General features: G+C 42.7%; 3 protein-coding genes across 9 annotated transcripts; 2 read left to right on the top strand and 1 right to left on the bottom strand.

Moving 5' to 3' along the window:
* Positions 1-11940: 11940 nt before the first annotated feature.
* Positions 11941-23395, top strand: TIMM22 (translocase of inner mitochondrial membrane 22). Its single transcript, XM_063444239.1, has 5 exons — positions 11941-11956; positions 12046-12336; positions 16529-16725; positions 21202-21274; positions 22829-23395. Coding segments are annotated over exons 1-5 (639 nt in total). The 5' UTR covers positions 11941-11955; the 3' UTR covers positions 22906-23395.
* A 55146-nt stretch (positions 23396-78541) lies between these two features.
* Positions 78542-407114, bottom strand: ABR (ABR activator of RhoGEF and GTPase). 6 transcript variants are annotated; one of them, XM_063450023.1, is made up of 23 exons: positions 406232-407114; positions 272497-272681; positions 223026-223130; positions 217924-218109; positions 209876-209983; positions 206719-206779; positions 172441-172493; positions 170120-170260; positions 167502-167623; positions 153378-153546; positions 152822-152944; positions 150650-150725; positions 148498-148602; positions 143677-143751; positions 141116-141213; positions 140870-141001; positions 88924-88983; positions 88294-88403; positions 87960-88099; positions 87328-87462; positions 86483-86588; positions 80215-80362; positions 78542-79544 (listed from the first exon to the last, which is right to left on the bottom strand). In XM_063450023.1, the coding sequence occupies exons 1-23, from the start codon at positions 406962-406964 to the stop codon at positions 79455-79457; spliced, it is 3261 nt and encodes a 1086-aa protein (XP_063306093.1). In that variant the 5' UTR covers positions 406965-407114; the 3' UTR covers positions 78542-79454. The 6 variants fall into 6 exon arrangements, with proteins under 6 accessions (XP_063306093.1, XP_063306094.1, XP_063306095.1 ...); XM_063450024.1 differs by lacking the exon at positions 406232-407114 and adding an exon at positions 334490-335141; XM_063450025.1 differs by lacking the exon at positions 406232-407114 and adding an exon at positions 287175-287442.
* A 90672-nt stretch (positions 407115-497786) lies between these two features.
* LOC134587923 (uncharacterized) lies at positions 497787-533064 on the top strand. 2 transcript variants are annotated; one of them, XM_063444237.1, is made up of 4 exons: positions 497787-498162; positions 514077-514181; positions 516814-516883; positions 532378-533064. In XM_063444237.1, exons 1-4 carry the CDS (start codon positions 497860-497862, stop codon positions 532674-532676), a joined length of 777 nt encoding a protein of 258 aa, XP_063300307.1. In that variant the 5' UTR covers positions 497787-497859; the 3' UTR covers positions 532677-533064. The 2 variants fall into 2 exon arrangements, with proteins under 2 accessions (XP_063300307.1, XP_063300308.1); XM_063444238.1 differs by lacking the exon at positions 532378-533064 and adding an exon at positions 525063-525163.
* The last annotated feature ends 32802 nt before the right edge of the window (positions 533065-565866 follow it).

The following is a 565866-nucleotide window of genomic DNA, read 5'->3' as shown; positions in this document are numbered from 1 at the left end:
TCCCCAGCGGCAGGCTGAGTTACAGGGGGCAGAGGTAGTTGGTCCTACCCCCCAGCAGCAGAGTGATATGCCGGGAAGGCAGTGTGAAGTGCAGGGAGAGGAGAGCAGCGTCCTCCCTCCCCAGCGGAAGGCTGAGTTACAGGGGGCAGAGGTAGTTGGTCCTACCCCCCAGCAGCAGCGTGATTTTTTGGGAATAGAGAGCCCAGTCTCTATTCCCCAGCAGCAGGACACTGAATTGGGAGGAGAGACAGTCGGTCTCCCTCCACAAAGACTGAAAGTAGGCATGGGAGAGGAGATTGTTACCTCCTCTCCCCAGCAGCAGATCATCAATGGGCAGAGTGTTCTAATGGGAGAGGAGATTGTTACCACCTCTCCCCAGCGGCAGATCATCAATGGGCAGAGTGTTCTAATGGGAGAGGAGCTGGTTACCACCTCTCCCCAGCGGCAGCTTAATGTACCAAGGGGAGACTGTAAGCCCCACACCTGTGCAGATGGGACCGTGGTCTCTGCACTTCCAGCACAGGGGGTAGGGACGGTCGGTCCTGCCCCCCCACAACAGGGCTGTTTAGCCAAAGGGGAGACAGTCGGTCTCCAGCAACCAGGCTCCAACCAGACTACTCCTGTAGTAGTGCTGGCACCAGGGCAGAGTACCGCTGGTCTCTGCCCACTCAGCAACCCACCAAAACAGCCTACCAGTCCCCCACACAGCCGGGGTGAGGCACCTGGACCTGGACAAGTTTTTCCATTACTCAGGTGTAGTAACCATTTATTGTGGGTGGGCTGTACTGCTGTTTCTGTTTTGTGGGTGGGCTGCTGGACTAACAAGGGCACTGACCGGCAAGAGGTCAGGTACCCTGTTAGTCTGTTTGGAAAAGGGGAGAAATGTGGCGAAACCAACCTCGCCACTGGGCCCTGGAGAAGCCTGTTTGCTAGCCTCCTACCTACTGACTATGGCCCCTGGGTTATTTGGGGCATATTGTACTGTATATTGCTGCTACTGGCCCTTTTAACAGCATCTATGGACATATTGGGACTTTTGGGACTACTGGCCCTTTAAGATTGTGAAGCATATTCAAGTGTAATGCCTGTAATATTATATATGTATTTATAGATGTGTTAAGTTTATCCTGGGTGATTTGTATGCAGCATTCTGATTGTTCGGTAGAATCACTCCATTCAGTATATTGAGTGAAACTACCGAACAACCAGACCACCCAGGAATGAGTGTGCCTCCAATTACCGTTTGCAACAATGTTGCAAACAGGTAATTGGCAATCAGTGCAGTGTGGTCTTTGTCCTCTGGGTGGCCGCCATTCGGGAAACAAACACGTGGCGGCGGCCATCTTAAACTACCGAACAGCGGTGTTTTGCCGTCGAGTGTCTGGAACTAAAATCGGACACTTGACTAGGCAAACACCGCTGAGACCTCCATACTTCCAGAAATTCGTATGGAAACTACCGAATGACCCGCCGTTCGGTAGAAAGAGCCCCATAAACAAGGGAATTCATTCAAACCCTCTCCAGGCTCTATAACACAGGCAATTCGCCTGTTTTCATTCCCTTGTTTGTGACCGACCGCAGGGCCAAAATGCATGGAACTGTTTTCGGATACTTTACCCATGCGGTCGGTCAAATCTTTGGAACCCCATATCTCACGAACCATTCATCCGAATTACTTGAATTTTGAATATGTTGTCCCCCTGAATAAGGGCTATCCAGCGATGCTGGATTTAAAGGTGTACCCCCGGGTTTTGGGGTACATCCAGAACTTGGCTGAAAAAGTGTACCGGATAATTGAGTTTAATGTTATCTGAGGGGAGGGGATGTGTGGGCTGAACCATGTATGTGATTGGTTATTTTATGCCTCCCCCTGGGTGTGGCCTGTATGTGGATTAGTGTAATAAAAGCCAGGCTGGATGAGCCAGTCCAGAGTTCCTGTTTTACCCTCAAAGTGATGTGTCGTCTCATTATTGGGGGGAAGGATTTATTGTATGCTGTTCCAGTTGACTGCTAGGAGTACAAGCCTATTCGTATGGTTCCTATTCAATGGTCTACAGCATTCATATGCTTGGGAGAATTTAAAGGTTTCTCGGATTCGGTGATTGTGGTGTCTGCCAGAGTGCTTGGAGTCCTCAGGAAGCACTAGGAGCATCCATTAACGGAGGTACCCAGTCGGGGTGCCAGGTGATCCGTTACAGACTCCACCTACCACTGCCTTAAGCCCTCCAAACCACTCATACCAGCTACCGAACCAACTACTTGGATTATACCCTTTCCATACCTGAGTAGGCACATGCGCTAGTTTAACCATATGGCTAGTAAGCTCAGCTATCGCTTGCCCTTCGTCATCTATTTGAAGACAGCAATTGCTCAGGTTAAACTTCCCACATACACCTCCCTCTACTGCCAAAAGGTAATCCAAGGCTAATCTATTTTGGTAGACTGCCGTCCTCATCCTGGTGTTATGCTTCGCTAGAAGATTGAGCGCTTGTGATGTCTCGTTGGTGATAATCTCAACCACCGCCTGTAATCTTATAATACGGTTGAGCATATATATAGGGGTTCTGTAACCAAAGGTACCATCCTCAGCCCACGTGGCTGGCCCATAATAATCTATAATACGCTGGGGAGGCCATTCATTATCTTCCCAGGTGCCTATCTCTATGGGTCCCCTTTTCTTCCTATGATTCACATCATACACTTTAACACCTAAAGTCTCACCTGTTTCAATCGGTAACAAGAAGAAGGATGGTTTGAGCATACCCAACACACATGCCCCTTCCCAGTCCTGTGGCAACTCCGAATAGGCTTTCTTACCACAGATCCAGTACAAATTTGCTGGGGCTCTCCAGGTAGATGTGATGGATAGATCAAACCACACATCCTTTAAATTGGCGTATCTAGCAAACGGGTTAGATGGTTCTGAGACATTTGAAGCCGACCACCAAGTTGTATTCTTTGTATCATCATCATAAGCTTTTTGCCCTAGACAAGTTAATTCTCCTACAGAAGTATTATACATTATTCCTTTCCTTGCTATGCAAACATAACCTATGATGGAGGTCTTTAATCTCCACTCAGATTTACCTCTAACACTCATATGATAATCGGCTTGTGTAGATATTAGTTGGTCAACTGCCTCAGAACCGGACATTACCTCCTTTGCTTCCCAAGGCCATTGGTCTCCCATGTTAGTACCTCCACACACATAGCAGTTGGTAACATTAAGACTACCGGCAATACTTTCGGCTAAATCGATGAACAGGTTTTTAGCATTATGGGGGATCTTATTATCTATACTCATCTCTTCATAAAAGGAATGGTATACTTGATGAGTTTGGGAGGATACCGTATCAGTCTCTATCCCTATAAACAATAATGTCCCAGGATCTAAACCCGTCCCGTATATCTGAAACCCAAATAAATTGCCATATTTGTCTAAGAACTTATCGGGGTTATTTATAAGTATATGGATGGGATTACATTCCATAGACTTACAATATGGGCTAGTCGGCAACTTAGTCACTATCATGTCTTTATCTACTGTCTGTCCCCAAGTCGCCCACCCCACACAAGACCAATATGGGCAAAAGTTATAGTCTTTATTTGGGCATCTAGGACTCACATATTTATTTTTACTACTGGGACATATATACTTATCATTAGACCCATACGTCCTCTCCCATCTAAGATCCCCACATACATTCCACGGCTTTCTACCACTCGATATCGCTTTACACGCATCAAATAGCAGAACACCCGAAGAATGTACGGATTCTAACACCGTCTTATTAATTAGGGTCCCCTGAGGATCTCCATTCCTGAGAGTCAACCAAATTGTACGAGGTTGATACTCTGGACTGAAGCACTTAGGTTCTCCTACTCCTAAATGGCACACACTATAGTCTATATTTAAGTATCTACATCTCGATACATCTCCTTTACACTCGTATTGTGAATGCCAAATTAGGGTTTGGGAAATATGGTTACCTGTTCTCGTAGTCTTAATGCATACCTCACAGCTAGGAGTGTCGGTACCTCTACCTTCCTGAATATAAAAACACATATAAATAAACACTATCAAAAGCACATCTTTCGCCGTCATCCTCAGTCTTCGTCCGTGCGAAGGCACCTCAGCTTCCAGGATGTGAGGGCTGCAGGGAATGGAGTTCTGCTCGTCTTCACAGGTGTCCCTTCGAGACTTTTCCTGGCTTATATACTATGTGTTGGTAAGCGGACAGGCTTTATTATGGCCTTCTCACTCACGCACCAAATCCCTGTAACAATAAAATTTGTAATCCACACGATTCCTCGTTACTCCGACTGAGTAGTGCGTTTTAACCGGATCTTGCAGGGATTCTCTGGATCTGCTGTAACTTGCCAAGAATCGACTGCTGCTGGTTTAACCCTGGAGTGATGTATCCACGGAGTCACTTCGGCTACTTTTATCGCTGTAGGGGTAGACAAAAGAACAACATAAGGACCTCTCCACTTGGGCCCTAACGGTACATTATTCCACTCTTTAATCCACACTTGATCTCCTGGATGATAACTATGAACAGGGGGATAAATATTCACAGGTAATCTATCTTGTACCCATTTCTGTACCTCCTCCATAGTCTTACCCAACTCTACAACCTGCTGCCGGGTAATTCCTTCTCCCAACTGACTCAAATCCCCCCTTAAGTTACCAAGTACGGGAGGTGGTCGCCCATACATAATTTCAAAAGGAGAGAGGCCCATCCTTCTGGTAGGGGTACTGCGGATTCGCAATAAAGCTATGGGTAAGAGAACGTTCCACTTAAGTTGGGTTTCCTGACACATTTTAGCCAACTGGTTCTTAATAGTTCTATTCATTCTCTCTACCTTACCAGAACTCTGGGGTCTATATGCAGTATGAAGCCTCCACTTTATACCAAGCATATGAGTCAGTTGTTGTAGGCACTGATGAACAAAAGCTGGACCATTGTCCGATCCTATATAACAGGGTAGTCCATATCGGGGTATTATTTCTCGTAGCAGGAATCTCACAATTTCTCCTGCTTTCTCTGTACGAGTAGGACATGCTTCTACCCAGCCTGAATAGGTGCACACAATTACCAACAGGTAACGATGTCCACCCGATTTAGGCATCACTGTAAAGTCTATTTGTAGATCGGACATGGGGAGTCCCCCCATAAACTGGACTCCTGGTGGCTTTACTGGTCCTTGTCTTGCATTATTTTTAGCACACGTTACACATCTTCGTACAATGGCCTGAGTCAAGTTGGACAATCTTGGTATGTAGAAATGTTTTCTGAGAGATTCTTCAGTACTGTCTCTCCCAGAATGTGTCCCGTTATGATAATTTTGGACAATTTCTACCGCTAGTGATGCTGGTATGACTATTCTTCCATCTTCTAGCTGATACCACTTGTTCTCCAAATACTTTCCTGGTTCAGTCTTTAACCACTCCTCTTCTTGAGCTGTATAAACTGGAGTCCATTGGGACAGTGGAGTTGGTATAAGAGCAGCTATATGCCCCACATACTCCTGTCTTCCTGATTCAGCAGCACGCTTAGCTGCACTATCTGCCATCCGATTTCCCTTGGTTACATCACCATCTCCTCTCAGATGCGCTCGACAATGTATGATACCGACTTCTTTCGGCTCCCACACTGCTTCCAATAGTTGTAGGATTTCAGCTGCATACTTGATTTCTTTGCCTTCTGAATTCAGTAGTCCTCTTTCTTTATACAAAGCTCCATGGGCATGAGTGGTTAAAAACGCATACTTAGAGTCCGTATAGATATTCACTCTTAAACCTTCAGCCAATTGTAACGCTCGTGTTAGTGCTATTAATTCTGCCTTTTGTGCTGATGTTCCTTTCGCCAGTGGCCGAGCTTCTATCACCTTGTCTATTGTTGTTACTGCATATCCTGCATAGCGGATCCCTTCTTTCACATAACTACTGCCGTCGGTATAATATTGAACATCGGGGTTCTGGATGGGAAAATCACGAAGATCTGGTCTACTTGAGAATACTTCATCCATTACTTCCAAACAATCATGTTGACTTTCAGTAGGTTGTGGCAAAAGGGTAGCTGGATTTAAGGTGTTTACAGTCTCTAAATGCACTCTTGGGTTTTCACACAACATTGCTTGATACTTGGTCATACGGCTGTTACTAAACCAATGATTTCCTTTGTAATCCAACAACGTCTGTACTGCATGTGGGACTCGTACATAAAGTTCTTGACCCAGAGTGAGTTTATCGGCTTCAGCTACTAGCAGGGCGGCTGCAGCTACTGCTCTTAGACAAGGTGGAAGTCCGCTGGCCACTGCATCCAATTGCTTAGACATGTAGGCAACAGGTCTTTGCCATGATCCCAAGTACTGTGTCAATACTCCCACAGCCATTCTTCTTTGCTCGTGTACATACAGGTAGAATGGTCGTGTGTGATCAGGTAGACCTAATGCTGGGGCACTCATCAAAGCCTTCTTCACATCTTCAAATGCCGTTTGCTGTTCTTGGGTCCATAAGAAGGGGTCGTGCTCTGTACCTTTGATAGCTGCGTACAGAGGTTTTGCCAGTATCGCATAGCTGGGAATCCATATCCTACAGAAGCCTGCTGCCCCCAAGAATTCTCGCACTTGTCTTCTATTCCTGGGTATTGGTATTTGGCAGACAGCTTCTTTTCTCTCTGGCCCCATAATTCTTTGACCTTCAGAGATATGGAATCCCAGATATTTGACAGTTGGCAAACACAACTGAGCCTTCTTTCTAGACACCTTGTATCCTGCCTTCCAGAGAATGTGTAGTAGATCGTGCGTTGCTTGCTGACAGATTTCTTTTGTAACTGCTGCTATCAACAAGTCATCTACATATTGTAACAATACACACTCTCCTGGGATGGACTCGAAATCCAGTAGATCTTGACTTAGGGCTGAACCAAATAGGGTAGGTGAATTTTTAAACCCTTGGGGCAGTCTTGTCCAAGTCATCTGGCGTTTTGAGCCCGTTACAGCGTTCTCCCATTGGAAAGCGAAAATACATTGACTTTCTGCGGCAATTCGGAGGCAAAAGAAGGCATCTTTGAGATCTAAGACTGTGAAGTAAGTAGCCCCGCCCGGAATTAAAGCAAGCAGGTTATATGGATTGGGTACAACTGGATGTATACTAACAACCGCATCATTGACTGCTCTCAAGTCCTGCACAGGTCGATACTCATCTGTACCGGGCTTTTGAACAGGCAGCAATGGGGTGTTCCAGGGGGAAGTACAGAATTTTAGGATACCATACCGTATGAACTTATCCAGATAGGATTGGATGTTCTTCTTAGCCTTCTGCGGGATGTGGTATTGTCTTAGGCTCACTGGATAAACCCCAAGTTTTAGTTCAATTTTTATAGGTGGAATATTGCGGGCCAGTCCTGGTGGGTTGTTCTCTGCCCAAACTCCTGGTATGTTAAATAATGTCTCATCACTCCTAGGGTTTTGGCTAGTCAATACTGTATAAAGTCGCCACTCTTCTTCCTTTGGTACGGATAATGTCATGATACCTGAAGGTCCATTAAACTTTAAAGATGTTGTTCCATTTGGTAGGAACGTAATCTGCGCTTGTAATTTTGATAGCATATCACGTCCCAGCAATTGGACTGGACATTCAGGCATATAAAGGAATTGATGTTTTACTACGTGGCCTCCCAATGTACAGAGTCGACTTTTAAGAACCGGTTTTTCAGCACTTCTTCCAGTTGCTCCTATCACAGTAATAGTCCTTCCAGATGGGGGAGCAACTAGATTAGTCACCACTGAATGTTCAGCACCAGTGTCGATCATGAACGCACTCCTTTTCCCCCCTATTGATACATCGACCATAGGCTCCGCTCGACCAAGGGGGATGGAGCCCGGTCGGTATCAATAGTCCTCCATGACCGTGTCAGCCAATCCTACGAAGTCCCTGCCTTCTCTATCGCGGGACCTTTGCGCTGCTGGAATATACCTATCTTCCCTAACACTTCCTCTGTTCCCATTGCTCCCTCTATTACCATTACTCCCTCCGGGGCCTCCTCTACCTCTCGCTCTGCCTCTAAAGTTTCCGTAGCCTGCCCTGGGTTGGTCTCTCTCGTACTGCTCTCTTTGCGGACATTCGTTCCTCCAATGCCCTTCTTCCTTGCAATACGCGCATTGATTCCTACTCAAGGGCTCCCTACTCCATCTACTATCGCCTCTATCTGGGCCCCGTCTATCTACGCCTGCGATCGCTACCGCTAGCATATCAGCCTTTTTACGCATCTTGCGCTCTTCCTCTTTCTTACTTTCTGTTTCCCTATTCATATAAACCTTATTCGCTACCTCCATTAGTTGGGTGATTGACATACCTGCAAACCCTTCTAACTTTTGTAGCTTGCGCTTAATATCTCCGTAAGCTTGGCTGACAAAGGCGGAGTTTACCATTCGGGAATTATCTGCGTCTTCCGGATTAAAGGGGGTATACAAGCGGTATGCCTCCAATAATCAGTCATAAAAGACACTGGGCGCTTCATCGCTTTTCTGAATCACCTCAACTGTCTTCGACATGTTAATAGCTTTCTTTCCTCCGGCTTTCATGCCAGCAATTATAGCGTCTCTATAGGCTCTGAGTTGAACCATATCAGCACCATTTACATTCCAATCGGGATCGGTGTTGGGATAGTGTGTTGCGGCCCATGCTGATGGATTGGCTTGGTTTAAAGTACGGGCTTTATCCTCTAGTGCTTTAATGGCCGCTTGATTAATCCTTGTCCTTTCCTCATTGTTAAATAAAGTCATTAATAACTGCTGGCAATCAGCCCATGTCGGGTTATGTGTCTGTACTATTGAGGTGAACAGATCAGTCATAGCTTGTGGTTTCTCAGTATACGAGGAATTGTGGGTCTTCCAATTTAAAAGATCGGTTGTCGTGAATGGGACATATACAAAGACTGGGTCAGCATGTGCCATTTGGCCTGCGGCATCGATATAGGCTGGCCCAGGATTCAGACGAAGAGGCATCTGATAGTGTTTTAATTGTTGGGCACCGGTCAACTGTCGGGTCTGTATGGGGCTACGTGGAGGGGCGTCAGTCATAGGTTCCAGTCGGGGAGAAATAGGGTATGGGGATATGGGAGCTTGGTTCTGGGAAAAGGTTGTAAATAAAACACTTCGAGCCGAGCTAGATGAAGCTTGACCGGAAGTCTGAAGTGGCGCCAAATCAGGATATTCGTTTTTAATGGGGGTTGGTTCTGATTCCGGAAGGGGAGATTTAGTACGAGGGGGGGTGGATCCTGTACTGGAGGAGGAAGCGGAAGTGGATGGGGGTAATGAGGGGAGGGCTGCAGGACTTCCTGCATTTGCGTCACTTCCTCTTAACGGAAAGTAAGGGGGCGGCAAAGGGATCTCGGACTCAGGGGGCGTGTCCAAAATGGGCCTAACACCAGTCCTAGTGGACGAACAAGTCCTAGCTACCATGAGGCGACACTGCTCCTCGTGGCATGTCTGGAGCCATTTTGGCGAGTCATTTACGGCCTGTCTCCAACAATCAATATAAGGAAACTGGCCGTAAAGTTCAGGCCTACCCGATACAGCCACGTGTAAGCGCTGTACCAGAGTTGGATCCAAACTGCCACGTGGCGGCCATGCCGCAACCAAAGTAGGCCACTCCCTAGTACACAAAGTAACCAAACGTACAGGAGACATTTTAACCCCAAAATCACAAGTTTTAAATCCCTTTTTAAAATTCTTCACCATACAACCTAAGGGATCCGGAATCGTTGACTGCGACGCACCCATACTTAACAATGGAACGTCGTCGACAACGAATACTATACACGCGTACTATTCAACAGTCACACCCGTTTCCTCTGGCAACAGCACCACGTGGTACGGTTACCAAGTGAAACGTACACAATAACAATAAACACTCAGGGAATTCCCGTACACACACAGCTGTTACACCAGTCACTATATAATCAATATTATGCCCTTTGGCGTAACTATACAGTCACCCACACTATAATTCTCTATATACGAATTACCCGTCTATAACACACCCCAGTAACATCGTCTTTTACAAATAGCGGTTACAGTACGGTTAGCATAGGTCAAAGCACAAGTTAAGGTCACAATACAATTATTAGTGGTTATGGTGTTAAACATGCAATGGACGACAATGATTAGTACTTATATACAGTGTCAGTAAATATACAGGGTTATGGTACCGTGCACTATAATACAGCAACACACTATTAACACTCTCGCTAGACGGCTGAGCTCACGCTATCTAACAAGATATACACTTTACTAAACAATCGTTAACACATTTACAATTCCCAACTAAACTATTGGCCAGTACCTTGAATGGACTACCTAAAACTATATACACCCGTTTTGGTTAGCCACACTGCCCAATCACCACATATAGCGAGCTAGAGAACCGAATTTACACAGGCGCCTCTTAGTCGCACTATCAAAAGTCTAGTGGGTTCCAAATTTACACGCCTTCCCACTTAGCCCAGATAGGTTGAGAGCTAGCGAACCGAATTTACACAGGCGCCGCTTAGTCTCCCGGTCCCTCCGACCTAGCGAACGTAATATACACCCTAGAACGCTAGTCTAGACAAGACACCGGTGTCCGGCTAGGGCTATTTACACCAGGACCCCGCCTGACTAACAAAATCAAACGGTCTGACTAAAGAGCGTTCGATCGAGCGGTGCGCCTTCGCTCCTTCCCTCCGACAGAGGGGGCAGATACACAGATTCAAACCCCTTTGGGCCTACCGCACAATCGGTATACCCCTAGTGGGTCCTGCCGTCTAAAACAGCAGTTGTCTTACCTCCTCGTTCCTGAACCTGAGTTCACACTCATCGACGGGGACACCCCAGCACTTCTCACGTAGAGGCCGATGATCTCCTGGACAACAGACCAGTGGCGCCGAGACGAAGGGAGGTCCACGCAGAAGTTCAGGGGTGCAGCCGTAGAGAACGTGGGCAAAGATAGACCGTCTCACGCCTCTGCCTCTCAGCTACCGTTGAACGATGAGCTTCCCGGCCAATGCACCAAATGATACCGGAGAAACTGACGGAAGCCAAGCACAGAGAGATGGACACAGGTTTCTTCAGGAAGGAAGAGATTCTTTATTGGATCACCGATCGGGACTCAGAGGGACTAACGTCACCAAAATATAGCAAGTTCTGAGCCCCGGACAATAGTGCAGGCTCCTTATATAGGCACATAACTCCTCCCATATTAAGCTCCACCCGCACATTCTCTTAACCAATCAACACAAATAAGAATTAACTTCCTGTTTGACCGCATGGCTTGTCCAGCACAATGGAGGAGGGGGAATACTACATCCTGTATTCTTGCACATGCTCCGTACACTACTGAACGTATCTTGCCTCGTGCAACCAACTGATCGATACGTCAGCATATGCACGTACACATGCCACGTGGTAATCTCGGCCTACTAAATTTATTTTTACCGAGATTCCACCACACATGCACATATCAATATTATTAATATTATCATTGCCATTTATATAGCGCCAACAGATTCCATAGCGCTTTACAATATTATGAGAGGGGGGGATTTAACTGTAAATAGGACAATTACAAGAAAACTTACAGGAGGACCCTGCTCAAACACGCTTACAGACTATAGTATATACAAGGTGTATTGTGCACATGGCATTTGTGATTATGTAACACATCTTTTCTTTTTATATACTTTTTCCCTCCAATCAATCTGTCCTAGAAAATAACTTGGCATACCAGGACACACATTCCCACACTGAGCCTGTAAAACAGTCCCTCATTTCTACCCACACCTACCTAACCAGCTCTCTGGCTCACTTTGCTGAGCTCACCCAGTGACTGTTTGTCGAATCTGCCTCTCTGATCACCAGATCACCATTTACTTCAATAATAGCTTTAATAGGTGGATATTAAAATACAGTATAAATATTTTCTGTTGCTTTTTTATTTATTAATTGCGTTTTTTTTTTGTTTGTTTTTTAATTTACTAATGTGACTTTCTCCCTCAGTGTGGAAAGTGCCCTCCCTGCTCGATCACGTGACTGTCATGGCGGCGCCCGGTGGAAGCACTGTCCTTAGCCCTGACCATGCAGCCAGCGTTTCCCCTATGGCCCCCGGGGAGGGCGCGCTGCAGTACAGCCTGATCATGGAGCATCTGGTCGGCGATAAGAGGAGGCCTGTAGAAGTGATACCCGGGGGACTTGGGGGGATTCCGACCCCCATAAAACCCGATGAGCAGAAGATGATGGAGAGGGTGATGGAGAGCTGCGGGTTCAAGGCTGCCTTGGCATGTGTTGGGGGTGAGACTGTAACATTGCTCTAATGTAACCTCTGGCCACGATATTGGAAGGATTTATATAAATTAAAAAAAATATTAATAATAATCTGGAATGGTTATAAAAATGGAGGGTGCAGAGCTGTGATAAGAAAACAGTCTGAAGACTGCCTTTAGCAAATATATATTTACTTTATTGGAGGGGGGCTGCAGTTATTCATTATCAGCATAGCAGATGGCAGTGCAGTAGCTGTACTACAACTCCCATTATAACTATTTTATATTTGAAAGGAACACTCTAGGCACCGTAACAACTACAATGTTATCCTTATGTTCTCATTTGGTCTGATAAAGCGGTAGTTTGTACTTTAAAGGATCACTAACCCGTTTTCCTGACACTTTGTCCTCCTTGGGGGACCCTCACCCTGAGGGCCCGTGGCGCTGAAGGGGATAAAACCCCTTAAGCAGTTTACCTCAATCCAGCGCCGGGCTCCCTCCGCGCTGGTGACCTCTCCTCCCCGGCCGACGTCCGCTCCCGAGTGGAGCCGAATACACATGCGCGGAAAGTGCCTCATGCACATTCAAACAGTCCATAGGAAAGCATTTCTCAGTGCTTTCCTATGGACGTTCTGCACGCTGGATGCAAATTTTGCATCCAGCGTCGCAGAAGCACCTCTAGCAGCTGTCAGGAAGACAGCCACTAGAGGCTGGATTAACCCTGCTATGTAAACAGAAGTTTCTCTGAAACTGTTTACATGTGAAGGGTTAAAACCTGAGGGACCTGACACCCAGATCACTTCATTGAGCTGAAGTGGTCTGGGTGACTATAGTGTCCTTTAAACATTATTATATCAGGCTTGGACATTTTTCAATGGCTGAGAGTGTCCTCTGACAGCTGTCAGCCATTGAATACTGGCCAACGATGGTGTGAGTTGGCCTGATGATGCGGAAGTATGAACATTCGATTTATAAAACCTAAGGTAAATTGCACATTTAAGCACCAAATCCACTACAGCCTGTTACAGTTGGTGCAAAAAATATTTAGGAGCCACCCCCCAGTTATTTTAAAACAGTTTTATAGTGTTATGAGCTGTTGTGGTTATGGTGCTTAGAGAGCCTGTTTAGAGAGAATAGCAATCTAAATAGCTCAAGATCACTATAGAGGTCACATTAATGGCTTTCTGCTTTCACTACGTTAGGACATTTTATTTCTCATTATGTCCATGACATTTGCATGAGAAATGCTTGGATTGTGTTCACTTTAGAGGTTAATTGCAGGTCTCCTTTGTAATAATTCATGAGAAAATGTTTGTATTCCTGACATTAGTGTTCCTTTAATGAATTAGGTTTTGTTTATAGATCATGCCCCTGCAGTCTCACTGTTCAATCCCCCCCCCCCCCCTTTAAAAGTTGAATTGGCCACACTTCCCATGTTTCATTTGCAATCAGATCTTACAGTACAGTGTGTCTAGACGTTTTTGGCTCTGTTAATTGAATGTTAATAACTTTAATCACATACAGGCCGATATAGGTTCTAGCAGAGCAGGAGATAAGAACATCTAAATTACCGTATTTATCGGCGTATAACACGCACTCCCTGAAAATAGGGGGCAAATGATGTGTGCGTGTTATACGCCGATATACCGTATTTTTCGCTCCATAAGACGCACTTTTTTCCCCCTCAAAAGTGAGGGGAAATGTCTGTGCGTCTTATGGAGCGAATGTGAAGGTTTACTTACCTGTCTTGAAGCGTGGGGCGATGTTCAGCGCGCACCGCGGTACTGGAACTTCAATTTCAGGTTCCGGTTTCCGGCGGGACTGAAAGGAAGTGCGCACTCAGTGTGCACACTTCCTTTCAGTCCCGCCGGAAACCGGAACCTGAAATTGAAGTTCCTGTACAGCGGTGCGCGCTGTGAAGCAGGCCCACGCTTCAAGACAGGTAAGTAATTATGGGACATGGGGAGGGAAAGTGCACTATGGGACAAGGGGAGGGGGGGACACTATGGGAGAGGGTGGGGACACTATGGGAGAGGGTGGGGACACTATGGGAGAGGGTGGGGACACTATGGGATGAGGGGGGGAGAACACTATGGGATGAGGTGGGGGACACTATGGGAGGGGGTGGAGAATACTATGGGAGGGGGGGAAATTTCCTTCTTAAAATGAGGTGCGTGTTATGCGCCGGTGCGTGTTATACGCCGATAAATATGGTAAATACCCTGTGCTATAAAGGAAATTTTAAAATTGGACTTATTTTTTTAGAAGTGCATAAGGTCACAGCCAGAGGAAGTGGGACGATGGTTGCATAAACAGTGATTTAAAGGGACACTCCAGGCACCCAGACCACTTCTGCTCATTGGAGTGGTATGGGTGCCAACTCCCACTACTCGTAACCCTGCATGTGTAATTATTGCAGTATTTTATAAACTGCAATAATTACCTTGCAGGGTTAACTCCACCTCTAGTGGCTGTCTACTAGACAGCCACTAGAGGTCACTTCCTCTTTCATAGCACAGATTATCTGTGCTAGAGTGTCGCTGGACGTCCTCACGCTGTGTGAGGACCTCCAGCGTCGCTCATTTCCTCATAGGAAAGCATTGAAAATCTTTTTTTAATGCTTTCCTATGGGGAGCTCTAATGCATATTAGGTCTCCTCGGCCAGTGGGCGGGATCAGTCTCGCCCATCGGCCGACGGAGACAGTAGGAGGAGACAGCGACGAGGGACGTCGTTGCTGCCTCAGGTAAGTGACTGAAGGGATTTTCACCCCTTCAGTAACCGGGGATTGGGGGGTGGGAGGGAGAGGGTACCTCCAGTTCATTTAACTCCACCAAGGAATTGAGCATTGAGACTGCAGTGGCACAATCTATACACCATAACCACTTTATTAGGCTAAAGGTGTTTTGGTGCTTAGTGTTCTTTTAAGGGCTTTTTAAAGTGTTACTTCAACGATCTGTAAATTATTTTGAGCATTACTAAATAGCCTTAAAAGGACACTATAGTCACCACAACAACTACAGCTTAATGTAGTTGTTCTAGTGAGTATAATCATCATTTTCATGGAAAAGGCAGTGTTTATATTGCCCCTAGGGACACCTCCAAGTGGCCACTGGAGGTGCTTCCTGGCTCAGTGCTGCACAGTAAGCAGCACTGCCGTTCAGCGCCTCCACGCTCTGCATGGCGACACTGGATTTTCCTCATAGAGATGCATTGATTCAATGTATCTCTATGAAGAAGTGCTAATTGGCCAAAATTACATTTGTTACCGCCCCATCCCGCCTCTTTGCCTATTTTAGCAGCTAAAAATCGGCAATTCGGATGTCATCGAGGCAGATCGGGGGCCGGACCAGCGCCGGCTGACCCGTGTGGCGCTGGAAATTCTTTTTAAGGGGGCTGAGGGGGAGGAGGGGGGGGCAAGCCACCTAAATGGTGGGTTTAACACTATAGGGTCAGGCATTGTGTTTCTGACCCCATAGTGTTCCTTTAAAGCGTGCACATACGCTCACACATCTAGCTGTGAGTGATATTACGTTTAAAGAAAACTGCAAGCACCATAACCATCTACAGCACACCACAGTGCCCACATGGCAATCCCATCCCCTCCTCAATGCTAGTAGTGAAAACATTCTAGAATAGTTTGACTTCTTACCTGGGGTCCTCCTGGTGCTGCTCCATGCCTTCACAACAGCTTCCTCTTTAGCCGTAAGCTCTCTGTGGAAACCTATATCTCCCCATTTGACATTTGTATGTATGATTTAATAAAAAATAAATAAAACTATAGTGGTCTTCCTGAACCTCAACATTTGTTTGGCTCACTGCATAAATGAATTGTATAGCACTGCATTACAAATGGATTTCACAATTTTTTTTTCACTGTGGTAAAAGGCAAAAGATCCTTAGGACATTTCTGTGCTGTCAAGTGATGCTGCAGTTCCACCTCTTTATGCTTGAACTCAATACATTCACTGGAGGTGTGCAGAGGTATCTGATTTCCCATGTCCTACAGATTCCCTTTATAATTAATGTCTCCGATCTGTCATTTCCCAGGCTGTCTTTTGTAATCTTCACATATCCTTACTCGTAACACCCACAGGAGAACAAAGCCACATTTCATGTACATCTCTTGCATTCCCATGCTTTATAAACAAGAATTGATATACCCTTCTAAAATGGTAATTTATCACGTATCTATAAAAATATTTTTTTTTTCCTTCTTTAGGTTTTGTCCTTGGGGGAGCATTTGGTGTGTTCACTGCTGGCATTGATACCAATGTTGGCTTTGATCCTAAAGATCCTTACCGGACTCCAAGTGCAAGAGAGGTCCTAAAAGACATGGGTCAGAGAGGAATGTCTTATGCCAAAAACTTTGCAATTGTGGGTGCCATGTTCTCTTGCACTGAATGTCTTGTGGAATCGGTAAGCATGGTAGCTGGTCTTTATATTTAATATGTACTGAGCATGTTCAGCAGGGATTTAGGAATATGTAGTTCATTTCTCTTCAGTAGTTTAAATTATGAACAGAAATAAGGGACACTCCAGTCCTCCAAAGCACATCAGCTTGCTGAAGTTCTTTAGGCGTTAACTGCATGTCCCACTAACCCCTTAAGGACCAAACTTCTGGAATAAAAGGGAATCATGACGTGTCAGACATGTCATGTGTCCTTAAGGGGTTAAGGACCAAACTTCTGGAATAAAAGGGAATCATGACATGTCACACATGTCATGTGTCCTTAAGGGGTTAACTTTATTTTATAAAGCTTCCATGTTGCACTCCCTGGATGTCTGATTGCTGTAGCAGAAAGTAGTGCTTCATAGAGAAGCATTGAAGTTCATGCCTCCCAATGCTTCTATATGAGAAGTCTTCTGTTGGCTGGGAGATCATCTTTCGTAATCTAGATTGATAGCTTGTAAATTCTCATGGGAATAGGGCCCTAAGCCCCTCCTGTTCTTGTTTGTCAAATTTTGTATTTGGTTTCAAGGTAAGTAATTGTTTTTAGAAATTCCCTGTATTTCACGAACAACCAAGTGCTAACTGAATAGAGATGAATGGATCCCTGATATTTTCAAATATACCTTATTTCTGAAGTGAGATTTATTTAAAAGTAGCTCAACCAAATCCAACTGATTTGGAGCCAAATTGTAATAGAATTTTCCTGCTGCAATTAAAATGCTGCTAATGTAAGTCTTCATTTTGCAGGATATAGGGACAAAGGAACCCTCCGGGCACCATAACAACTTAATCGGAATAGAGTTATGCTGCAAAGTGGTCACTGAGTGAATGCTTACCTCAAAGGGTTAAACCATTCACAAAATGGAGTGAGAAATGTACAGATTTTTCTCACTTCGTTTTTAGGCTCCCAGTCTGAGACTTGTCTGTTTTCAAGGCAACAAATTAAAGGGACACTCCAGGCACCCAGACCACTTCTGCCCATTGGAGTGGTCTGGGTGCCAACTCCCACTACCCTTAACCCTGCAAGTGTAATTATTGCAGTTTTTTTTATAAACTCCAATAATTACCTTGCAGGGTTAACTCTACCTCTAGTGGCTGTCTACTAGACAGTCACTAGAGGGCACATCCATGTTTATAGCACAGGTTTTCTATGCTAGAGCGTTGCTGGACGTCCTCGCACTGTGTGAGGACCTCCAGCGTCGCTCAATTCCCCATAGGAAAGCATTTTTAATGCTTTTCTATGGAGAGCTCTAATGCGCGTGCGTGGCAGGGATCAGTCTCGCCCACTGGCTGACGTAAGGAAGGGGAGGAGCAGCGGCGACCTGAAACCACCGCCGAGGGACATCGGTGGGGGTCTCAGGTAAGTGACTGAAGGGGTTTTCACCCCTTCAGCAACCGGGGATGGGAGGTGGGAGGGAGAAGGGGGACCTGCAGTGCCAGGAAAATGGATTGTTTTCCTGGCACTGAAGTGTCCCTTTAAGTATCTGGGCAGAACAAACGGGTGCCAGATTTAAGACTGGGGTTAAGCGGTCTATTAACAGTTCAACCTTTAAGATAAGCTGCCACTGGGGGAGGACCTCACACCATAACAACTTAATTCCAATTTTAAGGAGGATTTGGTTTAGGATTAGGGAACCTAAAAGTTTTTTACCTTGGTCTGTATTGGGAACAATCAAATGTAGGCTATGCAGTTTAAATTCTGTTTGTTTGTGAATAGGCGAATCACGGGTGCTATATGGAGCTTGAGCTGATATTAACAGGCAACCAAACTGCAGCCTACATGAAGAGCAGATTCCGTTTAAATAACCAAATGTGCCTTTGTGAGTAGCCAAATAGGTTATAAATTGTAACAACTGAAAAGCATTTGGCTGCTGAAGGCAATTAGTGAGTAGACCCCATAATATATGTACAGCTAAATATCAAACTCCTGATAATCTATGACCAAACAAACTGATCCAGACAGATTGATTCATTCGGGCGTAGATTAACAGGATACAACCATAAACAATTTTGAAGTGGAGCACCTATTTAGATATAGTATACTTGTGAATCACACTAAAAACATGTACTTATCTGAAATAAATCTTGCTGTGTAGCATCACTTTAAACAACAAAATCATATGTACAACCATCATAGTGTAGTATGTACTACATCAGTGACTGTATATACAAGTTTAACTACTCACATTAATTAGAGCTAACAAGCTAGCTCTGTAGCAGCCTCTCGGCCTGTTTCAGTAACCACCATATGAGCTGTAATATCCAAGAATGTTCTTCAATATTTAGAGTATCTCAATCAAATAATTAACCCTTTTGACGAAACTCTATGCACTCACATGATTCAGAGCATATACACTATGGCTCAAATTTCTTGGTGTGTGTGGGTAAGTCAACACTGACCATACCAACAACTGGATGACTCCTCCAAAATAAGGATAGAACTTGAGTGTAAATCTAACAGGCTTTATTATGTTAAAAACAAACCATAAATTTGCAGAAACGGGTTTTACCTAGCGAGCCAGGTTTCCTCAGCCTGCTATAAAATCCACCCAAGTCTTTTATATCCTCGACGTCTTATCAGATCCAGATCAGAAGGGCATATGTAGGGTTTCAGGTTTTCTCTAAATGTTCTAAGGGAATTCTGATTGGTTTTGGAACCGTGAAACAAATGCTATTTTACCCCAAAGCTTTCTCTTTGAAGCCAGGGTACTAATGCAGAACTTCCATGAGGTAGTGATGATCTGGTAATCCTTGTAGATGATGGAATGAAGCAATGATGGAATTTTACTAGGAGCATTAGTACATTTAGATAACTTAGAAAGCAGTATAATATTAAGTAGATTTATGCGACCCATGGAAAATCTTTCTCTCTATATACTTTTTGTATTTAATCTTTTTTTTTTAATTTTTTTTTTATAAGAAACATTCTGCTAACCACGCACCAAGCGCACTCTATTGGTACCCCCTCATTGTACGTAATCTTTCCTGGGTCTTACTGCCTCCTCTACAGCTCAGTGAGAGCCAGAAGCTCCTGTGCAGGCTGAGCTTAGCTGATTGCTCTCAGCCAATGACCTAGCCCCGCTGAGCTCAAACAGAGATTGTATTGCTCTTTGAATGCTGTAAGTGGAGGCAGTGAGCAGTGGACTCCAGGTAAGAAGTCAAACCATTCTAAACCTATTTGACTAATTAAAGGAACACTATAGTCACCTAAATTACTTTAGCTAAATAAAGCAGTTTTAGTGTATAGATCGTTCCCCTGCAATTTCACTGCTCAATTCACTGTCATTTAGGAGTTAAATCACTTTGTTTCTGTTTATGCAGCCCTAGCCACACCTCCCCTGGCTATGATTGACAGAGCCTGCATGAAAAAACAAACTGGTTTCACTTTCAAACCGATGTAATTTACCTTAAATAATTGTATCTCAATCTCTAAATTGAACTTTAATCACATACAGGAGGCTCTTGCAGGGTCTAGCAAGCTATTAACATAGTAGGGGATAAGAAAATCTTAATTAAACAGAACTTGCAATAAAGAAAGCCTAAATAGGGCTCTCTTTACAGGAAGTGTTGTTAGGGAAGGCTGTGCAAGTCACATGTGGGGAGGTGTGACTAGGGTTCATAAACAAAGGGATTTAACTCCTAAATGGCAGAGGATTGAGCAGTGAGGCTGCAGGGGCATGTTCTATACACCAAAACTGCTTCATTAAGCTAAAGTTGTTCAGGTGACTATAGTGTCCCTTTAAAGTGAAGGGACATTATGGCACTCCTGACTCCATTACCAGTGTGCTGTAGTAGTTATTGTGCTTGCAATGTTCCTTTAAGTTATTTGAATATGTTCTAGGCTTCCCCCCATGCTTTTATTAAGCAAGTATGTATTTTTTCTTTTTTTGAAGTTCCTTATTTCTGTGACATGTTTTCCATGTAGTCAAGAAATCTATTTTAATTTACTGACATTCAAATGAAACCTTTTAAAAAAGATTTCTGTCTTAACCTTCTATAAATCCAAATATAACAGAACATGAGTTTTGGATCTGTTATTCTTTGTCAGACTAGAGGTGTGAGCTCAGTTTGTGCTATACATGTGAATGATGATAAATTGAAAAGATTTCTATTTGTAAGGAGCGCGCCCACACATTCTGGCACAGGAAGCATAGATAAACCTGCTTGCTTGTCAGCAGGAGGAGGTGACACGCCAACTAAAGGTAGAAACTGCAATTGATCCTCTCATGGGGTTTTTATTTTGAAATGAATGCAGTGAAGACGTTTAATTAATGTTCCAGAACATTTCTTTTCCTGAAATGTCACTCACAGTACTCTGGCTTATTATCAAACCTATCTGCTGGCTGCTTTGACATCAGGACATAGAACCAGTACAACAAAGTGTAGTATTATTATTTTTATTATTATTATTTCATTTTCTATTTCTCTTTCCTTTTTTCAAGTATCGAGGAAAATCAGACTGGAAGAACAGTGTGATAAGTGGATGTATAACAGGTGGAGCTATTGGATTTAGAGGTTGGTGATTTGTTTTTGGTTTTCTTTCTATGTTACATGCCTTTTATCTTTCATTCAAAAAGACATGGTGCTTGCTAAACAAACCAAAATGTAATCATTGGCTAGATTCGCTTCAACAGAGTATTTCTAATTATGTGTTTGGAATATGTTTCTATGTCTTAAAGCAGACCTGCACAACATATGGCATGCTGCCCACCACAGGATTACGGGTAGCTCGCGAGGACAAGGCCAGTGCTACCATAAGGCGGCACAGGCAGCCACCTTAAGGCGCACTGGGCCAAGGGGCACAAGATTAGTTTGACTGTCAGGAAGGGAGCACAGAGCACACAGTGCTCCCTTCCTGCCAGTAACAGCATGTAGTGTCACCAAGCCACATGTTGTGGTAGAGGAACTTATGTTACTTCTACCCTGTCTGACAGGAAGTGCTCACTGAAAGCAACAAACCCCTTCCTGTCCGGCCGGACAGAAGCTCCTTGTTTGCAGCTTGGCCACGATACACAAGAGGGAGGTCAGCTGGCATGGGGGAAGAGAAACCAAATTTGGGGGATGCAAAAGAGATACGGAGGGGGTGTGGAGGGGGCAAAAGAGAAAGACAGGGGCTGAGGGGAGACACCCAGAGGGGCTGACTAGACACAAAGATTATTAATAAAGCCTATTTTGGCCTACCTACTTAAAAATAGTGAATGAGCAAACTTTGGAGGCTTAAGATGTAGGTGTGCTCTATTTTGCATTGTATTTACCTGGTTAGGCAATGGAGGAGGTGGCTACCCACAGGCATGTAAATACTTATTTTTATTTTATTTTATTTTAAATCTCGTTTTCCTGGCACTATAGATTAAAAATCACTTCTGTCACATACCTGGGTCCAGCACCAGTCCACCTTCACACCTCCACCGCCGACATCAGCCGGTGGTGGAGACCTAATGCGCATGTGCGGCAATGGCCGAGCTCGCATTAGGATTTCCCCATAGGAAAGCATTATACAATGCTTTCCCATGGGGATTACGGTGACGCTGGAAGTCCTCATGCAGAGCGTGAGGATCTTCAGCATCAGTTAGGTGACCAAGTCCCTCTAGTTGCTGTCTGGTAGACAAACACTAGAGGTAGAGTTAACTCATAAAGGTAATTATTGCAGTCTAGAAAACACTGCAATAATTACATTTGCAGAGTTAAGGGGACTGCAACACTGCACCCAGACCACTTCAATGAGCTGAAGTGGTCTGGATGCCTATAGTGTTCCTTTAAACAAATTAGTATTCTGGCTGCACTGTACTAAAACTTATGCCAAAATAGTGCAGTCCTTTTAAAATAAAACAATTGAAAATTAAAATAGAAACACAAATGTAGTTTCCTATGAAGTATTTTTAAATATAATTGCAAGCCACAGGTCTTCTTTAATCAACTGTTTGGTGGGTAGACGGACATCGCCTAGTCTCCATGTGCCGGAATTATTGAATGAAACATAGATAATACTGTTTGTATTTTTTTATTTATATGTGGTTGCTGTCCTGTAAAACAGTGTTGTAATAATTAATGTGTCCTATTCTCTTCTAGCTGGCGTGAAAGCTGGAGCTATTGGCTGTGGAGGTTTTGCAGCGTTTTCTGCTGTCATTGACTATTACCTGCGATGATAGGTTTGTGCAGCCTGGTGGCGCTATCTGTTCATGAACAATCTGCAAAATAAATCTACACACTAAAGTCATCTGCAGCAACTTTCCTCCAGATGTGCTGTGAACCCTTGCTGCCATGGGAATCAGTCTTTTTTTTTTTTTTTTTTTGCCAGCTTTAAAGTTTCCATCTTTTTAAGAGATTTTTTTTAAAGTGGCAGATACATGGCATCCTTTTAAATTGTGAAGTCACAGCAATCCCAAAGAGACAAGTCTGCTAACAAGAACAGCTCTATCTACAGAGTAAAGGCATGCTGTTTACCTTGATGGCCAAATCGATCACTATGGTGTTTTACCTTTTCTAGCCGATCCCCCTTACATGAAAATTGTACAGACATTATATTATTCTTTGTTTCTGGACAAATCTAGTGAATCTCTATGTAAAAAAAAAAAAAAATGGAATATTTATTAGCTCATGAGTTTTTATTTGTTTATAGAGTTGATCAGGCCTACTTATGAGTCAATTTAATAAAATAAATATAATCTATAATATTTTAGCAGTGGAAGGTTTCTGTACATTACTACAGGGAGTGCAGAATTATTAGGCAAGTTGTATTTTTGAGGATTAATTTTATTATTGAACAACAACCATGTTCTCAATGAACCCAAAAAACTCAATATCAAAGCTGAATATTTTTGGAAGTAATTTTTAGTTTGTTTTTAGTTTTAGCTATTTTAGGGGGGATATCTGTGTGGGCAGGTGACTATTACTGTGCATAATTATTAGGCAACTTAACAAAAAACAAATATATACCCATTTCAATTATTTATTTTTACCAGTGAAACCAATATAACATCTCAACATTCACAAATATACATTTCTGACATTCAAAAACAAAACAAAAACAAATCAGTGACCAATATAGCCACCTTTCTTTGCAAGGACACTCAAAAGCCTGCCATCCATGGATTCTGTCAGTGTTTTGATCTGTTCACATCAACATTGCGTGCAGAAGCAACCACAGCCTCCCAGACACTGTTCAGAGAGGTGTACTGTTTTCCCTCCTTGTAAATCTCACATTTGATGATGGACCACAGGTTCTCAATGGGGTTCAGATCAGGTGAACAAGGAGGCCATGTCATTAGATTTTCTTCTTTTATACCCTTTCTTGCCAGCCACGCTGTGGAGTACTTGGACGCGTGTGATGGAGCATTGTCCTGCATGAAAATCATGTTTTTCTTAAAGGATGCAGACTTCTTCCTGTACCACTGCTTGAAGAAGGTGTCTTCCAGAAACTGGCAGTAGGACTGGGAGTTGAGCTTGACTCCATCCTCAACCCGAAAAGGCCCCACAAGCTCATCTTTGATGATACCAGCCCAAACCAGTACTCCACCTCCACCTTGCTGGCGTCTGAGTCGGACTGGAGCTCTCTGCCCTTTACCAATCCAGCCACGGGCCCATCCATCTGGCCCATCAAGACTCGCTCTCATTTCATCAGTCCATAAAACCTTAGAAAAATCAGTCTTGAGATATTTCTTGGCCCAGTCTTGACGTTTCAGCTTGTGTGTCTTGTTCAGTGGTGGTCGTCTTTCAGCCTTTCTTACCTTGGCCATGTCTCTGAGTATTGCACACCTTGTGCTTTTGGGCACTCCGGTGATGTTGCAGCTCTGAAATATGGCCAAACTGGTGGCAAGTGGCATCTTGGCAGCTGCACGCTTGACTTTTCTCAGTTCATGGGCAGTTATTTTGCGCCTTGGTTTTTCCACACGCTTCTTGCGACCCTGTTGACTATTTTGAATGAAACGCTTGATTGTTCGATGATCACGCTTCAGAAGCTTTGCAATTTTAAGAGTGCTGCATCCCTCTGCAAGATATCTCACTATTTTTGACTTTTCTGAGCCTGTTAAGTCCTTCTTTTGCCTAATAATTATGCACACCTGATATAGGGTGTTGATGTCATTAGACCACACCCTTCTCATTACAGAGATGCACATCACCTAATATGCTTAATTGGTAGTAGGCTTTCGAGCCTATACAGCTTGGAGTAAGACAACATGCATAAAGAGGATGATGTGGTCAAAATACTCATTTGCCTAATAATTCTGCACTCCCTGTATAAGGCTATAGTAGTAGACTAGTCCCATCGTTGTCGGATCTTTAATGTTTTTATCAGAAGCACCATTCTACTCCTTGGTCATGTCGCCATCAAGGTCAAGTCGGGAAGGTAACTCCCAGGTTGCATCTTGTGTTTAATTCCATATTGTATATTATTTTATTGTAAAAAGAAGCCACACATTGTGGCCTAAAAAACTGTTGTATGTTGAAGTGACAAAATTCTTACATTCTGCAATCTCAGCACAGATTTAGGGGATTGAACAGTTCTTAAAGATATTATTTGGGGCGATAAATTAATAATATTTATTTCCCAGTAAGGGATTGGTTGATTTATTTCTTCTGATGAAATAAAATTACATGAACGAATACAAGAACATGAACTTAATGCAAACAAGTTACTGTTCTAAATACATTTCCGGCATATTTTCATCTCACGTTATTGAAACACTATACTTGGATTAGTGTGGATCTATTATTCTCACCCTCCCCTCCAACGTTGGTGGATAAAAACAGTTATCCTATAGCTATTAAGTGCTTTTCATTAAAAAAAGAGATATTAAACATAATATTTATTGGAAACGTGGAGTGCATAGCTAGCACATTACATGAGTTCATTTTTAGATTTCCACTTCGAGATACATAAAAATGGTTACTTAGAAATAGCAAAACAGCATATTTGACCATTTCTATTCATTCATTTTTTGTGACATCTACTGTATGTAACCAAAAGACTTTGCTGCTTCTCTATGAATATACTAGACCCTGTCTAAAATATTGCTGATGGAGGGGGCGGGGCCCAACCGCAGAGCCAAGCAGACGCGTTGCTATGCAGCTCCGACACCATGTGACTAATTAAGCCGGTTAACTGCAGGTGGAAGCAGAGAAACAACAAATACTTTTTCCATCAAGTCAGGCGAACTTGAGACCTGCCTTGGGGATACCACTCATGTGGCCCAACTGGACGGCTCCTCCATACCAGTGATGTGGAATTATCAAAAAATTATTATTGTACTTGTATTGAATTATTGTACTAACTCCATTTTAACCTTATATTGTGACAATCCTCCATTTTGTCCTCCTAACCTGACTTCTTCAAATCCTCCATTTTGTCCTCATGACTTAACTTGTTCATTTTAAACTATATTACGTGACTGAACTTCTCAACCCAATTAATATAGTAGACAAAGACTGTGTTTTCCTACAAGGACAAATGCCAGGAGGTGCTGGGTACTCCTTAAGACTTGCTGGCTACTCCTTAGAACTTGTAAGATAGTATAGTTTGAAGGCCACAGAACACAGTAGTAATGAAATGTTCTATTCATAAGAGACCTTGCACCTGGACATGAAGTCTGATATCATTGACCGTGTAAAATGACGCTTAGGACCCCCTTATCCCCCCCGTGTCCAGAATAATCCCACCTCTGATGGGTGGGCACGGGACTAACCTCTTAATTTTACGAACCAATAGGTAAGACACTAACCCCGTCACTTAACAATTAATCCAATTGATGATGTTTATTTACTGATATTCTAATAATCAATGATGACGCAAAATGCCTCTTAAAAGGGCCTGCGCGCCCGCTTTTTCTTCACTTGCCAATAAACTTTCTCGAAGTTATTTTAACCTGAACCTTGCGTGTCAGACTTAATTACTTCAGCGTATATACGCAATTTAATTTTATTGATTTGGACAGGAACAGATAGACTTTGAACATTTTGGTTTACTTTCAAAAAGTACCATAACAACTTGGCGCCCAACGTGGGGCATCGGGCTATGTCCGGCCGGTGAGCCGTCCTAAGGAAGACAAGGGTGGACGGAGGAATCCAGGGGGAAGGAAGGGAGATTGATCACCTCCAGATACACGGTAGAGACTTCTGCAGAGCCACCGGTACGTTCCGGCCCCTTTGATTGACCCGTCCACGTGTCTGTGACTGCTTCCCGGGAGGACATCAAAGACAGGTAATATCTTGCCCGGTGTCTCGTTACTCACTTGTTTACCTGCATTTTAGTCTATCTGTTGCCTGGGTGTGTTTGAATTGTGTTTGAATTGTTTGCCTGTTTCCCCATTTTGAGATAAAGGGGGGGTGGACCTGCGGGGGATTTGCCTGGGGTTCTGTCTTGCTTGTTTTCCCCTTTTTGGGATAAAGGGGGGTGGACCTGAGGGGATTTGCCTGGGTCTTCAGTGTGTCTGTCTATCTGTTTGTATTTTACCCCTTTTGGGATAAAGGGGGGTGGACCTGTGGATTCGTTCCTGGGGGTCTTCTGTTGCCTGTTTTACCCCTTTTAGGAACCACGGTGCTGTGGTTGTAGGGAAAAAGGGGGGTTGACCTGTGGATGTGTTCCTGGGGGTCATCTTTTCCTGTTTAACTCTTTTAGGAGCCTCGTGGCTGGGGCTGTAGGGAAAAAGAGGTGTGTTGGATCTGTGGAGATTGTGTAGACTCATAGTTTCCTGGGGATCCTTCTTGTGTCACTTTGATAGCCTAGCTAGCTTCTCTGTGCACGTTACTCTGCTTGCAGAGTGGTGGTACCCTCCAGCTTTGAGCGCTGAGCTGGAGCCATTCCAATTTTTATTTGGTGGTGTGTGAATTCGGGCAGGCATTGCTGTCTTCATCACCACGGAGTAGTGGGACTTATAAAGTGGGTCTTTATAGGGGCACTACAAGGGTGAGGGTAGCGCAGACACTACGAGTGGGCTGCTGTGACGAGGGAGGCATATGGATTTCGGACCGGTGTTAGCTGTTATCCTTGGCCGTTGGTAGTAAGATACTACGGGATTGAGGGAGGTGACTTTGGAGTAAGCACACGAGTAAAGGAAAGGAATTACTGTTGATTTCATTTGAACTGTGATGCATGCACTGTATTTCAACTGTATTGTTGTCTTGTTTGTTTAAAAGGAGTCTCATGAACTCCTGTGTCTGTCTCTAAGGATTTTCCTTACCTTTCATCTTTTCTGTACTTCCTATATTATTATACTATCCACTCCCATTCCTCTTAAAGGAGAAGTGATTGGTCACACACTTCTCACCTCGCTCCAATCCGTGTCTACCACCCCGGGTAGGCGGATTCAGTGACTAGTCTACGTTTTGGGAAGACGCACCTGAAAAAGCCTTACGGTTCTCGGGTGGCAGTCGAGCATTGTAGACGTTCTTGTTCCGTTTTCCTTCTCTCTCTATATCTAGGACGCTGGTATAGGGGTAAAGGGATTATGGGGCAGGATCTAAGCAAGCCCAATAAGGGCTGGTTAGCATGTGATTTGGTAGAAAACAGAGAGGGTGAGGAGATGGTTAAAGGTGTTGAAAAAATTGCAAAAGTATGTAGAATTACTGTACCAACGGGTGGAAGATTGCAACCAGAAAGTTGGCGCAAGTTACTGGCAGAAATGAAAGGCAAGCTTACAGATAATGGTTTATTAAAGACTGCTGAAGCATGGTACAGAGTAGCGAAGGCTATTCAGCTAGAAGGTTGGGTTGAGGAAGAGATAAATCACAAAGGTGTGAAATTGTTTGTGTATCATAATAACTGTGTTGCTGGGGTTTACCCTCAGCCAGCGCCCCAAAGTGGCGCCCAGGGGACGTCTATCCCCAAGGTTCAGTCAGCAGTAGGTGATAGCCAGCTGACTATGTTCCCCACTCCCAATCCTCCTAACACCCATCCCGTCACCTCCCCTGTCTGCCCGGTCCTGAATTCTGATGGATCTTTCTTTTCCCCCTCCCCGTCTCTAACATTCCCATCATCCTCATCCATCCCTACGCTACCTGCTGTACCTCCCCCTAAAATTTCACCTGCCATTCCTTCCCTACACTCTCTCTCCGTTAATGATCCCCTCCCCTCTTCCTCCGCCCAACTAACCACCTCCTCCACCCTTGCCCCGGCTCCTCCCTCTACACCCACCCCTACCAATCCCTCTCCGTTCCCTCCCATCTCCACCCCAGTTCAATACCCCACCTCCTTCCCCTCCCCAGCCTGGCCCTACCCCTTCCCATATCCCATGGCCCTGCCCTATCCCGGATATCCACTACCCATTCCCCAAGCCACTCCCCAGGTTCCGGTCATGCCCAGTCCGGCACAGTCTGCCCCGGATGTGCCCTCATCCAACATGGCCGCCGCTTCTTCCCTTAACCCTAATGTAGTACCTTCTCCGGCCACCAATATGGCGGCCCCCAGTTCGGCCCTGATGCCGGTAATCCCCGGTGACTACCTATCCCCAGGTTATGACTCGCTAGCCACCCCTGCATCTGGGGCTCGTTCCCAACCACCGATCCTTTCACCTCATGCGGGCCCTGCACCACGCAAAAGAGCCAATATCATAGAATTCGATGATGACGAGATGGACAGGGTGTCCCATGTCTCATCGGAGCTTGCCGCGGGAGCCCCAACTCATCGTTCTATCGATGACCCCTTTGGCCACAAGGGTCGGGGAGAACAGGCCCCTCCTAAATATGTTGCTTTCAACCCCACTCAAGCTAGTGCTCTAATGAAATCACTCCCTGACCCAGAAAAACAGCCTATGCCCTTCTACCGAGGGATAGTTCAAATTCAAAAGACTTATTCCGCCGCATGGCGTGATTTGCTGAGCATTTGTGCTATTAAAGCAGGGGATGCATACTGGCCGAGCATGGCCCGTCACCTCAGTACAGATCTGCTTTCCAGCGATGTTGATTACCCTTCCGGGGTAACCTTTTGCACCCAATTAAGAGAATGGGCTAAGGATAAACTTGCAGATCAGGCTGCTGGCCTTACTGATGTTATTCAAGATAAAGGAGAATCAGTGGAAAGGTTTCATGCAAGACTGTATCAAATGTTCACAGACTTGGGATTTGATCTTACTGACAAAATTCATTCACAAATGCTGTCAGGTGCGTTTGTCCAAGGCGTTAAAGACTCTATACGCAAGGGAATCATTGCCGCACGCCCTGAATATAAGGTTGTTCCCCTGGATACCCTGCTTCTAGTCGCTAGGGGCCTAGAATCTGCTCAGACCCCCAGAAGGCCAAGCTCTGCTCCTCTTATGGTATCACGCAGTGTCCCTGTTCCCAGGGGCACCAGACCAGAGGATGGTTTCTGCTTTAATTGCAAGGCTAAAGGTCATTTTAAAAGTGATTGCCCGGAACCCAAAAGAGAGCCAAGAAAGCCATTTAGGCCTGCCCCGGCCACTAAGGCCGAAAAAGGGGTCCCAATAGTTGAGGAACCCGATGAATAGGAAATTGGCAAGCCTGTGTCTGTGACCCCTGTCATGGCAGTGTCTACAGGGGATAAAGGGGGGCCACTTGCCACAGTGACTTTGCCCATTGAAGGCCACCCTACCACATTTCTTGTTGACACAGGTGCAGCCCGTAGTGTTCTGCGAGAACAAGACCTGCCAGACCCATCTTTTCTGTCAAATATTGATGTTTCTTGTGTTGGAGTGGATGGCCAGCCAAGACATAGCCCTTTAACAACTCCACTACGAGTTGGCTCTAGCCTGCTTGCTCGCTTTGTGGTATCCTCCACATGCCCAATTAACCTATTAGGTGCTGATGTCCTCTCACGCCTGCAAGCATCCATCACCTTCACCCCAGACGGGCAAGTAGAAATGTTCACACCTCTATCTGTATCAGATACCTCAGCCCTGTGCTCCTTGCCTCTGATGCTGCATTTAGAAAAGCCCCGTGAGGAAGCAGCAGAATTAAGGTCCAATTTCCCAGAGGAATTAAAAACACAGGTGCCCGCCAAGTTATGGTCCTCAGGCCCAGAGGACATAGGTCACCTAAATGTTCCCCCTGTGGTGGTAAAGCTTATTCCAGGAGCTAAGTTACCAAGAAAGCCACAATATCCATTAAAACCAGCACAGTCTGCTGCTATTTCTGTCCACATCAAGGCACTCTTGGAGAAGGGTGCCCTGGTGAAATGTAAATCTGAATGCAACACCCCATTATTTCCTGTGAAAAAGAAAACTCCAAAGGGTGAGCCAGAGAAGTACAGGATGGTTCAGGATCTCCGTGCTGTTAATGAAGCTACCGTCCTGGACACCCCTCTTGTACCAAATCCCCATACTCTGCTCTCTGGAGTCCCACCATCTGCAAAATTCTTCACAGTTATTGACCTGGCCAATGCCTTTTTCAGTGTCCCACTGGACCCATCCTGTCAATACCTGTTTGCTTTCACTCATGAGATGCAACAATATACCTGGACTGTTATGCCCCAAGGGGCACAAAATTCTCCAAGTCAATTTGCAAAGGCCATGGGTACCATCCTTGACCCATGGCAAGCTGAACACCCAGAAGTTGTCCTGCTTCAGTATGTGGATGATCTACTGCTGTGTGGAGATGATATTCCCACTACTGAAAGGTGTTCAATCAGTCTTCTTTCCTATTTGGCAGAGCATGGATCCCAGAAGCCTCTCTGCTTATGCAACCTCTCTATGATGCTCTTAAATCTGACCCGTTCTGTCTGACCAATGAAGCTCTGGACAATTTCAATGCTCTAAAACGTGCCATTGCTTCTGCTCCTGCCTTGGGCCTACCTGACTACTCCAAACCTTTCAAATTATTTGTCTCTGAAAGACAAGGCCATGCAACAGGAGTTCTCACCCAAACTAATGACTTAAGAGGCCGTCAGAGGCCTATTGGATATTTCTCATGTCAACTGGACATTGTGGCCAGAGGGACCCCTTCCTGTCTCAGGGCTGTTTTTGCTGCCAGAGAGCTCATAGAAAGAACCTCGGACCTGGTCCTTGGCCACCCTCTGGTTGTTCTAGCCCCTCATGACATTTCTGCTATTATCAACCAAGTCCAGCTCAAGCACGTGTCTCCGGCCAGACACCTGCGCCTACAGTGTCATCTTCTTTTGCCTGACAACATTTCTATCCAAAGATGTCAAGTGCTTAATCCATCCACTCTTCTTCCACTCCCTGAGGGGGGTATCTATTATGGATTTATCACAGATGAAACCTACATTTATCTGCTCTGTGGATGTATCAAGAAAGTCATGCATCCACATTTGACATTTTATGAAGATGAGACACCTCTTTGTGAAGGCCCGGATTACGCCTTCTGTACCATGTGGTACAAGCCAAACATTACTCCCGAACCTTGCTATGAAGATGAGCTTTACCACTGGACCGATGTAAAGCTCACTGCACAAGACTTCTATTGTGACTCTGAAGGTAATAGCATGGTCTTGGTCCAGCTACCTCAACAACTCAACTACCTCTACCGCCATTGGGATACCGCTATCCCACATATTCCTGTTACCAAGTTTAAGACAAGGTCATGGAATGATCTTGGGCCCATGGCAAAACTATGGGCCACCATGAATGAAGAACAGCTACAGGAAAATGGTATTGCCAAACACCCAACAACTGACCTCCTAGAAGCATGGCCACGCCATTTCCTGGAAAAAGAATTTCAAGACCTGGTCATAAAGAATGATTATGACCCAGAAACACCTCATGACTGCTTTGAACAGATGAAAATGGAAACAGTGCACCTACCAACTGTGCATGAGAATCCATTACCAGATCCGGATTTTACCCTGTTTGTGGACGGATCAAGATATGCCGATGAAGGAGGAACATACCACACAGGATATGCCGTAACCACAACAGACGAAGTCATCAAATCATCATCCTTACCGCCAGCAATGTCTGCGCAAGAAGCTGAATTACAGGCTCTGACTTCAGCATGCAAAATTTCCGAAGGAAAACGTGCCAACATCTATACAGATTCAAGATATGCTCTGGGTGTGGCACATGACTTCGGCCTAATTTGGAAGACAAGAGGATTTCTTACCACCGCTGGTACACCAGTCAAACACAGCACTGCAATCAAGGAGCTAATGGATGCCCTCCTACTTCCCAAAGAAGTGGCCGTTTTGAAAGTTAAGGCCCATGGGAAATTGGATACAGATGAAGCAAGAGGCAACCATTTGGCTGATCAGGCTGCTAAGCTAGCGGCCAGGGATCTGCAGGAAGTGGATGAAGAAGTGTCCGGACAAGAAGAAGAAGAAGTCCCTATTTTTGCTCTGCAAACTCTTCCTACTGATTTGCGAATTTTACAAGAACAACAAGCTGCAGTCACTCCTGAAGAAATCCAGAAATGGAAAAAGAAAGGAGCTGTCCAAAAGGACGGAATATATTACAACAACCTCAAATTTTGCCTTCCCAGAAATTTGTATCCAGCAGTTGTCCAATGGGCACATGGGCCTGCACACCTGTCAAAAGAATTGATGGCCGCCCTCATACAGAAGTATTATGAAGCACCTGGAATCACAACATTGATCAATAGCTTTTGCAAGGCCTGTGTCATTTGTGCAAAATGCAATCCAGGAAGACCAATTAAGGTGCCTGCGAAACACCTGGCAAAGCCCATGTACCCCTTCCAGCGAATTCAAATTGACCACATCCAAATGCCCAAGAGTGGGCCCCATGAATATGCACTAGTAATAGTGGACATGTTCTCAGGCTGGCCAGAAGCCTACCCAGTGGCCAATATCACTGCAAAAACAACCGCAAAGCGCCTACTTACAGATATTGTATGTAGATTCGGACTCCCAGAAGTTATTGAGAGTGATCAAGGCCCAGCCTTTACAGCAACTGTGACTAAAGAAATTTGGACTGCTCTAGGGGTGACTCTAGCCTTCCATACCCCTTACCACCCACAAAGTAGTGGTAAAGTGGAGCGCATGAATGGCACTCTAAAAACCAGAATGTTAAAAATGTCACAAGAAACAAAGATGCCCTGGCCAGAAAGCCTACCAATAGCTCTATTTAGTGTTAGGCACACACCTAGAGGGAAGCATTCACTGTCCCCATATGAGGTTCTATTTGGGACAGCACCCAGACTAGGTTGTTATTATCCGCAGCAGTTGCAACTCCAATCAGATGTTTTAGTAGACTATGTAACTGAACTTGCAAATGTCCTAAACAAAATACATGCCCAAGTTTTCTCTTCAATTCCAGATCCCGAATTGGATACAGGTTCCCATAACCTACTTCCCGGAGATTGGGTCCTGGTCAAGAAGTTTGTGCGGAAAAATACCCTGGAACCAAGATTTGACGGTCCATTCCAAGTTCTCCTGATTACCGCAACCTCCGTCAAATTGGCCGGTAGGCCAAATTGGATCCACGCTTCCCACTGCAAGAAATCTCCTGCCCCAGAGGAAGCGAATATCGCACAAACATGTATCTCTGGTACATCTTCTCCTTAATTAGCCTTATGAAGGCCCAGCAAGTAGCCATTACCAAAGACATTAGTGGGTACACCTTCTGGTATAATTCATCATGCACCCAGGTGGCTACTTATACCTTTGACTACTGTGATATTGTAGAATGCCCATTTCCCACACCACAAATCCAGAGCATCTATAGAGATATCCCTCATTCGAAAGACCCATATGTTTGTGTAGTTGACAAACAATGGGGGCACAATTGTGATCATTGGGGGGCGGCGGGATGGAATGCCGGGCCTGCCTGGGGTTACAAACCAAAAAGTGCCGTATCTAAAGTAGCTGATCATGGTAGATCCCTCCTCCAGAGGATGACTTTGAGAAAGCCTGGGGGGAGTACACCAATGAAATTAATTCTTAATATTGAGCATCCAAGCCCAACAGATGCAGACCAGTATGTGATGGGAATGTATTGGAAAAAGGGTTCCTATAAAAAGTTAGGGCATTTCTACCTTAAAGATATGTGCAACTCTTCTGAGTGGCAAGGGGCCACCCATATGGTCCCTAACCCATTAAAACCTCATATCCAGACCTTTCAAGACATGATGGCCATTGCTAACCCCACTTTTGAAGATACCATGGCCGCTGAAACAGGTTTTAATGATGTAAATTTATGGTTAGAATGGATGAAATATAATGCCAATAAGCATAATAGAACCGCATGTTATGTGTGTGGCGGTGCCCGGCCTCACCTGGGTACCGTGCCTTTAATCCTACCAGTAGATATAGAAGAATGTGTTTTAAGCCTTTTTGCCTATCACTATAATTTTAACAGGTCCATATGTATTGCATGGACAAAGGAGTATCCTCTCCTAACCCAGGATGTCAAACCCCCTGATGGTATTACCGTATATAAAGGTAATTACACTTGCTATGCCATGTACGATGGTATTGGTAAATTTGTAGGTAACTTTTCCAAAGGTTATTGTGCTACATACAGAACTGTCCCTGTACGTTTACTGCAGCATCACACTAGGTCATTAGGAGATATTTACTGGTTGTGTGGGGATTTACAGTTAAGATCCAGAATGGACACAGCGTGGTGGGGGGAGTGTACGTTGACTAAGGCCATTATGCCTATACACATTATCTCTGACACACACCTCAACACCCATGGGCCCAGCCACACTAAGGTTAAACGTGAAGCCCCAGTAAAAGGAAGTTTTGACCCTCACATTTACATTGATGCCATTGGGGTGCCTAGGGGGGTACCCAATGAGTTTAAAGCAAGAGATGAGGTTGCTGCAGGATTTGAATCAATTTTTACCATAGTTACTGCAAACAAGAATTTAAACTGGATAAATTACATTTATTACAACCAACAGCGTTTCGTTAATTACACCAGAGACGCCCTCCAGGGGTTGGCCGAACAGCTGCAGGCCACATCCCAAATGACTTTTCAGAATAGAATGGCCCTAGATATGATCTTAGCAGAGAAAGGAGGGGTTTGTAAAATTTTGCCCGACACTATGACATGTTGTACATATATCCCAGAAAATACAGGCCCTAATGGTAAAGTTACATTAGCCATAGAAAAATTAAATGATCTGTCTGAAGAGTTAAAAAGGAATTCTGGGATAAAAGATCCTTGGGAAAGATGGTTTGGTTGGATGACAGGATGGCAAAAGGCTTTAATGCAGATTGGTATGGCTATACTAATTTTTCTTTTTATTTTTGCTCTTCTCTTTTGTTGTGTCCTCCCATGTCTGAGAAAATCCCTCATGAAGACTGTTGACCAAACGGCACCCACTTTCACCCATCTCGAAGTTGATGACCACGACTTCCAAGACGTCAACTCACCCTGTCTGCCGCTGCAAACAATCCCTTTCGTTGATAAAGTGCAGGAATTCTAGGAAGGGACTAGCTTAGGGACAGCATCTGTCAGTGAATGGTAAAGGCCCCGTGCGGAGAAGTGGTGGGTTAGCTGCCATGGGATACCCATGGGTGTGAAGTGTTCGAGAGCCATACTGATGGATGAGTTAGCCTATTAGGGTCAGTTCTAGGGACAGACTTGCACTTTGCATTAACACCTAGCTAGCGGCCACGGGGTTTCTGTGCCTTTGGGTTAACACGTCTTCTGATACTAACCTAATAAAGTTTTATCTCTTAGAATCTAACATTTCATAGGGGGGACTGATGTGGAATTATCAAAAAATTATTATTGTACTTGTATTGAATTATTGTACTAACTCCATTTTAACCTTATATTGTGACAATCCTCCATTTTGTCCTCCTAACCTGACTTCTTCAAATCCTCCATTTTGTCCTCATGACTTAACTTGTTCATTTTAAACTATATTACGTGACTGAACTTCTCAACCCAATTAATATAGTAGACAAAGACTGTGTTTTCCTACAAGGACAAATGCCAGGAGGTGCTGGGTACTCCTTAAGACTTGCTGGCTACTCCTTAGAACTTGTAAGATAGTATAGTTTGAAGGCCACAGAACACAGTAGTAATGAAATGTTCTATTCATAAGAGACCTTGCACCTGGACATGAAGTCTGATATCATTGACCGTGTAAAATGACGCTTAGGACCCCCTTATCCCCCCCGTGTCCAGAATAATCCCACCTCTGATGGGTGGGCACGGGACTAACCTCTTAATTTTACGAACCAATAGGTAAGACACTAACCCCGTCACTTAACAATTAATCCAATTGATGATGTTTATTTACTGATATTCTAATAATCAATGATGACGCAAAATGCCTCTTAAAAGGGCCTGCGCGCCCGCTTTTTCTTCACTTGCCAATAAACTTTCTCGAAGTTATTTTAACCTGAACCTTGCGTGTCAGACTTAATTACTTCAGCGTATATACGCAATTTAATTTTATTGATTTGGACAGGAACAGATAGACTTTGAACATTTTGGTTTACTTTCAAAAAGTACCATAACACCAGTTCCTGCGGCCTACACACATGGCTAGGGTGGGGTAGCCTGCTGGTAATAGGCACATCCAGGTGGAGCATTATCATGTGCAACTAGACACAATACTCCAACGCTTTTGGGACAGTCTGGAGCAACGCAGCACGCGTGTACAACCAGCTCATTAGAAAGGTGGAAAGGATGGAGGAGCGGAGTCAGAAGGGGCCTCTCTTGGGCGCACCATGCAGAGCTGCAAACACTACTCATCCTAAAAGCCATCCTGGGCCGAAGGCCAAACTGAGAACACCTCCACGGCACCGACCACTTTGCCAGAAGCCCAACAGCCACAGGCGGCGTCAGAACACCTGGGCCTTCCATGGCGCCCGAAAAGGGGAAGACCCGGCCTCAAAGAGCTCCTGAGTCTATGGCCCACAGGTGCTGGCCTTTCTAATGGCCTGGGACTGGAGGGCTGCCTCCCAACACCTGCAGCTTACCGTCCATCTGGGGATGCTTTGGGCTCAAGGTACCTCGTTACCCTGCATGGGTATCGGCTGAATGTGGACTCTTCGGTCCGCAGGACCTGCTCGCAGACGCTCCCGGTAGTGAGCTTCAGTACCCAAATGGGACACCACTCGAACTGTCCATGTTGCTATCTACAAATAAAACCACATGGTTATCATTTGCCTGCTCTCACTTTGCTTTCCCCTGGTGGCCTGATCTCACATATCTCCTTTTATAATGCATAACATGCCTGACGTTTCATCCTGCCTGTATTGATTCACTAAGTGCATTATAATACCAATTCACAGTACATAGTGCATGCAATCACATAGCCTACCTTGTCATTTAACTTGTACTCTGTAAGGCTCACTCTTTTAATTTACACTCTAAACTGCGCTGAACTGCCTTTTGTTTTGTTAAGCATTACTATATAGTATAGCCTGTTGTGCTACTTGTGACTAGCATGATTAATTTACATTAAACAAAAACCGAGACGGATCATCCAGAAGTATATATGCCAATTGTGATTTTACCATCTTACCGTATGCGTTAACTTCTTTACTTTCATGCATTCTGTACTGTACTACGCATTGTCTCAATAAAAGAAAGATTTACAAAAAAAAAATATTACTGATGAAGGATGCAAGTTAGTATTTAAAATGTTTTATTCCAACCAATAGTTCTGTAAATGATGACAAATTAAAAAAATAAAATGCGTATATTGACATGATGGTGTATATTTTAAGAGAAGTTTATGCATTTTATATACATTGTCAGAAATATATAGAGGGTATGTAAATACATATGGCTTATGGTCTCTTCTGTAGTGTCCACAACCATGGTGTAAAAGAATGCCTAAATAATAAAAGCTTGTAAGCCTGCATCTAAATCTCAGGGCTAACAAATGGTCACACTAATTTGTGAGGGGAAAATTTAGCCCATGCAAGCTCCCCCTCATGTTGCTGCATGCACCTGTCTCCCTGCCCTCTTGCTTAGGATGAAGGCAATCGAACAATACTATCGACTTACACAGAATGTCCCGCGGGAGGGCATTCTATAAAGAGGAAGCAACCCAGGAGAAGTCCTTTAGGCAAGAGTCTGGGGTACTGAGAACGGGACAATAACTAGCTGGGTTTGAGGATATGTGCTATGTGGGAGGAGATACCAGCAGTGCAGTTATGGAGAGCTTTGTCAGTAAGCACAAAAAATTAGAACCAAATCCTGAATGAAACCGGAAGTGTGGAGATTGACAGAGAGGTGTTAGAATTTTTGAACACGAGGTAAGCGAGTCTGGCAGTGGTGTTCATTATGGACTGTAGAAGGCAATCTGGGAACTTTTTATTCTAACAAGCAGAGGGTTACTATAATCAAAGTGAGCAACAACAAGAGCATGAGACAGGGGTAAACACGAGAGATGTTTTGACGTTGACCTTCAATTGGCTCGGTCAACTTAAACTTACCTTTCTCCTATTGTTTGCTCTTCTCTTCCTCTTTCAGAATCTGTTCTAAATTTTTGATCTATTTATTTTTATAAAACTAGAGAAAGTATTGTAAGATGTTAAAAATGTTATTTTCTATTTAATGTATGGACATATGCTTTTATGAAGGTTTGGTGTGTAATAAACCTAAGATAAGCTATCTAGTTTTACAATGGAATGTCATTTACATATCAAAAGAGGTTGTCATCAAAAGGCACATCATAGATGACAAGCCTTTCCACTGTCACAGATATGTAAGAAATAATGTGTTCATCTTTATACTGAAAGGAGTCGTGTTATCAGATCATCAGAACATCGGAGTAATTGACATCTAGGTGTAACCATACAAATATGTGTTTTCCAAAGCCATCCTGTCTCTAAAGCTGTCCAGGCCTGCTTCCAACCTACCCAGATACCACCTTAACTGGCCACTTCTTACAGAATGTTCTAGTTTAGCTGGAAGGGAGAGATCAAAGGGGAAAAACCTAAAGACAAAACTCTAGAAAAAAGGGTTGGATAAACGACTTTTGGGAGGGAAAGAAGTCTGGGATATCTGGTTAAAGACTGCAAGAATTAGTGTTATCTTGGGGAGAAGAGCGTAGCAAGCAGAAGTGCCATGGTGAACTGAGATACACTGTCCCAAGATGAAATCACAAGGAGAAAATATTCATTTAAATGTTTAAGTATTGCCCTTTTTCTATGTGTATATTGGTTATGGACTTTGGCATATTCAATTGCACAATTTTCATTTTATAAACTTGGTTACCGTTTCTAGTTTGTCTCCGCGTGAGGAATGTCATCAATCCAAGTCTAAAAGACATGCATACATTTCTATGTCATAGTGGTTTAGTTACAGCATTAAGTACGACAGTACTAGTATGACATCGATTTAGGTGTAAGTGTCTGCTGAAGTAGGTAGGCATGCTCACATATCCATGGCATGTCAGCTTAAGTAAAGCATAGAATGTAACTATTCTAGTGTGTCTTCGAGTCGGGAAGGATTAGCAGTGTTGAGACAATACATGCATAGATTTCTATGGTTTCTTAGCATACTTGAACATGATCTGGTTATAGTAAGATGAGCCATGTTAGATGTAACTGCGTTTGCCCTAAGTTCAGTGTCAATGGCGGTTGTGTGAGTCCTTCACCCTAGAAGTCCCCATATCGCCTCACAAGAATTCTCTGTGCGGGTGGCCCATGAGCGAGGCCCAGGTCCTGGTTGTGTAGGTTCGCTGTGCGTGTACCGAGTAGATGTTGGTATGTCTGCCAATGTCCTCTGGAGCTTTCTGCGCCTTTTATGAATGTGGCCCCGTCCTTCTGTGTATCTGCGGGCTGGGTGCATCGTGGTTCCAGGGCTGCTGGGCAGGAGGCTCCTTACAGTGAGTAGAGGGAGGGTGCATTTTTGCTCTGAGTGTCGGCTCCCAGGATCCCTGTGCGGGCAGGCAACTTCGGGCTGGTCGCCGGTGACAGGTGCTGTGGTGCCGCCGCTTGCTTAGTGTTTCTCCACCTCCGCCCGCCTCGGGAGGCAAGTATCTCGTGGAGGCCCTGTATTGTTGTCTTGGCTGCGGGTTGATGTCAGGTCAGCAGGAGCCGTCGGGCTACTCCAGGCTCTGCCAGTCAGTTATTTCTCACATGGTCTCCGCCATCTTAAGTCTGGGCCCTGGGCCTGTGTAATGGCATGGCGTTGTTGCCGGATCTTAGCTGCCACGCTGTGGGGCGAGGACCGGGATCACCCCCCCGGTCCAGAGGGGGGGAACAGGGGCGGGTCCACGGAGATTGAGAGTGCTGTTCAGGCTCCGTTAGGCAGGATAGTGGGGCGGCGGCCGTCCACCCCACTCACCGACGGCTAAGTTCCCGCTTAGGATCGCGGAGATCTCACCTCCGAGGGACTAAAACTACAGGAGCGAGCCTCTCCTCGGATCCGGTAGCCTTTGTACGTCGTGGGTCGCAGTGGTAGGTAGTTGGATTCGTTGAGAAGCTTAAATTACTGGCTTAATGGGTTGTAGTTTGCAGGAGCTGAGCTTTCCTGCGACCATCCATTTTGGCGGTCCGGCCCCGCCCCCCGACTGGATGTGTTTTTAATGTGTAGTGTGTGTATATTCCTTTAAAATCTGTAACTGTATCCTAAGTCAATATTAATAATAATTTGTATTATACACTTATATTTGTCACACATTCCCTAAAGAATAACCTTGTAAGAGTGTCAGGATCTCTTACAGTATGAACTACTTTATCTGATATATTTTGCCTGCGCTTGACAAAGGGTGGAGCTTAAGGCAAGCTCCCCTTCAGGGCCGTTTGAAGGAATTTGGGGGCCCCAAGCAAAACGGACATGGAGGCCCCCCCAAACTCCAACCCCCCCCCCCCACCCCCCACATGCACGCAAGGCCTACAGGAACCACAACATAGCCATACAGTTTAAGTTCACCCACACTTTATATCAATAAAAAATTTTACAGTGCAAATACTGCTTAGAGCTCTGCACTGCCCCTTAGTGGTCTTTCATCTCCCCCCTCCCTCCCCTACCAGTCTCTTATCACGCCCCCCATATTCTCCTCACCCCGCCCTCCCTGTGTTCTCATCATCTCCGCTTCACCTCACCCCCCTCCTTGTGTTCTCCTCATCTCTGCTTCTGCTCACCTCCCCCTTCCCTGTGTTTTCCTCATCTCCTCACCCTGTGTTCTTCTTACTCCTTCCCCCTATGTTCTTCTTACTCCCCTCCTACCCTCCCTGTGTCCTTCATACTCCCCCTCCCCCTCCCTGTATCCTTCTTACTCCCCTCCCCCTCCCTGTGTCCTTCTTACTCCCTCCTCCTCCTCCCTGTGTCCTTCTTACTTCCCCATCCCCCTCCATGTGTCCTTCTTACTCCCTCCTCCCCCTCCATGTGTACTTCTTACTCCCTTCTCCTCCTCCCTGTGTCCTTCTTACTTCCCCCTCCCCCTCCATGTGTCCTTCTTACTCCCCTCCCCCTTCCCTGCATCCTTCTTACTCCCTCCTCCCCCTCCCTGTGTCCTTCATACTCCCCTCCCCCCTCCCTGTGTCCTTCTTACTCCCCCTCCCTGTGTCCTTCTTACTCCCTCCTCCCCCTCCATGTGTCCTTCTTACTCCCTCCTCCCCCTCCATATGTCCTTCTTACTCCCTCCTCCTCCTCCCTGTGTCCTTCTTACTTCCCCCTCCCCCTCCATGTGTCCTTCATACTCCCCTCCCCCTCCCTGTGTCCTTCTTACTCCCCCTCCCTGTGTCCTTCATACTCCCCTCCCTATGTTCTTTTTACTCCCCCCTCCCTATGTTCTTTTTACTCCCCCCCTCCCCCTCCCTATGTTCTTTTTACTCCCTCCCCCTCCCTATGTTCTTTTTACTCCCCCCCTCCCTATGTTCTTTTTACTCCCACCCCCTCCCTATGTTCTTTTTACTCCCCCCTCCCTATGTTCTTTTTACTCCCCCCCTCCCTATGTTCTTTTTACTCCCATTTCCTCCCTCCCCCTCCCTATGTTCTTTTTACTCTCCCCTCCCTATGTTCATTTTACTCCCACCCCCTCCCTCCCCCTCCCTATGTTCTTTTTACTCCCCCCCTCCCTCCCCCTCCCTATGTTCTTTTTACTCCCACCCCCTCCCTCCCCCCTCCCTATGTTCTTTTTACTCCCTCCCCCCTCCCTATGTTCTTTTTACTCCCTCCCCCTCCCTATGTTCTTTTTACTCCACCCCTCCCTATGTTCTTTTTACTCCCACCCCCCTCCCTATGTTCTTTTTACTCCCACCCCCTCCCTCCCTCCCTATGTTCTTCTCACCTCCCCTTCTCTGGCTGTAGCATTGCGGAGCTCCTCTTCCTCCTGTCAGTCCGGCCGGGTACCGTGTGGTAACAGGAGATTCAGTTTCCTGTTCCCGGCCGGACTGACAGGAAGTGAGCACTGCTGCAGCCGCCTGAGGCTCTCTATAGAGCGCTCAGGCGGCTGCAGCCTTATAGTAAGTACCGGCTCTGCTTGGGGCCCCGGGCCAGCTGGCCCCAAGCAGTTGCTTGGTTTGCCTGTCCGGTAGCGACGGGCCTGCTCCCCTTCCTTTGTTAACTTGGTTTCATCTTATGTTTTAAAGAGAAATAGAGCAGATATTTCAGAAAAGAACAGATTCTGAAAGAGAAAGGGAAGGAAAAAAAGTATATTTGAGGTGATAGAGCCACGTTAAGGGAAACAGGCACAGACGTAGTCCTAGCTGGAGGAAAGAGAAGGAGTTTGTTTTTGGAATCCTGAAGTCATCTCGTAAGAAACAGGGAATAGGTAGTTGATGACGCGATCCAGCCGTCGGGTAGAAGAGTCAGGCGAGAAGAGGTAAAGCGTTCAGGTGATATTGAAAACCATAGGATGACATCAGATCACCAAAATAGGCAGTGTAAATTGAGCTTCATGCTAGCAATTGGCAAGAGTGAGTAGCTTGTTCAATGTTGACAAATAACCGTTACTACTAAATAGTAGCATTAGATTAGACATTTTGAGCAGTGTAAATATAATCTGAAAATTGTAAAATATTAATCTGCTTTGGGAGTTAAAGGAACACTATAGAGTCAGGAATACAAACTTGTTCACGATCCTGTAGTTTTAAAAACAATATTTAGGTTGCTTCCCTCCCCCCCCCCCCTTAAATAGAGTAAAATGTAACCTTTATTCCAGTGCTGCATGAGTCTGCAGCACCTACTCCGCCCCTGATCCACTTCCTTGGCGGAGGTCATCAGAATTGATGATCTCAGCCAATCCAACGCTATCCTATAATAAAGCATTGGGAGGCTAATGCGCATGCGCAGCAAAATGCCACGATGCGCCGATCAGCATTTTCTCATAGAGATGCATTGAATCTGAGTCTGAGTGACAGCCACTGGAGGTGTCCCTAGGCAGCAATGAAAGCACTGCCTTTTTCTCAGAAAACACAGTGTTTATGTGAAAATAACTGCAGGGAGAGGCTATAGGCAGGCACCAGAAAAACTACATTAAGCTGTAAGTGTCCTGGTGACTAAAGTGTCCCTTTACGTTCCAAGTTGAGTGTAAGTTTCCTGGATAAATCTCGGTATCACTGTTTCACACCTCTCTGCAAACATTCTCTGTGTCCCGGAAATGACAAGATACCAGACTCACACGTTGGTGGGGAATAGGTTAATATCGCTGCAAAAGGTTGGGTACAGAGGTGAGGACCAGTACAAGGGGAAAAATCCCCTCCTGAGATCTGCAGCAGTTCTTGAATTTCATTTAAATATACATTAAATGGGAAAATAATCAGGAAGATGAGAGGAACACATTTTGGTAAATATGTTTAAGGGCAGACAGAGTGCCAAACACAATATAATGAAATATCTCTGGATAGAGGAATTACATCACGATAATTGTCTTACTTAACAGCTGTAGTAAATATTTGGATTTTATGCAGGGGATACTTGTTGCCTAGTTCTTTTACATAGTTTGTATTTACCAAATTCACCAAACTGGGGGAAAACAAGAGCAATGCCCTTCTCAATTGTGCACAGTTTCTGGTACAAATGAATATGCTTGAATGAAGTGAGCCTTTTTCATATTAAAAATATCTACTCCCTGCTCAGGGCTTTATGTTCTCCATCTTATTCTCAGAGTGGAGCAGAGTGCTGTCACTGAGTAAATATACAGACATGTGAGATGTTCGTTTTCACAAGGAGATTTTGATGTGACCAGTGTGATGGGTCCCAGATGAGTAAACTGAGCTGTCTGCCAAAAATTCTACATAAAAAGTGCCCGATCTAGAGACAACTTCTCTACATTTTCTCATTGAAACTATTGAGAGATTATCGTCCGACCAGCAGAATTATTAACAACATTGTGAAATGTCTTGAAATCGAATTGAATACCACATCTTAGGCCTAAATAGTAAAATTGGAAAAATTCTCCAAATCAGTACTGTTTTCAGTTTATAAGTTTTGGCTTAAAATTTGAAATTCGCTTTGAATTCCCGACAACAGACATTTTAGTGGATAACCTGTGCAAGTATCTATTTAGCTGTAGTCTTCAGCTTCTGTTCCAAAGTTTACTTATGTAATATAGTGTTCACCTAAATCTATCTAGAATGTTACTTAAAGGGACACTATAGTCACCCAGACAACTTCAGCTCAATGAAGTGGTCTGGGTGCCAGGTCCCTCAGGTTTTAACCCCTAAGAGAAACTGCTATGTTTACATTGCAGGGTTAATCCAACCTCTAGTGGCTGTCTTCCTGACAGCTGCTAGAGGCGCATCTGCGAGGCTGGATGCAAAATTTGCATCCAGCGTGCAGAATGTCTGGACTGTTAAAATGCGCGCGCGGCACATGCCGCGCATGCACATTCCGCTCCACTCGGGAGTTGACATCGGCGGGGGAGGAGAGGTCACCAGTGCCGAGGGAGCACAGCACTGGGTTAAGGTAAATGCTGAAGGGGTATTAACCCCTTCAGTGTCAAGGGAGGGGGACCCTGAGGGTGGGGGCACCCTTAGGGCACTATAGTGTCAGGAAAACGGGTTTGTTTTGCTGACACTATAGTGATCCTTTAAATGGAGTTTGGATCTATTTGAGAGAAGTTTCAGAAAAGCTAAGCCAGAGCTAAAGTGAGCCTGTCTGGATGAACACTTTCACCTTCTGTAAACATTTCAGCAATAGCTGTAGTGATGCACATCTTGTCTCCTACATGCTTTGAGATAGTTCCTGGGTTTTTTTTGTAAGATCTTTATCAAAACACTATGCATATTGAATGGACCCTGGAAAGAAATAGGATTCCAGAAGTAGCCTTGACAAAGTAGTTCCTGTTTGTGTTATATATTCTGTGCGACAACGTCTTCCAAATACTAATTCCTTTCACTGCGTGTTTCTTAACCTCAAAGTAAACTGTTTTGTCCTAAAAAGCTTTTGCTTACTTTGGCCAAACTCCAACCTCCCCTATTAGTTAAGTTCTATGAACACCTGCAAGAGCAGAAATGTGTCCCAGCCTCTCTTTTACTTAGTTCAGAGGTATTTTAGCCATTCACTGGCCAAAAGGGATAACCCTACAGGAAATCCAGAGAATTCGAATGGACAAATAGAACAGCTAATCTAATAGAGAATTCCAGGACTGGAGTCAATATAAAAAAATAAAAAAATAACAAGGTGATGGTCGACCTCCATATATTTATGAGCCACATCAACAGTCAAAAAGTTGCCAATAATTTGTGACTCTGTTACCAGTCTGTCCTGGAATGTTCTGAATGACAATGTTAGAGATAATGAAGAGTAAGTCCTTTTGATTAGCTGTTGCGATGAGAGCAGGTGTATAACATCCCATAGCATGGAGCCAAATATAAAGAGCAATTCTGAGCCATGTGGAGCAACTGATATAATCATTCTAATCATTAAAAGCTTCATGCTCTGCGCAGAATATTTTGCAAAATAATCTTTAACTTAATGGCTAGTTACTAGCCTGGTATGTAGAAACAAACTACTTAATCACCCAATTGATTGAGTGCTGAAGGACCACCTTCAGTAAACTGATAATACGTTGGTGGTCCTTGAGGATAAGGTGAAAAAAACTCGTCTATATATCATAGTAGATTAGAGATTGTTATTTATAGTAATTATTACCATTAGTCATCAATTATTGTATACAATGTTCTAACGTCTTGGTCTTTAGACATAACGTTGGACATTAACATTTTGTCGTTTAGCATTACGAGGGATGTATAGAGCAGCTGAAGGTAATATGCACGATACTTGGTCATTAATGCAACATAATCACTACTGCTGAGGTCTGTGGCTTTGCTGCCAAGAGTTTTCAAAACGAGTGGTCTTTGGGTGCTGAGAAGATACCTGGTTATGCCAAATTGTTGGGATAATTGGAGGAATGGCTATTTCATGGATCTGTATGGGTTATGTTGGTTAGAGTGTGAACCATATTGTGATGACTGCATGGCTTGTCTTGGACCTTTAAGTGGGTACCTTTGGATCACCAGCCTAATCTGGAGAGGGATAGATATTAGTCAATTTGAACAGAAACCTTCTATTCCCAACTTGTCTGCTGATTTTGACATTTATTTTTAACACAGACTATACTAAATTTCAAGTGCTCTGAATGTATGCATCTAATGAATAAATGTATTCAGTCTCTTTGCACGTTCTCGGCAAAAAATAGGAATTTGTAACAAAACCTCACTATTCAGAAAATGCGAAGGACAGATTTTCCACAGATGTTACAAGGTTTAAATATTTCACATTTAGAAATAACGTGACTTTCCATTTTTACTTCTGTATGTAGTTTAGTTTCAGTGCAGCCATCCAGAAGGCAAGCTGAAATAATAGGATTATGGAACTGTTTCAGGTTTTTATTATGTGGCACTGTGGACTGCTTTGGTGGAATGCGTTGCCACAGTCACCGTTTTGCCCTAATCTTTGTTTTCTTAATGTAGCACTGTCTATTGATGTATCTTAAAATAATTAACACTGACTGAGTCAATTGTTCAGTGGTTTATCTTTTTTGCAATGCTTTGGATTGATCCTTGGCAGTCCGATGGAAAGGTCTTGAGACGATATCAAGGAAGAAGAGGTAATTACTAGTTAACATATCCGACAGGACAGCCATGACACAAAAAGAACGAACTACCGGTATGTTTTTTTTTATAATAAGTTTGCATAGAAGAGTACTATGTTAACACAGCCATAAGTTATGGGCACAGATGATTCTCGATACTCCTCCCGATGCCAAAATACACACCAATGCAACGAATCAAAAAGCAAAAACCTTTATTCCCTCAAATAAAATGACATACCGTACATATCAGTACTAGACAAAGAACTATTAGAGAGCTAAATAAAATATCCACAGCAATTATAATTCAAACAAATAACCTATCAGAGCCAGACACACATCATAAAACTCCCAATGTTTTGGCACACATGGGTGACTATGGCCGGGCCTGCAAATTCACAAGGACAACTGGTGCAGGCTTCCTAAACACAGAATCCTGCAAAGGAGCATTATCACCCCTGCCCCTTCCTACCCTCCTCTAGCCCATTTCACTCTGAGCGCTCCCTCTCCATGCCGCTAAACAGTTCTAGAACCATCTGGCCGCGGAGGCTGGGAATACACCTATTGTTCTTTGTTATGAAACCCTGCTGCCATTGTCCCCATATATATCTGCCTGGTGACAATAAAGGTTGTTATTCTGCCCTTCACTAAGTGTCATCTAGTGCTTGGGGAAGTGGGCTATAATCACTACAGTGGAATTTCTTCCACGCTGAGAGGACTTTAGCAGAGATACTCGCTAGGAGTATTGGAGCTTCACTACAGTGATTTTTGTCAAGGAACAGCAAACCTCGGTTCTCCACAGTTTGTGTGTGCGGTCGTAGGAGAAGGTTGATATTAGTGTTTTTTAAATTATTTTTAAAAATGTTTAATCAGGCAACAGCTTATTGATGCAGCCATCTATTATCAAAATTGAGATTAGTATTATGGTACTCCACTAGGCAACTTAAGGGGAGGGGGTGATACCCCCAGGTGACTTTCAGGAAGGAATGCTGGTGAACAGAACTTTACTGAACACCCACCTATGAGGTAGGTAGTATCGTGGAATGGCATTGAAAACCTAACTCTGCAGACTGAGCTTGTGTCTGGCAAGGTTTTCATTGAGATCCCAGAGAGCATCAGTGTGACGGACCACCTGGCACCCCGACTGGGTACCTCCGCCAATCGATGTTTCCTAGCTGACGCTGAGGACCATAAGCACAGCATCGGACACCATAAGCACCGTAGACCCCACGAACCGTCGCAGCTTGTTTGGGGTCTCGCCGTCCCTTCCCGTCCTGGACCAAACTCCTGGATCCAGAGATTCAGTGGGAAGGCCTCTCCTCCAGAGAGTATAGCTGTGAAGCTCTTACAAGAGCTTGTGATATAGCTGTGAAGCAGATTCCCAACAAGCACGAGACGAGGCTACGTCTTGAGGGTTAAGCAGCACTGGTTTCACACTGGCCTTTTATGCAAGTCCCCAAGCAAGGGTGACACCCACATAGACCTTGTTCGGGACAGGGACATAAATGTATACACCAATCACCATAGAGTTACAATCTAAGGCACTCCCACACATAATACAATAACCCTTCCCCTTTACTTAGGAGATAATTGAGTCAAGCACTATACTAAACTCAATCTTATCTCCAAACACAAAATACACACATTTTTACAAAACCCCAAAAATACCTTCAAACACGTAAAACCTCCACAAATGTTACATCCCTGATAGGCATGGCCCCATACCCAAAACAGTTCCAGAGAATATGGATTGCGGTCAGTCTAGTTCGGTAGTTTTAAAATGAACAACCTACCGAACAGAGTCAATAGTCTTACCCTGGAGCTTGTTCCCTTCATCCAGATGAATGATCTCACCGAACAGTGCCCTTCTAAGCTGAATAGACATGAACGCAGGCGATGATGGAAGTCCAGCGGTGTTCTGGAGTTTCTGTATCCGATTTTAGTTCCAGGAGATTAATGCCCAAACACTGCTGCCTGCGTTCATGCGAACAACCTACCGAACAGAGTTAATAGTCTTACCCGGGAGCTTGTTCCCTTCATCCAGATGAATGATCTCACCGAACAGTGCCCTTCTAAGCTGAATAGAAATGAACGCAGACGATGATGGAAGCACAGCGGTGTTCGGGAGTTTCTGTATCCGATTTTAGTTCCAGAAGATTAATGCCCAAACACCGCTGCCTGCGTTCATGCGAACAAGATGGCCGCCACCTCGTGGTTGTCTATGGGAATTGCGGCCACCCAGACGAACAATTAGAACACTGCGGTGAGAAACGTTCCAAGTTGTTAATAGGTGTGAACAAGCTTCAGGGTAGTCTCCGGTTCATGCGGTTGTTCGGTAATTCGAAGTGCCGCTTCAAATTTCTTCGGGAATTCGAAGTGCTGCTTCATAAGTCCAAAAAGGCACAAACAGTGATTTAAACCCAGTTTTATCACAGGGGCCATAGTCAAAGGGAAAGAGGCTAGCAAGTATGCCCCTCCAAGAACCCGTGACAAGGTCCGGTTCATCACAGTCAGCAGCACAAAGTTCCTGGGTAGAGAGGAGCAGAAATAACATAGAAAGGCTGGGATATGTCATGACGTATGTCTGTCAGTGTAAGCATCACCAAAGTGTCACCTAACAGCATCACCTAACAGCACCCCTGGGTGCATTTTTCCCCTTAAAAATTAACAAGAACATACATTACATGCACTGCACCCTTGCAGGCACAACATTTAAAATATACTTTCTGGTTGTTTTCGTTGCCATTCTAATAAACATTGTATCCAATCTTCTGGATATAACATACATTAAATTGAATAAAACAAAAACCTTGTGGTTTAACCCCTAAGGGCCAAACTTCTGGAATAAAAGGGAATTATGACATGTCACACATGTCATGTGTCCTTAAGGGGTTAAACGTAAAGGTGCACGCTATAACCATACCCCTACTTTATATGGGACGAAAAGCCAGGCAGGTTTGTAACACGCTCTCCTGGCAGCTAAAACCCCATCCAACTGCTGTAACTGAGATAATAAAGAAGTGAGCATTAGCTGCCCAGTGGAAGACAGCGATAGGCAAAGAGTGCTGGTCGAAACCAATTCCGAGCATTGTCATGCTAACATTGTCAGCAAAAGTAGATAAGCTGAGTCGTGGTAGAGGAGTCAGGTTGTAGACACCAGGAGAGTTTTTGAAAAACGACATCAAAGTAATTTGATACAAACTAGTGAGACAGTGCCCACAGACTGTATTTTTACAACAGTTTTTGAGACGGAGGTAGTTAAATGTTTTTACCATTTTTTGGTCTATGAACACTGTCAGCTGCCAGGAATGACTGCTTTCAAAAACTTCAAGAAAACCTCAAAACCCTAAAAATATCTTGTATCTTTGGATGTATTCCTGTGTGCGTCTACCATGTGACCCTCGGCTTTTCTTAGCACAGTGTATTATAAACCATTTGTGATGGATATGATGCTCGTGGGAACTAACATGCTGCCAGGATTTTGATCCCAAGTCATATTTTGAAAAATGAAATGTAATATCATCGTTAGTTTCTAAATCCATGGTACAAGTGACAATTATGTCTATAGGGAAAAGCATTCCTCTGTAGCTTGAAAAATAACGTTGGCTAGTGATAGCTCACAAATAGCCATTGCTTGGATTAAATACGTAACATAGTGTATTTATGTGTTTCGCAATCTTCTGGCATAAGAAGGGTTAATTGTAAGATCCCAGTTAGCCCTAACAAGTGGCACAGTTCAGGTTAATGAATTGGTATATTTAAGAAAACTTTTTAAAAAAAATTCTAATGTAATAGTATATCTTGACTTTTGAGCTTGCCAGAATTCTAACAGTGCCTCCTTAGAGTGCCTGAAAAAATATATTTTGGATGGCTTTCTTACCTACTACGGGTCAGGAACTATGTTCCCTACTTGCTCTGTTCCATACTTTCTTTGGCCATATGGGAATTGTGTGCCCAATCAATTAGCATACATTATCTAGAAGACTCAAGGGATGTGCACGGGTGACAAATTTGTTTGTAAATTTTACAAACTTTTAGTAAATTGTCTAATTTTAGTTCATCCCAAATTCCAAATGACCAATTCGGGAACAAAATGTATTTCAGAATAAATTTCTGTTTGCTTCAAAAGTCTGGATGCCTATTATTCTCTACGGCAGTGCTGTTTAGCATATAGCACTCTAATTTGGTATCTTTAAAAAAATGGTAATACCACATAAGGGTACCAAATTAAAAAAAAAAACTGTTGTGTTTAGTAGATAACTCCTTAATTTGGTATCCTTGAAAATGGCAATCAAATATTAAGGTACCAAATTAGGGTTCTATCTACTAAACAGCTGATATAGAAAAAGTAAGAAAATAGTTTTTTTTTTAAATTTTGATCTTCCAGCTGTTTAGAAAATAGCTCCCTAATTTGCTACCCTTCATAGATCAGATACTCTCTATATACATACTGTATATTTGCTACATACACTATATACATGCAGAATATGCATTCTATATACATGCAACATATACATTCTGGGTAGACAAAGGGGCTCCATAGACTCACCAACTCTCCAGGGTTATAAGGGAGTGTTTCCTTAAATAAACGAGAATAGAATTTGAGTGTACAATGTTGCTACTGAGCAGGCTCTTTAGCCAAAATTTAAATCACCCGGATTTACGCTAACATCGGAGTTTGCAGAAACCAGTCTCCCTAGCTAAATGGAAACAACGTCATCTTCGTGCTTTTTCTGTAAACAGATACTTTTCATCAATGTGAGAAACACTATTAAAAGTTTGGACCTTAAAATATTTTTCCAGAAGATCTGTCATCGTGAGATCGTAATGCAATTGGTTTGTTTTTTGGACTCTGAACTCTGTTCTGCAAAGACCTGTTTTTCTCATAAAACCGGATACTTGAAGAGTTAGGTAGGTCACCAGAACTTGAATAAAGAAACATTATTTATTAAATAAATATACTGAAGAAATGCCAACTTCCTCAGCCCTATCAAAGGATGAATTTTAAACATTTAACGTGAATTAAAGAGGAACTATAATTTTCTCATACTGAATGTTCTTCTTATGGAAATTTAACAACAGTCTACATTAAAATGAGAACAATAATTTATTTATTTATGCAGAGCAACAATTAGAAAAGCTGAGGAGCACTCAGCAATAATGTGCAGACTGTGATACAGGACTTCCATAACATATCCGGAACAGGTACTGGAGGAATGCTGTGTTAATTTTGGCGGCAAATTTCAATTTAGCTTTAGTCATCCAGGAGCCACCTGGCACCATAACAACTTCTTTTAGATGAAGTTGTTTTGGTGCCTGGAGTGTCCCTTTAATGAAGGATACTCACCCTTGAAAAAGGCTTTACACCCGAAACGTCGGATGTTTGTTAAGTTATCCTTGTCACTTTCATAAGGTAACATTATAGGGAGATATATAGGCAGATACTATTTTGGAGTATAAATATTACAAGGATGAGATATGTATATTGATATTTACGCACATTATTTTTTGTACTATGGTTTGTAAAAATTGGATTAAGTGAAGATATACCTTTTATGAAAACTTGTCGTGCAGTGGGACTTTTCATGACAACCTGTTATATACATTTTGAAGTGACTACATTTATTCGTATTCTGAAAGCATGCTGTGTTTCTATGTATATTTTATGCACCTTGTTGATCTTTATTATAGCAACGTATGGCTTTCTAGCAGGCCTGCTCCGTACTTTATATAAATATAATGTGGGAAAAGCTATCTAATGTGGAGTCAGTAATGCTAAATATTTGTAAGGATCTGTAGCCAGGATATAATGGACCATAACAGACTTGGATAGCATTTAAATAAACTAGGAGTACCATCAGAAAATTACAAATAATACAAGTTCAGTAACTCCTTCTATTGTATATCTGTACATTCAGAGTGGAAGTTATTATAAGGAAATTTAGTTAATGAAATTTAATTGATTAGTGAGGGGATATATAATGCCATTGTTGGAAGCATGAAGATCTCTATAGCTGGAACTTGGTATTAGAGGGGTTAAAAGATGTCAAATGGATTCTATATTGTATGGAATACAAAGTTGTATCCCTTACACTATAGTGCCCTCTGGCCACACTCCTCTCCATCAGAGGAGAAGTTATTAAAAGGAAATTACTTAATGAAATGTAATTGATTAGTGAGGGGATAAATAATGCCATTGTTGGAAACATGAAGCTCAACCTCCCCTAATGGGGGCAAATGCACATTTGCAGCAAGCAGCGCAAGCGCATTAAGCCCCCCCTACAGGAAAGCGTTGCTTCAATACTTTCCTACAGGGATTTGACTGACTCTGGATGTCCTCATGCAGAGAGTGAGGACATCCAGCGTCAGTTAGGCGACCAATAGTCGCCTAACCACAATAAAGTGGCTCTGGTGGCTGTCTGATTGACAGCCACTAGATGCAGTCTTAGTCCTGCAATGTAATTATTGCAGTTTCTCTAAAACTAATGATTTGCATCGCAGGACTAAGGGGGCAGTGACGTAGAGTCAATGAGCTGCAGTGGTCTGGGCGCCTAGAGAGTCACTTTAAGCATCCTAAAACCAACAGATAAAGTGAAACCTATTCTATTAGCTAATAAATTATATTTCTGTGTATATGAAAAGCAGGAAATGCCTCCTAAGTGAAGTTATCAAAATCAGTTTAGACCAGGTGTCCAGCAGGAGTGCCAAGTGTTATGCTGTCCTATACTCATTTGCTTTTGGCTTCTATTCACATGCTGGAAGGCCATTTGGCCTGAATTTGTGGGAGGAGTTATGATCCTATATATACCCTACCCCCCTAATTACCTGTGTCTAGCAAGCTGTTTGTCATCTCCATAGTTACCTGCACTACCGGTTCGTCATTCCCGCGAAGTCCTGTCTCAAGCTGTTTCCAGCAAGCAGTCCGTCGCCAGCAGCTCCTGCCTCCGTCTTCCGTACCCGTCCACCGGCTTCTACCCAACTCCGCCACTTGCTACCCAGTTTCCGGTCACGAGACCGGCAAGTCCACGTAAGCATAAACGTGGGAAATGGCATTTGGCTATTTCCCACGTTCAGGCCTAAAAACGTGGGGATAGGCTCCCTTTATTACTTACCCATTCGTGCTTTTACACCATTCGTGTACTTCTGCCTTCGTGTGGCTAACAGCCGACCGCAGAGTACACACTCCTCTCGTTTATTTTCGTATAAGCTAACTACCGATCGCACTAAACGAACTTACGTTCGACTATTTCATCCGTTCGTTTGTTCGTTCATCTGACCACAGGTACAATTGGCTTTCATTTTAAAATCTGTTTTGTATGATCCATTTAGCTGAACGCAGGAGTTCTTTCTCGTTACAGTTCTCCTGTTCATTCGTTTACAGAACACAAGAGGCTACAGTGTTTAAATTCACTAATCTACTGTACTAGTACATAGTTATTCTTTCACGTATCCAAGCACTTGCATTATTTATCCTATATGTATTTTTGTGTTTTTATTATATGGCTCTTAAAGTTACCACTGGTTAAATAATATGTGTTTCTAATTTTCCGCTATGGTCACATAATTATGGGACACCTATCTTTTACAGGGTAAATCTTCTTAAAGGCACAGTTTGTCCACTTTCTCTTATCAGTTAAGTTATAAAGTACACCTCCAGGCATTATCATACCCTGCTGAGACTTAGTCTATTGTACTTTCCCTTATGTATTAGTCTTCTACGCAACTAAGGTCTCCGCTCATAGGTTAAGACTTACGGTCCTTTTTCACCAGGCTCATTACAGACCATTAGCACGATTTAAAAAAAACCTTTGTTCCTTTAAAAGTCCTTATATACTGGTACCTTACACTTAGTCTGCATATGTTTTTTAGGTTTTTTACTGTATCAGGTCAGAAGGTTTACCAGTTCTCTTTTCCCTCGAGGCCTCATTCAGCCTCCATGGCCTCATTCAGCCTCCCCACCTCCCAAAGTGGGTTCTAAACTTCAAACAGGCCAGATCTGTGTTTCCTCACTGTGATTATAACATCAATCACACAAACCTACACCACCTTGCTTTTACTTATACTTTTCTTCAAGCAAAGCTCCAAGAAGAGGTTCCTAGTATCCCGTATTTCGGTAACAGGTAAGAAGGTTTCCCATTTTACGTTTTCCCTTGAGGCCATTCTAAGAGACAAGCCCATCAGGCTAGAGAACTGGTGTTGAGGGTTAGGCGCTGGCCTTAGCTATCCTAAGTAATACTACGGTCCTGCGAGGTCTACACCCCCACCTCATACACGGAGGTTCAGCCCCACGACCAAATCATAGTTAGCTACCTCGCTCGCCCTTCCTTAGGGCTACAGTTAGGGCTTCCCAAGTCACAGCCACACGTTTTGAATCTCTTCCGGTCACGAGAGGCCGACACTCTGCCACCACATTCAAGTGGCCACAAAATTCCCTCGGCCCAAATCATAGGTAGAGCCTCTCTCCGCCACTTGGCACTAGCAGGGCCTCACCTGTCACTTGGTTCTAGAATTTTTTTCTCGCTTCGGCACTAGCTAGCAGGCCAGTTCTCCGAAGGTCTCATCCACACCTCTAAGACACATTACTTATCCAAATCATTATTTCTTTTTCAAAATGTCACGAGAATCCATCCCAATAATCGTTCTGCTGTTGGACGAAATACCCAGCACGCCAGTCAGGCCTGGGTCTCCATAGGAATCCCTCTCCCCTTCTACCCTCAGTTACCTGGGATACTGGTACATTCCAAAAATGTCAGCAGAGCTCAGTCACAGGAGTATCCCATCTCCAGCCACTACCAGTAAGGCAGGGCTACACAGGCTCAGGCCAACGTCCCCAGACCGGCTCTAGTTCACAAGGGCCATCAGCTTACTCCTCAGATTCCAATCAGGAGACCCTGGTCGCTATCCCGGCCAGCCTCCAAACGATCAGCAGGCTGATAAGTGGAATCAGCTATAGCCACACCAGGTGTCTCATTAAGCCCGGCAGGCCCTCTCCTGGCGATCTCGGTCATACAGTCTGACTTACCCCTCATTTCCCTCCACGTCCCCCACCATCCACTATCACTACTCCATACGTCTCACCGGCCCACTCTGTTCCAATCACATGGGCCTTATCGCCATTCCCACAAGTACACTCATATGCCCCAACCTATTATCTACATCCATTGACCCTCTTACGGTGGACCACCTTCTGTCCACAGCAATCATACGCTGGTTTCACGATCACCTCTTTTCCGGTCCTCACACTTCTCATCTTGCCGTACCATTCCCATCGAGGTAGCCACTCCCAATACCCTTTAATACGTCTGTTAATAGTCCCCTTCCGCACCGCACTCTACTTCCATTCCCAGCATCAAAACTCCTCATTTCCGTTAAGGAGTTCTCACTGCACTACGCAAATCAACCATGCCATACAAGCTATCACTTCAGCAAGTAGTAAGGCTTGGTTGAGCAAGTCAGACTTATCCAACGCCTTTAACCCCTTAAGGACACATGTCATGTGTGACATGTCATGGTTCCCCCTTTTATTCCAGAAGATTGGTCCTTAAGGGGTTAATCTAGTACATATTCCCCCTCCACAATGGCACCTTGTCTACGTTTGGCTCTAGGAGCAGCCCTAAGTATTCAACATCTTCGCACAAAAACTCTGCTGGCCGCTCCTAAAAATATTCAGGTCATCCACTATCTGGATGAATTTTTTGTTGATTTAGCAGGTTCACAAACACCCAACAGTGTTCACACCACCACAGCCTTCTTTTTCACAACACTCGGGGTCCCTCTGTCACCAGGCAACCTCGGTTTAGGGATGCCTGGCCCACTGTGACGGATGCCTTGCCTGCCTTTAGAGAGATTTCTTCTTTGTCAGAGATCTACCCCAACGTGGCGGCCACCCTCACATGGGGTCATCTTTGGACCGGCAAGGCAGTTAAATGCTGCTCTGACAACTCCGCAGCCTGCGATTTCATTAGCAAGGGCGGTCATACTCGCCGCTACTGTGGCTGATTCGCAGGCTGACTTGGCAGGTAGCAACCCCTCAGTTCTTTCTAGTCTACAATTTTATTCCTGGTGTCCACTACACAACTGCTGACACTTTGCACGCTCTCAATTTAAGGTTTTCTTTCAGGCACTCCCTACGATCCACTACATACCATCCAAGATACCACCATTCCATGAGCTAATCTTGGACTAAACACACAATTTCACCACGTACTGGTGTGCACGCTTCACACAGTTTCACGACTACTCTATCACTCACGTCAGGGCCTTGTATATTGTACATGTCACAATTAGAGTTGGCTTGAATCAAAACTTTTGCAGTTACAATATGTTTTTTTTTTTGCCTCTTTCTCCAAACCTACAAATCAAGCATCTTACTTAAACCTCCTATGCTACCACACCGCTTTATGTCTCCAAGGTCAACGATCAGTCCTAATCCACTACTCCACGTCTAAACCTTCCATTAAGGTGGAGATACATCATGGCTTCCTTCGCTGGTCTTTCTGTCACAAAGCGCTGCATCAGCAGCTTCAAGCTCTTACACTCTAGTCTACATCACTAAGTGATAAGGGGCCACGGATAATCCTCAGCGCAGTTACATATACACCTCAATCAGAGTAAAAGCTCCTTACAAGCTTTCAGTACCCACGCTGTATTTAAATCCTCTTTTGCCCTCTTTTACAGGCCTACTTGTACGTTGGTTTTGGCACACCTCAACCAACTTTGCTTCTCCTTCTTCATTCCATCACGTATTAGATAAATTCCGAGCACAAGTTGGAAGGCCATTTGGCCTGCATTTGTGGGAAGAGTTATGATCCTATATAAACCCTACACCCCTACTTACCTTTGTCGTGCAAGCTGTTTGTCCCCACCCACCTACACCCATCTATATTAACAATTCACCTTTGTGGGCCCTCTTTTACAGGCCTACTCGTACGTTGGTTTCGGCACACCTCAACCAACTTTGCTTCTCCTTCTACATTCCATTACGTATTAGATAAATTCCGAGCACAAATACATATACTCTCACTCTGTCCATCCACATTTCGTTCACACACTAACACTCAAATATACCTCTGCATTCATTCACCTTATCATAAGCAACATTTACACGCTGAATGCAGGGTAGAGTTCTATAGTATCATACACTAACATTACACTATTTAAGGAACTGGCCAGAGAATTTCAAATCGTTATCCACATGTTTTCCAATTCATCAGGCATGGCCTGAAATAGAACTTTCCCAATTAAATTCCATAGGTGCCAAAAGTCCTGAATTTAAAGGGACAGTAACCCATCATTTTGGGGTACAGCCCCAGCAAATTAAGGTCCTGAAATCTGATATTAAAATTGCATTGAAGCATACTGATACTGCTTAAGATGAATTATGTTACTATATATGGAAACACACACGTTTTACACAGCAAAATACAATGAAATAAACGTTAGAGATAACATTTCCTTAACTCATTGAGTCATGGGAAAAAGAAAGTCCACCCTCTTTGAATTTTATGGCTTTACATATCAACCCATAATAACGATCATCTGTACCTTAGCAGGTCTAAAAATTAGGTAAATATAACATCATATGAACAGCACAATGTGATATTACACTGTGTCATGATTTCTTTAACAAAAATAAAGCCAATATGGAAAAGCCATGTGTGAAAAACTCAGTACACCTTATGATACAATAGCTTGCAGAACTCTCTTTAGCAGCAATAACTTATCATATTCTGTATGACTGTATCAGTCTCTCACATCATTGTGGAAGAATTTTGGGCCACTCTTTTTGACAATGTTGCTTTAATTCATTAAGGTTTGCTGGCATTTGTTTATGCAAAGCTCCCATACGGTCCCACCACAGCATTTCAGTGGGTTGAGGTCTGGCCTCAAACTGGGCCATTGCAACACTTTGATTCTTTTCTTTTTCAGCCATTCTGTTGTAGATTTGCCTCCGTTGTAGATTTGCTTGGGATCCTTGTCCTGTTGCATGACCCAGTTTCGGTGAAGCTTGAGCTGTCGGACAGGTAGTCTCACATTTGACTCTAGAATACTTTGGCATACAGAGGAGTTCATGGTTGACTCAATGACTGCAAGGTTCCCAGGTACTGCGGCTGCAAAACAAGCACCTCCTCCCAGGGCCGGTGCAGGATTTTTGCCGCCCAAGGTAAACAAAAATTTGCCGCCTCCCCATATGTCCTGCCCATCACGTGACATCACAATGCCCCACCCATATGATCTGCCATATGGGCCAACGCCAGTTTTGCACAAAGTGTCTTTTATCTAAAAAGGCATTGTGTTTACATTAAAAAGCCTGGAGGGACAAGCTATAGACACCAGAACTACAAGAAGCTGTAGTGCTTCTGGTGACTATTGTGGCCCTTTCATATGAGGTAAATTAGAGATTAGTGCCACTAATAATATACTGGATTGCCTACTTACCACCAGATGAGGACAAGATGATGATGGGCTCAGGCTGCAGTCTGGCTCCACTGGTCTTGTGTAGAAAAGGCTCTCTGGAGACTGTTTGTAACAGTGCTCACAACAATTAACAGTAGGCAGCTCCATTTTTTGGGGCCCCTTACACAGTGAGTATGCCTACAAGGTCCACCCATAAATCCACCTACATGGCCCACCCATTAGTTCGCTCACAGGGAGTGGAGTGTATGTGTGTAGGGGATGTGTTATGTGTTATTGTAGAGGATGTAATGTGTGTGTTCTTATAGAATGTAGTGTATAGGAATACCAATTTGTGTAAGGGATGTAGTGTGTGTATAGGGGATGCAGTGTGTGTGTTTGTTAAGGAATGCATTGTATGTTTCTGGGTGGGTGTGTGTGTGTGTAAGGGATGCAAGGTGTGTTTCTGTGTATGTAATTTCATGCAGTGTGTGAGAGATTCATTTTGTTTCTTTGTGTGTAAGAGAAGCAGTGTGTATGTGTGTGTGTGTGCGTGTAAGGGATGCATTGTGTGTTTCGGTGTGTCTGTGTGTGAGTAGGAATGCATTGTGCGTTTCTGTGTATGTATAAGGATGCATTGTGTGTGTGTAGTGTAAAAGAGAGGGTTTGTGGGGTAGGATAGTGTCAGGGTACCTGTGGTCTCTACCTCCGAAAGAGGTAGAGACTTAGCTGTTCCTCCATCCAGACGGTCTGATGGCTCCCTTCCCCACGGTCTATCCGGTCATGCTAGGCCGGCCGCGAGGGAGTGACTGCCTTTTACAGCATCTAGGCAGGAAGTAGTCACCAGGACACTCCCCCGGAACAACCTGTCAGTCAATGGCTGCAGGACCAATCAGGACGCCTTGGAGGCGTGGTTACTGCTCTGAACAGGGTATTTAACAGAGCTTCTTTCATTAGCTCATTGCCCTGTCGTGGTTCTAGCTTGTTCTAGTCACTCAGTGCTTGTGTATTCTATTATCCCTTTTGGTTTTGACCCGGCTTGTTTACCTTACTCTGCTTATCTCTGTTACGCTTGATTCGGCTTGTCTCTCGCTTACCTGTCTTCTGTTACCCTCGACCTCGGCTTGTCTTTGACCATTCTATACTGTACTACTTACGTTAGTCCGGCCATTCTAAGGTCCGGTATACGTATCTAGCTACTGTTTGTACTCTGCGTGTTGGATCCCTGTCCCGATCCTGACATTACGACAGGGCCAATGGATCCTGCAAGTACAAACAGTCAGCTGGCTGCTCCTGATCCTAGGTTTGAAGCCATGGATCACAGAATGGATCAGATGGCGCTTGCGCTACAGGCTCTATTAGCTTGTGCCAATAACCCACCAGAGGAGATACGTAATACCCCTGTTTCTCCTGTCTGTTCAGGTCTAGAGGTAGCCACAGTGGGTGCTTCTTCTCGCATTACCCCCCCAGTACGCTATGGTGGGGCTCCTGAGAAGTGTTGTGGTTTTTTAAACCAAATTAGTATCCACTTTGAATTGCAACCTCGCTCTTATCCTACAGATAGGGCAAAAGTAGGATTTATTATCACCCTACTCATTGAGAAAGCTCTGAGATGGGCCAACCCACTATGGGAGAACGATAACCCATTAGTTTATAACTATAACGCATTTGTAGCTGCTTTTAGAAAAACATTTGACCCTCCAGGTAGAAAGGTTAATGCAGCCAGATTACTGTTGCGCCTGAGACAGGAGAACCAAACACTGGTGGATTATGCACTAGAGTTCAGGTCTCTGGCGGCAGAAATCAAGTGGAATGAGCAGGCGTATATGGATGTATTTTTGAATGGCCTATCTGATGTAATCCTTGATGAGGTTGGTACCAGAGAACTCCCTGAGAATTTAGAGGATTTAATTTCGTTCATCTCTCGTATAGATGAACGTCTAAGAGAGAGACAGAACACTCGAGAGAGGAACCAGAGACCTTCTTTTAGGTTAGCTCCTGCTTTTCCAAGTCCTGACTCCACGATATCTTTGCTTACTGAACCTATGCAGATAGGGTATACCCGCCTCTCTGAGGAGGAAAGACAGCACAGGCGAAGAGAGGGTTTGTGTATGTATTGTGGAGTCAAGGGTCATTTACTCTCGAACTGTTCTAACCGCCCGGGAAACGCTCGCACCTAAGTCCCTCTAGAGGACAGGCCTTGGGTGTTTCTATTTTGTCCTCTACTGCTAATTATAAGGATCACAGGCTTCTGCTACCAGTTTCCTTAACTTGGGGGAAGGAAGTAGTAAGGGCTATGGCATTGATAGATTCCGGTGCTGCTGAGAATTTTATCGACCAAGCCTTTGCTAGTAAGAACAATTTTCCATCCCAGCTAAGGGAGACACCTTTGGCCGTTGAGGCCATAGATGGTAGACCACTACTAGACCCTGTTATCTTTCGTGAGACCGTACCCATTGATTTAAATGTTGGTATCCTACACGTGGAGAATTTATCTCTTCTGCTCATTTCGTCTCCTTCCGTTCCCATAGTTCTGGGGTACCCATGGTTGAAAAAACATAACCCTATTATCGATTGGGAGTTAGGAGAGATACTCTCGTGGGGCCAGGGCTGCCAGGATCGGTGTTTGTGCAAGGTTTCTCCATTAGCTAATATTAACATACCGGAGAATCCTACTCAGTCCACAGAAAGACAAATACCAGACCTTTACCTAGACTTAAGGGCAGTGTTTGACAAGAAGAATGCCGATTCTTTGCCTCCACACAGGTCATTTGACTGTAAGATTAAGCTGCTACCCGGCACTATGCCTCCGAGGGGCCATGTATATCCTTTGTCTGTTCAGGAAAACTCGGTTCTAGAGGAGTATATTCAGGAGAATTTAGAAAAGGGATTCATCAGGAGGTCTTCTTCTCCGGCCGGGGCTGGGTTCTTTTTCATTAAGAAGAAGGATGGCACGCTGAGACCTTGTATCGATTACCGAGGCTTGAATAAAATAACTGTCAGAAATGCCTATCCTATCCCACTGATTACCGAGTTATTTGATCGTCTTAAGGGCTCCAAAATCTTCACCAAGTTAGATCTCAGAGGGGCTTACAATTTGGTGAGAATCCAGCAAGGTCACGAGTGGATGACGGCATTCAATACCCGGTATGGCCATTACGAATACACTGTTATGCCATTTGGACTATGCAATGCTCCTGCAGTATTTCAAGATTTGATTAATGAGGTACTTAGGGAGTTTCAGCATGATTGTGTTATTGTTTACCTGGACGACATACTAATACACTCTAAGGAGATTGAGACTCACCATAGACAGGTCAGAAAGGTATTACACAAGCTGCTGCAACATGGTCTATATTGCAAATTGGAAAAGTGCAGTTTTGATCAGTCTCAGGTAGACTTTCTTGGATACGTGATTTCTGGGGAGGGTTTTAAAATGGATCCTGTAAAACTCCAATCTATTTTAGACTGGCCCTTGCCCAAAGGACTCAAGGCTATCCAAAGGTTTATTGGTTTTTCCAACTACTATAGGCGCTTCATTAAAGGATACTCCTCTATCATTGCGCCTATTACCAATATGACCAAACAAGGGGCTGATACTAAGTTCTGGTCTAAGGAAGCTCTTGGTGCTTTCAAGACTCTCAAGGAACTTTTTGCCTCGGCTCCCATTCTAGTCCATCCTGATACGACTCTGCCTTTCTTGCTCGAGGTCGATGCCTCTGAGACAGCAGTTGGGGCTGTTCTGTCTCAAAGGTTAGGGGTGGATAAACCGTTACACCCTTGTGGTTTTTTCTCTAAGAAATTTTCTGGGCCTGGGAAAGGGAACTGTTAGCAGTCATTAAAGCCTTAAAGGAGTGGAGACATTTGTTGGAGGGGACCCTACACCCTATTACGATTTTGACGGACCACAAAAACTTGTCCTATATTGGGGAGGCTAAGCGCTTATCCTCTAGACAAGCTCGTTGGTCCTTATTCCTGACTCACTTCAATTATGTACTGACTTACAGACCTGGTTCTAAAAACTCTAAAGCCGATGCATTATCTCGCCAATATGAACCTTCTACTGTACCTGAACCAGTTCTTTCTTCTATAGTTCCGAAATGCAATATCATTGCTAATACGAATCTCAGGATTCATTCTCCATTACTGGCCGAGATCATTAAGTTGCAACATCTAGCACCTAAACAGACTCCTGCGGGCCGTCATTTCGTTCCTCCTGCTCTTCAACTGGAACTTTTACAGTGTTTACATAATAGCAAGATGGCGGGACATCCTGGTATTCGCAAAACTTACGCGTTGATCTCTAAGGACTTCTGGTGGCCTGCTTTACGGAGGGATATTGAGGAGTTCATCGCTGCATGTGAAGTTTGTACTAAAACCAAACAACCCCATACGCTTCCATGTGGATTCCTGCACCTCTTGGAGGTTCCAGAAAAACCATGGTCCTGTTTGGCCATGGACTTTATTGTCGATCTACCTATCTCTAAAAGACAGACTGTTATCCTCACCGTGGTTGACAGGTTTACTAAGATGGCACACTTCATTCCCCTGCCTAAACTCCCGTCTTCTCCCGAATTGGCAGAGATATTCGCTAAGGAGATTTTTCGCCTACATGGGATACCCTCTCAAATTGTATCGGACAGAGGCTCCCAATTTGTTTCCCGCTTTTGGAGGTCCTTCTGCTCTCAACTTGGTATTAAATTAAACTTTTCTTCTGCCTATCATCCTCAGTCTAACGGAGCTGCTGAACGTACCAACCAGAAAATCGAACAATATTTACGATGCTTTGTTTCTGAACACCAGGATGATTGGGTCGGTTTGATTCCTTGGGCGGAGTTTGCACACAACAATCTCGTTTGCGATTCTACTCATTCAAGCCCCTTCTTCATGAATTATGGTTTTCATCCGTCTATTCTTCCTTCGGATTCCCCTTCCCAGGGGGTGCCGTCGGTTGATGTTCATGTTGCCAATTTGAGGAAGTTGTGGGATCAAACTCGACAAATCCTTGTGCACAACTCTATGTTGGTCAAGAAACACGCTGATAAACGTAGAAGGGCGGCTCCGGTCTTTGTTCCAGGTGATAGGGTATGGCTGAGCACGAGGAACATCCGTTTAAAAATGCCCTCCATGAAGTTCGCTCCTCGTTATATTGGACCCTACAGGGTGCTGACCCGTATCAATCCAGTTGCGTATCGTTTAGCTCTTCCTAATACCTTACGCATCCCGAACTCGTTTCACGTTTCATTGCTGAAACCACTCATATGTAACAGATTTTCCTCCACAATAGCCCCTCCTCGCCCCGTTCAGGTGGAGGGTCAGGAGGAGTATGAGGTTAACTCTATCATTGATTCTCGAATCTCCTGGGGGAGAGTACAATATCTGGTTGATTGGAAGGGATATGGTCCTGAGGAGAGGAGTTGGGTACCTCAGGAGGATGTTCATGCTCCCCGTCTCCGCAGGGCGTATCACTCTCGCTTCCCATCTCGTCCCGGTTCATTCCGCCCGGTGGGCGTATCTGAGAGGGGGGGTACTGTCAGGGTACCTGTGGTCTCTACCTCCGAAAGAGGTAGAGACTTAGCTGTTCCTCCATCCAGACGGTCTGATGGCTCCCTTCCCCGCGGTCTATCCGGTCATGCTAGGCCGGCCGCGAGGGAGTGACTGCCTTTTACAGCATCTAGGCAGGAAGTAGTCATCAGGACACTCCCCCGGAACAACCTGTCAGTCAATGGCTGCAGGACCAATCAGGACGCCTTGGAGGCGTGGTTACTGCTCTGAACAGGGTATTTAACAGAGCTTCTTTCATTAGCTCATTGCCCTGTCGTGGTTCTAGCTTGTTCTAGTCACTCAGTGCTTGTGTATTCTATTATCCCTTTTGGTTTTGACCCGGCTTGTTTACCTTACTCTGCTTATCTCTGTTACCCTTGATTCGCTTGTCTCTCGCTTACCTGTCTTCTGTTACCCTCGACCTCGGCTTGTCTTTGACCATTCTATACTGTACTACTTACGTTAGTCCGGCCATTCTAAGGTCCGGTATACGTATCTAGCTACTGTTTGTACTCTGCGTGTTGGATCCCTGTCCCGATCCTGACAGATAGAGACTGAGAGGGGAGCAGCTCTTTATTTTTATATAGTGCTCTCCCCCCATGTCAATTAATGATCTCCCCTTCCCTCCGTTCCTCAGTGCTCTCTCCTCCCCTCCTGTCCCTTAGTGCTCTCCCTTGGCCCCCTGTCCCTCTTCAGTCGCCACTTGGTGGTCTTCTTACTCCCCACTCTCCCACCTTAGTGGTCTTCTCACTCCACCCTCTTCCCCCTTAGTGGTCCTGTCCCCCTCTCTTAGTAGTCCTCCACCCCCCTCACCCCCCCTTAGTGGTCCTTCCCCTCCTCCACCCCCTTACTGTTTAGCCTCCTACCTATGGTGGTCCTCCCTCCCTGTTTAGCCTCCTATCTATGTAGTGTGGCTGGGCGGCTCAGTGAGCACTTCCTGTCAGTCCGCCGGTGGCCGGGTAATGGAAACAGAAGTTCCTGTACCGTGGTCCACCCCGCCCGGCCATGCTACATTGAGTGACCGGCAGGAGGAAGCACCATGCGCTTCCCTCCTGCCGGTCACTGAAATCTGGCGCCCCCCGGACGCGCCGGCCCTGCCCCCTCCACCACCGTGCTTGACAGTTGGTATGAGTTATTTGTGCTGATATCCTGTTTTTGGTTTTTGCCATACGTAGCTCTGTGCATTACGGCCAAACATCTCCAGTATGGTCTCATCTGTCCAAAGGACATTGTTCCAGAAGTCTTGTGGTTTGTTCAGATGCAACTTTGCAAACCTAAACCTTGCTGCCATGTTCTTTTTAGAGAGAATAGGCTTTCTCCTGACAATCCTTGCAAACAAATACTTGTTCAGTCTTTTTCTTTTAAAATATAACATTGAGTCAAAAGGAAAACACAATATGCATAATCAGTTTCTTATGTTATTACAATCAAACTCAAGTGAAGTGGTGAAAATAAAGTATATCCAAAAAGGAAATATAGTAAAAGAATCATAAAGCATTAAGTAAATTGAAAAACATATAGATATATAAACCATTATGCAAATAGATATCTGAAATCAAATTTACACCAGAAAACCAATTAAGTAACACACTATAGTCGTGCGCACGGGGTATGCTTGGTGTGCCTGGCACACCCTAATCAAGCCTCAAATTGAGGCTCCGTGCTGAACTGCTGCAGGGGGGGCGCAAAAATTCCGATTTGCCTGCCCTTGGCTGGGGACTTGGATTTTTCACATTACCTGCTGTCTCCCTGCAGCCATACAGAACAGAGGAGCCAGAGAAGTCGGTCGGGCCCTGCTGATGATGACTTCCACTGCTCTTCTACAGACTCCAGTCCGCAGCAATCCGCAATCTGCACTCCGCTGGGGAGTCTGGGAGAAGAGCAGTGGAAGTCACGCCCCGTCCTCCTGACATCATCAGGTGAGGCCGGCCGACTCCACTGGCTGCTGTGTGCTGGCTGCAGGCTTCTGCTCCAGGCTCCTGTCCACCCCTCCCTGGCCTAAGGTAAAACCCAGAGGTGGGGGGATTTTTTTGGTCAGCCCCTACCCACCACCTCTCTAGCCCCACCTCAGCCCATGTTCCCGTTTCTATAGCCCCTGCCCCCTCTACAGCTCGTGTCCCCCCTCAGTCACTCCCTCTACAGCCCCTGTGTGTGTGTCCCTCTACAGTTCTGTGTGTCCCCCTCTACAGTTCCTCAGTGTGCGTCTCTCTACAGCCCCTGCCCCCCCACTGACCTTGCCCCCCTTGTACATACCCTATCCCCCACCACAGCCCCTGACCCCCATCTAGAGCTCCTGTGCCCCCATCTACAGCCCCTTTCCACCAGGAATAAAGTGGTCTCAAATCCTGCTTTTTTTGTATGTGTGGCTACTTTCCCTATTTAGCTAAATGTTTGTTTATATTGATATTTATATGAGTGCGGGAGAGAGAGAGTGTGTGTGTGTATACATATATATATATATATCATATTCACGCGGCGTGTGTGTTTGTGCTTTAGGGTGCACACCCTAATGCAATAGGCTGCGTACGCCTATGTAACACACATTATAGTCCAGAAAGAAACCACAATTGCTGCAGAACATCTTGGTTGCCTTAAAAGTCAATGTTGGAGAAAGTCAAACAAGTTAAAGTCAGTGTTTGCAACTTGGAATCAAATAGAATAAGGCATGTGAGTCATTACGGAAGCTTCAGGTCATAAAACACCTCACTCTGCTACAACACAAAAGTTCAGGAAAATCTTGCATAGTCTCTACACATACAGAAACAAGTCCACTTTCTTTTCAACCTTTCCCCTCTGTTTCTTGGAAGTAGAACCTGTAGGAGTATCTGTAATTGAGCATTTGTTCATTAATAATTCTCCTACCTCAGGGAAATTTAGTACAACATTTGTTCCTTCATGTCAGAGCAATAGCTTAGTGGGGAAACCCCATCTATATTTAACATTCCTGGACCGCACTTTCTCGGTAACAGAGGAGAATTTTCTTCTATTTAAAAGACTGGTAGGAGACAAGTCCGGGAAAAATTGTAATTGTAAGTTTTTTCCTGGCAAGATAAATCCTTGTCTCAATGTTGACATAAATTGTTGTTTAATATGCAAAAAATGAAATCTCACCAGAATGTTTATAGGCGCATTCGGAGGCGCATTCAGAGCCGAATTTGGTTTGAACAGTCTATGACATCTTTCCATTGAGAGTTTGACATCCACTGAATTTGAAAGAAAATAATTAATGATCTCCGAAATGTGTTTGGTGAGAGCATTCGGGGGGACACTTTCTGGAACATACCAAACCCGAATGTTATGCATTTGACTGTGATCTTCACGTTTGTTATTTTTATCTGTCAGAGACTGCATTCGTGATTTGAACGTTTGGACTTTCTTCCGAGTTCTTCTGTTCATTTAAGATCGTGTAGTGTAGTAGATCGAGTAGTGAAACACAAACGTCCATTTCTGCGACCTCCTGGCGAGTCTCTGCGATCTCTTGCAGTAGATCATATTCAGAGACCTCCCTGAGTAATTCGCTCCATCACACAAATTGTTAGTTGTGGCTCCGTTCGCGGCTTCGAATGTATTGGGGTGGCTGCCATTCGCGGTTAGGGAATCTCCCCCGGGTACTTTCACTGGTACATTCGCTGCTCTCCAATCCGCTAAAATAATCCTGCAAATCCAATACTCTATATAGACCTCCTTTGGTGTAATGCCATTGATGTAATGCCTGCTTGTTCTGAATCACTGGAACTCGAGCTGGAAGAGATCTTTGCTGTTTTCTCCACCTCCCATAACTTGCTAAGTGCAGGGACGGTTTAACTCACAAATGTTGATGCCAGTGGTAAATCCGGGAGGGGAAGAGGAGGCAATTTCCCCCTAGTGATGCACTATCTTTATGCAGCGTGCGGCTCCATAAGTATGTCAGCACGGCGCCGGCTCTCATCTTTTTTTTTTTTAATCTCTTTTAGAATTCTATTTATTGGGTACACCTTTCCATTTATTACCCTTGAATATATATAATGTATTGTCATTACCTTTGTGAATTATATGTAACATTTTATCCAGATCAAATTGTCATTGTCCTTTATAGATTACAGTAATTGATTGCCTATCCCCTTTTTTCTTTATACTTTTTTCCATTATAAGTAGGATAAGTCCTTTTTAACTTTCAAGAGCAGCAAGTACTTTTTCTCATTGGCATTTTGTTTCTGTTTTTTTAATTTGCATCTGCATTTATCCATTACAGGGACTTGAGGACTTCCGGGTATGTGACCGTTCCACACAAGATGCGTTCCACGCGATACCGGATATGATTTTCAAGGTACAGCTCCAAAGAGAGACTTGGAGCGCACTTGATGAGATCCAAGATTACAGGTGATTGGAACAACGAGGTCACATCCTGGTTGGATGCAGAAATGGCGGAAAATATAGTTTCTATACTTAAAAACGGACGGAGGAGACCGAGCTTCATACTTTCATTTGACAGCCCCTGACGAAGGTGCATTACAGAAAGCACCGAAACGCGCGTCGGGTTTCTCTTTCCTTTCACTTATTTTTTCACTAGGGCACTGTCACTATGTGTAGGTAACCAACATCTAACTATGGTTCTACACATTAGATCACTCTAATTTTCACTTTCTTTATTTTTCACCTCATCACACTGGACATGTTGCCTGGGAGCAGTTAACTATATTCTCTTAGACTTAGTACTACAGTCCTGCAAGCTGTTTCAATTCCCCTCCCCCCCCCCCGTTTTTTTTCACATAATATGGGTAAGATATACTGAGAGCCTTTGACATTACAAGTAGGTCTCATTACAGTTATCTAGCCCTCATATGTGTGGGTATGTTTGCAGTTTTTAACTGTTGATTATTTGCAAGACTACTTTTTAATCCTGTTGGCTCTATTTAGATAATTCCACAGACGCTAGCTGTGGCCTATAGAGCTTTGCAGACCAGTGTTTCTAGTCAATACTTTACTTAGCAACTTGGAGCTAAGCTTATCTGCTGTATGTAGCTATCAGAATTGACCTTCCATGATTAAAGTCTAATATCTGTAGCTTTCTTAAGACAAATCTATAAAGTACCCCATTGACCAAGATAGTTTGAGGTGAGCCATTGTGGCAAGATTTTTTTACCCAATTCGGGTATTTGACCACCTATTTTGTTATGTTTGCTAAAGACTCTTTACGGTCCTATCATTAATTGATTTGGTAATCCCATCTTTCCTACTCCAGTACTTACTATAGACCTCCGGATTTGGTATCCAGATGGTCTAAGTAAATTCTTTTACTTTCATTTGACCCCTGAGGAAGTCCTGTTCAGAACGAAATGCGTAGGGCGTAGAGACCAAGAAGGCACCTTCTTATTATTGTTATTTTTATTGTATTATTTTGTTTATTTAATTTTGTTTATTTTATTTGCTGAGTTTTTATTTTACATTCTTCTGGCCACTACAAAGCTCGCCCTTGGAACAGAAAGGACCGTGGTACTGGAAAGACTGAGTGTCTGATATGCTGGATTTTAAGTTCTATCTTGTGAGTGCAATCTAAAACAAAACGTTTATATTGGTGCACTATGTTTGCGTCTCTCCCGCTTAATCTTTTAATTAAGGTTGAAAAGGAAGAAAACTGAGCTGCTCCAATTTCTACAGATTCCTATATGCCTACAACTTACTATTATCTTGTGAGTGCAATTTGCCACAAGTGCATTTTTTTGGTGCTTCAATATACCACACCATTATTGGTTTCTGTGTGTTCTTATATTTCTAGATTGTATTGCTTGTATTTTATTAAGAAGACTTGAGGGATCTTACAATCTAATATAGTCATAAAAAGGGTCATTTTATTTTATATACTTTTTTTTTTTTTAATTCTTCTGCAAGGAATAACATACAGGCTTGTTATGCCACGACAACATTGACAAGCACATTATCTCACATTTTAGTTACAGTGTTATGGCATATGAGAGACTTTCATTTTTACAAAAAAATTTTTTATAAACAGGCTGAGCTAAATACACGGTGTGTTGATTGTGCATGTCTATCTAGCTACTAAACTGTACACAGGTCATTAGTTAACAGAGGAGACATGCTAAGCTAGGTAATATATGAATGAACATGCTGAACTACACTCATGCTAGATATGGTGAGCTTTAGAAGTATAACAAATGCATCGTGAAACTTTCTAACATTGTGAGATTAAAGAGTTGCGTGACAGGCTGAGTAGGACATGCGTGTGTTCAGGCTTGAGTGTGTTGGCTTAATTTTCGTATTGTAAACCGGCTTAATTTTTCTAGCATTTCCCAGAGGCAAAGAGTAGGGTGATAGCGTGTCTTGGTATTAAATATGCAGGCTGTGTGTCTAAGACTACGCTCAGTAGGAGAGGTAGTGATGCACGAGGGGCTAACATTCTGTACTAATGAGGTTGTCATGAACCCACAAGGGCGCTGGATATGAGTATGCTGACTGACTGATTATTGACAGTAACTTCCGATATTGTAAATAAAAGAGAAGAAAGGGAGAGAAACAATAAAGAGAAAAACTGTTGGTTTAGCAGGTACTATGGTTTAAGATGGTAGGAGTCATCCCTTGGGGTGATTGGGAAAGTCCCCCTTATGGTTCTGCTTTATCCAATGCCGCTTCTGAAGGGCCTCAAGTGTCTTGGGCATAAGTCCATCGTAATCTGGACCAGGTCGAGGACTAGGGTGTTGTGTGCCGGGTACCTTTCGGCGTGCCCTCCGCGTTGCAGCGTTGTCCTTTCGCCACGTGAGCGAGAGAGAGGAGACAGTGCGGCACTGGTGAGGTCCTTTGCTCGGCTTTCAATAGTTGCCGTTCGCGGCCGGGAGGTGGGTGCTGGACCTCTTGGTGAGCTGTTACGGGGTGCAGCTTGCTTGAGAGTGCAGGGCCCTCTGGTACGACACTGTCTGCCGGATGAGGCTATATGCTTGGGAGAGGAGCGGTGAAGAGATGGCCCTGGCGTAAGTTTCTGTTGTGGCTTTAGGTAACTCGCCAGAGGACTAGGATTAGGGTGCTGTAGCTTGTGAGTGACTTGTCTGGGCCATGCATGTGGGTGACCCGGTGGTGTTTTAGGTCTCAGCGTGGGCTGCGATCCGTGTCGGCGTCGGGTCCTTGGCTTCCCGAGAGGCCCCTCACCCCTCCTCGGTGCCGGTCGTTTGTCAGGGCGTTGCACTGCTAGCCGACTGTTTAGTCGCGGTTTCTGCTCAGTAAGGTTAGTGCTGTGTGGTGGGGTAGGTTGATGTAGCGTGCACTCCAGCTTCTTCCAGAATCTCTCAAAGAGCCTGTTCAACCTCACCAGAACGTTGTGTGCGGCGTCATTGGGGCTCTCGGGGCCTGCAGTTTTCGCCATCTTGGCTGAGACTCTGTACTCACTCTCTGCCCACGAGGTGGCCCTTAATGCCTCAGCTCGCCTGGGGTAGCCTCCGCTGAGTGGACCGGGATCTCCTCCACCGGTCCAAAGGGGGAGGGTAACGGGACTTGCATGCGTTATAGGCATCGTCCGAGTGCCTCTGGGTTGGGGGAGCAGCCACCTCTCCCGCCCGTCGTGCACTAGGCTGCACTGTTGGTTGCGTTGTCAGCGGGTCTCTCATCCCTCCACTGCACTCCCTCTGTCGTGGGGTGCTTATGAGTGTGTGGTACCGCTGTTTGTTTCGCCAGGTTCAGCCTTATGTCACTTGTTTTGTTATAGTTAAGTGGTCGCCATGATGGTTAGGCCCCGCCCCCATTTGATATACTTTTACCCACTGGGAAGCACGTGTTATATTACATCCGTTTTACTGCTTGATAAATTTATTTATTTTGTATAATACAAGCTCTAACTGTGCTCAGTATATTTTGAGAACCTGATTTTCTCCAATTCTAATTTACATAATATGTTGTGTAACTCATGCTCCCGTGCTGAAAAATATATCCCTAAATTTATATAGTCTTAACAGAACTGCAAGCTCAACGAAAAATTAAGTTGAGTTGCCTTTTTATTTTTGTGCGGTTTTCTTTTAGCAGACATCTGATTAATTTAGAGCAAACAAAGGTTTTATAAAGATCAGGTGATTTCTCTCCGCTGGCAAATAGCTGAGATCAGACAGAAGAGCAGGTGGCTATGGCGACTGGGCAAGTAATAATAGCAGCTGCACAATTCCGATGCAGAATGCATGTCGATAGTATATGTAACGCAATACAGTATATGTAAGACGTAAATTTTAGGGCAAAATAGGAGCAATGGAGATTTTTTTTAAATTCAGCTATTTTAATCCAAAATTTGTAATGCTGGTCAACTGATAGTTTAATTCAAAATAATAATAATAAATGCGTCCAAGGCCCCATTAATACCATAATATCTGCTCAATATGAGTAGGCGCGTATACTAAAAGGTCTATATACTAGAATGTGAACTGAGGTGAATTGGTAAGGATATTGCAATACAGATGCCAAGCTATTGTGCCTAGGTTTGGCAATTCCCATGCAAATTCACCACAATTGAGAATTAGGAACTCAAAATTAATTTCAAATTTAAGATCAAAAACTGTAAATATTCACCGAGTTGGCCTCCAGTTTGGCTACTTTTCAATTAAATTTGAAAATCACTTTATCACCACCAATGATGTGCACGCCTCTTCTAAAATGGGCACATCACACCAGTGAATACAGATCTCAATACAGTACACACGTGAGAACCACATCACAGGTCGCAAAGGGATATCCGTCTCAGACACCACATGCATAATAGTGTAAGAAACATAGGCCAATTCTCTGATGAAAGGCCAACACTTCTCCAGAGGTATTCCTACCCTTTTCCCTTTTTTTTTCTTAACAGAACACAAAAAGAAAACATTTCACTGTTCTACTGTTCGTTTCTATGTATTTTAAGAAGTATAAAGTTAAAACCTAATAGTAGGCAAACCAGCCAACAGCAGATTTACGAGGTGTTACATGCTCTAACAACACATTTCTTCCCTTCTGTAACCAATAAGTCATGATTACTGTAATTTGGCGTTTGCACACGCCTACAATACCATACAACTGCATAACTATCGATGCAAAAATAAAAGAATTTAAAAATAAAATGGGCACCTCAATTCAATGCCCCTCCTGGAATCTGTGTGTTGTAGTGTAGAGGATGGAGGTGTAGTATGGGATGGTAGGGTTGTAATGTAGGGGGGATGGAGGTATAGTATGGGTAGTAGGGTAGTAATGTAGGGGTGGAGGTGTAGTGTATGAAGTGGTAGGGCTGTAATGTAGGGGGATGGAGGTGTAGTATGGGTGGTAGGGCTGTAGTGTAAAGGATGGAGGTGTAGTGTATGGAGTGGTAGGACTGTAACGTAGGGGGATGGAGGTGTAGTGTATGAAGTGATAGGGCTGTAATGTAGGGGGATGGAGGTGTAGTGTATGAAGTGATAGGGCTGTAATGTAGGGGGATGGAGATGTAGTAAGGGTGGTAGGGCTGTAATGTAGGGGGATGGAGGTGTAGTGTATGAAGTGGTAGGGCTGTAATGTAGGGGGATGGAGGTGTAGTGTATGAAGTGGTAGGGCTGTAATGTAGGGGGATGGAGGTGTAGTGTATGAAGTGGTAGGGCTGTAGTGTAGAGGATGGAGGTGTAGTGTATGAAGTGGTAGGGCTGTAATGTAGGGGGGATGGAGGTGTAGTATGGGTGGTAGGGCTGTAGTGTAGAGGATGGAAGTGTAGTGTATGGAGTGGTAGGACTGTAACGTAGGGGGATGGAGGTGTAGTGTATGAAGTGATAGGGCTGTAATGTAGGGGGATGGAGGTGTAGTGTATGTGATGGTAGGGCTGTAATGTAGGGGGGTGGAGATGTAGTATGGGTGGTAGGGCTGTAATGTAGGGGGATGGAGGTGTAGTGTATGAAGTGGTAGGGCTGTAATGTAGGGGGATGGAGGTGTAGTGTATGTGGTGGTAGGGCTGTAGTGTAGAGGATGGAGGTGCAGTGTATGAAGTGGGAGGGCTGTTATGTAGAGGGGTGGAGGTGTAGTGTATGTGGTGGTAGGGCTGTGGTGTAGATAGAGGTGTAGTGTATGAGGTGGTAGGGCTGTAATGTAGGGGGATGGAAGTGTATGAAGTGTTAGGGCTGTAATGTAGGGGGATGGAGGTGTAGTGTATGAAGTGTTAGGGCTGTAATGTAGGGGGATGGAGGTGTAGTGTATGAAATGGTAGGGTTGTAATGCAGGGGGATGGAGGTGTAGTATGGGTGGTAGGGCTCTAATGTAGGGGGATGGAGGTGTAGTATATGTGGTGGTAGGGCTGTAATGTATGGGGATGGAGGCGTAGTGTATGGGTGGTAGGGCTGTAATGTAGGGGGATGGAGGTGTAGTATATGTGGTGGTAGGGCTGTAATGTAGGGGGATGGAGGCGTAGCGTATGGGTGGTAGGGCTGTAATGTAGGGGGATGGAGGTGTAGTATATGTGGTGGTAGGGCTGTAATGTAGGGGGATGGAGGCGTAGTGTATGGGTGGTAGGGCTGTAATGTAGGGGGATGGAGGTGTAGTGTATATGGTGGTAGGCCTGTAGTGTAGAGGATAGAGGTGTAGTGTAGGGGCATGAAGCTGTAATGTATGAAATGTAGGGCTGAAGTATAGCAGGATAAGGGTTGTGATATAGAGAAAGAAATAAGGGCTGTAGAGTAAGGGAGTATGGGCCAAGGATGGGATCCCCGGTGGTCACAGTATCTGGAACAGCTACTCTCTGAGGCTGGCGCTGGGTTAAGAATCAGAGCATTGCCATGGTAACCTGCAGTAACACTCTTATACACTACAGGTAGCTAAAGACATGCAAGCTTTTGCCTGAATGTCTCTGATGTCTGTACTGGCAATCTGTCTCTAATGCCTGCAGGGTGCCCCATGAGACTGGTGCCAGCTCCCATAGGAGTTTATTTGCTAAACACTGAACTGCAGTGAACTGAAAACTGAATTGCAAAATGTGTGCTAAAATAGCTGATCATGAAAAACTCTCCAGAACTGCTACAGGTCTTCTACTTTAGCCTGAATCATAAATATAAAAATTATAGAGGGCTTTCAATAAACCCCCTTGAGGTTTTATTCACTAAACAGCAGAACAGTATTGTGGTAACCAGGGCCGGTGCAAGGATTTTTCCGCCCCCTCAGGAATGCAACTACATTCCCTCAGAGGTTTATTCACTAAACTCTGAATTGCAGTGAAGAGACATTTAGGGAAAGAGACACACAGTAGACATTAAAGGGAAACTATAGTGGCAGGAAAACAAACTTGTTCTTCTGGCACTATAGCTTACCCCTCATTAAAGGATCACTATAGTGTCAGGAAAACAAAGCGGTTTTCCTGATACTATAGTGCCCTAGCTTACCTTATTCCAGCGCCGGGCTCCCTCGGCGCTGGTGACCTCTCCTCCCTCCGTGACGTCAGCTCCCTCTGCCGACGTTAGCGGAGCCGAATGCGCATGCGAGGCAAGTGCCGCGCGCACGCGCATTCAAAGTGTCCATAGGAAAGCAATTCTCAATGCTCGATTGAGCAGGGTCCTCTTTAACCTATTGTTCCTGTAAGTTTTTTTGTAATTGTCCTATTTATAGTTAAATCCCCCTCTCATAATATTGTAAAGCGCTACGGAATCTGTTGGCGCTATATAAATGGCAATAATAATAATAAGTCTTTTCCGAGGGTGGTATCCTGTTTAACTGTTGTATTATCGGTTTACTGTTCAGCATATTATATTTTATTTTCTTTAATTAGCATTGCGACTCGATATATACCGGTATATATACACATGATTAAGAGCTGTAGTTTCCTTAAGTGCAATTCTCAGTCAAATTAATATTCAAAATGTGCAGAACACTGTTTGACCCTATTTATACAGATACATTTAAGTGAACCCATTGCTCTCACCAAGGCTATTCTTTCTTTTGCTCTTTCAAATGCTGGTTTTATTGATATTTTATTGGTGAGAATTCTTATCTGCGGATGTCTTTGATGTGATCTAAACTTGTAAACTGCCATATTTGTTTATGCATCTGAATAACCAAAATATAAAATGTCAAAAACTTGAATGTTTTTAATTTTATTTAATTTGGAGAATACAATGTTTTAAAAAAGATTTTAAATCAATTTGAAGATCATATTTCAGAAACCATGCAGTTGCTTGAATGTAATGGTCTTCATAAATTGATCTCTGTCAAAATTGTATTTCTTAATACGGATGGATAGAGCAGAAAAACAAGGTCCAATTAGCAGCATCTCTAGAGAGAGATAGTATGTACGAGTCCCTGCCCACATATTTATCTCAATACATAGGGGATGGAAAGCAATAAAATGACCACGTGAATTGTTACCAGGCAAATCAAAGAGGGGCACATCATACAATGTATATAATGTACAATTCTAAAAACACTGAGCTATTCTATGCTGCACATTATTTCAAAGCACATTTTATCCTCATCCTTAGAAGTTCATTTTTAACTTTTGCTAACTTGACAGAAAGATGATGTGTAAGTGGGGTAACCATGGTATATTTTTACAGATTTATTTTTAAAATTTCCTACTGAGGCTGGTAAACAGAATCCATAGATCATGATTCTCCAGTGAAGCAACAATCTGGTACTCAGACTGAACATTAAAACGCTTTGGATATAAATAAAAAAAAAAAAAAATAAAGATTGTAAAGATCTGTAAAGCAGTGTTGCTGATTGGGACAGCCTGTTCGACACTGAAGCATGGAGATGTCATACTCATGATAAAATAGCATGCTTTTAAAAGAACTTTCGGTGCAAGAAGCCAAGGTTTAAAAAACAACAAAACAAACAAACAAACAAACAAAAAAAACACTATGCACTAGCCCAAAACACACACAAAAAACATTAATTTCATGTTAAGTTCTGCCATGGAAGTGAAAAAGTAAAACCTTTACTGCTAACTTTATATGTCAATTGGATATTAAAACATCAGATTTTATCTGTAGTAGCCTGTTAACTTTTGTTGAAAATTGTGAAGTGACTTAACTCTCTTAAAAAAAGGGAAAAAATTAATCAATACAAGACTAGTAGCCAACATCATTTTTAATGTACACAATTTTAAATTCTCAGCAGTTCTTTAGAGAGATTATTTTTGTTACCATTGTGACAACGGATTTCTTTTATTTACCGCATGATACAAAGCAGACTCCTCTATCCAAGTGCTGTACATCTGAGATGCTAGTCATTTTCCCAAGCCTGGCATATAAATAGAAACGTACCACCTCTCGTAAGCAGCAAATCACAAGTCACATGTCCACCAGAATAAAACATTATAATGAAAAGACCAGAAAGCACTGGGACTAATTTCAGTCACAATAGGTTGAAGAAAAGAGAATGTCATGGCATCTATTTATATTTAAAAATATTAGGACCGAAGGTCCACTCACATTGTGTGAGGCAAACTGTGTGGCAGTGCTGAGTATCTGTACGGTACGTTTGCTGTCAGTAAGGGCTAGCTAAAACCCCGAACTCTGCATCTTTGGCCCTCGTTGTCCTACAAGTGAAGAATTCTTTTCAAGCTACAATTCAGGTTGGAAATTCTAGCACAGAGTTCATGAATGTGGCAGATTGAGAGGCCGAAGGTGTGCAGCGTTTAAAGAGTTCCCATGGGGCTGTCACACAGAGCAACGTAACAGATCTTCGCAGGCCACGTCCACCTGTGTCTCTTGCTTCTACATAAAATAATGCCTGAACACCGATATACAAAATACAACTAGTTACATTGGGAGCACAGTGCTGGTTCATTCATTTCTGCTTCCACATTTCTAATTCTGTACAAAAGGATTCAAGAAACGCACGCAAGCAAGTTATGGGGGCGCTCCCAAGCCACCAGCTTTCTCTCAATTCTGTGCTCTCCTCTGCCCTTGGAATGTCTCTTGTGATATATACACAGGAGTTGAGCTGCCCTGATCGTCTCCCGGCTGGGGGAGATATGCTTTCACACGTCTGTAGAGTAGTACAGCGTGTTCCTCTTCAGCTCAGAGAAGCTGATTGGTTGATGCTGCATGTAGTACAGCAAAACCTGGACCTAAGGGGAGAGAAAAAGACAAAATATTGTAAATAAAACGTTAAACTACTTGAGGAAAAAAAAAATATAAAATCATTAATAATGGATTTTCTCAATACAAATGGAAAAAGAGTGAGTGGATATAACTGATCAGCTAAAATACATTGTTACTTGAGTAGTAGTTGGTTTGGTTTAGGAACTGCGCTGCCCTAGGCAGGTACAAACCTCCCCTGTAATTGGACGAATGCAGAAATAAATCAGCTGCCTTGTTTTTCACCGTCACTTCTCCCCTTGGCTGAACTACGTCTTCATTCTCTCCATTTTCCCTACAATTTTATTTAATCGGCACAAATCAGATGATTTGTCAAACTCCCCAGAAAACAGTCTTCTTCCTATCTTTCCTCTAGGTACAGTTTGGGAATGATAGGGAATAAAATGCAGGCTATATAGGACAGTCAGTACAAACAAATAGGTGGATCTAAATAATAATCACCCTTAAAGGATCCTAAAGATATTCACACCAGAGCCAGGTTCAGTACATGGCTCTATCCATGTGAGTGGCTCTTTCCATATTTAAAATGATGGCAAAAGCTGCACACCTGCTTTAGGGGAGTTAATGCCCTAGCCATACATTTTCCCACTGGTTTATTGTGTAATTTTGAAAGCATAGTATTTTAAGGAATAAAACTACCTGTGCCATCACATCGTGTGACCAGATGTCAGACGCCAAGTTCGTGTGACCTTTGCTCTCCACCTCGGAAGGTCTCAGTAATGTTGGGCCAAACACAGTTGCCAAATTATGGAGTGACATCTTGTTAATCGATTCTTTCTCTGAAACTCTGGAAAAGTGCAGAAAGGGATGTTAACTGTGAAAACTAAAAAGGTTGTTAATGAAATTACATAATGTATTGTCTTGTTTACATAGGCTGAAAAGAGACATGTGTCCATCAAGTTCAGCCTTCCTCACATCTGTTTTTTACCTGTTAATACAAAAGAAGGCAAAAACAAATCCAGTTTGAAGCACTTGCAATATTGCAACAAACTAGTAAAAAAAAAATTCTTCTTGACCCCAGAGTGGCAGTGAGATGTATGCTTGGATCAAGAAGCTATTACCCTATAGTTGAAAAATGATATCATTAAATATTCTGTTTTTTGCAAGTCTGCATCTAGTTGTTGTTTAAACATCTGTACAGACTCTGATAAAACCACTTCTTGTTGAACCAGATGTACACTGAAGAGAATGCAGGGCACCTAAACAAAAAGTGTCCCCTTTTAGATTAGAGAGGGTTATGACTCACATTCCACTTGCAGACAAAATTAGCAATACCTGGTAATTATGATGAAGTTCCTGCACTATTTAATATATGTACAAGAAGAGAGGTAGGACCAGTCAGAAAGGTTGGTTCAGATGTGTGAGGTTGAGCATCCGTGAGTCGATATAAGTGTTAAAGGGATAGAGACTGGTTAATGGTCCCAGAGGCATGTTTGCAATTTGTCAAACCTAGAGTCCAGAAAATAATTACTTAAAACTGTGCTTTAACCTTCCAATGCATTTCCCCTATTGTGCCTCCCTTAATGGAGACTTTAGGTTGCCCAGCTTTAAAGGGACACTATAGTCACCACAACAACTACAGCTTAATGTAGTTGTTCTGGTGAGTATAATCATTGACTTTTCAGAGAAAAGGCAGTGTTTACATTGTCCCTAGGAACACCTCCAAGTGGCCATGCCTCAGATGGCCACTGGAGGTGCTTCCTGGCTCAGGGCTGCACAGTAAGCAGCCCTGCAGTTCAGGAGACACTGCATGGAGACACTGAATTTCCTCACAGAGCTGCATTGATTCAATGCATCTCCATGAAGAAGTGCAGATTGGCCCAAAACAGTGTTTGGCTCCGTCCCCATACCACCTCCTTGCCGACTTTAGCCAATCTATTTCCTATGGCAAAGCATTGGTTTGGCTAAAAATCTGCAATTCTCATGATGTCATCAAGGTGGTGGATCGGGGGCGGGGACAGCGCAAGGTGAGTTTTAATTCCTTTTAAGGGGGTGAGGAGGGCAAGCCACTTAAATGGTGAGTTTAACACTATAGGGTCAGGAATACATGTTTGTGTTCCTGATCCTATAGTTTTCCTTTAATTCACATTTTCCCTACATCATGTCAAACCATATGTTTAGAGACAGGGTACTGGATTCTAGAAGCACAGTTTGCAGCAGAAGCTCATAGACCGAATGACAGTTTACTTGACCTCTCCAATCAGACTGTAATTTATACAATTGTTACAGACCTTTACATTATTATTATGATAATAGTATAAATCTAAACTTTACTAAACCAGTTTGTGTCATACTCTCCCTCCTCACATATTAAGCACTGTACAGAACATGGACATGCTATTTATTCATTAACTATTAAGCATATTATAAATACACCACCCTATATATGTGTATATACATAAATATATTATACATGTGATTGTATACAGTCTCCCCCCTCCAACTTTTCTCCCCCCTCCAACCAAGCTTTTAGTTTTGTCCACAATAGCATTTGGGGTATTCTTTTGCAAATGTTGTGTTGTTGTGACATGAAAATGTGTTGCTATCATTTGCACGGAGTTGAAAGACACTGCATGATTTTAGCCTAATTCCTTCGAAAAACAAACCGCTGTTTTTTAGGCTTGAATTCAGGATTAGTTCATTTGGCATAGTACCGCATTCTCTCTAATTTTGACAAGGCATGCAATCAATCTCCTGTGTGCACCGGCCAAAAGTATTTTATTTATTTACAAGACCGTCACTGAATCTGGCAGATGGCAGCTTTAAAGGAGAGTATTTTAATTCTGGAGACTCCTGCTGAGAGTAGCAGCTATATTACTATCCTAATCATCGTAACATCCACTAGTAACCAGAAGAGTCAAGTCATATAACTCTAACCTCTTTTACCAGGAGATGCATTACATTGGACTTAGGAACTCTAATTTCTGTAATATATGTTCCCTGTGTTTTTCAGAAAAGTAGTCCAGTTTGATATAAATCCACACAAGTTATATTATATACTGCACACAGAGAATAATTTACAGAATATTCTAGGAACTCCGCAATGCTGCCCAGGTGCTCACACTACTTATTGAGAGAATGTGCAGTGTTATTTGCCACAATAATGCCAGACATTCTCTGAATACAGGGTGTGTGGTAGTATGTCCATGCTTTCTCTATAACAAGTTATTTTCCCTGAACATATGTTGTCCCTTTAAAGTTATGCCACGCTTGAGATGTTGGTACAGAGCAGCTGCTGCTGGCTACACCACTCCCCTTGTCCTGCTTCTCCCAGAACTGGTCACCCTCCAAAGCAACAGATGTGGGGCTTGGCAAGTCCCCACAGCAAAGAAAACATGCAGAACTTCATTTTTAACTCCTAGCTAAACTTTGTTTTAGCTCTATATTTTTTCCGTTCTTTTTTAAATGCAATTTTACTGAGATCATTCCTTAAGGGAATGTTCAAGCTTACCTCCATCCCATCAAATTAAAAAATAAAATACCCATTAAATAAGATAATCCAGTGGTATTGTACAGTCAGATATACATGAGAATATAAATATATATGTGCATTCTTAAACCAGAGGAAAAAATTAAACATTTCACCCAAAATTGCTATGAAGTACAAATAATCTAAAACCCAATAAAATAAAGTAGTGATTACAGATCTACTCAAACAATATGCTGAACAGCATAAACATTAACCTAATTATAAGCCTGTACAAATAATAAATACACTATAAAAAACATAAGCATGCGGGGCGGGGCCTGACTGCAGAGCTGAGAGGATGCTAGCCTCAGCAGCTCCTGCAACAAACAACAAATAAAGCAGCTTCCAACAGCTAAAACCAAGATTAAACGTGACAAAATAGTCACTAAAGGTGGGGTGATACCACCATAGTCAATCTACAAGTATAATCCGCTTGGCAAAAGTCGAAGGCCTACCCACATGGCAGGCGCGGGAGGGACGGCCGCTTTCCCGGCGCCACACAAAGCCTACTCTGCAAACCTGGGTCTCTGTTCCCCCCCCCCCCCCCCGGACCGGTGGGGGTTATCCCGGTCTACCTCCACACAGAGAGCATTCACCTCCGAGACACTACAAGGCACAACATGAACCGTGCAGCACAAGGCCGAGTCAAGATGGCCGACCACACCGCAGCCCTGGCAGGCCAACAAAATGTAAGCGACTGGGCAAAGGCTTTTGAGGAAAAATTTTACGCCGTATGCAGGCGCTTCTGGGAGCGACTGGAAAACAAAAACTGGCCTCCTGCACCGACGCCAGACAAAACAAAACTCAGGTGTCTGGAACCCACTCACGTTCAGCTGGGACACCCGGCTACCCCCTCTCCACCACGGAAGCAGGGGAACTCCGAGAAGGGTAAATTACAGAGCCCTGACTCACCTCATGGAGCACCCCGCACACTCCCTATACGAGACAACACCAGTAAGCACAGCAGGGGGGAGACCTTCATCACAGTTGACACGCCAAGCCCCTGCAGCAATTCGGAGAAAATACCCGAGCCTATCCCACCGATATGTCAAGACCCAACGGAGGCCTAGACAATCAGATGGCGTAAGAAATAAACGGCGCAAAAAGGGGCTGAAGAACTCCTCCATGCCTACCTCCATGCAGACGGGCACAACCCTGAGGGCCCAGGGGAGCAAGGTACGCCAGCGATTGTCCCACTCCTACACCGCCCCAGCCAGCCACACTGGCCCACGCTAGGGCCACAACATCAGAGACTCTGGCACTCCTGGGTCGCTGACCCCCCACTTATGGGCATCGGCTAAAGTGACTCACAACAATGCGGATGGAATTTTACGGATGCTGCATTGTTTAGAAAGAAGCCCGGTTTTATATGTTGTTTATTTCCACTGACATTATTGACCCTAGACAGAAGGTATTTTACCTTTAGCCTTCTGAGCACAGTCCTAAGTCAATCACTATATTGTTAAAAGTTGAGCAGGCTCTACCTAAATACCCCATCTCTATGTCAGCCATCAGGTGACGTTTTACAAAGAATGCCTATACCTGACCTTAGCTAGCTAGGCGGCAATCAACTGGGCAGAAACCTAGATTAGTCACCAAGGGTATGCTTTAAATTCTACATACTTAGTCTCAGCACCCTTTCCAGCGACTTTTCTGACATATTACTCACTGGGCCCGGCAGAGTCGCTGCTTAGCCTGATATATACACAAGTTTCCTTGTGGGTCTCTGAGTATCTATAGCCCAGATGTTGTGCCAATATCGGATCGGTGAACCTTTAATCACTTGTTTCTTTAACTAGTATTAATCATTATCATGATTATCTGGAGGGTCCTCATGGTCCTCAAACGTATACTCGGACCGATAGCTTTAACGTGCATGTTTAACCTGATCCTTTGTTTTCCTTTACTCAACTTAAGTGCTTAAACAGTATACTTAGCGTGAGAAACCATTAAGAAATGTCTCTCTCGATATGCCAGTTTACCATGATGTTATCATTATAGTATAAAATAGTGCCTGTTTATTCTTGCCCACAATGTTCTACCACTCGAGTAACCAACTAATGGTCAATCGCTGTCGTGGCGTGACATACTTGTATGTTTATATGTGCACTGCAAAAATAAAGAATTAAAAAACAAAACAAAACAAAAAACATAAGCATGCCTATAATATGGTTTGCAACACATGGAGGCTGTGGATCTACAGCTGTAGTTTATGATCTATTTTTGGCCATCACAGTCTCCATTCTTTCTTTTCTCAAGGAACATGGCAATATTTCAATATATAGTTTTAGGATTCAACAGCAAAAACATTTAAAAAGTGGACTGGTGTTATATCTAGCACTGGCCACGGCAAAGAATGTCAAACGCATACTCAAAGTATTTAAGTGAGGAAAGAACAGCAAATCTGATTTCCAAATCTGTAATTCGATTCACCTGTCTGAGTTTATTTACGATCACTGGGGATCCATTAACATGAATTCACTGATAGGCACACATAGCTGTGAAAACCCAAACCATGAATCCGAAGACCTTCCTAATATTTGTATTATTTATGTACAAAGAAATGTTCTACATTAAAGGTTCTGTACTGCCAAAGCCATAGTGGATCTCCATGAAGACAGTCTATGACTGCTGGTAATGTACTTGTCTGTATGACATGATTACAACTGCCTTTTGAATTTAACTCTTGTATGATAAACTGTGCACTTTCCCTGTGTAAACACCAATTTCCTTATAGTATTATTTTCTTTATATCGTCGTGGTGTTCAGTCTTCAGTGTGTATACAGCATGTACTTCTATGCAGTTTTAAATATATTTTTTAAACGTTCTCATTCTCTATTATTAGATTCAATACTTTGCATTTAACACAATTGTTTTACTGGTTGTTCTGTGGCACTTCATGTTGAAGCTCAGGACTAGCAGGACATAACAGCATACAAGAATCATCTCGCCAATAAATCCACCCCACAATTGGAGATCCCATCCCTGTCAGAAGACACATCCAAATTCTCTGCAATTCCCAGCCCTGACATTCACAGTGTTTAACTTTGGTCGACTCTATGCCACCCAGGATATGCACTACTGAAAAAAACATTGGTGTGCATCCAGTAAAGTGTTAATTACATTTCTCCTAGCTATATAAAGGTCTCGGTGGTTTTTTGCTAGTTTGGATGCCCAGAGATGGGAGGTAAGAGTGAGTAATTCTCTTGTGTGAAAGGATTGCAGTGGGGGTGGGTGAGAGTGATTATAATCTGACCAAATCATACAACCAAAACATCTAATTTTCATGGTGTTTATACAGTGAGGCCAACTGCAGGATGAAGAGGGCAGTCCTTTTTTGTATTCACTAGACGGTAAGCATCACAATATACAGATATGGAATTTGAGCTGGTTAGCGCACAAGAACCCATTTTGCTTGCTAGAAATGCTATATTTACCTTTTTAAGTGCTGAAGCAGAAAGAGGAAAGTCATTAGATTAGGGTCGGGTAGAGATCGCAGAAGGTGCATCATACAGTTTTCCCTGGCTGCTGGGTCAGACAGAGCTGTTAAGTACAGGAAGAGAGGATTAAAAAGTGACACACATACATCATAAATAAAGAAAACATCAGCCTGTAAGTCTCTGTAAGCTGCCGTTTTTCCTAATCTCACAGAAACAAATACTGTCTGGTCTTAGACAGATTTACAAATATTAGTCATTTCAGTTTAGTTGGGACAATGTCATTGGGAGTTCAAGGTCACCATATACTGAATAGCAACAGAATGACACTCTTCGCCCACACAACATTCATTTATTGGCACGCTTTTATACAAGCACCCCACACACCTAAAGATTAAGGTAAAAAAAAAAAAAAAATATATATATATATATATATATATATTTTTTTTTTTAAAAACATTTACAAATTAGGAATAAACACAGTGTTTTGTGCAAACTAGACAAAAGAGCAGTTTAACAGAGTACCTACCCTCTTCTCAATTGCCTATTCACATTTATGAAATTAATTTAGTAACTAAGACACACGTGAAATAATACATCTTCGCCTGACATTCTAGGCAGCTTATTATTACGACCCCCTAGATTCTAGTATGAAGGGTAGAGGTTCTATGATTACCTCCGCAAGGCTCAATCTAAAAGGCAATCCGTAAAAGGTTACAGTCCGATTGTGGAAACTGCACAGTCCCCATCTCACTAAGCTAAAACATGGTAAAGTATATTGTATAGACAACAGTGATAAAAGCAGAGAACCCAGAGAAGATTTAAAATGTGAATAGAAAACTTACCTATTCCTTCAATAAAAGCAAGATAAAGCCTGTCTGTAAGGAGAGGTTCTGGCAGCTCACGGAAGTAAAGTTTTAATGTCCCTGCTATGGCATTGATGTCCATGTCACTCAGCATCATGAGAATGTCCTTATTATCTGGTAAAAATGAGTGAATACAAGTATTAGTTTGTAACCTTTCTCACCAATACTCTTGAAAAAATTAAAAGATGGAGATATTATAGTATCTATGTAACCATCACATGAGATTTACTACTGGTTATAAAATGTGCTTATATTTTGAATGTTTGTAAAACAACTTTCTTTTCCCACAGTTCTTCTCATATAATAAAATTGCTTCTCTGTGCACATTTTATAACGAGAATATAGCTTGTGAGCAAAGTTATGACATTTGGGTCAATGGCAGACTCCGCACAGTCAAAAAGTACACGAATGAGCCACACACCATTTTTTTATTCAAGAGGAACCCTTATCATTTTAAAAAAAAATAATTACGGCAATTTTTTTGTGTTGGATAAACTCTCCCCCAAATGGGACATTTGTGTGTTAAGTTCTAAATAAAAAAACAAATAAACAGTCAAACAGGTAAACAAAGAAATAGCAGTGAATGTCCCCAAGGAGAACCCGACACTCACTTGCATCAAATGCAGCTTTCAAAGCCTGAATATCCGTAGCCACTCCAGATATTCTATAAATTCCAACCTCCTCAATGCCCCGTTTCTCCACTTCCTCAATACATTGACGCACGATATATGGCACCTTGGATCTCTCCCGCCTGTGAAGATAACAATGAGGCTCATTTGATGATCACTAACAAGCTCAACTTGCGATCTCTGGGAAAGACAAACTGTAGAATGTCACAATGACTTCTGCACTAATTGGAGAAGGTCACCACAGAGTGACATTGTATTTAATGAATGCTTGAGGAATACGTGGATAAAGAATAAATACAAATGGTGGCTGACTTACTTTGTCACCACGCTGATTTTAACACCAAAAACCCCGGTTTGTTTTTTGGAGGGTGTTCTTTTCAAGCTCATATCCCGACTACTGAACTTCATGGAAAACTCAACTTTGATCTGGGGATAAATGAAAAAAAAAAAAAAAAGGTTATTTTATGATTTTGACATATTACTTGGTCATTATTATAAAATTAAATACAATTAACAAGTTTACTATATTCCAAACAGAATGTATTACACAGTAACACCCAGTATTACGTTACTTTTACTGTTCTAATACTCCAATGTGTCTGGACAAATGTGACAAATTACATATAAGCAATTTTTGTGCAGTGCTGCATAGAGGAATGCTCTTTAAATAATTCCCATTGATCAGTAAGGGCTTGATAATACAGATGTCAGCAGAAAATATTTTTTTCCGGCTTCTTTAGACCTGCTGAGCATCATGGAAACGAAAAAATCTTCATCACCAAGGTCATCACTTACAAGTGCAATAATGAAGGTTAGGTTACAGTTCGCTATCATTAATGGGTGGATTTTCTTAGTTTTTAATTACTCATCTTTTCTTTACTTCCTTTTTCCTAAACTGCAATAATACTGCACAGAAAAGCAACAACCTGTTTGAACTCCAACTTACCCCATTCATCTCGATCACATCCACGTGCCAGTTCTTGCTTTGTACACTCTGAGGATCCAACTGTAATACAAATCAGAAAAAGGATGAAGATTTCAATTGGTACAGATTACTATAATTTTAGGAGAATTGCCACTGACACTTTCTACTATTACTGAAAACAAAACATTAACCTCCCGGCTTGCTATTTCTACAAGGTGGAGGCCTGCGATTGCTTTTTTTTCCTATACACCTGTCAGAAAGACCATTAAAAGCCTGCCGTGGCAAATCTGTTTCCAGCTAATTAGTCTTGCATAAACAAAAACTCAGTATTAGAAAGTTCATGTTTACCAATTCAGTAACCAAACATATTTCCTGTTTATTTATAACCCATGGGAAAGGCATCCAGCAATTTCCTGTCATGGCCCTTTTTGCCCATGGTTTGGGAAAAGCATATCCACTACACAATAGCTTCGATACCATTGGTACTTTGATATTATTTCTTTGCATAAGTACTAGGGAGACTGAGAGCCATAAAGCTCAATTAACAAGGCAATAATATTTGACTGACCTGTCAAACAGGCAATACTCAAATGCTCACATTGCTGGATAACAATGTTTTTTTTGTTTTGTTTTTAATTACCTATATAGTAATTTTGTTTTCTACAATGATTACTTTGTCAGGGAGTACCCAACTGCATTTTTAAAAAGAAGGAAGAAACAAATTCAAATAAAACACATAGGTCTTGCCAAGAAAGAGCCTGGTTACATACCAACCTAGTATCCCTAGTTAGGTCTCAAATCTTATAGACCCTTTTTTTGTTATATTATCCAAAATCCAAATACAAAATGGTTTGTGTGTGTGAATGGGAGGATACAAACAAAACACACATAAAGCACACAAACCACAATAGAGTTGTTTATAAACTCTAGTATTGAAAAAATGGTATCACTTTTAAGTTCCAGTTGCATACATGCTTATCAATAGGTAGTGAGTCACCCTAATTATCCCAGCATAGCCCATACCCCCTGGTCACAGCTCCAGCCACACAGCCTGCAAAAAAATGGGGTGTGTTTTACCCCCTTACATAACATATACCAGTAAACCACATTCAAATAATTATAGAACTGCAAGCAACTCGTGCCGTGAAAAGCTCCTACGTGTCACATATGGTTAGGGCTAGTCTAGACATAAAAATAATATTTAATACTAAAAACATGTCCGACTGCGGATATTTCTACAATGTACTGCACCACAACAAAACTAATAAAATACATCAAACTAAGGAAACTAACAGGTCATTTGTAGACTGATCCAGCTAATATTTTCCAATCTTTTTACCATCTTGTTGAGATACTCGCAAGGACAAAACAAACCAAACATCAGAGAAGAAACACCAAAGAACAGAGAGCATAGGTCTATTTAAATGATTTACAGTGGGATAACGATCTAGAGAGAGCATAGGTCTATTTAAATGATTTACAGTGGGATAACGATCTAAACAAGACCAGTACAAGACAAACAGTTCTGGGTAGTATCTTTGTCCAGATGTGCAGCTAATCATTTTTCAGACAGAACAATGATAGATAATGGCAGGTCCCCTAGCTGGGAGGATGCAATGATCTGATTTCACTAATGCTTTGGGAAAGGACAGTAAGAAAGGTGAAATAAGCATTCCCAGTATGAAAAATTACATTCAAATAAAAAGTTAAACCGAAATAGAAAAGGACATGTATAATGTGATATGAAAAGGAAGATCTAATTTGGCAGTCCGGTGATATTGACATTACACGCACAATGATAACAAGTTTAACACATGACGCACAGTAGCAGATAATGAACTCACTATAGAACGACAATCGAGTTCAATTTAAACATGTGATGAAAAGGCCTGAAATACTTAATAACATTGCTCAGGTCTGTGCAGGTAAACAGCCATATTTGAGGGTCTCCTAGGTTACTTATAAGGGAGAATTTGACTATCTGGAATTCATACATCTGGTGAGGTTTCAGATTCTGTATTATTGATATCTCAAATAATTTAACATTTACTCACATAGGGAAAGGTGTATGTAACAGACATTTCTGCATACATTTATTTTCTAACATTTTTAAGGCAAATCTAATTATGCAGTGAAAGATGCAGTAGACACGACATTCAGAAGTCCACTAATCTACGTATAGAACAGGTGTTAATACAAAACAGATTTATTTTTGGGTCTATTCAGTGAACTGTGACAGGTGGTGAATTCATAATGGTCTTGCAAAAGTTAGGCAGAAAGCCGAGCGAGATGGTAAAAAAAAAAAAAACAGAAACAAATGGGCTGAACTCAAGATGTTTTTTTTCCCCATTTGGGCTGTTCCCGGTCTAGTTTCACCATATAAACACTCTGAGAGAATCAGCCATAATGAAAAGGGAAAATCAAGGAAAAACAGAAGAAGAAATATAATAAATAAATAAAAAGGAATATACAAATTCACTACCCCTAAAAATTATATAAAGTTTGAAGATAGATTTATAGTATGTTTTAGTTTTAGGGTGGTAGGGTTTCTTTGTTTCACACATCAATAGTTGAAGATTTGTCCTCATAGAAAAGTAAGAGTAAAAATATATAGCATAAGTATTAATACATAATGTGCTCCACAAATGACATTTCAACTGAAATTGTTCCAAAAGCGATGCTTTTAACGAATAATGGAGAGGTCCCTTAGAACGATGACTTTATAAAAACAGTACCATTGAAGATGGGACAATTACAGAAACATTCTATTCTTAAAATGTCTGAGACCACAGACTTCCTTCCCACGTCTGATCTTCTCTGGAGCACTGCTGTTCTATTTGTGCATATTTTACAGTCAGATTCTGGATAAGATAACATCAAGTTATGAAGAGCCAAGCAAGAAAGTAGTGACAGTTTTGGGAAATGATGACCACTTGGTCAAATGAGTAACAATAACAGAAATAAGAGCTCAAGATAATTTGGATGCTAGAAATACAACGAACGTGTGGGGAAGAAAATATCTAAAGGTGTACAATACATTATGTGCTGCAGTTTGTGTTTTGGGCGTATGATGGATGTGATTAATTAAATTGTGGTATGTGCCAATTTTTACTTTATTTGCACTAGATTGTATTAATTATATGATAGTTTGGTACATTTGTTTGCACATGGTATGATGGATTTACTTATATTTTTACTTGTATTGTGTCAGGTATTATTAGGCTGTTAAATATATTTTCTTTTAATGAAGAAGAGATTTTATTTCTTAGGTACTGGAGGTACTATATTAGGTAAGGCCTGCTAAAGCTTAGGCCAAGAGCACATTTTTTAATACAATATATTTTATCAGTCGCTACTGTATTTGTGATCAGAGGCCAACTGTGTTTCATTGTTCTTGTATGTACATTGTACAGTGATAAAGTTGAAATAAAAAAATAAAATAAAAAATAGGCAGGGTATGGAAGGTATCGCATGTAAATTAACTAAGCGATGAGGGCGCAAACATTAATATCCAACGCATCGCCATAACACTGATCTCACTTCACCTCGAATGGCAGTATGACATCAATGAGAAGCAGGATAACCCTGCAAACAAAAATTAGCCGTCTCTGCAGACCGGCAATGTTTTCATTTGCAGGGTTAAAACTGGGGCAGATGGCAACCAGACCACATCATTGAGATGACATGTTCTGGGTGCCTATAATGTTCCTTTAAATCAGGTCACAAATTTTAAACGGCACCCAATTATTTGACTAAACTTAATTAATTCTGGCAAGTTTATAAATGTCAGGTCACAAAGAAAATGTTACAAAGGGGAACAGCACCTACCCATAGGGTGCACGGGAACTTCAGTGTGTCTACAACTGATCTCTGTGTTCTTCATGAATTCTTATTTCTGGATGCTAATTCACTATAGAAGTATCTATTTTTAAACTCATTTAATGAGATTACATTACATGCCTCATTCCCCCCCCCCCCCCGCTATTAAACAGAATTAAAAATATCATGCCTTGCTTAAAGAACTACGTAAAAGTGCAGCATCTAATTATTCTTCTGTATTTCATCTGCTCTCTCTGGGGTTGTCCACCAGAAACCAATGGCTAAGATTCTCCATCTTCAGTGACTTCAAAGGAAAGCTTCCATTAGACTGTGGAGGTTTACATGCGCAAATAGCAAGCTCCAGTAGTTGCAATTTAGCTGAACCAAGGTCTTGAGTCAGCAGGTAGAGGCATCCTTTCAATGCTCTGACTAGCACCTCTTACCGAGGCTAGATGGAACAATGTGCATATTCACACTCTGTAGAAAGGATTCTTACAGCTAAATAACCAGCTGATGACATTTATTTATCTTAAGAAAAAAAGTTGGCCAATTATCAAATTCAGCAATGCACACTGATGGCATATTTATGGAGCTGTACACCTGGTTATTATATAAACCAAGACTGCCATATCTTTCATTATTATATATTTTTCTAAATCTGTGTTTTATTGTGCGTTTTCCGATAAGAATCAACACACAGTAGGAACAAAAATGACAAGAGTTAGTAGCGTCTCCACTATTATATGGCTAAAAACCTACTACTGATCTGAGCTTTTATAAAGAATTTGCACTGCAGAGCTAACTTAAATATTGCGCCATGCCTTCCTATCTCCATGAATAATTTTTATTGAGTTTTTTTATTGGATATAAAGTACACAAAGAAGGCATATATTTAAGTAGGTGTGAAGTACATTGACATACAATATCATACAGAACATTCCATAGCAACATTTAACCGTTTATTGACCTTAACATCCCAACATCTATAATTCTGTCATATGCACTTTACGGGAAGTGTAAAACCTTTTCCGAAACTGACCCTTTACCATAGAGTACTGCCCTGATTGAATGAGGGTGTCTTTTTGTATCCTTTTATAGTAACAAAGAACAGAAATAGGGGAAAAGTTGAACATGGGGAATGGGGAGGTGTAAAGTGGTGTATATCCTCAGTGCTGCTCCTGCGTCTGGTGTGCCCTGGCCAAGTACGTTGGCACTCTGGTGGTGGTCTTGTGTACCTTGGCTGGATGTCTGTTGTCTGACCCACTGCTATTGTACTGGTTCTCACTCGTTTGAAAGTAGTGAAGAAACTGTACGGTAGCATTAATTGGCTGGCTAATGCCGTGTGATGTCCATCTTAATCAGCGCCATGCCTTCCTTTCGAACTTGAATGAGGTTGCAGTGTTTTCTTTCCTTTGATCAATTTTTGATTTTATTTTGCAGCATGGAAAAACAGATCTTTTCTATAGCAACTCGAGGCAGGAAATGGATACCCGGTGCATGTTTCTAATTACGTGGAATTTCTGTTACCACCGAGAAGGAAATATAGTAAAATGATCTAAACTGTTGTGTGCAAATGCAATTTTGAAGTCACACAGTCCATATTGCAATTCGCAAATTTACGAGAAGGAGGAAATTATCTGTGTTTTAGGCCTGAACAGATGTAGCTCTTTTTTTTTCTGTATTACGTACGATCCAAAACATAAGTTTACAGAAAAGTTTAGGACGTACCAACACCACCACTTTTTAGGATTTCTTCCCATGAGCACAGGTGGCTTTTTACAATATGACATTTGTAGCACTAGTAAAGAAAAGGCGATCTCCAATTACATTGAGGGATTCTAAAAGTTAGCACTGCTGTTCAGCTTGGAGAGAACTGAAAAAAATATTTTGGAAGCTTCCCAACATGTTGAGGCTCAAAACTTAAGAAAAACAAAAACAAATGCTCTATTGGGACAATGACTTAGAACAGCTTGTCACCAAGTTCTTTCAAACCTCAAGTATATATCTACACTACCTCAACAGAGCAACTGCAGAATGGCAATGTTTTCAGTGGCAGGGTTAAAACTACAGGGACGTGGCACCCAGACCACTTCATTGAGATGACTACCATCTACCACGAGACTACCATGCCCACACTAAAGTTGATCCAACCTCAAATATGTGATGACAAGACCAGTATTAGACTAATTATAAATGAGAACGAAACAATGTGCTAGTTAAGCTACTAAGAAATTAATAAATTAAAGGTCATACATATTCATGCAGCTCAGTGCAAAAACCCTAGTCTAAGCTTCATACTTGCTTTGTTGCAATGGTAAATGCAGAATAGCAAAATCCGAGTGTCTGGGTACCCATCATTTTGGTATACCGCCTTTAACATATTGAACAGAAAGCATGCCCTTCAGAAACTATCCCACATGTAACATATTGTTGTAGCCGTAATATTTATTGCTGGTCACTAGTGATGTCACGAACGGCGAACTTTTGCAAATGTTCGCAAACGGGCGAACCGGGCAAACCGCCATAGACTTCAATGGGCAGGTCGTCCGTGGCGAACGCGAACATGCGATGTTCGCCAAGAACTATTCGCCTGCGAACCGTTCGGGACATCACTAATGGTCACTAAAGTAACTGGTGAATGTTTCACAGTCGTACAGACTATACCCAGACAGATCGTCTCACTCCCATAACACACATTACAGCTGTTGTTGTTAAAGCATACCTCCCAAGCGCTCCTATTCAGAAGGGACAGTCCCCATTTTGGCTCTCTCCTTTTTTAGGAGCTACATATTGTTGGTGTGTCTGTGTGTATAACATAGCTGGACATCAATAAAACCCACAGAAATGTCTCTTTAAACAACAATAAATGTGTTTGGAAATCAGTCTGTGTAAATAAGATACCTTGCTCTCATTTTAAATTACATTTAGCAAAAACTCATATTAAACATGTCACACCCAAACTCACACCCCTTAAATGAAATTAACACTTTATGCACTACAGTATAACCATTCCACCTCATACCCTGGCACAGACCCCCATGCAGAGTTAACACTATTTTTTTTTTTTATCAGTTTAACCCAGAATGAGGGTGTGTGACATATTAAAACATTAGAATAAAGATGAAGTTTAACAGACAAACAACCCCCAACAAACTACACTCCCATCACACAAAGACAGCCCCCATTCACAGAGCAGACATACAGGCCTCTTTACACATTATCTTTGAATATTATTTCACAGCTGACAGTGTCATAGACCTGGCATTGTATACACAAGTGAAACTGTTCTTGCACCCAAAAAAATAATAACAAATATGACGTTTAAAATTATATATATATATATATATATATATATATATATATATATATATATACGGTATATATCTAAATATATATTTTATGGAATTAAATAGTACTGTTCAAATTTGTACATTATGGCAGAACAATGATTTTCCAGCTGATGGCTGGAAAATATTTCTAAAGTGCCCAGGAAGAAGTTTTTTTTTTTTATAAATAAAATGTTTACCGTGGGAAGGAAAAGCATTGGGGAGACTGAAAACAGAGGCATGTCAAGAAATGGAACACTTTAAATTCAGCATCTGCACTGAATGTCAAATATTCCTTTAAGAGAAAGGTCATAAGAAAATTGCTTCCCCTAATTTACTGGGAAGCCACACTGTAATATAATATAGTTTCAAGTGGGTTACAGTTTATTTCGCACTTATTTGAAATATGTATAATTTGTGCCATTATAAAGCATTAAATGTCACCCCTCCCTCATGTTTATTTAACTCCTAAAATGTATTAAGCAGCCTGTCATGACTGTAGTAGTTAACAGTAAGGAATGCCGGCTGAGATGACATGGAAAGTACATTTTAAACTACATCTGGCCAACTAGAATTATTCTATGCCCTGGAAGCATTGGACGTGCTGCACTAAGAGTTGGCAAGCAGAAGGAAAACGTTGCTAAAGCATAGCCCAAATAATAAAAAGGCAGGCTTCAGCACTAAGCAGACTGTAAATATAAAACAAGAGCCAACTGGGTCCGTTTACATTTTAGCTGTGATTCATTAATGCTAGTAATCAATCCTAGACAGAGCAGACAGGTTGGAATGATTCATTCTAGTTTGACGGACCTTGATTTGTATTGTTTCCTTGCAAAATGATGTCACAGGTGACATCACATTCTCCGTAGTCACACCAACACCTGTTGACTCACAAAGTCTAGAGACAGACCTAATGTTATCATAGTCCAAGCATGCTTCTACTGAACTGTAACTTTTTTGTATAATAGTCTCTGTTGGACCAGATGAGGCCTGATGCTTACTGTGCCAACCATTAAAGGACAACCAAGCAATATACAAGCATGTTAGTCCATAGGATTACAAAGTATATGCTGAAGGAAACAATGATGTGAAAAATTAGGCCAAAAATAAACACAAATGAAACCTTTACTAAATAACGGAGTTGTGATCGGAGCAAATCTACATTCAGCGCTAGTGGCATTATCTAAACAATTCTACACGGAGTGTTTCGAAGTTTATTTTTTTCAAAGGAACAGCAAATTAACAGCAATAGAACACAAACAATTCACTTTAACATCTTTTATCAGTTATACGAATTGAAAAATAAGTGTAAGGGGTGTAAACAGTTGCTGGGCCAGTTGTGGGAACTTCCTGCATTATTGCTGAAGATGTGTGGACAAATCTCACTGAGAAACAGAGTAGTAAAAATAGAGGAACCCACTAGTTATTAGGTGATTTAGATCTCAGGGAATTGGTGAATGGGGACCTCAGGAAAACATTTTCACCATCAGCCAGCAGTAGCACAATAAGATAAAATTGCCTTGGGCATTAAAAAGTGAATTTTAGTCATGTCAAGGGAGCCTAGAGGTTAAAAACCTCCATAGCTTGGATCTCGTTAGGTTAAGGTCATGGGTATGTTGTGGACTACTTCTCCATAATACTCTTACAGCCATAATGCTGGTAAAATATCTTGGGAGATGTAGTCCACAATATCTGGAGTGCCGTAAGTTGTAAGTTTAGGTACTTGAGTCAGAGCAATAGTACCAATAGGTCATAATTGTATAAATACCTGGCTGCAATGAATGTGTTTTAGGCAATTTTTGTATTCTGTAAGTGACATTGGTGTGTGATCGATGAGCATGGATGCCAAGTTACATCATGAAGGATGGTCTACCATTCTCATCTAGCGACATTAAGGAGCATTCCCACCACCTGCGAAGTAGATGCCACAACTTTCCAAATGTCTACAATAAGCCCATCATCTCATGGAATGATAGTATGCAGAAACAAAAATGTTCTATATCACACCATGAGTGGTTTGCAGAGAGAGTAGCAATTGATAATAGTGCTATGATGTATATATTATAGAAGTCATTGTGAGTGAGAGTGAAATCACATTCTTGGTTCTATTTGGCCATGAATTTGAGCAGAGGACTTTAAGATTGTGGAATAAAAAGGTAATATAAAATAGGAGTGACATATTGTGGTGGCTCTAAGGAGAGACAAAAATCTTGAAATGAGTTGACTCATGATAGAGAAAGTGTTTCTGGGCAAAAAGGTACAAATGTCTCTCAGTGAAACTCTAGCTTTAAAGCCACCTTGCAACAAGTGGCATACAGATTAAGGGATTGGATTTTGTTATGTGGCTGTTGGTTACCGGGATTCAGTTAGTTTACAAAACCCAACATTTGAATGATAACTAGGGCCAACTTGTAAATAGTATGTCAAAGAATTACTAGAAAGAATCACAGGTTTTAGGCAGTGGCTTTAAAAAAAAAAAAAAATACAGGTATAAACCACCCAGGTGCAGTGTGTATACAAGGAATACAAACAGGTAATTACCTTTCTGGGTTTTAGGTATAACAAAGGATTCCTCTCAATCCCCAATACAAATAGTAAAAACAGGATATACTTAAGAACATGAACAGAGAAAGAAAGGCTCATATGGTAATAACGTTAATTGTAATAAACCCCAGTTTTCAAGGTTGCACTCACAGAGTAGCAGAAAATTCAGGCTCATCAATGATATGTAGAATCCCACAGATCCAGCAGTGTTCAGGTGTCCAATAATGCAGTGTTTCCCAACCCAGTCCTCAAGGTACACCTACCAGTCCAGGATTTAAGGATTACCCAGTTTTTTTCTAAACACCTTAGACAAAACTGGGTAATCCTTAAATCCTGGACTGGTAGGTGTGCCTTGAGGACTGGGTTGGGAAACACTGCAATAATGCATGTAAATAGATAAGAAACATAGTGCAACGCTGATATAAAATTAAATCACACAATTTAATGGTTACACTGTAGTGTGGAGTATAGGGGTCCTCACAGGTGTTGTAGGCAAAAATAACAGCATACAAAATAAAAAACAATAATTAAAAACCCACTACACGTTTCGTCTAATAAGTAGTACAAAAGATAAAGTGCAGCAGTCTATATTGAGACCGGAGCTTCATTTAAAAGTCCCTCTTTCATGAATCAGGTTGCTCTCGGCCAATCCGCCTTTCTCTTCCCATCTGTTTCGGATTAAATCAATCAGCTCTATCCATATATGGAGTTCCGGTAGTTGACTTTGGAATGCACATGCGTTCCACCAATCAGGAAATCATGGGTATTAGTCCGCGGGGGATGATGACATAGATGGTGTGTGTCAATGTGAGTGCAACCTTGAAAACTGGGGTTTATTACAATTAACGTTATTACCCTATGAGCCTTTCTTTCTCTGTTCGTGTTCTTAGGTATATTCTGTTTTTTCTTTTAGTCAGTGGCTTGTATTCAGGCAGTAATTTCTCCTTTGATCTACTGATGAGCTGCACCAAACTAAAAGTTGTAGAAGCGTCCAACTGGTGTGGATTCTTAAAGAAACTGAAATAACCCAGCAAATAAAGCAATCCATACAGCCTGATGTTTAATTGAAAACGTAAGATGCTGAAGGTTATATCTCAAAAGAGCAGCTCATAAAACAAAAAGATCAACTAAAGCGCATAAGGAAATAAATAAAAAATTCTTCTGGACATAATGATTAACTGAGCCAAGTTCCAACAGGAATAAAACGTATGTTTTCACGTGTGCAATGGCCACACACTATGTGCATCACTCTTATAGCAGCTGCACGTCTAGTATCCCATCCACAAAGCATTTCTCTTCTACAAATTCACAGTCCGGCATATGAATGAACCCGAGCAGAACACTTGCCATGTCACAGATTCTATTCTCGCAGCTGGACATTCCAAAAGGGTGATCACTCAGTGGCTGATTCCATAAGTTCTGAATAGAAATTCATTCAGCTCCAATATTTTTTCCCCTCTTTTTCGTGAACATAAAGTCATTATGGAGAACACCGCATTGTTGCATTTTTTAATGTTATGTTTTTTTATAGCATTTTCTAATAAGCAGTTACATTGAGGCAACACAGCAGAAAACACGTGCACTATTATTTCCTACTATTTTATATCATTCTAAAATAACACGTGAGCATCAGATTTAGACAGGTATATAGTTGAACGTAGACTGTGAAAACACAACTATGGCTTTAAAAAAATCTCAACATAATAGATATGATATGTACGCTTAAAAATGTAAGAAAATGATATGGAAATGCAATTAAAATTCACGTCTTGATTTCATGTATAATGCCTCCTCAAAAGCTGCAAGATTGGAAAGCACAATTAAGTTAAAGTGAACTTAAATCAGCTCTGTCACTTCTGAGTATTTCATAAATATATACGCTTTATGAAATAGTCATGCTCACTGTGCTAGAATTTCACTGAAATTCCAATGCAATCAATACGATAAGACAAAACGGGGACTAATTTGTCAAATGGGCAAACCTGATGTTGAGAAAACTTGGCATTATGAGGAGTTCCGCCATTAACTATTGCCCAATCCCACCAACCATCACAAGTGATGGCTGTGGAATTCAGGCATCACCTCAGTCGCAGGATCCTCCATAGATTACAGTGTTGTAATCTTGCGCATGTTCGCGATTACAGCACTGAGGCGGCTACTGGCAGATAAACCGCCAGTAGCCAAAGAAGGTCTGAGAAATGACAGACACTAGGTGCTGCTTCAGGTTAGTAAATCAACCTTCCACGACATACCTGCTTTTAAGAGATGCTCTAAGCATCATAATTACTACATCTTTTTGGAAGTAATTATGGTTTATGGCATTTCTGGGTGCTGTACCTCAGACCGGTCCCTCCCCCTATGCAGCCTGTGAGATAATAAGGCACTCTCTCATCACGGACATTCACATTTGTCTCGATAATGAGGAAGTGAAAGTTATTAGAAACAGTTTAGCACAAGAATGATGGACAACACCTTGTACTAGAAACACAATGTGTGATAGTGGTTAGAGCATCTCTAACAATTTGTGGTTGGCATTCATGGAAATAATAATCACTGTTGGGAATTTAAAAGAGAATTGTAAATTTTAGGCCAATATGTTTACAATATCTTTGGAGAAGAGCTTTGGAGTTGGTGAATTCCTCTGACATTGGCTAGTAAGGTCTAGTAATTTTGCTTAAAGTGACACTGTAACTGTCTGGGGACTTTGTATAATGACAATGATGGTGAAATTGCTGAGAATTCTATGGAGGCTCCTGCAAGACCCGGAATCCTCAAAAGACAGCTAATTTCCCTACAGCCATCGCTGGTGACGGTGGTAACTCCCCCAGTGTAAAGAATTGTCAGACGTAGGAAAAATAATGAGGCAGAGTAGAGGGATGCTTTAATCAAATAACCCCGTCAAATAATAATATAATATTAAAAGGAAGCAGTCACCTGTGAATTTTTTGCACAACCAAACAACGAATTAGTTGTGCCATGGTGCAGTGCATAGAAGTATGTTTTATTTCCTTCCCTCTGCTTCATTAGATATTCTAGTAAATTATTTTAGTATAGGTCACTGGGGTGACGGAAGGAGGAACTGTCCTTTCCAGACAAGCGACCGCTACATTTTGTGTGGCAGGTAAAACCCATAACTACAAGTTACTGTGGCCGTGAAAATATTAATAAATAACATGACCTCGACAATGTGCCGCTCCAGATGTAACCCACCATCAGCATTGTTTATATAAAGACTACAGTGTCATAAAAAATGTTGGTTAATTCAGCAATCTAATGATAGACCCACATTGATATATAGCCCTAGAGGGCTCAATCATCTCCAGGTGTACTGGTTGTTACTTGAATAAAACTGCTCTTTTTGTATGCCAGGCCTCTAGGGCAGCACTTTTGGCTTTTTATTGTTGGGTCTTTAGTTTTTATCCCCGCTATCACTCAATGAGTCAGAGATTCCATTTTATAACACAAAATTCAAGTGTGTGTGTGGCCCTAAAGCATACCTCCCAACATTTCAAATAGACCAAGAGGGATATTTGGCATTTAGAGGTGTGAGCAGGAATGTGACCAGGGGTGGGGCTGTTTTCTTTAGGTGTTCTAACAATTTATGGAACTAAACTGTAATTTAGAACAAGAACAATGTATCTCATTGACACATGATTACTAAACACATGTATACTAATTTAAAGACACATTACTTGGAGTGCTGTGAAGCTCTGTTACACAGGCACACCAACTATATGGAGCTCCTGGCAAATAGGGACATTAGGATAGAAAAGCGGGACAGAGGAATTTGGCCCTAAAATAGGAACTGATGCTCCTAAATTGGCACACTTGGGAGGTATGGTATTAAGCACCCAAAATGTAATGATAGAGGGCATAGCCAGCAGTTTTTAATCCAGACACAGAAGGATTACTATAACCTTGCACACCATACTAAACAACAAGCAATAAATTAAAGTGACCCTATAGACAATAGAACCACTACAGCTTAATGATAGCGGTTCTGGACAAAAGAGATTGCCCCTGCAGGCTCTGTAGTGTACACACTGCCTTTTCTGATAAAAGGCAATGTTCACAGTGCTGCCTAATGCTACCTCTAGTGGCTGTCACTCAGAGATTTTCTAGAGGAACTTCCTTGATGTGGTTCTGCAAAGACTGCACTGGACCAAAGTTCAGTGTCTCAACACTATGAGGAGATGCTGATTGACACAACACAGTGATTTTTGTGCGTGTGAACTAGTACCACCCAATGCTTCTCTACTAGGAAGCATTGGATTGGCTGGGGTCATTAGCATTGATGATCTAAGCTGGGAGAGGAGTGGCTAGAGTGCTCCTTCAATAATTTAAAGTGATAGGGAAAGCAACATATTGATAAAATCAGGAATGTTAAGTCTATAGCGCAACAAGGTAACATACAGTCATACGTTAGTCAGCAGTGGTGGTACTTTTTAGTTTTGCATCAGCTGGAGAGGCTTAAGATATAACCACACAAATACGCACAAAGAGCATGTTATTGCATTGATTCCAAGAAGGGGGAAAGAAACAAAAAAAACACAAACAAAACAGCACAACTCCCCGGTAAGCATCAGCCTGCATGTTACTGGTCCCTATGCAAAAGCAAATACACAAGGAAAGATTGATGGAACATTTGCATGTCTTACACACAAATCTCAGAAGGAGTTTAGTAAGAATTGAGAAAGAGGGAAAAGGGTATCCATGTAACTGGACTGGCTTAGAGGTGATTCATATTATTACCTCTAACAACCCACCACCAAAAAAAGGTAACCTACGATCACATGAAAACCAAACAAAGAAAAACACATCATTTTGTAGGTTGGTTTATGATCAAATTATTAAAGAATACAAAATTTATAGCCAAGAGTGCATGACCCAGTGACTCCATTCCTCCACAGTGGGCAGGAAGTAAATTGCAGATTCCATGTTACAATCATTGAATATATGAATAAGAAATTAAAGACATAAATTATACCCTTAAAGATCTGGTTTTGTTTTTCTCCATAACCTCCCCTCCCCCCCAAAAAAACAGAAAAACACACAAAAAAAACAAACCACAACAACGAAACAGCTTGACTAAGCCCACTGCATCTCATAATATACCACTTCATAAAATTAATAAGATATCGAAGGACAGGAAGTATGCTCTCGTAACCTGAATTACAATTTGATAAAACTTAATTCACTCAAATATGAGCCAATCCTAGACATTTGTGTGACAGATGGATGAGCCAGGTTGTGAAAACCCTCTGGCAATTTAAGAGCTAGAGTGCTTAATGAACATCTGTAGTTGAGAAAGAAATATTTTGGTCAAGTTAGTACTGGAGAAGTAAGACTCACAGTCTTTATATGGAGGAATTGCTAAATGAAACATTATCAACATGAGTTATAGAATCTGTACACATTTCTCCCAACTTAATACGTATGTGCCAAGCGGTTTTCTGTACAAATGTACCCTTAGCACAGTGCCAGCCCAGCTGCTATGGATTATAATTCCCATAATGGGAAACATATTTGGAATACCTGAACCCAATGACTTTTGCACAAAATAAAATTTGTTCAACAATTCCATTTCATTTATTACCTTTTGTCGCAGCAGCTTGTTCCGCACTCTGCCCCAAAGTCGGGCCCCTGTGTTAGAGGAGCGTTTGGCCCTTGGCTCCTGTAACCTGTCCAAGCAGCAATGTTCTAGGTGTTCACACACCGAGTTCAGATTGCAGTCTGTCTGCATTAAAACCTCTGTCATGTTCAGTGACGGCTTGTCCTGTAAGTACCAAATTCTCCTGGTCTGCAGCTAATAAATATTCCCAATCTGCAGGTGTTAAATATACCTGAATTCTAGCCACGGCTGATGCTTGAAATCCCCTTTGTCTGTGAATCAAACACTTTTACAAAAAAATCGCTGTTTCCTGTTTTCCACCCACCAGGTCACTGCTCCCTTTGTAACTGTCGCTCCTCATACCTAATGGACAGCTCAGTAATTCATTCTTGCACAACAATAACTGAATGGTGAGTTATTCCGGTCAAGGTGTATGGGAATCACAGCTCAGTTTCCTAATCAGAGAGTAAACAGAACACAGGCTCGCAGATAACAAAATCCAGGAGCTGACACAGCCTCTGCTATAACCTACAAGTAACTGAGAGGAGAGCCCCACAGTAAGGGATTCAAAAAGGCAGCCCTCTGCTTACTCCTCCCATCATCTTCACACACACTCTCCCCCCACCCTTTAAATATTTAACTCAAAAAGACCAGCAGAGACGTCAATGACTTGCAAATGAAATTCATTCTTCAATTCAGAGTAAGCCGACGGCATATGGCAGAAGAAAATCAATAATAATGAATATGGCAGACGATTTAAAGAATTCAGAAATTGAATACAATTTACCATTTACAAACGTTCATTTGTTTAAAAAATATATATAACTAAAAGAAGTTTATCAAAAGTAAATACATAATTAGAAACACACTTAAGATATAAAAAGTCAACGGTGTGATTTCATAATTTGCAGCATTATATAACAATAACAAAGTGTTACATTCAGATACTCTCTGGTTTCTAAGAACGTCCCAAATATTTGTCATTTTAATTAGACAATTAAAGGAAAGAAGGTTAACCTTGTATCTTATAGTCTTTCTTGCCGTCAAATATCACGCGGCTGCAAGGTAAGCAAGTAAAATAAAAATAGTTTCTAAATATTAAGGATATTTATATAAATCCATCTACACCATTTAGAGAGCATGATGTGTTATATAGAGGTAACATCATTTTCTGCTGCTGAATCAGTGTCCTCCTCATTCAGTGAAAGCTGGCATTTCAAGACCATGAAGGAAATATGAGCATCAGAGACACACGTTCCGAAAATGGCCTTGTAACAGCTAAAGGTTGGCTATTATGGAATGTTTTTTTTCAGGTTCAAGGTTGGCAATCCCTAGCTTACACCAACATTCCAAAACCTATTATCATATAGTAAATGATATTCTGCCATTGTAAGGACAGACTATTTTAAGCAACCGTTTCTACAGGGTTAACAGCAGTATTGGTATTACAAAGAATGATCGGTTCCTAGAGCCAAGAACATGCCAGCTGGCATCTGGTTGCATTAGAGCTGTTAAGGAAATCCCAGCCAGTCTTTGAATCCACAGCAAGTACTAAAATGAAAAAGGAGGTCACAGACTGAGCCATTACTTTCAACAGCAGTCTCCTTTCACAGCATATATCCTGGTTATACTGAATAAATTTCCACTTGGATTGAAGATAGTCTCCCCCCATTCACGCCATCCAATTAACCTACTTGGCAGACAGTAGATCAGGTGCGGATACAGTTTTAACTGAAGAGAACAAAGCTGCACACCTCATGTGCCTGATACAAGAGGGTGAATTTTTTTAATGATAATTTTAAATTGTTGTAAAAAAAGACCCTGATTTGTTTAACAGAATCTTACAGTAGAGGTATTTTTAATAACCTTTAGGGAGTAGTAGTGAGCATCCTGTTTTTTATTTTCTGTTTTGCATGGACCATTTCCAAGTTCTCTAAAGCTATTACCATGGCAAGAACAAGACAGTACCCCCTACCCCAGAATTAAGTTCCTGAAAATGAACCTGTTCATAAGGAAACTCTGCCATGATCATAAATGCATGTGTCTCACCAGGAATGCAAGTTCCTAGTGGTTTTTTCCCTCGTGGGTGGTTGGGTTCAGGAAAAAGGGTTTCTCAGAAACGTTCTCTAGAAATCTGTACAGTGAAAATGGAAGGAACATCTTTCTTTGAAATCCTTTCAGTTCATTTCAATTGGGATTTCTTATGGATATATAAAAGAAAATGCTACTATTGTAGGTTTAAGTGGTTGAATTTGTCATTCTTCTTCACTAAGCCACCATTCCTCATATGCTGATAGCCCTGTAAGTGTGAACACACAATACCTGTATTCCAATCACTTATTGTAAGGTAATTAAGTTGTTTAGAAAGAAAGACATTTTACAGCACTCAGGGTCAATTTGGGTCAAACGTGGGTCATTTGATGAAGACCTCAGCCTGTGGCTATGACATCTGGCTACCAACAAAGCTCTAAGATGCTCCTCTTCTGCCATTTAAAAACAAAAAAACCTTATCCCTCTTGAATATTCTGTTCACACCAGTTTGTTCTTTCGCAGTTTACATTGCAGGTCCTTACTAAACTAATTGCCATGTTCTACCCATTTACATGCACAACATTTCAATTCATTAGCTTTTGGCACACAAGGAAATTTATGGGGATTTACCAAGCAAGTTTATTCATTCTTCACTGACTTTTTTTTTTTAAAAGTAATAGTCAGTGTTTTTTTTTTATATCAAAATTGGTTCATGCAATATTATCGTCACATAGAGAAACTCTGTACTGCAATCTAAAAAAAGATAAAGAATAGAATTTAATAAATTAGTATCCATTTTTGTGGAGGTTTAAATTATAGCTGTTTTGCCCCAAACACCAGACTGTCTATTAAGCTAGAACTAACAATTAAAACTAAACATTTTTACAGCCAGTCAATCTATTCAACTATTACTTTCTTCCTAATAACTTTGAAGCCTTTGCGACCAATTCCATTAGTATGCTCTAACATTGTTCCTAGCATATCAAGCTTTTGCCTGACTTGATTGGACACCCTTGAATCTGAGCTGGCCTTTTGTACGTATAAATAAAAAAGCTATTTATTAAAGCACTCATTCAAGTGATGCTGCTTCAAATTATATTTGCAAAAATGCAATGACTGATATTCAGATTCTCTTCTTGTCACAACCCATTCAGAGGTAGACACCAGGAAAGTCCTGCAGGCTGTTGTTGAACTGTAAGGGTTTCAATGAAAAATCATCAAGCAGAGGTCAAATCAGAGGGAGTAAGAAAACCCACAAGCAGAGGGTATCACTTTCCAAAAGAGGAAACTTCAGCTTTGTCTTTTTATTTTTTTGGGAGACTGTACAACTCCTGGCCGTACAGAAATTAAAAGGTAACCTTCTTGTCACTTTAGAACTGGTATAATTTATACATTACCCAGACCTCATTGAAAGCATGGTCATATTACACAGTATCAGAGTGAGAGCCACACTGCAATGTCTGGATGTTTGTGCAATACTAGAAGACAGTAAAAAGGGGCTTGTCTGCACTTTTGTGATAATTATTACAAAGAATATGCTTACTACAGAGTTAAATAGAAACTTAAGGATATAAAAATAAACAAACAAAAAAAAAAAAGCACTTGGCCTCAGTGTGCAATGGGATATTTTGCAATTTAAGTGATATGGGGAAGTATAAGAAAACATCATAAAATCAAACATAATGAGGCACTTACATGAAACAGATAGCTACACTACTACCCCACGGGACTTTGTATTTGTTGTGAAACAATGTTTTATTATATTCCTTTTAAATACATTTCAATCCCTCTGTACAGAAATTATGGAACCGTTGTGGGTTCCTTTTAAATAAAATAAAAATAAAAAAAGCAAGCTGTTTAATACAAACTTTGCGGTTTTTATTTTGTATCCTTATTTCGCTCCTTTTATCCATAGTAGGAAATGAGCCATACGACTCATTTAAAAGTACTTGCGAAAGCATGCAAAAAATCATTTGATCTATACCTTGTAACATTAAGAGCACAATGCAACAAATCTTTATATGTTTGTTTTATTACATAACTGTAAATATGGATTGATGTATGTTTTGTGTACAATGTGGGATCACATGCAGAAAACAAGTCGCATTGAACATAACATTGCAATCTCTCTTGATCTATACATTTGTTTCCAATTCTGTAAGCACAATATATAGATTAGTTGATAAAACCTTTACATACCCACTACAGTCGTGACAACCCACCATTAGAGTACAAAGCAAGGTATTTTTCTTCCTAATAATAATCTGCAGTCCTAAATGCTTTGAGCGTCAGAGGTCATTATTACATCAATAAACTGTAAACTCACCCCTCCGGAAACTACAGGGTTAATGGCATATCGTACAATTTTGGCAGTAAATGGACCGTGGCAGGCTGAAAAAGTCGAGAATAAAAGGGGATTTTTAAACAGATCTTTAAAGTCCATAATTGACTCTTTGAAGTAGCAGAGCTATGATAGGATGTAAACATACTTAAATTAAAACCGGGTTTGCTGTTGGGGACGATTTTAAGATTGTGTCTCCTATGGCAACACAAAAAAAAATCCATAAAGAAAGAAAAATGTTTATTCATTTGTGTGCAAGTCAGAATGGCCAGCAGGCAGAAAGAAAAGATCATACCACCCCCCCCCCCCCCACCCCTTGCCCAATGGGGCAACAAGAGACATTTCTTATCATCGTGTACATTTATGCATACAGTTGGTGTCCCCATCTTCCTTTCCTGGAGAGGGGTTTTTCTGCCATTTATGAAATCAGCTCCTGACTGTAGCAGATAAGAACATTTATAATCAGACAAAGGCCGCTTGGTTCTACTGCTAAATACATATTCCTTCAAAATATGTGACTGAGTGAATTGCGGGGCTGCTCATGAAAAGAAAAGATAAATCTTATTTGTTCTGGGAGGCTGCTTAGTGAGGGTTGGAGTGGAGAAGTGCATTCATTTAAAAGGGGACTTTAGTTCCAGAAGGTTTGTGAACTATAAATGGACAGATCTGGCAATGGACACAAAAATTAACTAATTCAACACAAGCATTTTATATATCCGTTATTCAAAGTCAAAGTATCACGGCCACACTGAATGATCAGGAGTTTATATATCCTTCACAGTATCCCAGCAGGGATTTTACCATGATGTACTAGCACCATGATGTACTAGTAAGAAAATGACCAATTCAAAGGGTGAACAGGCTATAGTTTATAGATGCTTCTCCTTATGTGCATTTCAAACGTTGCATAAAATTGCAGCATGGAAAACATGCAACAGCTAGTAACATAAATGGGCTGCAGCGATGGGAGAAGGTTTCTAGGCTTCAATTGAAGCTCTTAAAGCAGCAGATGATAAGCAAATGTGCCTATATACTTCCGTATAAAAGTCAGGAAAATACTGTTATTTATCAGTATTTCATAAGGATATAATCTTTAGGAAATATGCATACTCATACTTATTTTCAGGAAAATTTCAACGCAATCCAAAGATATAAGACTTTGCCTTATGGGCAAGCCTGAGATCGACAAAGGCGGTGCTCTGCCGTCAACTTCAGTCCAAAACCAGAAGTCACTGCTAACTTATTCATGAAACATGATCTATGGTGGGGTCCCCATAAACCTCAGTGATGTACGTTTTCACTGGCACAACTCCCACTAGGACGTGAAATCTGTCATCACTGCACCCCATGGCTCCCAGACCCAAAGCAGAGATGTCGCTTTCAGAGGGGTCTTTGCAAAATATGACAGACCCACTTTAAGTGCAATTGCACAAAACACAAGACTGATCCTGGATTTGCTGAATGATTTTTAGATATGAGGAATTAAGTGGTGGATAACAAAGATTAAATAGTAATAGACTGCAATCTTTACTATGTGCTAGAGAAACCTCCACAAAATGTACAAAAAAATTTACACTACCAGAAGCTTGTTTCCAAGATGGCTGAAACAAGCAATGCACAGCTACTGACTAATACCAAATGAGCTGAAGATAAACATATTGAAATTCTATGATACTGCATTTTAGTAAAGTGTGGATACACTTTCTACTGTCTGTGAGCTTGTTCAGTTACGTTAATAATCGGAATGATTGGAATAATCATTCAGTTGAAAATCTGCGAATTACGAATGCTGGCTACGAATTCTCAATTTCTTTAGGGCAGCCATGATTTCACTAATGTATCCTTTAACCCCTTAAGGACACATGGCATGTGTGACATGTCATGATTCCCTTTTATTCCAGAAGTTTGGTCCTTAAGGGGTTAAATGCACACTGCTACTTAATTTTGTTTTTACGTGTTCACTCTATTTTATAAAAACATTAAATAGGCAATAAGAATGTACAAAAACAACAACAAAAAAATCTATATCCCTCTAAATTGTAAGCTCCTTTTTTGAGCAGAGTTCTTATGAACCTCATCAAAATGTCCCCCTTTATAATATGAGGAATAAGTTGGCAGTATATAAATCCTAATAATAATAATATCCCTACAAAAAGGGACATAGAAACTGTAAGCAGTCACTATGCACTGTAATGGAATATTCAGAATTAAATCAACATATAATGCTGCAAAATACCTAATCCACTCTTTGTTATCTGTTTTTGAATTACTGGAATTGCAATTGTTGTTACCAGTAATCGGTAAAAAATAAAATACAAATAGTTACACACCATTCAAACAACCATTCCAAATAAAACCTAATTTCGGAAGAAGTGTCAGTAAGCACAGAAACAAATATCACCAGATTCTACAGAGAATCCCAAGAGGGGACCAATGGCAGCTCTGAGACAGGGAAAGGGCCAAATTAAATCCACATTTAAAAAGAGCCATATTTTTTCCTTCAGTAGAAGAATTGCCCTTAAACTACATCTGCTTTCAATCTCAGACCCCAAATCCCATATGAACCAAAACCAGAAATGGCAGAAAATGGAGAGAAAAAGGACCTCTCGGCATGTCAGAGCACAAAACAACATGATCTCAGTGAGACCTGCACAGAACTGTCCCAATCATTTCTTTCAATGACGTAAGAGTCTTCATCCAGAGACCAATATCTTCATCATCAGAAAATAACATAAGCTAAAGCAATCTACATTGTTGCAATTATCTTTCATATTGCAAACCCATCTACGAGATAGATATACTGTATTATTTTATATTGTACATTATCTAGAAACTGCCAATAGATTCTGCAGCACTGCACATGGGTACAAGTTTATATCGATACAAAATTTGATAAACATATACAAGGGGAGTGGAGGGTCCTATTTCTGTAGGTACCTACAGTCTACTGTAAATGTATAAATTATGATCTTCTAATTTGCTGCTTTCAAAGAAAAGTATTAAAAAAACTGTGTAATTTCCCTTTTATATATAGTTTGGCATGTGTGCTTCGCATGCATTATACCTTTGGCACTCACTAAGTGTAGCTGTGAATGACAGACCAATTGGTTTTCCAATTAATTGATTGCATGTGATGCAGAATGGGGCCTAAAGGTGAAAGTGAAGGACATGACCTCTAATATAGTGATGTAAAGTAACTGAGAAATCTGTGTAGCTCTTGATGAACAAAGTCATATTATGTATGTATTAAAAATGAGAAAGTGTGAAAACCACTGCACAACAGCTGCTATAACAACTCAACCCTTCCTAGATCAGCAAGTACCTCTACCACTTGAGAGTCTCTCATTCTGTACAATTTGTATCTGTGGTAGGTTCTTCAATAGCCCACAAACCTCTGTCCAGCAGGGATTAATGAAATGTGAAGTTTAGCCTCCAACTGTAGGTACACTCACCTACTGAATAATCTGATAACAGCTATACTGTACACCGTTTTGTGAACCAGACTGTGTACAACAATGTTCCAAGACAGTAACTGTGTAAGGGATGGCCTAGGCTCACATGTTCTGAGAACTTGCAATGGATAGAAACCACTCTGAAAAGGGACAGAATGCAGGTTGTTCTCTGCATCATAATTGTAGAAATGAAGAAAAGTTATGGTGAAACACTGGATTATTAGAAATTCACAACTGATGCATTCATGCAGGCACAGTGTTAAGGTTTTCCTCTTTAGAAAAGAATTGACAAGTAATAAAAGTCATTGCGGAAGACAAAATAGTTCAATGGTGTGAAGAGGGAAGTCAAGCAGTGTTACATGAAGGACTATCATTATATTTATTCCTTTTCCCAGAAGTACATGCGGCATGGCCAAAAAAACGATTACATCACCGTTTTAACCACATAGACACTACATGCATTGTGGGAAGGCTGGGCAAGTGCTATAGAGCAGCATATGAACTAGAGTGGATATGGAGGTTACATTGTCCGGTCTCTCGTGATTTGCTGCATCTCCCAAAGGTTTTTCAGTAAAGTAATATTTTCTGGGCTTGAACTTTACTAATCAGCGTTACAGAATATGTCACTTGAAAAATAAACAAATAAAAATGAAAGTCTAATACAATTTAATGCACTACAAGCCCTTCTGTCGTCTCCCAAAGCTTAGTGTCTGTTTTTGGGGTAAATGTAGACTGGGATATAACATCTGTTTATTTTTGCTACACAAAATCCCATATACTGCTTTTCATTCAAGAGACAGAGGGGCTGCAAGTGACTGTTTGGTTAAATACATTTGTTTGACTGTGGAGAGAAATAATTAAACTGAAGCGAGCAAACAATCTAGATTGGAATGCCTTTTTCAGCTTTTCCTAAACCCTGCAAAGCATTAACATTCCATTGCAGGGGACCGGAAGGTCTGGGTAATCTGCCTACTATAATATCAATGAGAGAAAAAAAAGTTTAAAAAGAGAGCAATATGCCATTTCATTTCACCAATTAGGAAGCCATTAGGGAGGATTCCAGCCTGGAAGGAGTCATAAGGGTAAAGGTGGTTACAGCAAATCTTTTGTTACCTGTCCATTTGTGCTCTTGGAGAGAAAGCGCTAACAAGGAGCCGATGTCTTAACCAAAGCCAGCCATTAATGACAAACATGCCTTTTCACTAGCTGATGTGAGTGATTAAAAAGCCTTCGAGCTTGTTGCTCCCTTGGAGAGTTTTGTTTCAACTGCTCTCATTTTGGTTACCTTGTCCAACAGGAGAAACGGTTACAGGACTAACTCATACATTGAGTTAGAAAATCTACTTCCTTGAACATTCTTAAAACAGAATCAGTTTAGCTAAATAGTGCAATATGTGTTTAAGAAACAAGTATCTAGGGCAGAGTGACCAGAGATGTCCTTTTACTGAGACTGCATTGAAAGTACACACTGCAGAGGATCACTGAAATAAATACCGCCCTGCACAATGTATTTTAATCAAGACTGCACCATAAGTTAACATGCGAACACCATAACCTGAGATGGTTCATGAAATGGTAACATGCAAACAAGTAGTGCTTTTAGACAGTACTGGGGGAACACAACCTCTTTTATATTAAATCACATTCAAATTGCTGTGAAGCATTTAACTGTGGTTATCAAAATGTCCCAAGTTTTAATGAGATTGTAAGTCCCATGTGGATTCCTTGGGTACGCTTACAACAGCACATTTAAAGGGACAAGAACAAACATATTACGTATTGGTAAAGGTTTTAGAATATACGGTAAATAAGAGGTCTACAAATTCTCACAATAGACGGTGTAATGCAAACAAATAACTGTATTAAGATACAAATATACACATTGTACATAAATATTTGAACAGTGACAAAATTATATATATATATTAAATTTGAATTCTATGAATATATATATATTTGCTCAGTATAGCAGCAATGTAATGAATTCAGGTTGTTTCTTGACGAGAATCAGCAGGCCAGATGATGAGATGGAAGGGGAGGAATTGCTGCTGCCTGCAAGGACTGAGACGCAGTGCTGGAAAAAGGGAGTGTAAAACCCTTTATTTCCATACTTTTGATTACATTTTGGGAGGCCCTCTAATATAAATAAGGAATATAACACTACAGCGATAGGAAGAAATGTTTGCCTTCTTAACGCTATAGTGTTCTTTTAAGCCATTTACTTATAGTTTAACAGTGAACTAGGCTCCTGACACCTCCCTTTTCCACCTGGGCTAACCCTTCCAGTTTGATCTGAACGGTGATGGGCATAACACCAACATTTCAAAAGGACAAAGAGGGACATATTAATTTCAGGGGAGTGAGTGAGGGTGTGGCCAGGGCAGAGCTCCATCAAAAATATTTAGGTGGCTTTCTATTAACAGTTTTTGCAACTAATCTGTAATTTAGACAAAGAACAATGTATGTTATTTACACAGAGTGATTTCTAAACACATTCATTGTTGTGTACAGACATATTACTGTGTGTATTATTGCTGTGGAACTCTGTTATACATTCAAACATACCAACAATATGGAGCTCCTAAAAAAGAGAAGCAATGGGACACAAAAGAGGGATAGAGGAATTTGAGCCCAAAATAGGGACTGTCCATCCTAATTACACCTGGAAAGTATTGAGTTGCTGTGATAGGCTGAGAGCATCACATGAGCACTCTCAGCCTCCCACTGCCCTTACGAACTGGTATGGTAATCAATATAGTTCAGGGACTACCGATTGGATCATCAATAGCACGTGAGTTAAGGATAACATATTTCTGTTGATACTTTCTATTCCACCTCTCTTTTGAAACCTAAAAGACTTGAAAACACAAAATGTTCTTAAAAAATATTGCATCACTGCCTGGAAAAATATGCTTTTAAGTGCCCATATTTGTAATATTGAGACGGTTTATAAAGCGTCAAGACTTGAAATAAAAAATGTATAAAAATACCCCCCTCCCCCCTCATAAAACCCACAACAAAGCTTGGCTTTGTTGCATATTTAGTCCCAGTGGGGACATTTAAAACAAATAATTCCCATTGTACATATTGCTTGTTGTGATGTGGCTTTTCTAAAATGAGAGCTTACACTACTACATTTCATAATATCCTACCATAATTCCTCCCATATCACATCAATATCTCAGCAGCATAATATATCATAAACCCCTGGCCTCTCCCCTTCCCCCTCCCCCCCCACCCGCCCCCACCAAACCACCCATGTAGACATATTCTATCGCAGTCTTTCTCGCTTTAGCCATATTAAAGCCCTGGGAATAGGAGCACTTAGTCTAAACATGACTTTGAATGGCTGGGATAAAGGTCAGGACCTCAATATGTTAGTGTAACACTTGGAAGCCAAGAACAAGGGGGTTAGCTAGCTTGATAAACGTGTCATGAAGTAGACAGGATGCCTTTTCATTGGAGATGATCTTCTGTGATCGTCAGACACATGCTTCATATTCAGGCTACCAGGGCCGAAGGTCCCGGCTAATTAGCAAGGTGATTTCTTGTAAGAGCATCACTGGTGTGTCGAAATGACGTCAGGTGGCAGCAATGACTAGAATAATAAGAATTTCGCAAATACCACACCTTTACATTAAACTCAATTCATTTATTCACAAACAAGGTTAACATAAACCATAGTTCTGCCAGTGATGCATTGGGAAGAAAGTAGCCCTCACTCTCTGGCACTGAGCATTTTTAAGATAATGACAAGCACTCTCCAACTGTTGAGCACCTGAAGTTCCACTAATTCCAAGTAACCAATAAGAACATAATCTCTCAACATTCTTGGCAAACATTTGGAATTTAAGAAGGATGGCATTGCTACATACCCATGCCCCAATCGCTCACAGCCTCTGCAATGTATATAAATATCAAATAGATGCATACAATTTGTGTTCACTAAAGACGTTACAGACTCAAAATAATTCAATATATAAATATGCAAGTGAAAATGCTAAAGAAGGTTACAGTGGCTGAACATACATGTAACATTATGCAGGACCATTCTTCCGAGGACTGGCATGTAGGAGCAGCCAGGAATATCTGCAATTTGTGCTCCATTCCCCATTAACCTATAATTTATTGCTGTGTTTAATTAAAACATATTTACCATCTCATTCCCTCTTTCTGAAGGCCATCTAAGGCGCAATCAGAATGTTAAATACCCCACATTCTGGTGGTGCCACACTGTCTACGTTGCGTATTAGAGGACAACCGATGATGTTAGCTAACAGTAAAGTTACATATAAGATGATATGTGTAAAAAGAAAGAACTTAAAGGACTTCAAGTTAATATTTTAGAAGAACCTTTCTGAGCCTTTACAAAACAAAATAAATAAATAAATGCTCTGATATATAATTGTATCATGCTACAGAGTTACATTATGGGTATTTAGAATACAAACTGTCATTTTCAGTCAAAATATAAAAGTAACTGTGTCTGTATGAAATGTATGCATACATTGCCTACACATGCTAGGAAAAATTATAGGACAGTGAGTTGCTTTAGAAGATTTATTGCAGGCGGCTATTTCCCAATTAAATCCAAAGTAACTTTTATAGGCCACATTGCGTCCTGATGTATTCACAAGGAGCAGGGTAACGATACAGTTTGTTCCTCTGTGATCTTAAGGGAGCTGCTGATGTGTTAGCTTGAACAGCCCAACGTTACTTGCTTCCTTCCTAACGAGGTGCATGTGGCTTTGGACAAGCATGTAACAAAGGAAATGACACAAGGAGTTTTACTAATCTTTTCGTGTCAGGCGTTACTAGCCCTACCATTCATTCAGCAGCCCGGCTGCCTAGTGGACAGGAGAAAGGGAGATACAGAAAAACTAAGTGGAGGATGTGTAGCTTTCTGATACAAAAACATCAGAGCTAAATGACTTCTAGAAAGAGAAATAAAATAAAAAGACTGAGCAACCAGTCCCAATACAGGTCACCTGAAATATATCTCTGCATTAAAACGAGCAAAGAAACAGCCGATTGACTAGTTCATAAATGGTTCAGCAATTTTCTTTCTAATAATTTAAATAGAAAACAATTCCACAGTGCTGTTTACAGTAAAGGGACACAACAAACACCTACAGTGCTTTAGCTTGCTTTATGTGTGACAAATGTGTCCTCTTTTTAATTTTGGTCGGTGATCAGACAGCCACAGAAGGTCTGGGATGGGGAAGAAGAGAAGGGCTTGCAGCTGTTTTTCAGGCAGTGAATTGAGCAGTGAAACTTCAGAGGCACGATTTATACACAAAAACTGCTTCGTTCAGCTAAAGGTACTTTGGTGACTAGAATGTTCCTTTAAGACTTCCCTTCACTGAAAGTAAGGGGCCTAGCCAACCCCTGAAAAACAGCCCCAATACCATTATCCCTCCTCCACTAAATTTTACAGTTGGCAATCAGACATTCTCCTGGCATCCACTAAACCCAAACTCGCCCGTCAGACTGCCAAACAGAGAAGCGTGATTCATCACTTCACAGAACACTTTTCAAACTACTCCAGAATCCAGTGGCTGCGTGCTTTACATCACTGGATCCGACGCTTGGCATCGTACTTGGTGTTGTGAGGCTTGCATGCAGTTGCTTGGCCATGGAAACTCATTTAATGAAGCTCACACCGCACAGTTTTTGTGCTAATTTTAATGGCAGTGGAAGTTTGGAACTCTTCAGCTATGGAATCAGCAGAGTGTTGGCGACTTTTACGCACCATGACCCCGTGACCCCGCTCTGTGACTTTACATGGTCTCCCGCTTTGTGGCCGAGTTGCTGCTGTTCCTACACACTTCCACATTCTAATAATACTACAAATGACCGTGGAATATCTAACAGGGATGTAATTTCACAAACAGACTTATTTCAAAGATGGTATCCTACCATGCTTGAATTCCCTGAGCTCTTTAGAACAATACATTATTCCCCACAAGCATTTGCAAATGCAAACTGCATGGCTAGGTGCTTGATTTTATACACCTGTGGCAACGGGTCGGATTGAAACACCTGAATTCAATCATTTCAATATTTAAGAGGTGCATCCCAATAATTGTGTCCATATAGTGTGTATGGATAAGAATGTGTCAATTTTCAGGAGTACATTCACTCAGCACTAGAATGCGAGCAATATTAAACCGAATATTAGTACACTAGACCACTTAAAGCAATGTTTAAAGGCAATATATTTACGACCATTTGAGTGAATGATTTCCAAGAAATTTTCTTACAGAACTACAGCAGGGACTATAGTAAAGTACGTTTTATTGCATGAGTCAGACATATTGCATTCATTAAATATGAATTAAACTATCGCAGACTTTGTTCTACCTCACAAGTCCTGATCTATAGTTTGGGGTATTTGGGGGATAGAATCTACTCCATGCAGTGATAAAATGCTTACGATTTGCCATTATAACTGGTCACATGAGGCTAATCACATGACCACTTAGAAGCAAAGGCAAGACATGATATGACTGAATTTTAATGAAGCATCTTTCATAAAACTCCATATCCTTTAAAATGCCAGCTACCTATTTCTCCTCTCATATAAAATACTCCCAAAATATCCTTACTTGTGCTCACAATAGTACCGTGCCAGACTATCACTACAGTCTCCCACTACCTCTTCTAGGATTTCCTTACCTCTGTCGGGACCATTTACACCCATCTTTTGGTCTCCTAATTTGCTATAAAGATTATGAAGGTCAAGTGTCCTCCACTCCAGCCATCACAACTATTAAACAAGTAGTCCTTCTAGGTTGAAGTATCCTCCTCCAAGCAGTTCAATTACATTGTGTCTATATCCGTTTCCCTCTAATTTCTCTGGACTCACAATAGCAGGATCTGCAGCCCTTTCTGGATCACTAGATCCCGGCACACTGTGCATTAATGGAAACAAAACACTAATATTGCATGTGTCGCTTTACATCAACTGGTTTGTTATTCTGTTCTCTTGTACAGATCTATGGAATGTGATGGCAAGGATTTAATAGTAATCGAATCAGATATAAGCATCAGGGTGTATAACCTAATAATATAGGACATTTCTATTTCAATACTATATTCATATAAAATCTACATAACCATTCACGTTATAGCCATTCCGAATTGCCTTTTTTACATTTAATTCACTAAAAGTTCCTTCTATAAACAAACTATGGAAATATGTCAATGTGCCCCTAACACGAAATAGTGCACAGTTCTAAAAGTGGAGCAATTACCATGGGAACCAAAATAATGCTCCTGCTGATTTCCCTGGTTTCCTTGGTGATTGCTCCACTTTTCCACTTTTCCATTAGTGACACTATAATAAATTGCCTCAGTATACAGAGGCGAAACCACCCTGCTATGACTGCAAGAATTCCCAGCTTGTCATGAAGTGGGTTGAAGTGCCAACATGGAAATACGATATTTGGAATCAGAAAACGATACATTTAACCTCTGGAGTGAGCTTTGGAGAAAACATTCTGTGCTCAGTGTGATCTGCTGCTCTAGAACAGTTCACCTAATTGATTACCGGCCTCAGAGAAAAAACAGACCATCTGTGGGGTAAGCAGTTCTAGGAAGTGTGTAGGTTTGCTGTGTGTTCTATTGGAAATTCTGCCAAAGATATGTTTTGTACATTTAAGCCTTTATAAATACAGCACATTAGCATGCTGTTTAGTAAAACGACAGTTCTTTTTAACCCTTAGCTAGAAATCTCTTAAGGGGACACTATAGTCACCTGAACAACTTTAGCTTAATGAAGCAGTTTCGGTGTATGGAACATGCCCCTGCAGCCTCACTGCTCAATCCTCTGCCATTTAGGAGTTAAATCCCTTTGTTTATGAACCCTTGTCACACCTCCCTGCATGTGACTTGCACAGCCTTCCATAAACACTTCCTGTAAAGAGAGCCCTATTTTGGCTTTCTTTATTGCAAGTTCTGTTTAATTAAGATTTTCTTATCCCCTGCTATGTTAATAGCTTGCTAGACCCTGCAAGAGCCTCCTGTATGTGATTAAAGTTCAATTTAGAGATTGAGATACAATTATTTAAGGTAAATTACATCTGTTGAAATTGAAACCAGTTTTTTTTTTCATGCAGGCTCTGTCAATCATAGCCAGGGGAGGTGTGGCTAGGGCTGCATAAACAGAAACAACGTGATTTACCTCCTAAATGACAGTGAATTGAGCAGTGAAATTGCAGGGGAATGATCTATACACTAAAACTGCTTTATTTAGCTAAAGTAATTTAGGTGACTATAGTGTCCCTTTAACAGCGGCAAATATCCTAGATCCCGGCACACTGGAGGCAGCGCGCTGTACCAATGTTCAGGCAATGGGTAGCGAGAGTAGAAGACAGAGCTGTGGAGGAGAAGACAACACCCCTGCATGATAGGACAGACAGATTCTTTAAGATCTGGAGACATTGGCCGACATACGTGTCATCCTTGGCGGAGGAAGTGCTGGGACGCACAGTAATGGACGGGGTGTCTCTTGGGGTTCACCGGCAGCACTACAGCTTTCCAGATCATACCAGATAAATTTTTGGCTCCCCTCTAACTTTTCAACTATGTGTTTGAAATTTAATGTACCTGACAATAGGCTCTACAATATGCATTACAGTTGGAAATAAGCCTGCTACAAATGGGGAGGGATTAGAGGCGATTTATAGGGTGTGGGTGTGTATTTATTACTGTTATTTACAAGGCGTGTGGTTTTTTTTTTTAACTGGCATTTATAAAGCGCCAACATTTTCCGCAGTGCTGTACAATTTGGAAAAAGACAATGCAGTATAAACAGACGAATACAACAGGGCCCTGTCTGTGAGCTTACAATCTAAAGATATATATATTTCCTACCCCTTCTCTCTCTTTCTATTCTTTCCTTCTCATAATTCCTTGCTACACTTGGATCTTTAAAAACATTTTTATGGATGAACTGCAAAGAACTTAAAAAAGAAATACACTGTCATAACATATTGTAATATCAGATGACTTAAGGACATTGGTTTATGCGGAGTGTATAGAGTATGTTCTGCTGTTATACACATTTCATTCAGACTAAAATGTTTGCTGTTTGTACTTTGTTCTTTCCTTAAACCAACAATTTTTAAATAAAGATTGTAAAAAACATTTTTTAAAAAACCTAACCCTTTAAATTACAAAAAAAACTGCTATGCATTACACATAACTTCCGCACTCACAGGAATAAAATTAAAATATTCTTTATACCACTTGTCGGAAAAAAATATACAGTATGCCAGATTAGGACCAGCTTCTTAGCAATTCTGAGTGCAGCTGCCAATTCCCTGTATGCAAAACAGTCACATACCAAGTATCCTAACACCATCCACCAACTGTTTGGTGGCTACATTTATGTTACGTTACCTTATGTTGTATACTATGTGTTCCATGATTTCCACTCAACCCCCCTCCCCAAACAAAAAAACAAAACATTTAACACCTTGATACAATTGTCCCTTGACACCGTTACATATTACAGTTTCTAAATCACTTTGCAATCAGTTGATTTGAGTTTAGTTTAACCCCTTAAGGACCAAACTTCTGGAATAAAAGGGAATCACGACGTGTCAGACATGTCATGTGTCCTTAAGGGGTTAAACAGTTAAAGTTTTGCAAAATTTTTTTGCCACAAATGAAGCCATAATAGATATAATTTTGCATTTTTGCATTACCTACATACAGCCACATCAAAAGAAATTATATGTACTTTTAAAATAACAGTAGAAAAGAAATAATAAAAAAAGGTTTATAACCATTTTTAATGCCAGTGTTATTGCAATGTAACAGCTCTCTAAAAATCAAATGTAGAAATGTCCCTAAATAGAAAAACTTAATACAATCCCCAAAAGATATAGCAAAAGAGTTTTATAAAGACACTTCAAGATCAAAATCCTACAAAAGTTCCTTTGCACGGTAGATAAAGCAACCCTGATGGTACCAAGAATAGATACAGCCAAACCTCCCTAGCCCGAAAAGATTTTGCAGGGTTTCTGCTTCATGCAACCTAATCTAGAAATACAACTCTCAGGATTGTCAGGGAACCTTTTGCTTTCTAGCCATGGAAACCAGAATGTCAGATATTACCCATTCTGGTTTAGAGCTGCATACTCTCCACTACAAAAAATAGCCAGAGGAATAATTTCAATAAATAATAGACCTACTTTGATTTGGCTGAGTGAATTATGATATTACATGGTTTTACAGCCAGTTATCACGAATGCATCTTTTAAGAGACAAATATAACGGCAAGTGTAAAAAAAAAAATAATAATAATATCGTAAAAAAATATAATATATATATATATAAAAATATATATATATACTGTGTGCAATCTCTGACCGTAAGCGCTGCCTTTACCTTGCGCTGTAAAATGATGTGCGAGCATTGTGTTTATTGATTTCTTATCATTACTATTGCATCAGTACGATCACCTTTCCTTTTTCTTGGTTCACCCTGATACAGCAGAATGAGATAAAACAACACTGAATTTCCACAGACTGAAGCACTTGGTAAGCCAAATGATGATCTAAGCCAAATCGGTCTCTTCATCTTATTTTTAACTGGTATAAACCTTTGCATTACATATGGCGGGGTAAAGATCTGAGCTGCATTCTGATTACGTTTGGGGTTTTATACAGATAACAACTATAATACAAAATTCTAGAAGTGTAGCTACTGCCATTGAAACCCATGGCATGTTCCATCCAATTTGTCCACTTTATACAACGCTGTCTGAAGTTGGATCTTTATATACAACTTCATTTTCTCTAAGCTGAAAGTGACACTATAGGCACCAAAACAACTTTAGCTTAATTAAGCAGTTTTGGTGTACAGATCATGTTCCCGCAGTCTCACTGCTCAATTCTCTGCCATTTAGGAGTTAAATCACTCTGTTTATGCAGCCTTAGTCACACCACCCTGCTTGTAACATGCACAGACTTTCTAAACACTTACACTTCCTTTATTGCACACTTTACACTTTACACTTTATTGTCTGTGTAATTTAGAATGTATCTTCTGCACTGTTAATAGCTTGCTAGACCTTGCAGGAGATTCATGTGTGTGATTAAAGTTCAATTTATAAAGCAGGAGATAGAAACGTCATTTAATGTAATAATGGACATTGTGCCACTATGTGCTTGTACTATTGCAAACACTTTTTTTGCAGCAATTTACAGTTGACAATGTAAATACAACACCCGATAGGAGAAATGTTTATGTGGGTTATGTAAAAAAGTAAAAGGTCAAAGAGCAATAGTGTGAAGGTCAGAACTAACAAGAATAAAACATGCTGGTCTGGAAAGCCATGTTTAGGAAGCAGCTTGTGGCTACAGTGGGTAAAGCAATAGAGATTAAACTAAGCAGTACCCAATGAATCGTACCATAATTATTGCAGGCCTGCCACACTTTTCCGTGTTGCTGACATGAGCTTAATTAAAGCGAGATCCCCAGTCTGTGAACCTTTACTAGAAGATAATAAATCGATGCATAAAGGAACGCTGTAATTACAAACTGGCGGCCCAATGAAGGGGAAAGCAATAGGCAACAGCGTAATTCTTCTACGTCCTGTGTGAATTGAAACATGGCATGGCTTGTTATTGCGGACACTGCAATCCATTAATGAAGCTCTAGTCAATCAAACCAGTGTAACACACAGACTGTAACCTTGTCACGGCGTTCAGTATCTAGGCTTTGTTGGATCACGTGCAATTCGTTTGGACAAGATCTTGCAAACCTCTTAAGAAACCAGTGTGTGCATGGGGGTGGAGAGGGGGAGAGATTGTTCTATTTTAGGGGGAAGATTTATTTTTTTTTGGTCTGGGAACTTTATTTCAAGTTAACCAAGTTTCGCAAGACGCTTAACCATTTACATTTTAGTGGAAAATGTTACTGTAGTGTAGAGCAATTACCAAGGAAATCCTGCACACACAATATTTCTTGGATGTCATGTCACTGGGCTGAGAATGAAGTGAGTGATTTACCAAAACACAGGAAGCTGGGAATACATAGATGCTATATGAACTCAGATAACTGTATTTACTGCAACGTATTAAACTATCTCAGGAGAGAGGGTATTTCACTCTGGAAAAGCATGATCAGCAACACCATTAAAGGGCTACTCCAAGCACCATGAACACTTCAGTGGTTTGAAGTGATCATGGTGTCTGTATCTGCAGTTTTCGCTATGGAATGCTGCACATTAGGAGTTTAACATCATTGCTGAAGGAGGTGCAAATTTACCTCCGGCAGCGTCATTGGGGTATCATTAGCTAAACCCAAAACAAGATTTCTGGACTGGCTAATGTCGATTCTGTGCATCTTTATAGAATGTCATTCATTGGCTGACCATGATAATCTGACACTCTCAGCCATTGAAAGACTGGCAGGATTGGCATCGAGATTCTGCAGCTTTGCAGAATACGGATGTTGCTAACCTTAGCAGGCCTGGAACCTGCTGATAATCAGGTACTACGGAAAGGGCACACCTCACAATATAACCACTACAGCGGGCTGGTTATGATGCTTGGAGCAACCTTATAATAATAAACAAATAAAGTACAAACTAGGTGAGTTAAATGGCAGATTATGATTTCATTTAAAGCAATGGATTGATCGGTCATAACAATATCCATCACACAAAATCAAGCATTCCAATATGTTTGATGGGGAGTTCTAGATTTATTGCCAAGATATATGTACTTGTGTTCAAGAAAGGGGAAGAGTGGGTAAAAGTGAGGAAATAGCAACAGGGTTGAAGCTTAAATATTAAAGCAAAAGCAACTGATAAGAGTGAAAATGGAGGATAAAAATTAAAGAAAAAGACAAGGGTACCAAATGTCAAACAAATGGGGAGATATAGAATTTTGAGAGCAGTAAGTGACAGGAACCTCCAAGCACCATAACCACTCTAGCCTGCTCTAGTAGTTATGGTGTCAGGAGTGCCTCAGTACCCTACTACAGTAATTTATAAAACCATTTGAGCTAAACAGGGCTCATCTCAACGGCTGAGATTGCCAGCTCTGTGCTTTCAGTGTGGCCCTGTATCGGAAGTGCTTAGTCTGAGCAGAGACATCTGGCTGCTCCTGCCGGAGACTAGCAGAGGCGGGTAGGTGACTGGGTGAACATTCTAAAACGGTGTGACAAATTACACTACACCATAACCACTACAGCAGGCTGTAATGGTTATGGTACTTGGACTGGTAATTTAAGATAAAATAAGATTAAATTAGACTGAATGGGTGTGAAAGTAGAGAAGATATTGGCAAACGTGGAAACAAAATATAGGTGTAGGTAAAAGGGAAGTAATAGGTAAAGATGGAGGACACAAGCAATGTAGTGAGAGACTGGTGAACATGGAGGAGACCTAATAGGGTAGTCACAGGAAGTTGCTTACGACCAAGCAACAACCATCAAAAAAGAGGAAAGTAACGAAGACACAGAAGGCCAGTAGGATGTATGGAAATAATAAAGACAGAGGGAGATGGTAATTGAAAGTAATAGTAAGAAAAGTGAGGTTGGAGGAGAGATGGAAGGGGAGTGAGATGTGAGATGGAAGGGGAGTGAGATGTGAGAGGAAACAGGAGAGACCTATTTGAAGAAAGAAGATAGAAGCAAGAAAAAAAGTTGGTATGTGTGTTTTGGGGTCAATAAGGAATTTTTGTTGCAAAATTGGAAGCGCTTCAGACTGGGTTTTTTGCCTTATTTTGGATTAACAGCAAAAACATATGTGAGGAAGACTGAACTTGATGGACGCAAGTCTCTTTTCAGCTATGTAACTATGCGTTAATATAGAGGTCTGTTAAAGCTAGTGAGAGGTATGGAGTTGGAGTCAAGAAACCTTAAGAAGAGAAGAAACTACTGAGAATTGCGAGATAGGAGAGAAAAATACACACGTAAAAGGTATCTTACATTCTGATTAGCTACTTGTGTTTTTTACCGGTTATAAAAATAGGTAGAATTCCAATTATGGTCAGTGACCATAAAGGTTAGTGAAGGAGTGAACCTGGAGTTTAGAAATAAAATTAGTTAGAGGGGAAGTGTTGATGGAGAACAACAAATACATATCAGTGATTTTAAACACCTAATCTCTTCTGTTTGTCCAATACTGACGTCCTCGTTAGAGTGGAGGGAACACAGATTTCCAGAACATACAAGAAGGCCCCTGCAAAGTCTCTAAGGAGCAAGGTGCAAAAATGATGTTAAAAAACAACAATGCCAATAATGCATGCCGATGCTACATAAATAATTGTAATATACCAGCATACTACAACTTCCTATCTATAACATATGGGGAAAACACCTCCATGTCTTTTTTGGCAAAATTGAGGCTCAGATGTATGTGTGTGTCCGTGTTTTCCTTAACACTGGGTAACCTGCTCAAAAATATGTTTTACAAACTTATCATATTAAAACCTTCATTTCTAACTGAAACGGCTAGAGGTTCTGTCAAAAGAATATTGGTTTTGTGACACTCCACTTCCTATGAATAAAGTGTTATTAAAAATCACAGACAGTATTCAAAAAGACAGCCTGTCTGCTCCGGTTCATCAGACTCATGGGATTCCTTGGTTGTTACATGCTTTGTAATTATATGCTGCATTGTAGATTTAATTTATTCACGGACACTTTAAGGAAAAAGCACACTTTTTAAAACCTCTGCACTTCCATTTTTTATTTATTTGAAAAAAATTAAAACACAAATAATATTGCCAATTTACTATGTTTCTTCATTTTATGCACTCTGCTCTGTCACATTCAAAGTGCAGAAGTAAAACAAAGGATTAATTAAGGATACTTACTTTATTTTAAAATATATATATATATGTAAATGTATGTATTTATTTTGTTTTTGAATAAAAAATAAACCTCAAAAATCATCCTGTATCCCACCACATTTGTTTGTAAATATATTTCCCCATTCTGCTTTTGCTCTACGTCCCAAGAGCCAGGAGTTGAGGAGTTGAAAGAACATGGTTTATTTTCTCTGCAAAGTCACTGCCATTTTATCAGGAAATACCAGCAATTACAAGCTTTAAATGCATGATCCAGCAGACCTGCATCGGTGACATTTTGACACCACTTATTAAGAAACCACATCATGCTCTAGGTGCTACTTTAAAAAAAAAAAAACATCTGGGGAAAAGACCAAGGAAATTGCTTCTATGAGCATGTGGTTGGGTTAAACCTAATAAGAGTTAAACCAGTGTTATGTATTTATACTGCTTACCCTTTTTAACCCTTTACATGAGTGCCACAGACTGAAAAAGGAATACAGTCCCCTAAATAAAAAATTGTAAGGTACAGTCATGTCAAATGGTCAGTAGTTTATAATATAATCATAATAAAAGTCTAATAAAAACAAAAAAACAACAATTACAATATGTACCATTCAGCCGGTCCAGTGATGGGAAACCAATAAAATATTAGCTTGTAGTTTCTATTAAATAAGCAGGGAGAAATGTTATTCTCCTATACATTGCACATCTCTGACATGACCCCAGTTCAATGAGGAGAGTAACATAAGATAAAAGAGGCCTTGCAGAGGTGCCAGTACATTCCGGATTTTCCCCGAAGACTAACATTTAGAGCAGGAAGAAAAATTAAAATCCAAGGTTCCAAAGCACAAGTAAACATTCCTGCTCATTTCGCACATTACAATTCATTTTCCAGGCCCAGAGACCTAGCGTTAAGGTAAACTCTGAAAACGAGATGCACATTATGTAAGATAATCCAGGACGTCCTAGCACTTTGCACAGCACTAATACGATAGTATTTCATTAGCGCAGGTGGTAAAGGTAAGCAGAAATTGACCGGCAATAAATACTGCTGGTAACTAGCCAGTGAGACAGTATATTCAATTAGAGTGGTGCAAGTAGGGACAGTGTGTTAAAGTAGAGTCTGGGGGGGGGGGGGGGGGGGGGGGGGGGCAGAGTACTAGATTGAGGGGAGGGAGGGGAGGCAGTGTATAATATTAGATTGGGAGAGGGAGGGGGGCAGTGTATTACATTAGATTGGAGGAGGGAGGGGAGGCAGTGTATAATATTAGATTGGGGGAGGGGGCAGTGTATAATATTAGATTGGAGGAGGGAGGGGGCAGTGTATAATATTAGATTGGAGGAGGGAGGGGGGCAGTGTATAATATTAGATTGGGAGAGGGAGGGGGCAGTGTATTAAATTAGATTGGAGGAGGGAGGGGGGCAGTGTATAATATTAGATTGGGAGAGGGAGGGGGGCAGTGTATTACATTAGATTGGAGGAGGGAGGGGAGGCAGTGTATAATATTAGATTGGGGGAGGGGGCAGTGTATAATATTAGATTGGAGGAGGGAGGGGAGGCAGTGTATAATATTAGATTGGGGGAGGGGGGCAGTGTATAATATTAGATTGGAGGAGGGAGGGGGCAGTGTATAATATTAGATTGGAGGAGGGAGGGGAGGCAGTGTATAATATTAGATTGGGAGAGGGAGGGGGGCAGTGTATTACATTAGATTGGAGGAGGGAGGGGAGGCAGTGTATAATATTAGATTGGGGGAGGGGGCAGTGTATAATATTAGATTGGAGGAGGGAGGGGGCAGTGTATAATATTAGATTGGAGGAGGGAGGGGGGCAGTGTATAATATTAGATTGGGAGAGGGAGGGGGCAGTGTATTAAATTAGATTGGAGGAGGGAGGGGGGCAGTGTATAATATTAGATTGGGAGAGGGAGGGGGGCAGTGTATTACATTAGATTGGAGGAGGGAGGGGAGGCAGTGTATAATATTAGATTGGGGGAGGGGGCAGTGTATAATATTAGATTGGAGGAGGGAGGGGAGGCAGTGTATAATATTAGATTGGGGGAGGGGGGCAGTGTATAATATTAGATTGGAGGAGGGAGGGGGCAGTGTATAATATTAGATTGGAGGAGGGAGGGGAGGCAGTGTATAATATTAGATTGGGAGAGGGAGGCGGGCAGTGTATTAAATTAGATTGGAGGAGGGAGGGGGCAGTGTATAATATTAGATTTGGAGAGGGAGGGGGGGCAGTGTATTAAATTAGATTGGAGGAGGGAGGGGGGCAGTGTATAATATTAGATTGGGAGAGGGAGGGGGGCAGTGTATTACATTAGATTGGAGGAGGGAGGGGAGGCAGTGTATAATATTAGATTGGGGGAGGGGGCAGTGTATAATATTAGATTGGAGGAGGGAGGGGAGGCAGTGTATAATATTAGATTGGGGGAGGGGGGCAGTGTATAATATTAGATTGGAGGAGGGAGGGGGCAGTGTATAATATTAGATTGGAGGAGGGAGGGGAGGCAGTGTATAATATTAGATTGGGAGAGGGAGGGGGGGCAGTGTATTAAATTAGATTGGAGGAGGGAGGGGGGCAGTGTATTACATTAGATTGGAGGAGGGAGGGGAGGCAGTGTATAATATTAGATTGGGGGAGGGGGCAGTGTATAATATTAGATTGGAGGAGGGAGGGGGCAGTGTATAATATTAGATTGGAGGAGGGAGGGGGGCAGTGTATAATATTAGATTGGGAGAGGGAGGGGGCAGTGTATTAAATTAGATTGGAGGAGGGAGGGGGGCAGTGTATAATATTAGATTGGGAGAGGGAGGGGGGCAGTGTATTACATTAGATTGGAGGAGGGAGGGGAGGCAGTGTATAATATTAGATTGGGGGAGGGGGCAGTGTATAATATTAGATTGGAGGAGGGAGGGGAGGCAGTGTATAATATTAGATTGGGGGAGGGGGGCAGTGTATAATATTAGATTGGAGGAGGGAGGGGGCAGTGTATAATATTAGATTGGAGGAGGGAGGGGAGGCAGTGTATAATATTAGATTGGGAGAGGGAGGGGGGCAGTGTATTAAATTAGATTGGAGGAGGGAGGGGGCAGTGTATAATATTAGATTTGGAGAGGGAGGGGGGGGCAGTGTATTAAATTAGATTGGAGGAGGGAGGGGGGCAGTGTATAATATTAGATTGGGAGAGGGAGGGGGGCAGTGTATTACATTAGATTGGAGGAGGGAGGGGAGGCAGTGTATAATATTAGATTGGGGGAGGGGGCAGTGTATAATATTAGATTGGAGGAGGGAGGGGAGGCAGTGTATAATATTAGATTGGGGGAGGGGGGCAGTGTATAATATTAGATTGGAGGAGGGAGGGGGCAGTGTATAATATTAGATTGGAGGAGGGAGGGGAGGCAGTGTATAATATTAGATTGGGAGAGGGAGGGGGGGCAGTGTATTAAATTAGATTGGAGGAGGGAGGGGGCAGTGTATAATATTAGATTTGGAGAGGGAGGGGGGGGCAGTGTATTAAATTAGATTGGAGGAGGGAGGGGAGGCAGTGTATTAAATTAGATTGGAGGAGGGAGGGGGTGCAGTGTATAATATTAGATTGGGAGAGGGAGGGGGGCAGTGTATTAAATTAGATTGGAGGAGGCAGTGTATAATATTAGATTGGGGGAGGGGGGGCAGTGTATTAAATTAGATTGGAGGAGGGAGGGGGGCAGTGTATTAAATTAGATTGGGGGACTGGGGGCACAGTGTATTAGATTGGTGGGAGTGGGGGCAGTGAATTGGTGGAAGTGGGAGTAGTGAATTAGAGTGGGACCATGGGGCCGTGGGAGGTTGTGTTTTAGATTGGGGGGTGGGAGGTTGTGTTTTAGATTGGGGGGGGGGGAAGGGGGGTGAGCATAGTAAGAAACCTAAAGTGAAGCTTTTTATATCCATGTGCCCAGGATTAAATATTGTTTGCATGAGAATGATACAAGTAATTTTAGTTTGTATTGGTCTAAATCAAACTTTTCTTTTTTTTTTTTTGAGGCCCACATAAACCTAAACCTTGTTTATTTGGCCCGTGCTAGCCTTTGTGACATGCTTGTTATAGGTGGTAAAAAGACCAGGGGCTTCAACACAAGGGTAATTTTCATGGCCCCTCCTATATATATTGAATTAAGACTGTACTAAATTAGCCCTATATAGTAAATTGCACTGTGACATCAAATCTTTGATTGTATTCAGAGGATTACATGAACTTATACTTTTTAACAACATACTGTATTCAACCCTTCACTGTGCCACTTTAAAATTCTGCAAGCACAGCTATACCCCCACCACACTGTGCTGTATAATGGACTGCAAATATAGTACATTAAAATGGCACTGTCCCAATTTATATAACTGGAGGTGCTAATACTCTCTTATAGAACACTCAGGACTAACATTGAAATGGAGCCAAAATTAAAGGGACACTAGTGTCACCAGAACAACTACAGCTTATTGTATTTGTTCTGGTGAGTAGAATCATTCCCTTCAGGTTTTTTGCAGTAAACATCGTCGTTTCAGAGAAAATGCAGTGTTTACATTACAGCCTAGTGATAACTCCACTGGTCACTCCTCAGATGGCTGCTAATGGTGCTTCCTGAACTTTCCTCATAGAGATGCATTGATTCAATTCATCTCTATGAGGAGATGCTGATTTGCCAGTGCTGTTTCTTCCCTTGATCTGTCTCAGTGACAGACATTCCTATGGGGAACAAAGCAAGATATACCTATACCTAAAAAATACAAAAGAAAATACGCTCATAGGGGATTAACGTTGATATAATAAGATGCCCCTTATTTATATATCACACTCACAAGATTGAGGTTGTTTTCAAGCCCATCAAAATTATGTGGATTCTCTTGGATCCCTCGTTGTTAAAGGAATGGATATTACATGCAAGAGATGAAAGATGACATAGTGTAACACTGTTTTGAAAAAGTATAAATTGGCTTTAATGGTTGCACTTACAGCATAAAAGGTGTAAAAAGGCCCATCAATACAAATCTGTCGTCCAGACAATGCAGGGAACGAAATCCTTGTAGAGATCTCAGCCAGATAGACAAATATAAAATCAAATAAAATTAAATAAAAGTTCAAATAACTCTACGCGTTTCGTCTGTCTTAGCAGACTTCCTCAGGAGTGATGAAGTGCTTCAAATCTTCTGGGTACTTTGTCCTCCATTTATAGGTCCTCCCGCCGTTTTTTCGGATCAGAATCAGCTGTAACTCATCTGTTATATTTCGGTCCGTAATGGTTTCCCATATATGGAGTTCCGGAGCGTCTCTGTGGAACGCACGTGCGTTCCACCAACCCGGAAACGTCCACCTTCATGTCAGCTGGGCGGAAGTCATCGGCTATAGGACGCAATGCGTCTCACTGGAACGCACGTGCGTTCCATCTCGCCCCCACGAAGCAGTCATCATGAAATAAAATTAAACAAATACATGGTATTAGAAATTTGTTCAAATCATTGTCATTATTAGCCAATATAAAGGTATGTACTAAAACTACAGTTATACTCTAAAATATATTCTGAAGGAGTAAGGCACTCATAGCGTTTCGTGGTCTTAAAGTGGTATCAGTATTTATCACACATAGTGGTATCAATATTTATCACATATAATGATTCTGTACTCATTCTTCACATTCCTTGTTCACAATCTATTTGTGGGGAGTATCTTTTAGATGTAAAAAGATATCCAAGATTAAATCAAGTAGAACATCACAATACAGGAATTAGATACAAAAAAAATAAAGGTAGTAATAAAGTAGAAAAAATAGGATACAACAGCTGGAATACGTGCACGGTGGAGAAACAGAGAGAGGGATTCTGGACTACAAAATAAGCCTAATGGAAGTGAAAATAAAAGTGAAGATGCAAATACGAATAAAAATAAGAATACATATAAAAATAAAAATAAAATCAAATACCCGTAAAAAACATTATACTATTATAAAAAACAAACTAAATCAAAATCCACATTCAGCCCTAGGGGCTGAAGTGTTTGCAGCTTATGAATCCAGAATCCCTCCCTCTGTCTGAGTTTCATCATAATATCCCCTCCTCTTATGTCCAAATTCACCCGTTCGATAACAACCCAGGATAAATTATGGGTCTTAAATGCTGGGCATACATTGCAATGTGTGGGGACTGAGTGGTTCCCAACCCCCTTCTTTATGTTGTTTAGATGTTCTAGAAAACGTATTTTAGCCTTGCGTCCTGTTCTCCCCACATATTGCGCTCCACAGCCACAGCTAAGTAGATATACTACGTTGGTGGATAAGCATGTGGTATGACCCTTAATTTTGAATTCCTCTCCCGTTGTTGTACTTTTAAAGCCTGAGATATGACTTGGCATGAATCTACAAGCCTTACATTTTCCGCATGTATAAAAACCCTTTCTACTGTTCTTTTCCTCCTTAGTTTTGTTAGAAGGTTTAAATAGACTAGGTGTCAAGTGGGTTGAAAAATTTCTCCCTTTTCTATAAATAACTTTAGGGATGTCTGGTAGTTGACATCTCAGAAATTCGTCCTGTTGTAAGATGGACCAATGTTTTTTAAAGATCTTATTGATGTGGAATGCTTTCGAGTTATACTGTGTATTAAACGAGAACTCAAAGGGATTCTTTTTATTCGGTAATTTTTTATTCCTATCCACCAGGAGATCTCCCCTGTTGACATTTTTAATCTTTTGCACCTCGGTTTGTAATTGGTCTTTCTTATAACCCTTTTCTACGAATTTTCTAGTGAGGAACTCTGCCTGCTCTGTATATAGTTTTACGTCTGAACAGTTTCGTCTCAATCTGGTGTACTGGCTCTTCGGAACACCTGCAAGCCACTTGGGATGATGTCCACTATCCGATTGGATGAAACTGTTCATATCCGTAGGCTTGAAGTATGTTTTAGTTCTAATCTCCAGGTCTTCGATAAAGATCGTCAAGTCCAGGAAGTCTATAGTAGTATGGTTAAAGATGGGTGTGAATACCAATGAGAATGTGTTATCATTTAGATAAGAAAAGAAATTTATCAATTGTTCATCAGATCCTTTCCAGATTACAAGGATGTCATCGATGTACCGACGCCAGAGCACCAGGTTCGCCCCAAATGGACTATCGGCCCAAATGAAGGCTCTCTCCCAATAGTCCATAAATATGTTAGCGTAACTAGGGGCGAACCTGGTGCCCATGGCCGTACCCTTGATCTGTAGAAAAAATTCGTCATTGAACATAAAAAAATTATGTGTTAGAATAAACCCAATGGCCTCAAGTAAGAATGACCTAAAGTCAGAATCCACCGTGTCGTCCCCCTCTAAGTTCTCTCTCACTGCTTCCAATCCTTGTTTGTGATCTATCACTGAATATAGGGAACTCACATCTAGAGTAATCCAGATGTAGTCCTTCTGCCATTCGATGGATTCCAGTTCTTGTAAAAGATGTTTAGTATCTTTTAGGTAAGATTTGGCAGCTTGCGCATATTTTTGTAGTGAGTGATCTATAAATTGAGATAACTTGGATGTGAGAGAATCGATTCCACTGATTATGGGTCTTCCTGGTGGGTTTGCTTTGGACTTATGTACTTTCGGGAGAAAGTAAAATGTGGGGATCCTTGGATGTTCTTGAAAAAGGAACTTATAGATGTTAGTATTAATTGTGTTCTTGGTCAGAGCCTTGTCTAGTAAAGTTTTCAGTTCATCTTTAAAAGGTATGTTTGGATTGCTAGAAAGCTTTATATACGTTGTTCTATCACCTAGCAATCTATAGGCCTCTCCCAGGTAATATTCCGTGGACATCACCACTATGCCGCCCCCTTTGTCTGAATTCTTGATTATTATATCATCCCTTTTTTTCAAATTATTCAGAGTTTGTGTTTCTTTTTTAGTCATATTGTTACAAAACTCTTTTTTATTTGTCAGTTTCTCTAGATCCTTTGCTACCATTTTACCAAAAACTTCTATTTGACTGCCTTTATCATATGGGCAGAAGGTGGATCGGGGTCTAAATTCTTTTAGATGCTCTGTTTTGTATATAGATTCCATTTTTTGTCCTAGTGGGTCTTCTAGTTCCTTTTTAATGAAAAATCTCTTTATGCTAAGTTTTCTAACAAATTTCTGAAGGTCTATATAAACCTGAAATGGGTCTGGAGGGATATTGGGTGTATATTTAAGTCCCTTCTTTAAGATTAAGCATTCCTCATCTGTCTTAATCTTAAAGAAGGGACTTAAATATACACCCAATATCCCTCCAGACCCATTTCAGGTTTATATAGACCTTCAGAAATTTGTTAGAAAACTTAGCATAAAGAGATTTTTCATTAAAAAGGAACTAGAAGACCCACTAGGACAAAAAATGGAATCTATATACAAAACAGAGCATCTAAAAGAATTTAGACCCCGATCCACCTTCTGCCCATATGATAAAGGCAGTCAAATAGAAGTTTTTGGTAAAATGGTAGCAAAGGATCTAGAGAAACTGACAAATAAAAAAGAGTTTTGTAACAATATGACTAAAAAAGAAACACAAACTCTGAATAATTTGAAAAAAAGGGATGATATAATAATCAAGAATTCAGACAAAGGGGGCGGCATAGTGGTGATGTCCACGGAATATTACCTGGGAGAGGCCTATAGATTGCTAGGTGATAGAACAACGTATATAAAGCTTTCTAGCAATCCAAACATACCTTTTAAAGATGAACTGAAAACTTTACTAGACAAGGCTCTGACCAAGAACACAATTAATACTAACATCTATAAGTTCCTTTTTCAAGAACATCCAAGGATCCCCACATTTTACTTTCTCCCGAAAGTACATAAGTCCAAAACAAACCCACCAGGAAGACCCATAATCAGTGGAATCGATTCTCTCACATCCAAGTTATCTCAATTTATAGATCACTCACTACAAAAATATGCGCAAGCTGCCAAATCTTACCTAAAAGATACTAAACATCTTTTACAAGAACTGGAATCCATCGAATGGCAGAAGGACTACATCTGGATTACTCTAGATGTGAGTTCCCTATATTCAGTGATAGATCACAAACAAGGATTGGAAGCAGTGAGAGAGAACTTAGAGGGGGACGACACGGTGGATTCTGACTTTAGGTCATTCTTACTTGAGGCCATTGGGTTTATTCTAACACATAATTTTTTTATGTTCAATGACGAATTTTTTCTACAGATCAAGGGTACGGCCATGGGCACCAGGTTCGCCCCTAGTTACGCTAACATATTTATGGACTATTGGGAGAGAGCCTTCATTTGGGCCGATAGTCCATTTGGGGCGAACCTGGTGCTCTGGCGTCGGTACATCGATGACATCCTTGTAATCTGGAAAGGATCTGATGAACAATTGATAAATTTCTTTTCTTATCTAAATGATAACACATTCTCATTGGTATTCACACCCATCTTTAACCATACTACTATAGACTTCCTGGACTTGACGATCTTTATCGAAGACCTGGAGATTAGAACTAAAACATACTTCAAGCCTACGGATATGAACAGTTTCATCCAATCGGATAGTGGACATCATCCCAAGTGGCTTGCAGGTGTTCCGAAGAGCCAGTACACCAGATTGAGACGAAACTGTTCAGACGTAAAACTATATACAGAGCAGGCAGAGTTCCTCACTAGAAAATTCGTAGAAAAGGGTTATAAGAAAGACCAATTACAAACCGAGGTGCAAAAGATTAAAAATGTCAACAGGGGAGATCTCCTGGTGGATAGGAATAAAAAATTACCGAATAAAAAGAATCCCTTTGAGTTCTCGTTTAATACACAGTATAACTCGAAAGCATTCCACATCAATAAGATCTTTAAAAAACATTGGTCCATCTTACAACAGGACGAATTTCTGAGATGTCAACTACCAGACATCCCTAAAGTTATTTATAGAAAAGGGAGAAATTTTTCAACCCACTTGACACCTAGTCTATTTAAACCTTCTAACAAAACTAAGGAGGAAAAGAACAGTAGAAAGGGTTTTTATACATGCGGAAAATGTAAGGCTTGTAGATTCATGCCAAGTCATATCTCAGGCTTTAAAAGTACAACAACGGGAGAGGAATTCAAAATTAAGGGTCATACCACATGCTTATCCACCAACGTAGTATATCTACTTAGCTGTGGCTGTGGAGCGCAATATGTGGGGAGAACAGGACGCAAGGCTAAAATACGTTTTCTAGAACATCTAAACAACATAAAGAAGGGGGTTGGGAACCACTCAGTCCCCACACATTGCAATGTATGCCCAGCATTTAAGACCCATAATTTATCCTGGGTTGTTATCGAACGGGTGAATTTGGACATAAGAGGAGGGGATATTATGATGAAACTCAGACAGAGGGAGGGATTCTGGATTCATAAGCTGCAAACACTTCAGCCCCTAGGGCTGAATGTGGATTTTGATTTAGTTTGTTTTTTATAATAGTATAATGTTTTTTACGGGTATTTGATTTTATTTTTATTTTTATATGTATTCTTATTTTTATTCGTATTTGCATCTTCACTTTTATTTTCACTTCCATTAGGCTTATTTTGTAGTCCAGAATCCCTCTCTCTGTTTCTCCACCGTGCACGTATTCCAGCTGTTGTATCCTATTTTTTCTACTTTATTACTACCTTTATTTTTTTTGTATCTAATTCCTGTATTGTGATGTTCTACTTGATTTAATCTTGGATATCTTTTTACATCTAAAAGATACTCCCCACAAATAGATTGTGAACAAGGAATGTGAAGAATGAGTACAGAATCATTATATGTGATAAATATTGATACCACTATGTGTGATAAATACTGATACCACTTTAAGACCACGAAACGCTATGAGTGCCTTACTCCTTCAGAATATATTTTAGAGTATAACTGTAGTTTTAGTACATACCTTTATATTGGCTAATAATGACAATGATTTGAACAAATTTCTAATACCATGTATTTGTTTAATTTTATTTCATGATGACTGCTTCGTGGGGGCGAGATGGAACGCACGTGCGTTCCAGTGAGACGCATTGCGTCCTATAGCCGATGACTTCCGCCCAGCTGACATGAAGGTGGACGTTTCCGGGTTGGTGGAACGCACGTGCGTTCCACAGAGACGCTCCGGAACTCCATATATGGGAAACCATTACGGACCGAAATATAACAGATGAGTTACAGCTGATTCTGATCCGAAAAAACGGCGGGAGGACCTATAAATGGAGGACAAAGTACCCAGAAGATTTGAAGCACTTCATCACTCCTGAGGAAGTCTGCTAAGACAGACGAAACGCGTAGAGTTATTTGAACTTTTATTTAATTTTATTTGATTTTATATTTGTCTATCTGGCTGAGATCTCTACAAGGATTTCGTTCCCTGCATTGTCTGGACGACAGATTTGTATTGATGGGCCTTTTTACACCTTTTATGCTGTAAGTGCAACCATTAAAGCCAATTTATACTTTTTCAAAACAGTGTTACACTATGTCATCTTTCATCTCTTGCATGTAATATCCATTCCTTTAACAACGAGGGATCCAAGAGAATCCACATAATTTTGATGGGCTTGAAAACAACCTCAATCTTGTGAGTGTGATATATAAATAAGGGGCATCTTATTATATCAACGTTAATCCCCTATGAGCGTATTTTCTTTTGTATTTTTTAGGTATAGGTATATCTTGCTTTGTTTCTGTGTATTTTGAGGATTAAGAGGAATCCTTTTGCTATACCTTACCATACGAAGGGAAGTAATTATCCTTTTGCATATTTTTCACATACTGCACTTGGGTGGTCTAAAACTTGCATTCCTATGGGGAAGCATTGTGATTGGCTCAGACCACCACTTCTGATAATGTTAGAGCCAGAAGCTGCAGACTTGAATACAAGTAAGATTTTACTATATTTAGGGAGGCAAGAGAGGACCAGTGGGGCTAGATAGTGGTTTTAACATTTATACATGTTTGTGCTCCTGACCCTATAGTGTTCCTTTAACCCCTTAAGGACCAAACTTCTGGAATAAAAGGGAATCATGACATGTCACACATGTCATGTGTCCTTAAGGGGTTAAAACTGGGGCTTTCCAGGACCTCACTTGGGATTTGGAGCTCCAGACTCTTTTACCACTCCCTGTAGCCCCATCCCTTTTTTATAATGTAAAAAAATTAGTAGAAACTGCAATGTTTACATCAAGCATGTCAAACTCAAAGTCTAGCACAGGCCAAATAAACAAGGTTTAAGTTTATGTGGGCCGCAAATAACACCAAAACTTAAATTTTCCTAGAAACAGAGGTTTATTTTGAAAAGTACAGTATAAAAACACCAGCATCCCCCGCTACTAAACCACATCATCCCCCTCTACTTAATCCCAGTCCCCTGACCCCTATATACTATATCCTAGTCACCATCTCTAGCCAACAAGCAGACTCCACTCACATTGCCGCTGCCAGTATGCGACTCCGGCCTCTGGTATACCCCAAATAATGCCGTCCACACTCTATGCCAAAGCGGATCCACCTGCTACTTCTTGAAACCCTGTGAAGGTGGAGCACGTTGACGTCACGTCAGAATGTGACGTTGCATTGGATACCTCCGTGCACCTCCAGGTCCTCCACTATCCAGCTGCGGCCATCGCAACACAGACCGACACACACACACTCAATGACAGAGACACACTCACCGACAGACACACTCACTGACAGACAGACAGACACACACACATTCGTGCACACACTCACATCATTTTAGTTATTGCTCCCTATCTTTGGGAGCTGGTGTTGGGCCTCTCCCTGGGGTCCAGTTGGGATCTTATATCTGGAGATCTCCTTCCTGCTCCTCACGGCTCCCTCACACGCAGTTTAGTGATGTCGGGTGCCGGAATATGACGTCCTATTCCGGCACCCGGCATCACTACAGCCGGGCCACAAAGATGTTAATTGTGGGCCGCATGCGGCCCGTGAGTGTGACATGCTTGCTTTACATTGAAGGGTTACACACACCTCTAGTGGCTCTCTTCCAGGCAGCCACAAGAGGTGTTTTTCCTCTACAATGACAATGTGACCAAAAGTAGCGAATTGGAAAGCACTGAATTCAATTTCCTCATCATTTGTGTGCAGCCTTTAAATGCCAAACAACTTTTTCATGGTTAAATTAACCTTATAGAAGACTGAGTTAAAGAGGGTGAGGAGAATCAATACAAATAAATAAATAAATGATATATATAAAACATGAAGGTGAACTTTCACAAGTGTTGGATGGCGAACACATACAACAGCATAGATATAGACTGGAATCTAGCCAATCGAACATACATACAGCAAATTGAAGAGAGTAAAGCAGTGATGTCAGCATGTGATCAAACTTGATAGTAAAAACTATTTTGGTAAAGTCTAAAACATTATTACGTCATGAGCATCAATCCTGACAACTGGCAATCTGAAATGATCAGAACAGGAAACAAGGTAGACAGGTATTGAAAAGTAGCGATAAACTATGACTGTATGTTGTATTGTAAATACCATAGATATTTATGGATATATCCAGTCTGTGAACAGGGCAAGGCCTATTTCTTCTCCCTTGACGCTGTAGCATGAGCAGTCATTAAGGCAGCCACGAGAAGACTGTCAAGTATGATATATGCTCAGTTGAAGCTTTAGCAACAATACTGAAGGAATCTAGTGTGACTGGGCCAAAGGAATCTAGCGTGACGTGACTCAACTAAAGAAAGCTAGTGTGAGCTAGCCAACTTCCAGATGTGTCGTGTGTGTGTGTATATATATATATATATATATATATATATATATATATATATATTTATGATGCGGATTCACAAATAAACTTTTTTTCTCTCTGTTTTTAACAAAATTACTTTATTGTAACAAATGTCATTGAATTCTAAAGCACGATGATCCAGAAATTATTTTTTTTAAAATATATAACCATATATTCTTTTCTTTAGTAGGTGATTTTTGCCTCTATGTGCGTCTAGGAGGTGCTATCTGTGTCTTTACCTGGATTTGCCCCTTGCCCATGATCTTGTCCATAATCTCATTGTTATCTGTATTGCGCTTGCTCTTATCGTAGCACTTTTCATAACAGAGGATTCGCAGGTACTGAGACCCCTCAAGTTCAATTTCAAACTCCTGGGGATGAGGAAGAGACAGGACATAAGACAGATAAACTATTAACATCTTGTAAGATACATGTAAAGTATCTGAGCAAATTCAAAAACAAAATAATTTTTGGGGGTTTCATACCTCATTCCACTCGGGCTCTGTGGTGTCACGAAAGACTCTAGTTTTGGCTTTATTGACAAAATACCCAAATGAGTCCACTTCCAGTGTGCAGTAAAGATCTGATGGAAGATAAAAGTAGAATGCGAAGTGAAGTACACCATATCTCTTTCTGTACAGGAAACGTGGCGTACAGACAAGAAGAGAGAAGCTTTTTATCCATGTAATAACCTTGCGCAAAGAAAGGCTGAATTGCTAAACATTAAACAGGTATGAAAATATATAACTACATGGTGCCAAAGCCAGAAAGATTGCACTTTACCAGCAATATGCAGGTGTTAGACCTGACCCAGCTGTATAAATCTCAGCTAAAGCTTGGGCTAGCATGCTGCAGTAACAAAGAGCTAGCTATTTTCTGTGCAAGAGAACATAGGTGTTGGGGAATGGGCATGTTTAGACATCCAGTGCCAGACTGCAAGCAGTCAGGCTAGGTTTAAGTAAAATTATTACCAAAAAATGAGGATATAAGTCCAGCATTTTGTTAAATTGCTTAACGTTCAGGTGGCATTTCAAAGATATTCTTTACATGGTTATATATTGGGAAATTGTTTATAAAACGCTCCCCCATATGCATCATGGCCAAAGAATGTCATCAAAGAGTACATTTAGTACATTTTACTAAACATAAAATGTTAGTTTAATCAATGGAATGAGCCGAAGAGGAGAACACCACATTCACTTTAGCGACATGTCACATGCTGCTTTTTTGTTTGTCACTCTCTTTTCAGCTATGTAACTATGTAATGTAACTATGTAACTATAGTACATTTATTCAGCTTAATACGTTTGCATATGGAATAAAAGTGAAACAATATGTATTATTTAAGTTCAATAAATCATTTTATTTTTCAGTACAATGGTTTACCCAATTCTTTTCCAATGTGAAAATACTATCGCAGGACTGAATTGGACTTGCACAACGCATGCAGCTGAAACATGGCCCAAGGCTGAGACACCAGCTACATTTAGCAGCCTTAAACATCTAAAGCTGAAGTCCCATGTATCTAAACTAAACAAACATGCACCTCCACCATACAGTCAACATAAGATTAGTTGAAAGTCTGCTGGTGAACTTTGTGCGAGGTTCAGATTCTGAAACACATTTTGTTTTCTGTTGACTTGACAGAGTTAAATGTTGAGAACGCCAGCCAGGGAAACAAAATGGCCACTCTCCCCTGCTCCGCTCCCTCGGGCGCACAGCAGTGATGCTGGAGCCGGAATATGACGTCACTCCTGCTCCGGCATCACCAAGAGGCGCGCAAAGGAGCTGAGCAGGAAGACCACTGCTCCCATACCCCATGCCCGCACACCAGCCGCTCAGCAACCCCACTGGACCCCAGGGACCGCACGCCCAGATGCTCAGCAGCCCCAGTGGACCACAAGCCCAGCAGCCCCAGTGGACCACAGGGACCGCGCGCCCAGCCACTCAGCAGCCCCAGTGGACCACAGGGGCCGCGCGCCCAGCCACTCAGCAGCCCCACTGGACCCCAGGGACCGCAAGCCCAGCCACTCGGCAGCCCCACTGGACCACAGGGACAAAAAGGGGTAATCTAAGTACTATGTAAAAATGCATGGGCAGACCTCCCCCCCATTTTTGTTACCCCCTCATCTATATCAGGGGTATGGAGAATTTTTCACAGGAAAATGCCAGAAACAGTATTAAACTATATGGGATGGGATAAACTATATGTATGGAATTGGTTTGCCTCTTCCAGTCAATATATAACAGAATTTAATCTGAAGTTATCATTGACTCTTGTTGTCCGAGCTTTGAGGGAATTTAGTTTTATATCAACTGGAGAGACTCTGCTGAGCACCCCTAGCTTGGAACATTGAATGCAGATAATTACCATATCAGAACTTAACATTTCAAAATTTTTATTTTTTTATATCATAACTGTACACATTAAAAAAAAAAAAAACTATTTATAAATATAATACACATAAATAGAAAATGTCAACACTATTTTGACTACCATTTTCTGTGATGGCAGAATATATAAAATGTTTGATCACCGGTGAGATCATGTTAAGAAGAAAGAAGATTAAAGTAATATTGATTAGCTTCGAAGTTAAATGCCATGACAGTAAGAGGACTTGTTCTAGCATGCAGCTCTCTCTCTCTAAAACGTTTTATGGATGGCTTAGGTCATATCGACCCACAATAGCCGCTTTCAGACCACAAGTATATTTTCGTTATAACAACAAAATGGCTTGCTGCACGAAAGTGTTGTCAACCACTCAGCCCTGAAAAGAAATGGTCTTGAAAAATTGCTTATCAGCAAATATGAAATGGTAAATACTCAAAGGTAGGAATCTCATTTGATGCATTTGACCAGGATACATCGACCTTTAACACTTGCTCTGTTGAAGCAGGATTAAAAAAAAAAAAAATTAAAAAAAATCTACTGATCTGCAGCCAGCTTTTTCATGGGTTGCAAAATTTAGCTACGGTTTAATTGATCCTCCACTGTGTTACCAATCCTAAGTACCGCACATCTCACACCAGCAAAACAGTTACTTACCGGCAGAATGGTCAAATCCTTTGGCAGTGTGAACGATCACATGAAGAAACCCGTACAGTCCAGGAGATTCGTCATCTAGAACATAAATAAATTAAAAGGGTCACAATTCTCCACTATACAGGTTTTCAGTACGACAATGGGTTTAGCGGCCCAAGCTGTGAGCATCACAAAGAAAGGGTTTTCAGCGTGGAAGAAAAAGGCAAGTTGAAGTAAAGGAATTGGAGGTTGCTCAATGATGGCCTATGAATATGTTTAGCTAGTTACATGTCTAATTTGTTGCAATTTACTTTTAGATCGGTTGTAAAAGCATCAGGGAATAATGGACCCACTCATTTCACTGTCTGCAAACGTGTTAACAGTTTTCATGCATACATTTTGATCCAATATTGCTGGATAATATACTTCATAATATATTAATCTGCTCCTAAGAGTAAATGTATTAAATCCATTCTATGTAAGCAATAAAACTAGATTTAAATAAGATCAAAATAGGTCTGGGGGTTTAACAAGTTTTTGGCACTCTAATCTAAAAATACATTTATTTAAATTAAAAAAAACACACACGGCTGTAAACGGCAAAAACTGCGTATGCCAACAAAAAAGGTACACAAGCAAAGAGCATCTTGCGAAAGGCAATGGGCCAGGGATATCCAAAAAGTAGATCCCCAGTTACCCAGTTATCTGAGAACTACAACTGCCATAATGCACTGCCATTTCAAAGGCTGACAATGCATTGCAGGAATTGTAGTCCTACAACATTTGGGAATGTATATTGCGGGCACCCCTGCAGTTGAGCAATTCTAAATTAAAACATTATGGGATATTTTGTGCCATTTAAATTTCAATAAAGGCATATTTGCAAACAGCGTGCGCCTCATCATTTTCCATACTCCTTGTCAAAATACCCTCTGGATACTGCATAATAAATGTACATTTTGCTTATTTAAGCATGTGACACACTTCATCTGAATAGAGATTTATGGGATTCATTACTGCAAGCCAGTTTATTATTTATTTATTTTTGATCACTAAAAGCCATGCTATCATCTCAATATTCTGCTGCCGTCCACCGTCCCAACAGTCTCATAATACTGCTATTAACTGCAACAACTTTGAATTCTCAATGCCCTCCTTCTCTAGCATACACATTAACCTCATCAGGTGAAGACTCCTCAATTCGAACAACTTCTAAACATAAACCTGGGATCGAAATAGAATCTTTAAACACCCACGCCCTTCCTGGCATTTCATCATTACCTTTATACAAAGGTTTAACAGGAGATACATCCATATCATGTGAAGGGTAAACGTGTTTTAAACATGGTCATAGCTGTAAACATTTTCTGTAAGATATCTCAGTGATAGGCGACCTTTGCACTGCAGATATTTCTATGTCAAATTTCCCATGAAGCACACAAATAACTTCTGAACCAAGATCAGCCATTATTAGTACTTTACCGTTGACTCAATATCAATCAATGACCCAAATACAGCATCTGCTTTGCAGATATGACTACTAGAAATTTCATGCACATTCGGTATTATGTATGGTATTTAAATTTTCTGAAGCAACCTAACGTGCTACAGAATACAACCATACAGAAATTCTACAGATACCAAAATGTAATATATGCTCTATACGTAAAGAAAAAAAAAACTAAACAAAAATGTCATGCATTGAAAAGCATTTCACTTTTCTGAATGGCAAATTGTATTCTCTGTAGATCTAAAATGGAATGCACCCATATAAATCACTCCCTTAAAAATGATGTAGATAAGAACAGTTAAACATATTATAATTGTGTAAGGCATATTTCCTTTATTAAATCTATGCTCCCTGTCACAGCTGGAACCCCTGCACACTATTTCCGCCCCTACCTGGGAGAGGTCCTTGGGAATAACCTCACATTCCTGAGGCTTTTTCCAAGGAAGCCAGGCAAGGAGAGGGGGACGCTCAATTTCTCAATTGCTTGCAACATAAAAAGCACAGAATAAAAAGTGATTGTACAATTTAACCCCATTCATTGCCAGGGAATTTCCCAGCTAAAGGATATTAACCCAAGAGCACTGCAGGCTATTTTCAAGGATTTAAAAGTCTGAGAGTTTATAAAAAAATATCTAATACAAAGACATGTAAGTAATAATAATAATAAAAAAAAAAAATGTTTGTGTTTGTAAATAGATCTATGAGTCAAAAACAGATAACATTGTGTTTCAGTGTTTATGAGTTATATTTGAGTAGGTGAGTTTTGAAAGTCTGTTAAGTGGTTTTAGGATTAGAAATAGGTCCCTCGGGGGTCTGTCTGTGAGGGATTGCGTGTTTTGGTTTTTGGGCCATTGCCATAATATAAACACAAATTTTTTGGGGGAATGGTTTGTCAATAAACCATACAATGTCAGTGGTTGTGGGCAAGAAACCTCTATAATATCTAGTGTTGGTGCCTCTAAAAAATATGCCTATTTAGAAACAGGCAAATGGTGAAATGCATTGTTGGACATGCATTTGCCCGAGGAGAGAAGCGGCAAAAAGGCAGTTCCCCAGTTTTTTACAGAACTGGAACAGCCATGATGCTGTGAATGTCTTAAGGTAAACACAGCAAAATCGGAGGTGTAGTTCAATATATAGCAAGATACATCTTTTGGTCACCACTGCATTAGGGCTACGAATGCTTCACTTACTCAATGGCTGCGAAGGTTGTACATAATTGGATTAGGAGAATGCTTTACAGCTCATCCATAACAGTGATGCAGGGTTCTCTGCATTTGGAGGTCACTCTCACATGGAATGTATGCAGTCTCTCTGTGAGGTTGAGCATGCTGGGTTATTAGAACTTCCTGAAGAGAACATTTGTGTAGGGGTCCCAGGATTCTTTATAACCTCACAGGTAGGTGCACAGATCGTAAAGCAGTCATGTGCTAAATTCAAATTAGCATGTAAAGCATTAGTATGTATAACCCAATATGCCATAAGCAGAAACACAGGTGCATTCATTTCTAAAAATGTGTCTAAATAATAAGAAATAACTCCCAAGCAGTCCTTATCTTGGGACAAAATACTTCTATTCTTCTCTTCTACTCAATGTCCCTCTTTTAGGTCTGCTCCAAAACAGTAGTGTGTATATGTAAATAGCATATATAGAATGATTAAAACAATTCAGAGATTTAAGCAAAACGCAAGACGAGGAAACAAAAACACATTTCCAGCCAGCCTGGCAGCAAATGTTAAAGGAATATCATGTGCTAATCAGAACTGGTTAAAAAAAATATTAATTTCACTAGGACCGCTGGGTATACAATGGGAATTTGTATAAGATGACTGGGGATTCTGCAGTCTGCAACTGACTTTAGAAACAATTCCTACATCCAACAACTCCACAGTCCATAGGGGTCAATGGGGTAGTGAGAATTTTGCATCTCTCTCTCCAAAGCAAAAAGCGAGAGATCATGTTAATCACCGCACGTAGGTCAATTCACAAAACATAAAATAGTATTTGTGAGTACTGAATAGCTGTAGTATGGCTGCTACCAGTTCATTGATTGGTTGTACGTGATGAGTGGAATTGTGGCTGACAATAAACTACTTATCCCACGCTTGACAATATTTATTAGTACCTGCACAGAAGCTAACTTCATAATTCTTATTTTGCGTACAAAATGTGTACAATACTTCTAAACAGTAATACAAAAACTGTATTCTCGCGGAATCCTGACGATGTCATGATATCTTCAAAGATCACGCTGGAAGGAGAAGATGGAATATCACCGTATAGCTTGGTGAGTGTCTTAACACTTAAGGGCATGATACACTGAGAAAGGGTCACAGACATGAAATGTTTGTACACGTGCATGTCATTCAATAAAACTCGTGTGCAACACTGGTAAAAGTAACTTAAGCTGCAAAGAGAGTATTTTTTTTTTTTTTAATGGTTTCAGTACTGCACTATACTATTTTAGTTTGAAAAGCGTATCCAAAAATATTAAATTGAGGCCTCTGTGTCATATGAATACCATTCACTTGGGGATCTTGGGGATACGGTAACAAAGAAAGTAACTGGACCTTTAACATTCCTGTCGTTTTTGACATTAGGTGAGAGTATCCAGGAGGATAATTATCCAAAGTGGAGGAGAAAAGTGAAATTCAATACGTCTTTGGAAGTGGTTTCTCCTTAACAGTATTTGTGGTTTTTAGATATCCTGTAATGCTTAATTATTTTTTTGAATTACGTTTTCTCCCCTGACTGGTCATCCTACAGATTACATACTTACTCTCGTCACTTGTTGAGCGATTGACATTAATTTTGCCAATATACAAAACTAATTTACTGTACAAAGTAAATTATTCCTAACAAATTTCTCTAATTCAAGAAATAAAATAAAGTTGTGGTTTATTAACTAAACCTGGCATAGTGGTCAATTGATCAGGTTATTGCAAATTTTACACATAAACAGCAGAGCTGTTTTTTCCCCACACTCAGCTATTCTGACCTAAAATTTGCAATCCCCCCTTGTCGAATTTTTAAAACACGATAAAGCATTTTCACAGGTTTTGAAAAACTAGACCTAACATAATCATGTTATGGTTCCAGCTTTAATATATAGTAATATTAATTATAACAATCCAAAGCTCTGCTCTAATTTAAAAATAAAATAAAACGAAATGTATAAAATATTTAAATAGATGTGAATTAAGATCAGTTAAATATAGCAACTTGTTTCTTTTCCCATGATAAATATGCTAAGAAACACTGCTCATTTGTGGTGGCTAGCGCCACCATGTGGGTAAGCTGTTGTGTTGCAGGCTTGTGGTAACAATCAACTTACCATCCTTATGGCTGATAATGGGGAAATTGTGAACTGTTCGCAGTTTGAAACAGGACCCGGTAAGAACCTGAAGTTCAACAGAGCTGAGTGCAAAGGCTTGGAGATCTGCAAAGACAAATATGTAGAGCACACATCTCACTATTTCTTTCAAAACTGAAAATGTTCCATAGTAAGGGATTTTATTACTGCAGAGAGATGTACCAATTCAAGGAATCCCCGAATGACCAAAAGAAACATGTTAATTAGCCAAGTTGGTCTGACAATCCAGCTCGACTCAGAAGGCGTAAGCGTTTCCACCTTGAGCGGATTTCCAGAGAGCCAAATCACATGTAGGTTGCATTAACACGAGGCCACATTTAACCCTTCTAATGGATCAACCTACAAATAAAATTAATTTGGACGCCAAGTACTAATTACTGTATAGCAGTGTTATAGGAACACTCCAAGCACCATAACCACTACAGCTCGCCAAGTGTGATTATGGTTCCAAGGATGTATGGAATGAGGGGAGAATGAATTATGTGTAGGGTGACCAAATCCAGCATGTTTACAGGTACACAAGTTTCTCATATTTATGGAAATGCATGAAAAGGTTGCCCTGCACTGTGTAAAACGCTATTCTGAATTCTACACACTACAGGGCTACCCATTTCATCTGCTGCCCATCAATATGTATATGTAATATGTGTCTCACAAAACATGGTGGATCTAGTTCCCTTAATTATGTGGCTACTTGTGAACAGGGACATCATAATACATTATTCAATGCAGAGATATGATGCTAGTGGATCCAGGGGCGTATTAGCCACGAGGCAAACAAGGCATATGCCTTGGGCGGCAAAAAAGCCACCCCAAATGCCCAGGGCAAATGTCTTGTTAGCCTTGCGGCTAACAGACATGCTGGGCTGCCGGCGGGCTGCTGGGCGGTCGGGCAGCGCTGGTGGGCGGCTGGCGAGGGAGCACTTCCTCTGAGCTGTCTGCTCAGCTCCCTCGCGCGCCGCAGAGTGAGGCTGGGAGCCGGAATATGATGTCATATTCCGGCTCCCAGCCTCACTCTGAGGCGCGCGAAGGAGCTGAGCAGACAGCTCAGAGGAAGTGCTCCCTCGCCAGCCGCCCACCAGCGCCGCTCACCCAGCAGCCACTGGACCACCAGGGAGGAAGAGACCCCCCCCCCAGCATTTCCAAAGGTAAGGGGGGGGGGGGAAATAAATTTTAAAAAACGTGTTAATGTGGGTGAGTGTGTGTGTCTGTTAGTGTGTGTGTGTCTGTTAGTGTGTGTGTCTGCTAGTTTGTGTCTGCTAGTGAGTGTGTGTGTGTCTGTTAGTGTGTGTGTGTGTCTGTTAGTGTGTGTGTCTGCTAGTGAGTGAGTGTGTGTCTGTTAGTGTGTGTCTGTTAGTGTGTGTCTGTTAGTGTGTGTCTGTTAGTGTGTGTTTGTCTGTTAGTGTGTGTTTGTCTGTTAGTGTGTGTTTGTCTGTTAGTGTGTGTTTGTCTGTTAGTGTGTGTTTGTCTGTTAGTGTGTGTTTGTCTGTTAGTGAGTGTGAGTGTGTCTGTTACTGAGTGTGAGTGTGTCTGTTACTGAGTGTGAGTGTGTCTGTTACTGAGTGTGCGTGTGTCTGTTACTGAGTGTGAGTGTGTCTGTTACTGAGTGTGAGTGTGTCTGTTACTGAGTGTGCGTGTGTCTGTTACTGAGTGTGAGTGTGTCTGTTACTGAGTGTGTCTGTTAGTGTGTGTGTGTGTTTCTGTTAGCGAGTGTGTGTTTCTGTTAGCGAGTGTGTGTTTCTGTTAGCGAGTGTGTGTTTCTGTTAGCTAGTGTATGCGTATCTGTCAGTGAATGTGTGTGTGTGTATTTAGAATGCGGGGCGGGGGGAAAGGTTGGGTGGGGGTGGCGCGCGGGGGGGCGCCTGAGTTTTGTCCTGCCTAGGGCAGCACAAAACCAGGATACACCACTGAGTGGATCCAGAGTTTGTACAATAACAATGCAGGAGATGTTATTGGGTTGTGTGGCTGGAACTCTGGGATGTATATGCAGCACAGTGTGTGGGTCTTCTAGTTGGGACACTGTGATATATATCCAGCCCAGTTCAGAGGATATTGGTTAGTTCTGTGATATATCCAGCAAAGTGTTGGTGACTTCATAGCTCAATGCAGTTACCTTTCTTTTGAAGCTTCTGGATAGCTTCCCTCCATTCAGACCTCTCGTAATCAGATGACAGTAGGAAGAGGTAACTCTAGAAACAAATAGAACAGAACTTGTCATGTTTGTATTCACTGTTAACTGACTTGTTGCAAATAACAAAAAAATAAATCAACCCAGAAAATCAAACTATTTATATTAACAGAATATGAGAAGATACTGTATGGAGTTGGAGAGGAAAAGCAATGCCTTGGGGGATTCCTCAGATTTAAATCAGAAAGAGCTGATACGTAAAGGTAAGAGGGCAAATTACGGAATATAGTGTACACACAATTTTTGAAGCGGATATTTAGCTCCAAATATATGCGCATTTGTGGTACAATCCCCTCCTATAGATTTCCTTGATATCTAGTTCAAGATATTTTATTCTGTACCATTTACAGTATGAGAGGAGGATGGTCCACAGAGGCTGCACCCCCAGGTTTTGTTATAATAAAAAAAAAAAATTCAATCTTTAAGTGTGATAAGGACCTACAGTGTAATTTAAGTGAGAATCTGCACAACTAATTATGTCAAGATTTATGGATTTTTTTTTTTTTTATTTAAAAATTCTGCACTCCTCAGATAAGCTTAGTTTGCTCAAATGGAATTTCTAACATTGCTTATTTGCATTGGGCTGTACGATTACAGGCACCCTAAATGATAGGCCTGCATATTGTCCTTTGTTCTAGGGCTTTCATTGGGTAACTATATCTCTGATATCTTGTGTAGCTAATTTTAGAGGCTGGTCTTTTCCAGATATGTGCATCTATAGGTTTATGGTGTTGAACAGGGCATAACTTCTCAGTGGATCAAGGGTTGAGTACAAGGTATTAAAAAGGTAAAAACTAAAAAAAAAAGCATTGAGTACATACGAGCAGGAGAGTCTAGGATCCTACCATCTTTAAACATTCACTAGGTTCACAGGCAGGTATTTCATAATATTAAAAGATTCTATTCAACCCTGATCAATCTGACACAAAAATGACCATCTTGTAATAATGTATACCAAACCTAGTAGTTTAGATATTATTTCATATATATCACTAAAAATTGTTAATGGCGGTGCTCTGGACACACAACTAATACCCCCAATGTGTTTATAGATTCATTATTCCAAAGGTTTTAACACATTATCAGTCATGAATTCATCATCAATGTTTGTATTGTTTTATTTGGTAAAATCCAATACGTCAATGCACTGCATTTAAGATTCCACTGAAGATGGCATGATAATTGATGCTTAGTAATGCCTAAAGATAAATTAAAGTCCATCATACCTCCCAACATTTCAAATGGCCAAAGTGGAGTTGTGGCTGGAGGTGTGACCAGGAGTGGGGCTTTTATAGGACATCTTAGGTGACTTCATAACCTACTGATGACCATTTATGTAACAGTGTGAAATAAAAAACTTTGGACTTTAGAAATTAGTCTGAAAGTGTAATTTTGATAAACACAGGTATTATAAATGAAGATTACAACAAAGTATAGTGCTGTGAAGGTCTCTAAAAAGAGACATAGGGATTACACCTCCTAATTAGGGATAATTAAGAAGTATTAAACCTGTGTTACTAAGAACGGACCATAAAGCATATGCCGAGGCCCTATGTAATTATATGCCTATATATATATATGATCCCAGGTGATGCTCCTTCCAGCATCCACTACTTTAATGATTAAAGACACATCTTGTTTTTCATCTCTCTGGTTGGTGGTAAATCATTATCCTCTACATACTGCATGGAACCAAAACGCTGTCTAGAGCTGAAAAGCAATGTCTTTGAACATCCAGCTTTAAAGAAACGCATCCTTGTGATATGGACTCAAAAGGGAAAGATTGCGTAGAAAGCCAAATCAGTCAAACGTACTTATTTATTTCTTTAAAGTAAGGAGCTTGATCGGCTCCCACGCACTTGTTCCCCTGACAGAATTACTCATTTTCCACATCAGACACTGCAGAATTCCCCTTCTGGCAACATGATTTCCCTGTCTAAATGTTCAAAGCATGCAAATAACCACGGATCCCAAGTGTGCAGACCAAAGCCGATTCCTATTTGTTGCTTTTATACAATACTGAATTTCCCCCAGCAGGGGCGTTCCGGCTGCCAGCTTCACATAAAGTAGCTGGCAAAGCAATGATATGACACTCACCTTGCCATTCTTGTTATGGATTCGAAAGGGGATGGTAGGAGAGTAAAGGAGGAGCCAGGACTCATATTCATGCATTTTCTTCTTTAGTCTCTCGATTGCACGACTGGAACCTTTATTGGATTTCTGTTTTTAAAAAGTAAAATGTAAGAGTACTTTGAGCATTGACTAATTATGGGTATTTTGATTGGGTTTGTGATGTTTCATACACCATTGATTTTAAAAAGCAAAGCATAACCTATTCCACATGACTGTTGTGCATTTCTACGTCTTAAAGAAAACTCCAAGCAGGGAATGGAAAAATAAAGGGTACATTCACAGAGGACAGAGAAATAGCCCCAAATTAAAAGTTCTCAACAAGATGAGAACAAGATTAAAGTCCAAATTCCACTGATACTGGGGATGGAGAGGTCTGAAGCTTTAAGCAAAAGAAATAAGAGTTTGTAAATTGTTCCCTCTTAACATTTACTCTACTTAAGTCCAATGCAATAAACCCCATTCAATAGCTGAAATGAGAACAGAGACCCTTAAATATTACAAATCTGAGTTTCATACGGACCTTTTCTTTCTGTATCTCACTTTTCAGAACAGATATCTTTGCTTTCATCTCTTCGATCTCATGGTCAGGGGTAGCATGGAGCTGATGGATGGGCTCCGACTCCTCAGGGGAAGGGAACACCAGGTCTGCAAGAGGAATGTACCACTTGCAATCATACTGCTGATGCTTCCTGTGCATAAAAAGAGAAAAATGGGTTTACGGCAAGAGTTAAAAACAAGAGATGAAAACAGTGTTAAAAGGAACCCAGAACCTGAAACTAGGTTTACAGTTAAAGATATAAAGATACTTTGTTATTAAATTCCTTTACAGTCAATGCAAAGATTTGTCCCTGTCAGCATCTCCATCCCCTGAGTTTGAGCAGATTCTGTGAACCTAAAGCAGGAAGTGGCAAGGTTTACATTTTGCCTAAACCATGCCTTGCATCGCTGTAACACAGACCCCTACTAAAACCACTTTCTCCTTTCTCTCCCTCGATTTTCATAGGCCTTTACATATATGCTATACATTGGCTATTGTGGAATACATTTCCCATTGTTTGGTGTCTGAAAATGAGTGTAAACAGAGTCAGTTTTCCCGCAAGCTCACAGCCGCAGGTTGTCAGGCAGGAGAGGGACAGCACACCTGTGCACTCAGGGAGGACATGCAGGCTGTGCTATGGGCTCAGAGCTGGCTACTGAGCTCAGTGATGACATCACCCCATCTGCTATGTGACAGTGTTCTTATAGAACACTCCATTGATACAGTATGCAGGCAACTACCCTGGACAGCCTATATTTGAGGACAAGCAGTATGGAGGGCAGTATCAGATAGGTCATGTTGTATGGAAGGCAGTGATGGGTAACCTCTGCAGTGGATTCCTTGCTCGGATATTCACTGTTCATTAACATGTCTGCATTGTATTCATACATCCTGCACACAGCATTCACATATACTGCACACAGTATACCCAAAGGCATATAAAACAGATAATTCATATTCATTTTATTTAAAAGTTCTTACATAGCGCTCTTACAAATAGGGTGTAAACAGTTACACACACTGAAACAAAAGGAGAGAGAGATGAATATACACCTCACACAATATTCATACACTGTACACAGCAGGCATATACTGTACAAAGCATGCTTGCAATGCACACAGCAGATAATATTCATATACTGCACAGTGTTCATATATACTACACAAAGCCTTTATGCACGGCATACAGCTTACACACACACATCATTTAGAAACTACACAAGTTGGGGGGCTGCTTTGAGGTAACTGGCCTTGTGGCAGCGAGGAGGGCAAATCTAGCCCTGTGTAAATCAGTTTACAGCTGTAAGCGTTTCTTCCAATGTAAGAAGAAATACTTTTATTCAGGCAGCTTCAAGCTGGTTTGGGGACAATGTCACACAATTCTGGAGCAAGAACTGCTCTCCCCCTGCCTAAAAAGAACTGTTGCTAAACACAAAAGCTGTGTTTAAGCTTTTCGCTGTGCCCCTGTCTATTCTGTCCACCCACTCACTACAGTGAATACAAACAGTAGGAGGAAGATGGCAGCAAGTTCAAACATATTACAGAGTTGGCCGCAGCAGAGGTGTAAGAAATTTTAGACTCCTGCCGTTTACTTCACCACATGATAATGACTATGTCTTTTGGACATAATCAGATTTTACATGTACTGGAACATGTCGAAAATAAAACAGGACAAGTAGATAGACCGGAACAAGGAGAGGACATTCCACGAGAACATGAAAAAGGAAACTATATCTGTTATAGGTATAAGTCTATAAAAGTAATTACTTTCTGAAAATTCCTTACATAGGCTGAAAAGAAACATGTGTCTATCAAGTTCAGTCTCACATCTGCTTTTGCAGTTAATCCAAAAGAAAGCAAAAAAAAACCCCCAAAAAAGGTCTGAAGCGCTTCCAATTTTGCAACACACTAGGAAAAAAATCCTTCTTGACCCCACAGTGGCAGTCAGATCTCTCCTTGCTTCAAGAAGCTATTATCCCACAAATTAAAAATATATATCCCTGAATATTATGTGTGATGGTAGAGCAGAAGATAGACACTTTATATAGTCCCCTAAATTTTCCTTACGTTTTAATTACCCTATGCCCTTTATAGGTGCAGGGTGTGTATAATTTGTGTATTGTGAAATGTTTGTGCATTTTCCTGTCCTGCGGATTCTTTCAACCTACTAGGTGGAGTTGGCTGTGGAGCCTGTACAGCACCATCTGTTGGTTATAAGGATCTTGTAACATCTATATGCACTACCTGAATAGCAAGAATTGTTAATATGCAGAATCAGGTAGATTTACATATCATGATTTCTGCAGGCAGGTGATAGATTTCATATGAGTTATTGTCTTCCTCACCCCTTTATGAATATAACCACTTTCTGAATATGTTAATATGAGTTCCTCTGTGGTGGAATCTCGGTAAAAATAAATTTAGTAGGCCGAGATTACCACGTGGCATGTGTACGTGCATATGCTGACGTATCGATCAGTTGGTTGCACGTGGCAAGATACGATCAGTAGTGTACGGAGCATGTGCAAGAATACAGGATATAGTATTCCCCTCCTCCATTGTGCTGGACAGGCCATGCGGTCAAACAGGAAGTTAATTCTTATTTGTGTTGATTGGTTAAGAGAATGTGCGGGTGGAGCTTAATATGGGAGGAGTTATGTGCCTATATAAGGAGCCTGCACTATTGTCCGGGGCTCAGAACTTGCTGTATTTTGGTGACATTAGTCCCTCTGAGTCCCGATCGGTGATCCAATAAAGAATCTCTTCCTTCCTGAAGAAACCTGTGTCCATCTCTCTGTGCTTCGCTTCCGTCAGTTTCTCCGGTATCATTTGGTGCATTGGCCGGGAAGCTCATCGTTCAACGGTAGCTGAGAGGCAGAGGCGTGAGACGGTCTATCTTTGCCCATGTTCTCTACGGCTGCACCCCTGAACTTCTGCGTGGACCTCCCTTCGTCTCGGCGCCACTGGTCCGTTGTCCAGGAGATCATCGGCCTCTACGTGAGAAGTGCTGGGGTGTCCCCGTCGATGAGTGTGAACTCAGGTTCAGGAACGAGGAGGTAAGACAACTGCTGTTTTAGACGGCAGGACCCACTAGGGGTATACCGATTGTGCGGTAGGCCCAAAGGGGTTTTGAATCTGTGTATCTGCCCCCTCTGTCGGAGGGAAGGAGCGAAAGGCGCACCGCTCGATCGAACGCTCTTTAGTCAGACCGTTTGATTTTGTTAGTCAGGCGGGGTCCTGGTGTAAATAGCCCTAGCCGGACACCGGAGTCTTGTCTAGACTAGCGTTCTAGGGTGTATATTACGTTCGCTAGGTCGGAGGGACCGGGAAACTAAGCGGCGCCTGTATAAATTCGGTTCGCTAGCTCTCAACCTATCTGGGCTAAGTGGGAAGGCGTGTAAATTTGGAACCCACTAGACTTTTGATAGTGCGACTAAGAGGCGCCTGTGTAAATTCGGTTCTCTAGCTCGCTATATGTGGTGATTGGGCAGTGTGGCTAACCAAAACGGGTGTATATAGTTTTAGGTAGTCCATTCAAGGTATTGGCCAATAGTTTAGTTGGGAATTGTAAATGTGATGAAGATTGTTTAGTAAAGTGTATATCTTGTTAGATAGCGCGAGCTCAGCCGTCTAGCGAGAGTGTTAATAGTGTGTTGCTGTATTATAGTGCACGGTACCATAACCCTGTATATTTACTGACACTGTATATAAGTACTAATCATTGTCGTCCATTGCATGTTTTAACACCATAACCACTAATAATTGTATTGTGACCTTAACTTGTGCTTTGACCTATGCTAACCGTACTGTAACCGCTATTTGTAAAAGACGATGTTACTGGGGTGTGTTATAGACGGGTAATTCATATATAGAGAATTATAGCGTGGGTGACTGTATAGTTACGCCAAAGGGCATAATATTGATTATATAGTGACTGGTGTAACAGCTGTGTGTGTACGGGAATTCCCTGAGTGTTCATTGTTATTGTGTACGTTTCACTTGGTAACTGTACCACGTGGTGCTGTTGCCAGAGGAAACGGGTGTGACTGTTGAATAGTACGCGTGTATAGTATTCGTTGTCGACGACGTTCCATTGTTAAGTATGGGTGCGTCGCAGTCAACGATTCCGGATCCCTTAGGTTGTATGGTGAAGAATTTTAAAAAGGGATTCAAAACTTGTGATTTTGGGGTTAAAATGTCTCCTGTACGTTTGGTCACTTTGTGTACTAGGGAGTGGCCTACTTTGGTTGCGGCATGGCCGCCACGTGGCAGTTTGGATCCAACTCTGGTACAGCGCTTACACGTGGCTGTATCAGGTAGGCCTGAACTTTACGGCCAGTTTCCTTATATTGACTGCTGGAGACAGGCCGTAAATGACTCGCCAAAATGGCTTCAGACATGCCACGAGGAGCAGTGTCGTCTCATGGTAGCTAGGACTTGTTTGTCCACTAGGACTGGTGTTAGGCCCATTTTGGACACGCCCCCTGAGTCCGAGATCCCTTTGCCGCCCCCTTACTTTCCGTTAAGAGGAAGTGACGCAAATGCAGGAGGTCCTGCAACCCTCCTTTCATTACCCCCATCCACTTCCGCTTCCTCCTCCAGTACAGGATCCACCCCCCCTCGTACTAAATCTCCCCTTCCGGAATCAGAACCAACCCCCATTAAAAACGAATATCCTGATTTGGCGCCACTTCAGACTTCCGGTCAAGCTTCATCTAGCTCGACTCGAAGTGTTTTATTTACAACCTTTTCCCAAAACCAACTTCCCACATCCCCATACCCTATCTCTCCCCGACCGGAACCCATGACTGACGCCCCTTTACGTAGTCCCATACAAACCCGACAACTGACTGGTACCCAACAATTAAAGCACTATCAGATGCCTCTTCGCCTGAATCCCGGGTCAGCCTATATCGATGCCGCAGGTCAAATGGCACATGCTGACCCAGTCTTCGTATATGTCCCATTCACTACAACCGATCTTTTAAACTGGAAGACCCACAATTCCTCGTATACTGAGAAACCACAAGCTATGACTGATCTGTTCACCTCAATAGTACAGACGCATAATCCGACATGGGCTGATTGCCAGCAGTTATTAATGACTTTGTTTAACAATGAGGAAAGGACAAGAATTAATCAAGCAGCCATTAAAGCACTAGAGGATAGAGCCCGTGCTTTGAACCAAGCTAATCCAGCAGCATGGGCCGCAACACATTATCCCAACACCGATCCCGATTGGAACGTAAATGGTGCTGATATGGTTCAACTCAGAGCCTATAGAGACGCTATAATTGCTGGCATGAAAGCAGGAGGAAAGAAAGCTATTAACATGTCAAAAACAGTTGAGGTGATTCAGAAAAGCGATGAAGCGCCCAGTGTCTTTTATGACCGATTATTGGAGGCATACCGCTTGTATACCCCCTTTAATCCGGAAGACGCAGATAATTCCCGAATGGTGAACTCCGCCTTTGTCAGCCAAGCTTACGGAGATATTAAGCGCAAGCTACAAAAGTTAGAAGGGTTTGCAGGTATGTCCATCACCCAACTAATGGAGGTAGCGAATAAGGTTTATATGAATAGGGAAACAGAAAGTAAGAAAGAGGAAGAGCGCAAGATGCGTAAAAAGGCTGATATGCTAGCGGTAGCGATCGCAGGCGTAGATAGACGGGGCCCAGATAGAGGCGATAGTAGATGGAATAGGGAGCCTTTGAGTAGGAATCAGTGCGCGTATTGCAAGGAAGAAGGGCATTGGAGGAACGAATGTCCACAAAGAGAGCAGTACGAGAGAGACCTACCCAGGGCAGGTTACGGAAACTTTAGAGGCAGAGCGAGAGGTAGAGGAGGCCCCGGAGGGAGTAATGGTAATAGAGGGAGTAATGGGAACAGAGGAAGTGTTAGGGAAGACAGGTATATTCCAGCAGCGCAAAGGTCCCGCGATAGAGAAGGTAGGGACTTTGTAGGATTGGCTGACACGGTCATGGAGGACTATTGATACCGACCGGGCTCCATCCCCCTTGGTCGAGCGGAGCCTATGGTCGATGTATCAATAGGGGGAAAAAGGAGTGCGTTCATGATCGACACTGGTGCTGAACATTCAGTGGTGACTAATCTAGTTGCTCCTCCATCTGGAAGGACTATTACTGTGATAGGAGCAACTGGAAGAAGTGCTGAAAAACCGGTTCTTAAAAGTCGACTCTGTACATTGGGAGGCCACGTAGTAAAACATCAATTCCTTTATATGCCTGAATGTCCAGTCCAATTGCTGGGACGTGATATGCTATCAAAATTACAAGCGCAGATTACGTTCCTACCAAATGGAACAACATCTTTAAAGTTTAATGGACCTTCAGGTATTATGACTTTATCCGTACCAAAGGAAGAAGAGTGGCGACTTTATACAGTGTTGACTAGCCAAAACCCTAGGAGTGATGAGACATTATTTAACATACCAGGAGTTTGGGCAGAGAACAACCCACCAGGACTGGCCCGCAATATTCCACCTATTAAAATCGAACTAAAACTTGGGGTTTATCCAGTAAGCCTAAGACAATACCACATCCCGCAGAAGGCTAAGAAGAACATCCAATCTTATCTGGATAAGTTCATACGGTATGGTATCCTAAAATTCTGTACTTCCCCCTGGAACACCCCATTGCTGCCTGTTCAAAAGCCCGGTACAGATGAGTATCGACCTGTGCAGGACTTGAGAGCAGTCAATGATGCGGTTGTTAGTATACATCCAGTCGTGCCCAATCCATATAACCTGCTTGCTTTAATTCCGGGCGGGGCTACCTATTTTACAGTCTTAGACCTCAAAGATGCCTTCTTTTGCCTCCGAATTGCCGCAGAAAGTCAATGTATCTTCGCTTTCCAATGGGAGAACGCTGTAACGGGCTCAAAACGCCAAATGACCTGGACAAGACTGCCCCAAGGGTTTAAAAATTCACCTACCCTATTTGGTTCAGCTCTAAGTCAAGATCTATTGGATTTCGAGTCCATCCCAGGAGAGTGTGTATTGTTACAATATGTAGATGACTTGTTGATAGCAGCAGTTACAAAAGAAAAATGTCAGCAAGCAACGCACGATCTACTACACATTCTCTGGAAGGCAGGATACAAGGTGTCTAGAAAGAAGGCTCAGTTGTGTTTGCCAACTGTCAAATATCTGGGATTCCATATCTCTGAAGGTCAAAGAATTATGGGGCCAGAGAGAAAAGAAGCTGTCTGCCAAATACCGATACCCAAGAATAGAAGACAAGTGCGAGAATTCTTGGGGGCAGCAGGCTTCTGTAGGATATGGATTCCCAGCTACGCGATACTAGCAAAACCTCTGTATGCAGCTATCAAAGGTACAGAGCACGACCCCTTCTTATGGACTCAAGAACAGCAAACGGCATTTGAAGATGTGAAGAAGGCTTTGATGAGTGCCCCAGCATTAGGTCTACCTGATCACACACGACCATTCTACCTGTACGTACATGAGCAAAGAAGAATGGCTGTGGGAGTATTGACACAGTACTTGGGATCATGGCAAAGACCTGTTGCCTACATGTCTAAGCAACTGGATGCAGTGGCCAGCGGACTTCCACCTTGTCTAAGAGCCGTAGCTGCAGCCGCCCTGCTAGTAGCTGAAGCCGATAAACTCACTCTGGGTCAAGAACTTTATGTACGAGTCCCGCATGCAGTACAGACGTTGTTGGATTACAAAGGAAATCATTGGTTTAGTAACAGCCGTATGACCAAGTATCAAGCAATGTTGTGTGAAAACCCAAGAGTGCATTTAGAGACTGTAAACACCTTAAATCCAGCTACCCTTTTGCCACAGCCTACTGAAAGTCAACATGATTGTTTGGAAGTAATGGATGAAGTATTTTCAAGTAGACCAGATCTTCGTGATTTTCCCATCCAGAACCCCGATGTTCAATATTACACCGACGGCAGTAGTTATGTGAAAGAAGGGATCCGCTATGCAGGATATGCAGTGACAACAATAGACAAGGTGATAGAAGCTCGGCCACTGGCGAAAGGAACATCAGCACAAAAGGCAGAATTGATAGCACTGACACGAGCGTTACAATTGGCTGAAGGTTTAAGAGTGAACATCTATACGGACTCCAAGTATGCGTTTTTAACCACTCATGCCCACGGAGCTTTGTATAAAGAAAGAGGACTACTGAATTCAGAAGGCAAAGAAATCAAGTACGCAGCTGAAATCCTACAACTATTGGAAGCAGTGTGGGAGCCGAAAGAAGTCGGTATTATACATTGTCGAGCGCATCTGAGAGGAGATGGTGATGTAACCAAAGGAAATCGGATGGCAGACAATACAGCTAAGCGTGCCGCTGAATCAGGAAGACAGGAGTATGTGGGTCATATAGCTCCTCTAATACCAACCCCACTGTCTCAATGGACTCCAGTTTATACAGCTCAAGAAGAGGAGTGGTTAAAGACTGAACTGGGAAAGTATTTGGAGAACAAGTGGTATCAGCTAGAAGATGGAAGAATAGTCATACCAGCATCACTAGCGGTAGAAATTGTCCAAAACTATCATAACGGGACACATTCTGGGAGAGACAGTACAGAAGAATCTCTCAGAAAACATTTCTACATACCAAGACTGTCCAACTTGACTCAGGCCATTGTACGAAGATGTGTAACGTGTGCTAAAAATAATGCAAGACAAGGACCAGTAAAGCCACCAGGAGTCCAGTTTATGGGGGGACTCCCCATGTCCGATCTACAAATAGACTTTACAGTGATGCCTAAATCGGGTGGAAATCGTTACCTGTTGGTAATTGTGTGCACCTATTCAGGCTGGGTAGAAGCATGTCCTACTCGTACAGAGAAAGCAGGAGAAGTTGTGAGATTCCTGCTACGAGAAATAATACCCCGATATGGACTACCCTGTTCTATAGGATCGGACAATGGTCCAGCTTTTGTTCACCAGTGCCTACAACAACTGACTCATATGCTTGGTATAAAGTGGAGGCTTCATACTGCATATAGACCCCAGAGTTCTGGTAAGGTAGAGAGAATGAATAGAACTATTAAGAACCAGTTGGCAAAAATGTGTCAGGAAACCCAACTTAAGTGGAACGTTCTCTTACCCATAGCTCTATTGCGAATCCGCAGTACCCCTACCAGAAGGATGGGCTTCTCTCCTTTTGAAATCATGTATGGGCGACCACCTCCCGTACTTGGTAACTTAAGGGGGGATTTGAGTCAGTTGGGAGAAGGAATTACCCGGCAGCAGGTTGTAGAGTTGGGTAGGACTATGGAGGAGGTACAGAAATGGGTACAAGATAGATTACCTGTGAATATTTATCCCCCAGTTCATAGTTACCATCCAGGAGATCAAGTATGGATTAAAGAGTGGAATAATGTACCGTTAGGGCCCAAGTGGAGAGGTCCTTATGTTGTTCTTTTGTCTACCCCTACAGCGATAAAAGTAGCCGAAGTGACTCCGTGGATACATCACTCCAGGGTTAAACCAGCAGCAGTCGATTCTTGGCAAGTTACAGCAGATCCAGAGAATCCCTGCAAGATCCGGTTAAAACGCACGACTCAGTCGGAGTAACGAGGAATTATTGTGGATTACAAATTTTATTATTTTTGGGATTTGGTGCGTGAGTGAGAAGGCCATAATAAAGCCTGTCCGCTTACCAACACATAGTATATAAGCCAGGGAAAGTCTCGAAGGGACTCCTGTGAAGACGAGCAGAACTCCATTCCCTGCAGCCCTTACATCCTGGAAGCTGAGGTGCCTTCGCACGGACGAAGACTGAGGATGACGGCGAAAGATGTGTTTTTAATAGTGTTTATTTATATGTGTTTTTATATTCAGGAAGGTAGAGGTACCGACACTCCTAGCTGTGAGGTATGCATTAAGACTACGAGAACAGGTAACCATATTTCCCAAACCCTAATTTGGCATTCACAATACGAGTGTAAAGGAGATGTATCGAGATGTAGATACCTAAATATAGACTATAGTGTGTGTCATTTAGGAGTAGGAGAACCTAAGTGCTTCAGTCCAGAGTATCAACCCCGTACAATTTGGTTGACTCTCAGGAATGGAGATCCTCAGGGGACCCTAATTAATAAGACAGTGTTAGAATCCGTACATTCTTCGGGTGTTCTGCTATTTGATGCATGTAAGGCGATATCAAGTGGTAGAAAGCCGTGGAATGTATGTGGGGATCTTAGATGGGAGAGGACGTATGGGTCTAATGATAAATATATTTGTCCCAGTAGTAAAAATAAATATGTGAGTCCTAGATGCCCAAATAAAGACTATAACTTTTGCCCATATTGGTCTTGTGTGGGGTGGGCAACTTGGGGACAGACAGTAGACAAGGACATGATAGTGACTAAGTTGCCGACTAGCCCATATTGTAAGTCTATGGAATGCAACCCAGTCCATATACTTATAAATAACCCCGACAAGTTCTTAGATAAGTATGGCAATTTATTTGGGTTTCAGATATACGGGACGGGTTTAGATCCTGGGACAATATTGTTTATAGGGATAGAGACTGATACGGTATCCTCCCAGACTCATCAAGTATACCATTCCTTTTATGAAGAGATGAGTATAGATAATAAGATCCCCCATAATGCTAAAAACCTGTTCATTGACCTAGCTGAAAGTATTGCCGGTAGTCTTAATGTTACCAACTGCTATGTGTGTGGAGGTACTAACATGGGAGACCAATGGCCTTGGGAAGCAAAGGAGGTAATGTCCGGTTCTGAGGCAGTTGACCAACTAATATCGACTCAAGCCGATTATCATATGAGTGTTAGAGGTAAATCTGAGTGGAGATTAAAGACCTCCATCATAGGTTATGTTTGCATAGCAAGGAAAGGAATAATGTATAATACTTCTGTAGGAGAATTAACTTGTCTAGGGCAAAAAGCTTATGATGATGATACAAAGAATACAACTTGGTGGTCGGCTTCAAATGTCTCAGAACCATCTAACCCGTTTGCTAGATACGCCAATTTAAAGGATGTGTGGTTTGACCTATCTATCACATCTACCTGGAGAGCCCCAGCAAATTTGTACTGGATCTGTGGTAAGAAAGCCTATTCGGAGTTGCCACAGGACTGGGAAGGGGCATGTGTGTTGGGTATGCTCAAACCATCCTTCTTCTTGTTACCCATTGAAACAGGTGAGACTTTAGGTGTTAAAGTGTATGATGTGAATCATAGGAAGAAAAGGGGACCCATAGAGATAGGCGCCTGGGAAGATAATGAATGGCCTCCCCAGCGTATTATAGATTATTATGGGCCAGCCACGTGGGCAGAAGATGGTACCTTTGGTTATAGAACCCCTATTTATATGCTCAACCGCATTATAAGATTACAGGCGGTGGTTGAGATTATTACTAACGAAACATCACAAGCGCTCAATCTTCTAGCGAAGCATAATACCAGGATGAGGACAGCAGTGTACCAAAATAGATTAGCCTTGGATTACCTTTTGGCAGTAGAGGGAGGTGTATGTGGGAAGTTTAACCTAAGCAATTGCTGTCTTCAAATAGATGACGAAGGGCAAGCAATAGCTGAGCTTACTAGCCATATGGTTAAACTAGCGCATGTGCCTACTCAGGTATGGAAAGGGTATAATCCAAGTAGTTGGTTTGGTAGCTGGTATGAGTGGTTTGGAGGGCTTAAGGCAGTGGTAGGTGGAGTCCTACTGATTTTAATGTTGTGTCTACTCCTACCGTGTCTTATACCCTTAGTAGTTAGGTCTGTGCAAAGCCTGATAGAAAATATAGCAGAGAGGAAGGCTGCTGCACAGATAATGGCAATATATAAATATAAGGCTCTAGATCAGGGAGAACCAATGCAGGAAGATGAATGTTGAAGATTCACATCATAAGATAAGTCTGGTCTGGTTCAAGGTAACTTGCGGTGTATGCAAACTAAGGTTAAGTGATGCCTCAAGTAATTGTAAAATATCAAGAGGCATCAAAGGGGGGAATGTGGTGGAATCTCGGTAAAAATAAATTTAGTAGGCCGAGATTACCACGTGGCATGTGTACGTGCATATGCTGACGTATCGATCAGTTGGTTGCACGTGGCAAGATACGATCAGTAGTGTACGGAGCATGTGCAAGAATACAGGATATAGTATTCCCCTCCTCCATTGTGCTGGACAGGCCATGCGGTCAAACAGGAAGTTAATTCTTATTTGTGTTGATTGGTTAAGAGAATGTGCGGGTGGAGCTTAATATGGGAGGAGTTATGTGCCTATATAAGGAGCCTGCACTATTGTCCGGGGCTCAGAACTTGCTGTATTTTGGTGACATTAGTCCCTCTGAGTCCCGATCGGTGATCCAATAAAGAATCTCTTCCTTCCTGAAGAAACCTGTGTCCATCTCTCTGTGCTTCGCTTCCGTCAGTTTCTCCGGTATCACCTCTAGGTTTCCCCATATGATTTGGTTATTTGTATTTTATTGAGGTTGCCACCATAAGTTTAATAAACATATGGGCTGGCAAGGAGTAAAAAGCTGTAGGTATTAGTTATTTTGAAACTCTGTGTCCTGGTTGATTGGTTTAGGGATCCCAGTAATAGAGTTATCGTACTGGTTGGCTGGCTGCTTGGCCCATATAACCTGGGACAAGTAAAAGAGAGATAGGCCTGAGAGCCACAAGTGACTTTGTAAAGGCAGTGGCTGGTCACAGTACAGGCAGAGGTGTAGATACCTGCCTGAGACAGGAGCTGAAGAGCCAATAGCAGAGGGGACAATACCGGTCTGCCTGGACGAAGAGAGCTGCAGCCTAGGCGACTGGGGCTGAAGCGTTCCAGGGTCCCTGAAAAAGTCTAGGAAGGGGACTGGGCAGAGGTACTGAATTGGAGTAGGGGAGTTCCGTCACATTATAGTTTTGCAAATATTCATCCAGTTGTTGTTTAAAAATCTTTACAGACTCTGATAAAATCACATCTTCAGGCAAAAAAATTTACATCCCTAGCGTTCTTGCTGCAAAACATATCATTCAAACGCCAACACTACACACAAATACATTCAAACTTTAACAGTACATACAAACACACCACTGCATTCACACATTTAGGGGACTAAAAGTCGGTTAGCAACCAGGAAGGACCACTAATGGCTGTCTGATTGACAGCCACTAGAGGCAGTCTTAGAACTGCAAACTGCAATGTAAGTATTGCAGGTTCTCAAACTGAAATGATTTACGTTGCAGGACTAAGTGAGACGGGGACACTGCACCCAGACCACTTCAATGAGATGAAATAAGAAGTGGTCTGCGTGACTATAGTGCCCCTTTAAGATTTTTTCTTGTTGTTGTCCGGTTGTGCCCAGGAGTACAAAGAAAATATTCAAAACATGTCCTGTTTACCGATATGCAAAACTCTTACCTATAATGATTTGTTTAAGTTAATATAAAACAATACACTTTACTGTAGTGACTCAAACCACAACATTGTTCTTTACCATCCTCAGTAGAGCATTATCTTCAATGTTATCTAGAGATAAATTCTTTCCACAAGTATTAGCATTTTGCTGTTACCCAGCGTAAAAGCACATTTTATCCATACCTTATATTCACAAATGCAAATTCTAAAGTAAAATCAACCCATCAACTGAAAAAGTTACAATAGATACGATTTCTGCTTTATGTCATTAGTGTGATTGAAGATCAGGGTGCACAATTCTCACCAATGAATCTTAGCAATTGTCATTAGAAGTGTGATTGAGGATCAGGGTGCACAATTCTCACCAATGAATCTTAGCCATTGGCAAGTAGAAAATTAGCCGTGACGAGAAACAATTCACCCCTGGTGAGAATGCCACAGACTCCAAGAATTGCGGTGGCTAGTAACTTTTAAAATCTGTCTAGAAGCATAGATAGGATGTGGAATCTTAAGCCTGGATTGGGGAAATACATTTTTAACAAATTACTATTTATTTTCAGAATGTCTTGCTCTGACAACAATAATAATCATAACTAATTTGAAGGAATGCTGTGAAGGATTTAGCACAGTCAATCACTGCAATATACTGCTACTATACTGGTCTTAAAAACTACAAGAGGGTAAGTTCTAGCAAATAAAGGCCTCTCATCACATACCCCACAGCTGCCTTCTTGAGCTTGGCACAAAGGAGGAGGTCTGTAAACAGGAAGAGATGCCGTAGTTTGCGAGAGTTTTCGGATAACTCCACCATGAATCCATCTTTCACCAACTGTCGTGTCTGCGTGAAAGACAATTGTATATATTAATTAGTGCACGAGAGAACAATATCTGAAGCACAAAACTGAAAACATGTGATCAATTGTCAATGTTTTTGAATGTATGTCTTATGTTTGTCAGATACATTACTGAAAATCCATTTAGAGGGACACTATAGTCACCTGAACAACTTTAGCTTAATGAAGCAGTTTTGGTGTATAGAACATGAACCTTAGTCACACCTCCCTGCATGTGACTTGCACAGCCTTCCATAAACACTTCCTGTAAAGAGAGCCCTATTTAGGCTTTCTTTATTGCAAGTTCTGTTTAATTAAGATTTTCTTATCCCCTGCTATGTTAATAGCTTGCTAGACCCTGCAAGAGCCTCCTGTGTGTGATTAAAGTTCAATTTAGAGATTGAGATACAATTATTTAAGGTAAATTACATCGGTTTGAAAGTGAAACCAGTTTTTTTTCCCCATGCAGGCTCTGTCAATCATAGCCAGGGGAGGTGTGGCTAGGGCTGCATAAACAGAAACAAAGTGATTTAACTCCTAAATGACAGTGAATTGAGCAGTGAAATTGTAGGGAATGATCTATACACTAAAACTGCTTTATTTAGCTGAAGTAATTTAGGGGACTATAGTGTTCCTTTAAGCATTTCAGGTTATTCACTAAAGTGTAAACTGTCTGGAATTTAACGTAAATTCGTAAGGCATGAAAATAGCCTGACTTAACCTTGAAATCCTGACAGTTCACACTATAGTGAATAATCATAATAGTGTAAAAAAATAAATACCCAACACTCATGTTTCTAGATAACTACTTGTATAGAGAGGATTTCAGGATACGGATAAGAAGGATAAATGGGTTCCTGCTACATCAAAGCGGTTAACTTACAACCTGGCAAAATCATGGCTGTCCATTTTTGCATGTACACACACAATGACATGCATCAAACAAACACTGAAGAACAATGAATAGTATAACAGTATAAGCATATGGTTCTATCACCTTTAGTGCTTCAAAATACCATACGGACTAATGCTAATATTGCACATCTTTTCTGAGAGCAGCATTTTTCATTTTGGTTTTTAACACTCTTAACAGCACAACCATATGGTACTTTAAGAGGTCAGCACATTGTGGTAAACTTTCACAAACTAGGTAGATCTTACTTGCTTACTACGCAAAACATTGGAACATGTCGTATTGTTTCAGAACATGAAACTGAAATGAAAACAGAATTGCAAAAATATCCATACGGTGACTATAGACTAATTGGATAATGTTTTTACACCAACAATTTGGGGAAATGTGTGCAATTCAATGTCTTTAAAAAAAAAATATATATATATATATATATATATATATATATATATATATATATATATCTCACCTCACAGGGATACATTGTCAACAAGTATAAATGAAAGATTAGCCAACCATTAATGTTATCTTGATAGGTATGGCTGCCACACATTAACCCAAGCCAGAAGGGGTTAGTATGGCCCAGAATTATTGAATTCTCAGTACACACAAAAACATACATTATTATATAGGAAAAAAGAAAACAAATCACCACAGCAAAATATAAATTATATATATATATACACACCCACACACACAATAAAAATAATATAAATATTATATAAAATAATATATAAAGTAAATAAATTATAGAAAACTCATCTCCTCTAGAACTCAAACATGAACAAGTAACACATACTGTCGGAACACATGCTATCAGTTTGACGGTTACAATCTTGAGCTTATCATTTCCTCTGAAGAAATAAGCTGAGCTGAGCAAAGTACAGATCCATCAGAAAGTTAAAGGATTGATGTAATGAACCCAAAGATATACACTCAAATAAAGATACTCTCTATGATCTAAGTCTCTCCTTTTCAAAAACTGAAAGGGGTGCATTGTATGCAGCTGTCCAGGGTCAATCTGCTTTCTGCATGACGTTCTGCAAGCTTCTATAGTAATGATGTAATTCTAAGCAATGTAAGCAAAGGAACAATAAAGCTTTTGAGCTGCAATATTTTTAGCTTAATGGCTTTCTCTGGTGACTTTAATCTCTCAATGAACCAATCAATGACATGGCATGTGACGGATCTGGTGGATGTTTTTCAGAATTTTAGTATTCAAATTCACGATAGGCATGCGTAATTCAGAGCCTTAACCCAATTCTGCACCTCCAGGGGTAAATTACTATTAAAATACAGACGGAAGGAAACAAAAAGTTATATGCACAGTAAATGACAATTAGTTGCAGTCTACAGTCCAAAAGGGGAATTTACCATGAAGACAAACAAGCCTTTCAGATCGGAATCGCTCTAGAATATGTCACCACCTCCCAAAGAAACAAAGTATGAAGAAATGGCTTAATTAACACTTAAAGGACAAATAGAGAAATAAAAAGTAAAAAGTAAATGGACAAATAAAACATAAAATTGAAAATAAAATATAAACATAGAAAAAAACAACAACCCATCAGTGGTTTTGATCTCTTACCTCTCCCTTTGGTGTTGTGACAGCGGTCCTCCTGGGATCAATATCCTCATTGATACTAGACAGAAAGTTCTGGGAAATACGAAGTGCATCCTGGAGTAGGGGGTAGTCTGGGTGATCAGTGGGTGTGTGTTTAAGGAGATCCTGAATTAGAAAGAAAGAAAGAAACAGTCAGGATCTCCAAACAAAGCTAATTCAATATATTACATTTGAAATTAAATTATGGTGATGCTTTGTGACCGCACAGAAATACCTACATACACCTATTGATGCTCTACAATACCGAGTACTACAGAAATACAGCCACTGCAATACTAAGCAGCTATAGGTAAACAATTGCAAGCTGATGTTCTGCAAAACTAAACAGCAGTAATACAGTCACAATTGATAGCTGTATAATACCAAGCAACTCCAGGTATACAATCACTATTAGATACTCAGCAATACCAAGCAACTCCAGGTAAACAATCACTATTAGATACTCAGCAATACCAAGCAACTCCAGGTATACAATCACTATTAGATACTCAGCAATACCAAGCAACTCCAGGTAAACAATCACTATTAGATACTCAGCAATACCAAGCAACTCCAGGTAAACAATCACTATTAGATACTCAGCAATACCAAGCAACTCTAGGTATACAATCACTATTAGATACTCAGCAGTACCAAGCAACTCTAGGTATACAATCACTATTAGATACTCAGCAATACCAAGCAACTCCAGGTATACAATCACTATTAGATACTCAGCAATACCAAGCAACTCCAGGTAAACAATCACTATTAGATACTCAGCAATACCAAGCAACTCCAGGTAAACAATCACTATTAGATACTCAGCAATACCAAGCAACTCTAGGTATACAATCACTATTAGATACTCAGCAGTACCAAGCAACTCTAGGTATACAATCACTATTAGATACTCAGCAATACCAAGCAACTCCAGGTATACAATCACTATTAGATACTCAGCAATACCAAGCAACTCCAGGTAAACAATCACTATTAGATACTCAGCAATACCAAGCAACTCTAGGTATACAATCACTATTAGATACTCAGCAATACTAAGCAACTCCAGGTAAACAATCACTATTAGATACTCAGCAGTACTAAGCAACTCCAGGTATACAATCGTTATTGGATACTCAGCAATACCAAGCAACTCCAGGTAAACAATCACTATTAGATACTCAGCAATACCAAGCAACTCCAGGTATACAATCGTTATTGGATACTCAGCAATGCTAAGCAAATAAAACTCAGCAATATACATGTGGCACTATACTACTAAGTGGTTGCAGATCGCTATACATATTCTGGGTACTAATAAATTAGAGGAATACATTCCAAGCCTCACACTCTGATGTACTGGGACATCATAGACACAATGCAGTGGTTAAACAAAGCAACCCAATAAATGAATGCCGATGTTAGTTAGTGAGCATATCAATTCAAAATGGAAAAGCAGTGACAACATCTAGTATTTGCTATGTAAGCAATCCTAGAACTTGCAAAAACATCATAATTTTATCACAACTTTATTACTAGAAGTTACATAATGTATTCCTCGCTTCTGCTCCTTTGTCCCTTTCTTATCGGGATCTACATGTGAGGACATCATTTTTTGGATGTTTTTTTTACCTGTGTTGTATATTTGACTATCTTTAGAATTCTTGTTGAATTAAATGTAAACTCTGGACTTCACTATAGAGACTACTTTTGAATTTTTTCAAATTAAAGAGTATTGTGAGAATAGTCTAAGGTCAAGGTACAACATGGCTTTAAAGAACATTTATATCAGTAAACTAAATTAGCTTACACGTGTTTTAAAAGTGACATTGTTGTTTTTCATGTTTCCACCAGGGGGTGTTGCCCTGCAGTAAATTGGCATTTATCCTCACAAAACAATGGAAAGTAAAATTTGGATATTTATCAAATATTGAAATTAGCTTGATACCAAATAGAATACACAAAGATTTATATTCATTAACTGTGATAAGACCTGGTAAATGAAAAGGTCACTATTATATGGAAATATACAAGTCGGAGCTAAATTAGAGTTTGTTAGTTTGTTTTTAAGTGTACTCTACTATTTTTATTAAGTTAAGTTAGATTTTCTTTTTGTTTACAAAAATCTGAATGCTTTCAGAAAGGCATTATTAATACCAACAGAGTGCTTGAAATTGTTTGCCTTTTACACAAGGGCAGGCCAATTGCAGAGAAGAGGATCATGGGACTTGAAGTTCTGCATGGTGCCCCTGTACTAAAATATGAGTAATGTTATTTTTGTGGCTGATGACAGAGATACTCACATGGAGAACAAGTGTGCTACGGGTCACGCGATCTATTGGTTTGTACAGCAATGCTGGAATCAGAAAGAACAAAAAGATAAAGCATTAAAAAAAGACAAAGTGATTGCACAGCAAATCTAACTGTAAGAATAATACAATCTATGGTGGCAATAACAAAACAGAGGAGGAATGCAGAGAAGCTAAGCAGACAAGTGCCAACACGATATGTACATTTCTACAGCGCTTGAGTTTGCCAATTTTGATGAAAGATTTATGAATTAGAAAACCGGAAAACTACCATCTTAAATCTATGCAATGTAAGAAAATGAACGATCACCTGGAAACCAAACATCACTTCCTTAAATGCCAATGTGAATACATTCTATTTAGGCTCGGCTGTTTTCACACTGCCTGGCATCCAGAACAGGGAATTGGGTTTTATTTTGTACCATGTTAAAAGGACACTGTGGGCACTGTCTCATCTTCATTTTAGTGGTTATAGTGTCTATATTCCCTTGGCATCATCCTACCATTTTGCTTCAAACCTCTGTTAATGTTCTAATGCTAAACGAGTCCCAAAGAGATTACATCCCCGTGCTGCTTGGGCTAATGAGTAAACATTAGCATGAGTAACAAGAGACAGCTGTGATTGGCTGAGTGTCAGCTGACTACATTTAGCCTATCACAGCACCCATTGCTGGCATGAATTGGTATGGCTAGAAGGAAGCATGTAATCTTAAAGGATCACTATAGGGTCAGGCCCCCCACTTAGCCCCCTATAAAAGTTTAAAACACCTTATTTCCAGCGCCGTGCGGGTTGGCTGGCGCTGGCTCCGTCCCCCTTTGTGACATCATCAAAATGGCAAATTTTTAGCCAATCAATGCTTTCCCATAAGGAAAGCATTGGATTGGCTGAAATCGGCACGGGAAGGGGCCAAATGCCGTTTTGGCCATTCAGGACCTCCTTCATAGAGATACATTGAATCAATGCATCTCGGTGAGGAAAATTTAGCGTCTCCATGCAGAGCGTGGGGACGATGAACGGCAGTGCTGCTTACTGTGCAGCATTGAGCCAGGAAGCACCTCCAGTGACCATCTGAGGAGTGGCCACTTGGAGGTGTCCTTAGGGTCAATGTAAACACAGCCTTTTCTTTGAAAAGACAGTGTTTGCATAAAAATGCCTGAAGGCAACAACTACATTAAGCTATAGCTGTTCTGGTGACTATAGAGTCCCTTTAACCATAACTCCAGTAGGGGCATGGCTGTGGGTCATAGTATGTATATTTAGTGTTCTATTGCTTGAAAATAGTTTAACTCTGAATGGAGGGACAAAGCCAGGGTCCATGCACTATTAACAATTAAATGAGATGAAAGCGTTACAGTGCCTACAGTGTCCATTTAAACTGACCCCGGTGTTAAAAAAAAAAATAAAAAAAAAAATTGATCCCACATACATTGAATACAAATGTATTCAATGTAAAATATACCAAGCTCAGTGTATAGATCTAATCGTATGCTCGGTCTAATGACAAGTGCACTCTAACAGTACAACACACATGAGGTTCAATATAAAGTTTTAGTGCAGCAACATAAATGGTAGCAAGTTTTAAAAGTTATTACATAACATTAGTTAATGAGTAGAAGTATGCAAAAATCAGCTTGTCAGCTGTAGAGAACTGTATGTAGAGAATCAAAATGGGGAAAATAGAGTCAGTCACTCTGAAAGTAGTTAAGGAGCACATCGCCCACATGTGAAGGGTGGTACCAACATCTATCCTACATCGCCAGCACATTCTACCCAGCAGCAAGAGGGTACAAATCTCTGGGTGTGCAACCTAGAGCCTACTGAACCCTAGCTGCAAGAACAAATGGGTTAAGATGCACATTTCAAGCGTGAAAGAAATGTCTATGTTTCACGCCTGATTGGCCATATATCAGAGTGGGCTGGGTTGGCGCTATTGTTTCAGAGATGTGTAGATATGTAAAACGAAATGCTATGGTATATTTGGGTTAATCTTTGATACAATTGGGGATGGACAGACAGACAACAGTAGTTATGATAAAAACACCCACTTCCAGTCATTTTTATCCACTGTGTTTTCTTATACGTACTATTCTATACACCAGTCTACTGCCAAAAAATATACACAGGTTTAATAAGGTCATGGTTCTCCCACGATTTCATTTTAAGAAGTTTGCCTTTATAATTAAACATACATGAAAAATATCTTGCAGTTTCAAGAAATGTAAAACATGTTGCAGGCAGGTAGACAATTGTAATTCTTGTATATACGATCACGCCAATGTAAAACAATATGTTGTACCTGTTCTTTCATGATAGGTGTATACAAAGGTGAAATGCCGCACTATACCAGTCCTTTCAATCTGAGCTGAATTACCATCAAAAGTCAATGTGGAAATTGATTTGCAATAAGTTTTATCACTCAGAATTACTTAACATTTAAGTTTGCTATAAGCTCTTTGTCTCAGTATGCCTTTCGGAGTCTGCTATAATAATTGCTTCAAACAAATGTGGATAAAAATAGCAGTGATGTTGCCAGGCGCAGGGTGTGTTGGGGGGAGGGAAGCATTTATCATATCTCTAAGTGCTGTAATGCTTTATATGAAGATAATTTAACATTGGAACACTGATGTAAGGTAAGTGATGTAATATCCACCTCACCTGCCTGGCCCAGCATTTCACTCCTTTTTTGTCAGTGGGTTCTATTTCTTGCATTTATCTCTCCACCCTATCTTACAAAACATGATTGGGTTCTGATGTTTATAAAGGGGGAAGGGCAGAGACCTATTGCATTTCACACACACACACACAAAAAAATGCACCACATCTCAGGAAAATGACCAAACGTAATAACGTCAAACTAATGCAGCATTAAAAAAGAAAAGAAAAATTTATGCTAACCGATCCTTTATGGAGGTTAACTGCAAATAAAGAGAAAGTAGCTATATTGAGATTCTTAAGGACTTCTGATTCACATTCTTTTTGAGGAATGGGCATGCAGAACATTAGGGAATTTGTTAGTCAAAGAGCGTTAAGAAGAGGGCTTAATAGAAGGGTTACCATATCCACCATGTTTTTTTATTTTTTTTAGGGACACATATCACGTATACATATTGATGAAAAGGGTCGCACATGAAAACAGTTTTTATGTCGAAATCAAAAGTAGATGTACAAGATTAAATGTACACTCCATACCCCTGATGAAACCCCTGATGGAACCTCCTGATGAAAGTCCCAAACGTGGACTGAAACGTTGAAGCAGCTTTTTAAAGATTGAGCAATAAACGTATAACTTTTAAGCACCTTTTGGAATCCGTGAGTGCTGGTCATCTCTTCTATTGGTATATATATATTTGACAGTGGAGTGTCCCTTCACGAAATTAGACCATGAAGAATCCTGCACAATATGCATTATACATACTGCGGGGTAACCCTTTTGATGTATTTTCATAAATATTACATTTTGCGTGGGGTGAAGAGACAGAGCAGTGAGATACAACCCTTTTAGTTCTCACTAATAGTGTGATTATGGCATTAGAAGAGTTGTATCTATTTGTTCATCATCAGGAAGGAGAGACTCCATGTCAATATTGCATGAGGACATCCAGTCTTAAAAACACCCATAGAAAAGAACGGACTCAATGGTTTCCTATAGTGAAGGTCTAATGTGCGACAGGCAACTGAGGCACATGTGCATTAGGTTTACAGATCTCTCTGACACCGCCGAAAAATCAGGTAAGTGAAAAAAGGGTTTTTAATCCTCCACTGGCCAGGTGGAGTACATGTTTATTAAATAAAGGGATAAGCACATATAATATTAACAATCTTATCTAAAGGTTATTTTAAGAACCAAGAACTAATTCTCTCAGGGATCAAAAATGACTCAAAACAGAAACTATAGTGTAATTCAACGGTCTCACAAAAAGTTAATTTGTTATAAAAATGGTGTTAACGTATCTGTGAGCATAATGTTCTCTTGGTATCTGGATACAATCATGTGACAGATCTAAAATGAGTAAAATTTCTTCTGCTTTTAGTATTATTTCACAAATGAGATCATGTTATATGGCACTGTGACTTTACAATTTCCAAGCATGAATGCCTGTTACATCCACGTCTCTTAGTCCAAGGGGGGGCGAATAAGATACAGAAAATGTAAAGCAAAAAGTGAAAACAGGCTTTATACCCACCTCACAGGATTATGTTTGCCAGAAAAATATCTTTAAAAGGACACTTTGGACACTAAAAACCCAAAATAACTTTAGGGTTCCCAGCACCAATGCAGCTTAATGTAGTAATTCTCGTGTCTATAGCCTGTCCCTGCAGATTAAGCAATAAAAGGATAGTGCTTACATTGCTGCCTAGTAACACCTCTAGTGGCAGTCACTCCACGGCTACTAGTGGTGCTTTCTATTGCAGTGTAGCACTGTGCACAACACATACGTTCAGAGTCTACACTCTGTGCATGGAAATGCTGAACGCTCCCCATAGAAATGCATTGATTCAATGTATCACTATGAGAAGATGCTGATTGGCACAGCGCTGCATTTTGCCATAGATGTGCAATAGTCTCTCAATGCTTTCCTACAGGAAAAATAAAATCTTTGGTGATAAAATAAAATAATAAAATATACTCACAATATATAGGGCAGACTAACTGCTCTATGTAACAGCGTAGGTGGTATAATCCCCACCTAGGATTCTTTGGAGTATTATATCCAGGAAATAAAAAATAAAAGAAGTATCCGGTATAAAATATATGTAAAAGCCAGGTAGTAATAAAAGATGATGGTTTAGACGTAAAAAGGACCAAAATCTATTTTATTAACAGTATATAAAAACAGTAAAAATATTTTTACTGTTTTTATATACTGTTAATAAAATAGATTTTGGTCCTTTTTACGTCTAAACCATCATCTTTTATTACTACCTGGCTTTTATATATATTTTATACCGTATACTTCTTTTATTTTTTATTTCCTGGATATAATACTCCAAAGAATCCCAGGTGGGGATTATACCACCTACAGCCTCCTGTATGTGATTAAAGTTCAATTTACAGAGCAGGAGATAAAAATGTCTAAAGTGAGTTAACATCTAATTGAAAGTGAAACCATTTTTTTTCATGCAGGTTGTGTGAGTAACAGCCATGGGAAGTGCGGCTACGGCTGCATGGACAGAAGCAAGTGAGTTAAAGGAGCACTATAGGGCCAGTAATACAAACATGTATTCATGACCCTATAGGGTTAAAACCACCATCTAGCCCCCCTGTTCCCCTCATGCATCCCTAAATATAGTAAAATCTTGCTTGTATTCAAGTATGCAGCTGCTTACTTTGTTCCTGTTTCCTTTAGACCTGCCCACTGCCTGCTGACATCAGCAGAAGTGGTAGCCTGATCCAGTCACAATGCTTCCCCATAGAAGTGTCTGAGACTGACAAAGCGGCAGATCAGGGGCAGAGCCAGCACAATACAAACACAGCCCTGGCCAATCAGCACCTCCTCATAGAGATGAATTGAATCAATGCAGTGTCTGCATGCAGAGGGAGGAGACACTGAATGTTTGGATGCATTTTAGGCAGCCATGACACAGGAAGCTACCAGCCATCTAAGGAGTGGCCAGTGAAGTTATCACTAGGCTGTAATGTAAACACTGCATTTTCTCTGAAAAGACAGTGTTTACAGCAAAATGCCTGAAGGTAGTGATTCTATTCACCAGAACAAATTCAATAAGCTGTAGTTGTTCTGGTGACTATAGTGCCCCTTCTTGTGTGTGCAAGAATGTGAAAATTTAAGTGGGTTTTTTTTGCGGCCCACAAACTTAAACCTTGTTTATTTGGCCGGTGCTAGACTTTGAGTTTGACATGCTTGCTATATACAGCGGCTTACAGAAAAACAGGGCCACTGACGTAAGCAAAAATACCATAAAAACACTTTCTCCTCTTAAGAAAGACTAGAATTATTAATGAAGGACAACTTAAAAATAACTACATGAATATAGGATTTCATCATCATGTTACTGATATATCAGTACTGTTTTATTTATTATGCCTTCTGTAAATGTTATTCTCACAGAACTACATAAGAATGTTCTGCTTTTAGCCCGTGGACAGAAAACTGCGAGAAAGGAAAAACAGCGAATTAAGTAATATAAGAAGAAACATGCTTAATACAAATGGAAATATTGCAAATTTTCAACTCAAGCAGAATGGCACTGCAATTAAAAAGGTGGGATTTTGCACAAAATGTATAAGGATTGTAGGATATTGTATCACAAAGCCAATATATATGAACATCATTCAACCACAGAGAGAAACAAGTATAGAGTAATGATGCAAAATACTCTTTAGTCGACAAAAGTAGAGCTATTTAAAGGGATACTATAGTCACCAGAACAACTACAGCTTAAAGTCCTTGCAGGCTTTTTAAGAGAAAAGGCAGGGTTTACCTTACGGCCTAGGAACACCTCTGGTGGCAGTCACTCAGACGGACCTAGAGGTGATTCGTGGGGCAATGCTGAATACTGTGCAGCACTGACATTCAGCGTCTCCACACTCTCCATAGAGACACAAAACGTTCCCCATAGAGATACATTGATTCAATGCATGTCTATGAAGAGATACTGATTGGCGAGCTCGGCATTTTGCCATGTTTGCACATTAGCCTCCCACTGCTTTCTCATGGGAAAGCACTGGATAGTCTAAGATCTTAAAAACTGATGATTTCAGCCAAGGAGGCAGAGCATGGAGCACTGACAAGGCCCAGTGCGGCTGGGAAAAAGGTACATAAAATGAGGTAAGGGGCAGGACACCTAAACTGTGCTTTCAGACCTATAGTGTCAGGAATAGACATCTGTATTCCTGAGACAATAGTGGTCCTCTAAAGAGTGTGTTAACATTAATCAGTCAGTATGCCACAAAATGAACATTAAGGTCCGTTCACTTTACTCTCCACGGCTACATGCAGGATAAAATAGCTACACTGTGACTACATAGTAGAATCGACCGATGGCCCACAATGAATATCTTTGCAGCCCGGCGAACCGCGAGTTTGACATGTTAAGGCACAGTAGGCACCTGCTCTCCCCACATTGCAGGTGCCTAACTCTGCAAAAATGTACCCGGCTGGCAGCGAGGGAGCTCAGTCTTCCTGCTCCTCACTGCTCCTTCGCGCGCGTCAGTGTGCGTCAGTGAAAGTGCGTGTCAGTGTGCGTCAGAGAGAGTGCGTGTCAGTGTGCGTCAGAGAGAGTGCGTGTCAGTGTGCGTCAGAGAGAGTGCGTGTCAGTGTGCGTCAGAGAGAGAGAGTGCGTGTCAGTGTGCGTCAGAGAGAGAGAGTGCGTGTCAGTGTGCGTCAGAGAGAGAGAGTGCGTCAGAGAGAGAGAGTGCGTCAGTGTGCGTCAGAGAGAGAGAGAGTGCGTCAGTGTGCGTCAGAGAGAGAGAGAGTGCGTCAGTGTGCGTCAGAGAGAGAGAGTGCGTCAGAGAGAGAGAGCGCGTCAGTGTGCGTCAGAGAGAGAGAGCGCGTGTCCGTCAGAGAGAGAGAGCGCGTGTCCTTCAGAGAGAGAGAGCGCGTGTCCGTCAGAGAGAGAGAGAGCGCGTGTCCGTCAGAGAGAGAGAGAGCGCGTGTCCGTCAGAGAGAGAGAGAGCGCGTGTCCGTCAGAGAGAGAGAGAGAGCGCGTGTCCGTCAGAGAGAGAGAGAGAGCGCGTGTCCGTCAGAGAGAGAGAGAGAGCGCGTGTCCGTCAGAGAGAGAGAGCACGTGTCCGTCAGAGAGAGTGTGTGTGTAGAGAGAGAGAGAGTGTGTGTAGAGAGAGAGAGAGAGTGTGTGTAGAGAGAGAGAGAGAGTGTGTGTAGAGAGAGAGAGAGAGAGTGTGTGTAGAGAGAGAGAGAGAGAGTGTGTGTAGAGAGAGAGAGTGTGTGTAGAGAGAGAGAGAGAGAGTGTGTGTAGAGAGAGTGAGGGTGTAGAGAGAGAGAGAGTGAGGGTGTAGAGAGAGAGAGAGAGAGTGAGGGTGTAGAGAGAGAGAGAGAGAGAGTGAGGGTGTAGAGAGAGAGAGAGTGAGGGTGTAGAGAGAGAGAGTGAGGGTGTAGAGAGAGAGAGAGTGTGTGAGGGTGTAGAGAGAGAGAGAGTGAGGGTGTAGAGAGAGAGTGAGGGTGTAGAGAGAGAGAGAGAGTGAGGGTGTAGAGAGAGAGAGAGTGTAGAGAGAGAGAGAGAGAGTGAGGGTGTAGAGAGAGAGAGAGAGAGTGAGGGTGTAGAGAGAGAGAGAGAGAGTGAGGGTGTAGAGAGAGAGAGAGAGTGAGGGTGTAGAGAGAGAGAGGGTGTAGAGAGAGAGAGAGAGAGTGAGGGTGTAGAGAGAGAGAGAGAGAGTGAGGGTGTAGAGAGAGAGAGAGAGAGAGAGAGTGTGAGGGTGTAGAGAGAGAGAGAGAGTGAGGGTGTAGAGAGAGAGAGAGTGTGAGGGTGTAGAGAGAGAGAGAGTGAGGGAGTATATTCGAAGCTTGGGCTTGTCACCAGTGGGGTACCTCAGGGATCTGTACTTGGACCCATTCTCTTTAATATTTTTATTAGTGATATTGCAGAAGGTCTTGATGGTAAGGTGTGTCTTTTTGCGGATGATACTAAGATATGTAACAGGGTTGATGTTCCAGGAGGGATAAGCCAAATGGAAAAGGATTTAGGTAAACTAGAAAAATGGTCAGAGTTGTGGCAACTGACATTTAATGTGGATAAGTGCAAGATAATGCATCTTGGACGTAAAAACCCAAGGGCAGAGTACAGAATATTTGATAGAGTCCTAACCTCAACATCTGAGGAAAGGGATTTAGGGGTGATTATTTCTGATGACTTAAAGGTAGGCAGACAATGTAATAGAGCAGCAGGAAATGCTAGCAGAATGCTTGGTTGTATAGGGAGAGGTATTAGCAGTAGAAAGAGGGAAGTGCTCATGCCATTGTACAGAACACTGGTGAGACCTCACTTGGAGTACTGTACACAGTACTGGAGACCCTATCTTCAGAAGGATATTGATACCTTAGAGAGAGTTCAAAGAAGGGCTACTAAACTGGTTCATGGATTGCAGGATAAAACTTACCAGGAAAGGTTAAAGGATCTTAACATGTATAGCATGGAGGAAAGACGAGACAGGGGGGATATGATAGAAACATTTAAATACATAAAGGGAATCAACACAGTAAAGGAGGAGACTATATTTAAAAGAAGAAAAACTACCACAACAAGAGGACATAGTCTTAAATTAGAGGGACAAAGGTTTAAAAATAATATCAGGAAGTATTATTATGAGAGGGTAGTGGATGCATGGAATAGCCTTCCAGCTGAAGTGGTAGAGGTTAACACAGTAAAGGAGTTTAAGCATGCGTGGGATAGGCATAAGGCTATCCTAACTATAAGATAAGGCCAGGGACTAATGAAAGTATTTAGAAAACTGGGCAGACTAGATGGGCCGAATGGTTCTTATCTGCCGTCACATTCTATGTTTCTATGTTTCTATGTTTCTATGTGTAGAGGGTGAGGGTGTCTGTCTGTCACAGAGTGAGGGTGTCTGTCTGTCACAGAGTGAGGGTGTCTGTCTGTCACAGAGTGAGGGTGTCTGTCTGTCACAGAGTGAGGGTGTCTGTCTGTCACAGAGTGAGGGTGTCTGTCTGTCACAGAGTGAGGGTGTCTGTCTGTCACAGAGTGAGGGTGTCTGTCTGTCACAGAGTGAGGGTGTCTGTCTGTCACAGAGTGAGGGTGTCTGTCTGTCACAGAGTGAGGGTGTCTGTCTGTCACAGAGTGAGTGTGAGTGTGTGTCTGTCAGTGTTGCGATGGCCGTGGCTGGACAGTAGAGGACCTGGAGGTGCACGGAGGCACGAAATGCCACGTCACATTCCAACGGGACGTCAACGTGCTCCACCGTCACAGGTTTTCAAGGAGTAGTGGGAGGATCCGCTTTGGCACAGGGTGTGGACGGTGCCATTGGGGGTATACCAGAGGCTGGACTCTCATGTGGGCAGCGGCAACGTAAGTGGAGTCTGCTTGTTGGCTAATTTTTAATTTTTTTATTTTTTTTAAACAAGGGCCGTGATTTAGTAGGAGGGGGAGGGGGAGGGGGGGGGGAGGGGGCTGGGGTTTAGCAGAGGGGGATGCTGTACTTTTCAAAACAAACCTACGCTTCTATGAAAATTTACGTTTTGGTTTTTCTTTTTTGCTGCCAACCTAAACTTGTTTATTTGGCCCGTGCTAGCCTTTGAGTTTGACATGATTGGGGTAGATGGCGAATTTTGCCAAATCCGCTAATATTTGCCTACATTTTATCATAAGGATTTGCTACAATTCAGGGTTTAGTGGATAAACCCTTAAAGGAACACTATAGTTACCCTTGACCATTTCCTCTCAATTATGTGATCTGGGTGCAGTCACCTTGTCCTTATAACCATGCAATGTAAATCACTGCAGTTTTGTTTTTTTACCTCTAGTGGCTGTCAGTCTAGTTTGATGGCTGGTTGTTTTTATATATTGATTTTCTCTTGGTCCCTGAGGAAGTACCTTATTAGAATGAAAACACATAGGACCCATTTGTATTTTTTATTTATTTATTTAATAAAGCCAATTTCTACTATACTACCTATCCAAAGAAGTGCTGTGAGGAGTATTTTGTCCGCACCACCAATTCAGAGGAAGCATTGGATCCTTCTTTATTTTTTATTTTTTAACACATCTCTATCTTTTGAGTTTCCATTTGATCAAGCACATATATTTTAAATTAATTGATTTACTGTATTACACTATGTTATGTTTTATTTTGTTATAGGTTCAGCTGGTTCCCCATGTTTTTGGTAGAGACAAAAGTTTGTATATTTCTGTATGTACAGTGTTTCAAGCGGAAATGCTGCACATACAGATTCCTACCACCATGATCACTTCTAAAAGAAGAAGTGGTAATGGTGGTTGGAGTAACTCTTTGATACACATTAACCCCACTAGGACAGGGACACTATAATGTTAAATAAACAGGTTTGGATTCCTACTGCTACAGTGTTCCTTTAAACAAGAAATAATTACAAACAATCAAATGTGGAATGCAAATACAGTTAATGCATCAAGAAGAAAAAAGCTCTGGGGGGATGGGGTTCAGTTCAACAGCTTTTAAATTAGTAAGCCCACCTATTGCAGCGCCACTCCAAACAAGCACCTCGAGGAGGACCCGCCCCCAACCATGGCATACTAAATCAACGCGCTACCTGCAAAGATGCTCCCGTTGTGCTGAACGCTCCTGGAGGAAGTCCCGCACCCAGGCAGACTTTCTCCATTATAGATTCATATTGTGTTCATACAGTGCAGCCCTTGCCCTTGCCAAACAGTCCTATTTTTCCGCTCTCATTAGTTCATGTTCCCGCAACCCCAGGCGTCTCTTTCACACCTTTAATTCTCTTCTTCGCCCTGCTGTGGCCACCCCCAAAACTAACCTTACTGCTGATAACTTTGCATGTTACTTCACTGACAAGATTGAACAGCTAAGGAAAGAATTCTCCCCTCCTTGCCTTTCTGTTTCTCAAGCACACATAGATCATGCCTTTCCTACCCTTCAGACATTCTCTCCAGCTACTGACCAAGAGGTGGCTGCTCTTCTTTGCTCCTCTCGCCCCACCACTTGCCCGCTCGATCCTGTCCCATCTCACCTTATCAGATCTCTCTCCACTTGTCTCGTGCCTTCTCTAACACACATTTTCAACTGCTCGCTCTCTTCTGGCATCGTCCCTGCTGACCTTAAACATGCCACTGTAGTACCTATACTAAAAAAAACCATCCCTCGACCCATCCACCCCCTCTAACTACCGTCCCATATCCCTGCTCCCTTTTTCCTCAAAGCTTCTGGAAAGACTTGTCTTTACCCGTGTGTCTCATTTCCTCAATTCCAACTCTCTCCTTGACCCCCTTCAATCTGGCTTCCGCCCTCTCCACTCTACAGAGACTGCCCTTATCAAAGTTACTAACGACCTAATCGCAGCTAAATCCAAAGGCCACTACTCCATACTAATTCTTCTTGACCTCTCAGCGGCCTTTGACACCGTTGATCATGCTCTCCTTCTTCAAACTCTTCAATCGCTTGGTCTCTGTGACTCTGTCCTCTCATGGTTTTCCTCTTATCTCTCCCAACGCTCATTCAGTGTCTCCTTTTCTAATGATACCTCCTCCCCTTGCCCCGTCTCGGTTGGAGTTCCCCAAGGCTCCGTCCTTGGTCCCCTTCTATTTTCTCTTTATACCGCCTCTCTTGGCAAACTTATTACCTCTTTTGGATTTCACTACCACCTGTACGCTGATGACACCCAGCTATATCTCTCCTCCCCGGACCTCTCCCCTGCCGTCCTGCAACGTGTCCCTGCTTGCCTTTCTTCCATCTCTGACTGGATGTCATCCCGCTTTCTGAAACTCAATCTCTCAAAAACTGAGCTCCTTGTCTTTCCTCCTCTTAATACTGATCCTCCTCTTTCGCTCTCCCTCCAAGTTTGTGGTACCAACATCAGTCCATCCTTGCAAGCGCGCTGTCTTGGCGTCATACTTGACTCTGGTCTCACATTTGAGCCTCACATCCAGCATGTTGCCAAATCCTGTAGATTGCATCTTAAAAACATAGCCCGCATCCGCCCCTTTCTTGCACCAGATACTACCAAGGAGCTTGTCCATGCTCTAGTAATTTCCCGCATGGATTATTGTAACCCTCTCCTGATTGGTCTTCCCAATAGCCGTACTGCACCCTTACAGTCTGTAATGAATGCTGCTGCTAGATTGATTTTCCTCTCTAGTCGTTTCTCTCACACCTCACCCCTCTGCCAGTCCTTACATTGGCTTCCTGTATGCTATAGGAGTCAATTCAAGGTACTAACTCACACCTATAAAGCACTGAACAACTCTAGCCCCTCTTATATCTCCTCACAGATCCATAGGTATGTCCCTTCTCGGTCTCTCCGCTCTGCCCGTGACCACCTCCTGTCCGTTGTCCGCACTCGTACGGCCAACTCGCGCGCTTGCAGGACTTCTCACGGGCGGCTCCCTTCCTATGGAATAGCCTGCCTACCGCCATCAGACTCTCCCCTAGTCTTGCATCTTTTAAGAAGTGCCTTAAAACCCATCTCTTTAGGAAAGCTTATGGCCTCCAAGACTAACCCTTACCTCACATACCTGTCTCTCTTGCCCTCTCCTAAAGGGCAGCCCACCTTATTTGATTGTAAATTCCTGTCCTATTGTGTTTTACACCCTACCTCCTATAGAATGTAAGCTCGTTTGAGCAGGGTCCTCTTCAACCTACTGTTCCTGTAAGTTTATTTGTAATTGTCCTATTTATAGTTAAATCCCCTCTCATAATATTGTAAAGCGCTACGGAATCTGTTGGCGCTATATAAATGGCAATAATAAATAATAAATAAATTGAAAGAATGTAATCAAGGAGAGGTGGCTGGGGTTCCAGTGTCGGCAGAACGTCAGGGGGAAGCTGGGAGAGGGTGCAGCTATAGAAAGGCAGAATCCCTCCCCCATAACTCCAGGCATACTGCCTTTTTTTGTGGTCGGGGTTTAAACGCTGAGGCACACAAAGTTTGAGCCATACCAGTAGTAGCAAGTCGGTTGTGGTGTGCTGAAAACGACAAACGGAGTAGGTCTGGAAAAAGAGGGCAAAAAATATTTAAAAACGAACTAAACTTGTAACTTCAAACCAATTTATGACTAAGCTTACTTGTACCTTGACTGATACAGTAAGTGTGCATACCGTCGAAACTGCCCAGGTTGTTAGGAAGATTACATCAAGGATTTAAAGATTTAATTAATTAGTCAAATTGGGCAAAATTATACTGTAGTCCAGTGTGGAATGGAGAAAACAAGAAACTATGCTGGCACTAAGACAATGTATTGGTGGATGTGAGTGGTGCTCCATACCAGCTGCTTTAAGGAACTACTGAGTCTTCCCAAAGCTTGTGTCTCGAACTGAACCTGAAACTAATCAGCATGCTTATTGACCCCTTAATTCCCTGTTCGTTATCTCCTCCCCTCTGTCATTCCATGTGTTGTTGCGGCATTAATAACCACACCTGAAAGATAAAAATCGTTAGTGGGAGCAACTGTAACACCCAGGTACTGTCTGAACTATATTATTTCAAGTGCCGAAACAATTGGGCTAAATTGGTGACTTAGGAACCTAACTAGTTGTCAAGTGGTGATGAGAGGCTCTGCCTATTATTTGGGCCTTTGGATACGTTTGTCACTGAGTGTTAGGGCAGGTTTTTGGTCTCTCATTGATGAATAAAGAGACTCAAGATAGGTTGGCGGCGACAGGTGAGGCCATAACTGCTTTGCCAAGAGGATGGAGATGCGAAACACTAACTATGATTTGGGCTGAGGGGCGAAATACCTCCCTAGTTGAGGATGGGAGTTGGCCTCACGGACAGCTTTTGTAATGGCACAAGAAGCTGAAAAATACTACCTATGGCCACCTAGGGTACCTTAACCAGTAAGATAGGTAAAGTAAGATGAGCCTAGAACACTAAAATACTTCAGTAACCAAAACAAACCAAAGGAAATTAAATAGTATAATAAATGACCATATATGATTAAAAAAATAGTCCAATTTAATCAATGGCTGGCATGAAGTATAGCATGGCCGAACATAGGCTGAATTTACTGAACCACAGTGAATTTGCAGCGTGGCCAAACTAAGGCCAAAAATATGAACACACACACACACACACACACACACAAACAGATAGAGACGGGTATTTCTTCCACCAGAGTTTTCATTTTAGTTGCTATTGTGAATGATTAAGCAGTGTGAAACGCATGCTTAAAAAGATATGATAAAGTTGCTGATGTCCAACACTAGCCCACAAACTTCCTGCCTTGGCATGTTGACTCTAACCACACTTTTACTCCAAGCCTCCAATCTCTCACAATCCTGTCACTTTCCTCTTAAACAATAAAGTACATCCACGCATCCTTGTCAGTGCCAGACCCTTCAGGACGGTATCCTACAAAGCTCTCACAATAATAGAGATCATTGCTGTGTACCAATTTACAGCAAGAAATCTAAGAGGATGTGGCATCCAGGAGATGGAGACGATATTTAAATTTAATAAATAGTTCATTTATATATTCTTTAAGAAACATAGATTTTGGAACTTGGTATACACCATACATGTGAAATACTCTGATCTCCAATGACTTCTTTACTTTATGATTAAGGTATATAATATGACTATTTTTTACCAGAGGTCAAAAGATTACAAAATGAATAACATAATAAAAAATAATTACACTGTAGCAAATAATGAACAGGAATGTTTGTTTTTATGCAATATGTTCAGTTTAAGCTGTGTATCAAATATAAGCACTGTAATAACCATAACAGTAATCAAACCACTCCCCTGCAAAAAAATAAAACATACATACAATATGAGCAGGAAATAATGCTAATAGCAACAGCTAGATTATGAACAAATGGATACACTTACCAAATGTAGTTATATTTACTAATAAAGTAGATTATATAAAAGGGACAGTATAGTCACACAATAACATAATTACTTTAGCTTAACCCCTTAAGGACCGGACTGTTTTTGCGATGTTGTACATTTGCGACCAGGCATCTTTTTACACTTTTGTGGTGTTTGTGTTTAGCTGTAATTTTCCGCTCTCTCATTTACTGTTCCCATACAAATTATATATTGTTTTTTTCATGACAAAAGGGGCTTTCTTTACATACCATTATTTATATAATCTCATGTAATTAAATTTTAAAACAAATGAAAAAATATGATGAAAAATTGAAAAAAATACAGTTTTTTGACTTTTATGTGAAAAATCTTTTACTCATCTAAAAAAGCGAATGAAAAAAACTGCTAAATAGATTCAAAATTTTGTCCTGAGTCTAAAAATACCCAGTGTTTACATGCTTTTTGCTATTTTTTTGCATGTTATAGGGCTATAAGTACAAGTAGGATATTGCGGTTTCAAAACATACATTTTTAAAATGTATCAATAGTGACATTGTAACATTATTATCTGTCATAAATCGCTGAATAACACCCCACATGTACATATTTTTTTTAAAGTAGACAACCCAGGGTATTCAATATGGGGTATGTCCAGACTTTTTTAGTAGCCACTTAGTCGCAAACACTGGCCAAAGTTAGCGTTCACATTTGTTTGTGTGTGAAAAAAGTAAAAATCTAAATTGAACGCTAATTTTGGCCAGTGTTTGTGACTAAGTGGCTACTAAAAAAGACTGGACATACCCCATTTGCAATACCTTGGGTTGTCTTCTTTTGCAAATGGTATGCCATCATGGGGGTAATTCTCATTCCTGGGCTACCATACGCTCTCAAAGGCAACGTAACCAACCTGGCCATTTTCAATGTAAAAATATTTGACCCATATATTTGACCCTGTAACTTTCAAAAACGCTATAAAACCTGTACATGGGGGGTACTGTTATACTCAGGAGACTTTGCTGAACACAAATATTAGTGTTTCAAAACTGGAAAATGTATCACAACAATTATATCATCAGTAAAAGTGCTGTTTGTGTGTGAAAAATGCAAAAAATTCACTTTCACTGACAATATCATCGCTGTGATATGTTTTACTGTTTTGAATCACTAATATTTGTGTTCAGCGAAGTCTCCCGAGTAAAACAGTACCCCCCATGTACAGGTTTTAGGGTGTCGTAGAACGTTACAGGGTAAAATACAGTGATAGCAAATTAAATTCTCTGGACTTTCGACCTGGGTTTGCAGGCAGGTCCCTTAAATTGCAATCAATAAAATAACGTAATTATGTAAAAAATATTACATAAATACGCATGTAGAATTTAAATATATATGCATATTTATATATTTGAAGTCTACGTGTATATTTATATAATTATTTATGTAATTTTGTATATGGACATATGAATAGTTCGTATTCTTTTTATTTATTTATATATACATAGATATATATACAATTTCATTCTAAGTGTATTTTGATATAAATATATATATTAATATCAAAATACAGTTAGAATAAAATTTTGCATAGATATAATTTTTTTTACATTTGTATTATTATTTTTACATGTTTAATTTAATTTAAATTACGTATTATTTGTATTTTATAATATATACAATATATATAGTTATTATATATACACGTGTGTAATTTAATTATAAGTGTATTTTTATATTAATATATGTACATATTAATATAAAAATACACTTAGTATGACATTATATATATATGATATATAGACATATATTATAAGGGTATAATATATGTATTTATATCATATATATATATATATATATACATATATATATATACACACACACATATATAATTTTTTTTTTTATTAACTTTAACTTTTATTTTTTTTTCAGATTTTACACTGGCAGGGAGACTGCCTGTCAGCACAGACAGTCCCCCTGCAGGCAGACACATGGACACCTATTGTGACCATGTGGTCGCCCTGTTGGGCGATCACATGGCCCCAGCTCTCCTAATCTGCCATGGGGAGACTGTCTGGGCTGCAGGCAGTCTCCCCACAACAGGAGCACGGCCGATCGCCGCCGGGTGAACGACGGCGATCGGGTAAGTAAATCTTAAAGTTAGGACGGTTCAGGACTGTCAGCGGTCGGCAATGGAAAAATGCCGATGACGGTCCTGAACCGTCCTGCGTCCTTAAGGGGTTAATTAAGAAGTTGTTGTGTATAGATTATGCCCTTGCAGTCTCATTGCTCAATTATCTGCCATTTAGGAGTTAAATCGCATGGTTTATGCAGCCCTAGGCACTCCTCCCTGAATGTGACGTACACAGCATTCCTAAACACTTCATATAAAGAGTCATCTAATGTTTATACTTCCTTTATTGCAAATTCTGTTTAATGTATAATTTTGTATCTCCTGCTCTGTTAATAGCTTGCTAAACTCTACAGGAGCCTCCTGTTTAATTTACAGAGCAGAAGATACACATTTTTAAAGTTGATTGAAAGAGAATGGAGCAGTGAGACTGCAGGGGCATGATTTATACACTTAAACAGCTACATTAAGCCAAACTTGTTTTGGTTACTATAGTGTCCCTTTAATTGATTATATAATTTGCATCTATGGATCAAAGTATGGATATCGAGTAAACACTGCTCTTCAACAGCTGGACAGCTCTCCTTTGGGACACGTATGTGTCTGGAGTCTGTCATATTTGTGACACTTTATAAAAGTGCCGTTTCAATAAAAAGCTGCCGTTTTATAATTTGGAAAAGAAACACCCTCCTGGCTGTCAATCAGAAAAAATAGAAGTATGCAGGTGTGCTGTGCTAGCACGTGCCTGCACTACCTTCTTCGCACTGAGTCTGGGCTTGGGGATAAGGTGAGAGCTTGTCAAGGCCGAAGACAAGAGATTTGCAGCTTTTGCAAGGTGCAATTGAATACATACAAAACATAATTAATCATATACCCCAATTAAAAAAAAATGCATGAACGTCTTCATTGGGGGTATATGTACAAATGCGTGATTTTTTTTTAAATTTATTTTATTTTGTTTTTGGGCAGTGGAGTGATTCTTTACACATTTTTTTTTTTACAAAGAAAAATCTGGAAAGTATTAAATTCAACCTACATTTATTATGACTAAGTATGCCAGTTTCGTTTTAGGTACATATTTAATTAGCATTATACCCCTATTGGAATGCCATCTCTCTCCTGAGCCTTGAACTAGTTCTAAAATAATTCTGAAATTTTGAAAGTACAAAATGTGGCTGTTCAGAATAAATCATTCAGAAACTTAAAAGGACACTATAGTCACTCAGACCACTTCAGCTCAACGAAGTGGTCTGGGTGCCAGGTCCCTCAGGTTTTAACCCTTCAAATGTAAACATAACAGTTTCAGAGAAACTGCTATGTTTACATTTGGGGTTAATCCAGTCTCTAGTGGCTGTCTCACTGACAGCCACTAGAGGCGCATCTGCGACCCTGGAGGCGAATTTCATCTCCATCGCGCAGAGCGCATGCGCATTCTGCTCCAGTGACGTCGGACGGGGGAGCTGACGTCGGACGGGGAGGAGAGGTCACCAGCGCCGACGGAGCCCGGCGCTGGATTAAGGTAAGTGGCTGAAGGAGTTTTAACCCCTTTAGCGCCACGGGAGGGGAACCCTGAGGGTGGGGGCACTATAGTGTCAGGAAAACCGCTTTGTTTTCCTGACACTTTAGTGATCCTTTAATTCTAATGAGTACTTTAGGAATGGGAGAGTGAAAAACACAAGAGCACTAATACAAACAATTACCCAGTATGCATTTGGAGGAAAAAAGATTTTAGTTTTAATGATTTACTTGGCTTGATTGTATAAAAGAAGTCACTAGGCAAAACTATTAAACAACTAAGGGCTATGACATAGCAGGGAAGTATTGTGTAAACATTGATCACCAAAAACAGTGTAAGATACAGCCCGCTTCCAATAAATGTAATTAAATAACTTTTTTCTGCCCTGGTAAAACAGTGGTATTTTGTTTCTCTGTCCTGTAATTATTAAAAAACAAACAATCCCAAAAGACACCTATTAATAAAATTCTCTCTTCGGTTCATCTCCTGCTCACCCTTGCTCCATTGGGAAGAGGCAAAACTTATCTGACCAAAAATAATGCAGGTAAAGAAAATTGGTGCACATCATGTGCAAGTAACAGACATGTCAAAAACATACACTGCTTCAAACTGCTTTATAGTGAAATAACAATACATCCTACTTCCAAAGAGGAAATTGGTTGTTTACCAAATGTACACATTACAAAATTATGCAAGTTGCTATATTACATGTAGTCTTTTAATTAAATTTCCAATTATAAAAAGGATGACCGTTGTCCTTTAAAGCAGTATCCCCATTTGAACTTGCTCTACAGATAACCGTTGACCTTCAAATTAACACAGAAAATATGACCACACAGAATTCCAACAGTGGATTCTTCTAGAATTTTATGGCAAGACAGGAGGCTTCATATTTGCTTTATCTTTCTTTACTGAACCTCCCAGCAGCAAAGGAACAGTTAACAGTAATGTAAAAAGTTCAACCAATCAGATAGTATAACAGTATTATATGATGTCATCAAACTCCTCCCATATCCTCTTTCTTTGCTGCTTGCCTCCCAGGTGAGTCTACTCCAATTATATTGCTGTATCATTTAACCTTTAATACACTATTTCAATTAAAAAATGTATTACAATGGTCATATACCTTTAACACTTTATTCACTTATCACTTTAACAACACTTTCTGTGGAAACATTTATGCTCTATTTATTTTAATTTCATTCTATTCAATCTTGGACTACTTTGTCAATTTCCTATTAAACTTTATTTAGGTTTCCCCTTTAAATCGCAGGAGGTTTTTCCTCCTGCGACTCATTACTGCTTTTTACTATTCTCAGTTTCGCGCCCTCGCGTTACCCCGCCCGTTCGCATCAGCACTTAGCAAGTGCATTGTTTCCCGCCCTTTTGCTGGCGGCGGCCATTTTATTTGCATTCCAGTCACTAGAGCAGCGATCAACTCGCCTGACTTCGGATCTGGTAAGTACTATTTTCCTCTTCTGTTATAGCACCTTAAAGTGCTAATACCTGAATTTGTTTTAGTGATTTTTCCCCCCCTTTTATTTCCTTCTCAGGATTTTTTCCAACACCTGCTGTATTATCATTGTTGTTACTAAATAAAGGAAGGCTTTGTGGGTGACCCCCACCATTTTATTATCTGCCACTTCATTATATTGAGTGTCTTTAATATCAATTCTTAAGGTGTTTCAACACCAATATTACTGTTAAGGGTGACCCCCTTATACAAATACACTATAATTATAGTGATACAACACTTTAATATCAATTCTTAAGGTGTTTTAACACCAATATTACTGTTAAGGGTGACCCCCTTATACAAATGCACTATAATTAAAGTGATACAACACTTTAATATCAATTCTTAAGGTGTTTTAACACCAATATTACTGTTAAGGGTGATCCCCTTATACAAATGCACTATAATTAAAGTGATACAACACTTTAATATCAATTCTTAAGGTGTTTTAACACCAATATTACTGTTCAGGGTGACCCCCTTATACAAATGCACTATAATTAAAGTAATACAACACTTTAATATCAATTCTTAAGGTGTTTTAACACCAATATTACTGTTAAGGGTGATCCCCTTATACAAATGCACTATAATTAAAGTGATACAACACTTTAATATCAATTCTTACGGTGTTTTAACACCAATATTACTGTTAAGGGTGACCCCCTTATACAAATGCACTATAATTAAAGTGATACAACACTTTAATATCAATTCTTAAGGTGTTTTAACACCAATATTACTGTTCAGGGTGACCCCCTTATACAAATGCACTATAATTAAAGTGATACAACACTTTAATATCAATTCTTAAGGTGTTTTAACACCAATATTACTGTTAAGGGTGACCCCCTTATACAAATGCACTATAATTAAAGTGATACAACACTTTAATATCAATTCTTAAGGTGTTTTAACACCAATATTACTGTTAAGGGTGACCCCCTTATACAAATACACTATAATTAAGTGATACACAACACTTTATTACTACTCAGTGGTGAACCCCACTGTCTATGGTTATAATTAAGTGGTTAACCCCACTGTTTACTATCATAGTGGTACAACCCACTTGTGTATATTTTAGTGGACAACCCCACTAAATATTGAGTGCCGCCTACGTATTAAACTACACAAATATTTTGGGTGACCCCCATCTATACTCTGAAATAATTTTGGGTGAACCCCATTCAACTCCATTCTTTCAAATTAATATACTTAACTGTTTGGCAACCGCGCTAAGACATACCATGTCTGACAATAATGAGCCCGCTATATCCCAGGTACTCAGAGCCTGGTTGGTTTCAACCATTGCAGATTCCATCCCCAAGGCATTAGCAGCCTTTCATGAGAAACTTCGGCCGAAGTCACCCCTACTGCACGTCAACTCTCTGATTCCGAGGACTCTCAACCCTCGGATCAGGAGGTTACACGCAAACGCCCCTGGAAAGGGGAGAGTAGGTCTGCGGGCAAGGGCAAGGCTCCTGCCAAGTCCCAAAAATTGATTGCCACTCGCCCCGTTCAAGCTAACTTTACCCCTTAGAGGGTCTACATCCCACACGTTAGACGGGGTTGACGATTATTTCCTTGGATATTCTGGTGAGGACCCCTCGGCGAATGCGCTAGGGGATACCCCATCGGAATTTGTCAAGGAAACCTTTCTCACACATAAAGATCTAGATGCTATACTACCTAATCAAAAGGACCCGATTCAGACATCCTTCTGGATGCTTCGGGTGATCCTTTATTTGACCCCAGGGTCATCAGACACCCACGGTCGGCAGAATGGGCTCCACCAGAGCACATTTCCAACTTTTGTAAAATGTGGTTATGCAAACCACTGGACAAAGAAATTAGGGCAAAACTCAGAGCCGAGTGCCCTCGACCGACCATTCCAAACAAGGTAGCTCTCACGCCAGATTTGACCCAAACACAGTTAGAGAGTGGGCCCAGAGAGCCTTATGCTTACTAGGCAACGCTAATGTGGCCATGTCCACTGAGAGACGCTAGGCGGCACTGTACAAACTGGATGCAAAATTAGCCGATCTGAGCTCCCGAGAACTGGGACCAGAGGCAATGGATTACTGTTTGGGGACTCGTTCATGAAAGACCTTTCCAAACATGTAGCGGTGTTCACCACCCTAAATAAGGCCCAATCCTCCTTGCGCAGGGTTTTTCGTTCTCAGTCAGGCCGTTTTTCTGGGAGAGCTGGACGTTATAGAGGCCGAACGAACAGCAGAATCGCCTTCACAGGCTACAGGCCTCGCCCCTCTGAAAACTATTGGTAATCGGGACAACCCCGACCCTACCACAGGCAACTATTCACTAATAGAGGGTCTATCCGGGGACGTGGATCTGCCTTCCTACGCGGAAGAGCTGTTCCAGGTAATAAATCTCCCTTCTTTCAATGTACCTATAGCAGGTCGATTAACCAGTTTTTCCAACAGTGGGAATTACTTTCTCAGGATCTATGGATCCTACACACAGTCCAAGGGTTCAAATAGATTTCCTTTCCACCCCTTCCAGGACACCCCACCTACACCACTACAGATGTCTGCAGCAGACAACCTGACACTACAAACCGAACTGCGCAAGCTAGTAAAAAAAAAAAAAAAAAAAAAAAGAGCCAATAGAGAAATCCCCTTTCCCGCATACTTTTCTAAGCAACATTTTTTTTTGGCCACAAAAAACTGGAGACCTACGCCCAATTATCAACTTAAAAAAACCTGAATCACTTTGTCAGGTATCGCCACTTCAAGATGGAGGGCATCCATCTACTCAGGGACCTCCTTTGCGTGGGAGATTGGTTCTCCAGCTTCGATCTCAAAGACGCATACCTCACAGTTCCTATTGCTCGCAACCATCAAGCTTTCCTTCAATTCCTCTGGCAAGAGGAAATCTGGCAATTCATATGCCTCCCGTTCGGACTATGCTCCGCACCATGATGTTTCACGAAACTGATTAAACCAGTGATGGCGCTACTCCGATCACAGGGGATTCGATCCATCATATATTTGGATGACATCCTGATAATGGCACAAGACATTCGCAAATTGTTATCAACCCATCAGATTCGCTTACGCGATCTGGCCCATACTATAGGCCTACTGTCCGCCTCTATCCAAGCCATTTACCCAGGACCTTTACATGAATGGCAAAGCCATCTTCGGATCACAACCAGATTTAATTCTGGAATCCGATGCCAGTCTCCTGGGATGGGGCGCCACATGCGCCCAAGGGTCCACAGGGGGACTTTGGTCCCCATCCGAACAAGCACTGCACATCAATTGTTTGGAATTGATTACAGGATCTTTCGCAATTCACAGTTTAACGAAAGACTGTTTCAACTGTAGTACTGCGCATGGACAACGTCTCTGCAGTGCGCTATGTGAATCGGTTAGGAGGCTCCCGATCCAAGCTACTATACGATCTGACCAAAGATCTTTACCAATTCTGTCTAGAACGGAACTTATCTATCAGAGCGGAATATCTTCCGGGCACGGACAACCTAGTCGCGGATTGGTTCTCTCGCCATTGGAGGGATGTAAGCGACTGGCAATTAGACCCCCGCGTGTTCCACCAAATTCATTGCCTTCGCGGGCCCCTTACACTGGACCTGTTTGCATCCCGTCTGAACCGCCAGACGGAAGCCTTTATCAGCTGGCTCCCAGACCCCAGTCATGGGCAGTCGACGCCTTTCTACATCCTTGGCCGGAGACAGGAGCCTATGCATTCCCACCTTTCTCCATGATCCAACGCACCCTCTTCCGGGTCAAAGCCCATATAGTGACGATAGTCATTGTCACTCCACTAAGGAGAACCCAGACTGGGTCAGCTGGTGTTTTTCAGCACCTCTGACGATCAACCTAAATTTTCTGTCTACCCTATTTGATCAAGGTAAATCCTATCGATCAATTAATGTCTATAGATCCACTATCTCTGCGGCCCATAATCCCATTGACAATGCGTCAATAGGGAAACATCCTTCAGTCTGTAGACTTTTACGAGGGATCAGGTTAGCCAGACCCCCTCTTCCTAAATACTCCTGTTTCTGGGATATCACTCAAGTCTTTTCCCTTTTAGAATCCTGGACCGCTAATGAAAATTAGCGAACAAAACTAATTCTTCCTCCGTATTCTACCTTACTTTCCTAATAGACAGTCACTCTGCGTGGCACTCTGCGTAAGGCATTATTTAGATGCCACCACCACTCTACGCCCCCCTACGGGACCCCTCCTCGTGTCTTATGTAAATCCACACAAACCGGTATCCGCACCCACCGTCGCACGGTGGATCAGATGGATACTAGCGCAAGCAGGCATTGACTCAAATTTTGGCGCATATTCAGTCAGAGGAGCAGCCACATCCTCAGCCTTTCGCGCGGGAAGCTTCCTCTCAGACATTTTGTCATCTGCAGATTGGTCCAGAGAGTCCACGTTCCGTACATTTTATTTCAAACCTATGACACATGCTGCATCTTCTATCATATAGGAGCGTTAAAACAGCAAATATGAAGCCTCCTGTCTTGCCATAAAATTAGGGATTATTCTAGCTTTAGTGACTGAATAATCTAAATTTTATTAATGACAGGAGGCGAATATTTTCCCCCCCTTCTTTATTTTCACTTTCTAACACCCGCCCAGGTAAGTTACTATGCATTCCAGTCTACTGGTTACACACACTTTATACACCATCTGCCATAGGTTCACGCCATAACACTTCTAATCTAGTGTTTGAAATATTCAATATTATATTCAAAGAGTAACTACGATTTGTTCTTAACATACATGCCATACATTGCATTCACCTAGTATGAGAACCTATACTCTCACGTCTCTTCTCTATTCCCTTAGTGTGAAAAATACCTACCTTTGTATATACGGCTCCTTCAAGCATGCTGAAGATTCCATATGTTGACTACTTCAGGACTCCAACTTAGTCCGCAGTTCATCGTTACAGTTTACACGGTTGACACAGACATATCATCGACCACAGCAAGAAAGAGGATATGGGAGGAGTTTGATGACATCATATAATACTGTTATACTATCTGATTGGTTGAACTTTTTACATTACTGTTAACTGTTCCTTTGCTGCTGGGAGGTTCAGTAAAGAAAGATAAAGCAAATATTCGCCTCCTGTCATTAATAAAATTTAGATTATTCAGTCACTAAAGCTAGAATAATCCCTAATTAACGTAGATGACCAAATCAATATTAACCAGTTGTCATCAAAGGTGCTCTTAAAATCAATGCAAGCCAGTGACCTTCAATAGCCAGGACCCTCCTACAGATTTTTGTTAGATTAATTCCAATGACAATGTGTCAATATATCGAATGAGTAATGCAAAACAGGAGGTGATAATGACCTGATCAATACAGTAGCTACACTCCAAAATACACAAGCTTTACATGGATTGTGGGGGGGGGGCAGGGGGGGGGGGGGTTCCTAGCAAAATCCGAACATTTATACATACCTTAACAGTTGGCATTCTTCTGTTTTAACTGTTTTAGTACCAGTGAGTAATGAAGGTTTTGATGTAAAATGTAAAATGTAAACTTAAAAGAAAGTAATACAGATGATGGAAGCAAGCGTTTCATCAATGTGAAGAATTGCAGGTGCACTTGATCGGGGGAAAAGACGAAGAGAGTTCGAACCAAACTTTAACCAAGTATTCCTACTAAATCTGTACATTTTGTGGTAATTTAGCAAGTGCAGAGTATAAATTAAACGTAATTATGCACCAAGGGGCCTGGCCATCTCTCCCTCCCTCCATGCCACAACTCTGAATGACAATCCACATTAATTCAGCGATGTAACCCAGTAAATTCTATGGATGTTTTGGGAAGGCTGGGGGCAAGGACATATCAAGTGAAATTGGGTTGTTGCAGCACAAGGCCTGTGGCTCTCATGTTCTAAAGGAAAATTAGTCAGAATTTATAAAGAAAACGAGTCTCATTTGCATTCTAAAAGCCATCACAAAAATACAATATGCTTCCAGTAGGGACTTCACACATCATATGAGATAATTTATACAAATAATATACCGGTACTCCAGGCTCAGGGGATGGCAAACTTACATCCAAAAGCAGAGAGACCAGGTACACCGAATCATACCGCAGGCTATTTATTGAAATAAGCACAACATGGCTGATGGTGTTTTGGCTGATATGGACCATCTTTTTTTAGGCAATAACATTGTCATGTTGTGCTAATTACAATAACTCTGCAGTATGATGTACTTTCTCTGCATTTAGAAGCACAAAAATAAAAGGCTTTAAATCTCGCATTTTCCAAAGGCCATAATGATGAAAAAAAAAAAAGGAGTCCCCTGTTTTTATCAACCCCAGCATACTATAAAGAAGCTTACCTGTGGAACACATGGGGTTAACGTGAGGAGCAAGGTGGTTTGTGCAGCAGGCAAAGTGCAGTATTACACACGTTATGTAAGTAGAAGTGAAATTGGGCAATGAAACAGGAGCGGTTTACAGGCTTAGAGGTGGAAGTGAATTGTGAGGTGGAGACAAAAGTTGAAACAATGTAGAAAGGTGAATACTTCTTTAGATTTCAAAATGTTAAATGCTCTATTATTAACCAAATAAGGAAGAATGGGAGATCTAGAAACCGCACACAAAAAAAACCCACACATTTATGAGCAGACATAAACATGCCTCATTTAAAATACACCTGACACCGATTCCTTTCTTGGTATCATTGACCACAGATGGGAAAAGGTTTTAAAATAATATCAGGAAGTATTACTTTACTGAGAGGGTAGTGGATGCATGTAATAGCCTTCCAGCTGAATTAATAGAGGTTAACACAGTGAAGGAGTTTAAGCATGCGTGGGATAGGCATATGGCTATCCTAACTATAAGATAAGGCCAGGGACTAATGAAAGTATTTAGAAAATTGGGAAGACTGGATGGACTGAATGGTTCTTATCTGCCGTCACATTCTATGTTTCTGTAACAGGTTCACAAACATAATACTCCGTTATTTTGTTCCACAATGCTACAATTACTAAAAAACAATAATCATTAAGGAAATACATTTAGAAAAACATAACCGCTTTGCTGCAAGGTCCATTTACTAAATGTTTCCCAAGGTGACCATTCTTCAGTTATAAAATGAGATGCATCATTCTAAAACCTGGGACCCTGCATCTCCCCAAAAACTTGTCTTTTCATTCCCTCAGATGTAGATCCAAGTTGTGCATTCCATTCAGTGCTTCATTAGTTGTGCGTGTTCACAGGGCTGTATTTACCTATCTGAACTGAATATATACTTATTAACAAGTTTTTGTTTTTTAGCCTTGGCCCACCAACTATCGTTGAATGTCAATTCCCATTATTTTTCATCCAAATGCCGTCATGGAAGTATGGGAAATATATCCAAAAAGCTCTGTTGAATCAAGACTGGAGAGGTTGGTCTATAAAACTATAGCAATACATTTCTAACTGATAAATATTTTTTTATATATGAAGGACAAAAGAACTAGCCACAAAAACAAAAAACAATAACAAATTAAAACTAATAAAACACATTTTAGTTTTAAAGAAAAAGGAAAAAAAAGGTAGTGGGGCATCAATAAGGGAAGTTGCATGATGAAATTTAAGGTGCCATACAATACAACCACAACACTTTCCACCTCCTTCTGCAAAGAGGCCAGTCTGTGATGTTTTACAGAGTACTTTACAAAACCCACTGTGATTTAAAATACTGTATATGGGGCAGCTAAACACAAAATCTACAGTCATGGGTAAAGGAAAGTCTTGCATATCAGGGCATAACCATCATCTGATCCTTAGCAGGTCTGAAATTAAGTAAATACAACATCAGACAAACAACAACACATGACATATAACAATGAGTCATGATTTATTTAACAAAAATAAAGCCAAAATTGAGAAGTCTAGCACAGCTTATGAGTCAATAGCTTGTAGAACCACCTTTAGCAGCAATAATGTGAAGTAATCATTTTCTGTATAACTTTACCAGTCTCTCATTTCATTGAGGAGGAATTCTGAGCCACTCTCCTTTACAACGTTGCTTCAGTAAATTTAGGTTTTTTGGCATTTGTTAATGCATAGCTCTCTTAAGGTCCCGCCACAGCATTTAAATTGGGTTAAGATCTGGACTGGGCCTGACTGGTCCATTGCAAAACATTTATTCTTTTCATTTTCAGCCATTCTGCAGTAGATTTGTTGGTGTGATCAATGCAATGTCCTGTAGTGTGAACCAATTTTGGTCAAGCTTTAGCGGTCGGACAGATGGACTCACATTTGAGTCTAGAATACTTTGGTGTAGAAGGGAGTTCGTGGTTGACTCAATGACTACGAGGTTCCCAGGTTCTGTGGCTGCAAAACAAGCTTACATCATTACCTCTCCAACACTGTGTTTGATAGTTGACTGTTTGGTTTTTGCCAAATGTGGAGCGGTGCATTACGGGCAAACATCTCCACTTTGGTCTCATCTGTCCAAAGGACATTGTTCCAGAAGTTTTATTGGTTGTTCAGATGCAACATTGCAAACCTAAGCCGTGCTGATTTTTTTTGAGAGAGTAGGCTTTCTCGTGGCAACCATTCCAAACAAACCATACTTGTTCAGTATTTTTCTAATTGTACTGTCCTGTACTTTATAACATTTATTGTAGAGTCTGAGATGTAACTCTTGGGCTCCTAAACATTTCGATTACTTACACTGGGAGGGGACCGAGCACTCCGGGCACCATAACCAACATACTGTACTGTGGCAGTTATGGTGCTTGGCGTGTTCCTTTAAGCTGAAGACTTGTATCCTTTATGAAGGAGTAAAAACAAAACTGAACAAAAGGTACCTCTTTGCAACATGTATACAGATTGCAATAGTGGTATTCAAACCTGTACACACTGCATGAGGGAACGTTTGGTCATTTTATGAGCAAAGCTGAATGACACTACATGTAAGAAAAGACTTGTGAAACCTCTTACAGTTACATATGGTGGAGGTGCTGAGTAGACTACTGGGAGGCATATGCTGGGTTAAACAATTGTCTCTAAAGGCAGAGAAAAAACATGTGGGCAGAGTCAGATGACCAATTCTTCTTATTAATGAAACAAATAAAACTCACTGCTGCAAGTGTATGGAAATTCTTGTTGGCTACACTTGCAGGAGTGCTCATTTTTATGTATTATCCCCAGTTAACATTTTTCTATCTATATGGGGAAGATTTATCAAAGTGTAGCGAGATGAAAAGTGGAGCAAACAATAAATTATTATTACTTATAAAGCGCCAATAAATTCTGCAGCGCTGTACAATGGGTGGACTAACAGACACGTATTTGTAACCAGACGAATTGGACGCACGGGAACAGAGTGAGTTCAGGGCCCTGCTCAAGTGAGCTTACATGCTAGAGGGAGTGGGGTAAAGTGAAACAAATGTTGCAGGAGAGGAATCAGGATGCTGGGAGGGAAAACTATTAACAATTTAACTGATATGATTCCTGAAGAAGTGAGTTTTCAATGTTGTTTGAAGGAATGGAGACTAACGAGACTAGGAATGGAGTTCCATAGGGACAGTGCAGCCATAGAGAAGTCTTGAAGATGATCATCGGAGGTGGGAGTAGGAACAGAGGATAGATTTAGGTTTTTGGTAGAGCATAGGGGCCTAGATAGGACGTACATGTGTATTAGGTAGGCTAGGTATGTAGGAGCAGCGTTATGTCGAGATTTGTAAGCAAGTACCAGAATTTTAAATTGAGCCCTGTATCTTACAGGAATGTAAGAATTGACAGACTGGGAGGTGTGGGCCAACAGGAAGATGAGCCTCGCTGCTGCATTCACTATAGACTGTAACGGGGCAAGTTGGGAACACTAAGACCACTGAGAAGCGGAATGCAGTAGTCAAGACAAGAGAGGATAGCGGCAAGGACCAGCACCTTAGCGGTGTCCGGTATTCAAAAAAAACTTTTTGAGATGGAAACAGCAGAATTTGGCGATCGACTGGACATTAGGGGTGAAGGAGAGGTTGGAGTTGAATGTTCCACTAGTTTCCATAGTAGTTACTCTACTTATTGACCTTTGCAATAATCTGTAGATGCCAGCACTTTGATGGTTACTCCAAGTATCATGACAGCTTCATTGATTTGAAGTGGTCAAGTACCTGGTGTCTGTATATGCAGCATTCGGTTTTGAAACGCTGCACATACAGAGGCAGCCGCCTGAGGTGACTCTAAAACAAAGTTATAGACTGCTTAATGTGAACTTTGGCCAAAATTGACCTGTGATGCCAGTACGCATTTGCCAGAGAGCCAATATCAACACACCACCTTAGTACTGCCCTGTCCCTTAGAGAGGAGTTATAATTTCAGGCAAGGAAGATCAGGCTGAAGGAGAACTTGGGCTCACCAATGTAACAGATGATTTTTGTGGTTTTGTTTTTTTGGTTTTAATTCTGGGAGGGCAGATGACATAAAACACAATTTTTTTGGCTGGATCAGCATTTCAAGACACACGGGAAAATATATAAGATACTGTTGAAACCAAGAGACAGCTATCAAGATATGTCAGGCAGGAGTCACACAACAATTGCCTATGGCAATGCATTTTCTTTGTGAGAACGGTATAAAAGCATCAGACAGGATTAGAGGATTAGCAGTATTCAGCATCATGATTCATATCTAGGTGCAGTGATGGGTACTTGGCATTTAAAGCTGTAAAGGAGTTAAACTGCAAATGCCGAGCTACTTTCACATACAGCCGTGTCAGGAAAAGTCACTTGGAATCTTGAATAAGCTCTTCTCTGGCAACCTGACATTATTGCTCACACCGTTAGCTTCTAACAGGGTCATTTACTCGTACTAAAGTGTGAGCCTATGGTGTCCCAAGGAACACATTTAATGCTCTAATAACACATACAGAGCCATTATAAAGTGCTGACAGCAGACACTGCAATATAACTGTCTATTATGGGACAACCATTGTTATCATCATCATGGAGAGCTTTTTGTTCATAGCTTCCAAGCCTACCAGCTGCATATCATAAAACTGGAACTTGTGTTAGGGGAAAATGAAGGATGACTGGGTGCAACATAAACAAATAATAAAAAAGGATATTGCATCTCATAGTGTTTGATCCCTATGAGATCATTACCCCTCCTTTCCCCAAAAAAACATTGTATTTGTGGAATCAGACATAACAGACCCGTAAGTAACACAGCATCACAGATTCTATTTTTATTATTTAAGTACATAAAATAAAATAATGAAAAAAATAGTTGTTTGTCTCGCAGGCCAAAAGGAGGTAATATGCAAGCAAACAATGACGTTTGTAAAAAGATTTTGTCTTTTGAAAGTTTAAGAGCTGAATGAACAGTGCAAGGCTTTGCTATACAAGCATTTAATTTGTAAAAGGGGTTAAAAAATATTGCAAATTATGTTCCCAACACAATAAAAATTTAGTTTATCAAAACCTCACCTTCATGAATGAAGTACAAACAATTACTTGTATACCTATATCTATATTCCTTCAAAGAATGGATATTGCTAAAACCATGAAATACGGTAAATCTTTTAACCTCAACATTCTATAACGGAAGCATTTATTTGTTCGGCCAGTATAGGTGGGACACGTGCTCTGCTTTCTCTTAATGATGGTACTAAGCACTGATGAGAATTCACACAGTTCTTCATAGCACGAAAGGTGAAGCATCAAATGTATTTATGGCTTTAACCAAGAGGAGAACTGACTCACTCAAGGTCATAGAGCATGTCACGTATTAGTGAACGGTTAAGGGTCACAGCCTATTGGCTCAGCCACTACACCACACTCACAGTCACCTTTCTATGCTTATTCTTCATCTGTGTCCTGAATGAATCCCTCTGCAGTGTCTGACCCTCCCTATCGCAACCCACGACAGCCCAGAAATTAGAGTTACTCTGCTAAGAACGCCCCTCGCCACAGGGCAGACTTAAAATAAATAATACCTATACAGGCATCATTAGAAGTACCAAAATTCCATCAAACCATAATGGCAGTTCCATCTTTAACAAATCTTTGGCTGGAGTACTTTATGAGACACATGGCTGCAAAATACACAGATTCCATTCAGCTTTCAGTTCTTTCTCCGTTAATTGCTACGAACGGGAGAGCAGTTGAATGCAAATGTAAATTGTGCAGACTTATCTACAACTGACAAGTCACAGAGCAATGGGAAGTAAAACCAAGACTATTACTGCAGAATAAAAATGTAAAAGGATTCACACAATGGAAGAATAAGCTTCTTAATCGTTTTGTGAAATTTAAAGAAACACTACCTCCCTTCACCATTGTACTAAGCAGATGTAGACACTTGCATGACAGTTTCGTTACATGGGGGATCTCTTTAATTACCCTGAACGAACACATTATTCTATTTCCCATACAAAACACTTCAAGAAAAGAATATAAGTAATTCAAATAAATGCATCTAACTATACAGCAGATGTGCCCTAATGGTAGATCCCAGGCTACTCTTCCAGCCAAGGCATAATGGGAGTTGCAGTTTTACAATAGCTGGAGAGAATTAAACACCCAGGATAACTGGATCCACCTGCTTCTAGCAGCTCAGACACAAAATAGCAGAGAAAAATGACTAAATGGTTAGAAAGAGAGACATGCACACACGCAGGACAGAAGATCTCATTTACCATAAGTGCAATTACAGCAAAGACGTAGGATCAACAGAATTTCCATGTCCCCAGCATCCAGCCATGTCTCATCCCACTCCCCATCACCAGCCGGCAGAAACCAATCTGCTGGCTTCAGCACAATGGCAGTCACCTAACATACAGGCTTACCCTTACACATACAGACACGCATAGCATGCAATGGGAAGAGGTGGGAGGGACGAGCAGGCAGTCTGGGAGGGGCGTAGGTAGGGGGAGTGAACAAGGTGGACATCGTTGGCATTTTAAAGAGGGATTTAGTGAAGATGGTGGGATTTTTCTCTCCTCTTTAAGCACAGCAACAAAAGCTTTGTTATCGCTGCACTAAGATCAATAACAGATGCACAATGCTAGTGTAGAGAGAAAAAAAAAAAAAAAGAAACCACTTGACACAGAGCTACGAGAAGCTTATGAGAGTATTATAGAACAAACTGTAACAACATAGAGGGAAACATTTAACAAAGAAAGGCAGTTGCTACATTAGAAGACTACATAGAATTTCTAAGAAGAAAAATGTGTAATGCAATGCAATATATGGAATGGAATGAAAGGAAAACAAACAATGACACTTTGTGTCATGAACTTTATCCTACAAGGCTACTAGCAGGTACAAAAAAATAAAAATAAATAAGACTAGCAGATTACCTTTAGACATTGAACTACAGCTCTCATCATGCTGAGATAGAATGATGGGAGTTGGAGTGTCAGAAAAACATTGCCTCTTCGAGTCGTCGCACCATTACTCACAGCACGAGATGACCTTGACAATAACTGGATATTTGACCTTGAAAACCCCATCTCACGAAACAGCTCAGAATAGATAAACTACATAGCAGGTGTTCACATTAAAAAATAAACAATAGAATTCATGAGAAGAGGAAAAAAATTATAATAATAGACGAATAATGGAAGAAAATACAAACAAAAAAAAAAGAGTACCAGCAATTATATAAAACATAAATAGTTAAGTACCTTCCATGGTAACAGATGTTGGCAGCTCCTTTGAATCCTTAGGGCCTTTCACCTTCAGATCCTGTAAGAGACAACTTCATTCAGAAAACAAAGGAAGGGCAGACAGTGAATTGGCCTAAGCTCTGTGCACTGGAATGCATGATGTAATCATATAATGAATGAAGCATGTACACGCTTAAAATAAATATATATATATTTTTAAAATCTGGGTATTGGCACAAAAAAAAAAAAATTAAAAATCTTAATTCAAAGGATTTCCTGGAGAGCAGTGACCATGAAGGGGGTGGGGTGTCAGCAGAAGTAGTATGGAAAGGCTCCTAAAATGTCACTCTGGCGGAAATTTATCAATTTATTCCACAAAAAAGTGGTGCTGGTTTCTATGGGGATTACACAACTTTTAGTACTCGTGCGGTTTACCACTTTGTTTTTCTTTCACTTTTAGTACTCTCTACAGCACTTTTTTTTTTAATAATTTTTTTTATTTTTGCAGTGCATAGTAAATGTAACAAGCATGTCTGAGGTGCTCCAAAAGCAGTCCTCAGATTTTTCCTCGCGTAACATGCTGGATAAATGAATAACAAGCACATTTTTATATCTACAGCACTTTTTAAGAACAGAACAACTTGAAAAATCCCCCCCCCCTGTGTCTTTAACCCCTTAAAGGGATACTCCAGGCACCCAGACCACTTCTGCTCATTGGAGTGGTCTGGGTGCCAACTCCCACTACTCCTAACCCTGTAAGTGTAATTATTGCAGTTTTTTATAAACTGCAATAATTACATTGCAGGGTTAACTCCACCTCTAGTGGCTGTCTACTAGACAGCCACTAAGAGGTCTCTTCCTGGTCCATAGCACAGGAAACCTGTGCTAGAGCGTCGCTGGACGTCCTCACGCTGTGTGAGGACCTCCAGCGTCGCTCAAATCCCCATAGGAAAGCATTGAAATTCGTTTTCAATACTTTCCTATGGGGAGACCTAATGCGCATGCGCGGAATTGCCGCGCATGCACATTAGGTCTCCACGGCCGGTGGGCAGGATCAGTCTCGCCCGCCGGCCGACGGAGCCAGTAGGAGGAGCGGCGCGGAGGAGGAGACAGCGGCGAGGGACATCGCCGCTGCCTCAGGTAAGTGACTGAAGGGGTTTTCACCCCTTCAGTAACTGGGGATTGGGGGGTGGGAGGGAGAGGGACCCCCCAGTGCCAGGAAAACGGATCGTTTTCCTGGCACTGGAGTTTCCCTTTAAGGACACATGACATGTGTGACACGTCATGATTCCCTTTTATTCCAGAAGTTTGGTCCTTAAGGGGTTAACAGTCTAGCTGTCGACTGTGGAGAAGATTGGGCAAACTGACGACAACCATGTAATATTATTTCAAAGGGAGTATTTGGGTATGTTAAGCACATACTACATGCCAAAGCACAGACCACAATGCAGTAGGCCTCCTACCCCTCCCCTCTCCAAATGAATCAATCACATACTGCATCAGATAGAAATTGGTAGGGATGACATAACAGTCTGACATGTGCATTGCACAACCACGATCATCTCTACAAGAGACTCAGACTGGCTGGAAATGGGGGGATGGGGTTAAGGTGAAAGATGCTAAAGAAGATGAACAGGAGTTTGAAAAACATAATTCATAGAGATTTTGCAATGACATACAAATATATTTATATTTCATATTAATGTATTCAGTGCATGAAACATTAATACTTGTGTTTTAAGCCCAGAGTGTACCTTAGTGCATTAATGGCAGTATCAAAATATGCTGACACCTTACCTTGGACCATTTCAAGCATTAAGTGCAGGGCTGTGAGGAAGCCACAATCTATACAGTATACAGAGATTTCTGAAACCTGACCAGAGGGCAAAGAAATTGTAGACCGCTGCAGGGTATTCGCTCATCTCCACACAGTTATCTGAGCCAAGCAATATACAACCTTCACTTGTCCTCATTACCGACAATGCCAATATCCAATATCAAACTGTACCTCCACAATAATAACCCATTGAGACATGTACAGGTTAGCAGAGATGATAAATAGCTGGTCCATTAGCAACCTGTCAACTGGTGATCTGTGATACACTGACACATATTAAGCAGTATGACCAGTTGAGTAGCCGAGTGAAATGTATTGCAAACTCCACGTTAGCATGTACTGTCTTGCTATAGAGCTCTATGAAACACATTTCTATAGCTTACACCCTGTACATTATTGGGTTAGAAACATTCTGATCTATCTTTCGAAGCTTCTATTGATGAAAGTTGTGCATATATAGTTCAAACACTCGGAAATGCTATTAAGAGAGGATACCAGTATAGTAAAGAGGAACATAAATATTTGGGTGGCATGGAGGAACTATTGCTCCAATATATTTTTAGACTGAAACATACACCAATTTATTTGTTCCATCATAGCTACATACGTGCACAGGAAAGTTACAATAGATATAATGAAAAATAAATAAACTGTGACGACGTGCATACAAAATTATAATCAACAGACTCTGCAAGTCATCCACTGGCAGGCTATTTAAGGCAACAAGCAGGAAGTAACTGAGATTTCCGTTATTATCTGGTCAAAGCTAAAGAGAGAAGTAGTATATGTGCACACTTGTGATGTCACTTATTCTCACAAGTGCAATGTTTCCCCACAGGATATTTACGGATTGCACAAACTCAGCACCGTGGCAAGTGCTTCCACTCAATGACCGGAAAGGTTTGCTGATGTGCGGAGTATTCGTTTGCAGTTATAATTCATTCATATGATGAAAATGTCTTGCATATGTGTTCTTTAGTAAGTTGCCTGATTTTCACAGTCCATTTCTGGTGAAGGAGATGCTGCTGTTGCAATTATTTTATCTACTTTCAGGAGAATGTATTTATCTGGTTAACTGCATCAGATTAGTATAAAACATGGGAATCTATTTTATTGTAAAATATAGAATCTATCTACCTGGGATTGCTGCCTGGAGCATCCTTTTTAATAACGTTAGATAAACTAAAGCTTTTTCTTCTTCATTTTAATTGAACTAAATGACCTGTAAGATTATTCGTACACAGGGGCTGGCACAGACTCGGGAGTTATTAAACAGAGAATAGAAGAAAAGAGAAAATAAAACAAAACCAAAACACAAAAGCAATAACCTTGCCTTACCTCTGAGATTTTATAAAATTGGACGTTGCACTGGCTGCATTTTTCAGCTGTCTCTAAAGCACATTTATAGTTATCCACAAAGGCTTTGTATACTCCCAGCTGGCTGGCCTGCAATAAAGATCATGAAAGACAAGTTGAAGGGCACACAGAAAGTTACATAAGATTCTGATTATAGGATGCACAATTCCCCCCCCTAGTAACTTCGATACATGGATGCAATAACAAAACACAACAAAGAACTCATCCATTCAGCCTTTGTACAAGAATAGCCATAGTTGCCATGGCAACAGATACGGGCAATAATTTAAGGAGGGCCAGAAGCCACAAAGCCTTGCAAATGGCTTTAGCTCTTTAGTATCGCACATCAGTAAAGAATGTGCCAAATCTTTACCTGAAAACAAATGTCACATTGCATAAAACATTCATTTAGTTTATAAGAGGACATGCTGTGCAAGAGCTTTACCTGGGGCATGGAAAAAATATCAGGTTCTGAGTTTCTTTTTCAATTTCCATTTTAAAATCCTTTTTTTCAAATGTTCACCAGCGAGATTAGGTGTTACAATAGCATCAATAAGCCAGACAGACTTGGAAGGTATAATTTTTTCCCTCAACGATGAATTCATATGATGTGTGAAATACAAGCACCCCAATGTGACCCATTTAATGTATTAGGTTTCCAAATTGCCATGCTTATGGAAGAAGATCCTACAGATTCCAACAAACTAGTAAAAGATACAATGAGGGCCCACGCTCAATGGACCTTTCAATAACAGCACCCTGAGACAAGTCATTCACTTTAACTACGTAATGACCAAATGTAAGTTTCACTGCAGGAAGAGAGCATTTTTGTTCACCTAAAGCTGCCTTCCCTCTCATTATAGTGCACGCACCCATATTATCTTTAAGCCTTACCAGAAAGGGCATATATCATATATTTGGTATATCACACCTATGTCTCTCTTAATGCTCATTTATTGCCTTCACGAGAAACAAATTACACAGGGCAGTTTATTGTTTCACTGTAAAGGATGCACTCCACACCACACCACAAAAGAGTGATTTACGAGTGAGGAGTACCCTAGTATAATGCCACTTTATAAAAGTGCTGATTTTTGTGAGAAATTGGGGAACTCCCCCCTGGCTGTCAATCAATCAGTCAGGGAGGATTCCTTCCTACTTCCGTTAGCTTGACTTTAACTTGTGAAAATAAGGAGTTTAGCGAATACCCCTAAGTATCTCACCCTCTGTGCCCCCTGCCATAGTGTGTAGGTGAGCACAGGATGTGAGTAACATTTTTGTGAGGTGTTAGCTGGCAGGGTGTAATTTGAATGGTGCATGCTGACTGTATGTAATGAGCTAGCTAAAGGCAGAAAACAAATCTGCCCGGAGCCTATAACTGCATATCCTGGCTGCTGGGCAATAGGACTTTCACATGCCTGGAATTGATCGATACATCTTATAGTTCATACCCCGACCTTTAAGAGTGAATTTATGTTTCTTTGTAGCCGGTTTCGGGGACTCCATTTGCTCTTTTTGTCCTATTCTTCATGCCCGATGCCACTTATTTCTCTAATGGAATTTTCCCCCATGACTCTCTGGTTTGTCTTTTTCTTTGAATTTATTTTTATGAAATTAGATCTCTTAATCCTATCTGATAACTAATGTTTCTGGAAACATTGTCTCCTCATTAGTGAACGTTCTAGCTTGTGATTTCAACCCTGAAATACTTATTTATCCGGCCTGCTAAGACAATGGTCACGAGATGGCCAGATGTTAATAGGATACAACAATTGTATGCCATTCCATCTCTGGAATCTTACAGCCTAAGTGCTACTATCTTCTTTTCCACACAAATAAATTAAGCAGAGGTTTTGAAAGAGCAGTTTTAGATGTTTTTATTTTTCTTTGTTGAATCCTGTGGAGCCATGGTCGAATACTGATAATGCAGGTACAGATACCAACTCTCACAATTCATGAACACTCTGTTCTAAGGTTGAATAGTGACAACATTATCTATCATTACAGTAACCACTTTGCACTTTGAGTTGGCATGCAATGGGTTGGCTGTCTGGTGAGCCTAATTTAGGGATACAGGAGTGGTTTAGTCCCCTCTAAGAAGACAATAAGCTTTGAAGCCTTCTTTGATGGAGATGATTCTGGACCAGATTTCTTAATGTAGGATGCTGGTTGTCTGGCAGTTCCCAGCATGTTATATTGTGACTACATTATTTGCATGATGCAGTTTGACTGCAATGCATCACATTCCCCAGCTGGATACTCTGACACCCTGAGTTTAATTGGAACAGAACCCTCATCTTCTCACAATCAAGTGTAAAGAAATATATTTCTGTCATATTCGGCTGCTATGAAAGAGGCTCTTGCTTCTAATCTCACGTTTCACGAATAAATGGAGCCCAAGTTGGAAAAATGAGTTCAAACAAAGTAATGACACACTTTGTAATAATGTTTTAGCCCAAACAGCCAGAGAAAATGCTGATTTAGCCGACCGAGGTTTTATAAAATATATGCTTAATGTACTATTACCCCAGTTTCCATTTCTTAAGATGAAACATCATTAAATACTTGCAACTCAATTCCGATAGGAGAAATAAGACTCCACATCAGAGGAAAGCGCGACTTCAAGATAATCATTACAGAAATGTAACTGGAGAGAAAACAACACCAAACACAAAAATTGCAATAAGGCAGCATCCTTCAAACTAATTAATAGTAACGTCACTGTTGCCAAGTAGCAACCAGTAAGTGCGACTGATACTTAGAGATTTGTTACATCTGCTAATTTGTTGTTAAAAAAAAAAAAAAAAAAAAAAAAAAAAGCTAAAAAAGGAATGCAGAGCTGGAGTTATATGGGAGATAAAAAGCAAACATCTAAAGGTATGTATTAGTCTGTAAACTGCATAACAAAGTGACTGTGGTGTGGAGTTGCAATAGACCCTAAAAAAGTATAAACATAAGTACTTCCACACTTTTAGCAGATATAGAATCTTAAGAGAATGAAGGCATAATAAACATGTTCTAAAAAGCAAGCTGATTAAAATTAAAAATCTGGAGGAATGGCCAGCAATGTTCAGAATGTCTACGCATGGGCTATTTACAACATGAAGTATGAAACATCACATATGCCATGTGCCCCATGCCTAGTTTCCTTTCAATTATTTCAAACTCAAAATCCTGGGTAACAATATCAATAGGAGAGAGAACGCATGTTTACGATTCAAGGTGGGTTCCACATTTGGCAAATTTGGCTTTTTTTTTTTTTTTTTTTACTTTCAAATCATTAAAATGGACATTGTAAGAACAATAAGTTATGCTTCTTACAAAAGGCTAAATTGAAGGGAGATGTCTTGTATTGTGTTCTAGAAATGCAGCACTATGCAAAATCACTGCAGTTATAGGCTCACCACCTTACTCAAATGTCTTAGAAAGGATGTAAACCCCGTTACAGCTCAGCTCTCACTGGTGGTAGACTTAGAAGTGGTGATATATGTAATCGCTGCACTTTTGGTGGTAATGGCAAATAAAATAAGAGCAAAGCCTGTACTTTTTATCCTTAAACTGGCACATGGGCACATTTTTAAAAAAGATAACTCGATAAAGACAGATTTCTTTTTTAAAAAGGGACTACTTTTCCACATTTGAGAAACATTGCACTAATAGGACTAAGTACCGAGCTTCAAGCTGTTTCGTCCACCACATCCTGCCATTTCCAATGAGCAGTAGCACATATGCAGAGTTGGTCACAAAGGCAGTATCAAAGAAAGAGATAATGTACTGTCACATTAGCAAAGTTTTAGCTCACTTAGAAACTGAGACAGAGATACACACACTGGCGCATACAAACACAGATATACACACTTTGAAATATAGACATACACACCTTGACACACCGATACATACATACACAAAAAGATACACACTGTGTGTCAAGGTGTGTGTATCTGTGTCACATACAAGCACAGATATACACACCTTGACACACATCGGCACATACAAAAAAACTGCGCAATTATTAAAAAAAATTCTGGGGGGCGAGTTCCACAATGTTGATACACTATGTCAAAGGGTTTCACGGGATAAATTAATTGGGAACCCCTGGTCCAGATACTATTTTGAAGACTGTTCTGCATTGCAGAACATTATTTCAACTTGGGCATGTGCTTTCTCTTAGCGTTCATTTCCTATGAGTTGTCAGATAGGAAAGTAATGGATAATAGATGGCTATGGCATCTCATTGCGTGTGCACAAGATCATCTGCTGTTTTTCAGAATCTTTTGAAGACTCTTATTTTGTACTTTCATGCATATGTAAGGCAGTGAACACAGGGAGATGAAGACGTAGCCAATGAAAAACATGGTCGTACTGAGGAGGAAATCAGGTTGTCCTCTTCCCTTGGCCACCACCATGAATAAATATAGTTTTGTCACCCTAAAGGGGGTTTTGCAAAAAAAAAACAAACAAAAAAAAAACCAGAAGTGACCGTGCCATTTCTATTCATATAGCACCATTTGTCTAAACTTCAATTACTGTGTTCGGCAACAAAGACAGATTAACAAAGTAAACTATAACTGCAGCTCTATAATTCTATTATAATTCTATTATAACTGCAGCTCTATAATTCTGCCTTGTTGCTTCCTGAAGTCAAAGAAGAATTTAACTTCCACATTTGCCATCGAAAATCAGTCCAACTTGCACATGTTTCATAAACACTCTATACGCTCACACACTATGGGAAAACATCCTTTGCCACCATCCTGCAGCACTGCTGAGAGCCCTAAATGCTGCACACAGCCCAAGTGTGGATCAGGCTGTAAGTAGTTTGATAGCTCATTGAACAGTTCCACACACTCTATGCCCCCTATCTATGTAATGTATTGGGGGGTTTCTCTAAGGAAAAAAAGTATTATGGTTATATTGCCAATAGTCCCTTGGTGCTGTGCCCTATATTTTTCTCAAAACATTTAGGTATACACTGGCAAAAAATTAGGTTCTCCTTGACCTAGGGATCCCGTCCTCCTCTGCTACAACTGATAATGTAGAATTTAGACTTCTGCATGGTCAATGTCAGAAAAATGGCTTGAAAAAGCAAATCAGTGAACCAGTTCATAAAACTGGTTATTTCGAAGCCAGTTTTATGAATGGGGATTCACTCTTTGGCGGACAGGTCAGCTGATCGATATAAGCCAAATCAGCAGTACTGCTGCCTGATTCTGCAAGAGCTTTCCAGTTTAGAGATTTTTAGAAAATGGAAAAGCAGAGAGGCAGGGAGATTCTGCACTGGAACACAGACTCATTCTAATTAAGTTATTATTGTGTGTTCCTTTAAGTGATTTGCGTAGAGAGCTGGATTAAGTTAGTGTTTTGATATATATATTATAAGATACTAAAAGTATTTTACAATATGTACATTAAAAAAAGCCTAAATAGGGGGCAGGGCCTGGCACCCAACATGGCCGGACGTAGTTTGTAAAAGCTCCTGCCGAACCGAGCTAAAATACAGCGATAAGTGCATAAATCCATGCCATTGTGGAAGCTCAACTACTAGTGTATTACACATCTTGATTCCTGCAACTTATTATACCGGGAAGGTGGGGTCACATCGGCTACATACCTTCTCCTGGGATCCAACAAGACTGGTGGGTCTGGTGATTCGGAGAAGTGTCCGTTCACCTGGACTTGGCCTCGAGTTTTACAGCACACTACTTACAGCCCCGTAACTCCCCCTTGGACCGGTGGGGGATATCCCAGTCCCCACTGGTTTCACTTGCTTACCTACAGCAGCTGTCTTAAATCTCACTGATCCACCGACAGCGTGGAGCACCTAAAATTGCTGCCGAGCTTAAGTCCCAGAGAGGTCAGATGAGCCTGGAAGGCCAGACTTGGAGTGAGGCCTTCGAGAAAAGGTTTGACAAGGTCTGCCAAGCTTTCTGGCACAGACTTAATAATCGACCGCAAGAGCCTACCACTCCTGCTGGAACTCAGACGCATGCCGACGAGAAGAATATTCCCTCTTGTGCAAAATCCACTTCATGCTCCGTTTCTGGGCAGGGGGCTGAGCCGCAGTTCATACACCCGAGGAGTCGTCCGTGTTCCGGAGAACCTGCGGGAACGCGATCCTAACAGCTGGAACTGGAGGACCTGGACATTGGGCACCAACCCCTCTTAAACCCAGGAGCAGAAGGTACCTGTAGTGCTGTAACCCACTACAAAATGGGAAACTAGCTACCCAGTGCTGCATGAAGGATCTGGCAATGAAGAGAGGGGACAACAACTCTGGCATGGAGTGGAACTCACTATTTTGGCCTGCATGTGGTATAGGATGATTTAGTCTGACAACATCTTTTTGTACAGATGGCAGCACCTCACCTATTATAGCAGAAATCTATACCTATATTCTGTCTTCTGCTGTTAGCTTTCCCTTCTCATATCTGCTTCCAAGGGCGTCCACAGGGGGAGGGGGGGAGGAACAGTTTGTGCCGGTATCTTTCTTTAGAGATTGATAATACACTGCAATACTGTGGGTGGATAGATCAGGGATAGGAAGCTACATCTTATCCCTCTTTCTGAGCAGAAAGGGACAGAAGGAGACGGAAGGTAAAGGAGCAGAAAGACTTAAAAGGAGCACAAAGGTAAAGTAGGAAAAGGAGCAAAAAGAAACAGCAAGGATCAGTTAGGGCAGCAAGGAGCAGGAAGGTAAAGTAGGAGAAAGAGCAGGAAGGAGAAGGAGCAGAAATGAGCAGTAAGGAGCAGAAATGGGCAGCAAGGAGCAGAAATGGACAGCAAGGAGCTGGAAGGGGCAGAAGGAGCACAAAGGTAAAGTAGGAGAAGGAGCAGAATGGGATCAGAAAGAGAAAGGAGCAGAATGGCGCAAAAGAAGCAGAAAGTAGCAGAAAGGTAAAGGAGCAAAAGAAGCCAAGGAGAAAAGAAGGCAGTGTCAGAAGAATAAGAAGACTGTGTCAAATGAAGAAGAAGAAAAGGAGATTTGAGCAATAAGGATCCCTCCACTTTATTCTGGACACATCATACGGTGTTGGAACCCGGGCCTGGCAGGAAAACTTTGGACCTTCTCATCTTCCCAGGTAAAAAATAAATAAATAATTATCATGGTTAATGTGTTCACTTTTATTTACTGAGTGTCAGGAAGCACAGAGTGTCGCTGGGTAGGATTGTCGCTGATTGGCTAGAGCGGTCAGCAGGCACTCTAAGCCAATCAGTAGCTCCCCATTCACAAAAATAAACTTTTTATGAACCAGGAACTAGCGATTGACTTAGAGCGTCAGCTGACTCTAGCTAATCAGTGGCACCCATGCCTGACGTCAATCTTCACTTCCTGACACTCCGTTTCAGAAGCCGAATACCACTGAGCGACCTGGAGCTGGAGGAAGTCTTTGGGGTTAAACCATTTGAGAGCGGTTTAACCCCTAAAGGAAAGAGAGCACCCAGGGGCCTCCTGGCATCATAGCATTTTCATTTAGATGAAGTTGTTATGGTGACCAGAATGTTCCTTTAATTTGAGTAAAGGAACACTATAGTGTCAGGAATACATACATGTATTCCTGACACCATAGTTGTGAGAACACTATTTACCCTGGCTTTATGTGATAATGACTATGCCCCTCCCCTTCATGACACTGTCAAAAAGGGGCCAAACATGGATGTCATTATAATTATGCCCCCCCTGGAAAAATTCCTGCGGATGCCCATGTCTGCTCCCTAGTGGTACACCTGCTACTAATACTGTCAGTTAGCACAGCTTGATTTATATAATGATCTCTCAACTCATTACTGACATTACCTGACCTGTTTATTTTATTTTCTTAAAAAGTGTGCAGTTACAGTAAATGCCATGAATGTATCTTCTCTTGTACATGCTTACTACTGCTGTTGTGGTAACGTAAGCTTGACTGTATGTATTCATTTGCACAGCAAAAATACATTTTTTTTTATTTTTTTTTAAAGTCTAAATAATACACAAACATTAAAAGTAATATCAACAAAAACAAATTTGGGTAGGACATAAGCAGACTTACCAGCTTCTGGAATAGGTGACCAACAGTCGTCTTGTTGTCCCACTGCTGAACACAAGGACACAGGTTGTCATAGAAGTCCTTATGGATCTCATATATGTCCTGAATCTTGTAAAAAATGGCATCTATTTGTTGCATGGTTAACACAGGCTGAGATGTGGTTGCGGTGGCCTTCAACGGCTTCATGGGCTGCAAAGATACAAGATATAAGTAAGTTTACTTTAAGGTAAATAAGGTCCACAGAGAGAGAATGTATCTTAAAATTTGAAGTCCTATGCTACTAACAGAGCGTTAAAATTTCCTCGCCAATATAAGCAGAGCATACACACCAGGGGTGAATTTCTACTTGCTAAAACCTAGAATTCACCCTCCTGCACTCAGATGTTAACAGGTAAGTGGCTTAAATATGTTTACAGTGATTTCTGTTGGTGTATCTATGTATGTTAATATGTGTATGCATCAGACTCATACCTGCCAATCTTCTGAGATGGTGTTGGGCAGGCAAGAGAGCAGGCTTGCACAGGAAGCGGGCTAATCACACCTGCAAGGCTTTGGCCAAAATGCTACTATGAGGAGCACCTGGGGATGCAGGTCAGGTTACTGTGGTTAAGGTACAAGGTAAAAGGAAGTTGTACTTGCAAAAATGAGTGGTGGACCATGTGTCATTTTGTCCACCTTCACAGGCTGGCTAAATTCAATTTACTGGTTTAGTTTTAGTCAGGAAGCCTTGGACTATTCAATATAGCTTCATATACATTAGGTATACTTCTTGGTCTATAGCAGGGGTAGGAAATCTTTGGCACTCAAGATTTCGAGGACTACATCTCTTATAACGCACTTACAGCCAGTATGCTGGCAAAGTTTCGAGGGAAGTGTGGTCTAAAACATCAGGAATGTCGAAGGTTGCCTACCCTTGGTCTATAGAATATACTACTCATATGGAAGTGAAGGGAGAATAATTAATATGTTTAGACTTCTCCTTAATTGCCTTGTGGGTTGGCAATGGTACTTTACAAACGGATACAGCTGTCCTTTTTTCCTTGTAATTCCCTTGCCCCTTAATAAGAATCGCTCTGTTCTGCTTACTGAGCCCTGTAATTTCAACCAGTTTTTCCCCTGTAACAGAGGGCGTGCACAAGGCTGGCATTCCGTTAACCTAGCAGCAATAGAAAAAAGTAATCTAAGATTTCTTCAGATCTTGCCTAGCAGATTCTGCCACTCCGTCTCCTTAGCTGCTGGTGAAAGCGACACAGCAGATGTTTTTCCAAAATACACCTCCCTCTTTTTCAAGGCATATGGATAATGGAATAAATCACCTATAAGAGCCATGCTCTCCTTTCTCTTGCCACAGTGAAAGGAAGAATGCTGAATATAACAGTCACATTGTATTACGCACAAGAAGGCTAAATGCCCAATTAGTTGAAGTTTATTATATACGATAAACCAGTGTGGGCTCCTCAAACGATACCTCCTAACTGTAAATAATGCCAATTTATTATTTCCAATGGGTTGCAGACAGCATGTAAAAAGGTGTGTTTATGATGTATTATTCATTAATATGCAAATGTAAAACAAGTAGGGAATACTCAGGGGGAGAATTTCCTGGAGTTAGTTGGTCAGTCACATGGTGGGAATGAATATGGGATGAAAGATGTAGGAAATGAATCCACATCTTCGAAAGGGTGTAAAACAAGCACGATTCATACTCTGTCTAATATTATAATGCAAGCACCGGTCAGTAGGGAAGGGGCACGAATGATTTCACTTCTCGGTTATAAGATATACAAGTATGTAGTTATTTAAATGTAAATAGGGATTTAGGGTAGTGCGCAAGTAACTTTTTTGTTTTTTATTGAATATTGGGGCTGATGTGTAATAGAGTCATTGCTGCCACCCAGGAGTAGTGGGTTTTGAGCATAGGGATTAATTTTGTATGTTTGTATTTGTGACGTATTTTTAACCTCTTAAGGGCCAAGCTTCTGGAATAAAAGGGAATCATGACATGTCATGTGTCCTTAAGGGGTTAAATAAAACTTTTACATTCTGTTAGACTTGAAATTGCGGTTCAGTGAATGAGCGAGTGCGCTGGATCTTGTATGAATTGGACCCAGCCGCACCCTATAATGTATGCATGTTCAGGTGAGTGCAGCCTCATGGGGGCAAAGAGGTTGGGGACGGAGACAGACAGACACATACACACCCCATGTAGAGGCCATCATCCTGTGAATTAGAATGTTTAAAATACCCACAGCAAGTAGTTTGTTTTTTTTCTTACTAAATGACACTAAACCAATAGGTTCCCCAGAATCTCCCCTTTTCCAAGTCTGCATCCACATTGGGGATCACCAGACTTATGTTACCTGTTGGGCTTGCTGAACAGCTTCAGATATTACAAGGATATATGTTCTTATATCCAAAGACCTGAAAGTCTCCAATACCTGCTATATGAGAGGCAGCTCTACACATAAACATGCATGGAAGCACAGCTACAAATAGTGAGGGTTAAACAATGAGTCTTCTGCATCATTTCATAATTGTATGTACAATTATGTTTGATTAATGACAGCCAAGAGAAGTCAGCTGTGTAATATTCAGCCATAAAATGCTGACCTTTCTAAGAGAGCAGCCTACCATTCCATCTAAATGAACATCCGTTTAAAACAGTGTTTCCCAACCCAGTCCTCAAGGCACACCTACCAGTCCAGGATTTAAGGATTACCCAGTTTTGTCTAAGGTGTTTTTAGAAAAAAAAAGAAAAAACACCTTAGACAAAACTGGGTAATCCTTAAATCCTGGACTGGTAGGTGTGCCTTGAGGACTGGGTTGGGAAACACTGGTTAAAAAACAAAAAACAAAAACAACAACTGTAAAACCTTGGGAAAAGTCAGCATTTGGCATAGCAATTTAGAGAAATCACATTTCCACAATTCTCCCAGAATACCAGTTTCAACATGCAAATGAGCATGGACAAGCATCACGCTTCAAACTTCTTCCTGCATATCTGCAGTCACCCTTACCAATTGAACAGGGTTTTAAACAAAGGGCATTGATTGTATTCTACAAGGACGAATAATAAGAAATGAACCCAGGAGGGCATGTTGAGCGAGGAATTCTGGGATAACAGAATGAGATATGATTTCTGGGAAATTCTGTGCACACAGCAGGTTTTTCCCAAATTCCTACTTGAGATATGTAGATGATGAACGACAGTAATTTTCAGAATTTGCATAAAACTGTGGTGAGTTGTAATATGCTTGGTCTCACCGCAACTTACTTAAATTAGTACACTACACTTCAAAGACATATAAGACTATAAAAATAAAGAGCAAAATTAAAACAAACAGCTAAATTAAAATAAATAAAATGTAAAAACGTGTAACCCTATCAGTTATGACTAACATGGAACATCTTGTACATGACACAGAGAATGAGAGTTACATCAGTATGATCAGGTGTTAATCTAACCCTTTGATAAATTCAATCTCTAATACAAGTCCATTTTGACATGTACACTGTTATGAGAACTCTGCAGGTTTCACTTTTTACTTCTATTAAAAATAAATGATTTTGTTCCATTAGCAGACATTACATGTCCATCATTATCAATCTGTGCTTCCTTTATTTTCCACCTGCAGCAGTATATTTGTACTAAACCAGAACAACTACCGCTTAATTTAGGACATACTTGAAAACGAGAGAAATCTCAATGTATCTTTCCTGGTAAAATATTTTATAAATAAATAATGTAGTTGTTCTGGTGTCTACTCCCTGTCCCTGCAGGCATTTTCATGTAAAGACTGCTTTTTCATTCAGACGGCCACTGGAGGTGCTTCCTGGGTCAGTGGTGCACAACGTGCAGCACTGACGTCCAGCATATCCCCGCTCTGTATGGATATGCTGAAAGTTCTTTAGAGATGGACTGTTTCAATGCATCTCTGAGAAGATGCTGATTGGCCAGCGCATTGTTTGGCCCCGCCCTACCCCCCACAGGAAAGCATTGCATTTGCCTGAGATGGTCAATTTTGATGATCTCAGTCAAGGAGGCAGGGTGAAGCCAGTGCAGGTACAGCGCTAGAATACAAGGGAGTTTTTATCCTATTTAAGGGGAAAGAGGGCCTAAATAGTGTTTTTACCACAATAGGGTCAGGAATGAACAGTGTTCCTTTAACTTGTACAAATATATTGTTTTTCCTTTAACAATGATTTAAGCCAATTGTAGCCAGGTCCACCTTGATAAGTAGATATTTTGGAAGCACAATTTTCACATACAATAGGAGTAGTAGGATGAGAGGATTTAGCCATTTCCTTGTATGAGAGCTTACAGCAGAATCTGCAGATTTGCTTCAAAACGTAAGGATTTGAAATGGGAGGGTTTGTGTTACTGGAATATTATTTTCCATTTCAAGGCATTATGGATGTAATTTTAAAACATTATTTATTGGATTATTTAAAGCATTTACATTTATCGCATTAATGTAATTTAAAACTCCATCTGCTACGTTTAACGAAAACAGAGCATAACATTAAAACCATCTAAAAGATAATTTCTGGAGGTACTGGGGGAAAAAACACAAAAGGAAACCCATTTATATCTAACATTTAGAGCAATTAGGTCCTCATTTTTGTGCATATAAAACCTAAATGCTTTCACTTTTCCATTTTAATGTTATTGACTCTGCATTAAATTGCATCTTTTTATGGAATATTTCATGTGATTTTTATCTGCCCAGGGCACCCGGAATTAGTTACTAGAGTTGCAGGACTGTAGCACAGACAAAATGGGATGCTCAAGCAATTTCTGTCTTGTTATCTGAACAACAGGCGCGGCTAATGCCATATTATCATCAGGCAGAATCTAAGAGGGCTCTTTCACTAGGGTTAAGAACAAAATCAATCCCCAGATCAATGACTTTTTATATATGTATTTTACATGTACTACTCACAGGGGTATTCTATTTTTATTGCTAAATTTAGGTTGCAATATACAAAATGTGACTAGAGCAGATTTGAAGAACGTTTCCATATCAGCGCATTGATACAATTTTCTAATTCCGTTTTCAGCTCATTATGGTTTAGTGTTTAAAGAAAATGGTACACAAACTTACCAACAGCAGCGCTTCAAGTTGATTTATATAGATCTCTTCACTTGCCAGGACGCCAGAGAGGACAAGCTTTCTCATCAACAGCCCCTTGTCCGATTCACTTTCACCCTGTGAATTGGAAATGAAACATATATTACAATAGCATTCAAGTATACATGTCAATAAATGTTTATTATTAGCTTGTAGAACACTGGAACACATATTACACAGATTGCCCTGCCTGCATTACAGACAGTAATATTGTTATATATGTGGCTGGCTGGTGTATTCTAGGACAGAAGCTGTACAGAATGCAAGTACCAAGGCTGGCTAGTGTATTCAAAGACAGTAACTGTACAGAATGAAAGTACCAGGGCAGGCTAGTGTATTCTAAGACAGAAGCTGTACAGAAAGCAAGTACAGCTACAGCCTTAGAATACACTAGCCATAAAAAGATATGGCCCACACTCGGACAGACTCGCAATGGACATACTATATGCTCACAAAACACTGACAAAATCTGTATCACACATCGAACTAAACCCTGCAAAATCCTGTACCGCTGGTATTTGGTCCCTACACGCCTTAAACACAGTTTCCCTAGTATGCCAGACACGTGCTGGAGATGCCAAGCGGACAAAGGCAGTATGATCCACATATGGCAGTGCCCTCGTATAAACACTTTTTGGAAAGATGTAACACACATGGCAAAACAATGCACAGAGGTCAACCTTACCTTTCAACCTGAAACGTTTTTACTGTTGATGCTACCAAACAACATACAAAAAAGGCAAAAAATACCTCCAATACCATGTCATTATTGCAGCATTGATGGTCATAAGCAGACATTGGAAGAATGCATCAACACCTACAATAGACCAATGCAAAACCTTGGTAGAAACCAATAAACAATTTGAAATAATGGCAAGGAGCACTCAACCTCCAGCAAAATACTGGAGGATAGCATTGAAAAACATGGAACTCCTACATGCAAAGGCCCCAAAGAGGCAACTCTAACGCTTTCTGAACCCCCCCTCCCCCCCCTTTTTTTCCCCTCTTTTCGCTCATCCTTACAATACAATCATGATCCACACATATATAGCAGCCAGCATGATCTCATGACTGGATCTCGAAGATGATCAGAGGCTATAAGCTAAAGACACATCACCATAGGTCGCATGGTTAACAATATGTCCTGATCTAAACGTTTAACATTTCATGTTACGGTAAAGTGAAATGCCAACTCTGACGTGACGTTCAAAAGCTACCTGTGGGGTATGTTGTTTATGTTATCATATGAACAATATCGTCATTCATTATATGTCACTGATTGTTATTGTTACTTATGAGCTTCTATATAAAAGACAGAAGCTATACAGAATGCAAGACTTGGTACTTGCATTCTGTACAGATACCGTACAATGGAAAATTTTGAATGCGTTGATAAAGCCTATATTGGTGAAACGCGTTTGGATATTGTACTGCTTTTAAATTATTGTTAATAAATAGATTTTGGTCCTTTTACTCTTTTGCACCATTATCTTTTATTTATATTTTTACTACTACCTGGCTTTTTACCTTATTTTACTTTTCATTATACTCTAAAGAATCCTTAGGTGGGGATTATACCACCCGTGCCCGCGTCATAGAGCAGTTAGTTTGCCCTATATACTGTGAGTATATTTTATTATATTTTATATACCAGAAATATTTTACTGAGAGCACTATTGCAGTTTTATTATCTTCTCTCCGAGCTCCTGCTACCATCTCCAAGGACGCTCACCATATATCCCAGAGGCGGGGATCATACCGCTGTATGCCTACTACACTAGAGCTAGTATAAGCTCTATCAAATGTAAGTGGTTCTAATATATTTTAATACTTTTTATCTAATTTTGGAACATACTGCACCATTATTGTTTTCGTTTTATCTTCCCACTGGCTGGCTGTTACTGCACCGAAGAGGATACTCACCGCACATCCCATAAGCGGGGATCATACCGCTGCAAGCTATTCACACCAGAGCTGGTTTAAGCTCTACAAAAAGTAAGATCTCTTCTATTTACATTATCTCTTGGACCACCCTTCTCATCACTCATCGCCCTCCTCTATATATTCAAAACCTGTAAGGAGCAGAACCCTACAACTCCAGAGACCAATCTAGGATCCAAGTTCCACTATACTGGACTCTGTTGTATTATCACTATCCCTACAAGGACTTTAATTTATTTATTTGCCTATTGGCTCAGTCCCATCCCTTTGTTTGTTTGCCTTTTCCATCTATTTCAAGGACACGTGAGGGAGTCCTTGTTGGGGATTGCTGCCTTGTTCCTTTTTTTTTTTTTTATATATATACAACTAGCGCTGACTCTATTTTCTGTTTTTGTATTCTAAGACGGTAACTGTACAGAATGCAAGTACCAAGGCTGGCTAGTGTATTCTAAGACGGTAACTGTACAGAATGCAAGTACCAAGGCTGGCTAGTGTATTCTAAGACGGTAACTGTACAGAATGCAAGTACCAGGGCTGGCTAGTGTATTCTAAGACGGTAACTGTACAGAATGCAAGTACCAAGACTGACTAATGTATTCTAAGACGATAACTGTACAGAATGCAAGTACCAAGGCTGACTAATGTATTCTAAGACGATAACTGTACAGAATGCGAGGACCAAGACTGGCTGGAACTTGTAGTTGACCGATGATAAATTGCTAGAGGTTTTACTTATCTGATAAAGACTAACAGAACAAACACGCACATATAATGAGCAGGAAGAGGGAGAAAAGCTCAGGCCACATAATAACCAGGTGCTGCTAATCTTCACACTTTCATAGAGACTTAACACATAAATACGCCAGTTATTTTAGTCTAAGCTATTTTCACCACAGTTCAGGTTTACTGAATAAACACCCACATTGCACTGCACCTACAAGAACCAAGTACTCAAATTTACATGAATTCAGCAAGGCTTAAGCATATTATATACCTCTTTTTTTTTTTTTTATAAGATAAAGTGGATGACTTCGTCTTATAAGTAAAAGATTTTTGCCAAAATGAGGTGTCAGGCACAGCTCCACAGAGCTTCTGCTTGCTGCATCTTTACAATTTCCATTAGCCATCACTAGCGACTGATCATGGGAACAGACATTTTGTCACTGGTACAGAAGCTCTATGAATAATCCTGCAATCTCAGCAAATCTACCCTGAACCCCATGAGTGAGAGAACACGAACAGCATCTGGCTGTCAAGAGCAGCACAGGAACATGGCACTTTACGGAGGAAGAGCTTCAGGTTCAGCTTTAAGTATACCTACCACCCCCTCCCCACTGGGTGCAAGCATGTAAACGAACATGTCACGTTGGAGATAAAATTGCCTGGTGGAGCTTTGTAGATAAAATGTAATCTATATATTGTAATAGCGAAATTTGCAAACAAATGCAAAGTTGAAGGGACACTATAGTCACCAGAACAACTACAGCCTTTTGAATTTGTTCTGGTGAGTAGAATCATTACCTTCATGCTTTTTGCTGTAAACACTGTCTTTTCAGAAAAAATGCAGTGTTTACATTACAGCCTAGTGATAACTTCACTGGCCACTCCTCAGATAGCTGTTAGAGATCCTTCCTGGGTCATGTCTGCCTAAAATGCATCCAAACATTCAGTGTCTCCTCCCTCTGCATGCAGACACTGAACTTTCCTAATAGAGATGCATTGATTCAATTCATCTCTATGAGGAGATGCTGATTGGCCAGGGTTGTGTTTGAATTGCGCTGGCTCTGCCCCTGATCTGCCTCCTTGTCAGTATCAGCCAATCCTATGGGGAGGCATTGTGAATGGATCAGGCCACCACTTCCGATGATGTCAGAGGAAGTTCAAAGGCAGAGGCTTCAGACTTGAATACAAGTAAGATTGTCCTATCTTTAGGGAGGCAAAAGGGGGCCAAGGGGGCTAGATAGTGGTTTTAACACTATAGGGTCAGGAATACTGTTTGTGTTCCTGACCCTGTAGTGCTCCTTTAAAATTTTGTTGGAAATTTTACATTTAGGATATTCCTTTTTAATCCAATCCTGGATAAAAACACATGTAATTCATTATGAAAGTCATGCACACAGATCTGTCAAGTAGTAAGCATCTGTGCGACTTTTGTGCTCCTGCAGGATTTCATGCATTTGGATAGATTTCATGCATTTGGATATATTAATATTTGTGTCATTTTTGCAGTTCTACCTATTTTTTCCAGATGTCCCCATTTCCCATTCTAAGGAAGTACAGTCACATGAAGCATCCAGATCGAGACATGGAGCAGCATTTGCTGGCTGAATGTACCGATCCTCAACTTTAGCATGCGCGTTCTTCAATATCCATACATTTTATAAATTAGATTCAACATATTATAAACATTATAAAGTAATTCTAAAAGTATCACAAGACACAGATTGGCACATTGAAAATGGCAAGGTGGCAGACACTTTAGCAATAAAGACTGAAGGAATCTAGTAGTAAAACTATGTGTTACAGTTTGGTTAATCAGCTGAGCGAATATGATTAAACAAAAATAAATGAACAGAACATCCACACATTGCACTAATTAAACGTAAAAGGTTCCATTTCCAACACTTTATTACACCTTACGAACACTGCTGTAGGGGTTGTAGGTGAGGAAAGTGTAAAACAAGCTTATTTCTGCAGTACATATGAGTGTTTGCACCACTCTCTTCCTATGATACATTGGTTTCTTTTAATTAGAACTTCTGTGGTCGTGGTGACTATATCCCACTGGTCCTGCATGTTCTACCCATGATGTTCTTGTAATATTTAGATATGGTGTTGCTAGGCTTCCTGTGACAACGCTCCCGGCGAATGTTCAATCTGGTAACGGTGGTCAGGACATGCTCATTACACTCTGAAGCAAGGTTTTGCAATACATATATCACTTCCTTTCCTCAGCGACGATGGACAGCCTTCGACACTTCAGCTGCCGCAGAACAGGAATCTCATGAAAATCAGCCATTTAACATGAAAACCCATTTAATGAGAAGCACAAACTGGAATGGACGCAGTTTAATTATTTAAAGTTCTTGTGGGATAATGATCTCCGGTAATAAAGCAAATTAGAATATGTGCAGGCTGTTATTACAATTTATTTGACAAACGGTCCACAACAGTTGGAAATCCAAACACAACCTTTGATGCTTTATTTTCAGTACTGAATTGTACACCTCATATGTATGAAGTATCAATCTTTTTAACATCCCTCTATGAAAATGACATAGATCAATGGATCCCAAGTTCCCAACTATGTCCTCAATGCACACCAAAAGTCTAGGATTTGTCATTATCCTTGGTGGAACAGAATAAAAAAATGCCTGAAACCTGGACTGCTTATGAACCACTGCTCTCAATCAAAACAAAATGTATACCACTGTATGGTGTAGTCAGTCTCTAGTCTAGAGATTGCACTCCCATTCTTATAATCTCTGAGTTGTGCAAACCAGTAGAAGTTTCTATAAATGTGCATGCTCAGAAAGAGGATGTTAAGTGCAAACTGAAACTAAACGAATAGCTAAAATTATCTTCTGTTAAGTGATACAACAATATCATAATTCATTGAAAAAAAAAATGCCAGAAAGGGTCTCTCTAAGCACCATAACAACACTGCATCATTGCAAAGGATATGATACAGAATGTCCCCTTCATCCTGTCTCCCTGCCCAGAATAACTAATAACTACAGTGGTTTGTAAAATCACAGCAGCTATAAGACAGGGGGGAGAGGGTCACTTCACAGAGCAGATCACTTCATACAGTTCAATTCCCATAATTGTGACTTGTGATGTAAAGAAGCAGATAGAAACCACTGGACAGAGAGAGGAAAGGAAGGTAAAGGAAAGGAAGGGAAAGGAAAGGAAGGGAAAGGAAAGGAAGGGAAGGGAAAGGAAAGGAAGGGAAAGGAAAGGAAAGGAAAGGAAAGGAAAGGAAGGGAATGGAAAGGAAAGGAAGGGAATGGAAAGGAAAGGAAAGGAAGGGAAAGGAAAGGAAAGGAAGGAGAAAAAAACCCAAAACAAAACAATGAAAAGATCCTGATTGGTTATGTCACTTCGTGGTCTGGAAGTGACATGGAAGGTTATGTCACTTCGTGGTCTGGTTATGTCACTTCGTGGTCACTTCGTGGTATGTCACTTCTTGGTTATGTCACTTTGTGTGTCAGCTGCAGCACTTGCCTATGCAAGAGCTGAAATTCTGGGAACTTTATTTTGAAATCATTTCTTTATTTATTTTTTAAGCGTTAATTAAAGATTACATTAAAAATGGGTTGCCAATTCCAGGATACGGAGTTTGTTTTAAAAGAAAATGGGACTGTTGATTATGAGAAATATACCAGTTAATATTTATTTGCTTACTTTGCATTTGCAATATTGGCATTTGATGGCCATTATTTATGTCCTTTGTTACTGTGAGAATGCAATAACACATATGGCTTCATGAGAAAAATGAATGCTCAAGAACATAAAGTTAATTATGTAGTATTGCAATATCAGTTGTAATGCTGTGCTACAGACCCTTGTGGAAAATACACCTAATAAACCAAATATCTAATGAAATACAAAATAGTGCACACCCTCGTCCGGTGTAAGAATGTTGTGCACACTTAATACCATAACTTCTGTTTTTACGCCCAATCATTTTTCCTGTAAGAATTGTTTTTCACTTTACATTTATACAATGTTTTAACCGGTATCCCACTTGGTCCTTTTCACTAGCACGGTGGAGGGGAAGAATGCATAAGCAGGTTTCATTTTATCAGAGTATTTAACAGCATGCAGATAGCTTGGATCTGAATTGTGTTGGTATGCTGGGATACGGTTATATTTCTCAACTTTAGCACTGTTAGATACTAAACAATATTACTTTGGGGTTTTTTCAGTGTTCATATGGAGTTACAGTGACTTTAAGACAATGCAGGATCATCCTTTGTATATACAGTATTCACGCAGGATGTAGTTGCTGAAACGAAGTGTCATTAAAAGAAAGTCAGCTAGAGGTTGCACATGTTTATGTAAAGCGCTTGTACTATTCTGCTGCACACATACACACGCTTTATTTTTTTTTTAAGAAATATAATTTTAATAAGAGGAAATAGAAACAAGCAGACTGTCTCAATAAGTAGAATAACAGCACCAGTAACAGAAAAATAGGAAGTTACAATAATGGCGAATTGGAGTCTCGATTATTTGCAGGCAGAAGTCTAAGACAGCTTCTTTGTCCAGCTTTCCAATCCTGTGAATATATATAAAAATTCACAGGATTGAAAATATACATATTTATTTTGTTCTGGTTAATATAAAAATAAATAGAAAGTGTACATTTTAAGATCCTGCATGTGCTATAAACCCTCATGCTTTGTAACATGTGCAGGGGGCTCTGCCCACACCAGAAAGTGAATTAGCCAATCATTACTCTGACTCAAATTAATCCCATAAATTCCAACAGAGCAGTGGTTTCTGGGAGTTTTAGATCAGTTGTCGGCTTTCTAAAGAACAAAGCGAACAACTGAACGGCAAGTCCCAGAAATTGAAGTTGACACCAGGAAACAAAAAAAATTAACTTTCAGAGATACGGTAAGACAATATGTGAAAGTATTATGAGAAAGTAACAAGATAAAACAAAAAACAGAAATAAGACTAAAGGAACAGGACAATCCTGACCTAGAAGTAAAGAGGAGGACTAAGTGGGCAATATGGGCAAAACCCAGACAAATCAGTCAAAGGAATAACTAGAGCAGTTTTTCAAGGGTGAAACCCAAGTGCCGAAATCACCTGGGATATCAACTCTCACAACCACTAAAGGTTACCAACCAGGAGAGTTAACAACTCACTATTAGTGATGTCCCGAACAGTTCACTGGCGAACGTAGCGTTGCGCAATGTTCGGTCCGCCCCTATTCGTCATGGAAGTGGGAGAGTCTGGGAGGGAGGGTCTGCTGCTGATTGGCTGGAATGTGTCTGCTGACTGTGAGGTACAGGGTCAAAGTTTACTCAATGATGACGAATCGGGGGTGGACCAAACATCGCGCGTGTTCGCGACCGCGAACACGCTATGTTCGCTGCCGAACTGTTCGGGACATCACTACTCACTATAATTGGTAAAATTACATGTACTTCAATCTTTAGATTAATTACATTGTACTTCAACTTCAATCAATAGAGCTTGGTTGCTTCATCTAAGTGTTGCTTCTAAGTGTGTGTGTGGTTGGAGATATTCTGGAGAGTTTTTACAGAAGCTTCAACTGTCTAAGAGCTGTGCTAAGAGTTCTTTTTTACTGTTACAGGTAAGATTCATCTGTAGGAAAAGGTTACTGACTGCACAAGGTTTGATTTCCTGTTGGTAATTATAAGGCATTTGATTGGATTAGGTAGCTACTTGCTATTGATTGCTATTTAAATTAGCTATTGTTTGCTAATAAGCAGAGGCCTACCCAGGTGTTAAACATTCCTAGTGGGAGGTGATTTTAGGAGTATATAAGGGTAGTTGTCATTAGCTTGGCTAATAGAGCTTGGTTGCTTCATCTAAGTGTTGCTTCTAAGTGTGTGTGTGGTTGGAGATATTCTGGAGAGTGTTGCTTCTAAGTGTGTGTGTGGTTGGAGATATTCTGGAGAGTGTTGCTTCTAAGTGTGTGTGTGGTTGGAGATATTCTGGAGATAACCTGGAGGTAATCCGAGGTATTCAGGAGGATAAATAAAAAGTTAAGGTTTGTTTGATTTAAATTATTCACCTCATTGGAATGGCAGACTTAGTTCAGTGTAATAGTTGCTTTGCATTTGTTTCACGTTCCACTTTTTGGAGGTTTGGTTGTTGTCTAATCTGTAGACAGTTCTCTATTTTGCGGCAGGAGATTGTATTTTTGAAGTCTGAGATTTGTAAATTATCTGGTAAACAAACTCAGGCTGGAACTGCTGCAAAGCCACTGCCGCAGAGACATACTAGGAATGGCAGATGGATTACTGTAGGATCTGGTAGACTTGGAGTTGTGGATAAAAGGCATATTGCACAGTCTGTTGCTCTACATAATTCATTTTCTGCACTTTCAGAGTGTAGTGGTGTTGTGCAGAGAGGCACTGAGGCTAGTGGTGTTGTGCAGAGAGGCACTGAGGCTAATGGTGTTGTGCAGAGTGGCACTGAGGCTAGTGGTGTTGTGCAGAGAGGCACTGAGGCTAGTGGTGTTGTGCAGAGAGGCACTGAGGCTAGTGGTGTTGTGCAGAGAGGCACTGAGGCTAGTGGTGTTGTGCAGAGAGGCACTGAGGCTAGTGGTGTTGTGCAGAGAGGCACTGAGGCTAGTGGTGTTGTGCAGAGAGGCACTGAGGCTAGTGGTGTTGTGCAGAGAGGCACTGAGGCTAGTGGTGTTGTGCAGAGAGGCACTGAGGCTAGTGGTGTTGTGCAGAGAGGCACTGAGGCTAGTGGTGTTGTGCAGAGAGGCACTGAGGCTAGTGGTGTTGTGCAGAGAGGCACTGAGGCTAGTGGTGTTGTGCAGAGAGGCACTGAGGCTAGTGGTGTTGTGCAGAGAGGCACTGAGGCTAGTGGTGGTGTGCAGAGAGGCACTGAGGCTAGTGGTGTTGTGCAGAGAGGCACTGAGGCTAGTGGTGTTGTGCAGAGAGGCACTGAGGCTAGTGGTGTTGTGCAGAGAGGCACTGAGGCTAGTGGTGTTATGCAGAGAGGCACTGAGGCTAGTGGTGTTGTGCAGAGAGGCACTGAGGCTAGTGGTGTTGTGAAGAGAGGCACTGAGGCTAGTGGTGTTGTGAAGAGAGGCACTGAGGCTAGTGGTGTTGTGAAGAGAGGCATTGAGGCTAGTGGTGTTGCGCAGAGAGGCACTGAGGCTAGTGGTGTTGTGCAGAGAGGCTTGGTGAGGCCTAATAGAAAGCAGTTGTTGGTGGGGGATTCCATCATAAGAGGTGTGGAGATGGACAATGGTGGTCTTGTGAGGTGTCTTCCCGGAGCTACTGCTCACAGAGACAGGAGACGTATCGGTAATATTGTTAAGCAAGCAAAGCAGGAAGGGGAATTGGATGTACTTGTCCATTTAGGGACAAATGACTTGGCTTGCAATGAGGTTTCAGAGGTTAAGGAAGTTTTTAGTGTTTTTGCCAATGATATACGGCAGGTTGCTTCCACATTGTCATTCTCTGAAGTTCTGCCTGTGCATAACACTCAGAATGACAGGCGGATGCGTATTAGGGACTTTAACTTGTGGCTTGGTGAATGGTGTCGGGAGCAAGGATTTGGCTTTATTGCTCATGGTAGCTCTGTTTGGAATGGAAATAAACTGTACAAAAAAGATGGTTTGCATCTTTCTCAAAAGGGAACAAATGTTCTCAGTGAGCAGTTCAGAGGTTTTGCTAGGATGTATTTAAACTAGGAGGGGGGGGCAAAAGGGTGATAAAACATCAATCCAATTGTCCCCCAAAACAAGGACAGAAGGTGCCTGTAGCAAGTGTGTTAAAAAATGATAAGCTTAGAGTCATGTCTACAAATGCTCGCAGTTTAGGGAATAAGATCCATGAACTTGTGGCAATAATGGCAACTGATAGTGTAGATTTAGTCGCTGTTACTGAGACATGGTATAATGAGAAAAATGACTGGGACATAGCAATACCAGGGTATTCTTTATATAGAAAAGACAGGGAAGGCAAGAAAGGGGGAGGGGTGGCCCTGTATGTAAAGAATAGCATAAAATCCAGCCTAATAAAGGTTAGTGAGGCGAACATAGAGTCAGTTTGGGCTACGTTAGAATTTGGTAATCACACAGTAACTCGTGTAGGTGTGATTTATAGGCCCCCAGGACAAATTGAAGAGTTAGATAATCTACTAGTTGAAGAAATAGCTAAAATGACAATGAAGGGGGAAGTTATCATCATGGGTGACTTTAATCTTCCTGATATAAATTGGAAAACAAAAATAGCTACTTGTGCCAGGAGCACACATATTCTAAACTCCCTACTGGGATTGTCTCTAAAACAAGTCGTTGAGGAGCCAACTCGTAAAGAGGCCATACTAGATTTAGTGTTAACAAATGGAGATTTGGTATCAGATATTACTGTAGGTGAAAGTTTAGGATCCAGTGATCATCAGTCAGTGTGGTTTAATATAAGAACAGTGTCTGAGTCACACCACACAAAAACAAAAGTTTTAGACTTTAGAAAAACAGACTTTTCCAAAATTAGAATATGTGTAAAGGAGTCATTATCAGACTGGAGCAATTTAAATGGAGTCCAAAATAAATGGGATTATTTAAAAGTTGCACTACTGAAGGCAACAGAAAATTGCATTAGGCTTGTCAGTAAAAGCAAAAAATTCAAGAAGCCACTGTGGTACTCCACAGATGTAGCCAAAATAGTAAAAAACAAAAAATTAGCATTTAGTAATTATAAAAAAAACCAGAGTGAGGAAGACAGAATGACCTATAAGATTAGGCAGAAAGAGGCTAAGCAAGTTATAAGAGCTTCCAAATCACACACAGAAGAGAAAATAGCACAGTCAGTAAAAAAGGGGGACAAAACCTTTTTTAGATACATAAATGAGAAAAGAAAAGTAAAACAAGGATTAGTTAGATTAAAAACAAAAGAAGGAAGGTATGTAGATGAGGATAAAGGTCTAGCTGACTGCCTCAATGAATATTTTTGTTCGGTATTTACAGATGAAAATGAAGGAAAGGGACCTCAGTTGAGAAAAAGGATAAATGAGTCATTTATTACACGTGAGTTTACAGAGGAAGAGGTTCTATTTCAACTGTCAAAAGTAAAGACAAATAAGTCAATGGGACCTGATGGAATACACCCAAAGCTATTAAAAGAGCTTAGTGGTGTACTAGCAAAACCATTAACAGATTTATTTAACCAATCATTGATAACAGGAGTAGTCCCAGAAGATTGGAAGTTAGCGAATGTTGTGCCCATTCACAAGAAAGGTAATAGGGAGGAGTCGGGCAACTATAGGCCAGTAAGCCTAACTTCAGTAGTGGGGAAAGTGATGGAAACCATGTTAAATGATAGGATTGTTGAACATCTAAAAACACATGGATTTCAAGATCAGAGACAACATGGGTTTACTTCAGGGAGATCATGCCAAACTAATCTTATTGATTTTTTTGATTGGGTAACTAAAATTATAGATCAGGGTGGTGCAGTAGACATTGCTTACCTCGATTTCAGTAAGGCTTTTGACACTGTTGCACATAGAAGGCTTATCAACAAACTACAATCTTTGAGTTTGGATTCCAATATTGTTGAATGGGTAAGGCAGTGGCTGAGTGACAGGCAACAGAGGGTTGTAGTCAATGGAGTATATTCGAAGCTTGGGCTTGTCACCAGTGGGGTACCTCAGGGATCTGTACTTGGACCCATTCTCTTTAATATTTTTATTAGTGATATTGCAGAAGGTCTTGATGGTAAGGTGTGTCTTTTTGCGGATGATACTAAGATATGTAACAGGGTTGATGTTCCAGGAGGGATAAGCCAAATGGAAAATGATTTAGGTAGACTAGAAAAATGGTCAGCGTTGTGGCAACTGACATTTAATGTGGAAAAGTGCAAGATAATGCATCTTGGACGTAAAAACCCAAGGGCAGAGTACAGAATATTTGATAGAGTCCTAACCTCAACATCTGAGGAAAGGGATTTAGGGGTGATTATTTCTGAGGACTTAAAGGTAGGCAGACAATGTAATAGAGCAGCAGGAAATGCTAGCAGAATGCTTGGTTGTATAGGGAGAGGTATTAGCAGTAGAAAGAGGGAAGTGCTCATGCCATTGTACAGAACACTGGTGAGACCTCACTTGGAGTACTGTACACAGTACTGGAGACCCTATCTTCAGAAGGATATTGATACCTTAGAGAGAGTTCAAAGAAGGGCTACTAAACTGGTTCATGGATTGCAGGATAAAACTTACCAGGAAAGGTTAAAGGATCTTAACATGTATAGCATGGAGGAAAGACGAGACAGGGGGGATATGATAGAAACATTTAAATACATAAAGGGAATCAACACAGTAAAGGAGGAGACTATATTTAAAAGAAGAAAAACTACCACAACAAGAGGACATAGTCTTAAATTAGAGGGACAAAGGTTTAAAAATAATATCAGGAAGTATTACTTTACTGAGAGGGTAGCGGATGCATGGAATAGCCTTCCAGCTGAAGTGGTAGAGGTTAACACAGTAAAGGAGTTTAAGCATGCGTGGGATAGGCATAAGGCTATCCTAACTATAAGATAAGGCCAGGGACTAATGAAAGTATTTAGAAAACTGGGCAGACTAGATGGGCCGAATGGTTCTTATCTGCCGTCACATTCTATGTTTCTATGTTTCTTTATACGGTAAATAGCGTTAAAACACAATAAAAACGAATAAAAACACACAAAAAAACGTCAAAAGGTAGTGTTAAGAAAAAAGTGTAAGTCACAAGAAAAGTTATAATAAAACAAAAGGGGAAATCTCATAAGCCAGCCTGACCTGTCCTATATTTGATATGAATCCACCTAGGTACATAGTTATCGCTTTCTTCCTTTCATTCAAACTACTATATTTGGGTGGAACTCATCTCAAATAGCCCCAGCTTTGTCTAAATATTGCTATCTACCCCGGATATACTTTTATAGTGGATATTCAATTATCCTGTTTCCTTTCGTTGTGATATTGCTCTGCTATCTATGCTCTCGTATATACTTCAAAGACATCTAGTCTATAACATTGTAACTTCAAATAGCTACTGGAGTGATCACTATATACCTAGGTGATTCATATCAAATATAGGACAAAATCATTACAACTTTTACTGAGTGACATAAATCAGGAAAGTGTCTAGAGGAAATAAAACTCCAACCAATCTTGTCTCACTATGTTCAAAAACTGAATAGGGAAAAAAAAAAAATACACAAAATGAGACAAATTTTAAGGCTTATTAAAAACTACCATTGGTCAAGATGCCTACTACACAAGTCCAGTACCATGCAGGGGGTGTGGAACAAAACAATTTCCTCTCTCATCCAGAGGCTATACTGACTTCGCTTCTTGACCTCTGCAAAGACCGGAAAATATGACACATACAACCTTTCAAAAGCTTATCTATTTTTTTCTTTTAACAAACTACGCCTTGACCAGTGAAACAGTTCTCGTGCTCCTAATCTCAAAAATTATAACAAACTAACACAGTAAGAAAATAGATTCGTTTTGGTCAAAGTCCAACACTGGCCCGCAAAGATAACAAAAAAATAGAATAAAGAAGATCTTTAGGTTTTCTAATAAACCATAATACAGTTGATTGCAGAAAATACAACATACACCGCTGTATTTTACTTACATTTGGTAATAGTTAGAATATCTACATAGCCAAACAAACAGAGAGCTCAAATGTCTAACCAGTGAAAGGTCAAAAGAAGGTATCTCTAGATTATCATAGCAATTTATCCATACTATACCATTATAAATACATTTGCTGATGGCAAATAAGTAGGAAATTTAGTATTGGCATATAATATAATGAGGATTACAGCAGCAAGTTGGATTACATAGAAATATACTTCTATCTCAATATGCTAAAAAGCAAACAGAAGGATCAGCGCTGTACAACCAAATCGAAAAGAAATATCGTCAGCAAACCTAAAACATGGGGCTCCCCCAAAGACCCAAAATAAATAGAATAATGCCGCAAAACAGGAAAAGGTTGCGCCAATTATGAACAAATGTGTGTAAAATATTACATAATATAACACTAAAACAAAGAAACAAAGAACAAGTAGCAAATATAGAAGTCCAAAGTCAGTGTGTAAACTTGCAAAGGTAGGAGCCAAATCCCATATAGGAGTCTTTTCGTCCTTTTCTAAAGGAATACAGGATCCAAAGTTTCTTGGGTACAGTATATATATACAATATAAAACAAAAGAAGAAAGTCAATAGTGCAATATGTTCCAATATGTTGTGGTACTTTTAAAGTGCAAGTCTTATATGGTTATACGCACGTTTTATGGAGCTAAGACCAGCTCTAGTTTGATGAGCGGTCTGTGGTATAATCACCACTTGTAGAATACATGTAGTAGTAAGCAGTGCCGTTTTTACAGCGGTATAGAGACCATGAGCACAAAAATAACAAAAAAGTGCAACAATAGTGCTAACTGTGTACACTAAGTCAGGAGTAATTAATAAAAATAAATGTACTCGCATTTAAATGAGCAGACACACCGCGTGAGTGGTATAATCTCCACCTAGGATTCTTTCATGAGATCTTCTCTGGAGTGATGAACAGGATGCCAGACAAAAATCAAAAAGTAATAAAAAAGGAAAATGGCACAATCCCAGTATAAAAGTAGCCAAAATCACTTTAATTAAAATGCTTTAAAAAAAATCCACGTGTTTCACCACATGTTATGGATTGTTCTTATGGGTTGGATCAGTCTGATATGACTTGGAACTGGTTCTTTCTGTAATGACACAAGTGAGCAAAAACTATTTTGAGACCTAAGCAGGGATTTACCAAATGGCACGCTACTGAGTTCCTGTAAGCTTTTGTCCATTCTCCGAGTTCTCATATTCTAAGTATTGTAAACACCGTATTTTCTCTAGAAAATCTGCAGGGACATGCTATAGGAACCAGAACCAGTACATTAAGCTGTAGTTCTGGTGACTATAGTGTCCCTTTAACCCCTTAAGGACACATGACATGTGTGACATGTCATGATTCCCTTTTATTCCAGAAGTTTGGTCCTTAAGGGGTAGTGGTGCGGTCACCAAAATAAACTTCCAGATAACAACCTTTGTCTGAATCTATATATTTTATTTTTCCTGCGACATCTAGGTTTAACCCCTTAAGGACCAAACTTCTGGAATAAAAGGGAATCATGACGTGTCACACACGTCATGTGTCCTTAAGGGGTTAATAAAATACACGAGAAAAGTATGGACTATTTTTCTTCATGTATTGCAGTCAAGTTGACAAAACTTGACCATGTGCAGAGCTTAGGGAGTTAATCAAATTTACCCACAATCCTCCGTAAAAACAATCCCACATAAGGGTAAACTGCAGACATCACAGCAGACGCAAACAAAATGACTGCACCCTTTTATTAAGATCCGGCACAAAGATGAAAATGCACTAAATATAAATAAAAAGCAAGTGGCAAGGAAGATTGTTTAATCATTAAGATACAGGGGGCATAAGAAAAAGAAAACTAAAACAAACCAAAAAAAAATTTAGTTACGGTTGCTATTATGTTAAATTAAATGGTTGACAGCGTTACTAGTGGTTTCATAAAAGAGTGAGAATCATTGGTTTAAAATGTAGTGAAAGCAAATGCCAAAAACCACCTCTTCCTACTAATTTTACAGAGCTTCAAATGAGTGGAATATACAGTGACTAACTAAAGCACATGGCCTATACTTCTTGTGCACTGCGTTTACAATGTGCAATTATTGATGGCACTGCCCATATAAGATAAACTGTGTTACAAAGATCAAAGTCTTCACTTCAAGTCAAATGAAAAGCAAATCAGTACACGTGTGAGCTTTAAATGCCATGTATTGTGTATGAAAAAGAACATTCTAAAATAAGGAGTTTTGTAAATAGACGAGGGGAGGGTGGCCTCTTTGTTAGGCAACTTCATTGGCTTGTAGTCACGCATGTATCACCAGATGCAGTATAATGGCCTGGGTGTCACAAGCACTAGCAACTGGCTCATGCAGACATATAATTTTCCTAACACACCCCTTATTCAAATAAGTTTTATGCATACACAAATTCAAGCTGTAGTGCCAAGCATGGGTTATTTTTAGGATGTAGCTGATGAATTTGAATCAGGAGTTAGAATATTCAAATAGCTTCATGTTAAAGAACAGATCAAAAGTAGAGCGTTTAAATTTCATGTCTAGGCTAAGCAAGCGGAGGTGGCTGCAGAATTTTTTTTTTATTTTTTTTTAAATCAGTGTGGGTATACAATACTCTGTAGGCACAGCCACTCATAGGCACCATTTAAATCAAAGTTAGGTGATTTCCGGGAGAAGGGGGACAAATGCAGTCTATTGTCCTACACTGTGCTGTGGACACCCACCTCAGACAAGTCCTATTTGAAAAGCTCTTTAATAAATATGAAAAAACAAACAAAAAAAACTGGTTCTGGTTACAAGAAGAAAATAGAATACGGATATAAAGAGGAGCCCGGTGTGATGTGAGAACGTTCCAACGTTACACACAAATGTTCCAACATTACACACAAAGACTCCATTATTAAAAACAAGGCTCGATCTGAAAGCTGGGGAAGAGCTAGTGGACCAGCTAAACACTGAGTGGAAACATTGGTATGTGGAAATAGTATATTAGCTGATTTAAACATAACTACCTCTGTTGTGTTTATACACTGAACAGTGAATGGATTTAAGAGAAGGGAGGATACACTGTGTTCAGAATTCTGCATGTAGCCTCAAGGTTTGGCAGCCCCATGTGAAAGCAGGGCAGGTTAAGACAATATATAACAGTAACACCTAGTCACTGCTCAGGAGACGGGTTTTACAAGGCAGCTATGCCCATTATAGTTTGCAGGGGTGTGGCTATATATAACACACAAAAAAAAAAATCTACTTGCCCCAGGGACTAAAGCAGTAGCCATTCCAGGACCTTGACAGGGCTATTTTCTAAACTCGAATCTGAATGAAAAAACAGAGATAGGTAGTAGCTGTTCTGGAAATCTTCTCTAGCTTTGCTATAGTCAAAACATGGCTATTTTTGCTTGTTTTGCAGTTTATTTTTTATTTGCAAAACTCTGAGTTTCAAGAACTACTTTGAGCGTCTCACCCTCTATATAGTCTACCTTTGTCACAGTGTGTGTGCTAGCTGTAATCAGTATGTGTGCGGTTTGTGGGCTGTACATAATGTGTGCCCTGCATTGCACGTTTACATAGCTTACATTGGCTGGAATATACCAAATGAACAACTTAAAGAACTCATATGCTTAACCAGGGGTAAGCAACCTTTGGCACCCCAGCTGTGGACTACATCTCCCCTAATGCTTCACATTAAGAAAAACCCCATTGCATCTTTCACATTAACAGCAACCTTCATGGTCCAGCACTCAGGCTACAGCTTTGTCCCCATCACTTCTCTTTCCTCATGCACAAGTGTCAGTTGCTGGGATGTGACCTCATGCTATATCCCAGCACCACTAAGTTCTCACAAGGAGCGGTAGACGATCCACACACCTCCACATACCCACTGGCAAAGTGCCTGCAAAGAGAAGCCAGCTATCCCCTACCACCATCCCTCCCAATGGGGGCTCCCTTCCCCCTCCCTTCATTGTAGGCCGTTTTGCCCGGCGCTGGATTCAAGGTAAGTAATAAATGCCTTTTTTTTCTTTTACAGATTTTATTGCAATCTGAGAGGTGGAACTTATCCATAATGCCCAATAGGGTATATTACACAGAAAAGGTTTCCCCTCTGTGAAGGTTTAAAGTAACCCTAAAAGCATTCAGACATGAATTGTCAATAGAAAAAAATTGGCAGTAAGTATTTGCTCAACACAGTGACATGACTGACTAAGAGAATGGCACCTTTTCAATAAGACAGTTATATTTCTACACCACTAGAGCTGCCCCAGTCAACTGAAAGTGCCATTAGTGTTGTATAGCTCAAATGTATTGGACCTTGGAGCAAAGGATATGCTTTTTCTGGAATGTTGAGTCAGTCAGTCATTCCACTACTAAATGACAAAGTGTACCTAATGTTTGTAAAATGAGGCAATAAGAGGGGATATCAAACAGCTTACAGTGCCACATCACTTCACATCACTAATGGCAGCTGATGGGGATAGACATCTCATTGTGTATTTTTGAGATCTGTGGGTAAGTTGGAGATCTTCTATAGTCTCCCACTCCGTACTCTTGAACGTGAGTAAATGGGCACTGAAATGAGAAAGTTTCAGGTAGGTAGATTTGCCATCACACTTCAATCTATAAACAGATATGCCACCCCTGGAAAGGGGCCTCAGAAAAAAAAATCCACACAAGTGACCGTACTGTTTTACTATCAGTGTTCATTACTGTTCTGATGTCTAAATGGAAGCAAATGCTAATAGTATTTTTCCAGCAATTTACAGAGACTATTATAGCTGCAAAAAGGACACCAACCCTGTATAATGCACTTTATATAGAGCCACTCTCAGAACTGTTGGTTGATAATGCCCACGTTTCCTCCGATTTAGCGTTTTCTTATAATATTGATTGAATTCTTGATTTATTACATTTGACTTATTTTAGTCAAAGTTTGCACAATGAACTACAAGTGACTCACACAATAAAGATATGAAAAAAAACTGCCATTCTGCAAGTTGAGAGTGTCCATAATCACACCATTTATGGATCAGTTCCTACATGGTTTCTGTGTTAAAGACCTTCCAGGGAGTAACTGAGCAAAAGGACAAACTGTGCCTTTCTGGACAAAGCAATTCATATTATCTTGAAATATATAAAGCTATAAAGCCATTTAAACATACTATATTTATTTGCCAAAGATGCAAGTCTGCTAGTTATGCTCCCACTTCTATAATACATATATATATAAAAAATAGATACTATTCTACCCTAAAAGAGGAACCTGCTCGTCTGTTACAAGTCTGTTGGGTTCTGCGATTAACTACTGGATGACAGTCACATGCTAGTAACAGCAAGCAATGACAGACATATCAAATAGACTCCAATGGCTCACGGCACAGCCTCTCATTCAGAGCTGAGAAACATACACAGCTGAAAATCAAAGCGTGTGTGTGTGTGTGTGGTGTGTGGTGTGTGGTGTGTGGTGTGTGGTGTGTGGTGTGTGGTGTGTGGTGTGTGTCGAGGAATACAATGTAGCATTGTAGGGCCCTGATGAACCTAGTGAATTAATGCCACACCTGGAGAGGCAGACATAAGAACTGTTAAATAAATGGTGATGCAGACATGGGACACAAGGAGGATTTTTTTTTTCGGGAGATTTTTTTTTGTTACATAGGTATAATTCATATGTCAAGAAAAGGATCTCAATGGAGCTACCTTGATCAGGTGATTATTCACGTCAAGAAAAGGATATTATATTATTTTTTGTAGCGCCAGCAAATTCCGTAGCGCTGTACAATGGGATGGAGCTACATTTATCAGGTGTTTCCCCTCCTGCAGCATATCAATTCTTCTCATACTATAGGTCCTCTCTTATGTGCTGCTCAACAACATTGAAAAGTGTGGATAAAACATGGTGGGGGTCTCGCAACCCAAGTGCAGGTAGAATGCGTTTTAAAATGGGTCTTTAAAGTAGGGTGCATGGAATACAGGGGTAAGATATTGGGGGATTGAGTCATTAGTTAATAGTCTCAACACAGATGGATAGTACAAACCAATTGCTTTTGTAAATTTCTGTGTCATGTGAGCACATGTACATACAAACCAAATATGCATTATACCAAACAGATAAAAAAGACAGAGCAGTGAGGGACGACAGTAACTATTATTTGTCTGCCTAGCCAACCCTCTTTCATTAATTGTGGCATTATACACATAATGCTCTCCTGGTTAATTCACTGAAGTGTCAATTTCTGGGAATTCAAAGTAAATTTTAGGCCAATACAAGCTGTACTTCCACTATGGCTATATTGGCCTAGAATTTGAATTCCTGGAAAATCACACTAGTGAATAAACCCATCTGTGATTCTGTTAAATCAGGTGTGGCAAACATGTAAACTTGCCCAACCAGCTATTGCAAAGCTGCAATTCCACAGCCTTATGCTCACCAGCAATGCTAAATAATGTTTTTTATTATATTTATAGAGTGACCGTCACACTATCAGAGTTATTTACTAAAGTTCGAATTCAAAGTGAATTTCTAATTTAAGGCACAAGAGCCAAACTGATGAAAGCATGGCTGATTTAGAGAATGTTTTTTCCATTCTGACCTTAAGTTTGAAATTAACTTTGAATTCTGCTTTTAGTAAACAGCCCATTGTGTTAGTTATAGCAGGCCTTTATTCAACATGCAATTAGCTAAGGGCGTGATCCATTCACAGACATGTGAACGAGGTGTGGCATGGTCTGACATAACACCTTGTGCCAAACACTCCCAGAGCTGCTTTTTGTCTGAACTACTTCAGGGTATACTTTCTAAAAATACACAATATTGCTAGACTATCAAACCCCAATGGCGGTATAATATAGATACAGGAAAAAACAAACATAACTTAAAAGTTAACCAGGTGTGTCAAGCTGATCCCCAGGTTTTCGTGGAATGCAACTCATCAATTTAAGTCGGCCTATGGCTTACAGAGAGCTATATTTCAGGAGTAGCAGGGGGATACCACACTTCGGAAACCCATGGCCTAAGGGGCAAACACAATGCATTTCTGTAATTCAGTCAGGATATCCAAAATTGAAAGATGGTACGTACTGCTTGGTACATTACCTTCTAAAAAAACGTCAGCAAACACCTACCAAGCCAAACATGGTTGGTTGCTGACGGTCATGAAAAACACTCCCCTGCTGTACTTAGCATTCATATGCTGCAGTAAGGAAATCAATTCACTGATCAAGGAAGAATCCCGGATTATTGGTTTATTGACATCACTCATGCAGCATAGGAATGCTACATACTGCAGGGCAGAGCTAATACTGTTGGAACACACAATACTGTTATAGGAATTAAGACTGTGAATGCTCCTTTGTAATTTTAAACACAAATGGAAGTGATTGGCATGGGAGACATCATGACTAATGTCCAATCAACTGTGATGTTATTTTGAAAATACTAACATATTCTACAGTGTCCAGCCCCTTACAAAAATAGCAAGCAATGATTAAACACTAAGACGAGGAGTCAATAATTTACACACTCATGAGTGCTTTAAAAATTAAAAAATAAAATAAAAGTAATATCAGACTTATAAATTCCCTTTAAAGGGCAGACTGTTCTGGCAATAGAATAACATCTATTATTAGAAAGTAAGCAGGAGGGAAACATTGTCTGCTCAATAATAATTTAATGAAAATAAAAAAAAATTGAGCCACTGAATGAATAACTATAGCAGTTTTCCAAACACAGAAAATGATATGGCATTAGGCCTATCTGGTGTTTAAAGGGTTAAACCACCTGTGTGTAGAGTAATTGATAAGTAAAGACACTGCAAACAGCTGTTGACACTCAAAAGGTTCAATCACCTCCTAAGCCAAAGATTGCAAATCCTATCACCTACCTGGTTTTCTGTGAAAGAGGTGTTGCCAACTGGGCTCACGGGGGTACTGCATTCTCCATCCTCTGTCAAGAAGACGTCCTCGTCCTCCAGAACCCTGTCCAGAAAACCAATGGCCTCCTCTTCTTCCTCCATCCCTGGCATGACAGCAGACTGCTTGCTCTCCATAAAGTTCTATTACCTAATTCACCAAGCCAGTACGACAGGCAGGTACATGTCATGCTTGAACGCTGCTCATTTTCATTTGCAAAACCAAACCAGTAAGCAATATGCAGAACGACGGGCACCGTCAACGTGAACGGGCCCTTTCTAGAGCCATAAAAAAACCTATTCTAATAACATCTCATTTTTGCATTTCTCAGCTCCAAGTGCTGTTGAAATTTCACTTCTACCACTCTGCAAGATGAAGAGAGGGGGGAGTTGGAGAATTCTGCCACTTCCTCAAAGCCTCTTCCTTTTTTCTATTTTTTTTTTCGGTTTCCCCTCAGTCTTTGCTGATTAACCCTACGCACAGCTAAGACAGAAGGCACAAGCAAACCATCCCCTGAACACGCTCGCACTTCTAGATGAGACGGCAGCCTTTTTTGTTCATTGAACTTTCCCTGCTATGTTTGAACTGGCTTCTCAAGCACACAGGAAATGCTGCCTTGCAGGGCAGGCCTTCACAGGCGGGGCTGCAGGCTAGCAAGTAACCCCTGTCTTTCCAGAGACATCAGAGAACAGAATGAGAAGTATGTACAGCACACACACACACACACTGCATCATTCTGCAAGAAAGCAGTGCACATGTTCAAGCAGTCTTTTATTTTGTGTCGTTTGTTTGGAAAGCGTAGGTTCCTTAATCTTTAAAAGAAAACCCCTTTTATCATTGTAATTGAAAAAACAGGGGAATATTCACTAGACACTCATTCTGAAGAATTTGAAAAAGAAATGGCAAAGCTTAAAGGGAATAACTGTTTAACAGTGGAAAGGAAAAGGGGGAAAAAGTGGAAATGAAAAATGTTTTCAGTTTGATTAGTTAGTATGACTTACAATCAGGGCCGTCTTTAACATGGGGCAAATGGGACAGCTGCCCAAGGGCCCTTTTACTTCTAGGGGGCCCAACGCAGCTGCCCCGTGTAACTCGCTGCCCTCAACAACTTTCTCCCCACCTATGGGCACCTGGTGCATCCTGGGGATGCACACTAAGGTGGCCCATCGGGTTGCCCATGCACTAAGAGCCACCCGGTGGGCGTTTGTAAGCAGGGGCACGGTCGCACGCTGTGGCCCTGTACCCGGCCCCTTTGCTTTTTGGCAACATGGAATGAAGTGACTGCCGTGAGTCACTTCCTCCCAGAGAGAGCCGCGCGGGAGAGACAACACCAGGGAAGCAGAGAGGAGGGGGGCTAGTCCAGATTGCCAGTTGGCCACCCCCAACAGACTCAGCCACCACTCTGGACACCAGGGAAGCAATACTTCAAGGTAGGAAACGGGGAGTAGATTTAAAAGTGTGAATGTGTCAGTCTGTGTGTGTCAGTATGCCTGTCAGGGTTTCTGTGCGTGTGTCAGTATGCCTGTCAGTGTGAGTGCGTGTGTCAGTATGCCTGTCAGGGTTTCTGTGCGTGTGTCAGTATGCCTGTCAGTGTGAGTGCGTGTGTCAGTATGCCTGTCAATGTGAGTGCGTGTGTCAGTATGCCTGTCAGTGTGAGTGCGTGTGTGTCAGTATGCCTGTCAGTGTGAGTGCGTGTGTGTCAGTATGCCTGTCAGTGTGAGTGCGTGTGTGTCAGTATGCCTGTGTATCTGTCAGCATGTCTGTCAGTGTATATATGTGTGCGTGTGTGTGTCAGTATGTCTGTTTGTGTAAGTATGTATGTGAAAGGTGCGATTGCATGCTAGGGAGTGGGGGGTGCCCAGGGTCCTAGTGATATTAAAGACAGCCCTGCCTACAATTTGCTATTTCTTTGTCAGTTCTTCTCAATTGCTGTTTAAATTGTAGCAAATTGTAAAGACTAAATTGCACCTCAGAATTTAAGAAAAAGTAGCTAAATATTCTACATCTTCTATAGCTGCAGTTTTTTTTTTCTTTGTTTTTGTTTTTTAATCCTATTTTGCAATTTGGGCTTTTGACTCACAGCAACGTATTTAGTGGAAAAAAAACGCATTGCTAGTTTATTGGCTGGCAAGACTAGTGTGGTTTTAAGAGCAATTGTTTTATAGTGACAACATACTAACTAGACAGTTATGATGAAATGGGAAATGTCTACCTTTTTGCCACGCAGCACGAAATATACCCAAACTGGAGCAACTGCAATTCTTTCTGTAGCAACATCTATTTGTATATATCACTATCCGGTTTATTTACTAAAGCAAGAATTCAAATTCAAGACAGAGGAGCTGTACTGAAAGCATAGCCAGCAGAATTTTAGTTTTCTCTAGTTTGGCTATTTTGACGTTAAATTTGTAAACACACCAGCTGAAGGACTTGAGCTGATTAAAAACTATAACTGAATTCTGTACCTGTTGAGGTAAGGACAGACGCTAAAAAATTTCCATTGCAAAAAATCGTTAAAGGGACACAATAGGCACCTAGACCACTTCAGCTCATTGCAGTGGTCTGAGTGCAGTGTTCCCTTACATTGCAGCACTAAGACAGCCTACCAGGCAGCCGATAACGGCATTTGCTGGCGTTTAAAGGACTCCGGGTTGCCTAAATTACCCTGGACGTCTACAGCTCTGCAGGAGGACATCAAACGTCAGTGAAATCCCCATAGGAAATTATTGGGGCAATGCTTTCCTATGGAGAAGCCTTAATGCAGTTGCTGCATATGCGCATTAGTTCCCACTTCGGATGACGTTGGAGGCCAACCCAGCGCTGAGGGGTATTGGCACTAGAATCGTGTTATCGTGACTAAAGTTTTTTTCTTTTTTTTTTATTACCCTTTCTGAGCTAGAGGGGTGGTTGTGAGGGCTCTATAGTGTTAGGGATACTTTGTCCCTTTAAAAATAAAGAACATATTCCCCTTCCTTTAGAAGTATCAAGGTTTTATTTCATGCCCAAACCTTTTCCTATTCGATGCCATCTTGCAGAACTGATCCTTGGGTTGCCAGTGCAATGAACTACGGTTTTTGATAGCCACATACCCTGGCAAGATATTACATGTCCATATTTATACATTTTTACAAAACTGATGTTCAAGCTCCAGCATGTGAAAATTTGAATATTTTCTTTATTTATTTTGAACACAAAGAGTATGCTAAAGGAGACATTACAAAGGGAAGAGTGTGTTAAAAGGGGGAAGTATGAAAAAGTGTATTTCTCAACTGAATAAGAGCATGGTTCAAATGGTGATGCAAGACACATTGTATAAAAGTAAAATTTGGTGACATATTTCTAACTACGTATATTTCAAAAATAGAAGCAAAACCCCCACAACATATTTTCACTTTTACAATGCTTCCCTTTAATCACAAGCATCTACAGTACTCCTTACAATATTAACTTTTTTTTTTTTTTTTTTTAAAACCAAGCTATCAACACAAACAAACTGGTCTCAAAAGTAGAGGACATGACTGACGGCTTAATCGTTTGACTGGAAAATGGTGAGATAGAAAAGCTCTGCTAGTTAGAGGCAAATGTCAAGCCCATTGAGCTTGCACATACATACTTGGCATGAGAGAGATGCTTCATGGATTATTAAATCGTCCTGTACTGAATGCCTATGCAGCTGCCCTTAAGTTATCACAGCCTGGCCATATGCCTCTGCATTTTGCTTGACCAGTTCTGTTTATGATGTTCAAATGTTCTAAGGCCACACTGAGACAATGTCCACTGTTAAAACCATTGTCTATTAAGTCTTTGCTTGGCACTGCACACAGAGGTTCGTTAACTACTCTTGCCATGACGTCATGCTCAATCAGCCTACAGGAAGAGCTGAATTAACATTTGCTCTGTCAAAGCTAATCATTGCTGCCCTAATCTAAGTCTGTTGGTTCTCTCAGCTGTAAAATTGGGTTTTGCATACATCCAAACATTCCCACTGGCCACCATGTAACACTTTTGGCTTAGTGGGCACAATAGGGTGCTGGTGATATTACAATACTATTTTCCATTTGCATAACCCCTGGAATTAGGAGGAATTCATGTGACATGGAGTGGGGCAGGCCAGCTAGTGCAATACATTATGTTGCAGATATGATGCATGTTTGCTGGAAAGGGGGGCATGTCAGGACGATGCACATTTTTACTAAGCTAACATGGCACCATGTCAGTTAGCAAAGCAGAAATGCCTGGCAATTTGTATGTGCTTTATTTAATTTTTTTATTTATTTCTAGAGAGTTTATACACACTTCCTCTAGGGCTAGGCGTAGATCGTTTGTTGTTATTGCTGTCATTGCGAACACATTATATATCCAATGTTTTCCGTGTACCTAGTTTAAGTCTGGCCCTTTTGATATTTTTTTTTTTTTTATTTTTTTTTACTTTCTCTATTTAGTTTTACACATAGAAAAACAAATAACACATAAGAATAGTGGACATTCAGGTGTTATTCGCATAAATCACTGCAAGATTCTCCATGACAAAAAAGGTATGACACATGACATGTCATTCCCTTTTATTCCAGAAGTTTGGTCCTTAAGGGTTCCCTTGGTGCAATTTAACCCCTTGTGTGGGGCAATAGCAAAGGAAGTGGTCCTTAATCTTAGAGTGAATCATAGGACAGAAAGGGGGCATGATCAGGCAAGACCACTAAATGTGTAGCCCCAAACCTACTTCCTCACCACATCTCCAGGACTTCTGAAACAGTTTATGAGCAATTTATAATTCAACTCCTTAAGCTATTAGAGCAGTTATTCATCAGTACGAATGTTTAGTTCCATGCCTGGTCAGTGAGTGTCTCTCCAGCATCCGCCTCCAACTTGACTATAAATTTAGGCACTTCAGGTCCGCCAGCCAACAGAATTTTACTTTTTTAAATTTTTCCTTTTTTTTTTTTTTTTTACCACCTCTTGGGCCTTATAATAAAAAGTATATACCTACAGTGAAAGAAGGAGTGTGAAACTACAGATATTCTAAACTGTTTACATAAGTCAAGTTTTTCCCCCAATCTCCAAATATATGAGTAGGAATGTCTTAATACAATGGCATGCAGCTTGTATTATTATTGCAGTTCTCATGGCTGAGTAGCCATACAGTTGATCATCTTGCTAAGAAGTAAATCGCTGCAAGGTATGTTGGGCACAGAGAAATGTTGATATACTTATTGAATATATATATTGCGCTAAATGTCTGAAGAAACCTGTAGCATCCTTTTAGCTCAATCATTTCAAACATGTCAATTAACCTGGTTGTATTGTCATTCAACAGCACATGGATGAAAGTTGACAGCATTTAAACACACTATCCAACACTAGAACATCATCTGGTCTAGACTACAGGGTTTAAATATGGCAGTGTGACATTTTATCAAATAGAAATATTTAGCGGAGAGATGGAGGTGTGAAAATCACAAGAAGACACGCACTCCTACGGAAATGTGCAGTGGTAACGCAAATTGCATGGGAAACCTGTAGAATTCCTGCCATTATAATTGACATTTTTATAGCGCTGACTTATTCTGCAGCACATTACAATATTATAACGGGGGAAATTAAACAATAAATGAGACAATTACAAAATGTAACAAGAACAATAGGTTGTTGAGTACCCTGCTTAAAAGAGTTTACCATCTAGACGAAATGGGATATGAAGAGAAAAAAAGAAACACACACAAATGGAAGTGCAGCATGGGAAAGAAGCAGAATAACAAAGTGAGAGTGGAGTGTGGCTATATAAAAGCGAGAGGGAACGTTACGTTTAAAAAAGTTACTATTGGAGGCCATAGGCTATTCTGAAGAGATGCTACCTAAATATCTGCAGCTAGACCGTGATCATGCAATGCAGAGTAACAATGTGGTTAAAGGGATGCTCCAGGCTAATGACCATTTTCTAATATATTATATAGATAATGCCTTTAAACTATTTAATGGCAGCTCCACAGTGACTGCCATCAGTTGACGGACTGCCCTATTTACAGTTTTGTGAGTGGAACTAGCAGACACCATAGTGCATGCCTATGGATCCTTCATGGAGCTATAAATATGCCAAATAAGGTATGTGGGCATGCTAGCTTCCTCATGTGATGCTTTATGATTGGAATAATGAGTGCCAGTCCTTTAAAATTACATCATGCGTGGGCGATTAAGTTAGGTAGTCATGAAGAGCATACTGGTTTTCAAATTAAGGCTATTATTACGTTATGAAAATTCTGGTCTGGGGTGAAGTGAAAGGTTACAGAGTTTTGTCTCACCAAAACCACAGTGTTTACCAGGTGCCCCGTATAACCCTGTAACAATCTTTGATAACATACAAAAGAAATACATTTGTGCAATTCATGAGTCTTGCCTGTTTGAGTCATGAACAAGTGAGGCAGACGAACAAAACTGCTTTCAGTCTAAGAAAATGCTTATTAGAGCACGTCAATCACAAATAAACCCAGCCTTAAAACCACTGTGAAACTACAGTATAGTCCGGAAAAGCACAGGAAAATGTACTGGCTTTGGAAAGTGAAAACATTCAGTAAGGCAGAAACACAAAAGAGATAGTGGATACATTGAACAGATAATGTGTAGGTATAAAATAATCACCAAGGGCACAAAATATGGAATAAACTACGGTATTTAAAATAAAAATATTTGCCACAGTAATTTGTTTGTTTAGCAGCAATGTAGACAAACTTCAGTAGTGTGTAAATATTACCCTGTGACTCCTCCTAGTGGCTGACTAGCTGTAGCACAAGTGAACAGAATGTGAATTCTTGCGATCACAAATATCCTACAGACTGTTAGTTTGCTGCTCTTACTCACATTCCTGCAGCAATGTGTTGTCATAGCAACATTATGATAATGAGCCTTACAGCCTGAACAACTGATTGCATTTGTAATGTGATCATTCCATGAGTCCTGGTTCTTCAACATTATTATAGAGAAGTCATAGCAACAGGATATTATTAGAGAATGCTGGCTCTCACAGAAATACTCAGCCTCCTTTATGCCTTAGATTTACAGTCTCATGTTCTAGTAGACCTCATCTTTACTTAACCAACCAAGATTAATAGTATACTTATCAATAAATAGAAAGTATGTGCATATTAAACAGGTCTCAATCGCTGCATCTTCTACCCTGTGAACTCCAAGTAACTAGTTTAATAAAAGGTACCTGCATTGTTCCCAACATCAGAACAAAAAATACAATAAAATACAGAATGACAGATAAGCGCGTGTCCCGGCACAGCTTAATGAATTAAAGGGACACTATAGTCATCAGAATCAAAGCAGTTGTTATGGTGTCTATAGTATGCCTCATGCAGGCTTTTTTAATATAAACACTGCAGTTTACATTGCTGCCCAGGAACACATCTAGAGGCAGTCACTCAGAAGGCCACTAGAAGTGCTTCCTGGGTCATTGCTGCACAGTGTGCTACACCTACTTTCAGAGTCTCCACACTCTGCATGGAGGCACTGAACATTGCCCATAGAGATGCATTAATTCAATGCATCCTTATGAGGAGATGCTGATTGGCGCTGCGCTTGCACAAAAGCCTCGCATTGGATTGGCTCAGATGAGTGAGCTTAAATAAGTTTAAAAACCTTTCACTGTGGGGCCCGTGACCTAAATAGTGGGTTTAACACTATAGTGCCAGGAATACATGTTTGTGTTCCTGACATAGTTTTCCTTTAATCTTGCAAAAATAGCTTCACTGGCACGGGACAACATACCTCATTAGAACAGAGATTAAAAACCTATGTATTGAGAGTAAAAATAGGTCTGTTTTACTAACCTAATATCGTTCAGAAGTTTTTAGGATATGTTTAAAGGCTTACTTCAGCCACCATGGCCACTTAAGTGATTTAAAGTAGTCATGGTACCCAAGGTCTGTATGTGCAGTGGTTGGCTGTAAAACGATGCACATACAAAGTATACTCCACCTTCCGCAGCATGATTGGGGGACCATTAGCCAGTTCAGAACAAAAGACCCTGGTTGACAAATATCAATTCAGATTTCTATGCACAGAATGTCATTCAGCCGACGCTCTCAACCATTGAATGGAAACAGGATCCTCATCTGCAGCACAGGAGAACAGGCACACAATGTGAACCCAGGTTAGAGGGCAAATCGTTGAAAAATGTTTTGCCCCATTTTCAGGTAACCATGCCATGATACTCCTACCATCATAACCACTACAGCGGGCTTGTACTGTAATGAGGGTTCAAGCAATGTTTTAAAGGGATACTATAAGTGCCAGGAATACAAATCTGTATTCCTGGCACTATAGCCCCCCTGCCTCCCCTCCTTTGCTCCCCACCACCCAGGTCAATAAAGGGTTAAAAACCCTTTATTCACTTACCTTTTCCAAGGGTCGACGCATCAGGTCCGTTTCGATTTAGGAAGCGCTTTAGTGGCTCTATGGTAGACAGCCACAGAGGGCAAACTTAGAGCTGCAATGTAAACATTGCAGTTTTCTGGAACTGCAATGTTTAACATTGCAGCAATAAGGGCAATAGGGACACTGCCCCCAGCCCACTTCAATTAGCTAAGTAGTCTGGGTGCCTACAGTGTCCCTTTAATAACAGATTTTCACCACTCTATTGGCAAACCCATTGTAAAAAGTTAATTTTGGGTACTCACCTAAATCACAAAGTTACATGTCAGGTGCCTACAGGCACATAATTCTAAAGGACTTCCCTGCCTCAAAAAAGCAAATTCAGATAAAGGGAGTTTTTACTTCTTCACTTAAAATTGCAGACATCATAAACATGTTTAAAACATTTTCATATTTGATAACTGCACATGTTTACATGTATGTGCATATTTCTGCTAGTAATGTTTTGTGTTTAAATCTGAGTATAGTGAGTGTAAGCAACTATGTAAATGCAGATTAGAAGTGGATAGGGTACCGGGGGCTTAATGGACCACTACAGTGCCAGGAAAACAAACTCGTTTTCCTGGTATTATTATTATTTTATTATGTATATAGCGCCATCAAATTCCGTAGCACTGTACAATGGGTGGACTAACATACATGTAATTATAACCAGACAACTGGACATACAGGAACAAAGGGGTGGAGGGCCCTGCTCCATGATCTTACATTCTAGTGGTACTATAGGGTCATTAGGTCCCCCCCATTCTCAGGGCCCCTCTCCCGCTGGGCTGAAGGGGTTTAAACCAGCCACCAGCCAAAAATCAGCCACTTACCTTTCTCCAACGCCGGACTCCCTCTGTGCTGGGGAACTCTCCACCCCCTGCCGACGTCCGATCCGAATGCGCAATGCTTTCCTATGGAGGTTCAGCGTCTTTTCACTGTGGTTTTCACAGTGAAAATCACGGAAGCGCCTCTAGCGGCTGTCAGTGAAACAGCCACTAGAGGCTGGATTAACCCTCAGTTGTTTTCAGCTGCAGGGTTAAAACTAGGGGGGACCTGGCACCCAGACCACTTCAGCCAGTTAGTCAACTCAGAGGCAAATTCTTGGAGTAGAGCATAGGGCACCACCATAGAGGACACTATTGTCATCCGAATCACTACAGCTGAATGTAGTGATTCTGGACCATAAAAACGGTTCCTGCAGACTAAGCACTGTACACTGCCTTTGCTGAGAAAAGGCAGTGTTTACACTGAAGCCTAACGCCACCTATTGTGGCTGTCACTCTGACATCACTAGACGTGCTTGCTTCATTTTATCGTGCAAGGATTACAAGACAGACTTTTAGCAACTACACACTCAGCATGAAGACATTGCACCAATGTGCATATCTATGATGAGACAATAATTGGCGCAGCATGGCAATTTCTCGCGCATGTGCACTAGCTTCCTTACGGCGCGCTGGAGAATTAATGATGATTAATAACATGATTATCACAAGGACCTGGGTTAAAAATGCAGTATAAGACACTAAAATGTCGTTATGAGACAGGAGTGATTAAAACACTACATAGCTTAAGATATTTGATCACTTCTGAAGAGCAAAATTAGAAATATTGTATTTTCTCAGGTGGCAATGTATTTTACTTTCCTCAAATATTTATAACATCCTGTTTGAATCTGGGTGCCGTAAAGGAACACTATAGTGTTAGGAATACAAAGATGTGTTCCTTAAACTATATTGTTCCTCTGCCGACCTTCACCCCCAACCAAAGAGTTTAAGCTCTTACTTGACATCATTCTACCAACCTACTTTCTCTACCTCTGTGTCACTTTACCCCACTCCCTCTGGCATGTAAGCTAATGAGCCGGGTCCTCAACCCCTATGCGTCCAGCTCGTCTGGTTACAATTCCGTGTTTGTTAGTACACCCATTGTACAGCGTTCCGAAATTTGTTGGTGCTATAAAAATAATAATCAGCGCGACAGGGAACCAACTGTGCATGCACGTATTAGGCCTTCCCCATAGGAAAGCTTTATCAATGCTTTCCTATGGGGACCTGCAAGACACTGGAGGTCCTCATGCAAAGTGTGGGGACGTCCAGCGTCGTTCACAGAGTTCACTTGCAAAGTCTGGACCCAAATTGTGAATTGGAATCAAAATAAATGAATACAATTTCCTACTTGGTATCACAGGTAAGTGGCCTATTTTTGGAAGAGAAATAGGCATTACATATCTGTATTAGGATTTGTATTTGAGATTACATCCAAGGGTGTGATTAAGTATTTCTATTGGACTGTGTGTAAGAATGGGCACTCTAAGAATATACCTATCTGCACATAGCTGTGTATATGAGACTATATATAATTGGTAAATTTGAGAGGAAGTGGCAGAGGTTTAGTGGGTAAGTGTTTCATGGGGAGGATGATGTGTGAGGATTAGGGATTGCTGATAAAAGGTGTGTACAAGGGTGGTTATTAGTGGAGGAACCAAACTGAAATTAGTTTTCCCAGGAACCATATACAGTTAGTCCAGATACACTCAGTCTGACCATTATTCTTGATTACTTTTTTCTTTTCTTCTAAAAGGAGAATCCATACTATGAATTCATTACACACACTACACATTGCATAGAAAAGTGGTAAGGGTGCAAATAAATCTGAATACATTTTCAACTGCTACAATGATTTGTTGAACAGATTTGCATATCTTGAATAAAATGTAGCTATTCTTTTTTTTATTAACAAGAAACTTTACAGTGCAGCACAATGGGTAAATAAAACATAAAATTGCTAAATGACAAAACAGACAAAACATTATTTTATTTTTTTTAAATTATGACATGGCCTCCGTTGACTTGAATTTCACCTGTGTTTGGATGGAATTCATGGGCAACCTTGGACAACCTTGGACAAAATTGATATTGCTAATACAAGATCACTATTGAAGGGCAGGACCAAAGGCACCTGGGGGGAGTCTCAATGTCGTAATGCCAAATCATTATGGTTTGACACCTAATGCAGGAGTGTGCTAAGGGGCCTCCTGGCTCCATTACCACTAAAATGAGCTAAAGAGGTTATAGTGTACACTGTATAGAGTGGCTCTTTAAGCTGTAATTGATCTGGTGACTATAACGTCCCTTTAATGCAGGTAGCCAATGAATTTTTCATGTAGTTGTTCTGATGGCTTTTTGCATTAAACATTTACATTGTAGTCACTCAGCTGCACTGACGTTCAGCGGCAGAACGTTCCCCATACAGATGTTGGATGGCCAGGGGGCCATGTTTAGCTCCGCTCGCTGGTAATGTCCGCAAAGGAGGTGGTATGTGGCGGGGCCAACACCAGCAGAGCTGTGTGGCGCTGGAATTAAGGCAAGTTTATTACCTTTTTAAGTTGGGCAAGGGGGGCTAAACAGTGTTTTTAACACTATAGGGTCAGAACTACATGTTTGTGAAGTGGCCCGTGTCCGTTTATGCACATTATTTAATTGTACAAGCTCTCCTGAGTTTATTTGTAGTGAATAGGAAACACATAAAAAGTAAAATTAAAGGATCACTATAGTGTCAGGAAACCCCGTTTTCCTGACACTATGGCATCCTTGGGGGACCCTCACCCTCAGGGTCCCCCTCCCGTGGTGCTAAAACCCTTCAGCAGCTTACCTTAATCCAGCGTCGGGCTCCCTCGGCTCTGGTGACCTCTCCTCCCCCGCCAACGTCAGCTCCCGAGTGGAGCAGAATGCGGATGCACGGCAAGAGAATGCACGCATATTCTAACACTCCATAGGAAAGCAGTTCTCAATGCTTTCCTATGGACATTCTGCACGCTGGATGCGAATTTCGCATCCAGCGTCGCAGAAGTGCCTCTAGCGGCTCTCAGGAAGACAGCCACTAGAGGTTGGAGTAACCCTGCTATGTAAACATAGCAGTTTCTCTGAAACTGCTATGTTTACATGTGAAGGGTTAAAGCCTGAGGGACCTGGCACCTAGACCACTGCATTGAGCTGAAGTGGTCTGGGTGACTATAGTGTCCCTTTAAGATACATTTTAAAAACAGTGGCTTTGGAGACTTTTTTCATCATACAAACCCAAACTGATGCAAACATGGAGTCACACGCTACTCCTTCAACACATATTACGCACATGCAGCCATCATATCGGCCACTTGAGACACAGCCAAGACAGACTGGCAGAGAATTAAAACTGAAAATCCGCTAACAGTGTAAATGATATGCCTTCCTGAAGAAGTGTGTTTTCAAAGATTTTTTGAAGGAGTGGAGACTGGGTGAAAGTCTAACGGAGAAGGGAAGGGAGTGCCACAGAAAAGGTGCAGCCCTGGAGGCGAGCATCAGATGTGGGAGTACGGACAGAGGATAGAAATAGCTCAATGCAAACAATTTGTAGAGTAAATTACTTTTTTATGCATTATACCTTTAAAAATGTACTTAATTTCCCTACAGCATGGAGTGTTAAGTAGATCAAACTAACGTAGTGACAGAGAATTCTGAAGGATTGAGACACATGCTTTCACTACTGCATTAAGAAAAGCACTGCATTCCAGAAGCAGGAGGTACATGCTTTATAGCAACCGGAGCAATATACGGTACTCTCCACTTGGCAAACTTCTACGAGAACTGCTGTCCCGAGATGCCCAGCATAGATTACAATAACAAGATACAGCCACAGAGATTGAAGCCTGGAGTCTTCACCTAAAGTAACCACAAGCTTCCATCAAAATAAATCATCTCACCAAAAAGCTTTTCAGGAAAGGTTGAAACATTTAGCGATCACACAAAAAGGTTTGCAGAGGCATGAACTTTGTTACAACGAGGGAAGCGATCCAGCGAGTAATTTGACAAAGTAATTAATGTCTCCTCTCACGAGATTAGACAGAAAAATTAACCCAGAGGGGTGTTTCTCAGTTACTTTCACAAGATCAAGATAAATACAAAATGTTGTGCAACAATTACCAGCTATCCGTCCATTTAATTTCTAACTATTTTTACACACTGCATGATAATTGGATAATTTTTTTAAAAAACTATATACAAATGCTATATAAATCTTTACATCTTTCAGAAGCACAAAGCAGCGTGTAAAATGTTAAATATCCACCAGATGGCAGCAGAAAATAGGGTTTACTGCTGTTGTTTACACAGAGCTATAAACCTAAGAGAGACTGCAGAAATAAAGGAAACATTTTATTTATGCAGCATCATCAACAAACAGTTCTAAAGATTTCTACTGGGATGCTTTAATTGTTCCATTAGTATTATGCACATCCTTTCAGTGTATATAAGGCTTCACACACAGTTTAGTGATGGCTACCCCCTCGTAACATGACATCTGTTGTGGACTACACTTTCTATGCTATGATACACAGACCGCAGATTCACAGGAACATGCAATCATTATGGCACAACTGAGAGGTTCAATATGCTAGTGACAGGAAGTAGCATCGAACAAACATTTGTCAAACATTGTCATGTATAAAAGCCGACACATTTTAGAACATTCTAATGGCATCACACTTTGAACAGTGATGACAGTGCCAACCATCAGGCTATGCTCCCAGTGCTATGTAGACTGCCATAACTGCATTGATAGATCTTAGAGAGCATGAGATAAAAGGGTATAAGGAATGGCATTTGAAAAAAATCGGAAACAAAAATAAATAAATAAAATGCTAAGTTGCAGGCTTTATAGATATCAGATATATATGTCACAAGCTTCTCAACAGCCTCTGTTCGTCTCGTGATTTCCTCAAACCAGTGGTAATTGGTTGCCAGAAAGAACCCTGATGAAAGACTTTGTAGGACAGGAAAGTATCACTGTCCTATTTATGTTACAGACAAAATTTAATCAGATGTGAGAAATCAGTCTGCATTTTCTAGATGTTTCAACATACTGCAGCCAACAGTACCTTTGCTCTATTACACAGGTGTAATGTTTCCTAGCATCAAGAGCTGGTAGAACTAATGAAAGTATATCTGAGTAATGTGCAAAGATCAGCTCTATGGAGAAATCTCAGTGGAAACCAATTGAATGATCCTGCTCATTGTTGTACTTTTAGAACTTTGGCCCAGATATGGTCTTTAAAACCAATCCTATGTTTAGTTTTTTTTTAAAACGTAACCTTGCTATATATTAACAGGTAAACTGTACAAGTTCCTTATAGACCACTTTGAGGGGTTAAATGTGGTCAATACATCTACCCAATACTAGCTGTAATAAGCCCTGAAGAGTTTGCATTAGTCATTCTAAATAGAAGCAGGTAGCTCTCTGCGACTGTAATACACAAGACCCCTAAATTAGATCTTTCATCTTTGAATAAAGGTTAACAGGTTAATGTCTGAGCGCAACGGACTTGTACAGGAATTATGTGATTTTTGTTTTTACAATAAAAAACAGACTAAATGTGCAAATATTAAACATCAGCACGGATGCAGCTATACTGAACAAGTAACCAAAGCTCGTGCTGTACATCTAGCATTCTAAGAGTTAACCCATAAGGCAAAGTGCCACTACGCTTTTTGGCAATACAACAATATCAGGATGCCAGGAGCTAGATTCTGCTAGTGGACACGTCCGTTATAGCCTCTTCTCTCTGCAGTGCTGCAGGTCCTTAAATCAATGTCTGCTCACCACTGCCACTTGAGCTGCAGCCAAACGCAGCTTAAATCACCACTTGTGACTTCAAATAAAGCAACAAGCCTGGGATGGTTTGGGCCCTAACTCCATGCTGAGTTGCTAACTCACAGGCACTTTGCTATTGGCACTTCATTATCTCGTAATAAGTTGGTGAGAGGCAGTAAGTACAAGATCTATTACACAGTCAAGAAATGCAGATCATCGTCCAATCTACACCATGTCGTGTACTTTAATAGCAGTACTAGCCACCAGATATGCAGTGATAAACATCTCAAGTGGTAAGCTCCTGCTAATAACGGTTTGAGTTGACATTCACACCTAGCACAGTCTAGCGTCCTGTATCTATCCAAAAGATGACAGTCCTTTCCTTTGGATAAAATTTTCATGTATCTGGGAACAGCATACTGTGTCAAAGATTTACAGATGAGAGCCGGCTGTGATCTTGGTAGTTATAGTGTTTAGAATGTATAAGGACAAAGGTACCTTCTGCAGAAATGGTTAAAGAGTACAGGATACAGGACTGTATTTGACATGGGCACAATTTTATTTATTTATAAAATATTTTACCAGGAAAGATACATTGAGATTTCTCTCGTTTTCAAGTATGTCCTGGGTCAACAAAACATTGCATTGATACATAAGGGTACAATAAAATACAAAAACAATATTAATACACAATATATACAAACTTTAACATAGAACAGGTAGGAAATATATCATCAGCCATGACACGTGCATCCTGTTTTAAAGTATTTAGAGAGGGATCTCAAAGGACTTTAGGCTTGGGGAAGATTTTAATTTGTGCGGGAGGTCGTTCGACAATTGCGGCGTTCTGTAGGAGAAGGAGGATCGGGCTGCTTTCTTTTTGTATTGAGGTAGACTAAATAAAGTGCTGGTACTGGATCGGAGGTAATAGGAGGTGGGAACAGCCGAGGAGAGCATTTTGCTCAGGAAGGCTGGAAAGATGAAGGGTGCGTCTGGATTCCAGCGACAGCCAGTTTAGTTCTTTTAGCATGTCACAATGGTGGGTCCTGTAATTACATTGTAGCACAAATCGGCAGAACGAGTTATACAATGTATTGAGTTTATTAATGTGGGATTGCGGTGCAGATGCATATACTACATCCCCATAATCAATGATTGGCATCAGCATTTTCTGTACAATCTTTACCTTTACTGTAAGGTAAAAAGGTGAAAAAAAAAATCCACCCATGCATTATAGTTCTGTTATGGGATCATCTACACTTCTGAAATCATGCAAACATTTGCTTGCACTTTTAGACATTAGTAACAAGTGTTGGGTAAATCCCTTGTTATAAAGTGATAATCCAGACACATTGTCCTGAATGATTGATCATATTATACATTGTTCATATTGTCCCTCTAGACGGCTTGTGCCATATTTGCCCACTATACTTACTTGCCTTTCTGCTACTCCCATGTGGCAACTTCAGAAGTCGCCCACTCATGCAAAGCTCCAGTTTATACTCTAGTCTGTCCACATATATGCATGTTCCAATGCAGTGAACGGACGTCATTCAGGGGCCATTTGGCTGGCTATGTAAAGTTCAGATCTGCGATTTAGCTGTGGCTTATTGTGGTGTTCATGCCCCCATACCTATCTGGATTGTCTTATGTTCAATCCACACTTTAGTGAATAGACTCCATGGGATCTTAAAGAGGGTAAGAGTCAAACAGCCCAACATTCTATATGGAAGGCCATGTGTTAGTGCTGCGGAATATGTTGGTAGCCTAGTGCTTTACTAACAAAATATGCCAACAGAAAAGAAAGATTTATTATATCCTGCCACGGCTTCCTCCCACATTAGTTTGTATACATATGCTGGGGTGCTAAAGTTTATTGTTTGTCTGCATCCACCCACTCTCTATACTTGGAGGGGTTAAGTATATACAATGGCACTATTTCTAACACAAAGCATGATTCTTTTGCCTATTTTTATACTCTTTTACCTTTAACACGCATATAAAGGGGATTTAATGGGACACAAATAGAGCACGGTTCCAAATTCATTTATTTCTACATGCAACTTTATAAACAGTGCAGAAAAGGACAGATATTGAACGACGGTTGTGGCAAAATAAACAGATATTAAAAATGGAGAATGTGTTCAATTATTAATATACATCATTCATAAAAAATAAAAAAACTCAAAGAATACGGGCATTGTGGTACATTTCTTCTCACATATGTTCTCTTGTAATCAATCTCTGTACATGTGCATTCACATGATGTAAAACATTATATATATATATATATATATTGGAAAAATAAATTTGGACAGGATAGAAAATGTTTTATTTTTCAACAGGATCATAAGCTTAAAGGACCACTCTAGGCACCCAGACGACTTCAGCTTAATGAAGTGGTCTGGGTGCCAGGTACCTCTAGGATTAACCCTTTTTTTTATAAACATAGCAGTTTCAGAGAAACTGCTATGTTTATAATGAGGGTTAATCCAGCCTCCAAATCCTCTAGTGGCTGTCTCATTGACAGCCGCTAGAGGCGCTTGCGTGCTTCTCACTGTGAAAATCACAGTGAGAGCACGCAAGCGTCCATAGGAAAGCATTGTAAATGCTTTCCTATGCGACCGGCTGAATGCGAGCGCGGCTCCTGCCGCGCATGCGCATTCAGCCGATGACGTCGCGATCAAGATGGAGAGGAGGAGGAAAGCTCCGCGCCCGGCGCTGGAAAAAGAGGTAAGTTTAACCCCTTCCTCTCTCCAGAGCCCGGCGGGAGGGGGTCCCTGAGGGTGGGGGCACCCTCAGGGTACTCTAGTGCCAGGAAAACGAGTATGTTTTCCTGGCACTAGAGTGGTCCTTTAAGGATGGCAACCATTGCTCTCCATCAAAACAACACTAAAAGAAGGGATGGAGGACAAAATTACAAATAAAGACCACGTCTATAACACTTTGCTTCTTCAGTATCTGCTACAAAAACCTCTCTTTCTTCTGGTACAAATATCTCTCAGATGGGTCTATATTGATTGCTTCTCTAACATCTACTATTCCAGACTAACAAACTCTACTGGAGTATCTAAAAATTAGTGTTCCTGGCTCCATTATCTTCTCCATCAATATAGAGATCCTTTAGGACCTCTATAACACTCACTTTTCTCTCCTCCCAAGACGTGTTAGCTTTATTTACTATTTTGTACAAGTCCCAGTATTCTTAGAGATTGCCTTACTACTTTTCAAAGACTAAGCCACTATTGAGCACACCTTCATGTTTAAAGCCAACTTTACTCTTTTTCAAAGTTAATCATGTCACCAACAAGCAAATATCCCAGAGCCCCTTGCCACAATATTACACTAGACTCCACCATGTTCCGTTGAATTTCAAACCTGCTTTATTCTCCTGTGGAACATCTGGGTCTATTAATTCTTAACACCAGGTACAACCAAAGTTCTAATCCATTCATTACGCACGCTGCTTTGGAATTGCTGCAACACTATCCTAATACATCTGCACCTCCACACATTAATCCATCATGAATACCTCTAGTAGACGAATTTTACTCCCTATCCATCGGTCTTCTGCTTTCCTATTCTGCCAGAGCTTCTTCCATGGGTCATTTTGGTTCCACTAATTTGGCTCAGAACAGTGTCAACACATAATTAATGTTGCAGGGTAGTTTTGATTGGTTATATATATATATAATTATTAAAGTTGGACACTGCGATCAAGAAATGTTAATTATTTTGAAATTAGGATTATACTTTGTGTTTAGAGATTTATGATGGGCAAGGTTTTATCGTAGAATTTAAAATCTGGCTTAGAGGTTGTAAAGGAACATTCCACACCCATAAAGCTTTAGTGGGTTAATAAAGTGTCCCCTCTTTGTCAGTTTATAAAGTGCACATTTCAAGCGAAATCTGCCCTTTGTAAAGTGACATGGTAGCACCTTCCTAGCTGTCAGAAAGCAATAATTTTCTATGAGAATCACTGGAGGGGCAGTGCAGTCATTTCAATGCATGTGCTCACACTCTTAATGCTTCTCTATGAGATGCATTCTATTGGCTGGGAAATTATCAATACTGATAGTCTAACAGTCTGTGATGAGGACAAGGAGACCCTCTTGCATTACAAGTAAGTCACCCTTTATTTCATGGGGAAATGGAGAACCAGGAATCTAAAAATGATAGTAAAGCACTCAGTTATACATAAATTGATTTATATAAAATACTGGATTGTTGCTTTAACTAAAATTTGAGATTAGGTGCGGAAATGAGTTAGGGATGAGACTATGGTATGTCCCCAAATAACTCGCTTATTTCCATTATGCATCAATATTGGACCACTTCAAAGTGGTTTAAACTCTGAATTCTATTCCCATTACTTCAATTATACAATTTTAAACCCTTAGTTTACAGATCGTCAAGACTGCCTCACTGTTTCAAAGGAACATTTTAATGGTACTCCATGCTGGTCTCCATGTCTGATTTTTACATGCTACAATAAAGTCGGTTAATTTTTCTATCCGAACTGAAGTGTTCCTCATTGCTGAATTCTCTGTGGTGGAGCTTATGATATTAATTGGATTTCCCAAGACTGCGTCACCCTATATTCACATGCTTTTTCTCCAAATATTGTTACAACTGCTCTGCTCATTCCGATTGAGCACTGACTATATTCTGCCCTATACACCTCACTTCCCAGACTCCCTTTATCTCATTCACAAACTCACAGAAATCATTAGTAAGAATTTCAGATTGAAAGTTGCCATAACCCTTATGTGACTTCCACCTAGTCAACCCATTGCTTACGGTTTGTATCCTTAAGAATCTAATATTCATTCCAAGCTGTCGCATTACCTCCTGTCACAATCACTCACACCTCCTACTAAATCACAAGAGTGAGGCCTCCAATCCTTCTGTACCAGTTTCTATCTCTGCGTATGTTATATATCATAAAATATTTCAGTAAGTAAACGTGTCTGTAACCACTTTTATAAATCTGTAAATATTAATAGATAATGTATCATTAACAACTAACCTTTTTACCCCCGTGATACTCACTCATACTGTAGTTTAGCCAATTCTTTTGCTCTCCTTCATCAATATGGGTTCTTTATCAACTACGCCTGAACATGATGCCACATCATTTTATAAATGTAGTATTTCTCACATAATTGACTGAATTCCGGTGAAATTCCAACAAAGTCAAAATTACTCATGGATATTTTTATTTATTTTTTTACACATTTGTGGGGGTGGGAATGGGGGATGGTGACAGAACAACTTTAATTTAATTTGGACAACGACAATAGTGGGAGAGAGTTAGTTACTACACAAATAGATTAAGCAGAGCAAGAGTGGTATTGAAAGGCTGCTACAAAGAATCGCTGTTTAGGTTATAATCACTCGTGAATTTTTCAGTGTGTACATTTTTACATTAGATTGATTCAGATGGACAATAAAGTGTACACTTTCAAAGCTGATGTTTTTCTGTTTACATAGAAACTTAGAATGTGACGGCAGATAAGAACCATTCGGCCCATCTAGTCTGCCCAATTTTCTAAATACTTTCATTAGTCCCTGACCTTATCTTATAGCTAGGATAGCCTTATGCCTATCCCACGCATGCTTGAACCCCTTCACTGTCTTAACCTCTACCACTTCAGCTGGAAGGCTATTCCATGCATCCACTACCCTCTCAGTTAAGTAATACTTCCTGATATTATTTGTAAACCTTAGCCCCTCTTTTTTAAGACTATGTCCTCTTGTTGTGGTAGTTTTTCTTTTTTTAATTACAGTCTCCTCCTTTACGGTGTTGATTCCCTTTATGTATTTAAAGGACCACCTGGCTCTATAGGGTCCTTGGGTCCCCCTCACCCTCTGGGTCCCCCTCCTGCCGGGCTCTAGGGTGAGGAAGTGGTTAAATTCCTACCTTTTTCCAGCGCCGGGCTCGCTCGGTGCTGGGGAATCTCCTCCTTCTTCTGCCGTCTTCGGCTGAATGTGCATGCGCGGCAAGAGCCGCGCGCATTCAGCCAGTCTCATAGGAAAGCATTCCCAATGCTTTCCTATGGACCGTGTCAATGAGACAGCCACCGGAGGCTGGATTAACCCATTTGTAAACATAGCAGTTTCTCATGAACTGCTTTGTTTACAGCAGGCAGGGTTAATCCTAGATGGACCCGGCACCCAGACCACTTCATTAAGCTGAAGTGGTCTGGGTGCCTTTTATGGTCCTTTAAAGGTTTCTCTCATATCCCCCCTTCTTGTCTTTCTAGTCTCATTTTGTTTTTAAATAAAAGTTGAGTTTGAATACAGGAACACATTTTCTTTATGTATTTCTTTTGTATAATTGGAGAATAGTTGAAGAATGGGTTTCCAAATTAGTGCCAAGTTTAAAGGACCACTAAAGCATTAAACTAACAAATGTATCTCAAATACTAAGCGTATTATTTAGTGTGTTAATTCTGACCATGTTATTTCTCTCTCACAGCAATACAAAAAAAAGAATGTAACAACATGTCACTTTTAGATTGTGACAAACATTTCCAAGGTCTTCTAGGCAGTTGTCTGGTTTATATTCAGCTTTTGTACCCGAGTGAATTTGGATCCATCAAGCAAGACATTTATCCAAAGACAATTGTTTCAACCTCTATGGCCCTAATAGGTGCAAAGCAGGCTTTTTTTTGTTTTGTTTTCCTCTTGATTGCAAATAATATCCAAAATATCAATAAGTGCCTTTTAATATATTATCCACAGTAAATCATCACCACGTCTGTTATTTTCCCCATTCAAGGCTTTTTTTGGTTCCATTACATAATTCAGCATGTAACAAACCAGCTGTTGCATGTTTAAAGTAACACTGCAGACAACATAAGCATTCCGGTGCACTGTCCTGTTTATATCAGAAGTGCCTTTTTACCCCCCAAAAGTAAGTATTCAAACCGTTTTAGAATGTAGAAACATGCAACCTGACTTAGGCATTATGTTATCACTATATTAGATCTGCTATTCTGGTGATTTAGCATTCCATCTAGAGCTTACCACAGCTTGCTATTTAAAGGGACACCATAGTCACCAGAACATTTTCTATTTTAATATTTTGACATATGCTTTGTGAAGGTCAGTTGTATAATAAGTTATCTGGTTTCACAATGGAATTCCATTTACATTTTAACGGAGGTTGTAATCAATGGGTACAAAGGGTACAAACCTTTACTATAAAGGTTCCAAGGGTCATGTTATCAGGAGATCAGAGTAATTAACATCTAGGTGTAGCCATGAAGTTTGTGTTTTCCCAAGTCATCCTGTCCTATCGACCCAGAAACCAACCCTAACTGGTCACTTTTTACAGAGTGTTGTAGTGTAACTGGAGGGAAGAGATCAAAGAAAAGGACTTGTGTAAAGATGGAACGCTCTGTGAAAAAAAGGCAGGATAAGCCACTTTTGGGAGGGAAAAAGAATTCTGGGACTTGTAGTTAATGACAGCAAGAATCAGTCTTTAACAACTTGAGGACACATGACATGTCATGATTCCCTTTTACTCCAGAAGTTTGGTCCTTAAGGGGTTAAAAGAACAACAGCCAAGGATGTAGGGCTCCTCTCTTTCTCTTTTTGTCTATTTTGGAGAGGACAGCGCAGCAAGCACAGGTGCCATGGTGATCTGAGAGAGACAGTCACAGACTACACAAGATGAAGGCACAAGGGGAAGATCTTCATTTAAATGTCTAAGTATTGCCCTTTTCCTATGTGTCTTTTGATTATGTACTGGATATGGTTATAATGTGTATATCCTTCTAAAATCTGTAACAGTATCTTAAATTAATATTTACAATACATTTTATTATACACTTGTGTTTGTGTCGTATTTGTCACACATTCCCTAAAAGAATATCCTTGTAAGAGGGTCATAATTTCTTACACAGTAACTTCATATCTGGGGTCCACTGGGTACCACTCCAAGTCTCCACTACAGCCTACAGGAGAGCAGTTAGCTCTCTGCCTAAGTTAACCCCAGGTCTTAGCTCAGGAAAGCTAACAGCTCTGCTAGCTACTGAGAGCAGGGGAGCGGTGTTTGGCAGATCCCAGGTAAAAAGTTAAAACAAACAATATGACTACTTACAGCATTACTTGCTGTAGTGGTTGTTGTTTTGATTGTTCCCTTAATTGCCTTTGAAGCTTAGTCATAGATCAATCATAGCATTGGTGAGAAAAATAAATTACAAAAATTCAAGGTATGATGTACAGTCTCAAAGTTAATAGTAAATGCACAATAATGAATACATTGATACACATAAACACGATTCGCTTTCATGTAATCACCTTCCCTATAGTGCGGTGTTCCTATAAAAATATTTCCAAATGTAACAAATATTAAACTATAACTATCATGAGGCTAATCCACCCAGCTTTATTGAACATATTAAAGCCTCCTTGTTTATTTTACATTGTTGTTCATACTGCTTGGGTTTGTATTGAGAACTTAATGAGTCACAAAGTTTCTGAACAGATGATCATACAGTTTTAACAGAAGGGATTTAAATAGTTTAGTAAACAACACTTGAAATCAGCTCATCAATTTCCATTAGTTTTTAAAATCCTTTAGTTAAAGGAGAGAACAATTGATTTAGGCCTTAATGTGCTGAATGCACGATAGCAAATTTATTCCATCTAAATCATGCTTCCCCAAACCCCAGCCCTCCAGATGTTGCTGAACTACAACTCCCATAATTCTCAGCCTGTTTCATTAATAAAATCATGGGAGTTGTAGTTCAGCAACATCTGGAGGGCCGGAGTTTGGGGAAGCCTGACCTAAATGCTCAGTACTGCACTGAACATTGCAAAGAGCAATCAGAAATAAGTCTCTAAAGAGAAATGAGTTATTACAGAAAATGTTGTTCTAACAAACTAGCTCCCTAATTATAGACATAGCTTTCCTACAGCAATCAACAAATCAATATGTAGTGGTTTCAGAAGTTTGCAAATAAAATCTGATGATTCTCTGTCCCATGGTTCATTGAAAATATTTACGTTAAAAAATAAATTTAAAAAAAGCTACAGGTTATAAAAATGAACACAAGATGTTGATATAACCGGTTCATTTTGAGGGATAGTATTTCCTTAAAGCGGCACTCTCACTTTTCATCAACAGAAACTCCTTGTGAAAAGTTGTTTTTTGTCTGTTCTAAATCAAAATATATCAATCTTTGGCAACTGGCACAGTTTCCATTGTCCTTTCCCATCAATTGCCTGTTGTGACAGCTGATGAGAACAAATGTGTGGATGCCAAAAAGAAGCCTATTGCACCCTATTGTGCAATGTCATAATTATCTATGGGAAAATAGATCTATTGAAAATCCTGTGGTTCCACTGGAACTTCCATAAGCCCCTTCTGAATTTGCACAAATGTACAATAGAAACTATAGCTCCTGGCATGTGCAACTGCAGAAGCCAAAGTAGCATGGTATAGGGAAGATAGTAGGATCAAATAGGGAGAACCTAAGGTAAAGGATTTCCCTAAAAGCTCCCCAGGCCACCACCATGCAAACAGACATGGCATATTGAGGGGGTGGGGGAGTGGGGTGCTCTTTGCAAAAAATGTCTGAGACGTGACATTGCTGTTTTAAGCAATGAATATATAATTTGTCATAAAGACAAATATATTTAGTTGCCATCAAGTTGTGGTTTCAGGAGTTCGTGGGTCTTTTGTTTCTGACATGCTGGTTTCATTACCAGTGTATCAGTATCTAACAAGAAAACATGATTGCAAGTAATTGTTATGGTAATATAAGCTGTGCCACAGTGTTAATTTCGTCGACTAAATCAATTCAGATGACTACAATATGACAAACTAAAATGGCTTTTTAATGAAAAGACTATGACTAAAACTAAATAGAAACTTGCCGCCAAAAGGAACACTGCTGTGCCAGTGATTTTATTATCTTGTGCACTTGTTGTACTTTCATGAATGAAACAACAGCTAAACTGAGCAGAGGTTTTTATCGGATATGCTCAGTATTACGACAGAAAGCCAGGATAGAGTTTAGAGCCACTTTTTGGTGTACCAAGAGAGCTCAATGAGCACTATACGAACCATCTGTCCCCCTCATCCCTCATGTTAATAAGCCCCCCTTTTTTATCACTTACATGATTCCAGCATCGATGTCCCTTGGAGCTGGGTCGGGCTCCTCCTCCGCTGACGTCAGCCGATGGTTGAAACCTAATGTGCATGCGTGGCGAGCTCATTAGGCCTTCTCCATAAGAAAATCATTAACTCAATGCTTTCCCATGGGGATTTTCAACATGCTGGATGTCCTCGTGCAAAGTGTGAGGACCCCCAGCATCATTCCATGGAGTCAAACTCCGTGAAACTATAGGAAGTGCCTCTAGGGGCTGTGTGGTAGACAGCCACTAGAGTAAGCCTTAGCGCTGCAATGGTTTTCTCAAACTGCAATGCTTTACATTGCAGGGATAAGGGAACAGGCACGGAGCACCCAGACCACTTCAATGAGGTGAGTTGGTTTGGAAGCCTACAGTGTCCCTTTACTACAAAAAAAAAAGAAAATCCTTCTCTCGTTAAATAACAGAAATAAACCACTGGCCGGATTTATAATATTTATATGCATGCATTCAAAGAAAGTTTATTGTGTACTGTACATTAACAGGTGAACACACATTACTTCTCATGTTATTGGGAAACATGCAAGCTGACTTTTAAATTGCAGCTAAATATAGTGATAACATCGTGCCACATCAGATAATCTGGAGATTTAGCACTCATTTTACCGCTCAGTTCACAAGTTACCACAGCTTGCTATTTAAGGAAAAAGATCCTTCATTACTACTATATAGAAGTGTTCAGTAAGTGAGATAAATGAAAATATCAAGAAATTAGTGCCCGCTCCCTCCCAGTGTAAGTAGTCGAACCGTTTAAGAATGATTTGACAACTTACCTGGGGTCTGCCAGGCACCGGGGCACCTACTGCTCTCTAACCTCTCATCTAATTATACAGCACTGTGAATATTGGTGCTTTATAGGCAAGTAATATTAAAAAGCTTATTTCACAATTCTGTTACACTTACCGGTATTCCCTTTTTTTTTTAAATGAAATAACAAACAAAATTACAAAGGAGATTGCTATGCTCCATTTTAATAACCATAAACTTTGCTTTTCACCTACCATGACCCCCAATTGTCCTAATCAATCTTATAAAGACTGGTCACACTATGGAAAACAGTCTAGTATGTCACTTTTTTTTTTTTGCGTTTAATTAAGACTTAATTATCCCACACAGCCTGGGCGATTGGAATAATTTACCTTAATTTAAGAAGAAGAAAAGAAAAAAAAAGGAAAAAAAAAAGAAATTCACACTCTGTGCCATAGCAGATCTGAGTAATTCCTGACATACAGAATATCTAAGCAACAAGAGAGGGGGTGAGGCAGACATCAGAAAAGAAGGAGAAAAGACAATTATATATATTATTCTCATCAGGTCAAATTAAAATCAAAGACTAACCTTTGCAAATGGTACAAAGACAAGATACACCTCGAGCTAGGAAACTCGATTGCCTCAAGAACTTGACTATAACTCCCATTATCCTTTGATGGGCATTGCAGTCAACCACCTCTAGAATCATGGCTTTAAAATACTGAACACCAAATTAAAATATAAAAAAAATTGGAAAAAAAAGGACCGAATTCGGACAGATTACTATAAAAGAAGGTAATCCATTTTAAGGTTTGTTTTTTTTACTCCTCATTGCCACAATAGTTGTTCTTTAATGCTCCACATTGCTAAACATTCTAGGTAATCTAGCCAATTATCTAATCTGATAAAATTAATTGTTAACAACTTTAGTAGCACACTACAAGTTATAACACAACCACAGTTACTACAATAAAGCCCAATAAGTGTGAAGATGGCATTGTGTAATATAATTTTACAGTGTATTACTAGTGAAGAATAGAACCAGGAATAAACATTTTAAAAATGTAAATTTTTAAACAGATCAGAATGTAGTGAGATACAACCTACAACACCAGGCCAAAGGTAAGTGACCTCTTAAGAGTATCAAAATATACATCAATTTAAATATATGCTGAACAGCTCACAGAATATCAAAGCAATAACACTCAAATTACTATTACAGGGACTAAAGTCAAATAAAGAGTACTACAACTTGAAATGTCAAATATCTTACCCCAGGGAGCAGCACCTCTGTTGGAGTTGGTGAGACCCCATCCACGCTGTCTTGGCTCCTGGCACTGAGTTGTGGAGACATAGTGGGCGACTCGTCGATGTATGGCATAGTTTCCGAGCCTTCGCAGGAGCCTTTCTGCTCCTCATTCCCTTCTGCGTCGTAGCCGTCTGTGCCGTAATTAAAATCTGTGACAAGGAACAAGAAAGGCCGTTGAGTTCCTTCAATGAGGGCAGCTAAAGAAGAAGCATACGGCTTGTGTCTAGGGGTCATTCTGACATCTGAGCTTCCTGATAGAAGTGGAGGGACGGAGGAAGAAATTATGACAAGTAGAAAAAAATTAAAAGAAACAAAAGGAAAATGGTGGTGGAGTAAAACAAACGATAAGAACGAAGAAAGGAAAAAAAACAAAACAAGGAACACGAAAGAACAGAAGGCAAAAGCCAAAACCAAATAAAGGTGGAAAACAAGTCAGAGACAGTGCACGAAAAGGCAGCAAGAGGAGGAAAGAAAAGGAATGCAGTAGGGTTAGCAATGAAGTAATAGGAGCAACAAGGCAAGGAAGGAAAAATAACACAGAAACATTAATAAACAATTTTAAAAGATGAGAATACGGAAAAGAATATAAAAAAAAAGCGATAATAAAAATAAAGAAGTTAAAGAAAAAAATGGAAAAAAAGTGTGAAAAGATCAAGGAAAAACTAAAACAAACAGGAAGCCAGAAAGCATTGAGGGTGAAGGTAGAATCAGAACAGCCAGTCCAGCAGCTAAATGCAGGTTACAGAGTCAGTTGGCCACCTTCAAAACAGTGATAACTACGACTAAAGGATTAGGGGAAGCCTGCGAGCATGCGAAAAACTGGAAAATCAGCGGCTGTCCACAGATGACAGCATCAGAGCTATTCCGGGCCCTGCTCGTTGCCTCCTTCTCTGAGTCACAAGGAGACAAGAAGGGGGGTGAGGGGGCTCAGAGTTTCCATTTTAAAGCACCAGTTCTTCCACAAATAATACTTCTAACCAGAACCGTCCAAAATGAAAAAAATTTATCTTTCAGTGCGTGGTCGTGTTTCTTTACAGCTATTTTATTTTATGTACCTTGAAGAATTAACTCTAATTCACCGGCACAAAACACCGGGAACTGGCATCACCATGGCAACCATCAGTGCAAGATTTTAGCAAATGGGCAGACACTTTTCAAAGTATTATTCAGTTTCTGCTGAGAGTATGCTTTTCTCATGCATACATACAAAGAAAGAAAATGGACACAAAACAAATAGATTGCAGCAGAGAAGAGGTCTCTGGTAAACATTCACTCTTTGCATGCCAGTATTCATTACATGCCAAGTGTGGCTACTTGTACTTGCCATTTTCCAGTTAATGAAAGTATTAGTCTGAGGTATGAGAACAGTTGCTTGAAATCAAGCTTCGAATAATTTTCTATGCCTATAAGTAAACCTTATTAAAAAAGCACTGAATTTCATTGTTACATAGTTATTGTTACATAGCTGAAAAGAGACTTGCTTCCATCAAGTTCAGCCTTCCTCACATATGTTTTTTGCGGTTGATCCAAAAGAAGGCAAAAAAAAAAACAGTTTGAAGCACAATTTTGCAACAAGCTAGGAAAAAAATTCCTTCTTGACCCCAGAATGGCAGTCAGATTTATCCTTGGATCAAGCAGTTATTACCCTACATTGAAAGATTATATCCTTGAATATTCTGTTTTTGCAAATATGCATCTAGTAGCTGTTTGAACATCTGTATGGACTCTGACAAAACCACTTCTTCAGGCAGAGAATTCCACATCCTTATTGTTCTTACAGTAAAAAAAACACACAAAAATTGTGTGACACAGCCTCATATATAAACAATGTAAGCAAACTATATTTAGAATTTAAGTTTTATATGCAGATTATGCAACACAATTATGCTCTAATATGCGATTCATTTAGAAGTCCTCAATGCATATAACGTGGGATAGAACAGTGCTTACCAACCCAGTCCTCAATGCACACTAACAGTGTAGGATTTAGGCATTTCCCAATTCTGTTCCAAAGGGGATTTTAACAAAACTGTTTGTCTACCTTGAGGACTCAGCTGGAACCCATTGGTTTAGAATGATGGTTACCAAATCCACCATGGTTTCCAACTAAGCTATGAACAGAACACTTTTTTCTTTTTAGACAGACAATTTGGCCTTCTGAGTACAGAAACGTTCTTTATTTAAGTATTAAAACAGCCTTTAAATGTAACTTTATTTCAATCCTGGAGCAGACTCCACACAGCAGCAAATTCTCCTACTGTAAGGTCATCATTACTGATCACTTGTCAAATAAGATGCTTTTAGGAAGCATGCGTGGTAGTTGCTGCAATCTGCTAATTCAACGGTTCTCATAAAGAAGAAGTTAATCCAATCTCTATACACCAAACTATCACCAGTGTTTTGACAGTGCCAATTATTTTCTGGGGAAAAAAAGTTTTTCTTTTACTTTCTACATCCTGCTGTTGTCACTGAATTACCGAGGGTCAGGTGAGACATTTGAAATCGGTGGAGGCACCTTTAATCTGCTGTATTTGCCCTAAATCCCAAGAGTGCAATTCAATACACTAAGGGGGTTAACTACTAAATGGTTGTACACAATTGTTGATTTTTATTTCTTCACAGAACATATGCCTATCCTCTATTGTTTAGTGTAGAGACCATAAGCCTAGGTCTCTGGGGAGGCAGCCACACATTTCCTTTCTACCGTAGAAAAGCATTACTCTATTATCATTTATATTTAAATATAAAGTGTGGAAATTTTTGTGAGTCTGAAATAATTGAATCTAATGAGCATGACGACACTGATGATTACGTTTGAAACGTATATAAAAGAAGTGACTTTAGTGGCTAGCTGCTTGACAGCCACTAGTCGATTGTTTTTCATGGCCAAATGTAAGCATTGCCATGCCTCAATGAAAGACAATAGTTTACGCTGTAGCTGTAAGAGAAAAGGGGCAACACCTATGCACCAAAACCATTACTTTAAAAACACATTTTAAAAATAATTGTTCTTTACGTCAGGTTAAATGTGCTCCTTTCCCCTGTTCGATTATTACCCCTCCTTTTAAATAAAATAATATTAATTTTATTTTTAAAAGACTTGTGTGACATGTCATGATTCCCTTTTATTCCACAAGTTTTATTCCACAAGTTTGCTCCTTAAGGGGTTCAACTCGCTTGTCTGTAATCCATTGTCAGGACTATCTGGTCTCGGCAAATACCCAGCCTCTTCTGAGATAAATGGTGATGAGCTTGGTTCAATCCTAAAGTGCATACGTGACATTGTAAATCTTTAATGAAAAGAGAAGATCTTCAATGAGGAAGTGTCTCTAGTGGACCAGTGTTAAAGGACCACTATAGTGCCAGGAAAACATACTCGTTTTCCTGGCACTATAGGGTCTCTAGGTCCACCCCACCCTCTGGGCCCCACTCCCGCCAGGCTCTAGGGGGTGGAAGGGGTTAAATCTTACCTGTTTTCCCCCGCCGGACTCCCTCGGCGCGGGGAACTTTCCTCCTCCTTTTCGCCGTCATCGGCTGAATGCGCATGGGCTGCAAGAGCCACGCGCGCATTCAGCCATTCCATAGGAAAGCAACTAGAGGCTGGATTAACCCATAGGTAAACATAGCAGTTTCTATGAAACTGCTATGTTTACAGTAGAAAGGGTTAAACCTAGATGGACCTGGCACCCAGACCACTTCATTAAGCTGAAGTGGTCTGGGTGCCTATAGTGGTCCTTTAATATCGCTGCTGAAAAGTTTTCATCATAGTTTTTAGCATTTTCAGTGACGAAAACGAGACTTTAAATAAAAAGGGATAATGAAAAAAACTATAACACAGAAATATGACATTGCCATCAACAAATCAAAACTAGACAAAAATGTTAGAAGGCAGATTAGAGGCAGAGCCAGCACAAGCCAAACACAAGCCTGGCCAATATCTCCTTATAGAGATGTATTGAATCAATGTATCTCTATGAGGAAAGTGCAGTGTCTGCATGCAATGGGAGGAGACACTTAATGGCAGCACTGACCCAGGAAACACCACTAACAGCTATCTGAGGAGTGACCAGTGGAGTTATCCTTAGGCTGTAATGTGAACACTGCATTTTATCGGAAAAAAAAAACTTTTTTACTGCAAAGAGCCTGAAGGCAGTGACTAAACCAGAACAAATGCAATAATCTCTAGTTGTTCTGGTGACTACAGTGTCCCTTTAAATAGTGCATTACGTTTTAACTGAACCTATTAGATTTTACTGTAAATTTAGTCAACTAAACTCTTATACTAGTTAGCGGACTCAAATAATTCAGATGGCTAAAATATGACAAACTAAATGGCATTTCAGTAAAAAGACTGATTAAAACTAAATAAAAATTTGTTGTCAAAATAAACACTGTTTTGGACTATTGTAAACATTGCTGAAACACAAAACAACAAAAAATAAAACCCTTAAAATGGAGTAGTTTTGATGCTTAGAGATTTATTTTACAATATTTTGTTTTGATGTTTAGACTCACATTTTCAGGACTCTCTCAGTTCTCTATCCATGTTAGAAAATAGTGATTGGACAAAAATGTTTTAAACGACAAGAACAAAATATTACTGCAAAAACTAATTTAACTTCCCAGATGTCCAGTTTCTTTGACTTAGAAAATCTGTAATTTTTTTTTAGAGTTTCTTCTGGATATATCTTCCTCACACAACCTCTCTGAACAACTTAAATTTACAAAAAGCAAGAATTCGAATGGTAAAACAAAACTAAAATGCATTTTTGTGGCAGTTATTTTAGACAGCTCCCATTAAGAGTAATCGTTTATAAAAATTCTTAATAATCCTATTATTCATGTGCTATTATTTCAAATAACCGTGAAAAATTTAAGATTAGGAATCAAGAGTTTGGAATAATTTGGAGCAATCCGTATGAAAAACAATCGAACATTGATGTGGATTGCAACAGTTTTAGAACTTTGCCACAAGTTTGTTTTTATAATTTCTACGAGATTTTGCAAGCAGAAACAGTAAGAAAAAAATACAATGAAGGTTGGACAAACGATAGCACAGTGTACTGAAGTAAGGAATGTTACACATGACAAAGTTTGCTTATCAAGAAGGAACACATAGCGTAGTAGCCTTTGCGAACAAGTAATGCCCCAGTTAGTGGGTTAATGTGTGGAATACACAAAAAAAAAACATTTAAAAAGTTATCAAACTAGTTTCCCAAAAGGGCATTAAACATCTTGCCCATAACTCCACCCCCAGGACACTCATGATGACTGGCACAAATAAATACACATTGATTAAATACAGCACATCATCAGAGACCAATTTTTTATTTTTTTTGTTCAGCAGACATACACAAAAACGAACTCAAACCCGAAACACGTCTGGGTCGAATGAACTGAGGTGCTGATCCAATTTTATTCTCATTAATGCCAACATGAAAATCACATTAATATTAGAGATACCATTACTGTCCTTGTCCTCACCCTTAAAAAGAGGGGGGGAAATAAAATAAATTAATTGCAATCCACAATGCCAAGTTATCCCTGTATGTCAGGGAGGACGAGGTGAGAGAAGAACTTTGGCAAACATTATCAAATGTATGCATACAGCTCAGCCAGTGACAGTACTGAATGATCTGAACTATAAATCAACCTGCATTAAAAGGAGAGAATGTCCAGGGAGATAGATCACTACATCCGTGGCTCCCAAGCCAGTCCTCATGGCCCACCAACAGTCCAAGTTTTGTCAGTATCTCCATTAGAATAAAAAAGAGAAATGCATTCATTTCTGGATTGTTGGTGGGCCTTGAGGACTGGTTTGGGAACCACAGATTATATTTTCTCAGACTGTCTGAAGACAGGTAGTGAATTATAAGCAGCTTACTTAGTGTTATAGGGACAGACAATGCGCATACCTTTTTTAAAGGAAGTCTTTGTGGCATGAGGGGGCGTGGCCAAAAAGGAAGGCTTATGGCTCAGAATTCTGCAAAACACTTTTTTGAGGCAAACACTATAAACATTTTAGCATGCAAAAAAAAATTCTAAATCTACCACATGCATTAAAGTTGTATTGTTGCCCCGAATGTCCCTTTAACCCCTTAAGGACCAAACTTCTGGAATAAAATGGAATAATGACGTGTCACACACGTCATGTGTCCTTAAGGGGTTAAAGACAGTGTGATTACTCTTGCTGTGGAGCTCTGTTAAACGCTCAAAAACACCAACAATATGGAATTCCTAGAAACCATTAGGATTTGTGCCCCAAGTAGGGACACTTGAAAGATATATATATAATATATGGGGAAAGAAACATAATAATGTAGCCTCTAAGGCAGTGGTGTATCCTGGTTTTGTGCTGCCCTAGGCAGGACAAAACTCAGGCGCCCCCCTCCCACCCACGCCACCCTCACCCAACCCTCCCCCCCCCACCCGCGCCACCCCCACCGAACCCTTCCCCCGTCCCGCCTTCTAAATACACACACACACACATTCACTGACAAATACGCATACACTAGGTAACAGAAACACACTCACTAGCAGACACACACAGTCTAACAGACACACACACAGTCTAACAGACACACACTTACAGACACACACACTGACATACACACACACTAACACACACACACACAGACCCACACACATACAGACATACACACACACACATACAGACATACACACACACACACACATACATACACACACACACACACTAACAGACACACACACAGACACACTAACAGACATACACACACTAACAGACATACACACAAACTAACAGACACACACACAGACCCACTAACAGACATACACACACTTACAGACATACACTTACAGACATACACACACACACACACACACTAACAGACATACACACACACACTAACAGACATACAAACACACTCAATCACTCACATATTTAATACATTTTTTTTTTTTTTAATTTAACCCCCCCAGCCTCCTTACCTTTGGGAAAGCTGGGGGGGGGGATATCTGTCTCCCTGGTGGTCCAGTGGCTGCTGGGAAGTGCGGGTAGGTGGGCGGCCGGCGAGGGAGCACTTCCTCTGAGCGGTCTGCTCAGCTCCCTCGCGCGCCGCAGAGTGATGCTGGGAGGCGGAGCCGGAATATGACGTCATATTCCGGCTCCCAGCCTCACTCTGCGGCGCGCGAGGGAGCTGAGCAGATCGCTCAGAGGAAGTGCTCCCTCGCCGGCCGCCCACCTACCCGCACTTCCCAGCAGCCCGCCGGCCGCCCAGCATGCCTTGTTAGCCGCAAGGCTAACAAGGCATTTGCCCTGGGCATTTGGGGGCGGCTTTTTTTGCCGCCCCCTGAAAAATGCCGCCCAAGGCAAATGCCTTGTTTGCCTCGCGGCAAATACACCCCTGCTCTAAGGTGTTAAGTATTCAACGGACTCTCATTCTGAATATATATGGTAAGTCTTGGATAAGTGCAAGTATGTTGTCCAACCTCCAAACCAGCCCCTTCCTCAACCTTGCTGATAAAACACACCTACACTTTCCATAACAGATCAGCATTTCTCATTTGCATAATTAATGACCTTAAAAGCAAGAGGCAGGAGTAAAGACAGTGAAGTATGTGCATCCCGATCAATAGCTTTTCCTCACCGAGTGCACGGCAGCTTGTAAAATATAGGTATGAGACATATTCAGGAGTGTAATGGCCGGGATCCCTGAAACCCGATGGGGAAAACAATCACATAGAATAAGGACAAGAATAGACAAATAAAGGGAAATGATGAGCAATGTACATGTAATAACGTTGAGCTTCTGTACAATGTACTGACAAGATACAAAAGGAACAACGAGTACTTGTCATGTTGAACTTTCAAGTAACAAAAAAATGTTTATGTTTTAGGCAGAAAAGTTTAAAACAATGTCACTTTATACAGACAGGGCTTGAGGTTCTATTTAAAAGTTGGTGGAATGCTTATTCCTAAAGAGAAACAAAATAATTATATGTACAAATGTTGGGGATAGGTGTTAAATCCTGATCACAGAATATAGAACAATTCAAATACAGGCATGCTAATGTAGGCCTCTGAACAATGTAATGTACTTGGCGAATAGGCATATATGCCTTATAATATGCAGTGGAGAGATCCCAACCTTCTGCAAAAATAAAGTAACTGGTTTTCATCCTTTCCTCAAGCTAGCCCATTCTTTCCTTTTCATATTTTTTGCCTACTCTTCACATTTAGGTTCCCCATGCACACATCCCACCTTACCTCCCTACAGAACATATAACCAACTGTTTCTATATTAAAGAATACAAAGCTTATTCCCAACACACACACACCGCCTGCCTTGTTAAATTAAAACTTAGTGGGGAAAAGAATTTAATTAACAGCACCTAAAATCACTCAGTTTTGCCAGCCACTCCACTTTCAGTGACATCATCTTGTTGCTTCCTGGCTTAAAGAAGCATTGAGGACAACATGCGCACATCCAATCAAATGCTTCTAATAAAGAAGTATTAAATTAAATGCTTCCCAATGAGCTGCCTTTTATGACATCCTCATGGACATTGAATGTCACATGACTGAATAAAACTTGGTCGTTACAGAGGAAGCACCTCTTGTGGCTACCAGGAAGTATTCCAATAGAGGTGTGTTTAACCCTTTAATCAAAACATCTGCTGAACCGCATTGTTTTAGACTGAAGGGAAAAAAACTGCAGGGCCACTGCACCCAGACCATTTTATTAAAATGAGACGGTCTGGTTGACTTTGTTGTCTTTTAAACATGCTGTGAACGGAACTCTAAATTCATAAAATGCTTGCAATGGCAAAACACCAAATTACAGTGAATTGAAACCCAAAAGGCAAAATGTATTCAGATGGTGCTGATTTGGAATGATTCTCTTGCTCTGTTATATTTACAAATTGTAAAAAACAAATAAAAAAGTTACTTGTGCTCTATCCCAAATCCCTATGCATATTTAAATAAATAAAGATTATTTAGTAACTCCAATGACCATTAGATGTAAGCCCACCTGCCACGTCAAGGCAAATCTCTTAGGTGGGTCCTACACTAACAATTCACCTTCTTACTTCAGTTTCAGGCAAAAAAAAAAAAATCTCTAATGAGACAGAGGGTTATTTTTTGTTTTAAATCCCATCATACTTATTAACCCTTAATCTGGAACACATGGGCTGGTGCGGCAGCATTGTAACATGACTGTGTGATACAAAAGCAAATACAAATATACAAAAATAAGCCCTGCGCTCAGACTCCCAACTACTCCTGGGCAGCGGCAATGACCAAAGTAAACATCAGCCCTAGATTTTGCAATTACATTTCAGTATATAGTGTTTATTTCTTTGGGGTTGGTGTCTGCGTTTCACAATTATTTTGTGATCCACAAAGCCTAATCCCAGCCACAGGAACGAGAAGACTAAACTTACATGTTATAGTAATATGTATACTGTATGACACCTGCTGTGAAAGATTACACAGGAATGAAGTACCCACCTTAGTAATAAGACCAACTACCAGGCTCACAATAAACTGATAAGATGCTAATTCACAGATAACAAAGGAACAGAAACACCAATTTGATTAATAGAATTTAACATTTAGTGTTTAGAAAACCATGGTTTGTGTAGAAGGATCTACGATGCACATCTAAGAGTCAATAATTGCAAAGAGGATTGATGGTTTTCATAAGTTTTTATTTTAATCCACTCCTGTTGATATTTTGACCCCTGTTTATACTTAAGAGCAAAGAAAAATATAATAATAAAAATGCTTTCTTGTACATTTTTCATTTCAGGTAGGAGCACTGAAATGACCTTTGGTGTAGCCCACTCTCACCGTATAATTTTTAAAACTTTTTTTACCCATTTATCTAGAAAATTAGCACAGTGAACATCAGAATAACAAAAGGCATTCACGGCAAACAAAAAGGCCATGTTCTTGCAGACTTTGTCGCAGCTCTGCTATTCCAATCTAAATTTTGCAAGTGGGTTGTCAAAGGAAGGATGACGAAATAAACATTAATATTAAATGCATTATTACACTAGCCTAACCTAAAATGAACCTAAACTTAGAATTTCTAAATAAAGCAAGAGAAACTGGCTTGTGTTAACTTTTTTTGGTATGTATTCAACCACTTTGTAAAAGAACATCTTTATGAATCCCACTATGCCAGCATAACTAAAAGGATAACATTAACAAATGCAGGACTCCTGGATATCGCCTGTCATGACACCAAACTCCAACCCATGACCTAAAATTGTAGCTGTGTGCACTTATCAAGGGTGTACAGGACAGCAGCACTGATGGCAACGGTTCATAATATTTTGTTACCAAAAAGCTTACATGATTGATGTGTGTAATACAAGGTGATTGTAATAATAATAGAAATGTGCATGTACAGGTAATGTTTTGGCTTAAAAAGATACTATGCTGCAAGAAGTAGTCCAGCTCTGTCCCAGAACAAGATGTCAAACGGTGTTAGAACAACAACTGATAACCACTAGAGGCGTGTTCTTGGAGAAACGTAAACGTTCTAGTTTGACAGACATGTGATATGCTACATTGCCTGTGTAAAGGGAGAGTTTCTGTGCACCAAAAACCACTACATTGACAGGCATTCGCGGCCATATGTGCAATATCCGATCTTCTCTAGAAAGAGATGCTAGAGCAGTGGTTCTCAAACCAGTCCTCATGGCCCACCAACAGTCCAGGATTTATGTGTTCCCCTGTTTTATTCCAATGGAGATACTAACAAAACCTGTACTGTTGGTGGGTCTTGATGACTGGTTTGAGAACCACTGTGCTACAGTAAAGCAAGGTTGGCAAAGAACCATAGTCACTGCCTGAGAGAAGAAAAGACGTTTACACAACAATATTGGAACATGCTAAAATAATAGTACCCCAATCATTTTAATTTTATGAGACAAGAAAATTGTCTTTTAAAAAAAAAACAAAAAAAAAAACAAGTAGACACTTTATAGGGGCATGACTGATCAAAGTAGTGGTACACTGAGTCTTCGGATGTCAATTGCACTTTAGTGTCAAAACATTTTAGTGTCTGCCTTCATGCACCTCAACAATTGTAGGCTGAATGTGTGTGGGGGTTGACGAGAACAAGAGAGATGGCACCTGATAACATATTAATCATTACAATGAGCATAAGTGACCACGGAGCTTATGATGCCCCTTTTAAGATTGTCAGACATTGTTTTCCCACCGTTCCCCTAACATTCATCTCAGAGTGGCCTAATTCTCTAATTCAGTTTTAAAAACAGACATTGTTCTGTGTGTTACATTTTTTGCAGGAGTGGATATAAAACACTGATGGGAGAGAGTGCCAGTTGTGAATAGTGCAAAAACACGCGACCAAACCAATAACATTGTCTAGTAAAGAATTTTGAAAATACAGTTGAACAACAAATAGCTGGACTGCCACAGTTGGATACTATCATGTAAAGCGTGCAGATTCTTTTCTTTTTGGCAGCCATTTTGAAGTCCTAGTGGTAGGGGGCTCTCAGCAAAACATGAACAATCTGAACACACATCACCAACTCCCTGAAAGATTACAATTAAAAAGAAATAATTGTACAGATTACGCTTTCAAGATGTGATTTACACAGGCTTCTTTACATAAATGGAAATGGTTGTTAATCACCAAGCTGTGTTATGACAATTAAAATAGAGATTAATTACGCTGATATATGGTTACATTCTATTTCTCTATAGCAACTACAGTGCTTTCCATCACACTGTAAAGTAATAACAATCCCCCACCCCCCATCCCTTGACACTGTAAACAAGGGTAACACAATTATTGCTTCACTGGTGGTCAAATTATAATAGATGAAAAACGTATTGGCATGAGAAAGGACCAACAGTGGGGTCCATTGTACACTGCTTCGATCCTGTGGGTGCTGTATAAACGAGTTCAGCAAAGGAAAGGTTAACGAAGAACCGGAGGGAGAGATGAGTAGAACGAGAACGTGCATTTGCGTGATAAGCCGTGGGAGGACTATAATTATTTCCAAAGCATTCCCAAAGGCAAAAGGCTGCAGAGTTAACTATTTAAATACACAAGTTTGCGTGATGATTTTAATAGCAAACACCTCCAAACTATCACTCTATTTATCAGTAAAACAAATAGTTTATTCTCCCGTCTAGTTGGTAAATGCATTGCTTGTCATAAACCCATTCATAATAATAAATTCTAAATGCATTAAACTGGGCTGACAATAATGAACATTACCAGTTGTTGTGGAATTACCACTCCCATAATCCTTTTCCAGCCTTTGAAGTTATAGTTCCATAAAAATGGAGTATCTACCTTCTTGTCATCCCTCCGTAATAAAAAGATGACAAAACCCAAAATGGCTGTAAATGTGTTGGTTCTATCAATCAAAATTAATGTCACCCAAGCTTACTTAGAACTTCTGGTGAACACTAACAATGACTCATTAACTCCCATGCTCTGCTTACATAAAGCATGGTCACATATACCACGCACATATAGCCTGGTCTTCTAGCTCGTTTTATAGTGAAACTGACAATAAGCGCACAAAAGATTCAACAAAAATCTTCAAATTAGAACTCACATTCTCTTTAATATCATTTACCTTTTCCTCACAAAATTTGTCAAGTATTGTCCTTCCACCGAAAAAGTTACCAATTTCCATCACTATTCACGGTTATCTGTTTGGGCATGTTGCAGGCAAACAAAAGTGAGAATGTATTTACTAAAGTGAGAATTCGAAGTGAATGTCAACTTTAAGGCCAGAGTAATCAAACAGAGCATAGCTGATTTTGAGAATATGTACAAATCTATTTTGACCTTAAATTTGAATTTCACCTTAAATTCTCACTTTATTAAATACAACCCTGAAAGAGTTAATAGGTCACTGTAGAAATTTGACAAGTGCATCAAATATAGTTTCAGAAACCTTTTATTCTGGCAACACCAATAATGCACAATTATGTTATATGCTGAATGGAAAAGATATCAAATTCAGGCAAGGTATAGTCTTCTTTTCCAGTGCTCCCTAACCCGGTAAGGACCAGCAACTGTCTATGTGGAGTAAAGATTCTATTTTAAAATGGAATGTTCCAGTCATTTTGTTATGTAATTGTTACAAGTACTGCTGATGCTAAATAAGCAAGACATTGCATGCTGGCATTAAGTCCTCAAGGACCAAACTGTGATGGCAGCCAAGAATATCAGTGGTCCTTATTAAAATGACACATTTTGTGCTGATTGTGACAATGAAAGGGCTAGGGGTGATAAGCCACAGGCAAATGATTAGCAGCAATTTGTTAGTACTGGGTTTTCAAAAATCAGACTTAAAGTGGGGCTTCATTATATTATAAGTAGCTTTAATCAATACAAAAAGCTATAATGGTTGTGGTGCTTAGAGTGTCCTTTCAACAGCAAAAGGACAAAACAAAACAAAAAACAGTGTAAACGCAATAATGTGTTATGGGATACACATTATTATTTTATTATTTATATAGCGCCAGCAAATTCCGGAATGCTGTAAACATGCCATGTGTGGAGGAGGTATTACAATGTTGGGTAGATTATTAAAAAGCAAGATGTGGAAATTGACCAGAAAATTACAAATTATGGTCCAACATAACTAAATTGGAAAAACACTTAGAATTCTCCCAGCTCTGCTATTTTGATCTAAGATTTGCAACCCCCTAGTCAATATTGCATAATTAGTAAATACACTCTTATAATCACTAGCCTTTCAGACTCCATGACTAATGAGCTAAACAGATTTGCCCTTCCTGAGATTTTAACAGGTTCTTAAGATTTACCAGAAGACATTATGCACTGAAATGAAATAAAAAAAAGTTATTTTGCCGTTATCCTCAAATAACATTTTACCGGAAAGAGAAAAAAAAAAAGACCAGACTAAAAGCATTTAACTGGTTACATATTAATCCGCTTCATTTAGCAGGAACATTTAATTAATTAACAAGTTAATAGAGGAGCTTGCAACAACAATGGGAGATGGAAACATCTCTGTAAGGATAGTCTTAGTCACGTGACATGAAATAGTGTCTCAAGACAGAACGTTGAGGACAGGCTACATCTCCGAGCACACTCACCAGGCCTTTGCCTGTGGGTGATAGGGATTGTAGTCCAACGCATGCAAGACCGTGCTGTAGGTTAGCAAACACTGCACTAATGGCTGTCACAGTGAAGCAAGGTAAGGGGAGGAGGGCTATCTGGTGGGAACATGCAGTTCTCTCTGACAATCCATGCTGGGTTATTCACCGCTGCTGTATTATGTGCAGAAAGCTCTATACTGGCCTTTCTATGTCATTACAACAGCCTTTAATTAGGCTGCAGTTCTGGGAAATGTACCAGCATTCCCTGTTCTGCAAATAAAAAAAAAAAACAGATAAAAAACAATGGCAGCAGAGAGGTCACCTCAGTCAAGTGAAGCAGGGCACAGCTCAGTGGAAGCAACTGAGTGGTTAACATACCAACCAATAATCTTTTTAATGTGTGCTTGTGTGGGAAAGGGGGGTTGGAGGGGGACATATCATAGCCCCTTAGACAAGTTCTGGAGTAACACTTGGCTGGCTCTGTGGTGGGTAAGTGACATGATGGGACAGCACCTGGATAAAGTACACTCACCCCGCTCCTGTAGCCACTCCATCAGTTGCTGTGCTGTGTAAAATGCCTGATGTAATCCATTCAATCTCCTCTTTGCAGCACTTCCAGTGTGCACACCGAATGGAGGGATGGCGAACCGTTCCTGTCAGTTTATGAGCTCCTACGTCGCACAGTTGAGCCTGCATGTGTGAGGAGGGGAGGGGGTATGGATGGGCCTGGAGCCGGTCAATTACCGGCACAGGGGGCTCTCTCGGGGATGACTAGGAGTGTGTGTAGGGGCGGGAACCTCTGGGAGGATGGGGAAGGCTTGTGGAACACTACTTGATGGATGTGGGATCAGGAGTAACAGTATCGGATTGCACACAGACTGTTATACTGCCTGGTTTTACTGGAGCCTACATGCAGCGGATACTGCTTTCTGTGTCTCTCTCTCTTACTGGCAGCTTCGAGCAAACCTTTGTGGAAGTTCCCTCATCATTAGTCGAACACACAATAGAATCCAGGGAGCTCTCCAAGGTACTTAGCAGAAACAGGGGTAGAGCACATACACTGTTCTCACGACGAATATATGCGGCTAGCTCTGTTATCATGAAAACAAGTCCACGCTCGGGTAGCGCTGTGAATTCAAGGCAGGCTGATGGCTTATTTTTCAGATGTTGTATGACAGCCTGTGTGCCATTTTCAATCTAAGTGTAAACTGTTTTATAAAGAAAATGCATTTTCTAGACGGAGTTTTGCGTACTGATTCTCTGGCTGAATCCGGGACACGCTCAAACTCTGGTCAACAAAATGAGTAAATTCACAGTTTACTTTTACATTGTCTGAGTTCTGCACAATGCCAGCATTTTATATATTTATTCATTCACTTTCAAAGTGTCTCTAATAAACCCAATTATAAATTATTCATGTTACTCTGAATTAATGAGAGTCAGACTTGGTAAACTCCTTAATCGCTGTATAATACAAATATTGGAGGGTTAATTTTCTTTTAAATCAGGAGTTTGGGAATAGTAAGGATGGGGCAGTGTTCAAAGCTAAACACAAAGCCTCTCAAAGAAACTTGATGACCGTTTAATGATAAATGGGTTAATTCTTCCTATTATGTAAGGGAGTTGAAGACCTTGGAGAAACACTAGGGTAGAGTTCCTACCTGCAAGGTACTGCACAGTCACAGAGAAACAGATTTAGATCTTGACTTCCATTAATTACAATGACCATGTAGTTGGGTGCATTAGGATCTGCATTTACCTCCACTCATCGCCATCACAGTCTCTAGAAGTGATGTCAAAGCATGGAGTAAATTAAATCAATGTGGCTAATCCTACCTGCCCTGACACAGGGTAGCAGCTCTGTTTTTTTAGCATGTAGAACAGGGTTGCAATCCATTTGTAACTATCAAGATGTGCTCATATGTTTTCGAACCTTACAAGGTTAAGGCAGGAAGCCATGCAATAACAACTTAAAGCCACATGTTGTCCACAGACTGACATTTATACAACCCAGCTCTAGACCATGCTTTAGTCAACAGTAGTTGTAATCACACAAACCCAACCCAGCTATACTGAAGAGCAATAAAGGAGAGCTGTCTCCTTGTGTTAAAATCAACAAACACTGTCATAGGCCTCAGGCTGTCTTGGCAAAGGATGTGTGAAGCTATATGCCAAAATGGCACACAGTAATCTTTCTATGACCTTTAAACCAACACATGCTGGCCTGCTCTTTTTTCCAAAAGGCCAAACAAAAGAATTAGGTGAAGCATAAATAGAACATAACGTGAAATGCATGAGGGCACTTAATAAAACACCACCAAGTACATTCATTGAAAGTACTGTGAGGACTGGAAAATTGCAAGCTTATATTAAGGGATGGGATATTTTAACGCTTTGCTCCAAAAATTGTTTTAAAAAAATAGTTGTTCATCTTACATGAGTAACAAAATTAGTCAAATACACAAGAGATAAACACAAATCTATCCACCTACATTGCTAAATTGATTAAGCAAATATGGCTTCCTTTTCCAGGGATTCTCAAAATATGAACCTACATTGAAATATGGGTTTATATAGAAACTGCGTAAACTAACTTATTCTGATATTACAGGCTCAGAGAATAAGTTTGCAGATGGTAGAAAAGTCCACCAAGGAAAATATTGATAAGCAGCACGTGAAAAGGGTTGCCATGTAGTATGTAGAATTCAGAAGAAGCTGTAAAAGTTCAAGTAATTAGGCAATGAAGAATCCTGCAGAATATGCATTATACATACTGCAGGGCTACCCTTTCATGCGTTTTCATAAATATGACAAAATGTGTCCCAGAATACATGGTGGATATGGTAACCCTATGTATAATAGATGTACACAGAAAGCAGATCCCCACAGTAAAGAGCCAGGCAGAGTACACGTGGCACTAGCCTTGTGGTTGTGTATTCAGCAAAGCAGATTAGTGAACATGATCTTAGTGGAAACAAGTAACATGGCAGGTGATAAATTCCCTTCAGGGCTTATTTTCCAACTGCACAGCTAGTTTCGAAAAACAAACACCATTCTGCAAATGCAGGAGAAGATTTCAGTATGTTCTTGAATAGATGATGTTTACTATTAGTAATGCTATGTTATGTGTTTTTGTTCATTGTATTTTTTTTTTTTTTTACATTAAATAATAATCAGGCTTTCTCCATACCATTTATAGCAGTATCTTTGGATCAAAAAGTATATACTCTATAAACCTTTTAGTTTTTTCCGTTTTACTACAAAAATATAGATGCATATGATTCCAGAGAGGACAAATGAAATCACTCTCAGAAAACCATTGACATGCCCATAAAGCACAGCTCATTACATAAGATCAGGATTGCTATAGAAAATTAAGTGAGCTTATTGACTTACTGGTTTGGCAAAATCTCAATACAGAAGCTGTACAGATATGCAGCAAATGCAGTGACTTCAAAAGCATTTCTATTTATTAATTTTAATTTCTATATTTTTTATGGAAAAGAGCAATGAAGGATGAATAGAATTGCATTTTATAAACAAACTGAAGTTTTCATCAATGTGTTTGAAGAAGGGGTATGCTACGAGTGTCAGGGAGACACCTGTTTTTAATCAGGTCCTTTTTTTGTAAGCGGGGGAGGGGTGACAAACAATTACGGTATGGTACCCTAGTAACCCCTCTCCTCCTTCTGCACTCTTAGACCAGATCCAGACAGCCAATATGGAATATGGAAATGTGTGTTATCAAAACCACATATGAGGGGCTAGACTAAGCACAAAGAGTGACACTGATTTGTCATATTACCTGAAGATATTTTGCCAAGGCGGAGGGACAGCAAACAAAACATCTGTGCACCATAACCACTAAAATGGGTTACAGTGGTTACAATGCTAACCGTGCCCCTTTAAGCAATAAAGCCCCTAACAGTGATGTAGAGCTTGCAGAATATTAACCTTCACAGCAAGCACTGACAAATCAATAACAGCCAGAGTACTTTAGCTAATAAACCTTGCTGACCCACCCCAGCTTTCTCTGCCAGGGAACGTGACACAGCCACATGATTCTCAGTTCCCCAGTAACTCCTCAGCGATAAACATACTGCAGGAACATGTTTGGCTGCTAGACAATACATACTGCAGGAACATGTTTGGCTGCTAGACAATAGCAAACCTTCATGTTCAAAAGAGATGTCTGTGAGCAGCTTGATAATGCCATTTCATAGTGTTATATCATCTCACCAGCTTATCAGAGCATAGCAAAGACTCCAAGAAAAGTCAATGAAAAAGCTTTCCAAGCTCTGTGCTAAAGCTTTGCCTGAGACTGGGACATTGTCACAAGTCTTCATGATCTTGCTACTAACCATTCTTATATCACCATGGCAACAAGCTCCTGTAGCATTCTCTCACAGGGAAATAACAGCGGTTGGAAACAGTACAGATGCCTCAGTTACCCATGAGGATCAGGGCAAATATAGGTTTCTATAGACAACCTCTCACTGAAGATCTGTACAGCCCCAGAAGTGCATCTTCACCAACTACAAAAATACTTAGCAAGCATCTAAAAAGATCAGGGGCCATAAAGTCAGAAGAAACGCAGTGTCAGCTTTTGGCAACCCAGATAGTTAGCCTGCAGAGCATGACTTGCAACACTATCCCTGTAGGGGGGCCTGAAACCGTAAAAGGACAGCCAATGTGTTCCAGCTATTGTCAACAGCTAAAGAGCTAACAACCTGCAACATTTAAAAAGCAACAAACAGATCCCCAAGAACATTATCACATTTCAATTGAATATAAAATCTTCTACCAATATAAAGTCCATAAAATTGTAAATTTGTATAATTGTGTATTTAACAATGCATTTATATCTTCTCTCAAGGTTTTACTTGAAAATAAGAGAAGTCTCAAGGTATCCTTTCTGATAAAATATGTGTCGATAAATGAATTCTGGTACAACTGTGAATGACCATTATGCGTGCTTTATAGATGTTCTGCTCTGCATCAACGATGGTCTGCTATGCTGTGCAACTATAAATAAAAACTACAGTCTAACATTGGGGTGGAACAGACAGGAGCTGCAGTCTGCTATATTGGACTGACACCGACAGAAACTTGAGCCTGCTATATTGGACTGTCACAGACAGGAGCTTAAGCCTGCTATATTGGTGTCACGGTAATATACCCCAACACGCAGGAATAGTACAGATAGTCAGGAGACAAGAAACCAGGGTTCGTCTTACCGGACCTTAGAATGGCCGGACTTGACGAGAAAAAGCAAGACAAAGTCTAGAACAAGCCGAGGTCAAGGGAACAGAGAGACAGCGTAACGTAGAACAAGCCGAGGACTGGTACACAGAGGACAAAATAGCGGATAAGCAAGCAAGGATAAAGAGAGAGCGGAGTCAGGAACAAAGCCAAGGTCAAGCACCAAAAAACCAACTGAACGATACAAGCACTAAAGGGAAACTGGACAGAAACCACGATAGGGCAAGGAGCAAGGGAAACAGGTGAGTATAAATACCCTAAGGTTCACTTTGATTGGCCCCTGTCATATCCACGCCCCCAAAATGTGAGTGTATGGGGAATGTGGCCTGACAGGGGCCAATGGGAGACTGATTCTAATTTAGTCTCCCACTGTCCCTTTAAGAGCGCGCCCGAGACGCGCGGCGCGCTCTTAGTGTCGGGCGGGACACGTGACCGCTTCTCGCGGTCACTGCCCGCCTGACTGATCATCTTGTTGGCTGAGCCGCGCGCGGCTCGTGCAGGAGCAGGACCGCGCGCGGCGAGAAGAGAGGACCCCGGCCGGCCCCTGGAGAGGGTAAGTACCGCTACAGTACCCCCCCCTGAAGACACGCCCACCGGGCGGGGAGGAGCAGGCCTGGCAGGAAAACGAGCGTGGAAAGAACGCACAAGGCGAGGAGCGTGAACAGCGTCAGCGGAAATCCAACTGCGTTCCTCAGGCCCATAGCCCCTCCAATGTACCAGATATTGGAGGCGACCCCGAAGCAAACGAGAGTCAATTACAGCCGCCACTTCAAACTCCTCATGGCCCTCCACAGAAACCGGAGGAGGAGGAGGGACATGCCGAGTATAACGGTTGCACAGGAGGGGTTTTAACAAGGAGGTATGAAACACGTTAGGAATGCGTAAATTTTTTGGAAGATCCAATGCATACGAGACAGGATTAACCACATGCAAGATACGAAAAGGACCAATAAAACGAGGGGCCAACTTCATAGAAGGCACACGAAGACGAATATTGCGAGTAGAAAGCCAAACCCGGTCTCCCACAGCATAGGATGGAGCCGCCCTGCGATGCTTGTCTGCCTGAACCTTCTGACGAGCAGCTGAGGCCACCAAAGAACACTGAACCTGCTCCCAAGTATTACGTAGACTAGCCAAATGTTCGTCCAGAGCTGGCATGCCCTGTAAGGAGAATGCAGCTGGAAGAACCACGGGATGCCGGCCATAAACAACGTAAAAAGGGCTGTTAGCGGAGGATTCATGAGCAGCATTATTACGAGCAAACTCAGCCCAAGGAAGAAGGTCAGCCCAATTGTTCTGATGGTGGGACACGAAACAACGAAGATACTGCTCTAGAGATTGGTTGGCACGTTCAGCAGCTCCATTAGACTGGGGGTGGTAGGCTGAGGAAAACGAGAGGGAGATACCCATCTCTGTACAAAACGATCTCCAGAATCTGGAGATAAACTGGCTACCCCTATCGGACACGATCGAAGTGGGAATACCATGCAACCGAAACACCTCCCTGGCAAAGATAGAGGCAAGTTCCCTGGATGATGGTAATTTGACAAGAGACACAAAATGAGCCATCTTAGAAAAACGATCCACAATCATTAGGATGACAGTTTTACCATTAGAGGGAGGCAATTCAACAATGAAATCCATGGATATATTGGACCACGGTCTCTCGGGTATGGGCAACGGATGTAACAACCCACAAGGAACTCTGTGGGAGGACTTCATACTGGCACAAGTGCTACAGGCATTAACGTAATCGGTGACGTCCTTGCGCAAGGAAGCCCACCAGAAATATCTAGAAACTGCTGAGAATGTCTTAGAAATACCAGGGTGTCCAGCAGTTCTAGTGTCATGATATAATGACAAGATGTCTCGTCTCTCCGGTATATCAACGAATAGCTTATCAGCAGGCCTCTCCCCAGGAGCCAAGTGTTGTTTAGCCTGAATAGCTTGTAAGAGAGAAGACGAAATGGAAAGAACAGTAGTCGCTATTATTCTGTCAGGCGGAATGACAGGGGTAACATCGACCTCGAGTTTGTCAGTAGTCTCGAATTGTCTGGACAGAGCGTCAGCTTTAGTATTACGGTCACCCGGTCTGTAAGTGATTATGTAATTAAAACGAGACAAAAACAGAGACCACCTGGCCTGCCTGGAAGACAATCTTTTTGCTTCACTAAGGTAAGAGAGGTTTTTGTGATCCGTTAAAATGAGGATGGGATCCCTAGTACCCTCTAGCAGATGTCTCCATTCCTTGAGCGCCAAAATGATAGCAAGGAGTTCACGATTGCCTACATCATAATTCCTCTCTGCTTTGGACATCTGTCTGGAAAAGAAGCCACAAGGGTGTAACGGCTTTTCAGGTGAATCTCTTTGAGACAAGATAGCACCTACCCCTATCTCAGAAGCATCAACTTCAAGAATAAAGGGCAGTGAAGGGACAGGATGCTGTAAAACAGGAGCAGAGGCAAATGTAGCCTTCAAGAATTCAAAGGCCTCAAGTGCTTCTGGTTTCCAGACATGAGTATTACCATCCTTCTTGGTCATTCTGGTTATAGGCGCAACAATGGCAGAAAACCCTTTAATAAAACGCCTATAATAATTAGAGAACCCCAGAAAACGCTGAATGGCTTTCAACCCCTGGGGTAGAGGCCATTCCATAATGGCAGACAGTTTCTTGGGATCCATACGAAAACCCTTGGCCGAGATTATATAACCCAAGAATTGGACTTCAGATTGATCAAATGAACATTTTTCGAGTTTGCAATAGAGACCGTTAACCAGAAGAGTTCTCAACACTAATTTAACATGCATGTGATGAGTCTGTAAATCAGTAGAATAAATCAATATGTCGTCCAAGTATACTATAACGAATGTATGTATAAATTGACGTAGGACATCATTAATAAATTCCTGAAAAACTGCTGGGGCGTTACAAAGACCAAAGGGCATCACAGTGTACTCGTAGTGGCCACTCCTGGTATTGAAAGCGGTCTTCCACTCGTGATCCTTTTTGATACGTATGAGATTGTAAGCACCCCTAAGGTCCAATTTAGTAAAAACTGTGGCCTGTTTAAGCCTATCAAATAGTTCTGTGATCAAAGGTATGGGGTACGCATTTTTGACGGTGATTTTATTTAGGCCCCTATAGTCAATACAAGGCCTTAATTCGCCATCTTTCTTAGATACAAAGAAGAAACCCGCCCCTGCCGGGGAAGAGGATCTTCTTATAAATCCCTTCTCTAGAGATTCCTTAATATATTCCTCCATAACCAGATTCTCCTGAGGAGATAAAGGATATATTCTCCCTTTGGGAGGCATAGCACCAGGTAACAAATTAATTGCACAATCGTAAGGCCTGTGAGGTGGCAATCTTTCAGCCTCCCTTTTATCAAAAACAGATTTAAGAGACAGGTACTGAGAGGGTATGACCGTAGGCACGGGAGGAATATTAGTAGAATTCAAAGGGGTGACTTTAACAATACAAGACTCTTGGCAAGAATCACTCCAAGAAACTATTTGTCCTGACTCCCAATCAATGGTGGGATTATGAGTACGTAACCAAGGATACCCTAACACGAGGTGAGAGGAAGGAGAAGTAATGATCTGAAACCGAATGGTCTCAGAGTGTAACACCCCTGTAGACATATGTAGTGGAACAGTTTCATGTGTGATAACTGGAGAGCATAATGGTCTACCATCTATGGCCTCAACGGCCAAGGGTGTCTCCTTCTCTCTGGTGGGTATGTTATTCTCCTTGACAAAACTGGAATCAATAAAGTTTTCGGCCGCTCCGGAATCAACCAGGGCTAGTATATTCCCTGCTATGCAGTTATTATCAAGGTGCAGGGAAACAGGAAGAAGTAGTTTATTAAGAGGCAAATGTGAGGACTGTGATGTCACACCCAAGGCCAGTCCTCTATATGGTCTTAGGTGCGATAGTTTCCCGGACGCACGGGACAGTCTTGTCTCATATGACCCCTCCTACCACAATAAAGACAAAGTCCCTCCTTTCTCCTATAAAGCTTTTCAGCGTCAGTAAGTTTGGCAACCCCTAACTGCATAGGTTCCTCCTCAGAACCCTTAGATCCCTCGGGAGTCTCAGCTCTAGGGGAGTTAAAGGGAACAAAATGTCTATTTCTGGACCTGGTATATAACCTGTCACGGATCCTGTTATCTATATCGATAAGATAGTCAATCAGGTCCTCCAGGGGTACAGGGAGGTCCTTAGCTGCTACCTCATCCAACATAGTATCAGACAGACCTTCCATAAACGCGGTAGTAAGCCCATTATTAGTCCAATCTACCTGTGAGGCAAGGGTCCGGAACTGAATAGCATAATCGGCTACAGATTTAGATCCTTGCTTTATTCTCATTAATGCCCTGGCGGCATTTTTTGACCTTTTAGTCGTGTCAAATGTTCTACGGAACGCTGTGAGGAAGCTATTGAAGTCGTGTACCATAGGCCCATTAGCCTCCCAAATAGGATTTGCCCATTCTAGTGCCTTATCCGTAAGCTGGTGCATAAGAAAACCCACCTTAGATCTATCAGTGGGAAATGAACGTGGGTACATTTCAAAGTGGAATTCCACTTGATTAAGGAATCCCCTACATGTCTTAGCGTCCCCTCCATACCTAGGTGGCGGGGTTAGATGTGCAGAAGCATTAGGCATATTAGCTGTGTCCGGTATAGGGTTTACAGGAGGCGTAGGTACAGGTACCGGAGCTGATCTGGATAACAGTGTCTGGATGGCTTGAGCCATTTGATCCATACGGTGATCCTGTTCTGCGAATCTAGCCTCATGAGTGGCCATCTGTTGACCTAAACCTGCGGGGTCCATGGCCCTATCGTAATGTCACGGTAATATACCCCAACACGCAGGAATAGTACAGATAGTCAGGAGACAAGAAACCAGGGTTCGTCTTACCGGACCTTAGAATGGCCGGACTTGACGAGAAAAAGCAAGACAAAGTCTAGAACAAGCCGAGGTCAAGGGAACAGAGAGACAGCGTAACGTAGAACAAGCCGAGGACTGGTACACAGAGGACAAAATAGCGGATAAGCAAGCAAGGATAAAGAGAGAGCGGAGTCAGGAACAAAGCCAAGGTCAAGCACCAAAAAACCAACTGAACGATACAAGCACTAAAGGGAAACTGGACAGAAACCACGATAGGGCAAGGAGCAAGGGAAACAGGTGAGTATAAATACCCTAAGGTTCACTTTGATTGGCCCCTGTCATATCCACGCCCCCAAAATGTGAGTGTATGGGGAATGTGGCCTGACAGGGGCCAATGGGAGACTGATTCTAATTTAGTCTCCCACTGTCCCTTTAAGAGCGCGCCCGAGACGCGCTCTTAGTGTCGGGCGGGACACGTGACCGCTTCTCGCGGTCACTGCCCGCCTGACTGATCATCTTGTTGGCTGAGCCGCGCGCGGCTCGTGCAGGAGCAGGACCGCGCGCGGCGAGAAGAGAGGACCCCGGCCGGCCCCTGGAGAGGGTAAGTACCGCTACAATTGGACTGTCACAGACAGGAGCTTAAGCCTGCTATATTGGACTGTCACAGACAGGAGCTTAAGCCTGCTATATTGGACTGTCACAGACAGGAGCTTGAGTCTATTATATTGGACTCGAATTAGATGGTGGGAACCGCACTCAATCCCAACGGCCAAGGGTGCTCCGGATCAGGACCAGCAATCCCAGAATTATACACGAAAGAAGAAAGGACCACAGGCACTCCAAATTGAAACCGTATGCAGATTTATTAGGAAAAAATGCAACGCCAAGCAACGTTTCGACCAACAAAGGTCTTTTTCAAGCTTGAAAAAGACCTTTGTTGGTCGAAACGTTGCTTGGCGTTGCATTTTTTCCTAATAAATCTGCATACGGTTTCAATTTGGAGTGCCTGTGGTCCTTTCTTCTTTCGTTTATTATATTGGACTGACACCGACAGGAGCCTGCTATGTTTGGCTTTCACAGACAGGAGCTTGAGCCTGCTATATTGGACTGACACAGACAGGATCTGCGGTCTGCCATTTACTGAACTAATTCACATATGTTAATATCCTAACCTAATCGTAAAGTAAAACAGATATAAATATGCCGAGTATATAAGGATTTAAAAATGCACTCAAATTATTACAAAGAGATCATTGTTTTACTAAATATGACGCCATGGAGTATTCTCCATTCCCTATGTTTATCTTTTCAATACATACATATTCATACAAAAAATAAAAAATAAACATGTAAGATGATACCGTGCAATACAGTTGATGTTGCTTAATAGCTGTTCCATAATTAAGCAGGATAATAGTTTTCTAAGTGAATGACAATATATACTGCAAGGTCTTGCACTTAAATGGATGAAGGGCGAGGGAGCTGCCCTTTTATAATCCGCTTCCTTGAAATTTTCCAATGTAAAACTTTTTGCTGCACAAGCAAAAACAAAATGGAAGCATTAATGCACTTCAGCAATAATTCACTAGTGGCTGAGACATTGCCCAGGCTAAAAAGGAATACTGGGACATGACCCAGACAAAAATAAAAGGAAAATACAGGGGAGATAAAAAATTAAAACAAATTTAACTTGAGTACTATTAAAAATGCTGCTCCAAGTTCCCAGCTGCTCTAACAAGATAATATATATATATATATATATATATATATATATATATATATATATATATGTATTTGCTGTATATTAATATAGTGTAGATAAACTTGTATTTTATTTATTTATATAAAAAAGAAAATATTATTTACATTGACACCTTTGTTTCTCTTTCCAATGTCAAACATTTTTCGTTGGGGTCAGGTGAATATATTGCACCCGTTTTAAGCAGGAATGGCACAGTGAGAACAGCATGCTGGGAAGTTTTGGGACAGTGAGAACAGCATGCTGGGAAAACAGTGCCTAAATAGGCACCCCACAATGTAAGGGATCCTTTCTTTTTAACACCTTAATGGCATAATGCTTTTGAGACATGCAAAAACAACCAATCCAAAACAATAAAAGATATTCAAATATGATGTTGCCGCATATCCACAAATTTCTAGGCTTTACATTTCCTACAGTTAGTATGGACAAGAAAGTGATCCACATCAGGTGCTTCAATGGTGTTTTTTTTGTTTTTGTTTTTTAAAAGGAGTTTTCAAAGTTTTGACTTTATCCCACAAAGTTCCTGTTCAGCAGAGATTTATGGGTAAAGCAGGTAGTAGCGCCAATATTTGAACTAAAACTAAACTAAAACTTCAAGAAACGCTTGCTGTTCTTCCCGATGAACTAAACAACTCGACATGGAAGGACAGACAGAAAGCTGTGACAAAACATACATCTCAAATGTAAGTCAGAGCAGGAAGGCAATTTGTATAAAATGTATCGGAAATGTCTGAAACAAGCTTTTTACATTAACTTAATGTTAATCTATGGGGCTCACGGTATATCATTTACTATGGTATTAAAGGAACACTATAGTCACCTAAATTACTTTAGCTAAATAAAGCAGTTTTAGTGTATAGACCATTCCCCTGCAATTTCACTGCTCAATTCACTGTCATTTAGGAGTTAAATCACTTTGTTTCTGTTTATGCAGCCTAGTCACACCTCCCCTGGCTATGATTGACAGAGCCTGCATGAAAAAAAAAAAGCTGGTTTCACTTTCAAACAGATATAATTTACCTTAAATAATTGTATCCCAATCTCTAAATTGAACTTTAATCACATACAGGAAGCTCTTGCAGGGTCTAGCAAGCTATAAACATAGCAGGGGATAAGAAAATCTTAATTAAACAGAACTTGCAATAAAGAAAGCCTAAATAGGGCTCTCTTTACAGGAAGTGTTTATGGAAGGCTGTGCAAGTCACATGGGGGGAGGTGTGACTAGGGTTCATAAACAAAGGGATTTAACTCCTAAATGGCAGAGGATTGAGCAGTGAGGCTGCAGGGGCATGTTCTATACACCAAAACTGCTTCATTAAGCTAAAGTTGTTCAGGTGACTATAGTGTCCCTTTAAGTATAACATACAGAGAAGCCAGTGCTTAGTTGTTCATGCCTGGTATAGTCAGAGACTAACGAATGATGATGTGGTCATTAAAAAAAAAACAAAAAAAAACCCTTAATGAGATTGCTTGCGAGTTTGCAGGCTAGCTGGCTCCGTTTTCTCTTTAGTCAGATAATACTTTAATCTTATTAGGTACATGTTAATCAGTTTTAGTAGACAGAGATACTTTTAAACATTCCAATATATATATGTGATTTATTAAAATTACAAATATATTTAATTCTAACTCTGGAATGTTCCACTGTTAGTTTGGGTTAAGGGCTTACTTACCAACAGGTAGATGGTCTCCTCACAGAAGCTCCCCTCTGCCCCTGGGAGATTCTCAATAGTGAGAATCTCAAAGCGAATCCAATATACAGAAACATTTGGCACCTAAGACACACATACAACATTCACCAAGCTCCCTCAATAGAATACTGCTCTACATAATAAAGCCTCACTTCAGCTTTGAGGAAACGCTCAGAACAAGTGAGGTAGAAAATGCTCCCGGCCTTTCTGATGAAAGACAACTTGGCTTTCACACTCAAAATCCTAAAAAAAAAAAAAAAAAACACATTCTGCTTCCCCTGTGAGGCCTATAGCTGCTAACAGCCGGCAGGAGTAGGATAGGAGCTGTTCCCCCTTCACCTATTTGGGTATGCCCCGCAGGCGTATGTTGCGGCGCCTATGTCGAGTCTCCAGGGATGACACGGTGCGATTCAATTTCTGAACCTGCAGTGTGAGAGTGCCAACGCTGGTTTCTGTGGCTTGCAGCCAGGTTTTCCTCATTGTGTCTCTCACCTCCACTTCTTTGAGCTTTTTCCGCATGTCCACCATGTCTTGTCGGATTTCCTGGAGATCAGACTTCCAAATTTGGCGCATCTCTAGGAGCATTTGCTTGATGTCTCCTCTGGTTGCTGGAGCAGAGTCATCCTCTGATTCATCTGCCCCGTCCGAGTCACCGTGTCTCGAGGAGGTAAGTTCCTCTCCTTCTCCTTCCAGGGATTCCTCCGAGATCTCTTCCTGGCAGTTCCCCGCGGGCGCCATTTTGAGGGCCGCTGGCGGTATAGGCCACTCAAATGCCAGCCTTATATCTCTGTTGTTGGGAGTTCCTGGCCGGAGGTTTGCGGTGCTTGCACCCCATGTTATCTCTGGGGGGTGAGGTTTTAGGTGGTCCGCTTCGTTTGTTTCTATTTGTGTATTTGGGGTTAAGTCTCTGAGTGAAGCAGAGCTCTACAGATACACGTCTGTTCATTCTCGTGTTTGGCAACGCCCCCCCCCCCCCGTTTGCTGTTTTGACCTATATTTTGCAATATCATTTACAAATCGCCTTTTTTGTTGTTTTAAATAGCCTGAAATGAAGACATCCAGGCCTTTTTCCTACCTGTCAATGTTTGTACTGAAGCACAGTTCAAAAATCAATTAAACACACGCCACTATCTGAATACTTATAGACAACCATGCCGTTTTTACAAATACCCAATGCTCAAACAAAGCACAGCATCCTAACGGAATTTATGTGTTAAAGTATGAATCATAGACAAAAAAGGGTGGGGAGCGTTTAGTTCTACTTCCTGTACAGATTTTATATGGGAAGACTCCAAACACCATATTTTGTGAGTGAATTTCTTGTGTCCGTAACATACCCCCCTCCAGATAACATGCACAATTCACAGCCTGTAAAACAATAAATAGGCACATTTTCCCGACTGTTGGGTAACCATAACTAACTCTATAGGTTGACAAAGAACCGCTAAGTTAGCTGGACCACTGTGTGGGCATCTCAGCCCACCTTGAGCAAATAGCACAGCCATAAAAGGAAGCATGCTACATAAAAACTGTTAATTAACAATCTGTTGGGTCCTTGTCCTGAAGTCACCTCAGCAGCTGCTCAACGGAGAGTATTTTCTTATGCTTACGATCAACATCTGAATTTGCCTTGGTAACTCTTTAATTTACATACTTAACCCTTCCACTGCCAAAGCTGCTGTCTTGCCAGGTAGTGCTTGGACCTGGAGCACTGAAAGGGTTTACAGAAATGTGGGTCTTGGCAAGCCATATAGCATGGGTTAGATAACAGATGTCTAATTAAGAGGTATGTGTGCATCTAATATTCATGATGGAAGCAGCAAGAAGCTGTGGGTGCCTTCCCTGCAGACCAAGTGAGAACTACGTGTGCACCTGATAATTACGGGGGAGTGGATGACAGGCTATGTTCTAAGCTCCCGTGAAAATAATAGAGGGAGAGGATTGAGAGGTGTGCGTTTTAGTGAAGGCTGTGGGAGAAGATGACAAGCATGAGCTGTTTTAATGTCTATGATGGGGAGGCAGATGCGAGGAGAGTGGTGAGCAGGTTGATTAAAACTCTGATAAAAGAATAATCCAGGAAGTGAACTGTCTCACTCACAGGTAGAGGCAGTGATATGTGCATCATTTACTGGCAAAGGTTTGTGTCTATGGTACAGCGGCAATAAATCCAGTAATAGGATATAAATATCAGACTGATATACTGTCATTCTCCGGGAGAGTGTGGGTCTGTAAGCATGCTTTGCCATTAGTAAATAAAGAGAAGAGCATTGTGAATAAAGTGCTCGCTGTAATGAAAAGCATCAAATAAACAAACATTTTAAAGTCTGGAGGCAACAAAAAGTGACTGAACAAGTACTGTTAAAACTCAGCCAGTCTTCAGCAGTGCGCACTTTAAAAGGCCCATATTGGCACCCAGTCAACTTCACCTCAATGAATTGGTCTGGCTACAGTGGCCATGTCCCTTTAACCCTTTATTGTAGAAACTGCATTTAATACACCTCTAGTGGCAGTCTTCCTGACAGCCACTAGAGGCGTTCCCGCTGCACTGACTTTGATTGGAGGAGTGCAGCGTGTGGCCGCATATGCCTTGTTTTGATTCTCTGTGAGAACCAATGAACCAGAGGAGATGGTAAGTGATGGCAGCTTCAATGTCAGCTTCAGCTTCGGAGGAGTCCTGACACTGGACACAAGGTCAGTAATAGTCAATTTAAATTGTACTAGGCAAAGGGGGAGGGGCCATGAACAGTTTGCTAAAAAAAAAATAGGGATTGTTACTTTCTGGATTACACGTTCCCATTAAAGGAACACTAAAGTGTTCGGAATAGCAAGAACCCTTTAAAAAATCCCACCTTTCAATACATATTATTAAAGATTTTTACTGAATGGATTTCAATGCTGCTTATCTATCCTCTGCCGAAGGTCCAATCCAATGCTCTTTAGACAGGAACATTAGGGGCTTGATGTGCATGCACAACTATCTCTGCACACCCGCCCAAGCCTTCCCATAGAAAAGTATTGAACCCATCTTATTCAGCCAGTGATGCAGAAGCGCCTCTAGTGGCTGTTAGAAAGAGACAGCCACTAGTATCGAAGCTTGTGAGCTCAACGCTTTTAGACATCGGTACCTAACCATATCCCACTGACCCTGTACACTGCATGTTTAGAATGTTTTGGGCTGATCACAATGTGTATAATTTATATAAAACTATGCTGAAATTTCTCTTATATTACATTTACAACTCTGTATTCTATGTGCAGCAAGAAATGTATAAAATTTATATTAAAAAATCTTTAATTTTTTTTCCCCCCACAAGATTAGACTTGTTTATTTTTTTTAAATTACAGCCACTACAGTTGGATTTAAACTACAAAACATACATTGAAAGGTTAAAAGGACAGAACCAATGCTTCCTGTGCTGTTCATTGAGTTGAAGTAGCCTGGCTCACATAAGCAGTCCTTTACAAGAGTCCACTTTCACTGTAAAAAGAGAGACCAAGAATGGACGGAACTCCTCCACTTGCTTCATTGTCCAAAAACATCCTCGCACAATTTGCTATCTGTCAGCTAACCTTTAGTTCAGCAGATGTTTAAGACCAATATTTCAAATGACGCTGCAGAAGCAGGCAAACCGCTAACCAACACAGTCTTGGGATGATGTTCCATTTCTAAGCTGTCCTGGGATTAAAAACTTTTACTAAATTATTTTTCCTAGCTCCAAGCAGAATATAAAGTGTTTCAAACATCCTACAGCATCTGCCTAAGCAAAAAGGAAGCATCGTCCTATTTCTTATTTAAGACTTGCCTGGCTGAGGAAGTCCAACCACATCTATCTTTCATCCCAGAGTTAGTGCTACAAAAGTCAAAGTATCTGCACAATGTATGTTTGATAGGAACACAGGGATTTGTAAAACTTAACATACAGCACAGATAGAGAAAAATCATTTTTGCATCAGGGTTTTTAACTCATCTCAAATTTTTGTATTAAATCTCTATTCACTGTACGCGGAGGTCACTGAGGAGAAGGCGCTTGAGCACTGTGAAGAAAAAAAGGTAAGCAAAACTACTTTTTTTCTCCCTGCAGGTGGGGGGAGGGGGGGAGGGGGTGGGGCAAGAACCTAAAAGGCCACCAGGGAACTACAGCACCAGAAATACTCCTTTGTATTCCCAATGCTATACAGTAGTGTTCCGTTTAGTAGCACTGTAATAATACTCAGGGATTGGAGACCCCTAATTTATAACTATCATATCCTAAGCTTCCAGGGCCTTATAGAGTTATTGTGAAGCCTTGCTTCTTGGGATACAAGGATAAGAGGGCACAATGTGAAAGTTCACCTAGTCACATGATACAAGGATAAGGGGGCACAATGTGAAAGTTCACCTAGTCACAGGATACAAGGATAAGGGGGCACAATGTGAAAGTTCACCTAGTCACAGGATACAAGGATAAGGGGGCACAATGTGAAAGTTCACCTAGTCACAGGATACAAGGATAAGAGGGCACAATGTGAAAGTTCACCTAGTCACAGGATACAAGGATAAGGGGGCACAATCTGAAAGTTCACCTAGTCACAGGATACAAGGATAAGAGGGCACAATCTGGAAGTTCACCTAGTCACAGGATACAAGGATAAGGGGGCACAATGTGAAAGTTCACCTAGTCACAGGATACAAGGATAAGGGGGCACAATGTGAAAGTTCACCTAGTCACAGGATACAAGGATAAGGGGGAACAATGTGAAAGTTCACCTAGTCACAGGATACAAGGATAAGGGGGCACAATGTGAAAGTTCACCTAGTCACAGGATACAAGGATAAGGGGGCACAATGTGAAAGTTCACCTAGTCACAGGATACAAGGATAAGGGGGAACAATGTGAAAGTTCACCTAGTCACAGGATACAAGGATAAGGGGGCACAATGTGAAAGTTCACCTAGTCACAGGATACAAGGATAAGGGGGCACAATGTGAAAGTTCACCTAGTCACAGGATACAAGGATAAGGGGGCACAATCTGAAAGTTCACCTAGTCACAGGATACAAGGATAAGGGGGAACAATGTGAAAGTTCACCTAGTCACAGGATACAAGGATAAGGGGGCACAATGTGAAAGTTCACCTAGTCACAGGATACAAGGATAAGGGGGCACAATCTGAAAGTTCACCTAGTCACAGGATACAAGGATAAGGGGGAACAATGTGAAAGTTCACCTAGTCACAGGATACAAGGATAAGGGGGAACAATGTGAAAGTTCACCTAGTCACAGGATACAAGGATAAGGGGGAACAATGTGAAAGTTCACCTAGTCACCAGATATAAGGATAAGGGGGCACAATCTGAAAGTTCACCTTGTTAATACAGGATACAAGGATTAGGGGGCACAATCCGAAAGTTCCCCTCGATTATAGAGGGCATGAATTAAGGCAAACGTCTGCATTTTGAGCAAGGTAATAAAAATACCCAGGGTGCATCAAATATTTTTGGGTTCCACAAAATGGCAACCTGTATGGCAATGATAGGCTAAAGTGCTGGGGGCTGGATAGCCCGCCATTCCAAGGGGATGGTACCCAGAGACAGAGCACCATAACCATTACAATGAGCTTTAGTGTTACGGTGCTTAGAGTGATCCTTTTAACTTTGCTATAGTACCGCTGGTTCTAAAACCATTTCTTGAAGTTCAAAATTTAAATAAAAGCAGACAGTGATCAAACCAGGACATTTTGGAGCTTTTGGGATCTAAATTAAGAACTGCACGTCTACCCATCCTGAACAAACAAAGAAAATATCAGTTTGGGAGAGAAAATCTCATCCTAGCAGGTTTCATTTCTTTATTTTGAGCACCCCAGAAAATGTAATAAAAAGGAGGTTGTTTGCAGACAACACCAGCAAGCTCAGCTATCATAAAAAGCGCTGTATTCCTGCTCCCTGTGAGATTGTTTCAGGGAAGCTTTTCACTCACAATGATTATGTGAATAATACCACCACCAACTGGAAGTAAAGAGAAGGTGCAAAAGAAAACATTGATAACCACAGTTCTGCAACCTCAGAAGCTTTTAAGAAGATTAAATGGACTGGCGAAATTTGTAAAACATAAAAACTGGCATGGTGTAGAGTGCCAAATGTTTACAGTGCTCTCAATACAATGGACTTGCTTGAAGATCTAAGTTTACAGGCTAACAGGGCCTTTGAATTCGCACAAAAGAGAAGAAATCTGCTTTATTTTCCCACTGAAAATAAACAGCCGCCTGGGCAACAGACTGCGTGCTGAACTACACATCCCACAAAAGACAGCAACTCCCCAAATCACTGCCTGTGCAAGCTTGTACCAAATGCTGAGACTAACAGAGCTGGACAGGGGAGGTGGGGGCATGTGCACATCATACAAATATTTTGGCTTATAACTGCAGTCCTTTTTAAATTTATTTTTCGCAAATGGCTGCAGCAAAAAGCAACTACCGTATATGCAAGGGACCTTGCATTATAAAATATAAAGGTCAATAAGGCTTTTGAAGAAAAAAAAAAAATGGCCCCCTGAATCTGAAAGTGAAAAAGAGGGTGAGGGGTCTGTTTTTAAAAGATATAACATATAATGTTTACAGTGTCACTCAAAGGCATTTATATCTTTTATAAGCATTTATGAGCCATATATTTGAGCTTGAGATCCCTAACACAGGGTGTCAAATGGACACTGCCTAGATGCACTTTGACTACAATTCCTATTATGCTCTTTCAGCATATGTTGGTCAGAAAATAATGAGCGTACTAGCTAAAAATTACCACAAGGGTTCATTACCAAACTCTAAAAAGTGAGCTCACAGCGCCCATCTGGCAACATGTATGTTCATCCATTACTCTTACACGTCTACATAACCCCCAGCCTTTACACTCCATTAGCACATCTAATAAGCCTCACTAACCGTCATGTAGTAGCAGAGTTTGTGACCTCTCTCTGTGCTATTGGAGCACTGCCCTACAGGGCCTCAGAAGGCACATCAAAAGCGCTCATGGCATATTATTTCCCATTGAACTAACATGTCAATTAAATAATGGAGGGTGACGGTCATATTTTATACAGGACTGCAAACAACAGAAGCTAAAGTTACCTAAGACAGATCAGAAAAAGAAAGATTACGTTTGTGTGATTTTTATTTTTTGGTTGTTTTGTTTTTTGTACATGGGAATAGATCTATACAGTGGAACAACGGAACTCGAACTTAATCCATTCCAGAAGGCTGTTTGAGAACAGAGTTGTTCGAAAACCGAATAAAATTTTTCCATAAGAATTAATGTAAATTAGATGAATCCGTTACAGACTCCCAAAAGTACAACATTTTAACACACATTTGCATAAAACCATACAGAAAACCAATAAACACAATGTAAATTAAATTAGAAAGTAACTTCACTTTACCTGTCAGCTCTGCTTGCTGACAGAATGGAGCTCTGTTCACTTTGTCTAGTGCTAGGAGGTAGATGCATCATACCAATGAGGTTCCAAAGTGTTACCATCGAGGTTAATGCTGTGTGATTTTGTTCTTATACCGAGACATTTTTTTCTCAATTATTTTGTTTGAATACCGAATTGTTTGAGTATGGGAGCGTTCCAGAACCGAGGTTCCACTGTCTACTGTAATAACCGGCCATCATTAAACTGATTAGTAAATATATATATTTTTTAAGCAGTAATGTCAAATTTTGGCCCCAAGATATTGCTGAACTACAACGCTCATAACGGTCTGGCCATCTATTGCATTCAAAGAATTCTGAGAGTTGTAGGACATTAACATCTGAGGTCCAAGACCTCTGTATTCAAGGCCATCTTTCACGTGCTATATATTTCTTCCATGAAATCCTAATTCTTTCTTCAAAAACATGGAAATAGAAAGTTCCCCTTCTCCAACATTTGTTTCTTCTTTATGGTTTAAAGAAGCCACTTAACTTAAATAAACTTTACCATCATAATCTAAATCAAGTATGGTGCCAGGAAGCCTCAGACTCTGGCTTATCTGTAGGGGTAAACTGTTCAGGAATGGTTTAACCTCAAAGTCTCCTCTCCAACTCTAGTTCACTTTGCCCCCTTCAACAGCCACTTGCTGGAAAGCTTAAAAACTAAGGCCTAGGTCTTCCAGGGACAGGGGAGCAGTTAATTGGCTTACCTTTTATAAATTGGCTCTAAGCAAATCAGAGGTGCCCCCTGCCCACGGCAGTCTTAGGCCTCAGTCGTCAAGCTTTTCAGCCAGAAAGATGCTGCGCTAAAGAGGACACTTTCAGTTAAACCGTTTATGAACGGTTTAACTCCCTAAATAGAACCCAGTGCAATGGTCCTCCGTGGCACCATAACTACTTCACTTCAGAATAAAATTCCCCTTCTTCCACATTGATTTCTTCTTTGTGCTTTAAGTTCTCGCGTTCACTGGTGACGCAGTTGAGTCCCATAGAGATCAATGACAAGTTAACAAGGGCTCTGGTTACGATTAGCACTTTTATAACCACAATCATATCAATGCCAGTCACTAACAAACTTTTCAATTAATTACACCTATAGAAAAATGGAGGAAAACTCTCAATTAATGCTTAAAAAGAAAAACAAAACAAAAAAAAAAACACTTTTGTTTTTCTTTTTTCAACATTTAAACTGTAAATACAGAGATCTGCATGGTGCAGTGAATTTTGCTCAGATAAAGAACCTTTGTGATATCACAAGGAGAGCAGAAAAAAAATAAATAAACCTTCCTCAACCATCAGGGCACATGATTCAGACAGACAATTAGCCTTCTTTTGGTAGAATTTGGTCTATTTCACTTTCATTTCTTATACGATACAATCATTGGAAAACTAGCAGACTAGACACTGGTCAGACAATGACTGTCTGCTCCAGTACACTCAAGGGAATCATAATTACAGGAGGATCAGAGAAGCTGGTGTGAGATACATAGATTTGGCGGTTTGACAGGCTTGTCCCCTGACGGATAACTAAATAAATGATGTCCTTATGAGAATCTCTAGAGACAGTAACCACCACCACAATAACTGTTTATCTGGTTTACAATATATTTCTATACAACAATGTGATGATGAAAGTATAAGGTCCTCTACAGAAAGTAATGTTTTGTAAGTCGGAGCTGAATGCCTTCACAGAGAAAATTTGTCAGAGCATTTCAAAAGATTTGTTGCTTTGGCAACTGCTATAATTTTGCACTTTATCCCAGAATGCTCCTGTTTTCTCTTTAAATATGTGGATTTATCCCCTGATGGCCACTGAGATCAGTGCCACTATTAGGAGATACAGATAGTACTCTGGTAATGGGTTTGGCCGAGCCCAGGTACTGATAGGGCTTCAGTTTGGTTGCAGCTAGTCCAGTCCACATTATGGGAACTCTGACAGGGAGGGCCTCATAGTGGACTGTACTGTCCACCTTCCACTCTGGGTTGACAGCCCTATGAGGATGTTCCATTACATAACTTCCAATCAGCACATGAAGGAAGCTGTACAGGAATGGAAAGACAGAGAATCCCGTAGTACAGTAGAGTGATAAAAGCATCCCTGGATTAGCCAAATTCCTACTTAACCAAGGAAAGAGACTCTCCTGCAGCAAAAGGCATGCAATGAGGAGTGGGCTTAACCAGCATTGTGTACTTGTCAAAGAGTTTGTGTGTGTGTGTGTGTGTGTGTGTGTGTGTGTGTGTGTGTGCGTGTGCAGGGCCGTCTTTAACGTGGGGCAAATTGGGCAGTTGCCCGGGGCCCAGTTACTCTTGAGGGGCCCAAAGTAGCTGCTCTCAACTATTTTTTCCCCCATGGGGCCGTCGGCCCGCACATTAAGGAGGCCACCGGGTAGGTATTTGTAAGGAGGGGCCCTGTCACCCACTGTAGCCCTTTAACTGCGCAACAGGGCCCTTTGCTTTTCGGCAGTGCTGGGAGGAAGTGACTGCCATGAGTCACTTCTTCCCATTAAGGAGAGGAGCCGTGCAGGAGATGAAGGAGGGGGCCTGGGCCAGGAGAGGCAGATCCCAACTCCCATCAGCCTCAGCCTGGACACCAGGGAAACCACGCTCCAAGGTAGGAAACTAGAGGGTGGTTTTAAAGTGTAAATTTATGTCAGTAGGTTTGTGTGTGTCTGGCAGTATGTGTGTCTGTCAGTGTATGTCTCTGTATGTGAGTCAGTATGTCTGTCAGTGTGTGTGTGTGTGTGTGTGTGTGTGTGTGTGTTTGTGTGTGAGTCAGTATGTCTGTCAGTGTATGTGTGTTAGTATGTTTGGCAGGGTCCAGGGGCCCCAAGTAAATGCTTGCCCTGGGTCTGGTCAATATTAACGACAGCCCTGGTGGTGTGCACTTGTCAGAGTTTGTGTCTGTGTGGGTTTGAGTATGCCTGGCAGATAATATCCTTGTGTATGTCTGGCTGTGAATGTATTTTTGTGTCAAAGTGTTGTGATTAGAAAAGCAGTGCAAAGCTCTAAAATCACAGGAAACGGGCAGTAGAGTATTATTATTAGTATTAATACATTTAGAAGTTAAATTTATATCCACCACCTACGAAAAATCATGGCAGAAGATAAGTGTGTACATTCCCAACTGCTCGATTCCTGAATTGCCCATACAGTGAAATAATAGGGAGACAGGAGCAGAGTGAAATACTCCCATTGTCTCTCCTAAAATGTGCAGTCTAATCGATTAATGTACCCTTACATGGCCAAGCATACTTCACTAAATATCTACACTAGGTGGCATTGACGACTCTCTAGACACAGCTAGCTACTAATTCACTATCTGCCATGTACATTACAACACACATCTGGCTCACTATCATTGCCTGCCAACACCGTTATACTGCAAGTTTTGATGTGTCAGTTTAGCCTGTTTAATTAAAGAGGCAGTAAAGTCGACGAGTATTTAAAAAGAGGCAGTAAAGTCGACGAGTATTTATCACAATGTGCATGCAATTACAATTCTGATCTGTGACCACATTTTATCTCCCTTTTATCTATGCCTCAATAAAAGAAAAAATAACAATAAAAAGAAATACACCTATTGTGTAACTAGAATGCTCAAAGGGGCAAGATGAAACATTAAAAACAATTATTAAAAAAATAAATAGAAAGTTTGCAAATTTCACTAGCAAACAGAAATTTAGAGCTCTGGTGACAAGTATTTGCTGGTGACAAGTATTTTGTTTTCCAGTGATAGAAAAAAAGCTGTCATTTTATACATAGGGAGCTTTCAGCTTTCAACACTAAATGTTCTTGATCAAAACTTTGTTTTATGTGTATGTGGTTCCATTAAACACTGCAGAGCCAAGGTTAACCATCACTGTATGCACACATGAACTGCTACTTTAACCCCTTAAGGACCAAACTTCTGGAATAAAAGGGAATCATGACATGTCACACATGTCATGTGTCCTTAAGGGGTTAAAGTATTTATTGCTAGTCATGCTACTCACTCGTGTTTTATGTTGTAGTAAAAATGGCCATAAATTAATTTTTAATCACTGAACCGCTATCAGAAAACCACGGTTTGCGTGTTTAATTTCTAGTGCACAAACACAGTGTTACAGTTTTTATCCATTTCTGAAAACCCAGTACTAACTAGCTGTATGAATCGAGAAGAATGATTCACACTTGTCCCATTCAACTCCAGGGGGCCATAACAAACATATTGTGCTAAAGAATATGAGCAATAAACAGGAGGGCCTAAGGGCACTGGCAACATTCACCACACCAACTGAATTGTGGCTCATATTTTTCGTGGAACGTTTCAGTTCATCGCTGAAGGAATGCACAACTAATTTCACACATTACGGGTTTAAAAGCAGTCCTGACCATTTCTTATGCCAACAGCAATATTGAAACTGATGAATTTTGCTATAGAACAGAGGGAGACCCTGCAGGAAGTCACACATGTATCTGAATAGCTAAAGGCACTAGGCCAATAAAGTATTTCATTCTTCTAAGCCCCATCACAAGACAGAACCATAGCAAACAGAATCTAGAATATTCTCACTTTCAACACACAGTTACAGGCAAAAGCGGTTCAATGTGCATGTTTGGGCTATTAAACCTGGCATAAATCAGTAGAGAACACATTAACTACCATAGATTAGGGCCTATATGACCATACTGCCCCTTTAATTAGGGACTCTGGCTCTTGTAAGAAGACCTAATACTGGATATACAAGTAATACATGTTTGACAGGACAGGCTAGAAAGAAAGGAGCATGTCAGGCTGGCATACAAGTGTACCAAGCAGACCATAAGCTTGCCAACCAGTCACCCACAGTTGATCATTGCAGAGCAGTGTAATGATGCCACAAAGCTCAAGAACATCTATTGATGATCTTGAGTTATAGTAGCTGCTACTGTATTTCTGAGTAGCTTTAGCCATGTGTTTTCAAGAACAAAATCACTTACTTCTGCTGAACTATATACCCTATGAACATCTACTGATAAAGGAACGTTTGTTTGAAGCTGGTGCTTTGCGGCAAAAAATAGCTCTTTAAGAGGAGAGAAGGAAGTGTGTTTTGCTTATTTGTATGCATTGTCCATTAAATAATGAAAATGACAACTTCAGCCTCGGTGTCTCTCTACAATGTAAAGTACTACGTATAAGTGCAACATAATAAGAAGAATAACTCATCGACTGAGTAGGGACCCTCGTGACCAACACATCTAAAACTTTTAATGCAGTTTGTTGTGTTTTTATTTATTTTTTTATATTGTTTGTATGTTGTACAGAACCACAGGATGTGTTGCTTTAAAAATGAAAATACAATTTGAGAGTTCATAATGTTACAGTACCATAGAATGCACAAACAAATCTATGTGCATCCAACTATGGGCAGACCAGCTTGCGTTATCCTCTACAGATAACTAAAATAAAATGTTGCAAGCAAAACAGATTTTAAGAATAACCTTCCTAGGGGAATCGACATCAACACCTAGTTATTCCTTGTGGAATTTCAGTGACAATAACTTAAAAGGTTCTTCATAGGAATATAGCTTACACAATTTTATTTTTTTTCATGAATTTCTCTATAGGCTATTTTTCCATTGCATTGGGGGAGGAGAACCAGATCATTAAAGGGACCATAACAACATAATCTAAATTAAGTTTTAATGGTGCCAGGAGGCCCTCATGCGCACTCTTACCTCAACGGTTCTCAAACAGTTTAACGCGTAAGTGAGCCTACAGTGCCAATCTCAACTCCTCCCAGACGGCATCCATCTTCTGAAATCTCAGTTTCAGGAAGCGCGGAGTGCTGCCAAGGAAGTCGCCACTGATTGACAGAGCGGTCAGCTGACACACACTGCCAATCAGTGACTCCCCATTCATAAAACTTGCTTGAAGCCAATCAGTGGCACACCTGCTTCTTGCAACTGAGAGTTAGATTAGTTGAAGCTGTTATGGTGCCCAGAGTGCTCCTATACTGTGCTACAATCTTATGTCAATGGTAAAGGTTAAAGGAAACATATAGTCTCAAAAATTGTTTTTTTCAGGACTATAAATTCCCTTTAGTCAGTGTGACCACTGTCCACCCCCCTTTGATGTAAGAAAGTGAAGATTATTTATATTGTTACCAGTGCCGAGACACGACTGCTGCAGGCACCTGATCTGCCTCAGTCAACATGCCAGCTGATTCTTCCACATTCTTGTCCAAGCCAATGCTTCTCAAAGAGTAGCACTGTGGACAAGGTACACATGCGCAACAAAGTGCAGCGTCATCAAACAGCAATTGGTTGAAGAGGCAAATCTGAGTCAGTTCAAGAGGCTGAAGCACCTCTAGTGGCGGTCAGGAAGATATTTAACCTTAACCTGTCAATGTAAACAAGGTAACAAAAAATAAAATATAACCATGGAAATAAAAAAAATCACGTCATTGGCAACAGCATAGTAACTGAAGATCCTTATATAAAGCAACATAAATACTATATAGCAGGCAGTGCATATAATATGATGAAAATTCAATGTTAAGGAAGAAAGTTGAATCTGACTTTACATACTTTAAATCAGTTTCCTAAACGGACTACCCAAAACTAAAGATGCCAATTTAGCTAGGGAGGTTTCTTACAGGGTGTCCTTCCCTGGGCCACAAAGAACAATATAATCATGAGATACTTAATCATGTTGAAGAACCATTTCACAGCAAACTGAAGAAGTCATTAGCTCTCAGCTGGACGGTTTATTAGCAGCCCAGTGAAGATGGGCGCCATAAATGGAACAGCATGAATCACAATACATACAACTATAGTACCATGTGCAGAAAGCTTTCACTCAGTGGGAATCCAAGCCAAACTGGGGTATTAACTGCCATTAGCTACATGCATGCATTCTCTACTGATCATTTCTTGACAATTCACTAAATAAGGCTATTCCCTGGAGCCTCATAGAAATGGAGAGTATGAAGTATGTGAATGTGCTTAAATATCATGGATTATAAGATCTTCTGAGCAGGATCTTCTTCACCTCTGTCTCTGACAATTTTACGCTGTCACAGATTACCATTCTATAATCGTAAAGTGCTCCAGTTTGTGACAGATGAGCTTACATGCTAGAGGGAGTGGGGTATAGTGACACAAAATGTAAGGATAGTATTAGAGAAGTAGATTGGTAGAATAGTTTTCACTCATATCTTAGTGGTTTTTTTTTTTTTTTTTTATTGACAGTTGCAGGAGAGGAACCAGTTGGGAGTTATTAAGAGCTGAATTGTGAAAAAGTGAGTTTTTAATGATTTTTTTTAAAGGAATGGAGACTGGGTGAGCTTCTAACAGAGAAGGTGCAGCCCTAAAGAAGTCTTGAAGGAGAGCATCAGAGGTGGGAGTACGAACAGAGGGTAGAGGTAGGTCTTTGGCAGAGCATAGGGGCCTAGACGGGACAAACTTGTGTATTAGGGAGGGTAGATGGGTGGGAGCAGCATTATGTAAGAGATTTGAAAGCAAGAAACAGAATTTTAAATTGAGTCTTATATCTTACGGGAAGCCAATGCAGGGAGGTGCGGGCGGACAGAAAGATGAGCCTTGCTGCCGGATTCAATATAGACTAACGGCGCAGGTTGGGAGCACGTAAAACCACTGAGAAGCGGATTGCAGTAGTCAAGGTGAGAGTGGACAGTGGCATGGACCAGCCGCATCTGGCGTTAAGTAGGGGCGGGTGCAAGCAATGTTTTTGAGATGGAAGCAGCCATATTTGGCGATCAACTGGACATGAGGGGGTGAAGGAGAGATTACGGAGGATGGGAAGAAGCGGTTCATGATCAACAGTGTCAAAAGCATGGAAAAGGTCATGGAGAATTAGAATAGAATTTGCAGCGAGTAAATCGTTGGATACTTTGGTCAGAGCCGTTTCCACAGAGTGCTAAGCCCGGAAACCAGACTAAAGCGGGTCAAGCAGAGAGTTAGACTCGAGGAAGTCTGTTAATCTTGCATACACAACTCTTTCAAGGATCTTGGACGCAAAATGCAGTGGAGAGATAGGACGGTAGGTGGATGGAGAGTTAGGGTCAAGGTTATATTACGGTTTTTCTTATAAAAAATCCTGGACCTCATGGCAAGAGTATGAGGGTTTGGCTTGTGGCTAGTGTCCAATGCGTCTCCATTGCTGGTCTTGCATCACAGACCTTTTTGCCCCCCCTACCCGATTTATACACCTTATTGGGTACACCTTACTAATACAAAAAAGAAAATGGGGTGGAATAGCACTACAGTACTGATCACAGGGGTGAATGGAGCGGCACACCTTACTAATACTGTGTAGAACAGACCTTTGCCCCCAGAATAGCAATCATTAATAATCCACCATGTGCTGGAAACATTCCTTGAAGATTAAAGAATAGTACATACCAGTTAATAAGGTAGTACTACAGAATCTACAACTAACCGTTTATAAAATGCAGAACCAATAGAACCTGGCCCTAGGAAGGAAGAACCTTGGTGGGGGTTTTTTCAGTCCCAACTCTGCCCAGTATATAAGCTTCTATTTGAATCTTTACTAGAACATATAGTGGGTGGATCCACTTGACAGGAGAAATGTGCATAGCTAACCTAGGCAAGCATAAACTTACCATAAAGGTGTTTTACATAATTACAACTAATTCATATTAGAACTCAGCTATGAGTCACTGTGCCAATTTATCATTGCAAGCTAATGTCATGTACATAATTTGTGTCTGTCAAGAAAGGTTTTAGAACAAGTTTTAGAGATACAATGACAGCCCCATTGTTGATTAATCAAGGGAATTTAGAAAAGAAAATGTCTATATTGTGTTTTGGAATAATAAAATTTTCCACTGCAGTATTAAAAATACGTTTACAGGGCTACACACAGTGATGCGTAAAGTAATAGGCAGACCAATGCATAATGCCCGAGGACAATTGGAAACATGTCTACAGCAAGTAAAGGTCCATCAGTCAAAGAAAAAAAAAAAAAACACATCAGTATCTCTTCGTATCAGTGGACCAAAAGATCATGTTTTTTTCTGCATTCTCTGCCCACATTAACAGAAAGAAAATAGCAGATGGATTCCAAAGGATTGTACATGTTTCCAAGTGACTGGAGTAATAAAATCTATATTTTATTGATCAGTTCCACATAAAACTGTCCTGTCATTTTACAAAAATCATACTATACAACTCATTGGTATTCACGCTGAGCTGCTGTGTCCCCCCTTCTTCTAAATCATTCAGCTTATTTCATCATAAAAACATTGACATGCTACATCTCCCCCCTCCAGATTTTCCACTCCGCAATATCCCATCGGCAAAGCAACACACTGCAATGCACAATTTTCTGTAATAGTAATAAGCCACTGTGCGGTTCTAGAAAAGGAGGTTTTAAACAGCAGGCAAAAGCCAACTGGCCCATATATTCTGCCTGTTTCTTAAAAGCACAGACTTCATGGCTTCTTTTTCTTCTGTCTGTCCGAAGTGCTTGGACTCTTGCATTGTATTAATCTCTAGCACCTCTACTGGAAGGCTAAACCATGTATCCACGCAAAAATTAATGGTATACATCTACATTTCCCATCTATTTGAGCAATTTACAGATAATTTCCTTCTCTTGAACTTTGTTAAATTTCTCACGATAGTTTTTAACAACTGATAAATGTTTAACAGTTTCTATTTGCAAATTACCCCCTATCCCTTCCCTGTTCCAGACTGTGGATATTAAACATATTTCGGTCTTTGCAATATAAAATACATTTGTTTGACCTAGACCAACACAAACTAAAATATATATGTACCCAGAATTACATATTGTTTGCATGATTCTAATGCAAACAATATGTAATCGTGTGTGTGTGTGTATGTATGTGTGTATATATATATATATATATATATATATATATATATATATATATATATAATTGACTCAAAAGCTTCACCTCAAGTTACTTACTATCTCAGTAGTAATGTCACTGTCTGGAGATTCCCCTTGCTTCCTAGTCCCTCTGCAATCTCCGAGCAGAGTAAGGTATGGCTGCACACTCCACTCCCCTCACTTCTACCCCCTTCCATCCATGTCTCCCCACCCCCATTCCTGTCTCCCCCACCCCCATTCCCATTCCATTCCTGTATCCCCCACCACCATTCCATTCCTGTCTCCCTCCACCCCCACCGCCATTCCCATTCCATTCCTGTCTCCCCGACCCCCATTTCATTCCTGCCTCCCCCATCTGCCTCATTCTCCGGTGGCACGCAGCTCTCCTACGCAGAGCAGGAGGGGGAGGTGCTCCCTCTACCTGTGTACAGTGCATGCAGTTCCCTTATAGAGCCGCACGCTGCCTGGGGGGCGCAGGGAGCGCAGGCCAAGACGGGTGCAAAAATAATTTTTCAGTCTGACTAGGGATTTTTGCGCCCCCTTGATTGGCTAGCCTGCAAGGAAATTCTGTTTTGCATGCTTGCTCTAGGTGAAGTCTTCAAATAAATTGTAAATTGCATCAACCCTTTGCTTTCTCCCTTCTGAAGATGTCTCACTATTTGCTAAAATTTAAAAGGATGCTCTAAGGGCCATAACCACTTTAGTTTACATTACAATGAACCTGCATGACTTCAGAAGCACCAAAAGGTATAACAGTGATGCAGCATGGAATGCACATATTTCAGACCCATAAAAAGAAAGGCAAAACATTATCATATGAAGTTCCTGACAGAGGTACCGGTACCTGACGCCAATACCGCTGACTTTAGGCACTAAAGAAATTCAATATCTGAATGAGACACATTGTCTTTACTGTGCATGTCCAAGCAATTATTGCAAGTAATTGCATAATCTAAAGAAAATGTAAATATTAAAATTTAGAGAAATTTGTAGTCCAACATAATTTTTGCATCACATGTTTGCTGGGCCATTGTGCCCTACTAAATCTATACATTTACTAGTGGATGTGGCACAAAAGAATGGGTTAAAAATGGAGTTCAATGAACACTCCAACCACCATAACCACTACAGCGGTAAGGACCCATTTGTGCAATAATACCAGCTGAGCAATATGCTGCAGTATTTTGTATCACTGGTTCTTCAAACTACATTTAATGGAAGCTTGAAAACTTAACAGGGAGTAGAAGCTTTCAGCCCACATAGAGCTTAATGCATTTCATCCTGTGTAAGACACATTCATACTTGTATGACTAAGCCATGAACAGTAGATTGTGAGTCAAGCACTTCGCCAAGGGGTTTTTATACTCTAAAGGTTTCACATTTATCAGCTTAAAAAAAAATCTAATTTGAAGAGAGTGATTTAAGGAGTTAAGTTGATGCTAATTTTTATTTCATATCGACTTCCCACTGAGCTGGGGAACACCATTTAAAACAATGCAAGCACCCTGTATTACAACAGGCTACAGTGAGCGTACTACAAACATCCCAAGGACTAGAGTCTCTTCATCTCATATAAACGTTTAATGCTGGTATATAAAGTTGTAATATTCTGGATAAATTACTGGGCAGTTAAGGGGCAGATGAGGTATAATGTAGATAACTACAAGCAGCAACATGTGTGTAAAAAGTTGAACTAATGTGTTTTTTTCAGCCTTTGTTAATATATATCTATGTAACATTATGTGATATTGTAAAATAACAATGCAGTTTTTAGTAACACCTCCCTAGTTCTGTATGGAAGACTAAGGTTTGGCTGAAAATAAGGAGAAAAGAGTAAAGAGAGAAGGTGGATCAAGTGCCTAGGACAGGGGTAGGCAACCTTTTAGCAGCACTGTGCCGATATAGGATTGTGATGTCCCGTAGAGTGCCGATCCTATTATTTTTTTTTTTTAATTGAGGTGTGTATGCTGCCATATTCTGCTTGTGTTATTTTGACTGCAGTTGCTTTGTATCGTTGTATTTGTGCGTATATGAGCTATTATATTGTATATGTTCGTTAGTAGTTTATGGTATCGTGTATGATACATATGAATGTGGGCTGTGTATGAGGGCTGGTTGTGGAATTGTGTGTGGATGGATATGTCACATTGTGTTTTTGGTAGTGTGTGGGTGCTGTTTGGGGTATTGTATGTGGGAGGCTGCATGTGGGGTTGTGTGCATGTATGTGGATTGTTAGTGGTGTTGCGTTTGTGGGCATTGTGTGTTGTGTGTGTGTGGGCTGTTCATATTATTTGTATGAGGGGAGGGTTATTCTGCATTTCTGTGTATATCTAGCAGTGTGGGTGGGTTCCCTGGGTTCCAGAGGGGACCAGGCTGGCCAGGTACAGGTTAAGGACAGGAGCTGGGATAGCCGTCGATGGCTGCTCTACTACAGTGTGGATTCCCATTCACAAGTGCTGGGAGGAAGTGATCTGAGATTACTTCCTCTATGTGCTGCAATGCATAAATTGAGGATTGTCCTTCACCACCTCTTCGTATTAGCAGATATCTGAAGTTTTACTGGGACTCCTGATAGGCCAGAGTGCGTTTGGCTCTAGCACCCTTGAGTGCCGTGCAAAGACACCTCGAGTGCCATGCATGGCACTAGTGCCGTAGGTTGCCTACCCCTGGCCTAGGAATACATGTAAAAGAGGAACTATATATTTGGATGTAAGAATCTTGCCTTTTTCAAATGCATTTTCTATATTAGTGGCTCACAACTCCGATATCAAGACTCAATAACAGGCCTAGATTTACTCATTTTCCAGTACTGGTACTTAAACACTACAGTGTTAGGAATACAAACATAGTACTGGAACATACGGTATATTTAATCAATGTATCTCCATGCAGCACTGAAATAAAAAGCACCTCTAGTGGCTTTCTGAGTGACTGCCACTAGAGGTGTTACTAGCCGGCAATACAAACATTGCCTTTTTTCTGAAAAGGCAGAGTTTAGATTGAAAGGCCAGACAGGCTATACACACCAGAACCACTACATGAAGCTGTAGTGGTCCTGGTGACTATAGCATCCCTTTAAGGGATACGAACACAGATACTGTTGGAGTAGTTTGAGGTGAGGACTGGTGATCTGTATAATTTGCCCTTACACCTTTAACAGGTTTTAAAATCCTGGGTATCTATAGCAATGCTTTGTTTTCCTGTTTATATGAGCATCATTTTAGCTATTTTTTCTAAGACAGTCGTCCGAAACATACAACATTCAGAATCTCCGCACAAAATGACAGGTAACATTCTCATCAGTATCCAACAAGTGGCAAAACAACAGAGGACCGGACTGGTTCAAAGGAGGAGGTCCTATATACCACAGTGATAGGGGTCATAGTGGGATGAAAATTAGTTGCATCGAAATAAAGGTTGCCAAGCAACAGCACAGATGCCATAGTAAAATAATATATGCAAATAGAAACAAGGGTGTGAAATGCAATCTGTCTTTTGGGTTCTATACAGATGGTGATTTATATAGGTCTGTAAAGCAATGTATACAACTGTGATTATGTAGGCCAGTACAAATAAATGAATTCCAGAAAACTGGAAAACCAATGCAGAATAAAAAACAATGAAAAAAAAAAACACCAACTATCTAACACCTTGTTAAACATTATCAGATCCTAACTGGAAACTTGTATTTTTTGGTAGTACAGCAATGAGCATTACAATTATTTGTATATTTAGTAAAATTATGCCAATTGCAGTATAGTAACTCTCCAGAATCAATAAGGGTGCCAACCGCCATGTGCAGTAACTGTAGCAATCACATCATTGAGACAAATGTGCAAAATTCTAGCAATCATAATGACACATTTATAGCATAATCTAGGAAGAATCAATGCAGACCAATTTTGCAGCATTAAACCATGGATATAAAGGAGAACTGTCACTTCCCAGAATTCTTAATATCATCTTTAGTTAACTGTGTAATAAACAAATATGTATTTCTGAAAGGAGTGAAAAATAAACTGCTATGCAGAAAATCCACTTTGTTTTCCTGCAACTGAGGTCCTCCATCTTAGCCCTTTGTCAATCAATTTGATAAGCTCGGCATTTAGGATAAATAAAAACATATACAGAATTATTGTTTCATTTCTTCTCTTCTGTGTATGTCCTCTTCATCTGTAATATTTGCCCCAGCTTTGGCTTGTCTGACCTGGATTGTGATGTAACTAATTTGCTAAATATTTACTATAAATTAAGAAGAAAACTAGGCATCCCACGAAAAAGTTTAGTAGTTAAAGGTAATTATCAATGTTTTATTTAATTATCTAAATTTAAGAGAAATTACATTTCCATTTTTTTTTTATTTTTTTTATTTTTTTAAAGTTAATAAAAAATACAATTTAAATTGGACTTCCCTGCACCAATATTCAAAGAATAACCATTGTTAATTTTGGCTATGGTAAGAGGAACTGTAAATTCAGTGTTTGCAAAAATATAATTACTTGCGCTCTATATTTAACAAATGTGTATTTAAGGTCTGAAAAATAAAATTAAATGTAGAAAAACACACTAGTGTATTTCCCTCTATTCTAGAAATGAGCACCTCCATATTGGCTCCTTGTCAATCATTGCTATAAACTCCTCACTTTGCTAACCTGACAGTCAGCACAGAGAGCAGAGTGGAGGAGAACAGAAATAGTGTAGGTTGATTTACAAAAATGATACCATTTTATTTTCTTTACTTTTCCTATTTTATTCCTTTGTTTGTGCTAAAATATTGTTATTTTAGTTTACGGTTTCATTTTTGTTCTTTTATTTGATTCCTAAATTTGTTGCTTCCAATGTACAAAAATAGGTACAAAAGTGTGCCTTTTTCATTCTATTTTTTTTTCTCTACTGTCAGAATAGTGGCAAGCTGATTTCATGGTTTTCCTTTTTGTTTACTATATAAAAAGATCCTTCAAATTGTGAATGTACTTTTTTCCCTAGGATTATTTTAAAACATTAAGGAAAAGGAAGAGAAAAATACATCAATGTGTGAAGGGTGGTAAAAAGATTTTTTTGTAATAATACGGCGCCTGTTGCGCAAAAGTGGAGCAAACATGAACGTGCGCTCAACATATTTTTTTTAGACAAACTCCAATGTTTTGGTTTCTCCTTCTCCAAAGCATTCTATACAGTGATTGTGCCCGGATTGAACTGGATTATGACGATTGCAAAAGTTTTAAAAATAAATTTCTAAGAAAATTAAGCATCACATCAGAAGCGTAACAATTTCTAGAGATGTGGTTGTTACAAACACAAATATTTTAAATTAATCATTAAGCACTTTATTACAAGAATTTGTTGCAAATCCTTGGAAAGAGACTTTAAAATTAGGCGTTCGAAAAGAGAAGTTATTATTAGACTTCATGTGTAATTGCGAAACAAAATTCTACAAGTTAATGTGACAGGGCCAAAAATCATGCAAAAGCATTTTATTAAACAGCTACTTTCCAAGTGTCTTGTTTCAAATTGAATTATCGCAAATTACACTTGTAATCGGCACCATTACCTAGAGTTCATGTCCGTTATTGATCAACTTCTCACACTCAAGCAGGGCTACTTATTTTGAGCGCTACAGTGTTAAGCGGTCAATAAAAGCCGCTTCACATCAAAACATTTCTTCCTCTAAAGCCAAGCAGTGCACCAAAAATATGTATCCATCATAACAAATTGTGGCTTAATGAAGTTTGCACAAAAAGATAATTATAATAATAAATGGAAATATGGAAATAAAAATTCCCAATTATCAATCGATCTTAATCAGTGAGAGAGAAGAGCACAATGTTGAAAACTTGAAATAAAGTTTTTTTCATTTTAAAAAACGGATTTGTCGCTTATGCACACAGGTAACTCCCCCGTCCAGGCATCATGTTTTTAGGTAATGGCACCCAGGGAAAAGTGGCAGGGATAATATAATACTGTTGCCAGCTTAGTCTCCTGGCAGATGAGGCTGCATTTAGATCGAGGGTTGGTGCAATAGGTAACTCACAGAAAAGTAACTATTCCCATGAAACACCACAAGGGATGTTAGCCGCATAATTAGTCAATGTCCTTATTTGCCAGGTTTGCTATTTTCTGAGGCACACAATGTAGTCCCTAATATGTCGAATGTTTTTCTTAATATTGTGACAGCAATTTGGTGAAATTCCAACTATATATAATTTAAAATTAATACAGTTAAATAGTTTCCAATAAAGATTCTATAGCCTCTGCCTCCAGTTTAGTTTAACTTTTGTTATAAAACTATTCGGTGAGATCTCTCTTTCTCGGTTTATTTTACGTTCGTAGTGTAGCAAGTTCTAAAACCAGGCTTCACGCACTCTGAATGTTTCAGGATTTAAGGATTTCCCATTTCTCTTTAAATGGACCGTTTCTTGTTCATGAAACAGATGTAGGGAACATTGTTCAACATAATGCCCTCATTTCCTCATGCATTTATACGTGTAATGCTGGATCCCGTGCAAGAACCCAAGTTTCAAGTAAACCTATATAGGTGAATACACAAGGATAACACTGGAAAGAGTGAAGAAAACTGTGCAACTGTTCTCAAATTGATATAAAAGATATAGCTTAAAAAACAGAACTAGGCACAGAGACTAAAGACAGTAGACCACACAGAGGACAGGAAATGGCACATAACATGTTAAACCATTGAGCAGAGATGGTCACCACAGAATACGTATACAGCGTGGGCACCCATTTCCTGAATTAATGTATTAAGTTCTAGACTGCCTGGTAATTTAAAGTTTTAGGTGATATTTTAAGGTGCATTACGTTATTTTTCCTTACTGTTGCATCCTGCATTAGTCTTTATGTTCCACCGAATTACCTTTGCCATTCAGTAGAGTTCTAATAAACTGTGCTTACAGTCTTGGTCGTACCACCTATTCTATCACTGTGTGCAAGCAATAAAGTCTTTCAAAGACAGGGATCCAGGTCCCAGCATTACAGACAGGTTCTGTTTGGCTATTCCATGAAAGTTGAAAGGTGCCATCACCTAAAAATAGTTTATTAAAGTACTTGAAAATGTATCAAAACTACAAAACACGCCTCAATAAGCAAATGACAGTCTTCTGTTGGAGATCGTCCCATTTCATAGCAGGCTTTTACATTTTATCTATTTTTTTGCATTGTTTAACTATTGATTGGACTTAGCTCATCTTTATTTGTTGCTTTACCACTTTATAGACTGGAACAGTTCCTCTATTTTTACTTATTATCTTTGTAAATATATATATTAAATTGGAAAAGAACCAATGATATGATCTGATCAAAGTTTAACCATAGGAAACGCTCCCTAAAAATACTTTTGATTTATCCTTCTGGATCTCTTTACTTAATGATTGATCTATATCAATACAAGTGCAGGGATGTTATTTTTGAAATGTCCATTATCTCTAATGCTCTGCTCCCTGGTTTGTCATCTGTCTTACATCAGTCTGCTTGTTATTTATTGGAAATTTCAAAATGCAACAGCTGCAGTTTGCCAACCTATTACCTTCACATACTTCTGACCTACCAAGGCAGAGGATCCCAACCTGTGGTACGCATACCCCCAGGGGTACGCAAAAAGATTTAGGTAATGGCCGCCGCATGGGCTGGAAATCGCTGGCTCAGTCTATCGGACCCAGTCTATCGTTTTTTCAGACCCAGTCAGCCAAAACGTAGGCTGTGTGTGTCACGTTATGTGTCAGTGTGTGTATGTGTACCATGGCGACTAGGAATTTTGTCCTGTGCCTAGAATATGTCGTCCCAGAGCGGCAAGGGAGAATGCAGGTGGCCCGCCAGGGGGGAGCAGAGGTGGCCGGCCAGCCAGCCAGCCGTGGGAGAGCGGAGGCGGCCAGCCGTGGGAGAGCGGAGGCGGCCAGCCGTGGGAGAGAACATGTGCGTCTTGAGGGAGGGCAAATAGACCTCAGGGGGGGAGGGAGTGAGCTGTCATCTCCCTGCTCTGCTCCCTTGCGTGCCCTGCAAAAAGGTACGGAGGCTAGGTGGGTTTCACTCAAAATAATTTTTCAAATTCAACTTCTGAATGTGTGTGTCTGAGAATGTCTGTGTGTCTGTCTTCCGAGCAAGTGTATGTCTGCTTGTGAGTGTCTTTTAGTGAGTGTCTGTTTAGGTGACCGGTCCCCCTCTGAGAAAGGTGATTTTACTTACCCATGCCATGGCTGAACCCGCCTCCATGGCTGAGATAATCAATCTTGATGATCTCAGGCAAGCAAAGGTTTCCCATAGGAAAGCAATGGGAGGCTATTGTGCATGCACTAATCTGCATCTCCTCAAAGAGATGCATTGAATCAATGCATCACTATGGGGAACATTCAGTGTCTCAATGCCAAGTGTGGTTTGAGTGATTACCACTAGAGATGTTACTAAACAGCAATGTAAACACTGTGTTTTGTCTGAAAAGGCAGACATATCTGTGCATCTGTGTTTCAGGATATGTATCTATGTGTCTTTGTATCTGCATGTGTGTAAGGGTATGTATCGGTGTGTATCTGTGTCTGTGTACCTGCAGGTGCCCCAGTGCGTGTACCTGCAGGTGCCCCAGTGCGTGTACCTGCAGGTGCCCCAGTGCGTGTACCTGCAGGTGCCCCAGTGCGTGTACCTGCAGGTGCCCCAGTGCGTGTACCTGCAGGTGCGCCAGTGCGTGTACCTGCAGGTGCGCCAGTGCGTGTACCTGCAGGTGCGCCAGTGCGTGTACCTGCAGGTGCGCCAGTGCGTGTACCTGCAGGTGCGCCAGTGCGTGTACCTGTGCGCCAGTGCGTGTACCTGTGCGCCAGTGCGTGTACCTGTGCGCCAGTGCGTGTACCTGTGCGCCAGTGCGTGTACCTGTGCGCCAGTGCGTGTACCTGTGCGCCAGTGCGTGTACCTGTGCGCCAGTGCGTGTACCTGTGCGCCAGTGCGTGTACCTGTGCGCCAGTGCGTGTACCTGTGCGCCAGTGCGTGTACCTGTGCGCCAGTGCGTGTACCTGTGCGCCAGTGCGTGTACCTGTGCGCCAGTGCGTGTACCTGTGCGCCAGTGCGTGTACCTGTGCGCCAGTGTGTGTACCTGTGCGCCAGTGTGTGTATCTGTGTGTGTCAGGGTATGAATCGTTACGTGTGTCAGTGCATGTGTCTGTGTATATGCATGTGTGTGTATATGCATGTTTGTCAGTGTGCGCCTCTGTGCAGCTGCATGTTTGTCAGTGTGCGCCTCTGTGCAGCTGCATGTTTGTCAGTGTGCGCCTCTGTGCAGCTGCATGTTTGTCAGTGTGCGCCTCTGTGCAGCTGCATGTTTGTCAGTGTGCGCCTCTGTGCAGCTGCATGTTTGTCAGTGTGCGCCTCTGTGCAGCTGCATGTTTGTCAGTGTGCGCCTCTGTGCAGCTGCATGTTTGTCAGTGTGCGCCTCTGTGCAGCTGCATGTTTGTCAGTGTGCGCCTCTGTGCAGCTGCATGTTTGTCAGTGTGCGCCTCTGTGCAGCTGCATGTTTGTCAGTGTGCGCCTCTGTGTTGCTGCATGTGCGTCAGTGTGCGCCTCTGTGTTGCTGCATGTGCGTCAGTGTGCGTCTCTGTGTAGCTGCATGTGCGTCAGTGTGCGTCTCTGTGTAGCTGCATGTGCGTCAGTGTGCGTCTCTGTGTAGCTGCATGTGCGTCTCTGTGTAGCTGCATGATGTATGTGTATCTGCGTGTGTGTCAGGGTATGTGTATCTGCGTGTGTGTCAGGGTATGTGTATCTGCGTGTGTGTCAGGGTATGTGTATCTGCGTGTGTGTCAGGGTATGTGTATCTGCGTGTGTGTCAGGGTATGTGTATCTGCGTGTGTGTCAGGGTATGTGTATCTGCGTGTGTGTCAGGGTATGTGTATCTGCGTGTGTGTCAGGGTATGTGTATCTGCGTGTGTGTCAGGGTATGTGTATCTGCGTGTGTGTCAGGGTATGTGTATCTGCGTGTGTGTCAGGGTATGTGTATCTGCGTGTGTGTCAGGGTATGTGTATCTGCGTGTGTGTCAGGGTATGTGTATCTGCGTGTGTGTCAGGGTATGTGTATCTGCGTGTGTGTCAGGGTATGTGTATCTGCGTGTGTGTCAGGGTATGTGTATCTGCGTGTGTGTCAGGGTATGTGTATCTGCGTGTGTGTCAGGGTATGTGTATCTGCGTGTGTGTCAGGGTATGTGTATCTGCGTGTGTGTCAGGGTATGTGTATCTGCGTGTGTGTCAGGGTATGTATCTGCATGTGTGTCAGGGTATGTATCTGCATGTGTGTCAGGGTATGTATCTGCATGTGTGTCAGGGCATGTATCTGCATGTGTGTCAGGGTATGTATCTGCATGTGTGTCAGGGTATGTATCTGCATGTGTGTCAGGGTATGTATCTGAATGTCTGTCAGGGTATGTATCTGAATGTCTGTCAGGGTATGTATCTGAATGTGTGTCAGGGTATGTATCTGAATGTGTGTCAGGGTATGTATCTGAATGTGTGTCAGGGTATGTATCTGAATGTGTGTCAGGGTATGTATCTAAATGTGTGTCAGGGTATGTATCTGAATGTGTGTCAGGGTATGTATCTGAATGTGTGTCAGGGTATGTATCTGCGTGTGTGTCAGGGTATGTGTATCTGCGTGTGTGTCAGGGTATGTGTATCTGCGTGTGTGTCAGGGTATGTGTATCTGCGTGTGTGTCAGGGTATGTGTATCTGCGTGTGTGTCAGGGTATGTGTATCTGCGTGTGTGTCAGGGTATGTGTATCTGCGTGTGTGTCAGGGTATGTGTATCTGCATGTGTGTCAGGGTATGTATCTGCATGTGTGTCAGGGTATGTATCTGCATGTGTGTCAGGGTATGTATCTGCATGTGTGTCAGGGTATGTATCTGAATGTGTGTCAGGGTATGTATCTGAATGTGTGTCAGGGTATGTATCTGAATGTGTGTCAGGGTATGTATCTGAATGTGTGTCAGGGTATGTATCTGAATGTGTGACAGGGTATGTATCTGAATGTGTGACAGGGTATGTATCTGAATGTGTGACAGGGTATGTATCTGAATGTGTGTCAGGGTATGTATCTGAATGTGTATCAGGGTATGTATCTGAATGTGTGTCAGGGTATGTATCTGAATGTGTGTCAGGGTATGTATCTGAATGTGTGTCAGGGTATGTATCTGAATGTGTGTCAGGGTATGTATCTGAATGTGTGTCAGGGTATGTATCTAAATGTGTGTCAGGGTATGTATCTGAATGTGTGTCAGGGTATGTATCTGAATGTGTGTCAGGGTATGTATCTGAATGTGTGTCAGGGTATGTATCTGAATGTGTGTCAGGGTATATATCTGAATGTGTGTCAGGGTATATATCTGAATGTGTGTCAGGGTATATATCTGAATGTGTGTCAGGGTATATATCTGAATGTGTGTCAGGGTATGTATCTGTGTGTCAAGGTATGTATCCTTATCCTTATGCTTCCTATAGGAAGCTGGTGCTTCCTATAGGCGACTTATGCAGTAGCCAGGCGCGCCGGCCCCATCATGCTGCAGCCGCCTGAGCCCTCAGGCGCTGCAGCACTGCCCAGGCCGGTAGAAACAAACTCCTGTACCACGGACCGGAGCTCTGCCAAGCTACACAGGGTGGGGGTGAGGATAACAGGGAAGAGACCACCATGGGAAGGGGAGGAGGGTGGAAGAGAGACCTCTATGGGAGGGAGGGGGGGGTGGAGGAGAGACCTCTATTGGAGGGGGGGGGGTGGCGGAGAGACCACTAAGGGAAGGAGTGGGGTGGCGGAGAGACCACTAAGGGAAGGAGTGGGGTTGAGGAGAGACCACTAGGGAAGGGTGGGGGTGGAGGAGAGACCACAAGGGGACGGGAGTGGGGGGGAGGGGTGAGAAGAGACCACTAAGAGTTAGGGAAGATCGGGGGGGGGGGAGAGAGGAGAGACCACTAAGGGGGAAGAGGAGATACCTCTAGGGGAGGGGAGGAGAGACCACTAATGGAAAGGGGGGGAGGAGGGGAGAGACAACTAATGGAAAGAGGGGGAGAGGAGAGACGACTAATGGAAAGAGGGGGAGAGGAGAGACGACTAATGGAAAGAGGGGGAGAGGAGAGACGACTAATGGAAAGAGGGGGGGGGAGAGACCAGGGTAGAGGAGATCAGACACCACTAAGAGGGAGGAGGGAAGAGGAGAGAGTACTAAGGGATGGGGGGAGCACCAAGGGAAGAGGGGAGGGTAGGAGAGAGCACTAGGAGACAGGAGGAGAGAGCTCTACGGGACGGGAGAGAGTACTAAGGGATGGGGGGAGCACCAAGGGACGAGGGGAGGGTAGGAGAGAGCACTAGGAGACAGGAGGAGAGAGCTCTACGGGACGGGAGGGGAAAGCACTACAGGAAAGGGGGCAGGGAGATCACTAAGGGACAGGGGAGATCACTAAGGGTCAAGAGGGGAGAGAGGCTGAGGAAGGGGGGGGGGGAAGAGAAGCACAAGGGGGCTTCTAGGACTCAGCCCCTATCCTACCCCACAAACACTCTATTTCACACTGCATCCCTATACATACAAAGAAACACACAATGCTTCCCTTACACACAGAGAAACATACAATGCATCCATTACACACAAAGACAATGCATCCCTTGCACCACACACACACACACACACAGCATCCCTTATATACACAGAAACACACCTTGCATCCTTTACACATACAAACACAGATTCACACAATGCATCCCTTAAACACAACCAGAAACATACAATACCTCCCTTACACACACACACACACTGCATCCACTACACACACACACACACTGCATCACCTACACAAACTGGTATCCCTATACACTACATTCCATAAGCACACACTTTAGATCCTCTACACTAACACGTAACACATCCTCTACACACTCCACTCCCTGTGAGCGAACTCATGGGTGGAACATGTAGGTGGACTTATGGGCATACTCACCATCAGGCCCTGGGGCCCAGACCTTGAGCTGTGCCAGAGGGCCCCCAAAAATGGAGCTGCTTCATGTTCCCCAAGAACATTGACTTTTGTGACCACAGTTACAAACAGCCGCCAGAGAGCCTGTTCTACACCAGACCAGTGTAACCAGACTGCAGCCAGAGCCCACCATCATCCTCATCTGGTTATAAATAGGCAATCTAGTATATTATTCTTGGCATTTTTCTCGAATTTACCTCACATTAAAGGGACACTATAGTCCCCTAAACCACAGCAGCTTAATACAGTGATTCTGGTGTCTAAAGCCTGTCCCTGCCAGCACTGGCGTTAGGTCATATGGCAGATCATATGGGTAGGGCATTGTGAGGTCACATGGGGCGGGGGCAAAATGTTCTTTTGCCTAGAGTGGCAAAAATCCTTGCACCGGCCCTGTCTATATCTGCATGTGTGTATCTGTGCGTCAGTGTCCGTACCTGTATGTCAGTGTGGGTCTGTATGTGTGTCAGTATATGCATTTGTGTGTCATTGTGTATGTCAGTGTCTGTATCTGTGTATCTGCATGTGTGTGTGTATGTATCGGTGTTTCACTGTATCTGCATATGTGTCAGGGTATGTATATGTGTGCCAGAGTATGAATCCTAAAGTGTGTCAGTGTATGTGTATATGTATGTGTCTGTATCTGCATGTTTGTCAATGTGTGTATCTGTGTGTGTGTGTGTGTATCAGGGTATGTATCCTTAAGTGTGTCGGTGTATGTATCATGTGTGCATGTGTGTCAGGGTATGTATCTGTATCTGTGTGTCAGTGCCTATATCTGTATCAGTGTCTGTATCTGCATGTTTGTCAGTGCCTATATCTGTGTCAGTGCCTATATACGTGTCAGTATCTGCATGTCGGTGTTCGTATATGTAAGTCAGTGTGGGTATCTGTCTGTATGTGTCAGTGTATGTATCTGTTTCACTGTATCTGCATATATGTCAGGGTATGTATCTCTGTGTGTGTGTATGCATGTGTGTCAGTGTCTATCTGTATGTTTGTGTATCATTGTATCTGTGCATCTGTATGTATGTCATTGTGCATATCTGCACTGTATGTATGTCATTGTGCATATCTGCACTGTATGTATGTCATTGTGCATATCTGCACTGTATGTATGTCATTGTGCATATCTGGGTGTGTCTGTATCTGTATCTATATGTGTGTCAGTGTTTGTTTCTGTGTGTCTGCATGTGTGACTGTGTTACTGGGGTAGAGGAGAAGCAGGGGAGCCTACGGCAGAGAAAAGGGGGAGATTTAACAGAGAAAAATGTATACATTTGAAATAGATGCAACTATATTAAAACATTTTGCTAATGTGCGGGGTACAATTTATGGAAATGGGCTGCCAAGGGGTACTCAAGTGAAAAAAAGTTGGGAACCACTGTACTAAGGGATTCACTGGAGGTACAGTTTTGTAGGAGTCTTTCAATATATCACCAGGTATGATGAATGTTGGAGAGACAATGCCGCTAGGGGATTAGATGCACAATGTTTGTGTTCAGCAGCCTCAAGTCACTGCAGTGTATAATCAAAATACAGTCCGACTAATCCTCAATATCATGTAATAGCAACATTGTCAATCTCAAACTCTGTATTGCAGTTCAAAGGAACAGTTTCCGGTCATCCCTACTACAAAGCAACGTGTTCCTGCCCTGTGTCCTTGGAGGTATTACTGTAAAAGCCAATCATGAACACGTAGTCATTTCAGCAACTACATTGAAAACAATGTTCCCTGAGAAGCAGTGACTGTACAATATTTTCGTAATCAAAGAACAGCATATCTGAAAGGATGAGTTGGTATTAGAGATGAGCTTGGTGGAAGTTTAGTCCTTCATTAATGCAATAACACTACCTACTAACCACAGAATAAATTTACGTTTTATTCACCATCATAGAGTGTGAGCGTCATGTTTTCCCACTTTGCTATAACTACAGTGTAGGAGAACACAAGGGTAAAGTGTGTGTGCGCGTGTTTGTTTTTGTTTTTTTTAGATACCCTCAGAGCCAGGAGCTTTATTACGGAGTACTACCAGTAATAAACACTTACAGCAAGAAAGCTACAGTAAATGTCAAACCTTAATGCACACTCCGTTGAAGACCAAAATTAAAAATAAATAAATAAATTTAAAAAACATACAAAACACATTTTGTATGTTGAAAATAAATAGGCCTAATTTTGGGCCTGTCGTCATTTGCATAAGTGCACTTTTAGCTTAAAAGGGCATCACATTCCTGTGTCACAAAATCAACAAACTGATCCAAAACAGAGATGATGCCACATGTGGCACATTGTAGAAAATTCCAATGGGGTCTGGCAGTGCCCAGGGCTCTGTACGGCAATACCATCCAACTGCTGTCAAGTGAAGTAAGACCCTTAAGGGTTCCATAAAGAGAATCTCCATAGACCATTGTGGGTTCTTGACTGTGGATTCTAAAGATAAAAATGGTTTATCCACATTCTATTTTTAACTTTACCAGCTATCTTCAAAACGGAGGACCTGCAGCAAAGAACATGATTTCACTTTGGTGGCTAATAACGAGGAGCGAGTAATTACATATATTACTATACACCATTAACACTATGAGCCTTTTAAAAATGAAAGGCAATGAAAGCATTGCATGGACACCCCCTTTATGCAAAGGTTAGCTCATAGTCTCTTGTCATAGAAATAATGAATGGAAAATGTTGTGATGCAGGATGAGTTGTAGCAATACAGAAAATGTATAAATGAATGTATCACGTAGACATATACCTCGCCAGGATAGTTAATAGCAAACACCCTTAATGTTCAAGGTACCAGACCCTCTAAAAGAGAGTGAGATCAAACAGATCAAAGCTGCGACATATCCAGACAGGCTAGACAGCTGATCAATCCCATGCCAGACTAATGCCAGTCCCAGCTGGGAGAAAATGAGTACAGAATAGCAGATGTGAATGGGAGCACACTGAGGGGGGGGGATGAAATGCCGCAAGCATTTGTAATGCAAAGGAGTGCAACGAAACCGGATTATCATTTAGTAGAACAATAGATAATTCAATAATTAGGGTTATTAACTAGACAAAAAAAAAAAACACGCTCACTTGGAATGCAAATTCTAAACAAATATTCAAACATCATAAATCATACAAATATACATAAAGCTGCATACGAGTAGAAGTGGTGCTATGGAATAGAATGCATTGAAAATGGGTTAAGTCAAACAACCGAGGCAAGGTGTATGCAGACACATGATATACTCAAATCTTTTCCAGGTTCACATAGGATGCCCAAAGGTATGAGCCCACCAGAGAACATTATCCACTTAATTTTGTCCCAGGCAATTAAAATAGATTACTCTGTATTTGTGTACTTACAAAGTAGGTTGACTTCGGTAAGTACAGAATCCATTTAACAACATTTCTAAGCTTTACAATTAACCACTCCCCCTTTTTATTCCCCCCGCTCTGGATAAAAAAAAAAAGATAAAAAAATAAACAATGCAGGAAATCCCAAAGCGATCTTAACGCTTAACAATAAAATCCACTATTCCAACCACCTCAACTTAGCAGTGTCATTTATCACAATGCTATCAAACCTTCTTAAAGTTTAAATTCAACAAATCTGTCTATCCAACCTGCTAAACAAGAAATTAATTAGCGTCCCTGCATCCCTTCCAAAGATTAATATGAATCACACTTCCATTAGACGCCTCTACTTTAACAAAAACATATTTCTACTATTTCCAATCACACACTACAATAAATACTGTAATTGTGTCAGTCTTGTCCTGTTCATGCAGACATTGTTCATTCCCGCACTAAATGCTCAATGAACTGTACATGGGTACCATTATTCTAGTCCCCACACAACAAGGCTCTCAATCTATAAAAGCAAATTGGCAAATAAACATCTATCAAACCCAGGCTGGAGGTATCTTGCCATGGTGATACTTACTGCTGTAGAGTGTGTCTATCCAGGAGAGACGAGGCATTCCTTGATGGCTCACCGGCTCCATGGTGTCTGAATGAGAAAGTCCTTCAAATCCTCACCTGCATCTCCAACCACACAAACACATACACACACACTATACCGAGGCTATGGTGAATCAGGCTAGGAGGGGAGATGATTGGAAAAGTATGTGCTTCATTTCAGAGAGGGTGGAAAGGTGAATCAGGGCTTGCCAAGAGTAGAGTGGAGGACAGAAGGATGGCAGGGGACAAGGGACAAGGTTTTGGGCTGCAGAGAAAATGACTATATGGAAGAACACAGGAAGGAGAGAGACAGGGAGGAGGGATGTATGCTCCTGGCAGCAAAGAGATCAGAGAATCAAGCAGAGAAGGGAAGCACTGAGCACCCAGGATGCCTAACAGATCGGAGCAGATACGTTAACAGAGCATCACGCACAATGAAGAATGAAGGAGATGAAGGCTGCTTTGTGTCCCTGAAGTTGTCTATGTGTTTACAGTGAGGAGTGAAAAGGGATGAGGAGGAGGGGGCTGGGTTGGTGGAAATGAAAAAGGGGGGTAGGTTGAGGGGAAGCTCTGTCCTGAAACTGACAGATGGGAGGATGACTCCCCCTTGGATGCAGATGGTAATTAGTTGTGTCCTCCACACAGTGACTGTGATCCCTACAGGCACCTGCTGGGAACTAAAGCATCATAGCCTCTCTCTCCCCACCCCAGTACTAGCTAGTTAGACAGAAGCTGCTCTCTCAGGTTTCACAGCAATTGGAACTGTTCATCTACTCAGTGCTTGCACTGCAAATCTCTACATCAAAACACATCTTCCACGGAATTAGAAGAGGGGAGGAACCCTTTGATGGCAGGACCTTATCTGACAGGGTCTCCATGGCAGCAACGCAAAGCATCCGGAATAAATGGGAAATATCAGCTCGTTTGTGCAGACTGCACTCTGCAGCAATCATGAATGAATGGTATATTGGACATATTTATTGGTACATGAGGTCTGCAAATCATCTCAGCTTGCTTATAAAGCTTTAGCCACTGTACTGACCACCAATTTAAAAATGCTTTCTTTACTTTACTGTCCATCCATTAAATAAATCATCAGTATAACCAATTTAGTGAGCTGACCACCAATTAAATATGGCAGTATATGATTTGAATCATTACACTGACCACCGATTTAACACACCACTGCAAATCGATTCTCTGTACTGTACTGGTCACCAAGTTAATACATCAGTATGCATAGATTTTAATTGGAACGAACACAGTAACAGCACATATCTTTTTACAGTAGATATACATACCTCTGGCAGCACTCTCAGTTTAGAGCAGGGGTTTCCAATTCATTTTTCCTGTAGAACCCTTTGACATAGTGTATCAACATCGTGGGGGGGAAAAATTACGCCGTTTCGTCTATGTCAAAGTGTGTATATCTGTGTTTGTATGTGCCGGTGTGTGTCAAGGTGTGTATATCTGTATTTGTATGTGCCAGTGTGCGTTTCTCTGTGTCAGAGTGTGTGTTTGTGTGTATATATATATATATGTATCTGTCAGGATTCGAACCTGGGAACATGGCAGTTCTGGTGCTTTGTGTTACCTCTGAGCTATCTCTCCGCTTTACTGTTACCTGTATCTAGCTCTGTCTAGTATCTAGCACTGAAAGCTGGACATACGTTGGAACTACTCCTGCCACTCATGTTACACCTGAGCCTGATGTCTCATTAGCCAGGTATATAACACTGCCTCTCCCAGAAGGCAGTGTCAGTTCCTTGACTCTGGTGATCATTCTGCTGTTTTGTGTTCTCCAGTTTATTATTGACCTCTGGCTTGTTACTCCGATTATCCTGACTTCTGGCTTCCTCTGACCCTTGGCTTCCCACGACTATTCTCCTGGTTTATTGTTCCTGTACCGCGATTTGGATTTACCTTGCACAGCCCCCGTGCACCGACTCACAGGCCAGGTGAATTCTTGCCTGACCACCTTGGCCTGTGTTTTCTTGCAAGGGTGAGCATACTTCTCTGCCTGCCGGACTCCCAACCCAGGTAAGACCCTGACAGTATCTGACATACAGAAACACACACTGGCACATAGTGGCACACAGATACACACTGACACACATACCTTATCACACAGATACACACAGTGACATACACTGGCACATACACAAACTCAGATACACATTGACACATACACACAGTGTCATTTACACTCACTGACACACTCAGATACACACACACTGACACATACTGACATACACACTTAGATACACAGTGACACATACACAAACCTTGACACACAGATACACACTCTTTGACAAACACGCATACTCTTTTACAAACACATATACACTCTCACTGACAAACACATACAAACTCCCTAACAGACACGCATACAATTATTTTTTTTTTTTTTAAACTTTACTCCAGTGCTGGTATGGATTCTCTATGTTTCTGCGCTGAGCATGCAGTCACAAGTGTGGCGGCTGGGCTGAGCATGCTGTCTCTGGGGTCCAGTGGGGCTGCTGGGCTGAGCATGCAGTCCCTGGGGTCCAGTAATCTCCCTGCTCAGCTCCCTCTTGCGCCTCTTAGTGATGCTGGAGCCAGAGTGACGTCATATTCCGGCTCTAACATCACTGCTGTACTGCGCGCAAGGGAGCTGAGCAGGGAGATCACTGCCCACTGCTCCCTCGCCGCCCGCGGCCAGTTTATTTTAAAAACTTTTGGTGGAACCTCAATTGTGTTCACGTGGAATAATAATTTGTGTGTGTATAATGTGCTATTCTGGAAAACTAAAAATAGCAGCATTAAAACACAAAGAATTACTGGTAAGATGTGTCTTTGGTTCACTAGTTACAGCAACAAACTGAACACCCAGTTTTCCTTTCGCTTTATCATTGTTGTAAGCCAAATAGTATTATTCACCACTCACTTACTGCTATTTGGGTCTTTCACTAAATATTCTGTAATCACACTGGCATTTCTTCAGATAAATATCACACTGGCATTTCTTCAGATAAAAGTATCACACTGGCATTTCTTCAAATAAACGTTACACTGGCATTCATTTAATCATAACTAGAGAGTGTTCTTCTGTGTGCCAAGATTGTTAAGCCCCTGCTAAAAATGAAAAACAAGTTAAACTTACTTTATATCCAGCGTCACCATTGTCTTGGCGCTGCAGCTGCACCTCCTGATGGATGATTGTGGACCAATCCCATGCATCTCAAAGACTGGATATCTAACTGACAAATGTGAACATTGCAGTTTTTCATAAAGAGCAATGCTTATATTTGTCAGAGTGCAGAGACAGGGTATATGCAGCAAATCTACTAAATGAGATATAGCGAATTTTGGTGTGTATTGTGTTCCTTTAAAAAAAGCATCTATAGGGGGGCGGGGCCTGACTGCCTGAGGGAGGCAGCCGATCACCCGGCACAGGAACCGCACACAAGCATGAATCAAATGTTGCCCTGCTACCCTCTCCTCTGGACCGGCGGGGGATATCCCGGTCCTCGCTCGGGGCGACTACCCCCACAAAGCTACGCGAACAAGCGATAAAACCTGCGGTGAGGCGAAACTGCCAGGGCACAGTTAAGATGGTGGCACAGGCACGGCCTGCAATGCAGAACACTCGTATAAAGCCACCCAAACATACCTTGGCATTCTTTGATCGGCTCTGCGCAAGCCTATGGACAGGAACTCCATGCCAAAAGCCGAGCCTTCAAGATAGCGAGGAGACTGGCGGCAGAATGGATTCACCCGGCAACCCTTGTGTGGGCTGCCGCCAAGAACCAATACAGCGGCTTCCTGAAGGCAATGGTGCCGAAAAACGAGATGGCAGGAAAAGCCGACATGTCCCTTGGGCGAAAACACTCACCCACACCAATGCGAAACCAGCCAGTATACCCGACCTCTCAGCCATTCAGAGACACTGGAGACCTCTGACCTTCATGCCGAACTCACCAACCCCCGAGCTCCAGCCCGCAACAGAGAGACTAACAGGAATGGTGAACATCACACATGGGCCGCTGGAAGGGTCCGGAGAGAGTAACAACCAAAGGTTTTAACCACTGGAGCGCTGGCAACCAAGGGAGACAGGCATTTGTACCCCCACAGCCTCCCATTACAGGGCATCGGCTGAACAATCTTCAGGGTTACTCACGGCACGCAAGGGACATTGACTGTAACCGCACCATAGAGAGCCATATGGACACTCAGAGACAAGATCAGAGAAGATTATCTCCCATTACCCGGTATTGGACAATCATACGCTGCCTATACTTCTCTATATTAATATAATGTCATCTGCAATGACCCTATTAACATGCCTGCCCAATGTTAACCTTAATACATATCTTGGTACTCTTCTACATAGCCCCAGCCTTTTAACCCGCAAGGCATAGCCATGCAGAACAGTCTGTTAGCAGTCCGTAGTAACCTGAATTACCATGACCCAGTGATGTCTTGTTTCGAGTACCATGCCTCTATACAACACATAACATGCCCGACTTTAAGCCCGGTCGTGGATGAAACACCGCAGGCACTAGCATAAAATCTACAGCATAAATAGCACGCATCCAGCTACTTTCAGTATACTGCTTAAAGCGTATGGATTTATACATTTTTTATATTGTTTAACATAACATACTTAACATGTCGCAAGTTTAAGCCTGTTTAAATTTAAACTTATTATCGAATTGTCTAAAAAGCATCTATAATCAACATAACTACTAAACATAATTTTTGTGTTTATTATGCCAAGACATGCTATGTCAAACTCAAAAGCTAGCAAGGGCCAAATAAACAAGGTTCAAGTTTATGTGGGCCGCAAAAAAACAAAAAACAGTATGTACAGTATATAAAAAAAAAAAAAAAAAACAGCATTCCCCCTCTACTAAATCCCAGCCCCTGTTTAAAAACAACCCAATATTAGCCAACAAGCACACACTCACTGCCACTGTCAGTATGCGACTATGCGAGTCCAGCCTCTGGTATACCCCCAATGGCGCAGTCCACACCCTGTCCCAAAGCGGATCCTCCGGCTACTCCTTAAAACCCTGTCAAGGTGAAGCACCATGACATCACGTCAGAATGTGACGTGGCGTGCCTCCGTGCACCTCCAGGTCCTCCACTGTCCAGCCGCAGCCATCACAACACTGACACACAGACAGACGCAAATAATTGTATTTATGGCTATTTGCTTCCTACCTTTGGGAGCTGGTGTGGGGCCTCTCCCTGGGGTCTCCCTTCCTGCTCCTCACTGCTCGCGCAGTTTAGTGATGCCGGGCCTAAATGACATCATATTCTGGCATCCGGCGTCACCACAGAGGGCGCGCGAGAGCAGTAGGAAGAACAGACTGCGCTCCCAATCTGCAGCCAGCTTCCTCCTTCCTCTCCCCCAGCGGGTAAATTTCAGCAGAGTAGGCACCTGCAATGTGGGGAGAGCAAATGCCTTCTCTTCCTTAACACTAAGCATGTACTTGCGGCTCGCTGGGCGCAAAGTTATTCATTGTGGGCCGCGAGTTTGACATGCTTATGCTAAGACAATGGTTAAACGAAATATTATGGCTCTTCCCGGTATTGGCCCCTCTACAACTGCACTGATACAGTCTTCAGTGACTGTCCAACCTTGCATGACAACAGTAGGTTGAGAGTGTTAGGCTACCAACATCCAAAAACTATGTGTGAACTGAAGTCCCCATAACTAAGCATAAGTACCATAACCACTGTATTTAATAGTTGGCAGTGACTTAGTCTAGTCCTTGAAGCCTATCAGTTAAAGTACTTTTTGTGTCTGCAGAAGAGGGCAGGCAAGCTTACAGCGCCAACAGAGCACTGATGGTTTTGAAAACAGAGGAAATGTATACCCAAACATTCCAAGCACCATAACTATTGCTACAAGCTGGAATTCTTATGGCGCCTACAATGTTTCATAGTGGTTACATCAATGTGTTAACTAGAAACATTTTGAGTGCAAACCATTTAGCAAGAATAGTATTTGGTTGCAAAATAAAAACAATTTAAAAAAATTAAAAAAGGAGGGTATCAAGAAATTTGTACAGATTAACACTGTTTAAATACCTCAGCAATCATGACATACAGGCATAATATTTTAATGTGCAGATTATGAGCATCCTGTACAACAGGATTCTGTTTAGGGGCAGTCCAAATACAAAATACCAAAAATGGGGAAAATCTTCTGCTAGGGGAGAGACATTGCAAATAAGTGTTAAAAGCATTGACACAAACATGATAGAAAACCAATGTATACAGGGGACAGTGTGCCTATGTCTTCCTTCAATCTATAGTTTCTGATCATCAATTACATGCAACTTGCCAAACCTGAGCCAGGATGACAGTATTTAAATTGAGATACAGCTGGATTCCAATCTCATCATTCTCTAGTCCAAATTACTACATTGTGATTTCAAGGTTCCATACAGAATGACGGAAGTTGGTATGGTCTTTTCTAGAGTGTCCACTGCTAGTGTGGGGCCTCTTCCGTAACACCCCTTCTCTCCCCCTCCCTTTTATAGCTTTGGTCCTGAGCCCAGAAGATGGAAGCGGAGCAGCATTTCACACAAGAAGACTGTTGTGAAAACATTAATGATTAGTTGTGCCCCAGAGCATCTCACATTTCTCTGGCTTCAATTGCTTTGTGTTCTACCTCCGGTCTGGGAAACCGCAAAACAAAGGCTCTGCTCCTTAGCAAAGCTGTAACAAAGCCAATCTGAAGTCATTCCACTGAAAGAGAACCAATTCTAGTTAATATGGTTAACACAAGCCTTAAACGAACACATCACCTTCATTTAACACATTGGTCTAGATCTAGACTCTAGGTCATCTGTCACAGATATAACCCACTGCAGGACAGTGTTATGGCTAACACAAAGAGCCATAAAGTCATAGTTGCCAAATTGTTACTGCTGGATAACTATCAATCACTCCTACACTATCATATGAACATATACATCCACACAACAAGTGCCAGTTCAGAGAATCCTATGCAAAAACATTTTTGGGGTCTTTAACCCCTTAAGGACCAAACTTCTGGAATAAAAGGGAATCATGACATGTCACACACGTCATGTGTCCTTAAGGGGTTAAAGAAGTCCATCTTTATTGCGGTGTGAGAATGTAGCGTGCGTTAGCAATAATTAAAGAAAAATTACTGTTTTCAGCTTCCTAATTGTGCCTTCTGCTTCTCTGCTGCACAACAATTAATTTCATTTAATTTTCTATCCAGCTGCATTCCGCCCACCCAACTGACTATGACTGCTTGGCCACACTTAACACAAACAACCTTTCATCAGGGTCACCATTTGGAACCGCTTTGGAACACCATTTTAGGTTAGGATTGTACCCATTTATAAGTATGTATAAAATAATTAATGATAAGCATATTATGAGGGATAAAACCCCATGAATTGGTTCTGCAGACATCTTATATCATTATTAATGTCTCTAGAACTCTGCAATAAATACATAGGTGGCAAGTAATTTGTAGGGAGACTAAACATGATAAAACAACAAAATTATATGCAGGTAAAATAAATAATACTGTTGTGCTATCTTTGAGATGTCTACCATGGGCACATACATTTAGTGAAGTTATGTTTCAAAAACAATATCAGATTCCCAGGTAGAGATGCAAATGCTTACAGATAGCCACACATTTTTTTTTTTAGATCTAACCTGCAATCTATGGCATATTTAGAAGCAGGGCCGCCACCAGAAATTTTGGGGCCCCTAACTCAGCTCAGGGTCTGGGCCCCCTCGGGCCCGCCTCCAAATACCGCCCACTGGGTCCACACACAGACACAAACGCACACACTGATACAAAAGGACACAGATACATACTAACAGACACACATACTGAAACAGACATACACGCATACAGGCATACATACTAACACACACATACTGAGACATACACACAGGCATACATAGTGACAGACAGACACATAATAACATACATGCATACACACATAAATACAGACACTGACATACATACATACATACATACACACACACACACACACACACATTCATACATACATACACACACACACACATTCATACATACACACACACACACACATTCATACATACACACACACACACACACATTCATACATACATACAGACACGGACATCCATACACACATACATTCATAATGGCATACAGACATACAGACTGACATACATGCATATATACAGACATACTGACAGACATACATGCATACAGACATCCATACACACAGACCTACGTTCATAATAATATGCAGACATACATTCATACTGACATACATATATACATACATAGACATACATACAGACATACATGCATACAGACATACATGTATGTACATAGACAGACATACATACGTAGACATACATGCATGCAGTCAGACAGACATAGACATACACACAGACATACATACATACATACATACAAACAGACATACACACACATAGACATACATACATAGACATACACACAGACATACATACAGACATACACACATAGACATACGGACAGTCATACATGCATGCAGACAGACATACATACACAGACAGACATACATACACAGACAGACATACATACACAGACAGACATACATACACAGACAGACATACATACACAGACAGACATACATAGACAGACAGACAGACATACATGCATCCAGACACACAGACATACACGCATACAGACAGACATGCATGCATCCAGACAGACAGACATACATAGACATACATGCATACAGACATACACATACAGACATACATACATACATACACATACATGCATGCATACAGACATACAGACAGACATACACACATACACATACATGCATACAGACATACAGACAGACACACACACATACATACATACAGACAGACATACACATACATGCATACAGACATACACATACATGCATACAGACACAGACATACATACAGACAGACACACACATACATACATACAGACAGACATACACATACATGCATACAGACATACACATACATGCATACAGACACAGACATACATACAGACAGACACACACACATACATGCATACAGACATACATACAGACAGACACACACACATACATACAGACATACAGACATACATACATACATACATAGACATTCATACAGACACACAGACATACAGACATACACATACATGCATACAGACATACAGACATACACATACATGCATACAGACAGACAGACAGACATACATACATGCACACACACAGCTCATTTTCCAGCCACCCTCCTGTCTCTTACCTTTTCTTTGCAGGAAGGTGGCTGGGGATGATGGGAGTCGGCGCTGCTCCCTCTTCATTGCCGGGCTCTCCCTCTTTACGGCTGGGCGGGCAGGAAGTGAGCACTTCCTCCCAGCAGCACTTGCGGCTGCTTTTTTTTTTTTTAAAGGGGCCCGGTCGCGCTATACAACGGCCACAGCGCTGACCGGGCCCCTGAAGGAGGGGGCTCATCAGGTGGCCTTAAGTGTGTGGGCCACCCGATGGGCCCCACACGTGGGGCCCGGGCGGCCGGGCCCCCCAGGGCCGCCGGGCCCATGACAACTGTTATGGTTGTCATGCCCTGATGGCGGCCCTGTTTAGAAGTAATTGTATATAGTGAAAATCAAAGAAAATAAGTATACAGTCATGGGAAAAATAATGTACACCCTCTTCGAATTCTATGGTTTTACGTATCAGTACAAAATAATCATCTGTTCTTTAGTAGGTTTTAAAATTCGGTAAATATGACCTCTGGCGAACAAAAAAACAGCTTAATGTAGTTGTTCTGGTGAGTATACTACCTTCAGGCATTTTCATGTAAGCACTGCCTTTTCATAGAAAAGGCAGTGTTTACATTGCCCCTAGGGACACCTCCAAGTGGCCACTCCTTAGATGGCCACTGGAGCTGCTTCACTGCTCAGGGCTGCACAGTAGGCAGCTTTGCCGTTCATGCAGAGCATCGGGAAGTTGAACGGCAAAGCTGCCTACTGTGCAGCCCTGAGCAGTGAAGCAGCTCCAGTGGCCATCTAAGGAGTGGCCACTTGGAGGTGTCCCTAGGGTCTCCATTCAGGTCTCAATTCAGGGTCTCCATGCAGAGCATCGGGAAGTTGGAGACCCTGAATTTTCCTCAGAGATGCATTAATTCAATGCATCTCTATGAGGAGGTGCATCCCTATGGGAAAGCATTTGATTGGCTAAAAATCGTCCATTTTGCTGGTGACACAAAGGGGGAGCGGCCAGCTCCGGCAGACCCTTGTGGCGCTGGAAATAAGGTGAGTTTTATACTTTTATAGGGGGCAATGGGGGGGAGGGTGGAAAAGCCACCTAAATGGTGGGTTTAGCACTACAGGGTCAGGAATACAGGTTTGTGTTCCTGACCCTATAGTGATCCTTGAACCCCTTAAGGACCAAACTTCTGGAATAAAAGGGAATCATGACATGTCAGACATGTCATGTGTCCTTAAGGGGTTAAAGTTCATGACAGTACAATTTGGAAAAAAACAATTATGGTTTGTTTGGAAGGGTTGCCAGGAGAAAGCTTCTTCTCTCTATAGAGAACATGGCAGCACAGCTTAAAGGACCACTATAGTGCCAGGAAAACAAACTTGTTTTCCTGGCACTATAGTGCTCTTTAGGGTGCCCCCACCCTCAGGGTCCCACTCCCGTGGCGCTGAAGGAGGAGGAAGGGGTTAATCCCTTACCTCTTTTCCAGCGCTGGGCTCCCTCTGCGCTGGGACTCTCCTCCCTCTTCTTCCGTCATCGGCTGAATGCGTATGCGCAGCATGAGCCGCGCGCGCATTCAGTCAGCCAGTCTCATAGGAAAGCATTCTCAATGCTTACCTATGGACGCTGGCGTCTTCTCACTGTGAAAATCACAGTGAGAAGCGCGGAAGAGCCTCTAGCGGCTGCGGCAATGAGACAGCCACTAGAGGCTGGATTAACCCATAGGTAAACATAAGTTTCTTTGAAACTGCTATGTTTACAGCAGAAAGGGTTAACCCTAGATGGACCAGGCACCCAGACCACTTCATTAAGCTGGACAAAAACTGGATATTTGGCCACAATGCACAGTGCCACGATTGGTGAAATCCAAATACAGAATATCAGTGCAAATACCTCATATCAACTGTCAAGCGTGGTGGTGGAGGGGGGATGATTTGGGCTTGTTTAGCAGCCACAGGACCTTGCAGTCATTGAGTCGACCATGAACTCCTCTGTATACCAAAGTATTCTAGAGTCAAATGAGACCATCTGTCCGACAGATCAAGCTTGGCGAAATTAGGTCATGCAACATGACAATGATCTAAAGCACACCAGCAAATCTACAACAGAATGGCTGAAAAAAAAAAATCAAAGTGTTAAAGTGGCCCAGTTGGAGGCCAGACCTCAACTCAGTGAAATGCTGTAGCTGGACTTTAAGAGAGCTGTGCACAATGAAATGCTAGCAAACCTCAATGAACTGATGCAACATTGTAAAGAAGAGTGGGTGTAAATTCCTCCACAATGATGTGAGAGACTAATAAAGTCATATAGAAAACTTCAAGTTATTACTTACTGCTAAAGGTGGTTCTACAAGCTATTAAATAATAAGGTGTACTGAGTTCTTCACACATGGCTCCTCCATTTTGGCTTTATTTTGTTAAATAAATCATGACATATTGTAATATATCATGTGTTATATACATACACACACACACACACACACATTCATGTACCTTTATTACGGTTTCCATATACGATACAAGTGTACTAAGAACAATCTTCCTTAAAAGACAATACAATGCTACCTAAAAATCTACAGAAGACTTAAAAATCGAGGAACATTACCAGTCGAATAAAATATGGTTAATATGTAAATTTTATATTAAAATTTGACTTTTATTTTTAATATCATCCAGGAATGTTGTTCACTGAATAAATATTAAGGAATTAACCAGTTTAGAAAAGCATAAACAACAAAACCTTTATATCAAATAAGGACAAGAGCTTTGTGTTCTATCCAGAATGGAATAGCTATGCTTCTTTTCAGCTTAGCTACTATCTTTAATTGGCTCCTAATTAGACAGAATGACAGAAGGGACTTCTGGAACAAAGTGGTAGTTTACACAGCAAAAAAAAAAGTTTCGATTCATGGCAAGAGGTGGAGGCTAAGATTAAAGTAAGATTAAAGACAATTATGTTATAAACTTAACCGCCGTGGTTAGAAGTTCTCTCCTTTCTTTCCGTGGCTGCAATATGACTCTGATTTGCATCTATTGTCAACAAGAACGGTCTTAATGCAAGTCCACAGTGGGCGACGACTACTCTTTCATGCTCTCTCCTCCCCCATCATAGGATGAGAGCTGCTCTTACGCAATCCAACATTTGCAGCTTTTTAGACTGTTTACCCAGCATATATTAGCCAAAATTGCAGACATTGTGCTTCAAGGACAATGCACTGTTCATCTGCTGCCCCAGGTGCTGGTCTCATGGAAGGATATCTGTCTTCCCTCAGCAGACCTCAGAGGTGTCAGGCATTCTGACAATATGGAGTCTACCTCTATTGGAGAAATTCCAACTGCATGATGAAGTTCTGGGTTCTCTGAGGTCTTCCATAAAAGATGCAATTCATGGCGAATTGGTTGAATTTTGGATTAAGCTGGCTAACCCTATATGCTGTGGAATAGGAGCAGATTAAATAGCATCCACAAGGCAGGGCAATATACTTCTCAGAAACATGGGAGAACTTGAGTCATCATTGAAACATTAGAATCAGCAGCCTTCGTTATTGGGACCTAGAAGCAGCTCTTACTACCAGTCTGCAGGTATTCTTTAAGGAAACACTGGGCAACACTGACCTGGCACCCATCACCCTGGAAAGAGTTAGCAAAACTCTGTGCAAAGATTGGGTACCTCAGGACGGTCATATCCTGCTTGCATTCGTATCTTCTCAAGGAACGCATCATGACCAAAGCACAAGACAGGCACTTCTGTGGAGCGAATGTGGCTCTGGTTCCAGGACATATCAGTGCAGACCTTAAACAGTAGACGCACAGAGATGTTCCTTTATGTAGGTCATCCTTTCAGCCTGTATGCTGGTTTGCCTAGAAGAGTGCTACTTGGAGGAACTTCGATCCAACTGGACAGTTGGCTCTCGGCCAAATGTGCTGCTGCATAACTTACCCAGCTACGCCTACTGGCCTGAACCCCATCTTGTATGATCGTGGGTGGAAGCTTTCACTGGACATGGGCTATATGGAACTCACTGTGGGGCTGTGAGCACCTCTAAGGGCACTGAGACACCGCTCATAGCCCTTATGGTATGGCTTTACATGGAGCTTATTTTCTTATACTGAAATGCATTGCAAGGCTCCAAGTTGAACCCTCCACTGGAGCTTATCAGCCTTTCTCAGAGCCACCATGTTGGGAATTTTGGTGGCATTTTGCTGCACATGCAGGGATTCAGAGACCAATGGTTTGTGATCTGGGTGTGGACTCAAACCCAATATGCTGAGCACCCTTTGGCGCTACCAAAAAAGTTTCCCTGAAAAACTAAGCTTGTGGCTGGGCCTATGGGATGTTATGGCAAGTTCGTAGGCTAATGCCATCTACAGCAGTTTGGACTAATTGTTATTGCTAACTGTGGTTAGCATCCTTGGATTTTGTTGCCATGTATGCTGCAGGACAGCACTCTTTCGGTAAATGGGATTTTCACAGGTAACATTATTTTGGGAGTGTTTAATTCATGCTTGAGACAGCTAAAATTCTCATCTATCCAAACAGTGTTCTCTTCCCATTGTTGGTTTTTATGGGTGGTGTTCCTGGCACATTTTCCTTCTTACACCAAGTCAATTGATAAATGCAGAGTTCTTTGCATCATTTTATACTCATGGGTCTTTCTAGAGAACTGTGTGTGAAATTCATGGTCTCCCCAGATTAATGTAGAACTCTCATATCGACCACTGCTCTTTGTTTTCTCCTTGAAGTCTTTTATTGAAAGGGTTAGGCAGAACTCTTGTTTCCCTAGCATCAATACGGTTTACAAGATGGTTGTTATGCCAGTGATCTACTATTTTTTCCTTGCACAGCCCCTCGACTCCTCCCTAAGCTCCTTGAAGAGTTAAAGCTCTACATGACAGATCTCAGACTTGAATATATATTTGAATATGTCCAAGATTCTAAATATAACTATTCCAGGCCCTGTGGTCTCCATTGGAAAGCATTGTATTGGCTAAAAATCTGCAATTCTGATGTCACCAAGGGGGCGGGGCCACCGCTGGATATAAGGCGAGTTTTATTAACTTTTAAGGGGGCAAGCCACCTAAATAGTGGGTTTTGCACTATAGGGTCAGGAATACATGTTTGTGTTCCTGACCCTATAGTGTTCCTTTAAATATCCAGAGGTATGGGTGTCAAAGAGTTGAACCCCTTTATTCTTAGAACTTCTAACCCCTGATGCAAGTGTTACAGTGGTATTCTCGCTAGATTTTATGGTTTGACAAAATACATGCTATTTTTTTTTTTTATCAATGGTCCTATATCTTAAAAACACAATCTCTGTATTCTTTTTTTGCCTCTACTTGTTATTCTCACCCTTATATGTTATCAGAGTGGTGTCCATTGTGGTCTGACCTCCCCTTTTCTCTGAAACATATGTGGTATGTTTCTCCCAGCACTTTCTAACAGTTACCAGGCCATTAACCTTCTACTGCTGGTGGAATAAAACATTATCCAAAAACAGAAATTTTGGTTTAGAAACCGAGGTGTCTTAAAATCTTCTTCCCAACTAGCTTGATTGCAATAATTTCCCCCAAATAATCTTCTGTAGGGGCATCTTTACAAGTCGGTCACACTAGGGATGCACCGAAATGAAAATTCTGGAACGAAACCAAAAATTCATGATGCCCTTGGACGAAATCCAAAAAGGACTCTCTTCCCCAAATAATTGGAAAAAAGTTTTTTTTCCTATACTTGTATTAATATTAGACTTTTTAATTAATTTAGTTAATCTAATATGAAAAACTTCCCTTCTCTTTTAGTGGTCCCACCCCACCTAATGTTCTTCTCCCCTCCCTCTTTTTTAGTGTTCTTTCCTCCCTCCTCCCCAGTCCCATAGTGTTCTTTCCACCCCCCGTCCCATAGTGTTCTCCCCCCCCGTCCCATAGTGTTCTTTTCTCCCCCCCATGTCCCATTGTGTTCTTTCCCCCCCATGTCCCATTGTGTTCTTTTCACCCCCCCCCCCACATCCCATAGTGTTCTTTTCACCCCCCCCCACGTCCCATAGTGTTCTTTTCACCCCCCCCCACGTCCCATAGTGTTCTTTTCACCCCCCCCACGTCCCATAGTGTTCTTTTCACCCCCCCCACGTCCCATAGTGTTCTTTTCACCCCCCCCACATCCCATAGTGTTCTTTTCACCCCCCCCCCACATCCCATAGTGTTCTTTTCTCCCCCGTCCCACAGTGTTCTTTTCTCCCCCGTCCCACAGTGTTCTTTTCTCCCCCGTCCCACAGTGTTCTTTTCTCCCCCGTCCCACAGTGTTCTTTTCTCCCCCGTCCCACAGTGTTCTTTTCTCCCCCGTCCCACAGTGTTCTTTTCTCCCCCGTCCCACAGTGTTCTTTTCTCCCCCGTCCCACAGTGTTCTTTTCTCCCCCGTCCCACAGTGTTCTTTTCTCCCCCGTCCCACAGTGTTCTTTTCTCCCCCGTCCCACAGTGTTCTTTTCTCCCCCGTCCCACAGTGTTCTTTTCTCCCCCGTCCCACAGTGTTCTTTTCTCCCCGTCCCACAGTGTTCTTTTCTCCCCGTCCCACAGTGTTCTTTTCTCCCCCGTCCCACAGTGTTCTTTTCTCCCCCGTCCCACAGTGTTCTTTTCTCCCCGTCCCACAGTGTTCTTTTCTCCCCCGTCCCACAGTGTTCTTTTCTCCCCCGTCCCACAGTGTTCTTTCTCCCCCGTCCCACAGTGTTCTTTTCTCCCCCGTCCCACAGTGTTCTTTTCTCCCCCGTCCCACAGTGTTCTTTTCTCCCCCGTCCCACAGTGTTCTTTTCTCCCCCGTCCCACAGTGTTCTTTTCTCCCCCGTCCCACAGTGTTCTTTTCTCCCCCGTCCCACAGTGTTCTTTTCTCCCCGTCCCACAGTGTTCTTTTCTCCCCCGTCCCACAGTGTTCTTTTCTCCCCCGTCCCACAGTGTTCTTTTCTCCCCCGTCCCACAGTGTTCTTTTCTCCCCCGTCCCACAGTGTTCTTTTCTCCCCCGTCCCACAGTGTTCTTTTCTCCCCGTCCCACAGTGTTCTTTTCTCCCCCGTCCCACAGTGTTCTTTTCTCCCCCGTCCCACAGTGTTCTTTTCTCCCCTCCCCGTCCCATAGTGTTCTTTTCTCCCCTCCCCCGTCCCATAATGTTCTTTTCTCCACCCTCCCCTGTCCCATAGTGTTCTTTTCTCCACCCTCCCCTGTCCCATAGTGTTTTTTCTCCCCCCCCCACGTCCCAAGTGCAGTATTCTTGACTTTTCATGTTATCATTGCTATCTTTCATTGTGATAATCATCTGAATTGTTAATGCAAGCATGTCTGTTAAACTATGCACTACAAAAATAAAAAAATAATTAAAAAAAATTTTTTTTTTTAATTTTGGGTTTGAGTTTACCTGCGCTCCATGTGCTTTAGAGTCGGGCAGCAGCCCATGCCAAACGTTTTGACACGCAAGTGTCTGAGGAGTTAGAGCTGTACCATTTTTTCCTCAACTCTATTAAGAGTTAGTCTTCCAAAACACAACCTGCTCCTCTTTTGTAAAGCTATGTTATACTGTGGAATACAATGAGGGGGATATCTTCCTCTACTGCTCATGATATGCAAATATAAACATTCCCCACGTTAAATCAGTGCATTCACCAAGAACATTCTTACAGCACTGCAAATATGCAAAGACTTCAATCATGAATCAACTTCGATCATTTTTAAGAAGATTATTTACTTTTAATTGGCAAATTACAATAATTATTAACTAGTGATTGTGGGAAAATCCTAAAAGTTCATAACTGATTCACTAAACTATATGTATGGTGAAGGGAAAAGGGGGAAACGTGGAAATGTTATAAACAGCAAAACTATAGGTATATGAATGTTTCTACTACATGAGAAAGTGTTTTGCCAAAAGAATGAGGGGGTCATCATCTAGCCCGAGACTAGAGTTCCTGGTTGGTTAATGTCAATTCTGTGCAAATTTTATTAGTTAGGCTTTGACCTTCTTTTCCCTATTCAATCATTGAATATCGAGAAAGTGTTTTGGCGAAAGAATGAGGGGGTTTCCCTATTAAATCATTGAATATCGAGAAAGTGTTTTGGCGAAAGAATGAGGGGGTTTCCCTATTAAATCATTGAATATCGAGAAAGTGTTTTGGCGAAAGAATGAGGGGGTCATCAGCTAGCCCGGGACTAGAGTTCCTGGTTGGTTAATGTCAATTCTGTGCAAATTTTATTAGTTCGGCTTTGACCTTCTTTTCTCTATTCCATCATTGAATATCGGCCATTGACTGAGAACAATCAGCTGACGCTCTCAGCCAATGAATGTCAATGGTTGCAGGCACCGGCTTCTGCAAAGCTGCATAAGTTTGGAAGCGTGCCACCAGACCACCATGGTGCCTCAGAGCATGGAAGGGACCTAAGTAAGAGGGTAAACTGTTGCTGCACCATTTGCCCCTTTACCAGAGAACAGGACCTGTCAGCATAACCACTATAGAGGCTAATGATCATTGGAATAGCCCTTAGATTCTATTTAAGTGACATTTCCACATAGTCACAGTCTCTTGAATTTGTTACATTCCAAAGCCATGACAGCCAGTTGCTTACAGTTCTAACTGGGTGACTTATTTTAAAGATACATTGCCACTGAAGAATTTTGAGCAAGCATTTCATAGGTGTTTCTGTCTAGGTAATTTGCAAAACAAACGCATCAGCAGACACAGTGGTAATGAGTGGCTTTACTTCCTCTTCCAGACAGTGAGCTGCTTTGAATAGGAATAGGGAGAAGTAGGTCAAAGCCGAACTAATGTTTAACCTTGCTTATATCAGGTCTACGTACACACATTAAATAATATTGGGTCAATCAGAACAGACAAGGCGCCATATTTATCAAATCAATTCAAAGTGGGAATAACATGCTTCTACACCTTTGAATGTATCCATATGAAAAATAAGGTGTGGCAAAACTAGCCACTTCTGGACTGTAGTTATTAAAGGTTGTCCGTAGGCTGAATATGTACTGTGTATTTTAACCTGTGTATGTACAGTATTGTGGCCGTTCGCATGCTGGCCGCCGTATGCGGCCAGCGCACCAAGCATTCATACGACGAAACACGGCTATCCTGGTCGTTCGCCGTACGAATACGGGCTCCCCAGGTCGACCACACATTCCCAAGTCGTGTGGTACCAATTCACCGATTGCAACATTGTTGCAATCGGTAATTAAGGGCTCTCCGAGGTGGCCGTCGATCCACTACCGACCATGCGGCGGTCGGCCATCTTGGATCCTTTGTCCCTGCAGCGGTGTTCGGTCGTCGAGAGCCTGGAACTGAAAACGGCTACTCGATGATTTGAACGCCGCTGGACTTCCAGCGCGTTCGGGAGTCCCGCGTTCGGTACATTGTATGTCCCGTACTTATTCGGTACTTTTAAACTCACTTTAATGTTTTATTGTATTATGTGCGGCGTTCGGTCAATTCAGCTGGGATCAGAGCGGTATTCTCCCAAAGTGTGCGCTCCGACCCCAGCTATCTACCGAACGTTCAACTATTGCAAAGTACCGAATATTGTGTAATTTCTGTATTTTAATGTCAATTGTCGGTTTCGCTGCACGAGGAGATAATCCACTTAGTCGTCCATTTTAGTGGGAGTATCTCTCTCGTGCAGCAAGGCCTGTTGGGAAAGTCACAGTGCATGGTGGGAGAAATCCCCTGGAATTACTGTCTGGAAACCCCTTGCATGGGGAACTGTATAAATATACTGCCTGTGAATAAACCGAGTTAGTTGACTCCCAAACTGTGTTTCGTCCGGTTATTGGGAGGATTGGGAATATTGCCTTGCTTTCTACTCTGACTGTGGATTTCCTAGATGTACCAACGGATATCGTATGCTGATACATTGCATTCCGTTACAATTGGTGGCAAGCGACGGGATCCGAACCTTACAGCCGAAAAAGCAGCGTTCGTGGAAACTGGAACGACCGAACAAGGAAAGCAAGGGCAATTCGTATGGAGATTGATTATACCATACTAAAACGACAAACTTTAAAAGAGCTACTGGAAGCCAGGGGTAAGATAGCCAGCAACAAGTCTAAGGCTGTGCTGATCGCTGAACTGATGGAGGGAGACCGAGCCCGCAGCGCTACACCCCCACCAGCCAAGGAAGAGACCCCATTCCAAAAAGAGCTGCGAACCAGGTTGGAGTTTTTACCGCAACCAGTACCGCTGGAAATACTGACCGTGATGGTATCAGATGTACAGGATTATCTGATGGCGACCAGCACACCAGCAACCCCGCCTAGGGCAGAGTCTGTTACTGCCTCCACCTACGGACAGGTCAAGCCCAAAGTCCCACATCACGCCTTTAAAGCGTTTTTGTGAAGAAAAGGACGAAATCGATGGGTATTTGCAGGACTTTGAGCGGCTGTGCGATCTGCACGATTTGGAGCCCGCAGTATGGGTGCCGCTGCTGGCAGGCAAATTATCGGGTAGGGCAGCTGAAGCCTACCGTGCTGTACCCCGAGAGGACAGTAAGGATTACCCTAAAGTAAAGAGGGCAATCTTGGAGAGGTATGCTATTACCCCAGAGGCATACCGGCGGAAATTCCGGGGCTTGCGCAAGCCTGAGAAAGATTCTCATGCAGAATGGGCGCACAAGCTGGACCAAGCATCGCTAGGCTGGATACAGGCCAGCAACGCCACTAACATGGAGGAGTTGAGGCAGTTAATGCTGCTGGAACAATTTTTTAATGGTTTGTCCCCAGAAGCACAAGAATGGGTGAGAGACCGGAAACCACTCACCCTACCCGAAGCCGCTAAATTGGCGGATCAACATTTTGATGCCAGGAGACATCACGGGGCCCAAAATAAGGCTCTCCCTCGGATTACAGGGCCACCCAATAATTTTACCCCTACCGGCCCCACCACACCCCTGCACAGGCCGGCACTGAATACTCCACCAGCCCCCTCCTGATACAACGGCAGAGCTAACATTCAGTGTCACACCTGCAAGCAGTGGGGGCACATTTCTCGAGAGTGCACCCAAAACCGGAGCCGGCAAGCTTGGAATCAGGTGCGACAAAATTTGGCACCCAGGGCTGCTGCGCACCATTATCAGGTAGCACCCGCCACCCAAGACGTGCTGAGCGCTCAAATTGAGGAGCCTCTAGGGGTGCTGCACGAAGTAATGTCAGTCCGAGCCACCGACAACCGACAGCACCATCGGCAGCTAGTGACCCTGGAGGGAAAGGAGGTGCAAGGGCTCCGGGATTCGGGAGCCACTTTAACTTTGGTTGCACCACATTTGGTACCAGGCGCAACCCACACTGGCGGCTCCGTGGCAGTACGGGTGGCCGGGGGAGCAGTATACCGGTTACCTACTGCCAAAGTTCATTTGGATTGGGGTGTGGGAGAGGGGACCGTAGAAGTAGGGCTGATGCAGAATTTACCTGCCGATGTTGTACTGGGGAATGACTTGGGCCAAATGACTTCCGCTTTTATTCCCCAGACTCCGTACCAGGAGGCCCTTCCCGTAACCACCCGGCAACAGGCTCGCACCACGGCTACACCAACGCACTCTGAGGCTCAGGTAAGAGACCATGTTCCCCAACTGACCCCCATGTCCTGGGATACCCCGACTACCTTTGCGACCGAAGTCCAGACCGATCCCACTCTCCAAGTATATAGGGACCGGGCCCAAACCGACCAAGCAGGGTTAGAGGGGGAGCGGTTCATCTGGGAGAGAGAGCTGCTATACCGTGTCACGGCCAAAGATGTGGGGGGGTCTGTCACCTTAACTAATAAGCAACTAGTGGTACCCCAGAAGTATAGACAGGAGCTGCTGCGAATTTCTCATGACATCCCCTTGTCAGGACACTTAGGGATGACCCGTACCCGGTACCGTTTGACCCATGCCTTCTTCTGGCCCGGGATCTCTCAGGACGTGCGCCAATATTGCACCTCCTGCGACGTCTGCCAGCGGGTAGGTAAACGAGGGGATCGCCACAAAGCCAGACTATGCCCCCTGCCCATCATAGCCGAACCCTTCAGCCGAGTAGCAGTGGATATCGTAGGACCCCTGCCAAAACCCAGCCCCTCTGGCAAAAGGTATATCCTAACTGTAGTGGACTACGCCACCAGATACCCCGAAGCCCTGGCCCTCTCTAATATTCACGCTGAGACCGTAGCCGAAGCCTTAATGAAGGTATTTTCCCGAGTAGGTTTTCCCCAAGAGATAATCTCGGACCGAGGTACCCAATTTACGGCCGAAGTTACTCAACATATGTGGAAGGTGTGTGGCATTAAGCCAATCGTTAATTCCGCCTACCACCCCCAGTCCAATGGACTATGTGAGCGGTTCAACGGGACGCTGAAGCAGATGCTTCGGACGTTCGGGGAAACCCACAAGGACTGGGAGAGGTTTCTGCCTCACCTACTCTTTGCCTATAGAGAGGTCCCCCAGGAGTCGACAGGCTTCTCCCCGTTTGAGCTACTGTTTGGGAGGAGGGTGCGAGGACCCTTGAACTTGATTAGGGAACACTGGGAGGGAGAGAGTACCACCAGCGAAACCCCTATCGTATCATACGTCCTGGAGTTCCGGGACCGTCTGGAGGCGCTGACTCAGGCTGTACACACCAACCTCCAGGCGGCCCAGCAACGCCAGCGACGCTGGTACGATAGAGGAGCCAGGGACCGCAGCTTTCAGGTGGGACAGAAGGTTTTGATCTTAAAACCCGTCCGCACAGATAAGCTGCAGGCCATCTGGCAAGGCCCATACCAGGTAGTGGAGCAGCGATGCGACACTACCTATGTGATCGGCCCCTGCTCAGGGGTAGGGAAGAGACGCATGCTTCACGTGAACATGCTCAAGCCCTACCATGAGAGGATAGAGGATGTGACGGCAATCTGTGCCTCCTCCTTAGAGGATCAGGAAAATTTACCCTTACCCGACCTACTAGAACCCGAGGAGCAGATAGAGCCCTCCCGGGGAGTTCAGCTGGGGGAGCGGCTAAGCCCCCAGGAGCGTGCCCAGGTACAGGCGCTGATTGTCGCCAAGGGGACTACCTTCTCCAATTTACCTGGATACACTCCGCTAGCCACCCACCGAGTGGAGACCCCGGGGCAGCTCCCTATGCGCCAGGCTCCATATCGGGTTCCAGAATCCGTCCGTACCCATATGAAAGCCGAGCTAGACGAAATGTTGCAGCTAGGGGTTATCGAACCCTCCGATAGCCCCTGGGCATCGCCGGTAGTCCTGGTACCTAAAAAGGATGGCACCACCCGATTCTGTGTTGACTACCGGAGGCTAAATGACAAGACGGTGTCTGACGCCTACCCGATGCCCCGGATAGACGAGCTGTTAGACAAGATGGCACGGGGCCAGTATCTCACTACCATTGACTTGTGTAAGGGATACTGGCAAATTCCCCTAGCCGATGATGCCATCCCCAAGTCGGCGTTTGTCACTCCGTTTGGCCTGTACCAGTTCAAGGTCATGCCTTTCGGAATGAAAAACGCTCCGGCTACCTTTCAGCGGATGGTAGATCGGCTACTGGATGGTTTTCAGGAGTATGCCTGTGCCTATCTAGATGATATAGCCATTTTTAGTCAGACCTGGGAAGACCACATACACCACATAGGGGCGATCCTAGATCGCATTGGGGAGGCTGGGTTAACCCTAAAACCTAGCAAGTGCCACATAGGTATGGCCGAGGTCCAGTATCTGGGCCACCGTGTAGGGTGTGGGCAGCAGAGACCCGAGCCAGCCAAGATTGAGGCCGTAGCCAAGTGGCCTACCCCCAGGACTAAGACCCAGGTGCTGGCGTTCTTAGGGACAGCCGGCTATTACAGAAAATTTGTCCCTGACTATAGCACCCTCGCCAAACCCCTAACCGACCTGACGAAAAAGAACCTTCCCCGACTGGTTGTCTGGGCCCCAGAGTGTGAGCAGGCATTCCAACAACTCAAGACTGCTCTCACCAATGCTCCTGTGTTAACTGCTCCTGATCCAACTAAAAGATTTCTTGTTCACACAGACGCTTCAATGTTTGGATTGGGGGCAGTACTGAGCCAAGTGGGAGCCGATGGCGGAGAACACCCCGTAGCATATTTTAGCCGCAAATTGCTGCCTCGTGAAGTGAGCTACGCCGCCATCGAGAAAGAATGCCTGGCCGTGGTGTGGGCCCTTAAAAAGTTACAGCCCTATTTGTACGGACAACCTTTTTCCTTACTCACAGATCACAACCCGTTAGTGTGGCTAAACCGTGTGTCTGGAGACAATGCCAGGCTGCTGCGCTGGAGCTTGGCGCTGCAGCCCTTTGACTTTACTATCCATTACCGGCCAGGAAAACAAAACGGTAACGCTGACGGGTTATCCAGACAGACTGAACTCGAGAAGTGATCTGTGAGTACTCTCCCGGACATCCCCAAGCCGATCCGTTGGGATCAGACTGTGTATGCCGGCTTGGTTCTGGGGGAGCATTGTGGCAAAACTAGCCACTTCTGGACTGTAGTTATTAAAGGTTGTCCGTAGGCTGAATATGTACTGTGTATTTTAACCTGTGTATGTACAGTATTGTGGCCGTTCGCATGCTGGCCGCCGTATGCGGCCAGCGCACCAAGCATTCATACGACGAAACACGGCTATCCTGGTCGTTCGCCGTACGAATACGGGCTCCCCAGGTCGACCACACATTCCCAAGTCGTGTGGTACCAATTCACCGATTGCAACATTGTTGCAATCGGTAATTAAGGGCTCTCCGAGGTGGCCGTCGATCCACTACCGACCATGCGGCGGTCGGCCATCTTGGATCCTTTGTCCCTGCAGCGGTGTTCGGTCGTCGAGAGCCTGGAACTGAAAACGGCTACTCGATGATTTGAACGCCGCTGGACTTCCAGCGCGTTCGGGAGTCCCGCGTTCGGTACATTGTATGTCCCGTACTTATTCGGTACTTTTAAACTCACTTTAATGTTTTATTGTATTATGTGCGGCGTTCGGTCAATTCAGCTGGGATCAGAGCGGTATTCTCCCAAAGTGTGCGCTCCGACCCCAGCTATCTACCGAACGTTCAACTATTGCAAAGTACCGAATATTGTGTAATTTCTGTATTTTAATGTCAATTGTCGGTTTCGCTGCACGAGGAGATAATCCACTTAGTCGTCCATTTTAGTGGGAGTATCTCTCTCGTGCAGCAAGGCCTGTTGGGAAAGTCACAGTGCATGGTGGGAGAAATCCCCTGGAATTACTGTCTGGAAACCCCTTGCATGGGGAACTGTATAAATATACTGCCTGTGAATAAACCGAGTTAGTTGACTCCCAAACTGTGTTTCGTCCGGTTATTGGGAGGATTGGGAATATTGCCTTGCTTTCTACTCTGACTGTGGATTTCCTAGATGTACCAACGGATATCGTATGCTGATACATTGCATTCCGTTACATAAGGTATGTAAAATAGCACATGCCAGTAAGCAAGTACTAATGTAGCAGAAAATAATTGTTGGAACATATTCCTTGGTGATCACCAGAATTGCCTGCCACGGTCTTAGAGTTCTATCCAGACCAAGCCAAGTACTTGAAGAACACACAAAGGAGTGTAATTTAGAAAATGTCCTCTGTTTATTAAACAGAACAAAGGTTTTATAGCAACATGCACTAAAGGGGAGTCTAGGGGAAGTATGTATAATTAACATCATGGGGAGCTTGTGCATACAGAATGAAATAAGCATATTACAAATCATAGCACTAACATTTATCTACGGGGCAAATGCTAGGTGTGATCTTCTTAGACTATGAGGAGTAGGATCAAATATCATATACCAAACTACGTATGTGGTGTACTTGCCATGTCTTATGATTTAGCGGAACAGAAATTAAAGGGACTCTATAATCACCAGGACAACTACAGCTTAATGCAGTTCTGATGAGTATAATCAGTCCCTGCAGGCATATACATGTAAATACTGTATTTTTAAAGAAAATGCAGTGCCCCACTTCGTCATGCCTCCCTGTTGATCTCAGCCAACCCGATGATTTCCCTATGGGAAAGCAGTGCATTGGCCGGAATTATCAATTCTGATGATTTCAGCCAATGAGGCGGATCGTGGGCAGTCGTTGGGCCAGTGCTAGCAGACCAGCGCGGAGCTGAAAATAAGTCAAGGTAGAAGGGGATCAAGCCACACGTGTGTTCCTGACCCTATAGTGTTCCTTTAACACTTTCAATAATGAAGGCTAAAACCTTCACAAATTCAGGGTTAATTCACAGGTTTAACCCTATAAGGATGTTAGAACTTCTATGCCATACTCTACAAAGTGGCTATAATGCGGTTTATGACGGCATAGAAGTTCCTAACGCAAGGGTAGGCAACCTATGGCACGTGTGCCATGAATGGCACTCTGTGTGCCTTTGCAGGGCACTCAAGACTTCTAGAGCTAAACAGGCTCTGGCCTATCGGGAGTCCCAGTGGTACTTCAGATATCTGTTCGTGCAAAAAGGTGGTGAGGGACAATCCTCAATTTATGCATTACAGCACAAAGAGGAATGATCTGAGATCACTTCCTCCCAGAAATTATGAACAGGAAACCACACTGGAGTAGAGCTGCCCGCAGCAGCTATTGCAGCTCCTGCCCCCAACCTGTACTTGACCAGTCAGGTCCCCATTGAACCCCAGGGAAGCCACATACTGCTAGATATGCACTGAGCTGCAGAATAACCTCCCACTCATATAAAAATTACAAACAAACCGCACACAAACACACACACACACACACAGTCCCCACAGATACACCACTGACACTCCACATACACGCACAGAACTCCACAAGCAGCCTCTCACATGCAATACTACAAGCAGCCACACACACACACACACACTACTAAACACACAATGTGACATATCATACACACACACACACAATTCCACAAGCAGCCACCATACACATCCCCCATTCATTGGTATCATACACAATGCCACAAACTACTCATAAATATATACAATATAATAGCCCAGATACGCACAAATAGAACACTACAAAGCAACTACATACATCACTCACAAATAACACAAACACAATATGGCAACATACATTCCTCAATTTAGAAAAATAGGACTGGCACACCAAGGGACTTCATGATCTTATTTTGGCGCACTATTACTAAAAGGTTGCCTACTCCTGTCCTAACGTTTTGGTGTGAGCAGTGTTAAGGGACCGTATAGTCACCAAAACAACAGTTTTGGTGTATAGATCATGTCCCTGAAGTCTCACAGCTCACTTCTCTCATTTAGGAGTTACATCACTTTTGTTTCTGTTTATGCAGCCTGAGACATACCTCCTCTGGCTGTGACTTACACAGCCTTCTTAAACACTTTCTGTAAAGGGTCATCTAATATTTACACTTCCTTTATTGCACAATATGCTTAATTTAGAATTTCTTATCTCCTGCACTGTTAATAGCGTGCTAGACCTTGCCAGGGCATCCTGTCCGTGATTAAAGTTTAATTTAAAGACCAGGAAACACAATTCTAAAGCTAGTTAACTTCTGATTAAAAAATGAAACCATGGTCGCAACTACAGAGAGCTCCGTGAAATACCAACTTAAAAACGCAGAAAAAGACCTCAAAGCACCCCCCAAACAAGAGAAAATACAGCTGAACTGCACCAACAAAGAACCCAGCAATGGGAAGAAAAAGCAAAAAGCAGAAAGCTGACATGCCCCGACCGGGCGCAAGCATTGGGGACCTATGGCTGCGAGCACATGGCGCCCAGGAACCTAACATGGCCGACTACCTGGACGAGTTGGGTAACTCCGACGACCAACTCTCAGACCTGGAAGATGGGAGCTTACTCACAGCACTGACGCCGGTATCACTCATACCGCAACAGGACACATCACCGGTCACAAAGGCCGAGATGCGGGAGCTATTGGCCGAACTCCGCCAAAATATCCAAGTCGATATGGCGGGCATGAAAAGAGACATTCAGGGTTTGTCGGATCGCGTGGGTACAGTGGAACAGGAGTCCCGTAACCTCACACGACAACTGACTGTGCACCAGCAGGACTTACAATCACTACAACAACAGCACAAGCTGCTGGAACATAAAATGGCGGCACTGGAGGACTCAAGGTGTGCTCAAAATTTAAAAATCAGAGGTATACCCGAATCAACCCCGGACATAGAACTACCTCATCTCATCAGACGCCTGGTAAGCCAAATACTCCCTCAGAAGCAAGCCAAGAGCATGAACATAGATGGCTTGTTTAGAATACCCAAACCCACGACAGCCCCACTTACAGCAACCAGGGACACAATAGTTAGGTTCCAGAGAAGACAGGATAAAGAGGCACTTATGGCTGCCATCAGAGGAGCAACACCTTACACCTTCGAGGATATGTCTCTGTCGTTCTATGCGGACCTATCCAAAGGAACGATGGCATGGCGCGCAACCTTCAAGCCCCTCACCACTCTGCTCCGCACCAGCAACATCAAATACCAGTGGCGCTCACCCCACAAGCTCCAGGTGATCCAGGGAAACACCACTTACATCATATCTGACCTGCAGGAAGCGAGACAACACTTAACGACCTGGGGCCTACCACAAGACTCCCTACGGCAACCCCGTACAACTTCCAAGACCCATGAATGGAACCCAGCTACCTCCAAGACATTTCTCCCAAAAGGTCTCACCCAGGCTATGCCGACGACGGCCCATACCTGAGAGGCCCCCCTATGGTCCGGCGGAACCAAAACCTCCTGCACTTGATGTAGCCTCATTGCATACAACAGGGCTGTTAACATGTTATGAAAACCCTATGCTACTTTAACTCTGTTTTGCCTCATTTCAATGGACCCAGCAGAAGAAATGCATTATAGCTCTGAGATAATTCAGCATGTTTAATCTATTTTTTTTCTTTCTCATTTTTTATTAATCAATATCATCTTGCAACTTGTCACTTGTTATAGACAATGCCTTTAGCCACTTATCAGTAAGCCTATATCACACAGATGTACATTTACTACTACCTAGGCTCCATCTTTGGCCATAGAAGCTTTTCTTTCTTCTAATGCCTGTATACTCACAGCACATAGCGAAAGTACCTACTACGCATACCAGATATAATCTATAAAAATGTGCCTGTTATTTAGCATCATTTGTCCCTAGCAGCATGAGGGCTATCCCCAGTCACCGTAAAGTTAAGTACCCAGCGGCAACCGAGCATCAGACCTCACCTAGCTAGCTTATGTTGTTTAACAATTTCCATGTCTGTCTTTTTTACACTTGATCCTCCAGCCTTGTCTCTCAGGCAGATGTGTACACTCCTGTATACTCCAGCATTCAATTAACTGCAGTAGTCTCCTGCGAAGGAAACCTAACCCACACACATATTAAACTACTGCGCACTTACTCTCCGTTAATGTTAAATGTTTTATTGAGCTTGTTAATATAAAAAAAAAAAAATGTGCACACACTCATGCCATTGTCAAACCTGTATGACTATATAAGTACGCTGTTGTGGCGTTTGTGAATGACATGTACCTACCTGCACAACAAAAATAAAGAATTAAAAAAAAAAAATGAAACCATTTTTTTCATGCAGGCTGTGTCTGTCAAAGCCAGAGGAGGTGTGGCTATGGCTGCATAAACAGAAACAAAGTGATTTAATTCCTTAATGGCAGAGAATTGAGCAGTGAGACTTCAGAGGCATCAACTATACACAAAAACGACTTTATTAAGCTAAAGTTGTTTTGGTAACTATAGTGTTTCATATAGTGGTTTTTTTAGTGCCAATTCCAGGTTTTGTTTTGGTTAAAAAGATTGACAATTGCCTCTTTTGTTCAGGGGTTAACATATGCATGCTGGAAATTCTCCATCAATCTGAGGTTGGTTACATGTGTATCATTACGTTGGAATATAAAATCAATACATTCAGGTTAGATTTAAAAAGTTGTTCCTAGTAACCTTTTATTATATACCCTTAAGCTTTTTTTTCCAGGTAAAAACATTTATGAGAAAAGTGTAAGGTAAGTGCACTCCATGAAGCTTTAAATAATATAAGCTTGCCAAAATAGTATACGTAATGTCGTGAATGTCTTAAAATAATTATTGTTCAATCTTGTGTATGTCCTAGGGGCATGCAATATTCACAGCTCCCTTAAGATGCCACTGTTTCCACAAAAAGGATTCAAGAAACGATGGCACGTTTAAAAAATAAAATATATCTTTTTTTTTAAATCAGTTTTTCTTCTAAAAGATTTCTGCAAATAAAAATAAATAAAATGTGTAACTAGCAAAAACGTAATCAAAAGCACGCCAAAAAACAATGTAACTAATTCAATATGACGTATGAAATTGCAGCTGAAAGAAAAAGTGATAACACACACACATAAAAAACAAATAGCATGTGTGCAATTAAATTCAACAGGAACCAACAATTAAATGTAACAAGATGACAAAAAAAAACTGCAACATTAATGAGCAAGTCAGTATCTCTTTAAAGGTATACGCCCCATTGATCTTTAGCTAAATAATACATTAGAAATGCCTTCATTCAGTGGGTCTTCTTCTGGCTTTGATGTTCCTCCTGTGACATATTGCGGATTGTAGAAAAGGCTGGTTGTTTGGTTACATCAAACAATCTGAACAAGACATGCACAAGGACAACATACACGTCTAATACTTTAGCCATAAAAATCAATGGAAGGCACCAGGGCTGGCACATGGGAGTCACAATTGCTTGAGTTACAGTAAATGGGAACCACCTACGCTGTACATCAATGGGAAAACATTGGCTCTGAATGGTGGTAAGAATACAGCTACACTCCTATTACAGACTCTGTAACACAGCTATACAACACAAAGTTCCTGAAACTCTCCGAAAGAGAATATCCAGCAAAGGACATATACTGGTCTCCAACACAAGCTCTGTAAGTATTAAGTTGTGGACGTGTGGACAATGAGGTAGTATGCAAATACAGTATGCAGCTGTAAATGCTGTGTGCAGGGTGTGAGTGCAGAATATGTACTCTCTCACATACACAAAGAGGCTGGCCCAGAGATGTGGAATAGGTATTGCTCAAAGCCTAGGACATGCAGTTCCGGGTAGGCAGTTTATTTGGAAGTCCCTGCTGTGTCCAAGTGGCAGGGCTGCTATTGAAAGAGCAGTGTTTGGGCCACGGAGTGTAAACGTTATACTTCCAGTGGTTTGGGTGAAAGTAAGAGATGCAGCAGACACCAGACACACACACGACATATAGCCAGCACGCGCAGCCAGTACACGCCTCACACAGCCAGTACACGCCACACACAGCCAGTACACGCCACACACAGCCAGTACACGCCACACACAGCCAGTACACGCCACACACAGCCAGTACACGCCACACACAGCCAGTACACGCCACACACAGCCAGTACACGCCACGCACATTACATACAGCGAGGAAACACCACATATATTATACCCAGCCAAAAAACACACACACACTATAGGGGAGGACAGAGGGCGAAACAGTAAACTCCTGTTGTAACTATAGCGGAGTTGGAGTATTCTTCCAGTTCAGCTATTTTGGCCTCACTTTATCTTTCAGATTTACTCTTGAAAACTTTTTTATATCAAATAACTGCCTGAGCAGGGTACCAAACTTTCCAAGTTTCTATTTTGTGTCAGGACAAGTAGATTGTCGTGACTGACAAGTAGATTGGGCTACCAAATATTTATTTATTTATTTACATCTCTGTGACCTGCATTATGTAAAATTCAAATGCAGCAAGAGGGAAAATAATGTATAAATCATTGAGGAATAATACAGCATTTGAAATCTGCATACACTACAGGGAAGCACTTTCCACTCTGAAATGTACTCTGAAATATCTTGTGAGCTCCAGAAACACATAGAATTACCATTAGGTATACTTTTCTAAATACAACCAGGGCCAGATTAAGAGCCCAGTGGGCCTGGTGCTGACATTTATGATGGGGCCTAATGACAGAATTTATCGACCAAAAACACTAAAACAGTCATACCTCTCAAGCGTCATGTATCTGATGGAGTTGGTGTTGGAGGTAAACTCAAAGGATGCAGCTATAAGAAAACACATACTCTATGCTAATCTCTTTATCTAATTTATGCTTTCATCGTTCAAGTAAATCCATACCCCCTAACAGCAGTGTCCAGTGAAGCAGGAAGTCAATGGGCGGAGTAAAAGGGTGGGTCACTGACGCGAATCATGTGACCAGAACTGCCAAAAGGGGCGAACATGCCCAAAAAGGGGGCATGTCTGTCCAAAGAATTGGAAGGCCAGCCTGGCATCAGTGTCCCTATGTATCACAGTGTCAGTGTCCCCATGTCGCCCAGTCCCCTAGTCTCCCAGTGTCTGTGTCCCCATTTCTTCCAGTGTCCCCATGTCTCAGTGTGTCCTGTGTCACTAGGATACTAGGGGACACTGAGAGACATGGGGACACAGAGATCCGGGGACACTAAGAAACTTGGAAAACATAGGGGCACTGGGAGACATAGGGGCACTGGGAGACATGGGGACACAGACATTTGGGGACACTAGGAGAAATGAGGTCACAGACACTAGGAACACGGAGACATGGGGACACTGAAATGTGGGGAAACTAAGACACTAGGGACACTGAGAGACATAGGAACACAGACACTGGGAGACTAGGGGACACTGTCATAAGGAGACACATTGGGACACTGAGACACTGGGAGACTAGGGTACACTGTCATAGGGAGACACATTGGGACACTGAGACACTCGGGACACTGGCTGGGAGGCATGGGGACACAGACACTGGGAGACATGTGGACACCAACATTTGGGACACTTGGGGACATGGGGGCATTTGTGGACATAACACAGAGACATGGGGACACAGACACTGGGAGACATGGGGACACTAAGACACTAGGGACACTGGCTGGGAGACATGTGGACACTGGGAGAAATGGGGACACAGACATTTGGGGACACTGGAAGACATGGGGACATAGACACTGGGAGACTAGGGGACACTGGGAGCCATGGGGACACTGAGACACTAGGGACACTGGCTGGGAGACATGGGGACACTGTGTACCTAGTGTCTCCGTGTTCCAATGTGTCTCCCTATGACTCTCAGCATCCCCATGTGTCTCGGCGTTCCCACATCTCACAGTGTCCCCATGTTTCCCAGTGTCCCCACATCTCCCAGTGTCCCCTTGTGTCTCAGTGCCCTCCATGTGTCCCCTAGTGTTTCAGTGTCCCCATGTCTCCCTGCTGCCTTCCCCCCATCCTTCACATACCTGAGCTGTAGTCTGTCTCTGCAGGCTCGGAGCTGATGTCTGGAGTCTTTGTGCTGCGGGTCAGTGAGTAAAGAGAGGCAGGGAGATGCTGTAACTTCCTATCCCTGCCTCTCTCCACACACAGTGACCCCTACTGGCCGGCGCTGGTATTGCAGAGTGTGGCAAACCTAGCCACTTCAGATTATGCTGTTATATGTCTACAGGTTGTTCTACAGGTTGTCCTAGAAAAGCTTGTTCAATTCTGTTAATATGTATTCGTGTATAACTGTAATAAAGAGCATTCGCATGCTAGCGGGCGAAAGCCGCTAGCATTCAGATGGTAGTTTCACGAACAGTGACTTTCCACACTGTTCGTGAAACTAACAAAGTACCGAATGGGAGCCCACACACAGGGGATCGTGTGGCTCCCATTAACCGATTGCAACATTGTAGCAATCGGCTGTTAATCGATTTCCCGGGTGGCCGTCGTTCGGCTACGACCAAGAGGCGGCGGCCATCTTGGATTCTCTGTTTGCCCAGTGGTGTTTGGTCGTCTAGTGCCTGGAACTAAAATCGGCTACTCGACGGCGCGAACAGCGCTGGACTTCCAGGCCATTCGGGAGTGCCGGTCTTTTGGTAATTTCTTCTAAACTATGTATTCGTGACTTTCTGAAAAGTTGGTGGTAAAATGTATTTCATGCGGCGTTCAGTTATTTATGCTGGGATCTGAGCGGTACTTTCCCAAAGTGTGCGCTCAGACCCCAGCTATCTGCCGAACGGTCATTCGGTACAATGGCACGAATAAAGTATAAGTTACAGATTTTTATGTGAAAAGCCGGTTCTGCTGTACGGAGGGATAATCCACTTAACAGGATATTCTTGTGGGAGTATCCCTCTCGTACAGCAGTGCATGGTGGGATAAATGTCCTTCATGTTCAGTTCCCCATGTAGTCCCCTACTGTACAACCCCTGTAAAGTAATTAAGGAAACCCCTTGCATGGGGAACCACATAAATACTGGAGCTGTGAATAAAATCGGCAGTTGACTCCCAGAACTGTGTTTTGTCTGGTTACGGGGGGATTTGGGATATTGCGTTCATTTTCAGCGCTTTCCTTGGATTACTTTCTGTACCAGCGGAGATATTGGGATTTAATATTGCAGCTCCGCTACACAGAGTAATCTCCGTTTATACTGAGGAAAATATTTTCAGTTGTTCGCCTGTATTACTGCAATACCATCACGGCCAGGCAGCCTCAAATACCGGCTTTGCCTTAAAATACCAGTCAAGTGGCAAACCTAAGAGTAGTGTGTAAAAAAAAAAAAAAAGTAATTTTTTTTTTTTTTTTTTTAAATGGGCCTATTCCATGGGCCTGGGCCTGGAGCTGCAGCTCCATCAGCCCCTATGTTAATCCGGCCCTGAATACAACCATTGGGAGCCAGAAAGATAATCAGGGTGAGATATTGTCTTTCAAAAACTTGAAAATATTTCTCAATATAGGAAATGTTTAGCAGTGCCACTCCTGCTTGGTTTCCTTAATATGTTCCTCAAAAACAAAAGCAGAAAATTGCACCATTACACATTTTTTTTTTAAAAGGACTGTAACATCGAAACATATTGTAATAAATTATTTTGTTGTTCAGAAAAGGATGAGCATGCTTAAAGTAGAACCGATGGCTGCACATTGTAGATTTCTGAAAGTGACTTGACAGTTCCTTGACCCCATTTGTATATTAAATCTGCAAAGGCATTTTCATGACTAAATCCCTTCCATCTCACACCATCCTTGATGGCACCACCAGCGGCATAGTTGTGCAGCGCAAACCACAGGGCAAGAAAGCTGCAGAATTTTAAATTCCTATGGCTGAACGCATGAATTATGAGGGAGTGGTGAATTAGGGAATGATCACACAGTAACCAGAAACATTCAGCATCGTTGCCACCATCATTGGTGAACACTGCATATGTAGATGTGGAGCTTGCTTGGCTTTGCACACAGCCTCTCTATCTGATGCACATGAAAAAAGGAAAAAGGAGTCTATATATGTGATCAGATAGTACTTAAAGGAAAACTGCCAACTCATACAGCAGGCTTCCCCAAACTCCAGCCCTCCAGATGTTGCTGAACTACAATATCTGGAGGGCCGGAGTTTGGGGATGCCTGAGATCCCTACCTGAGTGCTGCCATTCAGTTAAGGGGGACCAAGACCTTCATCTTAATGAAGTGGACAAGGTGCAGTGGTCCTGTCATTTCACCCCTAGAAATGTAAAAACTGCAATTCTACAGGGTTAAACACACCCTCTTGTGACTGTCTTCCTGGCAGTAATAGAGGTGCTTCCTCTATTCCAGCTCCAGAAACAAGTGATCAAAAGCTGGGATTGATCCTGAGATTAAACGCTGCTCGGATAATTTGATTGGAGGAGTGTGGTGTCTGGCCGTGCATGCCTAGTTCTAATTCATGGCTTCTCTATAAAAAGCAATGGATTGGAGGAGATGGAGGATTGGAGGAGACGGGGAGTGATGTCAGCTCTGATGCCGACATCATTGGAGGAGGAGCTAAAGGTGGCAGCAGAGGAGTCCCGGCTCTCAAAAGGAGTCAAGTACTTTTTATTAAACCTAATTTTGCTGAGCAAAGTGGAGTAAGATACTGCACAATTCACAAGAAGACTTGTTATTTTGGGGGCAATAGGTTCCCTTTAATGCGCTGTCAGAAGCAGCACTTATCCAATCAAAGATAACTCTACTTCACCTGAAGCACATTCTAAGGAGCCAATAGCGTGCATGGCAAGGACTACCTGCTGTCGGGAAATGCTGCATGTATTCTAACCAGAAGAGAGAGTGAAGCATGACTGAAATAAAGTCAGGTTTCAACATCTCTATAGTACATTCCACAAACTACAAAGCCTTCATTGTACAAAATAAAGAGATGGGTGAGTCATCTGGGATTTAACAACAATGTGAATGTCTACCCACACACCAAGAAAGGTCACTATGAGATACATGAGGTGTATCTTTATTGTAATACAAAAAGCTGATACAGTGTCTTCCTTTTGCATAGATTTAGAACATTTTAAAACAAATGCTAGGCCTTGACACAGATAGCTCAGGTAGGACTAGAGAGTGCAAACTTGTGACATTCTCTTGACTTTGAGCCTAGATGTGCAAACTGGTTGCACTCTAATTCATGAACTATTACTTATACTTCTGTTCACTCATGAGCATTACAATATCTATGTAGTGCAACACCGGTTGAAGAGCAGCTGACAACATCTACATCTAGTATGTTTTTGGATATGGAGTTGATTTAATACAGGTGGCATGATAAACTATGTGTGCTGCAGCTACAGTGTGTGTGTGTGTGTCTTTATATATATAGAGTAGAGGTTGTAGCTCTGTTAGGCCATTGATGCAGATCGAAAATAAAAGATTAAGTATCTTATAATACCTTTTTTTTATTGGACTAACAGAATTTTGGAATAACACGCTTTTGAAAAAAAACTAATTTTCTCAAGTTGATAAAGAATATTTGAGCAAAAAAGACACCAAATTCAAAGTTGAGTTGTGACACCTGGGTTAAATCGACATGAGTGCAGATAAGACAGGACCTTTCTCACAGAGGGTTGTGAATATGTTGTGTAAGGATCAGTGTCAGAGAGGGGAAGAGAGAGAAAAATCAGAAACAGTGCACAAGACGGTACTAGAAGGGGAGAGGGGGATTTATTTTCTTTTTTTTTTTTAATTATACAATTTAAGAATGCATGAATTCACAACCAAGAATCCAAAATATGTATGATGGCCTATACATAGCCTACACAGTTTCCTCCTCTGACATCAGAGCGATCTGACTTCATGCTTATCCTATAAGGTCTTTTAGAACGTCCAATGTCGTTTCAGGGAATTAAAATCTATAAAACAGAAGTAAGCGCACCAGAGGGAGTCGATTACAATGTAAACATTGCAGTTTCTCTAAAACTGTAATGTTTTACACATTGATGGGTTAAGGGGACAGGGACACTGAGCTGATGTGGCCTGGGTGCCTATAGTATCCCTTTAATTATGAATACATAGAATTGATTTGACATGTGAAGGGAGGTACCATTATTGTTTTTAACTCTCTATTCATCGTACTTCATAGTTTTCTAGTAACAGACACAACAGCAAAAAGGGACAGTTCATATAACAACCATAATTTCCATATACAATATAACCATGCCAGAGTCAATTGATGCACCCTTCATAAGGTGTCAAACCATTTTTGAATGGTTTGACTTTTTACTTGGGATTCACTGGGCACCAGTTGGAACTTATACTTCTAATCTCGGGACCGCCGCTTCATTGTCTCTTGCTCAAAAACGGTTTGAAACTTTTTAAGGCGGGGCACATCAGCACACCTGGCACCATAACCATGGCAGCAAGCTGTAGTTTATTATGGTGCCAGGTGTGTTACTATAAGCAAGCAGCATCAAAAGGGGACTGAAGGGTGCGTATGTGGCCAGTGGGTGCGTCAGTGAGGCAATCATCACAGTTGACTAGATAGCCTACAAAGGAGGCATGTCATCTAACACGCAGCAAGCCAGGATGACAGACTGTCAAATGATGAGTGGTGCTGGAGTGCTTGCATACATAACTTAAATGCCCTGTATTTCACTCTGACTGCACATAAGCACATTTAAACAAATGGCCGGTGGGCCGCGATGTGCAGTCAGAGTGAAAAGATCTCCCCTGCCAGCCCATGCAGGGCAGCACTGGCCCTAAGAGGAACCACTGTCCCTTTAGGGCCGAAGGAAAGATTCGTGAATCAGTGCGTGCCTGCCTGTCTCCCTCTTGCGAGCTCCGATAGGATCAGAACGTTTCCATGGTAACCCGCGGCAAGGCTCACTAATACTGGCGCTCACGAGAGGGAGAAGCATGGTCTGTACCCTGTGGAGGTACAGACCAAATGACCAGTTGGCAGCACCACCAGGGATCATCATCAGCCTGCTCCCCTGTACCCCGGCAAGGTATTTAGAGGGAGGGGGAGTGGATTATATATATTTTAATGATGACATTGATTAAGCAGCTAAATAAATCTTGAAACGGTCTAATTGATCATTCTATTTATTGTTGCTTTGTTCTTTGTTTATCTGAAATCCTAATTTGGCAAAATTAAACATGCATCCATTCATTCATATTACACACACAGACAAACACACAATTTTCAGCCAATTAACACATTGATATATCCATCTTCAAATCGAGATTACCTTTTAACCTGGATCTTGTACCTATTTTTGTCAAATCTTAAAATAATTGGAGTGTTTTGCATTCTACTTGCATGAATTACTTTTAGAATGTCTTGCTATTACACCCCCTGCTTTATACCATCTATTAACCCACTACACCCCATGCCATCATACCCACTATTAACCCACTATACCTCCTGCCACCATACCCCCTATTAATCCACTATACCTCATGCCATCATTCCCCCTATTAACCCACGACACCCCCTGCAATCTTACCCCATATTAATCCACTACACCGCCTGACATCTTACCCCCTGCACTTACACACAACACACTCTCTATACCCCTTATATACACCCTCTGCATTTACACACACACTAGGCACTCTCAATACCCCTTTAAATACACATACTACACCCCCTCACTTACATACAAACACATTACATACACTCTATAACCCATGTGTACACACAATACCCTTCATTTACATACACACAGTACACAAACTCTATACCCCCTATAAACACACACACACACTACATGCCCTACACTCACACATTCTATACCCCTTACATACATCACACCCCCATGCATTCACATACACACTACTCTATACTATACACACACACACACACACACAAATAACAATCCCCCTTTTGAGCCCTGCCCCTCGCAGTGGGCTGCTCTACCATTAACTGCCCGGGCTGAATTTTCGTCCCTTCTGGCCCTGCTTAAAAGCCATCTTAATATTGGGTGACAGATCTTGTTTGTCCTGTGACTGGGAAAATATTCTGATTTTTTGTTGTACACTATCAGGTCACCTGAAAGTGACTGACTTCATGGTTCAACATATCGTTTGAAATTCTGTTATATAACAGCAGAGCATAAAATACAATGCAAACATCTAAAATGTTTATAACATGAGAGAACACACAAAACAAAAGGCAGAAGAAAGAAGAAAAAATACACACAAAAAAAAAAAACCATGTTCAAGGCACAACTTCCTTTTTAAGCTAACCTTTTTTGTTTCACACGTGTGGAACATATTGCATGTACCAATGTTTTAGCAAGTTATCATTTAATACCATTAACAGTAGCAATGATGAATACTTTATCAAGCTATAAAAAAGGAAGTTAAATAAAGTGAACTATTTATACTCTAGTTAATTGCTGCAGAGATAAAACATTTACATCTGGAAAATTAAAGGGACATTCCATAATGGTGAGCCTCATTATTAAGTGATACTGAATTAAAAATTAGCAAAAAGGGGCAGAGCTTGAACACGGAGCTGAGCAGCCGCATGCCGAGCGAGCTCCTGCACAAACTGACAATTTTCGGGGTAATACACCCATTTCCAGCCTGAATCCGGGTTTCTATACCCATAAGCATACCTGGAGACAAGAAGCTGAGCATACTGACCCTACTCTTGAACCTCTGAGACGCAGTAAGCCCACGGAGACGAGTTGCGGCCTGCAAGCAACCGGGTGGGGGAAAAGGCGGACGATTTCCTCGCTCTCCTGATTGCTGAAAGGAACTGCTTCAGTCCATCCCCCTCCCCCCCCTTTGGACCGGCGGGGGTTATCCCGGTCCCCCCTGGACTGCACCAGACAAACCCTGTGGTCAGAAAGGGACACTACCCTGCGCACGACAAGCACACTCAAAATGGCGGACACTCACCCTCCAGCAAAGCAGACTCGATTACCGACCAGTAATGGCCTCAGTGTTTCTGTTGAGCGTTCCCTGGCAAGACTGGAGGCAATATTCACCAACTTCTGGGCTAAATTAGAAGCACGAGCAGCAGCCTCAGAATCTCAACAGGGGACTGCGAATCAACAAGCCAAACCACGTGGAGAGAGCGGGCCCCCTCCGGACATCGAGGGTAAGCAAGCGCCCGCTCCTCTGCCCTTATACTCACCCATGCCCAACAACAACCAGTGACCCACTCCGCCACACCAGCGCCCGCTCACAGCTGTTCGGAGGGAGACCCATCGCGGCAACCCACGCAAGAAAGATACGGGCACTCTGAGCCATCGGGCGTATGGAACAAAGGCACGGGACGCCACACGGATCCAACTCTGGGTGGACACCCTCTCACAAACCCGCCCCAACGCTTCCCTGGTGAGGTCTCAGTCCACACCGTAGACCACCCAGGACTGCAGGATCTACCAAGCAAGCCATGGAGAGCCTTGCTCCTGGCCACCGAAAAGCACAGCCTCCTATCTGGGACTCAAAACCCGGCACGCTCCAGTACAGATGGGAACTTTGCTTGGATGAAACGAGGCATAGGGTGACTGTTTTGTTCCACTACCTTCTCTGATAGAGGGGACCCCCTGGGGTATCGCTATTGCAAGTAATGTCTCAGGCATCCCCTGCTATGTTATATGTCCTTGCATTGTGCCCCAGACTAAGGCACAACGCAAATTTAAGCATTACCTATTTTGCACTATAGTTTATTGCCTACATAATCGTAACCGTCAAGTCACATGTCTTAGGGAAAAGGTATTAAGCAACATGTATTAGCTCAACCACTCATCTACCAGCGTAATCTGCATTAGCATGTCACATAATCTCACAGTGATCCTGCATGTGTATAACTGTACCTAAGCCTGTTCATATAGAATAGATAATCTTTGTTAACCTAATAGGTCTTATAAATGTAAAACCCCACAAATACACAAATACACGATTGTCACAACGAGAATAGAAAAGCTAGAATCTAACATCATAATCTGTTTACTGTACATGTCTGCAATGTTAATCTTGTTAATTTTTATACCACTTTAAAAAAGTGCACTGTATTTCTCATGCCATCCATGTCATTCTATGTTAATGAACGGTTGGCTGTAGCGATTGTGGCGCAGCAAGCCACACTGTAATTTCATGCACAAACAAAAATAAAGAATTAAAAAAAAAAAAAAATTAGCAAAAAGAAAAAAGAAAGTTTGCTTTTGAAGTTCTTCCATTTGCTGTAAAACTACGCTCTGCAGCATCTGCAGTGAACTCAGCCTAGACCAGTAAGACGATTAGTCATTCAGCATTCCCCCATTACTTTGACTGAAGCTAATAATGGGGCATGTAGTTAAAGGGCAACTGTCACTTGTTGTTTTTTAACAGTCTGACTCTATTACATTTAAAGAAAACAATGATATTTTTATCTGGCTGAGCAGCTATACTGTTATGTAGCCAACTGCTGCTCTACTTAAAGGGACTCTATAGTCACCATATAAAAGCAAGAAAGACAGGTCCCCCAGCCTTCCTTCTTGCTTTTATATGTACTTTCATTCATTAAAAAAAAAATTCGAGGTGTTTTTATATTAAAAACTTACCTCCGTTCCAGCGCCGAGCTCCCCGCTAGGCCGCGCCCCCTTTTTCGTCAAAATGACGAAATCGCGGGGCCCAATGGGACGGCTTCGCGCTGCACCAATCGCGTTCTTCATAGAGCGGCATTGAATGCCGCCCTATGAAGAACCTGAGCGCTTTACCGCGCATGTGCGCGGAATGCGCGTTCGCGAGCTGAGCTGTCTGACTGACAGCTCAGCTCGCTTTCTAAAATTATCAATAAGGGGGGGGACCTGCTGTCCCCCCGCGGCCCCCACCCCTGTGCGGCGGGTGGGGGCCCTAAAATTATCAATGAGGGGGGGGACCTACTGCCCCCCCGGCCCCCACCCCTGAGCGGCGGGTGGGGGCCCTAAAATTATCAATGAAGGGGGGGACCTACTGTCCCCCCCCCGGCCCCCACCCCTGTGCGGCGGGTGGGGGCCCTAAAATTCTCAATGAGGGGGGACCTACTGCCCCCCCCGGCCCCCACCCCTGAGCGGCGGGTGGGGGCCCTAAAATTATCAATGGGGGGGGGGACCTACTGCCCCCCCGGCCCCCACCCCAGAGCGGCGGGTGGGGGCCCTAAAATTATCAATGAGGGGGAGACCTACTGTCCCCCCCCGGCCCCCACCCCTGTGCGGCGGGTGGGGGCCCTAAAATTATCAATGAGGGGGGGGACCTACTGTCCCCCCCCCGGCCCCCACCCCTGAGCGGCGGGTGGGGGCCCTAAAATTATCAATAAGGGGGGGACCTATTGTCCCCCCCGGCCCCCACCCCTGAGCGGTGGGTGGGGGCCCTAAATACAAAGGGGGGGGGGGGACCCTAGTTAACCCTTCCCCCCCCCCCCCAAAAAAAAAATATCTCCCTACCTACCCCCCTCACCCTAAAAATAATGAGGGGGGACCATTAACTAAAAACCTGTAAAAAAAAAAGAAAAAATAAGATAAAATCAACTTACCATTCGATGTTTTCTTTCTTCTAAAATCTTCTTTCTTCAGCCCCAAAAAAGGCCAAATAAAAATCCATAATAACCGACGCAATAAAAAAAAAAAAAAAACGAGCGCAAAAAAAATAATCCATCTTCACCCATGGAGGGCTCCACGCAGACTGAGCTCCGCAGGGCGGGGGAAGGCTTATAAAGCCTTGCCCCGCCCTGCAAGATATTTTTTTTTTGGGGGGGGGGGGTGTGGGGGGGGTGGGCTAGCTAGGTTCCCCCCCTCCTTTGTATTTAGGGCCCCCACCCACCGCTCAGGGGTGGGGGCCGGGGGGGACAGTAGGTCCCCCCCTTATTGATAATTTTAGGGCCCCCACCCGCCGCACAGGGGTGGGGGCCGGGGGGGGGGACAGTAGGTCCCCCCCCCTTATCGATAATTTTAGGTGGGGGCCAGGGGGGGGACAGTAGGTCCCCCCCCCCTTATTGATAATTTTAGGGCCGCCACCCGCCGCCAGCGGTGGGGGCCGGGGGGGGGGGGGAAGGAGAGTAGGTCTCTCCCACCCCCCCCCCTTCAACCACTATTGTGGACAGTAAGCGTCCCTGTGGGTTCGGGCTTCAGCTGTCAGCTGAAGCTGAAGCTGTCAGCTGAAGCCACGCCCACAGCAGTGCTGACAGGCTATCAGTACACAAAGCGCGTTCACAGTGCTTTGTGTGCCGATAGCCCGTCTGATGCATTCACCCAGAATGCATCGGACGAGAGGCCTTTTTAGGGCCTCTGAACTCGGAAGTCCCTCTGGTGGCCGTCTGATTGACTGCAACAAGAGGTGTTCCAAGCTTCCAATGTAAACACTGCATTTTCTCAGAAAATACAGTGCTTACAAGAAAAAGGCTCCGGGTAGCTGTAGCACTCACCTGAACAACCTCATTAAGCTGAAGTTGTTCAGGTGACTATAGTGTCCCTTAAAAGGGATTCTCTAGTGCCAGGAAATGTGCTTTCCTGGCAATAGAGAAGCCTGGATAACCCCCCTCCCACATCCCACGTCGCTGAAGTGGTTAAAACCCCCTTCAGATACTTACCCGATGTCCCTAGGCACAGGGTCAGGCTCCACCCATGCTCATCCCCCGTAAACGTCCGCCTAAAACTCGTCTAAGAAGCCAGAAGTCACTCTAGTGGCTGTCTGGTAGACAGTCACTAGAGGAGGACCTAACCCTGCAAGGTAATTATTGCAGTTTATAGAAGCTGCCATAATAACACTTGCAGGGTTAAGGGTGATGGTAGTTGGCATCCATACCACTTCAATGAGCTAAAGTGGTCTGGGTGCCTACAGTGTCCCTTTAACTTGCCTGCTGCTGTGATTATTTTATGTAAAACTACAAGACAGCAGGCAAGTTAGGTTGAGAAGCAGCTGGGTCAGAACAACAGTAGAATCTGACCCAACATGGCTGCTCAGCCAGCTAAAGTGAAATTTTCTCAAAAACGTCGATATACATCATTTAAAAAAATGTCAGTTCTGAACTGCCCTTGTGAGTGTAATAAGTCCAGCATGCAACTGTTAAAGGTTAATTTTGGTATTCTCACCTGGAATTAGCAATGTGTAAACGTCATATTTTATGATATTTCAAACTGAAACGATAGAAAGAAAACAAACTCCTACCATATACTTCTAAGTAACATACTCTGCAAAGATCCACATACAAAATAAGAAATAAATCAGGAGAAAATCAGTAGACTGCAATGCAGTGTGATGAGGCTCCCTCAGGTGGGAACAAGCAGTACTGCAAACACATATTACACTTTACCTGTAAGTCACAATTAGATTGTCTCTGCACCAGCTCAAGCAACCCCCTCCTTCCCCCTCTCTATAAAACCATGAGTAAAACGTAAACTGAAAACCCAGTACATGGGAAAGAAAAAAGAAAAAAAAATATAGAAAACAGGTGGGGTTGTGATAGAGAAAAATGTTTCAATATGCAGGTTATTCCCTCACATTTTGCCTGGTCCATATGTAAGACATTGCTTAATCTCCATTTGCCAATTTACACACATGTTGCAATTTTCAGATTTCACTCTGTGCCTACCACTTTATTCTATTTTGTTAACCCTTCTGCTCTTTTTATGCATCTCATCATTCAGCTTTTCTGACTCTTCTTCATGGTTTTGGTCTTCTCTGTTGCCCTTCTCGGTTATGTTTTTTTTTTTTTTAATATATCAATATGCAATGTAAATGATGGAAATTAAAGCCAGTACACATGTTGGTCAGTACCCTTTTTCTTAAGAATGACATGTCAGAATCATCATGGTATATAACTGGATTAATATGAATACAGTAATTTGAATGTATTCTCTCCATAATTGTCATCTCACACCTTAATACATGTTAATTACATTGTGTTAACCGACCTCAACAAGGACATCTGATAATGCTATGCATTATGGAACAGAGATTGACGTTACCACTGCTTTTACCACTTCCTGCTTGCTCAAGACCCTTTGGGTCAGGGGTTGAACCAGCATTCTATGTACAAATAGAAGCATTCCAATATGTATTGCAATATTATAGTAGCAATGCTACGTATATTACTAGAGACATTTTTAGCAACAGTTTGAGTGCTGGAGTTGTGACCAAAGCATTGCTCCCTAGCCTGACTGCCAAAGGGTGAAGCTTCCTGGTCTCTGAGCTAGCTGGCAACTGAAGCAAACACCCTTTTATTAATAAATGTTTCAGGCTGCACCCACAAAAGAGGTGTGACATCCTCCAACAAAAGCATGTTTGCTTTGGATTACTCAGAATAAAAAATATAAACTATGTAAAACTTGACACGTGAAGCAAACAGTCAGAGTTTCCTGTATCTATTAACTCGTTGTGAAAAGATGTAAGGATCAGATGAAGATAATAATGTGTTTTTATCATGTAGGTAAACTGCTGTGGAGATACGGCTGTTAAAATAAAAAACACAATGTAGTGGAGGCTAAGGAGCATGCTCTACCTGTTGACAATTCCCCCAAAATATCGTCATATTGAATTCACGTCTGAATTTCTAGAAGCAAAATGAGGAAATAATTTAGAGCAATTCATTCAATTTATCATTTTCTGAATTCAGTAGGTCCAAATGAAGCCACTTTAAAGGAACACTGAAATGTTAGGAATACAAACCTGTATTCAATGTTTTCTAGAGAGTTTCCGTGTAACGCGAGGAAGATAGTCACTAGAGGCAATTCCAGGATGGTTAGGCGACCGCGTAACGGACGCTGGATGTCCTTATGCTCTTCATGAGAACATCCAGTGTCAGTCAATACCCCATAGCAGCAATGCTTTCCTATAAGAAAGCGCACTCCCTTCCCCTCTCACCTCCCCCCAGTTGGGGGCTTTGAAGGGGGCAGAGCGTTGACGAATTAGGCAAGTACAGAAAGAGTATTTTAACCATTATGTTACATGGCATATGCAAATATTACAAGTTTTTTTTAATGAAAAGTTGTATTTCTTAAACTCTGTACTTTGACTTTAAGAATTTGTGCAAACTGACAATGTTAGAAATGAAACATTGTATGAGAATCAATATGTTCCTTTAATAAATTACCTCTTACCCACTGTTAAAAACTTTAAAATGCCTTCTTGTCACAGGTTAGTGTGACACCAAGTCAGGGAATTTCCCATGTCATGTCCTACCTTAACTTTTACTCCAAACGTAGATAAGAGGTCTAGGTCATGACAATAGACTGAGTAAGATGTTTCCATGTGAAATGATGAAGTCAAGGCCTTGACATTTAATGCTCATGGCCGCGTATCTTTGCCAAGTTAAGGTAGGTCCTAACATGACCTAATTGGATATCTAAGGTATAAATATGTGTACTTATTAATATTAGAATGACAGAGGAACGAATTTTGGGTGCAGAGACACTGCTCCATGTTATCATGACTGAGAGGTTGACATGTTCAGGAGGGTATGTTATTCTATTTTACGAATATTTCGAGCATATAATTTAATCTTATAAACTCTGCTATAAATTATTGTAATGGATTATTAAATTTTTATAGGTCTGTATTTATATTTTTAATAAAATATTTTAAAAGACAAAACGATATTGCTTCCAAGACAATGCCTATTCTATATTGTATTCTCAATTATTTATATATTTAAAATAGAGGAACTCTTACTAACTATATAATATTATAGCCAATATTTATTTTCAGTTAGCCCTGCTAATTTTTATGCTTTAAGACGTTCTAGTTGTAAATAGGGGAACCAGCAGCAGTTACACAGGGGGGAGGGGACGACGACGACGACGCAAGGGAGCTACAGTGACAGGAATATAACTTGGTATTCCTAAAACTATAGTATCCCTAAAAGTGACATGTCCACTACACCCAGACTACTTCATTGAGAAAGTGGTTTGGGTGACTATACTGGTTCTTTAAACTGATCTAAATAAGCCTTGAATTTGGGTCGAATTAGCCACAAAATTCCCCATCACATTATTGCAAATGAATAAGCAAACGCATAGATGCTCATACAAGTATCCAATGTCTAAAAGTAAATATATGATAAAAAAATATCTTACAGGTTACCTCACAGCCTTCTAATTCGGGTAGAGTGTAAATGGTAAATCAAATCAACCAATCAATTGTTTAGCTAACACTAGTTCATTTAAGATCTAAAAAGGCAAACAAAAAAGGACTACATAAAAACTAAAATTAACCAATATATAACATAACATTTTGCCTTCCTGTAACAATGTGTGCCTTTTCTATATAACTGGCAACCTCAATGTTATTTCTTTAGATTCTGTTTATTTAGCAAACCTTTTTATTTTTTTTAATAGGTGAGCAATTATTTATTTTCAGGAGCCTATTTCCACTCGGAGAGGACAATTTATGGAAATCCGTTGACCAACTTCATTACACATTCCCATTGGTTGTTTTGAGATCGTAGCTTTTTAAATTTATTTCTCTCTATATTATGCAGCTTACTATATTTATTTAGAAAATTGTATTTTAATAGATAGAACTATTTCAGTTTGTAAAACATCAAACATTAAAATTGGGAATCTGTCAAATCTCCAAACACCTCCCTCATCCTGTGTTATTGCACACACCTTCAGTGTGGTCAACACAGGATTACAAGAAAACATGTTTAAAACGCTACATGACTGTAACAGCAAAGACAGGCTGGAGCTGGCCATTACAATACAGCAAGGCAAAATACATACACTGAGAGGCGACATATTCACAAAAGGAAACAGCAAGGCTGGGACACCTAGATCCATTAAAACAAAGCAGTACTCATGCTTAGAAGGAAAGATGATGTAATGCTTTAAAAAATATATAACAGTTCGCTACGTTATACCAGCTGCGTAAAAAGGAAACTGGGAAAGGAGATATGAAACTTGGATATGGTCAGTAGATGTTCCACCTACTCTGTACTATTTAACCCTTCAAGGACTGAGCCAATTGTACAAGTTCTGCTCAAAACAAAACGTAAACAAAACCTTTAATTTAAGCTATATGTCTGTTCAACCGTAATTCACCTCTTTCATATTTATGCAAAAAAAATGACAAAATATGGGGCATATATCATTGATAAAGGGACAGGGTCCCGAAACGTCTGTACTTTGAATGCTCTTTCAATAAATTTGGGCTGCACTAGTGGGCCCCTATAACTAAGCTGCACTTTGTGGATGAATACTTTGGATTGCCTGTTCTTTGTATAGGCGGTGCATAATGGATCTAAGCTACCCCTTCGAGTAAGATAAGTCTGATATACAAATAGCTTAAATTCTCTGTGTTAATGGTTCCCAAACCATGGTTTGGGAAACACTCCTCTTTGTAATTTTACAAGAAGAGCTAAAACAAGCTTGAGAACTGGGCAGGGAGCTACCAAAAAGCAACCTATGAGTTCTAATACTGGGGGAATTGGCAACAACATTGTATTAGTTTTCATGCGGACTGTGCTTCAAAAGGCACTAACTTGCCTTGCTCCTTGCTGCACCTTTGAGGGATCAGTAACGCCTTGTTTTATTGTAAGGGGTGCAGAAAAGTCTTACCTAATCTCTTTGCTTTCAAATTAAACCTTTGTTTTTGCCATGAAAATTCCCATTTTTCGTTTCTCACAAAAGAATAAATTAGCTGTGCATATTTAAAACATGACACAAATGAGTAAAAATACACTGTGTCAAATGGTTTCTCAAAAAGATTTGCATTTCCTTTGCTCCTGGAAAAAGACAAGAAAAACGGTCACTGCACATGCAAAGTACACCCTTCTCCTAATATGAAAGAGTTAAACGGAGGTATATTATAGAATTTTATATATATATATATATATATATATATATATATATATATATATATATATATATATATATACACACACACACACACATACATATACACACACATATATATACATGCACATACATACACACATACACACACATGCACATACATACACACACACACACACACACACACATGCAGGCAGTCCTCCTCCCTCTGTTCAAACAAAAAAAGAAAATTAAATAATTAAAAACAGTTCTTCAGCGGACCAGGAGCATGGGACTATGTCCAACCTTTACCAGATTAAAATTAAAGTTACAAAAGTCAGTAGTGAGGATATGGGCTCTGAGCTACCTACACCATCTGCAATACCACAAAAAGAAAAAGCAGCTAAAGAATTTATGTAATATATTAGTGAAGAGGTATTGAAACTTAGTGGTGAGTACAAACATTTCCGTAACTGCATATAAAAGCAATGGTTGGTGTCTACAGTTTTCACAATATAGCATGCTCTAACCATAAATAATACAATAATCATAGATCGGAATTCAATGTGGAAAAATATACTGTATTTACTCTTAACTAATGTGCACCTTTTTTGGAAAATAAAGTTTCCAAAATTTGAATGCGCATTAGATTCGATGGAGCATTCCATTCGGGGGCAAAATGCGAAATTTACTGGCGAATTTACACAGGCAAATTTCGTTCCTGGAAGAGGGCTTAAGAAAGAATAGACTTGACATGTAACACTAAAATTGAAATACCATCAATGTTACTATGGTACATGGCAATAAACATTTTCATTGTATCACAAAAGTTGTCTAGTAGTATCTTATAGTATGAATGCGCATTACATTCACCAGCAAAAAAAAAAAAAAATCAGCTTCCAGCTTTCAAAAATTGAGGTGCACATTAGATTTGCGTATATATGGGTAATTACTGAGCCGTGCATATACTCGGAAAATAAGAATTTATAAAGTCCAAATTTATCCCAGCAAATAAATTGACCACTAAAGTCATCCAGACCACTTAATTTCAATGAAGATGTCTGGGTGAAGTAGTCCTGTAGTTTTAACCCTTTAATGTAAAACAAGGCAATTTCTACACTAAAGAATAAATGGTTAAGAACACCGCTAGTTGCGGTCTTTTGGACAGCCACTAGAGGCACTTTAAATGACGAGAAGAAAAAGGATTTACATTTCTTCTACATATATTTTCTCCATGCAGACTGCTGTGTGCAAATGACAAAGTTTATAAGATTAGGCAAACTGAACTGGAAACATTTTTTTTTAAAGGCAAGATCTCTGATTTTGAGCTATAAAGAAACAGATAATTAATCTAATCTCTTGGATATATTTTAATCATTAAATGCATGTGACATTTCCATTACAAATGACTATCAGTCTTGAGATCTTAGCGGCTCTGTTTCCTTGGCCTTAGATTGGTGCATTTAATTATATATCAGTCATTTTACCGGTACAGACTCTGCACACAGGCACACAGAATTTAATTAATCCACTAGTCTGTGACAAGTAAAAATATAGAATTAAATGTCAGAAGATTAGTAGTGAATTGCATTCTGAAAGTATAAAATTGAGTGGGCTCGGGTCCATTTAATTTAAAGGAAAGTCCCTTTTTCCCCCTCCTTCTTTTCTTCAAAATGTTTGTGTAATGATCTGAAAAGAAATGCCAAAAATGTGCATGCTCATGGCAAAATACCTGCAGGTCCTAAGGGTTGGCTTTAACAGTGTAAGCAGGCCGCTCATGGTCACACTGTTCAGGATTTCAACATATGAATAGGGAACAATGCGAACAAATAGAAAACATTTACAGGGCACTGGGGAGCTAGTATATTTTTCTGGCTTATAGCCCTACCATGGACAAGCTTCAGGGCTACTAAAGGACAGTCCAAAGAGAGGACAGTGCAGGGTCAGGGAGCATGCGGTCTGCATCTCTGCCGGGTGCCGACCTCGGAAATCACAAGCACACACATTAGGCACAGTCATCACACAATGAACATGCACATATAGACATCTCACACAAATACTACGGGAGGAGACAACAGAGGGAGAGACTATGTGTGGGCAAAGTGTAAAAAAACTCTGGGTTATTCACTAAACTTCACATTTTCACAAATTAAATCTAAATAAAAGATCAGAGGCAAATCTATGACCATAGCCATGTTGGAGAATATGTTCCAATCGGCTTTTGTTTGCCTCAGTTTTTCCATTTGGATTAATATATGAAAATTTGGAATTTATTGAACAACCCTGTCAATGTCCTGGGCTCTAGATAGGGGCCACAATCTAAAATTGTTTTGTGTGTCAGGACTACTAGATTGGGCTACCAACCGTAGCCCCTTAGACAAGTAGATTTTGTAAATATTCTCCATGTAAAAATGTCAGGGTTTACATTGCTGGTCTGTAAAACCTCTAGTAGCAGTCAGTCAGTATGTCCATAATCTGCATGGAGACGCTGAACCCTCCATTTATTTTAACTCCTTCACGAAATTGGGCGTGCAATGCTGTCCTTCTAAAGGAGGGCATTATCGCTGTTAGGACAGCATATCAGGTCCTAACTATCAGGCCCCTTCCTGCAGGACAAATACCCTTATCGCTGGATCCAATCTGTAGGACTGCCTGACAACCAAGGCATTCATGCATGTGTATACGTACATATTTTATATTATATTATAGAATATATATTTCTAAATGTTTTTGTATTAGTTATACATAATTGTGTGATTTCATTATTTATATATTGAGGGACCTGCCTGACAACCCAGGCAGAAAGTCCAGAGAATTTAAACTGCAAGTCCTATATTTGACCCTGAAACTTTGCAAAACCCCATAAAATCTGTACATTGTGGTACTGTTGTACACGTGAGACATTGTTGAACACAAACCTTACTAGTCCAGGATTTAAGGATTATCTTGTAGTGTATTTTTTTTTTTTTTTTGAAGGGGGGGGGGGGGATCTAAAAACAACAACTGGGTAATTCCTAAATCCTGGAATGGATTTTTAAGGTGATTTATAAATAAAATAATAATAATAATACAGAAGTGTGAATGCACTTAATATAAAAAGGGGTAAATTATGTTGTACAAACATATCTTAAATTCCAGGTTTTGTTTTGATTCAGAACTTGAACAATTGCCTACTTCATTGGACAGAAGATGAGGATACTATGGGCCATGTTAGGGAAACCATTTACATTTAAGCCAAGGAGGGAATAACTAGCGCCACGGGGGCTGTGCTGAACCTGGAGGTTGATATTATTACCCAAGAGGCAGCTGGGACTATTAATGCCGAAGGGTGTCACACACAGGGACTTTAAATGCCGAAAACAATTGAACAATCTTAGGCAAATCATATATTACAAACAGACCAAATAAATAAAGCTATAAACACAACAAAAAAAAAACGCATGTTCCACCCTTCCACCTTTAAACTATAGTAGCAGAGCATTGGATGGGTCTTGTAAGATGCTTTAACCAGAAACTTGATAGTTCTGTAAAGTTAATGTTTCATCCATTATACAGACTTTTATTTCCAGATATTTAACACATTCAAGGGAGAGTACATGTCAAAACTGTTGTAATGGGGGGCGTGGCTTGAACGCCGACGGAGATGGCCGCCTAACTGAGGAGCTCCGTCCCGCTATGCCATAATAAGCGCACTACACACAGCATAACCTACCCGATGGGACGCACCAAAAGGTCGGACTCTCACCCGACGAAGAGGGGCTCCCAATCTTCACCCCAGTTGGGCACGCTAGACGGCTACCTCCGCACGCCAGGCAGGAACGAGCCACACCAGGCCCCAAGATGGCCGACGAACAGGCCGCGGCGCCACATACACAAATGCCCGATACACAGGGACCCTCACTGGCGGATATCAGAGCTGACATCAGGGCCCTCACTGCCGCAATGGTCACAAAATCCGACCTACAAGCCCTATCCGACAACCTGAATGAAGCAATCAGGTCAGAAGTTGCCACACTACAACGAGATCTCACTGCCCAAGATGGCCGCCTACAAACCCTGGAAGACACCCACCACACCACGGTGGGAAGACTCGACGCAACATGCACAGCAGTGACCAGACAGGGTAACATGTTACTCCAATTGAGGAGGCAAACGGAAGACCTGGACAATAGGGGCCGCAGGTCCAACATACGGATCCGCAATGTCCCAGAAGCCCCAGGTGAGGAAGACGTAGCAGCAGTACTGTCAGAACTATTCAGCATAATTTTAGGCCCAGAAGCCCCACAGCGCTTTGACTTCGACAGAGCCCATAGGGCCCTAAGACCCCGCGCAGCGGAAAACCCGCCTAGAGACATTATATGCTGCCTGCATGAATACAGGATGAAGGAAAGCATTATGACTAAAGCTAGAACCAGGCAAACTTGGCGGTTCCGCGGGGCAGAAGTCGCCCTATTCCAAGATTTATCACCCCTCACTCTGGAGGCCCGCAGAGCCCTGAGGCCAGTGACACAGCTACTACGAAGCCGCAATATACCCTACAAATGGGGTTTCCCCTTCTCCCTAAATGTCAGACATGAGAACGCATGGAAATCCCTCCACTGGCCGGATGAAGTACCCGCATTTTTACAAGCGCTGGGACTACCCCACACCGAAGTAGAAGACTGGGTCCTGAGCCCCCTGGGCCGCAGACCCAACATACAGGCACCGAGAGCACAGAGGCGCCGCAGAGAAGACTCGCCACACGGACGACAGGCCCGAAGACACCAAAACCCTGCACCGCCTGAGGATAACTAGGCCCTAGGACACGACTCAGTCCGCCCAGCTTATACCCACAGAGCCATGGACCCTCCCGTTGACTGATACCGACGACGATCCGCCTCGATGACCCCAAAGATAAGTACATGATGCACTCGGACTTAGACTGATATTTCTGTACTGATATTTCCCCACTGACTTTCACTCATGCCCTGGGACTCACCCTGCCACGTAGGCCTATGCTCCCGAGATGCCCTATGGCCCCCCCCCCCCCACCCTTTCTGCTCACGGACAGAGGCCCTACCACCACCACCTGGAACGTTGGCCGACAACTATAACCGGGGATGCCACTGATGTTTGGGAGGGGTATGGGACGGGGTCAATGCTGCAGCCCTAATGACATAAGAGGGTACACCGTAGAACCCCCCGCGGGTCTGAACTCATACACTGCATAACTGAGGCTACTGACTGTAACACTCTGAACGCTGGTTGATGGGGGGGGATATGATGGTAATGTACTACTGCCGGGGCTGGCGCTGGTGGGTGGTGTGGGGGGGTGGGGGGGGGGGGTGGTGGGGGGGGGGGTCGGCGGCTGGGGATGCCGATAGAGCTCCCTGGGAGGGACCGCCGTCCCGCGGGTGGACTGGCGGGGGGGGATGGGTTGGGGGGGAGATACGTTGTGTGGGTCAATGTGATACTGTTAGAAATGTAAATGCGCTAGGAACTATTTAGCCAGCAGAGTTATAAGATATGATTGGAATCGTAGATATTGTGGTTACTTAACGTTGCTTACAGATCCGCTTGCTCACCGAGAGGTCAGACCTCGCGGGACTCTCTCCCCCCCCCTCCCCCCTCCTCCTGGCCCCCCCCCCTTCCTCCCCCCTCCCCTCCCCCCTTCCCTCCTCCCCCTCCTCCCCCCCCCCTCTCCCTCCTCCGCCGGCGGACCCGGTGCAAACTGTGCGTGCGCCGCCCCCCCACCAGCTGTAGACGACTCCCGAGACCCCACGATTTTAATGACAGACGGGCGACGGGAGGGGACATGGCAAGATAACACGGAACGGGCTGATACTCCAGCCGTCGGACGCCTGCGAACAGGGGCGCCCCCCCTCAATTAAACCAAAGTTAACTACATCCCTATTCGGGCCACATACCTAACACACACGTAAGACATAGCACTGTGCACCCACAACGCTACAACCACCGCGGGACCGTTGACTCCCGAGACAAAGACCGATTCACCTCACGTTACACCGCCAGACATAACGGTGGACGACCACTCCAACAGGCACGAGCCACCTCCAACCTGATACCCGTGTAGACTACCCACTGGGAGACCCCTGCCGAAGCCTTGCTGGGCAAGATACCCGGCGGTACGGCATTGTCTATCTCCCCAGATACACGGAGACACCCCGCATTGGGGTGACATCATACCCCCTACCAGACCTGACCTCCCCCCCCCCTCCCCCACACGTCCTACTGCCGACACAACAGAACACCTGGTAACGTCTGCTCCACATACACCCGCACCCACACATTGCTTCAAACACGACACATCACACACAACCAAACACTTATCAGCAACACTAATCTCAACTACATACCCCCCCCCTCCCCTCACCTCCTGCCTGCACCCCTCTGACCCCCCCCCCTTATTTTCCACTCCAGGAGCTTCCTCTCCCCCCCGGGTGTGCCCGGGTACGCCGACCAGAGAAGTGTACACCACCCCTGCGGAACCGGCGAGGTACACCTGGAACTCCACACCTGGAAACACATAAATGGCTTATACGCCGTCCCCCCTGGTGATCCGCTCGCAAAACTGTAGGGGCCTCAATGCTCCAGAACGAAGGTCCCACCTTCTACGTAGCCTCAGGCAACAGCATGTGTCAGTCGCACTGCTGCAGGAAACGCATCTCAAACCCGAAATGAACAAGCTGTTAAAAGATACCCACTATGTACACAATTACTTCAGCAACCATCCGACCGCACGCAAAGCCGGAACGGCAATCCTCCTAGCGGCCCACCTCCAATTTACTCCCATGGATACGCTGTCAGACGCAGGAGGCAGATACCTCTTCATTAAAGGGGAGATAGCGCGCAAAACTTATACGTTCGCCACCGCCTATGCACCGAACTCCGGGCAGGCCAGTTTCCTCAGACGAACCCTGACCAGACTGTCGCGTTTCACTGAAGGCACCCTAATATTTGGGGGTGACCTCAATATACCATTAGACCCTCGGATAGATACCTCCACAGGTAGCAGCAGCGTCCCAGACTCTGCGATTCGGACGATACGAAAAGCGCTCAGAGACTTGCGCCTGATAGACGCTTGGAGAACCCTGAAACCCGATACCAGGGACTACACCTATTATTCCACATTACATCGACGTTATACCCGAATCGACTACCTATTCTTACAACAAGAAGGGCTGACCCATCTACGGAAGGCTGACATCCTCAACACGCCGTGTGCAGACCACAGTGCGGTACAGATAGATATCACATCACCCCTATTCAGACCAAGCAGGACCTCCTGGAGAATGAACGACTCCCTGCTCCTGGACGCTACCTCGAAGGCTCAGATCGCGGAACACCTCAATCAGTACTTCGCCGAAAACAACACTGAGGGAATGTCCGCCATGACGCTCTGGGAAGCCCACAAGAGTGTCATGAGGGGACACCTCATTCAGATGGCATCCCGACGGAAGACAGAAGCCTCTGCGCAACTCAGGGACCTCACGCAGAGGATCTCTGATTTAGAACTAGCGCACAAACGAGATCAACAGATACAGACCTATAGGGACCTAATAACCGCTCGAAAACAATTAACGGATCTCCTCACCTCCAGATACGCCAGGACTGTGAGACGCTCAAGGGCGTTTTTCTACCTACATGCCAACAAGGGAGGCAAGCTGCTCGCCCGAATGCTCAGGGGTGCGCAAGGGAGAGCGCAAGTACACACCCTACGAACTGCACTGGGAACATCGACACAATTCCCGGAAGAAATAGCTGATACTTTCAAGCGATTCTACACAGGTCTATATAACGTCCGCGAAGGAGACACCGAACCGGATATAGCCGCAAGACGGACCGATATCAGGAACTACCTCGACAACCTGCCTCGAGACACTTTAACACCATTAGAAGCCGAAGATCTGGATGCCCCCATCACGGAGGAGGAGGTACGCCGAGCCCTGAAGACGACCAAATCCGGGAAAGCTCCAGGCCCTGATGGCTACCCAGTGGAATACCTCAAACAGTATGGACACATCCTAATACCGCACCTCACTGAGGCTCTCAACGGGATAAAAGACGGACACACCTTGCACAGAGAGGCCCTGGCGGCAACCATAACAGTGATCCCCAAACCGGGCAAGGATACTGAGCAGGTGGGAAACTACCGCCCGATTTCTCTCCTTAACACGGACATTAAATTATTCTCCAAGATCTTAGCGATGAGGATCCATCCTCACATGCCCAGATTAGTACACCCCGACCAAACAGGATTCATTCCGGGACGGGAGGCCCGGGTGTCAGGGTACCTGTGGTCTCTACCTCCGAAAGAGGTAGAGACTTAGCTGTTCCTCCATCCAGACGGTCTGATGGCTCCCTTCCCCGCGGTCTATCCGGTCATGCTAGGCCGGCCGCGAGGGAGTGACTGCCTTTTACAGCATCTAGGCAGGAAGTAGTCATCAGGACACTCCCCCGGAACAACCTGTCAGTCAATGGCTGCAGGACCAATCAGGACGCCTTGGGGGCGTGGTTACTGCTCTGAACAGGGTATTTAACAGAGCTTCTTTCATTAGCTCATTGCCCTGTCGTGGTTCTAGCTTGTTCTAGTCACTCAGTGCTTGTGTATTCTATTATCCCTTTTGGTTTTGACCCGGCTTGTTTACCTTACTCTGCTTATCTCTGTTACCCTTGATTCGGCTTGTCTCTCGCTTACCTGTCTTCTGTTACCCTCGACCTCGGCTTGTCTTTGACCATTCTATACTGTACTACTTACGTTAGTCCGGCCATTCTAAGGTCCGGTATACGTATCTGGCTACTGTTTGTACTCTGCGTGTTGGATCCCTGTCCCGATCCTGACATTACGACAGGGCCAATGGATCCTGCAAGTACAAACGGTCAGCTGGCTGCTCCTGATCCTAGGTTTGAAGCCATGGATCACAGAATGGATCAGATGGCGCTTGCGCTACAGGCTCTATTAGCTTGCGCCAATAACCCACCAGAGGAGATACGTAATACCCCTGTTTCTCCTGTCGGTTCAGGTCTAGAGGTAGCCACAGTGGGTGCTTCTTCTCACATTACCCCCCCAGTACGCTATGGTGGGGCTCCTGAGAAGTGTCGTGGTTTTTTAAACCAAATTAGTATCCACTTTGAATTGCAACCTCGCTCTTATCCTACAGATAGGGCAAAAGTAGGATTTATTATCACCCTACTCATTGAGAAAGCTCTGAGATGGGCCAACCCACTATGGGAGAACGATAATCCATTAGTTTATAACTATAACGCATTTGTAGCTGCTTTTCGAAGAACATTTGACCCTCCAGGTAGAAAGGTTAATGCAGCCAGATTACTGTTGCGCCTGAGACAGGAGAACCAAACACTGGTGGATTATGCACTAGAGTTCAGGTCTCTGGCGGCAGAAATCAAGTGGAATGAGCAGGCGTATATGGATGTATTTTTGAATGGCCTATCTGATGTAATCCTTGATGAGGTTGCTACCAGAGAACTCCCTGAGAATTTAGAGGATTTAATTTCGTTCATCTCTCGTATAGATGAACGTCTAAGAGAGAGACAGAACACTCGAGAGGGGAACCAGAGACCTTCTTTTAGGTTAGCTCCCGCTGTTCCAAGTCCTGACTCCACGATATCTTTGCTTACTGAACCTATGCAGATAGGGTATACCCGCCTCTCTGAGGAGGAAAGACAGCACAGGAGAAGAGAGGGTTTGTGTATGTATTGTGGAGCCAAGGGTCATTTACTCTCGAACTGTTCTAACCGCCCGGGAAACGCTCGCACCTAAGTCTCTCTAGAGGACAGGCCTTGGGTGTTTCTATTTTGTCCTCTACTCCTGATTATAAAGATCACAGGCTTCTGCTACCAGTTTCCTTAACTTGGGGGAAGGAAGTAGTAAGGGCTATGGCATTGATAGATTCCGGTGCTGCTGAGAATTTTATCGACCAAGCCTTTGCTAGTAAGAACAATTTCCCATCCCAGCTAAGGGAGACACCTTTGGCCGTTGAGGCCATAGATGGTAGACCACTACTAGACCCTGTTATCTTCCGTGAGACCATACCCATTAATTTAAAAGTGGGTATCCTACACGTGGAGAATTTATCTCTTCTGCTCATTTCGTCTCCTTCCGTTCCCATAGTTCTGGGGTACCCATGGTTGAAAAAACATAACCCTATTATCGATTGGGAGTTAGGAGAGATACTCTCGTGGGGCCAGGGCTGCCAGGATCGGTGTTTGTGCAAGGTTTCTCCATTAGCTAATATTAACATACCGGAGAATCCTACTCAGTCCACAGAAAGACAAATACCAGACCTTTACCTAGACTTAAGGGCAGTGTTTGACAAGAAGAATGCCGATTCTTTGCCTCCACACAGGTCATTTGACTGTAAGATTAAGCTTCTACCCGGCACTATGCCTCCGAGGGGCCATGTATATCCTTTGTCTGTTCAGGAAAACTCGGTTCTAGAGGAGTATATTCGGGAGAATTTAGAAAAGGGATTCATCAGGAGGTCTTCTTCTCCGGCCGGGGCTGGGTTCTTTTTCATTAAGAAGAAGGATGGCACGCTGAGACCTTGTATCGATTACCGAGGCTTGAATAAAATAACTGTCAGAAATGCCTATCCTATCCCACTGATTACCGAGTTATTTGATCGTCTTAAGGGCTCCAAAATCTTCACCAAGTTAGATCTCAGAGGGGCTTACAATTTGGTGAGAATCCAGCAAGGTCACGAGTGGATGACGGCATTCAATACCCGGTATGGCCATTACGAATACACTGTTATGCCATTTGGACTATGCAATGCTCCTGCAGTATTTCAAGATTTGATTAATGAGGTACTTAGGGAGTTTCAGCATGATTGTGTTATTGTTTACCTGGACGACATACTAATACACTCTAAGGAGATTGAGACTCACCATAGACAGGTCAGAAAGGTATTACACAAGCTGCTGCAACATGGTCTATATTGCAAATTGGAGAAGTGCAGTTTTGATCAGTCTCAGGTAGACTTTCTTGGATACGTGATTTCTGGGGAGGGTTTTAAAATGGATCCTGTAAAACTTCAATCTATTTTAGACTGGCCCTTGCCCAAAGGACTCAAGGCTATCCAAAGGTTTATTGGTTTTTCCAACTACTATAGGCGCTTCATTAAAGGATACTCCTCTATCATTGCGCCTATTACCAATATGACCAAACAAGGGGCTGATACTAAGTTCTGGTCTAAGGAAGCTCTGGGTGCTTTCAAGACTCTCAAGGAACTTTTTGCCTCGGCTCCCATTCTAGTCCATCCTGATACGACTCTGCCTTTCTTGCTCGAGGTCGATGCCTCTGAGACAGCAGTTGGGGCTGTTCTGTCTCAAAGGTTAGGGGTGGATAAACCGTTACACCCTTGTGGTTTCTTCTCTAAGAAATTTTCTGGGCCTGAGAGCAGATATGACATCGGGGAAAGGGAACTGTTAGCAGTCATTAAAGCCTTAAAGGAGTGGAGACATTTGTTGGAGGGGACCCTACACCCTATTACGATTTTGACGGACCACAAAAACTTGTCCTATATTGGGGAGGCTAAGCGCTTATCCTCTAGACAAGCTCGTTGGTCCTTATTCCTGACTCACTTCAATTATGTACTGACTTACAGACCTGGTTCTAAAAACTCTAAAGCCGATGCATTATCTCGCCAATATGAACCTTCTACTGTACCTGAACCAGTTCTTTCTTCTATAGTTCCGAAATGCAATATCATTGCTAATACGAATCTCAGGATTCATTCTCCATTACTGGCCGAGATCATTAAGTTGCAACATCTAGCACCTAAACAGACTCCTGCGGGCCGTCATTTCGTTCCTCCTGCTCTTCAACTGGAACTTTTACAGTGTTTACATAATAGCAAGATGGCGGGACATCCTGGTATTCGCAAAACTTACGCGTTGATCTCTAAGGACTTCTGGTGGCCTGCTTTACGGAGGGACATTGAGGAGTTCATCGCTGCATGTGAAGTTTGTACTAAAACCAAACAACCCCATACGCTTCCATGTGGATTCCTGCAACCCTTGGAGGTTCCAGAAAAACCATGGTCCTGTTTGGCCATGGACTTTATTGTCGATCTACCTATCTCTAAAAGACAGACTGTTATCCTCACCGTGGTTGACAGGTTTACTAAGATGGCACACTTCATTCCCCTGCCTAAACTCCCGTCTTCTCCCGAATTGGCAGAGATATTCGCTAAGGAGATTTTTCGCCTACATGGGATACCCTCTCAAATTGTATCGGACAGAGGCTCCCAATTTGTTTCCCGCTTTTGGAGGTCCTTCTGCTCTCAACTTGGTATTAAATTAAACTTTTCTTCTGCCTATCATCCTCAGTCTAACGGAGCTGCTGAACGTACCAACCAGAAAATTGAACAATATTTACGATGCTTTGTTTCTGAACACCAGGATGATTGGGTCGGTTTGATTCCTTGGGCGGAGTTTGCACACAACAATCTCGTTTGCGATTCTACTCATTCAAGCCCCTTCTTCATGAATTATGGTTTTCATCCGTCTATTCTTCCTTCGGATTCCCCTTCCCAGGGGGTGCCGTCGGTTGATGTTCATGTTGCCAATTTGAGGAAGTTGTGGGATCAAACTCGACAAATCCTTGTGCACAACTCTATGTTGGTCAAGAAACACGCTGATAAACGTAGAGGGGCGGCTCCGGTCTTTGTTCCAGGTGATAGGGTATGGCTGAGCACGAGGAACATCCGTTTAAAAGTGCCCTCCATGAAGTTCGCTCCTCGTTATATTGGACCCTACAGGGTGCTGACCCGTATCAATCCAGTTGCGTATCGTTTAGCTCTTCCTAATACCTTACGCATTCCGAACTCGTTTCACGTTTCATTGCTGAAACCACTCATATGTAACAGATTTTCCTCCACAATAGCCCCTCCTCGCCCCGTTCAGGTGGAGGGTCAGGAGGAGTATGAGGTTAACTCTATTATTGATTCTCGAATCTCCCGGGGGAGAGTACAATATCTGGTTGATTGGAAGGGATATGGTCCTGAGGAGAGGAGTTGGGTACCTCAGGAGGATGTTCATGCTCCCCGTCTCCGCAGGGCGTATCACTCTCGCTTCCCATCTCGTCCCGGTTCATTCCGCCCGGTGGGCGTATCTGAGAGGGGGGGTACTGTCAGGGTACCTGTGGTCTCTACCTCCGAAAGAGGTAGAGACTTAGCTGTTCCTCCATCCAGACGGTCTGATGGCTCCCTTCCCCGCGGTCTATCCGGTCATGCTAGGCCGGCCGCGAGGGAGTGACTGCCTTTTACAGCATCTAGGCAGGAAGTAGTCATCAGGACACTCCCCCGGAACAACCTGTCAGTCAATGGCTGCAGGACCAATCAGGACGCCTTGGGGGCGTGGTTACTGCTCTGAACAGGGTATTTAACAGAGCTTCTTTCATTAGCTCATTGCCCTGTCGTGGTTCTAGCTTGTTCTAGTCACTCAGTGCTTGTGTATTCTATTATCCCTTTTGGTTTTGACCCGGCTTGTTTACCTTACTCTGCTTATCTCTGTTACCCTTGATTCGGCTTGTCTCTCGCTTACCTGTCTTCTGTTACCCTCGACCTCGGCTTGTCTTTGACCATTCTATACTGTACTACTTACGTTAGTCCGGCCATTCTAAGGTCCGGTATACGTATCTGGCTACTGTTTGTACTCTGCGTGTTGGATCCCTGTCCCGATCCTGACACCGGGACAGTACATTACGACTGTTTACCATCCAACACCTAGCCAAGCACTCGTCAACCAAACTGTTACTGCTTTCTACGGATGCCGAGAAAGCATTCGATAGAGTCGACTGGGACTTCATGACAGAAACCCTACGAAGGACGGGAATGGGTGCGGGCATGCTCACATGGATCTCGGCACTCTACAGTCAACCTACAGCTCGAATCAGGGTTAACGGGGCACTCTCCGAAAGCTTTAACATTAGAAACGGCACGAGACAGGGCTGTCCACTGTCACCCCTGATATTCGCACTCACCCTGGAACCACTGCTGGAGTATATAAGGAGAAACGAGCAGATCATGGGCTTCCGGCACAAAACAAGCGAACATAAAGTAGCCGCATATGCGGATGATATGCTCTTCTTCCTTGATAGTCCAGTAGACTCACTCCCCAAGCTCATGACCGAGTTCGACAGGTACGGCAGACTATCTGGACTCAAACTAAACCTCCCCAAATGCGACATCCTAAACGTCACGACCCCGAAAGCAGATTGCGACAAAATAATCAGCAGGTTTCCTTTCCACTGGTGTAAGGACAAAATGAGATACCTCGGACTGTGGATACCAGACGCGACTAAAGAGGTCTATACCCATAACCACGCCCCGCTTCTGGCTAACATCCTAGCGGACCTTAAACGATGGAACTATCCCCACATATCCTGGCTAGGGAGGATCGCAGTCATAAAAATGAACGTCCTCCCACGGATACTGTACGTCCTTCAGACGACCCCGCAGACAGTCCCGCAAACATTCTTCGCAACCCTAAAAACAGCGCTCATCCGATATGTATGGCGGGGAGAAAAAGCGAGAGTCAGCTATGACAAACTCTGCCTCCCCAGGACCTGGGGTGGATTGGCACTACCAGATATCAGAAAATATCATCAGGCAACAATCCTACAGAGGATCAAGGAACTACACACAGACTCACCACACAAAAGATGGGTGACACTATGGAGGGAAACGGTAGACAAACAACTACACACGCTTGTCTGGCACAAGGACGCAGAAACACAACCGGCCCTGGAAGCCGACTCGCCTATCGCGCACACCCTAAAACACTGGACCACCCTGAGGAAGGACAAACACATCTCACCCAAACCTAGCCCCCTCATACCAATCACGTACAACCCAAACCTAGGAGACAACCTGCCACCAAGTGCCTGGCCGATGGCTGATCAAGCCGGATATATCCCAATCCACGCGGTCCTTCATAATTCGGGAATACGCCAGCTCAGGGACATCGCGACGATGGGCCCACCAACGCTTATGCACCAATTCCACTACGCCCAACTCACACACTATTACCACAACATGCCGCACAGAGGATCACTACACAGGGACCTAACTTGGTTCGAGAGTCTCTGCACGCAGACGCCAGAAACGGACAGTAGGGTGTCAACCATGTACCAAAAACTAGTAACGGGACATCGAACCCACAACTCTCTCTACAAACAGCAATGGGAAGACTGGACAGGGACTACGTTCACAACCGAACAATGGGAAAAAATACTGCTTCTACAACACAAAAGCACATCCAGCTCGCACCACCAAGAAACAAACTATAAGCTTCTATCCCACTGGTATCGCACACCGAGTCTGATACACCGCTATAACCCAACGATCCCTAACACCTGCTGGAGATGCGGCGAAGACCCTGGTACCCTACGACACATATGGTGGGACTGCGCTAAGATCAAACCGTTCTGGACCAGTGTTGAGCACGAAATAAAAGAAATCCTGGACGAGCCAACACAGCTGACTATGGAGGCAGCACTCCTACACCACACGGAACTCCCAGTGCCGGCCTACAGGAGATCAATCTTAAGACACTTGCTCAACGCGGCTAAGACTCTCATTCCTCTACACTGGAAGTCGGTGACTCCACCCACACTGGAACACTGGAAGCGAAAGGTGGAAGACATTAGGACAGCAGAAGCCAAAATCGCGGAACTACAGGGGAGATATGAAAAACACATTACATGCTGGACACCCTGGATACTATACACGGCCTAAACGACGGCAGGGACGATCGTACCCACTGAGGGGAAATGGGTCGAGAGACTGGGAGGGGGACATGGGCACGCCCTGGGAGGATTTGGCAACATCCTCCCCCCCTCCCCCCCTCCCCCCCCCCCCCGCCCTCACCTCACACACACCCCCCCCCCCCCCCCCTCCGATCTAACACACACACAAGCAACCACACACACACACCGATCAAACCTCACCGTACACACGGGCATTATCAGAAGACGAAACCAGGCTGTTACACTATAACCCCCATTACGCCCAAACTGACGATGCCACGGAACAGGCGCGGTTACCCACACCCCAACAATATATACATAGGAGACATCTCTCTCTCTCCCTCAGATACATGATAACCGCCGCTAGCCATCGCCCGACAACCCCCCCTTCCCCCAACCCCCCTCCCCCCCTCCCCCCCCCACCCCTCCCCCCACCCCTCCCCCCCCACCCCTCCTCCCCCCCCCTCCCCTCCCCCCCCACCCCTCCTCCCCCCCCACCCCTCCTCCCCCCCCCTCCCTTCCCCCCCCCCCACCCCTCCCCCCCCCTCCCCTCCCCCCCCACCCCTCCTCCCCCCCCACCCCTCCTCCCCCCCCCTCCCTTCCCCCCCCCCCACCCCTCCCCCCCCCTTTCCCCCCCCCTCCCCCCACCCCTCCCCCCCCACCCCTCCTCCCCCCCCCTCCCCCCACCCCTCCCCCCCCACCCCTCCTCCCCCCCCACCCCTCCTCCCCCCCCCTCCCTTCCCCCCCCCCCACCCCTCCCCCCCCACCCCTCCTCCCCCCCCACCCCTCCTCCCCCCCCTCCCTTCCCCCCCCCCCACCCCTCCCCCCCCCTTTCCCCCCCCCCCCCCCCTGTGAAATACAATCTGATTTGATCGCTTACACTCAAAAACTCCTAGTGAGTACAGTTTAACTAGTTACCATACCGATGCAACATTACCTTCATCAGAAGCGAAAATTACTAGAAGTTATCAGAGACATGTTGTAATGGGGATCTGTGATACACTGGAATGAGCACTACATACCACCGCCAAACCACTAAATCCCAGTTTTATTTATATTATATCCTAATGTTAAGCTTTATTATCATAAAAACAAAAAAAAAACAAAAAAGGATAAAACGAGAAAAAAAAAAAAAAAAATATGTACATGTCTGTTACATGGGACCTGCGAGTCCAACTAGTCACTACTATTGTCGCTACACTGTGACCTGCGCGTCACTACTACATGTTCGCGTGTTCAACTACCCCACTTTCTCAAACTGTCTAACCCTTTTAAACCCTTGACAAGTTGTTATTAGGACCTGCGTGTCCGCACTGCATAATACCACATAATATGAAAACTACCCAATAAAAAATATATTTACAAAAAAAAAAAAAAAACTGTTGTAATGTAACAGGATATATATCACCCACTGAACTGCAGAGATTAAATCACACTTTGCTAACCAGTAACTAATGATGGCTCTAAGATAAGAAAATATATAATGATGGCTCTAAGAAAAGAAAAAATATATAGGTGACAAGACAATGTCATTTGTGAACAGATGTGTCAATGACTGAGTGAGTTTTAGAGGGAGATTTAGAAGTAGTCTATGGAACTTACTTTTCCTTTGTTACGCTACCCCTTAATGGCAAAGCAAAAAAATTGAGGTTTGGCACCACGGCAAATATATTAAACAGAAACACCTGAAATTTCACAAAAATTCTCGTGCCTTTTTGGGTATGATGCGACAAGCTTTGCACACCTGGAGTTGGTTGGTCTCTGCCATTCATTTCCGCAGAATCCTCTATAGCTCGGTCACATTGGATGGAGACCATCAGTGGACAGACATTTTCATGTCTCTCCAGAGATGGTTGATGGGGTTCAAGTCCTGTCAAGGACATTCACAGAGTTGGCCCTCATACACTCTTGCATGGTCTTTGCTGCGTGACTAGGGTGATTGTCCTGTTGGAAGCTAAACGTTTGGCCCAGTCTGAGTTTCTGAGCACTCTTTTAATCAAGAATATATCTTAATATTTTGCTATGTTCAGCTTTCCCTCAACCCTGCAAGTTTCTCAGTTCCTTCAACTAAATTTGCAACAGGTGGACTACAAAAAAAAAGTGTAGAAATGGAATGCATCAGTTGAATTTCATAGCAAAAGGTTTGAATACTTATGTCAATGTCATATTACAGAATTATTTTTTTTCCTTCTAATATTCAACGTTTAGAAAAAATAAAAATAAATAAAAAGTCAGGTTTTTGTTCTGTCATTTAGTATAGACGAATATGGAAAATATGAATTTAAACAATTGTAGCATGACATTGCACCATAAAAATTTGAAGGGGTCTGAATACATTTGAATGCAGTGTATGCTGTGTAGTACAAGGGTGTGGCATCAAATGCAATGCCAATAATAGTGTGACTGTGGACAAGCTTTGCAGTAGGAAACAACACTGCATCTCTAATGTGAGGAATAAAAATAGGAAAGCATGCCAACACCACCAAATGTTTGATAAAGGCCAAAATAGGCGCTTATCTTGGGCAAAGCTATAAAAGGATGTCATATTTATTTTTCATTGAGATGTCACCTTGTTTAGTCCTTACAGAGTTTTAATTTTGTTTTCAGCAATAGCCACCATCTACTTTAAAGGGACACTATAGTCACCCAGACCACTTCAGCTCAATGAAGTGGTCTGGGTGCCAGATCCCCCAGGTTTTAACCCTTCACATGTAAACATAGCAGTTTCAAAATGTAAGGTTGGTGCAAATGTGTTCTAGCATAAGTTGCACCCTGTAAGTTATTATGCAGACTGTTTATTTAGGCCAAAAATGTTTTAGATTCTTTGCATACAAGGAACAGAAATTTGCACATTCTTTGAAAGTACAACAGTTAAAAGTTACAGACAAGATTTGCCATGTTATTTCCTAATACTGTACTTCACGAGTAATACGTTGATTACTTCAATGCAAAAGAAATTTACAAGGATCTATGCCATGCTGATACAAAAACATATCCAATTAAATCAGTGAACATTTAGCTATGCTACAAACTCAAGCAAGAACCATAACATGTCCAAGCCAAGTGTCATGTACACCTCATGGATTGATACATGTCATAAATCATTGATTTTAACCAAGTTCAAACTGAACTAAACATTTTTTTATTTGTTTGTTTAACCATTTTACTGCTGGATAAACATAAGGAACAACTGTTTACCGGCAGATGCGATCAGCAAAAACTTTATAGTCTAGCTTTCAAATAGCCCTCAGCTAACAGTCTAGATTGAAAGGCAAAATTGGGCTATCACCCCGGAAATAAACACAAGTTGGAAGGTGCCAGCTAGTAACCTGCATCAAAATCTGACTCATCTTAGAAGAACTGCAAAGTATACAGTGTACACTAAAACATAGCACTAGATTTACAAATGTGAGTGCTTATTCACTAAACTGGATAGTCTTCATTTTATGACATTAAATGGTTGCTCCAGGCACCATGAACTGGGCATGGTACCTGGAGTCTGCACATATGTAGATTAACCCCCATGCTGAATTTCAACTGTTAGGCCACAAAAGTGAATGGCGGACTAGGAGATTTTGCTTAATGAAGTGATTTTGGTGTATAGATCATGTCCATGCAGTCTCACTGCTCCATTCTCTGCCACTTAGGAGTTTCATCACTTTGTTTATGCAGCCCTAGGCACACCTACCTGCATGTGACTTTCCTAAACACAACCTTCCTAAACATTTCCTGTAAACAAGTTTACACTTTCTTTATTGCAAATGATGTTTAATTTAGAATGTATAATATCCTGCTCTGTAAAGAGCTTGCTTTACCCCGCAGGAGCCTTCTGTATGAAATTAAAGTTTAATTTACAGAGCAGGGGCTAAACACTTTTAAAGTAAGTTAAAGGGACACTATAGGCACCCAGACCACTTCAGCTCATTAAAGTTGTCTGGGTGCAGTTCCCCTGTCCCTTTTAACCTGGCGATCAACTGGCACACCGAGCCAATGAGTGACATTTCAGTGAGCTGTAGTGATTATAGTGCTTTGAACGTTTCTGTAGAGTCAAAAATAAGGTTTTGTTGTCTCCCTTGTGAAGGGTGTAGTTTCATCATCTGACTCCAGGGTTAGGTAGAGGAGTGGTTGAAAAAGCATTCTGTGTCATCTTGTAGGCTCTCCTCGAGGAAGCAGAATCTGCATGCCTTCTGGCAACATTTCAGAAGTTTCATCCTGCAGTCTTCTTACTGGATATTTTTCCAAATCTAGGCGTTTAAAAAAAAGAAAAAATGACCCTAGCCCAGCTTCCTTAGATTTCTGACCCATTTTAGTCACTAAGGAGGTGTATTTCACAAATAAGTAAACCTCACTTTTCTGAAAGAGATGGTTACCTTTTACCTTAGTGGTAAGCAAAACAGAGGTAGGTATATATTTAACTTTTGCAGCACCTCCCAGTGTCATCGCCACCATCTTCCTTTAAAGATGCATGCTCCTCACAAAACTATTGGGTTGTGCATCCACAAGGTGTGCTGTTCCCTTTAAATGCATAGTAACAGAATACATCTGCTGTTAAAGGATCACTATAGTGTCAGGAAAACAAACTCTTTTTCCTGACACTATATCATCCTTAGGGCCCCTTCAGCTACTTACTTTAATCCAGCTTCGGGCTCCCTCTGCGCTGGTGACCTCTCCTCCCCCACCAACGTCAGCTCCCGAGTGGAATGGTATGCGCATCTGCGGCAAGAGCGTTCAAACAGTCCACAGGAAAGCATTTCTCAATGCTTTCCTATGGACGTTCTGCACGTTGAATGAGATTTTCGCATCCAGCGTCGCAGAAGTGCCTCTAGCAGCTGTCAGGAAGACAGCCACTAGAGGCTGGATTAACCCTGCAATGTAAACATAGATGCTATGTTTACATCTGAAGGGTTAAAACCTGGGGGACCTGGCACCCAGACCAGTGGTCTTGGTGACTATAGTGTCCCTTTAATGTCTTAGGTCATCATCATTAGATAACCCGCTATGAGTGCAAATATCACTAGATGAGTAGTAATAGGAAAGCATTGGATTGGCTGAGATTGTCAATTCTGATGATCACAGCCAAGGAGGTGGACTAGGGCATTGGATCAATGCATATCTATGAGGAAAATTCAGTGTCTTTATGCAGAATGTGCAGCACTGCCCCAGAAACACATCTAGTAGCCATCTGAGGAGTGGCCACTGAAAGGTGTCACTAGACTGTAATGTAAATACTGCCTTTTCTCTGAAAATGCAGTGTTTACTGCAAAAAGCCTGCAGGGACTGACTATACTCACCAGAACTACTACATTAAAGGACCACTATAGTGCCAGGAAAACATACTCGTTTTCCTGGATCTATAGGGTCCTTGGGTCCCCCTCACCCTCTGGGTCCCCCTCCCGCCGGGCTCTAGGGTGAGGAAGGGTTTAAATTCCTACCTTTTTCCAGCGCCAGGCTTCCTCGGCGCTGGGAAATCTCCTTCTTCTGCAGTCATCGGCTGAATGCGCATGCGCGGCAAGAGCCGCGCGCGCATTCAGCCAGTCTCATAGGAATGCATTCTCAATGCTTATCTATGGACGCTGGCGTCTTCTCACTGTGAAAATCACAGTGAGAAGCGCGGAAGCGCCTCTAGCGGCCGTCAAGGAGACAGCCACTAGAGGCTGGATTAACCCATTTGTAAACAAAGCAGTTTCTCTGAAACTGCTATGTTTACAGCAGGCAGGGTTAATCCTAGATGGACCTGGCACCCAGACCTCTTCATTAAGCTGAAGTGGTCTGGGTGCCTATAGTGTACCTTAAAGGCCAAATTGGAAGCATAGCTGACTTGACCTCACATGGTAAGTGTAAAGGAAATAAACAGACTATGCCCTCATGATCTTGCTGGCCTATGGCTAAGGGGCCGCCAGTCAATAGAAGAAGATGGTACATTCAGATAAAGAGGGCTCTACTAATATGAAGGAGACAGGGTACTTCATCCTGATGTAGAAATACACTGGCTATATAAACAATATTTCAACTAAAAACTGCATTGTAAGTAGTTATTTAGAATTCCCATGAGATTTTACGATCTAGCGGTCTTTAAAAGATAATTTAAAAAAAAAAAAAAATTAAAAACCACAAGTCGGAATGCAAGTGGGTGAAAACTAAACACTAAAAACTAAGCTCCAGTGAACTGAAAAATGAAGTGCAAAATTTAGATTAAAGTAGCCAAGCAGCGATTATATATCTGGGTTGGAGACATTTTCCAAATCAACTAACTTGGTCTAAACTTTTCAATTTTGTTTTTAATTCTGTACAATTCATCATTTAATAAAACCAGAAAGGTTAAAAAAAAAAAAAAAAAAAAAAAAAAAGGATCGGCAACTCAAGTCATTACATAGAAAAGTATTAATGGGAGGGAGGTAATTGTCACATATTGGGTGGTGGATAATCTGATTTACAGTTTCCTTCTGACTAGAAAAATGTACGTATAACAAATTTGCAATACTTAAAACCTAAGAAAAGAGAAAAAATTAGAGAGAAATATTAAATAGTGTGGGAGCTGGTGATGTGTTAAAGTAAAAAAAGAAAAAGCAGGGTTATTCGCCATGGAATGTTAACATGGAATGGTAACATTTGCAATGGAATGAAAAACACAAAGTGAATAACAAGCCCGATTCTATAAAACAGGTAGGATAAGCTAAGCTACCTTTATTTCGAACTATAATATTTGTTGAGATTAGTAGTGATGAACTAGAGCTATGAGACACACTAACACTAAACAAAAAGCTAGGGGGAGATTACACTGTTAAAGGAAGTGTGAAAGGCACAAGAGAGGATATTTGTGGTACCTTAGAGATCATATGAATTGATCATTAGTGGGATATTAGAGATCATATTAACTGGTAATATATATATATAGTTTATTACAATATTACTGTAACAGAATGATAAACATGTTGGCATTTAAGGAAAACGGCAAGCTGGCTGATAACATTACAGTACTAAAACAAGAACTAGCCATTAAGGTCGTAAGATAGCAGACAGACATGAAAGATACACTAGATTTTCAGCAGCAAGGTACCATTTTGCTAGTATACATAAAATTAGACAGGCTGCATAAGATGATTAGTGAATCGCTGTCTGACAAGCCTTAAAGGTTCACAGGAACACGATCGGTTTATGCAGTTGGTATGCTTTGAAGGGGAATTGTACTGACCAGGATGGAATGGTTGTCAGGGGCACAGTACCAATGCTGGCTGGCATGCTTGGCAGGGGCACACTACCAGTGTTGGCTGGTATGCTTGGCAGGGGCACACTACCAGTGTTGGCTGGCATGCTTGGCAGGGGCACACTACCAGTGTTGGCTGGCATGCTTGGCAGGGGGCACACTACCAGTGTTGGCTGGCATGCTTGGCAGGGGGCACACTACCAGTGTTGGCTGGTATGCTTGGCAGGGGGCACACTACCAGTGTTGGCTGGTATGCTTGGCAGGGGGCACACTACCAGTGTTGGCTGGAATGCTTGGCAGGGGGCACAGTACCAGTGTTGGCTGGCATGCTTGGCAGGGGAACACTACCAGTGTTGGCTGGCATGCTTGGCAGGGGCACACTAGCAGTGTTGGCTGGCATGCTTGGCAGGGGCACACTACCAGTGTTGGCTGGCATGCTTGGCAGGGGCACACTACCAGTGTTGACAGGGGCACACTACCCACCATGGAAGAGCTGTCACCTACCTACTAAGTCTTCTTCCTCCCGGTCCGAACTCAGGTCGCCGTTGCTGCTCCTCTCCGGTGAGCTGTGTCTAGGGGACTCTTTCCACGGTACCTGTAGCAGGTCTCTCTGGGGCCCCCGGAGAGGCTCCTCGTTTTGGATCAGGTTCTCAAACACAAATCGCTCGGTTCCTCCATTCTCGTCCTCATAGTCCGGGTCCTCCTCGATTGTCTCTGGGACGGAGAGCTCTGTCTCCGGGACCCTGGGGAGCTCTGTCTCCGGGGCCGGCGGGGGCTGTCTCTCCGGGGCCGGCGGGGGCTGTCTCACCGGGGCCGGCGGGGGCTGTCTCTCCGGGGCCGGCGGGGGCTGTCTCTCCGGGGCCGGCGGGGGCTGTCTCTCCGGGGCCGGCGGGGGCTGTCTCTCCGGGGCCGGCGGGGGCTGTCTCTCCGGGGCCGGCGGGGGCTGTTTCTCCGGTGTCTCCGGGGGATGTCTCTCCGGTGCCCTGGGGGGCGGTGGGGGTGGCTGGGGTTTACCCCGGGGCCGGGGGGTGGGTCTGGGGCCCCGGGACAGGGCGCTCTCCAGGTATAGCACTTTGAACCTCTCCTCGGCCAGCACCTGTTGCAGCCGTTTCATGTTGAGGCGGCAGCGCTCCAGCTCCTGCCGGGCATCCTCCACCGAGCCCAGCCGCATCACCGGAGCCGCCTCCCCGGGGAACTCCGCCTGCCAGTGCTGCTCGAACTCCTGCGGGTCCCACATGGCGGCCGCCCGCGCTCTCCCGGGAGCACACCGAGTACACCGGGCCGGAGATCAGACGCTGTCCCCGCGGGCCGGTACCGGGCACCTGGCGGACTCACACACAATCCCCATCCCGAGACTGACACAAACTTTACTCAGAGCTTCCGCCAGCGAGCGGCTCCCAGTGACGTCACGGCCGTCCCAACCAATCGGACAGCCAGGAGGAGTCAGCATGGAATCGGTGCTGGACTGGGGGGGCAGGTGGGAGCCGATCCTGTATGGGGACACTGCACCCGGCTTCACTCACTCACTCACTGTATACTCAGTATAAAGCACACTGACTGACTGTATACTCTGTATAAAGCACACTGACTGACTGTATACTCAGTATAAAGCACACTGACTGACTGTATACTCAGTATAAAGCACACTGACTGACTGTATACTCAGTATAGAGCACACTGCTGCCTGTGACTGTCAGTATACTGAGACTGGAACCAATGCTGTGACTGTCAGTATACACAGTATAGAGCACAGTGTCTGACTGACTGACTGACTGACTGTATAGAGCACACTGACTGACTGTATAGAGCACACTGACTGACTGACTGTATAGAGCACACTGACTGACTGTATAGAGCACAGTGACTGTCTGTCAGTATAGTCAGTATTGAGCCCACTGCTGCCTGTGACTGTCAGTATACTCAGTATTGAGCCCACTGCTGCCTGTGATTGTCAGTATACAGGGAGTGCAGAATTATTAGGCAAATTAGTATTTTGACCACATCATCCTCTTTATGCATGTTGTCTTACTCCAAGCTGTATAGGCTCGAAAGCCTACTCCCAATTAAGCATATTAGGTGATGTGCATCTCTGTAATGAGAAGGGGTGTGGTCTAATGACATCAACACCCTATATCAGGTGTGCATAATTATTAGGCAACTTCCTTTCCTTTGGCAAAATGGGTCAAAAGAAGGACTTGACAGGCTCAGAAAAGTCAAAAAAGTGAGATATCTTGCAGAGGGATGCAGCACTCTTAAAATTGCAAAGCTTCTGAAGCGTGATCATCGAACAATCAAGCGTTTCATTCAAAATAGTCAACAGGGTCGCAAGAAGCGTGTGGAAAAACCAAGGCGCAAAATAACTGCCCATGAACTGAGAAAAGTCAAGCGTGCAGCTGCCAAGATGCCACTTGCCACCAGTTTGGCCATATTTCAGAGCTGCAACATCACTGGAGTGCCCAAAAGCACAAGGTGTGCAATACTCAGAGACATGGCCAAGGTAAGAAAGGCTGAAAGACGACCACCACTGAACAAGACACACAAGCTGAAACGTCAAGACTGGGCCAAGAAATATCTCAAGACTGATTTTTCTAAGGTTTTATGGACTGATGAAATGAGAGTGAGTCTTGATGGGCCAGATGGATGGGCCCGTGGCTGGATTGGTAAAGGGCAGAGAGCTCCAGTCTGACTCAGACGCCAGCAAGGTGGAGGTGGATTACTGGTTTGGGCTGGTATCATCAAAGATGAGCTTGTGGGGCCTTTTCGGGTTGAGGATGGAGTCAAGCTCAACTCCCAGTCCTACTGCCAGTTTCTGGAAGACACCTTCTTCAAGCAGTGGTACAGGAAGAAGTCTGCATCCTTCAAGAAAAACATGATTTTCATGCAGGACAATGCTCCATCACACGCGTCCAAGTACTCCACAGCGTGGCTGGCAAGAAAGGGTATAAAAGAAGAAAATCTAATGACATGGCCTCCTTGTTCACCTGATCTGAACCCCATTGAGAACCTGTGGTCCATCATCAAATGTGAGATTTACAAGGAGGGAAAACAGTACACCTCTCTGAACAGTGTCTGGGAGGCTGTGGTTGCTTCTGCACGCAATGTTGATGGTGAACAGATCAAAACACTGACAGAATCCATGGATGGCAGGCTTTTGAGTGTCCTTGCAAAGAAAGGTGGCTATATTGGTTACTGATTTGTTTTTGTTTTGTTTTTGAATGTCAGAAATGTATATTTGTGAATGTTGAGATGTTATATTGGTTTCACTGGTAAAAATAAATAATTGAAATGGGTATATATTTGTTTTTTGTTAAGTTGCCTAATAATTATGCACAGTAATAGTCACCTGCACACACAGATATCCCCCTAAAATAGCTAAAACTAAAAACAAACTAAAAACGACTTCCAATAATATTCAGCTTTGATATTAATGAGTTTTTTGAGTTCATTGAGAACATGGTTGTTGTTCAATAATAAAATTAATCCTCAAAAATACAACTTGCCTAATAATTCTGCACTCCCTGTACTGAGACTGGAACCAATGCTGTGACTGACCATATACTCAGACTGCAACTTACTGCTGTCTATTTTGAATCCAAATCCCTCTGTCCCTCTTTTCTATCCTAATGTCCCTCTGTTCTAGGAGCTCCATATTGTTGATGTGCTTGAGTGTATAACATAGCTCCACATCAATAATTCTTACAGTAGTGTGTCTTTAATCACTTCACAATTGGATGCTCCATGCTGTTCTCCATAGAGTGGGCTTTAACATCTTAAGGATGGCATGAAACAATGTCTTGGTGAGGGCAAGGTTAAACTTCTGCTGACACCAGGGAGTCCCAGGTATCAATCGATAACTGGGGCTCACCTCTGTTATTTAGTGGCCCTTAGACTGACAGATTACCTGTATGCAGCACTGAAAATGAAAACTGCCCATAGTCCTTTAAATGGGTATTTAAATTTCTATTGGCTGCAATGCAGTTTGCGAAAGATTAAATCCCATCAGGAGACCCAGATATTAACCCCTTAAGGACTGGACTGTTTTTGCGATGTTGTACATTTGCGACCAGGCCTCTTTTTACACTTTTGTGGTGTTTGTGTTTAGCTGTAATTTTCCGCTCTCTCATTTACTGTTCCTATACAAATTATATAATGTTTTTTTTCAGGACAAGAAAAGCTTTCTTTACATACCATTATTTATATAATCTCATGTAATTTAATTAAAAAAAAAAAATCAAATATGATGAAAAATTTAAAAAAAATACATGTTTTTTGACTTTTACTTGAAAAATCTTTTACTCATCTACAAAAGCGAATAAAAAAAACTGCTAAATAGATTCAAAATTTGTTCCTGAGTTTTAAAATACCCAGTGTTTACATGCTTTTTTGCTTTTTTTTTGCAAGTTATAGGGTTATAGGTACAAGTAGGATATTGCAGTTTCAAAACATACATTTTTTCAAATTTATCAATAGTGACATTGTAACACTATTATCTGTCAAAAGTCTCTGAATAACACCCCACATGTACATATTTTTTTTAAAGTAGAAAACCCAGGGTATGTCCAGTCTTTTTTAAGTAGCCACCTGTCGCAAACACTGGCCAAAGTTAGCGTTCAAATTTGTTTGTGTGTGAAAAAAGTAAAAAACTTAATTGAACGCTAATTTTGTCCAGTGTTTGTGACTAAGTGGCTACTAAAAAAGACTGGACATACCCCGTTTGCAATACCTTGGGTTGTCTTCTTTTGCAAATGGTATGCCATCATGGGGGTAATTCTCATTCCTGGTCTACCATACGCTCTCAAAGGCAACGTAACCAACCTGGCCATTTTCAATGTAAAAATATTTGACCCATATATTTCACCCTGTAACTTTCAAAAACGCTATAAAATCTGTACATGGGGGGTACTGTTATACTCGGGAGACTTTGCTGAACACAAATATTAGTGTTTCAAACAGGAAAACATATCACAACAATTATATCATCAGTAAAAGTGCTGTTTGTGTGTGAAAAATGTGGAAAAAAAGTCACTTTCACTGACAATATCATCGCTGTGATAGGTTTTACTGTTTTGAATCACTAATATTTGTGTTCAGTGAAGTCTCCCGAGTAAAACGGTACCCCCCATGTACAGGTTTTTGGGTGTCATCGAAAGTGACAGGGTAAAATACAGTGCTAGCAATTTAAATTCTCTGGAATTTCGGCCTGGGTTGGCAGGCAGGTCCCTCAAATTGCAATTAATAAAATTACTTAATTATGTAAAAATATTACATAAATACGCACATAGAATTTAAATATATATGCATATTTATATATTTGAAGTCTACGTGTATATTTAGATAATTATTTATGTAATTTTGTATATGGACATATGTATATTTCGTATTATTTTTATTTATTTATATATACATAGATCTATATATACAATTTCATTCTAAGTGTATTTTGATATAAATATATATATTTTAATATCAAAATACAGTTAGAATAAAATTTCATATAGATATGTAATTTTTTTACAAATTTTATTATTATTTTTAATTATTTTTAATTTAATTTAATTGACTTATTTGTATTTTATAATAATATTTATATACAATATATATAGTTATTATATATATTATATATATACGTGTGTAATTTAATTATAAGTGTATTTTTATATTAATATATGTACATATTAATATAAAAATACACTTAGTATGACATTATATATATGATATATAGACATATTATATAAATATAATATATGTCTATATATCATATATATATATATACACTTATATATAATTATTATTTTTTTTAATTAACATTAACTTTATTTATTTTTTATTATTTGACACTAGCAGGGAGACTGCCTGTCAGCACAGGCAGTCCCCCTGCAGGCAGACACATGGACACCTATTGTGACCATGTGATCGCTCTGTTGAGCGATTACATGGCCCCAGGAGTCCTAATCCGCCGCAGGGAGACTGTCTGGGCTGCAGGCAGTCTCCCCACACCGGGAGCACCGCCGGGGGAACGACAGCGATCGGGTAAGTACATTGCACCGTTAGGACGGTTCAGGACCGTCGTCGGTTGGCAATGCAAAAATGCCGATGACGGTCCTGAACCGTCCTCGGTCGCTAAGGGGTTAATCAATACCTGTGGCTCCTTTTTGTCATGTGGAGTAGTTTTTTAGTGGCCCCAGTCTGACAGATGCACTGCATGCAGCTCTCAAATTGAGTGCTGCTTACAGTCTTTTAACCCCTTAAGGACACATGACATGTGTGACATGTCATCATTCCCTTGTATTCCAGAAGTTTGATCCTTACGGGGTTAAATAGGTATTTATATTTCTACAATGTGGTATGAGAAGTGTTAAGTCCCAGCTCATACCAGGGATACCCAGAAATAATCAAAACCTGGGCCTCCCCTCTGTCAGTTGGGGCAACTAAATATGGCCCAGACTGACCAATGTGCTCCATACAGTCCCTTAACCCCTTAAGGACCAAACTTCTGGAATAAAAGGGAATCATGACATGTCAGACATGTCATGTGTCCTTAAGGGGTTAAATTAATTGAGAACACCATGGCTGAGCGATCACAGCGCAGTGATTCTGAGCTGGAAGGCGCTCAAGGGAGACCTCAAGGTCTGAAAAGACTTGCCTCCATCTTTAAAGGGACACTCCACTGCTCAAATACAACAAAATAATTATCACTGTTTAAAGCGGCACTGTCATGCCGAATCCCGTTTTTTTTTTAACCCCCCTCCCGCCTCCACTACATCCAATCGACCCCCTAGTCACCCCCAAATGCCCCTAAGCCCCCCACATTACCTCTTTTTAATTCTTTATCTTCTGCCCCGATCTTTATTCAGGGCGCCGCCATCTTTGTGTGGGTAGGTGAAGTCCCTGTGGGACACGTCATCTGCCCACACTAGATAGCCCTGAGATTCCCGCACATGCCCAGTGAAACACCTGGACATGCGAACGGGAATTTCACCTATTCATTCATTCATCAGACAGACGAATGAATGAATAGAAAAAATCAGACGAACAAACTAACACTGTGTATCAGTGTTAGTTTGTTCGTTCAGTTTATTACAAGGAGGGAGCTACCGGCGTGCAGCTCCCTCCTTGTAATATGTAAAGACAGAAGCGGCAGGGAGCAGTGCTCCTCGCCACTTCCTAAGCCCCCCATGTCCCCCCTCACTCTATGGGGGTCAATATGACCCCCATAATAGGACAAGGGAGATTAAAATCTCCCCAATGCCCCTACTCGCTATACCGCGAGTAGGGGCATGTCCACTAAACAGTGAGCAGCCTGTGGCTGCTCACTGTAAAAAAAAAAAAAAAATGGTAATAAGGGGGGGACCTACTGTCCCCCCCCGGCCCCCACCCCTGCGCGGTGGGTGGGGGCCCTAACAATAAGGGGGGGGGGACCTTCTGTCCTCCCCCCCGGCCCCCACCCCTGAGCGGTGGGTGGGGGCCCTAATAAAAACAATAAGGGGGGGGACCTATTGTCCTCCCCCCCTGGCCCCCACCCCTGCGCGGTGGGTGGGGGCCCTAATAAAACAATAAGGGGGGGGGACCTATTGTCCTCCCCCCCTGGCCCCCACCCCTGCGCGGTGGGTGGGGGCCCTAATAAAACAATAAGGGGGGGGGACCTATTGTCCTCCCGCCCTGGCCCCCACCCCTGCGCGGTGGGTGGGGGCCCTAATAAAACAATAAGGGGGGGGGACCTACTGTCCTCCCCCCCTGGCCCCCACCCTTGCGCGGTGGGTGGGGGCCCTAAATGGACCCCCCCCCCCCATCAAGGTGACTAGGGGTCCCAAGCCCCTAGTCACCCCCCACCCAAAACATTCTATCCCCTACCTACCCCCCTCACCCTAAAAATAGTGAGGGGGGAATAAAATAACTAACCTGTAAAAAAATAAATAAATAAACTTACCATTTGACGTCTTCTTTTTTCTAAATTCTTCTTACTTCAGCCCCCCAAAAGGCCAAATAAAAATCCATAAACCCGTCGCACTTTAAAAAAAAAAAACCGAGCGCAAACAAAAATTAATCCATCTTCACCCATGGAGGGCACGCCGCGTACTGAGCTCCGCAGGGCGGGTCAAGGCTTATAAAGCCTTGCCCCGCCCTGCAATTAGGCTTAGAACACAATGATTGGTTGGTTTAAACCAATCAGAGTGCTCTGTGTCATTTTACACAGCGTGGGAAAATTCAAAAGAACTTTCCCACGCTGTGTAAAATGACAGATCACTGTGATTGGATGGTTTTCAAGCCATCCAATCACAGTGCTCTGTGTCATTTTACAAGCGTGGGAAAATTCCAAAGAACTTTCCCACGCTTGTAAAATGACACAGAGCACTGTGATTGGATGGTTTGAAATCCATCCAATCACAGTGCTCTGTGTCATTTTACAAGCGTGGGAAAGTTCTTTGGAATTTTCCCACGCTTGTAAAATGACACAGAGCACTGTGATTGGCTTAAACCAACCAATCATTGTGTTCTAAGCCTAATTGCAGGGCGGGGCAAGGCTTTATAAGCCTTGACCCGCCCTGCGGAGCTCAGTACACGGCGTGCCCTCCATGGGTGAAGATGGATTAATTTTTGTTTGCGCTCGGTTTTTTTTGTTTTTTTTTAAAAGTGCGACGGGTTTATGGATTTTTATTTGGCCTTTTGGGGGGCTGAAGTAAGAAGAATTTAGAAAAAAGAAGACGTCAAATGGTAAGTTTAATTTTTTTTTTTTTACAGGTTAGTTATTTTATTCCCCCCTCACTATTTTTAGGGTGAGGGGGGTAGGTAGGGGATAGAATGTTTTGGGTGGGGGGTGACTAGGGGCTTGGGACCCCTAGTCACCTTGATGGGGGGGGGGTTCATTTAGGGCCCCCACCCACCGCGCAGGGGTGGGGGCTAGGGGGGGAGGACAGTAGGTCCCCCCCCCTTATTGTTTTATTAGGGCCCCCACCCACCGCTCAGGGGTGGGGGCCGGGGGGGAGGACAGTAGGTCCCCCCCCCCCTTATTGTTTTTATTAGGGCCCCCACCCACCGCGCAGGGGTGGGGGCCAGGGAGGGAGGACAATAGGTCCCCCCCCCTTATTGTTTTTATTAGGGCCCCCACCCACCGCTCAGGGGTGGGGGCCGGGGGGGAGGACAATAGGTCCCCCCCCTTATTGTTTTATTAGGGCCCCCACCCACCGCTCAGGGGTGGGGGCCGGGGGGGGGGGGACAGTAGGTCCCCCCCCCTTATTGTTTTATTAGGGCCCCCACCCACCGCTCAGGGGTGGGGGCCGGGGGGGAGGACAGTAGGTCCCCCCCCCTTATTGTTTTATTAGGGCCCCCACCCACCGCTCAGGGGTGGGGGCCGGGGGGGGAGGACAGTAGGTCCCCCCCCCCCTTATTGTTTTATTAAGGCCCCCACCCACCGCGCAGGGGTGGGGGCCGGGGGGGAGGACAGTAGGTCCCCCCCCCCCCTTATTGTTTTATTAGGGCCCCCACCCACCGCGCAGGGGTGGGGGCCGGGGGGGGGGCAGTAGGTCCCCCCCCCCCTTATTGTTTTATTAGGGCCCCCACCCACCGCGCAGGGGTGGGGGCCGGGGGGGGGGCAGTAGGTCCCCCCCCCCAATCTTTAACCCCGCGCAGGGGAGGGGGGGTGTTTATTGTTTTTTTTGTTTTTTGTTTTTTACAGTGAGCAGCCACAGGCTGCTCACTGCTTACTAGACATGCCCCTACTCGCGGTATAGCGAGTAGGGGCATATTATTTACTAATACTAAGTAATCTTTACTTAGTATTAGTAAAGTTGGCTGAAAGACCAATTCAGGTCTTTCAGCCTTTTAGTAGATAGCTCCCTGATACCGTGGGAATTAGGGAGTTATCTACTAAGCGGCTGCAAGATGCAGCCGCGGCAATGAATAGGATCGGAGTTTCATTCATTAGAATGAAATTCCGATACAAACAAAGTACCGAATTGCATCCTAACACCAATGGAGAATTCTGTTAGGATGCAATTCGGCAGTTTTGCCGGCGTTCTGTCTAAGTGACAGGACGTTTGGCAATACTGACAGGAAGCATTGTGGGAACAGGGAGGAAAGCTAGGGATCATGGGAAAATTGCTCTGACCAGCGGAAATGAAGCACACTTTGCTCCTCCGCTGGTCAGAGCTGGTCAAGCGGAGGAATCCCATAAGACAAAGAGTCCCTACTTTGTCTTATGGTTTTAAAGAAAACTAAAGGAGACCGGAAGAAAAGAATAACAGATCCCGAGAGAGGGGGAGAAGAGGAAGAGATTGAGGAAAGGTAAGTTCGGCATGACAGTGCCGCTTTAATATATATATATATTGCAGGCATTTAATTATACATTTTTTAATTGAGGTATATCTAAAAACAGCTTGTAAAACCTCAGATCTCTTGTGCAAACCCTCCCCGCCCAGACTTTCTGTGGCTGTCCAATCACAGACTTTCCAATGCAGTTCAAAGAAACATTTTTGCAATTGGGGGTGCTCTGAGCAATTGCTGCCTCTTGAGTGTAGCTTAACTGAGATAACCAAACTGGGAAGAAACAGGACCGGTTGTCTAACTGTAACAAAGTTCATTTATAAAAGTGACAATATTCTTCTGAAATCTGCTTTTTGTAGAATGAAAAAAAGAGGACACAATCTTCACACATAAGCCATTTCAGCAAGCTAAAGTGCTTTATGGGTCAGTTTAAGAAGTTAAACTACAATGAATATGTTTAAATGTCCATTTATCTAAATGAGATACATTGTTCTAAATTACGTTTTAGTTGCATAAATTGTTATTAGTAAGTTACTGAAAATGTCTCAGAACAGCTGCCCCTGGCCACAGCTCCACTCACATGCTTACAATTAAAGGGACACTATAGTCACCAGAACAACTACAGCTTATTGAATTTGTTCTGGTGAGTAGAATCATTACCTTGCTTACATGCTTTTTGCTGTTAACACTGTCTTTTCAGAGAAAATGCAGTGTTTATATTACAGCCTAGTGATAACTTCACTGGCCACTTCTCAGATAGCTGTCATGGCTGCCTAAATTGCATCCAAACATTCAGTATCTCCTCCCTCTGCATGCAGACACTGAACTTTCCTCATAGAGATTCATTGATTCAATTCATCTCTATGGGGAGATGCTGATTGGCCAGGGCTGTGTTTGAATCATGCTGGCTCTACCCCTGATCTGCCTCTTTGTCAGTCTCAGCCAATCGTATGGGGAAGCATTGTGATTGGATCAGGCCACCACTTCTGCTGATGTCAGAGGTCAGATAAAGTTCACAGGCAGAGGCAGCAGCTTCAGCCTTGAATACAAGTACAGTTTTACTATCTTTAGGGAGGCAAGGGGGGACAAGGGGGCTAGATAGTGGTTTTAACACTATGGGGTCAGGAATACATGTTTGTGCTCCTTTAAAGTGTTCCTATTTGCCTGTGTGAAATGATGGGAGATATGATTCAGTGATAAGTGAATAAACCCCTACTGTAAAACGTTCCCATTACTTTACACTTCTAATCTTTAGAACACCATTTTAAACCCCTACTTTTTCTTTTGTTTATTGTTAAGGTTCTACTTTAAAGACCTTCGTTGCTAACAATTACAGAACCAATGCCACTGTATTGTGTCCTTTAGATTTTCAAATATACAAACAGCCTACTTCTATAACATATATCAAAGAAGATGCTAAAGGAAACTTGTAATGCTTTTATTTAATTGAAAGAAAAAAATGTGCAAAATAGATTGCTGTAATGTCTTCAGACTGAACGCCAAATAAGTACTTAAAAGCCTATTATCACTGCAGATGTTAATTACATAGATACATGTATATATGTGTGACACTAGCATATTTGTCCATCTTGACAAGAAGGGTTAAAAATTGGTTTTAAAAGCTCTGTTCCGTGATTAATAGATAAGCTGACACATATTACAAAGATTGGGCTCCTAGTAAGAACTACAGAAGTTCATAATCCTAATGTATATCACTGGAGTGGTTTCGTCTGCTCTGATGGCTGTACCAAAACATCTGTTACATGTACATCCTTACTATACCTGGTCTGGTAGAATCATCCCAAACTGGGGTTCTGTGCTGCCATTTAGGGATTTAACTGTCCCTAATCAAGACAGTAAAATGTGCATCATTAAAGCAACTCTATCACTAAACCTCCCAAAAAATGTAAGTTTTTTTTAAATAAAAGAATATCGGAGCATTTCATAATGCTAACAATCTTTATGAAATGCTCATAAAGACTGTATTGGAATTTCTCTAAATTTGGGACTACTTTGTCTTATGGTAAATCCCTAACTTTACAAAACTTTGCAAAATGACAATCAATGATGGCAGGTCCCACAGAAGCAGCATTAGGTAAGTATGATTCACCTCTACTGCCGCCTTGGTCCACCACTCTAAGTGGCAATGTTACAAATGGAGCCTTTGCAACAAAAAAAACCCAAAAGTGACAGAGCGGCTACAATAATAATAATTAAAAGGCTTACAGTCACATCTTGCTGGTACTCTTATCTCTATGTAGAAGACCACTGTTTGGAAAATCTTGGATTTTATGTCACTATACTTGAAAATCTTTGTAAAGAATTAAAAATAGAGTTTATCAATTTATAAATGATTCTGTATTCTGCATTTTTACATATTTTTCAGATCGTTTGCCAAAAGGAGTGCATTGATTCCTGTTTCAGAGTTAAAAGTCTTGATAAGTTGAGTATCAAAGTTTAGAACTCAAAATTTGTTCAATGGATTGTGTCTATATATTACGGTATGTTTGTCACCCAGTGATGGTGTATATTCATTGCAATTATAAGAATAATATTAGCAGACCTACTTTCAATCAGCACGAGTGTGTATGCGTGCGTCTGTGTGTTCTCAAGTTAATGTAGCAAGAGTTATTTTTGTCTGCAATAATCCTGAAATGTGTTAGAATAGACGAGCTATGTAAAAGTTACAGTTTACATTATATTTAAAAGGTTTAATTAGAGTAAACCAGGAACTGCAGGAGATGGCACATTTTTTATAAAAAAAATAGCTGAATTTAAAATAATCTCCAATTCACCTATTTTATTGCTCTGTTGTTTCGCATTAAATTTTTAATTTCCCATATTATCTCTCCACAGTTCTTGGTTTACATATAAAACATAAAAGATTCTACGTGCTGGCTCACTTAATAAATACAAACTTCAAAGCTCACAAAATTTTATAATTAAAAAAAACTGACGTAGGTAATACTAATTTTAGTTATATTATATGATCATGCTTTGCATCAATGTACCACATTTTTACCATGTCCTATGTAGCGGAGCTCCAATACCTAGCATAGGTAACTCCGCTGTTCAGTCCTCATAGCTGAAATAAGCAGTAAAATAATCCAAGACCTTTTTCCCCCAGCAACAAGACGAATCATAGTTCTGGGAGTCAACTGATTTTATTTTGGCAACACATGGCTTTTATGTATTGACCCCTACATGGGGTCTCTCACACAAAAATACAGGGCTTTTCCTCCCAAGACCCTCTGTGCCTGAGAGATAATTGTGTGAGAAAAATCAATAACTCAATTATCTCTCAGGTACATAAAAATCTACAATAATTTAAAACACTCCAAAAATGCATTTTAATACTTCAGACCCCAAGAAAGTCACATCACAGAATATCTTGGATCTGAGCGCACACTCAAATCCCTTCAGTGGTTTGGGAACACCATTCAAATGAAGTTTTGACCGGTCAGCCACGAGGTGATGCCCCAAAACACTTTATTGCTTATTCAAATGTTCACATGCATCACCAGTTGGTATACCTTGGCCTAAAATAGGCACATAGGCACCCCTGTATTAATGAACAACTCAAAAAGAGCTAAGACTTTGGGTCTACAGTCATCTGATATAGCCCTATTGGACACTCTGGTTGATCTCTTAACTAATAACGATTCACCTGACAATCCACAGCCTCCATTTACACAACAACAACAAAAAAAGATTGAATTTACCCCTCACCTTGCAGAGTTCAAATATATAGATTTGTTCGAAGAACTAACCTGTAGTGAGAAAGAACCTCACATTCCAGCTTTGTGACAACATGGCCCCCCCGGCGAACAGACATCCCTCAAAAAACTAAAAGAGATGGATGACCTGATCATTAAACCCTCTGACAAAGGAGGCAAGGACAGTGGCAATGTTGTCATTATGGATAGAGTTGACTACATCGCGATCGCACAATACATTGTTCAGGATGGAGAAACTTATGAAGTACTTAGTGGAGACCCCACTAAAAAGTATCTAGCAGAGTTGAAATCTATTCTAGATGATGCTCTAACTGCCTCATTGATCTCTAAAGAAGAATTAAAGTTTATGTACGTTAAAACCCCTAAAATCGCTACCTTCTATACGCTACCAAAAGTACATTTAAAAAAACACATACACTAATGAGTAGACCCATTGTTTCAGGTAGATCCAATCTGACTCAAAATATCAGCATTTATGTTGATCAGATCCTGAGAGAACTGGTTACGAAACTTCCCTCATACTTGAGAGACACTAAACAGATGCTCAATGTCCTAGACAATATACACTTTCCTCAGAATGCAATCTTGTGTAGCCTCGATGTTGAGGGATTATACAGTTCCATCCCTCACACAGTGGATCTAGACCATCTCAAAGCCTCCCTAGACACATGTCCAGCAGCATTTCTAAAGCACAATAGATTTGTACAGCATCTTATGCATTTTATACTTAAACACAATTTTTTTTTGTTTCAAGGGAAGTATCACCACCAGGTCAGAGGGACAGCTATGGGGACGGCTTTTGCACCCTCATATGCCAACCTCCACCTAGGGTGGTGGGAGGAAACCACAGTGTTTGATACCAGTCTAGAGGAATATACAAGAAACGTCAAACTTTGGAAAAGGTTTATTGATGATATCCTGACAGACAATGTCCCCCATTTCAACGAATTTGTCAACATTCTTAACCAAAACAACTACAATCTTAGATTCACGTCAGAAATTGGTGGTAAAAAGATCAATTTTCTTGACATTACTATATCTATTAAAAGTGAAGGACTGATATCAACCACACTGTACAGAAAACCCACTTCGACCAATAGCCTCCTTAAGTGGGATAGCTACGACCCACCAGCCCTCAAGAGAGGCATTCCAGAGGGACAATACCTGCGACTAAGACGCAACTGCTCCACAGTGGACAAATTCAAACTAAAAGCAATAACCCTGAGGGCACAATTCAAAAGTAAAGGCTACCCGAACAGATGCCTTAAAACAGCATATAAACGGCCCTTATGGTGGATCGTAAAGAACTTCTGGTTGATGATCCACCCTCAAAATCTTTCTCAGATATCACCAGATGCATTGGCAATTTTGACGCTGGCTGGCATCCAATAATAAACATCCTAGAGAGATTCTGGCATTTATTACACCAAGACAACATCTACACAAAGCAATCTTTCCCCACGTCTCTGTCACAGCAAGACGTGGTCGAAACCTTAAGGACATCCTTGTTCCAAGCTTCCTCAATTCCATTCCCTCAAAATCAACATGGTTAAAATAAAAAAACAATAGGCACCTACCAATGTGGTAGGTGAAAAGCATGTAAATTCATCTTAAGACCATCTAAAACATTCAGTGATTCAACCAATACACATGAATCTATCACAAAGTAATGTTTCAATTGCCAGTCAGTGGGTATTGTACACCTATTCACTTGCTTAATTCGGAAAAAGGCCTAAAACCACCACCATGTTTTTATCTACCAGAACCACACTTAGGCCTAGGATATTGTCTTTAAGAATAACGTTTCGAGCTCAGGTTTTTATAGAGCTATGCCAATTTTAATATTAACTGACCATTTGACTACTATAGCCATAAATTTTGGCACAGCCACTCTATGACGCACTTGGATAATTTCTTTCAGGGCAATTCCATTCATTCATTTGAAAAACTACAACTTAAATATAGCTTACCCGATAACATAGGAACAGAATACACAGAAATTTGTGAAAAACTGAAAGAAAAATTCAATGTTGGAGCAGTAGATAAAAACGATAAATCTCTGGAAACACCTTTCTGTCTGGGTTATTAGGCCTAAACACTGACACAGGGAACATAAAACATGCAAACTGTGTGGTCAGTGATGTAGTATCTGTGCTTCCCTAGGCATGACTGAACTCGGGCACCCCCTAATTGCCCCACCCCTGCATGTCAATGCCACACCTCTTCCTGTTAAATGACTAACACACACTTTGACTGACAGACACACTCTCAGATACACTGACATACACACACTGATTTGACACAAACAATGACTGACATACACACACAATGACGCAGACACACACACTGACAGGCATACACAATCACGCACATTCACTCAGACACACAGGCGCCCTCACAGACGCAATCACTCAGAAACAAACACATTCACTGACAGACACACACACACACTCTCACTCACTGACAGACAGCCACACAGTGACAGCCACACTGACAAACATACACAATCACTCAGATACACACTGACAGACATACACACACAATCACTTACATACACACTGATAGACATACACACACTGACAGCCAGACATACACAATGACATACACACACTGACTGCTCCTTCCCCTCCCCCCCCCAAACATTAACCGATTACTTTTTCTTTTTTAGTTTAAATCCACCCAGCCTCCCTACCTTTGGGAGTGCTAGGTGGATTTTATTTTTTACCTGGGGTCCCATCTGACAGGAAGGGAGGCAGGCGGGCGGCTAGCTAAGAATCCATTGGGGCGGGCGGCGCTGGCGAGGGAGCACTGATTAATGAGCTGTCTTAGCTCAGCTCCCTCGCGTGCCGCAGAGTGATGCCGGGAGCCTGGGTATGATGTCATATTCCGTCTCCCGGCATCACTCTGCGGCGCGCAAGTGAGCTGAGCAGAGAGCTCACAAATCAGTGCTCCCTCGCCAGCGCCGCCTGCCCGCATGGATTCTTAGTTAACCACCCACCCGCATGGATTCTTAGTTAACCGCCCACCCGCATGGATTAATGTTAACCGCCCACCCGCACGGATTCTTAGTTAACCGCCCACCCGCATGGATTCTTAGTTAGCCGCCTGCCTGCCTGGATTGTTAGTTAGCCGCTAGGCTAACAAGGTATTTGCCTCGACATTTGGGGGCGGCGATTTTTGCCGCCCCCTGGAAAGTGCCGCCCAAGGCAAATGTCTTGTTTGCCTCGCGGCAAACACATCCCTGTGTGTGCTAAAACTACAGTGGAGAAGTCTTTTGCTACAACCTGACATTTGCAGCTAGAGAGATGCAGTAAAATGGTTCCCGATGAATCCATCAGTCATATAAGTGATTGGATATATCTTATAATACTTACTGGGTTATTCGCCAAAGTGAGAATTCAAGGTGAAAGCAAATTGAATTTTAAATTTCAGGCCAGAGTAGCCAAGCTGTAAGCTTAGCTGTCTTAGAGAATGTTTCCAGTTTGACTGTTTAAACCAGTGGTAGTCAACCTTTTTCTACCTACCGCCCACTAATGCATCTTTTTGGTTGAAAAAATTTCCTTACCGCCCACCAGTTTTCGCGCAAATGCAGAATATTTTTAAGAAAGGAGGGTGTTTTAAAAAAAAATAAATGTACTTACATTTATCTTTTTATTTCTACTTAATGCAGGTTTATAAGGTTTTTAACTTTATAAAGTTTAATGAGAAAACAATAAAGTAAATTGAAATTACCTTTACTAGTGATTAATGAGATCGTTGAGGTTGATGCTGCGAGACTAAATATTTGATATCTGGTTCGATTTTCGTAAGGAACAAACGAAGGTCTCTTTCAGTGATATTCAGACGACTTCTCTGTTTGCGCATACTATGATTTCTCATTTGTGCGTCAGCTCATCTCCTCTCCCTCCTCAATTCCCCTCCCCACCTTTTTCCCCCTTTTTTCTATTTTTTAACCTTCCTTATAGCAATGCCCAGTAGGAAGGCTAAGCTAGGTAGCCCACTTACTATAGTCCACTATAACAGACAGGCACACATACAAGACACACATACAAGACACACACACACAAGACACACATACATACATACAGACACACACACACAAGACACACACACACATACAAGACACACACACACACACACAAGACACACATACAGACACACAGACAGGCACACATACACACATACAGACACACAGACAGGCACACATACATACAGACACACAAGACACACATACATACACACACACACAAAGACACAGACAGGCACACATACACACACATACAAACAGACAGGCACACATACAGACACACACAGACATGCACACACACACACAAGACACACATAGGACACATACAGACAAGACACACATACAGACAGACACGCATACAAGACACACACACATACAAGACACACACACACAAGACACACATACAGACACACAGACAGGCACACATACACACATACAGACACACAGACAGGCACACATACACACATACAGACACACAAGACACACATACATACACACACACAAAGACACAGACAGGCACACATACACACATACAGACACACAAGACACACATACATACACACACAAAGACACAGACAGGCACACAGACAGGCACACATACACACACACACATACATACAGACAGGCACACACACACACAGACACACACAGACATGCAAACACACATGCAGACACACACATAAGACATACATAGACACACACAAGACACACATACAATGACACATACATACAAAGACAAGACACACATATATACAGACAGACACATACACAAGACATACATACAAAGACACATACAGACAGACACACAAAGACACACAAGACATACCTACAAAGACACACACACACAAACAAACACACACATTATATTTAAGTCACCCTCCTGTTTCCTACCTTTAACCACTTAAGGACCAAACTTCTGGAATAAAATGGAATAATGACGTGTCACACACGTCATGTGTCCTTAAGGGGTTAAGGTGCAGGAGGGTGACTTTTCCTGGGGTCCAGTTGTGGCTCAGGTGGATGGGAGTCAGAGTTCCCACTCTGACTCCCTCTGCTTCCTCCCGCGCGGCTCTCAGTTTTAGCTGGGAAGAGTGACCGGGGAATCACTTCCTCCCAGCTCTGTGATGTCATCACAGGGGGCCCGGTCGCGCTGTTAAAGCGCCCAGCGCTGACCGGGCCCCCTTACAATTCGCATCCATCGGGTGGCCCTGACAGCATGGGCCACCCGATGGACACTTTGGAAGGCGGCCCCGGCGGTTTACCGCGCGGGCCGGAGCCGCAAATGGTCACAGCGGTACCCAGTCGCACGGGTACCGCCGGCTCGCGTCCGCCCGCCCGATCAACCTGGAAATCCCTACCGCCCACCTGGAATCCTGAAACGCCCACTAGTGGGCGGTAGGGACCAGGTTGACGACCCATGGTTTAAACCTTGAATTTGAAAACCACTTTGAATTCTCACTTTAGTGAATAACTCCGATAATAATACATTTTCTGGTAATTGCTGGAATAATGAAACAGGAGGAATTGAACATTTGTGCAGGGGTCACCTGAAACTTGTAGTTAAAGTTTATTAATTAAGGTGTAAATTGTCAGGAATTCGGGGTGAATTCAAAGTCAGTTTCAGATTTTCATTTCAGCTCTGTTGGCTTAAAATTTGAAATAATTTAATAATAATAATTTTATTAAAGACACGGAGGCTCATATTATGCATAACTCTTTCTTTATTTCCTCAGCAGCAAAGATAGAGGAATATAAATATTGTCAAAATGAAAGAAAAAACTGTTCAGGCATAACAGGCAGCCAATCACATAACAGAGGAAGTAGCTATATAAGTCCTGTGTCTCCCACAATCCCCCTCTTTCTTTGCTGCTTCCTCAGACAGCTAAGTATCCATGTTTAGCTCTCTTACTTGTGGCATTTTGATTGTGGTATTTCTTATTATTATTGCTATTTACTAATTTAATTTGGTGTTGTTTTATTGATGCATCCTTTGTTTTAATTGTATATGCATCGTTTTATTCGTTGTGCTCCGCTTAGTGTGCCTTGGGGATCCCTGAGGGTTTTTCCCCTTTACCGGGAGGTTTTTTCTCCCTGCCTTTCCCTTGCTCCCTCTCTCGGGCGCAGACAGTGATTGGTGCCGCGGCCGGTCCTTTCTTCACGACCGCGGCTACGTGCACTTCCCTGCCCGCTCACGGACTTCCCGCGCGGGCAGAGTGCACGCGCCCCTTCCCCCGACGGGTGCACGGCCGCGAGCACTTCCCTCGCGTGCGGCGGCCATTTTGGACGGACCTCCATGCGGTCTGCCTCCTTGCCGTGCAGTCGGTCGCCTCGATCCCTCCCGGGCACACTAACGGTCTGAATTTTCTTACTGTCCTTCTCTGTGGGTTACTCAACCCTTTTAGTTCTCTCCTGCCCTGTTTTTCGTTAGTTTACAGATGACTAATTGTTGCATCATGCAGGATAGGGATGATGGCCCTACAGATCCCTCTGGGGACTTTACCATGGAGACTACTGAGAGTGCTATGGCCTCTCAGGAATTTCAAGCTTTGCTTGAAGCCACTATGGCTTCCTCCCTGCAGAAGGCTATTGCCTCAGCCATGGGGGCTGTCTCCTCCTCATTTACCCACTCCCTGCACTCGATGGTTTTACCTACAGTAACCACCCCAGCTTCCCAGGGTGGGGGGTCCCCTTCCCCTGCCCAGACAGTGCCTGGGGCACGTAAGGCTAAGGCCAAATCCAAAAATGTCGGCTCCCACTCCTCGATGCAGGTGCTACCTGCCTTGAATGACTCGCTGGAAGCGGTCACTGATAGCGCGCACCCCACGCGCAAAAGAGCCCCTGGCCGGGCAAAAAAGGCTAGACTATGGAAAAGGGCTAGAGCCCTAGATGATGGGTCGGATACCGACCGGAGTGTGGAGGATGAGTCCGACCATATGGGATATGACTCCTTCGATGAAGGTGAATCTGGCGAGGATTTGCCCCTTACGGGCGTGACCCCCTCGGGCTCCTCCGCCAAGGCCAGTGGCCACTTATTTGACGCCTCTGGGGATACCAAGGCGATTCTTGACCCGCAGGGTAACCCCCTGTTCGACCCTGATGACCTGCGGCACCCCAGGTCCGCTGAGTGGGTTCCCCCAGACCATATTGCCCAGTACGTGGCTAAGCGTATTCGCACCCCGCTCTCTAAAGAAGGCCGCAATAAACTGCGCGCCGAATGCCCAAGGCCTTCCCTTCCCGGCGCCGCCGGCAGAACCCCGGATATTGATCCCCAAATTGCCCAATTTCTCAATAAGTCGGGCTGGAAGCCCAAGAAGGGCCTTGACCACTCCCTGAAAGGGTGCCAGGACAAGATCCTGGATACTCTGGGGCCCCTATCAAAGTTATACGAGCTTCTCGAAGCTGCCAAATCTGGAGACTCAGTTTTGGATATGGATGTGGCCATTGGATGGGTCCAGCGGGCTATATGCCTGCTGGGCAATGCTAATACAGCTATGTCCTCCGAGAGGCGTAAGGCGATCCTCCTAAAGATCGACCCTAAGCTGGCCGCTATGACGGTGACAGAAACAGACCCGACTGAGGAGGGCTTACTGTTCGGCTCCTCCTTTGTCAAAGACATGGGCTCCTATGTGAAGACCTTTACCGCAATTGATAAGGCGCAAGCGAACATGAAGCGCATGTTCGCGCCCAAGGTTTTTGGAGGGGCCGGGCGTAGCAGGAACCGTCCGCCTGGCCGCGGTTACAGAGGCTCGTTCCGAGCACCCAGAGGTTCCTTTTTTCCGTCACGAGGCTTCCAAGACCCGAGAGCACCCACCTTCTTCCCAGCCAGAGGCAGGGCTTGGGGCTCCAGATACCCCCGCAGTGGCGCTCCAACCAGACGTCCTTACGGTGAGTACCCCTTCTTCCCCTCCCGCTCAGGTTCAGGTAGCGGGGAGGTTAGCCTTGTTTTACCACAGGTGGGTGGCACTGACATCAGATGCTTGGGTACTACAGTGTGTAAGGGGATATCGCCTAGAGTTCGTTTCTATGCCTGTCCAGTTTTGTCCCCCCAGAGAACTGTCTCTTCCACCAGATCAGGACGAGATGATTTCCGCGGAAGTCGTGGAAATGTTGTCCAAGGGCGCAATAGAGGAACTGCCGTTCGCCGCAAGAGGCTTTACGAGCAACTTGTTCCTAGTACCAAAGAAAGGGGGCGGAGTTCGCCCCGTGATAAATCTTCGCCCTCTCAATGCTTTCCTGCGTTACCAACATTTCCAGATGGAAGGCATACACTGCCTCAGAGACCTTCTACGCCAGTCGGACTGGCTGGCCAAACTGGACCTGAAGGACGCTTACTTCACGGTTCCCATTGCTGCGGACTGCAGGGACTACCTGCATTTCACTTGGCATGGCCGACGATGGCGCTTCACCTGCCTGCCTTTTGGTCTCTCTTCGGCTCCTTGGTGCTTCACCAAGCTCTTGAAGCCGGTAGTGGCATTCCTCCGAACCCGAGGGGTCCGCCTCATTATTTACCTGGACGACATTCTGATCCTGTCCCAGTCAAGGGCGGACCTCCTACTACACTTAGAATGGACGACCGACCTTTTACAAGGTTTGGGATTTCTGATCAATTGGGACAAATCGGTCCTGACCCCCGCCCAGTCGATAGAATTCCTGGGCTTCAAAGTGGATTCCGTCCAACAGTTTTTATTTCTACCGGATTCCAAGATGAAGGCCATTCGGAAGGAAATCCGGAGGGCTCTTCGTGTCTCGGACTTGTCAGTAAGACAATTGGCGAGAATTATTGGCCTCCTCGCAGCCTCTATTCAGGCGATCTTCCCGGGCCCACTACATTACAGAGCCCTCCAACGGCTCAAAGGTTCACACCTTCGACTGGGCCACTCCTACGAATCCCGGATACGCTTGGACGCGGAGTCCAGAGACGAGTTAGAATGGTGGTTGGCACACATGGAGGCGTGGAACGGGAGAGCCATTTTCGGCTCCGTCCCGGACGTAGTGATAGAGTCCGATGCCAGCTTGCACGGCTGGGGCGCTCGTTGTGGAGACGTTTCCACAGGAGGCAGATGGTCCGATGTGGAGAAGTCGTTACACATCAACTGCTTGGAACTTCTGGCAGGGGCATTCGCGATCCGCAGCCTTACCCCAGGGCGGGCGAATTGCTGCGTTCTGCTCAAGATGGACAACGTGTCGGCGGTCCGTTACATAAATCACCTGGGCGGCACGAAGTCCAAGATGTTAGCGATTCTAGCAAAAGATTTCTGGCAGTTCTGCCTCTACAACAACGTCTCAGTGACGGCGGAACACATTCCGGGTCTGGACAATTCGGGAGCGGATTGGAATTCCAGACACTTAAGAGACTCTGGCGACTGGCATTTACACGCTTCAGTGTTCCAGGGCTTGGACATGTTGTGGGGAAAATTCCAGATGGATCTGTTCGCATCTCGGCTGAACACTCAACTGCCGAAGTTCTACAGTTGGAGGCCGGACCCGGCGGCGGTGGCGACAGATGCCTTTCTCCAAGACTGGCCGCAGGGTCACCTGTACGCCTTTCCCCCGTTCAACATGATCGCACGCACGATCTCGAAACTGGTTCGCCACGATTGTCGTGTGGCGTTGGTCACCCCTCTCTGGAGATCTCGACCATGGTTCCCTCGCTTGATGGAGTTGTCAATAGATTTCCCTCGGTTGATACCAGTTTTCCAGGACCTCCTTCTGGATCCGGATGGGAACTCACACGACCTGGTGATGCAACACCAGTTGCCCCTGATAGCATGGTTCCTTTCAGGGGACCTTGGGTCGTCTCAGACGTTCCGCAGACAACTCTCCTGCTCCTCGATAACGCCTGGGCCCCAGGCACACGAACAGCTTATCGAACTTCATGGAGATCGTGGTCTGGTTGGTGCATGGAACGGGCAGTGGATCCCGTATCTGCCCCTCTACATTTGATCCTGGAGTTCCTCACGTTCCTGTTTGACTCGGGCAAGGCGTACCGCACGATCAACCTATCCCGCTCGGCTATTTCGGCCGGACACAAGGGTTTGGATGGTTCCCCTGTCGGCAGACATCCTTTTGTATGTCGCCTTCTCAAGGGTATTCGCCTTGCCCGTCCTCCTCGGCCTCGTTTCTCTGCATTTTGGGATGTCAACGTGATGTTGCAGTTCCTCTCATCATGGTACCCTAACCAAGAATTGACTTTAAAACGTTTGTCATCCAAGCTGGTGATGTTACTCTGTTTGATCTCTTGCAAGAGGGTCTCTGACGTCAGGGCCCTGGATTGGGACGCCGTTGCTTTCACCCCAGAAGGCGTTACTTTTGACATATCCAGGAGGACGAAATCCACATCCAAGTCGTTTACTTACCCGAGGTTTCCTGGTTGTCCGGCACTCTGCCCGGTGGATTGCGTCAAAGTTTATCTAGATGCTACACGTTCCCTTCGCTCCGCTGATCTGCATGATTTGTTCTTATCTTTTAAATCACCTCACCGGCCAGTTTCGACACCTACTCTGGCACGTTGGGTGCGTTGGCTACTATCTTCTGCAGGTATAGACACCTCTGTTTTTACGCCTCATTCTGTACGGGGCGCGATGGCTTCGAAAGCATCCTCAGTCGGATGTCGTCTAGAAGACATTATGCGAGCGGCGGACTGGTCCAGAGAATCGACCTTTCGAGATTTCTATTTCAGACCTATTGAACACATCGCATCTCGAGTAGTGGCACAGCTTTGAACTTGCATAATATGAGCCTCCGTGTCTTTAATAAAATTCCCAGATTTTACTAGTAACATGACGTAAAGTCATGATTTTATTAAAGACACGGAGGCGAGTATTATTCCCGCCCACCCTCCCGGTGTGGGTTTTGGGAAAGGAGATGCTTCGGTGCTTTTCAGGTATGTTTTTCAATTAGGTCTGTATTTATTTTGTGTATTTATATCATGTATTTTTATCATGTTTTGGATGATCTTGAACGTTTTATACTGGGTCCTAATTTTATATATTTTCTATTTCAGAATCCAGTTTTTTATGTATGACTCCTCACGATCATGTTTGGTAAGTCTACAGTTTTGAGTTTGGAAATTACCATATTTTTCTATCTTTTTTAGCTTGAAGTTTTCGCATTGTTTCCCGTTTCATGTTTGGATCAAGTGGGACATCGTTATCTTACCTGGTCTTCGGTTTTCGCAAGAAAGAGGGGGATTGTGGGAGACACAGGACTTATATAGCTACTTCCTCTGTTATGTGATTGGCTGCCTGTTATGCCTGAACAGTTTTTTCTTTCATTTTGACAATATTTATATTCCTCTATCTTTGCTGCTGAGGAAATAAAGAAAGAGTTATGCATAATACTCGCCTCTGTGTCTTTAATAAAATCATGACTTTACGTCATGTTAATAGTAAAATCTGGGAATTTAGTTTACTACAAAGTTCCATCTAATCACACTTTATGGTATAATTACTCTGTTAATGTACAGCTCATTGATATGTCAGATTGGCTGAGGTTAAGGAAGGATTCGTATAGGTCAAATTTACAAACAAACACAACTTTTTGCCACATGTCTAGGAACAGAATGCGGGCAGTTCATATTTCCAGGCCTCCAAGAACATTACAGCTGCAATGTGCGATACATTTCTTCAAAGCTGCTCTGCATGAAAACCTGCTTTTCCAGTTTTCTCGAGGGTTATCTTTATTTACACTATAGCAGAGAATGATACCGGAGAAACTGACGGAAGCCAAGCACAGAGAGATGGACACAGGTTTCTTCAGGAAGGAAGAGATTCTTTATTGGATCACCGATCGGGACTCAGAGGGACTAGCGTCACCAAAATACAGCAAAGTCTGAGTACTGAATACATAGAGTACATTCCTTATATAGCACTGTAGCTCCTCCCACAATTAACTACACCCACACATACCCTTAACCTATTTAATGAATAGAGTCTAAACTCATCCATCCGGTCTAACCACGTGGCTCATCTGATACAAAGGAGAGGGACGCGTAATTCCAGTTCTTACATTCCTGCACCTGGTCAGTACAGTGATGACAGTATCTTAGCTACGTGTTATTAACTAACTGATACTACAAACACATATACATACATATGCCTTGTGGCAATCTTAGCCTGCTAAACTTGTATTTTACTGGAATTACATCACATTCCCCCCTTTGATGCCTCTGATATTTCACAATTACTTGAGGCATCACTTAACCTTGGTTTGCATATACCTCAGGTTACCATGAACCAGACCAGACTTATCTTATGATGTGAATCTTTTAACACTCATCTTCCTGCATTGGTTCTCCTTGATCTAGAGCCTTATACTTATATATCGCCATTATCTGTGCAGCAGCCTTCCTCTCTGCTATACTTCCTATCAGGCTTTGCACAGACCTAACTACTAAGGGTATAAGACACGGCAGGAGTAGACATAACATTAAAATTAGTAGGACTCCACCTACCACTGCCTTAAGCCCTCCAAACCACTCATACCAGCTACCAAACCAACTACTTGGATTATACCCTTTCCATACCTGAGTAGGCACATGCGCTAGTTTAACCATATGGCTAGTAAGCTCAGCTATTGCTTGCCCTTCGTCATCTATTTGAAGACAGCAATTGCTCAGGTTAAACTTCCCACATACACCTCCCTCTACTGCCAAAAGGTAATCCAAGGCTAATCTATTTTGGTAGACTGCTGTCCTCATCCTGGTGTTATGCTTCGCTAGAAGATTGAGCGCTTGTGATGTCTCATTTGTGATAATCTCAACCACCGCCTGTAATCTTATAATACGGTTGAGCATATAAATAGGGGTTCTATAACCAAAGGTACCATCCTCAGCCCACGTGGCTGGCCCATAGTAATCTATAATACGCTGGGGAGGCCATTCATCATCTTCCCAGGCGCCTATCTCTATGGGTCCCCTTTTCTTCCTATGATTCACATCATACACTTTAACACCTAAAGTCTCACCTGTTTCAATCGGTAACAAGAAGAAGGATGGTTTGAGCATACCCAACACACATGCCCCTTCCCAGTCCTGTGGCAGCTCCGAATAGGCTTTCTTACCACAGATCCAGTACAAATTTGCTGGGGCTCTCCAAGTAGATGTGATGGATAGATCAAACCACACATCCTTTAAATTGGCATATCTAGCAAACGGGTTAGATGGTTCTGAGACATTTGAAGCCGACCACCAAGTTGTATTCTTTGTATCATCATCATAAGCTTTTTGCCCTAGACAAGTTAATTCTCCTACAGAAGTATTATACATCATTCCTTTCCTTGCTATGCAAACATAACCTATGATGGAGGTCTTTAATCTCCACTCAGATTTACCTCTAACACTCAAATGATAATCGGCTTGTGTAGATATTAGTTGGTCAACTGCCTCAGAACCGGACATTACCTCCTTTGCTTCCCAAGGCCATTGGTCTCCCATGTTAGTACCTCCACACACATAGCAGTTGGTAACATTAAGACTACCGGCAATACTTTCAGCTAGGTCAATGAACAGGTTTTTAGCGTTATGGGGGATCTTATTATCTATACTCATCTCTTCATAAAAGGAATGGTATACTTGATGAGTCTGGGAGGATACCGTATCAGTCTCTATTCCTATAAACAATAATGTCCCAGGATCTAAACCCGTCCCGTATATCTGAAACCCAAATAAATTTCCATACTTATCTAGGAACTTGTCGGGGTTATTAATAAGTATATGGACTGGGTTGCATTCCATAGACTTACAATAAGGGCTAGTCGGCAACTTAGTCACTATCATGTCTTTATCTACTGTCTGTCCCCAAGTCGCCCACCCCACACAAGACCAATATGGACAAAAGTTATAGTCTTTATTTGGGCATCTAGGACTCACATATTTATTTTTGCTACTGGGACAAATATATTTATCGTTAGACCCATACGTCCTCTCCCATCTAAGATCCCCACATACATTCCACGGCTTTCTACCACTCGATATCGCTTTACACGCATCAAATAGCAGAACACCCGAAGAATGTACGGATTCTAACACCGTTTTATTAATTAGGGTCCCCTGAGGATCTCCATTCCTGAGAGTCAACCAAATTGTACGAGGCTGATACTCCGGACTGAAGCACTTAGGTTCTCCTACTCCTAAATGGCACACACTATAATCTATATTTAAGTATCTACATCTCGATACATCTCCTTTACATTCGTATTGTGAATGCCAAATTAGGGTTTGGGAAATATGGTTACCTGTTCTCGTAGTCTTAATGCATACCTCACAGCTAGGAGTGTCGGTACCTCTACCTTCCTGAATATAAAAACACATATAAATAAACACAATCAAAAGCACATCTTTCGCCGTCATCCTCAGTCTTCGTCCGTGCGATGGAACCTCAGCTTCCAGGATGTGAGGGCTGCAGGGAATGGAGTTCTGCTCGTCTTCACAGGTGTCCCTTCGAGACTTTCCTGGCTTATACACTATGTGATGGTAAGCGGACAGGCTTTATTATGGCCTTCTCACTCACACCTGTAACAATAAAATTTGTAATCCACAATAATTCCTCGTTACTCCGACTGAGTAGTACGTTTTAACCGGATCTTGCAGGGATTCTCTGGATCTGCTGTAACTTGCCAAGAATCGACTGCTGCTGGTTTAACCCTGGAGTGATGTATCCACGGAGTCACTTCTGCTACTTTTATTGCTGTAGGGGTAGACAAAAGAACAACATAAGGACCTCTCCACTTGGGCCCTAACGGTACATTATTCCACTCTTTAATCCACACTTGGTCTCCTGGATGATAACTATGAACAGGGGGATAAATATTCACAGGTAATCTATCTTGTACCCATTTCTGTACCTCCTCCATAGTCTTACCCAACTCTACAACCTGCTGCCGAGTAATTCCTTCTCCCAACTGACTCAAATCCCCCCTTAAGTTACCAAGTACGGGAGGTGGTCGTCCATACATAATTTCAAAAGGAGAGAGGCCCATCCTTCTGGTAGGGGTACTGCGGATTCGCAATAAAGCTATGGGTAAGAGAACGTTCCACTTAAGTTGGGTTTCCTGACACATTTTAGCCAACTGGTTCTTTATAGTTCTATTCATTCTCTCTACCTTACCAGAACTCTGGGGTCTATATGCAGTATGAAGCCTCCACTTTATACCAAGCATATGAGTCAGTTGTTGTAGGCACTGATGAACAAAAGCTGGACCATTGTCCGATCCTATAGAACAGGGTAGTCCATATCGGGGTATTATTTCTCGTAGCAGGAATCTTACAACTTCTCCTGCTTTCTCTGTACGAGTAGGACATGCTTCTACCCAGCCTGAATAGGTGCACACAATTACCAACAGGTAACGATGTCCACCCGATTTAGGCATTACTGTAAAGTCTATTTGTAGATCGGACATGGGGAGTCCCCCCATAAACTGGACTCCTGGTGGCTTTACTGGTCCTTGTCTTGCATTATTCTTAGCACACGTTACACATCTGCGTACAATGGCCTGAGTCAAGTTGGACAATCTTGGTATGTAGAAATGTTTCCTGAGAGATTCTTCAGTACTGTCTCTCCCAGAATGTGTCCCGTTGTGATAATTTTGGACAATTTCTACCGCTAGTGATGCTGGTATGACTATTCTTCCATCTTCTAGCTGATACCACTTGTTCTCCAAATACTTTCCCGGTTCAGTCTTTAACCACTCCTCTTCTTGAGCTGTATAAACTGGAGTCCATTGGGACAGTGGAGTTGGTATAAGAGCAGCTATATGCCCTACATACTCCTGTCTTCCTGATTCAGCAGCACGCTTAGCTGCACTATCTGCCATCCGATTTCCCTTGGTTACATCACCATCTCCTCTCAGATGCGCTCGACAATGTATGATACCGACTTCTTTCGGCTCCCACACTGCTTCCAATAGTTGTAGGATTTCGGCTGCGTACTTGATTTCTTTGCCTTCTGAATTCAGTAGTCCTCTTTCTTTATACAAAGCTCCGTGGGCATGAGTGGTTAAAAACGCATACTTAGAGTCCGTATAGATATTTACTCTTAAACCTTCAGCCAATTGTAACGCTCGTGTTAGTGCTATTAATTCTGCCTTTTGTGCTGATGTTCCTTTCGCCAGTGGCCGAGCTTCTATCACCTTGTCTATGGTTGTTACTGCATATCCTGCATAGCGGATCCCTTCTTTCACATAACTACTGCCGTCTGTATAATATTGAACATCGGGGTTCTGGATGGAAAAATCACGAAGATCTGGTCTACTTGAGAATACTTCATCCATTACTTCCAAACAATCATGTTGACTTTCAGTAGGTTGTGGCAAAAGGGTAGCTGGATTTAAGGTGTTTACAGTCTCTAAATGCACTCTTGGGTTTTCACACAACATTGCTTGATACTTGGTCATACGGCTATTACTAAACCAATGATTTCCTTTGTAATCCAACAACGTCTGTACTGCATGTGGGACTCGTACATAAAGTTCTTGACCCAGAGTGAGTTTATTGGCTTCAGCTACTAGCAGGGCGGCTGCAGCTACGGCTCTTAGACAAGGTGGAAGTCCGCTGGCCACTGCATCCAATTGTTTAGACATGTAGGCAACAGGTCTTTGCCATGATCCCAAGTACTGTGTCAATACTCCCACAGCCATTCTTCTTTGCTCGTGTACATACAGGTAGAATGGTCGTGTGTGATCAGGTAGACCTAATGCTGGGGCACTCATCAAAGCCTTCTTCACATCTTCAAATGCCGTTTGCTGTTCTTGGGTCCATAGGAAGGGGTCGTGCTCTGTACCTTTGATAGCTGCGTACAGAGGTTTTGCCAGTATCGCATAGCTGGGAATCCATATCCTACAGAAGCCTGCTGCCCCCAAGAATTCTCGCACTTGTCTTCTATTCTTGGGTATTGGTATTTGGCAGACAGCCTCTTTTCTCTCTGGCCCCATAATTCTTTGACCTTCAGAGATATGGAATCCCAGATACTTGACAGTTGGCAAACACAACTGAGCCTTCTTCCTGGACACCTTGTATCCTGCCTTCCAGAGAATATGTAGTAGATCGTGCGTTGCTTGCTGACATTTTCTTTTGTAACTGCTGCTATCAACAAGTCATCTACATATTGTAACAATACACACTCTCCTGGGATGGACTCGAAATCCAATAGATCTTGACTTAGGGCTGAACCAAATAGGGTAGGTGAATTTTTAAACCCTTGGGGCAGTCTTGTCCAAGTCATTTGGCGTTTTGAGCCCGTTACAGCGTTCTCCCATTGGAAAGCGAAAATACATTGACTTTCTGCGGCAATTCGGAGGCAAAAGAAGGCATCTTTGAGATCTAAGACTGTGAAGTAAGTAGCCCCGCCCGGAATTAAAGCAAGCAGGTTATATGGATTGGGTACAACTGGATGTATGCTAACAACCGCATCATTGACTGCTCTTAAGTCCTGCACAGGTCGATACTCATCTGTGCCGGGCTTTTGAACAGGCAGCAATGGGGTGTTCCAGGGGGAAGTACAGAATTTTAGGATACCATACCGTATGAACTTATCCAGATAGGATTGGATGTTCTTCTTAGCCTTCTGCGGAATGTGATATTGTCTTAGGCTCACTGGATAAACCCCATGTTTCAGTTCAATTTTTATTGGTGGAATATTGCGGGCCAGTCCTGGTGGGTTGTTCTCTGCCCAAACTCCTGGTATGTTAAACAATGTCTCATCACTCCTAGGGTTTTGCCTAGTCAACACTGTATAAAGTCGCCACTCTTCTTCCTTTGGTACGGATAAAGTCATAATACCTGAAGGTCCATTAAACTTTAAAGATGTTGTTCCATCTGGTAGGAACGTAATCTGCGCTTGTAATTTGGATAGCATATCACGTCCCAGCAATTGGACTGGACATTCAGGCATATAAAGGAATTGGTGTTTTACTACGTGGCCTCCCAATGTACAGAGTCGACTTTTAAGAACCGGTTTTTCAGCACTTCTTCCAGTTGCTCCTATCACAGTAATAGTCCTTCCAGATGGAGGAGCAACTAGATTAGTCACCACTGAATGTTCAGCACCAGTGTCGATCATGAACGCACTCCTTTTCCCCCCTATTGATACATCGACCATAGGCTCCGCTCGACCAAGGGGGATGGAGCCCGGTCGGTATCAATAGTCCTCCATGACCGTGTCAGCCAATCCTACGAAGTCCCTACCTTCTCTATCGCGGGACCTTTGCGCTGCTGGAATATATCTGTCTTCCCTAACACTTCCTCTGTTCCCATTACTCCCTCTATAACCATTACTCCCTCCGGGACCTCCTCTACCTCTCGCTCTGCCTCTAAAGTTTCCGTAGCCTGCCCTGGGTTGGTCTCTCTCGTACTGCTCTCTTTGCGGACATTCGTTCCTCCAATGCCCTTCTTCCTTGCAATACGCACACTGATCCCTACTCAAAGGCTCCCTACTCCATCTATTATTGCCTCTATCTGGGCCCCGTTTATCTACGCCTGCGATCGCTACCGCTAGCATATCAGCCTTTTTACGCATCTTGCGCTCCTCCTCTTTCTTGCTTTCTGTTTCCCTATTCATATAGACCTTATTAGCTACCTCCATTAGTTGGGAGATTGACATACCTGCAAACCCTTCTAACTTTTGTAGCTTGCGCTTAATATCTCCGTAAGCTTGGCTGACAAAGGCGGAGTTCACCATTCGGGAATTGTCTGCGTCTTCCGGATTAAAGGGGGTGTACAAGCGGTACGCCTCCAATAATCGGTCATAAAAGACACTGGGCGCTTCATCGCTTTTCTGAATCACCTCAACTGTCTTTGACATATTAATAGCCTTCTTTCCTCCGGCTTTCATGCCAGCAATTATAGCGTCTCTATAGGCTCTGAGTTGAACCATATCAGCACCATTTACGTTCCAATCGGGATCGGTGTTGGGATAGTGTGTCGCGGCCCATGCTGCTGGATTGGCTTGGTTCAAAGCACGGGCTCTATCCTCTAATGCTTTAATGGCTGCTTGATTTATTCTTGTCCTTTCCTCATTGTTAAATAAAGTCATTAGTAACTGCTGGCAATCAGCCCATGTCGGATTATGCGTCTGTACTATTGAGGTGAACAGATCAGTCATAGCTTGTGGTTTCTCAGTATACGAGGAATTATGGGTCTTCCAGTTTAAAAGATCGGTTGTGGTAAATGGGACATATACGAAGACTGGGTCAGCGTGTGCCATTTGACCTGCGGCATCGATATAAGCTGACCCGGGATTCAGACGAAGAGGCATCTGATAGTGCTTTAATTGTTGGGCACCAGTCAACTGTCGGGTTTGGATGGGGCTACGTAGAGAGGCGTCAGTCATGGGTTCCGGTCGGGGAGAGATAGGGTATGGGGATGTGGGAGGTCGGTTTTGGGAAAAGGTCGTAAATAAAACACTTCGGGCCGAGCTAGATGAAGCTTGACCGGAAGTCTGAAGTGGCGCCAAATCAGGATATTCGTTTCTAATGGGGGTGGATTCTGGTTCCGGAAGGGGAGATTTAGTACGAGGGGGGGTGGATCCTGTACTGGAGGAGGAAGCGGAAGTGGATGAGGGTAATGAGGGGAGGGGTGCAGGACTTCCTGCGTTTGCGTCACTTCTTCTTAACGGAAAGTAAGGGGGCGGCAAAGGGATCTCGGACTCAGGGGGCGTGTCCAAAATGGGCCTAACACCGGTCCTAGTGGACGAACAAGTCCTAGCTACCATGAGGCGACACTGCTCCTCGTGGCATGTCTGGAGCCATTTTGGCGAGTCATTTACGGCCTGTCTCCAACAGTCAATATAAGGAAACTGGCCGTAAAGTTCAGGCCTACCCGATACAGCCACGTGTAAGCGCTGTACCAGAGTTGGATCCAAACTGCCACGTGGCAGCCATGCCGCAACCAAAGTAGGCCACTCCCTAGTACACAAAGTGACCAAACGTACAGGAGACATCTTTACCCCAAAAACTTTGAATCCCTTTTTAAAATTCTTAACCATACATCCTAAGGGATCCGGAATCGTTGACTGCGACGCACCCATACTTAACAATGGAACGTCGTCGACAACGAATACTATACACGCGTACTATTCAACAGTCACACCCGTTTCCTCTGGCAACAGCACCACGTGGTACGGTTACCAAGTGAAACGTACACAATAACAATAAACACTCAGGGAATTCCCGTACACACACAGCTGTTACACCAGTCACTATATAATCAATATTATGCCCTTTGGCGTAACTATACAGTCACCCACGCTATAATTCTCTATATACGAATTACCCGTCTATAACACACCCCAGTAACATCGTCTTTTACAAATAGCGGTTACAGTACGGTTAGCATAGGTCAAAGCACAAGTTAAGGTCACAATACAATTATTAGTGGTTATGGTGTTAAACATGCAATGGACGACAATGATTAGTACTTATTATATAATGTCAGTAAATATACAGGGTTATGGTACCGTGCACTATAATACAGCAACACACTATTAACACTCTCGCTAGACGGCTGAGCTCGCGCTATCTAACAAGATATACACTTTACTAAAACAATCGTTAACACATTTACAATTCCCAACTAAACTATTGGCCAGTACCTTGAATGGACTACCTAAAACTATATACACCCGTTTTGGTTAGCCACACTGCCCAATCACCACATATACATAGCGAGCTAGAGAACCGAATTTACACAGGCGCCTCTTAGTCGCACTATACAACGAGCTAGAGATCCGAATTTACACAGGCGCCTCTTAGTCGTACTATCAAAAGTCTAGTGGGTTCCAAATTTACACGCCTTCCCACTTAGCCCAGATAGGATGAGAACTAGCGAACCGAATTTACACAGGCGCCGCTTAGTCTCCCGGTCCCTCCGACCTAGCGAACGTAATATACACCCTAGAACGCTAGTCTAGACAAGACACCGGTGTCCGGCTAGGGCTATCTTACACCAGGACCCCGCCTGACTAACCAAATCAAACGGTCTGACTAAAGAGCGTTCGATCGAGCGGTGCGCCTTCGCTCCTTCCCTCCGACAGAGGGGGCAGATACAGATTCAAAAACCCCTTTGGGCCTACCGCACAATCGGTATACCCCTAGCGGGTCCTGCCGTCTAAAACAGCAGTTATCTTACCTCCTCGTTCCTGAACCTGAGTTCACACTCATCGACGGGGACACCCCAGCACTTCTCACGTAGAGGCCGATGATCTCCTGGACAACAGACCAGTGGCGCCGAGACGAAGGGAGGTCCACGCAGAAGTTCAGGGGTGCAGCCGTAGAGAACGTGGGCAAAGATAGACCGTCTCACGCCTCTGCCTCTCAGCTACCGTTGAACGATGAGCTTCCCGGCCAACGCACCAAATGATACCGGAGAAACTGACGGAAGCCAAGCACAGAGAGATGGACACAGGTTTCTTCAGGAAGGAAGAGATTCTTTATTGGATCACCGATCGGGACTCAGAGGGACTAGCGTCACCAAAATACAGCAAAGTCTGAGTACTGAATACATAGAGTACATTCCTTATATAGCACTGTAGCTCCTCCCACAATTAACTACACCCACACATACCCTTAACCTATTTAATGAATAGAGTCTAAACTCATCCATCCGGTCTAACCACGTGGCTCATCTGATACAAAGGAGAGGGACGCGTAATTCCAGTTCTTACATTCCTGCACCTGGTCAGTACAGTGATGACAGTATCTTAGCTACGTGTTATTAACTAACTGATACTACAAACACATATACATACATATGCCTTGTGGCAATCTTAGCCTGCTAAACTTGTATTTTACTGGAATTACATCACAAGAACACAGCAGTAAAACACCAGATTTGAAAACCTAGTGCAAACTGGAGCAATAAAATCTTCAATTTTATAACAAGACACGGAGGCTCATATTGCATATCCCTTTCTTTACTGTTGACAAATAGCAGCAAAGGAAACATACAGAATGAAAAAAAAAGAATGAACATGTGATAACATAGGCCCCTCCCCCTCAGGTCCCAGTATAACAGGCAGCACTTCCCTTCCATTTCCCTCTTTCTTTGCTGCTCTGACACAAAGATAAGTACATGCCATATTTTTCTCTTATATACTATTCATTGATAATTTAATTGATTTTTATTTGTATTTGTATTTATTTAGTCTTTTATTTCTAAGGTTAGTAACTGTGTCGTTATACACTAGCCTCAGGGCCCAGACCTCCCCTGCTTATGTAATCTTGTCTGTTTCTTCTGCTCGAGCGCCTCTCTGCGCACTTCTTCTTGTTTCATAATTCCTCCGCGTAGCTTGCGGGTGCCGCGAATCCCGCGAGATTCCCGACGGCCATTTTCTGTCATTCTGTCCCTACCTCTTAGTGTGTCGCTGGTCTGGGCCCTGGTGAGAGCGTTTTTCCTTTGCTTAGTTTGTTTGGGTGACTAACCCATACGTCCTTGATCATGCCTAAACCCAGACTATCTACTGGGTCCGCTCACTCTGGGGAGTCGGATTCCCCAGTAATCAGAACTGAGGCCCCTGTCACCTTAGATATTTCGCCTTCTATGGCGGATGGGACTACCCAACCCGGTGGACCACAGTTTCTGGCGCTACAGCGCTCAGTGACAGACGCCATTATGGCTGCTATGGGGTCTATGTCCTCCACCCTCTCCCACACCATTTCACAAGCCCTCTTGCCCCGTCCTTCAGACGAGCAACTCTCGGGCACCTCGACACCCCAGGGAGAGGTATCTAAAGGGGACTTCAAAAAGGCTGCCCGTAAGTCTAAACACTCCTCTGCCTCCAGAAACACCATGACTGGCGTACCTTCGGTCGCCCCAGAAAGCGTGTCCCATCCACGCAAAAGAGCCTTTCCGCGCCAGGCAGAACGGGCGCGGCTTTGGAAATGTGCTAGAGCACAGATTGAGAGCGACACCGACTCAGAAATCGGGTCAGATGAGGAGGCTATGAACGAGTCAGATTCCGACTCTGATGCGGATTCCGCCGATGGCGCTCTCGACCTCCTTTCCTCTGCTCAGGCAGAGATGCCCGGAGGCGAGACAGGGACCAGGAACCCCGCGGCTGCGGGGCCATCCCTCGTGGATCCTTCGGGGGTCCCACTCTTCGACCCGGATGACCTTCATCATCCGAGGTCGGCGGAGTGGCTCCCAGCCGACCACGTTGCCACATATCTGGAAAATTGGGTCAGAAAACCCTTAAGCAAGGCGGCCCGCAACAAATTGAGGGCGGAGTGTCCTAGGCCTCTGGTGCCCAACAAGGTGTGTGACACCCCAGAGGTTGATCCAAAAATGACCCAGTTCCTCACTAAACTGGGCTGGAACCCCCGTAAAGGACTAGAGTTCGCTTTGAAGTCCTGCCAGGACAAGCACCTGGACATATTCGGGCCTTTGGCCAAATTATTTGATTTGGCGGAAGACGCCAGAGCGGAGAACCGCATGGTCGACCCTGAAGACCTTAGAGGTTGGGTTCAGAGAGCAATTTGTATTGCTGGGAGCGTAAATACCTCCCTGTCTATTGAAAGGCGTAAAGCCATATTGTTCAAAATTGAGCCAAAACTAGCCAACCTCGCCCTTACGGAGGCGGGCAAAGACGCCCAAGGACTCCTCTTCGGAGACTCCTTCATCAAAGACTTGGGGCGTTTTGTGGGGGCATTCACGGCTCTAGACAAGGCCCAGGCCTCCATGAGGCGAGTATTCCAGGGGCGGGTCTCTACCAGGGCCGGCAGAAGCAGGAGCCGTCTGTCCGGCCGCAACTATCCCCAATCCCGTGGCACGGGAAGAGGCTCCTTTCAACAATATCACCAATACCAGGAGACCTCCCGCCCCATGTTTTTTCCATCCCGTGGACGTCAATGGCGATCCAGAGGCCTTCGGAGTAACCCAAACTCCAGACGACCATACGGTGAGTTGCCTTCTACCACACATTTCTTCTCCGGGTTACATAGGGGGCAGACTCCAACATTTTTTCCCAGCCTGGTCACAAATCACTTCAGATCCCTGGGTACTGGCCACTATTCAGGGCTTCCATATAGAACTCACCTGCCGCCCTACACACATTCCCCCTCCTCGACCGATCCGCTTTTCCATCCAGGATCGCGGTCGGATCGACGAAGAACTTTCATCCCTCCAGTTCAAAGGGGCTATCGAACTAGCACCCCCCAGCCCTGCGGGCGTAATAAGCAATATCTTCCTAGTGGAGAAGAAAGGCGGCCAATCGAGGCCAGTCATAAATTTGCGCCCCCTCAATGCCGTAGTCAGGTACCGCCATTTCAAGATGGAGGGTATTCACCTGCTAAGGGATCTCCTCCTCCACGGAGACTGGCTAGCGAAACTAGACCTAAAAGACGCGTACCTGACAGTGCCAATAGCAGAGGCCTCTCGGGACCTCCTACGCTTTTACTGGCGACACGAAACATGGCGATTCACCTGTCTGCCCTTTGGCCTATCCTCAGCCCCGTGGTGTTTCACAAAACTTCTACGGCCCGTTATGGCCTGGCTACGCAGTCGAGGAGTTCGGCTAATCGTCTACCTAGACGATATTCTACTCATGGCTCAGGAGCGCTCCACCCTCCTCTCACATCTACGACTAGCCATAAACCTCCTGTCACGCTTAGGTTTCATAATCAACTGGGAGAAGTCATGCCTGACCCCCGCCACCCGCTTGGAATTCCTAGGTTTCCAAGTGGATTCGGGGGCAGCGACGCTGAGTCTCCCGATATCCAAGATTCGTTCCATCCGCAAAGAATTGCGCAGGGCCCTTATCCGACCCCAGCTCACCTTACGCCAATTGGCACGCCTCATAGGCCTACTGGCCTCTTCAATCCAGGCCGTGTTCCCAGGCCCACTCCACTACCGAGCGCTACAGCGCCTAAAGATCGCTCACCTAAGAGCCGGGGCATCCTACGCAGACCTAGTCTCCCTGGACAACGAGACGAAAGACGAGTTGCGATGGTGGATTCTCAACCTGTCTGCGTGGAATGGCAAAGCCATCTTCGGCTTAACGCCGGAATTCACGATCGACTCGGATGCGAGTCTACACGGTTGGGGAGCCCACTGCGAGGGCATCTCAACTGGGGGCCGGTGGTCGGAGTCCGAAGCCCGCCTACATATCAATGCCCTGGAGCTTCTGGCAGGCTCCTTCGCCATCCGCAGCTTCGCCAAGGACCGTGCCCTATCATGTATTCGGCTCCGCATGGACAATGTTTCGGCGGTGAGATATGTCAACCACCTGGGCGGTACACAGTCGGCGGTCCTGGCCAGGTTGGCGAAAGATTTTTGGGAATTCTGCCTGGAACGGAACCTGATGGTCTACGCAGAGTACTTACCTGGCCTGCACAACGTCCAAGCGGACTGGGGTTCACGTTATCTTTCAGACACCAGCGACTGGAGATTAGCCAGGAAGGTGTTCTCCAACATATCATCTCTTTGGGGACCATTTACCATAGACCTTTTCGCCTCCCGGCTCAATACTCAACTCCCACGCTTCTTCAGCTGGAGGCCGGACCCAATGGCGGAGGCAGTGGATGCCTTCCTACAAGAGTGGAAGGGAGGCCTCCTCTATGCCTTTCCCCCATTTTCCATGATCCCTCGCTCACTCCTGCAGACCCGCAAACACCGGGCGGAGCTAGTCATGGTCACCCCATTCTGGGAGACGCAGTCTTGGTTTCCCCAAATGCTAGAGATGACGTTGGACTATCCCCGACTCCTGCCGGGTCGCCACGACCTGCTACAAGACCCGACGGGTCGCTATCATCCCCTCCGGCTGGAGGGCTCTCTCCCACTTCTGGCGTGGCGAATCTCCGGGGACCCTGGGAAATCCAAGGAGTTTCGGACGCAACTAGACTCTTATTGGCTGCAGCATGGGCTCCCGGCACTAGACGGGCATATGGGTCAGCTTGGCGAGCTTGGGCTAGCTGGTGCATGGCTCGGAACGAGGATCCTGTTTCGGCCCCTGTAACAACGATCCTGCAGTTCCTGACGTCTCTCTTCGAAGCCGGTAAGGCTTACAGGACCATTAACCTTTACCGTTCCGCTATATCGGCGATTCACCTAGGCTTCGAGGGCCGCACCGCGGGACAACACCCCCTAGTGTGCCGACTCGTCAAGGGCTCTAGATTTTCAAGGCCACCCAGGCCCCGCTACTCCACGACCTGGGATGTTTCAGTTGTATTGGCTTTCCTCTCATCCTGGCCCGCTAACGCAGGACTCTCCCTCAAACAGCTGTCGGCCAAATTGGTGTGCCTGCTCTGTCTCATCTCATGCAAGAGAGTCTCGGATGTCAGTGCACTGGACGTCGATGCCAAGTCATACACCCCGGACGGGGTAACTTTTAACATCAGCAGACGCACTAAGACTTCCATCAAGGCGGTATCCTACCCTAGTTTCCCTGCCTCTCCTTCGCTATGCCCAGTGACCTGCCTTCGTGAATACGAATCTCGCACCGAACCACACCGATCTACTGCCTCCCGTCAGTTGTTCTTATCTTTCCGCCACCCTTTCCACCCAGTTTCCAGCACTACCTTATCACGCTGGGTGAAATGGCTGCTGGCCCAAGCGGGCATTGACACTACAGTGTTCGGCGCCCACTCAGTACGAGGGGCTTCGGCCTCTTCTATGATGTCTGCGGGCGCCCGCCTAGAAGACATTATGAGAACAGCTGATTGGTCTAGGGAATCTACCTTCCGAGAATTCTACTTTCGGCCGGCCCCACACACATTCGCTGTAATAATGGATCAGCTTTAAACTTGCAATATGAGCCTCCGTGTCTTGTTATAAAATTGCATGATTTTGCTATTACATGACGAAAAGTCATGATTTTATTAAAGACACGGAGGCGAGTATTGCCCCACCCTTTTTTGTTACTCTCACGCTGGTAAGTATATATCTCCCCACCCATATTACTCATACCACGATACACCACATGTTATAGTTTGGGACGGGGAGTGGGGCCGTCCTTATACTTGTTGTTTTTCAATATTACTGGATATGTTAACATTGATTGTTTTGTGGGATTGTATATACAAGGGTCTTTGTTCTCACTGGTGTAACCTTGTACTAGTTACAAGTATCGACTTTGACCTGTTGGCTCCTGTCCTTTATGTCTCCACAGCTTAATCTGGCAAGACGTCTAGCAAGGGTCCGGTTTATTGGTCTCCTCCCGCTGTCCTCCATTGGTCCTATGGATTCTACGGCCACACTTCCCAGTTTGTGATGTTATACCTCCTCGGTTTTTCTGTTATTACTTTGGGACTTTATTCTCGCATTACTCTAGTTATGGACATTGTTCTTTGGTCGCATCTGCAGAAAGAGGGAAATGGAAGGGAAGTGCTGCCTGTTATACTGGGACCTGAGGGGGAGGGGCCTATGTTATCACATGTTCATTCTTTTTTTTTCATTCTGTATGTTTCCTTTGCTGCTATTTGTCAACAGTAAAGAAAGGGATATGCAATACTCGCCTCCGTGTCTTTAATAAAATCATGACTTTTCGTCATGTAATAGCAAAATCATGCAATTTAGGCCAAAACCTGTTTATATCTCAAGTTAGTAAGATTTTTAAATAGTGCAGCAGTTCTTTTCAGTCAATATCTAAAAAATACTTTTAAAAATACATGAACATGTGATATAAATTTATCAACAACAAGAGCGTTACTGTAGATTGAGCAATGATTTTTTATTTACGTAAAAAACATAGTTATTGTACTAACTGTTATCAAAGCACATTTCTAAAAAAAAAAAATGTGTGTATCTTCCTCATTCTCGAATCACCCCCTAGAGGCCTGGGATTCTTAAGGTTCTGCGCAGTATATTATCTGTTCCTAGAACTGCACTCTTCAAATGTCCCACCTGGAATCTGTTAAAATCACTCCCCCAACTTGAGAGTCACAGCCCCCAGTGAACCCATCATACTGGGACCACTATTATGGTGAAATCCATCCAATCAGAGTCAGGGCCGGTGCAAGGATTTTTGCCGCCCTAGGCAAAAGAAAAATTTGCCGCCCCCCCATGTGATATCACAATGCCCCACCCACATGATCTGCCATATGAACTAACGCCAGTGCTGCACACAGTGTGTTTACATTAAAAAGCCTGCAGGGACAGGCTATAGACGCCAGAACCACTTCATTATGCTGCAGTGGTTCTGGGGACTATAGTGTCCCTTTAATGTGAGGTAAATTAGAGATTAGTGTCACTAATAATACACTAAATTGCCTACTTACAAACAGATGAGGATGGTGATGGACTCCGCTCAGGGATGGGGGCCGGGGGGGAGGACAGTAGGTCCCCCCCCTTATTGTTATTTATGGCCCCCACCCACTGCTCAGGGGTGGGGGCAGGGGGGAGGACAATAGGTCCCCCCACCTTCTCATTTAGGGCCTCCACCCGCCGCTCAGGGGTGGGGGCCGGGTGGGGGAGGACAGTAGGTCCCCCCCCTTATTGTTGTTTATGGCCCCCACCTACTGCTCAGGGGTGGGGGCCAGGGGGAGGACAATAGGTTCCCCCCTCATTATCCTTAAGGGCCCCCACCCGCCGCTCAGTATAGGGGGACATGAGCTCTAGAAAGCGGACAATAGCTGTAGAGGGGGGCACAGGGGCAGTAGAGGGGGATAGAAGCTGTAGAAGGGAGACAGGTGCTGTAGAGGAGGGCACAGGGGATATAGAGGGGGATACATGGGTAGTAGAGGAGGGACAAGGGCTATGGCGGAGGCACAAGGGCAGTAGAGGGGTACAGTTGGACAGTAGAGGGGGCAAAGGGGCAGTAGAGGGAACCCTAGAGGGGGGCACATGGGCTGTAGAGGGGGCACAGGGCTTTAGAGTGGGGCACAGGAGCTCTAGAGAGATCACGGGGCAGTAGAGAGGGCACAGGGGCTACAGATGCTGGGCAGGGGCTATAGAAAAGAGACGGGAGCTGTAGAGGGGAGCACAGGGGATTTAGAGGGTGTCACAGGGACTGTAGAGGGGGAATAGGGGCTGCTTAAAAAAACAACATAAAAAATTAACTATAAAGTATTCCCCACTCCCTGAGGCTTACCTTGGGCCAGAGGGATCCTTGGGAGTGGGACTGCCCAGGAGCTGGGGGAAGAGCTGGAGCCTCCACTTGGGAGTCTAGGGGAAGGAGCAGTGGAAGTGATGCCCTTCTGACATCATCAGAAGGAGTGTCTGACATCATTGCCAAACTGCCGCATGCAGGGAGAGTTAAGTAGGCAGCAGTTGTTTGGAAACTTCTAGTCTTCGGCCAGAGGCAGGGGATTCGGATGTTTGAGCCCCACCCGCTTTGTCGCCCAGAGGTGTTTGCATATGCCGCCATATGGATGTGCCAGCCCCTAGTGCAGGTCATCTTATGGCATACATGGTAAGCAAATGGGTGTACTTGTAGTCCCTTATGATGGGAGCGGACCTCTCTGCATGGATCGCCCACTGATCATGAACTCTATATGGATCTGAGATACGAGTGTAACTAAATTTTCCTCCCCTTCTCCTATGATGCCGCTGCTGAGAAACCAAGCTTTCCTACCAGGTATGAGGCCAAAGAAGTTTATGGATATCAGTTACACAGGTATTCAAAGGATACACCAATTGGATGAGGGGGGGGGAGTAATGGTGCTCTTTGAAGACCTCAATTCCACAACAACACCGACACCGACCGCTTATTTAAGATACATACAAATTAGAGACTTTGTGAACCAAGAGCTTATCCAAGGTGTGGCCCATAAATAGATAACTTTTTTCGAGAGACTGTGTCTACACAAATCACACCAGGGGGACCTTGCTATATTCTTACCAGAGCTTTAATACCCAGGACCGGGGGAACTGACTGTGAAGCTAAATGGAGACCTAATAAAACAACACTGATTTGTGTAGCAGTGATACAACACCATATTAAGATCAGAGGCGTGCGCAAGGGGTGTGCCGGGTGTGCCTGGGCACACCCTAATCCCCGTGGCCCACGCTATGTGTCTCCATGACAGGGAGGCAGGAGAGGACCTGGGGAGCTGTAGCCAGCAGCTCTGCTGGGTTCCTCTCGCGAGGTCGTCGGAGCATTGCCACGGCAATGCTCAGATCTCGCGAGAGTGAACTCTAGCTTCGCAGGCTAGAGTTCACTACAGTTCACTCACCACTGGACCACCAGGGATGGCAGCAGCACAGTCCCCCCCTCCCTACAAAAGGTAAGAAGGGATGGGGGTTATTTAATAAACGGTCCCCCACAGTCCCTCCAAACAAATACACACAAACCGCACCCACACACACAGCACACACATCACCCTAACACTAACAGCACCCTAACACTAAAAGCACCCTCATACATACATACATCACCCTTACACAAACAGTACATGCGCACTCTAACAGCACCCTACCACTAACAGCACCCTTACACATACACCCTTACACATACACACACAGCGCCCTTACAAATACACACAAACACACAGCACCCTTACACACACAGCACACACACACACTAAAAGCACTCCCCCCCCACACACACAGCACCCTTACACACACAGCATCCTTAAACATACACACACACTAACAGCACCCTAACACACATACACAGCACCCCACACACACACAGCACCCTCACCCACAGCGCACAGACACACACACACTCAAACAGCACCCTCACACACACAGTAACCTCACACATACAGCACCCCTACACACACACACACACACACACTAACAGCACCCTAACACTAACAGCACCCTAACACATACAGCACCCTCACACATACACCCTCACACATACATCACCCTTACACATACACACACAGCACCCTTACACACACACAGCACCCTTACACAAACACACACACACACTAACAGCACCTCACACACACAGCACTCTTACACATACACAGCACACACACACACAGCACCCTTACACACACAGCACCCTTACACACACAGCGCCCTCACACACACACAGTGTGTGTTTAAAAATTTAGATAAATACACGGTGTGTGTGTTTGTGATTTAGGGTGCACACCCTTATGCAATAGGCTGCACACGCCTAAGATAGTACACCGCTCCTGTTAAAAAACTATATTGTAAGCATAAAACCCCCAATTAAACCCCTGGGTCTTTTGCTTTCCAAACCACTGGACGGCTGGATGAGAAGAGCAAAAACTCCTTCCAATTTTTTTTTTTTGTCAATCTTTTTATTTGTGCTTAGAGAGAACAGGGATGCCCCCCAATTTGCTTAATAAATTGTAGTGGTGAGAGTGTGTTGTCCTACCATCGTGGTCTAGTGTATCCGCAGTATTCTATGGCGGTAGAGTCTCTCACATCCCCCATTGGGCGAGGTCTGTTGGGGTGCCTCTCTGCCTGGCTAAAAGTTCAGCTTCTATACGGGATGGCGTCGTAGGTCGGAGCTAGGGTGTCTATGTGGTCTTTGGGACCTGTCTAAGGTGGTCGTGTGTATTGGCTATGTGTCAGGTTCCTGGGGTGATATGTGGCCGGGGGGGGAGGGGGGTTGTATAGACGTAACGTGGTGCTGCCACCTTGTGGCTTAGGCCTATCAGAGAGAGTGGTATTGGTAAGGTATATACAGACTTCAAAACAGAATTAAAACATAAACACAAATTATAACTTGAATGTCTTCTTAACTGAAGAAGTTCAGGTAAGTCTCTTATCCCTTCCCGGCTCATGCGTGGGTTTGGCCGTGGCCGCTCTTGCGGGTGTGTGCCAATGGGAAGCTGTGCGTTGCTGTGGGATACCCAGTGCCGTCAGCAGGGCCGGGATTTCGGTCGGGTCTGTGGCCTTGTACGATTTGTCATCTTTTGTGACCCAGATTGATCGCGGTGTCGCCCATCTGTAGGGCTGCTTCTCGGTTTGCAGGATTTTCGTTAGGGGTTGCATGGATTTCCTCCACATCAAGGTGGCTCTGCTCAAATCCTGGAAGAGAGAGAGTTGGCAGTGTTCAAATTCGTAGGGAGACTGTCCCTTCAGTGCTTGTAGGAGTCCCATCTTGTCCGTGAGTGATTGGCATCGCAGGATGATGTCCCGAGGCGCTGTTGCTGGTGCCTGGGGAGATTTGGTGATCCTATATACACCATCGAAGGTAAAGTATTTGGCTTGCTTTGCTGGGAGTAGGGAGGCAACCAGCCTCCGGATGAAGTGTGGCTGCTCGTCGAGTGGGATTGTTTCCAGGACCCCCCTGATCTTTATATTCTTCCTCCGCCCCCTATCGTCCAAGATATTCACTTGCCTGTTTGTTTCATACTGTGAGGCCTGTATTTGTTGTACCCGGTCGCCCAGCTCCTTCAGCCCTTGCTTAAGGTCAATCACCTCCCCCTCTGTAGCTTGGGTGCGTGCAGTGACGGCCTGTACCTCCGTGGTGAGCACCGCCAGATCTGCTTCCCACATTCTCCGGAGGTTGTGCTGGAGGCTGGTGAGCATGTCCTTTATCTCCTGTTTGGTTGCAGGAGTTGCTTCAAGTGTGTGTGAGGCACTCCCTGAGGCTGGTGCTGGGTTCCGAGGGGAAGCCCCCCCGCCCGACCATGAGGGTGAGGAGTCTCTCGAGCAGGAGATTTCCCGTGGGGTTGGGGCCGGCGTTGGAGGCTGCAGCATGAGGCCGATGTCTCTCTGTGTCTTGTTATCAGTTACCGGCTGCTTTTGGGATTTCCTCCCCATGTCTCCCTCTGTCGGTGTAGTCGGTAGGAGCGTGGACAAGCCGAAGTCGCTCCACGTCGGGTAACCCCTTTGGTACGCAAGGGCATGGTCTCTCACGCGGTAGGCCTTTGGGCCGCGGCTGCGTTTTTTTTTGCCCGGTGTGATGAAAAAAAGGCATCGGCCGCTGCAGTGTATCGTTCTGCAGACGGAGCTGCCCCTGGTTTCTGTTTTGGTGGTACGATGCCGCCGTTATTCGCCTTTTAGTACGGTAGATCGCCGGAGCGGTGTACAGGTGCGACCACTCTGTTGCGCTGCTAGGCTCCGCACCCCACCTCCACACCCCAGGCTCCTTCCAATTTTGGCTTCAACCTGAAATGCCACCCATGGAAAATCAAAGATAATTATTTGATGGATTAATTAACTGCTCCGATCAGGGGGTACTGCAAAGTCATTGCTTGGCTCTCTTTGTACTGGCAGCCACTTCGGCAGTCTGTGTCCTCTCTATCCCATCTCTGCACTTAGTTAGAAATATAAATGTGCATTTTAGCTGGCTGCCCCCCTTCGGCCACATTAAAAAAGTAAAAACCTATCTTTATTCTATACTTTTCCCTCACCCTACCTCTTTGGCTTAGATCATCAAAGGAAAACATTGGGAAGCCAGTGGCGTACATACCGGGGTCGCAGGGGTCGCGACATCTTCCGGCTCCAACATCAGTACACGGCGCGCAAGGAAGCTGAAGAGGAAGCACTCAGGGGAGAGTGCTCCCTCGCGCGCCCGCCAGCCAGCCTGCCCACCTGGTGACACCACTGGACCCCAGGGAATCCCCTCAGCTCTCCCAAAGGTAAGGAGGCTGGGGGGATTACAGTTTTTAAAAAAACGTGTATGTGTGTGTTAGAGTGTGTGTGTGTGTTAGTGTTAGTGTGTCAGTGAGTGTGTTACTGTGTGTGTCTGTTACTGAGTGTGTTAGTTTGTGTGCGCCTGTTAGTGAGTGTGTGATTTGTAAGTGAGTGAGTGTGTGTGTCTGTCAGTGAGTGTGTATGTCTGTCACTGAGTGTGTGTCTGTCAGTAAATGTGTGTGTCTGTTAGCTAGTGTGTATGCGTCTGTTCGTGAGAGTGTGTGTGTCTTAAGCACTTACCTTTCTCCAGCGCCGGACTCCCTTGGCATTTGGGATCTCTCCGCCCCGATTTGCCTCTCAGCTCCAAATGTGCATGCGTGGCAAGAGCCCCGCGCATTCAAACCACCCAAAGGAAAGCATTACTCAATGCTTTCCTATGGACATCCAGCGTCTTCTCACTGTGATTTTCACACTGAGAATCGCAGAAGCTCCTCTACTGGCTGTCAATGAGACAGCCACTAGAGGCTGGATTAACCCTCAGTGAAACATAGCAGTTTCTCTGAAACTGCTATGTTTTCAGCTGGAGGGTTAAAACTAGAGGGACCTGGCACCCAGACCACTTCATTGAGCTGATGTGATCTGGGTGTCTGTAGTGGTCCTTTAAGTGTATGTGTATCTGCATGCACTGGCGTACATACCACTGTCGCAGGTGCCTGCCGCCATGTGTTGCAGCCCCAGCCCGCGTAGAGTAAGCGGGGGGGGGGCTACGGATCAGTTTTCGCACCGGGGCCCCATGGGTTGTGTGTACGCCACTGTGGGAGGCTATTGGTCATGCACTGCAAATCGCCACAAAAATGCATCTCTATGGTTAACGTTTAGCATCCCCATGCAGACGCTAAACGTCAATGCTGCACATTGTACAGCACTGACAGAGTCAGCAATTCTAGTGGCCGTCCGAGTGACTGCCAGTAGAGGTGTTCCTAGACAGCAATGTAAATACTGCCTTTCCTCATTAAAAGCAGTGTTAACATTAAAATGCCTGCAGGGACTGACTATACTCACCAGAACAACTACATTAAGCTGTAGCTGTTTTGATGACAATAGTGTCCTTTAAAGAGCTAGAATTACTAATAATAATTCTAACAAACAATTTGTTAAATGATACTTTTGTTTCTCATCTTGAGCCATCTTTAGCCTATTTTTGAGCCATGTTTAAAATCTATTTCTCTATTATTTTCCTACATTCACTTTAAAAAATAAATATTTTATAAAAATATTTAATAAAAATATTTTTTTTTCTTTTTACAAATAATTAAACATTTTCTGCTTAATTTGTTTGGTGAAAAAGCTGCTTGAATGTGGAAACAAGAACATGCCATTAAGGTACAACGAAAAAACCTCATTAGCAAACACAAAAATACTGACTCTAACAAATGTATTTTTTCACACTAATACTAATTTTTGTGCTGCCGCAGGAACCGTAGTTATTAGTTTCCCCCTAATGCTTGAGAAGCCCTGAAGGGTTTGTCACAGCAACACAAATGTGAGAAAACACTAAGATGCACGACTAATAGAGATTGGCCAATTTGCTTTAGTTTGTATGGCACTGATTTGTCTTGTGGATACTGTGGTGTGGTGCTACTGGATAGAACAGTACTGCATTAGACCAATGACAGTCTGAGACCACTGGGCTAATCCACCTAGTTACCACAACCTTTCACAGCTGCCCAAAATTGGATGGGTTAGCGTGGATGGCAACTTCTGGATTAGCTAAGCAGTAGCTGAGCACTAGGCTTTAGGCACCGAGAGAACCATGCTTTTGTCAACCTGTTAAAAATAATTTGATAACCTTGAGGTACAATAAACAATTGAGAGAGCTGTCATTTGGTGTTTAGAATGTACCATCAGGGTAGCTCCATTCAACATGGTCAAAGGAATTACATTTTATATTGTTATTAGATTTAAATTCAATGCAGAAGAAAATATAGAGAGTACACTTTATTGACGTAGCTTTATTGGCTTGTATCTCTTTGTACCCAAACTTGTACTGCAGGCTTCTTTTTGGATTATGCTCATCTTACGGGATAATGTTAAAACCTTGTCATGCTGAAAAACCCTATCTGCAAATTATTTTTTATTGTCAAAGCATCGGACTACAGATTCATCTTCTTAAAAGAACATTGGATTTAATTTATCTGTTTGACACCTTACATTCGTCACAGAAATCACGTGAAACGCTACTTTACATGTGTCAATATGCTCAGAGAGAGAATGAGAAATGAATTAACAGGCTGATTATCACCCCAGAAATTCCATGATGTGAGACGTAAACTGCACAGTAACTCATTGAAATCATGTGATGGTGCAGCAATAGCTGAGCCGCACAAACTGCTGAGCGTATACATCTATTTTTATTTCCTTCTTTTTAACTCTGTCTGTGCTATCACCATCATCACAATCTGAGCCATAATGATTTATCTGCAATTTGCCTTTTCTATCCATTGTATACTGAACACATTGTCAGGCAATTATTTTATGTAGAATAGACAAGTACTTGAATTTCTAATGAGCTATAGGACTCCAAAAGACACAGAAAGGACACTTTTAGAGTAATGCCAAAAACATATACAAACACACAGCTTTATTAGTTTATTTATGTATAATTAATAAAGCTGTGTGTTTTATATGTTTCTGGCATTACACTAAAAGGGACATTTGTGTGTCTTTTGGGCCCTATAGCTCATTAGACATTTAAGGGTTTTTCAGTTTGATATTCAGGGTTACCCCCTTCTTAAACTCCATTATCACACTAACAAGTCCCCTCCGACTAAGTTTTCTGTAGAATAAAAAAAAACATTTTCCAGTGGAGGGGAGGATTTGGTTTGGTTTCCAAACTCTATGCATTATCACGGTTACTCACTAAAGACAGTATTCAAAGTAAATGTCAAATTAAAGGCCAAATTAGTTAAACTGGAAACACAGCTGACTTAGAGATTTTTTTTTCCAATTCAGCTTGTTTACTTTTACTTTGGATTCTTACTTTAGTGAATAACCCTATAGATTGACGACCTGCTCAGTAAACCATTCTTCAAGTGTAAAATAATTGACACTAAAATAAACTTTGATAGATACCTTTATTAAATGGTTACTGTAGGCGCCAAAAGCAACCTTAGCTTAATTAATCAGTTATGGTGTATAGATCCGTCCCCTGTAGTCTCACTGCTTAAATTTCTGCCATTTAAAAGTTAAATCACATTGTTTATGCAGCCCTAATCACACCTCCCTGCGTGTAATGTGCACAACCTTCCTAAACACTTCCTGTAAAAAGAGAACTAATGTTTATACATCCTTTATAGCAAATTTTGTTTAATATAGAATGTCTTAGCTCCTGTTCTTTTTTTTTTTTCATATAACTTTTTATTGTTTTGCAAGTTATGGGGTACAGAAAAGAGAGGGGGGGGTACGAGGTTACACGTCTCAGCAAGTTATACAATATGTGAACTCGTTATACAGAAGTTGAATACAATTTATGCATTGCTATACAATATGTGATGACACAGTGGGGTGGTAATAGGGAAGCTAAGGCATACAAGGTAAAGAGGGGTAGAGGGGTAGGCAGGGTTAAACAGTGGCGGGTCATCGTCCTTACATCTCTTGGTATGGCCATATACATTGGTGTTAACCTGATAGGTTATCTACCGGAGTTGTCACTCCCAACCTCCTGGGTAATACCTCGGTTCAAAGTGTGTGTTGGGGTCATCCCAGACGACCGTTGGGGTCCGTCGGTATTGTTACCTATCGTGCCTCTGAACACTTGGTAAGGGTTTTGTTTGGTCAATACTCTAGCATACATTGTCCGCCATGGTTGCCATGCGGTTTCGAACCGTTGTGTTTCTGCACTCTGGTGTGTTGTCATGCTCTCATAGATCTGATACTGTTGGATCTTGTCCCACAACTGAGACTTGGATGGGCAGGCTTGTGATTTCCAGTTAATTGCTATAAGATTCCTAGCAGCTAGTAGTATGAGAGCACTTATTTGCTTGTGTTCCCTAGGAATCCTGGTTGGGAATATAAGCAGGAGGTACATTTGAGGATTCGGAGTTAGGCTCCCGATGCCCAGCGACTCCAGCAAACCCCGGACTTCTGTCCAGAGGGGCTGAATCACTGGGCATGACCACCATATGTGGAAAAATGATCCAATCTCCTTGGAGCACCTCCAACACGTTGGCAGCACAGTAGGGTAAATTTTGTGTAGTCTTAGTGGCGTCATATACCATCTGTAGAGCAGTTTTCTATGTGCTTCAATGTGTGTGTAGCATCTAGTGAGTTTAGAGAGACCATTGAGAGCCTGTACCCAATCATCAGTGGATAAGTTGAGGGAGCAATCTTCCTCCCACTGCTTTTTACACGGGGGAGTTTGATGAGGGACCACTCCTTCCCACATTTTATAGCAGAGGGAGATAGACTTGGGTTTGCCTGGTGCGGCCCAGCATCTTTCTATGATTCCCTCAGTTGAAGGGATTTTCTCACGGGTATTGTCGTGCTTATGTACATGAGTCAGTATGGTACCTTTGAGTCTGAGGAATGTGAATAGTTCCTCCGGTGGTAGGTGCCATTTCGCCTGTATGTCAGTGAACTGCATAACCTCCCTGTCCTCCAGCAAGTGTTGTATGTTGGTGATACCTGCTTTAACCCACCTAGTTAGAGGTAGGTGCGGTGATGTGGCTTTTAAAGCCGATAGTGGTGCCCTGACGTGATACAAGGTTTTACATCCTAGCGAGGACATGAACGTGTCCCAGATGCTGAGTGTGAGAGTGGTGGTTGGGTACAGGGCTAGTCCGGGGGTTCTCAAGTGTTTGGGTGTCCACAGGATGTCAACCATGTTCCCTCCCTGAACCTGTTTGTTCTCCATATCTACCCAGCTCAACTCTCCTTTAGGGGAGTGTAGTAGGACCCCGGCTGTTAGCGCCGACGCTTTGTAGTATTGGGCAATATTCGGTAGCCCCACACCCCCTTGTTTGACTTGTGCGTACAGGAGTTTGGCAGGGATTCTAGGTCTTTTATTGTCCCATATAAAGGCATTACACGTGCTTTGTAGGGTCTTGAGTAGGGGTTGTGCTATCTTTAGGGGAAGCATGCGAAAGATGTATAGGATTTTGGGCAATATGGTCATTTTGAAGGCGTTAATCCTTCCCAACCAAGAGATATGTGTATGTTTCCATTTCAGTGTCTCCGTTTTGCACATGTTGGGGAGAGTTGAAAAATTTAAGCGGGCAGTTTTGTCAACAGAAGGCGCAATTTTAACCCCCAAATATGTAAGAGAGGATGACCTCCAATCAAATTGGTGCCTGTCTTTTAGAGCTGTTATGCGGCCTGATGGCAGGTTAACTGGTAATGCTTGGGTCTTGTCCTGATTTCATTTATAGTGGGAAACCAGGCCAAAGTCTCTAAGGGTATGTACGAGGTGGGGCAGTGAATGTTCCGGGTCTGCCAATGTTACGAGAACATCATCGGCGAACAGTGCCAATTTATGTTCCTGGCCTAGTACATGTATTCCTTTGATGTTTTGATGACTGCGGATCTTTTGGGCCAAAGGTTCTAGTGACAGGATATATAGGAGAGGGGATAGAGGGCAGCCCTGACGTGTCCCATTGGTGATATGGAATTTGTCCGAGATGAAGCCTCCACTAGAAACCTTGGCAGCTGGCGTGCTATACAGTGCATTGATACTTGTGATCATTTCTGGTGGGAACCCATATGCCTCTAAGACCCTAGACATGTATGTCCAATTAAGGTGATCGAAGGCCTTCTCCGCGTCCAGCGCAAGGAGAAGGCCCTCGGTGTTGCTCCTATCCATACATGCCAACGTGTTTAGAATGCGTCGGGTGTTATCCGAGCCTTGCCGGCCGCGGACAAACCCTGATTGGTCGTTATGCACTAGTTGCGTGAGGAAGGGGGCTATTCTATTGCTAAGTATCTTGGCGTATATTTTGGCATCGCCATTCAGCAATGATATGGGTCTGAAATTTTTGCACTGTGTAGGTGGCTTCCTGGGTTTAGGGAGCGTGGAGATGTGGGCCAGGAGAATTTCTTCTGGTAAGGCTCCCTGGTTACTACTCTGCCTATATAAGTTTAGCAGGTGAGGTGAGAGGACAGCTGCAAACAGCTTATAGTACGTATTTGTGAGTCCGTCAGGTCCTGGTGATTTGCCCGTGGGCAACGCCTTAATCACTGCCGAGATTTCGTCCAGTGATATAGGCTTCTGCAAGGCCTCTATTGCGGTTGGGGTCAGGGAGGGTAGGTGCAGGTCCGATAGGAAGCTGTCTATGTCTGTTTTTGTCGGGACTATAGTTGTTCCTTCATGTTGAAGGTTATATAGTTGACCATAGTACTTTGCAAAGGCATTTACTATCCCCTTTGGGTCAATGATTTTGTGGTTGTTGCTATCTTGTAGGTAGGCAATTCTGGAGGCGACAGTTTTTTGTTTTAGTTGTGCTGCTAATTTGGCTCCCGCCCTATTCCCTGCTGCGAAGAATTTGTGTTTTGATTTTTGTAAGAGGTAGGTAGTTTTAGCCAGTTCTATATCCCTCAACTGAGATTGGAGAGCCAATAGTTGTCTCTGTAGTGCGCTATTGGGTGATTGTTTGTTCTCGTGAGTGAGAGTTTTAATCTCATTGACTATAGTCAAGTATTGCGCTTGGCGTGTTTTTTTGGTGTGGCTAGCGTGCTTGATAAAGCTTCCTCTAATGACCGCTTTATGAGCTAGCCAGACGTAGTCTGAGTTAATGTCCTGCTGATCATTGTCTGTAAAATAGTTCTTGAGGTCTGTTGTTATTTGTTCGACTATGTGTGGCTGTGTTAGCAATTTGTTGTCTAGCCTCCAAGACGTATGGCCGGTATTAGGGAATCTCTCTTTGAGTGTTAATGTGATAGGAGCGTGGTCTGACCACGTGATGTCTCCAATTCCTGTGTCCAGTATTTTTGTGAGGGAGGTGGTCTTTATTAAGAACCTGTCTATCCTGGAGTAGCTGTTATGCACCGCAGTATAGCAGGTGTAATCAGTTTCAGTGGGGTGTGTGATTCGCCAAGGGTCTACAAAGTCATGTGTTGCTAAGACATCTTGAATGTTACGTGACTGTGTGAGCCGCCTCTTTGAGGTGGTCGTTGCTACTGTTTTCGAGGCTGATGAGTCTCTAAAGCTATCTAGAAGAAAATTGGTGTCACCTCCAAGTATTACCTCCCCAAATTTGTACGGATTCAATAATGCAAACATTCTAGACATAAACTCCTCTTGGTTGTCGTTAGGCCCATATATGTTCATTAAGGTGAAGGGGTTGTTGTTTAGGTGGCATTGTATTATCAGGTATCTACCTTTTTTATCAGTGATTTTTCGGATCAGTTCAAAAGTGGTTTGTTTGCTAATTAAAATGGACACTCCCCTCTTTTTTGTGGAATAGCAGGAGTGATGGTCTATAGGAAACCAGGGTGAATTAAATCTGGGGCGAGATCCCCACTTAAAATGGGTTTCTTGAAAGAAAGCGACGTGCGCCTTCTGATTCTTGGCCTCTAATAATGCCAATCTCCTCTTATTGGGTGTATTTAACCCTTTTACATTAAGAGAAAGTACCTTGAGGGACATGTCACCAGTAGTAACTCGAGTCTCGTTGTCTACCTGAGCTTTTTGTCAGCGTTGTCGGAGTTTGTGGAAGACACTGGGGGGATGGGGGATGGGGGAGGGTTAGGTAGCACTATATGACAGAAAAACGTGAACTATATACTAGCCTGATAGCCGGGTGGCTTAGTGCAGAAATCTGCTGACGGGTAGTAAAGTGGCTTAGTACTTAAGCCTGTTGGGGTACCGTGGGCGCTGTCGGTGCGTTACTAATGGGGTGTGCACACGTGGGGGAATGCTATAATAAAGATAACTCAAATTAGTGGGTGTGCTCCACTGGTAACACTCTGTATCAGAAATCTCAATACTTAAAGAAAGTGAAATATTCAATATTATAACAATATATAACTAATAGTTGTAACAATCATATATGGTCAGCCGCCTCGTGTGGACTCTCGGCTGTACGACACCATGAAAGTGAAGACAGGTATGAGGGTGCACAGGGGGATTTACGTGTGTAGTCTCTGTTAACATATACATATCTGTGGTTTATCAGCGATGGGCAGGAACGGTGCGGCCCAAGGTGTCGTCTTGTCGCTGGTATATTTCTGGAATGTTCATGTTGTGCCAAGGAAGCGAGTTGCAGCCTTTTGTCTGCTTTCGGGGTGGCGATGTCGTCGGGGATCTGGGGTTGCTCGGTGGTGGTGGTACAGGAATGTCCCATTCTTTGAGCAGTCTCGCGCCGTCACGTGGCGTGGAGATTATCTTGTCGACTCCATTCCTTTTAAGTAATAATTTCGTAGGGAATCCCCATTTGTATGGGATATTAGCCGATCGTAAAGCAAGGGTTATTGGTGCAAATGCTCTTCTCTTGAACATAGTCGCTGCTGATAGATCAATGAACAACTTGATGTCTGCAAACTGTTTAGGCAGGGGTGGGTGCTTTCTGGAGGCTTGCATTAGCTGGTCTTTCACTGTAAAGTAGTGGACTCTAGTGATTACGTCCCTTGGTGTGGAGGAAGGCAGGTGTTTAGGCTTAGGCAGTCTGTGCGTGCGGTCTAGCCGGAGGTTTGAGGCCTCTAACTCTGGGATGAGTGCCTTAAACATGTCCTGTACAAATTTAGGCAGGTCTTGTGGGCCTACTTCTTCAGGCACCCCCCTCAGTCTTATGTTGTTTCTTCTGTCTCTATCTTCGTTGTCTGCTATTTTCCCTTCCAGGTATTGTACCTTTTGCTGCAGTGCAGTGTGTGCTTCTGCTAAGTCGTTGTGGGCTTCCCTTAGCCCTTCTGTCGCCTCCTCTAAATGCGCTGTCCTGTCCCCTAGGGCCTGGATGTCTGCCCTGATGTCCGCCGCCATTTTAGAGAAATCGGAGCGGAGATTGGACTGCAGTGACTGCAGCATGTAGCTCACGGAGGCATCCGTGGCCGGTTGGGTACAGGGGGGGTCTGTTGAGTCTTGACTCTCACCTGGTTCGCAGTCTGTAGCTGTGGGGCTGTGGTCGTCGGCGCCATCTTGGCTGTCACTGCGACCCGTCGTGAGGTGCGAGTGAAGAGTTTTCTGCTTCATTTTTTTCGCTGATTTAGTAGCCATGACTTCCCCTGAGCTCTCCTCAGCGTTTCAGTCGTGGTTCTGGTGGTGTAATGCTGTGTTACACGCTGTGTTAGTCCACGGAATGGCGGAGCACACAGATTATGCGTCTGCTTCCATGCGGAGTTAGGCCACGCCCCTGCTCCTGTTCTTTTTATAGCTTGCTAGGGCCTTGCAGTAGCAGGAGATAAAAACTTTTAAAATAAGTTAACACCTAATTGAAAATGAAACAATTTAATTTCAAGTAGGCTGTGTGAGTAACAGCCAGGGGAGGTGTGTTTCGTGTTAAGTAGCACTTCAACACAAAATAAAAACAACAACATTTTCAGAGCAGCTGTCTAGGAATATCAACTATCCACTGAAATGTGGTAGGTAACCAAATAAGGACCAATGATTAAGTAAATCTAAGGATAAGAATCTGTTAGAAGAAAAAAAAAATGACAGATCCATTTTAATTATTTTGCATTGCAGTATTTCGTTTAAATAATGTACCGTACAGAATGGTGACACAAAATTGACATTTTGCCAGACAACATAAAATACAATTTCCAAGGTCACTGTAAACAGTAACAGTTTGCATTATTGCCAAGTACACTCTGCATCCCATCTCCCTGTACAAGTGATACAGTTTTAGGAAGTTTAAAGGGGAAATGCAATTTCCTAATATCGTATTTACCTAACCCCTATATTAAACAAATATGTATTTATGAGTTCTGAAGAAAATAAGCAATGTAGAAATCCACATCACAGTATTAAGCCAAATCCTGGAACTATCCTGAAACTCGGCTCCCTATTGCTCATTGTTATAAGCACTGCCCTTTGCTAATGTTAGTCATCATAGAGGACACATAGTGAGAGGACGAAAAAGCGAGATTCTATTCAGGGGATGGAATCATTTTGAGACTGGAGAAGCCTATAAGTTGCATTTCAGTTGAATTTAGGGAAACCACTTGAAGCATTTGCTAAGTTGAGCTACTGGCACTAACCGCTAGCAGGCAAATTTGTTTTTGCTTTAAACTGCTAAAATCCAGACCGAATTTAGACCAATTAGGGGCCTGAATCCAAAATTTTGTTGTTAAGCAGCCTGAACAATGACTGGATTTTGCTGTCCAAATGACCCCATATGCACCCAGATTGTTTTTCCCTATGCTATACAGGGCCATTCAGAATAACCCTTATAGCTAAGGGAATGTTTTGCATTTTGTGCTCCTTCTCCAGAAAGAGGCTCCACCAGTCAGAAGTCTCTCATCTTGGTCTATGATGTTTGAGCTTATCCCAACTTGCCTTTCCCTAGGGGATAGGAGAGATGTCCTGCCAAATTGTATGTGCAGAGTCTGCACCTTACAAGCAGATCGTGGACAGACAGGGGCGTATGTGGGGGGCCAGAGTGGGCCATGTACTCCCCCCCTACATCAGGCAGTGCCCCCCAATTGAAATTGATATTGTGGCTTGCTGCGCTGCCTTTGGTTTTAAAAGGCTGTTTTACGTATAACATACAGCTGGGGGAGCACCGATTTACCCTCAGTCTCCCCTTGCAGCTGTCCATTCTATGCCTGAATCATTTGTTCCATATGTTGTGGCTGGCTCGTCTAGTTGCGCTGCAGTGCTCCTCACACTCAGCGGTGCCGCCCTGCCTGCGTTACGTCAGATGGCCAAACCATAGAGACTTAGAGGAAGGAGAGCGAACAGTGAAGGTGCGGACAGTGAGAGGCGGCCACACCTGACCTAGAGGTTGGAGAGTGCACTGCAGATCTTAAGGAGCAAGCAGAGCAGACAGTACAGACAGCGGCCTGTGGCACACCTAGGTTGTGACAAAAGTGACTTACCGCTGAGATTGCAGACAGTGAAGGGTGTGACAATGACATCCTAAAATTGCAGACAGTGAGTGGTGTGACACAGTGAAAGTGACACTTACCCCTGAGATTGCAGACGGTGATGTGACAATTACACCTTACTTATCTCAGATTGCAAACAGTTTGCAGTGCGGCCACACCTAAGGTGTGACACCATACTTACCTACCTGAGATTGCAGACAGTGGTGTGACAGGATTGTAACGAGAATATACCCCTACACGCAGTATACAGCCAAACAGAAGATAGCACAGAGGAGAGATACGTCTACCGGACCTTAGAGTGGCCGGACTCGACGTATATAGGAGAAGTACAGAGTCAGGAACGATCCGAGGTCAAGGGCACAAAGTGACAGTGTAAACGAGAGCTCTTAGATTCAGGGGGGACATGTGACCGCATATCGCGGTCACTGCCCGCCCTCCTGTCTGAAGCGTCGGATGAGCCGCAGGACCGCGCGCGGCCTGAAGAGAGGACCGCGGCCGGCCCCTGGGAAAGGTGAGTAACGCTACAGTACCCCCCCCCGAGGACACGCCCTCCGGGCGGGCAGGACTAGGTCGGGCAGGAAAACATGAATGGAAAGAACGCACAAGGCGGGGAGCATGAACAGCATCAGCAGAAATCCAACTGCGCTCCTCAGGCTCATAACCCTTCCAATGTACCAAGTACTGAAGCCGACCCCTAAGGAAACGAGAGTCAAGAACAGCAGACACTTCGAATTCCTCATGACCCTCCACAGAGACAGGAGGAGGAGGAGGAGCATGCCGGGTATAGCGGTTGCGCACGTAAGGCTTCAACAACGAGGTGTGAAAAACATTAGGTATGCGCAGATTCTTAGGCAGACCCAAGGCATAAGAAACGGGATTAACCTTATGTATAATACGATAAGGACCAATGAAGCGGGGAGCCAATTTCATAGAAGGCACCCGGAGGCGAATATTCCGCGTGGAAAGCAAAACTCTGTCCCCCACAACATAGGAAGGAGCCGCTCTGCGATGCTTGTCAGCCTGGGCCTTCTGGCGAGCAGCAGAGTAGACCAAAGAACGCTGAACCTGTTCCCAAGTATTACGCAAACCAGCCAAATGCTCATCCAGAACTGGCATGCCCTGTGAGGAGAATGCAGCCGGGAGAACAACGGGATGCTGGCCATAGACGACGTAAAAAGGGCTTTTGCCGGAAGAATCATGAGTGGCGTTATTCCGAGCAAATTCAGCCCAAGGAAGCAGGTCAGACCAATTGTCCTGATGGTGAGACACAAAACAACGGAGGTACTGCTCCAGAGACTGGTTGGCACGTTCAGCAGCTCCATAAGACTGGGGATGGTAAGCGGAAGAAAACGAGAGAGAAATACCCATTTCTGTACAAAAGGCTCTCCAGAACCTGGAAATAAATTGGCTACACCTATCGGACACAATAGATAAGGGAATGCCATGTAACCGAAATACTTCTCTAGCGAAGATAAGGGCCAGTTCCTTGGATGTGGGCAACTTGCGAAGAGACACAAAGTGAGCCATTTTGGAAAACCGGTCAACTATCATCAGGATGACTGTGTTACCATTCGAAGGGGGTAATTCAACAATAAAATCCATAGATAGGTTGGACCAAGGTCTCTCGGGAACGGGTAACGGATGCAACAGCCCACAAGGAACTCTACGAGAGGATTTCATACAGGCACAAGTAGTACAAGCACTTATATAGTCAGTGACATCCTTTCGTAAGGAATCCCACCAAAAATACCGAGAAACAGCTGACACTGTTTTAGAAATACCAGGATGTCCAGCAGTCTTAGTATCATGATATAGTGACAGAATATCCCGTCTCTCGGGAACGTCAACGAACAATTTATCATTAGGCCTCTCGCTAGGTGCCATGCTTTGTTTCGCTTGTATGGCCTGCAAGAGGGACGAGGATATAGACAATACAGTAGATGCTATTATCCTGTCTGGGGGAATGACAGGAGTAACATCAATCTCCTGTTTGTCAACAGTTTCAAACTGTCTGGACAGAGCGTCCGTTTTAGTGTTCCGATCACCTGGCCTATAGGTGATTATATAATTGAAATGGGACAAGAACAGTGACCACCTAGCCTGCCTGGAAGACAATCTTTTAGCTTCGCTAAGGTAGGACAGGTTCTTATGATCTGTAAATATGAGGATGGGATCCTTAGTGCCTTCTAACAAATGTCTCCATTCTTTGAGTGCTAAAATGATAGCAAGGAGTTCGCGATTACCCACATCATAATTCTTTTCTGCTTTGGACATTTGTTTAGAAAAGAAGCCACAAGGATGCAACGGCTTGTCAGGAGACTCTCTTTGGGATAAGACAGCACCTACCCCTATATCGGAAGCATCAACCTCAAGTATATAGGGGACAGGATGCTGTAAAATAGGTGCAGAGGTGAACGTAGTCTTAAGAAAGTCAAAAGCCTGAAGTGCCTCGGTAGACCAGGCACGTGTATTGCCATCCTTTTTAGTCATACGAGTAATAGGTGCTACAATAGACGAAAAACCTTTGATAAAACGTCTATAATAATTAGAGAAACCCAGAAAACGCTGGATGGCTTTCAGACCTTGCGGCAGAGGCCATTCTATGACAGCAGCGAGCTTCCGGGGATCCATACGAAAACCCTTAGCGGAAATCAAATACCCCAAAAACTGGACCTCGGATTGGTCGAATAGACATTTTTCTAGTTTACAATAAAGGCCATTAGCAAAAAGGGTCTTTAAAACTGTCGTAACATGTCTGTGATGAGTGTGTAGATCTGTAGAATATATTAAAATGTCGTCCAAGTACACAATAACAAATGAGTGAATAAAGTCTCTTAAGACATCATTAATAAATTCTTGGAATACGGCTGGGGCATTGCAAAGCCCAAATGGCATGACGGTATACTCATAATGACCTGACCTAGTGTTGAATGCTGTCTTCCATTCGTGGTCCTTTTTTATACGTATTAAATTGTATGCTCCTCTAAGGTCTAGTTTGGTGAATACCGTAGCATGTTTGAGCCTGTCAAACAATTCTGTTATTAATGGTATAGGGTAAGCATTTTTGATGGTGATTTTATTAAGACCTCTATAATCAATGCAAGGTCTTAAATCACCTTCTTTCTTCGATACAAAGAAGAACCCCGCTCCAGCCGGAGAAGAGGATCTCCTAATAAATCCCTTGTCTAATGATTCTTTAATATATTCCTCCATGACACGGTTTTCTTGAACCGATAAGGGGTACACCCTGCCCTTTGGAGGTATAGTGCCAGGCAACAAGTAAATAGCACAATCGTAGGGTCTGTGAGGCGGTAATTTGTCAGCCTCTCTTTTATCAAAGACAGTCTTTAAAGATAAATACTGAGAGGGTATAGCCGTAGACAAAGGAGGAATGGTAGGAACATTAATAGAATTCACAGGCGTGACTTCAATAGTACATGACTCATGGCAGGCTTTACTCCATGATTTGATCTGCCCTGTCTCCCAGTCAAAAATGGGATTGTGGGCACGTAACCATGGATACCCTAACACCAACTGTGAAGAGGGAGAGGTGATGACCTGGAACCGAATGGTTTCATAGTGTAAAACCCCTGTGTACATGTGTAACGGTGCAGTCTCATGAGTAACAACTGGAGAAATTAAAGGTCTACCATCTATGGCCTCAACGGCCAAGGGTATCTCCTTCTCCCTGATGGGAATGTTGTTTTTCTTTACAAAACCAGAGTCTATAAAATTCTCAGCTGCCCCAGAGTCAACCAGGGCGTATATATTTTCAACTATACAACTCTCTCCCATATGTAAAGAAACAGGGAGAAGCAGTCGGTTAGGAGGCAATGTAGGAGACTTAGAAATCACACCCAAGGCCAGTCCCCTATAAGGTCTTAGGTGCGAGAGTTTTCCGGGAGCAAAGGACATTCCTTTACCATATGGTCTCTCCTACCACAATATAGGCAGAGTCCCTCCCTTCTCCTATGTAATTTTTCATTATCAGAGAGTTTGGCAACCCCTAATTGCATAGGTTCCTCTTCAGATACTCTAACACTCTCCGGTGTATTAACTCTGGGGTGAATAGGTGTAACAAAACGTCTATTTCTGTTCTTGGTATAGAGCCTGTCACGAATCCTATTATCTATATCAATGAGGTAGTCAATAAGGTCCTCTAAGGCAACAGGAAGCTCCTTAGCTGCTACCTCATCCAATATAGAGTCTGATAAGCCTTCCATGAAGGCAGTAGTTAACCCATTGTTGGTCCAATCTACCTGTGAGGCAAGGGTACGAAACTGAATAGCGAAATCAGCCACAGACCTAGAACCCTGTTTAACTCTCATTAATGCTCTTGCGGCATTCTTAGACCTTTTCATAGTGTCAAAAGTTCTGCGAAAAGCTGTAAGAAAACTGTGAAAGTCATGCACCATAGGTCCATTAGCTTCCCAAATAGGATTTGCCCATTCAAGTGCTTTGTCGGTAAGTTGGTGCATAAAGAACCCAACTTTAGACCTCTCTGTGGGAAATGAACGTGGATACATCTCAAAGTGAAACTCTATTTGGTTAATGAACCCTCTGCATGTCTTAGAATCCCCTCCATACCTAGGAGGAGGTGTTAAATGGGCCGAAGTAGTAGGCAAAGTGGATACTTCAGGAAGCAGGGGTGTAGGAGGGTTAGGTGTGGTTGCTGGAATGGTTCTAGCTAAGAGCGTCTGGAGAGCCTGAGCTATCTGATCCATACGGTGATCCTGCTCTATAAATCTAGCCTCATGGGACGCCATCTGTTGAGCTAAATCTGCGGGGTCCATGGCCCTATCGTAATGTAACGAGAATATACCCCTACACGCAGGATCCAGCCAAACAGAAGACAGCACAGAGGAGAGATACGTCTACCGGACCTTAGAGTTGCCGGACTCGACGTATATAGGAGAAGTACAGAGTCAGGAACGATCCGAGGTCAAGGGCACAAAGAGACAGCGTAAACGAGAACTAGCCGGGGTCTGGTACACAGGAATCAGCAAGCCGGCAAACAGAACAGACAAGGATAAAGCGAAAACGAAGTCAGAATACAAAGCCAAGGTCAAATACGGAGGAACACAACTGAACACAACGCTAAAGGGAACTGTAGCAGAAACCACGATAGGGCAAGGAACTAAGGGAAAAGGGTAAGTATAAGTAGCCTTTAAACTAATGTGATTGGCTCCTGTCACTTCCACACCCCCAAAAGGTAAGTGTATGGGGTGATTGGCATGACAGGAGCCAATGGGAGCCTTTTTGCAATTTAGGCTCCCACTGTCTCTTTAAGAGCGTGCCCGAGACTCGCGGCGCGCTCTTAGATTCAGGTGGAACATGTGACCCCATCTCGCGGTCACTGCCCGCCCTCCTGTCTGAAGCGTCGGATGAGCCGCGCGCGGCTCGTGCAGCCGCAGGACCGTGCGCGGCTTGAAGAGAGGACCGCGGCCGGCCCCTGGGAAAGGTGAGTAACGCTACAAGGATCATCTTACTTACCTACCTGAGATTGCAGACAGCTTTCAGTCCGGCTACAACTAAGGTGTGAAACATTACCTATCTGAGATTGCAGTTTTCAGAGGAACTGAGCAAGTAGAGCAGACGCTCAAGACAGTGGATTTGCTACTGAAATAGTAAGTAAAGTGAATTTTAATTAAAGTTTTTGAGTAAATTATATGTATGTACCCAGGATTACATATTGTTTGCATGAGAATGAAACAAGTAATTTTAGTTTGTATTGGTATAGGTTTCACCAACTTTTATATCAGGCAGGTTAGATCACAAACAAAATTTACTTTAACCCCTTAAGGACCAAACTTCTGGAATAAAATGGAATAATGACGTGTCACACACGTCATGTGTCCTTAAGGGGTTAAAGAAGCCGTTTTGGTGTACACATCATGCCCCTGCAGTCTCATTGCTCAATAACCTGCAGTTTAGGAGTTAAATCACTTTGCTTTTGCAGCTCCTGCTACATCTCCCTTAACCGTGCCTCACACAGCCTCAATGAGAAAGCGGTTTCATTTTTACAGTATAGTGTGTTTACTTTAGAGATTTTTAGCTCCTACTGGGGCGTTGCTTGGAGGCAAAAAGAACAGGGTTTTTTTATTCTCAATTATTCAATAACCGAGCTATTTCTGATTTGGAAGGAACTATTCACACCAATAAAGAAAATGGCTACTATGCCAATAAAGAAAATGGCTGCTGTGCAAAATGTATGTTGCAAAGCTGCAATAGAATGCCATGACCATATAAAATTCATAACATGCAGCCTGCCATGACAATATGAAAGTCATCTCTTCATATTGTTAATGCTATTATTTCATCCATGAAGAGATGAGTTTATAATGTCATGGCAGACTGTATAATGAATTTTACATTGTCATGACAGCCTATTGCAGCTTTGCAACTTACATTTTGCACAGAAGCCTTGTAGCCATTTTCTTCATTGGTTTGAACAGTTCCAAATCATAGCTATCTAGGTTATTCAATAATGACAGGTTCAAACCTGTCATTAAAACTGATAAACTGTATAATGTAACATTACCATATCTCATTAGATAAACTTGTTGGGCAAATCAATCATGCTAATACTTGCAGCCATCACAATGTAAATATCCATATTGGTTGTTTCTTTGTTGTATCCATTATTTTATGTAACTTTTAACAATAGGTCCAAAAAGCCACATTTTGCTTGTAAAATATTTTTTGATGTCCCATTATTTTACAAATGTATAAAATTTGCACTTGAAATGCATTTGTCAATTTCCTCTGTGCAATACCTTTTGAATGCTAAAGCAGAGAATAATTATAGCGTTTTTCTTAAACACCTAATAAATATATTTCAGTTAAATTTCACCTAACCCACCTCAATTGTTGGAGTGAGTGTGGACAGAATGGGCTAGGGGTGAATAATGCAAATGTGACTGAATGACTTACAGAGTTAAAAAATGTTTGCTTTGAAAAACTCTGGGAACCATGGACTAGTAGCGAACTCTCACGAGAATAGGTTAATCGAGGAAGACACTAGGAAATTGGACGCCCCCGCGCAACTAGGGAACGGCACATCCCCCTCCCCCCACCCCCCCCCCCCATCCCTCTTCCCAGATCTCCATTCTTCTTACTCATCTCAGATCTCACCTCTTCTCTCTTCTTTCTCTTCTTCTTCTTCACATACTCTCTATTATCAGAGGGGACTGTTGGCCCCCAATCCTAGAATACCACAGACGTAATGACTTCTGGCCAGACCAGGACAGCTACAGTGGGATTGGAGACACAACCCCCAACTAAATTGTGTAATTAATCATTTAACAACAGCCTCGTTGGCACAGATAGTTTGTTTAGAGATATATTCTGCTGGTTCGTTACTTCAGTTGTATGAAAAATATAAAATGTGTGATGTCTTTGTTGCAATGCGGGCATGACAACAGCGGCCCAAAGGTACACTTGTAATGCACCAGGAATGATTTCAAACTTTATGTCAGCTATACAATGTACAATGCATAATTGTCTGCGAATGTTGTAATGAGACTATCACGCAAAAATAAAGTTTTAAAAAAAAATGTTTGCTGAGCATTAAAAAACAAGCAAGGGGAGGTGTTGGGCATTTTCAAAACATAAATCTCATCATCCATTTTTAAACACTAAGTCATTTAGTCAGATGAGGGTTACCTCCCATGCAGACCACACTATCCTAATTGATGAGTGGAAATGCAATTGGGACTGAGACCCTTTGAGCCTTTTGTTGTCTATATCCTCAGTTTGCCAGTTCTATGTATGTCCCCAAACAGCTTGCCGGTGTGGTGCTGTCTTCTCTGTCCCAAAACAGCAGTGTATTTTAAAATGTTGTTTAAAAATGCAATTTCCCTATTCTGAAATAATAATTGTGCAATGCTATGCACCTGGCATAATGATGATTTAACGTGCAGTGCAGTGTCATTACTATACGCCCTGGCATTGACACTACAGACAAGACGAAAAAGCCCTGACTGGTTTGGTCAACCTTGCCATCAATTAAAGAGGTATAAGGGGATGAAATTTAGAATATTATTTTTATTTTTCTATTTGAAATGAGGTTGCAGGAGCATATCTTGTGGTTGCAGTTTTGGTGCTCGTAGTCTTTAACCCCTTCAGGACGGAGTCAATAGTACACGTTCTGATCAAAACAAAACGTAAACAAAAACTGGAATTTGCGCTATATGTCTGTTCAACCGTCATTCACCTCTTTCATATTAAATGCACCCACACTTATTATATATCATTTTGTTCAGGAGAAACAGGGCTTTCATTTCATATAAAATATTTACATATGAAACAATTTATTATGAATAAAATTTAAAAAAACTGTGAGAAATTTTAATTTTTTTTTTTAATTTGTAGTTCCGCCTCACATTTTAGCTGTAAATGTCATAATACTGTTAGGTTTTACTGCAACAAAATGCACATATTTGTAATCAGCGATGTCTCACGAGTACAACAGTACCCCCCCATTAACAGGTTTTATGGTGTTTTGGAAAGTTACAGGGTCAAATATAGAACGTTCCATTTTCAAATTGAAATTTGCCAGATTAGTAATGTTACCTTTGAGACGGTGTGGTAGCCCAGGAATGAGAATTACCCCCATAATGGCATACCATTTGAAAAAGTAGACAACCCAAGGTATTGAACGTGGGGTATGTTTAGTCTTTTTTAGTAGCCACTTAGTCACAAACACTGGCCAAAGTTAGCGTTCATATTTGTTTTTGTGTGAAAAAAGCAAAAAACTAATATTTGGCCAGTGTTTGTGACTAAGTGGCTACTAAAAATGACTGGACATACCCCATTTGCAATACCTTGGGTTGTCTACTTTTGCAAATGGTATGCCATCATGGGGGTAATTCTTATTCCTGGGCTACCATACGGTCTCAAAGACAACATAACTAATCTGGCAAATTTCAATGTCAAGAAAATGAAATGCAAGCCTTATATGTGACTCTCTAACTTTCCAAAACACCATAAAACCTGTACATGGGGGGTACTGTTATTCTCGGGAGATTTCACTAAAAACAAATATTAGTGTTTTAAAACAGTAAAACATATTACAACAATAAAATAGTCCATAAAAGTGCCGTTTGTTTGTAAAAAATGCAAAAAACGTCACTTTTACTTAAAATATCATCATTGTAATACAATTTACCAGTTTTAAACACTAATATTTGAGTTCAGCGAAGTCTCCCGAGTAAAACAGTACCCCCTATTTACAGGGTTTATGGTGTCTTGGAGAGTTACAGGGTCAAATATAGTGCTTGCGAATTAAATTCTCTGCACTTTCTCCCTGTGTTGTCAGGCATGTCAATCAAATTTTAATTAATCAAATGACATAATTATGTTAAAAAATGACTTAAATATACACGTAGAATTTTAATATATATGCATTTATAGGTATTTAAATTCCACGTGTATACTAATGTAATCTTTTATGTAATTATATGTATTTATCTATATATATATATATTTGCGGTTATTTGTATTTTATATATAGATAGATATATATAGAATGTCATTCTAAGTGTATTTTGTTACCAATATATATATATATTAATAACAAAATACAGTTAGAATGAAATTACATATGAATATATAATTTATTTTAAATTTTGTTTCAATATTTTATTTATTTATTTATTTAATTTATTTATTATTGTAATTATACGTATATATATATATATATTATATATATGTAGATCTATTATATATATAATATATATACATATTATATATATGTAACATCATTCTAAGTGTATTTTAATACTAATATATATACTAATATTAATATTAAAATACATTACCTATGACGTTACATATATATAATATGTATATATATTATATATATAATATATATACATATATTATATATATATATAATACTTTTATTTTATTTTAACATGTGTATTTAATTTTTTTTTTATACTTTCCTACCAGCAGGGGGACTGTCTAATATTTCAGACAGTCCCCCTGCTGGCAGATCCATAGCCAGCTATAGGGGGCCATGTGATCGCTCTTTGAGAGCGATCACATGGCCCCCGGGGGCCTCATTTGCCGGAGGGGGGCTGCCTGGGCTCTCAGGCAGCCCCCCAGAAGAGGATCGCGTGGGAGGTAAGTATAGCTTACCTCCTGGGGGCTTCAGCCGTTACGGCGTTCTATGCCGCCGCAACGGCTTTAAAGCCCTTTAAAGCCGCGACGGCATAGAACGCCATAACGGCGTTAAGGGGTTAAAATCTTCCTCTTGAAAGTTTGCCTTTGAAATATTATGTTAGCCCAATAAAAAAAGGTATCATTGCATACTGCAATACACCAATCCAATCTACACTACTATATATATTTAGACACACACACGTTTTACAATTACCCCCTACCTTTGTCCCTGGCACCCCATGTGCCCCCATAAATATGAATGCTGGAGACGCCACTGTGGACAGATCTTGCATATGTCAAGTTTCTCCTTTGATGTGTAAAAGTCAGTAGTGAAGAAATCACTGCAGTTATAAGCCAATCTCAACAAGGAGACAGAGCATTGTCAGGATGCAAATATTGCAAAGATGCAATGTTGTTATGGTACATAGAGTGATCTTTAGTGGGGAAGTATTTGTATAAACAAGGGGCGTGATTATGAGCATGAGTTTCTATGATTTGTGCATAATGTCTGTGCAAATGTTTGTATATGTCTTACCGAAACTCTACTCCCCCGAGGTTACTTCCGCGTTCAGAATTAAGCTCCTCCCATTCAGATGACGCTCCACTCACCTGCCTTATAGGGACAAAGCGCCAAACTCAAAATTGCTGAGTGATTTTGTCCCAACTTCGGACTCCATGCTGAGCTACCTCTTACTTCACTAGGCTTCCAAGACCTCGTTCTCCTCGCTGAGTTTTTCTCTCGTTTGTTAGAATACAATCCCACGCTGTCATCATCTTCTAATATACCGGAACGGACTCCTGAATACATGAACCCTCAAACAAACTGAATTGTATTACTAAAATACCTGGATATATTAATCCCTTCAAATTCTACAAATAACTTAATATTCAGGAAATTCAAGAGAAACCATAAGTATCACTAAATATCTACGTTCAATTTACTTATTGCTGCAACTCTGCATATAAGGCTAAATCAAATTCTATGTGCCACTTATCAATTCTAATTATTGCTGCAACTCTGCATATAAGGATAACCAATTTCTATGTGCCACTTATCAATTCTAATTATTGCTGCAACTCTGTATATACGGCTAATCAAATTCTATGTGCCACTTATCAATTCTAATTATTGCTGCAACTCTGCATATAAGGATAACCAATTTCTATGTGCCACTTATCAATTCTAATTATTGCTGCAACTCTGTATATACGGCTAATCAAATTCTATGTGCCACTTATCATCTTCTAATCAAGTTATTAAGAACTTCTGCTACTACTTACAGAATTGTTACATTTATACAATCTATTCAACATTAACTCCTATGCTGCACTCTAATTCCTAATTCGCATAATTGAGGACATTGTTCTTTTTTTCTTTTTTGTTGCAACCAGAATATTTGGGAAAAAGTCTTTTTTGTTTACTACATACCAAAACTGCAATTAAGTGATAATTTGTCTTCAACTTAAAGGACCACTATAGGCACCCAGACTACTTCAGCTTAATGAGGTGGTCTGGGTGCCTGGTCCAGCTAGGGCTAACCCTTTTTTATATAAACATAACAGTTTCAGAGAAACTGCTATGTTTATATTAGGGTTAAGCCAGCCTCTAGTGGCTGTCTCATTGACAGCCGCTAGAGGGCTTGCGTGCTTCTCACTGTGAAAATCACAGTGAGAAGACGCAAGCGTCCATAGGAAAGCATTGTAAATGCTTTCCTATGAGACCGGCTGAATGCGCGCGGCTCCTGACGCGCATGTGCATTCAGCCAAGGAGGCAGAGAGGAGGAGGAGAGCTCCCCGTTCGGCGCTGGAAAAAAGAGGTAAGTTTAACCCCTTCCTCTCCATCCAGCCCGGCGGGAGGGGGACCCTGAGGGTGGGGGCACCCTCAGGGCACTATAGTGCCAGGAAAACGAGTGTTTTCCTGGCACTATAGTGGTCCTTTAATTTCACTAAAGATAAAATAAAATATCTCAAGAAATCTTAGGTAAATTCTTTTTGCTTTTCTTGAAGGTATAGTACTACCTATTAATTCTGCAGTTGTGTTCCTCCATTTTGTTTAACATTCCTGAAACATAACAGTATACTTGTATGTTTATATGCCTGTCTGTGATGAGTGCGCCAAACTTTGTGTGCATGAGTTGGTCAGTATGTAAGTCTATGCCTGATTTTGTATGTGTTTCTGTACATATATGTATCTGTCTGCACATGTATGTGTCTATGCTTCTCTGTCTTGACAGAACATTTCTGGGTATGAGTGACTCTTTATTTTCATGAGTGTGTCCACATGTGCATGAGTTAATATATATGATATAAATCTCTATAAATCTATGTTTGTTTCTGGGTATCTGTGTGTTTAAATGTGTTCCTCTTCATACATGTTTTCAGTGTTGATACGATTCTGTGTTTCTCAGTAATTGTGTTTGTGTGTGTCCTTGTCCATTGATATGTGTGTCTGCATTCTACATGTACTTGTCTGCAATAAAATTATGTTTACATGTTTTCTTGTCTTCCAAAGAAACCTGAAAGTGTCATCAAAAGGAATGAGGAAAGCAGATGGTCTTGGCCAATTTAGTTGTGAATAGTACAAGAACAAAGGCATATCTATTTGTACACTAATAACATTTCCTACACTAAAAAATAACTGGCAGAAGAGAAGGAAAAATCTAGGACATATTTTTTTCCATGTAATCAAAGCATTATTAATAATAAATGGAACGTGTCTGACATAAAACAACACAACAGAAAAGAGGTGCAAATGTAAACATCAGACACACTCCAGAAAAAATAAATCTTGTCAGGAAATATTCCAAAAAAAGATGCAGAAAAATCTACGACACTTTAATAAGTCTCCTGCTTGTTTTTGTCTTTGAATTTGTGTGTATGTTTTTTTGTATGAGTGTTGATAACGGTGTTCTATGCATTAGTATACATTTATTTTTTATTTTATTTTTTATTGTTGTACAAAAAAAAAAGACTTTCAGCAAATTATAAAGAACTGTGTTAAAGAAAAGGAAAATAATAACAGTCTAGTAAACAGAATAAGTAAATCACATAAAGGAGCTTTAGAACACATCTTCATACATATGTTAAAGATAAGATACATGCTAAGATAAAATAGCAGAGAATACAACTTTGGAAAACGTAGTTTCCAGGCAATATGGGAAACGGCAATGACATCGTCTATTAAAGTAGCAAGCAAATCTGCTTTGTATCAGAATACCAGACCACAAAATCAGAATTAGCTGATACACAATTGAGGAGTGCATATCAGCCCATTCATTGTAGAAGTGAAGGTGTTTTGCCAAGGCTGCCATGGAGCAAGTTGTATACCAGAAGCCACCCCAGATCGGTGCCCTTTACCCAAGCTGTGTCTTAATGTTCAGTGGTTGGCGGGCATGTATCCCCTCGATGTCAAGAATGGGGTAATTTGGGCATATCCTGTCCTGCTTTTTGTGTAGAGTCTTCTAATACCAAGGTTCATCCAGGGTTAACTTGGTAAGTGTTGCTTAGCAAGCCTAGTTTCAAAATCTTTCTGTCTTCTGTCAGTCGACCATTGCAGTAAAGGTTGGGGCTGGATTTAGTGTTCCCAGTTCTCTGCTCTAAGTACATTCTCACCTAAACCACACTGGAAAGTCCATAAAGAGGTTTCAGAAGCCTCCTACACCTTTTCAACTTCCCTATCTTAAAGTCAGCTGTCAACTTAGGAGACAGGTTTTAACCTTGTCCATGCTTATATCTGCTGAAAGTCAAGGAAAACAAATGTCAATGACTATTGGTGACTAGAAGAATCCCCACTGATCCAAGGGGGAGAGTGGGTGTTTAAAATGTGCTTATGGGTATGTCCAATACCTCCAGACAGGGAGTTTGTCTGGTTCTCCTGTCAGTCAGTATCCACACAAAGGATCACATAGCTTGTGTTTAATGAATGGTCGTGCAAGAATGTCCTCTTATAGAGACTCTCAAGGCCCTTGATGTCGCACAAATCACAATTTGTTAAATCATTAACCCCTTAAGGACCAAACTTATGGAATAAAAGGGAATCATGACATGTCACACATGTCATGTTTCCTTAAGGGGTTAAAGGAGATCTCACAATCCGTATCTGTCAGGCCATCCCCCGTTACCATATATTTTTACTATATTACATATACGTACGTGTAGAACTTCAGTGTGCTAAAATAGTTCTTATTTGAGTATATCTTATACAGTTATAATTACTAACAATTTTCTACTTGATTAGAAAATGACTGCTAGTGCTTAACACATAAAAGTAAAAAAAAAATGTCAAGACCTTATAAATGATTTAATTATAAGTAGTATTGGAATTAAGTTGTTTTTCAACTGGGTTATTTCCTGGGTGTTAAATGCCAGGTAATATTTGCAAGTTATTTTAGTATGTATACAGTTAATTGATAAATAGTGATGTCGCGAACATAAAATTTTCCGTTCGCGAACGGGCAAACCTGGCGAACCGCCATAGACTTCAATAGGCCACAATAGTGATGGAAAAGTTGTTTCAAGGGGACTAACACCTGGACTGTGGCATGCCGGAGGGGGATCCATGGCAAAACTCCCATGGAAAATTACATAGTTGATGCAGAGTCTGGTTTTAATCTATAAAGGGCATAAATTACCTAACATTCCTAAATTGTTTGGAATAACGTGCTTTAAAACATCAGGTATGATGTTGTATCGATCAGGTAGTGTAAGCAGGGGCGGACTGACCGGTCGGGCACTTCGGACATGGTCCGAGGGCCCGGCCGGGAGGGGGGCCCGCCATCAGGGGGCCCGGCGGGGCCGGCCGCGTTCAGGGCTGGCCCGTTAAATGCTGCAGCCGCCTGAGCGCTCTGTTAAGAGCCTCAGGCGGCTGCAGCTTTCCACCTCCCCTGTAGCGTGGCCGAGCTGCTCTCCGGTCTGCGGTGCCCGACCGGAGTGATAGGAAGGTGCACACTGAGTGTGCACCTTCCTGTCAGTCCGGCCGGGTACAGGAAACAGAAACTCCTGTACCGGAACAGGAGTTTCTGTTTCCTGTACCCGGCCGGACTGACAGGAAGGTGCACACTCAGTGTGCACCTTCCTATCACTCCGGCTGGGCACCGCGTACCGGAGAGCAGCTCGGCCACGCTACAGGGGAGGGGGTAAGAACAGAGAGGGGGGGTAAGAACAGAGAGGGGGGGGGGGTAAGAACAGAGAGGGAGGGAGGGGGGGTAAGAACGGAGGGGGAGGGGGTAAGAAGAGAGAGGGAGGGGGGTAAGAAGAGAAAGGGAGGGGGGGTAGTAAGAGAAAGGGGGGGGGTAGTAAGAGAAAGGGAGGGGGTAAGAAGAGAGAGGGAGGGGGTAAGAAGAGAGAGGGAGGGGGGTAAGAAGAGAGAGGGAGGGGGGTAAGAAGAGAGAGGGAGGGGTGGTAAGAAGAGAGAGGGAGGGGGGGTAAGAAGAGAGAGGGGGGTAAGAACAGAGAGGGGGTAAGAACAGAGAGGGAGGGGGGTAAGAACAGAGAGGGAGGGGGGTAAGAACAGAGAGGGAGGGGGGTACGAACAGAGAGGGAGGGGGGTAAGAACAGAGAGGGAGAGGGGGGTAAGAACAGAGAGGGAGAGGGGGTAAGAACAGAGAGGGAGGGGGGGTAAGAACAGAGAGGGAGGGAGGGAGGGAGGGGGTAAGAACAGAGGGGGGGTAAGAAGAGGGAGGGAGGGGTAAGAAGAGAGAGAGAGGGAGGGGGTAAGAAGAGAGAGGGGGGTAAGAAGAGAGAGAGGGAGGGGGGTAAGAAGAGAGAGGGGGTAAGAAGAGAGAGGGAGGGGGGTAAGAAGAGAGAGGGAGGGGGGTAAGAAGAGAAAGGGAGGGGGGTAGTAAGAGAAAGGGAGGGGGTACTAAGAGAAAGGGAGGGGGTAAGAAGAGAGAGGGAGGGGGGTAAGAAGAGAGAGGGAGGGGGGTAAGAACAGAGAGGGAGGGGGAGGGGGGTAAGAACAGAGAGGGAGGGGGTAAGAACAGAGAGGGAGGGGGTAAGAACAGAGAGGGAGGGGGGTAAGAACAGAGAGGGAGGGGGAGTAAGAACAGGGAGGGAGGGGGATAAGAACAGAGAGGGAGTGGGGGTAAGAACAGAGAGGGAGTGGGGGTAAGAACAGAGAGGGAGGGAGGGGGTAAGAACAGAGGGGGGTAAGAAGAGAGAGGGAGGGGGGAAAGAAGAGAGAGGGAGGGGGGTAAGAAGAGAGAGGGGGGATAAGAAGAGAAAGGGGGGGTAGTAAGAGAAAGGGAGGGGGGTAAGAAGAGAGAGGGAGGGGGGTAAGAAGAGAGAGGGGGGATAAGAAGAGAAAGGGGGGGTAGTAAGAGAAAGGGAGGGGGGTAAGAAGAGAGAGGGAGGGTGGTAAGACGAGAGATGGCGGGGTAAGAAGAGAGAGAGAGGGAGGGGTAAGAAGAGAGAGAGAGGGAGGGGTAAGAAGAGAGAGAGAGAGGGGTAAGAAGAGAGAGGGGGGGTAAGAAGAGAGAGGGAGGGGTAAGAAGAGAGAGGGAGGGGGGTAAGAAGAGAGAGGGAGGGGGTAAGAAGAGAGAGGGAGGGGGTACGAACAGAGAGGGAGGGGGGTAAGAACAGAGAGGGAGAGGGGGGTAAGAACAGAGAGGGAGAGGGGGTAAGAACAGAGAGGGAGGGGGGGTAAGAACAGAGAGGGAGGGAGGGAGGGAGGGGGTAAGAACAGAGGGGGGGTAAGAAGAGGGAGGGAGGGGTAAGAAGAGAGAGAGAGGGAGGGGGTAAGAAGAGAGAGGGGGGTAAGAAGAGAGAGAGGGAGGGGGGTAAGAAGAGAGAGGGGGTAAGAAGAGAGAGGGAGGGGGGTAAGAAGAGAGAGGGAGGGGGGTAAGAAGAGAAAGGGAGGGGGGTAGTAAGAGAAAGGGAGGGGGTACTAAGAGAAAGGGAGGGGGTAAGAAGAGAGAGGGAGGGGGGTAAGAAGAGAGAGGGAGGGGGGTAAGAACAGAGAGGGAGGGGGAGGGGGGTAAGAACAGAGAGGGAGGGGGTAAGAACAGAGAGGGAGGGGGTAAGAACAGAGAGGGAGGGGGGTAAGAACAGAGAGGGAGGGGGAGTAAGAACAGGGAGGGAGGGGGATAAGAACAGAGAGGGAGTGGGGGTAAGAACAGAGAGGGAGTGGGGGTAAGAACAGAGAGGGAGGGAGGGGGTAAGAACAGAGGGGGGTAAGAAGAGAGAGGGAGGGGGGAAAGAAGAGAGAGGGAGGGGGGTAAGAAGAGAAAGGGGGGGTAGTAAGAGAAAGGGAGGGGGGTAAGAAGAGAGAGGGAGGGGGTAAGAAGAGAGAGGGGGGATAAGAAGAGAAAGGGGGGTAGTAAGAGAAAGGGAGGGGAGTAAGAAGAGAGAGGGAGGGTGGTAAGACGAGAGATGGAGGGGTAAGAAGAGAGAGAGAGGGAGGGGTAAGAAGAGAGAGAGAGGGAGGGGTAAGAAGAGAGAGAGAGAGGGGTAAGAAGAGAGAGGGGGGGTAAGAAGAGAGAGGGAGGGGTAAGAAGAGAGAGGGAGGGGGGTAAGAAGAGAGAGGGAGGGGGTAAGAAGAGAGAGGGAGGGGGTAAGAAGAGAGAGAGGGGAGGGTAAGAAGAGAGAGAGAGGGGAGGGTAAGAAGAGGGGGGAGTAAGAAGAGGTGGGAGTAAGAAGAGGGGGAGGGGGGAGTAAGAAGAGGGGGAGAGTAAGAAGGGGGGTAAGAAGAGAGTGAGGGGGGAGTAAGAAGGGGGGTAAGAAGAGGGGGAGGGGGGAGTAAGAGGAGGGCAATTGCCCCCTCCCCTGTCCGCAAGCACCGTGCAGGCAGCCGGCAGGGGAGGGAGGAAGAGAGGACCCGGGAGCTCAGCCTGCAGCTCCTCTAGGTCCTTCTTGCGCGAGCACAGATCGTTGCCGCGGTTACCACGGCAACGTTACGGCTCTTGCGAGAGTAAACTGGAGCTACGGGCTAGAGTTCACTCTCAACACTGTGACCACCAGGGATTCCTCGCAGTGGTGAGAGTGAACTCTAGCCCCATAAACACACTGCCCCCACACACCATACACATTCACACACTGCCCCCCATACACACACACTGCCCCCACACACACCATACACATTTACACACATTGCCTCACACACACCCACATACACTGCCCACCCATACAGACACAGCCCCCCCATACTAACATTGCCACACACATACACAGCCCCCTCATACACACATTGCCCCACACACCCTACACATTCACACACTACACCCCCTCACACACACTGAACCTTTCACACACACTGCACCCCTTACACATTGCACCACTGCTCCTATACCCTACTACAGCCTCATATCCCAGCAGACCCCAGGTAAGTTGTCAAACTGTTCTTAAACGGTTTGACTACTTACTCTGGGAGGGGGGCCCGGCCCTCCTGGCACCATAACGACTACACAGAGCAGTAGTGGTTATTGTGCATGGATTATTTCTTTAAATAATCTACAAGTGCCCCAGTAGCCAGCAAGCCAGCCAGCCCACAGGCCGGCCAGCCAGCCAGCCAGCCCACAGGCCGGCCAGCCAGCCCACAGGCTGGCCAGTAGCCAGCCAGCCAGCCCACAGGCCACCAGTTAGGCTTACAGCCAGAAAGCCCACAGCCAGCAAGCCACAGCCTGCCAGCCAGCAAGCCACAGCCAGCAAGCCACAGCCTGCCAGCCGCAGCCAGCAAGCCAACAGCCTGCCAGCCGCAGCCAGCAAGCCCACAGCCTGCCAGCCGCAGCCAGCAAGCCCACAGCCTGCCGGCAGTAGCCAGCAAGCCCACAGCCTGCCAGCAAGCCCACAGCCTGCCAGCCGCAGCCAGTAAGCCCACAGCCTTCCAGCAAGCCCACAGACTGCCAGCCAGCAAAAGTAATTAAGGTAAGAGGAGCCAACTTGGCCTAGGTATCAGCGAGCTATGTTGTGTTGCTATATTGTGAATAGGAACCAGAGTGTTGGAGAGACCCCCCTCCAGGCCCCATTAGACTCCATTGTAGTCTCTAATGGGACATGGAGGAAATTCTTTCTAACACACTCTCTAAAGGACACTGAGATAGCCTCTGCTAGAAAGACCCCCCTCCATGGCCCATTAGCCCTCAATTGTAGTCTCTACTGGGGCCTCGAAGGGATTATTGCACTTTTGTTCCTTGTGTCTAAAGATTGTGTAGGGTGTGGCTGGAGGCGGTGCATGGAGGCGGGGCATGGGTGGCGCTTGCTGCGGAGTATGGATGGGGCCTGATTTATTTTGCCCGGGGGCCCTGAGGGTTCTCAGTCCGCCCCTGAGTGTAAGGGTTACACCCGCTTCACAGTGACAGACCAAACTCCCCGTTTAACGCACCGCAAACAACCGCAAACAGTCCATTTGCACAACCGCAAACTCCCCATTTGCACAAGGTTGGATACCAAGCTAGCCATGTCCCGTTCCTTATCCTCACTGATGTCATTGAAGGTCTCTTCCTCCACCCAGCCACATACAACACAGAACACAGCATGACAGTAGATAAGAGTTAATGTATCAGTGAGAACAGAATAACAGCATATTATCAGGTTTCTCATAGAATGAAACTGATTAGAAATCAGCAGTGGAAAGCAAGATACCAGATAAACAGCACCATCAATAAAATAGATAAGGCTTTGCATATAGCAAAATAATAAATATTGAGTACTTACTTATATGCTAACTCACCCGATTCCCTGTCATGAAAATTGTGAGTAAATCCGATAGCTTACACCAGCATAACCATTAGAGCTCTCTAGTGTCCCTTTAAGTTTGTATGCAGACAAAGATGGAAACAAAATGGTGACTTCAATTATCAAGAAAAGTATACACTTATCAGCCATAACATTAAAATTAATGACAGGTGAATAACATTGATTATATTGTTACAATGGCGGCTGTGAAAGGAGTGGGATATATTCAGCACCAAGTGAACAGGCAGTTCTTGAATTTATACCAAAAGTGATGCAAGGAAGGACAACTGGTGAATCTAGACTGACCACACAGAAGAGTTACTGTTGCTCAAATTGCTGAAAAACCACAGTGCAATAAAGTTTGCAGACCGGTCAGAGTTCCCATGATGACCTCTGACCACCACTCAAAAGCACCTTCAAAAGGGGTGTGAGCATCAGATCTGCAACATGGAATAATGGAAGAAGGTTGCTTGGTCTGATGAATCACGTCTTCTAAATCTATATAAGGTGGATGGCCGGGTGCATGAGCATCATTTACCCGGGGAAGAGATTGCAGGAGGTTGTTGCAGACCATGTATAGCCCTTTATGGCAATGGTGTTCCTGACTGCAGTGGCCTCTTTCAATACCCTACCACACTGCAAAACTTGTTTAGGAATGGCTTGAGTTCAAGGTGACTCCAAATTTCCCAGATCTTAATCCAATTGAGCATCTGTGGGATGCAGGCCCGGACTGGCCATCGGGCACACCGGGCAAATGCCCGGTGGGCCGCGATGGCCGTGGGGCCGAGGCCGGCAGGGGAGATCACAGGATCTCCCCTGCCATCCCGTGCAGGGCCAGCGCTATCCGAGCGCCGGCCCTGCTGTGTGTCTCCATTGGCCGGTGTGGAGATCAAAGATCTCCCTCACCGGCCCAGAGACCCTGTTACATGCGGCTGCCGGCTGGAGTGTGAGGGAGGGAGGAGAGGACCGGCGGAGCTCTAGCCAGCAGCTCCGCCGGATCCTCTCGCGAGGTCTGAGCGTTGCTGCGGTTACCGCGGCAACGCTCAGATCTCGCGAGAGTGAACTCTAGCCTGCAGGGGCTAGAGTTCACTCTCACCACTGGACCACCAGGGAAGGCAGCATGGTCCCCCTCCCAGGCAGAACGGCTCCCCACACCCAGGCAGACCGCCCCAGGCTAAAGGTAAGGTGGGAGGGAGGGGGATATAACTTTTTTTTTTTTTTTACTTGTTAATAAAAAACATATTTAAATGTAAATAAAAAAATCACACTAACGGCCCCCTCACACAAACACACATCACCCCCAGACACACACAGCACCCAGACACACACAGCACCCAGACACACACATCACCCAGACACACACAGCACCCAGACACACACAGCACCCAGACACACACATCACCCCAGACACACAGCACCCAGACACACACACAGCACCCAGACACACACACAGCACCCCCAGACACACACACAGCACCCCCAGACACACACACAGCACCCCCAGACACACACACACAGCACCCAGACACACACACAGCACCCAGACACACACAGCACCCTCAGACAGACAGCACCCAGACACACACAGCAGTCCCAGACACACACAGCACCCTCAGACAGACAGCACCCAGACACACACACAGCACCCAGACACACACAGCACCCCTAGACACACACAGCACCCCTAGACACACACAGCACCCCCAGACACACACAGCACCCCCAGACAGACAGCACCATCGCTCACACACACACATATATATTTTATTTGTCTGTTAACTCACTGAGGGTTATTTTATATATATATATATATATATTTATATATATATATATATAAAATAACCCTCAGTGAGATAACAGACAAAGAAAATTAGAAACCTAGAATGTGACGGCAGATAAAAACACCCTCACACACAGCACCCCTATATATATATATATACACACACACACACATTACGCTCCAGATACACGCTAGATCCCTTACCCTATATGCACTCTTAATCCTCTATACACACACACACACACTCTCCTATACACACTTTGGGTCCTTTACACACTAGATCTCCTACACACACACACACTGCACCACCTACACACACACTACATTTCTTGTCAGCAAACACATACAACATTCTCTAAACACACCCTCTCTACAATCCCTACACACACTACGTCACCTATACACACACACTACAGCCCGTATGCACACACTCGCTACATCCCCTATAACACTATGCCCCCTATACACACACTCTCTACAGCCCCTAGCCACACATATTACACCACAAACACAAAATAAATTGACCTATTTACACAATACCACACCACGCTCTACACACACGCAATCCCACAAGCGGGCTCCAAACGCATGCACCATACACTTTCCTGGCCCTTTTGTCCTCTGGTATCCCACTTGTGGAGACACCAGAGACAATTTAAAAGCAAACACAGCGCAAGCATGTTATTAAATTTGCTTGCGCTGCGCAGAACAAATACAGGGCCTTTTTCTAATGCCATAGCTCTTCAGCGGGGCTCTGCGCATTGAACCAACTTGCTCACTTTGAGAGGGGGCGTGCTTGTCATTAGTGATGACAAAACACACCCTCTCTGGCCCCGCCCCCTTCTTAGGGGGCCGCTCTGATTGAAAAATGCCCGGGCCTAATTTTTTTCCCAGTCCGGCCCTGGTGGGATGCGCTTTAGCAATAAATCCAATCCATGGAGGCCCCAACCCCTTGCAACTTGCAGGACACAAAGGATTTGCTGCTAATGTCTTGGAGCTAGGTACCACATGACATGTTTAGGGATCTTGAGGAGTCCATGACCATGCATCAGAGCTGTTTGGCAGCACAAGGGGGGGCTACATGACATTAGGCAGGTGGTTTTAATGTTGTGACTGATCAGTGTATATGCACAACATGGTCAAAGACCTACTCTATATCTGCTGCAGTCAATGTATGCCTCAGCAAGGTTAGCGATTAAAGGACCACTCTAGGCACCCAGACCACTTCAGCTTAATGAAGTGGTCTGGGTGCCAGGTCCAGCTAAGGTTAACCCATTTTTTTTTATAAACATAGCAGTTTCAGAGAAACTGCTATGTTTATTAATGGGTTAAGCCTTCCCCCAAATCCTCTAGTGGCTGTCTCATTGACAGCCGCTAGAGGCGCTTGCGTGATTCTCACTGTGAAAATCACAGTGAGAGCACGCAAGCGTCCATAGGAAAGCATTGTAAATGCCGCGCGTGCGCATTCAGCCGACGGGGCGGAACGGAGGAGGATCGGAGGCAGAGATCTCCCCGCCCAGCGCTGGAAAAAGGTAAGTTTTACCCCTTTTCCCCTTTCCAGAGCCGGGCGGGAGGGGGACCCTCAGGGCACTCTAGTGCCAGGGAAAACGAGTATGTTTTCCTGGCACTAGAGTGGTCCTTTAAATATCAAGCATATTTATTGGCTCTGCAGCAGAGAATGCAGAAATGGTGTCTACTCAGCTTCACGTTCACCATACACTATTTTAAACCTAAATGGCCACCATACACAGTTTAAAACCTAAATGGCATCAGTTAAAATAAAGAACATTTTTAATATACAAAATACTCCCACGTACAATACAGTATAGTTAGTGTTTGATACTGATATAATGGTAGTAACAGCATATTTATTATCAGTATAAAGATAATACAGTGTTACAAAGTGATAAAGTTCCCAGATGGCACCATAGTTACTGTGATAATCCTGTATCTTAATGTCACTTATCACATGATTATATGATGTTGTTTAATCTGTTTCTGTGCTATTTGAATATTTACGCTAAAATATAAAATTACTGTTACTTCTTGCATGTACCCAAATACAATGTATTGGCATTAGCATTTACTGTCAGTATATATCGGAAATCCCTTGTGTTTTTCTGTTTCTCCCTTTTATTTCAATTTTCCCCTCTATCATTGTTGAGGTCGATCTCCCCTTTGTGATTTATCTTTGTTCGAAATGTTTGCCATGGCCAATCTCCCCTGTGTAGCATTTAATTATTGGTGTAGCCCTCCGTCTTGTTGTTTCTTTCTGATTTGTACCATGTGTTTATAAGCTGTCTCTGCCATGAGACCCCTTGTCATTAAAGGAGCATGCTAACATTAGAAATACTCCTAACCTATTTAGATATATGGATCCACCTGTAATACTGAAGTAAAGCGAGTTACCTTCAGTCCCATGCTGTGGCCACGCAGGGCGGATCTGGAGATCAATTTCAGGATTGGCACAGCTAGATTATATATTAGATAAGAAAAAACATGCTATAAGTGTTCATTGATATAATTATACATCTTACATTATCATGGAGTACCAATACACAAACATACTTCATATAACAATGGAACTCTATATTGTGCACTGTATATTATACCCTTCTACTATCTTACCAATTATCACCCCATGTACTCCTTAGTCAGACCCCTTTCATTTACACTTGTTTGAAAAAAGTTTCTACACTGTTACAGGTTGTCATTTAGTAGTGAGGCTCAAGGAGGAGCATTTGCCCTTGTCCCACCCCACCTGTTCCCTTCTACCTATGCAGCTGCAAAGCCTCTCCTGGCTGAGATCATTATTCATCATGATCTCAGCCAATCCAATGCTTCTACAATCACTGCTTTGCGTCAAGCAGCATCTCCTAATCGATTATCGTAAAGTATATCTACATCGGGAGTGATGAGACATCAAACATAGCCCTGAAAACTTTGCAGGACTGTAATAAGAAGGACTGTAAAAACAACCTTTTTAGAGAAAAGGCAATGTTTAGAAATCAGGAACTACAGGAGCAGTCTCTTTTCACATAAAACACTAGATTAAACTATAATCCTTTTGGTGCTTAGAATGTCCCTTTAATGAGCCTTGCACCATATCTCTTCCTGTGTCCCCCTTTGTTTTGTGTATCTCCCCCAGCAACATATCATCAATATTTCTGAGCATACTGTGGAATAGTCTCTGAGCATACTGTTAATCAGTCTGCCACAATTTCAGTGGTGACCTGCTCACTCTTCAACACCAGGCAACTTCTGGCAAACCATAAAGTATGCTTATCTTGGCACTTTAGGAACCAAGCTTCCTCGATTGCCCCTGTGTGTCTGTATGTTGTGCCGGAAACAGAGTGGTGAGACAGGTGCTTCCTGTCTATTGAGTCACTGAGTTCCCTTTCCACAGCTCTGGGCAATGTCTGAATAAATGGACACTGCAAAAGCAAATAAGTCTCCTCTTCACCCCGTGTATCTTTTGACCCTCCTTGTTTGTCTCTTTTAAACCCCTCTTATCCTTTTGTGTGTCTGTTAACCACCTGTTAACAAAATTAGATTTTATTCACCTTTTCTCCCATGCCCTGCCTGGCTTCTTCTTTGTAGTTGAGATCATCAATCAAAACGTGCGCTGTGCTGGTCAGCATATACTCATAGAGGAATATTGAGTGCAGAGTGTGGAGATGCTTAATATAGGTGCTGCAAACTGTGCAGCACTGGACTAGGAAGCACCTCTAGTGGCCATTTGATTGACTGCCACTAGGCACCAACATAAACACTGTTTTCATTAAAAAGTCTGCATGGACTTTAACCTCTTTTTGTATATCTTGACACCTTATTCCATTAATGTGTTTTGTACCCCCGTTTGTGATTCTTATGAATCATTTTGCCCCTCTTGTGCCTTTTACCCCCATTGTGGTTTTTATTCTCCTCTTCTGTTTTTCGGTGAGAGGGGTGTGCTCTGTGCACCTGTCATATAGATATTGCACCCCCTGGCTGGTGCACCCCCTGGCGACTGGAAGTCAAGCTGTTATGGTTTTGCTAGATTCTTAGTGTGTTATGTTTTGGTTTGTTTGTGTTTCAATACCATGCACTTCCCTAAATTACTCCGCTGCTAGAAACCTGTTGATGACAAGGTTCTACTAAGTCTTCTAGGATGTTATCGGGTAAACTGAAACCCCACAGATGTCAGTACGGATTCAGGTTACTCAGGGTAATCCCTGATGTCCTCAAATTTTAGGTAATCTGAAACACTGGTCTTTGTGGATTCAATAAGGAAAAGTGACTGGAATTACGCACTGCAAATTCCACATTCTTACGTACGAGTTGAGTGTAGATTCAGGAAGTAGCAAGAGTTCTAAACTTGACACACCTTGAATGTACTATTCCATCTTTTGGAGTAGCACTAATGCAGAACTTGGAGTGTAAATACAGCCCCATTCCATAGGTGTGTGGTTAAACACAAAAACTGTTGTTTTTGTGTTCTCTCCCCATCCTTTTCTTTGCTCAACCCAAACAATGCAATCTAGTTTTTTTTTTACGCCTGAAGATCCAGACGAGTGCTTTTTTTTATTTCCCAATTAGAGTGTAGGGCATTCAAGGTTTGTGGTATGTAATTTTGGTGACTACATTCCTGAGATTTCATGTGAATCACCTTTACATTTTAACTTGACTTTCCTTACTATTTAAAAAACTGTTAACATTCCAGATGATTTGCCTTATTTGTTTAAATATTAAAATAACTTTTAATAAAGTGTGTTAGCCAAAAAGATGATTTGTATCCATGGGGTCTTAAAGGACCACTATAGGCACCCAGACCACTTCAGCTCAATTAAGTGGTCTAGGTGCCAGGTCCAGCTAGGTTTAACCCTTTTTGCAGTAAACATAGCAGTTTCAGAGAAACTGCTTTGTTTACCTGTGGGTTAATCCAGCCTCTAGTGGCTGTCTCATTGACAGCCGCTAGAGGCGCTTCCGCCCTTCTCACTGTGATTTTCACAGTGAGAAGACACCAGCGTCCATAGGCAAGCATTGTGAATGCTTTCCTATGAGACTGGCTGAATGCGCGCACGGCTCTTGCCACGCATGCGCATTCAGCCGATGACGGAAGAAGAGGGAGGAGAGTCCCAGCGTTGAGGAAGCCTGGCAATGGAAAATAGGTAAGGGATTAACCCCTTCCTCCTCCTTCAGCGCCACGGGAGTATGTTAATGTTATTATCTAATTCTAACTTGATAATACTAATATTGTCAAACTTGGGAGGATCAAAGGCTGCACTGGCCTTGCGGAGATTCTCATGCACAACTCTGAGTTATTGGTGCTGGAGCTTTGGAGTTACAAAGTAACGTTGGCAGAATAAAGACATGCGTCCATCCAGTGACCAAGTTCAGCCTTTCTCACCACATCTGTTTTTGCTGTTGATCAAGAAGAAGGCAAAAAACGTAGTTTGAAGTTCTTTCCAATTTTGAAACAACCTAGGAGAAAATTCCTTTGTCAGATATCCTAAGCCTTAGACTAAATCTCCTTTCTTCCAGTCTAAACACGTGACTTTGTGTCCTATGTATAGTCCTGTTTATGAACAGATTTCCAGACAATGGTTTTTATTGGCTCTGAATATTTATATAATGTTATCATATTCCCTCTGATCCCTGCAGTTTTTTTTTAAACTAAATAAATTTAAATGTTTTAACCTTTTTTCATGGCCTTAATCTTCCATTACCCTTATGAATGTTGTAGCCCACCTCAGGTCTGTAGTGGACTACTGAGTTGTTAGCATGCAGAAAATTATTAATGTAACAGTCGCAGAGTGCTGGTCCAGTCAAATACTCATACCTTGCAGGTCTGATTTCTGACAGACAAGGCAAGATGTTTGTAGGAGTGCAAGATTTTCAGATGGAATGGGTCCTATTTATAGCACAATTAATCTTGGATTCATACTATTTACCAAGGGGAGCTGCAAGCCACAAACAGAAACAGCAGCTTTGGATTGATAGAATAAGAGAAGGAGTAAGGTCCTACAGAGTCCCAGGCAGTTTACCAGTTTGGACCCCCTTCATTCTTCACATAGGGATAGTAAATGGGGCCAAGCAAATTCATGATTCTGAGGCCCCCTTCTAACACATAGGCCTAAGATCCATTTGATGGTTAATACCACCCTGGGTAGAAAGTGGGGCGATAGATAATCTGCATTTCAATCAGGTATTCTGATTCTAACACATTTACTCATGGACAGTGATAATTTTCTCGTAGGAATCTGAAATCAGTGATCCTCAACACTATCCTTACTTAATACTATTCTTACCTTTTTGTGTAATTTTACCCCACTCCCTCTAGCATATAAGCTCATTGAGCAGGGCCCTCAACCCCTCTGTTCCTGTGAGTCCAACTTGCCTGGTTACAACTACATGTCTGTTCGTCCACCCATTGTAAAGCGCTGCGGAATTTGACGGCGCTATATAAATATCATAATAATAATAATAACACAGTACACCTGACCAGGTGTATGGGAGAGAAAGGAGGCTGGGTGCTACATATATTTAGTTGGCAACCTAAAATATTTGATCACATATTGCGTTAGTACTTTAGTAAAGCAAGTTAATAGCATACTTTTAAGAATACAAGTATTGTACAATTTCCAGTGATCTGTGGCAAGAAAATATATCATATTTGCATTTACCAGACTACGGCAGTGTCTTAACATACCTACATCCTGTTCACCAAGGGTTAACTTATACAATGTACAATGACAGGTAGGAACACACATTATATTTATATAGTGTTTATTTGGCTTGCATAGACTGGGCTCCTTATTAGGAACTGAAAACTTGTAGCTTCATGATTACATTGTGCAAAACCACAATGTCTGAAAAAACAGGTGAGAAAGATTGAAAATACAAAGAATCCCTCTATGTAAGAAGGAATGGGTGATTAATGCGAAAATCCATTAATTGTGTTCACCTACTTTTCCATAGGCTTATAGCTGCCACTTACATCAAGCATTCAGCAAAAATTACTATTACTCATTTATTACCTGGCAACAAGACATCACAGTGAGTATTATTAAAAGGTGTGCATGCAGTTCAGCTAAGTATTGAGACCAGTGTGTATAATGTAACCAGGTGAGCATAAAACAGTGTGTGGTTCTCAGTTCTGGCTATTCATGGGTGGTTAGCAATGTGCAAGACAGATATATCTGACAGATCAAATATTAGTTTCTTAGAATGATTAAAATAAGCTCATTTGTAAAGCACCACTGATCAGAGTTGCGCTTTTGGTTGTAACACCCTTACATACTGACCATTGTTTCAGGACTCTAACAGGATTATTTAGTTAAGTGACAATTTCAAATTTAAGACCAGAGTGGCAGAACTTAGAGCACAGCTAACTTAGAGACTTTTTCCAGTTTAGCTATTTTGGTCTCACATTTGAAATTCACTTTGAATTATCTGTAAACAACAAATCTGTAAGTCAATTCTGTGGATAGCTGCATTAAGTGAAAGAACAGTATGCATTAATGACCCAAACCAGTAGCAAAACTACTGCCACTGGCTGGCCTGCACACTGAGGGGGCACATTGGGTGGCTTGTGCACTTGAGGCCACCTGATGGCAAAGTGTCTTCAGGGTCCCGGTCAGTTCTGCGGCTCTTTAACAGCGCAACAGGTTCCCTTTTATAATGTCAGCGCTGGGATGAAGTGACAGTAAGTCACTTCCTTCTAGCTAACACAGAGTCACATGGGAGAGGCAGGCACAGAGGAGGGGAGAGCAGACTGAGAGAGCCTCTGACTCCCAACTGGACTCCACGGAAGCCACCCTCCTGCACCATAAAGGTAGAAAACAGGAGGGTGGGAGAAAAAATAAAAATGTTGCATGTGTCTCTGTTTGTGTTTGTCTGTGTATCTATATGTGTGTTAGTGTGTGCCCCTGTATGTGTATGTGTGTCCGTGTTTGTCTCGGCATGAGTGTCATTGTGTGTGCCTGTGTATCTGCATGCGTGGTGCACCTGTGTGTCTGTATCTGTCTTTGTGTGTCTGTGTGCCAGTGTGTGCACCTGTGTATCTGTACTTGTGTTTGTGTATCTGTACGTGTGTCAATATTTGCATCTGTATGTATATCAGTGTGTGTATCTGCATTTGTGTCTGTATCTGGATGTGTGTCAGTGTGTGTCTGTATTTGCATGTGTGTCTATGTGTGCATACATCTCAGCATTCAAACACCAGCACTACACATAAATGCACATTGAAATGTCAACACTACATACAGACACATCCCTACATTTAAAGGCAAACACTACACACAAGTAAACCACTGCTTTCAAATGGCAACGGTACATAAACTCATTCAACACTACACACAAACTCCTGCATTCACACACACATACTCCATACAAAAACATGTTTACATTTAAACACACAAACACTGTTTAGTGCTAAATACAACCCTCCAAGGATAGGCAAATGGTAGATCCCCAGCGATCTAACTTTTGGCCATCCTTGGGGGTTCCCCCAAAAAATTATTGTACCAAGGCTCTCTCTACTTTATTTCCACCACTGACCTAAACACCATGGTATCATTGAATATGATATGGCATTAAGCCTTTCCTTTACCCGTAGGGATTTAATCATCAGACACAGCTTGTCCAAATCACTTGTCGAAAAGCTATTATAGGGGTTTATTTATTTACTAATCTGGAAACGGTGGAGAATTAGCAAAGGAAACTTCAGATTTTAGGCCAAAAATGGTTGTGCTGATTAAATAGCTGTGTGTGAGATTTGTTGTATATAATCATATTAGATGGCAATATAAAATGCTCATTGCAATTCTCCACAATTTCTTGTTGAATGAATAAACCTCTTTATGAAGAAATCTCAGCATGTGAACTCCCATTGTTGGGACACAATATAAAATATTTGAATTGCAAAATTTCTTGTTTTACAAGCTATTGTGCAATTCTAGAAATAAAAGGCAAATGAGGTCATATTTACGACACGGACAGTAGATAAAAATAAAAAAAGAAACAGATCAATGGGTAGATTTATGATTCATAGACAGTGATCATACTCGAAATAACAAAAGAGGAACACAAAGTTCTCTGTATGAGTAAATTTTGTGTGGATATCAGCTTCCCTAATGAAGTCGTCATGGTGTGTAGTTCCGTATGGAGGTCTGACATTTCAACTGAAAACTTAGCATGTATGTCCCTTAGTAGTTCCTTAAGATCTTCATTTGAGTACGTATCGCTGTCTCCATCAGGAAAACCTCATGTAGACCACCTGGAGATAGGATAGGGTCAATTTTACCACATGACAGGAGGTATATTTTGCATTAACTTTCTTTACTAACTCCATAGCAGCAAAGAACGGAGAAAACAAAAAGAACCAATCAGAGACAAGGATAGGGTATAGCACATGCCCTTCACACTGACGTACTTCCTCTTTCTTTGCTGCCCCATCACAAATCAGGTCAGAGTATTCTGTTCTAACATTTTTCCTTTGACTTGGCTATTGTATCTTTATAATACCTTTACCTTATGTGTATTATTATACTGTTTTATTTAAATTTACTAGCCTGTTCTAGTGTCTTTGAGGCTCTGGGGAGGTTTCTAATAGGGCTTCTCTATTATGGTGCCCTGAGTGGTCCAACTATCTCCCTTTGGGTTCCCTGGTTTGCTCCCTCATAGCTTTGTGAGCTTTACGTTAAACTTGTTATTTATTCTACTGGGTTATTCATAACAATACGTTTATTTTTTTTAAATATAATTTAATTTTATCTGAAAATATACTTAGTAGAAAGTTTTACTTACAGGGTTTTTCACTAAAGTGAGAATTAAAAGAGAATTTCCAATTCAAGGTAAAAATAACTAAAATGTCAAAATTTAGGAAATTAGGTAGCCTAGATGGACCGTCACGTCACATTTTCTAAGCCAGATATGCTACTAGTGTGGCTACTTTGGCCTTTTATTTGAAATTCATGTTGAAATCTCACTTTACAGAGTTAGTCTTAATGAGGTTGTTCAGGTGAGAACTATAGCTCCCTGCAGCCTTTCTCATGTAAACACTGTATTTTATGAGAAAATACAGTGTTTACATTGAAAGCTAGGAACACCTCCAGTTGTAGTCACTCAGAATGAACCAGAGGGACTTCGGAGTTGATGGAGGCATCCACTCAGATCTGCTGTCAGCAGAGCACAGGGCAGCACTGTGCACAGCATCCTGTGATTCAATATCTCCTCCCTCTGCATGCAGACACTGAACTTTCCTCATAGAGATTCATTGATTCAATGCATCTCTAGGAAGAGATGCTGATTGGCCAGGGCTGTGTTTGAATCATGCTGGCTCTGCCCCTGATCTGCCTCTTTGTCAGTCTCAGCCAATCCTATGGGGAAGCACTGTGATTGGATCAGGCTACCACATGTCAGCAGACTGCTTGTTTTTCTGAGTTTAACAGCATGCAGATTTACAGCTTCTGGCTTGAATACAGTAAGATTTTTTACTATATTTATGGAGGCATGAGGGGCCCATGGGGTCTAGATAGTGGTGTTAACACTATAGGATCAGGAATACATGTTTGTGTTCCTGACCCTATAGTGGTCCTTTAAGTTTAAAATAACCAAAGTGGAAAAAATTTCTAAGTTAGCTCTGCTACCGGTGCGACTACTTTGACTTTAAATTTAAAATTCATTTCTCACTTTAGTGAGTAGCCCTGTGTGTGAATAACCCTGTTAGACAGATGTATTTACTAAAGTGAGAATTCAAAGTGTATTTTAACTTTAAGGTCAAAATAGTAATTGTGAAAGTCAGCTACTATGCTTAGACTTTGGCTACTCTAAATTTTTTTATTTTTTTAAATTCTTTATTTTTCTTTGTGCTTAAAGATACATACATGTGTGTTCTGCCACAACAGCAGGCATTTAAAACTTGCCGTCAGTACAAGTGGTATAGCATTGTGACATTAGATGTTCACGCACATTTTTTTTCTTTTAACGTGTTTAAACCGTCAATTAACGTGTATAGTAACAAGACAGGCATAAGGTTTCAACAGGGTTGTGTGTTCAATTTGCCATAGTTGGCTGTTCAGGTGTATGCATGTTGAAGTAAGGTTTGGTTCGTGTTAAACTGGGTCGGCACATGGGTATGTTAGTCCGGGAAGCTGTACCCTTTGTGGTGGTTCAAGGGAATAGTTGAACTAGGATGTCCACTTAAGATGAAGTGGGGTAGTGCAGACTAACTTGCGGGGTAGGTCTTGTGGCAAGGTATCTTGTGTGAGTTCAGGGTTAGTAAGTGAGTCATGATGGATTCAGGTGGGGATGCTTTGGGGAAATGGGCACCAAAGTGTTCAGTAGCCCACGTCCCCAAAGGGGATTGGTAGCCCCTGACCAAGGGGGTGGCGGGGGGGGGGGGGGTTTGTTGCTTTTCCCTTGAGGGCAGTGGTGTTGCTGCCATTTGATGGGCCTCTAGATGGTGAGGTTGTCTGATATTTTGGCAATTGTAGGAGCCTTATGTGGGTGTGTTTAACTCGTGAGTTGGCATACCGATAATTAGGTACATGCGAGGATTTCACTAAAGGACAAAGAGCAAGAACAAAGAGAAATAAAAGAGAACATAACAGATATAAAAGTCAGTGTGATTCTATACATCTTCGTCCTTCGACAGGATCTGCGCGGGCTCTTGGTAGGATCTCTTGCGCGGTGTCCAGTCAAGTGACTCTGTTTGTTGGTTCCGTTGATCGCGGAGTAAATGGTATTATGGTGTCCGGGTCCCATGTCTGTGTAGAGGCTCGTGCGGTGTGGCCACTGTCTGACATCCCCAGTTTGGCGAGCACATTTGGCTACTCTAAATTTAAATCTAATACAGTGTTTAGTGACATGCAGTTTTACAGTCAACCAGCAGGTGGAAGCAGTATACAACTCTTCTGCTGGAACTGATCCTGCTTCACTTCCTTGTCTCACTTCCTCCAGGTGTTGGTGAAAATGCAATGGGGGTTTGAATGCCCTGGATATAAGACTTCATAGGAGAACTGTGGGGTGCCCACAAGCAAAATGGCCGCATTAGCACCATCTGGACTTCAGTGGGACACCCTGGAGCAGAGGAAACACCAAGGGGAGAACCTGTATTACCAGATCTACGTGTGGAAGTTGCAGCAGCTGCCTGCAGATGTGCACAGGTTCTGTGACCCAGAGCTACCTGCCCCTCGCAGAAAAGAGCTGCTCCACATGCTCAGGAGCCTGGAGGAGGACTCCAGCTGCCAGAGACTGCAGATCTTGTTCTCCTTCTCTGTCCCCAGTCCACAGGTGTTGGAGCTGCTGTGCAGTCTGCGTCTGCCTATGGTCTCTGCTGGAGCTGTGAGTGTGAATCTGCAGAGATCAGGGAGTGGGGGTAGTTTTAGGTTAGAAATGGTCAGGAGCCACACATGTTGAACTACCACTCCCATCATCTATTTTCAGTCTTAAGATGGTTCTACAACATCTGGGGATCTATCTATTTTGCAAGAAGACTCATTAAATTAGCAATTCTGCTACAGAGTTTGGAACAGTGGAGTAATAATTCAATATTTGAAGGGATGATATTTGGGACTTGGTAGGGGTATGGTGAACCTAGGCTTTTGAATTGTAGTGAGTTAAAATGTAACATTAAGATTTTACATTGTATTCTACAATTTATACTATTATACTAATATACTATTAAAGGCTGCCAGGAGCAGCCAGCCACATAAATGTATGATTGTGTAAAAGTGTGTGTGTGTATATGTTTAACTGTGTGTTCAATGTGCATATGTATATGTGTAAAAATATGTGTTTATATATGTGTATGTTGGCAACTATAAAAGTGTGTGCAATTTGGTGAGGGTGGTGTGGTAATGAGGACAGTAGTGGAGGCTCATCAAGTCATTGTGGGACTCTGGAGGGCTCTTAGATTAGGGGCCTGGTAGCCCTTTAAAAGTGCATCTGGTCAGGCCCCTGTCACAGTGTTTATTCCCCCTACAGCTTACTAAGAGTTTAGGTCACTTCCTCCCAGCTTTCTGAGAGACAGGATCATACACACACAGAGGAGAAGAGGGGGAATATAAATACTATGGCTAAAGCTATGTTAATTGTTACTTATGTGTGTGTGTCTGTGTGTGTCCGTTTGTGTGTGTGTGTATGTATGTGTGTGTGTGTGTGTGCATTCAAACACATAAATGCGGCCCTGCATTCAAATGCCATTAGTACAAACACACCACTACATTCAAACACACACACTACATACAAATCACATTTTTATTTCTGTGATAAAGTTATAAATTACATTTATGATATTATGTGAAGTTTTTTTGTGCCCCCTTTTTTCCTGTTTTACAAATGTGTGTGTGTATGTATGTATATATATATATATATATATATATATATATATATATATATATGTATAAAGCAAAAAATAGATGAAAGGTGCACTCACAGGTCAAAGGTTTGTTTATTTACTGGTGTAAATTACATGTGCAGAAAAAAATCCTTGATTGACGTTTCGACCCCTATAGGGTCTTTTCTGCACTTTCATTTTTTTCTGCACATATAATTTGCACCAGTAAATAAACAAACCTTTGAATCAAGACCTGTGAGTGCACCTTTCATCTATGTTTTGCTTTATATATTAACGCTGAGGTTTGCACCCAGGCAAGTTTAGTTTGTTACTAAATAGGGTGAGTGCCAAGATTACTCTCTATATATATATATATTTGTGTTACGTGCTTATGATAGTACAGTGTGAAATACCACAGTTAAGTGTAGGATAGTAAAAAGAGCAAGTCGGTTGTGGTGTGCCGGAACGGACGATGAGGTAGGCCTGAGAAAGAAGAGGGCCTACCCAGGAAAGGAAATAAAGGTTAAAATGTGGTGTGGTGGGAGGGTCATTCAACGCTGACCTCGAACGGTAAGGAGCAAGGTAAAGGGAGTGCCTTAAGTAGGCTAGGAGTGGAAAACCAGCACCTCCCACAAATCCAGGCAAAATTGCCTTAATACTTGTGTTAGGTGCTTATGATAGTACAGTGTGAAATACCACAATTAAGTGTAGGATAGTAAAAAGAGCAAGTCGGTTGTGGTATGCCGGAACCGACGATGAGGTAGGCCTGAGAAAGAAGAGGGCAAAAATTAAGTAATCAAAATTTATTACAGACAACCAATACAGATACATTTATCAACCAGACATGTTTTTGAAAGCATCCCTTAATTCTTGTACTGGGTTTGGTATATATTGTGAATAAGCGGATGACTTCCAGCGCCCCAGTGTTTTTATAACATGACTTGGAATGTTAACACTGGAGGCTGTGGACGCTGCTCTTATACGAAAGGAGTGCCCTGAGTAGTTAGTTGTGTTGAGGCCCAGTTGAGTGAGCAAGGACCTTACGTAGGTCATGAAGGTTGTAGTGGTGAGTACTGAACCTTGTAACTGTAGTAATGGTTGTGAGGGTAGTAAGTTATGATGCTGTATGTATGCATCAAGAACCCTGACGGGACACCATCTGTTGTGTGTGGGATAGTACGGAATGTTTACTGGTATGTGCTGACTGGTTTTGGAGTGATGTAAAGTCAGGATGTAATGATCCATGTGTTTTGTTAAGTGGGAATAGAGGAGGATAGGAGTAGATGGGGTTGTGGTGGTTGTAATGAACTCTCTAGGTCTTAGAAATCCATAGAAAGCTATGTATATTGCTGTTTTTATGATAGAATTTGTATTGGTGTCAAACGGTTTTAAATCAAGCAGGTTAGACAATGCTTGGAAGATATGGTTATCTATGGGTAGCCTCTGTGATGTACGTGTGGGTTCAGATTTCTGAATGCCTCTGAGTATGGTCTTAATCTGGTGAGAGGCCATGAAACTAGTGTTGTTTGGGTGTAAGATTAGCATATGGTGTTGAATGCCTGTGAGATAGAGTTTGATGGTTTTATATGACATTTTAAGTTTAACCCCTTAAGGACCAAGCTTCTGGAATAAAAGGGAATCATGACATGTCTCACATGTAATGTGTCCTTAAGGGGTTAAGGTGGCAAAAAGAAGCAAAACCCAAAAAAGATGTAATAACAAATGGTTGCATGATGTTATGTTCCAGAAGGAATCTTTTGAATAGTGTAAAAGCCCTGTTGTATGTTTTGTGTGTATTTTTTGATAGTGCTAATTGGGACAATGCCCTGCTATGCTGCATGATGGTTTCTAGTCCAGTATGAGTTGTTGAAATGTTGGAGTGGTGGTGGCTGTGGGCGCAGCTGACGGGAGTGCTTGATGAAAAGCCTGAAATTTAAAGCGAGACAAATTGTCAGCAGCTGTGTTACATATACCTGGAACATGGAAACAACATAGAAATAAATTATGACAAGCTGCCAACCAAGTGAGTTTTCTCAGAAATCTCATGATCGTAAGGGATTTGGAACGACCTTTGTTGATGATGTGACAGGTTGCCTGGTTGTCTGAGTAACAACGAACTGGCATATTAGCCCATAAATGACCCCATGCTACGGCAGCCGCCACGATTAGATAGATCTCAAAAAGAGCTGAGGTAGTGGAAAAACATTCCAAATCCTGAACTGCTGAAGGCCAGCTGCCCCAAAGCCATTAGTTCCCAAAAATTGCTGCAAAACCTGTGGTAGATGCCGCATCTGACCAAATGGTAGGAGATGAGTCAATCAATTGAGGGAGGAACATACTTTTACCATCCCACGTGGTTAAAAATCTCTTCCACATGTTTAGATCTGCCGTAGCTTTGGTATCTAAGGACAACCTGTGTGTGTCATGTAGGAAAAGTGGAAAAAGATGCAATAGTTGTGATATAAAGGAGCGGCCTTGAGGTATGATGCGCATAGCAAAATTTAGTGATCCCAGCAGGGACTGTAGCTCTTTGCGGTTGCAAGTACCGAGCTGAAGGTATCTGTTGTTGTAAATAAGAATGTTCTCTATCTTGTTGTGTGGTAGGCTTGCTTGCATTGTGGCTGAGTCTAATTGAATACCCAGGAAAGTGATAGTCGTGTCTGGCCCCTCCGTTTCCTTAGGGGAGATAGGTACACCTAGTTGCTCAAATAGCTTGGTGGTAGCTTTGAGACTACTTGGAGGGGAAGTATTCTCCCCGATTAGTAGGAAATCGTCCAGGTAATGTAATACCGTAGGGCATCTGGCTATGTTCAATAGTAACCAGCACAATGCTTCAGCAAATGTGTCGAAAATAGCTGGGCTACTTTTGGACCCAAAAGTTAAACGGGAAAACAAATAGTAGTTCCCGGACCACTTGATGCCATGCAGGTGCCACAGTGTGGGGTGGGTTGGCAGTAATTTAAAGGCGTTAGTAATGTCGGTCTTACTAAGCCAGGCTCCAACCCCTGCTTGTATGATAGCGGTAATGGTGTGATCTATGGTGGTGTATTGCAGGGAGAATTCCTCGGAGGGTATGAGGGAGTTAAGACTGTGGTTGGCCGATGAGTGTGGTGCCGACAAATCAATGATGAGTCTCTGTTTAAGGGAAGATTTCCCTGTGACAATACCAATGGGGTTAGTGCGCCATTCTATAAATGGAGGAGTTTTGAAAGGCCCCAGTACGAAACCCTCAGCCACTTCTTGGGCTATGAGGGTGTCAACCGCTGTGGGGTTGTGTTGTGCAGATTGTAGGTTAGGGCATTCCAGAGTCCCGGATGATATGTGTAGGATACCTGTGTGGAAGCCTTCTGTTAAACCAGAGATAAGAAAGTCTTCTAGGTGTCTAGACGGGTGCTGAGACATAAATGCAGTGAATACCGGCATATTAATGGACGTTAGGTAAGGCTTGGAATACATTTTATTTTGACACATGGTTTTTGCATGTGCCCTAAAACATTTTAAACAGATATGCAATAATCTACATCCACTATAATTACAAGACCCAACATTGAAGTTATTACATATCTGGGACTTGCCCAGAAACTTGATTGGGCGTCCCAGTTTGTCTCTTGACAACACCAGAGGAACTAGCTTCTTGCGTGGAGGCATGTTCGTCCGCCGTGTTGGGACAGAAATTTGTCGTATGGGCTGTAGAGGAGCAGTATGCACAAGCCGGTGTTCTTAGACCTGCAAAGTGTCTGCAAAAAATGACAGTATCAATCCTTCCCCAGTTGGATCGTGTTCCGTACTGGGAGAAGGCTCCAGACACTTTTGCAGAAAAATACCTATGGTAGTCATAAAAGGCTGAACCACCATATTTGTTGCCCAGGTCTACCAGCTTGTGCATGTAAAGATCAAACTCCTCTCTTCTGTTGGGATAGACCGCACAGATGACATCCCGGTAAATACCAAAGGCCAGTACAAACTCAGGGATAGTCAGTTTTCTGTTTAAGCAGGCATCCCTAGATTTGACAATAACAGACACATCATCGTAAGCATAAGTCTTATTTTCCACAATATCCTGGGAGGCAATCAACAGGGAAGCCAGGTTGACGTCTTTACCTTCCAGGATATCTCTTTATTCATGTGCTCAGGGATCATATGAGCAGGACTAACTTCCTGGTCATCCAGGGTGATGGCTGGAGCAACTAATGGTAAGTCGGCTGGTGCTTGTGAAGCAGCAGCGGGTGGCCCTGCTAGAGTAAGGGCCGTGGTGACCGACTCAAGTTTCTCCAGCCTGGAGTTGACCTTGCTCATGGACGCCATGAGTGAAGACAACATGGAATGTATGTCTCCTGGGTTGGACTGGCTAGGTCCTTCCCTGGCATCCATGTTGTTAGTTGATGTACGTAGCAGTTTGAAAAGTTCTGCTTTCCTTGCTGTAGCAGGGTAGGGGATTTGCCGTCTCCTCAATTCCGTGGTTATACGAGGGATCGTCCAGGATCTGATCGATGCTGGACTAGCTAGCTCTCCTCCTTGTGTGGGAATGACAGCTCTAGCCGGGGTGCTAGGCAGGGAGAAATCCTCTACCCCTTCCTGAGACATACTACAAACAAAACAATTTATTAGTGTATGAAAACCACCAAATTGTACTGGCAGGCTAGCTAAGCCGGATGGCGAAACATTATACTTGTTTGGTGACAGATGAGGCCCTATTAATTGCCAAGCGGCTTGAGAGGCTCTATCTATGCGTTGGCGCGAGGGGATTTGGGCCACTCATCGTAGTGGCAGGAGTTTTAGGCCTCTCGGTGACTGTAACACAGAAAAACAGGGGAAGGGAGTGACAGGTGAGGCCCTCTCTATGCAACATGCGAGGCGGCTAGCTACCATGTGGTCCGATGGGTGTTTGCCTCTGAAATGTTGAGGCGGGGTGTTGGCCTCGCGGGACCACTAACTGATGGCGACTGCCAAGAAGGAGTAAATACCTATTGGGAAGCCTATGACCCTATTGCCAGTACTCTAACCTAGGGGGGAAGACAAATGAAATGTATGGTAGAATACCATATGAGCAGGTGTACGTACCTGGTAGTATGACAAATCTCACAGGAAAAACCGTGTGGTGCAAATATATTTAAGCTTGACAGCCTAAAACGGGTAAAAAAGAGAGTAGTATGATGAGTGTGGAATGTTGAAAAGAAACAGACTTTGTAGCCTGTGCCAGCGATGTTTTAAGGCTTGCTGGCGTATGACTTGTAAAATGAAATGTTGTAATATACCAAGGGAATATAAAATGTGTTGCCCAGGAAAAGTGATGCCGTGGCTTTAATAAAACATCTATAAGAGGAAGGGTGAGGGAGGCCGTGGCCTATGTATAAACAGTATAAGTGTTATAATAACAGTGTGTAAGGGAAACATAAAATTGATGTAAGTTATACATATGCATATTACTGTGCAGTAAAAAACGTATGATTGGTTGGATCCAGAGGCGGCTCTAGACTTTATGAGGCCTTAGGCGAAACTCAAACATGAGGCCCCACTAACAAAAAAGTGTCAGTGTATGTGCCTGAGAGTGTCTGACAGAGTATCCTTGTGTGTGAATGTATGTTTTTGTCTGAGACCCTATGTGTATGGGGTAGCTGCTTGAAGTGTGTTGTGTGTATGGGGGGGTGATGGTGAGAAGGAGAGGCGGGTGAGGGTAACAGGGAGGTGATGGTGTGGGGGGTGATGTGAGAGGGGTGATGGTAATGTGAGAGGGGTGATGGTAATGTGAGAAGGGGGGGGTAATGTGAGAAGGAGGGGGAGTTGATGGTGAGGGGGGGTAGATGGTGAGGGGGAGTTGATGGTGAGGGGGAGTTGATGGTGAGGGGGGGTAGATGGTGAGGGGGGGTAGATGGTGAGGGGGGGTAGATGGTGAGGGGGGGGTAGATGGTGAGGGGGGGGTAGATGGTGAGGGGGGGGTAGATGGTGAGGGGGGGTAGATGGTGAGGGGGGGGTAGATGGTGAGGGGGGGGTAGATGGTGAGGGGGGGGTAGATGGTGAGGGGGAGTTAGATGGCGAGGGGGGTAGATGGTGAGGGGGGGTAGATGGTGGGGGTGGTGAGGCTGAGGGTGGTGGGGGATGGTGAGGCAGAGGGTGGTGGGGTGGTGAGGCTGAGGGTGGTGGGGTGGTGAGGCTGAGGGTGGTGGGGTGGTGAGGCTGAGGGTGGTGGGGTGGTGAGGCTGAGGGTGGTGGTGAGGATGAGGGTGGTGAGGCTGAGGGTGGTGGGGGTGATGCTGGGGGTGGTGGTGAGGCTGAGGGTGGTGGGGGTGATGCTGGGGGTGGTGCTGAGGGTGGTGGGGGTGATGCTGGGGGTGGTGCTGAGAGTGGTGGGGGTGATGCTGAGGGTGGTGGGGTGGTGAGGCTGAGGGGGTGGGGGTGATGTTGAGGGTGGGGGGGCGGTGAGGCTGAGGGTGGTGGTGAGGCAGAGGGTGGTGGGGGTGATGTTGAGGGTGGTGGGGGTGATGTTGAGGGTGGTGGGGGTGATGTTGAGGGTGGTGGGGGTGATGTTGAGGGTGGTGGGGGTGATGTTGAGGGTGGTGGGGGTGATGTTGAGGGTGGTGGTGGGGTGAGGCTAAGGGTGGGGGTGGTGATGCTGAGGGTGGTGTGGGGGTGGTGAGGCTGAGGGTGGTGTGGGGGGTGGTGATGCTGAGGGTGGTGTGGGGGGTAGTGAGGCTGAGGGTGGTGGGGGGTAGTGAGGGTGGTGGGGGGTAGTGAGGCTGAGGGTGGTGGGGGGTATTGAGGCTGAGGGTGGTGAGGCTGAGGGTGGTGGGGTATGGTGAGGCTGAGGGTGGTGAGGCTGAGGGTGGTGGGGTGGTGGTGAGAGTGAGGCTGAGGGTGGTGGGGGTGATGTTAAGGGTGGTGGGGGGGTGATGTTGAGGGTGATGCTGGGGGTGGTGGTGAGGCTGAGGGTGGTGGGGTGGTGTGGTGGGGGTGGTGGTGAGGATGAGGGTGGTGGGGGTGAGGCTGAGGAGGGTGGTGAGGCTGAGGGTGGTGGGGGTGATGTTGAGGTTGATGCTGAGGGTGGTGGGGGTGATGCTGGGGGTGGTGCTGAGAGTGGTGGGGGTGATGCTGAGGGTGGTGGGGTGGTGAGGCTGAGGGGGTGGGGGTGATGTTGAGGGTGGGGGGGCGGTGAGGCTGAGGGTGGTGGTGAGGCAGAGGGTGGTGGGGGTGATGTTGAGGGTGGTGGTGGGATGAGGCTAAGGGTGGGGGGTGGTGAGGCTGAGGGTGGTGGTGATGCTGAGGGTGGTGTGGGGGGTAGTGAGGCTGAGGGTGATTGGGGGTGGTGATGCTGAGGGTGGTGTGGGGCTGAGGGTGGTGGGGGGGTAGTGGGGCTGAGGGTGGTGGGGGGGTAGTGGGGCTGAGGGTGGTGGGGGGTAGTGAGGCTGGGGGCAGGGTGAGGCTGAACCTACCTTAATTTCCCTGGTGGTCCAGTGGGCTCCCTGGTGGTCCGGTGGCCACTGCTTCCGGTCTGCAGCTCCGCTGAGCTGCAGACCATGTAATCTCGCGAGTGAATCAGAGCGTTGCCGTGGTAACCCGCGGCAACGCTCTGATTGGCCGGTTCTCGCGAGACACATGGTCTGCAGCTCTGCTCACTGCGGAGCTGCAGACCAGTGTCTGCGGTGGCTGGCCGGGCAGCCAGGAGGGGCCTCGCACCCGGCGGCATACCGGGCAAGCAGCCGGGCCCCCTCCTGGTGTCAGGTCCTCGGTCACTGACCGAGGACCTGACACACTCTGCCCACAGGCGGTTTAGGCGGCCGCGAGGCCCCCGCCAGCGCGAGGCCTTAGGCGGCCGCCTAAACCGCCTAATTAGAGAGCCGCCTCTGGTTGGATCAGTACGTGTGATTCAACCCAAGCATGTATGAAAAAGGAAACTATATCCTTATGTATGTGTCATAGTTAACCACAAAGAAATGAGGCCTGTAACGTAGGCTGAGTCAATTTTAATTGAAATGGATAACTTATGGAAAACTCCTGGAAGCGTGGGAGTCAAAATGATCCATACAGAAATGTTAGCTGGTTTCCTGCACTTTGATGGCATAAGTGATACCTTTAAATAGAAATGAAAATAGTCTGTCTATTAAAACAAGCAACTATTTAACCGAATGTATATACATGAAATGTAACTCACGAAAGAGATCTATGTGAAATACATAGCAGAATAACCAAACCCAATATGAAGGGAACCAGAAGCTAGGACGAATAGTTTAAACGTATGCCTTTTTATGCGAACAGCAAGCGTGCTTAAATATAACATGAATAAAGTGCCGAACAGAAAACACAACCGAAATGATAATTGTTCAGTGTAGCAAGGGAATAATTTGTGCGAAATGATCACTTCACTTAATACGCCTGATTTGGCCGAACAACCGCACAAAATGAAGCCGCTAAACGGCTTGTGTAATTGCGACATAGCAGAGAGAAAAAAACGTAATGCTAGGACCCGTGCTGTACCGTGCGCCGTGGGAACCGATCCTGGCGTGACAGGTAGGTCTGACTTACGGTTTAGGAGTCCCTGGGACGCGATCTACAATGAAGACCGGGGTAAGAAGCTGGACGGATGGAAAAGGCCTGCAACAGGATTCCTGGACACAGCTTGCCACGGAGAAACTCGTGGGTAAGAAAACCAATGTAACGGACCGTTTCACACACACGAGGATAAAACCCAGTTTAGGCGATAATCCCCTTTCCAGATGCACAGGCAGCTACTGCAAACACCATTCTCCCGACTGGAACCACACGAACACTGGAACAGCTGAACAAGAAAAGCAGACATCGGCTTACACTCTTGGCAGTCAGCATACCATCCCATTCCCCCAAAGACCGAGACGACACATCGCTTTGAGGGTTAAGCAAGAACTGTGGACTGGGACACCCAGTCTGGCTTTTATTACAACCAAGTACATACAGGACACTCCCAGGGGGAGGATGAATTTAACCAATCACATGGATGTACCTCCCACACATTTCCTCCCCTTAGATTAGCACTTAACATAATTATACCGTACACCTTTTTCCCCAATTCCTGGATGTACCCCAAATACATATGCTACACCTCCAAAACAGGTATCCCCTGATAGCCCTTATTCAGGGGGACAACATATCCAAGAATCAGGTCATTCGGATGAATGGTTCGGGAGATATGAAGTTCCAAAGATTTGACCGACCGCATGGGTAAAGTATCCGAAAACAGTTCCATGCATTTTGGCCCTGCGGTCGGTCACAAACAAGGGAATGAAAACAGGCGAATTGCCGGGGTTATAGAGCCTGGAGAGGGTTTGAATGAATTCCCTTGTTTGTGGGGTTCTTTCTACCGAACGGCGGGTCATTCGGTAGTTTCCATACGAATTTCTGGAAGTATGGAGGTCTCAGCGGTGTTTGCCTAGTCAAGTGTCCGATTTTAGTTCCAGACACTCGACGGCAAAACACCGCTATTCGGTAGTTTAAGATGGCCGCCGCCACGTGGTTGTTTCCTGAATGGCGGCCACCCAGAGGACACAGAACACATTACATGATTGCCAATTACCCGTTTGCAACATTGTTGCAAACGGTAATTGGAGGCACACTTAATCCTGGGTGGTCTGGTTGTTCGGTAGTTTCCTCAATACAATGAATGGAGTGATTCTACCGAACAATCAGATGAAGGCTGCATATATATATATATAACCCAGGTTAACTGCATACAAAAATACATACATGACATGAAAGTATTAAAGGCAGGATTACTGTACTACGCTCCACAGTCTTAAAGGTACAGTAGTCCCAAAAGTTCCAATATGTCCATCGCTGCTTTTAAAGGGCCAGCAGCAGCAATACAAATTATTACATGCCCAAATATAGTTTCTAAAGTGCAACACGTCCAGGGGCCATAGTCAGCGGGCAGGAGGCCAGCAGCCAGGCCTCTCCAGTTCACAGTGGCGAAGCTGGTTTCGCCACATTTCTCCCCTTTGCCAATTAGACTAACAGGGTACCTGACTTTCTGCCGGTCAGTGCCCTGGTTAGTCCAGCAACCCACCCACGAAACAGAAATAACAGAGCAGCCCACCCACACTAACCGGTTACTACATCTGGGTGAGAAAGGATTTTGTCCAAGTTCTGGTGTTTCACCACTGCTGGGTGGGAGACGGGTAGGTTGCCTTGGTGGGTTGCTGAGGGGGCAGAGACCAGCGGTACTCTGTCCTGTTGCCAGCACTACCACGGGAGTAGTCTGGTGGGCGCCTGGTTGCTGGAGACTGGCTGTCTCCCCTTTAGGTGCACCGCTCGACTGCCGGAGGGGGAGACCGACTGTCTCCCCTTTGGATCCATCACACTGAGGCTGGGGAACAGGACCGACCGTCCCTATCCCTTGTGCTGTAAGTGCAGAGACTACGGTCCCATCTGCACAGTTGTGGGGCTTAACATCTCCCCTTGGTGAGTTAGGCTGCCGCTGGAGAGAGGGTGTAACAAGCTCCTCTCTCTGGACGGTAAACTGCCGCTGGGGAGGGGGGTTAGCAGGCTCCTCTCCCTGCCACTCTCTCTGCTGGTGGAAAGGGGGACCAGCTGTCTCCCCTTTCATTCTCTTGTCCGGCTGCTGGGGTGCGAGACTGACTGTCTCTGCTCCCTGCAGGACACACTGCCGCTGGGGAGGATGGACGACACCATCAGCTCCCTGGGGCACACACTGCCGCTGGGGAGGGAGGACGCTGCTCTCCTCTCCCTTCGCTTCACACTGCCGTCTTGGCATCTCACTTTGCTGCTGGGGGGCAGGAACAACAACCTCTGCCCCCTGTAACTCAGCCTGCCGCTGGGGAGGAAGGACTGCACCTTCGGCTCCCTTGGACACACACGGCTGCTGGGGAGGATGGACGACACCATCAGCTCCCTGGGGCACACATTGCCGCTGGGGAGGGAGGACGCTGCTCTCCTCTCCCTTCACTTCACACTGCCTTCTTGGCATCTCACTTTGCTGCTGGGGGGCAGGAACAACAACCTCTGCCCCCTGTAACTCAGCCTGCCGCTGGGGAGGAAGGACTGCACCTTCGGCTCCTTTGGACACACACGGCTGCTGGGGAGGATGGACGACACCATCAGCTCCCTGGGGCACACATTGCCGCTGGGGAGGGAGGACGCTGCTCTCCTCTCCCTTCACTTCACACTGCCTTTTTGGCATCTCACTTTGCTGCTGGGGGGCAGGAACAACAACCTCTGCCCCCTGTAACTCAGCCTGCCGCTGGGGAGGAAGGACGACACCTTCATCTCCCTGGGGTTGCTCACAGGACCAGTCTAGGAACTCTGCTACCTCGGGTACTGCTGGTTGCTGTTGGGCGGGAGGGCCGGTTGTCTCTTCCCAGGCCTCATTGATGAGTCGCAGGTAATCCCCCTCCAGGTTCCATTCCTGGGTAACCAAATATCGTAGGTCTGCCTCGAGGTCAATAGCGCCAAAGAGACCCAGCATGTTCTCTCGGATGCCGTACAGGTCCCAAAAACGATAGTCGGTATCTTCCCCAAAGTCCTCGTCACCACTATTATCCCAAAATAGACCGGGGCCAGTGTACTCTCCGCCTTCTGGGAACTCATACTCTGCCATCCTGGGGACACACTGAGCCGCGTACCACTGTAGCGCCTGGTACGCGTTGTCGAGCGTCAGTTCTGCGTATACTAGAATCTCGAGTCTAGTCACCCACTTTCCTGTGGTCTGGTTTCTCAGGAGGGGCATCCGCTCTGCCATTCTAGCCAGGATTTGCTGCCTTCTGCTGCGGCGCCGCTCCCCTCGTGAATACGGTACTTGTTCTAGGGCTTCGTCCCACAACCCGCCTCTGACAGACTGTCTGTACATCAACATGTTCTCCTCTGAGACTGCTCCAGACTCCGGGACGTAATCGTCCAATCTAACTTGAAACTTCTCCTCCATTTTCTGAGTTCCTTTGTAGATAGGGTCGCTGTACGGATACTAGCGTTGCCCTCAATTTGTAATCCAAAAATGGTGTTGTCTGTAGCTGTCCCTCTGGTTGTAGGAACGATCCCGCCGCTTGCCACCAATGTAACGGACCGTTTCACACACACGAGGATAAAACCCAGTTTAGGCGATAATCCCCTTTCCAGATGCACAGGCAGCTACTGCAAACACCATTCTCCCGACTGGAACCACACGAACACTGGAACAGCTGAACAAGAAAAGCAGACATCGGCTTACACTCTTGGCAGTCAGCATACCATCCCATTCCCCCAAAGACCAAGACGACACATCGCTTTGAGGGTTAAGCAAGAACTGTGGACTGGGACACCCAGTCTGGCTTTTATTACAACCAAGTACATACAGGACACTCCCAGGGGGAGGATGAATTTAACCAATCACATGGATGTACCTCCCACACATTTCCTCCCCTTAGATTAGCACTTAACATAATTATACCGTACACCTTTTTCCCCAATTCCTGGATGTACCCCAAATACATATGCTACACCTCCAAAACAGGTATCCCCTGATAGCCCTTATTCAGGGGGACAACATATCCAAGAATCAGGTCATTCGGATGAATGGTTCGGGAGATATGAAGTTCCAAAGATTTGACCGACCGCATGGGTAAAGTATCCGAAAACAGTTCCATGCATTTTGGCCCTGCGGTCGGTCACAAACAAGGGAATGAAAACAGGCGAATTGCCGGGGTTATAGAGCCTGGAGAGGGTTTGAATGAATTCCCTTGTTTGTGGGGTTCTTTCTACCGAACGGCGGGTCATTCGGTAGTTTCCATACGAATTTCTGGAAGTATGGAGGTCTCAGCGGTGTTTGCCTAGTCAAGTGTCCGATTTTAGTTCCAGACACTCGACGGCAAAACACCGCTATTCGGTAGTTTAAGATGGCCGCCGCCACGTGGTTGTTTCCTGAATGGCGGCCACCCAGAGGACACAGAACACATTACATGATTGCCAATTACCCGTTTGCAACATTGTTGCAAACGGTAATTGGAGGCACACTTAATCCTGGGTGGTCTGGTTGTTCGGTAGTTTCCTCAATACAATGAATGGAGTGATTCTACCGAACAATCAGATGAAGGCTGCATATATATATATAACCCAGGTTAACTGCATACAAAAATACATACATGACATGAAAGTATTAAAGGCAGGATTACTGTACTACGCTCCACAGTCTTAAAGGTACAGTAGTCCCAAAAGTTCCAATATGTCCATCGCTGCTTTTAAAGGGCCAGCAGCAGCAATACAAATTATTACATGCCCAAATATAGTTTCTAAAGTGCAACACGTCCAGGGGCCATAGTCAGCGGGCAGGAGGCCAGCAGCCAGGCCTCTCCAGTTCACAGTGGCGAAGCTGGTTTCGCCACAACCAAGATGGCGTCTGAGAGAACCCGGAAGTGGATCCTCATTCAATGCTGACCTCGAACGGTAAGGAGCAAGGTAAGGGGAGTGCCTTAAGTAGGCTAGGAGTGGAAAACCAGCACCTCCCACAAATCCAGGCAAAATTGCCTTAATACATAGATATATTGCATTTGTCCCTCTGTACCTATGTCTCTGGTTTATTGAATACCTCTGATGAAATTTGCACACACACACACATACACACATACACACACACACACACAAAATTACAAGCAAATTGGAAAAATATTTTAAAACTTGATGCCAACAAATAATTACTACTTTTTATGTGTTTAGCAATTTACTAATCAAATGTTAAATGTAATAACTGCACAAATACATTCACAAATTTTAACTATTTCAGAGCATCAACCAAACTCATATTAGAAATGCACATTATAGTGTTGTCATAACGTGTTATTTTGCTCAAGTGATATTTACCACACCAGGGTTATTTCCGCAGTGTTGTTTTTTGATAGTTACAGTGCAAATAAAGAAAATTACACAAAATCTTTCCCTCACATGCAGTTAGGGGCTTGTTTCCAATGTTGTCAGTAAGTGTTTACTACAAGCCAATGTTTGGTAAAACGGTCTTTTTCCATCCTGCAAAGTCTACGACTGTTAATTACCGGCATCGTGAGCTTTAACATTTTTGGTAAAGAATAATAAGTGAATCACTTTACCAACGCGTTTCGATGATAAATGCAGAAATGTACTGGCTGCTGCTACCCCACCAACATTAAGTCCTGCCACAGCTTGGTGTGAACAGAATGTCATGTTAAACAACTACAAGCTCTCCATACAAGCTTTTAGAAGATGTACAGTATATGTCATTACATTTAAACCGTAAAGCACAATGCAAAGCATATTAAACGATAAAAAAAGGAAAAGGCAGATATTTATTTAAGTAAAGTGCATATGTCATTTATATGAGATAAGAAGAAAGAGTAGGAAGGGGCATAAAAGCGAAAAGTTAAATATTGGTAAAATATATGTATGAGTGTGTGTGTTGAATGTGTGTTCCCTTCTGATTATGTGTAAGTACATGTTTGTACCCAACAACTTATACTGGCCTGTAAATCTAACTCGCTACCACGGCCTACTCATAAAATGCTTTTCTATGTCCAACTCAAGCCAATACCACCATATGATACCGTTGCATCAGTTTGCAATGCTTCCCTACGAGTAGCATTGTATTGCCCATCGTCTCAAGAGCCAGTTTATGTTGCAGGGTGTGGAGTGTCGGAGGGAGTCTTGGTGCTGAAACTAGATATTTTTTAGGTTTATACTGGGGATGGGGGGAGGGGCTACAACAAACCTGTAATAAGGCTTTGAATACAGGTTTGTATTCCTAACCATAAAATGTCCTATAAGGGATATATGTAAAAAGTAAAACGTAATGAACAACTATTGCATCATTGTTCGAACCGTTATCATATCTACATTTCCTCTTACACTGTTTTCCATCTTTATCACCAGAATTTTATGAAACTATTTGGGAGTGGTTGGAGATTCTCCGGTTTTCTGATCTCTACTTCTTTTTATTCAGGGTACAGGTTACTGGGAGTATTTACTACAAAGGCTAGGCCTAGATGTGGTATCTTTCGACCAGAACAGTATTTTCCCATCTGAGATGCGCTATACAGAAATCATGGTAAGACCCTTTAATAAATAATCCTGTTTGTGTCAATGCAAGCTATGCTACATCTTTGCATTCTTCCAGGACTGTATGCGTTCCCCTGACTAGCAGAATCAAATCCTATAGGAATGGCACTAATCTCCAGCTGTTGCAGAATTACAACTCCAGCCTTAAAGCTAGGAAAGAATCATGAGCTTTATAGTTTTATCACCCTTGTTGTAGAGTTATAGAAACAATATAGTTTTTGGAATACAAAGCTGAATAGAAACCCCTCACCTTGTACCCTCCTGGTTATATAAAGGTTTAAAAAATAACTTTTTTCACTTACCTAATTTCAGCGCTAATGTCCCTCTGTGCAGGAAGCGCCTCTAGTAGCAACCACTAGAGGCAGTCTATTTTTTTTCAATTCTTTATTTTTGCAATGACAGCAAGGTATGGTACATAACATTACGCACAGGGAATGTACATTGCAAACTTGTCCTGTAAGAAACACCAAATATTTAAGATCGTAAGTGATAGCAATAAGGAAATACCAGCTGTTGAAAAGGCAATAAAAGGTGTAAATGCGCGTGTGGTGCACATCCGTGCGTGTGTAAATCAACCCAGCCATCAGAGGGTTTTTTATTTTTCTAAAGCAGGAAGAGAATAGGAAACATTTAAAAAGGAATGTAGGTAGAGGAAGATACAGAGGTAAATAAATGGGGGGGGGGGGGGGGGAGGTGTGTTGGTCCAGCAGATACACATTGAGTTATGTGATGGAGGGTAGTGCGAGCTGCCGGGAGGAGCTATGAGACAGATGTATACACTCGTATATATTCGGTAGAATATATATATATATATATTTAGTTTTTTTGAGGAAATGGGTGGAGGGGAGGGAAAGGGCACCGGCCCCTCGCTTGGACAGGAGTTTAGGATATATATATTGTATGTGTTGTCCCCTACCTGACTCCACCCCCGTAACCCTCCATGTCTGTGGTGAGCCACGGGTGCCAAATCTTATCAAAGGCGGTACGCGTTCCTCTGACTTGTGCAGTCAATTTGCCCATTAAAAACGTATCTTTTATTTTCTGCGTTACTGTCTCAATCGAAGGTAGGTCAGGTTCTAGCCAGAACTGTGGCATCGCTCGTCTGGCGGCTAAAGTCAATTTATGTAGGAGTTTCTTTTCAGGTTTGGGCCAGTCGTCCAATGATCTGGATAGCAGGAACACCCAGGGTAAAGCTTAATTCGTCTTTGGAATTCCTTGAATAAGAGTTCTCCCACACTGCTCCAAAAACCCTGGGCTTCAGGGCACTCCCACCACATGTGAATATAGGTATCCCTTTGGCCACAGCCCCTCCAGCAAAGATCATCCGGGGTCTTGTGAATGTGAAAGAGTTTGATGGGTGTAGTGTACCAGTGGAGTATAGTCTTGTAAGACGACTCCTGTAGAGTAACGCATATTGAGGTATTTTTGTTAGCTTCCTATATTTCCTGCCACTCAATACCCTCCAATGTCTCCCCCAAGTCCGCTTCCCATTGATCTGTGTAGTGCAACTGGCCCCATTCCTTGGTGTTAGAACCAAGGTGAGAGTATCATAGGGTGATCATGCCCCGTGGTACAGTCTCTTGGAGACAAATTTTCTCATAAAACGTCAATTGGTAAAGTGCGGTTTCTCTAACTATCTGTTGTTGTGCAAAATCTTTAAGTTTGAGGTAGCGGAAAAAATCAGCTGGTTTCAATGTATTTCTAGATTTTAATTTGTCAAAGGTTATAAGGCTTCCACCTTCGTAAAGCTGAAGTCCAGCGTATTCTATTCCTCTAAAATCATGTGCCTTCATACCCGGGGGGGAATGCCCTATTTTGCAAGATAGGTATCATAGGGGAGAGGGATGAAACCAACCCAAGCTTTGGGGCATTGTTGTCCCAGACCCGGAGAGAGATCAAAATAGCTGGACATGTCGTGTGTAAGAAAGGTCTTTGGTCTTTAGGGACCCAGATATGGAATTGTGGGAGGTCTGCTCCCATCATAAACGATTCCAGGTCAACCCATCTTCTTTCATCTGGGGGTGAATGCCATAACACCACTTCTGCTAATTGGGCTGCTAAGTAGTAGTAATATAGGTTTGGCAATCCAAGGCCCCCTGTCGTTTTAGTTCGATATAGGACGTTTCGAGATACCCTATGTCTCTTATTCTTCCATATAAATGCCCCTATCGCCTGTTGCAGGGGTGCTAAATTAGACTTAGTAATTGGGAGTAGTAGGGTCTGCAATAAAACGAGAATACGTGGTAGGATGTTCATTTTGACCGAGTGGATTCTACCAGTCCACGAAATCGGTTTGTCAACCAATTTTTCCATATCATTGGTCAAGGGACATAGTTAATTTGGCACTAGAGGCAGTCTTAACCCTGCAATGTAAACACTGAAGTTTCTCTAAAACTGCACTGTTCTACATTGGAGGAGTAAGGGGATTGAGACACTGCACACAGACCACTTCAATGAGATGAAGTGGTCTGGGTGCCTATAATGGCCCTTTAAACAGGAATGATTAACCATGACATGCAGATGTAGCACAACTATGGTAGACAGCAAGCATTTATGTTCATTGTTGGTCTTGTTACATTGATGTATACTCTATTTCTAAACAAACCGTTTCTTTCATCTAGACTGGGGGCCCTGAATTGCTTGAGCACTTTCCAGACAGAGCATTGTTCTTGGCATGGCCAGATGCAGATGGTAAGTGTCATTTTCAAAGACTTGTTTTGTTATCATTTTTTTAACACAGCATTCACTATTTGAATCTTGATAATGGCTCTTTTATTTATTTCTTGTGATTCATGTTTCTTCCATGCTGGAATATATTCCAGCTGCAGTGCAGCTATACACTTATCAGCTACAACATTAAGACCACCTACCTAATATTGTGTAGGTTCCCTTAGTGATGCTCAAACAGCTGTTATGCGTCTAGGCATTGACCAAGGCATTAGCAGCAGAACCTTTAAATCCTGCAAGTTACGAGGTGAAGCCTCCATGGATCGGATATGTTGTTCCAGCACATCCCACGGATGCTCAATCGGATTGAGATCTGGGGAAATTGGAGGCCAAGACAACACTTTGATTTGTTTCTCAAACCATTCCTGAAATTTTCATGCTTCTGAAAGAGGCCACTGCCATGACGGGAATGTACATGGTCTGCGACAATCTCTAGGTAGGTGGTACATGTCAAAGTAACATTCACATGAATCCAGGACCCTAAGTCCCAGCAAAACATTGCCCAGAGCATAACACTGCCTCTGCCAGTCTGCCTTCTTCCTATAGTGCATCCTGCTGCCATCCGCCGGTCCAGTTGCTATATGGTCCAGTTCTGACGCTCCTGTTAAAGGCACTTTCAGCAGTTGACAGGGGTCATCATGGCTACTCTGACCAGTATGTAGCTACGCAGTCCTTACGCATCAAACTGTGATGCACTGTGTGTTCTGACAGCTTTCTGTTGTGACCAGTATTACATTTTTCAGCAATTTGAACCACAGTAGCTCTTCTATGTAACCGGACAAGACTGGCTAGTGTTTGCTCCCCACATGCATTATTGGCTCCAGTTCACTGGTTGTCCTTCCTTACACCACTTTTGGTAGGTACTAACCACTGCATACAAGGGACATCACACTAGAATTTACGTTTTAGAGATACTCTGACCCAGTTGTTTAGCCATCACTATTTGGTCCTTGTTAAAGTCACTCAGATATTTTCACTTGCCCATTTTTTCTATTTCCAACACATTCACTTGCTGCCTAATATATCCCACCCCTTGACAGGTGCCCTTGTAACCATATAATCAATGTTATTCACGTCACCTGTCACTGATTTTAATGGTGTGGCTGATCAGGGTATAAGGTACCATTTACAGCTGGGGTTTTCAAGGTTACTTTTAAAGGTTCAAAAGATCCACAGCTGTTGTAGAACCACAACTACAATGATACAAATTGACAAATAGTGTAAATTACCAATATTTATAGTCATTATTCTAATAAGTACTATTCTTGCTCCAGACTTATAAACCAGTAGAATCAAAACTGATTTAAAAGGAGATCGACCTTTATACCTCAAAGTATTCTGATCATTCTTGTAGTTCAGTAATAGCTCAACTACGAAATATATCGCCAGATGCACTCAACATATAAACGTACATTGGATGCATTTGTTTCCTTTCTCTGTCTTTTTGTAAATTTCTTTGGTGAGGACTAGCTGAGAAATATATAGGTGACAGTAACAGTTGGTGAACAATTACAGCCAAAGGTGAGCTAGAGAACAGCTAGAAATCTGCAATCAACCATTCTATCTACAACTGGGTCTATTGGGTATATGAAGAGGTCCTCTAGTGGTGACAATTATTATTATAATTATTATTATTGGTATTTATATAGCACCAGCTTATTCCGTAGCACTTTACAATAAAAGGTGAATTTACCAAATGAGACAATAACTAAATGTAACTGGAACAATAGGTAGTTGACAACCCTGCTCAAACGAGCTTACATTCTAGAGGAGGTGTGGTATAAAAACACAGTAGGAAGAGTTTTGAGGGAGACAACAAATAGACATGGTGGGAACGTAGCAGAACTGGAGCTGAGAGTGGAGTGTGCCCATTAAGAGAGAGCAAAAGGAAGGTTTGAGATATAGAATTTACTCTTGGAGGCCATAAGCAATCCTGAAAAGATGGGTTTTGAGGGACTTCTTAAAGGATTAAAGACTAGGGGAGAGTCTGACAGGGTAGGCAGGCTGTTCCACAGGCAAGGAGCAGCCCGTGAGAAGTCTTGCAGGTGTGAATTTGCAGTAAGGGTGCGAGCAGCAGACAGGAGAAGGTAGAGCGGAGAGACCGAGAGGGGGCATACCTATGAATCAGTGAAGAAATGTAAGAGGGGCTAGAGTTGGTTAGAGCTTTATAGGTAACGGTTAGTATTTTAAAGGGACACTATAGTCACCTGAAAAACTTCAGCTTAATGAGGTTGCTCAGGTGAGAACTATAGCTCCGTGCAGCTTTTCTCATGTAAACACTGTATTTTCTGAGACAATACAGTGTTTACATTGAAAGCTAGGAACACCTCCAGTTGCAGTCACTCAGAGTGAACCAGAGGGACTTCGGAGCTGATGGAGGCATAATATGCCTCCATCCACTCAGATCTGCTGTCAGCAGAGCACAGGGCAGGACTGTGCACAGCATCCTGTGATTCAGTATCTCCTCCCTCTGCATGCAGACACTGAACTTTTCTCATAGAGATTAATTGATCCAATTCATCTCTATGAGGAGATGCTGATTGGCCAGGGCTGTGTTTGAATCATGCTGGCTCTGCCCTTGATCTGCCTCTTTGTTTGTCTCAACCAATCCTATGGGGAAGCATTGTGATTGGATCAGGCTACCACTTCTGATTATGTCAGCAGACTGCTTGTTTTTTTGAGTCTAACAGCATGCAGATTTACAGCTTCAAGCTTGAATACAGTAAGATTTTTACTATATTTATGAGGGGCCCAGGGGGGCTAGATGGTGGTGTTAACACTATAGGGTCAGGAATACATGTTTGTGTTCCTGACCCTATAGTGATCCTTTAAATTGACACCTGTAGGGTACAGGAAGCGAGTGTAAGGGTCAACAGAGGTGTGAGGTGTGAGAGGAGCGACAGGAGAGAAAGATCAGCCTGGCAACAGCATTCATCACAGATTGTAGGGGGGGCGGTACGGCTTCTGGGGAGACCAATTAGGAGAGAATTACAGTAATCGATGCAAGAGATTACTAGAGCGTGAACAAACTCTAGTTCTTATTGAATTGTAATTGAGATTACAATTTACAGGGAGTTGAATGTAATTTTAGTAGATTTCTTCAGTAATACTGTATTGAGTGGCTGTGATAGGTACTATTAACCTAATCTCTCTTTTAAAATGTGTCTTAATGCTAGTGATTTGTAAGTAATAATAGAACTTTTATAATGATGACAAAAATAACAATACAAATTTTTTAAAATAAACTATTGAAATGTGGCCTAATCATTTTACAACTAGCATGATGTTTCACCAGTCTTAATGTTACCAGATCATCTATAGGTGACAATCAGCCATTTAGGGTTATTCATTAAATATTAATTAACATTGCGCAAGTTAAAATTCCACATATTTCTAACGATTGTATTAACTGATAATTTTACTAGCAAAGTGTATAGATTGTATTTTTTATTTTTTGTAATCTTTATTTTTGCAATGCAGATCGTATGGTAAAGTAACATTTTAGGCTTATGCAAAAGCCATATGATAGTACATATGTCAATTATATATTACAGAAAGGAAAAGAAAGAAGAGAGTTATTTTGTTGAGGTTTTTCTTCCTGTTGTTGTGGTTGACATGGTCGCTCTCTGCCAGAGTTTCCTTTTTTATAGTCAAAGGAGAACAATAACAGAAAACAAACAAATAACCTTGGGGAGTGTTGCTTTCAACATGTTGTGTTGGAGTGGGGTTGCGTTTGTTGCAGTGTTATTCAAGGGCTTTGTTAGCGTGTTTTTATCGTAGGGTGTGACATGTGCCTGGGGTGTGAACAGCATCTGAGTGTGTTGAGTTGGTAGATCAATGAAAGAGTTATTATATAGTCAGCGTTACATGTCAGAATGAAATGTTGTATTGGAAGTCATACAAATTTAGCCGCTTTACTACATTTAACAGATTTGCTTTAGGTATGTTTATCTAATAATCGTGTGCTCTTTATGTCTACCTTGTTTTGATTGTTCTGCGACCCCTGAATCTATATAGGTTTGCCTTTCACCCCTCCCTCCCCTCAGATTTTCCCAAAGTCAATAACTATTTACAATTACCGATCCACTGGACATCCCTGCCCCCCAGGAGCCGTGTATAGATTTATGGATAAGTGGCACTGGTCAACACGCCCAATGGATCCCTTCCCGCCACAACCTCGGTCGAGAACCATGCCGTGTACTCCAAAGTTGCTCTAATTCTAGATTGGAAGGCGGTGTCTAGCGTAGAAATGTACCATTTCCATGTGAGAAAAAAAAATTTCACCAGAAGTTACTTGTTGGTTAGGGTATGAAGCCATTCCATTTTAATAAGGAACTTAAGTTTGGTTAAGAATAAAGTGAGTGTTGGACTGCCCGGCTGGTTCCAAACCTGAAGAATGGTTTTGCGGCCCACCACTGCTATGATCATAGAGAAGTGTCTATTAGGTATGGGCGTCATATTGTTGTTCGTTAAGTATTGTGTAACCTGTCTCCAGAAAGTCTGGATCATGGGACACTCCCACAGACAGTGATACATATCTGCTTTGTTGTGGGTGCATTTAAAGCAGGTAGAGGAGTCCTTCCTTGCCATGAGATGCAGTCGATGTGGTGTGAAGTATGCGTAGTGTGTGGTTTTCAGGAACCTCGATACGAAACCATAGGGAGTAGTTGACTTTGAGTGTAGTGTGAGTTGAGGATGTTCTTAGTTGTGATATCGGGGAAATGAGTCTTCCATTTCCCCAGACCCGTTTTTAGTGTGTATCGTAGAAAGTCATAGAGGGTAGAGATGGAGTAAAATGCTGGGATTGTGGTACATAAAAGACGATCCAGACAGTTACTCCAGTCGGAGGGCGTGAGGCGTTTACTGACTTTGTAAAAATAATGTCGTACTTGAAAGTATGCGTACCAGGGTATAGGAAGATCTGGGAAGCGCCCCCTCAGGCATCCCATGTTGAGAAATTTGTTTGTGTCAAAATCTACAAAGGAACTCAGAGACCCGAGACCCCGCCTTGACCACATTGTGAATGGGTATGTGCTGGATCCATCCTGGAACTCGGGGTTCCGGAGCAGGAGTAGGTGTATGGAGCATAGCGGACTTGCCCCCATGCTGGCCCGAGCCATCTTCCAGGCCTTAATCGTGACAGCCAAGAGAGGGTTTGAGAGAATGTCATCCGAAAGTAGGTTGTGTGGTGTGTGTAGGAGCACTGGCAGGGAATACGGCTGCGCCAGAAAGGATTCCAGGGCTAGGTCTGAGTATCTTGACTGCGATTGGATCCAATCGAGCGCATGCCGGAGTTGAGACGCCATACTGTATTCACTGGCGTTTGGAAGATTAAGTCCTCCATTGCATTTGGTTTGGTGAAGTTTAGTTAGGCTCAGCCTGGCCCTCGACCCCTGCCAGAGGAAGTGCCTCAATTTTTGGTTTAGAAGGCATTCATCTTTTTTTGAGAGTAAGACTGGGAGTACTTGAAGTGGGTATAGTAGCTTTGGGAAACTAACTAGTTTATAAAGATTGGCCCGTCCTATGTATGAGAGTGGCAATTTGTGCCAGTGTTCCAATTCATTAAAGATGGAGGAGAGAACAGGAGGAGTGTTCAGTTTGTACAGTTGACCAATGTTTCTTGGGATCTTGATCCCTAGATATTGTAAGGCAGAGGTTTGCCATTTTAGTGGGACATCCCTTGGCAGTATAGGATGCGGTCCCCTCCCCAGATGTAGTGCACTGGATTTCGACCAGTTAACTTTGAGTCCTGCTAGGGCCCTGCGGACACCAGTGGCCATTTGTCTTCCCACCACGAACCCCAGTTGGTGACCCATGAGCAGGGCCGCCACCAGAAATTTTGGGTCCCCTGACAAAGCACAAAGTCTGGGCCCCCCACGCCCCCACCCACCCCCCGCCCGGCCGGCCTCCCCCCGCAATGAATGCAGTGTGTGTTTGTGTAATGAATGCAGTGTGTGTGTTTAGTGTAATGAATGCAGTGTGTGTGTCAGTGCAATGAATGCAGTGTGTGTGTCAGTGCAATGAATGCAGAGTGTGTGTTAGTGTAATGAATGCAGAGTGTGTGTCAGTGTAGTGGATGCAGTGTGTGTGTCAGTGTAGTGGATGCAGTGTGTGTGTCAGTGTAATGAATGCAGAGTGTGTGTCAGTGTAATGAATGCAGAGTGTGTGTCAGTGTAATGAATGCAGAGTGTGTGTCAGTGTAATGAATGCAGAGTGTGTGTCAGTGCAATGAATGCAGAGTGTGTGTCAGTGCAATGAATGCAGAGTGTGTGTCAGTAAAATGAATGCAGGGTGTGTGTCAGTGTAGTGGATGCAGAGTGTGTGTTAGTGTAATGAATGTAGAGTGTGTGTCAGTGTAGTGGATGCAGTGTGTGTGTCAGTGTAGTGGATGCAGTGTGTGTGTCAGTGTAATGAATGCAGAGTGTGTGTTAGTGTAATGAATGCAGAGTGTGTGTCAGTGTAATGAATGCAGAGTGTGTCAGTGTAATGAATGCAGAGTGTGTCAGTGTAATGAATGCAGAGTGTGTGTCAGTGCAATGAATGCAGAGTGTGTGTCAGTGCAATGAATGCAGAGTGTGTGTCAGTGTAGTGGATGCAGAGTGTGTGTCAGTGTAGTGGATGCACTGTGTGTGTGTCAGTGTAGTGGATGCACTGTGTGTGTGTCAGTGTAGTGAATGCAGTGTGTGTGTCAGTGTAGTGAATGCAGTGTGTGTGTGTTTAATGAATGCAGCGTGTGTGTTAGTGTAATGAATGCAGAGTGTGTGTTAGTGTTGTGGATGCAGAGTGTGTGTTAGTGTTGTGGATGCAGTGTGTGTGTTAGTGTAATGAATGCAGAGTGTGTGTTAGTGTTGTGGATGCAGAGTGTGTGTTAGTGTAGTGGATGCAGTGTGTGTGTTAGTGTAGTGGATGCAGTGTGTGTGTGTTAGTGTTGTGGATGCAGAGTGTGTGTCAGTGTAGTCAATGCAGAGTGTGTGTTAGTGTTGTGGATGCAGTGTGTGTGTTACTGTTGTGGATGCAGTGTGTGTGTCAGTGTAGTGAATGCAGGGTGTGTGTTAGTGTTGTGGATGCAGTGTGTGTTAGTGTTGTGGATGCAGTGTGTGTGTCAGTGTAGTGAATGCAGAGTGTGTGTCAGTGTAGTGAATGCAGAGTGTGTGTTAGTGTAATGAATGCAGAGTGTGTGTTAGTGTAATGAATGCAGAGTGTGTGTTAGTGTTGTGGATACAGTGTGTGTGTTAGTGTTGTGGATGCAGTGTGTGTGTCAGTGTAGTGGATGCAGTGTGTGTGTGTTTAGTAGTGAATGCATGTAAATGTAATAAAAGTTATTCCCCCCTCCCTGTTTCTTACCTGGTTCAGGGAGGGGGGAAGATTCTTTGATCCCTGGTGGTCCGGTCCGGTGCCATTGTGGGGCCCCCCCCCGGCTCCCTATGCTTGCAGAGGGGGCCCAGCGGACTGCAGCTGTACTATACAGCATTTCCCTCTCTCTCACTCCCGCAAGATATGGTGTGCGCACCGCGCGGAGCGTTGCCATGGCAACGCTCTAACGGCCGCACATCTCGCGAAATGCTGTATAGTACAGCTGCAGTCCGCTGGGCCCCCTCTGCAAGTATAGGGAGCCGGGGGGGGGCCCGCGGCTGCACCTATATATAGCAATCATCGCTATATATAGGTGCAGAAAGTAATTGTAGGGCCCTGGACTGCCAAAGCAGTCCGGGCCCCCCAGGACCGCCGGGCCCGTGACAACCGTCATGGTTGTCACCCCCTGATGGCGGCCCTGCCCGTGAGGGCCCCGGATAGAAATGATTGAACTCTTGAGGCTATGATCTTAGTGAGGATTTAAGGTCCAAATTTATAGATTGTATTTTATATGTACCTAAAAGTGTTATTTACTCTTTGATACTTTATCATACACTCAGCCATTTATTATCTTTTCTGCTCTCGTGAAACATACATCCCATCTTTACTGCACAGAAAAATGGAAACACTGTATCTTTACAGTGAATTTCCTGAATCCCTTGGCCCATTAAAGAGAAATATTCCAGCACTGCTAGTAATTTCAAATATAGCAAACTTTATTGATCCATTCATCTTTGTAGGGACACAAAGGCAGTGGGATTACAGGTGCTTAATGTGTTTGTGCCTCTAGATGGCGCTTCATCATGGGCCTATATTAGCGGTTCCTAAACTGTGTGCCGCTGCGTCCTGGGGCACCGCAACGTGCACACAGGAAACATTACTACTGAACAGGGGCCTGGGTTGGGGGTCGCGGTCCGACCGGGCCCTTTTAATGTCGGCCGGCTGGGAGGAAGAGACAGCCTGTCACTTCCTCCCAACATCTTGCAGGAGACAGCGCGGAAGGAGGCAACCGCAGCGTGAGGAGTCTCACAGTAGCAGGACTCCAAGCCACCCTCCTGGCACATAAGGTAAGCTGAAGGGAACAGGAGGGTGATTGGAGATATTTTTTAAAAATCACCTGTACATGTGTGTGAGTGTGTGTATGTGTATGAGTTTGAGTGTGTATGAGTGGGAGGATGAGTGTGTGTATGTGTATAAGTTTGACTGTGTGAGTATGAGTGTGCGTATATGTATGAGTGAGTGTGAGTGTATGTGTGAGTATGAGTGTATGTATGCGTATGAGTTTGACTGTGTGAGTATGAGAGTGAGTGTATGAGTGTGTGTATGTGTGTGAGTGAGTGAGTGAGTAAGAGTGTGTGTCAGGGTGTGTATTTGTGTGTGTGTGTGTGTGTGTGTATATATATATATATTGTGGTTCTGTGTCTTTGTACACATTTGTTTATGTGCATATGTATGTCAGTGTGCGTATCTGTGCCATGGTGTGGGCATGTATCAATGTTTGTGTGTGTCAGGGTGCATGTGTGTATATGTTGGTGTGTGTGTATCTATATGTGTGTATGTGTCGGTGTCCATATGAATTTGTGTGTAGTGTTGGTGTATTTATATGCATCTGTGTGTTAATGTACATTAACACACAGATGCATATAAATACACCTTAATATACATGAATATCTATGTAAGTATGATAAATACACTGTTAATGTACATGAATATCTATGTATGTATGTATGTATGTATGTATGTATGTGGTAGTGTATGTGCATACATTCAAGCAGTCAAACACCAGCACAACATACAAGCACACTCCTGCAATCTAACATAAATATTACATACAAACACACCCCTGCATTCAAACTAAAAAAAAAATACAAACACACCCCTTCACTCAAACACAAACACTTCACACAAATGTACATCCGCATTAAAAAGTGAACATTACATTGAGACACACCCCTGCCATCAAACACAAACATTACATACAAACACACCCCTGTATTAAACCACAATAACTATATACAAGCACCTCTTCAAACTCCAACATTGTACATTACACTATAGCGCCAGTAAATGCCGCAGCGCTGTACAGATATACAACCTAGAAATTTTGACTTGGGGTGCCTTGGAAAAATACTGAAATATTAAGGGCGCCTTGAACCTAAAAAGTTTGGGAACCACTGGCCTATATTATAAGCTTTTGGGCTTGCTGGTGTGTTTCTGTCTTTTTCCTACAAGGGTACACACAATTTAGTAAACTTGGTGTGCCCATGAAACTGAATCCATTTATCTTGTGATATACATGCCCAGTCACTGTATATATCTCCTTAACACTGCCTACTTTTAATTTGCCATAAAAGTAAATCCAAAATTCCAAGACAATATGTAAGACAAGCTGGAAGGGGTTTATACACTAAGAGGTGATCTGTAGTCAAAGGAAAACTAAGTTTCCAAATTTAGTTCAGTACGATTTTCAACTCGACCATGATTCACTGTTTAGCGAATAAAGCCTATTGAGTGCATAATAATTTAAATGAACACATTTCTACAAATTGCACAAAATGGTACATGAAATAGAGAGAAAATAATGACATGGTACAGTATAAGCAATGTAAATAGTTGGATCACGTTTAAAACATGCAAAATAAACAGTAAAAATGACTAAATATTAAAATAAACCTTTTGGCCTCTTCTACATATTGCTTCCAAATAGAACACACTTCACTTCTTCCACATGATCTCTCTCTCTCGGAGTGAAAGTCAAACAGACTGTGTTCTTTGTAATTGTCTGTGAATTGTCTCTGTTAACTCTTTCAGCCATCACCTCCAAACTTCCCCTGTTACCTCTTGTCTAAAATCCCCATGGTATCCTTTAGAGTGTAAGCTCACGGGCCACCTAGCTAAGCACTTTGTATAAAAGAGCTTCAATGGCTAGATATCAGCTTACGGGCAGGGCTCTCTCTACCTCTTGTATTTGTCTGTGTATATTGTACGTTTCTCCACTAATTGTACAGCGCTGCGGAATCTGTTAGCGCTTTATAAATAGCAGTAATGATAATAATAATAAGTTATCAGTCGACAGGGTACAATAACAGGAATACAGACTTCTCCAGGGTGAAGAGCAGCCATACTTCACTTGTTATATCACTACTGCCAATAGAGGGCGCTAGATGCACATTAACTATTGTTTCATAAACAAGCTATAGTCCGTTACAAATACATCAATAATAGCCAAACCAGATGAGGAGGGGAAAATAAGCCAGCACAGTTAAAATAAAATATATAGGTACCCTTAAACTAATGCTCGGTACCCTTAAACTAATACTAAGTATCTATATACATATTTATTTGCTGGAGGTATGTATGATGCAGCTCTGCAAGATGGTGGATGGGGCTTAACAACTAAATGTTGTTTCCCAGACAAACTATGGGGCTGCATGCAAGTTATTGGAATGTCTTAACATAAGGAAAGGGTTCTATTGTAGCTACAAGTGTGAACTTGTTTACTGCAACTTTTAGCAATAAATATGTATCATTTGTGTGTGTTTTATGTTACCTAATAGAATAGATAGCCATTGAACAACTGCACGAAAGGCACAGATTGTATAGGAAATATCAATGCAAGAATTACCATCACTTATCGCACCCCTGGTGAACCTAGCCTATACAGTGAAGACTTTTCTTCCTGGCTACCCCACTTCCTTTCCTCTAACATTCCTTCTCCTATCATTGGGGGCATTAATATCCCAATCAACAACCCTAACAGCTCTGATGCCTCTCGGCAGCTCTCTGTAGCCTCCTTCTTCAGCCTCATGCAATGGTCTACCTCAGCAACATATACAGCGGCAAACACACTTGATCTCATCTTCACCAATCTCTGTACTGCCTCTAATTTCTCCATTCCCATTCCATCCTGTTCCATTTCCTCTAACTGACCACTATCTGCTGACCGTTGATATCAGCATTACCAAATCATCCCACCCTAAGTACATCAATCTCATAGAGACATCCACTGTCTTGTCCTACAGAAAATTTCCACAAACCTGCAAACTCTTCTTTTGCCCATCTCAAACATCACCTGCCGTTGTTCTGCAATCTCCCTCTACACTCCACCCTCTCCTCTGAACTAGATATCATGGCACCTCCTATATTTACGCATTATAAGCAACCCCAGTTACAATTTTGCACACTAAGCTGACCTGTTACCTCCAAAAATACTCAAGAAGTGCTGGAAGCTGCTGGAGGAAGAATCATTCTGCGTCTGACTTCCTCCACTATAAATTCGTGCTATGCTCGAACAGTTTTACTCTTTCCTCCACAAAAGAAAACTACTGCAATGCCCTGATAACCACTCTCTTCTGAGAACCCAAACGCCCTTTTCACACTTTTAACTCTCTACTTTGCCCTGTTGCTGCTCCTTTTCCTACTTGACTGTTACAAACTTCACAACTCACTTCACTGAGAAGATTTCCTTGATCGGGGAAGAGATCTGTAATCTGTCTCTTACCCCTACCAATACTACCCCCAACCCTGCTCTCTGCTCTGTTCTATGCTCACTCGCAGAGGTTTCTGCTCTGCTTTGGTCCTCCAGCCCCACCACTTGTTTTCTCAAATGTATTCCCTCACATCTCATTCTCGCTCCTTCTACTTATCTTGCTCTGTCCTTCACTAAATATTTAATCTCTTCCTCTCCTCTGGCATATTTCCTTCACCCTTCAAGCACGCATCCATGTCAAATCTTGACCCTAAATCCACATCCAACTACCGCTCTGCCTTGCTACTACTGTTTGCCTCCAAGATCCTTGAAAGAGTTGTGTACGCTAGATTGACCAACTTCCTTGAATCCAAAGTATCCAATGATTTATTTGCTGATAAATCCAGTGGTCGCTACTCTCTCCTAATTCTCCTTGACCATTCTGCTGTTTTAGACACTGTTGATTACCAACAACTCCTAACTTCTCATTCTCTCTAATCTCGGTCTATGAGACTCTGCTCTTTTCTGGTACTCCTACCTCTCACAGCGCTCTTTCACTGTTTTGGTGTTTCCTTCTCTGGTTCTTTGTCTTCTCTGCATTTCCTCTCTGTTGGTGTTACCCAAGGCTCTAATCTTGGTCCCCTACTGTTCTTGATCTATACTGCCTCACTTGGTAAACACATCAGTTTTTATACACAATAGTGTTAGGAGTACAACGTTGTATTCCTAACACTATAGAATCCCTTTAAACTTTACCTGTCCAAAACAGAGCTTCTTGTCTTTCCTCCTTCCAGTGTTGCTACTTCCGTGTCTGTCTCCCTCCAAATCAATGGCCCTATCACCAGCTCTAACTCACAGGCTTCATGCCTTAGTGTTCTCTTTGAATCTAATATCTCCTTTACCCCTCAAATCCAGTCATTCGCCAAATCCTTCCGCTTCCATTTTAGAAACAAATTTCTCATCTGCGCCTATAGAAGGCTGGATGCAGCTAATGTGATGGTCCACTGTCTTCTCTCGCATTGACTATTGCAATCTGCTTCTCAGTGGTTTTACAAAATGCTAGCTTGCCTCATTACTGTCTTTAATAAATACAGCAACGAGGCTCATCTTAATGTCTGCCCGCACCTCCCATGCCTCCCCCCTCTGCCAGTCCTTACACTGGTTTCCCAGTAAGAGTTAGGGCTCAATTTAACATTTTGTATTTGTTTGCAAATCTCTACATATTGCTGCCCCTATCTATCCTCACTAATGCACAAGTATGTTCTGTCCAGGCACCTACAATATGCCAAAGATCTGCATATTTTCTCTGTTCGTACTCGCATCTCTGAAGCCTACCTTCCTATGGAACTCCCCTGCTCTGTTAGACTCTTGCCCTTAGTCAGTTCCTTCAAAAGATCATTAAAACTCAATACTTTAGGAAAGCATATCAATTAAACTGTTAATAGTTTTCTCTCCTGAAACTGTCATTTGAAAAACTAACCCTTTATTGTAAACTATTCTGGTAACCTACTTTTTCCCATACACGAATTACCTCTTGTGCCACTTTACCCCAACTACCTCTAGAATGTAAGCTCATTTGAGCAGGAACCTCTGTTCCTGTGCGTCCAACTCGTCTTTCTGCATATAATGGTCTGTTAACCACCTATTGTACAGAGCTGTGAAATTTGTTGGCACTTTATAAATAATAATAATAATCCTGAAAGGCTCAGATCCCACATACACCAAATGTATATGTCTGCACAGTATTAAACGAGATCAATATCTGTGTAATAGATGGCACTTCATTTCATTAATTGTACTTAGAATCATATGTATGAAATACATTCAAACAGATTGTATTGGATTACAAAAAAGAAATTCATACAGAAGGTCCAAAATAGGCATATGCATGGGCAACAAATTTGGTTCGGTTTGGTACTTCGGCAATTCGGACTTCAGCAATTCGTAAGTATCCCTCTCTTGCCACCACAACCACTTACACATCTGTAGGGCTCCCTTACCCTACCCCTAGGGTAGGGGTAGGGTTAGGGTTAGGGGTAGGGTTAGGTGCCCAGACTGCCACCACAACCACTTACACATCTAATAGTGCTCCCAGTACCAGTAATTAACTTATTGATTTAGATTCCTGTCATCATTCAAGTAAGTTTCCCGCCCTCTCTTGTTTTGCCAATTTTCGAGAATATGAAGCACTTTGGCAATTCGGTTCGGCACTTCCGAAATTCGACACCTGCAGTTCGGTCATTCGGGACTTCGGCAATTCGGAAGCATCCCAATTGCCGAAATTCGTCCGAAGTTACATTCGGAACGAAACGAATTGCAAATGTTTTGTCCAAAAATGTATGTCAGAAAAAAAGACTTTGGTATAAGGAAAGAGGGGACTTTTATAAACTAATTGTTTACTCCTGAAAAGTTACCCACACTGCACAGTTTGTAATATCACACCATGCAATAAAACCATGGCCTGTTTGACACTATGCAACGCAGGGTCTATCGTCAAAGTTTCCAGGCAACAGTTGCTGTGTTCATCTGCTACCATTATACTCACGGCTTCCATTACCTCCATTCTGGTACTGATATGCTAGACAAGGGACTTGGAAGAGAAAGAGACACTGTGTCGCAGGGACCAGTCTACCACCATGTCAGAAGGGGAAAAGGACTGAATTAATGGGAGCAGCAGCATATGGAGGATGTTACCTGGGACTGTAAGTCTTATTACTCTCACGAAGATTGGGACAAGTAATTCCCAATGCAGCCATAACAAGCAATCAAATGTCTGTTGTCTCTGTGAGTCTGTGTATATGTGCTTGTGTAGCCCTAACTCTGAAGTTCGAAAAAAACGTTGCATAGCAAAAAGATGAATAAATAAAAAGATACATTGAAGTATGTATAAGGGGGTAATAATACCATCTTAGGGTTCTTGACACGTGTCTCTACATGTACCAATATATATCTCAGCCACAAGGAACACTTATAGGACTTTGCCCTCTTTTATTACAGGTCTACTGCTTTGTCGGTTCCGGCACACCACAACGACTGGTGTCATTTGAATATGTTTATTGGTTATAATAGGCTAAGTTACCTTATCATCACAGCTTTATTACCTCAAATACAAATAAACAAAGTTCTTCACATTTTATCATGGTACGAATGATTTTAATACTTTCAAAAAGCTAAATTAGGAACCTTGTTTAACCTCTAGTTTGCTCCTTTTTTACATGCCCTGAGAATTTACTTGTTAAATTGTGAGTGCCATTTGACATTGCTAAGGTTGGGACTATCACCTTGTTAAATATAAATTTATTGAGAAAAATCATGTTTTCTTCTGTAATATCGGGACTAAAAACATTTTAAACGTTCGTTAGAAATTGGAGCTGGACTTTGCCATGCCAGCAAATGAATAAAAGCTACCGTATATACTATGAATATAATTATATCTTATAGGGTTATTAACAACCCTGAATTTTTGAAAATTATATCTGAATTGAAAAACTATTGCAAAATTAGCTGATCTGGAATAATTTCCCAATTCAGTCATAGTCACTACTTGACTATTTTTTATTTCACAAAGTTTCAGGGTTTAGTGAATAAACCTGTTAGTGAACAAAATATTGATAATGTGTTTTCCTCTTCTTCTCAGAGTCTTCTCGTTTCTCTCTGGATTGCCTGTCCTACTTCAGGGGTCAAACACTCTTCCATGTTGGTGAGCTACTTGGAGAAACCATGTCATCCAATCCTTGGGGTCAATCGACCTCACGTGATTTCCAGCTGGCATTAGCTGAGGATTTCTGTTGTGTCAAGAGACTAAAGCTGCCCAGTTGGCCTGGCCAGGTTGACTCGTTCAGCATGTGGAGGAGAAAAAGTTCCCAGCTGGTGCTGTGTGATGGTGCTCACTTCCAATATGTGGAGACACAAGTGGAAACAAATAACCAGCTGTAACCACAACACATCAACCATTCTTCCATTTACAGACAATGATTGTGTTGTATACAACCGTAAAAACTGGAAAGCAAGTTGATAGTCTTCAACTATGAACTTCAATCATGAATGTTGCCTACAAGCCATTAAATCTCACGCAGATCTTCCAGTGAAGGCGTTTACACTATTCTATCCAGTGATTGATATCCATATTGTGTTGTTAAATATGGTGGTTCAGCTATACTGCATGCAATGCATGGAAACATTGTCATTGGTTTATTTAAGACCTCTTTCAGTTTTCAAAATTAATATTTATTTGAAGAATGTTGGATGAAGTTTATTTGCAAATGTTCTGTTATATGGTTGTCTTCCTTGGATTGCTTGTGATTTGTCTGAATTTCTAATACATTTCTATGGACATTTTGTACAAAAAAATTTAAATGTATACCTGTGTGTCAGGATTTCTGTAGATGCCCAACACGCAGAACTTAAGTAGATATAAAGCAAATACCTAAAACGTATTACCGGACCTTAGAATGGCCGGATTTAACGTAAAAAGGCAAAAGACACAAGATAGGGAAAAGCCAAGACAAAGGTATAATGCAAACGATAAACAAGCCAAAGGTCAAGAAATGGAGAATTCAGAATAGTCAGGAGCCAAGCCAAAAGTCAAGGAATACAGAGATCGGATAGTCAATAAGGGAAGCCAAGGTCAGATACACAAGAAATCAATACAAGAAACGTGCTCTCGGATAACCAACTGGAAACCACGACAGGGCACAGAGAAATGGACAAACTAGGTTTAAATAGCTAAAGATGTTTCCTGATAGGCTGTAGGGAATCAAGTTTATCAAGTTTATGTGTGTAACACACCCATATTAAATTAATTGATCTGGTCCTTTAAGGGTTAAACAGGAAACCCTTTCTTTTTCACAGCAGCAGCGGGCATCGCCCTTAATGATACAGAGCCGGCTGCTGAGAGAGGAGAGGTCACCTCTGGTGAGTGTTTGGCAGTATTCCCCTTAGTTTGTGGGAATACCGCTGTAGCGATACGCCCTCTGACAGCATTGACTGTTCTACCATTGTCAAAAAAATATATGTATGTTTCAGTGGCTGTTTGAAGATATAGGTTGATTTATTTTTGCTCCTCTTGTCCCCTACCCAACTCCATATTTATTGTCCAGGGCGCTTATTTGGAGTTTGGTGGATTGAAATCCAGACTCTGGCTCCACTGTCTATCGGGCAAAGAGGATTGGAACACCAAACCCAAGCTCTAATTACACTTTACGAACATAAAACTAAAGCTAAATTACATTAGAAAATTAAATGAAAAAAAAAAAAACCACTTTCTAAAAATGTCTAATATAGAATTTATTTTCTCCTTTGAGTGGTGTATTCCTCATTCTCAAGTTCTGTAGCAGAGGCACAGGAGTCCTCTTCTGGACTGAGGTCTCTGATGTCCCACCTGGAATCTCCCACCTTAGATGTCATGGCGCCGAGTGCTCTTTATCACAACTGGGACTATTACTGCCTTCATTTCCCATGTCCTTTCCAGCTCCTTTTATTTGTCCGCCTTTTCATGTTCCTTCTTCTTGACGTCGTAGTCACTGGGTATTGTCACATTCACCACGACTGCAGTCTTGCGTTCCTTGTCTACCACTATATCTGTTTAGTTGGCCAGCACATTCCTGTCCGACTGGATCTCGAAGTCTTACATGACCTTAGCCCTGTCATTTTCAACTATGAAATATTAAACTGGGGTGTGTTAGAGAGGTGATCCTGTCAGAAAGGGTTTAAATCAGAAGTTAAAGGGGAACAGTTTTTTCTCTGTCTATTACACCAGTGAATAAACCTTGAAAGACACTTATGACTTGTGTTAACATTTTTTCCATGAGATGCTCCTTTTTTGGTAAAAAAAATATATATACGGTTTAGCAAATTACATCACAATCCAGTTCAATGTGTGCAAACCAGGACAAACATTGCGCATGAGGATATATAGACACATTGTTTAATTTCTCCTCTGCTCTTTGTGCTTTCTCTGTGCTGACTGCCAGGTGCAATGGACAGAACTTATAACAATGATCGACAGGGAGCTAAGACATGGAATAATGAGATGTGGATTTCTTAATTTCTACTCAAATATCCTCAGATATACTTATTTGTTAAACATAGGAATAAGTAAACATAATAGGAAACATGCAGAGGAGTGACAGTTCTCCTTTAATGCCTAAGATGGATTTGGGAAAATATAACACATTTAACGTATATTTCTACATCCATGGTAACGTCAAATAATTTCAACCAGAATAAGAGAAGGGGCCCAAGAAAACACCATATATAAATGCTTATACTTATGATTAGTGACTGAAGTCACACCAGATATGGTTTTAGTGAAGGGCACTATGTGATTATTTTTTTTTCATGTGTTTTATATGTTATCCATTAAATTAATCATCATTGCCTACGTTTGCATTTATAAATTGTTAAACTACAAAATGACGTTGTCTATCCTGTACCACTTTCCACAATTCCTTTTCTGCCATGGGGCAATCACTGCTATGTCATAGGGTTGACATGACTAATCTTACTTTTCTGTCTCATAAAATAAATGGCAACATTCCAGGACTGGATATGGCAATGCATGCTTGGAGCAATACGATAAGTCAGATAAACCAAGAGAAAAGGCTTTCATGTGAACATTAATGTGATCTCTAAGCAACTACCGTCAGGGCATAGTGTAAAATGTCTTTAGTTAAAACACAGCAATGTCTACAGACTAATGTACAGACAACCACAAGATTTATGCCTTCTCAGAAAAGTCTTTGACTCATCTTGTGCAAGAGAACAGTCATCTAATTGGATTGGAATCTATCTCTCTTACATATACATTTCCCCTGGTCATATATTAAGGATCACTGTGGTGTTAGGAATACAAAGCTGTATCCCTACCACTATTGTGTCCCTCTGCCCCCATGCCACCCCTCCCCCCCAGGGCAATGAAACTTCTTCCACTTACCGTATTCTAGCGTTGAGGTCTCTTGGTGCTGGCTCGGTCTCAGATATTATCACGTTATCGCGAGGGGGAATCGAGTGCACATGCATGGCGCGTACCACACTCTCATTAGGCCTTCCCAATAGGAAAGCAAAGAATCAATGCTTTCCTATGGAAATTTTTAAAACACTGGAAGTCCTCATGCAAAGCGTGAGGACGTCCAGTGTTGTTCCATGGAGTTAAATTCCATGAAACAGCAGGAAGCACCTCTAGTGGCTGTCTAGAAGACAACTACTAGAGACAGTCTTAACCCTGCAATGTAAGCATTGCAGTTTCTCTAAAACTGCAATGTTTTACATTACAGAGTTAAGGGGACCTGGGCACTGCACCCAGACAACATCAATGAGATGATGTGGTCTTGTTGCCTATAGTGTCCCTTTAATTGTGTCACTGTGAGGATTAACATTGCCTTCCTTAATATCCATAAGTTTTCAAGCAGTGACCCTTCCCAATGCTGGCCGAGCCTTCCTTCAAAAAAAGTTCAGACCCAGAAAATTTTGAACCCTAATGGAGACCTTGGAGCCACTAGCACCATAACATCATATTTTTTTTTTTTTTTCTAAACTTTATTTTTGTATGAAAGATCATTTTGAAAAAATTACAATACCATACGTGTCAGAGTAGTGGCATTTGACATACAGGATGAGTTAGTCTCAATGATAACAACAACATGTCGTTTTACATTCGGTATGACAATTTGTTACTAGTTGGAACGGTGATCTTTCAGTTTCGTTATTATATAACTCGGAGAAAAAATACCAGCGGTGAGCATTTCAACAAACTTTCTATAATGAACAGCCTGTGGTGGCATATGGTCATGTAGAGTATGTGGGATGGGACTTTTTTGCTAAGCTCGTTAATGTGATCCCCGTCTAGTGTCGGAGGTCTGTTGTGTGATCCCTTGTGGTGAGTTCTGCGTTCGTGTCCCTTCCCGTGTACGGAAAGAAGAAAGAGTATAGAACAGTGGTGAGAAGAGGATAGTAAGAGGGGGGGGGGGAGTATTTAAGAGGAAGATGAAGGGATAGAGGGAGGTATAGAAGGGGGGGGGGGGTGCGCCGGTGTGGTACAGAGTGCGGCTATGCCTCGAGTCCTTTTCCTGTTTCTCAGTGGGGTGGTCTGGGGTGGGTCAGGCGTACTCGCTATTTACCCAAGGTTCCCACATCCTTTCAAATTTGGACGTGGTACCCCGAACTCTAGCTGTGAGGTTGTCCATCAGGTAGACTTCTTTAATATTGGATATGACCCGTTTAATTGGCGGCATATCTATCTTAAGCCACGATTGAGCTAAGGCTCTCCTAGCTGCTAACGTCAGTTTTTGTATTAACCTCAGTTCCCTATTTGTCCAGTTGTCTATTTGTCTGTTTAATAAGTATGTCCAAGGGTTGAGCTCCGGGGCTCTCTGAAATATTTTCTCAATAATGTTGTATATTTGCTTCCAAAAAATTTGTACCTTAGGGCATTCCCACCACATGTGGAGGTAGGTGCCCCTGTGGCCACACCCCCTCCAACAGTCATCAGATGGAGTTTGTTTCATGTGGAATAGTTTGACCGGGGTGGTGTACCATCTAAGCATTGTTTTGAGGGATTGTTCTTGAAGAGTTACGCTGATGGATACTGAGTTGTTGGCCTCCCATATGTCCCTCCATTCCACCCCCTCCAGTACTTCTCCTAATTCCCTTTCCCATGTGTCTGTGTATGTCAATGTGCCCCATTCCTCAGTTTCGGAGCTAATGTGCCCATATAACGTGGATATTAGGCTCTGTGGAGTTGCTTCGCGAAGGCACATCCTCTCAAAAAAGGTCAGAGGACCCTTGCCCGCTTTTTGTATTTGGGGGTGCTGTATGTAGTCCCGTAGTTGTAGGTAGCGGAAAAAATCCGCTGGTGTAAGGTGTGCTTTCTGTTTGAGGTGTTCGAATGATATGACCTTGTTATTTTGAAACATATGACATATTCTTTGTAGTCTCACGTTTTCGAGATTTGCGAACTCTCTGGGTGCCATACCAGGGGGGAAGGCCCTATTTCTCAACAGGGGTGTTAATGGGGATGGTGATGATGCCAATTTGTATTTGTGTGCCGATAGGTCCCAGATTCGTAGGGAGTTCAGTATTGCGGGGTAGTCGGTTCTCAGGATGGGTCTTTCATCCCTAGATACCCACATGTGATATTGGGGCAGGTCGGGGCCAGTAAAGAGGGACTCCAGATCTACCCATCTCCTCATGTCTAGGGGCGCGTGCCACATAGCCACCTGTGCGAGCTGTGCCGCCAAATAATAAAAATATAAATGTGGCAATCCTAACCCCCCCCTCTGTTTCTGCCTGTATAATATATTTCGGGATATTCTATGGCGTCGGTTTTGCCACACGAATTCCCCTATGGCCTTTTGCAGTGGGGCTAAATCTGATTTAAGGAGTTTAACAGGTAGTGCTTGGAAAAGGAACAGGATACGGGGTAGTATGTTCATTTTGATAGCATGAATACGGCCTATCCAGGATATGGGTTTATCTATCCATTTCTCCATATCCCGCCTCAGGGTGTGCATGAGTGGTGTGTAATTTTGTTGGAATAATTTGGTCGGGTCTCGGGTTAGGTGAATCCCCAGATACTTTATTTGGTCTCTTTCTATGGGGATATTAAAGGTTGCTCCTAGTGCCGCCGTGTCCTCCGCTGACAGGCCCATCGGCATGGCGCTGGATTTCCCTAGGTTGGCCTTGAATCCCGAGAATGCTCCGAATTTAGTTAGGACCTCTTGCAGGGCTCGCATGGAGTCAAGTGGGTTTGTAAGTGTCAGCAGGACGTCGTCGGCGTATGCGGATACAAGAAATTCCTGTCCCCCCACTGCGATTCCTTGTATATGAGGATGTTGCCGTAGGGCTTGTAGGAGTGGTTCAAGCGTGATCACGAACAACAGCGGGGAGAGAGGGCAGCCCTGTCGAGTGCCGTTCCCCAATTTGAATGGTTTGTATCCGGCGCCGGTAATTTTCACCTGTGCGTATACTTGGTTATACATTGCTCTGATGGTAGATATGAATCTGTCCGGAAATCCGAGGAACGTCAGTAGTTTAAATAGATATGGCCATTCTACCCTATCGAACGCTTTTTCAGCGTCAATCGAGACCACGACAGTGGGAGTGTCTGTTGTCTGTTGGCGCCATATAAGGTTGATGTTTCTTCTGGTGTTCTCGAACAATTGCCGGTCAGGTATAAAACCCACTTGGTCAGGGTGTATCAGAGTTTTCAGGAAGGGATTGAGGCGGTCAGCTAGTATTTTCGCCAGGATCTTGATGTCGTGGTTGATAAGAGATATTGGCCTGTAGTTTTCGGGAAGTAGTGGATCTCTCCCAGGTTTTTGGAGTAGTATTATGTTAGCCATCGACATCTCCTTCTCGGGAATTCCTCCTTTTATAAAGTCATTAAATAGCTTTACTAGTCGGGGTGATAGTTCTTCTCTGTATGTCTTATAGTATGCCCCGCCAAAGCCGTCCGGGCCCGGGGCTTTATTGCCTTTGAGGCCTGATATTGCCCTGTCTATGTCTTCTACTGTGATGTCGTCGTTGAGTTGCATAGCTGCAGCTGTCGGGAGTTTTGGTAGGTCCAGGTTGTCCAGGAAGGTTCTCAGTTGTGAGTCCGCTTCCTCTTGTTCCATGGGGTCCCTGGGTGTGTGGTTATAGAGCTGCTCGTAGTAGTCTGTGAAGACCTGCGCAATACCTGTGGGGGTGTTTTTGACGGAGCCGTCTTTGTGCTTGATCGACGTGATGTGCGTCCTATCCTGTCGCGGACGTAGCGTCCTGGCCAGTAGGGTGTCCATCTTGTTCGTTTTCTCAAAATAGTTTCTCTTGGTCCAGGTAAGGGCTTTCGCTGTGTCTTCCAGTAGCAGCTCAGTGATGGATCGTCTTGTCTCTATTAGATGGTCCAGGATCTGTGGCGACGGAGAGGTCTTATGTTGTTGTTCTGCCTTTCGTAACGTTTCCAGTAACAGGGTCAGTCTCTGTGTTTTCTGAGCCTTTTTCCGTGTTGCTAATTTGATGCACGTTCCCCTTATTACTGCCTTGTGTGCGGCCCAAATTACACCTGGGGTCACATCTGCTGTTTCATTCAGGGTGAAGTAATCTTGAAGTTCTTTTCTGATTGCTTCTCGGGATTCTTTGTCTCTCAGCAGGTGGGGGCTCATTCTCCAGTTCCAAGGTGAAGCCGTGCTGAGATTACCCAGCCTCAGAGAGACGTCAGCGTGGTCTGACCACGTTATAGACCCTATTGTTGACTCCGTCACCCTAGTCATGCCCACCTTGTTCACTAAAAGCTGATCGATTCTGGAATACGACCCGTGGGGAGCCGAGTAGAAAGTGTAATCTAGCGAGCTCGGGTGTTGTGCATGCCATACATCTATCAATTCGGTCTGTTGGAGGAACTCGTAGTAAATTTTGTCCTGGGATCCTCTCCCTTGCGACCTTCGTTGGCCCCTGCCGGAGCTTCTGTCTGCGGCTGGACACGGCACGGCATTCATGTCCCCCCCACTATAGTTAGGCCGTGGGATAGGGCTTTGATTTTTGTGGCTAAGTTTCCCCAGAAAGCGGAGTCGGGTGCGTTAGGTGCATAAATGTTGACCAGGTGTATTTGGTGGGAGTGTATAGTGCCTGAGAGTATGATAAACCTCCCGTCTGTGTCTATGTCAGATGTCTCTACATGTAACGGGCACTTGTTATGTATGAGTATAGCAACTCCGTTGCCCTTACGATGTGATCTCGCTTCGTATGTGGTGGAATATGTGCGATCTCGGATTTGGAATGTGGTGCGCTTGGAGATATGCGTCTCCTGTAGGAAGGCTATGTCTGGCCCTAGTCGCTTTATCTCTCGGAACATCAATCGTCTCTTTTTTGGTGCGTTCAGGCCTTTAACATTGATTAATGTTAGTTTTAGGGTCATCCTTGCATTTGGGTGAAGAGCTTATCTTTGATCACGGACTCTGGGATGTGGGGTGTCCCAGGAGTCTGATCGTTCCTGCGTGTCGCCATATTTTCGTGCCGCTCTGCGTCCAACACCGGCATAAAAGGTTTAGGAAGGTAGGGTGAGGGAAGAGGGAGGGGGGGAGAAGGGTGAAGAGTGAGAAAGAGTTGAAATACTGAGAGAGTAACAGAGAATCTGGACTTACTAACCGCATGATCAGTGCGGGGTGGTTATCCCTGTCCCATGTCCCCTTTTACCTAGGGTGTGTGAGACCACTCCTGGTAACTGTCACACCACCTGTGTGCTATGTTTTGTGCTATGTAGATGGTTTCGGCTGAGAATCTCAGGCGTGTTTCGCGTGCCCCCTATTCAGGGAGATCTCCCTAGGTATCCCCTCATGTGTCCCGTGTAGAGAAGTGGGCTGTCTCCCTGCCTCGTGTCCCCCTGTTTTGCTAGTCTAGTACGGCCTGTGCCATATGTGTCCAGGTTATGCCGGGCAATAGTTTTGGGTGTGGGAGTGCCTCCTCTGTTGCGTGTAGTGCCTGCCCACCTGTGTATTTGAGGGCTTTTTGCGCTGTGCGCGTGGGCGTTCTGTGACAGAGAGGGGTAATTGTCCACCGGATGTGGCTCTGCCGGCGTGAGTTAGCCGGCTTGATGTCAGGTGTGGTGCGTTGTGTACCCCCATCATGTGTCTATTTACAATACCACTCTCGTTTCTCTATGCGCTTTGTAAGAGGGGGGAGAAGGTCCCCTCGATCAGTGCTAGTGAATGTCAATCGAAACGGTCGAACAGATTTAAACATTTACAAACATATTAGATTATGTTATAGCATAGGTTAACATAACAGTACGCATGCATGAACATTTTAGCCTATGAGCTGTAGTGAAACACTTTGAAACAAAAACAAAGGGTAAAACCTTGCCACATATTTGTATTGGTACTGGACCGTGCGGCTAGGCATGAAAAACCGTGGACTCTGTCGTCTGGGCCCCTATTGGATCTGTCAATAAGGGGGGTGGTTGTGGGGGGGGGGGGTGGGAGTTATGTTCTGTTAGAGCTGTCGCCCGGTTTCACGGGGCGGTCGTGGACGGTGAGGCCCTCCGGGGGTTACGCAGTTGGGTCCGCTTGTGTCGTCGTCGTAGGGGCCCCCTGATTGTCAAGCTGCTCGTGTGTGTGGTTGTCTGTCATGCATCCCTGGGCGGGCGATTGGTCTGCCCTGGTCCGTTGTTTGTTGGAATGATGTGGGTGACCGCCTGGATGTTGGTTGTAAATACGTCCCTGGCTCTGATTTGTCAGTCGCTTTCCCACTATCTATTTATGGCAACTCCTGCTGCGGTCGCTGTCATGAACCTGTGCGGGGAGATCAGTCTGGGTTCAAGTGTGTGGTGGTTAGGGTGTGTGGGATGTCTATATGCCGTGTCTGCTGAGCTGTGTGGTTTGCTGGTAGCTGCGTGTCTGGGTGCGGTCTTTTTGGCTGTCGACAGTGCGGTCATTGTTAGTTTGGTCTATTGCTTGTCCGTGTCCTGAGGAAGGGGTCCTGGGTCACCCGTGCGGATGTATGGTGTCGGACTATGGTGCCAGGCTTAGCATAAAACGTATTGCAAGCACAAATCTTAACATTGGCAGTTCGTAGCATGAGGTCTCTCGTGAGGGGGCATTTGCAGTAAAAGCGTGTGGCAGTAGCTATGCGTGTCCCCTCCTGTGTGTGCCAAGTAGTCCCCAAGTAGTCTGCTTGTGCGGTCCGTACATAATGATGAGGCCCCCCCTGAGTGTCCCCCCCCCCGCCCCCGCCTCATCCCCCAGCCCCCGCGCCCCCTCCCAATTTCCTGGTGCCCCCAATAGAAAAAGAGCTTTGTACCAGGGCTAGAGTAATTAAGGGTCCAGTAAACAATGATGGTGAAGGTGTCCAAACCCTTGTATGGTTGCTGGATCTTTTCCCCGACAGACCCCCTCCCCACGGTGTTTATGGTACCCAACCCCGTGTGGCTGTCCAAAAGGCTCTATGGACTAGCCTAGACTTGGTATGATGAGCCCCCGGTACCTCACTCTCCGACGGTCTGCCATTCCCTCGGAAGAGGTGTAAGCTCTCCAGTCCCGGTTAATGTGGCAGGCACTTGCGGCGGGGTCTGGAGACCCAGAGCTGCAAAGAAGGTCGAGGCGTCTTCACCTGGTTGGAGGACGTGTGTTTTGCCGTTGTGGAATGTCAGCAATTTAAAGGGGTATCCCCAAGCGTAGCGCATATTCGCCCCTCTCAGGGCCTCTGTGATAGGCCTCCACTCCCTTCTGCGTTGTAAGGTTGCAGGCGCTAAATCCTGATAGAGAGCCAGGGCAGCCCCTTGATAGGAGATCGCTCCTTCTCTGCCCCTTTTGATCAGTGCTTCTTTGGTCTGGAAATGTAAGAAGCGAATGACAATATCCTGTGGCGTGTTCGCATCTGTTCTCCTGGTGCGCAGGGCCCTGTGAGCACGTTCTATGTGCCAAAGGTGATCTGGTAGACCCGGTAATAGGGGTTTGAGGATTGCTGTCACAATGTCAGTAATTGGGCCTTCCCCTGTCGCCTCTGGTAAACCTCTGAGCCTCAGGTTGTTCCGACGCGATCTATTTGCCAAGTCCTCTATGGCAAGTTCAGCGGTAGCCATCCTGTTGGTCAGATTGTTTAAGTGTTGGATCGCTGTGTTGTGGGCAACTGTAGTGGCTTCTAGGCGGTTTTCTAACCGTGTGGTGCGGTCGCCTATTGCCTGTATCTCCCCCCTCAGGACGTGTGTGGAGCGCTCTATTTCCCCTGCTAAATAATTTTTTACCTCTGTGAGGGTTGCCAGGATCTTTGCCGTCTCCGTGTTTGCCTTTGGGGAGCCCCCTGTTGCTGCTGCAGGTTTCTGTAGCGGTCCCTGCGTTCCCGCGGATTCCTCCTCGTGGTCGCCGCCATCTTGTGGGCCTGTGGGTCCGGCGCGCGGTGTAGAGAAGTATTCCGCTACGGAGCTCCCCGTGTCCTGACCTTTCTTGTGCTGCTTTTTGGCTGGTCTCTTCTCCATTCTAGTGGTGTTTTGCCGAAAATTTGCGGGTGTAAAACGCTGATATTTGCTGTCTGGTGGTGTGATCGGAGCGGAGCTCTAGGCGAACACGTCCATCTCGCTCCGTGTCCAGGCCACGCCCCCAACATCATATTTTTAATGAAGTTGTTATTGTGCCCAAAGTCTTCCTTTATTAATTACATATCCTTTCGATATGGTGGACCTTTGTGGTGGTATACTCTGTGTACCTCAGTGTCATGTTTCAAGGATGCATTGGTTGGGGGATAGAGCAATTTTTAAGGTATTCTAAGATATGGTCTGAAGTATTTTGTTTTCAGGGCTTAGAAAATATTATCAGGTGTATACATCTGTTGTTATGGTCATAATATATGTTTTGTGTGAAGTTAATATATATGAAATGCAACTTGATGTACATGGTCAGCCTGAATAGGGTCTATCTAAAGTATAGTACAAATAATTTATGTTAAAATTATAGAGAAATTGGACTAAACTGAGCAATTGATGCTGACAACTATAAAAAAAAACATGGATATTAATGAAACCTGAATGGGTAGGAAGCCACAGTCTTGGGAAACCAATATAAAAACCATCTGGCTTGGAACGGCAGATATATATTTCCACAAATACAGAGTAATTCATTAACATTTAAACTTCTACATACAAAACATTAGAAATATGTATCCAGGTTTAAGTAAAAACAAAAAGTGATTTGTTATGGATGTAACCTGTAAAATACAACGTCATTAGAGTAGATAAAGTATACAGGCAAGGAACTGCAATCAGGAGATTAAATTAATGAGTACGCAGTAGGTTTCTTTAATAGTTTTTGAACAGACAGGGTCCCAGGTGACAATGGTTTATCCACTAAGCTGCAAATATTAGTGATATGTGAACTAAGGTACAAAATTCAGGCCAACATATCTAATTTGTGAGAACTATAAGCATAGCTTTGTCCCCTGTGCAATGGTGAAAATTGTGTTGCAATAGGGAACAATTTATCGTGATCCGTTACCTGCGGCCTGATGAATTTGATGTATTTGCACTAATCACTGGCGATCAATTGTAAATGGCATGGGGATTTAATGTTGAGACCAGATCGGAGGCGTAAGAGACACTGCTTTATTATACAGTTTTTGTATAAACAATGGCATTATTGTAGCACTACACAATATTTTTGTTCAGATTTAATTGCCTTTCTCCCTGGGTGGTAAGAGCAATCATTTCTGAATTGGCTATGTATCTGAAAATAAAAAGGGGCACAACTGTAACATTTGTTTTTACATTATTATTTACAGAGGATAAGAGACGGGTGTACGGTGGCTTTTCACACGAGCATAAATCGACAATAAACAGGTACCTAGGTAAGTTACCTGCTGATCTCAATTTTGCCTTAATCTGATTTAATTTACTAGCTGAAGTTGGACAAAGTTGATACCGCTAAGGCGGCATGAGAACTTCCTCTTTAGTTAAATCATAGCAGTATCGAAGGATTGCAGACTTCAAAGGGATGTATGTAAATGTTAAACTGTCAAATAAAGTTTGGCTCCACAACTCTCCACAAGAGAGCAATGTAATATTAATAATTATAATAAAGCAAATTAATTGAAACATTAAAGATTTCTTTTAGATTTGGCACAGCTGCTACACTCACGCCCTTTTTTTGTTGTTGTAATCATTGTTGTTGTAATCATTTGTTACAAATGTGCAATGCTGTTTCACGATTGCATTTATTTTATCATGGTAACACATACATTTCTCATCCTTGGAGTATAGTCATTTGTTTATTAATTCATTTATTTTGTGATTTCACATCTGTAGGCATGTTATACATGGACATGCATCGCCGCCAAAATATGATTGAGTTAAAAATAGTTATTGCACTACCTACATGAGCATTTGGACGCACTGGATTCTAGAGACGGCAAAAGAGGAATTCCAATTAGAACTTAGACCTGACACCGACAGACACCACAACACAGACAGATAGAACGCAGAACACACACTCCAGACGACACGAGATGACTGACAGACGATCTGAACAGAACCATTCCCCTTTCTTCCCGCCCTGATGCACCCCCCCTTTTCCCTAAATAACCCAAGTAATACCATTGCCTGGATCAACCGTACCGCACTTACCGCAACAAGGGATAACACCACCCTGAACGAAAACTTACACAAAATGGCAAAACTCACAGACCGGTCAGGGATGACACCCCAAAGACATATCACACGAACGACCGTGTTGACCCCAGATGGGCCCGGCAATGACACGACTGAAGCCGCAACCACACACCCAGCAAAAGGGTACCTCTTGCCCACAAAACCACCATATCCCTTCTTAAACGCAGGAAACACTGATGGTAACAGTGGGGAAAACACAAACCCAACACGGACAATACCGCACGACTCGAGACACAGGGCTCCATGAGAGGCCCGACGACAGAGACCAAAAGAGAGGCCTACGTACCCAGGCTCACACATAGAACGAACCCCTAATACATTGTGCGACCTGACAAGATAGCAGGGGAACGCCGACACATAGACGGAACTCGAACACGATAGATGGAACACCACGAATACACCAAAGTTCCAACGCATACAAACGATACAGAGAACGGAGCTCACTCCACAAACACCGACACCTGGTAAAAGGCTAACTAACCTAGACTAAAGACGGTTGCCATGCATATAGTTCACCCTGTTTATAAAATGTAAACTAACTAATATTACGGGAAATGCATAACACCAGAAAATGGGGATCTGCAAGTCCTCCCATGATGTGGGCCTGCGAGCCCGACCCGATATTATTTGTCATACCATGCGGTGGAGACCTGCGTGTCTCATTGAACCTTGATACAAGCAAAACGAATACATAAAAATTATATTCACAAAAAAAAAAAATAGTTATTGAGTGATTTGTGATAAAAAGGGAATCACTATATGTAGTCTGAGCACGATAATCAATTTCTGTTTCATCAAATATCGTAATCCTTCAACGTGGTTACATTTACAAGTTGAAGCCTGAAAAAAATACAAAGACACAAACATTTTATGACTTCTCTGCCCTTAAAATATAAAGGAAAGAAGAGGTATGTTAATAGCAATGGTCAGACCACTGCTAGCGAAATCTTTACACTTTAACAATCCGTAATTACACAGCCCACAAGTAAAATATGATTACAGCATTATTACGATTATGGCTTTTTGTCCCGTTCAGATCACAGACCGTGCATTCCACGGGTTAAGAACATCTTTAGTACCAAACATGCACCCTCCAGAATTAACAGGTAGGATAGTTAAAGTAATCTCCCCTTTCACATAAATAAATGTGATATAGCATACATAGAGAGATAGGAATGGGTTGGCTTATCTCCCTATTCTCTTAGCCACCCCAAATTATCGAAGTGTGTGATTTATTCACTTTACTATTTTTTAATTAGTAAAGAAGAGGCAGTTCAATAAATTAACAATGAGCTCTGCTAAAACATTTACATACCATGCAAATTACATTGTAGATGTCAAGCCTTTTATGATTCTTTTATGAAAGACTTAGAGCTACAGTTGTATTCGTCTATAATCTGGAATTTCAAGGAATCGATTTTCTGGCAGTAATGTTTTTTGTCATTAGATGAGGCTCAATTGACTGATCATGTGCATGTTGGCCCTGGTCATTTATTAGTATTGTGAGGTCCTGAAGGGGAAATACAAACACAGAAAATTAAGCCCTGCGCTCAAACTCCCACTACTCCTGAGCAGCATCATGGGTATACCTCCCAAGTGTCCCTATGTAGGTGGGACAGTCCCGATTTTGGGCCCAAATCCCTCTGTCCCTCTTTTCTATCCTAATGTCACTCTTTTCCAGGGACTCTATATTGTTAGTGTGTCTCCGTGTATAATAGAGCTCCACAGCAATAATACTCCCAGTTACATAAATGTGTTTAGAAATCAGTCTGTGTAAGTAAGATACATTTTATTGTTCTGAATTACATTTTAGTTGCATACATTGTTATAAGTAAGTCACCTAAAATTTCTCAGATCAAATCACACCCCAACCACTCCACTATTAGTATAGTGTTTCTCTTTGTCCATTTGAATTTTTGGCGTTATGTCAATGGCTACAGTAATTATCAGCCAAAATACACACTGAGTTATTTGCTAAAGTGTCAGCTGTGTTTCCAATTTGGCCAGGGTGGCCTTAAATTTGAAATTCATTTTGAATTCTAACTTTAGTGAATAATCCTCATACCTGCACGCTATCCCTGTGCACATTTAAATAACAAGGTTTCTAGTACCTACTAACAATTCACCTTGCTATTTGCAGCTAAAAGACAAAATCTCTAATGAGACAGAAAAGGGTATTCTTATGAACCACTACACACTTGAACACCCTTAAAGGGATACTGTAAGTGCCAGGAATACAAAACTCTATAGCCCATTCTGCTTCCCCCCTCCTTTGTGCCCACCCACCGATGTGAATAAAGGCCTAAAAAAAAAAGTTATTTGCTTACCTTACAGCAGTGTCCCTCGGTGCTGGGTTTGTGGCTCTGCCTCCTGCGATGTCCCACGACGAGCGGACGCTAATGCGCATGCGCGGCAAATGCTGTGCGCCAGGCCCGGACTGGCCATCGGGCACACCGGGCAAATGCCCGGTGGGCCGCGATGGCCGTGGGGCCGAGGCCGGCAGGGGAGATCACAGGATCTCCCCTGCCAGCCCCAGCAGGGCCAGTGCGCTACCCGAGCGCCGGCCCTGCTCTGAGCCTCCATGGGCCGGTGGGGAGATCAAAGATCTCCCTCACCGGCCCAGAGACACTGACAGGCGGCCGCCGGCTGTGGGGTGGGTGTGAGGGAGGCAGCAGAGAGGACCGGCGGAGCTCAATCCAGCAGCTCCGCCGGGTCCTCTCGCGAGGTCTGAGCGTTGCCGCGGTTACCGCGGCAACGCTCAGATCTCGCGAGAGTGAACTCTAGCCGGCAGGTTAGAGTTCACTCTCACCACTGGACCACCAGGGAAGGAAGCTGCAGAAAGGATCCCCCCCCCAGGCAGAACGGCTCCCCCCCTCCCATGCTAAAGGTAAGAAGGGAGGGGGGGATATAACTTTTTTTTTTTAATTATTAATAATATATTTAAATAAAAAAAATAATTAATTATTAATATATTTAAATTAAAATATTTAAATTTAAAAAAATCACACCAACAGCCCCCTCACACACACAGCCCCCCCAGACACACACAGCCCCCCCCCCCAGACACACACAGCCCCCCCCAGACACACACAGCCCCCCCAGACACACACAGCACCCAAACACATACAGCACCCCCAGACACACACAGCACCCCCAGACACACACAGCCCCCACCAGACATAGACAGCCCCCCCAGACACACACAGCCCCCCCCAGACACACACAGCCCCCCCAGACACACACAGCCCCCCCAGACACACACAGCACCCAAACACACACAGCCCCCCCAGACACACACAGCCCCCCAGACACACACAGCACCCAAACACATACAGCACCCCCAGACACACACAGCCCCCCCAGACACACACAGCACCCCCCAGACACACACAGCCCCCCCCAGACACACACAGCCCCCCCAGACACACACAGCCCCCCCAGACACACACAGCCCCCAAACACTCACAGCGCACGCAGACACACAGCGCACGCAGACACACAGCCCACGCAGACACACAGCGCACGCAGACACACAGCGCACCCAGACACACAGCGCACCCAGACACACAGCGCACCCAGACACACAGCACCCTCAGACACACAGCACCCTCAGACACTCAGCACACATCACCTTCAGACACACACATCACCTTCAGACACAGACAGCACCCTCACTCACAGACAGCACCCTCACTCACAGACAGCACCCTCACTCACAGACAGCACCCTCAGACAGACAGCACCCTCAGACAGACAGCACCCTCAGACAGACAGCACCCTCAGACAGACCGCACCCTCGCTCACACACATACACATATATAAAATAACCCTCAGTGAGTTAACAGACAAAGAAAATTAGAAACCTAGAATGTGACGGCAGATAAAAACACCCTCACACACAGCACCCCTCTTAAATACACACACACTGCGCCCCTCACACATACAATACGTCCAAATATATATATACACACACACAAACACACACACACACACTACAGCACCCCTCACACTGCACCACCACACACATTACGCTCCTTTGTGCCCACCCACCGATGTGAATAAAGGCCTAAAAAAAAAAGTTATTTGCTTACCTTACAGCAGTGTCCCTCGGTGCTGGGTTTGTGGCTCTGCCTCCTGCGATGTCCCACGACGAGCGGACGCTAATGCGCATGCGCGGCAAATGCTGTGCGCCAGGCCCGGACTGGCCATCGGGCACACCGGGCAAATGCCCGGTGGGCCGCGATGGCCGTGGGGCCGAGGCCGGCAGGGGAGATCACAGGATCTCCCCTGCCAGCCCCAGCAGGGCCAGCGCACTACCCGAGCGCCGGCCCTGCTCTGAGCCTCCATGGGCCGGTGGGGAGATCAAAGATCTCCCTCACCGGCCCAGAGACACTGACAGGCGGCCGCCGGCTGTGGGGTGTGAGGGAGGCAGCAGAGAGGACTGGCGGAGCTCAATCCAGCAGCTCCGCCGGGTCCTCTCGCGAGGTCTGAGCGTTGCCGCGGTTACCGCGGCAACGCTCAGATCTCGCGAGAGTGAACTCTAGCCGGCAGGTTAGAGTTCACTCTCACCACTGGACCACCAGGGAAGGAAGCTGCAGAAAGGATCCCCCCCCCAGGCAGAACGGCTCCCCCCCTCCCATGCTAAAGGTAAGAAGGGAGGGGGGGATATAACTTTTTTTTTTAATTATTAATAATATATTTAAATAAAAAAAATAATTAATTATTAATATATTTAAATTAAAATATTTAAATTTAAAAAAATCACACCAACAGCCCCCTCACACACACAGCCCCCCCCAGACACACACAGCCCCCCCCAGACACACACAGCCCCCCCCCCCAGACACACACAGCCCCCCCAGACACACACAGCACCCAAACACATACAGCACCCCCAGACACACACAGCCCCCCAGACACACACAGCACCCAAACACATACAGCACCCCCAGACACACACAGCACCCCCAGACACACACAGCCCCCCCCGACATACACAGCCCCCCCCAGACACACACAGCCCCCCCCAGACACACACAGCCCCCCCAGACACACACAGCCCCCCCCCAGACACACACAGCACCCAAACACACACAGCCCCCCCAGACACACACAGCCCCCCAGACACACACAGCACCCAAACACATACAGCCCCCCCAGACACACACAGCCCCCCCAGACACACACAGCCCCCCCCAGACACACACAGCCCCCCCAGACACACACAGCCCCCAAACACTCACAGCGCACGCAGACACACAGCGCACGCAGACACACAGCCCACGCAGACACACAGCGCACGCAGACACACAGCGCACCCAGACACACAGCGCACCCAGACACACAGCGCACCCAGACACACAGCGCACCCAGACACACAGCACCCTCAGACACTCAGCACACATCACCTTCAGACACACACATCACCTTCAGACACAGACAGCACCCTCACTCACAGACAGCACCCTCACTCACAGACAGCACCCTCACTCACAGACAGCACCCTCAGACAGACAGCACCCTCAGACAGACAGCACCCTCAGACAGACCGCACCCTCGCTCACACACATACACATATATAAAATAACCCTCAGTGAGTTAACAGACAAAGAAAATTAGAAACCTAGAATGTGACGGCAGATAAAAACACCCTCACACACAGCACCCCTCTTAAATACACACACACTGCGCCCCTCACACATACAATACGTCCAAATATATATATACACACACACAAACACACACACACACACTACAGCACCCCTCACACTGCACCACCACACACATTACGCTCCAGATACACGCTAGATCCCTTACCCTATATGCACTCTTAATCCTCTATACACACACACACACACACACTCTCCTATACACACTTTGGGTCCTTTACACACTAGATCTCCTACACACCCTCTCTACAACCCCTACACACACTACGTCACCTATACACACACACACTACAGCCTGTATGCACACACTCACTACATCCCCTATAACACTATGCCCCCTATACACACACTATCTACAGCCCCTAGCCACACGTATTACACCACAAACACAAATGAAATTGACCTATTTACACAATACCACACCACACTCTACACACACGCAATTTCACAAGCAGGCTCCAAACACATGCACCATACACTTTCCTGGCCCAATTGTCCTCTGGTATCCCACTTGTGGAGACACCAGAGACAATTTAAAAGCAAACACAGCGCAAGCCTTTTTCTAATGCCAGAGCTCTTCAGCGCGGCTCTGCGCATTGAACCAACTTGCTCACTTTGAGAGGGGGTGTGCTTGTCATTAGTGATGACAAAACACACCCTCTCTGGCCCCGCCCCCTTCTTAGGGGGCCGTTCTGATTGAAAAATGCCCGGGCCTAATTTTTTTCCCATTCCGGCCCTGCTGTTCGCGCATTAGTCCTCCCCATAGGAAAGCATTAAATCAATGCTTTCCTATGGGGAAAAATCTCATACTGGACGTCCTCATGCAGCGCATGAGGACGTCCAGTATCAGATACAAGACCAAAGGTCTGTTATGATCCAGGAAACGCCTCCAGTTACTGTCTGGTAGACAACCATTGGAAGCAGACTTAGTGCTGCAATGTAAACATTGCTGTTTCTCTGGATCTGCAATGTTTTAAAACCAGCTTGAGAACTGAGCGGGGATCCATTGAAGGGCAGGCTAATTGTCCGTAAACACTCTCTTGCAACTTGTTTTTTGCTCCCCTTTTAGTGATTTTCATCTTTATCTTTGACTGCACCCTGGTTCCATCTCTACCTACTGGTGTCATATGTATAACTCTAGCTTCACCAATAAGCCATCCAAGAAGGAAGTCGTGACCTCACATGGTTCAAATCAGTCTCTTTGACATACAGGAGCTGTGCACATAACACCAGTCCCTGCCAGGATTAGCGCATGGAGCTCTATTCTGGGCAGGGAACTGTGCTGTGTGTGAAAACAGATAACTGCAAGTAAATGGGAAAGATTAGAATGGTTTGCACAGGCTGTCAAATGGTGTACGTGCACTTGGACACATCAATTGAGATGCTATCTTGGGACTTGTCTATATAATGTCTTATAGGAAAGGTTGGATCTTGGAGGTTGGATCCTCGATTAGAAGCTCAAACTCAGAAAATTGTAAGGATATAAAACCTCAACACACTCTGGTGGTTATATTGCCCTTTTAACTTGAGAATCTCATATAAAAACCAAATGAATGGCAGTACCACTATTGAGAAGGATAATACAGCGATGGAGTGAAGACAAAAAAATAAGATGTCACACGCACCTTGGACATTTAGGGCTGGATTCTCATAGCAGATAGAAAGATTTTACTCTGCTTACTGAATAGCAATTCTTCCATTAATAGCTATAGAAAAATTGTTCAGTTAGTAGAGTAAATATTCACTATTCTGCTAAGAGAATTCAATTTAAAAAACAACAACAATTGTTCATTTGTTTTAGCTGTTTTAATAACTCTTTTGTTTACTGTTGTATGTGTCTAAAATATGAAAAATGGAAAGAAAGAATAAGCCATATGACTTTCTGTACCAGCCAAGTATATTTCCTTAGTTTTACAAAACACTTATTTTTTTAAATTAAATTACATTTTTATTGAAACATGAAAGATAGTACATTTCAATGAGACCAGATATACATCAGACCAACTTGTCACCGGTGACAAATAGCATAGATGAACAATTCCTAATTTTTATTAAGTAGATTGTTGAATAATTTTCTCAAAAGTAAGAGAAAGTGAGAATAAACTAGCAATGCTATTATTAACTTCTGAGAGTGAGTTTAAAGAGCTATGATAAGGTATTAGGCAAATAGCCATGGACAAAATGAATTGAGGTAATTACTGAGGGCTGGAGTGCAAGACTGACAAGTGAATATAACCACTGGTCAACAATCAAAACTAAGTATAAGATACATTGTTGTGTAAAGAGTCTGCAGCCTACTCAAGCTATGCCTGTGAAGAGAATTTGAGTCCAGCCAACTGTCGGGGATCGCCAGACCCAAGCTCCAATGCAATCCTGCACAAAGAACCCCCAAATCCAGCAACTTCTGTTGTCCAGTCCTTCAGTGCAGAGTGCAAACCCCAAGATGGTGCGAGCTGTATGTGGGTGTTTGGCCCCATCTAGTTCGAAGCCTAGATAAATGTAGATAAGGCTGGAAACTGGACTATTGGTGATGATGCACCAGGTGCGACTTCTGCTCGTTTTTCATCTTCCATGCAGCCTTACGGAGGAATTGCAAGAGAAAGTTTACTTTGCTTTGTTGATCACCAGACACAGACTGGGTGGCTGTGGGTCGGCACGTAGGCAAAGCAGGAAGTTACCTATTATTTTTTTCCAAAAAAAATTGTGAACACAGTATGTCAAAAGCCTGAATAATCAAGTCCACAGGGCAGCTGTGTGAAGACATGTGGAGCAGAAGGCCCCAAAGTAATGGCCATCTTATAGAGTAGGCCTTGATTTTAAGAATCGCCTATAACTGTTGAAAGACTCTCAGTACAGTCCATTAGTTTGCACCAGTGGGACATAGGGTCCATGACTAGCCACCTCCCCTGACTCAAATATGTCCACAGGCCACAGAATGGATTAGTATGGACAATGCCCACCGGATCCGATCTAAGGCAGACCAAACTCTCCGGCAGAATGTTCGACAGGAGAAATAAAATGTAAATAAAATGTTATTGGTAATTAATATACTTTATTAAAGGCTTTCCCCAAGGAGCTCCAGTCAAGCGCATTTTTCTCTTTCCACCAAACACCTTTTCAACTTTTCAGTGTTTTCAGGTGCACCTTATAGGATTGACATGTGTCAGGCTCTGTTATAAAGTTAAGTTATCATATGGAACACATGCAACCATATCAGACTGAAAATTATAATATGAATTCATTCCTGCCAGGCTCTTGACCTATGTTTAGCATAAGAAGCTTAGGATTCTTACATTAAGGTCAGTGCTGTCTGCACAATCTGACAAGAGATGATCTAGAGGATTATCTTAAAAGTAACAATTTCCTACAAGGGTAATTCTTGTAATCATAATTTTTTTTCTTTTTTCTATTTTGGTGAGAGGACCCTGGGGGCTTAAAAAATAAAGAATTGGAATCTTCAGCGATGACAACAAACACCTACCTTGCTCACTGTATTTAAAGATATACTTGTTGCATTCCACATTTTACGAGGACCCAAGCTCAAGTATAGGGAAGAAAAGACTTTTTATTATACAGTATGTGTTCGCCTTTAGCAAAAAAGAAAAATCATCCCTTTATCTTAAGTGCTTGTTAGCATACCAAGACAAACACACTTATACTGCAGAGGGCAAGCTACTGGGTCACACTGCCCCCCTCCCACCCCCCAACCTGTGGGAAGGTGTCTTGTGCCCAAAACATCTAATAATTGTAGACATTGACCCCATACTTTAGTGTCAACCCCTTTGGCAAAGTAGTGGTTGAATCGCTATAGCAAATGCAATCAATTGACAGTACAAAAGGGCCAGATTCATTTCTAAAAAGCAGACCTGTAATAAAAATCAAAAGGATAAAACTATACCTAATTATTCTATTTATTTGACTACCTTTTTCATTTATAATTACATAATGATACAAGTGGAATTAACACCCTGGTCAGAGGAAGAGGATGTATAAAGGGGAAGGATAAATGAGATATCATAACAATTACCTCTATTTGGTCAGTATATCTATTTTATTGCATTGATTACTCATTAGCTATCGTTCCCTAGAAATAGTAATACACTAAGGTGCAACTGAACTCTTAAAGGAACACTATACAGCATTTCAGAATGCTAGTAAATAATAGGTACCAAGATACGTCCGGGTGGCAGAATGTGAGCAGCTTCCACTGACCTGAAGCACCAGAGACATCAGAGAGGTGAGAGATTTAAGACATTTATAGGGGCAAGTCTATTTAAAAGTTATCAATCAGAGATGGGGTCATACAGTACTGCCCCCACAGAAGTTTACATTGTAATACTTTGTGCAGCTGGGGGTAGCATACTTACCAACATTGCTAGTAATGTGCTGGGACAAGAGAAGGAGCGGGTTTGCATTGAGAGAGGGCAGGTGGAAAATGGGTTTTGTCATCCCAGCATGTATCAGGATGACGGCTTCTATAAGGCAGCTTGCAACTGATTCCCATATGCAGGATGTGTTTTATTTTATGGTAAATTTTGTCTGGTATCCACAGAAGTTGATCATCAGAGAAAAAGAAACAAACCCGAGATGATAGGGAAGAGACCAAAATTGGGACTATCCATTCAAAAGCAGGACTGTTGGCAAGTATGTGGTAGGTGCTTTCCTATAGCATTCGGTGGAGCTGCCAGGGAAGTAGTGTTGTGGCTTGGCACAGGCATTAAAAGCAGAGAGAAGAGGGCAGTGCCAGTGAGAGCAGAGGCGGGTCCAGGGGAAGAGCCCACCTTACACTAGAGGAAGACAATGTGTAGCACTAGAGGGACCTAGAGAGAAGTATGGACCTAACGGTGAGTACTACTAGCTGAGCCCGCAGCTCACTGAGTCACTCTCACTCATTTACTACACCTCACCTGTCATCGGGCTAATTCATCTGACAGAGGGTCACCCAGGCTGTTTTACGCACCTTTTTATAGTGCTGCACGGGTCTCTATGCGACTAGCCCCACCTTGCTCCGCCTCCTTGGCTGAGATCAACAGTTCTGATGAAAGGAAAGCATTGGGAGGCTACTGCACACGAGCGGCAAAACTGTGCGCTGTGCCAATCAGCTTCTTCTCATAGAGAACGTTCAGTGTCTTCATGCAGAGCGTGCAGCACTGACCCAGGAGGCACTTCTAGTCACCGTCTGAGTGACTGCCACTAGAGGTGTCCCTAGCCAGTAATGCAAACACAGCCTTTTCTCTGAAATGTCTGCAGGAATTTGATGTTGACACCAGAACAACTACATTAAGCTGTAGTTGTTCTTGTTACTATAGTGTCCCTTTAAATGATAAATTAAATATAGTGTATCTATAAGACAATAATAGTAAGATAGTAATAGTAAGTAGCCATCGATTAATATGTTTTAGCATTAATTTAAATTATTTGTTAATTCAGTTCCATTAGCGAGTGTTATGTAATAGTAATTTTAAGAAGAGATAAATCCTAGTTTGACGGATTATTAACTCTTAATTGATAAGATCTCCTTATTTTCCAATGAAAATGTATGATTTAACATCTAACACAGAAAATAACCTACAAAATAGAGTAGGGGATTATCTGCTAAACACAGATCAAAAGGAAAAACATAGCGTTTAACTGTGTGAGAGTAAATGAGGATATATAGTTAACAATTGGCCACTCACAAATTTTCAGATGTAAAAAAGCCTTGAGTGTAATCTTTTTCTTCCAAGTTTTCTGTATTCATCCTCACACTCCCATCAGTAGTTTAGAGATATTTGCTCAAAGGAGAAAATATATATGGAAAAATAAGGTGCAATTCCAGAGTGTAGTAAAAAAGATTTAATAACTTACATGTATATTTAAAACAATCAGCATATCACCACTGGGCGTCCTATGAAAAAAACAATGCAGTCACCCCCATCAAAATAAGTATATACAAAGCAAAAATTAGGTGAAAAACACCCACAGCTATACATAATTACCACTTAATATATCATATAGTATTTGTATACAATTCCTTCAGACCATGTCCCTGATGGAAGTGGCCACACTGCAAAAATTGTTCAAGAATGGTTTGAAGAACATGACAAAGAGTTCAAGGTGTTGCCTTGGTCTCAAAATAGCCCAGATCTCAATCTGATTGAGTATCTGTGGGATGTGCTTGAACAATCAATCAAATGCATGGAGGTCCTACCTCACAACTTGCAGGACGTAAAGGATCTGCTACTAATGTCTTGGGGGACTTACTCGATACTAGGCAGGTGGTTTAAATGTTGTGGCTGATCAGTGTATGTGCATCTGTGTATCTGCATTTCTGTATCTCTGAATTGTTGTCTTCATTTATTCCCACTATGAGTTTATGCCATATGTGTGCATGTAAGTGGAAGTCTGTATGCATCTATGAGTGTGTCTGTATCATGGTGGCTTCAATATAAGGCAAGTTGATTTAAATCATGGTTTCAATCACTAGCCAGTAAAGTGATGCAGAAGCAGCTACTTCAGAAGCCAGATGCTGAAACCGCTAGTCATTCATTGGCTGAAAGCTTGACAAAACTAGTGCGGCACTCAGGTAGGCTTTACAACATAGCAGTAAGGAATAACATCCCCTTTATTTAGACCACATATGACCGATGACACAAGGCAAAAGACAACATTTTGTCCAAAATGGGCCTCTAATCATGTATCATTATCACAGGATTGACATTAGTAGCCTGATTATGTGCTCATTGTGCCACTGGAGGTGGAGTTACACCTCTGACACACCTCTCAACATTTTAAATGGACAAAAAGGGATTTTATGAATACTAATAGGGTATTAATGCAACTAAAATGACATTTAGGACAAGAACAATGTATCTTATTTAATCAGACTTACCGTAATTCTAAATACTGTACATTTATTGTGGTTTGAAGATACATTAATGTGAGTATTATTTGTTATTAAGCTCTGTTATACACTCAGACACACCGACAATATGGAGCTTCTAAAAAAGAGGGACATTTGGATAGAAAAGAGCATAATAGCATTTGTGTCCAAAATAGGGACTCTCCTATGGATTGGACACTTAAGAGTTATGCTCTGACAGCGATATATAATATGTTTCATATTGAAAAGCTGCACACACAGTTACAAGCACCGTCACTAATTCACATCACGGAAGTCCTAATTGGGGCACACCCGAAACATGCAGGAATGGTGCTGCCGTAGTGACCAAAATAAAATTCATACATAATAAGATTAAGGAACAGCGCACATATAAAAATATTTTTTTTAATATTATACGGCTACTTAAAATCACCTGTCTCAGGAAACATTAAGTTGGAAGAGCATTGTGTATATATATATATATATATATATATATATATATATACATATATATATATATATAATGCAAAATAAATGTGATAAACGTAATTAAAGTGTTTAGTTTTGACACTGCATTTTTTTTAATTACCGTATTTTTCACTCCATAAGACGCACTTATTTCCTCCTCAAAAGTAAGGGGAAATGTCTGTGCGTCTTATGGAGCGAATGTGTGTTCCCTGGAGCCGAATCGCCAAGCCCGAGTGCAGGGGCGAAAAGCAGATACCGGTCAGGAAGCATACTGAGATCGTGCGGCATGGAGGAGGGAAGGCTGCAGAGAGAAGGCTGATGGGGTTACTGTGCTAGAAGTAGGCAGGGCCCTGCTATTTAACGTACCTGTTCCTGTGTCGGGTCTGTCCGGTGGCGCGCTACTTGGAGGGTGAAGAACTATCTATAGTCGTCTATATGGCATTCCCCCGCTCGTCGCCTAGCCACTGGTCTTGCCAGAACAGCAGTGTGCATGAGCACCTTCCTTTACCTCACTCCTTCAAGCACTGTTCCTAGCTAAGGTAAAAAAAACAATGCTGGCTGCAATTTCTTCGTAAGGGGCAAAAACAAACAAAAAAAATGAACTTTGTACATCATATGTATAAAGTAATAATTGACTCCCGTTATCAATTATTAATTTATACATATGATGCACAAAGCCCATTTTTTGTTTGTTTCTGTTTCTTAAGCAGTGTTAGGATAGTCGGCCATATGTTGTAAATTCAGTTTCTTCAGAATATTTTTTTTTCTTGTTTTCCTCCTCTAAAAACTAGGTGCGTCTTATGGTCAGGTGTGTCTTATGGAGCGAAAAATACGGTACGTTTATCACATTTATTTTGCATTATATATATTTAAAGTGCTCTTACAACAGATTATTATAGAACACGTTTGCATTTTTAACTTCTAGCACTGTTTAATTTTTCTCCCACGTTTGCATTAGTTTAAGACCCACCGATATTGGGGTACTGTGAATTAGTGGGTGGGCTTAACAACGCAAATTGGCCAGATGATGGAACTGAATCCCCATATTTGTTTGCTGAGATAGGTGATTCTGTAGCGTCGCTAGGGGGGGGGGCAGAGGGGGCCATGACACCCCCTACATCATGCTGTGCCCCCCCTTGTACCCTCCCAAATGCAGGCACTGTATCAAGGGCAATGTTTTTTTTTAATAATCCTTGGTGTAGAATAATGAATCCTCCACCCGGTATTATTAAAAAACAAATACATTGTGGTGGGTGCAGGGCTTACCGTGCGGCGGGGCCAAATAATGGCAGGGCGGGGCTAAAGGTGCCTAGAATACATTGGTCGGGGTAACTTCTGCACAGGAAGGGGGAAGCAGGAAGGAGTCCCTGCTTCCACAACATCCGGATTCCAGCAGCTGCACTGCCTCCACTCCATCCCATAAAAGACAGAGGTAAGTGTGTGTGTGTGTGTGTGTTTGACTGTCTGCCTGTGTGTGACTGTAAATGTGTGTGTGTGTGTGTGTGTGTGATTGTCTGTCTCTGTGTGTTTGACTGTCTCCCTTTGTGTGACTGTAACTGTGTGTGTGTGTGACTGTCTGTCTCTGTGTGTTTGACTGTTTGCCTGTATGTGACTGTAACTGTGTGTATGTGTGGCTGTGTATGTGTGAGAGACTGTCTGCCTTTGTGTTCGTGTGTGGCTGTGTGCCTATCTGTGACTGTAACTGTGTGTGTGTGTGTGTGTGACTGTCTTCCTCTGTGTGTGTGGCTGTATGCCTGTGTGTGACTGTAACTGTGCGTGTGTGACTGTCTGCCTCTCTGTGTGTGTGGCTGTTTGCCTATATGTGACTGTACATGTGTGTATGTATGTGACTGTAACTGTGTGTGACTGTCTGCCTCTGTCTGTGTGGTTGTGTGCCTGTGTGTGACTGCCACTGTGTGTGTGGATGTGTGCCCATGTGTGACTGTAACTGTGTGTGTGTGACTGCCTGCCTCTATGTGTGTGGCTGTGTGCCTATGTGTAACTGTGTGTGTGTGACTGTCTGCCTCTGTGTTTGTGGCTGTCTGCCTCTGTGTGACTGTAACTGTGTGTGTGTAGCTGTGTGTGTTTGACTGTGTGCCTCATTGTCACTATAACTGTGTGTGCATCACACTCTGCTTGTCTGTGACTGTAAGCCTGTGTGTGTGATTTGTTACACACGGCACCTAAAGGCCAAGGCAGGCCCTGGCTCTATCTATCCCAAAGTGCCCGCATGGACGTCCCAAGTGTTTCCTCCTGTTTTAGAGGAAGCAGTTTCTGGACCCCCAAGGTGGGCAGCTGTGAGCACATCAGAGGCAGCAAGGGAGCTGTAATCCTCCTGCTCTGCTCCCTTGCAGGCCATCTACTGATGCCGGGAGCCGGAATATGACACCATATTCTGGTTCCCTGCATCGGTAGACATCCCGTGAGGGATCAGAGCAGGAGGATTACAGCTCCCTCGCCGCCTCTGATGTGCTCACAGCCGGTGGCCTCACAGCAGCCCCACTGGACCCCAGGTACAGATCCACTCCAGCTCTCCCAAAGGTAGGGAGGCTGGGTGGGCAAATTAAAATAATATTATAGTAATTTGTGAGTGTGTGTGTCTGCCAGTGAATGTGTGAGTGTGTTTGTGTGTGTGTATGTCTGTCAGTGAATGTGTGTGTATGTATCTGTCAGTGAATCTGTATGTGTCTGTCTGTGCGTGTCTGCCACATCAGCGAGAGTCTGTGTTTGTCTTGGAGTGTTTGTGTACCTGTCAGTGAATGTGTGTTTGTGTCAGTGAGTGTATCTGTGTCTGTCAGTGAATGTGTAGATGTCAAATCAGTGAGAGTCTGTGTCTGTCAGTGACTTCTGTGTGTTTGTCATTGAATGTGTGTGTGACTGTCAGTGTGTATCTGCCAGTAGGTGTGTGTCTGTCAGTAAGTGTGTCAGTGAATGCGTGTGTGTGTCTGTTAGTGAGTGTGTGTATGTCAGAGAGTGCATGTGTCTCTGAAAGTGTGTTCGTGTCAGTGTGTGTCTGTCAGTAAACATTTGTGTTAGTTAGTGTGTGAGACAATGACTGTCGGTGAGTGTGTATCAGTGAGGGCATGATGTCTGTTAGTCTGCCTATCCACACTGTCATCCCCACACCCTGCCCCCCACACTGTCACCTTCCTACACCTTTCCCCCCACATTGTCACCTTCCAACACACTGCCCATCTACACTGTCACCTAAGTTCCAACACACTGCCCCCCAACCCTATCACTTTCCTACACACTGCCCCCTATACTGTCACCTTCCTACACACTGTCCCTCCCCTTCCAGTCCACAGGTAAGAGGCAGGGAGGGTTTTAAGCCTAATTTAATTTAAACGGCTCACCCCCAGCACGTATCCAACACTAAATGCACTATACAAACACTACTACATGTGCATACACTACAACCACTACACAGACACTGCATCCACTAGACACACTTCAACCACCACACAAACACTAGTTACACTACACAAACACAGACACTGCATCCACTACACACACACACGGTATTCAATACACACACTGCATACAATATAAATTACATCCACAACATGGAAGAAGGGATGAGAAAAGACATGGAAAGGAGGATAACAGAAACATGAATAGTAGGGGGGCAAAAAAGACATGGATTCTACAATCCATGGGGTAGATGCGAGCTGAACGGACAGCACGGCTACATCTAAGGTATGACACGTTACCTACCTGGCTGAGACTGCAGTTTGCAGAGGGATTAATGGAGGGTGTGTATGGGTGTGTATATATAATGAATCCTAGAGACGCCACTGAGGTGATTTTAAATAGCCTTACAAAATGTAAAAATGTATTTGTATGCGAGCACTGTTCCTTATTATGAAGTCATATTTCTTGGCAGAGCTGGTGCCCTTAAAGGGACATTATAGGCACCAAAGCAACTGTTGCATAATGAAGCGATTTTGGTGTATAGATCATGTCCCTGCAGTCTCACTGTTCAATTATCTGCCATTCAGGAGTAAAATCTTTTGTTCCTGTCCATGCTGCCTTAGCCCAAACTCAACAAGCTGTAACTGACACAGCCTGCATTGAAAAAGGTTTCATTTCCCATCAGATGTTAACCTGCTTTAGATTTTTTTTTAAAAAATTGCTCTAGAATTCACCTGCTCTGTGAATTGAACTCTAACCACACACATTGGCCCAAGGTCAATTTTCAAAAAGCTTTTTTATTTCATGAAGGTTGTGTCATTCACAGTCAGGGTTGTTGTGACTAAGGCAGCATGAACAGAAACAAAAATATTGAACTTCTACATGGCAAAGAATTGAGAAGTGAGACTGCAGGGGCATAATCTATACACCAAAACTGCTTCATAAAAGGGCACCTGTCGTTTCGCAAACTATTTATTAGATTGAGAATAAGATTTTATCTATACATTGTGCTAGCAGTTTTACGCTTCTAACACTTGCTAGTGAGTATGTGATGTCACTCCTTTCTGAGGCCGGCAAGCTGGTAAAGAAGCCAGCATGATGACTTCTATAATGAGATTTTCCCTGCTTGCGGATACCTCATTATAAGGTATCCCCAAGCAGTGCAAATCAAAAAAGACCAGAGACGGAGCACAGGATGGCCGGGAGGTGAGTGTTGAAGAGTAACATCCATGAAGCGGCACTGGAAAGGAGGACAAATGAGTAAATCTTATTTTACATTGAATACAGCATGTATCTGTATAATATATGGTGTATTCAATGTATACGGAAGCAATTTAAGGTAAGTCAATTTTTATATTACATGTTTTGTTTTGTTTATTATTTTTAATAGTGCATAGCATAACAATTAGCTAGATTCCACAAGAGTATAGGTATAAACATTGCATAAGCGGATAGTGGTTAGGAAATGTCAGCATACAGCACATTTTATAGTATTTGAGAGGCAGGTTTAGGAAAGCATAGAATACATGTCAGCAGAAAATTGTAGGAGAAAACTTGCAAGATGCATATCCTGACATTAGGACGAGCTATTATTACCACTGGGTTGGGAAACAAGTAATAGGAGGAAAAAAAAAACACGAGATAAGTATCACAGTGCAGAAAGTCTGGCCTCTCAACCGATGCCGTAGATGGGAGGCTATGGACATTGGGAGTTGAGAGTTCGTTGAGGCATGGGGAGGCCACCCGCAGCTCAAGGTTGATGGGAACCCGCTGTTCGGACCTCCATGATGCGTCCTGCATGCCTTGCCAAGCGGGAATCCACTGACAGCGCAGATTACACAGGATTGTTTGGCATTCTCTCGAGATTTGTGTGAGGACATGTCCATGGGGCGCCATGGTAGGTGTGCTGTGTGTGTGCCAGTTGTGGACCCTGAGCTTTTCTCACTACCATGCAGCATTTATGCTGCGGTCTCCTGCGCCTCTTTTTCCGAGTCATCCAGCGTTGACTGCAGGAGTGATGGCTGGCCACGTGGCATTGGGACACTGGTTCGCTCCCGGATACACTGCTTTGACTTTGAAGCTAAAGTTGTTTTGATGCCTACAGTGTCCCTTTAAAGATTAACTCATCTATAAGAAAAGGTGAAAGGTCAAGACCCCTGTTCAACCCCACAGCATGTTAGCACCTTGACTCAAATAGGTCCTCCATTTTTCAACAGGTTGACTTTGATCATATAAGGAAATTAAGAAGAAGTGACAGTTTGCTGTAATAGATGTTGAGACATATTGGACTGGATTCTATAACCAGACAGCTATCCACCCCATACACCATTACCACGCCTTCCTCACACCATCACCCTTCTCCCTCTCACGATCACCCCCCTCCCGCTCACCATCAACCCCCTTCCATACCATAACCCCCTCCCTCACACTATCACCACCCTCCCTCACACCATCACCCCCTCCTTCACACCATTACCAACCCTCCCTCACACCATTACCACCCCTCCCTTACATCATCACTCCCTCCCTCTTACCATAACCCCCTCTCTCTCTCCATCAAATCCCCTCCCTCACACTAACACCCCTCCTTCCTCACACCATCACCACCCTCGCTCACACTAATACCCCCCTCCCTCACACCATCACCACACTCCCTCACACCATCACCCCCTCCCAGACACCATTACCACCCTCACACCATTACCCCCTCACACCATTACCCCCTCACACCATAACCTCCCCCCACACCATCACCCCCATCCCTCACACCATTACCACCACCTCCACCCTCACACCATTACCACTTCTCCTTCACACCATTACCCCTCTCCCTCTCACCTTTTTCTGCTGTACCCACTGGAGGGTCAACTTGGCTTTGTGCTTAAGGTCATTGTTATGCTGGAAAGTCCAAGAGCGTCCCATATGCAGCCATCGTGCAGAAGAATGCAAATTGTCTGCTAGTATTTTCTGATAACATGTTGCATTCATCTTGCCATCAATTTTCACAAGATCCCCTGTGCCTTTAGAGCTTACACCCCCCAAAACATCAGTGAGCCACCACCATGCTTCACAGTGAGGATGGTATTCTTTTCACTATAGACCTTGTTGACCCCTCTCTAAAGAAAACACTTATGGTTGTGACCATAAAGCTCTATTTTGGTCTTGTCACTCCAAATTACAGTGTGCCCGAAGCTGTGAGGCATGTCAAGGTGTTGTCAAGCATGTTGAAACCAGCCTTTTTTGTAGCATTGGCGAAGTAAAGGCTTCTTTTTGGCAACTAGGCCATGCAGCTCATTTTTATTCAAGTATTGTCATATTGTGCTCCTTGAAACAATCATACTGTCTTTTTCCACAGCAGCCTGTATTTCTCCTGAGGTTACCTGTGGGTTTTTCTTTGTATCCTGAACAATTCTTCTGGCAGTTGTGGCTGAAATCTTTCTTGTGCTACCTGACCATGGCTTGGTATCAAGAAATCTCTACATTTCCCGCTTCTTAATAAGTGATTGAACAGTAGTACTGACTGGCATTTTCAAGGTTTTGGATATATTTTTATATTGTTTTCCATCTTTATAAAGTTCCATTACCTTA

This window comes from Pelobates fuscus, chromosome 1 (assembly GCF_036172605.1).
Source record: "Pelobates fuscus isolate aPelFus1 chromosome 1, aPelFus1.pri, whole genome shotgun sequence".
Lineage (NCBI taxonomy): Eukaryota > Metazoa > Chordata > Amphibia > Anura > Pelobatidae > Pelobates > Pelobates fuscus.
Note: the sequence above shows the minus strand (reverse complement) of the source record. Positions and strands in the feature narration are given on the sequence as shown.

Bases quoted from the DNA above. Each gene is read 5' to 3' on its own strand.
- TIMM22 (XM_063444239.1), top strand. The intron at 16,726-21,201 runs GTAAGCATGGTA...CCTTTTTTCAAG, and splicing joins CTGAATGTCTTGTGGAATCG to TATCGAGGAAAATCAGACTG. The intron at 21,275-22,828 runs GTTGGTGATTTG...ATTCTCTTCTAG, and splicing joins TGGAGCTATTGGATTTAGAG to CTGGCGTGAAAGCTGGAGCT.
- ABR (XM_063450023.1), bottom strand. From the start codon at position 406,964: ATGTGGGACCCGCAGGAGTTCGAGCAGCACTGGCAGGCGGAGTTCCCC. The intron at 153,547-167,501 runs GTATGTGATGAG...TTTTATGCACAG, and splicing joins CTCAAGAAGGCAGCTGTGGG to GAAGCATCAGCAGTATGATT. The intron at 80,363-86,482 runs GTAAATATAGCA...GCACTTTTCCAG, and splicing joins CTGCTTCAGCACTTAAAAAG to AGTTTCAGAGAAAGAATCGA.
- LOC134587923 (XM_063444237.1), top strand. From the start codon at position 497,860: ATGGCCGCATTAGCACCATCTGGACTTCAGTGGGACACCCTGGAGCAG. The intron at 498,163-514,076 runs GTGAGTGTGAAT...CTTTTTATTCAG, and splicing joins CTATGGTCTCTGCTGGAGCT to GGTACAGGTTACTGGGAGTA. The intron at 514,182-516,813 runs GTAAGACCCTTT...TCTTTCATCTAG, and splicing joins TGCGCTATACAGAAATCATG to ACTGGGGGCCCTGAATTGCT.